General features: G+C 41.8%; 5 protein-coding genes, 4 long non-coding RNA genes and 1 pseudogene across 28 annotated transcripts; 3 read left to right on the top strand and 7 right to left on the bottom strand.

Moving 5' to 3' along the window:
• Nucleotides 1–22,789: 22,789 nt before the first annotated feature.
• On the bottom strand, nucleotides 22,790–97,903 carry WIPF1 (WAS/WASL interacting protein family member 1). Of its 6 annotated transcripts, XM_039495435.1 has the most exons (9): nucleotides 74,017–74,087; nucleotides 60,714–60,799; nucleotides 39,111–39,199; nucleotides 36,627–36,756; nucleotides 33,632–33,796; nucleotides 30,661–31,428; nucleotides 27,024–27,239; nucleotides 24,663–24,776; nucleotides 22,790–23,481 (listed from the first exon to the last, which is right to left on the bottom strand). In XM_039495435.1, the coding sequence occupies exons 3-9, from the start codon at nucleotides 39,159–39,161 to the stop codon at nucleotides 23,426–23,428; spliced, it is 1,500 nt and encodes a 499-aa protein (XP_039351369.1). In that variant the 5' UTR covers nucleotides 39,162–39,199; nucleotides 60,714–60,799; nucleotides 74,017–74,087; the 3' UTR covers nucleotides 22,790–23,425. The 6 variants fall into 6 exon arrangements, with proteins under 6 accessions (XP_039351369.1, XP_039351367.1, XP_039351368.1 ...); XM_039495433.1 differs by lacking the exons at nucleotides 60,714–60,799; nucleotides 74,017–74,087 and adding an exon at nucleotides 97,693–97,903; XM_039495434.1 differs by lacking the exon at nucleotides 60,714–60,799 and having other exon boundaries at nucleotides 74,017–74,098.
• Nucleotides 97,904–114,119: 16,216 nt separating this feature from the next.
• On the bottom strand, nucleotides 114,120–130,139 carry CHRNA1 (cholinergic receptor nicotinic alpha 1 subunit). 4 transcript variants are annotated; one of them, XM_039495957.1, is made up of 9 exons: nucleotides 130,030–130,139; nucleotides 123,133–123,278; nucleotides 122,984–123,028; nucleotides 122,400–122,509; nucleotides 121,683–121,878; nucleotides 119,806–120,043; nucleotides 118,276–118,499; nucleotides 116,713–116,952; nucleotides 114,120–114,440 (listed from the first exon to the last, which is right to left on the bottom strand). In XM_039495957.1, the coding sequence occupies exons 1-9, from the start codon at nucleotides 130,085–130,087 to the stop codon at nucleotides 114,309–114,311; spliced, it is 1,389 nt and encodes a 462-aa protein (XP_039351891.1). In that variant the 5' UTR covers nucleotides 130,088–130,139; the 3' UTR covers nucleotides 114,120–114,308. The 4 variants fall into 4 exon arrangements, with proteins under 4 accessions (XP_039351891.1, XP_039351892.1, XP_039351893.1 ...); XM_039495958.1 differs by lacking the exon at nucleotides 130,030–130,139 and adding an exon at nucleotides 125,786–126,066; XM_039495959.1 differs by lacking the exon at nucleotides 130,030–130,139 and adding an exon at nucleotides 123,630–123,692.
• Nucleotides 130,140–149,629: 19,490 nt separating this feature from the next.
• CHN1 (chimerin 1) lies at nucleotides 149,630–294,649 on the bottom strand. Of its 3 annotated transcripts, none has more exons than XM_039495872.1 (14): nucleotides 294,562–294,649; nucleotides 294,170–294,289; nucleotides 268,228–268,266; nucleotides 262,922–262,977; nucleotides 250,425–250,456; nucleotides 249,116–249,229; nucleotides 225,025–225,313; nucleotides 190,063–190,140; nucleotides 175,416–175,500; nucleotides 163,481–163,654; nucleotides 162,569–162,646; nucleotides 161,288–161,425; nucleotides 154,118–154,223; nucleotides 149,630–150,513 (listed from the first exon to the last, which is right to left on the bottom strand). In XM_039495872.1, the coding sequence occupies exons 2-14, from the start codon at nucleotides 294,186–294,188 to the stop codon at nucleotides 150,342–150,344; spliced, it is 1,380 nt and encodes a 459-aa protein (XP_039351806.1). In that variant the 5' UTR covers nucleotides 294,189–294,289; nucleotides 294,562–294,649; the 3' UTR covers nucleotides 149,630–150,341. The 3 variants fall into 3 exon arrangements, with proteins under 3 accessions (XP_039351806.1, XP_039351805.1, XP_039351808.1); XM_039495871.1 differs by having other exon boundaries at nucleotides 294,539–294,638; XM_039495874.1 differs by lacking the exon at nucleotides 190,063–190,140 and having other exon boundaries at nucleotides 294,539–294,638.
• Nucleotides 233,400–238,366, top strand: LOC120375157. Its single transcript, XR_005586474.1, has 3 exons — nucleotides 233,400–233,453; nucleotides 234,926–235,110; nucleotides 238,255–238,366. It is a non-coding gene; the product is annotated as an uncharacterized LOC120375157 (long non-coding RNA).
• On the top strand, nucleotides 294,313–303,459 carry LOC120375154. Its single transcript, XR_005586469.1, has 4 exons — nucleotides 294,313–294,646; nucleotides 295,008–295,200; nucleotides 302,418–302,565; nucleotides 303,107–303,459. It is a non-coding gene; the product is annotated as an uncharacterized LOC120375154 (long non-coding RNA).
• Nucleotides 303,460–318,251: 14,792 nt separating this feature from the next.
• Nucleotides 318,252–410,072, bottom strand: ATF2 (activating transcription factor 2). 7 transcript variants are annotated; one of them, XM_039495866.1, is made up of 16 exons: nucleotides 409,805–410,072; nucleotides 404,331–404,381; nucleotides 394,434–394,507; nucleotides 392,871–392,940; nucleotides 381,506–381,602; nucleotides 378,680–378,798; nucleotides 375,772–375,900; nucleotides 372,225–372,403; nucleotides 371,728–371,842; nucleotides 371,248–371,334; nucleotides 350,115–350,264; nucleotides 343,323–343,529; nucleotides 332,642–332,747; nucleotides 322,369–322,463; nucleotides 319,524–319,631; nucleotides 318,348–318,486 (listed from the first exon to the last, which is right to left on the bottom strand). In XM_039495866.1, exons 4-15 carry the CDS (start codon nucleotides 392,916–392,918, stop codon nucleotides 319,551–319,553), a joined length of 1,413 nt encoding a protein of 470 aa, XP_039351800.1. In that variant the 5' UTR covers nucleotides 392,919–392,940; nucleotides 394,434–394,507; nucleotides 404,331–404,381; nucleotides 409,805–410,072; the 3' UTR covers nucleotides 318,348–318,486; nucleotides 319,524–319,550. The 7 variants fall into 7 exon arrangements, with proteins under 7 accessions (XP_039351799.1, XP_039351800.1, XP_039351801.1 ...); XM_039495867.1 differs by having other exon boundaries at nucleotides 319,524–319,608; XM_039495865.1 differs by lacking the exon at nucleotides 319,524–319,631 and having other exon boundaries at nucleotides 318,252–318,486.
• Nucleotides 334,124–334,231, bottom strand: LOC120375225 (annotated as a pseudogene).
• LOC120375156 lies at nucleotides 406,461–471,640 on the top strand. Of its 3 annotated transcripts, none has more exons than XR_005586471.1 (4): nucleotides 406,461–407,471; nucleotides 407,682–407,795; nucleotides 422,311–422,371; nucleotides 458,371–458,426. It is a non-coding gene; the product is annotated as an uncharacterized LOC120375156 (long non-coding RNA). The 3 variants fall into 3 exon arrangements; XR_005586473.1 differs by lacking the exons at nucleotides 406,461–407,471; nucleotides 407,682–407,795; nucleotides 422,311–422,371 and adding exons at nucleotides 410,025–410,279; nucleotides 462,703–462,770; nucleotides 471,592–471,640 and having other exon boundaries at nucleotides 458,371–458,450; XR_005586472.1 differs by lacking the exon at nucleotides 422,311–422,371 and having other exon boundaries at nucleotides 458,371–458,470.
• Nucleotides 419,064–423,785, bottom strand: ATP5MC3 (ATP synthase membrane subunit c locus 3). Of its 2 annotated transcripts, XM_039495875.1 has the most exons (5): nucleotides 423,647–423,785; nucleotides 423,467–423,567; nucleotides 422,113–422,190; nucleotides 421,577–421,770; nucleotides 419,064–419,321 (listed from the first exon to the last, which is right to left on the bottom strand). In XM_039495875.1, the coding sequence occupies exons 2-5, from the start codon at nucleotides 423,503–423,505 to the stop codon at nucleotides 419,207–419,209; spliced, it is 426 nt and encodes a 141-aa protein (XP_039351809.1). In that variant the 5' UTR covers nucleotides 423,506–423,567; nucleotides 423,647–423,785; the 3' UTR covers nucleotides 419,064–419,206. The 2 variants fall into 2 exon arrangements, with proteins under 2 accessions (XP_039351809.1, XP_039351810.1); XM_039495876.1 differs by lacking the exon at nucleotides 423,647–423,785 and having other exon boundaries at nucleotides 423,467–423,640.
• On the bottom strand, nucleotides 461,117–465,612 carry LOC120375155. Its single transcript, XR_005586470.1, has 3 exons — nucleotides 465,503–465,612; nucleotides 463,372–463,502; nucleotides 461,117–461,941 (listed from the first exon to the last, which is right to left on the bottom strand). It is a non-coding gene; the product is annotated as an uncharacterized LOC120375155 (long non-coding RNA).
• Nucleotides 471,641–552,156: the final 80,516 nt, after the last annotated feature.

Genomic DNA, 552,156 nt, shown 5'->3' with positions numbered 1-552,156 from the left:
AACTTTGTTAATATATAACCTGCAGGGGCTGGCCTTATAATTAATTATGCCCTACATGATAACTTAAGTTGTGTATTTAGAATCAATAGTCGTGATTCTCTTGCTGCTGGAAAGAGGAAATCAGACTTTAAGTCGCCTCTTCTTAATCCACTATTACAGGAAGGAGAAATCAGGTCATGGCTTACCCATTTTCCACGCATCTTGCTGGTGGGTGAGCAGGAAGGAACTAAATCATGTGTTGCTTCTGCTCTGATCTCACTGCCATCTGTCTGAAGGGGAACAACAACTTTAAAATGAAAGAGAAGGTATACAAAGAAGGCAGTCTCTGTATATAGGACCTCCAAAAGCTCAAAGCCCAAAACAGCTTGTTTTCTGAACACTTGAGACACACATATCTGTGCCAAAAGCCCTCCTAACTGGGACAGTGGAACTTACAGGCAGGGGAGTTTTCATAGTTTTTTCAGGGAGTCAATTAAAAAAACCAAACCAAACCAAACCTGGGGACTTAAACTAAATAAACAAGAATCTCACACACAAGAAAAAGACTTAATACAAGCTTCTGGAATGTAGCTAAACCAGAGAGGAAAAACAAAAAAAAGAGACTGAGCACCAGCAATTGCAGAAGAAAAAGGATGGACACATGACAGACAACTTAAGAAGAAACTTTATTTTTTGTCAAACATTCTCTCCCCCAAATGGGTCAGTCTTGGCTCTTATACCCCAGAATCTATCAAATCCATATGGGAAGTTGAAGGGAACAAATAGGATGTTATATTTTAAGAAGGCGGGAGGGGAGAAATAACATGAACAGAATACTTAGGGCAAGGATAATGAAAAGGTCTATGTAAAAAAAGAGATATAAAAGCCCTTAACCAAAACCAAAGGGGGCATTGAAGGAACAAAAATGTTTGGAAAAGGAATTGCAGGAGACTTTAAAGTGGCACTGTGTAATCTTTCCCACCTCACCAGTAGGTACCATAAGGGATTGTCATAGTGGTGGGGGTGTTCCTTCTATCCTGAGCATGGTAGTCAGATGCACATCCCTAAATCCAGGAAAGTGCTCCTATCCTGAGTCTTACACTTCTGTTTTTGAGGTATTGTGGGGAACACCATTAAGGGAGGAATGGAGGTAAAATAAAACATTGATAGTAATATAACTTCAACTTTCATATTTTAAAGTTCAGTAAGAGATCACAAGTTGGTAAAAAGGTTGAACACAATTCATCTGGGATGTGCCAGTCTTAAGCACCACTGAAAGAAAAAAAAAAAAGATAATCAAGAGAGGAAAAAAGAATAAATGAAATGGGGGGGATCAAATTTCTACTCAGAATACAGACTTATGAAAACAAGTATTTTATGATTGATACCCCTTGAATATCAACTACAGAAAAATAAACAATAAGGACATACAAGAAATAATAATTTGCACTTATGAAACACCTTTCTTCCTGACTGGACTGAAAACCCTTTACAGACTAAATGATATAGGGACAAATGCACCACTTCTAGGATGAAACATGGTAGATATTCTGGGTCAGTAACTCCACACAACAGAAAGAGAAAAGTAGTTTCTCAATTTGAAACTATAGGGGAATTTAGGTAGAACATAAATACCAGTGGACAGAACACCAGTGTTAGGACCCTTACTCTTGTGTAAAGTGCTGTGAAATCTTCCATTAAGTACAAGTTGTCTCAAAACAGCACCTTCAGCAACATAGTGCTCTGTTGCACCATGCGAGGTGACTGGTTCAGTACTGATTTTGCAGACACTGCTTGTCTATCCTTTGTTCCCAGCAGCAGATAATTGTATTGGCCTGTGTTATTGATGCTCCCACACACAGAGCATCTCCAACAGAAGCAGTGAGTGAAACAGAGTCAGATCACGTCAATTTCATTCTGTTCCTTTTGCAATAATGTGCTATGTGTATGATCAGCCTGGGGGAGAAAAAACAAAACAGAAAAGGGGAGAAACAGAAATGGAAGGAGGATAAAAAAAAATGAAGAGGCAGGACAACAAAAAAGGAGAAGCTAATGAGAGAACAACAAACTCAGAAGAGATGCTCACAAATGGAAAAAAGTGGGAAGAGAATAACAACAAAAAAATAGCGGGGGGGGGGAGGGAGGTGAGTTAGCTTCACTAGTGGGAACATTGTTTAAGGACCATACTCAAACCCATGCTCCCTAGCGTAGGAAGGCCTTGTCTAGACTAGGACTTGGAAGATGTTAGCTAAGCACATGTTAACAACCTCATGTAGACAAGGCAGCATGCCTTTAACATATTAAACTAGTTCTTTAACTCAACTAATTATAGAATATACAGTGAGAAAAATAACCACATAGTCCTCAGTACAATACTAATTAAATACTGTACAGATGACTATTGCATCACTGATGTCAATAATGTAGCAGAAAGTACTACAGGACAGAGAATACAGTATTGTTATCCTTTTTTTACTTGAGCTGTTAGCCAAAATTTGGGGGTCTAGTGGGTTGCTTCAATTAGATGGAAAAGTTGATTTGGAGTCAGCTATTTCTCTGATGCATTCCTCCTTATTTACAAAGTCCTGCTTCCTTGAACTCAGCAGACAAACAGTTTCTTTGCTCACAGTTCTAGGTGCTTTTCCATTTAGCATTTAGTCCAAAATCTCTCTAGGCTTTTCTCAGGTTCCTAGTGCTTGTTCTGGCTGTTCTTGGCTTTCCGTTGCTTCTCTGTCAGTCTCTTCCCCCCCCATGCACGCAACTCCATCAAGGGATGCCCAAGCTCATGTGTTTGCTATGTAGGCCTCAGGGGAGCCCCCATCAGACAACTTTTTATTAGAGAAGGTGGAGAAAGGGGGAGAGGCTATTCTAGATTTGATTGACAAATAGGAAGGAACTAGTTGAGAATTTGAAGGTGGAAGACACCTTCAATGAAAGTGATCTTGCAATAATAAGACTTGATCATATTTATCATATTCATCATGACTTGATCATATTTATGATGTGCAAAAAGAATAAAGTCCAGACCAGTGTATATATATATATATACACACACACACACACAGAGAAATTTAAGAGTACCATATTTCACAAAGGTGAAAATTGTTAATCAGAGAAATGTGAATAATTGGGAATTGTTTAAGAACACTTTACTAGATGCCCAAAAATTCACAATCGAGGAATGCGGCTATATTGGTTTAAAAATGAACCTGGTTTAGTGGGGAAGTGAACACCTCTATAAAAAATAAACATAGCAATTGAATACAAGGGAATTTGATAGTAATGAATATAAAACAAGCTAGGAATTGTAGAAAATTGATAGCTAAGGGAAGCAAGGAGAAATCTATGGCCAACAGAGAGAAGGACAATAAGAGGTTTTTTTAACTATATAGGGAAAAAATATTCCTAACAATTGTTTTGGTCCATTACTGGATGAAAATGGTAGAATTATTAATAATAATGCAGAAGAAGCAGAAGTATTCAATAAATATTTCTGTTTTGTATTTGGGGGTTGAAATAGGTGTAGTCATATCATATGATGTGATAGCACTCTCTGTCCACTACATTGAGACAATATAAAAAAACAGCTACAACACTTAAACATGTTTAAAATCAGTAGGTCCAGATACCTTTCATCGAAGAGCTTTAGAAGAGTTGGACCATTAATGTTGATTTTCAATGTCTTGGAACACTTGGGAAGTTCCAGAAGACTGGAAGAAAGGTAATGTGCCAATATTTAAAAAGGATAAATGAGATGACCTGGGTAACTATAGGTTTGTCAGTAAGACATTGATCTCAGGCAAGATAATGGAGTAGCTGATACAGGGCTTGATAATAAAGAATTAAGAGAGGGTAATATAATTTATGCCAGTCAGCATGAGTTTATGAAAACTAGATGCTGTCAAACTAACAATATATTTTTTTAGATGAGATTACAAGTTTAGTTAGTAGTGTTGATGTAATAGACTTCTGTAAAGCATTTGACTTGGTAACAACAATTTGATTAAAAACTAGAATGATATAAAATTAACATGGGACACATTAAATGGTTTAAAATCTGGCTAACTGATAGGTCTCAAAATGTAATCATCATTGAATGGGTGTGGGGTCCCACAGCCTACACTAGGCAATGCCATCAATTACCTGGAAGAATTAAAAAAAAAGCCACTAATAAAGTTTTTGGATGATATAAAAATCGGGTGAGTGGTAAATAATGAAGAGGACAGGTCACTACTAGAACTGTTGCCGATACTAATATAGGGTACTGCCAGACACTAATTTAACCATAAATTATGTAATTAAATCCAAATATTTATGTAATTGCTCTAAACATGTTTAAAAGCCTAAAAGATAAGCAGTTACTACAGCTATACAACCTATGCTGACTGGCTCCAGTTTGGTCAGCCAAGTACTAGTGATGAGCCATCTAAGAGCTCACCCTTTTCTATCCTTTAACAAAAAAGTGATGCCATTGCCAATTGCCAACTTTAGCAGGTTAGGGCTAGACTCTGTTCTTAGGCCTGAAGTAGATAAGATTTCTGACTGGGTTCCCTTTTTCCAAGTCTTCTTTTCTTCTTCTTCTTTTTACATCTTTACCATACTTCTTCCTAGCTGCTGACCAATATTCCTTCAGCTGAAGCTTGTGTATAACAAGGTACAGCTTCAAGGTAACGTTGGTATGTTAAAGTTATTACTGACTCAAAATGCACAACCCTTCTTTATTGTTCAAACTAGTTGGAACCGTCTGTGATAATTAGAGGTGCCTCTTTTCTTATCAGCCACATTCTGAGCTCAGCATTTTTACAACTTCTCTTCAGTTACATTTTTTTCTAACTTTTAAGCACATTATTTCCAAGGCCTTCCCCTGGCTGCTAAAATCCATTTATTTACCTATCTAATCCTATAGTCACTGTGTGACACAGGCCCATTGGTATTTCACTACTCTGAGTGGACTTGTAGGTTCTAAAGTTTTACATTGTTTTATTTTTGAATGCAGTTATTTTTGTACATAATTCTACATTTGTACGTTCAACTTTCATTATAAAGAGATTGTACTACAGCACTTGTATGAGGTGAATTGAAAAATACTAATTCTTTTATCATTTTTACAATGCAAATATTTGTAATAAAAATAATATAAACTAAGCACTGTACACTTCATATTCTGTGTTGTAATAGAAATAAATATATTTGAAAATGTAGACAAACATCCAAAAATATTTAATACATTTCAATTGGTATTCTATTGTTTAACAGTGTGATAAATCATGATTAACGTTTTTAATCACAGTTAATTTTTTTGAGTTAATCGCGTGAGTTAACTGTGATTAATCGACAGCCTTAGTTCTTTCACTTACCCACCCATTCACATACACAAAATTGTAATATCCTAAGTTTTTAAAAAAGCAAAGTGAACTCCCCTCCCCTCCTCAAAATTCTATCAGCAGATTTAAAACCTTTAGATCCACTGTACAGACCTCTGCCGCTTGAGCCAATGGATTAACTGATAGGCTCTGGAGGGGAGTGTGCTGTAATGGTCACAGACTTTTCTGCCCAGGATTCCAAACTTGACCCCCTCTACCCTGTCTCCTCCAATCTGTCCTTGTCCAAATCCTGCTCTTTCCCCCCTCTCCTCCTGGCTCCTTGTCTCAGTCCCCTTCTCTTGGCCCACTCAGACCCAGTCTCCACTACTCAGGCTTCTCATCCCTCTTCCAGTCTCCTTGCATAACCACTCCTAGTCTCTCCCTCCTGCCCCAAATCCTTGTCCCCAGTCTCTTTGCCCAGCTGTAAGTCAGGAGTTCCTCCCTCCTGGCTCCTTGTCTGATCTGTTTCTCACCTTCATCTTGCCATAGTCTCCCTCCCCAACTTCAGTCTCCCCTGACCCCAGAGTTTTGTCTCAGTCTCTTTGCCCAGCCAGTCCCAGTCTAGTCCTCTCACCCCAGGGCCTCATCTAATCTCAGTATTCCTCCCACAGCCAACTGTCTCCCAGCCATCCCCCTACCCAACTTCTCTCAGTGGCTCCAAGCTCCAGTCTCCCCCACAGCTCCCAGTCTCCCTGACCTGCTAGTCTCTGGCTCTGCACCCTAACTCCCCATCCCAGTCTCCTTGTCCAACCAATGTCAACGTCCCAGGCACACTTCTTCTCTGCACCCTCCTTCCACCCCATTCTCACCAGAAGCCTTATCCCAATCTTCTCCTTTTCCTTTCCTCACCCCAGGTCTGGCTTTTGTCCCCTCTGCATCCCAATCATACAGCTTCCTCCACAGTGCCTGAGCCTGGGGGTAGGGACGGGAGTGTCATCAAGAGCAAAGGAGAGACAAGCTCTTTGTTATCAGTTCCAGTGCCTGGTCCCACCCCAGCCTGGAGCTGCCATTACAGGGTACCCCTTTTGAGTCCTGGTCCCTTTTGAGTCCTGGTAGCTCAGAGCTGGAAGATATTGAATCAGTCTGTGATGAGGACGTAGCATTCGTAAGAGAACATCAGGGTTATATTTACCTGCACCCTGTAAAAGTTTGGAGCTGTGCTGGAGAGGTCAAAGGCCCTAAAACTTTTCAAAGAAAGTTTCAAAAACATTTTAATATGGGCAAAACAATGTATTTTCCCCAAGCCTCATTCTCAGAACTTGCTCAACAGTTTTGGCTGAGATTTTAAAAAATAAAAATAAAATTGTAGCATGGAAAACTTCAGGCAAACCGCTAAAGTTTGGTGAAGTTCTAAGCAGCTGAAAGCAGGGATCTCTAATCACAGGTGGAGGATGAAAATATTGTTTGTGGGGGTCTGTGCCCAGATCTATCCCAGCCTGGTGCAGAGGGGAGGCCTGGGGTATGGGCCCATCCAGCACTCACCCTGGGTAGTGGCGGCTCTGCTCCTGTCCCCTGGTGCTAGCTTAGGCCTGGCTCCTTGCTCTGGCCCATTGGCTTGTTAGGAGGAGGCTTGAGGAGCCATCACAGCATCAAATGGTGCACATCAATGTTTCACCAGTGGAGCTGGATTTAGGGTGACTGGAGCCACCTCTAGCCCTAGCTACCTGCTGCCAATGCTGATAGTAGTAAGTGTCAGGCAATCTTAATAATGGGCGGTGCTGCTATCTGTGCCTATAACATCACTGAACATCACAAAATAAGCTCCTAGTAGAGTATTACAACGATTGACCTTTGCAGGAAGACAGGGGTATCACTACTTTTGGAAGGAGATGAGCAGGCAGTGGGAATTATGGTACACACAAACAAATCTGGATGAAATACACCTGGAGCACTACCAATAGAGTAGCGGTGTAATTTCCAGCCAGCTGTTCATTTATTTTAAAACAACATGGAACACCTAGAGACCTATGGATACAGCTGTTGTTAGCAACTGTAGACACAATGGAAAGAAGAGAATAGCACCTTTTATGTAATCTCCTTTCCCTCAGTTACTTACTCATGAAAGATACTTACTCAAGTGCTACTTTGTTATCGACAGAACCCCAAAGTTCTGTGCAAACTTGTTGAAGGCAATGGGTTTATGCCAGCAGAGAGTTGGGTCTTGTAACTTTAAAGCAAAAAGAAGCACTACTATCATGTTGCTTGTTGCTTACAAGAAAAATATAGTGAACAAGACTGGGACCTGTATGCTGCCATTGCTAACTTTACAAAGCTGACTGGAAATTCCTGTGCAGAAATATTAATGCATGTCACTCGCCAACTGCATGATAAAATAAGCTGGAGTAATTGTAGAAAAAATTCTCTTGGATCTATTTTGTAATAGCAAACGGAATCTAGCAGGGATATGTTTTGATATTAAGTGTCTTTGGTTTCTTCTGCACAGCAATAGATTGATGATGCCAACTGAAATGTCATACCAGGCATTTGTATTAAACATTGAACATCTGGCAAGCGCTTTAAAATTAACAGATTGAAAGACTGCCTGAAATTTCTCTTCAAAACTCTACCAATTGTAGGGGGGAAATGTGGTAAAAATGGAACACACTTACCAAAAGTAAATGAAGATATTGTATAGGAACTTCTCTATGTGGATGACAGTCCTCTTATTGCACATACGCCATATGACATCCAGTTTATCACCTATAGTTTTGCCAAGACAGCTATAAAACTATAGACTTACTACCCAGCTGAAAAAAAACAAAACATAACAGACAAACTGGAACAACAAAACTCATAAGCTTTTAATACCTAGCATCACACCAATGACCTCAAACACAATGAAGATGCAGATTTACTTTGATTATCCTCTCTTACCTTTGTCAAACATTGTCCTCATTGACCAAGTTACCCGTCTGCTTGTCTAGCGTTTTACAATAGTACTAGTCATTGTGGTGTCTAAATTGGGTACCAGAATCAAATTGATATTTTCTGTCGGGCAGATTGGAACATCAAATCTGGAACCATCACAATATCATACAAAAGCTTGAAGTCCATGTTTACAGCCTATGATGACTTCCACCTTATTTTATATCTGAAACATGGACATATGTTGCTGAATGTAACAGGGTTGTTTGCCCTGGCGAGTCTGAGGCCAAGCCAACCCTGATTGCAGAATGAGCCGCACCTGAGAGGAATGAAGCAATTTCCTATGACGAGCAGAAGGAGCCCCCAGTAAGGTGGTGGAGGGGCTGTAGTGAGACTACACAGAGTGGGAGAGGCTTCTTGAAGGAATACTCTGTGAGCAGGGGAATTGCTCCAGCTAGGAAGGGGTGAGAGAAGCCTACTAAGGCAGGAAGGTCTCTGACTGAACATGGGAAGTTTGGTCTGTACTGGGAGGGGAACGGGGGCAGGGGGGGCGGGGTTTGTTTACTTTTGAACTTTAAGGTAATAAATCAGACCCTAAAGAGGGCTGCTAAAACTCTGTGTGGAGTTTATTTGAGGGATCCAAGAAGTGAAACTGAGTGAGAGACTATGTGCAGGACTGCTCTGAGGCCGCCAGGGGGTACTTTGAGGTGGCTGTTCATCAGCACTGGCATATCAAAGAGCCGGTAAATATAATCATTATAATCTTCAACCTTCTGTGTCAAATGACAAGAGACAAATCTTCATGAAATTCTGCAAACCAGAATGGCAGCAATGCTTCTGCAAGGACAGCTTTACTGAAATGGAAACATCCTCTTCTTGTAAGGCACTAGGCACCAAAAGAAAATGTTATACAGGGGGAAATTCACCCCCCTTGCAGAGTATAATGTATAAGGATCACAGAGAGGTCTCAGTGAAGTCAGTAGCAAAACTCCCAATGATTTCAGTAGGACCAGGATTTGGCCTAAAAGTTTATGAGGGAGAAAGAAAAAGCAATGCAAAGATATTGTGAAAAAAGCAGCTTGATCATTGGCACAGAGATGACAGCTTCTGGAAAGCTATCACAGCAAACAAATCAGTTTGACAAGTCAAAGTACAAACCCTAGACTGCCCCTCAACACTGTGTGAACGTGTCAAACTGCAGGGTAAAAAAATGCCAAAAGAAATAGTGGCCCTGTCAAGTAGTATTTTAAACTACACTGGTCTAACATACTTCTTTATGAGTGCTTAATCTAGGGGATTTATTATTTAAAATTAAAAAGCTTTTGTCTTCCAGTTTTATGTTATGATTTAGATATAGCTGCACATTTGAGTAGCATTAGTTTATACAGTGTACAGCATATAGACATTGTAGTTATTATACATTGTATAGGTTTATTTTGAATTAGCTGAGGACCCACCATATGATGGAATGAAATGTGAGTTGTGGCTAGTTTCCATGTAAAGCCACATTCATTCATTTTACTGTACAGACAGTTACTGGTATTGTGACTGTTGTATCTTTCCATCACGTCTGCACTCATTTAAGAGATGTTATCCATAGTTATTGTGAGAAAATTAAATTCATTTTGATTCTATCAAAAGAAAGAAATGGAATGAGATTAGCAGTAGTAACTCCAGTTGTCACACACTACTTGCAGGCCCTCTCTGACTTTGCTAAGGAAACTTGCACTCAGGTAAGTTGCATAAAATAAACTGTCTTTTTGATAAGAAATCTGCATGACGTGACTAGCATGCCAGCTGGTCACAAACTGATTCATTCTGAAAACCAAAGCCACTTTTGACACCTACATATCATGAGTTTTTGAATGGTGAATGTTGAAACCTTTTCACTGTTGACCAGACTTTAATCGATCTCCCCCGCTTATCATGATTCTATTTGTGAGTACAGTATATCCCTATGGAAACAACAGCAGCTTACAACGTTTAGGAAAGCACGCCTCTCATTTAATGAATTTGTACATGTGTAGTTAAACATTACATGGCAATGACTATACCTTTTTTGTGTTGTCTGTTTTGGGTAGAAAACCCCATCAGAACAGTTCTTTTTGTTGTTCATTTCATCTCCCCCTCTTAATTCCAACTCTTTTGTTCCTCTGTTCCATGCACATGCTATCATGTCTCTTGCTCTTCCTGCACTCCTCCGTACATACTACTGGTACATCCTTCTCCTGTGCTCTTGCACATACCTTCATGCTTCATCTTCTCTACTCATGCTTCACAGGTCCTCTTCCTTCCTCTCCGCCCCCCCTCCCCCGCTTCTCATGTTTAGTGATTTTGCATTTTATTTTAACCCTTCAAGTTTTTAGAATCATTTGGCGTTGTGGGGTAGGTACACTCGTCAGAGGAGTGCCGGTTTGTGGGGGAATTAAAGTAGGGGTTTGGCAGCCCAAGTGACTTAATTGCCCACATCACAGTAGTGGCCCTGACTCCCAGGACAGCACAGCCCAGTGGCCAGAGTCAGTAAAACTGCCCTCTTCTGTGGGACTGCAGGGCCCATGGCCAGAGTAGAGTGGGCTGCCACCTGGGGTGTGTGGCAGTCAGGCCCTCCCTACTCCACCAGGTCCCAACTTAGGGCCTGGTCTGCAAGGGAATCGGGGGTGGGAATCCACCATAGCTCAGCAAGGGTCCTTCCAAAATACACAGAGTTTAGCCCTGGTTCCATAACCAGATCATTGTCTAGTTCCTCTGGGCTACTTCCTACCCTTCCTTCCGAGACTGGTAGTTTTGAGGCTTCCGCTGTCTCTCCTCTGTTGGCGGTGGGCAGCTGGGGGTCGGTTGGAGCCTCAGCTGGCTCCTGTGTCTTGGTGCTCTAGTAGGCTCTTCACAAAGAGAGACTGTAAACACATGTACTCCCTTCAGCAGCCAGTCTAGATTGAGCTGAGCTACTCTCTTTTATAGCTAGGTTCCAGCTGGAGCATGCCCAGCAGGGGCGAGGGGGCATGGCCTCCTCACCCACACAGTGTGGTTTATCCCTGCTGAACCAGTGCGCGATAGGTACACACCGTCACATTTGGGTTGCAAGAGACCTCAAATGGATCACGCATGCCAGCCCTTTGGATCACAGAACTGATTTAATTATTCTTAAGGATCCTTAAGAGATGGGTTTCTGTTTCTAGATCTGAATATTTTCAGTGATGGCAGCCTCCTGTCTCCCTTTATTCTTTCTGAACAGTGTCAATAAACACCTGCTCTTGGTTTAAATTCTCACCTTCTGTTCTGCTTCTATCAGTTTAGCTATAATAATGGATGCAGGGTTTTTTATTTATATTTTAAAATGCTAATAGTATCCTGCCTGCCCGATGAATCCGTTCTTGTAACAAAATTATGGAGCTGATTCTCCACTTTGTTACACCAGCTTTAGGTTGGTTGATGGAGTTACACTGACCTAAAACTTATGTGAGTAAGTGGAGAATCAGGCCCTGTCTAGATCATACTTGAGTCATTTTACAAGTTGCTGTACCAGCAGGCAAAAGATAGACAGGTGCTGTTGTCACTAACTTTAAATTTTCATAGCTATAGTTCTGATCAGAGAGGTTAAAAACAAAATATTTTGTGAGTTGGGAATATATCTCAAAATGTAAAAATACATTTTGTTCTCACACAAGGTAAATTATTGATCAAAACTAATTTATAAATGATATAATTTCATAAGTTGACTGTGACCTTCTAGCTGTAGTCCTTTGTGATTGCAATGCAAAGGCTTATGTGAACAAATCACAAGTGCCACCTAGTGCTCTTTTGGAAAACACCATCTTTGCTTTCTAAGTAAAGAACATTCTGGGGAAAAAAATAATGTTTTTGCAGTAATCTGAGATTTAATGCCAAAATTCAGTAAGTCAAGGTGTAGTCTATTGACAACAAGCTAGTAGACGCTTTTTTTCTTTGCAAATTGGAATCCAAATTGGTATGGAGCCAACATAATTACAAATCAAATTGTAAACCAAGAGGAAACATTCTGAAATGTACCTAAAAACAAAATCCACAATCCTATTAGTGATGCTGGGCATGCAGACCCCTGAGCCACATGAAGCATTGCCCCACTGAACTCCATGGGCATTTTGCCAAGGACTTCAGTGTAGCCAGGATCTCACCCATTTATTTCACTAGGGCTCAGTAAATTGCAGGATTGGAGGTCTTAGAACCTCTCTTTTGGTTTTTAAAACTTAAGGGGTTCTTAAAGGGTAACTTAATTCCACTGGAGGGAAAATATGAATCCGCCTACCAAAAATAAAAAAGATGGAGAAAGAGAAAGGTCTCAAATATATATATTTAGGTTAAAATTACAGTGAGAAATAAGCTATTAGAGAAACCAGATTGAGGGAATAGATTTTTTTTAAATGGGCCAATTTCTGTGCTGAGTTATACCAGTGTAAATCTATAGTACCATTATGGAGATACTGCAGAATAAATTAATGGGCCACTATTTTTTGAATGTCCTTTTTAGTGACTTACTGCTATAATATGCCATGCTATGTTATGCCACTTGTACAATATACTGTGCAAACCTCTTTCATTGCTTAAAACACTGAATTTAGCTGTTTGGTGAATTGTCTCTCCAAGGGCATTACCAGATGCACACTACTTATAATCACTACTTGTGATTTCCAGCAACTGGAAATTCATATGCAGCATGTACACAGCATGCTCTACCACCTCCCTGGCAGTGAGTATCCAAAGCCTAGGTAGATATGGCTCCTGCTTAGTAAACATGAAGCTATACGATGGGTGGGCAAACCACAGCCCGCATCTGGCCCACCAGCTATTTTAATCCAGCCCTCAAGCTCCCTCTGGGGAATGGGGTATGGGGCTTGCCCTGCTCCAGCCAGGGAGCAGGGTTGGGGGGGGCCACTCCGCACGGCTCCCAGAAGCAGCAGCATGCCCCACCAGCAGCTCCTATGCATAGGGGCAGCAAGGAGGCTCCGTTCTGCATGCTGCCTCTGCCCCAAATGCTGCCCCCGCAGCTCCCACTGGCCGGGAACCATGCCAAATGGAAGCTACAGGGGTGGTGCCTGTGGACGTGGCAGTGCGCAGAGCTGCCTGGGTGCACCTCTGCATAGGAGCCGGAGCGGGGACATGCCGCTGCTTCCGGGAGCTGCTTGAGGTAAGCACCATCCAAAGCCTGCACCCCTGAGCCACGCTCCTGTGCCCCCACCCCTTGGTCCCAGCCCAGAACACCCTCCTGCACCCTAAACCCCTCATCCTCAGTCCCACCTCAGAGCCTGCACCCCCAGCCAGATCCTTGACCCCTCCCATGCCCCAAACCCCTGCCACAGGCTGGAGCCCCCTCCTGCACCCTGAACTCCTCATTTCTGGCCCCACCCCGGAGGCCACACTCCCAGCCACAGCCCTCACCCCCTCCCACACGCAACCACAATTTTGTGAGCATTCATTATCTGCTGTACAAATTCTAAACCCAGCTGTGGCCTTTGGGCCAAAACATTGGCCCAGCCCTGAGCTATACATACGCAGGCCCCTCGCGTTGTTATATGTACATGTGTGTCCACACCTGTTCCATCAACTACAGACATTTTAAATAATTTTGAATGTTTTTATTAATAAAATTATTTTTACAGCTCCCTATCCCCAAGTTTGTGGGACACTTTGCAGAACAAATAAAAAGATATGGTCCCTACCTGGAAGAATTTAGTCTTGCATGGGCAGGATGAGGGTCCCAGCCATAAAATGATGTGGTTATTTGGGCACCTGGGCATTATTTTATTTTTAAATAAGTAATAATTCCCATCTGGGAGGTAGTATAGCAAAAATGAGTTTGAAGGAGGAATTTGAATGAAGAAAGGGGAGGGGCCAGGCATGCAGACTCAGGGAAGGTTATCCATGAAACCAGCCAGAAAGAAAAACAGGGCCACTAGAATTTTATAGGCGCACTTGTGTATTCTCAAATAAAACATCTTCCTTGTCTCACTGCTTTCATAGGAATGCAAGTAACTTGCACGATAGCAGAAGTGAAAGCTCTATTTTCAGTAAGGCTCCAGAAAGACTCCAGCAATAAAGGGCTGGTTTATAGATGGTACAACAAAACAACACTCTCCAAAACCCTTTGACAACTGCCCCAGTGGAAATGAGACTGCACGCTAGACAGCGTGTGCACTGCTTTCACAGCTGCTGTATTTTACGTGCAGAGCCACTTCCTTTTACAGAGCTCTTGTCATGGTCTGAACACTTCAGCTACCTCTTCCTCATCCACACACACTCTTCCCTTCTTAGGAAATGACTTACATACATTAATTGCATGTGATGCCTTTAGCCCTCTACCGTCCAAAGAGAAAAACTGCAACACATTAGAAAGTACAAGGAATGCATCATGTTGGCCAGATTAATGGTAACTGTTTTTGTGTTTATCAAAATCTGCCCTCTGCAATAAATGGCAAAATATTGGTGCAAACAGGCGGGGGAGGACTTATCATTTGCACAGTGCTATGTATGTATAAAGTCTCACATTTTAAAATCAGAATGAGTTAAGACCCTCCATTCATGTCCAAATTTATATGCATACAAAGCTTAGATTTCCATAAGAAAATCAGCTTGATGGATAGCGAATTACCTGATGTGTGTGTATGTGCTGGTATGGTTTGCACACAAATTTGAATGTTTCTGTGCACACACACTTGATTTGACTAATTTCACACACAAAACATATATTGACTGAGTTGTGCTTGTATTATTAGCGGTTGTTTTTGAAAACTGAGTCCCAAAAGCTTAAAACTTCCTTTTGTAAAAACTACTGCCATCAAACACCAGACATTCCTATTTTTGAGCACAGATTAGCCCTGAAAAGCGATGCCCTACTTAAAATATAATTCAGTTGCGTGCATGTTGGGCCCCTTTCCTCAGACCCTGTGTCTGTTTATTTGTCTTTCTTTAGATTACAAGCTACTTGGGCAAGGATGATGCCTTCTTTTCGCAGAGCACATTACGAGTGCTAATAGAAATAATGAATATAGGGGAAAATAATGAGAAATAGTTTAAGATTCAAAATGAGGAAGGCACTCACAGGAACTAGTATCATCACTTCTCAAACAAAAATGTTACTTCTTTCAGCTGCGGAAGAAAAAAAAATGAATGATGTAAAGATAGAGAGGGGCATTTAAAGGAAATTAAGTGGTTAAAAAAAAAAAAGGCAACGACAAAACCAAAACAATATAAAGGCCCAGCAGGCTGAGTTCTGTAGAACTCACTCAGGTTATCTTACACCCTATACATCATTTAGACAATCCACCACCTACTGTGATTACAGGCAATATTTACTATTCTTTATTGTTGACTTCCGCAGAAGCACTTAAAAAAAAAAATCACTCTCTCTTTACATTATCCTCCTTTGGAAAGAGGCTGTTTTAGTTCATTGCATCGCACAATGGACCCCATCTCTCAGCTGGGGCCTCTAGGTGCTACTGGAATACAAATAATAATGGTTACCATTATTAGAGCCTTACGCTGGTTCTCACATTCCTGTTCTTGTCCTTTTTATGCTCACAGCCAGTCAGGTTACAGCCACACCTCATTCCTGAAGGCTTGCTTCTCTAAATTTGTGAGGAAGCTTCTTCTAGGCTCCAAATTCACTGAATAAACTGCATTAGAAGTTGAAGATTTGACTTCCTTACTGTCAGAGACATGGTGCAAATGTCCCGAATATCCATGTGGTCTGGCAGAAGGTAAATGATCATGTATTGGGAGAAGAACATTACTAGGAGTGACTGTGTTAGTTTTAGCCCCATCTCACTGACTAAGAAGTTTAGGAGCTGGCAGGCAGATGCTTGGTTGCAGCTGAATAAAGAAAACGGTTGCTGACCTAGTTTTCTGGCCTCTCATTTAAAACTCTTACCCAAGGACTTTACAGTTGAAAAGTATGAGAGTCAACCAGGCTGTGAGCATCATGGATGTGAGCTGTAATGTTAACATGAACTCATCTGATCTTAATTAGCTCCTTTCAATGACAGTGTAGTTTAAGGAACACAAGGCCCCAGCTCCTCTGCTTCTAGCCAATCTTCCTTTTTAATATTCACTTGATTTCCGTTTTGAAATCATAATCCCTTCAAGTATTCCAAGTTTCCAAGGAGGGGTTTAACAGCTTGTCCTTTAGTCTGGAACTATTTCCTTATATAAACAAGAACTGCAATTTTGTTTCATATCAGTTCCTTGGTAAATAGGTGCAAAGATTTTGATCTAGCATACGGATAAGGTACACAAGTCAAGGAGAGCATTAGCAGCAGCTTCCTATGGGAATGCAATGAAATTTACCCTCTGTATTTTAAACATTTACAAAGTTATCTTTTGTGGCTTCCTTTCCAAGACTATTCTATGCCTGATTTTCTACTGAAGCTTAACTTACACAACTCTTAACTAATTGCGAATAAAAAACCCAGAGAACTGCCCATCACCAACATGGGTGTTTTTAAAGACTATATTCTAATTATAATTCCCTGCATGTACCCCCCCTGAGTTTAACAGTTTAGCCATCTCAGAATGCACCATTATACTGATTACATCAATTTCACCAGCTGTGAAAGAATAATAGGTGAGCCCATTGCATTTTTATGATGGTAAATTGAGATGCAGTACTATATGGACTTCTTTCACAAAAGGATCTGATCATCCAAAGAAGAAGATTTGTCACAGACCTCATCATTGTCAATGTTATTTCCTCTCCTTCTCCCTTTCTATAGTGCAAGCTCTTGGGGTCAGGGCTCTCTCGCACTAGGTGTTCGCTGCTTAGCACAATAAGGCTCCATTTTCAGGTGGAAGCTCTAGGAACTACTGGAATGCAAATAATAAACTGTGATAAGGGGACACCATTAACTTGAAATCCAGTCACTTTAAGAACAGGGTTAAAATTAGTTTCAAGCATTCAGACGCTTGCCAATTTTTGTGGTTCTACTTATTGGCTGCTTTAGGGTTATTACTGTGAACTATCCTAACAAGAGTTAAATAATCCTTCTACTTCTGAGGAGAGGTTGAAGGGAGAACATGACTAAGCCCCGCTTGTATTTTCAGACATTGACTAGGGCGTTCTAACCCTATATTCTGGCTCCAAATGGACTAAAGTATAGGAAAAGTCTAAAGACTAGGAGTGAGAACAGAATTGTGATGAGTGAATGGACACTTCTTTGGGGAAATGGGAAGTACCTGATATTTTGCATTCCAAAAGGCAAAATATTTGCTTCTCCCTGTTTAGTGGAGACATTTGGTGCGTAAGACTTTCCTCGCATATACGTTTTTGTTTGGCATTACACCTCACCTTAAATTTTTTGTTTATCTTGCTTAGAACCAAATCCTGAAGTCTTTATTCAGCTATGACTGTAGGATCTGGCCCTAAAATACCTACCTATAGGTATAGTATCATAAGATACAATGTAAATCTGTAACATTCATTAACCAAAATTAACAGGCTAATTTAAGTATTAAATTACAGTGATTTTTATATACACTAACCATGCTTGACATCCTTTCAGTCCCACACTGTGCTGCAAAGAAGTGGTATATACCAAGTTGGGAAAAAATGTTGCAAGTCTTGAGCAAGTGCCCAGGTTCATTATTACACTTCTGATTCCCTTTAAAGCCAGTAGTCAGTTTCCTCTCTCCTGAAGGACTTGATAGGGTTTGTTCCTAAATTAATGCAAGTCTCCACAATCAATTCATTATCGCAAATAAAAGCAAAAATTTTATTTAACATAGGGCAGAAAATAGAGAAAAAGAATCACAAACAAAATAAATGTTATTTTTGTTCTGCTTGATGACTAACATTTTATGAAAAGCCCAGAGCGCTTAGCTCCCAGCTCAGCTCTGGATAGTTTTGGTTAAGCTTCCCAAAGACTTCCCATAAGTTACCAGAATCTCCTCTCAGCACAGCAGGCTGTCAGCTGGACTTGACACATTTCTTTCAGAGAAATGCTTTATTTGTTCTTCAGGAACCATTTTGAGCTCTATTTTTTCCTCTTTACAGTCTTGTGTGGCTTTGCAAGTCCAGATGTTAAGTGTTGCCATTAGCACATTTTATATTACCTTACATTACAGGCCTGTCATCACTGCACCAAGTAAACTGTATTTCAAACATACTTGATTAGGTTCATTATTCCTTTTCTCTGGACACACAGTCTTCATTTCCTCCTCTTTGACTTGCATAGCCATTGCACACACTTGGGAACAAAAAATGTATATAAGCCTGAGCTAGTCTCACTGAACACCTGCAAAACCTCCCCTTTGTCATCAATGGTGCAGGTCCAGACACTAATTAAACAGCCCAGAAGATTTCATTTTAGATGCTTGGGAGCCTAAAGGGCTTCCTCACCTCCTCTCTTTTCATTTTAAGAGACATTTTCCTTGCAGCAGTTTCTTTTAGCTGTTTTTCTTTTAATGAATATTTATTTCATGCAAGGTATTCTCATTATTTCCTGGTTGAGTACAGTTTGGAAAACTATACACCCAATGTAATGCCAGAGCAGATTTTGTTCCTACTGGACAGACATCAACATTCACAATACTACAATATGACATTGAGAAAGCACATATAGGTCTTGTTTTGAACTGTTATATCAATATTCACTTCATTTTTTATGTAATCTAATGCACACAAATTCTTCCTCTTTCTTAAGATTCTGTTGCCATAATGACTATGTCAAGGTTTCTCATTACATAATATTTTGTTTGAATTAAAATTAGAAGTTTGCTCATAAGACTCAGAATTCTTGACTCTAAAAGGAGGAACGTGTAGTTTCTAATTGCATTTTTTTTGCATAGCAAAATTATTATAGTACTAAGACACCCAAACCCAAATGGAAATTAGTTCCCCACACCTTCCTCATAAATAGAATGCAAAATGCACCACAGACATGTAAAACAGTTATTTTTGTGAGTAGAAGCTACTGTCTAATTTTTTTAACCATAAGAAATGCATCTTGTAGTTCCATCCCAGAAGATGCTGTTCTTCTGAACCTTTTAGTGCTGGGAATCCTGGTTTCCAAAGAAAGTTAATGCAAGGCTATTTAGTTCATCAAAAATTCCTGATTCCTGCATCACATATTTAGTTTTCTGTAACAATTCTTATACCTAAGCAGAGTGGCTAGAATAAAGTCATAAAGCATCAAGAAAGTCACTCCAACAGATATATAGTATGTGCTCTTCATTCAAAAATAGGAATAGAAAATATAAATAAAAATGGCCATCTCACACAGAAAGCCCTGATTTTATTTATCTGGTTGATTTGCACAGAAATGAGTTTCAGTGGTCATCTGTCACAATTTGAGTCCCAGGCGATGACATACAGATAGTTTAAGGACTGCATGTTTAAAACACCATGCCATCAAAATAAACATACTAAATCCTAAACACAGTTAGTCAGTGGTCTTCTAATACACTTGCGCAGCCCCACTGAAGTTAATTGGATCGTACAGGTATAATAGAAGAGATACATTGGTCCAATGACTGTAAACATGTGGGGTAACTGTTCTATTATTTTCAAATGCATTAACACCAGAAATTGATTTGGAATTAAGCAAACTTCCATTCATACCTCAATTATATAGGCCTGACCCAGCAGTCTTTTCAAACATACTACTCCCTTTGAAAGTAGTGGATCAAGCACGTTACAAATGCAAACACTTAGCTCAGACATTGTATGATCACACTATAAGCACTGTTTTGTATTTTACATTAGATATCAAAGCAGAACATCTAAAATTTTTATAAAAAGGCAGTAATTGCTATTTTGACATCAAAAGTTTGTTAAAATATAGTAAGGCACCATCGGATTAACCAGTTTTGTTTCATGCTTATCTTTTTTAAACACTATGCATAGTGAAATAAATATTGTAATACTGATCTTATTGTAAATATCTACTTGTATACAAAATGATATACTGAATGTTAAAACGATGCACTTTTTTTAATATATTTGGTGAATTTTACAATCAAAAGACATACATTTATTACTATCTGAGGGAAAAATGATTACTTTCATTTCTCAAAGGTGTTTATGGCTGCTTAGCGTATACATATTGAAAAAATTTCTACTAGTAAAGAAAGTGCTAAGAATCAAACTGTTCCAAACAGATTAGATTTCTTTGCTTCCCTCACTGAAGCCCACACCACAGTTTAAAATTAGACTTGCACTAATTTGTTATGGCTTTGGTTATGATTATAGAGAAATTCTGCTCATGAAGTGAATTAGAGAGTATTTTGGATGGTGCAGTCAGCTACAGGAATGAAATACAGCATTTTCATTGACACAGCCAAAGTAAAACTGTCTTGCTATATGCAGATAAGTTACAAAAATGTATAACTTCTGGAGTTGCTCTCAGTTGTTACACTGCATAACTATTCATATTTCATTAAGACTTGGCAGGGTGATGCATTAAAATATTGTATTCTCAAGTCCATGATGTCATTCCTCAGAAAGCCATAAGTGCTTTGGTTTAACAGCATCAATACAATAATTTATCCTATAAATATCACTAGGTGTTTTAAATCTTCTTTGGACTTTAGACTCACACAATAGTGGGCCACATACAGACTTTTAATATTCATAGCCCGTATGTTTTTTTTGGTTTTTTTTTTTTTTAAGTGCCATGATTACAAGTGATGTTAGTACATTTACAGATCACACGGGCTTGATCCAAAGATACATGTCACAGGTGGAGCTTCTTCTGAAATCTGTGCAAGAAGCTCACATGACTCTGATCCTCTGTGTGTGTGTGTGTGTGTGTGTGTGTGTGTGTGTGTGTATTTCGATGTAGGATCAAGTCCATGGAACGGATCTCAGAATCAGGCCCAGAGATATCAAAATATAAAAATATGTATTTTATCAAATACTATCATAGGTAAAAAAATCCAAATGTGACTTTGTAAACATACTGGAAAGGCAAAGCTGTATTCATCATGTTCAAATCCTACCCTGTCATCAATGGGATTACACAGATTGTAAGGCAGGGTGGGATCTGCCACTACATAGTCACATAATGGAGAAGGTCCCACTGCACACATTTCCCTAGAGTTCAATGTTCATTTTGAAGAGTCTCTTCTGCCAACCCCCCGAGATGTTCAAGTGTGGGTCTCAAAAGTATCATACTGTAACAAAACTCGCAGAGCTGAATGAGGAATCATGTTTTCTACTGCTGGGGGGGTGGCGGGGAGGAGGTGTCGGCATTTTGCTCAATATATTTCTAACTTGCATGGCTTCTTCCTTTGATTTAATGAGCAACACAGTATGAAACATGTCCACCAGTGAGGACTTCCTGGGGACTCCAGTGAGCACGTTGAGAGAGTCAGAGATTGGTGGGGAGGTGACGGAAAGAAAGTCATTCTTCAAAGCTAACTTTCAGAAGTCCAGCTGACAGAGATACATTCATCAGACACGTTCAAATCCAGAATCAAAGTCCTCCTATGATTTCCAATGTCTTTTTCCATTTGTTTACATCAGTTTATAAAATGCACTAAACAAACATTCTTTGCTCATGTACAATATTTAGAGGCAGTTCGGCAATTTCACCAATCACCACAATACCTAAAAAACGTTTGCTTTCTCCTAAGAAGGGAATTTCCTTCAGATCCCTCCTGATACCCTCTGAAACAAAAGTTTGGACCCAGGCAGGCCATGGAGCAAGCTCAGAAGGTCAATACACTCCACCCCTGTTGAACCAGCATGGACAGCAAGTTCTAGAGTTTATGGCTTTCACTAGAAAATGCCCTTCCACCAGATCCCTCCTGTTTAAATGTGAGGGCCGTTCATTCAAGCACTCACTTGATCTCAATTGCCATGCAACACAAGGGAGAAGCACTCGAGCAGCCAAACCACACAGAGCTTCATTAGTCAAAAACATCTTGAATTATACTCAGAAACAAATGGGAAGCCAATGCAACCTGTGGAGCACAGGTGTTAGCAGGCTTCACAGAAGGAGCATATAATTAAGGGGGCTAGTGCATTTTGTACTAGCCGTAGTTGGAGCCGTCTTCAGGTGTAGCCCGACAAAGAGCATTACAGTAATCCAATTTTGAGGGCATGATCCACATCCAAATGGAAAGGATCAGTAGAGATTAACAGCATAAGACTATTACAAAACAAGGCATCAGGGCCATACAGGACACTATTACACTGCTGAATTCTCAATTTTCTCTTTTCTTTGAGAATTCTCCTTCATGTCATGGTAACGTTTTCCCTCAAGAATGAAGGCTGGAGATAGCCTCTGCTGGAGCCCAGTGCTGATGGGGTGTCAGAAAACGATGCTATTTAGTTGTCACCCTCAGGGGAAGGGTGTGCAATCTGTAGCATAGACACACATTTTTGACAGGCTAAACCAGGGGCAGGCAACCTATGGCACATGTGCCGAAGGTGGCACGCGAGCTGATTTTCAGTGGCACTCATACTGCCGGGTCCTGGCCACCGGTCAAGGGGGCTCTGCATTTTAATTTAATTTTAAATGAAGCTTCTTAAACATTTTAAAAACCTTATTTACTTTACATACAACAATAGTTTAGTTATATATGATAGACTTATAGAAAGAGACCGTCTAAAAACGTTAAAATGTATTACTGGCACGCGAAACCTTAATTTAGAGTGAATAAATGAAGACTCGGCACACCACTTCTGAAAGGTTGCCGACCCCTGGGCTAAACTATGGTCAAAAGAATTTGGGTTGAACTATTAACTTGCAGACTCACATAAAGTTGAGCAGTAGCATGCAGAAGCAGGATAGGGCGTTGAAGCATGCAAAAAAAGATCCAAGGGAATCTCATATGTGTGCCGTCCCCATGTGATTAATTTCCAGGCAGACAGCAGTAAATTATTGGACTTTGTCCCACAAACTAGTTAGTGGGCTTGCACCTGCTCTTGTTGAATTCAATGGCAAAACTCCTACCAAGGTCACTGGGAAGAGGACGGGACCCAGTAAGAATATGTATATTGTTATATATGGGCCCCAAAATGCCTTTCATGACAGCCTGCTATATAAGCAAGTAAAATCTATAGTTTTAAGCAACTATGGTTCATAAACTGTACCTTACTTCTCTAATAGATACTCAAATTACCCCTAATCACAAGCCAAAAGTGGAAATAAAGCAGAAGAGGCAACTTTCCAATGACATGGGCGTGAGAAGTAATTCAAGAGAAATCTAAAACCAGCAGTCACCCTGAGAAGGGCTGGAAATCCACTTCACCTCGGTATAGGTGGGAGCGGTGGGACACCTCTTTCCCTTCGGCCAGAGCCATCTAGAAATGAAAGAAAGAGATGGCTGTGTTCATCATGATATATTTCTTTCACACAGAAGAGCATGCCCAAGCTCCTCATGAAACGATTTGTGAAGAACTACTCATTTTAAGTACCCGTATTATCCATTTTATGAGCAGTTTTGTGTAGTTTATTGGATGATTTATTTACCAAGTTAAGAAATATAAATGATGTACAGAATAGTTCCTATTAAGTAACTATTTAATGCCCAAATACCAAAAAGCATGAGGTTTTTCTGCCTTTTGGCTTTTTCCGCCTCTTGAGGACACATCTACAACTCTTATTAGCATTAATAAGAGTTATCAGTTCTACAAGGGCATTAAGTCTTACTGTGACTTTAAAACAAATGCCAATTGTAATAAAAACACTGAAGTTTTAGGTGTGATAAAATCTCAAAGCACCATTTGAGATTTGAGGTGTGATAAAATCTCAAAGCACCATTTCTCCACAAGAAAATTTCCATCCAAAAACTAGGCAAATTAAATTTGAGAAGGGTATACAATTCCCAGGCCCTCCCCCCACTTAAAAAAAAAAGTATCAAGTTTCATAGGACTTGATCCTGCAAACAATCTTTCAGTGTTTCCTGACTGAATAGGGTGTGAGATCAGGCCCTTAGACTTATAAATCTTAACTTATTAAGAGGATGTTGGTTTCTCCCATTTTTACCCAAAGAGATTTTACATATTTTCGTGTTTATAGAGTCTGTTCTCAACAACAGAAGAGGGACTTGCACAGGGAACATCTACACTATTTGTATACATGAGAACTCAACCATTAAATTTCTTCAAGCCACCACCAACAAAAATATTGAGAGATCTATTAGGCCCTATTCTGCCCTCCAACACCTTTACAATCCCAATGGGAGTTGTGTTTGTATGTCTGAAGTGAGAATTATGAGTTTTTAGGTTGCATGGTGTGTGCAGCCAATAGCTAATAGAAAAGGGGTAATGGTAATTAGCAGAGAAATTAGTAAACTCAGTCTACTAAGGAAAAGCAGATACATAGAGATGCAAATTGTTCCCAATTCTAAATATTTTTATCCCCGCACTACTCTGTATAGGTTTTTTCACTACATCCATCAGTAGGCCATCTGAAGGCCTGACTACTATCTTTCAAAATTAATAATATTTGGCAAAACAAAAACAAAAACAAAACAACATACCTCTGCTTTCATTCCTTGCTAGTTTACTGGGGTAACTTTTATTCATTGGAACATATGGCTCTGGAGGTGGCAGGTCAGATATCGGATGGAAGGAAAATCTGCTTTCCCACTCATCTGGGGAGAAAAACAGTTACAAGAAAATTTTAAAAGTAACAATTCTTAACAGAAGAGTTGTGTCGTATTGATATTATTACACATTCTGTATTGCAGTACCTCCTAGAAGCCCAAGTCATAGACCAGAACCCCACTGTGCTAGATGCTGTACAAATACAGAACAAAAAGATGGCCCAAATTAGCCTGAATTCACTTCATCATTCATTGATCATTTACATCATTGCACCTGCCTTGTCTTATTGTTTACAATGCTCCATTAAAAACAAACTAAGACAAATAATCCAAACAGGAGTCCACTGAAATCCGCAAGAGTCCTAATAGTGTGACTCAGAATGTTATATGAAGACTCTGTGTCTTCCACCCACCTTACCGTCTGTGCAGAAGAACTTAGCCTTCAGGGTTGAGATTCGCTGCCCAAGGGGATGGTGGCTTCAAGCCTTGGCATAGATAGGGCTGCCTAAGCTAAGTTATGGTAGTTTCCCTGGGCTGCCCTCCAGGCCCCACAGCACTGCCTTGAATCTCTGCAGTGCTGTGTGCTGGGGCCACCCGGGCATGGCCCCTGTGCTATGGCTTGTACGGGGTAGTCCTTGGAGGGCAGCCTTATGACTGTCTTTTCACAGTGCCCATGCTGGGGGGATCCTCCCATAGTCAGCTATGAAGCTTTCAGAGAGTCTCTTTACATTACTCCAGCCCTTGAATGCAACGTAAAGAGCTTGGAGTTGGTGGGAGGATCTCACTCTAGGCTGTTTCTCAATATTGCACCCACTTATGCATATAATAAATTTGGCCCTACATAGTCTATATTAAATTAATCTTATTGCCTACTACAGAAATGTGTAGTAGGATTCAGGGTGCTGAATTTGCATTATGGCTATTGAGACCTCATCGATGTACAAAGTATCCAAACAGCTAGAACCACTACAGCATCCAATAAAATTCAATGTTCAAAGAAAAAAGAAAAATTAGCAGCACTGTGAGAAAATGCATAATCAAGGAGAAATGTGCATCTTTTGTAAAAAGTGTGAAAATAAAGCTAAAGGTTTCAGTATTTCTTCAATCGCTAGAGACCCACATTTCCCTGTACAATAAAAGAGGGGTCGGATTCCAATGACATATTTGTAGTAAATCAAGATCCTGGAAAAAATAGCCTGTGCTCATATTACACTGCCTGTATCTGAATGCAGGTGCTCAAGGGGCAGAATAAGGGCACATAGGCAACTTTGTTTTTTGTCATTTCCAGCACTTTGCAACCGTAACACGCTTGTAATGTAGGTTTTTATATGATGTCATCCAGCTATGACCTGAGTGAACTTTACCAACAATTGACCACAGGATTGACTATTTTGGAGCCCAGATTTGCATTCCTGAGGCAAACAAGACTCACCTTGATTTCAATTAGAGTTCTGCTTGTGAAGGAACTATGTAGGTTCTGACCCCTAATGGTGATTTGCACAGAAAAAAGTGGTTGCATCCAGTTTTGCCTCTTATGCTGCATCGAGAAAACTCAGAAGGATTATTTTATAGTCTTTTTTTCTGCTTTCTTTTTATCTTAGAAATATCAGGAATGTCAAGTCTAGTCTTTCCTGATTTTGTTGGGAGATGCAAATGTATATTGCGAGCTCATGCCTTAATTGAAAGGAAAGGACTGATTCATCTTTAATGCACATATTCTTTATCCCCACAGTTTAGTAGCCAAAATGGAAAACCCGCAAAAGTTTTAAACAGTTTGACTAAAGATCCCTTTCCTTCACTACTGCTCAGCTTTTACTTTGTCTCCTGTGATGTCATAATCCCACTACTTCAGTCATCCAAAGGGTTTCACGGCAGAGACCACCTGAATTTTTAACATGGAAAAAAAAATCCTTCAGGCTTTCTTTATACAGCATAAAGAAGCAAAGAATGGCACACACGTTTCCTCTTTTTAGGTTACCTTTGAATGGTTATTTCTGAGGTCCAGTGCTTGCTGAAGTCCCACTGGCATGCTAGTATGTTCATGTCAGTAGTACTGTTAACTTTGCACTTCTGTTTTCCACATTAAAATATTTAGATAACTCCATATGGCAGGCCTTTTTAGACCCAAGTTACACTGGGGTCAGTCAGGAACAACTCCAGTGTAAAACTGGTGAGAGCTCAGAATCAGACTCTAAGCATCATTGAAGTATCTCATTTAACGTTTGTGGGGGGGGCAAATGCTGATAGCTTTACTTAGACAGACATATGTTGCGTATGTCTGAGAACGCAGCTCACCTTCACATGACGAGTCCGGGAAGCCATTTCTGATTGCTGATGGTGCAGGAGGTGGTGGTGGAGGAGCTCCGGAACCAGGTCTGTCAGGAGGAAGTGGAGGCCTTGGTCCACCTCTCTGGTTTTCTAATCCTGCCCTGGAAGGCAGCTGTGGAGTAGCAGGCAATGCCCGTGAAATGCTGCCATTTCTGTTTACAGGGGGAGGAGGCGGAAGGGGTCCTGAATCAAGACAGAGAATCAAATCAATAATCTATTGTGCCATAAAACCTACCGTTATTCTATCAGCTCTAAGCATTGTTGTCTTTTATCGCTCTGAAGGGTGTCAGATAGGACACTAGCTTTGATGGGCTCCAAAAGCAATGGGGAGGGTTGTCTGCCTCCTTCAGCCAGAGGGAGGGAACACAGTAATGCAGTGTTTGACATCTCTTTCCTGATCCACTCTCCCCTGGGTGTGGCTGATCTGTACAGAGTGCAGGTTCAAGGGGCATGTTTACACAGAAAGGAGGCTTAAATGTCATCTTTCCACTCCCCTTGCCTCATATAGCCTCTGTGCAGGGCTGGTCTCTTCGTTCCATGTTAATGCAGCCCTAAAGCTGCTCTAACTTATGCTGGCTGCAAATGGTCACAAAGGGCTGAAACTACAATGGAGCATCAGGGCAGCACAGAGGGTCCTGGCCATACCCCATTTCCTTCAGCCACACCCTCTTTTAAGGTAACGGGATGGGAAGTGGTGTAAGAGCTCTCTGAACCAAGAGAACATAAGAGCGGCCATACTGAGTCAGACCAATGGTCCATCTAGCCCAGGATCCTGCCTCCAACTGTGGCCAGTACCACAGCTTCAGGGAGAGTGTACAGAACAGGGCAATTTTGGAGTGAACCACTCCTGGCTTCCACTTCTGGCTTCTGACAGTCAGAGGTTTAGGGTCACCCTGATCATCTTGCTTAATAGCCATTGATGGACTTATCCTCCATAAATTTATCTAGTTCTTTTTCGAATCTAGTTATACGTTTGGCCATCACAACATCCCATGGCAATGAGTTTCACGGGTTAATTGTGCATTATGTGAAAAAGTACTTCCTCTTATTTCTGTTAAACCAATGGACTATTAATTTCAGTTGGGTGATGCCTGATATTTGTATTGTGGGAAAGGGTAAAACACACTTCTCTATTCACTTTTTTCCACACCATTCATGATTTTATAAACTTCTATCATATCTTCCCTTAGTCATTCCTTTTTTAAGCTGAACAGCCATAATCTTTTTAGTCTCTCCTCATATGGAAGCCGTTCCATACCCCTTATCATTTTTGTTGCTTTTCCCTGAATCTTTTCTAGTTCTACTATATCCTTTTTGAGATAGGGCAACCAGAACAAGACACTGTATTGAAGGTGTGAGCGCACCATGGATTTATATAGTAGAAAATATGATAGAAAAATATCATAATGCTATCTCCTTCCTAACAGTTCCTACCATTCTGTTAGCCTTTTTGACTGCTGAGCAGAAGTTTCCATAGAACAATCTATGGGCACTCCAAAATCTCTTTCTTGGGTGGGAACAGCTAATTTAGAATGCATCATTATATATGTATAGTTGAGATGATTTTTTCCAATGTGCATTACTTTGCACTTATCAATGTTGGGTTTCATCTGCCCCTTTGTTGCTCAGTCATCCAGTTTTGTGAGATCCCTTTGTAACTCTACACAGCCAGCTTTGGACTGAACTATCCTGAACAATTTTGTATTGTCAGCAAACTTTGGCACTTTACTCTTCACTCCCTTTCCCATACCACGCTGGGTGTTAGGACCAGATTCTGCCAGTGGCATAGTTTAAAGGAGAATTCAGCTCAATAATGGCAGTGTTACGCAGTGTGGGATCAGTTCTCTCTCTTACACAAATATTTGCTGCATGCCAGGCTCTGCTGTGGCTGCAGTACACGAATCTGTCTCTGAATTAGAAACAGACCTCACACACAGATTTTAACATTTCCAATGTCAGTATATTTGAACTACTGTAGCGGTAACATGCCTAAAGCCAGCATGAACGATATCGCACATAATGTGGGGCAATTAATCAACACAATTAAATTCTCCTAAGTCATTTTTTTATAACAAGTATTCCCTCGGCTCAAAGAAATCTAGTTACATCTATTAAAGATGTATTACAGAGACATTTATTAAAAATAAATCAGCAGATATTGTGCCACTATCCAAAAGCAAAAATGTGTCATAAGAAATCCTACGTACTTTGTGGTCTACATTTACATGCAACTACAGCTTGCAATCCTGGAATGGTGCTCCATTAGAGAGGGTTAATTCATTTTAGTAACTTTAAGACCGGGGTCAGCAACCTTTCAGAAGTGATGTGCCGAGTCTTCATTTATTCACTCTAATTTAAGGTTTCGCGTGCCAGTAATACATTTTAAAGTTTTTAGAAGGTCTCTTTCTATAAGTCTATAATATATAACTAAACTGTTGTTGTATGTAAAGTAAATAAGGTTTTTAAAATGTTTAAGAAGCTTCATTTAAAATTAAATTAAAATGCAGAGCCTCCCGAACCAGTGGCCAGGACCTGGCAGTGTGAGTGCCACTGAAAATCAGCTCACGTGCCGCCTTCGGCACCCGTGCCATAGGTTGCCTACCCCGCTTTAAGATAACAAGATAAATTATTCCAACTAAAAACAATGTAAATATTGGAAGGATATGGATTAAGAAGCAAACACAAGGTCTCCTTCTATTTACTATATCATCAAGAAGATTGTTATTAACAATAAGGGTATAATCTATGTTCTTGAACATTAGTAATAAAAGGCACAGGGCAAAGTATATTATGAAATATCATCATGGAAACAATATTCTTTCTGTTAGAAATCTGCATATGATAAGTGACAAAGTTGACTCAAATATAATGACACTTGTTATGATAACTACTGTTGTATACATTAAAATAACTTAAATACCACCGTAAGTGTACATGATGTTTAACACGCACAGAGCCTGTTTCTGCAAACCTTTACTTGTGAACATTGCCACTGACAAACTGTACTACTCCCGGGGGTAAAGATTACTCATCTGATTAGACCCACAGATAAAATAACTTTGTTGCACCAAAAAATATAATTATCAAACATACTGTTTGTCATTGCTATTAACTATGATAGTAATAATGAATGTGTAAATACTACAGAATAATTACTACTACTAAAAATGACTTGAGTGGAATGGTGCTTGTAATCAGCCCAACTGAAGAAAGGTAGTATTACATGAAGTGGCAACTACATGACCCATGTGCCTGCAAAAATAACTTGCAAATCAAACTCAGGTCATGGTAGTTAATTCGAGTCTGAATAGTGATTTTTAAAGATGTAACTGATTAAACCAGTCAGTCACACTTTTTCAGTGAAAGGAGGACTTCAATTTTTAAAACTGATTGCCATTTTGGTCTATAGCTTTAATTTATATGGCAAATAAACAGCAAAGTATGTCAATCGATTTAAAGCTACAGCTCATATTACATTCTAAAAAGCATGAAGGAAATTGGTGTTTGAAGTAAATTCAGCTACTTCACTGAAACCATGTGGATAACAATTAGTTTAGTCATTACAAGGGTAGTCTGGAGAGCTGAAAAAAGCACACTGCCATACCTGATCTGCTAGGTGGATCTCTTACTGGAGGAGGAGGCCGCTCATTTGGAGGGGGAGGAAGAGGGCCAGATCGACCTGCCCCAGGCAAGCTGGGAGGAGCAAGAGAACCTAGAGAGAGATTCCTTTGTGGAAGACGCGGCATGTCATCATTTCCACTGGAAATGGGTGGAACTGGAGGTAAGCCTGGTCTGCCTGGAGGCAGGGGTGGAGCCTGTGAGACAGCGGATGGCCGAGGTGTGGAAGGAACGGGAGGTTTACTGTTTTGAGGTGGTGGAGGTGGAAAGGAAGGTTCCCGGTTGACGGATGCCCTGTTTCCTGTTGGAGGTGGTGGTGGCGGCAGCTTGTCATCTGTTGACTTGCCAGGCGCAGGAGGAAGGGGAGGTCTGTTAGAGAAAGAAGGTGAGGAACTTGGAGTCGACTGGCGAATAGATCCTCCGAATCCTGTATTTCTGTTTCCTGGGAAAGATGGAGGGATAGGCCCTGCATTGGTTTGCCTGTTTACTCCTGGCACAGGAGGGGACACTCTGTTGTGTAAACCTGATGGAACAGGTCTCGGAGTATTTGGCACTGGAGGAGGTCCTGTATCTGGTTTGGAACCAAAATCAGGTCTCGGAGGTGGCATTCGGTTTCTCTGTGGTTCGGGAGCGGTACTTCTTTGCCCCAAAGAAGGCCCTGGAAATCTCCCTACGGCACCTGGAGGTGAAAAAGGCTTGGCAGATGTTGTTCTTCCTCCTGGTGGTAGCATGGGAGGTCTGTTTCCTCCAGAATCTGGAAACAGAGAAGTAAATACTACTCATATCAGGGTAAAGGGCTGGGCAATAGCCAAGAGAAGGTAAAACACACTGTGAGAATGGGCCACATTTTCAAGTCTTTACTTGAATGCACTGGGAGTTTTGCACTGGCTGTAAGGACTGACTGAAGTCTTCAGGATTTGTCCCCATAAGACTACTCAATAGGTACTTTAAATGCATTTGTAGCAACAGCTTCTAAGTAGCCATTATGTTCTATCACAGCAGGATGGCATACAAACGATACTGGCTCTCATCCTTTCCAAACTACACCGCTACCTCGATATAATGCCACCCGATATAATATGAATTTGGATATAATGTGGTAAAGCAGCGCTCCTGGGGGGGAGGGGGGACACTCCGATGGATCAAAGCAAGTTTAGTATAACACGGTTTCACCTATAACGTGGTAAGATTTTTTGGCTCCCAAGGACAGCGTTATGTCGAGGTAGAGGTGTATTGTACCCCTTTCAGGAGTCTGATTTGTCTTGCGTACCCCTAAGTTGCACCTCACTTAAAAAACTATTTGTTTACAAAATCAGACAAAAATACAAAAAAGTGTCACAGCACACTATTACTGAAAAATGGCTTACTTTCTCATATTTTACCATATAATTATAAAATAAATCAACTGGAATATAAATATTATACTATATACTGAAATGTAAGTACATAGAGCAGTATAAACAAGACATTATCTGTATTAAATTTTAGTTAGTATTGACTTCACTAGTGCTTTTTATGTAGCCTGTTGTAAAACTAGGCAAAATCTAGATTAGTTGATGTACCCCCCTGGAAGACCTCTGCGTACCCCCACGGGTACACATACCCTTGGTTGAGAACCACTGGACTAGAGCGATTAAGGACCATTGCTAATAATGATATAATATGATTTATTTTCAGGCTTCCCTGATGCAAACATGAGCAGCATGGAGGGAAGAAACTCCCCTTGGAAAAAACTGTGAAGAACAATGATTTAGGGTTTTCAACATGTGAGCAGAAGCGTCTTAACTTTCAATCAATATTTGATCACTAGAATTCAGCAAAAGGAAGAGGACTTGAAAGTAATCCAGAAAAAAACCTCTCCCATTTCTCCCCTCTTCCAATATCCATTTTTTATAGATTTGCTTGTGTTTCTCTGGAGGAGGCAGTTTTGCAATTGAAGAAACACTGGTCTATTATGCTGGGAACCTTTGGATTAAGAAGAGTTCCCAGCACAGACTAACATAGATAAAACCATCTCTGGAAGTCTGTTTTGTGTCAACATGTGCTGAAAGATTAAGTTAGATCTGTAATGAGCATAGGCCATTAATAGCATCCTAAGTACACATTTAGATGGAGCCATTACATCCTCCCATGTCAATAATCACTAGGGCCCAACCTTCCTTGACAAGTGGCAAATCCCCAATTTTATAAGTCTTGCCCGCCACAGAATCTGCTTTGTTCCATGGGGTAGCTCCTTTGAAAACCTGTGAAATGCAAAAAAGTGTGTATGCCCAGCTAATGCATGCCGCTGATGATAGCTTGCATAGCAGCCAGATGGGATGTTTGCCACATACCTTAACAGGTAAATTATGCCCCCTTGGGGTTGAAATGGGCTCTCCAGTTTAAGAGGAGGCCAGTTTCCCTTGAGCTTAAGGGAGTTCTAGCTTGGGATCCTCTTGATGCTACACTTTGAGGGTGCGCACACACAAAGCAATGGACTGGATCTGGCCCTTATTACTGTACACTACAGGTGAGGTCTCAATCCCTGAGATCTTTATCTCTCAGTAATACCTTCAGGAATGGGGGGGGGGAAAGAATGAAGGAATTAACTTCTCTCCCCCAAATATCCCTATATAACATAGCACTAAGAATGAAACACACAAAGCCAAATTCAAGTCTGAAACTGCATTTCTTTTTAACTCCCTTCCTTGTACCTAGTTACTCAAGGGATGACTGTACCTGCTATAGAGATTGAAATACTGAGGCACAAGACTGAATGCTGGTTTTCTTCAGAGTTTAAAGTTAACCCCTTAATGATATTTTAGTTGTATTTTGTTTATATATGTTTGGAAGCATTCCATGAGCCAAAGAACTCTTGCATTATTTTATTACTCTTGTATGAATGTTTTTGTAAATTTATCATTTAGAAAGCTTTTAATATCTTGACTGAATTCACAGATCTGGGAAATCCTCCTTACCTGTATCTCGATTTGCTGCAGATCTGAGCTTTGGCATTCCTGACTGAAACAGGCCTCCTAAGCCAGGTGGTCCTCCTCCGCCATAGCCGCCGCCGCCACCACCACCACCTCCTCCTCCTCCTCCTCCGCCACTTCCGCCGCCACCACCACCAGATCCTTTGGGTTCTGTTGAAACAAAAATCAGGAATTTTAAAACATAGCCAGTATTTTTCATGTCCTCTCCTTCTTCTTGTCGCTGTATTGGACTACAGGATTATGAAGCAGGCACAGAGCAGAAGTTGGGACTAGAATAGGTTGGGGCAATGATAATTCCATGTGGTATTCAGCCACACTTTCATGCTGGGCTTCCATTTTTTCCCCATGCTGTTGGTCCCTAATCCTTCTCCACCTTCCCCAGATTTATAGGCTTGGTTATAGATGGAAGAGCTGTCCTTCTGGTGGTGGTCTGACCAATTTGGAGGCTTGGAATGTGCACAAATCTCAGTCACCAGTGGGGTTGCTGCCACAAATACACATTGAACAAAGCCCCCCAAGAGATCAAGGAGTTGTTTTTAAGATAGTTTTGGGAGGGCCTAGGAATGGATTTTAGCTTGTTTTTCCAATCAGTAGAAATGGTCATAATAGAAAAATGCTTCTTTCTACTCTGACCATGACAAATATCGACACGGTAACTGAAATGGCATGTGAAAGTATTTTCCTGGTTCTAAAGGCCAGGGACTACTTTAGAGCAGCACGGTGCAATGAGCAGGGCACAGGATGGGGAATCAGGAGACCTAGGTTCTATTCCCTGCTCTGTCACAGATACCATGTGAACCTGAGCAAGACATTTCTCTGCACCTCAGTTTCCACATTTTTAAAAAAAGGGGAGAATGGAAATTTCCATCCTTTGTAAAGGGTTTTCAGGTCTGTGGATGAGCCGCACTATTCAGTAATCTCTCCCTTAAAGAGAAAAGATGTATTTATGGGGAAGTGCTCAATTGCACCCTTCCCCTTTGTTAGGCTCACTGGGCCAAATTCAGCTGACTTGCTTAGGGTGTAAACCTCTGGAGAGTTCCTGCTATGAGACTTTAGTCTTTCATGGTTTCCTAACTCATGCAAACAAGAAAATAGACCCCATCATCTTTAATGTTACTATTCAATCTACCTTTAATTCCCATTGATTGCCTTGCCATGATAGCTCCAATTCAGCAGAGTAGTGAAACACGTGCCTAGCTTTCAGTGGGAATATCTACATGCCTCAAATTAGGCACCTCGCTGAATGCAGCCCTAAATCTTACTTTGCTTGTTTTTTTCTGGTTCACTTCTAAGAATCTCATTCCTTTCAGTGCTTTGGTGTTCTTCAGTCATCTTCCCATTAAAATCCAGGGTTAAAACATGTTGGGCTACCAGGCTGTATTTCTCTACACCCCCACTGTGGAAGTCTGGTTTGAGTGCCTGTCATTGTGCTTCCCATCAGCTAATCTGGCTATGAATGCCTACTGTCACCAAACAGCAGCCCCATGACCTACTAAAGGGATGGGCTTTTATTTTCTTGATCCTCTTTCCTGTTTCTCTCCTACCTTCCCAGAGTTCTTAGGAATGGTGCTTTTCCAGTCTCCTCTGCATCTGCCAAGTGGAGTTCTGATGCACTGTAGCAGCTCAACTGGATGGAGAGCCTCCTCCAGTACAGGTAGACTGTCATGCAACTAAGTTGCTACAGAACACTATCTGGCAGGTTGAGCCACACACCATTTCTTCCCCCCAGACTGGAAAGAAGTAATTCGAAGAAACTTTTATTGGACCAACTTCTGTTGGTGAGAGAGAGAAGCTTTCAAGCTACACAGAGCTTTTCTTCAGATCTGGGACAGATACTCAGAGCATCACACCTAAACACAAGCTGGAACAGACACTAACACATATTGTTAGCACATATTCATTCAAGGTGAAGTTGCCTGTTAGCATCTCTGCATGCATAGAAAATAAATGTCTAGCTAGGTAACTCTAGAGGAGTCACCCCAGCATGGTGCGACTGCACACATCCGAGTGACACCTCCCAGGTGTAGCAGAGGTTCAGAGCTTTGGCTAAGATTTTGCTTAGATATACTGGGGTCAATTCATAAATAAGGACTCAACCCAGGCACTATCTCAGCACTGCACATACTTTTGTCTTGTTGTGCAGAGACTTTTAGTACATTGCAGAAAAACTGTAATGGGATTTAAAGAGTGTTTCCATGCACTTGATCAAAAGTAGAACATTACTAAATAATTCAGGAGATATTTTAAAAATAACTTGTACATAAATACGTAATTGTTTCATATTAAATGTTATCAGACTGATTAGATTTTCAAGCATTGTAACAGGAAGATCAGAGATTCAGGGAACAGTATATGCTTTTACCAGATATTTTTCTGGATCTTTTCTTTCATTTTGTGTTTCCATCCATATAAGATGGACACCTAGTCAGAGCCAAAGGGCCAGTGGTACCTGTGGAATGCAGGTTGCTTCTACCACTCATCCTGGGTGTATACTAGCAGCTCTCATCCTCCTGTCCTGACATCAAGATGCAGTTCCTTTTGTAATTATTAAAACAGCTGACCATTTCATATCAGTGGTGGATGCATATATTTTTATATACTCCTTTGAAATTAAGAATATTTTTCTATAGCCGTCTAAAGAAGTACTTAAAAAAAATCACTGCAGTCTGCCTTTAAAATAAGCATGTACTGCAAAACTCAAAAGCAATACACTTTTTTCCCTATTCCCCACCATTACATTTAGTTGTGCCAATTACATTTTGCTATAGACTTACCAGAGTTAGCACACAAATTACTATACACATTTTATAAACAGTAATGGAGATCTCAAGTGATATAAAACATGCATTAATATAGCAAATTATTGGACCATTTAATAATTTTTTTGCCTGACCATCCTGCATCTCTTCACCTGCTGATTATAAAAACATATTAACTCACCATTCATTAACTACATTAAAATAAACAGAATTGTACTTACTGTCTAGAACAGGGGCACTTCTATCATTAGTAACAGCCTTTTTTAGCCTTTTTCCTTTGCTAATATCAGATAAGAGAGCATTTCGCCCCGCTTGTTCAGACCTGTTTAAGGAAGGCTTTTCGGTATTTGCCTGCAAAATGAAACAACAAATAAAGATATGAAAGAAAACTGCAGCATCATGCTTAAGTAAGGGGTGTAATGAATACCTCCATTTTTAACATAAAAAAAGTTTCGTGTCACAGTCTCCCTCTTGCAAATGTATCACTAAAAGCAGTTAGCCTTGCAAACAAAGATTCTGGTCCCCAAAAATCTACTTCTGTTTCAATACTCAGGATCCATTGTCACTCTAAGGGTATGGCTACACTTGAGAGTTGCAGCGCTGGTGGAGGCTTTCCAGCGCTGCAATTAGTAACTGTCCACACCTGCAGGGCACATCCAGCGCTGCAACTCCCTGGCTGCAACGCTGGCTGTACACCTGGGTCTGCTTGGGGTATAACGAGTGCAGCGCTGGTGATGCAGCGCTGCTCGTCAAGTGTGGCCACACACCAGCGCTGTTATTAGCCTCCAGGGTATTAGGAGATATCCCAGAATGCTTTTAACTAAATTACTCTCTTTGTTTTGTTATGCTGCCTCTCTTTGTTTTGTTGTGAACTCGGGGCTCCGGGAGCTGCTTATCTAAAAAACAAACACAGCTCCCGTTTGCTGTGATCGATCTGTAACTGTGAACAATCAATTGAGATAACCCACTACCTTGCTGTGAATGAGGCAGGCAGGGGGATGAGTGTTTGCTTGAGGATAGAAACAGCGGGGGCAGGGGGGAGAAAGGGAGTCCGTTGGAGCAACTGCTTATCTGGTCTGCAGGCTGTTTGCAGTTAAGAGTAAGGGGTCGGGAAAATTTTCTGATTTTGCAAGGCAGGGAGCTGATACACAGTGTCGGCTCCAAAAATCCACTCTCTCTCTCTCCCCCGCTCCCTGTCACACTCCACCCCACCCCCCTCTTTTGAAAAGCACGTTGCTGCCACTTGAACGCTGGGATAGCTGCCCATAATGCATCACTCCCAACAGCGCTGCAAATGCTGCAAATGTGGCCACACTGCAGTGCTGGTAGCTGTGAGTGTGGCCACACACCAGCGCTTTCCCTACACAGCTGTACGACCAGCGCTGTAACTCCCAGCGCTGCAACTCTCAAATGTAGCCATACCCTAATTTGAAACAGTTCTCTCTTCCACCCAGCATTCAGAGTCCATATCTGATACATGTGAAGCCAAGATGGATGTGTCTTTTTTAGAAATCTCAATTAAAAAATATAATTGAAAAGATGGAACTGAAAAAAAAAAAGGTTGCTATTTTGGAGGATGAACGAGTGCAAACAGTGATGATTTGCACAGAAAGATTGAAGTTGTTGGGGTGGGGGGCGAGGGAGGATTCACAGCAAAGTACATAATATCCAAACACTGGATGCCTTGGAAGGAAACCAAGCATTTGGCTACTGTTTTCTCTTCATTAAATTTATCTGGAAAATGTTGATCCTCCACTTCAAATATCACAGGCCTTTCTGATTTCCAGTCAAGGTTTTAAGATGCCCAATCTCAGTTGCTTCTGCTTTGTCTTTTCAGAGTGTAATTTTTGCATTACCTCCGCATTCAGAAAGGGTAACGACAAGTTTAGAAAAAGAGAGGAAATGTTTTGTATTGTTATACAAAATACGAATTCTAATCTTTCCAGACGCTTCTAAAGCCTCTCATGACTGAAGAAAACATGTTACTCATTCAGATTGAATTTGTTGCATTACATTTCTCCCCTTCTTTCCTTGCAAAACTGCAGCTGAGAAAAGATCCCAAAACCTAATTTGTTTTGAGATCATTTAATGACCACTGAAAGGGTTTCCTGATTTGCCAGCTCAGTAATATGGATGTTTCCCAGAAAGTGGGGACAGAGACCATGCAGAACATTCCTGAACCCTTGTGTGGCATAGCTTTCAGTGGCAGCATAAAGGGAAAGTGGGGCAGGGATGGATCAAAGCCACTGGTTCATCCAATAGGAAGATCCATTAGCCTAATGGTTCTCAACCTTCTCCACAGGATGGCCTCATGTTACAATGGAGAAAAAGTTTCACAAACCCCCTCCCATGTAATGTAGCTCTAATGACAGAGAAGGTGGTCACAACCTCCTGAAAAATGGCCATGACCCCCAGACTGAGAAACCATACATTAGACTAACCCACCTGTATGGAGGGAGCAAAGGGATGCAGAGCAGGTGAGGACAGTAGTGCAGTCAGTCAGTGGGAAGGAGTAGCAGCACTGCTTGTATTCCTGCAAGGAGTACATTCTCCAACCACGGCGGTATCCCTTACCCAAGTCCCAAATACATGATTGTGCACAAAGGTACAGAATTTGCCCCTTTAAATATGACCCACATGGTACATTGTAACAACAAATATTTTACATTTATATTTCATGTGACTACTTCTAAGTTGAAACTTACCACTGCAAGAGTTGGGGGAGGCGGAGGAGCTGGAGGGGGAGGGACAGGCATGGTCTACAGTGGAACTTTTCCCGATATTGCTATGAAATCTGTCAACAACAATAAGATACAGTAAAGTAATAAATCTATAAATGTTGTATTCACACGTTATCCTGACTGCTGAACCATATGCTTAGCTAACAGATTTAGCAGATACATTTTCTGAGGGTATGTCTTCGCTACCACTCGAATCAGTGGGCAGTGATTGATCCAGCGGGGATCGATTTATCGCGTTAATCGATCCCCAAGTGCTCTCCCATCAACTCCTGTACTCCAGTTTGGTGAGAGGCGCCAGCAGAGTCAACGGGGGAGTGGCAGCAGTTGACTCACCGTAGTGAAGAGATCGCGGTAAGTAGATCTAAGTATGTCGACTTGAGCTACGTTATTCACATAGTTGAAGTTGCATAACTTAGATCGATCCCTGCCCTCCCCAAGTGTAGACCAGGCCTGAGCATAAATCAGTGTTAGGAGAATATTTTGTATTTTAAACTTTGACAAGAAACAGCCACAAGTATTAGCAGTAGTGACATACATAAACTGGGGGTCCACACAAAATTTCAGTGGCTTGCATCTATGATAATTCCAGGTGAGATCAGGTAAAGATGTCTTGTTACCAGGCAATACCACCACAATCTACATGCAATGTGTGAGGATTCAGTTGTGCACCTCCTGTTGATGGGCCTTATTCTGCACAACTTGCTCTGGTGGCAGGCACCTGAGAATGTTCAATAATAAATAATGCTCAGGCAAAATTCCCATTGAACCCCACGAGATTTTCTCCTGAGCAAGGACTGCAGGATAAGTCTCAGTGATTGTCACATAGCTAAATCTCCAAGCATCACTTTGAAAAAACACCCTTGGTGATTAGAACTTTTAAATTGGTACTTTAAAAAGGATGCAGTCCCCTAAGAGCGATTTAAACTTGTGTGTGGTGATGGGGGGGGGGGGGGGACAGGAAGTATGTTACTTCCTTTCTCTTTGGGAGCACCCCTTACTCCCTGTGGTGTGCCTGGCTAGCTACTCTGGCAGGCCAGTAGTATGCCCAGCCACGGCTCCTCTCACTGCCCACCTGCTTCCTCACCAAGGGAGTATCAGGCAAGCAGCCCACTCTCTCCCCCACTCAACTGGAGCCGCAGTCTGGGCTGGCCTTACTTCCGCACATGGCCGGGTAAGGGGCAGTCTAGCCCAAAGCGTTTGGGGATCTGCAAGGATGAACAGCAGTATATAAATGCAAATTATTATTGTAGCAGAAACCCAGGCCTCACAGTACAATGTACTATAAAAAGAAAAATCTCAGCTTGGTATAGGAACAGACTGAGGGGGTGTGGAAGGGAGAAGGATTTCCTACCAAATACTGTGACAGCAAGTTATCAGCGACAGGCACAAATGCCACTTTCATGAATAAACACTGGGGGGGTGGGGTGGGAATTGCACAAAATTGCCCAACTGAGAGAGAATAGACTACTCCTCTGCAGCCTGCCCTAGGCTATGTCTACACTTACGGTGGCGTGCGGAGTATAGACATTACATGTGTAGCTACATGCTGCAGTGAAGGCTCCAGCAGTTTCCTCCCTCCTGCCAGAGCCTTTCACTGCAGCGATGAAAGGCTCTAGCAGCAGGCAGGCAGCGGGCATTGTAATGGTGGGTGGCACAGCTTGGGTGTGTAGAGAGCCTGTGCAGGGTACATACCCTGAGGGCTCTGGTATGCAGGGCCCTCTACTCTATTCACCTTAGCTAAGCCTTGCCATCGACACGGATATTTGTACCCGTGGATGTGCAATGTCTGTATTCGACACACCACCATAAGTGTAGCTATACCCCTCGTGTTTCGGCTGCTGAGGAGGCTCCATTGGCAAGCAGCGCTATGTGCAATCACGGTGCTTGCACATCCCTAGCGCTGGCTGTAGCAACAACAACAACAACAACAGATATAAGCAGAACTAGTTCTAGGTAAAGTTAATGTTTCTAACTTCATTCTAAACCTCATATTCAGCTACTTTTTAAAAATCTCTCTCTAACAAGCTCCTTTTGGATTAAATGCTTCTAAAACTTCATCGCAGCCCAAAGATCTCCTAACAAAAACAAACGAAAAACCCCAAAACAGTTTGCCCTAAGTCAGCCATGTTGTTTTTGAGTTTGTTGGGGAAAAAAAAAAACCCACTACAGATTTCCCATCATCCCCTGATCTGAAATCTCATGCTTGGATAATTCAAAGAGATGAAAGTAAAATGTTCAACCTTGGGTTTTTTGTAGCTCTCATTAAGGCTAAAGTATAGGTCAGACTTGAAAAAAAATGGTTGTGTGCAAGTCCAATGTTTACCGATGGCATTTTGGAACACGAGCTCTAGAACTTTTCTATTTGTTTTTTCACAGCTGCATTCAGAAGTATTAGCTTAGAGGTATTCTTAAGATCAATAATTCTCCAACTATGGTTGAAAGTCCCACAAACTGCCAGCAAGTCCTCTGGTGCAGAGGGTGGAATGGGAAGATGAAGGGAATTGGTAATGCAAAGCAAGTGCTGCCTCTATAATCAGCTGCTCCCTTCTGGAGAAGCCTAGCAATTGAGTATTACTGCCTCCACAAGGAGCCAATCCAGCAGCTTTATTGGGTAGAGAAGCTCAGGAGTAGTTGACACAAAGTGTTTGAGGGGTGGCCAGACAAGGAGGGAGAAGCAGGATGGGTCAGCAAGCTGACTGCTGCTGAATGAAGGAAAGATCAAATTCCTGGGCCACAAGCCGCAGCAGCAGGAAGGAAGAGATCATCACAGATGGCAGCATTATACACTTGCCTGCCTCATTGCCATAGGTAAGTGGAGGTAACAAGCACACATTTAAAAGGAAGTGGTTTCTGGAATAGGAAGCTAGTTTGTTATTTAAGATGCCTCCTTTTCCCATAGGTTTTTCTTTTGCCAGTTCAAATAAACAGGCGTTAGTAAAAGGTGCCACTATCAGTCACTCAAATCATACCTATGCAGAATAGGTAAAAAAGTAATGGGAGTGGGAATAAAAGTTATCCTCCAGGTGTCCATGCTGACAGTAATATTATCCACAGTAGTTATTCAGAGGAATACACAAATCTTATTTTTTCCACACTTATTTTTGAAGTCTCAAAACAAGATTTGCATCAAACAAATTCTACTTCAGATCTACTTCATGCTAGATAGAATACACTGATTAAAATCTGATTAATGCTAGAAAAGGGAAGTTCAATTATCTGAGCTGTTAGTAACCATCTGGATTCGAGTCACCACTTTGCACTTCTGTTATATCACAGAAATGACAAGAAGGTTTAGGTCTGTTAGAAAAAAAATCTTGCTTAGAAATAGAGATTTATATCTTAAGATGCTGGCATGTTTCAAAGAGGAAAAAAAACTTATTTTCCTAGTTATTTGTAAAGTCATAAATAGCATTGCAAATACACTTAAAACAAAATCCATGCTACATAGAGGAGAGGAGAGAAGGAATTTACATAGGCTGCAGTTTAAGAAAGCACTTCAGAATGTGCTGAACTTTAAATATGTGCTTTAGTTCCATCCAGGTGCTTAAGTGCTTTCCTGAATTGGGACCTCAATGCCTAAAGTCTTCAATAGGGGAAGAAAGTAGGAGAACACACCACCAGCTTGAAATCTAACTAACTGGGGGAGAAAATGGAGTTCAAAATGGTTTCAGGCACTACTTCTGCCTTGGAGTGTCTCTGCCAATGTTTGTAGGTTTATAGTCTCCTTTAAAAAAAGTTTTTCTCCTGTTGCTCTGAGAGACACCAATGCAAATGAAAGGAGAAGCTGACTAACTTATTGAGTCTACACACAGCGCTGTCAAATACACAAAACCAAACTGATAGAAATTCTCTTTGATCTTTGTAATGGTAGAAGTTACCTCTAATATTAGTAGGTGAAATATTTTCAGACAGAAATAGGTGTTAATTGACAGTATTCCAGTAAATTCTGAACATTTCTTTTCAGAGTTTTGCATATTTCCAACTCTTATGTTCATCAAATAAAAACGTGAACAAAATATTATCCATTCCCAATCTTCTTATACTAAAATTCAGATTTGAAATATTAACAGAAGAGCTAATTAAGACATATGCAGCTTTGTTCTTCAACTTCCTGTTTAAAAACAAAAAAGTCAACAGGAAAATTAGTTCTTACAGCAAACCACCACCATCCTGTTTCTTAATACAGTCTTTTCATAGCTGCAGTTGCCTGCACAATTACTATGCCATCATACTGGCGGGGGGACGGGGCAGGGGGAGTGGTGGGAGGGAAATAGTCATGCTTTTCACTTATAATAAAATCTTAACTCCTTCAGCTGAGTGAAATGGGAAATAATTTGTTTTCTTTATTTAAATGCTATGGCAAAAAGCTAACAAAGGCAGTTTGCTTAAGTTATTGCAAATTAATGACACCATTGCAAACGCCCAGAAAAAAGCATCTTTAGCGGAAGGAGAAAAACATCTGGTCTGAAATGTACAGTTCATATATAAAAATGCATGCATGTAGGCAGCTCAAAGATAAATCAGTGAGTAATTGGACTAATCTATTCATGTTTCATGTTGAAGACTGATTTACCAGTTACTTATTTCAACTATCAAGTTTTGCATAACTATACTATTTTAGTTACCCTTCCTTTTTAATGGGTCATTTTAGACCAGCAGAAATTGGCTCCTTAAGAAGTTCAGTGGGGTGGAAGTGAACTAAGGCTGCAGATAGGCCTGGAAGTTTAACAAACCGGACAGTCTCTACGCAAAAGAATAAATGGACACAAATCTGACATCAGGAATCATAACATTCAAAAACCAGTGGGAGAACACTTCAACCTCTCTAACCACTCAGTGACAGACTTGAAGGTGGCAATTTTGCAACAAAAAAACGTCAAAAACAGACTCCAAAGAGAAACTGCTGAACTTGAATTAATATGCAAATTAGATACAATTAACTCTGGCCTAAACAGAGACTGGGAATGGTTGGGTCATTACACTAATTGAATCTATTTCCCTATGTTAAGTTCTCCTCACACCTTCTATGGGCCATCTTAATTATCACTTCAAAAAGTTTTTTTTCCTCCTGCTGATGATAGCTCATCTCAACTGATTAGACTTTTCCTGTTATGCATACTTCCACCTTTTCATGTTCTCTGTATGTATAAATATCCCCTGTCTGTGTGTTCCATTCTATGCATCCGAAGAAGTGAGCTGTAGCTCACGAAAGCTCATGCTGAAATAAATTTGTTAGTCTTTAAGCTTTTATTGAACTAACTTTGGACCAGCTTTTATTGGACCAATGTATAGGTCCAGCGGAGCTAGCGAACAGGACCTGCATATGGGGGGAGTTTTGTGAGGGAGCTTTCCAGATGTGACCACGTGTCCCTTGGGCGAGTGTGTTGTCTGGTTGTTTGTTGCTGTGTGCTTGCTTACCGTGTGCCTGCTGGATTGACGATTATAGTGAGGGGTGTATGGGGGGCTGCATGCTGAACCCAGTGACCTCCTAGGCAAGGCTGAGCACTTCCTAATGAGGCTCTATCCTGCCATCCTTTGATTCATAATCCCTTCAGGAGCCCTTGACCAGGGGGTGGGGCTAACGCAGGGAGAACAAGGGTTTAAAAAGCCATCTTGTAAGCGACCAGAGGAGCCAGCGAACAGGAACAGCAAACGGGAGTTCTGGGAGGGAGTAAGAGAGCCAGATACACCTAACAAACATTCTCTAAACGCAGGCCAACGAACACCAGAAAAAAACCAAAATTCATTCATCCACAACAACAACAAAAACCAACCAAACACCCCACCCACATCTGCAGGAGTGAAAATAATGCAGGCAGAAGTCCAGCAGCAGCGTGGGGGCTATCCAGTTTATTCCACTGGATGCAACAGGTATGATTTACCTGCCTTGTGGGCAGGTGGCATGTGTGTGCACATTTGATGTAAGCAGCACACTGTTCTCAGAGTTTGAGTATGGGCTGTGGAGACCAGAGGGGAGCGAAGGGAGACAGAAAGGTACACAACCAAGACTTTCCGGGACACAACAGAACGACCCCACCCCCATGTGATGGCCTCTGTGCTGTTGAGGAGGATGAAAGCCTTGGGAAAGGAGAACATCAAGTGGGAGCAGAGGGGGAACGATTCCATAGTTGGGACCCTCCTTCCAGATGATGTCATGGTATCCTCTTGAACCGAGGGTACCTCTGTGGCGGTGGAAGGAAACCAAGTTAGCAGGAAGACACAGGTAACAGTGGGGGATTCGATTATTAGAAATGCAGATAGTTGGGTTTGTGATGACCAGGAGACCTGCACGGTGAAGTGTCTGCAGGTGTGAAGGTTTCAAACCTCTCAAGACATCTAGACAGATGGATGTGCAGAACTGGGGAAGAGCCGGTGGTCGTGGTATATGTGTGTATCAATGACACAGGGAAAGATGTGCTAGAGACCAAATTTAGGCTGTTAGATAAGAGATTGAAGTTCAGGACCTCCATTGTAGCATTCTCCAACAGGCTTCCAGTTCCACGTGCAGGGCCAGTTACACAGGCAGAACTGCTGGGTCTCAATGTGTGGATGAGACGATGTTCAAAGGAAGGATTTAGGTTTATTAGGAACAGGGAACATTTTGGGAAAGGAGGAGCCTATATTGGACAGATGGGTTCTATCTTAACCAAAATGGAACCAGATTGGTGGCATGTAAAATTGAAAAGGTCATATAGGAGTTTTAAATGAAGGGCTGGGGGAAGCCAACAGGTGCATAGTTTGGACAGACACATTCAATAGGGGACAATTTATTAAAAGGGAAACTCTATATCCTAGTAAAGTGAAGAGGATAGAAGTTATAAAGTAAAGGTAGGAGCTGAAGAGAAACAAACGAACAAGAGTTTCATTCAATCATATAACAAAGGCAAACAGCTAAATACTGATACATTTTACAAGTGATTGTACGCAAATGCAAGAAGTTTAAATACTAAAATGGGTGAACTTGAGTGCCTGGTATTAAATGAGGATATTGATATGATAGGCATCATAGAAATTTTGTGGAACGATGGTGACCAATGGGACACGGTAATATGATGGTACAAAATACATAGGAATGACAGTAGGTCATACTGGTGGGGGAGCACACTGTATGTGAAAGAAAGCTTAGAGTCAAATGTAATAAAAATCTTAAATGAATCAAACTGTACCATAGAATCTCTGTGGATAGAAATTCCATGCTTGAATAATAAGAGTATAGCAGTAGAAATATACTACCCATCACCAGACCATGATGGTGATAGTGATTGTGAAATGCTCCAGGAGATTAGAGGGGTCACAAAGACAGAAAACCCAATAATAATGGGGGATTTCAACTATCCCCATATTGACTGGGCACGTCACCTCAGGATGGGATGCAGAGATAAACTTTAGAGACATCACTAATGACTGCTTGGAGAAACTAGTCCTGGGACCCACACACGGAGAGGCAATTCTTAATTTAGTCCTAAGTGGCAACACAGGGTTTGGTCTGAGGGATGAATATAGCTGAACCACTCGGTAAAAGCAATGACCGTAATTAATTAAATTTAACATCCTGGAGGGGAGTAGGGTGGGGGGGAGAATACCAAAAAATATCAAAGAAAGCCACCACAGTAGCATTTAACTTCAAAAAAGTGAACTACACAAAAAGGAAGAGGCTAATTAAATGGAAATTAAAAGGAACAGTCTCAAGAGGGAAATGCCTGCAAGCTGCATGGAAACCAGTTTAAACCAGCATAAAAGAGGTTCAAACTATATGCATATCCCAAACAAAACAAAAATAGCAAGAGGACCAATAAAATATCACCGTGGATAAATAACAGAGGAAAAGGTATGGTTAGAGACAAAAAGACATCTTTTAAAAATCAGAAGTAAAATCCTACTGAGAACATAAGAACAGCCATACAGGGTCAGAGCAAAGATCCATCTAGCCCAGTATCCTTTCTTCCGGCAGTGGCCAATGCCAGGTGCCCCAGAGGGAATGAACAGAGCAGGTAATCATCAAGTGATCCATCCCCTGTATCCCATTCCCAGCTTCTGGCAAACAGAGGCTAGGGACACCATCGCTGCTTATCCTGGCTAATAGCCATTGATGGACCTATGCTCCACGAATTTATCTAGTTCTTTTTTTAACCCTGTTATAGTCTTGGTCTTCACAACATCTTTTGGCAAGGAGTACCACAGTATGACTGTGCGTTCTGTGAAAAAATACTTCCTTTTGTTTGTTTTAAACCTGCTGCCTATTAATTTCATTTGGTGGCCCCTAGTTCTTGTGTTATGAGGAGAAGCAAATAACACTTCCTTATTTACTTTCTCCACATCAGTCATGATTTTATAGACCTCTATCATATCCCCCCCTTAGTCGTCTCTTTTCCAAACTGAAAAGTCCCAGTCTTATTAAGCTCTCCTCATACAGCAGCTATTCCATACCCCTAATCATTTTTGTTGCCCTTTTCTGAACCCTTTTCCAGTTCCAATACATCTTTTTTGAGATGGGGCAACCACATCTGCATGCAGTATTCAAGATGTGGGCATACCATGGATGTATATAGAGGCAATATGATATTTTCTGTTTTATCTATCCTTTTCTTAATGATTCCCAACATTTTGTTCGCTTTTTTGACTGCCACTGCATATTGAGTGGATGTTTTCAGAGAACTATCCACAATGACTCCAAGATCTCTTTCTTGAGTGGTAACAGCTAATTTAGACCCCATCATTTTATATGTATAGTTGGGATTATGTTTTTCAATGTGCATTACTTTGCATTTATCAGCATTGAGTTTCATCTGCCATTTTGTTGCCCAATCACCCAGTTTTGAGAGATCCTTTTGTAGCTCTTCACAGTCTGCCTGGGACTTAACTATCTTGAGTAATTTTGTATCATCTGCAAATTTTGCCACCTCAATGTTTACCCCTTTTTCCAGATCATTTATGATTATGTTGAATAGGACTGGTCCCAGTACAGACCTGGGGGACACCACTATTTACCTCTCTCCATTCTGAAAACTGACCATTTATTCCTACCCTTTGTTTCCTATGGTTTCAACCAGTTTGACTGGTATTGAAGTTAGACTTACTGGGCTGTACCACTTAAAAAAGAGATATTGGCATCACTGTGGATAGTTCTCAATGTGCAGCAGCTGTCAAAAAACAAACAACAACGCCAGGAACCATGGTGCGCCTACATGTTGAGTACTTTGTCCAGGATATACTGGAACTGGAGAAAGTTCTGAGAAAGGTAACAAAGATGATCAAGGGTATGGAATGGCTTCCAAATGAGGAAAGACTAAAAATATCAAGGTGGTTCAGTTTGGAAAAGAGATGACTAAGGGGGATATGATAGAGGTCTATAAAATCATGAAAGGTGTGGAGAAAGTGAATAAGGAAGTGTTATGTACCCCTTCATTTAACACAAGAACCCATGAACACCAATTAAATTAATAGGCCACAGGTTTAAAACAAACAAAAGAATGTGCATTGTGAAGATGTACTATCAACCTGTGGACTGCCAGGAAATGTTGTGAAGGCCAAAAGCATAAGTGGGTTCAAAAAAGAATGAGGTAAGTTCATGCAGGATAGGTCCATCAATGGCTATTAGCCAAGATGGTCAGCAATGCAATCCTATGTTCTGGGTATCCCTAAACCTCTGATTGCCAGAAGCTGGGACTGGATGATAAGAGGATGGATCACTTGATAAACGACTCTGTTTTGTTCATTCTCTCTGAAGCATTTCGCAACGGCCTCTGCAGAAGGCAAGATACTGGACTAGACGGACCATTGGTCTGACCCAGCATGGCCCTTCTTATGTTAACTTCTGTTGGTGCAATAAATGTACCTACTGTAGTTGCAGGGCCGCCTGTGGGGGGTGAGTGGGACAATTTGCCGCAGGGGCCCCCACTAGAGTTTTTCAGAGCCCCTGGAGCAGGGTCCTTCACTCGCTCCGGGGGCCCCCGGAGCTTCTTCTGCTCCAGTTCTTCAGCGGCAATTCGGCGGCAGGGGGTCCTTCCACTCCGGGACCTGCCACCGAAGTGCCGGGTCTTCGGTGGCAATTCAGCAGCAGGGGCCCTGAATCCTCTGGGTGGCCCTGTGTAGTTGCAAACAACGAAGGTGCTTGTAAGACTAATGAGCAGTGACACAAAGCACCACTTTACAAATCAAAAGGATGAGGGTCTCTGGCTCTGACACTTTAGAACCATAGATCTTTGCAATCCAATGTTAATTTGTTTGCATTTTATTTCTGGAAAGTACTGTATATTAACACTATTTATATATAAAAATTAAAAGGGCCAATATTTGAACACTCACTGTAATGAATCCTTGTGCTGTAGGCAAGAGATACAATAACAGGAACCTAATACACACCTTATCCAAGACTAGAAACCCAGTCCTTAAGCTCCAAAAATAAAGGTCTGTATCTGTGCTAAAAGAAGAATTTTCCACAGCTAGCAGGGGCAACAGCTGTAAGGCAACCTCACATACAAATCCAGTACATTATGATGACTCCGCAATCAATATCATGGGCCATGTGCAAAGTAATAACAGAAATACCCAGTGCTGTCTCTAGTATTGCTCAAAATGTTGCTGGCACCTTTCATCAAGGTTTGGAATGATAAGAAGCTACCACAATATAACTTTGCTTTTTAAATATACCTTAGAATATTGATACTTTCTCCATTTTCTTTGGGCTTCTCCAACCCTTCCCTTTCTTAAATCAAAGAAAAACAAACAAACAAACAAAAAACCCTCCAAACCTGTTGAGGTTTATAATCCATCAGGTTAGTGTTACTAATAGCAGACAGACCATCCCAGGGGCTCCATCACAGATTGGTTTGAGGAATTTGCCCCTGCTGAGACTAGAACTAAAAACTCTCAAATCCAAAAGCATCCACGCTACAAAGTCATCTAGAGGAGGATTAGAATGCAGCAGTATATGTTTTCATCCTCTTTCAAGGCATCTACTCCAGTCATTAGGAGGTGATACAACTAAAAACTGCACTAAAACTCACATATGTTAAACAATAAGGACCAGTGCAGGGAGGTTGTGGTCTTAATTTAAGTTATTTTGCAAATTACTAAATGTTACTCCCAAGGGCATTCTGCACCAAAAAAATTTAAATTTTGAGCCAAAGTCTTAAAAAATTTATTCAAATTTTGTTTGTCAAATAAATGTGGAGGCTCTAGCATGGCAATGGGGAGCACATGCCACTGACTGCACAGAGGTGGAAGATCACTGTGCAGTCCCCTTCCCCCCTGCTCCTGACACAGACTCAGCAACAAGGCGGCACCCAACCTCAACACAGCGCAAGGACCTTGCCTGTTCCAGGAACACCCCAGGGCCCTGCTCCTCTGTGTGGGCAGGTGTGGACAGCAAGGCAGTGTGACCAGGGGCGGCTCTAGACACCAGCGCGCCAAGCAGGCGCTTGGGGCGGCCGTTTCCCGGGGGGGCGGCATTTGGCTCCGGTGGAGCTCCCGCCGGCATGCCTGCGGCAGGTCCACCGGAGCCCGGGACGAGCGGACCTGCCGCAGGCATGAGTGCGGCGGGTCCCGTTTTCCCGCGGCTCCGGTTGAGCTCCCGCAGGCATGACTGCGGCAGGTCCGCTCGTCCCGGGCTCCGGTGGACCTGCCGCAGGCATGCCGGCAGGAGCTCAACCGGAGCCGCGGGAAGAGGGGACCCGCCACGGGACCGGGGAAGGGCGGCGCAGCGCTCCGCGCTGCTTGGGGCAGCCCGATTTCTAGAGCCGCCCCTGAGTGTGACGCTGTACTCCATATATGGTTTTATGGAAATGTGCTAATGAGTGTGACTATAATGTAACTGGAATATGCTTTATGCAAAAGGTCTCCTGTAAGGTATCACTACAAAGCTTATAATCTACTGAGTGTGTTCATCCTATTTGTATGAATGTATCATTCTTGCATCTAAAACTAGAAATATGAAGTATTACTCTGGGGTCCTATTGTAATTATGCAAAGTGTGGGCCATTAATGGTGGCTTAGGATCTTGATGGCTCCCATTAACTAGAACAATTGGTTGTAAATGGCTCTGTTTACTTGTAAGCCTTCCTGTGAGTCAGGCCAGAAAGAATGGAGGCTTGGGGTCTCACAGGACATGTGACCATATCACCTGGTACTGGAATCCATCTTAAAACTGATGTTTTTCCATTTAGAAGGAAGGGTGGGAACCCAGAGAGAGACAAAAGATTCCCGCCTTGTGCCAAAGATATAAAATGGGGTGGAACAGAACAAAGGGGGCTGTCAGTCATGAGAAATCCCCTAGTTACCACCTGAGATGGAACTAACAAGAACTGTACCAGAGGAAAGGATTGGGTCCAGACTAGGAAGGAGTCTAGTCTGTGAAAGAAGCTTATTGGAACATCTCTGAGGGTGAGATTTACTTCTACTCAGTTTCTGAAATGTATTAGGCTTAGACTTGTGTGTTTTGTTTTATTTTGCTTGGTAACTTACTTTGTTCTGTCTGTTATTACTTAAAACCACTTAAATCCTACTTTTTATACTTAATAAAATCACTTTTGTTTATTAATTAACCCAGACTAAGTGATTCATACCTGGGGGAGCAAACAGCTGTGCATATATCTCTATCTGTTATAGAAGCCGGACAATTTATGAGTTTATCCTGTATAAGCTTTATACAGAGAAAAATGGATTTATTTGGGGTTTGAATCCCATTGGGAGCGGAGTGCTGGAGATAGGTGACTTGCTGAGTAGTTTTTGGTTAAAGTCTGCAGTTTTGGGGGTGTGGACCAGACCTGGGTCTGTGTTGCAGCAGGCTAGCATGATTGGCTCAACAAGGCAGGTTCTGGAGTCCCAAGCTGGCAGTGGAAAACAGGCTCAGAGGTAATTCCAGCACGTCAGGTAACAGTCCCAAGGGGGTCTCTGTGACTGAACCTGTCACAGGCAGGATCCAAGCGTGGAGGAGTTTAACATGGGGGGATCCAGGTGTGGGTTGAGAGGGTTCTGTATGGGGCAATCTGGGTACGGGCAGCTCAGTGTGTGTCCGGGTGCAGGGGGATCTGGATGCACAGGGGCTTGTTGGAGGTTCTGGGTGCAACAGTAATGGGACTCTTCAGGGGAGTCCAGATGATGGTGGTTGGGGCTCAGCAGGAGCGGGGTCATCTAGATGCTGTGGGCATGGGGTGGAGATCTAGGTGCAACTGGTTGGGGCTCGGTGGGGTAGTCCAGGGTGCAGAGGAAGTGGGGCTCATGGGAGGAGGGTTCTGCATGTGTGTGGGGGGGGTGAGGCTGGGCAGAAGGGTCTGAGAATGAGGAGGTCTGGATGCATGGGGTTTGGGTGGATGGGGGAGCAGCTCCCTGTACAACAAACCCGCCCCCTGCAGCTGAAGAGTGATGGGTGCAGGAAGGGGGTGGGGGAGAGTTTGCAGAGCTTCCTGCAGCTGGGGGAGAAATCTTGGCGTGGATCTGAACAGGCCCCAGATGCCATGCGGGGGAAGAGGAAGTCCCATCCTTTCCAGCCCAGCTGTGAATAGCAGCAGAGCCAGGCAGAGGGTAGGAGCCACCAGCCAGGTTTTCTCTTCCCCAGTCCCGCCCCTTGCCCCACAGTGATTTACCTCTCTTCCCAGCAGTATGTTTCAGGTGCCCTGGGCAGCCGGCAGAGTCACGAGACCGCCCTTGTGGCTTCCCTTTGCAAAAAAAATGACTTTCTGACAGAGAAGCAGAGAAGCAAAAAAATTTGCAGAGGGACATAAATTCTGCACATGTGCCGAGTTGCAGAATTCCCCCAGGAGTAGTTAAATGTGCATGACTGTTGTGCTAATTAAGTCCACCAGCTATTGGTTAGACAGCCATCATACCATTTGCAATAACAGAATGAAAAACAGTCATGATATGCAGCATGTCATTAAAAAAAAATCTCATTTAAAAATCTAAATGTAGACGTAAGACCTCTCTTGGACATCACACTCTTCTACTTGCAGCTTTCCTTTGTAATGGGCCTGCTGAGACCCTGGATCCCCAAACTTTGGCAATTTCAGATTCTAACTTTATAGTTCTAAGTTATTTTTAACAAACATCTTATTCTGCTAAAAGTAAACGGATGACTAGCTGTGTGGGATGGCAAAAGTGAACAACTGGATTGTAAGTCTGTACAAAAGCAGGTTGTGTGCATCTAGCCAACCATTTTAACTCACTTTCGGGCCTCTCTCTTAACATGACACATTAAGTCAGAGACAGGCAGACAGAGAGCTAGCTGCGGTTAATCATTTCCTGCATGATTAATTTCCAAACCAAGAAAGAGGAAGGAACAAACAACAAACTGTTGAAAATAATATGGCACTTAAGGGGGAAAAAAACTGAAGTCGCCAGTCAAAACCGTTGATTGTCCCTCTCAAGACTTTCCTTATTCTGTGAAAAGGAGCCTAACTTCCAAAGTAGCACTGATTTGGGACTGTTAAAATCCCCAACTGCTTTTGCTAATGACAGAGAAAGGAAAACAAAAAGTGCTGCATTAGAGGAAACTGGGTAAGATGAGCCACAACTTTGGTAACGTAGCTACCGTCAGGCAGAGCAAGCCTAAGAGTTACAACATCACAGTTAAAAAACAACTCAGAACTAGAATTGATCTGAAAATGGGCTTTCCTCGCCCATGGACAATGTCAATGTACATAGAAAAAAAATCATTTTCATCTCAAATTTCCATGGAAAATTTTGATTTTTTTCAGCAAAAATTCAAATACAGATAAGTTGCCATGGTGCCTAGTGAATGCTGTAGTTCAGGTGCTTCGTGTCCCCATTCTCCTCTGTCGACCAGAGACTCTGGTCAATCTACATCTCCCACACAATGCATCGGTGGTCCTTCATGGTGAGAGAGCTGGCCAGGGAGCCTGGCACATAGAGGAGAATGGGGACACAGCTCCCATGAGGCACGAGGGCAGCATATCCAAATTGAAATATTTCCATCTTCAGGCAAAAACAATTGGTTTGGGGGCAAAATATAAAATAATCTTCCATGGAAATCATGTAGCTCAGTAAAGGGAAAGTGATAGTTTACCCTCAATAACTTTGTGCCTATTAACAACGTTTATATGCCTTTAAAAGGAAGTCTGTGGTCTAGCATTACTCTGTCCCACTTCTGCTGCAAGGCATACTGGACTTGTAGTCCAGAAGAACACTGGAGCATTAAAGGCTGTCACAGCAAAATATGCTGGAAAAGAGAGCAGAGTTAAAAAATACTACTATCCTGCACTACGGGGAATGCTGGGGAAGGAACAGGAGATGTAGACATTTTGCCTTTAAAAAGGCCTTGTAAAGAACTGGATAGATACAGAAAGGGAAGTTACCATGGACACAAGAGACACAGGGAAATTCTGGGGAGAAGACAATTCCAAATGGGGAAGTTCATTTATTCTGGGACTTTTGGGCTTTATTTGAAAGCAGAGGCAGTTCCCAAAGAGGGGTGGTATTGGCTGGCTGGAGACCTGATCCCAAACACGCCACCGCCTGTGTAAAAGCCCAGTATCACTGAAAGGCTAAGGAAGCAGCCTGAGCCAACAAAGTAAGAGAGGGATTGACACTCATACTGAGCATCTGCTTCCATTTCTGGGACCCAGCTCAGAGCTCCCCTTCTCTCACCCCTGTGCAGAGAACCAAACAAGGCCTATACACAAAACAGGGCTTAATGCGATTTAAATGGCCCAGGGGTCTTGTGTAGCCCTTTTGCATGGGAGTGAATTTCACCCTTACAAAACAGAACAATTCAGTACTGACCAGGGTAGACTGTTTCACACAACACTGGAGCTTTTACAGCCGTCCAAAAGAAGGGAGTAGGAAAGCAGGCTACTAGAGATCTTTAACAGCAGTGTGCGGGGAAGTCTTTGGTTTTGCATTTGCATATTTCTGATGTCAGGGTAAGTGTTTTTCCAGACCCAGTCAGACTGCAGAGAGACACGTTTCATTTCTTTCAGAGTCACAGCTTAAATTTTGAACAACATGACATTTTAATCTATGTTTTAATCCTTTTCCTCTTGCAAACAGCAACATGAACTGAGACACACAGAAACCACAGGTATTTGATGGTTTATGGACAGGCATAAAAAAACACAATAGGAAATAAAACTCAAAACTTTTGTTCTTGAAAAAAAATGCAAGAAGGGGTAGGACGTGTCTACATTCTTATGTATAGAGCAAGGTAGATTAGATATCCGTTCAAATAATCCAGGCATGCTATGGAGTCCAAACTCACCCTTCCTGGATGTTTATCCTTCAATTCAGGGATCGGCAACCTTTGACACGTGGCTCGCCAGGGTAAGCCCTCTGGCGGGCTGGGCCAGTTCGTTTACTTGCCATGTGTGCAGGTTTGGCCGATTGCAGCTCCCACCTGTGCTCCCAATGGGGGTGGCGGGAAGTGGCAGCCATCACATTCCTCGGCCCGTGCCACTTCCTGCCGCTCCCATTGGCCTGGGACGGCAAACCGCGGCCACTGGGAGCAATGATATGCCGAATCTGCGGACATGGCAGGTAAACAAACCGCCCAGCCCACCAGGGTGCTTACCTTGGTGAGCTGCATGCCAAAGGTTGCCGATTCCTGTTCTAAAAGCCCCCACAATAAGATAAAGTTCAGCTCATACTGGCCCCCGGCTCCTCTCAGATCTTCTCCTAGAGAATCAGACCCATTTCCTTTATAACTGTTGAGACAGCAGAACCCAGTGAACTCTTCCTGGTAACACTAACCCTAATTATCCTGCTGAAAAATTCCTTACTCTCTCCAAATCTCTCAAAAATTTCAATCTACTTAGTAACAAGTCACCCACAGGACCCCAGAACACATCCAATGAAACAAAGTACATTAGTTCAGAAGAAAGTAAAGGCTAAACAAAACTGCATGCAAAGAACCAGCATGAAAGTAGATATGTGCAAAGAGTGATAGCTGTCACCAGCACAGTAACATTTTATTAGTCCATAACAGTTGTTCCCCACTAGCCTGAGGCAACCAAGAATTCCATTGTGGAAATCCAGCAGAATTGTGTATGTGGAAAATTCCAGCTAAGTAAGATTGGCATGGTGCAGAATATTATAATCCAAGTATCGGTACTTTACAAGTCTGTGATGTGGAAGTCCATATCAGTCAATTTTCTGGAGTATGAGGAGACAATACATTGATATGTAGATAGCTAAAATTACATTTCATGTTCTAAATTACAGAGATATACATAGGGCCTGATCCTGCAAAGTAGTTAGCAACCATAACTCCCTGAAATCAGTGATGTAGGGCCTAATCCAACTCTCAGAGGCAATGGATAGACTCCCATTCACTGTAGTGGCAGTTTGCTCAGGCTCATGGCATGTTTAGGATCTTGAAGCTGGGGCTCAAAACGTTTGGGATCAGGTGCGCAAAGATAAGTGAGTTGTGTCACTCAGTTGTGATTGTGCACACAGATTGATAAGGCATCGAGTTATACATCTGCATGCACAACCACCACACTAACCTAAGGGAATGTACTAACCAGCAGCCACTGCTACTCCTTATTAGTAAAGGTATGTCTTGTGCTCCCTCAGTGCAGATTGTCTTGCTGGTGAGGAAAGGTGATGGCTGGAGGCCACACCCACAATCTGCTCAAATTAGGGTGACCAGATGTCCTGATTTTATAGGGACCATCCTGATTTTTGGGTCTTTTTCTTATACAGGCTCCTATTACACCCCACCGCCAGTCCCGATTTTTCACACTTGCTGTCTGGTCACCCTAGCTCAAATATAACCTCAGTGGCATTCAGCACAGCTGGCACCCCGCCGCTTGGGGTTGGGGAGAGCAACCTGCAACATGTGCTACCAGTTGCGTGGAAGGGCTGGGGTCAGGTGAAGAACTCCCTGTGACTTTCCCTCTGTGCTCCTGCACACCAGCAGTGATGATTTGGGCTTGTGAACTGATCTCATACTAAGTGAAGGCACGTGTTGGGCATACACCTGCATCTCTCATGCTCCCAGATAGCCACAGACTTCAAAAGGCAAAATCTACTAAATATAGATAACTGATAGAAACCAAATACAAGTTTATAAACAAAGCAAAATTTCAGTTAAAAATAAAGCTTTACCTATTGAAGTGCAAATTAGTCCAAATTACACCATTAATGTTTGCATGCTGAAAACTTTGTTTTTGGGGTTTTTTTTTGAAATAGCATTTTATCAAGTACCCTCCTCCCAAGAGAGCCTCTAAAAATAAAGTATGCCCTTGGGTAATTCTTTGGCCCACATTTATTTTTATAGAAGGAGTCAGAGGTCTGTATGCCACAGATGCTTGTGCATGTGCATGTAGACTGAATAACTGTATATGCACAGAGACGGGAGACACTATATCCCTGTGCATGAGCAGTTAAAGTAACTGTGCTTACACATATTTGCCCACATGAACTAAGTTTCTGCCCTTTAAAGTTTAGCCTCTTCTGGATTTTACATTTAATTTTATAGCACATTTTAAAATTTGAAGATGCTGCTATAGTTTCAGTAAATATTTTAGAACGTCCAACAATTTCAACAAATTTCCAGAAGTGGTTTTAAACCTAAAATTAAAGGGCGGAGGGAGAAGAGGAAGTTCCCACACAAAAGGCATCTAAAATAAAATTGAGGATCTGCTTTAATCTACTAAAGCAGAATTAAGGCTCAAACTGTCCACTGCTGACCCTGCAGTTCTTAGTTACGGTGGTTGGAGAGTCATCGCACATACAGTGTGAACTACAATACTCAACCAAAAAACAAACAAACAAAAACCCCCAACCCTCACAGGGTGACTCAAGTGCAAGGGTTTAATCTCAACTCTAAATATCTTGATCTAGATTTTTTGTTTGGAAGGAGTTGGTTTTAAAAACTGGACTCTGAACTTTACTAAAAATGAGTTCACTTCATCACCTAATTCCCTAGCAATATCAGCAATATCTGTAGGTGGCTCAAGCAAAACAAATGGCTCAGCTAACTCCAATTTAAATAGGTCTAGAGTAACAGTTGGTGTTTTTTAAATATTGGTCAAAAATACATATTACATACATGTGATTTAATTTAAAAAAGGTCCAAATAGCTTTTCACTGTTAAAATGTAGCTTTTATCCCATGTATTTCATTACCTGTATTATCTCATAGTCTTAATAAACATCTGGCAAATAGCTTAATTTAAAAAAGGTTTTGATGTCTATAAGAATAAAAATAGAAGACCAGAGCCTCAGCTGATTTGACTTGGCATAGCTCCATCGAAGTCAATGGACTTACACAGATTTACGCTACCTGAGGATCTGGTCCAAAGTCTGCAGTTACAGAAGCTACAATAAAATTACAAGGACTATCAGTTTAAGCTTCAGGGAACAAGTAGATTATTAGCTGAGGTCAGGAGAAATTCTCGCTCAATGGTATAACACTGAACAGCTGAATGCCTTATAGGTTTTTATGCCTTGTTCTGAATATCTGGCACTTGCCTTGGTCAGAGGTAGGGTTCTGGAGGAGAAAGACTATTCCAGAGTGGCAATATTTTATAAGGAGTAATTATATCGGGTGCAATCCACAAACGTACTTAGGTGCCCAAGTCCTGTTTTTAGGCACCGCTGTGATCCACAAAATTCCTATCTAACCCCGTAGGTGCCTAAAGGTGCTTGGTGCCTACATTTTTACAGTGACACCTCTTTGGTGCCTATGTTTCTGCCCCGAGCATGTGCACCCTGTGTCCCTCTATAACTGAATGCCTGTCTCCTTCCTCAGCCCCACAACGATTCACAAACCAGGGAAGATAAGTGTTTGGCCACTGTGGTTGATTGTGGGGGCGTCATGGGGTACAGCTCCTCTCCCGCCTTCTTCCCTGCAGAAACTGTATGGACTCCAGGAGTTGTGCCTTCACCCTATCTTTTTTATTTTAAGTTCCCTCCACCATTTCCACAACAATCCCTGTGCAATAGTCTATTTACAGCGCCAACGGCACTTTTTAGCCCTCTCCACAGGACCTGAGGGAAACAGAGTTCTCCCTCCCTTGAGGCCTCCATGTTACTGAGCTCAACTAGCCCTGTTCCCCTCTCACTCCTCTCTTGGCACTTCCCTCCTGCCTCTTTTTCAGCCTGGGGCTGATGAAGTAATTGGCTCCTTAGAGCATCCATCCTGATTGTCTAATTACCCATATCAGTTTTCTCAAGGGGAACTGATTAACGTCTAAGTGATCAGAGTGCAGGGAGTGAACCAGTGAGCCTGCACTCTGTCACAGGGTCCAATCTGGCATGTGTGCTCAGAGGCTACCTACGGTATTGGGCCCCCTCAGGTAAATTCACACAAAGATGGCCAGAGGAGGCAGATAAGCTGCTTTAACCTAGAGGATAAAGTGGTCAGCTAGGACGTGGGAGACCATTGGTTCAACTCCCCCATCTGAGGGGCAGAAGAGATTTGAACAAGGCTCTGCCATGTCTCAGGCGAGTGCCCTGACCACTGAGCTATTCTAATGTGTGTATCCCCCAGTCTCTCCTTCATTTAGGTAATTAAATATTATTTGGGACAGAGAGAGTTAGAATGACTCTGTAGCCTAGTGCATGAACACCTAGCTTTCCACAGTTCATGGATTGCAAGCAGAGATAGGCACCTTCCTGCAGCCCCCATTTAGGCATCTATCTCTGAGTGGGAGCAGGACTCAGCTCATGCCACCTCTCCCATTGATTAGCTTAGGTGGCTCCCCACCTAGCATGCTGGCTTTGTGGCTCGCAGTCTAAAGTGCCTCTCTCCCCCTATTCATTGTATAGGAGCCTAAGCACCTAACTCCAGCTTTGTCAATCACAGTGTTGTTCCATGATTTTCTAGGCACCTGAAAGTTAGGCTCTATAATGCTCAGCATCACAATGGCTAAGACCCTTTGTGGATCTAGGCCCCAGTCCATAAGCCCGGGAAGCATGGGTGTGCCCTCCATGTCTACATTTTGTTCTGTGGGCAATGCACTTCAGGTAAAATGAACAGCTTTGTGGAGGGCCTGCAGAAGCCCCAGTGGTAGCCCTGTAAAAGCATGCAGTAGTGCAGGTGGAATGGCTGAATGGGGGTTCCCCCAGACCCTGTGCACTGCAAAGGTTGTGCCACACCAGCCACAAGCCAATGGAACATATTAGGGATGGGACCACTGGATTTGTGATTACATAGATCCAGTGGCTCTATCCAGAAACTCCTACACAGGAGGCTCAGAAGGGTAAGTGGAAACCCATGGATTCACCTCTAGTGCACTGAATAGAGGACACTATAGCCCAGGGGTTCTCAACCATTTTCTGAGCCCCTCCCCCAACATGCTATAAAAACTCTACTGCCCAGCTGTGCCATAAAAACTGGTTTTCTGCATATACAGCCAGGGCTGCCGTTAGGGGGTAGCGAATAGGCCAACTGCCTAGGGCCCCATGTCACAGGGCCCCCCCATAAAGCTACATTGCTTAGGCTTTGGCTTCAGCCCTGGACTTCAGCCCCATGTGCTGGAACTTCAGCCCTGGGCCCCAGCGAGTCCAATGCTGGCCTTGCTTGGCGGCCCCCCGAGACCTGTTTGCGGCCCCCCAGGGGATCCTGAACCCCTGGTTGAGAACCACTGCTTTAACCTTCAGCACTTGCATTTGATATTTTATCCTCATGCAGGCAGTTCAGCCATCAATGCTCATTTGCTGTTCCTATCACCCAATATTTCCTTTCAGGCCATTCTGGAAAAAAAGCAAAAAAACCCTGAGTAATACAAGACTGAATGTTTTCTATGTAGTATTTCCAGTGCTGCTCTTTGGAAAAAAAGAAATATCACATCATAAGGCATTTGGAAAAGAGAGGTCAACTTTTAAAACACATTTTTCATAAATGTTTTATAAATTGATTCCTACAGTAAAGTCTCATTAATGCAAATATACTTTGTTCTTCACTGGCCTAATTTCCACTTAGCTTTTAATGGTGTAAATATGATCAAAATATATTTTATTTCACTCATGGAAGTTCAGATTCAACAAAACTTCAACTTGGCAAGGCTGGGCAAGCCCATAATTATGTATTTTCTGGGTCTTGCTCAAACATTTAAGTGGGCGGAGCACTGTATTTACTAAATCTGGACCCAAGAGAGATGAGAAAAGATTAAAATACAGAGCCCAGTTTTTAAATGTGGGCACCTTAATGGGATGGCTGAACTTGGCATTTGGACAATGAAATTCGCATATAGCTACAGAAACGCTCACTTTAAGTTGACAATTACTGCACATGCATCAACACCCAAAATTTGGACATCCTATTAAGTCGCCTGCATTTAATCTAACAATTTTACTGTCCTGTTAAAAGTCCCATAATTGAAGTAGGTTTCTAAACACTCCATTTCTAAAATAAAAAGACACACCAGAAATATGTTCCTCCCCTTATTGCTGCAGCAGATAACTGTTTTCCATCAGTTTTATGCGCTAATTTTTAAATTTTCATTAAACAAGTAATTCCTCTTCAGTTCATAGCAGTGCTAACATTAGATGGAAGTTAAGTCACACTGTCAACTCGATTTGCCAGATTAAAGCCCCATTCTATGTATGGCGAGGAATCGTATTCTATTCCTGCTGTGTCTGTCTGAAATCTATAGAATTCTATCATTTTCTTCCAGAAACATTTAGCGCATTCACCTATAAATCCACACCAAGTTTTTTTTTAAACTTGGGCACCTAAATTTAACTCCCCCCAAACTCATAGTTTTAAGGCACCACTTTCAAAGGTTTGTCTTTACAGAGGGAGCTTCAGTGCAGTTCTCTTCTGTCACATAATACAGCATTGCTGGCACAGTATAGGGATTTATTACAGAACCCAGAACACTTGCAACATTAGCCAGGCTGACTATCTGAACCTTTTGATAGTGGATATAAGGTGGTCGGCCAGTTTTTAATTAGATGAGTTGGGTGCCATTGACATATACATAGGCAAGCAGGGGGCCCACATGTCGGGGCATCAAATGTACTACTTAAGGCACAGCAAGAATGTCAAGAGAGACTTTCCCATGCTGAGGTTACAGAAGTGCACACTTATGGCTCCAGTTCATATCACAGTTCATTTCAGAAATGTTTTATGCAGCTGCAGAAAACAAAGTATTTGACTAGTGAATGAAGATTTTTGGAAGCTGCAGAGAATGATGAATTATATACCTCTATGAATTGGTAGCCCTACAACAATCCCTGGGAGGGGATGCTCAACACACAGGTTCTGCCAGACCAAAGGAGGAAACAAGATCCAGCATCAAGGAATATGTGAAAAATTAATTATAATGCTCCTGTAGCACCACTCATTTTTGCATGGTTGAGGAGATTCACTTTCATTACAGATTCACTCTGTAATTTTGCACACTCTGAAGGACACAGATCCGCAGCACACATGAATTCACATGTTCTCAGGCATTCAGAATAGCTGAAGGAAGTCCTCCTTTGAGCTAAAGTATCTCATGCTTGTTCTCAGAGCCCAAAGAGAAACTCAGTAAAACTTCCAGCTGAGAAATTGTGTTTAAAAATAATTGCTAAACATCAGTGAAATTCATAGGCACTGGTTGTACAATGGAGAGGGAGCTCCATCTACTACACATAAGTACAATACACTCTACTCCAGACAGCAAGCCAGTTAAAGGTTGATATTAACTTGATTCTTGCATGTGGCTGGACTTCTCCTTTTATTTCCTGTCATGGGGTGCACCACTCACCCCCAGACTGCCGCCTCCTCCTGGTACTCTGGAGATTAGCTCAAGGCCAATGCCCCCATTCCCTGGTCCATGGTTTGCACACCGTCACTCTGGCCATCTGCAGCTCCTTCTGCAGCCCCAGGAACCACAGCATCCTCTTAGTGACACAGCTGGAGGACGAAGCCATGGTCTGTGTTCCCCCCCTTCTGAGGGAGTTTAGCTCCTCAATAGTCCTAGGCAGTCCTCTTCTCCGGGTTCCAGCCCAGGAACCCTCAGCTAAGCAGTCTGGGCCTTCTTCCTCTGGCCTCACTGCTCTATCACTGGGCTTCTTTCTACCACTAGTTCCCTTTTTTTGTTCCTGGGCCTGCCTGTTCCCAAAGCCTCCTCCTTCAGAGTGACTGCACTCTGCAGTCTCCACTCACTCCTCCCTTTCTCCTGGAAGGGTCTGCCTTCTCCCAGCAGCCCCTTCTGCTTTCAGTTCCTGGACTTTACCAGCCCCACCTATTCCTGCCCAGCTGAGCCTCCTTAATCAGCTGCCTAATGGGTTAATTGGCTCATATGGCCTGCATTAAACCCTGCAGGGTGAGTGTGGGATAGTCACCCCATCATATTTCCCCACTTATTTGCTTTTTTGTAAGAGGCAACCTCAATTTGTGTGCACTCCGGGGCCTAGAAGGCACTGCCCATGTAAAGAGATTGTGAAATTTGAAACAGACAGCTGAAAGTCACCACTTTCAAAGGTTTGTCTTCACGGAGGGAGCTTCAGTACAGTTCTCTTCCAAATTCATTTAGGGTCTCTGACACTTTCGGTGGCATTTCCGGCCACCAGGCACACTAAGCCCGTCTCATGGGGCCGCTTCCAACCATCCAATTTATAATTTTGCACACTCTGAAGGACACATGAATTCACATGCAAACACTCACCTATATATACTGTAGTACATGATATTCTCTTAAATGCACATTTTAATACCTGTGCAAAGTACTTACTGTGACGTTGCACTCTATATGATTTTATGAAATTATGCTAATGAGTTTAAATATAATGTAACTGGAATATGCTTCATTCAAAAGGTCTCTTGTAAGGTATCATTACAAAGCTTATAATCTACTGAGTATGGTCATCCTATTTGTATAAATGTACCACTCTTGTGTCTGAAACTAGAAATATGAAATATAACTCTGAGGGCCTATTGTAATTATGCAAAGTGTGGGCCATTCATGGTGGTTTGGAATCTTGATGACTCCCATTAACCAGGACAATTGTCTGCAGATGGCTCTGTTTTACTTGTAAGTCTCCCTGTGTGCTGACAAGGGGGCAATGAAGTCTTACAGTGACATGTGATTATGTCACATGAACTGGAATCCATCTTTTACCTGGTGCTTTTCCATTGAGGAGGGGGTGGGAACCAAGAGAGGGACAAAGGATTCCCGCCTTATGCAAAAGATATATAAATGGGTGGAACAGAACAAAAGGAGCGCCATCATGAGGAATCCCCTAGCTATCACCTGAGCTGGAACAAGGGCTGTATCAGGGGAAAGGATTGTTCCCAGACTAGGAAGGCATCCAGTCTGTGAAAGAAACATTTCTCAGGGTGAGATTTTATCTGTACTCAGTTGCATTACTGTATTAGGCTTAGATTTGCATGTTTTATTTTATTTCACTTGGTAATTCACTTTGCTCTCTCTGCTACTACTTGGAACCACTTAAATCCTACTTTCTGTATTTAATAAAATCACTTTTTAATTGTTAATTAACTCAGAGTATGTATTAATACCTGGGGGTGCAAACAACTGTCCATACCTCTGTCAGTGTTATAGAGGGTGAACAATTTATGAGTTTACCCTGTATAAGCTTTATATGGGGTAAGACGGATTTATTTGGGGTTTAGATCCCATTGGGACTTGGGCATCTGAGCGTTAAAGACAGGAACATTTCTGTAAGCTGCTTTCAGGTTAAGTCTGCAGTTTTGGGGCATGTGGTTCAGACCCTGGGTCTGTGTTGGAGCAGAATGGCATGTCTGGCTCAGCAGGACAGGGTGCTGGGGTCCTGAGCTGGCAAGGAAAGCAAGGGCAGAAGTAGTCTTGGCACATCAGTTGGCAGTTCCTAAGGGGGTTTCTGTGATCTAACCGTCACACTTACTATGTTCAAGGAAGAGGTGTTACAAATAGTGAGGGAAACAATTGCATTTCCTGACCAGTGTTTAACATCTCAATCATCACTAACATATTGAAATTCAACAGCATAAAGAAATATCCCCTCGCAACAAAAGAAAGTGAGTTACAGATTGACTGTGGCATGCTTTCTGTTGTAGGCCCTAAACTGCAGGAACTCAAGGAATGGCAGCTAGTTTCCCCTTCAATTTCCTCTTTATAAAGGGAATGGCAAGCAGCAGCAAGGTGTTGGGTCCCAGATTTGCTCAGTACATTTAAAATATATAGTTTAAAGCCTGTACAGATTAACTCTGGTTAAACCCTGTTTGGCTGGACAGCACAGACAAAGATAAATTGGGTTTACCGTATATACTTGTTCATTAGCCTGTTCGTTTATAAGCCGACCCTCAAAAAAAGTTAGGTAAAAACAGCAAAAACTGTACGACCCTTTCATAAGCTGACCCTATATTTCAGGGGTTAGCAAACTTTGGCTCCTGGCCCATTAGGGTAAGCCGCTAGGGGGCCTGGACGTTTTGTTTACCTGGTGCGTCTGCAGGCACAGAGCCCCTCAGCTCCCTGTGGCCGCAGTTTGCCATTCCCAGCCAACGGGCGCACCACTTCCCGCAGCTCCCATTGGCTGGGAACGGCAAACCGTGGCCACAAGGAGCTAAGGGGCTCCGTGCCTGCAGATGCTCCAGGTAAACAAAATGACAATGTAGTAGATACTGAAGGATTCCATAGAGATTAAAATCATCAAGTTTTGGTCTAGACCCGTTTATAAGCCGACCCTTGCTCTTTGATGCGTCAACTTTTTTACCAAAAATATTTGGCTTATGAACGAGTACATACGGTAATTTAAATGGGTTTGGACATGGAGTTTAGAATATGTGGACTGAAGCCTGGTTCTTCAAATCTCTGAATTAGATACAAGTATAGGAAAGAAGAACCACATCAAATCTGAACCCCAAAGTCTTCAAGACTCATAGACTCATAGACTTTAAGGTCAGAAGGGACCATTATGATCATCTAGTCTGACCTCCTGCACAATGCAGGCCACAGAATCTCACCCACCCACTCCTGTAACAAACCCCTAACCTATGTCTGACTTACTGAAGTCCTCAAATTGTGGTTTGAAGACCTCAAGCTGCAGAGAATCCTCCAGCAAGTGACCTGTGCCCCATGCTGCAGAGGAAGGCGAAAAACCTCCAAGGCCTCTGCCAATCTGCCCTGGAGGAAAATTCCTTCCCGACCCCAAATCTGGTGATCAGTTAAACCCTGAGCATGTGGGCAAGACTCACCAGCCAGCACCCAGGAAAGAATTCTCTGCAGTAACTCAGATCCCACCCCATCTAACATCCCGTTACAGACCACTGGGCATACTTACCTGCTGATAATCAAAGATCAATTGCCAAATTAATTGCCAAAATTAGGCTATCTACAATACTCACCTATGCCACAGGGGTGTGTGGAGGAATCATCAGCTCATGTTTCCAGCAGCATTAATAATGCAGAGAGTTGGCCGTAAGGGGTGAGGGAGGAATGGAGGACCCCCAGACACCCAAACCCATCTCTAGCTTTGTGTCTGGGTCAACTCCATAGCTAGAAGGGGGCTTGTTTTGTGGTCCTTTGTTCAGTCATGACCCAAGAAAGCATTATTCTCATGAGAGAATGTTACCCTAACACTGCAGCCCAGGATGGAGATCTTGCAAGAGACAGCAAGACCTTGCAAGATTTGGACTTCACGATTATTGAATGTCAAGGTGCTTTTAATTAACCTGAAGCTGCGACTACATTAGCTTTTCTTTCCCCTTCAGATTTCCTGCTATTGCTACCACTAGTGTAGCTTCATTAGTGTTATGTAGGCAAGGTGCTGTTCATCTAATCCTGTTTAGAGCAGCAATAGTAGCAATGGTGAAAAATTATAGAGGGAAAAGGACTACTATGGACATAGCCAGTGGAAGATGAAAAAAATCCCATCCACTTACATCACAGCACTTCAAGCCACCTGTGTTCCTCGTTAACTTGTTATTCTTCAGGAAGCTCTATTTACAACAAAACAAACTGTTTTTAGACAGCCAGAAATTCAGTGTAGATCTTAGTTCTTAGCGTCTGGGTCCTGGCTCAGGGCTTAGAATTAACTGCTGCCTCTGGCTCCCTAATATCTACACCTGTGAAATTGCTTGCTTTCCTTCTGTGGAAACAGAGTGGCTTGCAATTTCTAGGCCTGCCTTGTTACCTTCCTATGAACATCTGTGTATAGCAGAGACCTACAGTTAACCCTTTGGGTGCTGGATAGTACCTCCATACTCTGTCACAGTGCATAACACCACAAACCCAATGCATGTGATGACTTCAAACTAGGAGAGTCAAATCTTCAGGAGGAACCTAGCAATAACATGTCAGTTACACTTCCTGAAATATTTTACCATTGAATATACTATTGTACCATACATTGGAAAGTTCTCATTGCCTTTCTAGTAATATAAACTTTGCTGTTTCCCCACACTTTAAAAATAAATCCATCAGCTTTTATTAGTAGCTGGAGAAATGTCAAAGTAAGCTGTCAATACAGAGACTCTGAAATTAGCCATGTACTGTGAAGTTGGAATAGGATCAGTGTTACTCCTCCCTCAATATTGCATTAACTTTCTGTTACAGCACACTGCCACCAATTCGGGAGAAATGCAAGTGTTTTAAAAACATTCAGTTTCCTGAATGCATGAGTTTGGACACACTGACAGTATTAAGCTGGTATTTCACAATAAACAGCTGCAGCCATACAAATTTACAGATGTGCTCTCTTTTCTAGCTCTTTCCAAGAACTTGTTCATCATCTCTGCCCTTGAGACAGTGACTTTCCTGCCAAGGTAAAGCAAAAAGTCTGCTAAAGGCCTGTGTTTGGTGGGTCTTATAAACACAGGCATGCAACATGACCACAGAGAATAAAAATCCCAATCACTGACAAAACCATAAGTCTTTGCCATTGGATGTTTTTCTAAAAGATCTGCTCTAGGAATTATTTGGGGATGTTCTCTGGCCTATGCTACACAGGAGGTCAGACTTGGTGATCACAGTGGTCCCTTCCGGCCTTGGAAACTATGAAGGCATCCCAAATCAAGGAAAAGATGCAGCACTAGAGTGGGGCATTGCACCCTTTTGATAGCAGCTTGGCTCAACAGGGAATCATACTAAATCCCTGCCACTTTTTCAGCAAACGGGTGAATTCTGCCACCGACACAAAAGGAGGAAATACATAAAATTTCACATTTGCATGTATTTGTGGATCCCTGGAATAATGCCAAGTAGGGTGACAAGATGTCCCGATATTTAGCCAATTAGTCCTGATATTTTGCGGTACTCCTTTTTCCCCCCTTTTCTCTGCCGGCAGCACGCCTCTTTTTTTTTTTTTTTTAACCCCTCCACCCACCATATGTTCCGATATTTTCTTCCTCTCATCTGGTCACCCTAATGCCAAGCTCCCACTAACACATCCTCAAAATGAAGTTGAAAACAGACACTTATTGATTCTTGTATTTATTGGTACAGACCCATGGAAAGAATGCATCACCTTTACACCAAGCTAAGCTAGCCCACCAGCTGTGAATCTGTATAGAGTTTATAGACAAGGCACAATTAGATCATCTAGTCGTCTGACCTCCTGCATATCACAGTCCATTAAACTTCCCCTCCATCAAGCCTTCTACCATGGAAGCACTAAACTGGAGAAGGTGGGTTTTTTTTGTTTTAAAAAAAAAAGCCCAGTCCAGTCTTAAGATTTAGCTTCACAGTACAGCTATAGTTATGGATCCAAATACGCAAACTTGCAAAATAATTCTTTATACAAATCCAGGAGTTAGGACAAGTAGAAATTCATGATGCTTGGTCAAAGCAAACCATTCTGTGAGCTCCTGATCTGCTGATACAATCTTACAGCTCTAAGATGCAGTTAACTTTGGAAAAACATACTGTGCATGCCAATTTGCTTGTGGGTCTGGCTCAGGCTCTGATACACTTAACTTAGGAACAGACAGAATTTAAATCATTCCTGTGGCACCAGGAAAAAAAAACTGCCACATCAGAAGGATTTCACACAACCCACCAACATCATCATTAATTCTTCCCCAGGAAAATCCTTCCAATTTTTTTGGGGGAGGCACAATAAGGAATCTTCTAAAAATTAATTACTAGTAAGTCACACACACTTTGTTGTTTCTGTATCTGAACGTAGTGTATACACCAGGGTCCCCTTGCACCCCTCTACTCTCCCCAGCAAGCTCCCTTTATGCCACCCTACCATATCCCTCTATTTTTCCAAGGACTCGCTCCAACTCCCCACACTGCCTCAGGCTCTATGTACCCCCATGTCACAGTTCCCTAGCCTCCCACACTTACCAGGGGCTCTGTATGCACCACCATTCACCCTTTCCCCCCATATCAGGGTCTCCCATCCCCCCCATGCCAGAGGTGTATGCATCCCCATTCACCCCTTCTCCCTATATCAAGGGCCTCCAACTCTCCCTCCCCCCACCAAGGGCTCTATATGCCCCCCCTTCCCTCACCATTCAAACAAACAGAAAAATGCCATCAAGTTGAGCGTAAGCCCTCCCAAGCTCAGCTAAAAATACATTTACTGAAGTTAAATAGAATGTTGACATTTCCAAAGTTCAGTGCTCTAACAGGACAAAAGCATGGAATTGGGAATCAACAGAGGGTCAAATTATCAGAAGCCCCTGAACTTGTACACACATCTATTTGTGCCACGGTGGGGGGGGGGGGGGGAATGCCATTGGCTCGTGGGAGTGAGAATTTGTACAGGAAAATCTGGCAGTTGTGCCAAAGAGGTGCTGCCCCTTTTCTTTGGGCAAACTGGTGAAGGCACAAAGAAGCCATGTGTGCGCTCAGTACCCAGAGGCAATACTTGACTAATAGAGAAAGAGCTTGAGTTTAGTCCCACGGGAATGCAAGTCTGTGGATTTACACCAGTGTAAAAACCAACATAAGTGAAAGCAGAATCAGACCCAACAAGCATGTGCGGGTGGGTATGTTCTGAGGAGACTGAATGGTGCATCTGCAGTTGCCCCCCTGAAGGAACCAAGACTCTGAATAGCTTCATAATAAATAGGCTTTTTTTTTAAGTTTAATACTATAGAAAAATGCCTGAGAAAGCTGAAACCAATCCCCACACCCTCCAGCCGCACTGAAGAGCCGCTTAAACAGAAATGATTTGCAGAACTTGAATTCAAATGGGGGGAGGGGGCCAAGGCATGTGAGGGAAGTACTGCAAATACCACAACAGGCAAAAGATACTGTTGGCCAACTCAGCAGATGGGGCACATTACTATGGGCAATGAAATGAAAATAGTCTTTTTTTAAAATCAGTGATTCTGGAATAGTGTAGTGAATGCCCTTCTGGGTAGGATAAGGGGATCATTCAGCAAGTTAACTTACAAAAAAATTACCTATATTTTTTAGGTCAAACATCCAGACTGACTCCTGCTCCATATGATGCCCCTGGGTAAACTATACTAATCAAGTGAAATGCACCGTGGAAGCTTGCTCTAATCGCTGACTCTAGCCTATTGGGTTCAGATACGTATTAGTTACAGTGCTATGCATTTCTGTTCACTCATCTGACCCTGTAGGATGGGATAGCAGTTTATTCTGTGACAGGTGTGAAGTCACCAGCACAATGCAAGCTGGATTCACACACAGCAGGAGCTGGTAAGTGAATAAATGTTGTGCTGAACACTCCTGTTACTCCATTTTGTGGGGGGAATTAAGCACATTTCTAAATTTGTACTTCTTTTGTACTTCATCCAATTGTTCTGGTCATTTGCCTTCACTCTTGGTGGCAGAATGAAACTTAGGCCTTGACTACATGAGAGAGTTGCAGCCTCTTAACAAAATTCGTATTTAAATCAGTTTAAAAATCTGTTGCAAACGCCAGTGTGGACACACTTATTTTGATTTAAGAGTAGCATATTTTGATTTAGTTTACATTAATTCCTATTGATTTATGCTAAACCACTATTAAACTGAAATAACATCCACCCAGGGGTTTGCACTGTTTTAACTAAATCATTTTAGAGTCACACCTTTAGTTAAACTGGTGCAGCGTTCCATGTAGACAAAATCTAATCCTCACACTGAGCCCAAAAGGAGCAGGCGATAAGGGGAGTGGGGGGAGGACATTGTGTTGGGAAGAACTCATGATTTAACCACACTCATATCATATTTAACAAAAAAGCTGCCAGCCACTGATGTGCCCACTACCAAGAACTACACAGAAATGATGGAGTCAAGTCTACGATCTCTGACTAACAGAACACACACCATGCAAATGTCACTGTTCCTATGGACTGACAGTTTTATTTTAACATTTTCTAGTACTGCCAAGTCCACCCATTCAAAAATCAAGAGACTGACTTACACACCAGCTTTCTGGGTCTTATTTGCCTCTTGATTTTGAGCCTTTAGGCTTCTATCTATTCTCTGTGACAATGATGGGTAGAACCTTACTTTTTTTCCCCCTCCTTCCACTGAAAGCTGAAATTCTCAGTATATATTATGATTCCAGAAGCTGGGGTTTTAACTAAAACAACAGTCTGAAGATGGAAAATTGGATGGTGTCCCTAGCCTCTGTTTGCTAGAAGCTGGGAATGGGCGACAGGGGATGGATCACTTGATAATTACCTGTTCTGTTCATTCCCTCTGGGGCATCTGGCACTGGCCACTGTCAGAATACTGGGCTAGATGGACCTATGGTCTGACCCAGTATGGCCTTTCTTATGCTTTACTTTTGTTTACTATTTCCCTTCACAATGTAATATCAGAACAATTAAGAATAGGGCAGTCCCATGAAACTCACTCATTAGCTATCAAGGAGAGATGGTAACTTCTTTATAGTTTATACTGTGACTAAGTTTCCATTATATGTCCAATTTTTACCTATCCGCTTGCTACACCAATCTGCCATAAATGTCTCTGTTTAGTCCCATGTTGGAAGTGGTGATTTTTGAAAGTCTAGTCAGTAACATGACAAGGCACTTGAAAAATAACCAAAAATTTGTGTTTTTTAAAAGAGAGGTTTCCTATCTTTTTGGGGTATGTTATAATTCAAAGAAATGTCATAATTCAGATTATTCTGCTGTCCTCAGTGAGGAGTGGTGCCTTTATTTATTTTTGCAAGAGATGGGGAGCTTATTTTAATTTTATCGGTGAACCTCTGAGAAGTACCTGGGTTTTAGAGAGTCTACAGAGTCCTGGTAAAGACTACATACTTCACTAGAGCAGAGATTCTCAATGAGTTTGGGAGCTTGCAAAACTTGAGTTCTGCAGGATCAGGGAAACTCAGCTAGGGCTAAGTGCCTTTTTAACAAAGCTTAAAAACTCCTCAGACCTGAATCGAACAGCTTTTGCTTGCAGCCTCCTGAGTTTATAAACTCTGCAGAACTTGAGCGTTACCCAAGTAAGGATTGACAGAAGCTGGATGTCCGCAGGAGCTTCTGCCTTGCAGAGTTTCAAAGCTCCATGTGGGACCTATGCAAGGAGCTTCCATGTGCTGTGAGGATGAGGAGAGGAGGAGCAGCACAGGAACAGCCATTGTGGGAGGACCTTGTGTTGCTATCCAGGGGCAAGTGGGAGGAACAGCCTTGCGTGGCCAGACAAGGGACAGTGTGGTCCTTGACATGCTGCTCAATGATTTTAACACCTACCTTAGGACTGAGGCAAGGGAGAGGGCACGCAGCTCATATGGAAATATGATTTTTTTTTAAAGGAATGAACAAAAATAGTTTTTTCAATAAAATCACTACTGAAAGGTGCTGGGAAGAAACTTAGAAACACTCAGTTAAAGTTCCAGCCTTTACTCTCACACTTCCCCTTCAGCCCCCAACCATCATACCCCACATCGAATACAAACTCCCATTATCACACCCGCCAGTGCAAGGATGGAAGACAGACCTTCCATTAGCTTTCCTGAACAGGGCATGGGCTACAACTTCTCCACACAGTCCTGGAGACAGAGCTAGTTTCATTGTACATCAGAAGAGACCACACTTTTGAAATTCAGACACGAAGAAGACGACACATTTATTTCATGGCTCATTACCAGAATTGTCCCATTACTAAGTGGAGGATAAATGAGGGTAAGAATGCAGTTAATCAATTAAGGATATGTCACTATCTTGATTTCCAGGATCTCTGTTTAGATTTTTAGAACATTCTATTTCCTGCCTTTTAGAGGTTTATTTTATTTGTAACTTTCGTGCTGAGTTTTCTGACTTTCAAACTTTTTAGTTTTTTAAACTACAACACTCCAGTGATGTTTAAAATTTTACACATATTTTGACCCCTTAAAAGAAAAATTTAGTCTGGAAATTTAAGATGAAGATCTCGTTCTGTCTACTTATTTCCCTGTGTATTCCAGTTGGAACATGAAAGATATTGGTTCAGTTTCATTTCAGACACTTACAAATTTCCAAGCACGGGAAACTCAAAGTAGAGGAAAGATTAAGACAGAATCTCCATAGGGAATCTAGGGCTGGTGTGGGAAAAGAACAGAATGGAGAGAAGGGAAAGTAAGAATCCTGTACTAAGTGAATAAACAAGAATTTATGTATGTTAAAAGAAAAGGAATTGTAGATGTTCTTCACTTAATATCAAAATTTCTTACACTAGCTGACAACTTCTACCTACCTTTTAAAAAGCACTTTACTGTATTTAGTAGCACCTGAACTTTAGTTTTATAAAACAGATTCCTTTTTTCCAATATAAAGAATCTAAAAAGACCCCTCCACAACAACAACAACAAAAACCAGACAGTAGTTAATCTGATTTAATAAATTCATATTTTTTAAACAATTCAAGTCTACACCATGCCAATGCAGCAAGCCATGCTAAATGCTACTTTTTCATGCTCAGAATAATGCCTCCATGTTTGTTCTGTAATAGCTCACGCTTACAAACAGCTACCAACATAAGTGTTCTGCTAAAGCCCTCCTAGTCAACTGTTAAAAGGGACCCTTAAAATGCATGTAACACATCTTTAGAGAGGGTAGAAATAGCCATTTCAGAAAGACTAACCTGTGTTGTTTAATCCGTTGGAAATCACCAAATTCTGAAGTTCCCCTAAATATCTTCTAGCTTGTTTCCTGTAAGAGCTGCATGTGACATCACACTTCCTCACCGCACCTTGTTAAACTTGCCTCACTTACTGGGCAGAAGCATATGAAGAACTACAAACATACTTAACCGCAATGTCAAGATGAACAATTCATACATTTCTGCATAGCCAGAAAGACACCCAGTACATTTCTTTTGGGAGCTGTTCCCAAGGGACTGAATGGATCACTGTATGCTGCTCATTTACATTAATGCTGCACTTCGATATTATGGTGCTGTTACAATATCATTAGCTGGCTTTTCTCCTTAAAGGAAGCATGAATGGCCTCATCAGGCAGTAATTAGGTAGATTTGCACTGAGGCAATAGCACATGGGTATGGGAAATTTCCATCTGAATATATTTGCTCATAGGCTTTTCAGAGTGGTAGTATTTAAGCTTGAAGTATTCATTTTGCATAGAGGCAGTAGATTTTCCACACTTGCTGTCTGGTCACCCTAGAACGAACATACAGTGGGGAGAGGGATGGTGTAAGTTAGGGGTCGGCAACCTTTCAGAAGTGGTGTGCTGAGTCTTCATTTATTCACTCTAATTTAAGGTTTCGTGCGCTGGTAATACATTTTAACATTTTTAGAAGGTCTCTTTCTATAATATATAACTAAACTATTGTTGTATATAAAGTAAATAAGGTTTTTAAAATGTTTAAGAAGCTTCATTTAAAATTAAATTGAAATGCAGAGCCCCTCGGACTGATGGCCAGGACCCTGCCAGTGTGAGTGCCACTGAAAATCCGCTCGCGTGCCGCCTTCGGCATGCGTGCCATAGGTTGCCTACCCCTGGTGTAAGTCCTGGATATGATTACATGGTTACTCAGTAGTTAGTGTTTTTGAAGTGTGTTTTCATCAGTGATTTGAAGTCAAGAATGGAGACCTGAGAAGTAGATTTTGGAAGAGCATTTCAGTCCTAAGTGGCACCATGGAAGGAGACACAGATGTTTTTGAGAGAAAGAGTATCAAAAGCTGCCATTGTAAATTGAGCAGAGAAGTAATGGAAAGAGGAGAAACAAAATATTGTTATGCTGGAAGGTGTTAAGGGTGGCCATCAATCACAGACCTGGTAAGAACAGAAGGGTATCTTTCATTTAGGCTAACCGAAGGAATAATTAAATGCTTCTTTGTTTTGTGATAACTGAAACAATAGAAGCCACCACTGAAGGCAAGTGCCAGCATGGCAAAGCCTGAGTAGAAGCTAAGCCATATGGGCTGAGGGGTTTCCCTAGAGCCTCACTGCAAATGCAGGGGCCAGGGCATTGCATGTATCTATGTATGTGAAAAAAAACAGAAAGCAAGGAGAAAAAAGTGTACAAACAGAGAGAGAAGCAATGGGAGCGTGGCCTGGGAGGAAGCCCAGAGAGTGAGCTTTGGGCACAGTACTTGCCGAGAAGGCAGACTTGGATTTCTGGATGAGGAAACCGCTTCCTGTTTGTTTCTACCATGTTCAGGAAAACCAGACTTTTGCAAAAAAAAATTAGGGGGTAAATTAACAAGAATGCATCAAGGAAATAGCTGAATCATTGCATCAATTTCTCCTCCTAACAGAAACAATCTGACAAGGTCCCAAATATTGGCTAACTGCTCAGGCCAGAAGAGGCAACAGTGTAGAGTGATCTCTTAATAGATATAGTCTGTCTGCCCAAAGTTCTCTGAAATGTGGAAGGAATCATTCATCTAAAATAGATGATAGATCCCTCCCCACTTCCTGGAAAAGCCATTTTTACTTCCTGTTTGTATTATCTGTCCTCATGAAGTGGGTGCTGTGTCCACATACTTACATAATAAGCCTTTCATCTGAAGACTTCAAAACATTACCTCAAATGGAGAAGTACTAAACCCATTTTACAGATGGGAAAAAATGAGGTACAGAAAACCTGCCTCATGTTGTAAAGTGAGTGACTGGCAAACAGATCTGCCTCCTAGCCCTGTGCTCTTATCACTAGGAAAATTGCCCCAAACTGGTATAAATTGTTGTGCAGTAAAAGGAGGAGTTCAGAAAGAAACAGATCCATTCCAACCAGAAAAGCAACCCCAATTCAAAACTTAAGAAAATTGGCTCCTGGATGTTATGTAAACAATCCTCCATGAAAGCACAGAGAATAATATTTTTTCAGGAGAAGGGCACAACTACACCCACAAAAACGTGTGTATACGTGTGACTGGAAAATAGGCACCTGCCTGCAAAATGGGTACTTGTGCATGAAATTCCCATTTTGGGTCACCAAGTGCCTGTTTGTGCATGCACCTGCAAGTTCCTGTGGTTGCACTGTGTGCATGCATCCGCAACCCTGTTTGCAAATACCCTTGCTGCACCCACCATTGAAAATCTGGGCCCAAATGACCAAATAAAGGGCCTAGTATTACTTATATTGGAAGATGATTTAGAGCACTGTGAAATGCCTTCAGTTAGAATAATCTTTCTCTGTGAGCATGCTGAGACATTCTGCTCTGTATGCCTCAGCACTAGTGGAGTAAGGGGAAATTGAAGAGTTCATGAACTTGCTGTATGTTTGTTCACAACACACTGCTCCATTGTACTCATCTTCAGCTGAAACTGATCCTTTAGAAGTTTTTCAAGAGTAACAGTCACTGCTGACAAGTGGTGATTTTTTTTTATTACATGAAAAAGGGCTACATTTATAATGGCACATTTAACATGGGAACTGCTAGTTATAGATAGAAAGCTAGATCCTCAGTTGTGTCAGAACTTGGCTTGGTGCAGCTGGGAGGTGGGGGGAAGAGCATACATAGCTCTGTACCCCCTTCTCCTGGGAAACAAGTTGTCCTCAGCATAACGTAGAGCAACCTCAGAGCAGCTTTAAAATTATGCCTCACCACAGTTGTTCCCAAGGAGCCATGCCACAGCCAGAGATCAGAATGCAGCAGCACTCCACATTACTCTCCCTGTTCTGGGGTGGAGCTCTAGCTATACCACCCCTGTGCCATCAGGGGAATTTACTACACCTCCTCCCACATAGCTGGATCTGCTGGTTTCTGGGTGCTTTGAGCCACCACTGTAGTCTAAAGATCTAGCCTGTTGTCTGTCAGGTCTGCCCTCACATCTTCAAAATATGGAAGGAAACATGAATCTGAAGGCCATTATGCCCATCTCCCACAGACAAGCTATTTGTTTCTCCTCTCTCATCATATTGATCATCCACATCAGCAATGTGGGAGCTCTACTCCAGCAGATCTGGGAGTACTTCTGTCCCTTGCAGGGGATTCCCTATTGTAACCCAACACATTATGAGGTGAGCCAATCATTAGTAACTAATGTGGTGTGTCCTATACATTGTGAAACAAAGTCATCCCTTCCTCTTTTGAGGGCAGGACATACTTAAGTTTCTCCTGATGTGCACCCATATAACCAATGAAGGGGTGGCATATGCAGTAACAAGACAGTAAATTACAGGAAAGGACAGATTTTACAATTGGTCCTGATAATCCCCTCATTGATACTACAAGATGCAACAGTAACTTACAATTGAAAACGAGATCACCCATATTAGGAGTGAATCGTGCATGTAGCAAAGAGGATGGCAATACACACCACTGAGAACTGTGGTTGCAATGTCATATTATGATACTTTGCCACACCAGCACACTTAACAGGCTGATTGAACCTTTGGGCCAAAGGTCACTGTGCAGCTTATTAGCATGTGTACCAGTACTGTGTACCATCCATTATTAACACAAGCAGATATGCTATTGTAAGATGCTAGTACCCGTGACATTTATACTAGTGTTTGTTGTCCCAGATGGGTTGAGAGTGTAGAATGAAAATCATAGGATGTTTGAGGTTTCTGACTTGAAAACAAGTGCACAACTAGTTCATGAAAATACTTGTGGGTATACTGGATAATGCAATATACACAAATGGGGAATACTTAGTCCCAGAGTTTACTTGTGGTAAATACACCAGATCTAGTGCCTGCCTCAGAGAGCTGGACCATGCATATCTGTTGTGTGGAAATTCACATATACTTAACTAATATGACAGTCTGCATACACACTGATTAGTAAAATATTATGAGAAATATTTTCTATTTCTAATGTTCCCATCACAGCCATAACTGGTCCTGAACAAGCAAGACATACATGAATGCACACTACAGAATGTGGAACTGCTAACAATTAAGTAAAGAACCATATAGAGATACGTGAATGGATATTTCTGAGGAACTTCAAAATATAGTAAGTAGTGTTATATCTTATTTCCACATGCTTCATTTCATCCTCTTGTCTGAAGCAATTTGGGATTGACATCTGAATCACTGACAGAATGTTGTTTAAATGCTTGCAAAGCCATATATATCTTAAAAGCTATTTCATTTTTAAAAGAAAGCATTTTTCCATATAAAAATATTTACAATGACCTGTGATGAGTTTCTTAAAAGGACAGCATTTTCATATTAGGGGCTAAATAACCTCCTACTTCCATTCTTAATTAAATAGCAACCGTCACTACTTAACATACTGCTTTACTTTAACACTCAAAGGCCAACATATATACAGATATTTTAAGGACAGGTTCTCTTAATGTTGAATATTAAAAAACAAAACCAATAATCTTCCAATATCACAAGAATTGGGACACTAATAGAGTGGTGTTCAAACTTCAAAGCAGGCGTATGGTAGGTAATATATTCTGAGAGTTATGTTCAGGCATGGAAATTGGGACTACTCAATAGTTTATAATCCCTGCTGTTTCCATTTCCTCTTGTTCATTATCAGCACAGATGGGGGCTGTAGATTAGTAAACAGTGGGAGTCTGGTATTGGGGTGAACTAGAGCATGTGTGATATAGGGCTAGGTGTCCTGTTGGCATCACTGGTTCGTAGTGAGATTTGAATATTTAATGGATGCCCAAGAGGCTCCTTCACAAATATCAAATATAAGCACATTTTCCTTACATGGTAGGATGATGAGCGAACTGAGTGAAAAAGGACTTGAACTGAACCTTTGAGGGCCAAAAAATTTCAGGTCACTTCCTTTAGAAAGAAAAGTTTTCACTCATCTCTGCTGGTATCATTTGGAAGAACTGAAACAGCACAAAAACAAAACACATGGTTCTCATGCCATTTCTGACTTGTGTGAAACCAGGAGTCTTGCATCAAAACCTAATGTGGAGAGCTCATAAAAGGTTCAGATAAGCGAATTTTAAATGCTTTTCCAATGTAAACTTCAAGCTCTTTAGAGGTTTGCACCTAAAGTTATAACAACTAAGAGGCGTATGCAAAAGGGTGACGACATTTTCTAGTTTCCGCCCACTGTTTTAGCTACAGGATGCTCAGTCATATACCTAAATCTTTGCTTGGTACCACGAAGAGATCGAGAAACTTATAAGCTTTCCCACACACTTTAAGTGAGTAATAGTTGCCAAACTGACAAATAGTGCTCTGGAAATGCTACTTGTTTGGCTCGGAAAAAAAAGGAAATATCATGAATATTAGTAAACTCCTGAAGAAGTTCTGTAAATTTTTTTGGTAATATGATCCAGTAATTGCATTAACTACTGCTGCCAAAAGATCTAGATAGCTGTGGAAATCCTATGTTGGATTAGAGGACTTAGAATTTTAGTCTAATCTCAAGAATCAAACAAAGGACTTCTGTTATGATGAACGGAATTGGTGGCTGTTCATATCCACATAGTATTTGATTTCTAAATCTGCAGCATTTCTAAATACAGTACTCTCCACTTGAATAGAGAGTAAGATATGATCCATTTTCTCCCCCGTCCCTCCCCCGAAAAATTGGCCACGTTTACTACAGAGAAATATAGGGCCTCACACTTCTCTCATTTATTCCAATGCAAATCAGGGGTCTAACTACATTGACTTCATTGTAGTTACTAGTATAAAACCCCTGGAAGTGAAATCAGAATTTGTCCCATACTCACCTTCTGGGAAGCATTAGAGTGGAATCCCTCCAACATTTTTCTAGAATATTGGGTTGATAGTGACATGTCTGCTAGCTACTTATCCTTTTGACTACATTGCCTTTAGATTGTGGTGATGGTGGTAGTAAAAGGAAGAAGTTTAGTGCAGCAGCAGCAATTCCTTATTAGCAGCCATTATGAGTTCTAAAGATTGTTCATATCAGAAATGATATGATGTGATCTCAAGAGTTTCTGTAGCTTACATACTTGGATGCAGCATTCCTTACAAAAATCAGAACTCCCATTGACGTGAGATGAGACCCACTATTCAGCTAGAACAGATTAACATAGTTCTCTTTTCCAAATTCTTGAATGACAAAATATTTTATATTCACTTTAGGCCAGTTTTTTTTACTTTAAAAATATGTATTAACAAAGTTGTATACATTCTCCCCCATACATGCCCTTAAAATTTGTAAGCTACTGTAACTTTCACAGAGGCAGAGCTTTTAAGGGCAGAAGGGATATTACTGATCATCTAGCACAGTGTTTCCCAAGAAAAGGATTGTGACCCACCAGTGGGGCACAGGAAGGTTCTAGGTGGGTCTCAGGCCTGGCGTGAAGGGAGCAATGGAGAGCAAGCTTACCCCACGGCAGCAGCTTCTCTGCCACTGGGATGGGCCTAGCTGCCCACTATGGGTGTTGCAACCTAGTTCATGGGTCACAGTGCCCCTCAAGAGAAGTGAGGAGGTGGCAACAGTGGTTGAGGAAGAGAAGGACACTGGCCTATGAATTTGCTTCCATCTGAACCCTGCCTGAATTTGGACCCTCTCTCACATGCACAAAAATTCCACATGCACAGTGGGAACAAGAGAGGACATTTACACTGTAGACTCACCTACACTAGCATGGCTAAAAATTGTAGTGTAGATGCAGCAGTGCAGGCTTCAACAAAATGTGAGTAGGTACCCAGGGTCCCTGGCATACTTGTACAGCCTGAGCTAAAACCCACACCACCTATCTCTCCTAATATCTGCAGCTGTGTATATGTCTACCTGAGCTGCAAATCACACCTCAGATTGCAGTGTGTATGTCTCAGTATGACAGTCTGCTAATAAAATAGTGACTTGCACCTCTGAGGAGTTATGGATAGCATCCTCTGCTCCTTTCTTAGGTAAAATTGCCAGCAATGTCACACAAATAGGAGCTTTAACTAAGTGAGGAATGCAAGATCACAGTCTGTTTCCACTAGCTTTTAAAAAAATATTCCTATTAATTAGCCTTGGAGACTGATGAACTCCATTTTATTCAGAGAGGGCACATACAGAGGGCAGGCTCAAGGCCTATGCATCACTGAAATCCCACTTCAGCCCTAGGCAGGGAGCACAGGCAGCCTGCATGCAAGTTTCCTCAGATCACCATGCCCAGTGTGCATGTACCCTGTCCTGAAATGGATGCTTGCTTGGGCTGAGGGAGCAGTTTAGGCTTATGCTGATTCAGTCCTTGACCACCTCATGCCTTTCAACATGAAAGCTAGCTAGCTAGCATCTCTTCTGACGCAGACACCTGTCCCACTAGAAATAGATGTGAGACAACTCACTCATTCTCTCACCAAACAGAAGCTGGTTCAACAAGAGATATGAGCTCACCCACTTTGTGTCTCATTTCATGTAGACCATCCAAAAGCCATTATATGGCAATGATGTTCAGTTAGACCAACCCGGCTGAGATTCAAACTGCTAATCTAGATGTGAAAGGCTCATTGCCTATTATCAGTGCCTGGCTCCAAATCCCCCCTTTCAACCAATGTTTAGTGAATTAAACCTGAAAAGTTTTAGGGAACCACCTCTCTACCTTAACAGAAAAGTGTGTGGAATTGTATCCATTATATGAATAGAAGGAAACAGTTCATTGGAAGGAAACTGTTACCCACAATAGACAGGGGCTGTGGTGGGTTGGATAGACTGGACTCCATACTGAATTTGGCAAGCAGGAGGAGCCCTTGAAAATGCAGCCTAAAAGTGAAAGATAAGGCAGCCATCTGGTGTTCTGGCTTCAAGCAATCTGGCACCAGTGTCAAGTCAGCAGGAGTTCTGTGGAAGAATGCAGCCAAGTGTAAAAGGCAGTAAGCATCTGATTATTCAAAGATGAAAAAATAAACAGTAGAAAGTTAGGTCCTCAGTGGAGATGGGAAATATTGAATTTGTGTTTGAGCAGTTGGATATATGCATTAACAATGTTATCTTGGGACAGTGAGGACCCTTATCACTGTAGATTTTGAAGGTAGGCTGTCTGAAGAGTTCTGTTAGGTTATTACTTATAGAGTAAAAATGTACTACGATCCCATTTCCAAAACTCAGCTTAACTAAGTTAGATTACTTCCCTCAGGGCTGTACTATACTTGTAAACCCAGAGCACAGAGAATAGACTAGCAGCCAAGGGTTAGTGCTAAACCTCCCCTCTCCTTTACAAGTTAGGGTGCCGTGGGAGTGGGAAGGGCACTGAGGTGCAAGACTCTCAGTAGTTTTTATGGAGGTTCTTCCTGTGCCAACCCTCTCCCCCATTGTTTGAGTTTTCTATGGGTTAGAGTCCTTAAGGCATAAGAGGCATGGGTATGGTGTTCTTTGGCCTGACTGGCAGGTAGGCTGTAGGCAATGTGGGCATGCCTCCAAGCATTACCATATGCTACAGGAGATTACAATGTCACTTCGTCCATTTCCCTGCTATTACCAGCAGCAGACTGAGCTAAACCAGCTGTTAGACAGTATGTTTATAGCTACAGGGTTACATGTAGGCTTGGCATGTTCAATTTAAGTCGGTAGTCGTTGGTCAATGTCACATGAAAACAATATCCATTCACAGCAGTCCTTGCATGTAGCCCACGCCCACAGGGATATAGCCTGGGGCCATGCAGGGAGCCCTTTGCAGCTCTGCTGCCACGGCCCCTCACTCACAAGCCGTCCCTTGGCAGGAACTATTCAGCAGCAGAATGGCCTCCCCCATGTCCAGGAGTTTGTCCTCCTCCCAGTCCTGGCCAGGGGTCTCTGCTCTGACCCACCAGGACCACAGCCTCCCCCATACTTTGGGCCTGCAAGGATCCAATGTCCCTGCGTTAGAGAGTAGTAGGCAGCCCTGGCTGGAAAACTGAACAAAAAAATATTAAAATTGATAAAAATCATCAATATTAACTTCTGAATTCACAAAAAAGAAATAAAACTGAATTCTGCCAAGCTTACTTCTGATATGTTAATAACTTAGATTTATGTTAACTCTTTGATGTGTTTAGTAATTGTCCAAAGTTATTCTCCTAATTAAGCAAAAGTCCCACGTAGAAGTTTTTTAAACTTGGATTGCCACTGTGAATACTAGTTTTGAAGATTCTTGACAGCCTATTTGTGTCTGATACTCCCAAATCAAATATTACCCCCCGTAAAACTATGCTTTCAACAACAAAAGTCCTCTAATTGTATAGCTGGCATTATGCCATACAGAATCCCTTAGCAACACAAACTTCTGGGAATCAGCACTGATGTGTTTTATATCTAAGGCTACTGTGGCACGAAGGGTCAAGTACCATTTGAGAAATGACGGATGCAGGACCTGACCCTCCAATCTTTGTGTGCAGGGAGGTCAGAGGGAATTCCATGGAAATTTTACATGCAAAAGGACTAGAGGATTGAGAGCATAGGGGCTACTGCATCACCCAAGGAAAATCAGCTTATCTACCCCACCAGAACAGAACAGCCTTATCAGAACCACATTCTAAATACTCTACAATAAAGGATGCTTGGTGCACATGAGCTTTAGGGAAAAGAAAAAAACAACAACTCATCTTGCCCATCTCTTCAGGGAGTGAGATTTTTTTAAAAACAAAAATGATTACAAGCTCTTTTATTCCTTAAGAATTTTCTAGAGGCAGATGGGACCAGATCAGAACCGCTAATGGCAAGGCATACAGGACAGGATTTACTGTGCTTGCCCCATACATGAAGATGGTCAGGGTAAAGCACAAAGCCTCTTCCCCTTTCACGCTGTGCAGCAGCTGCATACAGTCCCTGTCCCTGCACTACCAGGTTCCCCGAAGTGGGTAGGGCCATGGTCCCCCAATACATCAGTCAGCAGTTGGCCAAGCACACAGGGAGTAATATGCTCTTTCCACTGAAGGAGTGGGCAGGTGCCCCAGATCCCCCATGGGAGGATGTGTATGTTGTAGAACAGCTCAAAGGAAAGAGTCTCCAAACCCAAAGGATCTGCAGGGGCAGGGACTGCCTTGCTTGGGTCTACCCTGCTGCCGTTGTCTCCCTGCAGCACCTTTTCCATACTGCCTCTCCATGGGTAGGGGACAGAGTGGAACAGGAGTTAGTGCCACACCTACCAGTGTTCAGTCCAGCCGGTGTTGCCGTAAGTGCATCAGAGGGGATTATGCTGCAGTGAATGGCTTCTCCTTGGCCCTGCCAAGCCAGAGAGCCAGCACCACCCACAACTGGCATTTGGGGGCATCCACAAATTGTATGCATGTCTGTGTCGTGGTGGTGGTGGTGGAAACACACCAGGGGGGTGTTCCCCCCCCATTTTACTTGTATTTGCCTCCCTTCATGCCTCATGGTGGAGGGTCTGAAATGGATGTAAAACCAATAAGTTAGTGTTTGTGTAGCACTTGGATGTTGCAAGGTGCTACATTATAGAAGTATAGAGTATCATTACCATAATTTGTGGTCTCTAATGGCCACGCCCTTGACACTGAAGGGAGTTCTTAAACTGAATCAACTTGGTTTTTGGCTAAGAATGGAGTTGTCTTGCACCACTCCTACTGTAAGCAATTCAAATCTGCCTCTCCCCAGAGAAGAATTTGTTATCAAGATATTGTGAATTGGCCTACAATATTCTAGTCTGGGCTTCACATTGACACGCAACAGCAGCTTTTTACCCTGCAATGCACTTGGTAGAACACCTGCGTTCTCACATTCAATGCAATTTCTCATTTTAGATTAATAAAAAAGGAACTTTTCCAGTCATCTTGTGCTGTTTGTCAGTCATGGAACACTTCACATTCTAGTTCCCCATAACTGTGGGGTAGTTTGTCTTCCTCTTCACTTTAGTCAGAATACACAGACACTCACATCCAGGACACGCTAACGAAAGAGAGGCAATGTCAAATCTCAGAGGGCCTGATTATGCAGGGTTCTGATTGGGAGTGGTGGGTGGGCTCTACCTATTAACCAGGACACTTCTAGTTATTGCTCTGACCCCATTTTATCTACTTTAGGTGTCTCAGGGGGTACAAGAAGCATGTGGTCTTATATTCTTCACTTTGAAATGCACCATGGTGGGGAATTTGAAAGAGAGACATTAAAACACTTACACTCCCTGTTTCAATCAACCAATTTACCTCTTTTAGGGGTTCCTCCAAACCCTTGAAACCTCAAAGACCCCCTTCATTTTCTTCCCTTGAGTTACTTCCATCACATCAGTCCCACTTTTAGCAAAGAAGGACTGAATCAGCTCTCTTCAGAGCCCATCCACGCTGCTCCTAGAGACCTGACACATGCTCCCCCAAATGAAAGTGACTCAGAACTTCGCTCTCCACAAGAGGATATGTTGTGATGCCACTAGAATGCCAGCCCAGCCCGTCCAAAAGAACTTCTAAAATAAGTTTTGCTATGAAACAAAAATAACTCCTATTTTCCACCCAGAGTCACCTGTTTAGAACAAACACAGAGCTCTGATTTGAGAACACAGAAGCAGGGTCCTTGGGAGGGCCATTGCAATGTGATTCGTTGCTTCTTCTTAGAGAAGCAAAATGCTGGGAGTGGTTTGTTTTCTTTTGAAGCTTTATGGTGTTATGTACAATTTCAACGTTTGGCACAGCTGCATGTTTGTCCAGGTATTCTGAGCACAGTACTAGAAGCTAGGAGCTACAGAGTTCTAGACCAGGTTCTGATGGGCACTCTCTCTGAGGCCTTTGAGTGCGTCACCTCACCTCTCTCCCTTGATTTCACTATCTGTAAGATCAGAAGAGGAATACTTTTATACCTACCTCACGAGGGTAGTACTATTTGAATTACCATAGCTCCCAATTAGGATCAGAGCAGGGGCGTGACGACCAGGGGGCCCACTTTTCCCTTGCCTTAAGGGTGTGCAACCGGGGGGGAGTGGGGCAGAGAGAAGCGACCAGGGCCTCGGGGGAACAGGGCGGTGACGAGTGCAGGTGGCGCCTCGGAGGGAAGGGGCAGAGCGGGGTGCAGGGCCACAGTCCAGGCAGTGGTGGGCCCCCCTGCTTTTAGGGAGCTTCTTGATCAGAGACCTATTGTACAAACACAGCCCCTGTCCCACAGACGTTGTATCTTGTCTTAAATTAGATTGTAACAAGTGAGTGTAAGAAACAGAGAGGGAGCATAACAGCAATAAGAACATGGAGTTATAGACTAGCTATTTGCCCGGATCTATGGTTCCGGGTCATTTAAAATGTTTTGCAATAGGTAGTACAGGTAGTGATGCCCATGGTTAAGGTTGCCTGACACTTCCCATTGTAAGACCCTGTTTTCAGTTGCTTATACCTTGGCCAAACTATTATTTGGGTTGAAATTTTCCATGCTGGGTGAGTGCCTCAGGACGATATTTTTTACAGAAACAGTTCATCCAAAGTGGTTCAGCCATTTTCTTGACCTAGTTCTGAGAAAAAGACATTGTTTAGCCCATGTTAAAATACTCTTACCCTCATTTCACTGAAAGATTCTAGCACTTCCATGCTTTGGAACAACGGCTTGAAATTTGACAGGGAGAAGCCACCCTAATGTCAGGGATGTGCTTTTGCTATTTCTGTGCAAATCAGCCCAAATTTGGCCAAATTATGCTCAGGAGAGACTTGACAGAGTTTGGTAGCTGAAGATTCAGTCTGCACTGAACATGCTCCAGCCCAGGACTGCAGGGACTGAGGGCTTGGCTACACTGGAGAGTTGCAGCGCTGGTGGAGGCTTTACAGGGCTGTAACTTAGTAACTGTCCACACCTGCAAGGCACATACAGCGCTGCAACTCCCTGGCTGCAGCACTGGCTGTACACCTGGTCTGCTTAGGGTATAACGAGTGCAGCGCTGGTGATGCAGCGCTGCTCGTCAAGTGTGGCCACACACCAGCGCTGTTATTGGCCTCCAGGGTATTAGGAGATATCCCAGAATGCTTTTAACTAAATTACTCTCTTTGTTTTGTTATGATGCCTCTCTTTGTTTTGTTGTGAACGGGGGGCTCCGGGAGCTGCTTATCTAAAAAACAAACACAGCTCTTGTTTGCTGTGAATGAGGCAGGCAGGGGGATGAATGTCTACAGCTAGTGTTTGCTTGAGGAGAGAAACAGCAGGGGAGGGGTGGAGAAAGGGAGTCTGTTGGAGCAGCTGCTTATTTGGTCTGCAGGCTATTTGCAGTTAAGAGTGAATGAGGGGTCTAGGAAATGGTCAAATTTTGCAAAGCAGGGAGCTGACACACAGTGTCGGCTCCAAAAATCCACTCTCTCTCTCTCTCCCCCGCTCCCTGTCACACTCCACCCCACCCCCTTCTTTTGAAAAGCACGTTGCTGCCACCTGAACGCTGGGATAGCTGCCCATAATGCACCACTCCCAACAGCGCTGCAAATGCTGCAAATGTGGCCACACTGCAGTGCTGGTAGCTGTGAGTGTGGCCACACACCAGCGCTTTCCCTACACAGCTGTATGAACACAGCTGTAACTCCCAGCGCTGCACATCTGCAAGTGTAGCCATGGCCTGAGAGACACTTTCCATTGCAATTGCCAGGGGTCACTATGGTGCCAGGCACAGGGACTGAGAGCAGGAAGACTGTCTTTCCCATGCCTCAAAACTCCCCCTGCAGGTGCCCAAGCAGTGTGGAACAGGAGGAGGCAGCTGGAATACAGAAGGGTGAGAAGGTGGACTGGGAGAAAGGGGGACATGGACCGGAGTCGGGGAGGGCTAGGGGGGACAATAGGGTCAGTAACCACTAGATACACTTCCCTCTTGGAAGCATGAATAGAACCCAGGATTCTTGAGGCCCAACATTCATCTGCTGTCAGCAACTATCTGTGAAACCCACTGAGAAAAAAAAAGTAGTCTGTATCATCTCCCTCTAGTGGCTACTCACAATGAGGATGATAACCTACTAAATCAATTACTCCATTAACTCAAGTGGCAGAAGTTGGTGGAGCTATAGGTGAAACATGTGAGAATCAATATGTTCCACACAACCTTTTTCCAGTTTTTTTTTTTAAGGCAAACACCGCAGGAAATTAGATCCAAACAACTATATTAGAAGAACATTCAGGTCACAAAGTCAAGTACTCAGAAAAGTAAGGAAATACCAGCATTAATGTTGCTTGTGCAATGTGGCTGTCAGGATGCCAAAATGATAGTGATGACAATGCTCAAGTTGGGAGGATTAGTAAATGTTTGTAAAGTGATTTGAAAATGACAAGAGCTAAATATTTAATTGTTGACCTTGTCCATAGAGTCAAATACTGGTCAGTCCAGTAAATTTGGTCAGAAAATACATTTTCACAACAGACTTCTACTAGCTTTTCTAAGCAGTGGGGGGTTAAGTCTTTTTTAGCAAAAGGAGGAAGAAGAGAGGGTCATTTTCTTTTCCCACCTCTCTCAAGTACACCTCTACCCTGCTATAACGCGATCCGATATAACACGGGTGCGCGTATAGCGCGGTAGCAGCTGGGTTTAGGTGGCGCTTTAAAGGGTCTGGGGCTCTGGTGAGCCCCACTGCCGCAGCCCCAGGGTAGCGGCAAGAGGGCTCCAGCGGTGATTTAAAGGGTCCGGGGCTCCCCGTAGCAGCCGGAGCCCCGGACCCTTTAAAACGCCGCCTGAGTCCCGCTGCCGCAGCCCCGGGGTAGTGGCAGCAGGGCTCCAGCGGTGATTTAAAGAGCTCCGGGCTCCAGCCACTGCGGGGAGCCCGGGCCCTTTAAATCACTGCTGGAGCCCTGCAGCCGCTACCCCGATGTAATGGGGTTTCAGCTATAATGCGGTAGGGATTTTTGGCTCCCCACAATCGTATTATAGCGGGGTAGAGGTGTATTAAAGAAAGCAGATACCAGATATGAAACCTGCTAGATTTCAGGTTGGGTTACCCACAAAAAGGAAGGATCTTCCGGCATGCATGGGAAGTTCTCATTAGAAGCCACACATTTATGGCTTTGAATGAACTGTTCTCTGCTCTAATGGGAGCTGAAAAAGTATCATCTTGAATTCAGCTGATACCAGGTTATAGATACCAAGGCCCTGGCTCAGATCTTTAGCTCACACACATTTCACTTGGTACAAGACCAGAAGGAGGCAAAAAGCTGTTGTAATTTACATTCAGCTTCCACGGCTCTAAAAGGCAATTCTAGGAGCTGGGGATTGCCAGGGTCTAGGAAAATCCCAGCCATGGCCCCTTGCAGCACACACTTCATCAGTGAATAGAGGGCAGCAGTGTAGGAGCCGCTAGAAAGACTCTATGCTACCCAGGTGATTCCGCTAGGCAGGGGAAATCTCAGGTGGCTGGATCTGCTGGCTTTATAGGGCTTAACAGGGCTAACGATTTAGTGATCTGAGTGTGAAGCCAGAGCACAGTTCTAAGCTATTGGGGCAGGACCTCTGGTTTGAAAAGGGACACCCAACTGAAGCCATATTTCTTTGAAAACCTTTCCCCTTCCATTGTTACAATTAACACCTAAGAGGACTGTTACAAAAAACAAAATATTTTTCAGGTTGTTTTGTACATTTGACTGTACTTTGTATGCAGCCATTTCCATGGTCTCCTCTGTCTGTGTGGGGTTAGCCAGCAAAAGGGAAAACCACCCCAAAGCTGGAAAATGTGATTGCATGACAAGTCAGCAGGGAGACTGAGAGGATATGATCTACAACTAAATTTTGTCCCTTTAGATTTCAAGTTGACTGTGTTCCCTTAGGTATCAGTAATTAGTGGATGATGTTGGTAAACAGAAGTCTCAGACATATTGAACATTATAAACATTGGGACTTTAAGTTAACTTGGATCAGTGAGCCCTGGACGATCTCCCACATGGAGGGATATTTCTCTAGTCAACTATTTCTACTGTACACGTGTCCCATTTGAGGACTCATTTTCTAAAAGATTGAATAGTTCAGCTTGCTCTATCACTGAGTGTGTCTAATTTGTGATACATTTCAGAGCACAAGCCCTTCAGTTTATCACTACCATTGCAGTCTGGTTTATGGGCAACTCAGCTTTATTTATTTGGCAGACTCAGCTGCTACAGAGTAACTCTTGACACACAACTCTGTTTACCATGTAGCACCAGAATACATTGTCTGATCTTTGTAACACTTGTATTGACAATGAAATGACACATTATTATATCTATTTCTGTGACTTAAAGGATTTCACAGCTTTCAATTCATACTTCTGCCCTCTTAAGATTTTGCTGTCCATTGCAAGTTAATCACAAAGCCAAGCTCTTATTATGGAGTATAAAATGGACAAATCTGAACGAGGCAAGGTTTTACTGACTTTTTAGCTATGCTTATATAACCTAGTAGAGTTTCACAGATGCTAGCAATTAGCAGATGACCTGCACAAGTTACGTTCTAGGCAAATAATTTTGCCAATAAAACAGGAAAGAAAGTAGAATCCTGCCTCATCACTCACAAAGAGCTACTGAAACAAAAGCAACAGATATAAAAATTAAGTTGAAGCTTCCCTCTCTGATTCACTTTTTCTCTTCTTGATACAATTCAGCATAACATAACCAAGAGCTGAATGGACCCTTGTTCACAGCATTTGGAATTCAAAACAGACACACAGTTAACTCTGCAGGCTTAATTCCCAAATGGTTCCCTTGAATATGCTGCTCTGTTTACTTCTAAACAATTTTTACATTAAAAAAGATTTGAGTTTTTTTAAAATGCAAGTTTTAAACTCTGATTCTGTGGATGACTTTTAAAAACATTAAAAAAACAGAGCACGAAAGACAATTAACCAAAATAAGTTCAATAAAGTGGAATGAGAGGCTATCCTCCTCTCCCCCGATAACCCCTGATGTTCACTGATTTATAATAGTTGAGCAGTGGGAGGCGATAGCCTTATGTTGAGAAGCAGTGTAGTTTAGTGAATAATACACTAGCCTGGGAGTCTAGAGATCTAGGTTGCATTCCCAGCTTTGCCACAAAACCTGCTGTGTTACCTTAGGAAAAATCACCTCACCTCTCTATGCTTCTGTATCCTCTCCACCCCCAAAAAAAATCTCTTTGGAAGTCTTCTCTATTTAGCAGTCTAAACTATTTGGAGGTAGGGATTGTCTTTCGATGAGTCTGTATAGTGTCTACCATCAGTCCAGTTCCTAGTGGCCATCTTTCCACATGGCAGTGGGGTCCCTTATTGGCAGTCTCAGCAAACAGAGGCCAAAGACTGAATGGGCACATAAGTTTTACTCCCCTCTCAAGACTAGAAGTGCTCCCCTCCAGGTCAAGGCTGAAGTATATTAGGGGAGAAGTCTGCTCTGCTGCTCCCACCTTGTATCTATACTGCTATATATTAGGGGTTTGGAGAGGGTCCCATACGAGGAAAGATTAAAGAGACTAGGACTCTTCAGCTTGGAAAAGAGAAGACTAAGGGGGGATATGATAGAGGTATATAAAATCATGAGTGATGTCGAGGAAGTGGATAAGGAAAAGTTATTTACTTATTCCCATAATACAAGAACTAGGGGTCACCAAATGAAATTAATAGGCAGCAGGTTTAAAACAAATAAAAGGAAGTTCTTCTTCACGCAGCGCACAGTCAACTTGTGGAACTCCTTACCTGAGGAGGTTGTGAAGGCTAGGACTATAACAATGTTTAAAAGGGGACTGGATAAATTCATGGTGGCTAAGTCCATAAATGGCTATTAGCTAGGATGGGTAAGAATGGTGTCCCTAGCCTCTGTTTGTCAGAGGATGGAGATGGATGGCAGGAGAGAGATCACTTGATCATTGCCTGTTAGGTTCACTCCCTCAGGGGCACCTGGCATTGGCCACTGTCGGTGGACAGATACTGGGCTAGATGGACCTTTGGTCTGACCCGGTACGGCCGTTCTTATGCTGCCAGAGTACTTTGCACTCCAGGGTGATCTCAATCTCACACCTTTAATCACCATTAAGTTCACCACAAATATTTGAAAGGAGAGAGATCCCCAACCCTTCCAGAAAGCATAAGCAAAGTTGCCTGTGCAACAAGACATTTGAAGCCAGAAGAAATTTTTTTAAGAAAGGCACCTATGTCTAGTATGCAATTGGCGATTTATTTAGCCTCTTTTCTTTTCCACTGTACAGAGAATATCCTGTACTTTCTCTATGGCTAGATGTATGTTAAAGTTGGCACTAAACGAAAATAAAAAGATGTAATAAGTGCGTGGGGGTGGGCAGTCTTCAAAGGATACAAACCCTAAGAGGAGGAGGATAGTGTATACACGCTACGGAAAGATTCAAGAAGGCAAGTATTGTATAAACAGCTTAAATAAACCAAAGGAATCTGTGTTTTTATATCAGGAGGGTAAATTAGCTAAAATTTGGATTTAAAACTCCTAATTTTGTAGTTATCTGTAATTAGAACCAAATGCTGAAATACATCCTAGACAGGCACCATAACTTGACAGTGTTAACAATCCACTTTACAAAACAGGCAGGTCAAGCTATTTGATGTGTTTCCAATTTATCTCCTACTAGGGCTGGGCAAACTTTCCACTCTCAACTTCATTACTCTCTCAGATTTGGTTTAACCTGCTCCCACAGTATCAACCTCCTCTCTTACCAGATACAATCTGACACACTCCAAGTCAGTGGCAGGCAGCCTGCAGTGGGAGTTGGATTGGACCCTGAGAGAGCAGCTTTCAAGCCTTTGTGTGTCATTCCGTTATAGCCACAGGCCTTTAGTCTCCTCATCTTGCAAAACCCCCATGTCGAATGCTCTATAGCATCCTTTAAGGTTCAAATCTAAAGACTCAACAGCAGTCATTTTTTATTCTCTTAGCTTTAAATGCTGCTGAGACCATCTCTATTATTTAATTATCCAACTCCTAACACTGGAGTACTGTGGTCCGGACACTGATTTCATTGTATGTTTTCTTGGAAAAAAGTATCTAGATGTATAAAACATGCAAGAACTACTCAGCACTTTCCTAATAATTCCACACACACAAAAATATATTTATTGCTGCTTTCTTGTAATAGCTCTGCAAATTTCACATGCTGCATGCTAGTGGCCAAACTGTATCTCATGTTCAGCCTTTATCTATAGTGTCAGTGTTACAGCTCAGAGCATCAAACTGATATTGTAAGAGGAATGGTGGCTGGAAAAATCCATCAATATTTCATTATTTTTGTTCAACAATATGTGCAGTACAAAGCAGCATTCTAGACAACTTCGTTAATTTAGATTTTTTTATAATGCATTTCCTTGGGCTATTTGGTAACTGGTACAAGTTAGTGACTTGCATGGTTGATTAACTGACAAATGATTCATGATCATTTTTTGAAAGAAGAAACATCAAATAGAAGACTGTGAACACTTTGCTATGCACTTGATGTAATTCACTGTATATCTTCAAGATTTATTATTTAAAGCCAATTTAGAATTTTCCCTTTAATATTGCCAAGTATAAAAGCTATCCTGCCCAAAATAGGTGACTTGTTTGCAACGTATAACAGCAATGCTTATTTGAAATTTCTCTCAAATGCATGGCGACTTACTGAGCAGTTGTGAACCAAGACACAATCACACTCCCCCTTTACAATACATATTACACCAGATCCAGTGCTTAAAAAATTAAAACTACACCACATGCAGGAATGAAGTCACAAAGTAGAAAGTGTCTAAATTAGTCCTGAGGTGTCACATTATCAAGAAGAATAAGAGAAATCAGTGGGGAGAACACCCACTTTTAATCAGAATGGAAGTTTTACACCATTTCACAGCAGCTCATTGTTAGGCTTTGGATACGTGTGTTACCCATTTCACAAGCACTTTAAACAGGTTTCCAACCCCCTGCCCTTTTTTTTTTTTGCAATATCTTTTCTTTGTTTCCAAACAGTAACTCCAAGGTCCAGATATGCAAGTTAGTCATGACTGAAGTGAATTTTTAGTTGCCATGCAATGGCACCACTATGATATATTTGGAGATAGTGTATGCTCCTCTAAGGAAGAGCTCTGTTCCTTGGGGAATGTCTGGATTATTGTTTCTGGGCTGCTACTATACCACCAGCCAAAAGGTACAGTCTTTTCTGCTTCCAAAAAAGCATGGCAATTTTTTCAAGCAGAGTAACAATGTGGTAGCTGTAAGAACTTCAGTGAGATATTGGCAAGGGACAATAAAGGAGGGATGTTGCAGTCTTGTGTCTCCTTCACAAAGAGGCTAGGATAGCACCCACCTGTCATTGGCCCCTCTAGTATCTTACATCTGGGGTCTTATTCTTGTCTTATGTGAGGCTGTGGGGAAGGGAAGAGCACACATCTGCCACAGGTAAAGGCTTGCTTCCAATACAGTTCAGATTTTCTTTGGGTCTCCACTAAGCACAGAAGCAATTGTGTAAGTAAGAGGGCTAGAGTCCAGATGCAGTTATGGGACCATGGTGTGCGTACTTCGGGGGTGAAAAGGGGAGAATAGTCCCTTGGAGTTTTATTCCTATAGGAGACATAAGGAGATCTGCTGCCATTCAATGAGTTGTGTGTTACTATAGAAGGTTACAAGTTACATTTCAGTAGAGGACACTGAAGTTGTTAGAGAAAAGTTATCTTGTTGCACTCCAATATAAGTGCTTGTAATTCCCATTTCAAGGCAGATGGGATGGTAAATATTGAACAAAAATGTTAAGCTGTATCCAGAGCATTTGCAAAACACACACACAAACAACAAAAATCTGCAGAACGGTTGCTTCTTGCCACCTTTAGTTTCAAGTTAGCTATACAGAGTGTGTGCATCTGAAAAGGAATAACTGAGGTATGACAATTTATTATGGTAGTGGCTAGTTGCCAACTGAATCCAAGAGTGAGGCCCTCCTCTGCTAGACATTGTATGAAACACAGAATAGAGACCGCAGTCCCTGCCCCAGAGAGCTTCCATTCTGAAAAGAAGACAGCCAAACGGGTTTCTTTAACGTGTGTCACATAATATTCCTAGTACATCTGTTTTCACTGATTGTGGAAAGAGATTGGACAACGTAGTGATTTAAGTGGTAACTCAAGGGCCTATGCAAGTGACAGACACACATTAAGGGCCAATATCCCAATCAACTCCATGGGAAGAAGATAACATGGAGCAGAAAAGCAGCAGAAGAGAGCAGTGGGGAATAGACAAAAGCCTGGTTTACATCTAAAATGTAGGCTGATCTGTCCACATGCTGAGGGGTGTGAAAAATTCACACCCCTGAGAGATGTAGTTAAGCTAACCTAAGTCCCAGTATAGGCACTTCTAGGTCGATGGAATAATTCTCCTGTCAACCTATCTACTGCCTCTCCAGGGGGTGGATTTACTACAGCGACAGACCAACCCCTTCCCTTGCAAGTGTCTACACTACAGGACTATAGCAGCATAGCTGCAACGGTGCTACTGTAGCGCTTGTAGTGTAGATATACCTAAAGTACTGGCAGGATAAAAAACAGCAGCAGCTGAAGACAGAAAGAATGGAAGAATAACCACCACAGAGACTGTCAAAAATAGCCAACCATCCTATAAGGGTACTATGCTACCATCCTACCATGCTTCTGCTGGAGCGTTTTCTGTAAAAAAAAGGTTATTTTTCCTATGTAGCTTTCCTCTGACCCTCTCAGTCTTTCTGTTCTTGTTCTCTTCTCATGTGTTCCCACTGGCCAGACAGGTGGGAGCACATAAGAACAGCCATGTTTCTCCCACTTTTCATACTCCTTCCCTATGTGTGTTAAGAGCACAGAAAATCCGCTTGCGTTCTTTCTACTATAAGCCATGGTATATGCTATGCTTAACAAGGCTGTGGGCTGGGGCAGACCTGCAGGCTGTCGTTTGCCTCAGCTCAGCGATAACCTTCCATTTTTAGAGAAGACAAATCAAAAAAACCTATCTAGGCAACACCTGAAAGGAGTCTGATGGTCACCTTGGCTCCCTGGTGAATGTATTATCTCCAAAACCTTCAGACTCTGCCGAGGAGAGGTATGGAAAGGAAGTGGAGGTCAGGAGGCCAGGAGAGAGGCACGTTGGCAGAGCATCATGGGAGAATCTTGCACATCACTCCTGTATGTCTGGCTCTAGCCAAGTGTATTTCCCCTTGTCAAGCAACGTTTAAAAATAAAAAAGTGATAACAAGAAGTTCCATGTTTTGGAATGCTGAACAAGTGTGTCTCACCTAAAGTCACAGGGCCAAATTCTGCTCCAATCTTGGCTCAATTGGTTGTACACAAATGGGTTGCAGAAACAAAAGACAAAAAACACTTCAGATTCTGAAGTGAATGTAGACGGATTTAGTGATTTCTGCTTGAGTCTACAAAAACAAATAAATAAAGCAAGCAAGCCTGAAACAATAGCTCTGAGAGATGTGAACTGCTCCATTCATCTCCATGGGGTGTTAACTCTGAAGCCTAATTACACAATTTAAAAGATCAGCCTATACCATTTAACCGCTGATCAAAGCATTTCATAAAATGGGCATCCCTCTTTTTTCTTACAATCTGCGCAATCTACAGAGGCAGCATCTTAGTTTGGTGTCACAAGTGGAAGGAGCTTAATTTGTCCTGGTCTGACCCCATTCCTCCAGTCTGATCTGGCTGCATGGGATTTCCAGGGGCAGAAACAGGCATTCTGATGTTAGCTGGGACACATCTGCTTAGGGTAGGGCAGAATTATGGCGTTTAAGGAAGGGCAGCATTTGGCCCCATATCTTACTAATGGAATGGACAATCCAACCACCATTCTCCATCCAGCCGCCCCTCCAAAAACTACCCCAACGACAGAGATCCAGAAGGCAGAGCACAAGGAAAGGAAAATCAGAAAAGGGGGGTAACGAGAGGGCGCATAGTCTATGGAGACGGCTGGGAAGAGCGGGAGCCGCTTCAGAATGCAGGGAGCTTATCCAAGGGTTAGACAGACAGGTCTGGAAAACAGAAAGAGGCAAGAATTCAGCTTCAGTGTCACGGCACAAACACAGGCGCGGTGCCTCTGGCTCGCTCGCTCCCTTCCTTCACGAGGAAGTCCCCGACTCGCAGCCTGGCCAGGCCAGCCCGCTGCTCCGCCAGACACGGCTCGGCGGCGTGGTGCGCTGACAGGCAGGCGGGGACCTTTCCCCCACTCGCAAACTTTGGACGAGCTGCGCAGGCTGCCCGCCCTGGCCGGCCCGGGAGCGAGGGGCGCTCCGGCTCCCCGGTGCCTGCGGGCCGGGCCGGGCGGGGCGGGGAGGCAGCTCCCGGCCCGGGGAAGGGAGCCGGGGCAAGCGGCGCGAGGCTCTGCCCACCACGCCCGCGCTGGGGGCGGCGGGGGATTGATTGACAGCGCTTAGCGCGGCTCTGAGCACCCCCAAGCCGCGGACCCCGCGCCCCAGGGCCGCCTCACACAAACCCCAGCGCCCTCCGCCGCGCTCCAGCCGCTGCCATGTACCTACCGCCCCGCGCTGCCAGCCCCACCCAGTGACAACACTCCCCCTCCCCTCCCCCACCCGCTGGGGTCAGCCCCAGGAGCGGGGACCCCCTCCCCCTTACCGCTCTCCGCCTGGGTCCCTCGGGGCTCCCTACGCCCCGGGCGAGGGAGGCAGCGCTCGCCTCTCAGCCCGCCGCTGGAGCGACCGGAGCATTTTGGGATGGGAAACTATTTCTAGAGCCCGGGAGCGGCTGAGCAGCGGCAGGAAAAGCTCCCGGAGCAGCCAGCGCAGAACCTGCCCAATGAGCCCTCTTTGCTTCTGCTCATGTCCCGACTCCGGAGCTGGTCCGAATGAGCATGTGCGACGTGTCTGCACATGCCCATTAGGCAAGTGACGCTCCAGCGGGGCCGATGCCCATCTCCTGCCCTTGGCACCGAGCGGCTCCTTGCAAGCGCCGTTGCCCGGGAAGCCCAGCCCCGTTGGTGCAAGGGCAGGAGCCGGGGACCAGCTCTAAGGGAGCGAGCAGTAGCGTTCGAGCCTCAGCTCCGCTAAAGAAATGTTATTGTCTTAACACAGCTGCCCCTTCTCTTTCTAAAAAGGGAGAGTTCTATGTTTTGCATTTTAAACAGCGTGAGCTGTATGTCCTTCCCTCCAGCCTTTAGTAGCGTCAGCAAGGGACGCTAGTTTTCTGTGATTAAAAACAAACTTCTCCCACAAAAACCCCATCAAAACCCACATTTCCCCACAACTAAAATGAAATGCTGAACTTCAGTTTGCCTAACCACACTTTCTAGAGGTTTCAGTTAAACACACAATGCTTTATTGCTATATTTATTTTTTTTTAAACTGGCAGCCTAGAGGGGCTGGTAGTTACCCAATCTCTCTCCTCTGGGCTCCAACAGGCTAGTGGTGTCCAGGAGCTGACACCCAGTTAAACGCAAGCAACTCTCTCTCACTGGTGGCAGCAGGGGCTATCCCCAGGTGACTCTCAGCCTCCGAGCCACCCATGCACCATCACAAGATATCCCCCATTGATAATAAATAGATGCAGTTCACTCTTCCTGCCTGTAACTCTTAATCTGCTTGCAGATGAGTGGCTGGTCTCATTCCAAAGACTGTCTACAAACTGGACAAAGAAGAAGTTAGATGAAAGAGGGTGCCCTTGCTATAGACCAAGGGAAAAAGCGGGTAGTTAATTATTTTTGGAAGAGTATCCATCTTCAGTTGATACATTCTACCTTTCTGGGAAAAAGGGTAAACATCCTCTCCATAAAAAGACAAAAAGGGGGGAATGTAGTATCAAGGGAGCCTAAGACATGGGTGGTTAGCTTGAGGTGTGCGGTGCCAGCTGTCTGCACAGGGCTGGGGCATCTCTCTCTCTCTCTCCCACTCCCCCCCCAAACTCTCTCTCTCAGATGAGTTCTCTGATAGAGCCTGTATGAGCTTAGGTGGCCAGGCACCTGCTGAAGGCTGTACTGCACCTGCAGCTCTTGTGCCATGCAATGGATCAGGGACAGAAGTTTGAAGGAAAGGCATTACATGCACAGCATATATCTCAGAGTGTGAACTCATATATTCCAGGGATGCAAACAGGAGAGTAGGCATTTTCTAAATGATCTTGTTAAATAAAGGTGCCACAGAGATGCCAATATAAAAGTGAACTTTCTTCCTGACCCCCATCACATGACCCAGCCAGCGTTCAAAAGTGATTACTCTTGTCCTATGACAGGGGTCAGCATCCACAAACTCCAGGGGTTATATTAAAATTCCATAGACTTTACAGCCACACATTGTATATAAGGCATTTTCTGAGGCATATAAAAATCTGCAGCCATATATTTAATTATCAGAAGTTAAGAGGGATAGCAGGCCCATTTTGAGGCAACCTACATAATCTTATATCCTCTTTATTTATAAAGTGTCCTTTCATGGGTAAATAGGAGATTTGGGTAGCGATGGGGGGAGAAAAGTTTGGGAAAAGCCGGTATATCTTAGAAGTAATTAGAGAGTGGGCAGGCAGATAAAAAAAAGAATGAAAAAGCTTATCAGGTGAAGAGTAGCATTCAGCACACTTTCCCAGCAACACTCATGACTCCACCCCCAGTGACACCATGCATGGGAGTCAAATAGAGCATGAGAATCAAGAGGAGAAAGCCAGCTATAACCAGGTCACAAGAACAATCCAACAAGCCAGGGGCTTTTTCACCTGCACATCTACTAATGTGATATATGCCATCATGTGCCAGCAATGCCCCCTCTGCCATGTACATTGGCCAAATCGGACAGTCTCTATGCAAAAGAATAAATGGACACAAATCTGACATCAGGAATCATAAAACTCAAAAACAAGTAGGAGAACACTTCAACCTCTCTGGCCACTCAGTAAACAGACCTGAAGGTGGCAATTTTGCAACAGAAAAACTTCAAAAACAGACTCCAAGGAGAAACTACTGAGCTTGAATTGATTTGCAAATTAGATACCATTAACTCTGGCTTGAATAGAGATTGGGACTGGCTGAGTCATTACACTACTTGAAGCTATTTCCTTATGATAACTATCCTTACACCTCTTGTCAACTGTAATTGACCATCTTGATTATCACTACCAAAGTTTTTTTCCTGCTGATAACAGGTCATCTTAATTAATTAGCCTCTTAGAGCTGGTATGGCATCTTCTCTGTATGCATATATATATATATATATATATATAGAATGGAACATATAAGAAGAGTATATATACATATGTATATATACTCTTCTTATATGTTCCATTCTATGCATCCAATGAAGTGGGCTGTAGCCCACGAAAGCTTATGCTCAAATAAATTTGTTAGTCTCTAAGGTGCCACAAGTACTTCCAACTTATTTCCTGCCATCATAAATGCATAGGAATTGCCAGACTGGATCAGACCAGTTGTCTCCAGGAGTGGCCCGCACCAGATACTTCAGAGGCAGGTACAAAAATCTTCCCAGTAAGTGGTTACAGGGTAGCCTGCTCCCAGAGAACATTTATTCCTAACCCCGAATTGTTAGAGGAGGGTTATAGCCTGAAGCATGAGGGCTTATATCCCTTCCAAACCTCTGTTATTTTTTAGATTCCCCCCCTCAAACTCAGGAAGTACTTCTTATCCAAACAAACGGATGATCATTTGTGAATCCTGATGGGTTCTTGGCCTCAATGCTATTATGTGGCAATTAGTTCCACTGGCTAAGTGAAAGTGCTACATGCTATCTCAGCCAATTTAGCATTGCAGGTAGAATAATGGCATATCTGGATCAGGGTTGAAAGATAGTTCCAGCCCTCCAGACAGAACTGTCTTTCAACCCCAGTCCAGATATTCTTTGTGTCCACATTGCTCCTGAAACAGGTATTTTCCTTGCCTGCCTCTGATAGCTTTGAGACCAGGCAGCAGGGGGAGAGTAGTGCAGCTCTAGAGACATGATGCTGCAGGCAGAGAGGCAGGCAGCAGAAAACAAACATAATTAAACAGTGGGAAGGAGATATGTGGGGAGGTCAATTACCCCTCTCCACATGAGGCCTCTGAGCAGGATTTGTCGTCTTACCTCAATTAACTTGTTCATATAGAAATTGCTTTGACAGGCAAGCAACAGATTCTTCTTCCTTTAACCTTGGCTTCACCCAGTTTTCTACAAAGAAAACTTCTGTTAATGCCCCATAGCCCAGTGCTAAGCACCTGAATGAAATAAAAAAAAAAAACAAGAGTACTTGTGGCACCTTAAAGACTAACAAATTTATTTAAGCATGAGCTTTCGTGAGCTACAGCCCACTTCTTCGGATGCATAGCTACGAGTTTTTTCATGAAGTTGATGGATTTCCACTCCATACGGCTAAATGCAGTGCATCCGAAGAAGTGAGCTGTAGCTCACGAAAACTCATGCTTAAATAAATTTGTTAGTCTTTAAGGTGCCACAAGTACTCCTGTTTTTTTTGCGGATACAGACTAACACGGCTGCTACTCTGAAACCTGAATGAAATAGTGCTCCAAATAAAAGTACTGGTGACATAGTAGCTTAGCAGGGGATATCCTGGGCATTGCTTTTTAGCTGCTGTGGGTAGAAGGATGGAAGGGACTCTCCATTGTGCACTACTGTCCATCAGAGCCCAATATAGAGCTGGCTGTATTTCAAAGAAGTCTTATTGAGGGCTCAGGAACAAACCATACTGATGTGCCGAAAGAATAGCAAACATGGCAGGCGACCAGCTTGATTTAATAGTGAAATCTTCAGCGAGCTTAAACAGTCAACAGTCACAGTCTGCAGAAAAGACGACTGTGTGTGGGGGGGGGGAGTTAATAGCAGCCTTCAACTACCTGAAGGGGAGTTCCAAAGAGGATGGAGCTCGGCTGTTCTCAGTGGTGGCAGATGACAGAACAAGGAGTAATGGTCTCAAGTTGCAGTGGGGGAGGTTTAGGTTGGATATTAGGAAAAACTATTTCACTAGGATGGTGGTGAAGCACTGGAATGGGTTACCTAGGGAGGTGGTGGAATCTCCATCCTTAGTGGTTTTTAAGGCCCGGCTTGACAAAGCTCTGGCTGGGATGATTTAGTTGGGGATTGGTCCTCCTTTGAGCCAGGAGTTGGACTAGATGACCTTCTGAGGTCTCTTCAAACCCTAATCTTCTATGATTCTATGATTGTTCCCATGCACCTTTGCTCCTAGAATGATTTCCCATTTATGCACATTCCATGTATAACAAGCCATATCCCTTCCTTGCTTCTAACTGACCTGTCTCATTTGCTCCCTGTACAAACCCTGACCATCTCAGCAACTGCAAATGATATTATGTGAGGCTGTCACAGGTCCACTCGCCGCTAGTGACACCTCCTCCCAGCCGGTCTGCAGGTTAGCTCCTTCCAGGTGCTATGCCCTTCTCTGGCAGTCTCTCTACCCATCATCCTCTCTCATCCTGCAGCCCCTCTTTCTCCAAGAGCTAAAGCTTCCTCTTCATGACTTGCCCTCTGGCCAGGTCCTCTCCTTTCAGGCTATCAAAGTCTTTCAGGGCAAACTGTCCCAGGCAGTCTGCTCTCCACTGCCTGGTCTGTGCTGCTTCCCCAGTGGCTGTTTGGGGAACTGCCCTTTCCCCGCCCTGGGTTTGTCAGCCCAAAGTCTCTCCTCCCAAGAAGTAATTGTAGATGTAGACTAATTCCCTGTGGTCCCCTTTCTACTCTCAGCTCCTGGGCTTCATACAGGCCACTCCTGTTCCTGACCAGCTGAGCGTCCTCTCTAATTAATCCCTACTCCCTGGATCCTCCTCCAGGTGCAGCCTGGGCAGTTAATTGTCCCCTCTAGCCAGCTGAACCCCTTTAGGCCTTGTGTGGAGTGGATACCTCATCACAAAGGCATAGGCATGGCTTCTGCCGAAAGACATACAGGGAAATCAGAAATCTGAACACATTCTAGATTCCTCAGGGCTATGTATGCCCAAAAGTTCACAGCACTATGAGGCCAAAGATTGTGTATTCTGTTTGCTGAACAAACCAGTTATGTCTTACTCTCATGCTTTCACCAAGAGATCAGTAATTACCCCAAGACAGCACTGAAGGCTGCACTATCATGTGGCATGCTGCATTCCTATCAAACCAAAGCAGTATCACCTCACTGAGTAGCATGCTATCACTATATAATGCAAAGCCCTCAAACATGTTTATAAGCCATTTCTATGCTGTTGTATCATTACACACATAGTGCCCTGCAACGTTTAAACAAAGAAAAGACTATTTTCCCCATTTATAGTTGGATTTATTCACACATGAAGAATATTATCCATATTGCAAAGCTCACAAGTACAAAAAGCAGATATGTGTTTACAGGCATTCTGGGTTCACAGACACAAGGATCTCTAAAGAGGGTCACAAATCCACATGAAGCTCCTGAGCACCAGATTTTGCATTTGGGTCACTGAGTTAGCTAAAAGCAGTTTAAAACTGATGTAGGTTAATTGTTCCCTATGGACTGTCCATGGGAGGAAACTCATGAGATGTTTATTCCACAATGTGTATGGAGTAAATTACATCAAGATACTTTTTTTCAGATCAACTCATTTGAGACTCTGGTGAAAATCTTGTTCCCAGCACCCAGCCTGAGCACTTGAGCTGGAGGAAATGTGAATCTCCACAGGGAGAGGGAATGGGGAAGAATTCTCCCTCTTATGCAGCTCTGCAGCCACTATCCCAGTTTCACAAGGCTTGAGAAGTCAACACAGACATCCCTTGTGCACTTCCCTGCATGGTCAGTATCTGGTCAATCCAAAGAGCAGCAAATTTCATTGGTCTGACCCCGTTTCACTGTATGCCCACCCCTCAGACACACTGCGTGTACCTCTGAAGATAGCCTCACCCACAAAGCTGGGCTCTATGGTGTGCCTGCTAAGTGGGCTTCACAAATCCTCCCCCTACCATCAGCAGATCTGTACTGATTCTGATGCATGCAGCACCCTCCATACCTATGAAAGGGGGGCAGGAAAGGAGACTACATGAATAATGGGTGTAAGACTAAGATCTTCTCTATTTAGTCACATAATGTGACAGATTATGTCTGTTCATTTTATATCAAACTACAAACTCCATTTTGTTTTGTGAATGCCCTTTTGAGTGTACACTGCTCTGTGCTGTCAATGTTGCCTTTTTACCTCCATTTTAGACTAGGATTCCAAAAGGAGTTAGCAGGTGACTAACAATGCAGAACAACCAAGCGCCATTAATCTAGAGGGTCTCCCATTCAAATTAAGGCACTCTAAGACAATAAGCTAGCTGCTGCCCAAAGGAACCAGTTCTCCCAGATAGACTTGTAAGCAAGCACTGAAGCAGCTAATGAGGGATTTGAAGCCACTGAGGAGAGTCATCTGGAGTGGTGGGGGGACGACTGAAAATGTATAAAAAGAAGGCTCTCTCCCTGGCTGTTTTGAAAGGAGACTGGAACTGCAAGGCAAGGTGAGGCGAGAAGAAGCAGCGGCAGCAGAGGGTCCTGGAATCTTGAATGTACTGACCAAAACCCAAAGGGCTGTAGAAGTAGTGAAGACATTAGACGGCTTTGTGTGCAGGTGTTTGTTATTTTGCCATAGATCAGTATATCTCCTGTGCTTTGTCTAGCGTGAGTGGTTTAGAAATTCCTTTGCAGAATCTACGTGTTCCTTGCTTTCACTGTCACGTAGTCCCAAAGGGAGAAACAGTAACCCAGAGGGGCCACAGCTTTGGTGGGAAGGCTTGGAAGAGCTGGCTCTAGTTATGGAGTCTGGATAGTTGGACTGTGGAGCCCTTATCTCTCAGAAGGAGTGCTAGCCAGAATATCTGCCTCCCAAGAAGGTATCTAGAGGCCCAGAGCCAGAAACTGTTCCTAGACTCTATCCAGCCCCAACCTGCCTAACAGCACATGGGTCCAGTGACTGAATCCAAGTACAGCAACCTGGTGAGTGTCCATCATGGGGAGCTCCTCCAGGGTTGTAACACCAGGCACAAATGTGGAGGATGCCTAGCTGTCTCAAAGAATATATTTAGGGTGTCAGGATCCCAGTGAGTTACCTAGCACTGCTCAGATTCCTACACAACTCTATGTGTTGATGATACAGATGTGGCTATCTGGTGATCAAAAATTACTCTGGCCTGGGCCTTGCTATCTTAAATTCTGGACCAATATCAAAAGCAGTGATAATGTGAGAGACCAGTGACAGCTGTGAAGTCTGATATTGTAAAGATAACCACATCTGAAAACAATTTCTTTAGTGGTGAAATTTCCGCCCCCCGGCAGAGAACCGGCGCAATGCTTATGCACCACATACGTCCCTCTTAAAGTCCAATTATCTCCCTTCACTCCCCACCCCCGTCCTTAAACCCAGTATTTTCTCCATTTAATTTCAGTATGCCTCTGTGGCTCCTCTTAAATGTGGAAACAGGAACTGCTTGGTCAGCAGCATCATGAGACTCAGATTGCCTCTCAGGCAACCACAGCAAAGGGACAAATAGAATCTTAAGCTTTGGGGGAATGCTGAGAATGTTTATGATACTAATATTCAAAACCAACATATTGCAATGTGTTCAGATTATCAAGTGACACCTGTCTTTTAATGTCTAACGTTTAATAGCTCATGACCTGACAGAGTCAGAACCACTTTGGCAGGACCCGGACAAATGCTTTCAGGACCAGTAAGCTTTTCCAATCACTGGTCCCGGGTGAGTGATCAGAAGGAAATATTTCCAACCTTTGGCATATCTGAGCTCATGATCAGGCTTTTAGAGTAGGCTGCTGTCGTTTCTCTGCTCATTCTGCCATATCCACTTCATCTCAGCTGCATGTCACATGGCTGAGGTACAACTGGCTGAGGAAGTTAAATAAGGCCGTCAAATGTAGCTTATCTGCACTGCGAATATTAAGAGCAGCAGCCCATTCTGATTGTTGCTTCCAGGCACATGCAGCAGTGGAAACGGTCCTTTGGAACTTCTTAATGGCCTTTTTAAAATGCAGACTTTAAAAACCCCCTCAAGTTAGTGGGTCAGGTCCCTTGGACAGAGTAATTGCTGAAGAAGAAGATAGATTCAGGATGGCTGGACATTTCTGAGGGTGAAATATCCAAGCCCCATTAGAAAACAATCTAAGTGCACAGGGAAAAGAGTCAGTGGCCAATATGGTTAAAAGATTCTTTGAAAGTAGAAAAAGAATCATACCAAAAATAAGTTAGACTAGAAAAGTGACAGAGGGCTGCTGAATTAAGGACACGGAAGAGTAACGTCAAAAGCACATGAAGGGGTACTACAAGCAAAGGATTAAAGGGAACAATAAGAGTTTAATAAGCAAGAGGATGACAATGAAATGTGCATGTCAGTTACTTACAGTACTCCTTACTGTGCAAATGGCACCTTCTCACGCAGCAGATCAGCACACTGTTAGTCTGAAGAGTCAGATAAAATAGTTACCGACTTTTCTTTACCTGTTTGAGATGTGTTGCATTGTAGGGGTGTGCACCTTGTGCACAGTTGTTGGAGAGTTTCCCCTCAGCAGTACCCGCTGGGGCAGAATAAGCACCTTTGGGTGCCTCACACCACTATTCTCCCTTTGTATTCAGGATTAGGATTAGGAAATAATGGGAATAAAATCCCTTCCCTCTGAATGACATGGGAACTTCCAGTATGGCCCCCATGGGGAGAAGAGACTGGAGCTCCTGAAGCAGCAGCTCCCAAGAGAGGGGTCTCTGTAGAAGGATGGGGAAATGGGGGGATAGAAGTGAATTGAAGGGTATGTCCCAGTTCCACTGCTTAAGACCCACAGATCCACGCTGATGGAGGTCCAAGCACAGGAAGCAGGATAGGCAGTTGACAAAAATTGAAGTGGGGTAAGATGGTACTTTGGTGAGTGGTAAACTGCTCTCAACCAACAGGTCAAAATGATAGTTTGAAGACCCAGTTTGCCTAGAAAAACTGACAGCTGCAGGAGAGGAGGATGACACTCTTGTAACTTCTACTCCTGTTTTCGGACAAGTCCAGAGTATGCCTCAAGAATGACTGAAACTGCTGGGACTGCTATTTGTAGAACGGTTTTCCTTTTGCCACTGGTGTATAAATCCTCAGGTTCATGATCCCAAGCTGTAAACTTCCTGTGGAATAAACCTCCCTGCCAAACAAGTCTTCTTTTTTTTTTGCTTCTTTTTCTTTTGGGGTTAGAGACCTGGTACCCCTGTCTCTTTTTTTCATTAGCATCAGCGACTACCAGGGAGCCTGGAAGCGTATGGTTATAGAAGTGCTCAAATCCCTGTGAAGGGACATATCATCTTCCCTCCACCTTTTAGCAGTGGGAGGCAATGGGCAGGCACCCTGCTGGGCATGCTAGGTCAGGATACATATCATCCAGCCTCAGCGTCTGATGAGGAGTCTGCTTCCTCAGACCACGGTGGAGATGGCCCCTTTGTACCAGGGAGACTGGCTCAGAGCCTGGATATGGGGTACAAGCAAGATCATCACTGGCTTCCCTCTAGATGGAACCCTTTGGAACGGAGCCCACCTGTACATCCTGGGCTCCAGAGTCAGCAATCCTTGCTGGCTCACAGAGTGTGTCTGGTGGTGCCTCTTGTTTGGGCCACCTCCAAGTCTTTGCCTCTGCTTGATACCTTTATTGTAGTCCTCAAAGGCCCTGGTACTGAGTCCGTGGGAGACTTATGTTGTCTCTCGGTAGGTCCTGGTGGTGAAGATCTGCCTCTGTACTCAGTCAGATCAGGGGGAGCACTCCTCACTGACTCGGACGTGCTTGGTACCCATTCCAAGTGGGAAGGTGCCAATAGTGGGCAAAGCACAGATTCCAGAAGCAGGTGCTTGCGTTTGGCAGCCCTGTCCCTTTTCTGATCAGGGTTTGAACGCTCAGTAAATGTGATGTTTGCCCACTCACCTTGGCCTCTCCCAGACACTTATGGCAGCTGGGGAGGTGGATTGCTTATTGGCAGAGACTTTTACATGAGTGACAGGCCTTGAAGGCATTGGTCTGGTACTGAGCTGGTACCCAACTGGGAACCGGGAACCCTACTCTAGAAAATAACTGTCCTAAACTTATTCTTATATTTAAATATGTACAAACAAACTAGACTAAAAATGAATCCCACGGGTACTGTACACACTAAAAGGGGGCAGATTTGCAGATACAAAGATTGGGGCTCCAACAACCCTCACTAGCAGTAGGAAGGAACTGAGGGGGGCAGCGGCAGTGCAGCCCTTTATGGCTACATGCAGTGGTACAAGGCACCAGCGGGTGCTCACACTGCCCCGATGGATACTGCTGAGGCCTGCACACACCTACAGTGGCTGGACATGTGCAATCATTCAAACCACTGTTCACTTTAGCACCAACATTAGGCTTTCACAACTTTTTACTCTTGATGTTAATGCAGAGGAAACAGCGATGAGTGCAGGGATGAATTTAGTCCATAGTATATTGCAAATGTCTATAAAATGCAAACAAACAATAAAATTCTTGCAGAACAATAGCACAATATTACATTCAAAGTTGTTTTGTTAAAGTTCAGGGCCAAATTCTGCCTATTGAAGGCCATAAAGTTGCACAATTCATTTGCTGGCAGAATCTGAAGAAAATGGGGTTGTACAGGTGGAACCCAGGGCAGCATCTCTTGCTGCCGATGATACACCAGTTAGCAGGAAGAGAGTTAAGTGTTAAGATTCCAGGTAGAGCTTGCAGGGTTGGGCATTAGACATAATCTGTAGACCCCTCATTACATGTAAACAGAGCAGGTTAGATCTGGAAGTGACATATTCAACCTCCCCAAAGCTGTTTTTACAGGCACACTGTTCAGAGCAGAACTGACTTTAACAAAGAGGGTGGGGAGGACAAGTAACAGATAGAACAGATAGCACAGTACTTTGTTTTGGTCTACAGATACTAATGACAAAGGGCTTGATGTAATAGTACTTAAGGTAAATCAGGAAGAGTGAGATTATAGAAGACAATGAATATTCAAACCAAAAGGCCCAGGTAAAATCCACCCTGAAGAACTGAGCTGTCTGTCACAATTTGAATTCAGTGTTAAAATTCTGCTAGCCAGGAAGGGCTGATTAGCTGATTTCCCTGCCTCTGATGGGGTTCACTCCTTCTCTAGATACAGCTAACTCATCCCTGCCAAGGATGATCTAAAAATAGAAGAGCAAATATCATGCCTTTAGGGTAGACCAGATTGCACCAAATATTTTCAAACCAATTTCCTTAGAGAGGAGACCCATTGTTAGAGGGTCTCCAGCCCAGTCTGCCTCTTTGGGTGGCACAAACTGGACACTTTCCTATAGCCTCAATATCCTCTAGAGACTTTTGGGGGAACAAAATATAAATCATTCCTACCAAGGCACACCTTAAGAGAATTGGGGTGCCCCCTTCTTTGGTTAGAGTTAGGAGAAAGTATTTAATCTAAAGTGGAAAAAGAATAGATTCCCCCAAGAGGCGTGTATCCAATGGCTGGCACTGCTCACTTCTGAGACAGGTCTAGTTGGCTGTGGCAGCTTTGCATTGCCACACCCTACCCTGGGTTCATCTGTCACTATGATCTGAGCTCTGTGTCCTGCGTCTGCCAACAGAAGCAAACCCTTGGGCAGTGGTACAAGCCACCAAGGGAGGATGTGGAATCACTAATACTAGCTGTGATGATTTGGCACTGCTTGTCATAATTTATTAATATTGTGTGGGGTCCTTGTGATGTTTGCTGCATGCACATATTGTGGTAATTCAGCAACAGGATTGTCAGGAAATGCACCCAGGAAGGGGGAGGTGGACTCTGATGTACATTTCTCAGCACACATTTGAGAGACAATGCAAAAGCCATTCGTTTTGATGCTTTGGCGCAACCTCCTGCTGGTTTGCCAGACAGGTTTCCCCCAGGAATAAATCAGTCTCTGTGAAGGGGTCAAAAGACTCAGGAGGGTATAAAGAGACACACACTCCCTCAAAGCTAGAGCCAGCCTTTTTAGACTGAGAACCTACAGCCTGCTGTGGGAGAGTCTGGGAGAAGTCAGACATGTCGGGTTCCCATCAAGAGGATGGCTTGATTCAAGGTCAGATAGATGTATAGACCTTTTGCTATTTTAAAATCCTCCCTTTTTTAGGTTTAATTCTTTGTTCCTACTGCTAAGAACAACAATGTTTTAAGAAAGTTGTCGGGTCACTGTTTTCACTGCTGGTCACAAGCTCGCGAAGGGAAGAATGCTGCAGGTACCCAATCTAGTCAGACCTGCTGGGTAAGCACTGGACTAGATAGACTGGCTGCTTGACTACAGCACCCTGTGTACTTTACCTGAGGACGGGTAAAGGCACAAGGCCTGAGGCCTGTGGAGACATAGTCAGAGACCACAGAGGGGTCAGAAGTACAGCTAGCCCTATTAGCACCCACCAGAGACCTCGCCTGGACACTTAACTCTCAGTGGTGGTTTATAGGGCTAAGAGACTCAATGGTACCAGGGAACGGGAGAATGGCAAGATGTGACTTGGGAGTTTCCCTTGCTTCTCAAATAATTTCAATAGGGGGGAGCAGGTAGTGAAAACTCTTGGTGGAGTATTGCAAATAGCAGGACTCTAGTCCAGACAGCGAACTTATTTAGTTGTGTTTTGGGGCTGTAGCTCACCAAAACAACCGCTCACCAGAAAACGCTGAGCATATAGTTTGGCACTGGGGCAGCAGAACTGAGTGGACAGTGGGGGCTAGTGAGGGAAATATTGCGGGGGGTGATCTGTGTTTCTGCTCACACAATATTTCCTCTGTACAAGACAGGGTAGCCTGGGCCTTGCTCTTCCTCTGGCCCAGCCTGCACACTGCTAGGGAGAGGTAGTCCCTGGAGGTGAGGGTGCAGCTGGGCTGGGCTTGGAAGGGACAGCTAGGGTGAGCTGAGTCATTTTGGAAATGGGGGAAGGCTGTTTCCCCTCCAGGGCAGAAGCCTCTGCCAGTTGTATAAAAGCAGCATGGGGAGCAGGGAGCTCAATGGGCGGTCCCTCTGGGTGCCTGGGACAGGGCGTGTGGACACCATTCTGCTGCAGGTGCCCTGAGTGTGCTGCTTCCAAGCCTGCCGTGCACCTCCAAGGTCAAGGTGAGTGCTTACCCGTTTCTAACCTCCCACCCCACCACAGCCATACCTGGAGCTCCCTCTGCACACCAGCCTCCTCCGCTCACATCCCCATCCCCAAACCTCGCCCTCCCCATTCGAGTTGAGTTTCCACCATATTAAAAGCAGGGATGAATTTAGTCCATAGTATATTGCAAATGTCTATACCATGCAAATACACAATATAATTCTTGAGGAACAATAGTACATTCAAAGTTGTTTTGTTAAAGTTGCAGCAAATTCTTCAGCACCATTAAGACAGCAATACTACTTGCCTGGGCTGCTATCTTGAATGAGTAGTACTTAATTTCAATCCTTTCCCCTTCATTTCTATTCATGATTCAGGAAAAATAGGCTGCAAAGGGAGAATTTCAAGCCTAACACTGGAAAACTAATTAACATATGCGTGTTACCTACATTAGTTCAATGCTGACTAAAAAAATCCCCACAATAGCAAGTATTTCAGAAATGGCTCACTCTCACAAAAGCAGCAGTACTCCATCTTACCACAGGGCGGAGCTGCTGTCTAACTTATCTAAGTAATAGCACATTTGCTCTGGTTTATCATTGTTATTCAAAATGGTGTATTTTTATTTCACCATTTTGTCACTTAATGTTATATTAAAGTTTCCTCTGAGATGTATTTTACAAAGAAATAGAGATATTGAGCAGTCTAATGTGACATGCTCCTCACTTAATAGAGAGCTTGAGAGCACTGGAGACTGAGTCTTCTGTCTATCCATAGACCAAGTACAATCAGTATAGTGGCAAAGCAAGTCCCCATGCTCCCATGCCAATTTGCCTTATTCCTGACCTAGTAGGAACAGGAGTAGAATGATAGTTCAGTCCAAGGTTTTTCCCACAGCACAAGCCTTGAACAAATGAACCAATAATGACAGCATTGGTGATTTTAGTAGTACATCACACACGCCTGTCTTCTTTAACATTAACTTTGTAAACTGCTGGCTTGCGTGTTTTTACCTTAGAAAACATATTTAATGGAGAATAACATTTCACAAAAATACAATGCTGGCATTAAGCATGAGTTAAAAAAGGAGGCTGCATTTGACATCCTGCTGCAGCTCTGCAATTCACTGGCTGGCCCTATCTCCTTTTTTAGCACCAGGATGACAAGGGGAAGCAAAATCATGGCCGGATTCCCCTCCCAGGAGCATGCTTACCGCCCAAATTACAAAGCTGGGCCTGTACACAGGCCAAACTGCAGCCACCATATGGTAATGAATAAGTTACTACTCAATTGGTCTAGATTTCAACCAGTGACCTAAAGCTGAGAGGTTCTGTAGCCCAGTGCCCTGGGCTAACCTGCACCCATTCTCCGTGGTGCAGTATTGTTCTGACTTCTGATTTCAGTAACAGCTGGGTGGAAACATCAAAACATATGCTGTGACTATTTGATCAAAAAAGAAACTGGATTTCCTTCCCCTGTGCGCACACTCCTTTTGTGTTAGTTTTCAGATAATATCCCAGTTAATGTATTGAAGGCAGGAATGGTAAAACATTTTAGGCCAACATTAGAGCATATTCACAGAGAGCAAATGTTGATTTCAGAAAAACGAGTATCCACAATCTGCTTCTAAGAAGGGCACTCGTTCAGTAAAAGGAACAGAAACAATTCCATGTTACCTGTGTGTTTGTCAACACAGCTGGCATTTTGAATATGGGGAACAATCTACAGGCCAAGAATTAATTGGAGAAATCACAGACACAAAGAGGCTAAATTCACATAAGTTACCCCTCAACATGACTACATCTTGGAGTACGTTGATACGTGGAGCTGGGGCGGGCGGGGGGGGGGGGGTGATTCCCAGCTAGAGGAAATATATGCTAGCGCTGATCGAGATAGTGTGCTAAAAGCAGCACATAGCCATAGCAGTGCATATGGTAGGAGGGGCTACCCACCTTGAGTATGTGCCCGTGGCCTTGGACAGGTACATACTTCCCTCCCACTGCCCCAGCTAGACTGTATTTTTAATGTATTCGGTCAATCAGTGGTAGTGCGGGTATGTCACCTCGAGCTGGGAATCACACCCCCAGCTTGCAGTAGAGATACCCCCTTAGAAAGAAGGCTGAGGTTGGAAGAGGGGAGTGAGCATGCAGGGGGACAGGAGATGTGGGACCAAGGAATAGGTCTTACTGCATCTAATCTCTCAGGAAACTCGGTGGTGGGGCAAATCCATGACACCTGCCCATGAGCCTTCTCACCACACCCATTATTTCAGCCAAAAGTGGCCACAGCCTGCTGCCACCCCATGAGGGGTTTAGAATTACCACTTTAAACACTGACCGGGCTCCTGGCCTGCTTCCAACAGCTTCCCTTTGTGCAGGCTATTTGGAACAGGCACAGAGACCTGCTCTATGAACACTTGGTGCACATTCCCTTTGCACAGTTGCTCTACCTGTGAAACTTCCTGCACGTGGCTCCTTGAGGACTTGTACTGAGCTGGATTCCACCTACAACACCTGAAAGGAAAGTTGCCTCCCCCTTGCTGAGCCAAACAGAGTTTCCATGGGCAGAAGCACTTTTCACAGTCACCTGTAGTTGAAAATCACAATGGAATTTTAAAGCCCTCTGCTGGTGGCACCTCTCTTGCTAATGGATGGGTCATTTGTGACATGGCCAATACAGAAACCACACATCAGAGATTTAAAGAGAGCTTGAAAGCTAAGTTTAGATACTGATCTAAAGCATAGATAAAGCATGAAGTGAAGAATCCTATAATCAGTTATACCTTATTGACACGGGCTGCAGCTGGTCCCACAATCTGGCCCTTAATATGTTTCAAAGTTAAACCTTCTATTTATACATTAATGTTTTTTTAAGATTATTAAAATGGGTCAGAACCTGGTTTACAGCCATTTTCACATTTTCAGTGGCACAGATCCTTTTCTTTTGACAAAAGAGACATCACTAGGAAGTGGCTCAGAAATGCCAAGTGTGGAAAACATCATTTTAATTTTTCCTTTATTTGTTCCCCATGGGAAGTGATTCTTAGCTGTGCAACCTTCAGACAGCGAGGAAGAACACAACAGGTAGAACAATTAAATGTATTCAATAAAAGCCAACGAAGTAAATAAAGATGTGCTACCCCTGGCCAGGGGTAGTACACGTTTTAGATTTAATGTTCATCCTTCTTGATTTAATTCAATAAGACGACCAGCAAACACGGCCAATGTTCCAATAATGCAAACAAGCATGAAGATACCAAGGAGAAGGTGATCAATTACCATTGCAACAAACTTCCATTCTTCTGCAGCCTGGACATGAAAGAAAGAGGAGACAGTTAGAACCTCCTGAGAGCTATATTCCTCACAAGGCAGCATATGGAAGTGTAGGCAATTACTGATTTGTGCAAAGGAAAGCATCTCTCTGGCTTCTAATATTATTATGGAAAAATACTCACTTTCTTTGAAGTGACAAGTGGTGTGCAATGCCTACACTACCCGGACCCACAAGTTCAAATTAAGGGATGATTCAACCTTCTTTTTCAAGGCAGCCTTAAGAACAGAGACTCTGTGTGTGTTCTACAGTGGTTAAAAGGTCATATTGCTCATTTCGTAAGAGCAGAGATTTGCTGTGGTGTTTCCGGCCAAGACTCTTGAACACCCACCCCCTTCCCACACACCACTGTGCAGTGTGCTGACAGCTGCCAAAGTGGGCATTTCAGAGCACTAGAAACATTTGGCCACATTGTGGGGACTTATAAATATCAACGCTAGCCTGGGTTTTAATTTAAATAAAGAAGATTTTCAAAGTGCCTTCCAATTGGCTTTTAATGGAACATGTGCTCCTAAATCCCTTAGGCTCTTTTGAAACTCAATCTGAGTACCCTTTAGACTGCAAAGTGAGCCTTAAAAGTAAGTATATGCCAATCGTGAGTGTTCAAAACCAGTCACCATTTTCCCTAAAGGTTTTAGGTTATTCATGGTCCCCATTTTGTCCACCCAGCAACCTTCCGGACACAACACCCTTTTCTATAGACCCCTGGGTTTTTGTGGGGAGCCAAACTCAGGTCAGAGTTTTGGGGAACAATAGTGCCTGAGCTGGCTTTGCCTGTACAAGGACCTCCAAGCTAGTTGCTCTGAACTGTCTCTTTTGCGAAGCAACGTCTGTGGGGAGACAAGCAGTGTGAGTGAGCACAGAGTAGTGTGCCAAGCATGGGAGTGGGCACATAGGAATTAGTCTAATCCTGCCTGTGACAATGACTCTCTGTAACCTAAGGCTTTTCCAGCCTTTCTGCCTGAATTTCCCCATCTGTAAAACTGACTGTTAGATTTACCTAGTTGGAGCTGTGATAATCACTTACTATTTTCAAGTACTTCATAAGTGCTCCGTTTCGCCAGAATAGCTACAACCCCCAGCTTGGTTTTGCAATTTGCCTTTAGAAACCTTTTGTAAATGTTAGAAATGATGCACAGATCACACAGACAGCTGAGCTCCACTTCAAGAGGCTGCCAGTGACTCAAAGAGCCTCCTTTACAAATGAGGTGCAAATCTTCAAAAGAGCTGAGGTCAGGCCTCCCTTTTTTCAGGTGCAGTTTTCACCCACAAAATGAACTCAGATGCAAACTGGAGTATTTGACTGAACCTCTAACTATCTCATCTGAGCCAGCTTTTCCATTGCAGTCAAACATTCAGGGGAGAATTTTGAACTTTTTTTTTCATATTGTGGCCCCAAAATGAATTAGTTAAATTGGAGGTGCCCAAAATAATTCTCTCACCAACACGACCCAAGCTCAAGCTGCTGCTGCCACCCATCCAAAAACATCTGCATCTCAATGGTGCTCTTTGTATATAATTGAGAAGTCTCTGGGAGCCTTCAAAGTGATAAGTGCTGTATTACTTATTAAAGTTAACCGCCAAATATTAGAAACAACTCAGGACAGAAGTATATAACCAGGGGTTATAAATAAGGGTTTTAGCACAGAAGAGGGGCAAAGCTAGCTTTTCCTGGGAAATGCCTTCACTTGGGTGGTACAGTAGAAAAGGCCAGTGTTCAAAAAGATGCTTATTATGTGCCCCTCCTATAGGAATTATTTGGAGCATTGAATCCACAAAATCAAAGCTTATCAAAATTGGAATTAACATTTGCAGATCACATTTAAGAGCTGAAGGGATGAAATAAAAATGTTTCTGTTAGCATGGAGTTTTGTTAAGGTTTATTTCCCAGCTTTGAGTGTACTGCAAACTGCCTATTATATTAGGAAAATGTCCTGCATTAGGAATCTGTTTTGGAATATTGTTATTTTCCTTAAAACTATTCTAACTACCCGTGCTCACTCCTCTCTGAGTTCATGTACTACACTTGGAAAATCTTAGCGCATAACTTGTTTCAAAGACTCAACTGTCATCTGTAACTTTTATTTATCATTCTTTACAGATTGCATCAAGGGAAGAACAGGGCTCTTTGATACAGCAGAAACTATGTTTGGGGTGTATTTGTGAGAAATTGAAAGATTTATTATTCCCAGAAAATAAAGTGTCTTATTTTAAAAGCGAGGGATGAATCACACATAAAAAATGCCTTACATTACTGGATTCTTGGTCTGATTTCATCGTTTCAGCAATGTATTTGATTCCTTCTATAGCACTTTTCACATCTGGGTTTTTGGTAAGTGGGGAGTGGAAGTTAACGGCAGCAGGACATGGTTTTCCAGAGATTTCTGAAATATCAATGTCTTCTGTAAAAATCCTTTTTTCTTGTTTATCCCTGGATGGTCGTTTCATTGTTGAAAAAAACATAACATTTGGGATTGTGTCAATAAAGATCTGAAAAAAGAAATTGTATTAGTTTAGGGAGATTGTCTTACTGATGTGACATTACAACAAACAAAAGCAGGTGCAACATTCGTAACTACCAAATAATCTCCCGTACTGGATTTCCTAGAAATTCCCTGTTTGAAAGTAGGTCACAGCACAAGCCTTAGTCACACTTTACTTGTCTTGTGTAAATCTGATGCCCTGGGGCTTACTGAATCACACAAGCCTCTCACACATTTTCAGGAAACAATTTCTTGCTGCCATATAAAATGTATACTGATTTAACAGGATCCAAACATAACTGGAGTATAACACCCAGGACCAGAACCTCAACTGGCGTAACCCGACTGACTTCAATAGAGCTATTCTGAGACACACCAAATGAGGATCTGGCCCACAGTGTCTAGAAGTGTTGCAGAGAAATTCCTTTGGCCTGCTTTTGCTGTCCCTTCTTCTTGTCGGCTATCCTGTTGTTTCACTTACACACACACAGATTTTCACAACCTTCTTTAAATCAGTGGAGGTTTTTCTTCCTGATCACACAGCATGTACAGACTTGGCCTTTTAAAATTCCCTAACCCTTGCAGGGATTTGATAGAATATTTGTAAAAGTTCCATTAAAAAAAAAAAAGAATTTCCACTGCAAGACAGGAGCAATTTTAAAGGTATAGGTCTGTATGTGGTAGGTCTGGCTTACATAGTTTAATGCCAGTTCATGCAAGCTGGGTGATGGAAAGACTAGCAAGAGTGGCAACGGATGGTCTGGGTTCCCCAGGTGGAGACATACCCACAACTCTGCCATGAGGCTTGGTAAGGTCTGGTGATCATCATTTAAGCTGGAGAGGGAGATTTCCCTCCCTTCCCAATAACTTTGGAGTAATGCTGTTTCATAGGAGAGGAGGGAATGGGCTGAGGAGTTGTCATGGGAGATCCAGTTGAGCTCCACTCTGTGGATCCACAATGAACACCTGGGCAGGCAGCTGGCTGATGGAGTTGGCCACTGGCTGGGCCAGGAGTCATGCAGCCTGATAATCTGTCGGTTCCCATAAAGAGCTATATAAGCAACCTACCCAATTCCTTCTCTGTGTCCACAGCTGCCACTTGGTTTTGCCTCATCTGCCTCCCAGGTTGGGTTTTCCCTCTTGTAGTCTACCCAACAACAGGCAATTTTGCTACTTAAAGGAGTGATTTTGCAGCCCAGCCAGGGAGCCCTGAGATTTATCTGGATTGGGAAATTCCCCCCAACACCTTGAGATTTTTATTACATAAACCTCAGAGTGAAATATTCAAGGCCCCGCTCAAGCAGAGAAATTCACAAATAACCTTCCTCACCTTCCTCACCCATTGTGGCATAATATGGGTACTTGGGGAGCGATGGTGGGTGTTGATTACAATGACGGTAATGATGATTGATGCTATGACAAACACCATGGTAAATAACATGTATTTGCCTATCAAGGGCACTGCACTTGAAGTAGAAGGAATCAGCTCCACAATGACCAGAAGGAACACAGTCAAAGACAGCAAAACAGAAATGCTCAAAGTCATCTTCTCACCTGCCACGCAGAACAAAACAACACCACTGCCATTAATGTGATACAGTGCAGAGAGTGCTAATCAGGGAGAGAAATAGAGTGTGATTTCATGAGTGATTGGTTCCTGGTACATTTTGGATATTTGAATATATACCTATACATCTGGACTACTTTTATCTCTCTCTGCATTACAAGCAGCAGCAAACCTGGCTGGTCATTCATGTTCTTGTGCCACTGTGGAGGGACCAAATTAGGATCAACGCCCCCCAGCATCAAGCTGGAGTTTTCCAGGACCCAACTGGGACTGGGGACAGGCTGAAGGCACTGACAACTCACTTGCTATGAGCATGAGTATGTGCTGCAGGAGTTAAGTGAGTAAACCCAGCCTCTAATCAGGGCTTGCTCCTTTGGATGGCTTTGTTTTTTGCTCTGGATAAATGGCAGCCTCACCGTGGGCTGATTGAATGCACAAGAGAGCACACGGCCTTAGAGCTCAGGCAGTATTTGAGACTTCCTTTAGGACTAAGGTTGCCAATTTGGTTGGACGTATTCCTGGAGGTTTCATCACATGACATAATCTTTAATTAAAGATTAATCTTTAATTCCTGGAGACTCCAGGACAACCCTGGAGGGTTGGCAATGGTATTTAGCACTAAGGATGACAAAACTGAACCACAAAACACAATGAACATTCATTTTGTTCTGCTCAGTCCAGTGACATGCTTCTTCTTCTTCTTCTTCTTCTTTTTTTTTTTTAAAAAAAGCTCCTAAGACCCATCATAAGAGGAAATTGAAGAAAAAAACAGCCAAGGATAAGGGGCAAAATCCTAGCATGGATTAAAAACAAATTAAGCACCAGAAATGGTTGCAGTGAACAGGTGCTTTTCTCAGATTAGAGAGCACACAACAGGCCAGAAAGAGACCAGGGTTGCTTAATATATTTATTCATGCCATCAGAGAAGCTAATGGCCGAAACAAACTAACTTTAACTAACTCCCCTAACTCAAACATGCTATATCAGGGGTTCCAGTGTCACCATTTGACTGTTTATTAACATATTCAATATATTAATTTCAAAGACACAAAACCAATCAGCTGAACCTTGCTCCCAGTGAAACTGAATGGATGATTTACCACTGATTTCCAAGGGAGCGGAGTCAGGACTACATAATAGCAGTTTTAGAGTTTAAACTGTTCCTCAGCTAGATTTATAGTGTCCATCACTTTAGGGCCTGATCCTGACAGGTCCCATTGACTTAATTGTTAGCTATTGCTCTTTCCTTTGAGAATCAGGAGCTTATTACAGTAACGTAATAAATGCACGTACCTGAATCGGTGGGCAGATAAAACACTAACCCAGTTAAAAACGAGAAGAGCAGACAGGGAATGATGACATTGACAATGAAGTAGAGAGGCAAGCGCTGCATGAGGAAGTGGTAGGTAATATCCAGATATGGGGTGTCAGGGCAACAGGCATAGTAAACGAAGTGCTTCCAGCTCCGGTAATCTTTCATCACCCACTCGCCGCTCTCCATAAAGTTGCTCATATCTGGGCGATCACTCTCCTGACAGGATAAATCAATCATAGAATCATAGAATTCAAGATCAGAAGGGACCATTATGATCATCTAGTCTGACCTCCTGCAAGATGCAGGCCACATAAGCCGATCCACCCACTCCTGAACTAATTCTCTCCCTTGACTCTGCTGTTGAATGCTCCAAATCATGATTTAAAGACTTCAAGTAGCAGATAATCCACCAGCAAGCGACCCCTGCCCCATGCTTCGGAGGAAGGCGAAAAACCTCCAGGGCCACTGCCAATCTACCCTGGAGGAAAATTCCTTCCCGACCCCAAATATGGCGATCAGCTGAACCCTGAGCATGTGGGCAAGACTCTCCAGCCAGACCCTCTGGAAAAGGCTAACAATATCCCAACATTGACCCTTTGTACTAATTACCAGTGTGGCACATTATTGACCTATTGACTAAACCCGTTATCCTATCATACCATCCCCTCCATAAACTTATCCAGCTTAATCTTAAAGTCATGGAGGTCCTTCGCCCCCACTGTTTCCCTCGGTAGGCTGTTCCAGAATTGCACTCCTCTGATGGTTAGAAACCTTCGTCTAATTTCAAGCCTAAATTTCCTGACTGACAATTTATATCACTCTCCTGACAGGATAAATAGTAACTCTCAATATTAGAGCTACTGACCAATAAATTAAAACTTGGCATTGATTCCTAGTGAAACCAACTTCAACATAATCCTGTGCTTCTGGCTTTGTAAGCAAACCAACCAACCAGCTATTCCTTTCTATGTTACTTTTATTTTAATATTGTGCCTTTTACACACATTTCAACTAAATGCTTTACAGAAAGAATCAACTACAATCAAGTTAAAGAGAAAAGGGAGTCTTCAGTGAAATATCTAAAGAGAAAGGAAGTGGTTCTAAGTGGGACAGGTAGGAAATCACAGGTAAAAATCAGCCCCTAGAAATAAACAAGCAGGGAGACTGAAGAGGATCAAAGAGAAGAAGTGGAGTTAATTGGCTGGAGAGTAGGCAGTTAGGAAGTCAGTGAAGCAAGTTGGCACAGAATTTAAAAAACCCAGAGGGTAGTTATAGAGGGTAGTTATGAAGTGGATCTAGAGATGGCACTTGGCTGCCACAGTGGTAAAGGTTATAGAGTGGGAGAAAGAGAAAGGTTATAGAGTGGGAGAAAGAGAGACAGACAATGTATATGACTAAGGGACTCATTGTTCCAGGAATGAGAATGTCAACCCTCTACTGATACATGTGCAATCTAGTGGCTGTATCCTAATACTAAGCCCTAATACTACTCCAGCTAACAAAGAGTTGCCATAGCTGTACTGAAGTCAATGGAGCTGAGCCAATTTGAGGAGCTGGCTCTCTAAGTTTTAGCCATGCTGTTACCCATGAAGTCTATGCACTAAATGTGTGCAGAATAGCTGTAGGAAACCTGTAGTGCTGAATACTGCTGGTAGTACACTCTATATTTTGACATCAGTCATTAATAATTTCAGTAATTCAGTACCTGTTTAGTTTTCAATCAGAGCAGTTTACAATTGACATTTAAACCCGAGACTTTAAATAAATAAATAAATAAAAAAGGCATGGGAAAAAAGAATTCAGGTTAAAATATTCAGTGTCTACTGGTACTCTCATTTAAAAAGTTGTTTCATACCGGATTTATAACAACCACTGTACCATCATATGTCCAAGTGCCCAACTTCATACTGCAGTTCTGCTGGTCAAATGGAAAGTGTGTGACTATAATTTCACAGTAACTTTTAAAAATTGCTGGTGGTGTCCACGTGATCTTGCCTGTATGTTCTAAAAGAACTTTGGTGAATTGATCAATAGCAAATTCACCATCTGCACTGCAAAAGAAAGAGGAAATTAACAGTGACATGGCCAGTGTAACTGACATACATATAATACAGTATCTATCTGAAGGAGACTTGGAAAGGGGATATACTCGGTAAAGGGGTTGCTCTGAGGTAACTGGGTGGAGAATTTGGCTCATTGAATATAAAACCTATGGGTCAAATTCAGACCTGAAGTACCAGGGTGTAACTCCCCTGTCACTAGGTTATAAGGAGGGGTGAGTGCCTAGAATTTGGTCTTGATCTTCTAAGGATAGACAGGTTTTCTGTCCTGCACTGGACTTGCTATAACTGTCTCAGACCCTGTTTTAGGTGTTCTCTCTCTCACAATCTTTTCCATTTACTAATCCAAATGATGCTCATCTCAGCTAGTCATTCAGACACATATGAAGTGTTCAAATAGGTATTGAAAAAACACCAGGCTGATCATTGGTCTCCTTCCTCTACTTCAGACTCTGTAATTTTTTGTTATATGAGGCTCTGTGCAGAGTTTTTGTACTGTTAGCACTACTTACTTGTTATAAAGAACAAGATCGGGGCGCCAGATTATCTCAGATGGGATACGAATTTTTTTCAACCCACCATATTCTTCTGGATTCCATTTTAGGTTGACATCTGTCCATTGCTAAAAAAGAATTTTAGCCAGTGGAAACATGTTATCAGTATTGCTGGAACTAAATCTAATATTCCCAAGATCTACTGATGGTCATGCCATTGATACACGTAGATGGGCACAAAAGTACTGACTGTGTCCTTCTACCAATTCCGCCTTCTTATATATGTTAAAACAATACATGATGATTACCTAAAATAACCGTAACACAAATCTGCTGTTTGAAACAATATCAGAGAAGGACATCTTGTCAAATGCAAAGTGTCTTTTGTCAGGAGCTCCACGTTGTTCAATGGAACATCAAGGTTCTAGGACTGTATAAAGAAATCATCAGTCAGCTCTGCCATCTGCCTAAGCTGCTTCAGGAAACCATAACAGAAAATGTTGTGTGTGTAATATTTATGTCTGGAGAGTAGCACATTCTTGATTAGGTGCAGGGCAATAGTTTGCTTTGGAATAGCAAGAGTAATGAGATTCAGAGGTTACCTGTTTCAGGCGTACATTGGTTGTTACAATCTGATTTACTTCATCCTTCAAACAACAAACAGAAAGTTTAGGGAAAAAGCTTATTCAGAAGAAATGTTTGATGAGCTCATATAAACAAACACAGTTAAACATAATCATTCATACTGTACCACATTAATAAGTTGAATAAGCTGCAGCCCGACTGTGACTACAACAGCCTCACGATGATCTTCCACCGGGCGCACTACTTTGTTGTAGTTCTTGAATAAATCTTCAACTAGCCGAGTTTCATGTTCAGAGCACAGGATCAGACCAGCTACAGAACAGCAAATATGTCATCAGTAAGACAATGATAGAATTTATTGCGATCTTGGTAAGGATATCCTGCAAATATTACTCATATAAGGTCATGTGCCATTTTAGTGAGGGAATCTAACCATAACAAAGCTCATTTACTTATTTCATTGCTTCTTTTTATTTGCAGACCATGTCTTAGGCTGCTTCATAGTCATCAGGGATGATAACCCATTCTGATTCTGAGTAATGCTTGCAAGAGTAAGTATCATTCAAAACACATACAGTTCCATCCAGGAGACCAACAAACATCAAGAACTCCCACCATAAAAGTTGGAATCAGGCTTCATGGAACTCCTAAAACCTATCTCACCCTGCATTTTTGGGTAGTTAGGCAAACTGAAGACTCATTGCCAGGCATTTCTTACATCTTTTTTCTTGGCTCCACATCCTTGTCCTTGCCCATAACACTGGAGGTTTAAAGAACATGCACAAATAACATTAGTATGTTTAGCTAAAAGTGCCACCTTGTGGCTTGTTGTTGTAGTTTATTTATGTAAGCTTATCCTAAGCTTTGCATTCTGGGGGTTGTTGGGAGTGATTCTCAGCATGGCTGTGTGGTTAAGAAGACATTAACGCTATGTTCCTGCAATCTGCTCACTGTGTACATCTGTTGACTGATCCAGCTTCATCTTATTTTATATCTGAATTTAAAGTGCAACAGCATGAAAGTCAGTCATTTCAAATCCACATGGAAAAGGAAAACAGGCTTTCCCTCTTAATTAAAAGACTCGTGTGACTTCAGACAAGACAGACCTAACACTTTATCTTTATTTAATGTTCATTCCATTTCCTCTTCCCATATCTTGCTCACTCACTCTTTCGGTGAGCAGACACATACAGAAAAAAATCTGCTTTAGAAATTCGTTTGATCAGTCGCATACCCTCATGATGAGTTCCCATTTCATTTTGAGAGAGCCACAAGGGAACAGTCATCTTGCAGTCTTATTCCTACATACTTTCATCTTTTCTCCAGAAAGTGGTTGTGTACATCTGCTTCAGGTCACAGAGAAAGCTAACAGTTGGTATGTAAAAATGGCCCTTGTACATTTTGCATAATATGGAAACCCAAGCCCTCACCGGCTGGGAAAGGGATAACATACAATGCTAAAGCCCTTTGCTATATTGCATATATTCTAGAAGCTGCTATCAACTTGACATTTTCAGCAACAGCGTATTTTTACGAGTCAGTTCATTCTCTTTCACACTGGCAGAGAGCACATAATAAAACCACTTGTGAAAATAGGTGGGGTGTATCATGTGGTTGAGAAAGTATTAAACTAAATTCCATTACCTACAAGGGACCAAACTGCAGCCTGGCTAATGCAGTGTTAGAAGGACACAACACGTTTCCTTGTACTCAGTATCACAGAGCTGCCTATCTTGCTCCCAGTGATCTTTTTGTCCAGCCACAGGAATGGACGCTGGTGGGAGCAGATTTAGGTTAGAAGTTAGCACTTCTGAAAATCCTTTTTCTGAGCTCAGCCCTTTGGATAGGTTCTTAGGGGAAAATCCTGGCCCACTGAAGTCTATTGGAGTGTTGCAATTGACTTCAGTGAGGCCAGGATTTCACTCTTAGTTTCTAATTGATTTACTTTAAGACAGTTGAGCTGGGAATCTGAGGATCCAGCCTTAATCTGCTCCTGGGTCTCAGCTGCTTTGTACTTTATGAAATACTTTTCTTCAAATGGATCAGATTTACTGAAATGACACAACTCTTGCTATTAAGATGCTTGGATGGCAAAACACGGAAGTTTACATCACATTCTGCTGCAGACAAACAGCTCCTGTTTCCACTGACAGGAAGGGCAGTATTGGGTGTCATGTTTCAGACGGTATGTTATGATCCCAGAGTCATATTTAGGTCAAGAGTATCCAATTAACAAAATCCTTCCTACAGTTCTATTCTAATAGGGCTTGGTAGGAATATAGCCATTTTTTTAATTTGGTGAAAAATATTTAAGATTACAAAATACTTAATCTCTTAGGGGACAGTTTAATTGGAATTATTAATAGGTCCCAGCACAACACATGCAGCTGCCAATCAATTCAGCTTCCTTATCAGTATTCCCCACAAATAAATGAAAATGTTTGTTACAGTATATTGCATTTCAAGCCATATTTGCTAAAAATCCCCAAAGATTTCAAAGTCTTTTTTTGTTCTGTGCTAAAACATGGCACATGGCAGAAAAAAGGCAATAAATGTAGAGGGGAGAAAGCAGCTCGACTTTTGAACTCAGTGCATACTGGGATTAAATCATCTGAATATTTCTGCAATTGTTTAGTCTTCAAATGTGAATAAGCTGGTCTCATTGCACTTAGAAGCCACTATTTTATTCATTTTGTATGTCATCCTTGCAAGTTCATAAAGCTTTATTAACACAATTCACATTATATACAAAGAGCAGCGGGCAACATATTAAGCAATGAACCAAACCAAAAATGAACCAGCTGTTGAAATGATCTTACCTGAGCAAAAGAAGAGGAGGTGTATGTAGTGGAACTTCATTGTGTGGCCTTTTGTCTCAGCTAGACACACAGACTAGCAGGGATTTCAAAGTCTTCACAGTCTCTCACTGAGGAGGGTTCTGCAGCTTCCTGATAGACAGCTTGGAAAATGTGACTGCTGAGCTATTGTTTTACACCACCTGCTTATGGGAATGACAGCTGAGAGCCACTGCACCAGTGCAGGAACAGTAACACGCTATATTTGCCCAGTCAAACATCTTCTCTGGTTTACAGTGGGAGATTTTTTTCTAAGCGTAACACATTCCATGGTAAAAGGAAGATTGTTTGTAGAGTAACTTAGCGTCCAAGTAAGGATTAACTAGAATACTCCCAACCCAAAAAACCCTCAGCTGCACAGAATCTTCTTTGACCTGAGTGGTTAGCTGAATTTGGAGTCTTGTCAGTTTCAGCTGGGAGAAGAAATTGGTGATGCAGTCAGATATTCTTTGATGCAATCCTGTTTATTTACAAAGAATGTACAAAATCCTGTGTCCTTGAACAAAGTAGGAATCAAACAACAGGAGACAGTTTCCTTGCTCAGTATTTCAAGACTCTTTTTCCAGCCAGCATTCTACCAAAACGTTCTCTCACTTGGCTTTCACCCAGGGTTAGGCTACAAGCGCATCTCTGGCTGTCTCTGGTGCTTACTTTTGCCTTCCTGTTTCTTTCTCACTGCATCTGATCTCACACACAGAGAGCTCCACCAAGACAGTACTCTATGTGTTTGCATTCAGCCTCAGTGAAAGCCCTCTGCCCACATAGCTCAGGTGCTGACTGGCCTTGTGTTCGGCCTGTGTTTTGGCTGGTGGCTCCTATTGTTTTAGGTCTCTTACTCCAAAAGAAGCTTAACTGGGGATTTTTTTCTCCAATGGAAGGGTTTTTTTAACCTCTCTCCTCTGAAGCATCGGGGTGGTCATGACCTGAGATGGGACACTGGGCAGGGCAGGCCAGGGCTCTGAGGTAGCACCGAGCATTCTCGCTCTCAGGTGCTTGGCTGGCTGCTGTGGCTCACATGTTCACATGCACATGGCCATAAGTTGGTTCAGGAAGGAATTTCCCCCCAACTCAGATTGGCAGTGTGTGGATGTGGGTCACTTGCCAGGATTATTTGTGTATATCTCACTTAATCATTTCCCTGCCATTGCAAGACCCTCAGATACTCCAGTCCCTCCTATTATCTGCCTGTGGCACATAGTAGTCTAGTCTCCTAGTGGTCTCATTTCCTTTGGTCTCATTTCCATTGCTGGATTTAATGTACGGGTGCTGAGTAGTATTGGTGGCCTGTGACATACAGGAGGTCAAATCTGATGATCTTGTGGTCCCTTTTGGTCTTAAACTCTATGCCTCTATGACTATTAACTGCTTCTCCCAATGAAGGGTGGCTGTTATACCCACCAGCTTCAGCCAGGTTCCACCCAGCCCGCAGCGTAACACTGCACAAAGATACAAATTCATGATGATATCACTGGAATGTTAACCATGCAGCTTCAGATGTGCACATTTTGTCTGTCCAAGCATTCCTTGCATATCCAAGCTAGGAATGGCAGGTTCAGTCCCAAACAGAGGCAGTCAAAAAGTTACCATTGTCTTATGCCTATTATAGGTCTGGGATAACATAAGGTTCAATCATTCCAACAAGCCTAGCTATACTATTGTGTTCTGTTTGGAATCAGCCAGACATGGAATTTGTAAGTGGCCCAGAAAATGTGTGCACTCAGCATGGCTTACTTTTCATGCAGCTGTGTAGACCTGAAAACAGAGTCCTTATTTCTGGAGCAAACTGCTGTACGTGGGGTAGCTGGCTGCAATGTACTGGCTGAAAGTCAGAGGTCCACATTTGAAGGATGTTGCAAAAGTAGTTTTCTCGAAAAAGACCTATAGGGATCCACAGCCTGAATGGAAGGGGGGTGAGGGGGTGAGGAAGGAGTTTAGCTGGCAGAGAGTCTGGATTCAAAAAAATCCCCTCCTAAAGCTCAGGCCAGCTGAACTCTGAATTTTAAATAAGCCCTGACAGAAATTAAAGTTGTTAACAATGTAGTATGACTAGTTATTGTCTCGGTGAAACTAAAGAGACAGGAGTGAAATGAGCAGTAGTGGGAATTTATCTGGATTCACAGAGAGAACAATACAACACCAGGTTTCCATACTTTGCTAAGAAAACTGTTTTCAGCTTCAAAGCCTCAAGATCCTTTCCAAAAATCATTTGCTAATAGAAGATAGATAAATCCTGCTCTGACTTATTCCAACACCTACTTAAACTCAGCCTTTTGGTCTTTGAGATATTGGTCTCTCAGCACTGCCTCCCCAATCTCAGATGGAGCCATGGCCTAGGGTGCTGAAAGTGCCATAGCAACATATGCTTTAACCACGCAAGTGAATAGAATGGAGTGATGGGTCCCAGCCAGGCAGTCTATAAATAAGAATTTTAACTCAACATTGTCTGAATTTAGGATTTTACATTTTTATCTGAATTTGTTAATAATACCAGGCCCGAGTTCAAAACCCCAACAATGAACTGATGGTATTGAAGTTAAATCTTCTCTGCATACGGGCACCAGCATAATGTAATCAATCAGTTTACAAGTTAACTGGTTTCAGCCTGATTACTAAATGTTTCTGGTGGAATGCTGGAGAATACAGACTTTGACTTAGAAAACATTAAGAATTCATATACACACACTTGCATCTAGTCACTTCCTGAACTATAGTGGGAGACGGAGGAGAAGAAATGGTACAGAAAGACGAGGCTATAATGGTAGTAGCTTCATCTATGTCATTGGTTGACATGAGAAACAGAAATGAAATTAAAAAAGGAATGAAGATTATTTCAAACAGGGCAGGGAAAAGGGGTAGGTAGGTTTCTTTGTCTCCAAACCACTTCTATTATGTGGTTTAACTCAGGCTATTTAATTTACATGGATCGCCAGTGCAATCCATTATTTAAGAGGTGGGGGGGTTGAGTGCGTGTGTTTGTGTATAAAAGCATTAAGCCAGTGTAACGGGCTATACTGTCAGGAAAATGAAGGGGGATAAGAGCTGAAAAATAAATAATAGAAGCTTGTTTACTTCATATATAATTGTAAACCAAGAACACCTTAACAGTGTTTAATTCTAATATGTATAAATGGCATTGTTGGTGACAGTAGATTATGGTGCTATCTGATAACAGAAGGCAGATTGTTTGAAAAGTAATTTGTACATTTGCCATGTGTTTGTTACCAGATTGCCCCTAGTTATATACAGTATGGCATACATTTTCTACTGGAAACCATCACACACTAGTCTGGCAACTCAATACTATCACCAGCAGGTGGCAACAGATGGTTAGAAAAGATGCAGTGGGCACATCAACAGCATTTAAGAGATAACTATCACAAACAATCAAGAGGAAAAGCAAAACAGAGGAAATAAATATTTTCAACAAGATTCGCAGTCAAAGAATTAACCGCCTTGAGATCCCATCGGGATGCACTTTTCACATTTCTTCCAATGTATTTTTAAGAACAGCACATGGACTGAACATTAATTCAGTGGTCCCCAAACTTTGGGGCGGGTCCCCTACGGGGCTGCGAAGGAATGTTCAGGGGGGCCCAGTAGGTGGGCAGGGAGGGAGCTCTGCCCCAGCTCCACTTGGGCCTCACCTCCTGCACCAGCCACAGCTCTGGCCCAGCTTCTAGCCGTGGCCCCCGGCTCCCAGCCCTGCTCCCAGCGGAGGCCCCAGCTGCAGCACTGGCCGCACTCCTGACCGTGGCCCCGCTCCCAGCCCTGGCTCCAGAGCATGGTTGCTGGGGGAGTACGGACCAGGCAAGGGGGGTGCAGACAAAAATGTTTGGGGACGACTGCATTAATTCATGCAAATACCTATTTTAGTGCAATATTATGGGCTAATTCAATTAGCCAACATCAGGAAATTCAAAGTTAAGAGTTTTCACATCAGACCCAGCTCAGCCCTCTTGTGTAAAACTATGTAGAATCAAAAGTCTGCCCCCTTTCTGGAGTTTTGCTTATTAATAAAGAAATTAACAAAGATGCCAAATTCATCGCTAGCCATCGTCTTAGACGTGGCTGCTTCTAGGGCTCCTATTTCGGGGCTATGGTTTAAATCTGGTGCTAGCTGAGTTGCACCCAGGGTTTGACCCTGGTTGGGTTTGGGGGGAAAGTTGGCAAAACCCCAGTTTGTAACGGTTGCTTTAGCTTGCACCTACCTCCAGTCTCCCAAGGAGAATTCTGGAACGGCAGTACTCCAGCTGCTTCCTCGGCCATGCTCCCCACTTTGAAGAGTGGAACGGGATCACAGCTAGCTACAACAGTGCTTTTCCCCGTTGGACAGTCTCCTGCATTGAGGGACTCCTCAGGTAGCCTGCACTGTACTATTGGATCCAGTCTTCTCTTTCAAGGTAGCTAGGTCCATCTCCCTTATGTATGCACGGACTAAGGAGCCACCTGCATCAGAGAGTTAGTAAAACACACTTAATACTTTCTCAGCAGGTCAATCCATGAAAACAGAGTTCATTGTTTCAGCTGCCAGCTTGACACAGACAGCTACTGATTTTTCTGTGGTAAGAGGTGTACCAGGCAGAGCATTTATGACTGAGAAAGGTAAATCCAATCCTAGCTGGCATTCATGAAGCTCCAGATTTGCAATCAGAAAGCCTTCAGCACTGCACTCATGGGAGGGCTGCCCAATAGATGCTCATTCTAACAGACAAGTGCACCATGCTGGATCACACAGTCCTGGCTAATTCACTGTAAAAGGCATCCAAACTGCTCTGGCACTATGATGACCCGGTGCCAGGCCTAGTGTGTGTCTAAACATTTCCCCATTGGTTTTGGCTCGATCCACTGCCCAGGCCCTTTCAGCATCAGTAGAATTGCTAGAGCAGCTTGTTTTGAGCTTTTTGTATAACAGGCAGACAATATGTTCCTCTTTACCTAGATGGATGAGATCTGCAAGGCACAAAAGTATGGCCATAGAAAATTAAGTTTCCCACACAGCGTGGGCTAAGTGGTTAAAGCTGGAAATCTGGCCATGTAAGTTCCACAGCCTTACTGAGTGGACTTGGAAAAGTCATTTCAACCTCTCTGATGCCTCAATGCCCTTAGAAAAACAGCTGCCTCGTGGGGATGGCATTAGTCTGAATTATTGTATCGTACTGCAATTTGTATATATTGCTTAAAATCTGCCTTCATAGAAATGTGCAATGTGGCGGAGTGACTGCACCTGTGGGAAGAACTTGGCATTGCCTTACTTTTGGAAATGTTGGCCAATGACGTGCATTGTCTTACCAATATACCTCTTCCTGTAATGGCCAAATTCTGCTACCTTGTAGTCATCGATGGAGCGAGTAGACTTATGGGCAGCATTTGGTCCAATATGTGTATCTGACTGTAAAGTTGCATGTCTCAATAAAAAGTGGACTGATTTTCTAAGGTGCAGAGCAGCTGCAGAGAACAAGCATTCTCATGGCACAGCTGTAGCTGGCGTCGCAAGATATTTATGTGCCAGATGTGCTAAAGATTCATATGTCCCTGCATGCGCAGCTTCAACCACCATTCCAAGGACATGCGTCCATGCTGATGACAGGTTCTGCTTGATAACAAGCCAAAGCAGTGCAGACCGATGCGTGTTCATTTTCATTATCTGAGTCAGATGCCACCAGCAGAAGGTTGATTTTCTCTTTTGGTGGTTCAGGTTCTGTAGTTTCTGCATTGGAGTGTTGCTCTTTTAAGACTTCTGAAAGCATGCTCCCTACTTCATCCCTCTCAGATTTTGGAAGGCACTTCAAAGTCTTAAACCTTGGTGTGGCGGGGCAACGACTCACCGGTGCGGCGCCTCCTGCTGGTTGTCCCAGTATTTAGCTCTTTCCAGCCCGGAGTGCCCTCTGCAGACCAGTGTGTTGCTTGCCACTGGCCCTGTGTCCCTCCCGGACATGGGGTCATTTGCTCTGGGGTTCTGCCCTAGCAGTAACCCACAATCTGGGTCTCCCCTCCCTAGGGAACCCCAACCCTCTAAACCAGTGGCCCCCAACATTTCAGTGTGGCAGGCACCTGCCGAGGAGCACAGCCACTGGACAAGAAGCTGCCAAAATGCCACCGAGAAGTAGCAATGCCCAGAAGCGTTGCCGCTGAAATGCCACTGAGAAGCATCATCATCAAGAGGCGTCGCCGCCGAAATGCCGCCGAGAAGCAGTGGCATTTTGGCGGCGATGCTTCTTGGCGTTGCCGCTTCTCGGCGGCTGCTTGTCTGGCGGCCGCGCTCCTTGGTGGCAGGGTGCTCCTTTGTCAGTAGGCGGGCACACATAGATGCCCCAGCAGGCGCCATGGCGCCCATGGGCACTGCATTGGGGACCACTGATCTAAAACCACCTTGCCTCAGTGGCTACTGCCAGTCATCATCTAGCCCCTGCTCCCTGGGGCAGACTGCAGTCTGTAAACCACTCATCATTGGCAAGGGGGTTAGGACCTGCTGCCTTTGCCTATCTCTGGGCTGCCCCTCTGCAGCCCCAGTACCTATTTGGCCCCATTTAAGGCCTGCAACCTGGGGTTTTTCTAGGCTGGATCTCCCCAGCTCCATCTGCCCTTCCCCAGCACTGCTCTACCTCAGGTACCCTTCTCGGCTCCTGGGCAGCTAGGTCCTTTTCCCTCAAGAAGCTAGAGAGCATGTGTGTTCCAGTCTCTGGCCCTCAGCCCTCTTATAGGGCCAGCTGTGACCTAATTGGGGTGTGGCCCCACCTGTGGCTGCTTTCCCCCAATCAGCCTAGCTTTTCCCCCCACCCCAACCCTCTCCCAAGGCTGTTTTAAGCCCTTCAGGGCATGAGTGGGGTGACTACCCCACTATACTTGGGTCGAGTGCTGTAGCTATCTTTAGAAATCTCACAGTGGTACCTTCTTTGTGTTTTGTCAGATCTGCAGCGAGAGTGTTCTTAAAACAAACAACATGCACTGGGTCATCATCCAAGACTGCTATAACATGAAATATATGGCAGAATGCAGGTAAAACAGAGCAGGGGACATTCAATTCTCCCCCAAGGAGTTCATTCACAAATTAATTAACACATTTTTTTAATGAGTGCCATCAGCATGGAAGCACGTCCTCTGGAATGTTGGCCGAAGCATGAAGTGGCATACGAATGTTTAGCATATCTGGCACATAAATACCTTGCAATGCCGGCTACAAAACTGCCATGCAAATGCCTGTTCTCCCTTTCTGGTGACATTGTAAATAAGAAGAAGGCAGCATTATCTCCCATAAATGTAAACAAACTTGTTTGTCTTCGCGATTGGCTGAACAAGAAGTAGGACTGAGTGGACTTGTAGGCTCTGAAGTTTTACATAGTTTGGTTTTTGAGTGCAGTTATTTAACAGTCTACATTTGTAATTTTCACTTTCAGGACAAAGAAATTGCACTACAGTACTTGTATGAGGTGAATTGAAAATATTTCTTTTGTTTATCATTTTTACAGTGCAAATATTTGTAATAAAAATAATATACACTGATTTGAACTGCAACACAGAATACATGAAAATGTATATGAAAATATATGAAAATGTAGAAAAAGATCCAAAATATTTAATAAATTTCAATTGGTAGTCTCTTGTTTAACAGTGGGATAAAAACTGCACTTAATTGCGATTAATTTTTTTAACCGTGGTTAATTTTTTGAGTTAATCATGTGAGTTAACTGCAATTAATCAACAGCCCTAACGACAACCCCTTTTTCAGCGTCACAGCTACCAAACACAAAACTAATAACAGGTCTTAACTCACTGGCATATCAAGTGCTACATGACATATTCCACAAATAATCTGAGCTATGGATTTGAAAACTCAAACATACATAGGGATGTGGTCTGCCTCTAGTGGAATTCTCTCATCAAAGTAAGAGACAGACTTGTTAATCATTGAGCATCACATCTGGAATAAGAGAGCACTGCATAGCCAAAATAAACTTACATAACCTTGGAACTTTTGTAACTCTGATCAATCCCCAGAACAGCTAGCCCTACAGTACTGGCTCTTTTACTACTGGATTCATTTACAGAGACTAGTTTATTTGATTTTTTTAAAAATATATTTTGAAAATATCCAAGATGGCATTTAGGGTTAGAACTAGCTTCCTCTTTTTCTTCACACCTGGTAGCTCTTCTCTTTAAGCCCTTGCTTATTGACTGAAATGATCTAACCAGGTGGAGGGTGCAGGGCAGGGATACGGGCTGGGGGCTGCTCTCAGCCCCCCATCCCAGGCAGCTGGAGGGTCCACAGCTCCCAGACTGCTCTGACTTCTGGCTTGGCTAGCAGAGCTTGACAGTCTGAGATATGGAACTGTAGTGCCACCGAAGAATATACTGTCCTCCCTACTAGGTCCATTTGCTTTGCTGCCCAGTCCGGAGGGGTCAACTTCTCTGGGTGCTGGTGTGCCCGCTCTGCTGCTGCATGGATGACAAGAGAGCTAGATAAGGGGGTGGAAGAGAAAAAAAATCCACCCCCTTATTAAGTACAAAATACCTCCTCTCTGCTGGTTATGTGTGGGGGCACAGGAGGCATGGGTGTGCCACACTACCCGCGCTGGTTGGAGAATGGCCTTGTTAATAGGTAGCTTGGAGAATGTCTAGGAGCTTATGGTGCTGGGCCTGAACCTCCTCCAAGGGAATCCCCAAGTCCACTGGAGCATGTCCTGGTATTGACGGTGGTCATCTGGCGGAGAGCGTGAGAGGGAAATAAGCACCTCATCCGGCAAAGAGGAAGCAACTGTGGGGACTGTCAGTGATGGCTGCTGTACAGGGGGGTCCGAATGGTCCCGGAACCAAGTGTGCACAAAGTCACATAGTTTCCTCCATTAAAAACTTACGGAGGTGGCGCTCCGAAGCTTCCCAGGTTTGGGGCGGGAAGGACTTGCAAATGGAGCAGTGAGCTGTGATGTGAGCCTCACTAGGGCAATAAAGGCACCTCTGGAGCTTATCACTCACAGATAACGAGCGCGGGCAGGACGCACAGTTTTTAAACCCCAGGATCTGGGGCATAGTCCCTGTGGGGGGGAGGGGTAAGTCCTCAAATGAGGAAAGAACTTCGCTAACTCAACTATTTACTTTAAAACTACTATCTATAACTATATACAACTATCTAGAGCAACAGTAGTCACTCTCAGGCTATGTCTACACTAGAACTTTCATTGGTAAAACTTTTGTCGGTGTGAAAACAACACCCCCCTGACTGACATAAGTTTCACCAACAAAAGTGCCAGGGTAGACTGTATTATGTCAGTGGGAGATGCTTTCCTGCTGACATAGATACTGCTGCTTGTTGGGGCTGGCTTAAGTATGCTGACGGGAGAGCTCAGCTACGTAGGAGACTTAGTAAAAGCTAAGAGCATGAAGGAACAAGGGTTCTGACTCAGGCCAAGCAGCGGTAAGAGGGAACTGCAGAGGTGTCGATCCATACTGCCTATTATACTCTCGTCTGCGAGCATGAGGGACGCACTACGAACATGTGGGTCAATGGACACTGCTAAGAAACACAACACTTCCAGACTCAGGCACCTAGTGCACATGTGCATCCACATGTGGAATACCAAATAGGGACCATAATTTGAAGAAGAATCTACATTACATGAGTTATATTGCACAGTATAGCTCATATAATAATGTTGGCAGATAAGTCTGTAGCCAAAGTAGTTAAACAGGGAAGGGGGCAGGTACACAAAAATGATGAACGCCCTTCTTTACACAACAGACACAGCAGAAACGCGACAACCAACAATGTATGGATGTGTTAATACTTTGCTATATTCTTTCGGGTTTAGCGAAGGGATCCTTAAAGTGAGCTTCATGATAGCACATTATGGTAACAAATACCCTCACAACCTGGATAACTGTAATGGCCTTGGACAATCCTATTTGGGTAACTGGCACATTTACTAAATTATAAAACCTCAGATACACACACAACAAAAACTCAAAATCAAAATCCCAGAAACCACAAGGAGGGAAAAATAGAGTTCACTTAATATTTAAAAAGTATTCTTTGCTGCCAAGCCTATTTTTCAAAAACAATCCCCAGTTGCCTCAAGAAAACCATTAATCAAAGAATCCCAGAGCCTGAAAACCACTTGTTCCAATCCACTGCGATAAAGTAGATATATTCCGAAAACAAAGACCTGACTAACACAGTGATCTAGAGAATACGAGAGGGAGTTGAATCTATCTTTGAGACAAAATACACATAACATGTGAGTAATACAAAAGGATAGAGAAATTAAACAGAGTCCTTAAACAAATTCCTTGAGCAGTGTACTGGTATCTCTCCTGAGAGAAACAAATTAGTAGATTCAGTACTGTAAAAGTAGAATCAGTAATATTGATTTGAGCAATTAATGGATCTCCTGGTATCAAGAAGAGTGAGTTACAGTATGGGGTCTCTGTCAATGTTATCTATATAAAACAAGGGAGGGTTTGAGATGCCACAGGTAGGAAATAAAGCAGACTTTATAAGAGCTCTGGAGAGCAGTCTAATTTGAGTTCTAACATGATTGGAAGCAAACAGAGTTGGTTTGTGCTTATTGAGCAGCAGAGTTAACTGCTTAACAGTTAAAATCTTGTTCTAGTTCTAACTTTAATCATAAACCAAAGTGAATCTAGTAATTAGAATCTTACATAATGCAAATAAACATATCCAGGTATGCTATGTGTGAGAGTGGTACATAGCAAAACAAGCTCAGCTCCTCCTATTACAAAGATCTCCAATATTTACAGAAAAGGGACTAGAGATCTTAAATATGCAACATAGTTAGGATCCATGGTGCACAGGGGGTACAGACCTCCTTGGGTATGAACCTCCCAAATCCTGCCCTTGTTCTGCTGCAGGCTGGGGCTATTGTGGCCATGGAAGACAAGTCAGGATTTGCCCCACAAGGTGCAGATCAGGTGAGTATGAAGGCGCTAATTTTACATCATCACTTTTCTGACAATAAGCACACGTTAAAGACTTGAGTTTGATTAAACATTAAACAAACAAACCCTGGAGCATTCAGTGTGCGTGCAATGGAGATCACTTGGAAGTTTGCTTTCATTACAACAGAAAGTACCGTGAGAAGCTTACTGCTAGCCTGGTCATACACAAATTTTCCTTTTTGTGGTGGTGGTTTTTACATTCCTGCAACTATAGCATATTACCTAAACATAATGAACTCCTCCTTATACCTGTTTGCTTAGCAATCGTAATCCGCAACATATTTCCTACCCTCATTCTCTTGAATTACATAAGCTTTCCAGGTCTGATGTGCAGTTGCTAAGCAGTAATTTTGCATGATTTAAAAAAACCCAAATATTGTGAGGCTCACTAGATCATAGAATCATAGAATTCAAGATCAGAAGGGACCATTATGATCATCTAGTCTGACCTCCTGCAAGATGCAGGCCACATAAGCCGATCCACCCACTCCTGAAATAATTCTCTCCCTTGACTCTGCTGTTGAATGCTCCAAATCATGATTTAAAGACTTCTAGTAGCAGATGATTTTTCTTGTTACAATATATCTATAATAAAAACATTTCAGAATGTTCATCAGCGTGCAAAAACTAGGTCAGTACCCCAGAGAATATATGCCTTTTAGGAGCTTTTACTTGGTCTTCTGCCATTTAAAAAGGCAAAAAAAACCCCAAAAAAATGTGGTATAACACTAAAACGTTAATAATAGGGTTCCCTCCTACCAATGTATTGCAGGGGTAAGCAGAAGTTCACTTTATTGCCTCAGAAGGGTGGTTGGCTCTTTTCCCTCTGACTGAACTATCTGTTTGTTGCAGTCTCCAGTTTTCCACAATGCACATTTGCACTTAAGATGACTGCCGCTAGCTTGGTTTGACAGCACAACCACCACAACTTCAAGACAACATAAATCATGACTCTTTTGATCCCCAGGCGGGGGGAGATGTGGTGCGATATTGTAGCAATTTTCTTAATCTCTAGGGAAGAGGGATTTGATTGCATTCCTCTCCAGCACTATTTAACAGCTGATCCAGAAGAACTACAGTGGCTTTAGAAGAGTCTGTCTCCACCTTCCCAGATAGCAGATATACTCATCATTCAAATAAATTGATAGAGGAATGATTGTCTTGCGGTGAAGGCACTGGATTAGGATACCGGAGATCTAGGTTGACGTCCCAGTTCTGTCATAAGTTTCCTACTAGACCTTGGGAAGTAACAATTTTCTTGTGCCTCAGTTCTCCCATCTATAAAATGGAGATAATATCCTTACCACAGAGGTGTTGTGAGGATAAATAGGTTGTACTGAGAAACGCTGGTGATGGGGGCATATCAGTATCTACAGAACTAAACAGTACTAACTTCATACCAGAATATATATATTTACTAGTATCATTGATATCATTAATGCTGCCAACATACAGAGTCACAAGATCATAGATGATAAAACAGGAAAGGTACTCACATACATGTGTTATAGGAACCTAAATGGAACAGAATATTAGCTCATCCAGGCTATCTGCCTGAAAATTCAGGCACATTGCTCAGGGCCAGCCCACAACATTTTGGCACCTGAGGCAGGGAGCTCAAATGACGCCCCCATGCCCTCTTGCTTGGGCCAAAACTTTGAAAGGTCTCAATTCTGCCTTCTTCCTCTTCTACTCCTCTCATGGTACTGCTCTTCTACCTATCCCAATAAAGGAGAACTAACAACTTAAAATGCCTTGTTCAAAAATTTTAAGTAACACTTAACTTTCAAATGCCTGAATAGCAAATGTAACTTTTCTTGCCTGCTTAATAAACACAGGCATTTTTATCTGTTTGAATAATCAAAGTGGTGCTTTCCGTGCCTTCTTGGTTGCAAAGATTTGAACTGCTTCCTGAAGGTCCACAGTCTGGGCCAGCTCATGCTTTACTGAGATGGTTGCAAGGCCGACCAGCCTCTCCTGTGTCATTGTGGAGAGTAGTTGTGTCTTTATTAACTTCAGCTTGGAGAAGCTATGTTCTCCACAGGCAACTGTTACAGGAAGTGTTAGTAGTATGCGCAGAGCAACAAAAGCATTTGGAAAGAGGGTGATCATCTTATTTGTGCACATATATTCCAGAACAGCCTTTGGAGTTGATCCTGCTGAAAAGTATCTTGAAAGGGCTTTCAGTTCATCACCTAAATCACTCGCATCAATATCGCACATACCATCATGTGTCAACACTGTCTCTAGTGCCCTGCATTGCTAGTGTAGGTCTTCTTCAGGTATAGTGAGGAATTTTGGAATATCATACAACATCCCAAATATACTGCTGTGTTCCTTGAGCTGCATGAAACGTTCTTCAACTGACTGTATTGCACAATCTAGCACCTGGTTAAAGAATTAAACTTTGAACTGTTCCTTGGGGTCTCTTATGGGATTATCCCATGCCTCGTAATCAAAATGTCGTCTTCTTCAGTGACTCTTGTATTCCTGAATGGGTGGGAAAATAGCTTCAGTGTGAAGTTCCTCTGCCAACTTATGTGCACTCTTCAGAACGTTTTGAAATCCCTCATCTGACCGGTAAGACTGTAGGTATGACTTTGCTTTGTACAGTTGTTCCATTGCTCCAGATATATCAAGATCAACACCTTGGAGTCTCTTGCTTACAGCATTTATTTCAAACAGTATGTCATGCCACAACACTAAGCCACACAGAAATTTGAAGTTATGTATGTTTCTGGTGATTCCATTTCCCTCTGCCACTGTTCTCACACAAACAGTTCTTGTCATAGCATTATCCTCCATATTGGCAACTATGGCATTATCTATCTTCTCAATTTGGTGTTTGATAAGCTTTATCGCCTCCACTCAACTTTCCCATCGTGTGGCACTCAGTGGTTTCAGTGTCAGAGAGGATGTTCCCAGATGTTGCTTCAAAATTTGCCATCGATGAGTTGATGCAGAGAAAAATACATAGATGCTTTGAATTACATTAAAAAATTCAGCAGCCTCACTAGAAGCTGCTGCTGCATCACTGACCACCAAGCTCAATGAATGAGAACTGCTTGGGACAAAAAAAGCTCGAGGGTTTAACTCTTGGATCCGTGTCTGCGCTCCTCTGTTCTTTCCTCTCATGTTGGCACCATTATTCGTAGCCCTGACCTCTCATGTCAGCAATCACAATTCCCGTATCTGCTAGCTTTTTAAGAAGCACATTTGTCATACCAGCTCCTGTAGTATCATCAATGTCAATAAATTCTAGAAAATGCTCTTTGACAGTCACCATTGCAGGGACATTTTCACTAGGTCCTGTTGTTGTTACAAAATGCACCATTAAAGTCATTTGTTCCATATGGCTGATGTCAGGTGTGCAGTCCAGAATAACCAAGTAATATCTTGCTGACTTCGGATCTGCCACAATCTTCTGTTTGACTTTTGTTGCCAGTAACTGTATGATCTCATTTTGAATTGTTTTTCCAAGGTAGGGGTGTGTGTATGGTGGTGACTATTCTTAGATGCTCCTGGAGGGAGGACAGCATCAAACTCAGCCATCAGCTCCACAATTTTAAGGAAGTTTCCATTGTTTGGCACATACAGCTGATCTGAAGTGCCACGCAGTGCTAGGTTTTGGGTAGCAAGCATTTGCACAATGGCAATGAGCCTTTTCAGAACATTTTGCCAGTAAAGAGACTCTGATGCAATCTTCTCTTGATGCTGATCATCTAAGGTGGCCTTTAACCTTAGTCTCATCTCAAGCTCTTTCCATCTATGGAATGCTCTCTGATGATTTGCTGCCTTCTCATGGCATGCCAGATTTCTAGCCAGATTTTTCCAGTCCTTTGTTCCTGTACAGCCCAATGTGTCTAGAACATTAGACTGGAAGAGTTTGCAACAAAAACAGTATGCAGCATAAGAAATGGCCTCTCCACTTTGTCACCATTGGGGATTTCATGCCAGTAATGTGTTGGATGGAAACTTCTATTTTCATTGTCTTTGGGGAACATGAAGTTTTTCACTTGCTGTGGCCGATGCAGTACAAGGAAGTCCCTCAGGCTGCTGCTCAAGTGGGTCCACAGTCCTGGATCATCTAGACTTAAGGAACTAAACTCAGCAGCAGCTGTTATTGCCCCTCCACCACACTCTTCTCTGATCTACACTTTTCTTCAGGAATGTGCATGGTTACATCCATTTGAGATGGAGATATGGATGCTGCAGTAGCTGCCAGGTCACCTGCACTCTGACTAACTGGAAGTTCAGGCATCTCCTCACCACTCACATCCTCACTGGGGCCGGAAGGCTCACCGTGAACATTTGTGTCTATGTATCTCAGGAAAGCGCCTTCCTGCTTAGATAGAAAAGCTTCCTTTGCTTGCTTTCTTTTTCTGAATGCTGCCCCACTGACTGCTGATCTGTGCCAGCTATAGTGGCTCTCAACACTCAATTGAAGGGGACAAAAAAAGCAGGCCGGTAGCAGGGCCTGAGTGAGGGAAGATATCAGCATTTTAAGGGCCTAACTGGCTCCTACTACTTCAGTTGACTGCCTGTTCGCCTCAAGAGGGTTCTGGGAAGCAGCAGGAAACAGGAAGCTCCCTGAGAAGCTGGTGTTAATCAGTCCAGGCTCCTGGGGGTGATAGAGAGGTATATAAGAGGCTCCTCCTCCTCTATCTCCCTGCAGCTCCTGCTGCTTTCTGTTATTCCCTCTCACCTTTTCTCCTGCCTGCCTGTTATGTCTCTTGTGTCCTCCTTCCTCCAGCACAGCACTCCACCATCTCTGTGCATCTGGAGCACAGAGAATACATATACATCAGCAGCAGACACAATTTTCTACACTCTGGGTCCTACTGGCGCCCCCCAACATAGTCTGGCACCTGAGACGGTCACCTCAGTTCACCTCATGGTAAGGCCAGTCCTGACGTTGCTCTCTGTACATATTCTAGTATTTGGACCAGTCTAGATCTAAATGGCTCAAGCAATGATGCTGTCACTATTTCCTTTGAGAGATTATTTTGCAGTTTATTATACCTCACAGACAAGAAGTTTTTTCTGATAACTTAAAATTTCCCTTTTTTTTCATTTCATGCTATCACTACTAATTATGCACCCAAAATTTCCCCTGAACAATTCCTCCCTAAACTTCTCTATTTTATCTTTATTTTTCCCTGTTAGAGACAAATTTTAAAAAGTCATGCAGTGCCTTAGCTATTTCTGAGTCATTAATTTCATCCTCTTTCTCTGCCCCTATTAATGGACTTACTTTCCCCTAGTACTATTCCTACATGCCCCTTTGGTTACAATGAACTTATTCGGCTTCTTTTCCCTTATATTTTCCCCACAAATTGGACTGAGCAGTCTTTCTTGGTTTTTCCTTTCCCATCTCCAGAACTGGCTTCTTTTTAAAACTCAGATCTGTAAGCAATCCCTCATTAAGCCCATGGATTTTAAAACCTGACCTGCAGTCCCATACATTTTTCCAGGATTGTACTTCTCTTAGGCAGGCACAGGCAGTCCTGCTGAATTATGTCACCTTAATGTAGTGGTTTTGGAATGTGGACAATCACTTTACTTGCGGGGTTTGAAATCCAAACAGGTCTCCAGGGATTAAAAGTCAATCAAATATTTTAATAGTTGTGCTAGTCCCACAAAGCCCCTTTCCCTATTACTAATGCAAATTAGGGCCCAACCATGTGAATGTAAGGTACAGCTTTGTAAATGAAATGCTACAAGTATATTTCAAGCACTGAAAAGCAAGTCAGTAACCACCTAATGTACATTTAATACATTGTGACAAAACTTAATGAAAAATAATCACCTTACTGAAATGACTTTAATTAGCTTTATTATTTAAAAGAGGAAAATCATTTCACATTAATGGATGAAGCATGTAAAATTAAATAGAATAAATTCACATATTTTACTGTAGATGACTGTACATTCCAGAATGTGCTTTCCACTCCGGTGTTTGGGTAAGTACATCTTTATCAGAAACATTCTGACAGTCTTAATTATGCAGACTCCACAGCCCTGAGATTATTTGTTGCTTAACACATTCAGAGGTTTTAATCATCAATATTTGGTGTGTATTTTCATCTATCTATAGTCACGTTTTGTGATCGAGGGAAAATAGCATGTGCTTATTACAGGAGAGAAACATATACATGAACCAGAAGTCCATATGTATAGGAGTTGCAGAGAAAAATCTTAATTACTCATGATCTAGCTCTAAAGAGGGATGTGTATACAAAGGAAATTAAGCAGAGAGCCGAACCCCGCCCTCCTCTTAGAAGCTGATGGCAGTTTAGCTTCTTTCCATTCCTGGGCCAGTCTTCCCAAGGTTGCCCATGACTATGGGTGCCTTTCTAAAGTTGGTTGTGGGCCCTTAGATTGTGGTATGTTGGGCTAATTTTACAGTTGCACATGGCTTTTTGAGGCAATATGCATCAGTTTCTAAAGACTGAACACTTCCCAGGCTAGATAATTCCTATCATCCCAGGGAGGAATGGCATTTCCAGCACCAGCAGCAAACAGGAATGTGCCCAGGGCAAGTTCAATAGCAGCTTACATGAACACCCCCTTGCTCATTGGCTGTTGCTTACTGAGAGTCCAATCAATGTCTGATATTTTGGGTTTGTTTTCTCCAACTCAGTTTGGATCCAGTCCAGTTTTCTTCTGAGCAACTGGCAATGTTGCTCTAGATGTGCCAGTGCTTCTAAAGGCTGTTCTGAAAAGTGAGGCATACAATCATTACTGTCAACAGCATCAATCTGTTAGCACACTTGGACCGGATGAGTGGTGTACTTCATATTGGAGAAATCATGGATAGACAAAGGCTGATAAAATTATCCGAATTACTCCTGTTTATCATGCACTTCCTGCAATATGCCTTGAACAGATGGATTTTGCACAGACAGGAATTCGGAACAAAAGTTTTCACTGTGTGTCCTTTGGACAATCCATTAAAACCTACTCTGCCAAAGGATATATCTACACTGCACATGAAAGTGTGATTGTAGCATGGGTAGGCATATGTGTGCTAGCTTTAGTCTAGCTAATGTGAGTTACGATAGTAATGATGTAGACATAGTGGCATGGGCTTCAGCACAGGCTAGCCACTCAAGTACAGTCTGTTGTGGAACCAGGGTCTTAGATGCTAGTCTGTACCATGTACACTACTTGTGTTGACTAGATTAAAGCTCGCATGGGTAAACTGATCCATGCTACAGTCACACCTTCATATGCAGTGTCAACATACCCAAAGTGTCATTACAACAGGATTGCCAGCGCACAGGGAAGTCCTGTGATGACCTCTTCTCTGGCCACACTATGCTGGCTGCTGAGAATTGTTTGTACGGGACTATACCAGCTCAAGCACATTGGAGGATGTCCTTACAAAAGGTCAATGCTCACATTGCTATCTATGCTGGCTCTGAGTGTGTTATGCACAGGCAGCATGGTGAAAAGCAATCCAAATGCTGGGAAGCATCTGAGATAACACATTTACAGGTGCAGCAGTTCAAACAAGTCAAGAACACATAAAAGCCAGCAAAGATTATTTTTTAAAAAAGATCATGGATCTAAAGATGATTTAGGAATACAACACTGGGAGGGCATTGCACCAAAGACCTGAGAATTGGGGATGTTAGAGCAATGTGGTATATCAGCAGTGTGTGTATTAGGTCATTTACACAGGGGAGAGAGCCCATGGGACCATTAGAGTAGCACAGTATACATCCAGCAGAGGGCGTATGGAGCTGTTAGAGCAGTGCATTAGAAAAACAGCAGAGGGGATAAGGAGCCATTAGAGCAGCCGGGTATGAACATGGCAGAGGGCACATGAAGCTGTTACGGCAGCGCCGTATAAATCCAGCAGTGAGTGCTGTGACAGATAAGATTGGAACAGGCATATCTTTGAGCCTTTTGTATTAACTTTAGCAATGTTATCTGCAGTGCTCCAGTCCTAAAAATAAAAGTATTGGACAGCTGTTCTGGCTTCCCAAAAAAGTACTGGAATGGTGCATACTTTTTACTGCACACCAGTAGCCTGAGCCATAAGGGAAGGAGACCATGATGAAACTCATGGTGAAGAGCAGCATCCTGGCCAGGCTCTGAGTCCAGAGCAGCAGGTCCCACTGGTACTGGCACACCAGGCTCAGTTAGGCAAACCACACCACTACCAGGACACACATGCTCAGAAAGCGCTTTTGCAACAGAAGGTGCCCAGCAGGCAGCAGTAGGCCCAGGTCCTGGCCTTGGGCATCCCAGGATCCACACTGTCTGTCTTGGGCAGCTGGCACAGCAATAGCTCTGAGTGCAGCAGCCTGTTCTGCACCTGGCATGGCCTAAATGGGAGCCCACCAGTCTCTGCTGGGATGCAGCCTGCTGGTACTCCCCCTCCCACTACTCTGCCAGTGGATAAGGTCCCTGTCTGGCCGACTAGGCAGCTGTGTACGTGATTGCCCGGGAGAGGAGCTGGAGCCCAGTGCTTCCAGAGTGCCACATCCTGAGCGTGCTGGGCCCAGCCAGCTGTAACCCAGCAGCACACTCCACTGAGCAGGGAGTGAGCCACCACTAGGGTGACCAGACAGCAAGTGTGAAAAATCAGGACGGGGGTGGGGAGTAATAGAAGCCTATATAAGAAAAAGCCCCCAAAATCAGGATTGTTCCTATAAAATCGGGACATCTGGTCACCCTAGCCACCACACCAGGCCAGTCCCCACTTCCTGAAGCCTCTGGGCAGGGGTGGCTGCTCACTCATCACTTTGCCATGGCCCAGCTCCCACAGCACAGAAGAGACTGACCACTGATGGGGGCGGGGGGAGGCAAGTGGTCACACTTCTCTACCCACCGAGCACAGGCTCACAGGGCTGGGAGCACTAGCAGTGCTCAAGTCCTTCCTAAGAAAGGAATACTGGAGCAGCGGCCCAGCGCGTTGCTGCATGACTCAAGTGCTGCTTGCTTGTGAGCCAGGGATTGTATGCTGGCTGGCTGGCGAGGGTTGCTCAACCCCATCCAGGAACTAAAATCAGGGAAGGGGTAATTACTGCAGACCCTGGGACAAGAGAAGGCCCCACTCCCGGTGAACTGCATATACTGGTTCAAGAGACTCAGGAGACAAAGACAGAGCTCGTGGCAGAAAGAGCCAAGCTAAAGTGAGCGAGGGCCCTTGTTCTGATCCAGCTGAGATGAACCTTTGCCCATGGGGGTCAAACCCAGCTGAAGGGCTGGAGCCTGCCAGGATCTCCACATGGAGGATGGGAGTGTTCTGGTTAGGCCAGACCCTCTGCATAATCACTGGAGCTAAAGCCCCACCCCCTGGGCAGGACGGGGAGGGGGCAGGTCCCTGATGGGGGCGGAATCAGCCATGCAATCACCTGATACTGTGCCGGGCACTTGCAGCCCGTGGAGGGGCACATGGGCCAGGAGCCTGGCCAGCTATTCCTCAGACCCCACCGGTGCAGGAGTTCACTTGAGCCTGCCATAAGGCACCCGCAGCTCCTCTCTCCTGCCTAGCCCTGGGGATGGGTGGCTGAGGAGATGCTCTAGGTGTGTTTCTCTGGCTAGGGCCACTCTAGGCTTTATCTCTGTGGTTGGAGGCCGCCAGGTCTCCCTTCTGTGACTTGGCTGGGGTCTCTGACCAATGAGATGTAGCTTAGAGCTTGGTTCCCCCAGCTTACCCCAAGGCTTGGGTCCTGCTACGTGGTGCTCTAGTCCTCATGCCATGCCCTGGACGAGCAGCTAGAGCCCCAGGCATCCTGGGAGCAAGGGGCACCCAGCTATGGACCAGCAGCCCAGCCCCACCCCCTTCCCAGAGCTGTCAGCTGCAGGAACAAGTAACTCAACCACAGCCTTCCACCCAATCCAAGAGGAGGAGCAAGCAGAGATCTTTCAGCTGTAGCAGGTTTGCCGTACTGCCTCTCTTCACTGACAGCTGTGCAAGTCAATGTAAAATCTGCTGTGTAGCTCCACTAGGCCAAGTGAGCTGCATGCCCCAGGGACTCCTTGCATTCTCCAGCTGCTACCAACAGGCTCCCCATATGGAACCCTCCCATCCCCCTGTATTTCAGAGACTCCCTGCAACCATGGGCAGTGTGTGCACCACCATTTCAATTCCCCCCCAGCAACCAGCCTTCAGCATGAGCTCTCCTTCCAGGCCAGGGCCTCAGGGTGCCCCCCCTCTTTCCACCTTCTTCCTCATGGCAGGGTCTCTGTGTGCCCTCCTTTCCCCCCCCTCCAGCTCCATCACTCCATGGGGCCCACTTTCTTCCTCTCCATTTCCATTCCCCCACTCTGGATCCCTGCTTCCACCTCTGCCCACCCAGTTTCCAGCAGTGCCAATTTCAAGACAACAAAAGTCATGACCGACCCCCGCCCCAAAATCACGATGGGCCTAAAAACCATGATTTTTTAAAAACAGACTATACTGTGGTGTTTGGTCACTCTCCCAGATTCATTGGGTAAGGTGATTTTGGCCCCCACTGCAGGAGCTCCCACCTCAACATCTGCCTGTTCTCTGCTCAGCAATTAATCCTGCATCCCCATCTCCAAACCACACCTGTCCCCTCATCAACCTGCTGCATCCGCCCTGCCCACCCTTTGCCATCCGTTCAGTGCCCCAGCCTCACCTCTGCTTCTGCTGGGTTCTTCACACACACCCCAGGGCCGGGGGGCTGCAGTGGGGCCTCCTCTCCCCCCTACCAGGCTAGGGAGGCAGCTCCAGGGGTTTTCATCCCTTCCATCCCTCCCCTGGCTGGGTGCTGCAGTGAGGGACGGGGGAGGAGTGCCCCCTCTATTGCTCATGGGCGGGAGGGAGAGCGGAGCTGCCCTAGGCTGCTGGGATCTTTCTGTCCCCCTGCGCCCCTTGTGAGAAGGGCTTCAGCTTGCAGAGGGGATGGGCGAAGAGCGCTTCCTGCTTCCCACAGCACCCATGGTTGGTTGCTCTGTCCTAGGAGGTGGGCAAGGAGGGTAGGCAGCCAATCGGAAGGCTCACATCTGTTAGCTAACTGGAGCTTCTTGCGTTGTTGCCAGACTGGCTCCAGCCCCGACTGACGAACATCTGTCACAAGAGAAAAAAATCCCATGAGTTGGCAACATGGGTTCCCCCCACCACACTCCCTGGGTCCCTGCTTCCCTCATCACCCCACCCCCCATCCACTTTCCCCCACACACTCCCCATTGATTCCCTACTTCCCCCATCACCATCAATTAGACCCCAATCCTCTGAGTTCCTACTTCCTCCTCCACTCCCCCGGTCCCTGCTTTTTCCACCACCACTGCCCAACCCTTTAGTTCCTAACCTTCCTACCCCCCCTTATCCCTCTGAGTCCCCATTCCCCTCCCCCAAATCCCCTCTTCCCTCGTTATAAACATTCCCTGTAAAGAGTTCTCCTTTTTATTTCTTCTCTTTTTGTTAGATTCCAGGCTACAGATAATGTCTCTAGGCAGCAGATTGAGCTGCTGCCCCTGATACATGGAGGCAGCAGCATGGGGCAACAGAGAGATTGTTCTGTCTGCAACACCAGGCAGTTTGGGCCTCCACCATTCCCTGCCATTTCGAAATGGATTGTTGCAGTGTTCCAAAGTGATCTTTTTACAGACTGAGAAATGCCACTGAGTTGAGCATCAGACCTTGCTTTGCTGCTCCATAAATGCAAATCAGAATGGTAACATTTGCCATCCAGTGTGCACTCACTTTGCATTTGTGTAAATGATTACACACATGCAAGGCAATGGAAAATCAGGTCCAATATATTTTAGGAGGTGAAGACCTGATATAGTCACATATTGCACTTGGACAATTCTGGTCTGCCATTTTTGGTGACGAGTGAGTCAGAAAGCTTAACATGAAAAAATTTGGTGTGTTTGTTTGGTTTTTAGGGCTGTGATTACAACGGTACAGAAAATTCCAACAATACCAAACAAAATTCATTGGAGTACCAGTCTTATAGAAATTGTGAAAGCTGAGAAAATAGTGCTTGTAGGTTTACTAAAACTTACTGGTATGACTCTTGGTGTTAACCTGCTTAGAGACATGCAGTCAGAGTCTACGCTGTTGGATGGAATAATATTGCTTTGTCACACTCAGGAGCATTTCTAGAGAATAAAATGTGAATACATGGAGTGGCTGTATCATTGGTACTGCTGAAAGGCTGATAAGCAATTTGTATGCATTGCTCTGCCTTAGATTGATGCATTATTTATCATTTTTGGTCATTTACCTTCATATGGATGAGATGGGGAAGCGGGAGGGGGAGAGGAGGACAGAAGTGTCGGGGTCAGTGTTGAACAATTTAAGCCTGAAGCAAATATAGTTTGGTATATTTGTAAATAAGTAGTGGATTCACCTATTCTGGCCACCTATATTTGTGTAACTGTAAATTGCAATACTGGCCTATATACAGGCAAATAACTACACATTTTTTGAAAAATTCATAGAAAGTTAGTTGTTAATAGTACTGGAGGCTTTGCAGTACTTCATTAGTTTTTGGTTTTGTTTTTTAAGAGGTGCTGAGGAGCTCTTGAAAAATGTTCTGGATGATGATTAAAGAATTTTGCAAATAAAATAATCATGAGAATTTGCTGGGAACCTTAAGAAGTGTCAGACTCCAAGCTATTTAGATTGGGAATGTCCTACCAAAAAAATAACAAATATAAATTGTCTCTTTTCAGTCAAAGGTCATTCAATATATTCGAGTGCCAAAATACCACACATCATTCAAATAGCTCAACAAGAAATGAGTCGAGATTTTATTTTGTGAACATAAATGTGAAAACAAAGGCATTGAAAATATTTTCATTAATTAAAAAAAACCCCAGCACAATGTGAGATTTCTAATAGCAAAATTTAATAAATTAATATATGCATGCCAGATAAAAATACAAAATTACAACTGAAACAACAATAAAGGAAATATTGTACAGTGTTGCAGATTTTACTGCAACCACGATAAAAGACATGAAGAATTACTTAAAGTGACAAAGTACACATTTTGTTTCTGTTCAAAACAAATTACTACATGATAAAAGAACTGAGAGAAACCAGGAAGAAATCACCCAAGAAAGTGGGAAAAGAATGATAGGAAATGTCAACATACAGCCAGAAGCCCCATTTCACAGAAATCATTCTTTTTTAGTATCAGAAACCAATTACATAGAACATAAAAGCAAATTCACAATAGGTTTACACTGAGAAACATGCTAAATTACAATCACAAACTATCCAGAACAAAGATGCTTATAAAAGATGCTGCATCAGTTCTCTTGTTTCTTTTGCAGAAGGAGCTTCATCAAAACAGGGAGAACAGGAAGCCAATCATGCAATAGAGCTTTAGATTTTTGTTTTAAACATGATAAACACCCAGGATTACTAGTACTGGAAAATGTGTTAACCTTTTTTCAACATCAGCTGAATGGCACTACAGAAGCGACACAGAGTTCCTTCATTTTTATCCTGTATACATCAAAAGCTCTAGCAAATATGGAATTCAGCTACAAGAGCCAGTTAAATTACATTAAAATATTCCTTCCTCCACAGAATATTGTTGTTTCCTTTTTTAGAAAGAACAAAACAAAATATTCAAAATAAAATGTCTTCATTTTTTATAAGCATCTCCACCACAAGTCTCTGGTAACGGATATCATTCAGTGCAGCCATTGCATCTAGTTCTGGTGCTCGCATAAGGGTTGGTCCAAAAACAATGCCAAGATTCTCTGCATTCATGAGATTCTCCTTTTCATGAAGGGTTACCCTGTAAAGGAGGACAATGTTAAACACAAGGCACGTCATACCAAATATTGGTGGATGACACGGTGCACAAAGACCAGCTCTAACAAAGATGCTAAGTCAGTGCTTTGGCAGGCTTACCCCACATCCCTCCTTGGCTGCATCACACAGCTCTTGGGTTCCTAATAGTGTAGGGTTATAAACTGCTAGTGCAGCTTTGCCACCACTTGTAGCAACTTCCTACTGCTGGTTATCTGGTTATCCACCAGTGCCTGTTCCAAAGCTCACGATCTGCTATTATATTATCTTTGGGTGGACCACGGAGTATAATTTACCACGTATGCACACAGAGCAGAATATATAGAGTCTTCTCAGACAGTATATGGTTAAGAAGTGCGGAGACACAGAATAAATGTCTCCCCAAATTCTGGTTACTGGCATAACAACAGTAAACAAAATGCCGTCTAGAGACACTAAACTTCTGCTTTGGTTTATGGCAGTTAATTGCCTTTTTCAATAAAACAAATTCAGATTTGTAAATGAGTTTGTTCACAGACTAAACAAAGGACTTAATATACACTGCTGCTTTATCATAAAACAAATCTCCAGAAGGATTCTTTTAAATGACTAAATATCCATTGGTAGGAAGTTTGTGGGTTATAAAAACACTTATGTTCTTTCACATTGCTGAACTATCTAATCTCCTATGCTGAATAAAAGCCCTTCAGGCATATACAATAGTTGTCAGAATTTGGTGTCCTCTTTTTTTGACATATTATTCTGGCATTTCCAAAACTCTGCTTCCTAGTTTATGATTCCAAATAAAGGACCAATGGCTAATTAGCTAAATTTTGCAACAAGCCAGTGAGCTAGCTGTTCCCTCACTACAACTCTTTTCAGTAAGTATATTAAACAACAGAAACTAAAAATAATGGAAATATTATAAATTGTGTTGCCCCTTCCTCCTCATACTTAGCAAATGCCAGCAGTGTAAGAATTTATAAATTGACCTGCTAATCAACAGATCAGCAACAACCCTTGAACAATAGGATATGAAAAATCAGCTTTACAAGTAGTCTTTGCTACTGGTCTTCCATTCCTCAGGCTATACTAATACATTCATTTGAAGTTCCATTGAAATAAGTGGACACTGACATATCTGGTCCAGAACATGCAGCAACCCTGGGGTTGCATTTTGCTGGACATACTCAGCAGACTCAACAAATCCTACAGTGCAACTGTGTTTTCACTAAAAAGACTTAAAATGAAGCTATTTATATGGCAAGAAATGATTATTCATGACAATAGGTACATGTTAACAATAGGTACATGTCACAAATTAAAATGGGCACAGTAGCTAATATGCCAATTCTATTTTTTACTCAATGATTTTGTATATACTTTGACAGCTGAAGGGAATAGTTTCTTGCCATGTAGATATTTATAGTACCTACAAATAGAGTAAAAATTGGTTAGGCATATTATTATTATTTGCATCCAAATTGTGGGGTTTTTACTGGTCTAAGTCCTTAAGGCCTATGGAGAGTGCAGAAGGTAGGAGAAAGCACAGTGTCTGTGTATCTGTTTTAGTGTATTTTAATACTCTGTTCTTTTAAGACATACAGTAACTCCTCGCTTAACGTAGTAGTTATGTTCCTGAAAAATGTGACTTTAAGCGAAACGATGTTAAGCGAATCCAATTTTCCCACAAGAATTAATGTAAATAGGGGGGGTTAGGTTATAGGGACATTTTTTTCACCAGACAAAAGACTATTACACCTCTACCTCAATATAACGCGACCCGATATAACTCGGGTTCACATACAACGCACTAAAGCTCTCGGGGGCGGGGCTGCGCGCGCTGGTGGATCAGTGCATCAGTCTCCAACACTGCTCTGAGCGGCATGTTAAGGGTGGGGGGCAGGCAGGAGGGCAAGCGGGGTGAGGAGGCGAATGGGGAGGTGAGCGGCAGGCAGGAGGGGGGGTGAGGAGGCAGGCGGGTGGGAAGACAGCAAGCAGGAGAGCAGCAGTTGGGCGGACAGGGAGAGGCGCACCGGACAGACAGTGAGGAGACTAGCGGGAAGACAAGCGGCGAGTGGCGGCTGGGTGGGAAGGAGCGCTGGGCGGACAGTGAGGAGACTAGCGGGAAGACAAGCGGCGAGTGGCGGCTGGGTGGGAAGGAGCGCTGGGCGGACAGTGAGGAGATTAGCGGGAAGACAAGTGGTGAGCGGCGGCCGGGCGGGCAGGAGCGCTGGGTGGACAGTGAGGAGACTAGTGGGGAGGCTGATTTGTCCCAGGCCCCACACCCCTCTAGGGACGGCTCCAACACGCCGAGGGGTTGGATAAGGGGCAGAGGGTCTCAGGGGGTGGTTAGGGGACGAGGAGTGGGGGGGGGGTTTGGATGGGTTGGAAGTTCTGAGGGGTCAGTCAGGGGGCGGGAAGTAGGTGGGGGTTGGATGGGGGCGGGGCCAGGCTGTTTGGGGAGGCACAGACTTCCCTACCCGATATAATGCGGTTTCACCTATAACGTGGTAAGATTTTTTGGCTCCCGAGGACCACGTTATATTGGGGTAGAGGTGTGTGTATATATATCTATACACACACACACACACACACACTGAGTTTAAGTTTTAAACAATTTAATACTGTACACAGCAATGATGATTGTGAAGCTTGGTTGAGGTGGTGAAGTCAGAGGGTGGGATATTTCCCAGGGAATGCCTTACTGTTAAATGATGAACTAGCAATTGGCTGAGCCCTCAAGGGTTAACTCATTGTTGTTAATGTAGCCTCACACTCTACAAGGCAGCACAAATACAGGGAGGGGAGACAGCAGACAGACAGACAGAGACTCTCACAGAGAGATGCACACTGCCTCTTTAAGTATGCTGACCCCACTCTAAGTACACTGCCTTGTTAAGTAGATCAGCAAGCTCCCTCCATCCTGAGCCCTGTTGTGTGTCCCCCCTGCTCTATGGAAGATGGGAAAGCGGGGTGCAGGAGCAGGAGGGAAGGGGGACACCCTGACAGCCCCCCTCTTCCCTCCACCCCCCTCCCGCACAGCAAGCAGGAGGCTCCGGGGAGCAGCTCCAAGGCAGAGGGCAGGATCAGCACATGGCAGTGGGAGGAGGGGCAGCTGAACTGCTGGCCATTGATGGCCTGCTGGGCAGCTGCCACACAGAGAACTTAGGAGCAGGGAGCTGATAGGGGGGCTGCCGGTCCACCTTGGTTCCAAGCCCCCACCAGCCCTGGTTCCAAGCCCCCACCAGCTAACTGCAATGGGTTGTTCTTCCTGCAAGCAGTGGACAAAGCAGGCAGCTGCCAAAGGACATTATAAGGGAGCATGTTCTCTAACTGATCAGCAACATAACAATGAAACAACATTAACTGGGAGGACTTTAAGTGAGTTACTGTATTTAAGTTTGTTTGTTCATTCTGCTATAACAAATGACACTGGAGAGATTGTAGTGCTGTGTTAAATTTACAAAAACAACTCAGAATTTGCTTTATAAAAGCCTGTACAAGGCCCCAAATACATCTGTGGGGCTTACACAGACTCGTGTAAAGGCTACAGATTGGCCTTTGTTTCAGATGAATTCATCTAATTTCTTTTAAAATAAACCACATACCTCTTTAAATGTGCCATGAGATACCTTAAGGTTTCACAGTGTGCAGGTGGCAGTAGTTTCAATGCTTCATGAAGTGTTTCCAACTGTTCATCAGGATCCATGGTTTCTGAAACAGAAACATTTAAATATCAGTGCAGACAATGCCAGACTTCAAGCAGAGAAGTAGAGACACAGTAGGTTTGGGGAGTGACAGGTCTGAAAGGAGCCCTCATGATTAAATCTAACTGTTTATCTCCAGATTATGTCAATGAGCTTTGGTTTTGCTTTAATCAATGTGCCTCCCTCTTTTTCTGGAAGGTCTCTTCTGGAATGACTCTCTCACAACAGTTTCCATGGCTCCCCAATGCACTGTCAAGAACAATGTTAGAGGAGAAGAGCTGTGATGAATTGTGACATGTGAATTCCTGTCCACTAGTAACTGGACTGAGTCCACCAAGACTTTCCTCATGGGTACTGAAAAAGCTGTCAAGATAGTAATTACTACCGACTTGGACTAGTTTTGCACAAGTGACCAAGAGGTGAAATTCTGGGCCTACTCAAGTCTATTCGAGTTTTGTCATTGACTTCAATGAGTCTGAGATTTCATCCCTAGGGGTCCTTTATCTCATTACCAATCACTCTCAGGGCAGGTCTACACTAAGGGCAGGGGTCGAACTAGGGTACACAAGTTCAGCTATGTGAATAGCGTAGCTGAACTCGAAGTACCCTAGTTCGAACTACTTACCCGTCCAGACGCCGCGGGATCGAAGTCCGCGGTTCCAAGGTCGACTCCGCCACCGCCGTTTGCAGTGGTGGAGTACCGGAGTCGACCGGAGCGCGCGGGGAGTTCGAACTATCGCGTCCAGATTAGACGCGATAGTTCGAACTCCGAGAAGTCAAACTCACTGCGTCGACCGGGCAGGTAAGTGTAGACTAGCCCTCATAGATTACCTCATTCCCAGTAAAATAAAATTAAGGCTACTTTGAATTATGACATTGTCAGGTAAACAGGATCATTCACTACATGGTGACAAGAAAAGAGGTACTCATCCTGGGCAGTAACTGTGGTTCTTCGAGATACTATGAGCGCTCTCTTGGTGTGTGCGTGCCCCAGGCACCCTCAATCTGAGATTTTTATTAGCACTGTCCATTCAGCCCTCAGATGTGCTGTTGGTATCCTCATGCCTTGTACCCAGGCTATATCAGGCTGCCTGGATGAACTGCCCCCTCGGTTACTTCTGCACCGCCGAGTCTCAGGAGAAACTCTGAAGTAGAGGTGAAGGAGGATGGGTAGTGGAGCACCCATAGGGGGACACATCTCAAAGAACCACACTTACTGCACAAGGTGAGTAACCTCTTCTTCATCTTTGAGTAGTGTCCCTATAGGTGCTCCACTCTTGGTGACTCCTGAGCAGTGTCCCCAATAGGAGAAAGGGGCTTCAGAATGGAGTCCTGCACAGGAGAGAGAACTGCATTGCCAACGGCAACACCAGACCTGGAGGCATCAACCAAGGCTTAGTATCTAGGGAAGGTATGTACCGAAGACCATGTACTGGCTTTGCAGATTTCTGGAATGGAAATATTTTCAAGGAGAGCCATAGATGTAATGTGATCTAGTTGAGTGTGCTGAAATGCTGATGGGGGTGGAACATTGACAGCCTGGTAGCAAGTTATAATATACTCAGAAATCCATTTAGAGAGTCCCTGGGTAGAAATGGGGAAACCCTTACATCTGTTTGCAATCAAAAGAAATAGTCTGTTGGATTTACAAAACAATTTAGTTCTTTCCAGATAGAAGGATAACACCCTCCTGATATCTAGAGTGTGGAGAACTATCTCCCACTTGAAGTATGTGGTTTTGGGAAGAAAACGGGCAGGTATTTGGTCTGATTTAGGTGAAATTTGGAAGTTACTTGAGGGAGAAACCTGGGGCCACAAGGACACCTTATCCTTGTGAAATGTTATGAAAGGGAAAGTCTGCCATTAAAGCCCCAATCTCTCCGACTATGGGCTGAGGTAGCTGCCACTAGGAAGGCTGTTTTCCTTGATAAATTCAATAAGGAGCAGGTGGCCATTGGTTCCAACAGGGGGTTTGTGAGGCTTTTGAGAACCAAATTCAGGTCCCAAGCAGGCGCAGGAACCTTTATCTCTGGGCAGAGATTCCCCAAGCCTTTCATAAATCTTGTGGTTGTGAAATGAGAGAGGAGTTGAGGGATAGCTGGAAGATCTTCTGGAGGATTGAGAGTGAGGTGAAATGGGTAAGAGAACCATGGTTGCCTCAACCATACTGTGGCTCTGGCCTTTTCCTGCTTGATCTTGTTTATCATCTTGAGGATGAGAGGCGCTGGAAGGCATAAAAGTCTGTCTGTCCAAGGCAAGAGGAGGCGTCTCCCAGTCAATTGTGACCTAACCCTCCCACCTCCCTTGAGCAAAATAGGTGGCATTTTTTGTTTGTGGTTGTGCCGAAAAGGTCTCCTTCTGGAAACCCCCAAGTCTGAAAGATTCTGTGTAGAACCTCATAATCCAACTCCCATTTGTATTCTTGGGAGAAGCACCTGCTGAGTGTGTCAGCAGTGACATTCTGTACATCACTGCTGAAATCCTTATGTGATGCTTTATGCACCAATTCCACAACTTTATGGCTTTGGTGCAGAGGGAAGGGGATCTTGTCCCTCCTAGTTGATTGATATAAAACATGCAGGCTACATTGTCTGTCATAACTTTGATAGATCTGCATCTGATGAGAGGTAGGAAATGCATACAGGCATTTCTGATCGTTCTGAGCTCCAGGAGGTTGATATGGAGGGTGGTCTCTTGAGGTGACCATTTGCCCTGTGCTATCAGGGAGCCAAAGTGCACCTCCCAACCCAAGAGAGATGTGTCTGTGGTTAATCACTGTTGGTGCAATTTGGAGGAAGGAGACCCCCTACATAGTGATGAATCTTCAACCAGTCTAGGGAATGCTTCACCCACTGGGATACTGATGCCTGTTTGCCTAGACTGTATCTGTTTGGTGAGTAAACCGTTCTGTGCCGCCCCTGAAAACAGCGGAGGTGTAATTTTGCATGCTTTGTCACGGAAGTGCAAGTGGCCACGTGACCCAGAAGTTGAAGGCAGTTTCTGACTGAGGTCTGGAGACTGTCAAGAATTGTTTTGACAAGGCTTGATAATATCTGGAACCTATCGACGGGAAGAGGTGCCTTGGATGCCAGGGAAATACCACTATAGTCTGGTGAAGCAGGTAAGCAGCCACTACTGACAGAACCTTTGAGAATACTCTCGGAGCAGAGAGGCTGAAGGGGAGCACTTGATACTGGAAATGATTCTAGCCTAACACAGATCAGAGGAATCTCTTGTGAGACAGGTGCACCGCTATATAGAAGTACACATCCTGGAGGTTGAGAGCTGAAACCAATCCCCTGAATCTAGGCAAGGAATTATAGTTGCTAGGGTCACCACCCTGAATTTCTAGGGACTCATGAATCTGTTTAGGAGTCTTAGATCTAGAATTGGTCTCCACCCTCTGTTCTTCTTTGGTATGAGGAAATAATTGTAATAGAAGCTCTTTCCCTTGTATTGAGGAGGTACCGGTTCTATTGCTCCTAAAGGAAGAAAGGTGTTTACTTCGTACCTTATTAGAGGCTCGTGAGAGGGGTCTCTGAAGAGGGGCGGGGAAGAGGAATGAGGAGGGAGGGAGGTACAGTGGATGGCTTACTCCCAGGACCCATTTGTCTGAGGTGATATACTCCCCTGCATTCTGGAAGTGGAAGAGCCTGTTGCCAAATGGGAGAAGGTAGGTAAAACACTGAAGCTGGCAGACTAATGAGGGTTGGAAATTCAGACCCTTGACTGTCCAATCAAAAACTGGCGCTTTGATGATGCCTGTTGTGGAGCCACATCAGATGGGTTTAGAGAGGATTGCCTTCTCTGGAACCTGTGTCTCTTCCTGGTGGATTCCATGGGTCTCTGGAATCCAGAGAATTGTATAGGGCAGGATCTCTGAACTCCATTTGCAATCTGCTGAACTTCTATTTATTTGCAGGAGTATAGTGCCCAATGAGTGTAATGTGGCCCTGGAATCTTTAAGAGTATGTAACAATTCATCAGCGTTCGCTGCAAACAACTTCCATCCATTAAATGGGAAATCCTTGGCCATATTTTGAAATTGCTGCAGCCAAGAAGCCCTATGCATCACCACCACCATAGAGATGGAATGGGCTGCAGTGTCTGCAGCATCGAGTGCTGCCTGCAAAGATAGATCTTGCCAGCAATTGTCCCTCAGCAATAGTGTTCTCTTTGATCGGGGCGAAGGTACTCAATAAACAACCCAAATTTTGTCAAGTTGTACTTGGCCATCAATGCTTGGTAATTTGCAATACAAAATTGCTGCATAGTCAGAGGTCCAGATGATTTTGGTTTCTGTTTTACGGGGTGGACTTATTTCGACGTTGTTTGCCCCACTCGTTCACTGCATCAATGACCAGAGAATTGGGAGGTAGGTGGTAGAAGAGGATGTGACAGGGTCAGGCAATGGCTACAGGAGAGTGTTAGAGGCAGATATATTAGTCCCAGATTAAGTAGATCCCTTTTCCCTGGGTAAGACAACAGGGGCAGTTCCAGAACAAGCAGGAACTTGCTGGAACCAATTAAGGCAGGCAGGCTAATTAGGACACCTGGAGCCAATTAAGAAGAAACTGCTAGAATCAATTAGGACAGGCTGGCTAATCAGGGCACCCGAGTTTAAAAAGAACCTCACTTCTGTTTGTAGCGTGCATGCGAGGAGCTGGGAGCAAGAGGCACTAGGAGCTGAGAGTGGGAAGGCATATTGCTGGAGGATTGAAGAGTACAAGCATTATCAGACAGCAGGAGAAAGGTCCTGTGGTGAGGCTAAAGAAGGTGTTGGGAGGAGGCCATGGGGAAGTAGCCCAGGAAGTTGTAGCTGTCGCGCAGCTGTTCCAGGAGGCACTCTAGACAGCTGCAGTCCACAGGGCTCTGGGCTGGAACCCGGAGTAGAGGGTGGGCCCGGGTTCCCCCCCAAACCTCCCAACTCTTGATCAGACACAGGAGGAATTGACTTGGACTGTGGGTTCTACCAGAGGAGAAGGTCTCTGGGCTGTTCCCTGACCCACATGGTAAATCTCTGAGGCGAACAAATCCACCAGTAAGTGCAGGAGCCACCAAGATAGAAGAGGAATTTTGTCACAAGGAATTCAGAGTCCTTGGAGGGGATATAATATTTTTTGTCAGCCCTTTTACAAGTGGGTGTCACTGTAGCTGGCATTTCCTATGTATTCCAGTAGAGCCTCGATAATGGGGAAGGCAACTCTAGATGGTGCTGCAGAGTGCGGAATGTCCAATAGCTCGTGCTGGGGTTCCCTGACCTCCTCAAAGGGTATCTGCAGAGAGTCTGTCACCCACTTAACAAGGTCCTGGAACTGGCAAAAATAATTGGCTGCAGATGGGGGGCAGGGGAAAAGTATCAGGGCCTCATCTGGCAAAGAGGATGAGATGGTGGTCTGACTTGTGGCTTCTTTAGTTGCCCTGGACTCCTGCTCCTCAAATGTTTCTTCCTGCTGCTGGGGTGGGGAAGCTTGGGTCTCCTTATCATCCCGATGGGATAGGGTCAGGGCCCTAGAGAACTGCCAACAATAGGCTTCCCGGGGATCCTAATATTGCCTTTGAGGTGCATACAGGGGAAAGGTGGCATCCAGGATTATTAAAACCAGGAGTGATGAGCTTCCGGAGCACCTTTCATACCCCTTCAGGAGACGGGGTTAGTGTAAGGGTGTACCAGAGAACCCTGCTCTGAAATGGAAGAAACGGAGGACCAGTCATCCTCCTCCTCCTCCTCTTCTTTTAATAGAGGAGCTCCCAGAGAATGGGGCGGGGTGAAGGCACCAGAGATGTAAAGAGATCTGGAGACTAAGAAGTTCCCAGTACCGGGAGACGCTCAGTACCTGCTAACAATGGAGACTCTGGTTCAGCAGTCTTCGCCAGTTCCTTCTGGTATCTGAAATCCTGTGGTGTTGAGTGTTTGTCCTTATCCGACGGTACCAGAGCTGTAGAATGCTTTGAGGTTGGCCCTGATGAGGTTGAAGACTTACATTGTACCATGTGGGAAGGACACACAGAGTGGCGTCTGAGATGACGGTAATGATCCTATATGTTTGGTACCGTCCCCAGATGACAATACCAGAGTCTTCATGGAGCCCTGTTTAGTTTTAGAGCTGTGGTGTTTTCCCGCATCCCCCATAATGGAGAAGCCTTTCCCACCCATGGTACCCAGCCCTGAGGAAGACCTCTCAGAGGCCATAGATCTGGCTGGAGACAGAGGCCTTTATGAGGGGGACTAGCTGGGAGAGGAACTGTATTTCCTTTTTGGAGAGGCTTTGGAGGAGGGTTCTAAGGATTTATCTTCCTAGGAAGAACAGGAGTACTTGTGGCACCTTAGAGACTAACAAATTTATATGAGCATAAGCTTTCGTGGGCTACAGCCCACTTCATCAGATGCACAGAGTGGAACATATAGTAAGAAATATATATACATACTCTGGTGAACTGGGCATGTCCATCACAAGGAGAATTTCCCCAGAGGGAGTCTCTATAACCAGAAAAGTGTTTTTTTTTTAATTTACCGGTAATTTTTTACACAAATGCTAAACAAATACTAAACTAACTACACTAACTAACAAGACGCTCCAAAACTACCGTGGTAGACAAGAAGCGGACACACTAGCTCCATCTCCAGCTCAGGTAGTTGAGAAGGAACTGAGAGGGTGGTTTGCTTGCGCAGTCTGATATAGCCTTGGTACAGAGCACAAGAACATCAACAGCACATGTGTGGGCTGAACGGACGCCGTTAATGAAAATCTCCTATTGAGGGTGTGTGGCATGCATGCACACCAAGAGTAGAGCACTCACAGGGACACTACTTGAAGAAGAACATATCTTTCCAGTATGTGTAGTGAAAAGGAAACATTTGAGAAAAATGGAGGAGAAACTGAAACAAAGATCACTTAGCACCACATTCTTATAATCTATGGCACATACTTAGTCCTGCTTTCATCTCAATTTATAGCACCCATGTGAAGCGCTTAAGTAGTACTTAATTAATAACACATGTTAAAAAACAAAACAGAGAGAGAAAAAGGGGCAGAAAGAAAAACAGGAAAAATGTTATTTTATACTTACTTGCAGAATCTATAAATTTTGGGTAGGCATCGTATGTGATAAGTGGAATTGGCAAATCCCTGAAGTACAATTTAAGTGCACCCGTGATAATATTGATATCTTCATACATATTCACAGAAATATCTGCTTTTTCCCCATCTGTGTATAGAAAGCAGCTGACATTAATATTTTAATATAAATAGATCTAGACTAATAGTCAATGAAAAAATCTATACTGTTTAGCAATTATTAAGATCAGCACAGCCATTGATTCTGGAGTATGTAAACTAACCAATAAAAACTGTTGTTTGACTGTGAATGTCACTTTTTCAGGATAAAGCCTAATGCCTTTTGTACAGAGGCCAGTCCTTTTTTCAATCTCAGGTTAACAAAAAAATTTTATGCAGAAACCTGTGTGACTGTTTTAATGGTGACTGGCTGTGTTGTAAAAATGTGTTGCAGATCAACTAATTTGAACATATCACTTTGCCAAAAACACATTTGTCAGCACTGAATGGGAAATGAGGACCGTTTGCAAAAAGGAAAATGTTTTTAGTACTCAAGTCGCGAGGACAGGCATGCACTCACCCTCTCAGAGCAGTGGTGCTATTTATTCTTGAGTTCAGTGGGCACTGGGTAAGGGCCTGAATTTGTTCAGCACCTCAAGCCCAGCTAGGACCACACAGAAGGCAAGTATTATTTGAGCTTTCTTTGTGTAGCCCCAGTAGCCTGGAGAGGCAAAAAGAGATGGAATTTTTGGCTCAGTAAAAAAAACATATGGGGAGAGAGCACACCTCTCCACCCCCGACTGCTACCGTGTCTCTCATTGCCTTTGGTGGAAGAGGAAGGATGTTTAGCCAAGGGGTTCCTTATTATTTTGGAGCTATCATCCAGGGAGAAGGCTTCGAGTTGCATTGCTCCTTTAAGATTCTTCTCCAGCTGACTCATGGTCCCACTGAAAGAGGAGCTTGTGGGTTCCCTAGTAAATCAGGGCAATAACTGAGAACGTTCAGTATTTTCTGACCCAATGACATCATTGCCAAGAGCCTTACTGTCATAGTCAGGCACTGCGGAGACACAAACTCTGCCGAAGGGAAAAGGGCAGCTTTTGGCAACCCAGGCCAAAATGGGATTTGTGTGTCTTTCCAAGGGGAGGGTATCCCTCCACTCAGCATAATGACCAGCCTCTGCATCTGCAGAGCCCAACAGGCAGATGGAGCCTGCATTGAGGAACCCCATGGCTGAACAGAATCCTTCACAATGTGCTGGCATAAAAGTTGCAGCAGATACTAAAGCAGATACCTCTGTCAAATGCCATTTTGACGTCTTCAATTAGGTCACTAAAGCCTGAAACTCTGTATAGTCCTTCAGAATTAAGACCTGTTAGGAGAGAACATTTTTAAAATTAGTATTAACTTTGCATCTCCCTTAAAACTGGCTTGTCCCTGGCCAGGTTCTTCACTTAAGGCAACAAGCTTTACCAGGTTTTTCATCTGGAATACAATTTCACCCCCATGCCTTTAACTCTGACCCTTGCATCAACCGCATTGTTCGGCTCAGCTCCCAATCATTTTGTGTAATCATGTTTATGATAATGATTCCCGGGGGTGAAAAAACAGATTAGACCAATTACAAGCTAATTCTTTTTAACCAGCTAATTGAGATTAACATATTAGATGTACAGTAAATACTTTAGAAGCAAACCATATATTCTAGTAAAGAATATTAAATGTGGGCTGGGAGAACAAGGAAGATGAAATATGTAAATACCGACTAGTCTAGTTTTTACTGTGTTAATCTTTCTGATTAAAATACCATGGGAAGTATAAAGAAGAGGAAGATGCACATGTACATCAATAAGATAGGAGATCATCCAAGACTGGAGTTTAGCAAGCATGTATCTATGTCAAAGCAGTACTATATACTATGCATTATAAAACACGCATTGCATCTGTCCATCTCTTGTATATTAATTAGAAAAGTCCTTGTAAGACATTAAGTAATTTCAGCAGAGCTTTTAAAAAAATCACAGATATTTGTGAACCAACAAACAACACCAAGTATGATACGAACTGTGTGGGTTAATTGGCAGTCATAAAATGCCCCGTTTGAAACTGTTTTGAGCAATCATGAATTCGGTGAAAACCCAAATGACCCAGATCAATCTAAAGGGATTATCATTAAAGCAACCAAAGCCCATTAACGATGTCTTACCTCTAGATTCAATTTCTCTAATACACATGTCTACTACCATTGGCCTTTTAGTGATGTGTGCTTTTACTAGCGTTGTAAGGTCACAGCTGTACACTTTTTTGACATGCTTCAGATCTGGCTTGCAGTCATTTGGGACCATCTTGGAACACTGCTTGTGAACATTTAAACCACAATCTGGGAGAAAAAATGAAAAGACAATTAACCCAATGTTGGGTGAAAATGTGCTGTAATGTTAATATAATAAAGTATGTATTACTTCTACAGGGTCTGACCCTGCAGACTTCATTCCTGTAAGGACCGCTTATGTGAGTAAGCTGAAAAGGACTGGTGCAGATTTTAAAGAACACTTACTAGCTGAATACATTCCATTCTAAGATGCAAAACCAGACATTTCCTCTACTACAGTATTTAACAGAAATCAACCAATAGAAAATCAAATTGTCAAAGTCTATAATTCTCCATCAAATTGCATAGGTTTTTACAGTAATTTCAACAGAACCCTATTTGTTTAATCCCCATTACATTCTGTAGGACTTTTCCACAGGGGAAGAGATCTATTATTCTGTAATGTTTTTCTCTTCTTATATTTTATATGTGACTATTTCCCTTCCTCTGGTCTTTATATTTATTTTAGGCTAAGTTTACACTACAAACCACTTTCGGCGGCATGCAGTATATGTATAGCTACATACTGCAGTCAAAAGCACACTGCATCCACACTGTGGTGCGTAGCTACACGTGGCAGTGAAAGGCTCTGGCAGATGGGAGGCAACAGGCAAAGGCTTCAGCTGTTTCCCCGCTGCCAGAGCCTTTCTCTGCTATCTCCCCACTTCCAGAGCCTTTCTTTCCCTGCTGCTTACTCCCTTCCAGAGGAAGGGCTTCAGCAGTGGGGGAGCTGGCAGAGCCTTTCACAGCTGCTGGAGCCTTTGCTTGTGGGAGGGAATGGCTCCAGCAGTGGGGAGTTGCTGGAGTCTTCCCCTGCATAGGAGAAAGGCTCCAGCTGTTGGGATCTGGCAGCCTTCCTCCCCCCCGTCCACTGTTGGAGTCTTTCCCTGCAAAGGAGAAGGGGACCAGCAGTGAGAGGCAACAGGACACTACACAGCTAAAAATAGAGAAAGCATGGATTGGGCCAGTAGAGGAGGTCTAGGTACACACCTGAAGGATGTGGGTATAAACCCAGAATGTCTTGAATGGCTTAATCCATGTTTCACTGTCTATGCTGCTGTTTATACTTGTACTATGAGGGCTATGCATGTATGTACACTACACACTGCCAAAAGAATCCTGCAGTGCAGACACACCCTTAGGGTTAGATTGTGACATTTACTCTTAACCCTGAGCAGGGTAAGGGAGGAGGTATTACTCCCAATGCTGTTTCATAGACTGGGTTTTTGAAAAAGAAAGCCCAGAAAGCCGGCAATTCCAAATAATTCTATTTAAATTAAAATGAATTTGGGAAGAATTTACTTAAAGAACAGTTCCATAGTTTCATTATAAACATTTTACAAATGAAGGTTTGGTTCTTTTTGAGTACAATTCAACCGAAATCAGATATGCAGAAACAACATTCATTCTGTACAAAAATGGGCCAAGCATATCTATCAACACTAATGCTCCATCCGTAGGGAAAAAGTAGGGAAACCAGCAATAATACTACAAGAAAGCATAGTGAAGACAGGCTGAGCAATGCAGTTCCTTCTAAGTTAACGGAATGTTCATATCCATGATTTGAGTCCGTAAGTCTTGTGTGATAATGTATGAGCAGCATTTTGCCTTGTCTAAAGCCTAACCTAGTTCCTTTTGACTTCACTGGGAGTTTTATCAGGTCTCTGCTGTCTTGCAGTAGGGACCCTTGTCTTGCAAGATGCTGAGTATCTTGAACTTTCATTGGTAACTGGCAATGCAAATGTCACCCAGAGCCCAATTCTACAAAGTGACATGCTCAATTGACATAGCATAACAGCACAGAGCCTACAGTGTTCACTCGCTTAGGCCTTGATCCAGCAAAGATTTCCAGTGTACTTAACTTTCCTGCCATGAGCAGTCCCATTGATTTCAATTATTCATTGATCTCAAGGGGACTACTCATAGGATTAAAGTTAAACACATGTTAGAGTTTGGAGGTTTGGGGCCTTGGTGAAGATTTACAGTATCCCTTCCCTCTGCCCTCCCCCCCAAATATCTAGTGTCTATAGAGGAGTCACCTTCATATCTGATCATCATTGGCTTTGTTGATATTTTAATTTACAGTAAATAGTTCACAGATGGTGTGGTTCTCCTTTATACAACAGCAAAAGCCAATGTTTGTATCTTAGTTTAATTCCAGCTCAGTCATTCATGTGCTATTACAAAAAGCACTTTGTTTTCTTAATAGGTTTGTAAAGCTAATGAGTTTTGTCACTTAGAATTTATTGTAAAGTGCTCAATCTCTTGTCACATTCAATTAGTCAAAATTTATGAACCCTGTTCCAGACAAAATGACTGTTTACAATTCTATTTCACTCTTTAAGTGTAAGAATAGCTCCCTTCCATGAAGAAAAGAAAGTGGTCTTGTGATTAAGGCACAGGATGAGGACCCAGGAATTCTGGGTTCTGCACCTACTAATGCCACAAACTTCCTGTGTGACCCTAGGCAAATAATGTAGAGGACAGTCTCCTCCTACACAGAAGACCCTGAGCTAGCAGAACTGGCCCAGTGGGGCAGGACCAGAAGACTTGTGCAAGGAGGAGGGCCCTCTGCACACTGCAGAGTTCTGTTCTGTTGGCTTCCCCCACCCCAACACATGGTGGGGGTTTGAAAAATTATTGGGGGTGAGGACAGATCCACCAGCCACTCTCTTTCCTGGAGGGAGAACAGAACCTATACAGAAAGTGTTGTGCTTCTGAGACTTCATAGTGTTTGTGGCACAGCACCACTCTATGGCAGGAGGTTAGGAGCCTACCCCTTCCTCATTCAGGCTGTGAAGAACTCCAGAGCACAGCCTGGTCCCTTGCATGCTTTTAGGATTTGGTCCTTAATCATTCTGTGTTTCAGTTTCTCCTTCTGTAAAATGGAGGGACAAGGAATTTGGGCAGAGAGCGACGAGACTGACTGGACAAGGAGCTGTGAGGGAGGGTAGTAGATTGTCTGGGCAAGAGTATTGGGACTGAGATGAGAAGTTTAAGGAATGGAGATAGGAACTGGCTAGGTGAGGAGAATGGGACTGGGACAAGGAGACGGGGGTGAGGAAAAGACTAGGGCAGCACAAGTTGGAGGGGATGGGGCACAAGGGATCAAGTCTGGATGTACCCTTGTGCATTAGCATTATGACAACAGTCTTCAATTACATGATCACATACTGTTTTTTCCACTATCTCATTCAGTGCACATGATGGATCTGCTCTGAGACTGAATCATCAGGGTTGTCTAGTGAAGGCTGTTGTTTGTAGGACCTCAGCTTCATTTGTTGCAGAAGATGGAAGGTGGGTAGTGAGGGAGGGGATTGCAGAAAGAGAAAGGACAGTCTCCTGGTTAAGGCAGTTGAATGCTGCCATGAAGAACTGGATTCTATCCCTGCCTCTGAAATCAGTTGCATCTGAGAGAAACTGGGAATTTTGCTTTGAAAATATGAAGTGCTATATAATGCTAAATACTCTGAAAAAAAATCAGATCCTAGGTGTTTCAAATTGGGTACCCAAAATTAGTGAACACTTTTGACCTTAATCTCTTTGTGCCTTGGCTCCTTATCTGTACAATGGGGATAATACCTCTGCCCCATCTCACAGGGGTATTTAAAAATAAATTCATTAAATGTTTGTGAAGCATTCAGATACTATAGTGAAAATCACAGTGGAAAAGCCCATGAAGAAATTAAAAATTAAGTGTTCAGAGCAGACATGAATAATGTGTAGTAAGTAAGGCCTGGGGCCACAACACTGAGCAACTAGGAGAAAACAAAATACAGAACAGCCATTTGCTAAGTGAGCACCATCCATTCTGTGCCCAGAATGAGGCCTGGGTCTTGGGGTAAAACAGTAGGTGAGTGTGTAATTAAAGACAATGATAATGCAAACACACAAGGGGGCTGAACTAAGAGTGCACAGGCAACCTTAATTCTGGCATTTCCTAACTTTTGAGTGATTGACTTTGCACTTCATAATGTTATTAATACAGTTTTTCTATGCGTACTTATATGTACTAAAATTGCTGCAAGAGCCACTCAATACAGCATACTGCAAGTAGTTTATCTTTAAAGATTTAAATATTAAACAGGGAGCAAAACATTTTGCAGAAACAATGTTTATATTCTTAAAGGTCTATCTCAACTGATGTGTGAGCAAGCCGAAAGGCTAACCCCCATTTATGGAATTGGGTTGGTCTTGTGAGCACACATCTACCCACGCTGATGGGAGAAGAGATATCTTAGAGCTACAGTATTGTGAGAACAAGGATAATTCATTTTAAAGTATATAAGAATGAAAAACATGTATTTACAAATGTCCTATGCTTGAATTAAAACAATATTTACATTTCCCATGGCCATCTTAAGGATATTTGCATACAGCAAAGTGCTATTTTATTAAAATGTTTAGCTTGCAGGGACATTTTCAAGCTGAAATTCATATTTCTAAAAAACCAAATTTAATTACCTGCGTTACTGCTAATCCTTTTGATGCCCACTTCAAAGCCCAATTAAGTCAATGAAAAGATTCCCATTGATTTGAAGGGGCTTTGGATCAGGTCTCATTAACACCAGAAACGTTTTAAAAATCAACATTGCTTTTCCATCTTTATGCTCATTTTTTAAACTTCATTGGTTCTCATACACCAAAACACTGCTACGAGGATTTGTGCCTTGGCTCCTTATCTGTACATGGGGATAATACCACTGCCCCATCTCACAGGGGTATTTAAAAATAAATTCATTAAATGTTTGTGAAGCATTCAGATACTATAGTGAAAATTACAGTGGAAAAGCCCATGAAGAAATTAAAAATTAAAATTTCAGAGCAGAGAGCAGACATGTGTAATAAGTAAGTAAGAGGCCACCACACATGACAACAAGGAGAAAAAAAAAAAAAACACAGACAGATTTGCTAATTGCTAAGCATCCACATCCCATAAACACTCCTGAGGAATATACCATGCTTCAACAGAAGTTTATAAAAGGCAGAGCACATTTCTATTACCATTATTATGATGCTTTGCAGGCTTTTTTTTATTAAAAAAACAACAAAAGCTACATTTTTGGTCCTTATCTGAGACTGAAGTCCTTTGACAAGTCAAAATTAATATTTTTGTAAGATTTAATTGCATCATTTAAAACAAGAATAATGTTGCTTTTTAAATAAAGACGTTGAAACGTAGCCATTTTGTTATGCTTTTGTCATAGGGAGGGTCTTTTCCCTGAGTTCACAATCCTGAGTGGAAGCAGAATGGTATTGTTTTAGTCAGTAGACTTTCATTTTCAGGACTTGATGAGAATTTAAGCTGGTGATTGTTACACACCAATATAAGAATGACTGTTTGCTTATTCAAGCAAGATAAAAAGTGCTTGAGTAACATGACAGGCTGCTTTCCAACAGAGTACTGCAAAATCCCAGAGCAATCCATTGTTCACATTTTCTACAGTAGCGATATTCAGCCTAAATTTGGGAGGCTGGAACATAGGGTATTGTAAGACAAATTACAAACTATTAAAACAAATTGTCTTTTTTTTTTTAATCCCAGAGTGCAGCACATCTGCTTTGCAACATCTTAGAGTCCTGCATTTTTAGGAGGGCCAAGAGAACCGAATCCTGAGTTGTATCGAGCACTCACTACTTCCACTGGCTTCAAATGTTCAGCACCTCTAGGGATCAGGCTCTAAAACCCATTTGCCAGACTCATACAAGTAGTGCCTCTGATTTCAGTTGGGCTACTTGCGTGAATAAGATTAGCAGGCTTTAGACCCAAGCGTTTGTTTTATTTCATGCTTACGGCCGATTTCTACTTTCAGTTACAATGAAGTAAATCCTGAGTAACTCAGTTTACTTCAATGGATTTAATGCTGATTTACACCAAAGGGTCTGATCCAACTCCTGTGGAGGTCCAGCAGTGTGTCTTTCCATTGACTTCCGCGGGAGTTGGGTCAGGCCCTAAAAGAAAAATTTGACCCTTATTTGTTAAAACCACACAAATTACATAAAGTAACATATTGCCCAGTAAAGTCCAGAATAAAGGAAAGATTTAAAAGACCATGGGTGAAATCAAGGCCCCACAGAGGTCAATGGCAAAACTCCCATTGACTTCAATAAAGTCATCATACAAGTGGATCATTTCATTGGCTGGATTTGTAGTTGAGTATAGGTTTCTTTTGTATGTTATCATCAAGCTGCAGCCATCCTTCACCAGAAAGTACACTTAGAAATTCACGAGCAGATAGACAAGTTTACAGATTTCAGAATAAAACAACCTTTATCGATGTTTTAGAAAAAGTTTCAGGTAAGCTATACTATTTTTAATAGCATATTGATCTTACTCTAGGAGTTTGGATAGGCTGTGGTATTACTTTTATGAGGGATATTGCCTTTAGAAAAAGAGCCTGACATAGCCAGTGCTTTTCTAGGAAGCTCAAAAAAACATTTCACAATTTTTCTGAAGCAACTAATATGGACTTTAGTCCATTGAGCTGAAAGAAGAAATAATGTGATCATATTAATGCATGAGCAGAGCCCAAAAAATATATGCATATTAATACTGCCCTATGTGTACCCATTACAAATATTTGCTGAGAATAAAATACGCATAGCTATGCTGTTGATTTGATTTAGTCAGTTTTAGATTTCCTTTTGCTTATGATTTACTGGTAAATGTGGCTGCTGAGCATGCTCTATTGAAATTATATCACATGTAATATACTTTGTAATTATATTTATAAATTAAGCTGAAAGACATTTATGTATTTTGTCTTTCTGAGGGGACGGTTTAAGGTACTGAAAGATAGATTTACATTTTCCTCTAAGAGTTCTAAGAGATTCTCCATAGATTTATGATAACGGCAGAGTGGTGTGGGAAAGGGGCAGGAGGCCTGGGTTCTATTCTTGGGCCTGACATTAAATCACTGTGTTACCTTGGGCAAGTCACTTAAGACTTGTTCCTCAGTTTCCCCATTTGACACAAGGGGATAAAACCACTGCCCACCTTTGTAAAGCACTTTGAGATCTGCAGTGATGAGTGCTACGTAAGAGCTAACTATTAGTATTGCTTTAATGAGGGTGAACAGATATAAAGGAATTTGCTCCAATAAATCATTCATCAAATAGTAGCTTTCCTTTTATGGTAGTTAAATTCTCTTTTGTTTACTATAAAAATTAAAGTTTACTCTCTCTGCAGTGCACGTAATCATTTACTGTTCTTTAGTTTTACAGGCATTGACAACTAGCATTACTTGTAAGTGCTATGATACCCATAACAAACACCATTTGTTGACATACGGTATTGATCTGACAGGAGCCTTAGTGCAACTACTGATCTGGGCTGCTCTTCCAAGTGGCCCCAGGACAAAAACAGGTCTCAAGCATAGATGATATGCTCCCAAACTGCCTTCCCTACTCCATGGTTCTCTGGTAATGAGCAGACTGTCTATTCTGTCAGAAAACCACCTCCCACCTGTGATGGCTTCAGACCACAAATGGTATCTGCATGAGTCTGTCTTTGCTCATGTTCCTTCCGCATGCTGTCCTTTAGTGCTGATAGGCTGTGCTCTTAAATGTTAAGTGTACAGTGCAGGAGCAAAAGCAATGTGCTGCAAGATGAATCTACCCTTGATTTCATGTATTATAGGGTTGTGGGAGAGGGGGGAGGTAGAGAGGGAAAAACAAAACAAAGACAGACAGAAGTTGCTTGTGCACCCAGGGGAAAGTAGACGGAGAAAGAAGAGGGGATTGACTGTATCTTTAAGGCACAGTTCTGAGTTGGTGGAGGAATGGAGGCTTAACTGGACATAAAACTGAGTCTTAACTTTGGAAATAAAAAAATCATCTTGTTTCAAGAAGTGCAGAGGAGCAACAGATTAACCATGAAACCTTATCAGTCAAAATGGCAGCCATCTGCTCTTCACAATTCTCTCTCACAGGTTTTTTGGTCTATGTGAGACAAGTTCCTACTGGACTATTGTTCACATCACAGAAACCACCAGTACCACCACCTTCCCCATTTGGCAATCTCAGCAGAGAGGTACTGACACTGTGATTATCCCTGGACCTCATGCAGGAAGATGTCTACGATCACTCTTCTTTCCCTGCCAATCAACACAAGGGGTAGGAACAAACTGCCTTGGAGAGATAATTATACTGTATATGGGGCACTGAACACAGAAGTTACCCAGGCTCAGTTCTGGCTGGAGATGCTGAGTTGTAATAAAGAATGAATAAGTACAGTTTTAGTTGCTATGACATACTAGCTAGCTGATATGGCATAATGCGTTGTTGGGACTCTCTTGGTTCTAGTTTTTTTTTTTAAGTATTACTTGTACTCTTATGCCATAAATTAATCTATATGCCAATGGCAACAATCTCCTTACGTTACTTTTTCTTTCCATTCCTCCTCCTACTTTCTGAAATGGGTGACTTTTATCCTTATAAAGGGAATCCAGGAATGCCCTGCATTTTTATTCCAATGTATCTTGCTAAGAGCAGGACTCAAAATGATTGAGTGTTCCCTGCAGTATTCATTTACAGTTGTAATAAGTATCGCTTTTGTACAGCTAATAGATTCATCTTATGATCTGTAATTGTTTGCTTTAAAAAAGCAAACTCAGTAAAAAGTACTGAATATTATAATCAGCACAGTTTTGTTCCTAAAGCATTTTCAATAAAATTATCACACAGATCACAAGTCAGACTTTCTGGAGTTTCCCAGAGTGATGCAGAGCCCATTTTGAATGTTAGCAGGCTGCATCCTGCTCAATCCTGTAATTTTTAATGTGGACTTCTACTCGCAGGGCTGGCTCCAGGCACCAGCTTAGCAAGCAGGTGTTTGGGGCGGCCACTCCGGAGAGGGGTGGCACGTCCAGCTATTCGGTGGCAATTCGCAGAGGTCCCTCACTCCCGCTCGGAGCGAAGGACCTCCTGCTGAATTGCCGCAGATCACGATCGTGGCTTTTTTTTTTTTTTTGGCTGCTTGGGGCAGCAAAACCCCTGTCTACTCAGAAAAGTGACGGGTGTCCCAGGTTCACCATTTATTGACTCTCGATTTCCATATCAAAGGTGTTCAGGTTAGAAGAACAAACAATTTCACAGGGAAAATTAAGCCCCCGTTTACACCTGTTGTACCCACACTTTCTTTCATTTATGCCCTCAATTACACCCGTGAAGCCTCTCAACTGCACAGTTCTAGCTCACTGGAAGAAGTAAACAATCTTTTGATGATGCACACGAAGCAAGATGCAACTTTGAACACACATGGGGAGCAGATCTTCTGAGTTTAGAAGATGACATTTTTTACATAGCCACTTTTCAGAGGAGAACCACATTTACTGAATTGAACTTTTTCATGGAATGTTAAGTAATCTTTCCCTACCCATTCACCAGACACATTCAACATCACTGCTGGAGCCCTTAATGGTTCCCATTCCCTCCACATAACACCTCTGTCCTTGAGGGTCCATTTCCTGGCCACCATCCATTTTACTGAAAATGACAGAATTTGGCCTCCATTCAGAACTCATTTCTCCTGGTGAGCGGGTTTGCTGTTTATTAACATGTGGCACTTTCTCTCCTCCATCCACCAGGGGGTGAGTACAAGTGGCTTGCCAGGGGGTTGAGAGAGCAAGGAGAGTTATGTGAAACCTGTGAGTATCTTACCACCGCACATCCAGTCATTCCTCAGATAAGGTATGACAGCCATCACAAAGATTATGATCACAGGTTAAGTGGCCTTGAGCATTCAAGAAGTGCAGTAATCTCTTAGTGGGCTTTACCCTGTAGTACACTTTATTGGTAGTATGAAATGGAATTAAAAATTAAAAAAAGATTGCTGTATTTATTGGGTGTTATTGACATCGGTATGACAACAGAAAAGTCCAATTATGTCTGAAATTCTAAAGCCATCTAGTTTACATTTTTTCCCTTTTTGTTCCTTTCTTATTATAATCACCTTTGTACAGAGTCAAAGAGAGAAAAAGAGAAAGCACTAGTTATTCTCACTTCCATAATACAAGCTAAGAAAAGGAAACCATTAGGATCTTCTGGAGAAAAATCTGCATTAAAATATAAAATAAGAAAACAATGTTGTCTAGAGTAGTTATAAATAAAAATAGTAAAAAGAAAAGTAATGTCAGTTTAATTATAAAACTGATCTTTTTTGCTCATTCTACAAAAGCGTGCAACTACTCTGAAAAGTGAAACTGTAGACTTTCATATTTATTTATTGAACTTCCAGATCAAAGCTACTTAATGTAAACTAAAAAGCCTGTTATTTTTCCTAACTGCCAGCGTTGTAAATTCAACATGAGATCAGAAACAGAGAGCTGTGTATTTTCTGGCTCATGTGTCATCAACTATTTAAAATGTCTACGCTGAAAATTTAGCTGACATCTCTGTTGCTGATGCATGAAGCAGAATAAAATCAAGCTCCCTTTCCCAGAGCTGCATTGGCTATGCAGATTTAACAAGTGCAAAATGTGGTAAAACATTATTTTAATGAGTACAGTATGTAGCTAGAACTCTGAATAAACATGGGGTAGGACTACTGAGTAAGGAAGTGCCATTTTCACAGAATATAACTGCACATGAATGTTCTTTCATTTCTTTCAGTTATTTCTAAAACTAATAAGCTAAAACTTTATGGAGACTAGAAACTCTGCTGACAAAAAAATTTGCATCAGTGACACAATAAAAAACATTACACATCAAACATTTCTTGTGGAATATTTTCAAGATTTTTCAGTCACAGATTTTCTATAAACTCATTTGTTTATGTTGAAATTTCTATCATTTTGCATTGATGCTATAAAAATCTTATTATTTGCTTAAGACAAAATTTCAGAAAGCTTTAGACAGGGAAAAAATTCTTAAATTAGCTTGAAAAGTCAGTTTCCAGGGCAACAAATGCAGCTCTTCATGCATCAACATATTCTTTATAAAATTAGATACTGGAAAATCGTAAGGCACATTTTAAATAAAGTAACTTGTTTTTCCAATTACTTTGATATTTTTCTCCTAAACAAAATAGTTGGTTTCTCTCCCTTTTCAGAGGTTATCAATAATATTGCTGAATTATTTTACCTAAGTTCTTCAGCTACAACAGAGAGACTAAATTCCCAAATGCATGCAGTATCTTTCTGTTCAGGCATTTATAACATAGCCTCTGAGTGCTTTTATAAATTTATGTATATCCCATTTTAATCATTTTTATGTCAATTCTTCTCAATCCATTAATTTATTTTTTCAAATTAGAGAGAGCATGTAGTGTAGTGGTTAGAGCACACACACAAATAAGACAGAGTCAGGACTCCTGGGTTCTGTACCCAGCTCCTTTTCTAACTCTGGCACTTTACTGCTCTGACTCGGTTTATCCATCTGTAAAATAAATCTAAATATCTACCTCACACAGGTATTGTGAGGTTTGATTATTGTCTACAAGCTTCATTAAGATCCCCAATAAGTTTCTCATGCCCACACACAGACTCATCCATATAAAATAAATAAAAATCATTCAAGCTACGTCTCCTACATACTGAAAGAAAGGAAAGATTATTATTTCCATCTCTGAATGTTTGGAAGGCATTTAGATGTAAGGTTCAACGGTCAATAGAAGCACCTGATACAACTATCACTGAAATTAAAGGGCATCTTTCCAGTGATTTTAACAGGAGGATCAGACCCTAGCTGCACAATTTATTATGAAATAGACAGTATGTCTAAGGCTTTACAGCATCAGGGTTGTCTTAAGAAGCAAGAATAAACCAGTTACCTGCACATTTTACTCCCTGAGCAATGAGGCCCCACATGAAGTTGGCACAGTATTCACACCAGTGTGGACCCCTGAACGTGTGAACCTAGAAAACAGTAGCAGAAAGGACAGACTAGATTATTTCACAGGCATAATATTCATGCGCATAAATGGGCCACAGTTCCCTTTTTACTACGGTAATATCTGCATTCATTTCCTTTCATTCTGGTTTGGGGCTTACCACTGAAGGAAAAGCTGACACAATCTAAGACAAAGATTTAACTGCCAAGATTCTTACAGCCTGATGGGAAAAGGTGAGCTTTCCATCCCGAGGGCCATCCTGAACAAAGGAGTCCAGTCCTCAGGAAATGGCTTTGCTTCACACAAACAGATCTGTAGGGTCAAGTGATGGAATCGTCAGCCCCACCTGACCTAGATCGGTGCAGCTGGTCTAGGCTCAGTAAGCCAGGATATGTAAACTAGCAGACAGCCACAGTTTGCTGTGCCGCTCCTCCCCTGACCACCACCAGGGATGGGATTTCAGCACTGTGCATTAGTGCTGTAAATGGAACTAAACGGTAACTGCTTTCCAACACTGAGAAGAGTATGCAAGGGAACTGGGGTCCCCTCCTTTGGGATTTATGCTGCCTGTCCCCTACAAATGGTCTTGTATGATGTATGTAGTGGGGCTGCAGGGCTTGTGCCTAAATCAGAAAGAGCCCTGCTAGACAAATATATTGGTACAACATATACTCCTGGGGGAATTCTGCAACGAAAAATTAAAAATTCTGTGCACAATATTTTAAAATTCTGCAAATTTTATTTGTCAAAACAACACAATATAATCACACCAGTTTTAATTATTTTTGGTCATTTATTTCAAAATACTTGTCAGCAAATATGTCTAACAATACAGACAACAATAAAAAAATTCAGGAATTTTTTTTTTGCCAAATAGATTCCTTACTAGGCATATTAATACAGAACTCTGAGTAATTCATTTAAACTACAATACGTAACCGTATTTCCTGCACCCATCAGAAGCAGTGCAAAGGGTTGGAGGAAATCGGGGGTAATGGAGATGCTGAGGGAGAGGGAAGTAGATTGCTGGGAAGGAGCCTGGGTGTGAACTTGGAGGGTTGTTGGATATGGATGGTAAAAGTATGGAACAGGTTTTTTTGGGAGGCGGAGAGGGGTTGTTAGGGAGCTTCCTCCATGCAGATCCCAGCTGATGCCTAGCCTCTCCCATTCAGTCAGGCACATCTGCCCCTCTCCCCATGTGTCCTTGCACCCCCTGTCCACATGTCCCTTCACCCCACTCAGACACCCACTCCGCCCCATCCCCATGTGGCCCTGCACCCCTCCCTCTGTCTCCATGTGGCTCTGTACCCCCTCTCTTGTCCCCATGTCTCTATTCCTGCACTCAGCTACTCCCTTTTCCTTATGTAGCTCTGCACTCCCTCCCCCATCACCATGTGGCCTTGCACCTCCCTCCACCCTATGGCCCTGTGCCTCCACTCCCATTCAGCCCCTGCCCCAGTCTGTCCTCTCCCACTTGCCCTTATGAGCCCGTCTGAACGCCCAGCAGCCCCACACCGTCTGTCTCCCCATAGCCCCTGTCTTCTGACCTGGCCTGAGAGGTGCTGCAAAGAAGGCAGGCTCTTTCTCTTCCCTAGTTGTCTTGGAGTGGCTGCTGTGTTCTATCACCACAGTGCCCTCTGGTGGGCAAAATGTAGAACTGCAGCAAGATTTCAGCAGCAGCTTTTTTTCTGAGCAAAAAATTAAAAATATGTGCAGCTCATTAATTATGCACATGTGCAGTAGCACAGAATTCCCCCAGGAGTTTATATAGGAATGCTGAATACACACTCAGAGATTCCTTGGTTTAGTATAAAGGATTAGCCTTTTTTCAGAACAATGTCACATATTGAAAACCTATATGCATGAATTTAGTAAGCGGAAAATGAACAGGAATCCAATTAAGCAAGAACAAATTCAAAGCTAGGGAAGAAGCCAATGCTAGGCTCAGTCCAGTCTTGCCTGCTTGTTCCAGTCCTTTAGCCACAATGAGCTGCCTCTGATTTATTTTAGTAGGTTTCCTGCTTAGAAAACCACAAGATTCTTAGCAGAAAAAAAATCATTATTTTGTTAACCAATGTAAAGGACTTTGAGTAGTTATTTGTAATAGATGATGAACTTAAATGAAATCAGTAACTGATGCTCACAAAGTAATGAAATTCATAGTCAAGAATATGTTAGCCTTAACTCGTTCAGTTCTGCTTAGACATTGACAGAGGGTCATCTTGCACATATATATGCAATATCTAATCGTAAGTGAGTGTAGCAAAGAAAAGGTGAACCTTTTTAAAACTTGGGTGCCTTAAGTTAAGAATCTAAATTCATACGGTATTTAGTGGCTATAAATAATGGATCTGCAGTGGCCTGATTTTCAGAGGTGTCGAGCATCCACAGTTCCACTGACTCCAGTGGGGCAGGAATAGGTAAAAATGACACTTATCTCACACAAAATGAGTATTCAGAGCAGTTTATGGAAATTTTGGTAAACATTTGGGTATCATTAAGTCCCCTAGAAATTGGTACCAATAAAGAAAAAAGATGTAACTGCTATATGAGAGGTATTTAGGTAAATCAAGAGTCAGTCTGGAAACTTACTCCTGAATGTCATTGTGATTTTTATATAGAGTCAGGCTTTTAATGCTATGACAGTCAGGTTTTTGTGGTACCTTCTTTGGTATTTTTAACCATAGAGTATTTGTAACTATATTAGGGTTAGACTGTGATACCAGTACTCATATTTAGCAATACCTTGCACCTTGAGTAGTTCCACTGAAGTCAATGGGCTGCTTGTGAAGTATCACTGTCCAGCCTTGATATGTAACTAAAAAACATTGTTGACACTGTGTAATCCATCCCACTAACCTCTTGCCTGGCTGACCCTCAGCATCTGCTTCCTCCATTCCTGCCCCTTTGCTGTCAAACACCTCTGGAGGAAGTCCTTTGGATTTTCTCCACTACTGGCACAAATTCACTCTCTTTTCCTTCACCTCTATTATGTAATTTGCCAAGGAACCATATTTTGCCACCCTCGCTGAATTACACTCCATGGCCTCCCTCTTGAAACCCTACCTCTTCCTCTCCCTACAGGATCTGGCTGACTTCTGCAGAGCCAAGCATGACTTGATCAGTAGCTGTAATCACCATTGCCCATCACCACAATCACCGAGATTTTTCATATGGTCTCCTCCTCTAATCCATCATGACCTCTTTGATTTCTTCCTGAGCATCTATTTTTCCTTACAATATAGGCATGCTCTGGTATCGCCCATCCAAAATGTTATAACTTGATGCCACACAGAGCTAACTGAATTTTTTTGCACAAAAAAAATTCCTGTCAGAAAATATGATTTTGTTGACATCAAAATTTTCCTGGGAAAAATGTTGATTTTGATTAATTTTTTTGATTTTATGGTTTTGAAAAACAAAAAAAAATGCTATTTTGAAATTTTGATTCTTTTCCTTTTGCTCAAAAATTCATTTTAGCATTTGCAGTTATAAACTTTTCAGAATTTTTTGTTCCCCGAAATGGTTTCATATTTTGACTTTTCATTCCAATTCAGAATGGAAACTAAATTCCCCACAGGATGAAAATGTTGTTTTCCAAATGGATCTAATGCCACATGCCTCTCCAGTTAGTGGTCTCTCTCTCACTTCACCCGCAAAATCATTGAATGGGCCACGTACAACCCTTCCTATAACTCTGTCCTGAATCCCTGGCAATCTGGTTTCTGTTTTCTCCTCTCCATTGAAACTGCCCTTACTAATATCTCTAATAACCTCATGCTGGCCAAATGCCTGGGCCTCTCCTCCATTCTAATCCCTCTTGACCTGTCTGCTGCTTCTGCCTATCATATCCTACTTCTTGGCATCTTGCTTTCATGACCGCATCTTACTCAGATTCTCCTTCAACATCTCTTTTGGTGGGCCCTCCTCTTTTCCTCTCTCACTCCATGTGGGAATGGAACAAAGCCCAGCCTCGTCACCTCCCTTTCTACCTTTACACAATATCCATCCTTCTACTGATGACTCACAAATCTACCTGTCTACTGCAGCCCTTTCTCCTGCCATACAGTCCAGGCTGAGGGCTGTCTTTCTGACATCTCCTGTATTACTCATTGTCAAATCAAACATACATGGCTAAAAGTGAACTTCTGATGATACATCCTCTCAACCCCTTCCTACTTCCCCCAGTTCTTGGTCACTGTTGACAATAACAAGATCTACTTTGCTACTCAGGCCCAATACCTTGGGATCATCTTAGACTCCTCACACTCTCTTATCCCACACATCCAGGCTGTATCCAAAGCCTGTCACCACTTTTTGTATAACAATTCTAAAAAATGAGGCTCTTTCTATTTACAAAGTTGAATGTGAATGTTGAATACTGTGATCTATTAATCTTTGACTTCCCTGACCCGCTGAAAAATAGTAGTATCCCAGAAGTCTTAATTTAAGTTATACCGTTTTTCCCCGTATAAAAAGCAACTGCCATATGCAAATTTTACTGCCTTATAAGATGTGAAAGCAGAACTGCCAATTTGTAGCTTCACACTCCAAAAAAATTCTTATTTTTGTCATGCTTCTTCCATGATCTTTCATCCAGGAAGTTCTTGGAAGACAGGGAACAATCAATTTATCAAGATCTATTTTTAATTTATAAAATTTAATGCTAATGTATAAAATTTGACTTAACTGACCAGTTTTAAAAGAACAAACCTGCCTCAAAAACACACTAAATTCGACCACAGCTCCCTCCCCAAAGCCTGAGAAAATAGGAGAGTCTCATATTATGGCTTAAAGTACAACAGACTATCTCTGTCAAATCAAACAGGAAAACAAGTTTCAGAGTTGAGTGTCCTCCATTTGTATTTAAATGTTTAACTCTAGGCACTTTTATTCTGAGTTCTCCACAGTATAAATGGGGTACATTAGATCGAAAGAACTACTGGGATGGGACATGGAAAGACAGCTTGTCTCTGAGGTTTGCAGAATTCTTAATTCTTTTACTGAAAGCCATTTTTCTATACATAGAAAAAACTGCTACACTCCAGTGATTTATAATCATATCTCTTTTTGTACTGTATTTAATTAGTTTAATTAGAGCATTAGGTAGTGCTTATATGTCCAAGGTCAGACATTTAAAGAGTCTCAATAAATAATTTCACTGAGGGCTCTGATGACAGCATTACTACAAGCATGACATCCTCAAGCAGGTCTCACTCGCAGTGATATTTGAGGCCTTGGTAAAATAGGTCAGTGACATACCAGCCATAAGAGTTAGCTATCTATATCTTTCTGGGGTCCATCTTTCTGCATATTATCTTTGGCCTTTTGAAATTGTTAGGCTGCTCTTAGGATAGCTTGACTGTAATATGAGAGACAAGAATGACCCAGCATATAAATAAAATTCATAAGCACTAATAGAATAAAACAGGTAGACTTATGTTACACTCAAAATTAAACAAATTAAGAAACTCTAGCTTTCTTATTTTACCTAACAAAATCTTCTAGCAGTTATTCTAGTGAACATTTAGAAAAAACAAGAGAGTTTATGAAGGAATGCAATAAAAATGCTTCAGAAATGTGATGTGATAGAAAAAAGATTAATTTTGAGAGCCTCATCAAAGCCAGCAATGAAAAGTACGGAAGGTTGGATGTGACAAGTGAGGTATGTATAGTTTACCACTGAAGCATACAAACCATAGTCCTAATGACTGTGCCTTGAGACAAAAAAAAGGCTTCACAATTTATAAACTAAAGCCAGTATCCACTATGCCAGTCCCTGACGGCATCAGCTTTTTCTTCATCTGTGTCAGATGACACCCATACTTTTTATATTGCAATGTAGCTTATTTTATGTACATCTCATTTAGGTGTCAGTCAGAATAACAGTTTCTGACAAATCCATACTTTTAGCAAATATGTCATGCATTAATTTAAAAAATAAGAGAACAACACTGCAAGGGTACCTCCTGGGGTTCATGAGCTAAGTGGGCTGAGGCCTGGCCTGTGGTTGGAGGGGAGACCTGCAAGGGAAGAGTGTTGCAGGAAATAGTGTTGGGGGCTGAATAAGTGACACTTTTTGTGTGTCAAGACTGAATTGATAATGTAATGTGGTATTCAGGAGATGCTGACGGAGATGCTGTCTTTCAGGCAAGGCATAAAACTGAGTTCATAATAACTTGTAGTCTGATGCCACTTTTGTGTAGACAAGACTAAGGGCTTGTCTACACAGGGCTTTAGTTTGCATCTGCAAATTTTAGTCCACACTAGTGTGTTGTGCACTAACTGGCCTGCAAGGACCCTGCTGACATGCACTAAAAGTTCCCTAGGGTGAATTAATGCAATTAAGTCCTACTACATTAACATGTACTAGGGAACTTTTAGTATGTGCCAGAAGGGACCCTACAACCAGTTAGTCTGCGACATGCTAGTGCAGGCTAAAAATCTACACCCCTGTGGTACTGACTAAAGCCCTGCAAAGGCAAACCCTAGGGTGTTATTAGCTCAGAGGACCTAGCTGAATTCCAATGTCAGCAACTAAATTCTGCCTGTTTAAATTCCCCATGCAGTTAATAGTGGATACAACATTCTTCTATTTTTTTATATGTAAATGTATTCTATGGCATTTTAAAGTATGTCAGCTTGAATGATTAACTCAACCTGTAGTATGCTCACTGCCACAATGGATTTTACCAAGAACTGGAATAAACGTGCCACTCAAGTAGCCAGAATTTCTATAAGGAAAGTACTTTATATCCATATCTGGCCTGACAATGAAGTCACACAGATGCCAAGGGTGAAAGAAACAGATGCCAACAAGAAATGAATCAACTCAAATATCAATTTGGCCAAAATTCCTATATAATCTTTAAAATAATGCTTTGTTATTAAAAGCAAAGAGAAGTTAAAAGGCCACCAAGGCCACACAGCAAATCAATGGAAGAACTGTGATTAATATACTGTATAGTTGCTTTTATTTGAAGATATAATAGAAGTGAAGGCTATGGCACACTCTCTCTTAAAAGTGCGCTGACTGTACTTGTATCAACAATGGTGTCAACTTCCCAGAGCTAGTCTTGAATTGTATCAACAACTTTGTTCAGCAGTTCTTGAGAGGAAGGGCCATTCTACATGGAGTGCACCATCATTCAGAGAATCGAGTATAAATAGGACCTTTATCAGGAAAGAGCTCATTGTCTTGAATGTTGAGCAGGCAAACATTCCTCCAGGTCCTCACTCATACCAAGCCAGGAGCGCTGTCAAGTCTTTTTACTTCCTGCTTTGTGCTGATCATGTCAGCAGGAATGTGAACAACTGGGAATTATACTGAAGTAGTATGCTATAGCAGGACCAATGCAGGAAGCAGAAGAAAAGAGAGAGAGAGAGAGAGAGAGAGAGAGAATAATTTTTTGCAAATTCAACAAAAATGATGACATTTCTTTGAGCAATGGAATAATGGATTTTAACTGAGGGTCTATATCACTTGATACCGTGTCAATGTAAAATACAACAGTTAGAAACTGGAGTTGAAAACCAAATAGAGTTCAAATAGATTTAAAGCTATTGAATAAAAGAAATGTAAAATATTCCTCTGAAAAGGGCAGATGATAAAGGGACTTCACTTTGCTATGTGCTGCTGCTAATTTGGAGAAAAGCAACTGATAAGAAGCTATGACACACTATGTGTGCTCCTTGAGGCAAATGCCTTGACTGCCTCATTACAGCCTTTCTAAACTTCACCACATAAGTGAGCTAGTCAGCTCCCAGGGCCATGCACGTGCAAGGGCATGAGACCTAGAAATAGAGACGTGTAAAGCTCCTTGTGCCTGTATACAGTAGTTTGAGTAAAACAAGGATTTGAAGAAAATGCTATTTTATTTTTTAAACAAAGGAGGAAAGCTTGAAATTGAGGACTGGCATGTAAAAAGAAGTGGTAAACTAGTTTTGTGCTGCATAAAGACATTGCCTTGGAAAAGCTAGGGCAAATGTAACAGTAATTGAATACTTCTGTTGGAGAGAATGCACCAAAGCCTAAATCTTCATGGTATGAAGTTATCTTATGGTCTATTATTAGTTTCAAAAGCAGAGATACAGAATCTCTGAAAGCTTCCTTGAAGCCTTGAGGAACTTTTAAAAAGTTTTCTTCACTCTGGATTTATGTGAAGAAGCGCATTTTTCACCTTTGAATGATTTTTAAAGTTCTAAATGTCTAAAAGAAACCTCAAATTTCTCAGGGTTCTCTTATCTCTGAGAACGTGTAAAGAGACAGGCTATGTTTTTTAAAAACTAGAGAGACACTCAGTTTGTTATCAGAATGTTTATTTGTGTGTAGTGACTCCTTTAAAGATATTCTGAAATATTTTAAGAAGCATAAATCCGGATCCACAGTTGTTGTAAATCAGTATAGCTCTATTTACTTCAATGGAACCAGGCCAAATTACACCAACTCAGGATCTGGCCCATAGTTTCCAAACAATCAGATATGAAACCATATAGATTAGTATGAGAAGCTATGAAAAAAATGCATCCAATGAACATTTGCCACATGGTGGTTTTTTTCTCTGTAACATACACACTGTACTTCATCTTTCAACTGTAATAAGTCTTACACCAAGTCTACACTGGAAATTTTTGCCAGGATGATAATGTCAGGACAGCGATTTTTGACTACATTCTTATACCAACGAAAAGCCCGAGCATGGATGCAGTTATACTGGCAAACAAGTGCTTTTGCCGGTGTAGCTTATTTTGTTCAGGGGACTGATATAAACTATACTGGCAAAAGCTCTCTTTTGCTGGTATAAGCTGTCTCTTCACTAGAGGGGGTCTGTTGGTATAGCTATATGATCAAACCCTTTCTAACACAGAACTGCCCTCACTTCAATCTCCACTTGTGTAACACTTTTAAGGCCATATTCTGCCTTCAGTGACAAGGTGCAAGCCCTTTGCCTTCAGTGTAATAGAGAACAGTATTTTGCCCTTCTGTTGACTTCTGTGTTATGACGACACATAAATATGACGATACATGCTAGGGAACCACAAAAAGAGGGTTAATCAGCATCTCTGCTGACAAATTAAATGGAAAAATGCATCTCAATGGAACAAAGTTTTGGTTTTAAAGAGATTAAGTTAGCATGTGCATCAGTAATTTACCATAGTAGTCTTGCAACCAGTAATACAAGCATGTTAAATTAACCAGTCATGCTCTGATGGACACTAAGTAGCATAGCAACAAAGACAACAGCATGGCAATTGCAAATGCTGTTCAAAAAAGTTAGATAAATGTTCTTCTGGAAATATATTTCCTTTTTATCCATCACAAAGTAAGTAAGATGACATCCTAGGGAAAAAACACAGGAAAATGTATATACTGTAACATTCGATTCCAACCCTGCTTCGACAGACGTGAACACCTCCTTGCTTCAGTGAAGCAGTACAGGACTAATCTAGGTAGAAAAGTATTTTTGCACCTTGAAATATGGACATTTATGAAATATCTGCAGAGTTCGTCTCCTAGCAAGATTCACATTCCGCAAGAATCAAGATACTGGTGGTATACCCACAAACAAGTCAAGGGAGATCAAAACTATCAGTTCCCCAAGGCCTGTGAATCAGACAATCCAGAGAAGGAAAAGACCTCCTAGATTATCTAGCCCAACTCCCTAACACGTAAAATTGTTCCCTACAGTATATTTGCTAGTGTTTTGTCCAGTCTTGTTTTAAATTTGCCGAGTGATGGGCCTTCCACTACATCCCCTAGGGAGATTATTCCACAGGATTAATACATCTCCCTGACAGGAAGGTTTTCCTGATGTTCATCTTAAAATTTTTCTTCTTTTACTTTCCTCCCATACCTCCTGATTATATTCCCTTTCTATGACCCTAAATAATCTCTCCTTCCCTTGCCTTGGTGTTTATGTCCTTCAACAATTATTATAAATTATCATTCTTCCCCAACCTCAATGGAAACAGCATGTTCGGCCTCAGTAGCAGGGAGATGGCGGGGTAGGGCAGGGGGATACAAATATTACCATGACAAGATATGGGGTGAGGAGAAGAAAGAGAGGCAAAACTCTGTATCCCTGTAGCATTTTAGGAATGGGGGTGGTTCAACTGAGGAAAATGTGGAGGGATTCTCAGGGCTATGGAATAAAGCAGACATTCCCATGAAAAGAAGTTGCATATTCCCCCAAAGTTAATACATTCAGTTTGAAAAAGAATGTTTCACATTTCTTTATTGTGCATGCTCAGGGACTCAAAGACTAGGCTCAAGTCCCTCACTCTGGGCATGGCTCTATAGATCACTTGTCTGATCCGGTCTTCAAAATTTGGTTTGGAATAAGTATGTGGCTGTGAGATCATATTGTCCAGGAGTATAATCCAATTTCTACTGCCCCTGTCCCAGTACTGGTTGGTAGTCTGATTTTGCAGCCAGTTCAAATCCTTGGTCTTAATCTTACATTATTTAATTGATAAGGTCTCAGTTACATTAGAAACGTCATCTCCAGCTACAAACTACCAAAACAATTGAGCTCTCCTGAGACAACACAGTTTACAGAAACTAGAAGAGAACACGTAACAGGTAGAGCCAAAGAATTAGCAGTTGAGGTATGCAACTGCGGAATGAACCTCAGGAGGAGATTAGACAAATCCAGTCTGATCACTTTAGGAAATGCTGCAAAACCTTCCTATTTGGCAAAGCTTTTCCACCATAACCAGAACAACATCTGCAGCTTCAACTATTCCTCTCTTCCCTGCTTCAAAAACCAAAGAAAAAAACGAACACTCAGACCAGGCCTGTCTTTAGCCCCCAAAGGGAAGACACTCACTCTATAGTATTGGGCTGCAGCACAAAATTGATAGCAAGATTTCAGTACCTGTTGAGTCATGTCCATAATGGGAAATAAATCTAAATATAGAGAGGCCTTGATATGGTTGATGGCAGGTTGGAATCATAAAGATGATTCAACAGATGGCCCTGGTTTGTTTTGACAATTGAAATATTATACAGCATGCTGGACTACACAAGTGGGATAAGTGGACTGAAAGTAAAATACACCAAATAATCAATATGGTCAGATCTAGTTTAAGCCACATTTATCATCTCAGTTCACTCTCAAGTCTCACTATTTAATTACTGTTAAATAAAATGTCATTTTAAGCAAATTCCTTGTAATTGCTATGTTTGGAATTACTTATTTTGCTTTTAATAATAAAGTTTATGTAAAAAACAGAAACGCAGATGTGCTTATATTTTATCAATATAAATATATTCAACAATTACCTCTTACCCTGAGGTTATATATTAAAAACTCACTCTGGCTTGTCATTTATAAGTTGTCATCCCTCTTTTTTACTTATGGAGAGAAATTAAACAGAATTCAGCCACAATGAATTTGCATTTGAGAAGTGTAAACATCACATCATAACTGCACAATCTAGAAAATACTATAGTATTTGCAAATGATGATCATTAACTGTGCTAACATGGTCCTACTTACAGAGCTCAGAATCATCCACAGCCAATCAGGCTGCCCACTTAGGGCAGAAGATAGCTTTGGGATGATAACTGGACTTTCAGGTGGCTTAAACAATACCACGCATCCAAAAACAATTATGTCAACACAGAGTTTAATCCCTTTTTCTAATTCCACATCAAACAAAATCAGAGTTAGCAGATTTATTGGTGATTTGAAGGGGACAGCTGTTGTGTTTGTGATATAGTCCCATCACCACTGGTATTTACAATTTCTTCATCTCATTATTCAACAAAAGATTACTTAGAAATATTGTAATGCAGTAGCAGAAATATTTTAAAGTTTGCTAGAGGCAGCAGCCAAGTCTTCTGTCATTTTGCATGCAGCCAGTAGCCAGCAGAAGAATGCAACAAGCTTCCCCACTGCTTTCCAAGATGATGGCCATGGTTGTAATAGCACATGCAACAAAAATAATTCTCCATTTCCTCTCCTTCAACTGTGCTAGTGAGGCACTTACCTCAAGTGCTTGGTGAGACAGTCTAATAAATAAAATAAATTAATAACACCTCATATATGTATACCTGCCTTTTACCCCAAAGGAATCAAAAGCATGTTACTGAATGTGCATACACAACGCTATGCAGCAGTTCAGACAGGAAGTAAAGAAACCTCCCATTTTCAAGTGCAAGATGCAGAAGGAATCTAGGGAAAAAATAGGACATTCCCAGGTTGAAAGTCTCCCAGGCCACCTCTGTCCTTGCAAAAAGTGATGGGACAAGGTAGAGCATCAGCCTGGAAAGGGTTAAGAGATCCCTGCCTATCACATGGCTGGCAAGGAAGAGGAAGCTGAGCCGTGTATCCTCTCTTCCTCTGGTTGGTGGATGCCAAGCAAAAGGCCTGTGGGGACTACATCCAGCTTGGTCCATCAAGTTGCTTTATTTTGTGTTCAAACAATAAATTGTGTCCTGAGGCAAGGACCTTCACAATGACTTGGACAGGGTGTTTGCTTCCTTTACTGAGCTGGTAAAACAGCCCAGCACCCTGCTAGTGACCTGAGATATTTAGTTAGGTGATTTAAAATGATTATAGCTATACTTTTAGGATGACAATCTGACTGTCATACTCAGCAACAACGCAGGGAGCCGCATAATCTACTGCTTGCTGTTGGTTTCAGATCTAAGGCACGATAAATTTGCAGGGTTTATAGTTTAAAAAAAGAAACAAAAATAAGGATTTTTAAAGCCATTGTAAATGGAGGTGACGGCCAGACTGAGGCTTAAACGGTAAATTTACTGTCATATGCCCACTGGCACACAAATTTCTGTTCTTGTGAAGAATTAGCAGATTAAAAAAAACGTATTTAATAAAAAGGTATGTGTTTACACTGACTTCATTTTAATGGCTTGGTGGAAGAAACGGCATACTTTTAATAGGTGTATTTTTCTAACAGGAATACATTTAAGGGAAGAGCAGTACAACAGTGATAACAATAATAATCTTGTTTGTGCAGTATTTACTACTTAAGATCAGGCAGTATGTTTAAGCAGCTAGCATAACAAAATGTACAAGGACAGTGCTATAGAAAATCTATTTCAGAAAAGAAGTAGACTAACAAGAATCAGACCATCAGAGTATTTCCAGAACAGAACAGAAATATATACTATTTCATACAGCATCTAAGAAAGAAAGCAGTATACAAAATGAAACATAAAAAGTATTTTATATATACGGGTATTCATGGGAAATCAGCATCTATTAGCACCTATGATTATCCTCAAAATCTAAGGCAAAGGTCTCTGTTGCAAGGCAACATTTTAAATCACCTGTACAACCCAGGTTCTTGCAAAAATATACTGTGGATTTAATTGACAGCCAGCAGGATTATTCTGTGCCAAATGTTGATATTAAATGCTAATTTTCTATTTTTATATAATTTTGTATACATTTTTCAAATTTATACTTATTGGAGGAGTCCTGTCCAGTAAAACATTGTGATCTTAAAGGTTTCCAATTTTAGTGATGGTATGAACTTGAGAGCTAGAAGCCATATTAAAAAAAAAAATCAAATGACGAGTGTTGACTACTGGAACTGTAAGAAAAAGTAAAATATCAGATGGAAATTAAAACAGAAAATAAGTGAATGTCATCAGATTTTTTGCTAAAATATTCAAGATTTCCCCCTCACCCTAACATTTTAAAAAATCTGTAGGGGGAAAAAACCACCACCAACAAAAAAATCTGTGTTCTAGGCACTCAGTGAAAAGTTGATATAATCACTCAGTTCACTTATACAGTTTTGCATATACAGCTTACCTATTATATGATTAATTTGGTTGCAAAAAGCTGAATTTCTAAGACTTTACATGATAGTTACAACAATCATATACACAGAGCACATCTATTGTCATGCATATCTCTTAATGGATAAAAGAGGAATAGATTTATAAAAACACATTAGAACAATAATTAGAAGCTACATAAAAGTAAAAGCAAATTATATTAAAATGAAGAGTAGGTGCTAGTGTCAGCAGCTTCAATAGTCCCCTGGTAAGCCATACTCCTTTCATCAGAGTCAATTCATTAACACAGGAGAAAAGCCAGAAACTAAGGGAAATGCAGACCATCTGCTCAATCCAGATGCAACAGAACATGCTTCTTATATCCAATGCTATTTACCAGTAACAAACAGAGATAAGATCTGTTTAATCCTCTAATCAAAGATTGAACAAAGGTCTTTTGACATCTCTGTTTCACAAATAAAAATTAAACTAAAATAATTATCATTAAAAGACAACTTTCTCACTGCATTTCACTGTTAACTTTTTTTCTCTCTCTCTCTCTCTCTATAAACAATTTTAATTAACATAGATACCCCAGGAACGGTAAGTAGGATCACAACAATTAAATGTATTTAAGCATTCCACAATTTTTTTGCTGCTAATTTATGTTTTTAAATGTCTAATTGCTTTAACTAGCAAGAATATTTTAGCTGAAGTGTTTATGTTTTTAAAAAGCCACATTGCATGTATTTACTTGCAGTCTTGAAGCTATTCTAGAACTAAAAAACATTTTCTGTAGTTGTAAGTTGAAAAAAGTAGGGTAATTCTTACCTTGAAATTGTGAACCTTTTCATATTTTGGAATATGTTCATTTTCTTTCAGAGTTGCTCTTCTGACAAGTGATGTCAACTGTGAATAAGCAAAGAGTTTAAGAGGTTGCCAAATTGTCACAGATGACTTCTGAGAACCCAGTTTCATTCCCAAGGCTGCTATCAATAAATCTTGTTGACGGCTCTCTTGTTTTGAGTTGTGAACTGCAGATCTATTCGCTTTTTGCCCTGACCAAGACTCTTTGGATGGCATTTTAGAATTGACAGGAAATAAAAATAAAAAGCTGTATTGATCTGTGCTCTCTGTAGATCAATCTGAATTCAAAAAACAGAAACAAACATTTCAGAAACCTAAACTGATCTGGAGAAAGACACGTTCATAGTGATGATAATGATGCACTTCTTATAAAAAGGCTGACGTAACTAGGCAGATTCTTCTTGCTTCTGTTTTTAAAGGGCTCTAATATGAGCTTGAAAAACTTAAAGGTCTAGATACCAATAAAATTGGAGTTATTATTAATGTAAGAAAGCCCAGCGTCTCTTCATCCATTTAAAAAAACATGTTATTTAGTCAAATAATGCATTTCTAAAAGCTCTCATTCCTACTCAATATACTGATGCCCATTTTGAATGAAAGATGCTCACATACTGCATATAATCAGTTTCTAGCAACAGACACTCTGCAAACCTCAGTCTAGCAAGGAGGGGGTGGCAGGGTGGGCTTTAGCAGTGAGAGATGGATTAGACTGGTCACATTACAAAGGCAGATAGCCAATGAAAAAACAGCAATAGTATTTAAGTACTGTATTCCTTAACTCACTCACTCTCCCTCCTCCCGTGTAAGACTTACTTGCTGGCTCAAGGAAAAATATCAGCAGGAAGATAATGAGCAATGAATGAGTCATGCATCATTACAAAATGGCATCTTTTGCCATTTAAAAGCTGAGGAGATGGTAATATATTTTCATGCTTAAAAATACTGTGAAAAGATAACCCAGGAGAGACTAAGGAAACAGCTCTATTTTTCGCTAACTACAAAGTGATGCTGGCAACTGGAACCAAACTGTATTAATGCTGAGCATAGCAGTCAGTGCAGATTGTTTTTCATTTATAACGACATTATCCTTGTGTTTGTTACATGTGTTTAAACACCTGTGTAATAAACTAATTCTACTGAGTGGAAGTGTCAGCTTTTTCTTCTCTCCAGTGGAGATCTCAGCACTTAAAATGTACCCCACCAAGATCTCACCTCTTTAAACCACCTTTTCCACCCCAAGATCTGGGACTACATTCGCTGTTGCCCTGCACATTGCGTAGTTGTGCACATCAGCACAAAATGAGTGCAAAGTGGGTGTAAAATGCTACCAAGTCAGAAGGGTAGCGTTTCACACCCATTTAGCACTGGTGTAAACAATTACAGAATGCTAAGGGCACTGGAGGAGCTGGCTGCTACAGTTGTGGCCCTGCATGCACAGACTTGACCAACTAGCCAGGGTGCAATCCCCATTTACTCTTCCTCCTCCATCTAACTCCAACACCACAAGCACTCACCCCCTGCAGTAGGGGAGAGAGATGACCAGTTTTTATAACTACCAGTCTATGTGTGATGCCTAAGACAAACAGGGATGTGAAGGCTGAAGGGCAGAAGCTGTGTGGAGGCAACTGATGTGAGCTTTGAGAATCAAGGTGCTTGAGCAGGATTTGCTGATTTTCCTTCTTGGCCAATATCTTGTCAGGTTTGCAAAATATCCTGAACCTCAAATCCAGGTTGGTTTAGATGCAATACAGATGCTTTGCTCAATGCTACTTCTAGGATATTGCTACTGAATAGCCATGAGGCAGCATGTTGTCTACAGGCTGCAGTTGAAATGCAGTGGTGGTTCCTAGACTGGCCACATAAGCAGTTCAATTCAACTCAGACAGGGGACTGGTTAGCCAAACTCTGAATACTGCTGCCCAAATTTCTTGTTGGGGATCTGTTCCTGCCATCACTCTATTGAAAAATAACTGTCCAACTGCTGCCAGGATCTATCGGTTTTAACCACTCCTCTCCGCAGCAGTATCTGGCCTTAGTTTTGACGTACCTAATATGAATCGGTGTCCATTTACTGTGCTCTATCTCTGTCCTGGTTTGTTGAGCCACACATAGTGGAATGGATGTGGTGGGGTGGGGATGGTCCCAGGCAGGTAGCAGTGGTTGGGAAAGGCTACCATAGCACCTATGTGGAAGCAGGTGGGGAAGGAGATGCTCACACAGGTGAGGTGGAAGCTGGATGGGCCATTCAACTCACACACTTCTTCAGGGTGCTGAAATTCTAGGGCTTATCCCAGCCACAAATTTCTGGCTAAGATGACACATCACAATTTCACCCCTAGCCTACCATACCCGGCAGCATTCACTATTAAATAATGTACAGGTAAATCCACAACCATGGAGTACATCTGTTCCAAAGGGCTCCCAGTGACAGCCAGCTCAGCAAAGGAGAGACTGGTCCTGGGAACCAAAGATCCGTCTCAGATGACATTGTGGAATACTAATTCCAGTAGGCCAGCCAACTAGCCCCCAACTTCCTCTTCACTTCACTCACCCCTTTAAAAAAAATTAAATCACAGACACTGCCCTGAAGATGCACTGAACTAGCAAGAAAATAATATATTTTCCAGTTCCATTACTAGAAGAAATAAGCCAGCCATTCTTTAATGGTAAATTTGCACTCAGACAATTATCAGAAGATACCACTGTTAGTTCTTACAACACTACAAATAAATTATATTACTTAAGAAGTAATATAAATCATTCTGATTTTTCCTTTTCATCCTCTGGCAAAGTTTGACATACTTTTTTCTTACTTGTCAATTTCCTTTTTTCTATTTCTAAAAGACTGATTTATTTTCAATTACTCTTTAGAATCACATTAGTAGAAAATGATTTCTGGGTCCTAGAAAATTAAATCTAGAGAACACCAATAAAAAGGTAAACAAAGCCACCTAACAGGGAAAGGTCACCCTCTCACTGCTGTAATTATGAAAAAGGTTTGTAATCTAAAAAGTAGCTTTAAGATAAAGTAGTGTTAGAATTAAAATGCATTGTTAGAAAAATCTACCTACAACTGGTTATTAGTCTTGCATAAAGTAGCTTCACATTGTTTATTACAAGGTATTTTCTGATGATTACACAATATATATACACACTATATATAGATACAAATACTGCACACACCTTATACGTGTATTTTTATATTGTATATGGTGTAATCCAATCAAACTATGTTAAACAATGTTGCAAAATCAGGCATTAAAAAGTTAGGAAAAACAGTACGTGATCATACAATTAAAGACTCCTATGTATACGCATAAGAGGTCAAAATTAAGATTGCACAGGAAACCTTCATTCTGGTGGTTCCTAACTGAGTACTTGGCTTTGCAACCTTAATGTTCTTTTATTGCAGTTTTTTGTATGTTATTTCCTACTTTTAAAAAAAACTGAAAAAACAAAAATTCTATCATGCGAAGCCATATTGACCTACAGCTTGGGTCATTAGCAGGATTCAGACCTACAGACCTCTACCATATGAGCTAAAAGACTGAGTAACTATTAGTAGGCTGTTATCCTCTCTGTGGACCAGCCACTAGAGTGACTAGATGAGATACACTCTTTGCCAGTGGGTTTTACAGGTATTTGCTGTATGGAAATGTGGTTTAGTGGTTACAGATCCTACTGCTCCTGTGCCCTTTGCCTGTTTGTCCCCTCGGCACCCCAGCTCCTGCCCTGTCTTCCCCTCTGCAGGAGGCCGAGGGGTAGGTAACCTACCCCATACCCCTCGGCCTCCTGCCTCCCTCTCCTCCTTTCTTCCCCTTCACCCATTGGCCCTTGCCCTCCCTCTCCTCCCATCCACCCCATAGCTCCTGGACCCCTCTCCCACCTCCCACAGCTCCTGCCATGCTCCCCTCTGCTCCTGCCCTACCTCCCATCCTCTGGCTCTTGGCTCCCTCCACCAGTGTGGCCTCTTCTTTGCTCCTGCAACCATGAGCTCTTATCACAGTGCATCTCTTACCAATATACAAACATCTATAACCACTACCTAATAAAAGGGACCGTTGTGCTCTTTTTTCTTTTATTTGTGAAGTCCTTTGTACTGTTGCAGTATTTGCTACTCTGGTTTTTCTTGTGACTTGGTTTTTCTAAATAAGATTTAATTAGGATATACACTTATTTTTGCCAGTCTCAGAACCAGTGAGATCTTATTTTACTATGTATCATCTACAGAAATGTTTTGTACAGTGTTCCATGGCTTACGGTGCACTCTAATGTGCCACTTTCCGAGCAGCTAGCAACAGTCATGTTATAAAGCTTAACTCAGTCACCACATAATAAAATAGGTATCATACAAGATATTTTTCTAAAATGGTAAGCCAACGCATTCAGTATGTGTTAAATAATAAAATAAAACTACTCAGTGGGAAATTATGATAATAGACCATTCCAGATGCATAGCTAAGCTCTCTAAAATCAGAAAATGCCAAAGTCAAGCTCGTGTGGGCAACCTTTCCTCTCGCTCCTTGTGCATGTTCATTATAATAGAGTGTTCAGTATTAGGACCACCTGGGTCCTCTTTCAAATACAATATCATACTATTTCTTTCAACCTTAGATACACATATGGAATATCTTGCAGTTTTTGTCATTCTCATAGGCATTTTTACTCTTGTAATGATTCAATATATTTTTCTTGATTTAGATTTTGTATATAATAAATTCTCTGTACTCTAAGGAATGTATTTTAATAATAGCAGCTATATTATATACATTTTCTTTACAGTCAGCAGGGACAGTGTGTCAGGGAATGAGATTTTAAAAGAAACCTGATTTGCTATGCACTTAGCCACCTTCTAGTGTTCTCACTAAATAGCTAAGTTAGACATGCACATATGTGCAGAAAATCTTTCCTTGCCTGCACACTTTATGAGTGTATTTTATGGCTCAGTACACAATTTTCAAAGGGTAATAAATCGGTCAAATTGCTAAACCAAGCCCCAATTTTTTCCAGTACAATACTAGGCATTTCTCCTTACTGAAAGCTATCTCCATTCCAAATCTCATTTTCCCAGGCATTTCAGCTATAGGCTTGTTCCAAAAAGGTCACACAGTTTCGAGTGTTTGGAATTTGTGACCAGTTTTTTATTCCACCGTCCTTGAACGTGATTTTTTTTTTTTTAACTCAGGATTTCCAGACACAATTTACCTACAGATAGAGATGATGCACAGAAATTTTCAGTCTGGAAGGCAAAATATTTAGAAACTTATGAGCAACTAAAAACAGGAGATTAGAATGGAAAGGTTCATGCAATCTCAACTACTAAGATTGTGGTTGCCATTTATCCTGCTATAATATCACATCTGAACACAGCTCCAACACAGAATTTTGCTTTATAAAAATAAACATAGTCCCAACCTCTCATATCAATAGGTAACACATGTCTAAATACAATGTATTTCTGCAGAAAGATATCTTCAAGAAAAATAAAATATTTCCACAGTTATACTGTGCAACTGCTGCAGCCATACTCTGAAGATACTGAAATATATTTATTCTGTGTGTAACTCGGTTTGAGTTAACAGCTACCCAGAGATGAATTTGCTTTTACAGCTGGCTGAAAAATGAAAACCTATTTGTGAGACAAATTTTTGAATGCCTGGTATTTTCATTCTGAAATGATCAAAATGGAACCAATGTTAGTTTTTAAAAGATTTATTGTGAAATTTGTTTTCAATTTTTTTGTAAAACTTTTATCAAAAAAGTTATTGAAACGGTTAACATTTTTCTTGTAAAAAATGTAGATAAATCATTTACATTTTGATGTTTTCCATAAAAATTTTGATAAAATCCAAAAAAGTGCAACTTTTCATGAAAGTTTTGACAATGTCAACATTTTTCCACAAAAAACTTTTTTTAAAAAAAAAATAGGCCATTTTAAATTTAATAAAAGTTGTTAAAACCATTCATCCGGCTCTATTTGTGCTGTAAAATTCAACCTTAATTCTATCTTTCACATGTAATCCTTTAATTGAAAAATTAATTAATAAACCCCAAATTAAGCTAAAAATAGGAGATAAGCCATTAAAATTTGTTGTGTAGTCACTGTACATAAAGCATGAATTGTGTTTTGTGTTTCTATTTTATGCATTGCAGCTGGAGAATATTAATGTTATACTTTTGTAAGAATTTTAGATTCATGCTAGTATAAAAGATGGTAAGATTAGAAATATGAAATATAATGCTATAAGTTTTATTTGAACACAGTTCTCATACACAAATAAACACTTCTAAAATCAAAAAGATCTTCACACGGTCAACTTAAAAAGTTGTTATTCTGCAAACAAACTAACTCTCCAATCACTATAGCTGATTTCAGTCTTGGGACAGTCTGGTTTATTTTGTTACTACAAACATGGTTTGTTTTAAATTTACTTAGATGCAAGTTATCAAAACTGGCATTTTGGAAATGACAAGTGGAAAATGCAGACTGTCAAAAACAGTCCACCACGACTGTTTATCTCTATTACTAAGCTAAAAACAGCTAATATTTTCTGTGCTGGAGAACAATAGAAACATAGAAATGAAGGGCTGGAAGGGATGTCAAGAAGTCATCAAGTCCAGCCCCCTACGCTGAGGCAGGACCAAGTACACCTTATACTATACTGAACAGTAAATGATACTGAGAAGTATTCCCTATGCACAATACTGCAAACAATTTCATTCATGCATCATTGGATTACATGATACATTACAAGTACTACATATACATTAGAAGCAAGAAGACGACTAAGGACAGAATAGGCCCTTTACTCAATGAGGACAGAATAGGCCCATTACTCAATGAAGGGGGAAAGATAACAGGAAATGTGGAAATGGCAGAAGTGCTAAATGACGTTTTTGTTTCAGTTTTCACCAAAAAATTTAGTAGTGATTGGAAGTCTAATATAGTGAATCCCAGTGAAAATGAGGTAGGATCAGAGGCTAAAATAGGGAAATAATGAGTTAAAAATTATTTAGACAAGTTAGATGTCTTCAAGTCGGCAGAACCTGATGAAATGCATCCTAGAATACACAAGGAGCTGACTGAGGCGATATCTGAGCCATTAGCGATTATCTTCAAAAATTCATGGAAGACAGGAGAGATTCCAAAGGACTGGAAGAGGACAAATATAGTGCCAACCCATAAAAAGGGGAATAAGGACAACTGGGGAATTACAGACCAGTCAGCTTCACTTCAGTATCCAGAAAGACAATGGAACAAATAATCAAGCAATCAATTTGCAAACACCTAGAAGATAAAATGACAAGTAACAGTCGGCATGGATTTGTCACGAACTCATGTCAAACCAACCAAATAGCTTTCTTTGACAGAGTGACGAGCCTAGTGGAGGGGGGAAAGCAGTAGATGTGCTATATCTTTACTTTAGTAGGACTTTTGATACTGTCTCGCATGACCTTCTCATAAACAAACTAGGGAAATATAGCCTAGATGGAACTAGGTGCATAACTAGTTGAAAAATCATTCCCAGAAAGTAGTTAGCAGTGATTCACAGGCAAGCTGGAAGGGCCTATCGAGTGGGGTCCCTCAGGGACTGGTCCTGGATCCAGTTCTGTTCAATATCTTCACCAATGATTTAGATAATGGCATAGGGAGTACACTTATAAAGTTTGCAGACAATACCAAGCTGAGAAGGATTGCAAGTGCTTTGGAAGATAAGATTAAAATTCAAAATGATCTGGACAAACTTGAGAAATGGTCTGAAGTAAACAGGATAAAATTCAATAAGGACAAATGCAAAGTACTCCACATAGGAAGGAACAATCAATGGCACACATACAAAATGGGAAATGACTGCCTAAGAAGGAGTACTGCGGAAAGAGATTTGGGGGTTATAGTGGATCACAAACTAAATATGAGTCAACAGTGTACTGCTGTTCTGGACCTGCATGACCCCTTTGACTTCAATGGAGTTACTCAGCACTTAGTGAAGTCACAAACTGGCCCACGGTATCTTTAAAAACAGAGGGAGGGGGAATTCTAGGGATTTCCTTAAAGTTTTTTTTCCCAAGTGTACGTATTTCCAAAGAACTTTATGGAAAACTTTTAGAATGAACTTAGCTGCCATTTCAGTGTTAAATCCCATGCTGCAATAGGGTGACCAGATGTCCTGATATTATAGGGGCAGTCCCGATATTCAGGGCTTTTTCTTATGTAGGCGCCTATTACCCCCCTACCCCTGTCCCGATTTTTCACATTTGCTACCTGGTCACCCTATGCTGCAGTGGCTTCATTTTGAAAGTAATCACCACAACTTTATTCATACTGAATAACCAAGACACTAGGCATGCAACACTAGACACTATCCTGGCAATAAATCTTCTGCAGAACCCCAACACAGAATACTCCTATGCCCTTGAGTGGGGCAGCACTGCGGGCCCATTCCCCTATTGAGAGCCCAAGGCCTGGTGTTCTCAAACACCATATTCTATGCACCAGGAGACTGGCACCTCCACTGTGTGACTGACCCTCTTTGTCTTGTATGAATCTGGTCTAATCCACTGTTGTCCCCTATGTCCCTGGATAACAGCCTTAATTTACAGGTTACTCCCGTAATGGGATGCCTCCCCCACTATGGGTGTATTTAATTAGTTAAATCATCTACTCCAATTCTTTCCTTATAGGCAACGACTACCAATCAAGAGGCACAAAGCAAGCTGTGACAGCAGAACAAATGCAGAGTTGTTACCAAGCTGTATGTGAGTAAGACAAGATAAATCACAAACACTCACCATATTAAAAGGATAGTCAGGAAGGTCAGAATTAAGACTGTCACCTCACTCCTAACTCATACTGCTGTGAGGAGAGAAGTGCAGCACTGAGAGTTAAAACTAAAACATCAGCCTGCACACTTAGTTTCCTCACTCCTGACAGCTCATATAATCACTATCACTTACTCAGGGGCACAGAGGGGGATCAAATGGGGGCAAATACCAGCCAAACATGGCAAATAACTGCAGGAAGGAGGGGCAGAGGAAAATGGAGCATGATGGACATACTCTCTCCCTTCCCTTCAGATAGCAAAAACCACTCTGTGTGAAAGCCGTGTAGCTAGGGCTCAGTGGATTTTTTTTTTTGAGGGACACACTGTTGCCAGCTGTTGGGGAAGCAGATTTGGAGTGCATCAAGGGGGTGCAGTCCTCTGCAAAATGGTGGGATTTTCCAGAGGAAACCCCCCCAGAATTAATGCTGCCTCTTGCAACATTTATTTTCTATCATTAACTTCTACAGCGCCTCCATCAGGAGCTTGATCCCGGAAGATGCTGAGCACAAGATTAATATTAAGGCAATATGGGGCCTGAAGCACATCACAACACAGCACCTATGGCCTCCTTCCCACATTAGAGTGACAGGGACTGTATGCTTCAGTGGGGCTACTCACATACTTCAAAAATTAAGCACATGCTAATGTGCTTTGCTGGATCAGGGCTAAGGTACTCAGTACCTTGCAGGACAGAGCCCTAGAAGAGGACATTGTGCAACCACCAATTAGTTCAGACAGAGCCAGCATGGCCAGCAGTCAAGCCAGAGATTGGCAGAGTACATGAGGGTCTTTGGTTCACACAGATACCCTTTGGCACTACGGATGGAAAAAGAATGGGACAGGCCCTCTCCAAACATAACGACTCTGCCTGGGCCTCTCGGCCACCAGGCCAACATCAGGGTTGCAATGCCACGGCAGAGGGTGCTGCTATGGGTGGTCAGTGCCCCCTCTACAGAGCAAGGCAGTGGCAGTGATGGTCTATGATTCTGAGCTCCTCCCATGAATTTGGGCTTTAGCTATGTGCCCGGTTTGTCTGTGTGTTAATCAGGCTCCGGCCATATCTCCGGATTTTTTTTAAAATGAGTTCCAGGATATAACAGCAATACTCAATATAGCGCAGACTACTTTTCCTTAATACAGTCATGTTTTTATGAAGATAATACAAAATCAATATTGTTGTTGCAGTTACAGAATTTAAAAAATAGTAAATAGTAGTTTCTCTACACACACCCACCCACCCACACAGAGTATATGTAATAGTGGGTCTAAAAAAACAAAACAAAACCCAAAATGCAGTTGGTGGGTCGCTACAGTAAAAAGTTTGGGAATCACGCTATAAGGCATCTTTTCCAATCCTTCAGTCATTCTCATGGCTCTTCTTTGATCCCTCTCCAATTTAACAACATCCTTCTTGAATGGAGACACCAGAACTGGACACAGTATTCCAGTAGCAGTTGCACAAATGCCAAATACAGAGGTGATATAACCTCCTTACTCCTACTCAGTAGTCCCCTGTTTACACATCCAATGATTGCAGTAGCCTATTTGACCACAGTGTTGCACTGGGATCACATGTATCCAGTATAATCCCCAAATCTTTTGCAGAGTGACTACTTCACAGATGACATTGTGATATCCTGTAAGTATGGCCTCCATTGTTTGCCCATGGATGTCTGATCTTACATTTGGCTGTATTGAAACACATTGTTTGCTTGAACCCAGCTTACCAAGCGACAGTGAATTTACAACCATTTGCACCCGAAGCATGACACTTTTCACTACTCCACAAATCTAGTGATCTGAGACACCAGTCACTTGAATAACTATGTAATTAAACAGTCTTTATAAATAGGTACATAAGCATTCCCTTAAACACCACTCAAATAAAAATAGCCTACAAAATGGAGCAATTTTTCTTGGGTGAATAACCAAGGGTCCTATATTGATTCTTCATAATCTGGAATGGCTGCTATAGGGAGGAAGCACATATTTTCTATGCTCGCGAGAGCCCAAGACTACTATACAGATTCTTATACTGTGGTGACCACCGTAGTACCTGAGCACCTTCCAGTAAGTAGTGCATTAAGCAATGTTTGTTCTCTCATTCTCTTCCTCGTGCACGTTTAGCTCGTGCTAGCAAAGGCAAGGTCAAAGAACTGCACCTTGCACTTGGAGCAGAAGGTGGTGATGTTTGTGATGGCCTTAGCTTGGGGGGAGGGTGCACGGGGTTCATTTCAGTCTTGGAATGGCCTGTGAGAAAGCTCTGTCTCCAGCACAGATGAGTATTACTGAGTTGATTTCACCCATAGTAGAACATGACTAGCAGGCACTGAGCTAGGACTGTTGCTTACTGCACACATTTGCTTGTTTCACTATTACCTCATCCTCCCATTCCCACACACACGTCATTCACCTTATCATAAACCAGGACTATGAGATGTCTGGGTAAGGGACTGTCTTTTTACTTCATGCCTGTATAGTTCCTAGCACAATGGGCTCCTGACTGAGGCTTAGAGGTGCTAGTGTTATACAAACAGTAAATACCTACCACCTACAGATACTATTCTGGAAAGTTCTTGCCTGGGACAACAGCATCCTGAAAAGAGTCATGGTAGCCACGTGACCCTAATTAACTGCCTTGACTGAGCACATTGGCAGCTCCTCTACCCTCACTTTCCATTTTGTCAACTTATTCTCTTTTTTTCAGCTAATGGCATTACATTTATCTATCATTTTTTTTTATTTCCTTCTCTTGCCCCCCTGCCTTCTCCTGTCTGTGGGGATCTGCATTACTGTGACCAACAGACAACTGACATTTATTTCAGTGAGGTATTACCCCTCACATAAAAATTTCTTGGGCTGTGATTCCTCATGGCGAATTTTCTCCCAGAATGTACTTTTAAGCCATTTACAACCCCCACAACACAGCATGCTCTAGCATACGGATAACAGTCATAATATAATGAAAAGCAGAAACTGCATTAACAGTAATCTCATCAAATGTCCATTATCAGTTATATACCACATTCGATAATCAAAGAAAATAAAGGCTATAAAACAAATATTCAAATTCCACCTTAATTATATTTAGTTCTAAAAACCTTAGAGGAAAATTATGATTTATTTCTGAAGTGTCCCACAATATGCTAAACACTTTCCAAATATAAAAGAAGTCACAATTCCTGCACCTTAAAAGAGTTTACACAGTTCCTTTTGTCAAGAACCCCAATAATTCTCAACTATTTACAGGAAGTAAAATTTCTGATAGTGACAAATTTTTATGGAAAAATTAATTTACAACACAGTTCTTTATCTGATCTACTCCAGAGCCATGTGCTCATAAGCAGTTTTTGCATGAAAACCCTACATATTTTTTAATTAAAGAAATTAAATTTGGGGATAATAATTGTTTGGTCCACAAAGCTCTCTTTGATTTGAGTTAATTTGCAGTATTCAAGGAATAGGAGGCTCAGAGCTGGATATAATGTGTGCAGGCATTATGCACGTTTCTTTTTATCTCTTGTTAATATTTTCTTACCTCATGCATAATATTTCACATCCACATCAGTCTTCTCATGGCAATCTGCACTCTGCCCCTTATATTAGCCTTTTTTTGTTCTGTGTAATAATTCAATCTAGAATGATTCAATACACTTTGTAATTGAAAACTGCAGCTCATTAATTTCTAAACATTCTTTGTATTTCATGCTACACCTGTTCTTTTGGCACAGCCAGTATTCTGAATTCATCCATATCCTCCGGAGTAAGCTATGTTGCTAAGATACATGTGTTGTCACAGTTTTCCCCTCCAGCATACTTTCAGTTCGTGATCATACTTGTTTAGCATAATTAAGACTGAAAAGTGCTAAACCCTCTAATCCTTGCTAAAATAATCCTGGATATAACCCCAGTAATCAAGATGAGTTCATAATTTTTAAATATTTTATTACAATTTTTTTTTGAGTTGTAACATTTGCAGGTGACATTCTTGCAGATCATAATGTGATTTCATCATCATTCTGAAGTCCCTTGTTGATCATCCAACACTGAAAGCGCTCGGAACTGTGGTGGTCCAAAGTGTCTACTAGCACTTCCCCGGGCCCTGATCCTGCATTTCCTGAGTGCAGGATTCTGCATGGGTGCAGCTGCACCTACACTCAGTGAACTGCTAGATCAGGCTCAAGATTGACTTTCAGACAAGTCTAGAGTGCAGAATCAAAAAAATGGACCAGATTCTGCTCAAGCATCAAATCCTATTTGCCTTACATGTGCTCTCGGTTACACTCATGTAACTCAGGAATAACAACTGACTGTAACCATGTTACTTCTAATTTAAATCTAGAGTAAATGAAATCAGAGCTTGATTCCAAGATCTCCAGCAGTGGAACTACATTCTAAAGAAGTCTCAGAAATAAAGCCCTCAGTAAATAAAGCCCTTATCATCACCAGTAAAGTCTTGTAATCTCTAATTCACCAAGAGGTATAAACATGTGCCCAAACTGAGCTCAGAGAAGGCATGTCTACACTTACCGTGGACTGACACTGCAGCGATCGATCCACAGGGGGTCGATTTAGCGGGTCTAGTGAAGACCCACTAAATCGACCACTTATTGCTCTCCCATCAACTCCGGTACTCCACCGGAACGAGAAGCGTAAGGTAAGTCAACGGGAGAGTTTCTCCCGTCAACCCAGCACGGTGTAGAAACCACAATAAGTCAACCTAAGCTACGCTGATTCCAGCTACGTTATTCACGTAGCTGGAGTTGCATAACTTAGGTTGATTTAACTCTGTAGTGTAGACCTGCCCAGAGACTATTCAGGTACTGAACATTAGGCGGGTACTTAGGTCTCTTGTTAAATTTGGGCCCTATCTGAGATACAAGAAGAAAATGGTAAGATAAACGAGGAGGAGGAGGAATGAAGAGAATTACTAATTGCAGGGAGCTTCTACAACACCACAGTGAAATACAATATTTATCATATTGTTAAAATTGTAAATTATGGAAAATAAAGCAAAGACAAAACAAAGAAAGTTTCTCCCATACAAAGAAAATTAGAAAATAAATGAAAAGATGAAAAAACCTTCTCATGCCTGTAACTTCTAACGGGAGTCAGGTTTTATTATGCTGTTCAGATGCTTTTTGTCCTCTTCTAGTTGCTGCTCCCATAAAACAACCTTACTGGCTTTGGTAACTTGGACAACTGGGTGCTTCTGGACATTATTTTGTGGTTTCTTGGTTTCAAACTAGATTAGCAGGCACTAGTGAGTCTAAAAGTAGAGCAACTAATATCCTAGACTAGAAACCAGTCAGTCTATATCCTATTTGAATGGTTCAATTCCTCCCCACCCCCGTATATATTAGTCTTCTTTCCCATTTACTACCTCTTTGTCTCCTGTGTTACTCTATTAAATTTTCCTGCCATGTGAGTGTTTATGTGAGAGGGCAGCAAACTCACCCATGTTGCTGGTTGAAGTGATTGCCACTAGGAATTCTCACTCTGAGAGTCAGCAATTCCAAGGATGAAGAAACTATCATCTCAAAAGGGGAAAAACAGCAGTTCTGAAACAAATTTAAATAGCTTCTTCATTTTAAAATGGTATCATTCTGAAAACAGGCTGCCACCAACCCATTTCTCCATCAAAGGTTTTTGTTATATTACCTATTTGGCTTAGGAAAAAAAACGTCAGTGTGCAGGCAGAGTAGATTGTTTCTATCCCAATGATGTCTTTTTTTTTTTAAATTAATTGGCACAAGTCTTTCTTAAAACATGACTTTCAGATGAAGCACAGGAAACTACCACTCCTAAGCCCCTATTGCCAATACAAAAATCTGGCATTTCATTTGGAATTTGAGGTAAAACATCTTTGGAAAGAATATTTTGTTCTTCTGAACACCAAGAAACATTGATGTTAAAAATCCATGCTTAAAGTATCATTCCATTTTTACAACTCATCCATTAGGATTAAACTAAATACTGAACCAAAAGATGTGTTTTCTTCTGCTTCTTCAGCCAAGTTATTTCCCCTTTTTAGCTTATCCAGGCTCTTTTTAATTATCTTTTTCCAGACTAGAAGTAAAAACAAAAAAAAACCCCACAAAACCCCACTCTTCTCTTATTTCATACTACTAATATCAATCAACATTTTAAGTGGTTGAAACCATATAAAATAGATAAGCTTATTATTGTTTTGATTCTCAGCTATAAAAATAGCTTAAGAGAATTAACCCATAGCCCCAACATAAGTTATTCAGTAGCTGCTAGCATGTCAACTTGCTGAGCAATGCATCTGTCTTAAAACCTTCTGTTTATTGCAAAGGTGGTTGTCAGTTCAGAGGTCTTTTGTCAGTTTCAAAGCACCAAGCTGCAGGTTTGAATGCTAACAGCATTTGGAATTTGAACTGAATGAAAAGTTGTCATTTAGGATCTGAAAAATTTCAGCTCCATGAAAAATACAAATATACATGATGTTACTTTCAATTTTCATGCATTTGTATTAAACATATTGCTACTTTAAGCTGACTCTGAGTCACAGCAATGTGCCTCACTTCCATATAGGCTTTGGTAACTGCTTCATGATAACTTTTTCTGCACTGTAAAATCACCCAAAACACTCCTCACCCAATAACATTTGAGACGTGATATAATGCATAACACTTATTAAACACCTCCCAGCCACGTTTAGTATAGAAACAGACAATATAACCTTTCATCTCCATATTCATTTACTCTTGCCTAGGAAAGGGCAAAGCTACTTGCTCTATAAATGCTACTACCCCTGATTCACACACTGAAAACTAAGAACATACACCCAGTAATAAGGCTTAATGTAGGACATTATACTTGGCAATAAACACTCAAATCCTATAGACATACCAGTTTCTTATTTTTACTTTGACACAATATTCATCTAAGAATTGCTATAACTATCAAGAACTGAATGCAGTATACAAGTATATCCAGGGCCGGCCTTACCATGGGGCAAACTGAGGCGGCCGCCTCAGGTGCCAGACCGGGGAGCGGGGTGGCCTACTAGGACCCAGAGGGTAGAAAATTGTGTCTGTTGCTGGTGCATATGTATTCTCTCTGCTCTAGATGCACAGAGATGGTGGAGTGCTGTGCTGGAGGAAGGAGAGCACAAGAGACATAACAGGCAGGCAGGAGAAAAGGTGAGAGGGAATAACAGAAAGCAGCAGGAGCTGCAGGGAGAGAGAAGAGGAGGAGCGTCTTATGTACCTCTCTAGCACCCCCAGGAGCCTGGACTGATTAACACCAGCTTCTCAGGGAGCTTCCTGTTTCCTGCTGCTTTCCTGAACCCACTTGAGGAGAACAGGCAGTCAGTTAGGCCCTTAAGATGCTAATATCTTCCCTCACTCAGGCCCTGCTACCAGCCTGCTTATTTGTCCCCTTCAATTGCGTGTTGAGAGCCACTATAGCTGGCACAGAACAGCAGTCATGAGTGAAAGAAGAAAACGCCCCTCTGGGGCAGCATTCAGAAAAAGAAAGCAAGCAAAGGAAGCTTTTCTATCTAAGCAGGAAGGCGCTCTCCTGAGATACATAGACACAAATGTTCACGGAGAGCCTTCCGGCCCGAGTGAGGATGTGAGTGGTGAGGAGATGCCTGAACTTCCAGTTAGTCAGAGTGCAGGTGACCTGGCAGCTACTGCAGCATCCATATCTCCATCTCAAATGGATGTAACCAGGCACATTCCTGAAGAAAAGTGTAGATCAGAGAAGAGTGTGGTGGAGGGGCAAGAAACAGCTGCTGCTGAGTTTAGTTCCTTATGTCTAGATGATCCAGGACTGTGGACCCACTTGAGCAGCAGCCTGAGGGACTTCCTCGTACTGCATGGGCCACAACAAGTGAAAAACTTCATGTTCCCCCAAAGACAATGAAAATAGAAGTGTCCATCCAACACATTACTGGCGTGAAATCCCCAATGGTGATAAAATGGAGAGGCCATGGCTTATATACTCAAAAATCCAGAATGCTGCATACTGTTTTTGTTGCAAACTCTTCCAGTCTAATGTTCTAGACACATTAGGTTCTACAGGAACAAAGGACTGGAAAAATCTGGCTAGAAATCTGGCATGCCATGAGAAGGCAGCAAATCACCAGAGAGCATTCCATAGGTGGAAAGAGCTTGAAATGAGACTAAGGTTAAAGGCCACCATAGATGATCAGCATCAAGAGAAGACTGTATCAGAGTCTCTTTACTAGCAAAATGTTCTGAAAAGGCTCATTGCCGTTGTGAGAATGCTTGCTACCCAAAAATCTAGCACTGAGTGGCACTTCAGATCAGCTGTATGTGCCAAACAATGGAAACTTCCTGAAAATTGTGGAGCTGATGGCTGAGTTTGATGCTGTCCTCCAGGAGCATCTACGAAGAGTCACCACCCAAGAAATGTACATACACCACTACTTTGGAAAAACAATTGAAAATGAGATCATACAGTTACTGGCAAAAAAAAGTCAAACAGAAGATTGTAGCAGATCTGAAGTCAGCAAGCTATTACTTGGTTATTCTGGACTTCACACCTGACATCAGCAATACAGAACTGTCATAGGTCTCACCCCCACTTGGAGCTGTTGGGTTCACAACATGGGGACCTGCATGGATCCTTCTAAACTAAAATCCTAGTTTAGATCTGGTAAAAGCTGCCACCACCCAATAATGTACGTGTATTGGGACACGGTCCTTCCCCAAAATCCTTGGGGATCCCAAGAGCCCCAAATCCATGCAGTTCTTACACCTAGGAGAAATAAACCATTCCCCCCTGCTTCCTCCCCCCTCCCTTTTCCTAGGAGAGATACCGGGATCCAATTACAGAGGGATGCCTTCCTTTTCCCTCCTCCCCTTTCCCTGAGAATTTACCCAAGGAAAGATCAACCAAGTCCTTAACAGAAAAGATTTATTAAAGAATAAAAAGAAAGTAACTGTCTCTGTAGTACCAAGATAGAACAATACCCAGGGTCTAAACTTATCAATCTCTGGAGAGAATCCCCCCTCCTTTCTTTCTCAGTAAAAGCAATAACAGTACAGAATTAAAGAAATTCTATAGCAAAACACAGTATTGCAAATACAGAAATAAAAGTATAAGAATACTAGTTCCTTGCTAATACTCACTAGCTTGAATAGAAGAATTTATTGCAGAAACCTGGGAGGACTTGATTAAGATGTCTGGACTCCCTTAATTCCCAAGAGAGACTCTCTAAAAACAAAGAACAGAAAAAAAAACTTCCCTCCACAGGGATTTGAAATTATCTTGTCCCTGATTGGTCCTCTGGTCAGGTGTCCACAGGTACTGCTTGTTAACCCTTTACAGGTCGAAAAAAACCCTTAACCCTTAACTAACTGTTTATGACAAGAACAAATGACTTTAATGGTGCATTTTGTAACAACAACAGAACCTAGTGAAAACGTCCCTGCAATGGTGACTGTCAGAGGGCATTTTCTAGAATTTATTGACATTGATGATACTACAGGAGCTGGTATGACAAATATGCTTTTTAAAAAGCTGGAAGATATGGGAATTGAGATAGCTGACATGAGAGGTCAGGGCTATGATAAGGGTGCCAACGTGAGAGGAAAGAACAGAGGAGTGCAGACACGGATCCAAAAGTTAAACTCTCAAGCTTTTTTTGTCCCATGAAGTTCTCATTCATTGAACTTGGTGGTCAGTGATGCAGCATCAGCTTCTAGTGAGGCTGCTGAATTTTTTAATGTAATTCAAAGCATCTATGTATTTTTCTCTGCACCAACTCATCGATGGCAAATTTTGAAGCAACGTCTGGGAACATCTTCTCTGACACTGAAACCACTGAGTGCCACATGATGGGAAAGTTGAGTGGAGGCGATAAAGCCTATCAAACACCAAATTGGGAAGATAGATGATGCCATAGTTGCCATTATGGAGGATAATGCTATGACAGGACTGGTTCGTGGGAGAACAGTGGCAGAGGGAAATGGAATCACCAGAAACATACATAACTTCAAATTTCTGTGTGGCTTAGTGTTGTGGCATGACATACTGTTTGAAATAAATGCTGTAAGCAAGAGACTCCAAGGTGTTGACCTTGATATATCTGGAGCAATGGAACAACTGTACAAAGCAAAGTCATACCTACAGTCTGACTGGTCAGATGAGGGATTTCAAAACGTTCTGAAGAGTGCACAGAAGTTGGCAGAGGAACTTCACACTGAAGCTATTTTCCCACCCATTCAAGAATACAAGAGTCACCGAAGAAGACGACATTTTGATTACGAGGCATGGGATAATCCCATAAGAGACCCCAAGGAACACAGCAGTATATTTGGGATGGTGTATGATATTCCAGAATTCCTCACTATACCTGAAGAAGACCTACATCAGCAATGCAGGGCACTAGAGACAGTGTTGACACATGATGGCATGTGCGCTATTGATGCGAGTGATTTAGGTGATGAACTGAAAGCACTTTCAAGATACTTTTCAGCAAGATCAAGTCCAAAGGCTGTTCTGGAATATATGTGCACAAATAAGATGACCATCCTCTTTCCAAATGCTTTTGTTGCTCTGCGCATACTACTAACACTTCCTGTAACAATTGCCAGTGGAGAACGTAGCTTCTCCAAGCAGAAGTTAATAAAGACACATCTACACTCCACAATAACACAAGAGAGGTAGGTCGGCCTTGCAACCATCTCAATAGAGCATGAGCTGGCCAGACTGTGGACCTTCAGGAAGCAGTTCAAATCTTTGCAACCAAGAAGGCACGGAAAGCACCACTTTGATTATTCTAACAGATAAAAATGCCAGTGTTTACTATGCAGGCAAGAAAAGTTACATTTGCTGTTCAGGCATTTGAAAGTTAAATGTTACTTAAAATTTTTGAATAAGGCATTTTAAATTGTTAGTTCTCCTTTATTGGGGTAGATAGCAGAGCAGTACCAGGAAAGGAGTAGAACAGGAAGAAGGCAGAATTGAGACCTTTCAAAGTTTTGGCCCAAGTGAAGGGGCATGGGGGCGAAATTTGAGCTCCCCACCTCAGGTGCCAAAATGTTGTGGCCCGGCCCTGAGTATATCTAGTATAATTTGATCATCTGGGCCTGAAAATGTTAGCTTGTGGTTAGCTTTATGCACATGACTAGCCCCACTAAAAGCCAAGAATACCGATGCTGAGGGGTCAATGCTAAAATAACCCAGACAGCAAGTATCAGATTTGTGAATCTGACGGTTCCTACAGCGCTCACAAATATTAGGAGATGCACATTGGAGAACATTAAAAGTTGCACAGCTCTAAGTAATTGGCGCTAATATTTTTAAAAAGAAGCTAGGTTTGTAAGAGTTTATAACTTTCTAATTCTAACTCAATTTTTTTGAAAAGTCTGGTATCCTTGCAGTTGCTGAGGACTAAGTGTGACAAGTGGGCAGTAATAAAAGCAAGCATTTCTGTTTATCTAGGTAACTACATTGCTCTCCTGACTTTATTCAAACTCAAAAGAAAATTTTCAACTATGAGCTTACACCAAGCATTGAGAATTTAATTTAAAAAGGATTAGTTGTGACAGTTCAAAAAGAATAAAAATAGGGGTCAGAACAGGATGGCCATTACAACTTTAACCATGGGGTATATAATAGCTCCAGTTTTCTTTTACAACCCAATACAGCTAAAAAATTCATTTAACCATTTCTGTCCAGATCTTCTGTCACTTCTATCCAAGTATTTTACTCTCCACAGATCTGCAAGGTTGGGGTAACCACTTATTAATGGACAATTATCATTGCACTAGATGTGTCTGCCTATCATGAATTGAAAGGTGTAGGATGACCAACCGATTTTGAGCTCTACATAAAAGCCTGATAATGTGGATTCCTATGCAGGATGATCTAAAGATAACTGGTATAAAATTGGTTATTCATTAAACGGGAAAACATTTCCATACCTTGAGCAGGAAGTAGAAAATGGCTGAGAGCTTTGTGTATAAAAAGGGATAGCCTATTAAGGTGGTAAAATATATGTATGAGGAATCTCTCACTATACAGCTGAAGAAGGGTCTGATGTTAATCCTTAAAACATAAAGCATTAGAATCTTGGGCTTTGGTTCACTACTGTTTCAGAGCAAAAAGAGCCATGAACACCACCACTTCCTGCAGTCCATGGGTTTTCCTTGGGAGTCTCATATAAAAGTACTGACCTGACCTGATTCTGCTTAGTTTATGAGATTAGACACAGTCATAACTCCAGGTGACTATCACCAGCTATATAATGTTACATTATAAAATCAAAGCAAGGTAAGAAAAACTTGTAAATAAAATTATCCCTTTACAGTTCTCCTAATTCAAAAAGTCCAGCCTGTTTCCTGTAGAAGTGATTAGTAATAGAAAATAATTAGAACACGGCAGATGGAAGAAGGAGGGCAAAACGAAAACAACATATACAGCCCAGGAAACAGCCTGACAAGTGATGGAATTGACAGTCAGCAAACCAGCTACAGAGCACCACAGTTTGAGAGTATTTTATGTAAGCAGGCCTATTGCACAAGTAAAAATTACCATTAAATGCCACCTTTAGAAACAATGACCAAGAGACCCACTTTATCCTAGGTATGACTATTGGAAGGATAGTGTCAGAAATCACAATATACTTCTCTTAAAATCCCCTCACCACTTCCTCAAATAACCAAGGAGAGCCTGCTGAAATGATTTTCCCTGAAGATCCCTCTTTGTAACCAGTGATTAAAATGGAAGATGAGCTCTTGTGCACAGTTTATAAAGATAACACAACACTGCATTATGGAGTAAAGAGATCAGATCCCTCCTGAGCCTCCTGTAGGACCTTCTCTCCTTCACATCTCAGGAGATCCACAGGAGTGATCTGATCTCTTTACCCACCAGCACAGTTCTCACCCAGATTCTGACATCTCTGTGTCCTCCTCCACTTCTCTGTGTTTTTGCAGTGATAAAAATTTCCCTCATGGACTACAATAGGTTTGTCCTTTGGTGGAGATGTCAGGGTGAACTATGCTTGGAAGAGAGATCTGATCCCTTTTTTGGGCATGCTTGGGTCTGCAGGATGGGAGATCTCTTCGTGGGAATCAGGAAGCCCATCTCTCCAGAGCAGACAACTATATTATCCTATAAACTGTACACCAGAGCTGATTTTCCAGACCAGCTATTATACGGGGTAATTAATCTTTCTCCTTGCCTTCTCTTGCTGCACCATGAGCTTATCCTAAGCATCGTTCTATGTACCCCTCTGTTCCAAGCAGCCTCTTCATATCTCTGAGCAAGACACAGGGTAGGGCTGTCCTCCTGATCCCTCATTCGCTTTCCACAGACCCAATGATTTGGGAGGGCCTCAAGAGCAGCTCTGTGGTAAAGCAGGACAAGACAGGAGAAAAAAGCAACACTTCCTTCCCTGCTCCACCTGACAATTAACTTTCTCCTCTGTGATGAAGGACATTAGGCTAGTGTGAGCCACAGGAATTTGGTCTGCTGAAGAAGGCAGAAAAGTGCTAATGCCTCCCTCCTTGCCTTTTTCTGCAGTGAAGACCTGTTCCTCAGCTCTCCCACGAAACCCTCTTTGCTTTGGACAGCTCCTTGGGGCCTCCACCAAAAGTTTACTCTCACTAATGTACCCACCCTATAGCTGCGAGGGCTTGTTATGGCCCACACCTACCCCAAGACCCACAGGGGAAGAAAAGCAACAAGTTCCTACAGCTTGTCAGGATTGTGGTGCCACAACAACCCTCCTAAGGCTCATTAGGGGTTGATGCTCTTACCTTGGTGGAGCCCTACTTCTCTGCATTGCCTGAAATCCACAGGGGATGTGCACCTCTGCTAAGGTCTTAGCAGACGTGCATTAGTGAGGCAATCCTCTTCTGGCATTAAGAAATAAGAGGGAAGCCCCCCACCAACCTTCCTTCATTTCCCATCCTATTCTATGACTACTTAAAAAAATGAAGGAAATTTCAAAGGTCAAGTTTAGGTTGCAATGGTCTGAATGCTTAAATTTAAGAAACAAAAACAAACAACCCTCCATCCCAAACCTACAGTATTAGGAACTCTAGCAATGGCTGTACTTTACAAATAAGGCACTCAATCTACCTTAGATCTATGTGTCCATACCAATTATCTGACAAGCATAAAAAGGAATATCATGATCTTATTTCATCTAACAGATTCATTTAATTAGTGACCACAGAGGCAGAATTCTCCAATCTTAATTTTACAGCAATGGGGCTGCTTTACAGTCTTAACAGTCATTCACAGTACTCATACAGAAATTTTCCAAATTCCTGAACCAAAAAGAAAAAGGGTATATTGAAAGCAACCATTCTCCAGTCTTTGCTGAGGGCCTGATTCTGTGAACCAAGGAGAACATTCAGCACCTGACAGTTTGGGCCCTGTGATTCCAAATGGCAGTCAATTTTCCAAGTATAATTAGACAGAGAGCTAAAGTGCCTCTGTAGATTAACCTAATTTGCCCTGCAGTATTAGAGCACTTATGTGATAAGAGCAAGTTAGTGTGGTGAGAAATCATCTCCTTAAGTGTCAGAGACATGTATATAGGAGACAAATAATTAAATTACTGCTCTGTGGTTCACATTCTTAATAGTATACCTACAAGGAAGGGAAGATGGTAGACTGGCTTCTCTACAGGGGCACAGTATTATAAAGCAAAGGTGCCTTGTGTTAGAAGTACAACTGTAACTGGACATTTCCTAGATTTTTTAATATCTTGTGTAATGTATGTATGTATTTTAACTCATGCCCTTGATAGGCAATAATGCAGGTGAACCCCTGAGAGGTGCCAGCAACTTTTACTTCACCTTAATGACATTAACATTCGTTGGACATGCAAACTCTTTCATAGGACCTGAGGGGTTAATTGGAATCAGCTGGGTGACAGTCTTTTAGTACATATCTTCTTAAATAAAGTACAGGAATAAACAGTGGCCATCTGAGCACCTACTTTGAGTTATCAAGGATAAAAGTATTTCAAACAACCTGCAACAGCTATGACCTTGCCACTTCCTGAGGGCACATTCTGCCCTTGATTGTTAAAGCGGTGTGCTGTTTCAGCCCCTATTGGGCGTATCACTGCTTCTGGACACCCAAAACAACTAGTGCCCAAGAATGTCTTCATCCATCTATGCTTTCACGATCTCCAGGGCAAATGACTGCAATATAATCTAACTGGGATCAACTTGAAGGCCACATGGAAACTACAACTAGTCCAACATGCTGTGTCTGCTAAGCAAGACTGAACAACAAGGATACATCATGCTCTTCACTGATTCCAATTCAGATTCGAGATCAGAATCAAGTTTTTGGTCCTTAGCTTTAAAGCTCTCAATGATAAAGGGTTAAATGTTGTCAGAGTCCACCTCTTCCCCCCATACTATGTCACAGAAATTTTGACCAAAGGGTGAAATTCTCAGAGGCAGAATGTTCTTCCTGTAGAGGACTATTACATAAAACACTACCACTGCAGATCTGCCTGAGCCTGACCTTTGTCATTTAAGGCCCACTGGAAGCTCTTTAAGCAGACTTTTCCTCAACACCAGGGGGGGCATAAGGACTCAGGTATGTTTCTCAATATGAGATGGCAGCCTAAATTAGGGAGGGAAGCTAGGTCTAACTTTGGACATATATAACTGGGACTTTAACCTTGTTTATGGCTCCTGGATACAATGGTGATGGGTGTATTAGAAATGCACATAGAGATTTACACTACCTCTAGGCTCTTAGTACTAACTAGACTCAGGAGCTGGAATGAAGAGCATTATAAAGATTTACTGTTCTGGATCTCTTTGATCAGCATTGTATGCAGAATCCAATTTATCATGGAAAGGTAAGAATGGCTGTCTCTATTATCAATATTGAAAAATATAACAAAAATATTGTTGTTGGAAGATTGCTTCTCCAAGACTTTACCTAACTCTTTCCACTTCAGGCAGTATGTTGGCACGAGGCACTAGAAGATCCTTGTTCACAGCCAGTGTAATTGCTTTTATTGTAACTTTTCTTGCAGAAGTGTCAGTCATTTCTTATGTAAATAACAATGACTACTAAATGTAACTTGCATCAATCTTAACATACAATTAATCTGCAACTATTTAAACTAGGCACTTCATTCTTAGAGACAGAGGATATGTAGCAGCACAGCTAAACCTTGGATAGACTTCACTTTTGTAATATTTTAAAATGCCAATATATTAGTGAAGTAAAAAAAATATGGTAATTTAAATCAGTTCCAGATAATTGATAATGACCTTGGCAAAGAGGTAAGTATCTATATATTTATTAATTCAATAGAGCTATCATCTTACATGAAGTATTTAACTGAATCAATTGATCTGCTTGCGGGCCACTAACTCTACTGTGATAATTACCTTCTGAAGGAGGAGAAGTTGCAATCATTTGTCAACTATTCAAGGAGTGAAATGCAGAAGAAGCTCTGGCTCTGGGGTACTGGGAACTATCACCATTTCTGCATTAGGCCACTTCAGGTGGAACACACTTTCAATTGAGTCTTTAGGCTTGTCTCCCTAGCTCTAAGGACCATAATGGCAGCATAACTTTGCTTTCTGATCAGCCTACAGATTATCTGAGGCCTGGTCTACACTAAGGGGGGGGGGGGTCGAACTAAGGTACGCGACTTCAGCTATGCGAATAGCGTAGCTGAAGTCGAAGTACCTTAGTTCAGGCTACTCACCAGTCCAGACGCCACGGGAACGAAGTCCGCGGCTCCAAGGTCGACTCCGCCACCGCCGTTCGCGGTGGTGGAGTTCTGGAGTCGACCGTAGCGCGTGGGTAGTTCGAACTATCGTGTCTTGATTAGACGCGATAGTTCGAACTCCGAGAAGTCGAACTCTCCGCGTCGACCCGCGCGGTAAGTATAGACCTACCCTGAGGAACTATCATTACATTTTTAGCTGCTGTGCTGAAATATATGTTCAGGGCATTCAGCCATGCCAAGTCCACTCCCTTTTTCAATTCTCAAACCCACCAGTTATCTAACTTTATTCATTCTGTCAGAGGTCATGAAAGTCAGAAATCAGTAAACTAAAACATTTTTTATTTTCTATTTACATTGTATTGTATATGACAAGCAGTCAGAAGCCTTCAGGTAATCATATGGTAATCAAAGGCCTTCAGGTAATCACATAAGTGGTCAATTAGAGTCTCATGCTTTTCCCATTAAAAACTATCTTGAGTCACACAACAATATATTGGTATGCCCCTTACAGGACTCAATGCTTCTGCTCATCATGATGGCTTGTGTTTTGCAATCCTCCTCCAAATATTGCATAGTTTGTCAACTTTGCATCTTTCATGGTCTTTAAATCTTTCTCCTTTGCTAAAGCCAGCTAGTAAGGCTCTCCCATCAACCACAATAATTTTTTTTAAAATTCACCCAAAATATTTCAACTGCTGTAAATTAAAGTTAATTTCCATAAAGAGACATCTCATGTACCCTTGGATTCCCAGACACTGGCACTTGTCAAATTTACTACTAGGCCTAGGACTCTTAATATTTTATTTTGATGTTTGAAGTGTGCTTTGTCGCTGCCCTATTTCCTCTGTGCGTTTATGACAGAATGTGAAATTACAACCCCAGCGGCTATTCCCCAATCAAGCCCTGTGTGTCCTTGTGCTCTGTTTGTTCTTCTCCAGACATTATTTTTACACATCACCATTTGTCTCACTCATGACACAGGCAGGCCTGTATCACAAAGCCTGTATTGTACCCTGATCAGAACGTCCACAGGTCTGCAGCATGTGGTTTGGGTACAAGCTCATCCCTACTTTAGGCAGAGAAGCTTTTTCCTCCCTTGTGCCTTGGAGAAAACATAAGACTTTATACCTAAGAGTTGAAAAATTAGGGAGAAGCTATAAAGCTGCAGGATAAGGCTTATGAAGAGGCACATTCATAAAATACAGAGCCCCGCAAAATTATTTTCTCCTTCATCTACTGGAATAATTCCCTTTAGTGAATATTATTACAAATACCATTCAGATAATAAAACAGCATCTTCTGTCATGTTTAACTTTCTACAATTTTCTTTGCATCTGCTGTTAGACTTGTCCAATTCCAGTTTGCTTATATATTTCAATTTGAGCAACAGGGATTTAATACTCCCCTTTTTATCATTGAAGACAAAGAAAAACTTCTCAATTTATGTATAAACACACTACAGAATGTGTATAGAGATGCTTTATATGGAGGTTAAATCATTCTAGTTATTTATATTAATGTAAACAAGGAGAAATATCAGTTTTTTATTAGGGCTGTTTATTAATCAGTTTTAATTGCACGGTTAAATAATAGAATACCAATTGAAATTTATTAAATATTTTGGATGTTTTTCTACATTTTCAAATACATTGATTTCAATTACAACACAGAATATAAAGTGTATAGTGCTCACTTTATATTATTATTTTTATTACAGATCTTTCCACTGTAAAAATTATAAACAAAAGAAATAGTATTTTTAAATTCACCTCATACAAGTATTGTAGTGCAATCTCTATCATGAAAGTTGAAGTTACAAATGTAGAATTATGTATAAAAAATAACTGCATTCAAAAACAAAACAATGCAAAGAGCCTACAAGTCCACTCAGTCCTACTTCTCGTTCAGCCAATTGCCAAGACAAACAACAAAGAGTCCTGTGGCACCTTATAGACTAACAGATGTATTGGAGCATGAGCTTTTCCGGGTGAATACCCACTTCGTCAGACATGCATCCAACGAAGTGGGTATTCACCCATGAAAGCTCACGTTCCAATATGTTTGTTAGTCTATAAGGTGCCACAGGACTCTTTGCTGCTTTTACAGATCCAGACTAACACGGCTACCCCTCTGATACAAGACAAACAAGTTTGTTTACATTTACGGGACATAATGCTGCCCGCTTCTTATTTACAATGTCATATGAAAGTGAAAACAGGCATTCACATGGGACTTTTGTAGCTGGCATTGCAAGGTATTTACATGCCAGATATGCTAAATATTTGTATATCCCTTCATGCTTCGGCCACCATTTCAGAGGACTTGCTTCCATGCTGATGATGCTCATTAAAAAAATAATACGTTAGTTAAATTTGAGACTGAACTCCTCGGGGGAGAACGGTATGTCTCCAGCTCTGTTTTACCTGCATTCTGCCATATATTTCATGTTAGAGTAGTCTTGGATGATGACTCAGCACGCTGTTCATTTTAAGAACACTTTCGCTGCAGATTTGACAAAACGCAAAGAAGGTACTAATGTGAGATTTCTAAAGATAGCTACAGCACTCAACTCAAGGTTTAAGAATCTGAAGTGCCTCCCAAAATCTGAGAGGGACGAGGTATTGAACATGCTTTCAGAAATCTTAAAAGAGCAGCACTCTGATGCGGAAACTACAGAACCCAAACCATTAAAAAAGAAAATCAACCTTCTGCTGGTGGCATCTGACTCAGATGATGAAAATGAACATGCATCAGTCTGCACTGCTTTGGATTGTTATGGAGCAGAACCCATCATCAGCATGGACGCATGTCCTCAGGAATGGTGGTTGAAGCATGAAGTGACATATGAATCTTTAGTGCATCTGGAATGTAAATATCTTGCGACGCCAGCTACAACAGTGCCATGTGAACACCTGTTCTCACTTTCAGGTGACATAGTGAACAAGACACAGGCAGCATTATCTCCTGGAAATGTAAACAAACTTGTTTGTCTGAGCGATTGGCTGAAGTAGGACTGAGTGGACTTGTAGGCTCTAAAGTTTTACATTGTTTTATTTTTGAATGCAGTTATTTTTTGTACATAGTTCTACATTTGTAAGTTCAACTTTCATGATAAAGAAATTGCACTACAGTACTTATATTAGGTGAATTGAAAAATACTATTTCTTTTGTTTTTTACAGTACAAGTATTTTTAATCAGAAATAAATATAAAGTGAGCACTGTACACTTCGTATTCTGTGTTGTAATTGAAATCAATATATTTGAAAATATAGGAAATATCCAAAATATTTAAATAAATGGTGTTCTATTATTGTTTAATCATGCAATTAATTGCAATTAATTTTTTTAGTCGCTTGACATCCCTATTTTCTTATAAATACAGCCTTTAAATAAACAGCGACGAGTATCAGCATACCATAAAAATACAACAGTGTATTCACTTTTATACAACACATATTTTTAAGGGGCTCTGGAAGTTTCTATTGCAGACAATAAACGTTTAGTTTGCTGGAGAAGGTTACGGTCTGCAGCTTAACTGCGGATACAAGTACTTTGTCTTGTGTGCTATCGCTATCCATAAAATATCTTTATATAGCAGAGACAAGGTGGATGAGGCAATATCTTTTATTAGACCACCTTCTGTTGGTGAAAGAGACAAGCCTTCGAGCTACACAAGCTCTTCTTCAGGTCGGGAAAAGGTACTATCTGCTTAATCTTGTATTTAGCTGTAACACTCTCAGTACCTTTCCCAAACTGAAGTTGGTCCAATAAAAGATATTACCTCACCAACCTTGTCTCTCTAACATCCTGGGACCAACAGGGCTATAACAACACTGCATACGTTATATAGCAGGCAGTTTTTTAAAAAGGCAAGGAAATATTATCTAGTGTTTTGGGTCACTCTCCACTAAGCATTTCTGAAACGCATTATATTTTACACAAGTGACACAGCATTTATATAAAAATGTATATTGTGTATCACACAATTTTAATGTTCTTTATAAAACTTAGCTGAAAGTGATAAATTCTCATAACGTGTTGCATGAAGCCACTAGTGGGGTCTATATTGACCACATGAACCACAAACCGTTCAAACGCTCACCTTGTTAGCTGAGGTGTGACTCTGATGGGGCTGGGAGAAGTGTAGATATCTGGGTGTGGGGGTGAAGGATCTCAACCAGGAGCAGCTAGGGCAGTGCTCCGTGTCCTTTTTCAGCTTCCCCCTCTCACTTGCCTTCAGCATGTGTAGGGGCGGGGCGGGGGAAGAGGGTTGATTCTCTCTTTCCCCTTCCCTCACTTCCTTGTGCTGCCGTGAAGGAAGGAAGAGTGTTGCATGCTACATCTGGGCACTGAAGTCTGTCTCTCCCACAGCTGCTGCCATATGGTGCTGGGGGTGGCTGATTGGCTCCTCCCTGGAGGAAGTGGATGGGGAGGAAGGTAGGATATGCTGTGTTGCCCCTTTCTGATCCAAGCAGCTAGTCAGAGTTTGGGGAGATGGGAGTGTTCCACCTGGGAGTAGTAATTAATGGAATCCAGTATTTTCTTCGATCTAATCTTGCTTATTTATAAGGACTGTACAAGGTCCTGCTTCCCCAAATGCAGGAGAAATCAGAAACAAAGTAATAGTTTCTTAACTTACAGCCCCGAGCCTCTTTAGCCAACATCAGACCCCCAAAACTCTCTTTCTGGCTTTGTCCAGGGTCATACACCATACTCACAAGCTGCTACTTGGCTTTCTCGTTTTTTGCTGCTCTCTGTGTCTCAGTTTGTTTGCTCTTCTCTTTTCCCTCACATACACACAAACACACGTATTTACCTAAAATAATACTCAGCAAAAGTCCCTCCACCTATCCTATATAAAACTCCTGGGTGAGTTCACCCAGATCTTAGCCCTTTTGTCTTAGGTGGGGGGTTGTGATTAATTTAGCCATACAGCTATGCTAACTGAAGAGTGTGTTCACACCTAGCAACCTCATAAGGTTTTTTAACTCGTCCTATAACAAGGTTTCAGGCAACTCAGAACAACTGCATAGGTGAGTAGCCACTTTGGGTTTCCTGGTTCAGTTTCCAGTGAGGGTCCTGGAGCAGGCCTAAGGGTATAGAGAGGACATGGCCTACACACCAACCCTCAGGTTTGTAGTATCTGGGACCAAGGGCGCCAGTTGAAGTCCACACTAGAATAACCCTGCTGGGTAATTTGGGGCATTACTCCAGTTTGGTAATAGTTTTAAATGAAGTTGCAACCTCTGCATTTATCCATGCTATGGTGTGTACGTCTCACTAGTTACATCTACACTGCAAAATTCACCTCCATGGCAGAGTGTCTCAGAGCCCAGGTCAACTGACTAGGGCTCACACCAGAGAGGGGGAAGGGTATAAGGGTATATCTACCTGCAATAAAACACCCACAGCCAACTCATGCTTGTGGGGCTCAGGCTGCAGGGCTCTAACACTGCAGTGTAGATGTCAGGGTCGAGCTGGAGCCCAGGCTCTGGAACCCTTCCCACAAATGGGATGCTGGACTCTAGGACCCCTCTCCCTCACAGGGTCCCAGAACTCAGGCTCCAGCCAGCTGACATGGGCCAGCCATTGATATGTTATTGCAGTGTAGGTATGCACTGGAGCCTGGGCTCTGAGGGCAAGTGGGAACATCTACACTGTTATTTTTAGTCTTGTAGCGCAAGCCCAAGTCAGTTGACCCTGGCTCTGAGTCTCACTGCTGTGATTTTTTTTTTGGCAGTATAGACTGACCCATTGTTTCTGTGCCCACATCAATACGGTTCCAAACCAAACAACGAGACCAGACTCATAAAAACTGGGCTTCGGGCCAATTCAGACTGTTATACATTTTGGAGACAAAGCAAGTTTGGCTGCTTATAACTTCCAAACAAAGGGTGTGGGATGTGGCAATTACATGACTAATGTCTCTAAGGCTTTTCATCTAAAATTTCAATTCGGGAGAACTACTCAATAGTTCTTGATCTATTCCATGAGAAAAGATATGTACATTTTTATTGATAGAAGTCTGACTTGACAGCATCCATCTAAGAAAAAAACAACAATTGTGTCCTTCCATAATAACCTCCTCTACAATCCTTACACTGTACAAACTTTTCCAGCAGTGCAGAAAATGTTATGACACTAAACAACAAAATTCTATTATCTCTTCACAGAATGACTCCAATGATAGCACTCGCTTTGAATAGTGGTGAGTATGTGAAGTATGATAAATGCGATAAGAGTGGAATTTACCAAAAAACCACACAACCACCACCACCCACATGATCTGGTGATTTCCAGAACTTCTGTTCAAGGTTTTGGCTTAAATCGAACCCTTGTAGAATGAAAGAAACCCAGTGCAGAAAGCCCACTCAAGACCCTCCAACAGGATGTAAACCCTTATTAGGTGGTGTAAGTGGTGTGGAGGACCTTGTGTCAGCCTTCTGCACTGGACTGAACTTTACTTGTAATTAACAGGTGACATTTTCTACTAATATTTTACATCCCTCATTATTAGGATCTATAGAATTCAGTACCAACCAATTCGTGAGGTTCTGAGTCCCCTTGAGTCCCCTCTGAGTTCATTGGGAGTGGAGAAAGCTTCTTAAGTACTGAAGAAAAAGCATATAAGGCCATTTGGACAGTCTATGCCAGTGATTCTCAAACTTTTTTTTCCGCAGACCACTTGAAAATTGCTGAGGGTCTTGGCGGACCACTTAATGATCTTTCCAAATGTTGTTTGTACCATTAGCTAACTATTTTAAAGCGCTTTGTATAAAAGCACTATATAAAAGAAAAAGTTTTTTGTTCTACAAATAAAAGCACACAACTCATATTTTAATATCAGCAGTCTTACCTTTCTAATGCAATGGATGTGCCCTCTGTCCCCTGCCACGGCAGCCCCCCGAGCTGGGGCTGGGAAGGAGGGGGGTCTCTCCGTCTCTCCCCTACTGCAGCAGCCCCTGAGCTGGGGCTGGGAAGGAGGTGGGTATCTCCCCCTCCAGAGCAGCCCCTGAGCTGGGGCTGGGAAGGAGGGCCATCTCTCCCCAGTAGCCGCAGCCCTGGAGTTGGGGCAAGTTGCCTCTTTCTCTGGTCGCCGCAGCCCTGAACGTCCCAAATTCCCCCGACCCTGTCTTCTCACCCCACTGCCCCCTCCCCACAAGGCCACCACCTAACCTTACATGTGCATCTTTTCCAGGGTCCAGGCACCTAATTAGTGGAGTCACGCCTGTGTGGCTCCACTAATTAGGTGGGTGACCCTTCATTCTCTTGTGCGCGGTTGCCCAGGCACGTACCTTAGCAGGAACTATCTGCGGACCACCTGAATGGAGCTTGCGGACCACAGTTTGAGAACCTCTGGTCTATGCTATTTAAAGAAGATATTTTACTTACAGCTGTCATTTATAGGGGCAAACTGATATTTCAGAATGTTGATCCAACCTATTGATTTGAAACAGTTTTCTTGTTCCCAATAAATGAAGTCTGTAAATAAGATAAACCTATTTTTAATGGAATAGGCTTCATTTGGCACTAGAGATAGATTCTGGAGACATGTTCAAATGCATATTGTTTCTCTTTCACATTGATGAGTGAACTTTGGCAGTCAGAGATGGTCACACAGTACTACTTTCACAGTGCTTTTCAACTGTAGTCATGCCAAGCACTTTACAAAAGCAGATAAGCATTAGTATCAATTTTATAAATGGAGAAACGGAGGCACAGAATGGTTAAGTGATTTGCTCAACATCACACAGCCAGTCAAAGGCACTAGGGAACAGAACCCAGGTAAATCAGACCTATTCAACTGCTAGTTTCAGGCAAGAAATCATGTGATTAAAATGGACAGCTAGAATCAGTATATTTTCTAATATATTGAGGGCAACGAAAATGATCAGAGGGCTGGGGCCCGTGACTTATGAGGAGAGGTTGAGGAACTGGGCTTGTTTAGTCTGAAGAAGAGAAGAGTGAAGGGGGGATTTGATAGCAGCTTTTGAACCAACCTGAAGGAGCTTGGCTGTTCTCAGTGGTGGCAGATGACAGAACAAGGAGCAATGGTCTCAAGTTGCAGTGGGAGAGGTCTAGGTTGGATATTAGGAAACACTATTTCACTAGGAGAGTGGTAAAGCACTGGAATGGGTTACCTAGGGAGGTGGTGGAATCTCCATCCTTAGAGATTTTTAAGGCCTGACCTGACAGAGCCCTGGCTGGGATGATTTAGTTGGGGTTGGTCCTGTTTTGAGCAGGGATCTGGACTTGATGGCCTCCTGAGGTCTCTTCCAACCCTAATGTTCTATGATTTACTACATTAAAAAAGTTCAGTCACTGCAGCGTAGACACAGAATGTCAATACATGTAAGGATTACATCAAATGTGTTCCTGATCTCTGATTGGGAAGATGAATGTGTAATCAAACCTAAATGTAGTATTTTCTTTTGTGATTTACAGTAATTTGCAAAAACCTCTTAATTACATTGTAACAGGAGAGTCTACAGTGCATATTATATATGCGTGAATATACAGATATTTTAAGTAATATTTTTAAACACACCCATTTATGGGCTTTTTAATAAACAGATGCAATCAATTTTTCCTCTAGTTATTTTAACACCTATCATTATTTTAAAAATGTATTAATATGACTTTTAAAACATGTTTTATATCTGTCATGTTAACAAAGCTACATGGGAACTGTTTTGGGGGTCTTCTACATTACATTAAAGATGTTCTGCAAGAGTACAAAGTCTGAAATGTATCCTGCATTGGTTCTAATTTATTTATTTTAAACCCCTCCACAATGCAGTTAGTTCTCAGTTGATAATGCAACTCTCTGAAGAGAGATATCCTTCTTCATAAGCCTAGCTGAGGCCAAAAATAGTTCTGACAGTTTCTGACAGGCTGAACCTAGTCATGTGAAATGTTAAAACATTTTATCTTGTTAATGAACAGACTTATTTATAAAGTGGACAACTTTACTATCATTGTATGGGGAATGCTGAATAGATTATGGAATATATTTCTGTATTAAAGGGCAATTGTCTTTTTGCGCAGTAAATTACTAAGTTTAAATATCTTTAGCCTATCTGGAATATCAGAGGATTGACATTTGTAATAACAATCATTTCTTTAAAAAAACAAAGATCCTTATGATAAAAGTTTATGAATCAGAGGTACTTGCAATATGCAAAAATTTCCATTTAAAAACTTGGAAAGATTATTCAAACATCTTAACATATAACTTACTATTCATCAAAAATATCTGATGTAACCATTTAGATGAAACACCTATAAACATATTTAATATTCTTCAGTGGAGTAGAGTTAAGAGTATAAAATAAAAGTCTAATAAAAAAAAGTGTGTTTTAACAGTTGCTTACCCTTTTCTCTGCTACCTCATCTTCTCCTGTAGACTCTTTGCCATCATATGTATCTCTCAGGGTTGGCATATGTTTTTTGTGTGCTGGCTCTCTGTTTAAGGTTGTATATCCTATGTGTTCATAAATTGGATTTATTGTCATCTTGGCAATATATTCTGCTGCCTTGGTTTCAATATAAAGAGTAATCAATCCATCTGTCACCAGGTCATGGATGGACTCAAAACGTTTCTCCCCAACAAAGTGTTTTCCATCGTAGTAGAGTCTGAAGTTTCTGGTTTGATTTCCAAATCTGCCTCAATGAAATGGGAAAGTATACATATATATATATATTTTTTTTTTTTTAAAAAAGAGAGATTAAGCAAGTGAAGCCTTGCAAACAATAAAAATACCCTATCGTTTAAATCTGTGACTATGCTTGTGTATGGTCTGAATGAGGAATATAAAATTAAACTACTATACACAATTAGAAGAGTAGAATAACAACAACTGTGGATAGAGAGCCAAACTAATGCCTGTCCGAGAACGAGCTATTTGTTCTCTTATCCTGTCTGGTCACTTCATTCTCCTGTGGAAAAAATGAAAAATACTTCACACTCTGTTTAAGGGATTTCTTCTCTATAGTCTATTGCTTGCCTCTCTGATATGAAAAGTTCTCATAACAGAGTTCTCTATTACAGTAGACCAATACACAGAATTGATGAAGTGTTAGACGTCTGTACTCCTGTCTTTTTGTAGGAAGAGGCCATTCAGGGTACAGTTTAGCTTTAGTGCCAACAATTACACTGTAGTCAAACTGCTGCCAGAATCTGAGCAGTGGAGGACAGAATGGCACAAGGGCAAGCTTTCTTTATTGCTGGCCAAATGCCAAGGACTAACTCCTCAAGCTTTTTACAAAAGGCCCTCTGTGCTATGCTTCAAGCAAATCTTTGTAATATACAGGATATTTAAGCCATAGGCTATCTGATGCTAGTAATTCTGCAGCCTGGTTTGAATAGCATTTTGATGTAACCTTTTAATAACCATAAATGAGTATGTTGACTCCACCTGACTTCCAGCACCTTTTCAAAAAACCTTACTGAAAGCCTGGAACAATTTGCTTTCTGAAGCCATCTGCACATGCGTGAACAGACATCAGTGTGTGCACTTGGCAACTACCAATGCTTTTCCTGCAGAGAGGATGGAAGCAAGAAGCTGCTTTCACCTCTGACTCCAATGTCACTCCTTGGCTAGACAGCAGTAAGTGCTGCTGTGTGGGGTATTAGACTTCTTTATGCTATCTAACTGGCCAAATCAATCCTAAAACCAAAATACCTCCTCCTTCAGATTTAATTTCTGAAATGAAAGCTGCATATTGCTGTTTAAAAAACAAACACACACACAAAACAGAGGTGCTCTTCTATAAGTATGTCTTTTGAATGGAGCCTACCTAAACAGATGAAAGCACAAAATTGTATCATTAGTATTAGGTTGAAACATACGTATTTTTCAAAAGAAGTAATTAAAGGTTCTTGAAAAGGTATGCATTTTAATAACAGAACATAGGTAAAATAATTGATTCTCAATTAAAATTAAGCATTCTGGTTTTCAATTTAAACTGGAAAAAAAAAGATAAACCAACACAAACTGTAAATTCAAGAACTGCTTTAAAAATAAAAGTTAAGGTTCTTTTCAAGTAGCTTTCAGGGGCGTTCACATCCTGTTTACTAATAAGATGGGATATGAAACATGTATACAAATTAGTGGGTGACGTGTACACAAGATGAATCAAATGTTTCTATTTACATTTTTGTATAATAAAGGAAGAAGAGTTCACAGAGTGAAACTGAAAGGCAACAAATTAAAAAATGATAAAGGGAAACATTTATTAGACAACACAAGATTATCCTGCAGAACTTATTGCTACAAGGCATTACTGAGGGCAAGTGCTTCGCCATTTATACAGATAATGAGAACAGCCACAGTTACATTAAAATGGATATAAAAATGTTTAGGTATATAGAGCATCAGGTTTCATGGCATATGCCAACCAATATCTGACAGGTTTTAGGAAGAAACTTCTTCTGTGGGAAGATTATTCCATTACTGAGTTTCTTCCTTCTTTCTCTAGTGCACTGATAGTATTCACTGTCAGAGGCAGGATACTGATCTACAGCATCCATTGGACTTATCTGGAAATTCCAATGTTCAATTGTTTATCGTTATTTGTTTTACAACAGAGTACAGGGGCACCATTCTACAATCAGAGCTCCAGTGTACTAAGAACTGTACAAACTCAGTGTAAAAAACAATTCCTACCCCAGAGAGCTCACAATCTAGGTTGTGACAAAATGCAACAGGTGAATGATTCAAACTGGACACAATAAGATAACAGGCAAGTTAAAGTACAGTAAGCAATAGCAGCATCTCACCACATTTTGGCAAGTGGTGGGGTCAGTTTCTCCATTATACATGTGTATTTAGGGCAACGCACTAGCTTTTTCATAAACTTGTTTTTACTGTGTGAATGAAGAGTTTTGAAAGATTTTATGAAAAGCAAAACAGAGACACAGCCAGACTCCTGTACTGAAAACAGGCTCTGCACCTTATTTGTTAAATTATTGCTGAGCACAGTGGTAGTAACATACACCTGATCATGAGATTAACTCCATAAGTGAAATCCTGAATACCTTCACCTCCCAGTGACGTGAACAGGGGGTAAGGATGCACAGGACATTGGAGCCCATGTGTGTAACCATTACACACTCCCACTAAAGTCAATGGAAATAACACACACAGCATATCCTTTATGGCTTTAGGATTTTCCAGGAAAGGAAGTCAGAACTGAGTAAGTTTCAGATATACTCAGGACCCTGAGAATAAAGGGCCTTAGAGGCTAATAAAGAATTCCAGGTTTTGCTTCCCTGTGCCCTTTTTAAATCTCTTTATTACTCTATAATATTACTATCCTGATGAATTACAACATGTATCTTATTGGTGCAGCTGCAAGCTCTCTGTTAAAAAATAATTGTGTTTCAATCCTTTCGATCTTGTTTTACCTACATTGATATCTTGGTTTCAATTTTTCCATCAGGACGTGTTTTTTGGTATTTTTACCGTATCTATAACATTACTACACCTTGTTCATTTCTACACGGCTATTGAACTAAGTAGGTTACAGATTTTATGCTTGAACTTCCTAACATTCTCCTTCTAAAGGGAGGCTTTAGCAACAGCTGTTTTTTGTTTAATAAACAGAAAACAAGATATATACAATGTACGCTCTCTTTCAGTTAACAGTGGAATACCGGATGCTTTGCCAAGAAAGAGAATAAAAAATGGACTATGACATGTCATCAAAACATTCTTAGTGTATCTATTGCACATTTGTTTGTAAGTAGCTGACCTAAAGATAAAGGACTTTTTTTATTCAAAGTTGTTTGAAAGGCGATTGCTCTATCTAGCCCATTTGGCTGCCAGTGGGGCAGAGAGGATAATACAATCTGGGAAAGTGGATTAAAGTGTAGGGGCAATAGTGGCCAGAAATAAAGGAGTGGAGAGACCAATTAGGTCCCTTAGCCCTAAAAAGATGTAATGCAGACTCTCAGCTATCTGCTCTTTATGCAGCAGTCATTGATGAAACATAGGGAGGATGTTTAATAACCGCAAAACCATCCAGATTTTTGAGACTATTCTATGAATATGGATTTTAAAAGTACAAATGCAACAGTGTGAAACCAATTGTACAACATACCACCAGTCATCCACCTCTGTAGTATGCTTCACTGCCCCTACTTAATATATTTTGCTGTTTAAAAAATGTACCTATGCACTGCTCTAGGCACATGCACTTGTGTGTTTACAAAATATATACAATGACAAATCTGTGTCCGGAATTAGTGCCACCACCAACTGCCACCCATCCCCCTCACCGTCTCTAACCCTCCTCATTCAGAGTGTCTGGGAAAACATACAGGATTTGTAGCGTGCCCTGAAGGTTAGCAAACTTGGACTCAGTCTCATCAGGATGGGCAACAGAGTCTACAAGTGATGACCCTTCACTGAAAAGGAAGGGACCCTTCACTGCCTCCTAGCAGCCCCTCCCAGTTGAATCTGAAGACTGTACACTCTAGCGTGTCAGCAGCTGATCTCAATTGCTGTAGCATGACTCAAGAGCAGAGGTGGTACCTAGCTGATACTACATATGATGAGTGCTTTACAAATACATGTAATAAAATAACAAACAATGGAGTACATTATGTTTTGTTTTATCTTTAACTGAGTTTCTTTGATTTTTCTCACTTGTCATCTTATACAAATGTTAGAGACAATTTATTAGGCAAAAATTGTGTTATTAATGTGTAGTAGTATTTTCCCTAACATTGTTCCTGTTTGCTAATAGATACCATGAAAATAATATAACTGGCTTTGACATTAGTATTTTATGGAGATGAAAAGTTTACTGGCTCTAATTTCACTATGTTACTCCTGTTTTATGTCCATATCACTTCATTGATTTCATTGGCTTTACACTAACAGGAGTAACAGTGGTGAATCAGAGTCAATAACATGAAAGTCCCAGTGTGCTTTCTATATATATCAGAGAGATTTGTTAAGGTGAAATTAAAGTAGTAAGTGCAGATCAATGAGCGGAGTAAATTACCTTTCAGGAGATGCAGACTTTAAAAATCCCTCAAATGTTAAAACACAGAAAACCAAGAGTTAAGATTGCAGTTCTCAAGCAAATCTTAGCAAAGTTATTTGGGTTGAACTTCCTCAGTTTTTAATATATAGTCATAGGGGGATGCTTACTCCTATGCCCCCTCAGGAAAGTCCCACCAGAAACCTAATGCTAGGGTAGGAGCTACCAGGAGCAGAAGGTCTAGGTGAACGGTTAGCTCTGACTCAGGAGCAGTCAGGGAATGCACTAACTAGTCACCACTTTCTCTATTTGCTGACCTTCATGTGGTTGATTGGGTGGTGAAGGTAGAGGAGCACTAGTCCCCCTCTCCTCAATATATCCCATGGAAAGGAAGGGCTAATGACTCACCTGGACCTGGCAGCTCCCGAGTGGTCAGGTTACACTCCGAGGTCTATTGCCGCTGGGGAAAGGGCTAGAAGCCTTACTTTTTTCTTAAAGGAAAGCTTAGGTCTCCAGCAGGCCTCTGATGTCCTATAGTAACATACCTGGAGCAGAAATTTTCTAGAAATGTTACTAAAGAAAATATCAATTTTTGAAAATTCAAATTAATCAACAAAATTTTGGGTCTGAGAAAAACATCTCAGCTGCGGATATCTAGTAAAACTTGTTTTATCCTCTGATTTTTTGCGAAGGGTCAAAAAGTTGGAATTATGAATCACCCTTCTATAAGTGAGGGTGTCATCATTTAGGAACCTAGTGTCCACCAAATTTCAATATTTGCATAAAGATTCAATCTTAATCTCAGATCTAGGCTTCTAATTTTGAGTCCTCTATGAACTGATTTTTTCCTGGTAAATTATAGAAGGGTGGGGGCAAAATCAGGCTTGAAATGGAAACTTCATAGCAATCGTTATCATAGAGAGATGATCATCATTCTATAACATTCTGTAAGAATATGGTCCACATTGCACCTTCGTTTATACTAGTGTGATTCCCATTGGTTTCATTTAAGCAGTTTTCATACCATGTTTATAATCCATTTCTTTGCTGACATAGTTTTCTCATATTAAAAACAACTTGTTCTTAAATTAGTTCCCTATACCCACATAAATATTTAAATTGTGAATGTAAGAAAACATATGGCTTGATGGTCAGTATTAAGTTATAAAAGTCAAGAAATTTCCTTACCTAATACCCTTTGTATCATTTAAAACTGAAAGAATTTTAAAAGTGCAATTTGCTTTTCACTATTAATGTTATTCGCTTATTCTTTTCCTACCAGGATAATACAAATTGTTTAAGTAGGTTTTTATTGACTAGGCTATTTCACTTTCAGGTTCTCAGCATTTAGGTTGCAAACATTGCAGTCAAATATTTGGTTAAAAGCTCCCATTGGATTAAAAATCATCATGGAAAGATTTCCATGAGTCTTAAATTCTGTTAAAGTTGTTTTTACCAAACTCAACGGTTAAGACAAAATTGAGTTTGCAGCTTCGCTAAAGACCAATTACAGGCTGTGATTGCATTTTATAGTTACTTTTTCCAATACAAGTTTGGCCTCTGAAATTCCTGCAGCCTGAACTCATTTCTTTGGTAAACTGTATACCACACAATACAATTTACTGATCATGCTGTCTTGATTTTGTTCTCCATAAAGTTTCATTGCTTGACTACCATAATATTTAATAAACAATAGCAATACACATTTGTTAAAACTGATTACCGATTTTTTAAAAAAGGGAATTAATAGCAAGTAAAGACTTCTTATTGCAACAAGTAATGGAATTAACAAAATATTAGTATTTATATTAATCAGGGGAGGCTGGGGATATCTAAGGCAAATTACTGTTACATATAGATGAACAGAGATTCAAGTAGCATGGCAGGTAAAAGACAAACAAATAAACATTTTAAGATTCAAAACCTGCCCTGAGGTGCTTTTACTGATATTTGCTTTAGTATTGATGGTGCACAAAGCCCAAAATCTTTGTGAATAAGACTTATAATGCTTGGCTAGTGGATAAAATTCAAAAGGGTTTAGGCTATGTCTGAGTAATAGAGTAATAATAATGATAGAGTAGTACTTACATAGCTCTTTTCATTCGGAGATCTCAAAGTGCTTTGCCTCCATTTTACAGATGAAGAAAATGAATTGTTAAGTGATTTGCCCAGGGTTACACACTGCAGGCCAGTTTCAGAGCAGGGAGTAGCAATCAACTCCCAGTCCAATGTCCCTGAGCTGTAGTACACTGCCCCCATTAGACCACTAGCATCTGCTGCTATTCTTGTAGTTACTTTTGAATAAGGGTGGTAAAATGCTTCTGGTTCTGTAGTCTTGATGAAATTTAAAACGAAGGTTCTAATTATTTGTAATCATTAAAACTCCTATGATACTTCTTATGAGAGATGAGGTGTTTGCCCTCATGTTCTGGCTAAATTCTAATTCTAAATTCCAAAGTCATCCTGTAGTTTTAACTGAAAAAGGAATTCTTATTTTTCTGTCCTGAACTGTTGTTTAATATTGCTGTGTGCTGTTTGAAAGCTGCTGCTTTCCTTACAAGACATGGCCACATTTCAGTGATTTATGAGGTGAAAGCTACACATAGTAGTTTGTTTATACTGGTGAGCACTTTGGATGAAAGGTGCCATGTTTTATATACATCTGTCAGCTGTTATTTAGCAAAATATTACTGTTTGAAAAGAGTCTAGAGTCTTTCCCACTGTTCCCTTGGCAAAACCTACTAGGAGTTAAAAAAGAAAAAAAAGACTGTACTATGAAGTCTTTTTGAATAAATTTTGCTTTAAATTACTAACTAAATGTAATAATTATAATATTCAGGGAAACGTATCTGAGTAGGTCAAAACAGGTGCTATGCTCATAATCAAAACAGATAAACTACTGTTTTTATGTACCTCCACCTTAATTTCTCTTGACCATGGTTACATAAATAAATTGCAGAGGAATAGTTTAATTGCTGTTCTGTGGTGCTCCATCATCTATAAAAATTTAATTCTCTTAGTGTGATGCCTGATCTGCCATTAAAATGCTTGCTGCATTAACAAATGGGAGAGAACAGATGATAAACACTCATTATAAAGTAATACGCCCATTAAAATGACCTATCCTACCAGTGATTTTCATTTTAGTAGGACTCAGTGAAACAGAATAAATGTAAAAGATTTCATCCAACTGGCACCCTAAATGTGTGTACCGTATATGTGGCACATATATACACACAAATATTTGTTACCAAATGTATTAAACTCCATTTGGTAGTTTATGAATGTTAAAAGAAATGGCCCTGATTCTCCTCTCACTAGCACTGGCATAAAGCAGGAGTACTGCCATTTAACTCAATCAAATTACCTTAAGTATAAAACAGGTATAAGTGAGGGAGAAATTTGGCACTAATACATTTATTATTTACAGTGCTTTATGTGCTTGAATAATTAAAAGCGTGTTTGATAAAAACAACAATGAAATAAAACAACATTATGGAACTCGCTCTTTTCTGGGGGGGGGGGGGGGGAAGCTTTAAAAGGCCAAGGTATTTATCGCTGACGGATTCCTTTTTTTTTATGCATAAGTAATAAGCTTTAAAAATGGTTCCTCAAATGCATATTTATAAAGCAGCCCATTTGCTAAGGCAGACAATAGAAGAAGGGCAACTAAAGGACTGGCTGGAAGATATGTGTTTAAATTGCAGCCCTCAAGATATGAGGTGGGGCGGGGAGCAACATTACTGGTGGGAGCCAGAAAGGAATTAGAGTCGTGGCCTTCTTCAAGAAGAGAACACAACATCGAATATAGGTAACACTTCTTCTGACACTTGAGCTACTGGATTTTTATTTTTATTTATTATTTAAATTACAATAGTGCCTAGAAGCCTCCACCAAGATTGGGGCCCCATTGTGCAAGGCATTGTATAAACACAGTGAAATACAGGTCCTGCCCCAAAGAGATTTGAATGGGATTTTGAAAGGGACCTAAGAAAGATAGGTGACCAACTCCCACTAACTCTTTTAGGTCTCTTTTCCAAAATTCCAGTCTTCCATATGAAACAGACAAGACAGACAAATAGTGAGAGAAAGGAATAGGGTGACCAGACAGCAGGTGTGAAAAATCGGGATGTGGGTTGCGGGGTAATAGGAGCCTATAAAAAGAAAAAGACCCAAAAATCATGACTGTCCCTATAAAATCGGGATATCTGGTCACCCTAGAAAGGAAGTATTGTTACTCCATGTTATAGCTGCAGAACTGAGGCACAGAGAGATTAATTGACTTGCCCAAAGTAAGACAGGAAGTCTGTCAGAACCAGAAAATGAAGGAAGATCTCTTGAGTTCCAGTCCAGTGCCTTGATGACAAGACCATCCTCCCTTGCTGTGGAATGAGTAGATAATTGTAGTACAGTAGTGACTGTAGTGAAACATGAACTATGTGCTCAGCAAGAAGCTTTGACATACGCTAGACACACTGAACCCAGTCTTGGACATTGGTTATCTAGAAAACAAAACCTACTAAAGGAATGAACACATCTCCAGAAAGTGCTGAAGTTATAATAGTAGGAAAAAGTCTGCAATTTACAGAACAGCCAAGGATAACTTTGAAGCTCTAGCCAAAAGAAAACAGAACTGACAACAACAACAGATGGGAAGAGGAGGGAAGGAGAACAGGAACACAGCAAGACGACATGAACCATAAGGAAAAAAAGCATTCCAGTCTGTGGGAGGCCGCAAGTAGCCAGTTAATTACTCATTAAGGTTAGGAAAGGATTATCATCATTCCATACCCTTATAATGAGTCCGTCTCAGTAGTCCCCAGATGCATTTACATAAGATAGATCAAGTACAAAACAACCATTTTCCCCAAATCTTGAACATACAGGCCTCAACATTATCCCCTCAAATAATCCCAAATTTACTTCCATAACAGTGCCAGAAATGAGGGTTCAACAGCAGAATTTAATGGAAACCTGGAACAAAGAGATAAGTTGTACAAAGCATTCTTCTATGGGCCAGGTTTAAGCACAGAAATATTTCTAGTAGGAGCAAATTCCAGAGGACACAACCTACCCCAGACAATAGCCAGCTCCTATGAGCTCACCCTTGGGATAGTCATCCAAAGCATTCCTGCCGGCCAATACAAGTAGTGGGTGGAAAACAGGTATTGGGGAGAGGAGAGAGAGAGAGAGAGAGAGAGAGGAGGGCATTTTCTGAGATAACTGGAACCCAGGCAAAGAACTGTTCTGAAGACAGTAATCATATTGCATTTCATCTGGCAGCAAATTGGCAATAAATGCAAAGAGCAAAGCGGAGGTGTAACATACTCTCAGCAATCTAAATGGCAGACAGCTGCAATTTGCATCAGTTGGAGATTCCAAGTAGCATTCAAGACTGCAAGCAGAGCGCACTGAATTAGTATCTCATGGAGATAACAAAGGAGTGTGGCGATATCGCCATCTGAGAGGTAAGTCATGCAGCCAGCAGAAGGTGGAAAGTAGGTTTCTGGTCACTGCAAGTGTCAGTGAATCTAGGATCTGTCAGAAGTCTGCATTTATTTTAGGGCTATCAAGCGATTAAAAAAATTAATCGTGATTAATTGCACTATTAAAGAATAATAGAATACCATTTATTTTAATATTTTTGGATGTTTTCTACATTTTCAAATATATTGATTTCAATTACAACACAGAATACAAAATGTACAGTGCTCACTTTTTTTACATTATTTTTTATTACAAATATTTGAACAGTAAAAAAACAAAAGAAATAGTAGTTTTCAATTCACCTAATACAAATAATGTAATGCAATCTCTTTATCACGAAAGTTGAACTTACAAATGTAGAGTTATGTACAAAAAAGAATAACTGCACTCAAAAATAAAACCATGTAAAGCTTTAGAGCCTACAAGTCCACTCAGTCCTACTTCTTGTTCAGCCAATCACTCAAACAAATATGTTTGTTTACATGTGCAGGAGACAATGTTGTCCGCTTCCTGTTTACAATGTCACTTGAAAGTGAGAACAGACATTCGCATGGCGCTTTTGTAGCCGGCATTGCAAGATATTTACGTGTCAGATACACTAAAGATTCATATGTCCTTTCATGTTTCAACCACCATTCCAGAGAACATGCGTCCATGCCGATGACATGGACAATACTGCTCGATAGCGATCCAAAGCAGTGTGGACTGACATTCATTTTCATCACCTGAGTCAGATGCGACCAGCAGAAGGTTAATTTTCTTTTTTGGTGGTTCAGTTCTGTAGTTTCCGCATCAGTGTGTTGCTCTTTTATGACTTCTGAAAGCATGTTCCACATCTCATCCTGCTCAGATTTTTGAAGGCACTTCAGATTCTTAAACCTTGAGTTGAGTGCTGTAGCTATTTTTAGAAATCTCACATTGGTACCTTCTTTGCGTTTTGTCAAATCTGCAGTGAGAGTTCTTAAAATGAACATGTGCTGGGCCATCATCCGAGATTGTTGTAACATGAAATACATGGCAGAATGGAGGTAAAACAGAACAGGAGACATACAATTCTCCCCCAAAGAGTTCAGTCACAAATTTAATTAGCACATTTTTTTTTTTAACGAGCGCTATCAGCATGGAAGCACTTCCTCTGGAATGGTGGCCGAAGCACGAAGGGGCATACAAATGTTTAGCATATCTGTTACGTAAATACTCTGCAGTGTAGGCTACAAAAGTGCCATGAGAACACCTGTTTTCCCTTTCAGATGAGATTATAAATAAGAAGTGAGCAGCATTATGTCCCGTAAATGTAAACAAACTTGTTTGTCCTAGTGATTGGCTGAACAAGAAGTAGGACAGAGTGGACTTGTAGGCTCTAAAGTTTTACATTGTTCTGGTTTTTGAGTGCAGTTATAGAACGAAAAAGAATCTACACTTGTAAGTTACACTTTCATGATAAAGAGATTGCACTACAGTACTTGTATGAGGTGAATTGAAAAATACTATTTCTTTATCATTTTTACAGTGCAAATATTTGTAATAAAAATAATATAAAGTGAGCACTGTACACTTCGTATTCTGTGATGTAACTGAAATCAATATATTTGAAAAAGTAGTAAAACATCCAAAATATTTAGTAAATTTCAATTGATATTCTATTGTTTAACAGTGCAATACAAAGTGTGATTAAACATGATTAATTTTTTTTAATCGCAATTAATTTTTGTAATTAATTGCACGAGTTAGCTGCGATTAATTGACAGCCCTAATTTATTTATGTTTATGCAAACATAACAACAAGCATCTAGCCCTGGATTTATGCATCCTGGACGAATACATAAAATAAAACCCTAATTTTAGTCATCCAGTAATTTTAACTCACCCACATCACAACCAAGGAAATACAGGAGTGACTAGAGATTTCTAGGCCAGTTTCTCGGAAAAATGTAAAATGCACTATAACAGAACTGCAAGAGCCTTTTAGGGAACAGGACAATACCATGGGAGTAAGAGAAGGGTGACGCAAACAGGATGAGGTCCCCACAAAGTTAGTGTTTATAAAACCATAGAGAAAACAAGCACCACAGTTAGGTAATAAAGCACTCAAATAGGCATGCACCAGGAACAGAGAGAACTCTTTATTCAGAGGGTCCTACCATGCCATAGACCACCAAAAGGAGGCCGAGCACTGCAACACACAGATTGGCTTGGCACAGCTGAGTGCAGATGTGTCACTAAACAGAGAGAAACATGAAGCCATCCCGTCCTTCAAACCCCTCCTCAATCACACATTTGCTGTGATACATACGAGAAATGAACAATCAATCAGTCATGGCCTAGTAGAGAAGAGAATAGGCCATGCAGAAAAAATAGAGATGCTTGAAATCACATGGGTATCTATCTAAGGAAATTCCTAGATATCCATGGATTAGGCCGGAGATATTCTACCTCAGGGGTGGGCAAACTATGGCCCGTGGGCCACATCTGGCCCATCAGACCTTTTAATCCGGCCCTTGAGTTCCAGCTGGGGAGTGGGGTCGGAGGCTTACCTGGCTCTGCATGGCTCCCGAAAGCAGCGGCATGTCCCCCCATCCAGCTCCTACACTTAGGGGCAGCCATGGGGCTTCACACGCTACCCCCACCCCAAGCGCCAGCCCTGCAGCTCCCATTGTCCAGGAACCACAGCCAATGGGCGTTGCAGAGGCAGCGCTTGCAGATGGGGCAGTGTGCAAAGCCACCTGGCCAGCACCACGCCACGCCTCCATGAAGGAGCCGGAGGAGGAACATGCTGCTGCTTCCAGGAGCTGCTTGAGATAAGTGCTGCCCGGAGCCTGAACCCCTGATTATGTATTCTTTAAAGTAAAAATTAATTCTATAATTAATATTAATAATATTAGTGGCAAATTTCTTTACATAACCTCAAAATTTCAGTGTTTTTACTGTGCAGTCTATTAAAACATACTTCAAATTATTGCACAGTACATAAAATCAGCAAAATAAACTAAGAATCAGTAAGTTTTTGGACATTTAACTTCTCTCAAGAGTTATATCCCAATGCCAATGCCACCTCCATTTACCCATTTGTAAACAAAACTAGCGATTAATAATCACAACTAAGAGAATTACCTTTTTTTAATCAGACTGCAGAACCTATTTCCATTGATTCACAATATTGAAACAATAGGATTTGCAGGAAAGGAAACCATGGTAACCAACTAAACCTACTGCAGCAGATATCAGCGCAAAAGAACATACAGTGCGATCACACTTCAACGCCTACCACAAGTACATTCTCTCCCCATTTCCTTTTTATCCTCATCCTAATTATTAAACAAGCTTTCAATCACAAAAATCTACATTGTGAGTGATGTCTTATTGTTATCATCATTTGCTCTAGGTCTTGGCATTAAGCATGGACCTACTGTTTTGCTGACATTTAAAAGCAAATCTAAAACCGCTAGGAATTAATTAGGAATTTCCAGGTCTTTTCATCCATTAGGAATATCTCATTTCCATTACAATGTATGTTATAACACTTTTATTCTTGCATACAGACTCCAATATATAGGCTACGATTTGCTCCTGCTAGTAATATTTGTAAAACATGGGTAAAAATGCATTTACTTATTCATTTTCTTCTGTCCTGTGAATTCATTTCTACCCTTGAGACAAACTATGACATATTTGTTTTCCTTAGTAAAGGTTTTAAGCAGATATGCATTTTCGTCATGTATGGATGTAAAAGGGTACTCGAGCTGGAACAAAAATAGTAAAGATGCAAACTACCTAATAACAAAGAAGGAAAGTAATCATCAAGACTAATCAAAACACAGCTCCCCATGAAAATGGAAAGCATATTTCAGTACAGCCTATAGATCTCCTAGCTAACTGAGAAACTTCATGTGTAAAGGTTATTTGGGGGAAAACTGTTGGTCCACTCTCTTATTAGAACAGGAAATAAATATTTGTTAGAAAACCTAAAACCCCATATTTCATCTTGTCTTGTTCTATTTATCTTACAGGAGTTGTGAGGTTTAATTAATTATGCGGGCTCTGCGGTTGTTGGCTGAAAGACACTACTGATGTGAGATCACTAGATGTAGGGCAGCCATTGTGGCCATAAACCCAATCCACACAAACTAGGATCACCCCTGAGCCAAGGTGACTGTACGGTGCTGTAGAGCTCACATAGGGTACTTCTACACAACAAACAACAAAACCCTGCAGCAGTGAGTATCAGAGTCCAGGTCTACAGACCTGGTCTTGAGCTATGGTGCTAAAAAGCGTCATGCAGACGTTCCAGCTAGGGCTGGAACTAAGGCTCTGAAGCTCAGGGAAGGTATGGGTCTCAGAGCCTGAGCTCCAGCCTGATTGGAATCTCTACACGGGACTCACACACCAAACACCCACTCTGCTGCTGGCATACAAGAGAAAAAGGGGACATACCAGTATGCACCTATGCAATACTGATTGTTGTCTAATATTTTTAGCCCACATTGTTACAGCCAGACTAAGTTAGAGTTCTCCTCAGACTATTCTGAGAGCACAAAAGGAATAGCAAGAAGAGAGCAACATTGGGATTAGGACAGTGCAAAGAAGAGCCTTTGCGTACCACCCAATTGGCATTCTATGCATTTTGGTTGTACACAAGGATGTGGCCTGCTATTATGGTTCACTCTGTTTCCAAAGAATCTGGCATGGATTTATTTGGGCTACATGGGGGTAAACTGATTCCTGGTGTAACTCAACTGCCTTGATAAATTTATGCATGGGGTTATATAAGGATGTTGCCTGCAATAGTAGTGGACTGGACTCGAGGACACAGTCCCATGTCTTAAGTCTACTTATCTAGTGATTTGGAAGGTTGCTCTACATTTGTAATGCTTACAGTATACTCCATCTCTTTACACAGAGTTTCATGAGTAAAAATCTTTAGTGTGAAGTGAAGTGAATCTGAACATCTCATGTCATGAGAGTCTGACAAGGTGTGAATAAGCAGAGGAGTTAGAAACAGAATGAGAAGGGATGTGGGTGGTCTCTTGTTCCTACACACTCTCTTTCTCTCTCTCTCTCTCTCTGTAGGGGAATCTTGCTTCACAAATTTAGGAGGAAGGCAATGACTCAGATTAACACAGATGGTCAAGTGTCCACCAGTCAGACTAAAAGAAACCGGCAGAATTTCTATATACAAGGAGCGAGATTCTTTGGTTCACCTGAGTGGCACTTGGTGCAGGCTCCTGGAAAGGATGTGGCCAATGTGGTGTTGAGCCATCTCTACATTCCTCCAACCCTGGAGTGGGCCAGGGAATGTTACACCAAATTTTACACTACTGTGATTGAGGCCCCTCAAGCTGCTCTGATTTATATCCAGCTGCTCTACTGACAATTGTGAATCACCAGATGTCCACTTTCTCCATAGGAACACCCCTTGCATTTGACTTATGCTGGGCCTATGTCACCAGGGGACACCTTGGGACTCTCTGTACACAAGGATAATTCTCTGACTGGCTAGATTCAATGGTGCTTTAGCAGCTTTGCAGCATGGGAGAGGTACAAAGCAGCCATGAGAGGGCCGAGGCCATGGCTTTTATTTCGGTTAAAATTTTGATTTTGATTAAAAAAAATTCCCCAGAAAACTTTAAAAAAAATAAAAATGTGTTTTGAATCCTGTGAAACAGAAAAAACTTTGAATTTTCAACTTCTATCATGATCTTTAAAATTTTTAGACCAACTCTACAAGAGTAATTATGTATTAAATGCCCCAATGGTGTTTTGTGCCCTTCCAGAATGCGGAGAGTGGCTAATTTTAAACCTCTGAAAACCAGAAAGGAAGCATGAAGATAAACGCCAAACCTGCAACACATGACCATAACACATGTATTAGGACTCTACCCTCACAGATGCTACAGCAGGGGTTCTCGATGTTTTTCTTGCTGAGGCCTCCCTCAACATGCTATAAAAACGCCAGGGCCCAGCAAGATTGAGAGGGGACTCTTGGGCACAGGCATAATTTTACTTCTATTATGGGAGGGAAGAACTGGTGGGGCTCAAGCCAGCTCCGCACAGCGTGGTCCAGAGAGAGAACGCCACACACCCCCCCCCGACTCACTTAGGAGGCCACCCAGCCTGTGGGGGGACGCAACCAAAAATATAACTCAAGGGGGGGGACCTCCTGAGTGCTGAAAGCTGCTCAGGGTGCAGGGAGTGGGTAGCTAGGGGCTGTCTATGGGTGAGGGGGGGCTCCCAGTGCAGCTCCCAGCTTTGGGGGGCCCTGGGGCTCTAGGCTCCTGGCTTGGGGAGGGGAGGTTTAAAACAAACAAAAGAAAGTATTTTTTTCGCACAACGCACAGTCAACCTGTGGAACTCCTTGCCAGAGAATGTTGTGAAGACCAAGACTATAACAGGGTTCAGAAAAGAACTAGATAAATTCATGGAGGCTCCCATGCGTTCTCTGGACAATAACAATGCTGAAAAACTGATTGAGATAACATTGGAGAACACTGTAGCAAGCTCTGGTAGGCAAAAGACTTTGTGAGGACATGTATAAAGCTGTACGAAGCCTGGTTGGGGCAGAGAATGTTCCGGATCTAATAACTCTGTCATAGAAAATAAAATGGCAAAGCTGGGAAGAAAGGGGCCTGCATTGTACGTTGCTTGGGAAAGCAGTGGGCCAGCACCCAGGAGGAGGCGCTCAGGAGACAACCCTGTAACATTATTCAAATGTAACAGATTTCATTTCAGGATTGTTTCTATATGATTCTATTTTCTTTCATTCACTTTTATTCTTATCTTTAGAATTTGTGGGAGGAAACAACACTCTGAGTGGCAGCAGCAAGTCATAATTATATTTTTCCCCATATTTAAGGGTCACTTAAATTAACAGAGCAGTTCACACATCTCAGAGCTATTGTTTCATGCTGAATCTATCCCCATGGATTGTTCTGGTTTAGCTGAGAACATTTTATTGAGATCAATGTGTCACTTCACACCTTTCTGTGCCTCCTATGCTACAGATGGATGTGACAAGCCTCCATACACTAGGCTCAGATCTGGACTAGGGACTATGCATCTCCACGCTCCTGACAATCCCTGCATCCAGCTGGTACATGCACGCCTTACAGACCCACCACCTCCCCACTACTCCTCCGTGCATTCCCATGGCAAGAAGGAGAGCTCCAAGCAGCAGAGGATGTGGGTGCGGGGCTCAGAGCAATAGGGATCTTAATGTTGCAGGAGCCTCAAAGCATTGGGGAGGATGGAAGGAATTTTGGAGGAGATGGAGCACGGTCAGAGCAGTAGTAAGGGAGTCTAAGCAGTTGGAGGGAATGTGTGAGTTAGAACAGTACAGAAAAGAGTGGGGTGAAAAGGGGGCGAGAGCTGTGCAGTGGGGGATGTTGGGGGCTTCAGGTCTGTCCCCCCCCAAAAAAACCCACATTCATGAATAAAAAAAATGGTTCCTCACCATCATAGTATCTGAGCATCTCACAATTTTTAATGTGTTTATCCTCTCAACATCCCGGTGAGGTAGGAAAGTGCTGTGATCCCCATTTTACAGTTGGAACTGAGGCACAGAGAGACTAAGTGACTTCCCCAAAGTCACAAAGAAACTTGTAAATTGAAACAGGGAATTGAATTCAGGTCTCCTGAGTTCCATGTCCTAAACCATGTACTATCTTTCCTCTCATACCCCCGCCCCTCCATGTCCCTCCCTTCAAACAAGGTCCCCACTGACTCCATGTTAGTTTCTGCACTGTTGCTGCATCTCTTCCCAGTTCCTTAAACTCTGGGTCCTAATGCTGACATCTGCCTCTCTAAGAGCTTGCTACAGTGTCAGCCAGTGTTATCTCAATCAGTTTTTCAGCATTGTTATTGTCCAGGGAACCCACGGAAGCTTTCACTCTCCTTCCCAGGCCGTCTGCCCAGCCACCCTGGGTTCCTTTCAGAGCCTTTCTGGACTCTGAGCTGCTTTCTCTCACTTGTTCATTGATCTTTATAGGAGCCAGCTATCCCTTATCAGCAGGGACCTAGTTTTTTGTGATTAAAAAACCAAAATTCTCTGATAAAAAACAAACTGTTTTTCCACGTTTAAAATGAAACACTGAACTTAAGTTTCCCTAGCCACAATATATATAGGTATTAGTTGAACATAATGTTTTATTGGTATATTTACTATTTTTAAGCAAGTTCAAAGCCTACCAGTGCCATCAATCATTATAATAAAATTAATAGAATTGCAATTTGTATTTCTTACTTCTGTCTGTTTTCTAGATTTTCAGAAAAAAATTTTTTTTAATGCACTGGAATGATCCAGTCACAGTGCACTGTTTCTTTACTATTTCTTTACTATTGTCAATGGCCCAGCCTCTTGTTTTCATGTCTTTTCATTCAGTTTATGTTCTGCGTTTTCCATGTGTTCTACAATTGTCTGCCTTCGAACATAATCTAAAGCCGCTCTGCATACAGTACAGAAAAGCACATTGCCATCAACATGGAATTTTTTCCTTGCCAAACACAGTGACACCATCTTTAGGGAAGTTTTCACTGTCTTTTCATAACTTTAATTACTCATGTCTGGAGGCTGAAGTGAAATTTGAGATCCATTAAAACCCGAGCACTATACGCCTTTGAGTAACCTCTATATGCTGGAAGCAGTTTACTTGAGTATGTTTAGCTATGTAAATTTTAAGTGCATTCAAAAATCATCCACAAGAGGGGAAGGCTGCATGCATTGACTACATGACACTGGCACTTTCAGTAAAATGTATTTAATAGTTAATATAAGTTTTTATTTTTTCACAAAATGTAAAAACTAAAGATTCTCCGTAAAAATGCAAATTTCGTGTTTTTCCACATTTTTCCATTGCAAACAGATTTCTAGGATCCATGCTCATGAGGCCCAAGAGGACACTGCCTAATTAATTACAGATGGGCTGGACCACTCTCCCTTGAAGGGTCCACCTGTGATACTAGTAGGAAAAGATCAAACTGAATCATGGAGTTAGACATAGAAGGTGAAATCCTAGCTCACTGAAATCAATGGGAGTCTTGTCAAAGGGGGCAGGATTTTGTGCAAAGATGCATCTCACTGGCATTCCTCATTTCTGGTCTGGGAAATGATATTCATAATATAGATCAACAGCTATCAAAGTCACCTCCAGGCTGCAGATGAAGCTGACCATTCATGCTGACGTTGTAGCAATGGCCAAAAAATTAAGTGGTCCCATAAAAAAATTCTGACAGTTTACAGGCAAAATTATCTTTACCTACCAAGGTATGCACAGCAAAATTCCCAAAGCTGAAATAAGAGTAGAATACAGTAGTAACAGTAATAGTAACCACAGTGACAGGGTAAGGATTGGGTTAAACACTAGTAAGCAAAGCCAACAACCACACTTAGTGGAAACATGGGTATACTATGAATATCTTCTAACAGAGAGAAAAAAACTGAAACAAAGAGCAAAACTCTTGCCTGCAGCTGATGGAAAGAATATGCCTGCTGCTTCCTTCCTTCTAGGAAGGAAAATAAATGTTGGCAGCATTAGGAACTCCAAGGGTAGGAAACACAGTGCTGCCAAAAAGGTCTGAAGCACTCATATTCAGCTATGGCATATGAGATAGAGTGTGTGGATTCACTTTCACACATTTTAAAGTGAGAGCAACGAATAGGATAATATGGTATCACTTGCTTCTCTAATGGAAAGCAACATCACAAGCCATTTTCCTTGGTAAAACCAGGATGGTCAAGCGAATGCTTAATCACAGTAAAATGACATCTGATGTACAATGTTTAGATTTCAATGCATAATTCCAAATCCTAATTTCTTTAAATTAAACTACTGCATTTAAAGAGGTCTAAGAGCATTTTCCTGCCATGTTATATCCAACTGACATTACCGCTTACATAAATACAGCCTGGCCATAATTTGAAAACATTCTTTATAACTGGTATATTAAACGTTTTCCCAAGACAGCAGAAAAACGAAATTTCAGTTCATGGGCAGTTTACATCCATTTGTTCTTGTGCCAACGTTATCTGTTAGCTTAAATAGCTCTTCACGCTCCCTGGTATTTACTTCCCATAAGGTATACAGACAGCAATCATATTCTTGGTCAGCCTTCTTTTTGGTAGATTAAGCAAGCTAAGCTCTTCCATCTTCACTCATAAAACAGACACTCCATTCCCCTCATCATCCTAGTAGCTCTTCTTTGCACCTGTTACAATTTAAATTAATCTTTCTTGAACACAGGTGACCAGAATCGTACACAGTATTCCAGATGAGGTCTTCCCAGTGCCTTGTACAATGGAATTAATTCTTTATCTTTACTGGACATGCCTTGCCTGATACCTCCCAAGATCACTTTTTTGCCTTTTTTCACAGCCGCATCACATTGTTGGCTCATAGTCATCCTGGGATCGAGACACACACCCAGGTCTCTCTCCTCTGTCACTTCCAACTGATAATCCCCCAGTTTGTAGCAGAAATTCTTATTGTTACCCCTAAGAGCAAGACTTTGCACTTGGTACTATTGAATTTCATCCCATTCCTATTACTCCAGTCTTCAAGGTCATCCAATCCTCCTCTGTATCTATGATGCCTCCCAACTTGGTATAATCAGGAAATTTCTTTAGCACACTCCTACTTTTTGTCCCAAGGTCATTAACAAAAATGTTGAATAAGACTGGTTCCGAGACCGATCCTTGAGGAACTCCACTAGTAATCTCCCCAAGTCTGATAATTCAGCTTTCAGTCCAACCCATTGCCTTCTCCCCTTCAGCCAATTCCTTATCCACCTTACAATGCGTGTACTGATCCACCTCTTCCCTAATTTAACCAATAATTTCCCATGTGGTTCCATAGCAGATGCTTTACTGAAGTTCAAGTGTATTAGATCTACTGTCCTGCCCTTATCTCAAAAATCAGTTATTTTCTCAAAGAAGAAAATCATGTTAGGCTGTTATGATCTACCTTTGGTAAATCCATATTACATTACATCTCCTTTACCTCTATGAATTTAATTATTCTTTCCTTCACAATTTGTGCTAAAACCTTGCATAATACTGAGGTCAGACTAACAGATCTCTAATTGCCCGGATCATGTTTTTCCCTCTATCTAAAATATAGGTACAACCTGTTACCCTGGGAAAAAAATTACTCATTTTCAAATAAAATAAGCCACACCAAGAATCATCATGCAAGGTGCCCAGCAACCTCAGCACCTGCTGGTCAAAGGCACTGTGCATTTTGTAGGAGCAGGAACAAAATTCAGTGACAGAATCTCTCTCTGCTTAGATCAGCCATTCAAACAAGGCCTGCATCAGTTTGTTTCATTTTGAATTTATTTTTATTACAGGGCAGTGGCTGGAAGGAGTCAGTGAATACCGCTGTATTCACACATGTGAATCAATATAAATGTCAATTCATGTTACTGTTAGAATCATATTACTGCAAAGACAAGTATCTTACCTACAGTCTATTTTTTAAAATGTAAATAAAGTAATTTTTTCTAAGAAAACGCATTCACCCCAGTGTATTATTCCAGGATATCAATATTTCAGCCATATATCTATTTTTGTTGTACAATACGTTTATTAATTGCCATTGTTCTTCCAGATGTCCAGCATGTCCTAAAGACAAACATTTGCTGGATAAGTTTCTTTGTGAAACCTGTGGGTATTTACTGATATTTCACCATATTTTTTTCAGTTTGGTATCCTATATTTGCTCCAGAGGAACTACAATTCATCAGTTTTAACTTTTGTAGAGAACAACAGTAGATTACAAATTTTGGAAGCAAAGTGTCTCTCTGTTTCTTGCTAGAATATTTAGAAATCTGGTATGAGAAGATGGAATGTCTGGAAAACAGTTTGTGTGTGTGTTTGTTTTAAATACCCACTAACCGACTCACTAGTTAATGTATCCAAATAACTCTCTTAAAATTCCTCCTTTTTGGAGGAGTACAATGCAAGAATGACTAACCAAAGAGAGACAGTTTTTTGGGCCAGGAGTTTGTTTGTGATGTGATAACTCATACATCATACTGTTTTCCACTGTGTGTATTATTTTATTCTTACGAGCTCATAAGAACATGGCTAGGCAGAGACTGCAATTCAAAAGTATCCTGTTCTTTAGAGAGCAGGAGTCTCATCAACTTGAATCTATTATCAGTTTGTTTGCAAGAACAAACATGATAAGGACAGAGAAGGATGGAGCAACCTGTACATTGTATGCTTGTGCTGTATGCGTGCTTATGCACAGCAGCAAACAGCATTATTTGTTGGCTTGTCTCACTGAAGAGCTGAGATTATGAAATGGTTGCAGTTCTTGTTATCGAATGGTGATGCTAAAAAAAATCCACAACACGAAGTGGGACAGCTTAAAAAAACAACAGAGGATCAAATTTTGACTCTCAATCTCTCAGTGTCCCTTTAAATATGTACAGTACTTGGAAGAGCTGCATGTCAGGTGTCTCATCAGATATACAGGTCAGAATTAAGGGGAAATCTTGTCTCCTCCTTTGTAGATTTGGAGGGCTCTTTTTCAATAGAAATAGTGACATTTGGCTCCATGGAGTGACAGATTCAGGTTTGGAAAGACCATGTGGGCAATGCATAACCTAGCTTTGTCGAGGCTTCCTATACACTGTGTCTGTATAGAGTGGTTGGAAGTAATGCAAGGGCAAAAACAGAGGTTCCATTGCTAAAAATATTCAGGTCTGGCTGGTGGGTCTCACTGACATGCTTCCTATCTGACTGCCATATTTGGGGTCAGGACGGCACGTACCTCCAGGTCAGACTGGCAGACCATCTAACATCAATACAACAAGTATCCTGGAAAACGTAAGCCCATAATCCATGTTGCTCTCCATTCCCCTCTGTGAAACTTGGGATGCAGGAATCAACATAACTAAGGGCCTAATTCTGCAACCCTTCCTCACACTGCATAGCGCTTGCTCACATGACCAGTCCCATTGAGTAGTGCTTACTATCGGCTTCAATGTGAGTACAGTTTACAGTACTGGACCCAAAGCTACTAAAGAAGTAAAGGGAAAACACTTTACAGTACCTTAGAGTGAAATTAATTAAAACTCAGATTTGCAAGATTTGTTTTCTCTTATCTAATTCAGAATCTTTTCAGCTGTACAGTCATAATGAGAAAAACCATGTGTGACCACTGATATGGAAAAGCTGGTGCTGATCTAAAAACACATTGGCCTGCTTTTAATATGAGCAGTCTTACTGAAGGATTACTCGTGTGCTTAAAGTTAAGCATATGCTTAAATGTTTTCCTGGATCTTGGCCATACTCAGTTAAACTATGTAGAGCTGAAGAGTCAATTCATTTCACATACTATCTCTGAGAACAATAAAATGACAAAGCTAAAAAATTGTAAAAGATACTATAAAGTCATTCTGTAACTATTTCAGTTAGGAAACAATCAGATTGAGTTTTCATAGCTGTATAGAAGTGGTGGCATTCATTCACACCCAGTTGGCACATAACTGTTCAAGGATAGACACTAGTTCACAGGCCAGATTAGGCTGGCACACAGGCGGTATGAGTAATATCATGATTCACTGGAGGACAGCCAGTTACTCTCCTACAACAGGTCACCAATCTTGATACAAGGTTGGGTTTAGTCACATGGGTTCACAGAGGAACTTTCTAATTCTTCTCCACTTCCATTTTCAATATCCAGATGTGGCATCTACGGACACAACCGAAGGGCAGTGGGAAAAGAGAGGAGGAGGGAAAATCTAAAACCAATCGTCCATAGACAGTTATACCAGTATTTCAAATCCAAGACATTAATCTCTCACTGAAAGATTTAAAGTACTGTACTTTGAAGATACTGAACAGTAACCCCGCCACAAAAATACATCATTAAATGGTCACTATTACAAAAAATTCTATAAAGGAATTAAATAATAGTTCATCTTAACACCATAATGAGATATTAACAAATATTCTATAACTTTTAAAATAAAATAGTAATTACCAACCTTAATGCCAAAGTGTAGGTTCCTGGTTGCCGTTGGCTTTCACGAATGAGATAACTTCCCTCTGCAACACTTAATAACTGGTCGGCTTCTTCTCTTGAGATCATACCATGGAATCTAACAAACAAAACTCATTTTTATTAGCAATCAAAGCTGTTTCAAAACACACTGTTTTTCAATTTTAGACCACACCTTTGTTTGATTTTAAGGAAAAACAAAAACAAAAACAAAAAAGTGGCTTTTTAGAAGAAGCTTCCATAAAAACTACAGTAATTAGCAGGAACCTATTCATTATGTTAATTTCTCTCTCTGCTTGGCATTTGGCCAGCATGATTATTTGCGGCTGGTAGGCTTTAGTTGTCAAAATCACTTAACAGACAGCATGGGAAGAACACTCATTACAGAACAAGCGCATTCTTTTCATAACATGGATATCTTACATTAGTTTAATGGACAAATATCCATGTTTCCCATTAGCTTAATATTCTATGCTAGGGGTACTCACACTTGCCAATACTGAGGGACAGTCTGCTAGTTTGCCAGGGGCTCAAGGGATCCATTTAATCTGACTATTAATCTGCATAACAAAGTGCAAAATTTACATGCACTGATACCAAAATAAACACAAACATACAATTTGCTTTCATTCTCCGTGCTAAACAGAACAATCGTTGCTTAATGCAGTGAAATAGAGGACAAATAAATACAAATGATAATGTGCATTTTTATAGCAAATGGCATTTCAAATGGCCCCAAAGAGATTTTTACACACACATACACTCACTGCAGCACCATCACCTTTGGGGTGAACCAACCAACCACATGAAGCACAGCAGCACTATATTTTCCTAGATAATGCTGAACTGAAGAATACCGTATCCAACTGAAACTGCAGGGGTTATGTGAGGTGGGCAAAATGCCATACCCACATTAGAGTTTGCAGGAAAGCAAGAGTAGTGTGATTAAGTGGAGGAAAGTTCTTTGCTGTACATGCCGAATGAGCAGACTGGCAGAAACAGGGCAGAGCACAATTTCACAGTGATCACTCAAGATGTACCCATCAAAATGGAATGCATAACCTTGGCAAGGTCCCACACCCAGCATGCTGAACAGCCAAGAGGGCAGGCTATTGCAGAGTCACCACTTTGCAAATTAGAAGTGTTAGCACAGCTAATCCCACATGCCTGTGCTTTAAACACACAGAGGCGATGAAAAGGCCATGAGGTGCACTTGCGGCACCTTTATTCAACACTGACCATGAACTAAACCCACTCACATTAGACTCAGTGATTCACAGCAGCACATTACTTACTCTCTTCCATAATATTTGGGTCTGTTCTCTACCTATTGAAAAAACAAACAACATTTTAAATATTTTACTTTCAGAAAAGATGGCACATAATGAACACCTTGTATATAACAACTTTTTAAAAAACAGGAGAGAACATATAGCATATCTGAAGGGAAAGGACAAGAATCACTCAGCACTACAGTACTTTTCCAGTGGGTATAGTGTAAGAAGAGACACTGAAAGGTCCAACAATCTAAACACAAGCTGAGGAAGCAGCCTATTTAAATGCTAAAACGGAGAGTGTCTCTTGAAACCACGCGCATGCTGATGCTTTTCTAAGCCACATTAGTAACGTTGTCCAACTACTATATGCCCAAATTGAATTTTTTTTTAAATGATACGTGCCATTTTTTTCTTGGTATAAGTACGTGTGATAATCTAGAAACACATTTTTTAAAAATCTTCAATTTATAAGTCATCTTCCTCTTCTAAAGTTGCTAGAAGTGTTGCTGTGTACTGTTAAACCACTGCCATATTTCATCTGAGAGGTGGTTACATTTCAGTGGTAAATGAAATGTTATTATACACATCTTGCAGTTCTTGTGCACCCAAAACTTTCATATTTGTGTATTAAAATAGCACTTAGAGGCCCCACCAATTTTTGTACTAGTTGCAAATAGTACGAAACAGTCCCTGCCCCAAACAGCTGACGATCTAAATGTGCACACAGACAAAGGGTGGCAGAAAAGGAGTATCATTAGCCCCATTTTACAGACAAGGCACTGAGAAAAGCAATTTACCTGGGATGCCTGTTGCAGAGTTGGGAAATTGAACCCAGCTCTCTCAGGCCTGGTCTACACTAGGCGTTTAAATCGGTTTTAGGAGCGTAAAACCGATTTAACGCCACAACCGTCCACACTAGGAGGCACCTTATATCGATTTTAATGGCTCTTTAAACCGGTTTCTGTACTCCTCCCTAACGAGAGGAGTAACGCCAGTATCGGTATTAATATATCGGATTAGGGTTAGTGTGGACGCTGATCGACGGTATTGGCCTCCGGGAGCTATCCCACAGTGCACCAGTGACCGCTCTGGACCGCAATCTGAACTCGGATGCAGTGGTCAGGTAAACAGGAAAAGCCCCGCGAACTTTTGAATATTTCCTGTTTGCCCAGCGTGGAGCTCCGATCAGCACGGGTGGCGATGCAGTCCGAAATCAAACTAAAAAAAGAGCTCCCGCATGGACCATGCAGATGTGATCGCTGTAAGGGCAGGCAAATCCGTTCTATCAGCGCTCCGTTACAGAAGATGAAATTCAGAATCCTTTTTTAAAAATCTCCAGACAGACGCCATAGCAGGGACTCAGCGCACTGCAGCGTGACAAGCGTAACGGAAAGCCAAAGAATCAAATGGATGCTCATGGACTGGAGGACTGAAGCTATCCCACAGTTCCTGCAGCCTCCGAAAATTATTTGCATTCTTGGCTGAGCTCCAAATGCTTCTAGGGTCAAACACAGTGTCCGCGGGTCAGGGCATAGCTTGGCAATCTACTCACCCACCCTCCACCCACTCCCAGAAGCGAAAGGTAAAACAATCCTCTGACTCTTTTACATGTCACCCTATCTTTACTGAATGCTGCAGATAGACGCGATAGTGCAGCACTCAACACCAACATCCTTGCTCCCCCCCCCCCGCCATGGGCGGCTGATGGTACAATATGATGGAAATCCATCCTCATCATCAGCATCAGCTGATCGTGCAAAAAGCTGGAAATCCATCCTCATGATCAGCCTCAGCTGATGGTACAAAAGGACTGGTAACCGTCCTCGTCATCAGCCTATTGGCCCTAATTTTTTCTGGTGGATGGATGGTGCAATATGGCTGGTAACCATCCTCATCATAGCAACAGGGGGCTGAGCTCCATCAGCCCCCACCCTTCATGTGTAAAGAAAAGATTCAGTTGCCCCTGGACTAGCAGTGGGATGCTGGGCTTCTCTCCTACACACTGCTTAATGTCCTGTCTGGACTATCATAGCAGCTGGAGGCTGCCTTCCACTCATTTCTCACTAACAAGTCAGTGTGTCTTATTCCTGCATTCTTTATTAATTCATCACACAAGTGAGGGGACAATGCTACGGTAGCCAAGAAAGGCTGGGGGAAGAACGGAATCAACAGGTGGGGTTGTTACAGGAGCACCCCTGTGAATAGCATACAGATAATTTCTGCAGGCTCTGACACAGAGCAGCTGTGCTCTCTGGTTCTATGATACGGTGGTTCTCTAGCACACTTGCCTATATTAGGCAGCACTGATTCTATTTTTAGATACCAAAAAGGAGGGATTGACTCAGGAGTCATTCCCAATTTTGCTTTTGCGCCCCTGGCTGATCGGCCAGGGCACTTATGACAGCAGCTAATGGTACAAAAGCGATGGAAGGTGCAATATGGCTAGTAACCAATCTTGGCTTTTGCGCCCCTGGCTGATTGGCCGGGGCACTAGCAGCAAATGGTACAAAAGGACTGGTAGCCATGATCATCCTCAGTTCCAATTTATGGAAGGGTTTGGATGGTGCAATATGGCTAGTAACCATCTCTGCTGTCATGCAAAAGCAAAAGCATGCTTCTGTGTAGCGCTGCTGAATCGCCTCTGTGAGCGGCATCTAGTACACATACGGTGAGAGTCACAAACGGCAAAACAAGCTCCATGATTGCCATGCTATGGCATCTGCCAGGGCAATCCAGGGGAAAAAGTCGCGAAATGCTTGTCTGCCGTTGCTTTCCCAGACGAAGGAGTGACTGACGACATTTACCCAGAACCACCCGCGACAATGATTTTTGCCCCATCAGGCACTGGGATCTCAACCCGGAAGTTCCAAGGGGCGGGGGAGGCTGCGGGAACTATGGGATAGCTAGGGAATAGCTACCCACAGTGCAACGCTCCAGAAATCGACGCTAGCCACGGACCATGGACGCACACCACCGATTTAATGTGCTTAGTATGGCCGCGCTCCACCCGATTTTATAAAATCTGTTTTACAAAACCGGTTTATGCAAATTCGGAATAATCCCGTAGTGTAGACGTACCCCCACATCCCAATGCAGTGCCTTAACCCCATCATTCCTCTGACTATGGAACTGGGAAATCTTTTGGGCTTTGAATTCAACAGTTATGCAACCTTAACCATTGCAGTCATTGATGATCCACCTATAATCAAGTGTAAAACATTCACAGTTTATTTCCGCTTCAGTTTCATCCTCACATCTTTTCAGGGAAATGTCAAGCAAACTAAAATAAATATTTCGCCCTTGCTGTTGAGATGGCATTTAAATGGGATCTTTAAAAGTCTGAGATGTCAAAAATTAAATATGATACAGAGTCTAGCAACAACAATCCTTCCTTAGTCACAGGAAATAAAGAGCAATTCTGATGGTTGATCAATTTAGAAAATCAGTGTTCATTATTGAAGTGATCAATAACGTTTTAAAGTGTGCATTTTCCTTTATAATCATTGGTGCATATATATTAATTTAGATGTAGAATACAACTTATAATAGAAGAAACAGGAGTTGACTTATGTAACCACAGCCTTGCAACTTGCTTTATACTTCTGACTAGATTACAACAGAAAGCCTATATTACCAGAGAAGCAAAATTAAGCCCCTATTCTGCAAAGACATGCTTGACTTTAGTCATGCAAGTAGTCCCATTGTTCTGAGTTGGACTACTCACATGCCTAAAGGCAAACACATGCATAAAACTTTGTAGGATCAGGTCCTAATTTCCCTCCTCCTGCCAAGCAAACCACTTCATTTTATACATTAGAAACAATATGAAAGTAGACAAGATGAAAGCATTAAACACACACACACTGCAATACTGTGCATAAAAACTGTGTATAAGTAACTTTAAAAAACTTAGATGCCTGTCATGGGATTAATGGCCAATATGGCACTCCAAGAAAATATCCAAATCACAATAAAATCTGAGTGTGCAAACAAGATGAGAATGTGAAGTGGCAGAAGATTAGAGCAAACTGTGAAAGAAAAACTCAGCTAGAGAGTAACTACAGGCACTCAGAACGGGTGTGGGACTTGACTTTTCTGGATGATACATTAAAAGGAGAAATTACCATTTCTCTGAACCTGGGCCTGGCTGCCCTCACTCCTTCAGACTGTCACATCCACTTTTCTTCAATTAGACTGCAAGCTCTTTGGACAGGGGCTACCTTTCACTGTGTGTTTGTACAGCATCTAGCACAATGGGAACCCATTCAGGATTGGAGATAAACTGAGCCCACCTAATTTACATGCCTGTTTCTTTATAACCTCCCATGTTGTCTCCTTACCCCATTCTATTGTATTTTTTGTGGTTGTTTATTTTGAACGTATTCACATGGGGCCTGACCCAACTCCCACTGAAATCAAAGGAAGTCTTTCTATTGACTTTAGCAGCACCTGGATTGTGCCTTTAGAATAGAGTTGATTTGTATGCATTACTGTAGGCCAAGTCATAGAATCATAGAATATCAGAGTTGGAAGGGACCTCAGGAGGTCATCTAGTCCAACCCCCTGCTCAAAGCAGGACCAATCCCCAGACAGATTTTTGTCCCAATCCCTAAATGGCCCCCTCAAGGACTGAACTCACAACCGTGGGTTTAGCAGGCCAATGCTCAAACCACTGAGCTATCCCTCCCCCTCTGTGTATATAACACAGGTCAGAATATTATATGCCTCTTATTTTCTGCAATGTTTTCTATGAGTATTATCATAAAGGTTTCCCCATAGGCATATCTCTTTAGTCAGCACCTAGCATTTTTCATAATTTAGTTGTTGATATTGCCATTAAATGCATCAGAACTGGAAGCACTGTTTGACCTTGCCATGATCTTTTGCAAAGTTTCTTTTGATACCACAAAGTTTCTGCAACACTATTTTCTCTGAGTCACCACGTATGTCATCCTGGTCAATACAGATCCAGAGAGCGCTAAAGTTAGCTGTCAAAGTAACTATACAGATTTGGTAAGTTTAACCCTCCTTTTTGCTTTCCATTATGGAGTTTCATAATGCTTATTTTCACTCCTCATGTAAGGAAGCAAAATCATGCCTTCCAAGATTGGAGCCACTTACTGTCCGAGATGAAATATGGATATTGCCATAATAAAATGAAGCAGCTGAGGGAGAATGATCATTTTAATTAAATCTATTCTTGCTGGAAAGGTCAGTTCAGCTGTGCCCCATCTCCGCATAATGTCTTTTGCTTTTTGCAGTATTTGGGGGCCACTAAAATTGAAAATTTTATTTAACATGAGGCATAAGATGTGTCCCCAACTGCTTCATTTTTTATTGCATCCAAGTAAATGTCAGTGTAAATTTCCTTGAGTTTCAGAATTTTTTGAGAGTAGTTTGTAAATTGCCTTATTTCAATAATCATAGTGATGGTTTGTACAGGGTTCATAAAAGTCGATTCTTGTATTAGCAAAGACTTTTTATGTCAGTTCTATATCTAGGCAAAAACTTTCAGCCAAAAATTTTTTTCCTCCAAAAAATGCAGCTTTGGGAAGACAAACATTCTGCGAATACATGTCCATTTTGACAATTTCAAATAGTCAAAAATGAAAAAAAAAGAAAACTTCAGAAATGTTTAAATGAATCATATAATCAAAAAGAAACATTTCGGTGTCTTGGGCTATATTACCAAGAGGATTTCAGCATGATGGGGATGCTCTGGAGCAGGGACTTGAACCAAGGTCTCCTGCATCTTAGGTGAGTGTTCTGGGTGATGGGGTATGCCGGTGTTGGGGGTTTCTCAATGTTTTCTGTTGAAGGTGTCCCACTTTGTATAACTAATTAAATATTCACTGAAGCAGAGACTGGAATCCAGGTGTCCCCCACAGAGGTAAGTGGCCTAACCACCAGGCTACAGGGGATTCCGGGATAGATCTCTCCCAGTCTCTCCTATTGAAGCTGTTCCACTTTCTATAAAACACTCAAATAGTCATTGGGCCAGAAAGAGAATGTGAGAATGACATGATAGGTTCTACGCCCAAAACGAAATGCCTTTTTCAGTGTGCTGGAAATTCTGGACTTTTTTTTTTCTTGTTTGACCCAAACAGAATTTATTTTATTTTATTTTTTTGAACTGCCAGTGATCTGAAAAATCAGTTATTCACACAGTTCTAAATAGTACCGGGAAAAAAAAAAGTCAGCCTTTACCCACAGTTACTACACTGTAGTATGAAAGATAGCACACTTTCCCCTGTACTTACAATGGAAAATAACAGTGGTACCCATGTGGTATTTGTCATCAGTTATTATTGTTTGTACTGTAGTAGTGCCCAGAGAGTCCAGGAAGGATTTAGGCCCCACTGTGCTAGGCACTGAACACACAAGTCACTCTGGTCCTGCTCTGGTTTTGTTTCTATTTTTTCCCCTAAACTTTGGTGTATGGCTAATAAAACTGAAGTGGGTGAATGGATAAATGGTGTAGACATGGCATGTGCCTCACACTTGATTGTGTCATTCTGAAATGTCCTCGGTGTCTTGGGAAGTCACCCAAGGTGAATCTCGTTCATATGAACTCGTCTTTGAGATCAAATTTAACAAGTTACATTAAATACCCCCATTCAGTGTGATCAAATGCTTCTTAGCTACCCACAGAGGCTGCTTTGACAAGGGTATTTAGAGATGCTGCTCAATCAGGCTTGTTAGCAATTAGCACAAGATTAGGATGGAGTCTTACTATGAGGCGAAAAAGGGCAGTAATTTTAATTAACTCAATCATTTGGCTGGCTTGATAGCCTTTCACATATGATTATTTTAAATTCATTGTGAGGTGCCCTGCTGTGACAGCAAGTGGTGCCCTGAAGACAGATTCTAACTATACATATATATTCATGCACACACACGTGCACACACACACAGCCCAGAGAGGCAACCACAATATGCTTTGGACAATGCACCCAAATTTTATATTATAATCACAGTATGAATCTGATGTAGAATTCAAAGATCCTTAAGTATTTACAGCACTAACCCTCAATGCTATTTTTCCACTCAAAAGACCTCAGCTGTGCTACACCATCACATGACCAAAAAACAAGGGCTGATTCTCCAGTCCTTTATCCTGGCATTACCCCAGTGTAACCCCATTGACCTCAGCAGAGTTACAATGGATAGTCGAAGTATTTTAGAACCATTTTCAAGTTACTGGGTTATTTGCTGGTAATGTCTCTCTACATTATCTCTTGTAGCAGCATGTGCCTTTGCACCTTGAACAAACATTATTTATGGTGTGATTTCCAATTACTCTTTGCCAAGTACTTTTTTCTTTAATTGTCCTGCTTATTTCAACAAGAGGAATAACACAATTAATACCATACCAAATTACGTATTACTCCCTCCCCCTAACCTCTGATAGTCTTTGGACTGGGATTCTCTTCCTAATATTTATAAAATTACTTATAAAGCAGAACTATTCAATTACTTAGAAGATTCTGCTCCCCCCCCCGCCTCACTCATGGCTGCTAATAGAAACCCAGCTGAGAAAGAGCAGATCAAAGCTCAGCACTAGCAGGAAGAGCTTAGAACACAGAGAAAGGTTAAACACGTTTCTACTCAATGAATATATTTTCACTTCAACTTTGGTTCAGCTGCACAGTATGTTCAGTACTTGTAATGAAAAACATTGTTATGGGCAAGACACTGAACTCAACTCCCCCGCCTCCAAAAAAGGCAAATAATACACATTGATGCTACATTATAATTATTTCAATTTTACTTTTATGATGTAAAAATATCCTTCAAAATGGTCATAGTTTTGACCTTATTTAAGAAATAGGATTTTTAAAATGGAACATTTCTGTTTTTAAAAAATACCTAAGCCCCTTCATTTTCAGTTTAAACCAATTTTTACTGGAAAATTCCCAGGTTTTACAAAGAGTATTATTCCTTTTTTCTCCCCAATTCTCCCCCTACTTTTGTATCACTCAAATATATAAAAATAACTTGTTTTATTAGGAAAATACAATCACTGCATGAGATATATGTATTACAACAATACATTACAGTCTGTGTGTATATGCAAAGCTGCCTGTTGAAATAAGGCTGTGTTAGTCTAGAAGATACACACAATAAACAAAAGGCACGCAGGCAAGCTCTGAAGTGCGTTGCACCTCTGAACATACTGATGAATCTCACGCCCACCATGTATGCATTTCAAACTGTTAGCAGATGATGGATTAAAGATTTGACACACTAAAATTGGAAGAAAATGAAACTCTGTATCAGAATACGTTTCAGAACATAAGGAAGTATTTGAAAGTTTAAAAAAAGAACAGGAGAAAAGGATAGAATTGAGTGTATGTGCTGCAAATGGTGTGGCCCAATTATTAAACATAAATGCTTATGGGCTAATAGTTCTAAGCGTACAACAGTAAACTGTTTTTTCAAATGAAAAGTTTTATTTGGGGATCAGAGATGTATTGTTTTTTTAAACTCAGAGCTGGCACTGTGATTTGAGTTCTGCTTTAGTTCTACAGCAAACCACATTGATTAACGGAATTCAGAGCATTAATCTACTGAATACTCCCCCCCTCCCCATCTTTCCAGCCACCAAAATAAACCCCGATATTCATCCAGAAAAATTATTAAATAGTTTTTTGCACTGATTTTCACCTGTTTTTGTTGTGGTAATAAATACTGATAAATTCCCAGGAAAAATTAAATAAAATAAAAACTGAAAATGAAGGGCCCTAAAAATACCTTAAACTTAGCAGCTATCTATGTGCAACAAATTGTATCCTGCACAAATCTGTTTTGTTCAACTCTCAATTCCCACATGATTCCTAAAAATTGCAGCTATGCATTTCTTATCCCATATTAAAATCAAGACCATGTTCTACTCTACAGTTTACGTTTTGGGACAAAACCATTCTAGAGTTACACTAGCTTCTTTGTCCCTCCTGTGTGAAGTACTTAGTCAAGTTTGGTCTTATGAATGTTCACAAGTGATCGTACAAACACTCGTCTCTGTTGAGCCTGACAGGATTAAACCTGGAGACCTTTCTAGGTACTATATAGTAAACCTACATACCCTCTAGAGCTTGGATCACTAATTCAGGGTAAGCACTGCTCAGTTCCAGACTATTTCTTCCTAAAATAACCACAACTTGCAATTTGCCACCTGTACAAAAGCTTATACAATTTTAAAACTAATTTGTAAACTCAATGATACTGCGGCAATACACATACATCTTGGGATGAGAAAATTAAGTAAAGGTAAATTGTAATTGAAGTGGCAGCATCTGGATGCCTGAAGATCTCCCCAGTATGAATTGGCCTGATCTTGTCTAATTTTAAAAATAATGCAAGTGTGGATCTGATTAGAATTTGAATGAATGACCAGCTGGTGTTCTAGGCTTGTTCCATTACTGCAATTGAAACAGATGCTCAAAATGTTTATCTATAGTATATGACTTTATATCTTTTATGTCTTGTCTTGGCAGTCTAGTGGTATTGCTAATATTATAAATGAGATCTTCGCATGACTCCTGTTCGTGATCTCTCATTTCCCAGGACATTAATGATTAACACAAACACCAGCCTGCAGCCAAATTGGCATGGGCTGTGCTCCTGACAGATCTATTAAGCTAAACAAGGTAGAACTCCTCTATAGGTAACTCTCCACTGTGGGGGAAAAAAGTCCATGAAGCATATATGTTGTGCACCAAACTGCAGCCATTATTTTATTTACTATAAGGCCTCTCCATGCAGTTCTGGTTGCCCTATTCCTGCATACTTTGTATTTCTATTTATTTAAGAGAGAAAGCTTATCCTGAAAGCTATACATATCAATAGTAAAGTTGAGACTCTGAATTCACAAAAATTAGGACATGTGTCGATCAGGTTCCCATACTGTCAAGTTACCTGAGTGGCACCCATTATCACAGTATCCATATGCATTACGATATGGTCTTTTGTTACATCAACAGACAATGCCAGGAAAGGTAAGATACAGCTCATCAAAATAAATAAATGTTAACAGTCTACGCTATTAGCCTGCCAAGAGTGCTTTATAGTCTTAAAATGTATATACACTGGATGCATTTCACCCACCACTGAAACACAGGAACCTTTGGGGAGGAAAGCAGCAGTTATTTCTTGACACCTAGCAACAGTACACAACAGTTTAGGGCAATGTAGCAGTGAAGACCCACCACCGCGGTGCCTCCTGCTGGTCGTGCTGGGAATTTGCTCTCTCGGACCACCAGGGCACCTTTTACTAGCAGTGCCTCACGCGCAATCCCTTCCACTTCCTCCTCCGTCTCCACCATCTGGACCCGTGTCGCTCCTGGACCTCATTGTCCTCTTTGGGACATGGCCCTCCAGCTGTGCCCCAGCCCGTTGTCTCCCCCCTTTCGGAGGACAGGCAGTCCTCAGTCCTTCCACTAGCCTCAACGGCCAACTGCAGTTTCTAGTCTAGTCCCTGGCTTCAGGGGCAAACTGCAGTCTGGATTTAGGCCACTCTCCTCATTGGCAAGTAGGGGTAAAGAGCGGGAGAGACCCAGGCCCACCCACTACTCTGGGTCCCGGCTTAGGGACCCTATAGCTGGCAGCCACTTACTGCCCCTCCTCCTATTCCTGCTGACTACATTCCTTGGGCCTCTTCCCCCGTAGCCCTAGCACCTTCCCTTCCCTTTCTTCAGGGCCTCAGTCTGCCCGTGGTCAGCCAAGAGCTCCTCTATTGCTCCGCTACCCTGCCCAGCACTGCAATATCTCCGGTGCGCCTCAGCAGACAGTTCTTCCCCTTTGTCTTCCAGGAAGAGTCTTTGCTCTGTTGAGCAGCCTTTTATATATGGGCTGCTCCAGCAAGCCTTTTCTTGATTGGCTCTCCCCATGAGCCTTTTCCTGACTGGCTGAGTTCTGCAAAGCCTCTCCAAGGCTGCCTTAACCCTTCTCCTGCCTGTGTGGGGCAGCCGCCCCCCACAGGCAGGGAATAAAAAAGCACTATACCCAAATGAATGTGTGTCATTTTGAGTGATATCACAAAAAATCCTATTGTGCTGAATACATGGAAAGGAAAAATAGAAAGGTTGAAGTGGAAACAAAAACTGTCAATAGAAATAATTACATGTGATTAAAATCTCAACTTCAATATTAATGTGTAAGGTTTTTGCACAGAAACAATAACAGCTTAGATGTTGTTTCCTTATTAGCAAACTCATTAACAGCACAAAACATTTAAAAACTATTTTTTCTTGCTGAGACATGTTCCATAAAAAATTAGTCTGTCACGCTTGATCAAGATATAGCTACATGAAAGACCAATCAACTATAGCTAACCACCTATTGCAAAAATGCAAACCTGCCAAGTTAATCATGGAAGATCAGGGCGTTCCCATTAAAATGAAGCATTTGACTCCCATTAAATCTCTATTTTTTTATTCGAGAAGTTGACAGACTATTTGGAAGAACTGCAATTGGGTATTTGAAAGAGAGGACAGAGAAATCTCTGTTTAAGTCAGTAAAGTAATCTTCTTTGTGATCTAAGCTATAAGCTATTAATGCCCCTGACACTACTATCCTCCACTATATTTAATGCTATGTCAACATGACAAACAGATTCCAGAGATTAATTTCCTCTCTCTTGTTACATGATAAAAATGTTGCAATAAAATTTGAACACTTCAATAACTCGCAATGGGTTAGTATGAGCAGTGTTTTGTAATATCATTTAATGAGTCAAACCCAACATTTCAGCATTCTTAACATTGACACTGTTTCCCAGGTTCCTAGAGGTAGTGATGGGATAGAGTTATGCATAAAAACTTACTGACATGTATGTTCAATATCAATTAAAACACAATATTTTAATCTACAATTTCAAAACAGTTATGAAAGAGTGCTAGTCCTGTCAAATAGCATTAAAGGGACAGTATCACTTTAGGTCCCGATCCTACAATCCAAGCCATATGAGCTGACCCTCTGCACACATGGGTATTCCCTATGCTTCAATAGGATTCCACAACTGAAGCATCAGGGCCCACACTTTCTGTCTGTAATGCTTCAGGTGACTATAACTGAAAGATTGGGATGGGCGGAAGAATTCACTGTTCTTTCATTGTATTTATCGTGTGCATTTAATAACGTAGGGACAGTCTTGGTATTTGCCCTGTACAGTCAGTTTCCCCTGTTTGTGTGGGTCTTTCACACAAAAGAGAGGATAGAGAAATGTTTTCTAAAAATAAAAAAAAAGTGTAACTGTAAAGTAAAAAAAATTTGCTAAAGTTACCAGGTGATTGCAGGGGACAGATGTAGTACCTGAAAGTCTTTTTAACTCTTATTTTAAATTAACCAGAGTTCCAGTTGATGGTGCCCCTTTAGCATCAGAAAAAGAAATGTATTCAAGTTGCCCTCTCCATAATACTTCCATGTCTCCCATGTAGCAGTTGTTGAATGTACAGTATGTGGATGGATCTGGAGTCTGTGGACAATGTAAAGCTTTGCATCATCATGATACCCACCTCAAAAGTGCAGGTAATCCTTCTAGGATGGGGAGCTTCCTGTTGCAACTGATATACTGAGAGAAGGCAGAAATTAAATATATTTCAGTTTTCTGCTTAACACAGAATTGTTTTTGTTAAATTAGGCATTTGCAAACATTACATTTTGATTTAAAAAAATACTTGCTGCACGATTTTGTGCAGAGGGATACATAGGCCAAGATATTATAACTGATTCACAACTAACCAGAAACTACTCGCTATTAGAATTCATTTATCTAATTAATTACTGTGTGATAACTGGGCAAAGTGGGAAAAAAAGTTAGACTCAGGAAGAAAAGAACAGACGTTATGATCAGTGCAAACTTCACTTTACAATACATCAAAAACATGTTGGTTCTACAACTCTGTTCTTCAGCAAGAGGATTCACAGTCAGTGCTGTAAGGCACTGACCATGCCCTGCAAGGCACTGCTCACCTTCAACTCCCATTGATTTCACTTGGGACTGAAGCTATTCAAGACTTTGCAGAAGAAACTCAGAGCATTGTAAAATCAGACCCTCTGTCTTTATGATTGTTCACTAACCTTTCTGGGCAAACAAAATGTCATTTATGGCTGTGAACCTATGGTCATTCAGTGGGCAGTTTCCCATAGTTAAGGCCTAAAATGTAAAAGGGGTACAAATACCAAAATATCTATTTTTGTTATCTTTTAAAAATTGAGCCTGACTGAGATCAAGGCATTTTTAAAAGTAAGTTGTAAATTTATGATAGTAACATGCTACTTTGCTATAAAGGAGGGACATTCAGCTCCTCCTAAAGTAGTTTGATTTGGCAAATCACCTTAAAAATGAGGCTGTCGATACTTATTTTATCTTTACAAAAATTTGGATCTGATTAGATTTCTTTCTGAAATAGACACCGAGAGATGTAATCCCTTAAAATTAAATTATCTTTCAAACAATATTACTAGCAAACAACTCTGATAACGTGCTGTCACGTCTTTCATGTAACAAGAACATGAATTAGTTTATCCAATGAGATTTTATTTCATTATGTTTGGCATTTGATCATAACTATTTTTTGACACTCATACTGCATTAAGATGCTAAGAATATAAGAATCACAATGGAGAAAATGGCAGAGTGTTAGATGACAAGTAAATATTCACACTAGAGATCCTTGTTCCAAAGGGGGTGGGGAAAGCAACATTTTTATCTTTATCTTCATTTTATTTAAAACCTATTTCATCACTTTTAAAAATTGTTTTGCACAGATATGAAAAGGGTGATTTTGAAAGTGATGAAAAATAGCAAAATAATGTAAAATTTGCAACTTTTCATTGGAAGTACAGCATGAACATTTATTTTCCCCAGTTTCCACTATAAAAATATTTTATGCCACAAATGAAGAAATTATTCCCTGATCCAAATCTGATACTTGTGGAGAACTAGCTCAGGTTTTATAAGAAAAAATTCAGAGAGAGAAAATGGATAATTTTAGATCTGAAAATGTGATGATGGATAGTCACAAGTGACACGCTTTGTAGAGCACTAAAAAAATTCAAGCTAATCATTTCTTGCCTCACATCAACATTAGAAAGCTTTTCTGAAGATGACCTTCTCCTCAAAGACTGTGCCTTTTATTCTTTGCAGGTCAGGAATATACTGTGTGGTCTGTCAAGTTATAAAATGTGCTCTCTATCCTTTCCCTATAACTGCTGCATGAGAACCAAGCTATCAGCTGCTGTTTCCTTGCTGCTACTAGTGCTAGTGAACTTGAATAAGACATTCCTATTCATTCATCAAGAGAGACAGCAACACAAGCAAATAATATGACTGTGTGCACTTACTTCTAATTATGGAAAATTATGAAAAACATAAGTTACATCTACAAATGATGTGTGTTGCTTTAGCTACTGGGCTAGCTGCCAGGGAGGTAAGGGTTGGACACCTCATTATAGATCATGGTGTAAAATAAAATGAACGAAAAGGCAGAGTTCATTGAGTTCACAGAAGGTACAGTATTGTGATTTATTATTATTTGCAACTGAAAGCAAAACATACAGAACTTGGTGACAAACACTAGATGAACGGCTGTTATGATTAATGATGTTTAATATTAAAGCTACAATGTGCTCCAATTTTATTATTTAACCATCATCTACAAGGCAAAAGCCTGCTTCAAGTCACTTCATGTGTAAGTGCCTTTATTTTAAGTGACTGGCTTGACATATGGCAAGCCACTGATGTAATAAGTTATGATTCAAAGCCACACAGAGATTGCTTCTACGTTCACATGCAGACTGAGGTTCCAACCACCGCAATTACGCGACAGCAGTTGAATGGGTTGGAGATTGTTACTCGCATTCAGTTCCTTCACATTCAGCCATCTAAAGAGAAGACCAAAGACAGCTGGGGGAAAATCTTTAACATTTTCCCTCATCCTTGCTGCTTATTTTTCATTCATTTCAATTAATTTAAAATAAGTTTTAAAAGGTTCTGGAGTTGCTAAAATTTTAAGGCCTATACAGTGTTGCCAACTCTCTAGAATTTATCATGAGTCTCACAGTATTAGGTGTTTTAGTTAAAAGCCCAGTGCCTGGAAACTAGAGATTATATAAGAATCTCAGCTTTGAGGATTGTTTCTAGTCTTCCTGGCGGCAGAGAAAAGCTTGAAACTATTACTTGAGTTCATCTTAAATGCTCAGAAACCAGATGGCAAATAAAAAAAGCCCCAACACTAATGTTTTGGGTTTTTTGAGGCATGACTCATGATTTTTGAATGTTTGGGGTTGGCAATGCTGTCTACAAAGTGCCTGTTGGAACAGAAACATCCAATCTCTGCAGGACTCATGGAAACTGAAAGTGAATGTTTCAGAAGAGATGGAAGTTCTGTGCATTTAGACCTAGAATGTATACTGTAGAGCAGCGGTTCTCAAACTATTGTACTGGTGACTCCTTTCACATAGCAAGCCTCTGAGTGCGACACCCCCCCCCCTTATAAATATATAAACAAGTGTTTTTAATTTAACACCTTTATAAAATGTTGGAGGCAAAGCAGGGTTTGGGGTGGAGGCTGACAGCTCATGCCCCCCCATGTAATAACTGCCTGAGAGGTCCCGACCCCCAGTTTGAGAACCCCTGCTGTAGAAAATAATCCTGCATTAGCAAAATCATGAACTAAATGATTTAAAAGGTCTTTTTTCCCCTCTCATTTCTATTATATATTTTCAATTGATAAAAATTATTTTAATCCATTCTCTATAAACTTTAGTAAAATCTTACACTTCAAAAATACGCTTATACATTTTTTTGTCAAAGATTTAACAACTTTAAAACCTTGAACTCAGTAGAACAGATTCCATGATGTGCTGTCATTTGGAAATAAATCCATTTTTTTGGACGCTAGCTCATAAGTCCCAACTTAACATAATGAAAGAATTCACCTGTGTAAGTGCTACTTTCATGTGTCTTTGGCAGTGCTGTTGCTAGCCCATTTGGGGACCGAAGCAGGAATATTTTCGGGGGCAGGGGGAGTCTACAAATACAATAATTAATAGGGGGCTCCTTGAGCTGCTTGGGGCCCTAAGCAATTGCTTAGTCTGCTTATGCCTAGCGCTGGCTCTAGTCCAGGGGTTGGCAACCTTTCAGAAGTGGTGTGCCGAGTCTTCATTTATTCCCTCTAATTTAAGGTTTCGCATGCCAGTAAATACAGTTTAACATTTTTAGAAGGTCTCTTTCTAGAAGTCTATAATATATAACTAAACTATTGCTGTATGTAAAGTAAATAAGGTTTCTAAAATGTTTAAGAAGCTTCATTTAAAATTAAATTAAAATGCAGAGCCCCCCGGAGCGGTGGCCAGGACTCAGGCAGTGTGAGTGCCACTGAAAATCAGTTCGCGTGCCGCCTTCAGCACGTGTGCCATAGGTTGCCTACCCCTGCTCTAGTCTTTGGACATGGTCTAAAAACAGAGGTGAGCAAACTACAGCCTGCGGGACCCTCCTGCCTGGCCCCTGAGCTCCTGCCCCTGGAGGCTCACCCCTGGCCCCTTCCTTGCTGTTCCCCCCATCCCGCAGCCTCAGCTCGCCCCACTGCCGGTGCAATGCTCTGGGCAGTGGGGCTGCGAGCTCCTGGGGCAGTGCAGCTGCAGAGCTGGGGCCTGACCCGGTGCTCTGTGCTGTGCAGTGGCATGACTGGCTCCAGCCAGGTGGCACGACTGCCTTTCTTGGTGATCTGGGCGGCGCAGCTGTAGCGCCGCCAGCCACTGGTGCCCCAGGCAGCGTGGTAAGGGGGCAGGGAGCAGGGGAGGGGTTGGATAGAGGGCAGGGGGCGGGGGTGTGGACAGGGGTCTGGGTGGTCAGAGGGTGGGGAACAGGGGGGTTGAATTGGGGCAGGGCTCCCCAGGGAGCAGTCAGGAAGGAGAGGGGAAGTTAGATGGTACAGTGGGGGGCAGTCAAGGGCATGGGTTCCGGGGGTGGGCAGGGGACAGGGAGAAAGGGTGTTTGGATGGGGCAGAGGTCACGGGGTGGGGACAGACAGTCAGGAATGGGGTGGGGGTTGGATGGGGCGGCAGGGGGCAGTCAGGGGCAGGGGTTCCGGGGGTGGTCACATGGGGGGGTGGGGGCAGACCGGAATGAGAAGAAGGGTTGGATAGGGGTGGCGGGAAGTAGTCGTGGGGGGAGTTCCAGGGGCTGTCAAGGAACAGGAGGGGTTGGATGGTGCAGGAGTCCCAGGGGGCTGTCAGGGGGAGAGAAGCAGGACAGATCGGATGGGGGCGGGGGCCGGGCCCTGCCTGGCTGTTTGGGGAGGCCCTCCATACAACTTCAGAAACCCGATGCAGCCCTCAGACCAAAAAGTCTGCCCGCCCCTGTCTCAAAAGGACATCTAGCCTCCAAAATATGTCAGAACATGTAGAGTTAGAGGCATTTTAAAGTAGTTGTGTGGCCAAATACACACACACTGAAAATCTGCTGTTAAATAAAGGCTGATTCTTTCTCCCATGAAAGAATCCGGGTCACTAATGCCCTTAGGCACTACGCCAGCAGGCCATACCTGTGCAAGTAGTCTCATTGACATTAATGGGAACACTCATGTGAACAAGGTTTACAGAATCCAACCCCAGGGACTGTACAGATGCACTTGGCCTTTGGCATCAAGGAGGGCAAGTGTCTCCAAATGACAACATTTCCTGCTATTCTTCATATTAATGCACAATGTTTCTTGAACTCATATCTTGATAAAAATGGTATTTCAATTGTTTTAAAAGCACTAGAAATGAAAGTTTTTTGTTACAATATTTCTTAAAAATCTGTTTGAATACTTACAGTAAGATTTCCAAACAGGTGGTTGGTATTCATCAGTATCTGAAAGAATAATTACACTTATCTAAATACACTATTAAAAACAAGGTAAACACATTCCAGCAGAAGCACTGTTAAATTCAACAAGATAACTGTACAAAAATCTAGCTGCAGTATATGCTAATATTATTGGCATTTTAAAAGCTATAAAAAGGGAGGTGTAAAAAATGAACACAAGGGCTAAGAGTTTTCTCTTCTTTACCGGGAAGTTTGTAAAGTTATTTTTCAAAACAAGGTGGAAGAAGAGCAATAGAATACCAAGATTGGCAAGATGGCCAATTTACACAGAACCCTAATGCTACTATAAATAGACGTGCAAAATTGGGAAGAAAAAGAATATTGCTTTCTTTAAATATGCCTTTTTGAAAAAAGTTTATATTAGAAAATAATGTTTCCTTAAAGATATTTAACTTAAGGTCAGATCAATCAACTTTCATTCCACCTATTAACGACCCAGTCCTTCTCTAAAGTGTTTTGGAATTGGGTGTATCCCTTTACATAGTTTGTGAGCTCTCTAGTGGAGTTCACTGTATTCTGGGTTTGTTTTAGAAGACAGTGTCACAAGAGAACTCACAAACTATGTAAAGGGATACTACATTCTTCCACTGAAATCAGAGGCCAAACTCCTATAGACTCCAATGCTTGCAGGATCAGGCCCTAAATTTGTGAAAGCAAGAGAACTGGAAGGGATCAATCTGTATAAGAAGCAACGTTGTAACTTTATTCCACTGAGATCTCTCTTCTTTTTCAACTCTTCTAATTACACTGATCCCAGCTAATCCTTGATTTGCAATCTGATACGCTTCACAGCATACAAATACTGAAGAAGTTTTAAAAAAACTTGCATTCCTTTTATACTGAGTACAAGCTCCACATAGTAAAAGTTATCAGATGCCGTAAGAATACCATGAGCGTCTCTCCAAATGGAAATCTTGCAAACCTCAAACTTTAATTCTTGTCATGTACTTTGGAGTTTGTCATAAAAATAAATTGGTTTTCTAGGTTCTGTCTGTCTTGTGACTTGCAGACAATTTACCAGATGTTTTAAGTTACAATGTTCTGTGACAAAAATAGGGCTAGATTCTGGCCCTCATTGCAGCTGCTTTGTGTCAGTTCACTGGTTCCGCTACTCCTATCAGGTACCCCCCTAACTTTGGTTTTGATCCCAGGAGCTACTGATCCTACAAGATGATGAGCTACCTCACCTCCCATTGCAGTTGATGGGAGTCAGTGGCACTCTGCATGTTGCAGGATCTATGAAACACAACCACATTTGAGAGTAGATGACAGTGTCTTCTGCTACACCACAGCTTTTGGTAGGCAAATATCTGTTGGCACTGATGCTGTCTGATGCATCACATATATCCCCTTGACGTATATCATCTTGAAGACACTAACAGAAGATGTTTGTCTAAAATATATGCGCTAGCTCAAACAGAAGTTAATTCAGGGAGGTCCTATGGCCTGTGTTATTCAGGTCAGACAAAACCACCGCGATGGTCCATTCTGGCCTTATAATCTATTTATCCGACTATGTTTGAGACCTCTTCTTTGAGTCTTGTAGCGACAGACATCTTTACTCAAGCATCACCTTTCAGGGATTCTATCATTGAACTTGAGGTTGAGAAAGACTTTGGCTTGCATCCCTTAGGGCAGGAGTGGGCAAACTCCGGCCCACGGGCCAGATCTGGCCCGCAAGCCATACCATGAGACTCAGCCCCGCTCCAGCCGGGGTGCAAGGTCGGGGGCCGCACCACGCAACTTAACCCTGCTCCGGCCGGGGTGCTGGATCAGGGGCCGCACCACTCAGCTCCCGGAAGCCATGGCATGGCCCTGCTCCAGCTCCTACGCACTCCAAGGGGAGCTGCAGGGGCGGTGCCTGTGGACGGGGCAGCGTGCAGAGCCGCCTGGCCGTGTCTCCGCGTAGGAGCCAGAGAAGGAACACGCTACTGCTTCTGGGAGCCACTTGAGGTAAGCGCCGCTCAGAGCCTGAACCCCTGAGCCTCTCCCCATGCCCCAACCCTGATCCCCCTCCTGCTCTCCAAGCCCCTCGATCCCAGCCCCACCCCCTCCCACCCCAATTTTGTGAGCATTCATAGCCCGCCATACAATTTCTATTACCCAATGTGGCCCTCGGGCCAAAAAGTTTGCCCACCCCTGCCTTAGGGTAAGGAACTTACTTCCTGTGGATATTTACCTTAACCCACCACCTCCCCATTCAGAAACATTTGTAAACACTTCTAATTCAGGAATGTTTTCTATTTTAATTGCTATCAGCTATGGATGGTAACTCCTCCACCTTGCACTTTCCACCATATTTTTATAGCTGTCATTTTGTCTAGCTATTTATTACGTATCTTGTGTGACATTTTAGCTACTGTATATGATTATCATATATTAATTGCTTATAGAGTGCCTCAAGTGCTTTGGTATTAGGACCTTTTATAAATATTATATTGTTGTTAATAAGTGAGCATCTGGGTCAGATAAATGGATTCCCAAAATCCCATTATCTAAATCCCCAAGAGATCATGCAGACATGCTACCATCTCATGGTTGCCTGCCAAGTGTCTCACAACAGCATGGAGGTTTTCAGCTTTCCACCCTATGCTGTGTCATTGAAAGATCATCATCAGTAGACACATTAAGGACTATCCATTCCTAATTTTTATTTTATTTCAAGTTAAAGTAGTGCTAGGAAGTGCATGGTAGGAGCACTGAAACATGATTCCTCAGCACTGTACTGTATGTCATGTGGAAAATGGCAAAATCTGTGTGTAAGGGTGTGGTGGACTCACTCTTGCGGCGCCTCCTGCTGGTCGTCCATGGGAATTAGCGCTTCCAGCATCTGGGAGCATCCCCTGCAGGCTGGTGATCCACCTTACCGCTGGTCCCCGTGTCCCTCCCTGGACCCCGGTGCCCCTTTCTCTGGGTTGCTGCCCCCTGGCAGTACCCCAACACTCTGTGTCTCCCCACCCAGGGGAACCCCCACCCACTAACCCCACCTCAACTCGGTGTTAGGCTACTGCCAGTCATCATCTAGCCCCACTCCCTGGGGCAGACTGCAGTATACGCCACTCATCACAGGCAAGGTTGGGTTGAATCTGCTGCCTCTCTCTATAGCTGGGCTGCCCCTCTGCAGCCCCGGTACTGGTCTTAGGCCCGCAGCCTGAGGGTTTTCCAGCTCCTGTAGCCTTCCCCCAGCCCTGCTCCACTCCCAGTACCCTGCTCAGCTCCCTAGCAGCCAGACCCTTCTCTCTCTACAAGCAGAGAGAGACTGTTGAGCTTCTGGCTGCCCTGGCCTTCTTATAAGGCCCGGTTGGTCTGTTTGGGGAGTGGCCCCAGCTGCAGCTACTTCCCCCAATCAGCTGGGGTTTTGCTCCCTTCCCCAGCCCCTTCAGGGCTGGAGCGGGTGCTCACCCCGCCACACTGTGTCTAAAAATAATGGGCCCTTATTCCCAGAAGAATATGACTACACTATTAGTTGGCTTTTGGTCTACTGTTGCTACTTTATAAACAACATTTGCATCCATTTGATTTACAAATAAATGACAGGTAAAGGACATCATCCTCAAACTTTGTACAATGTGAGCTGACTATTATGAAAATACAAATATCTTGGCAGTTTAAACCATTTTTGAAGGAACTACAGCTATGTCATCATTACATCTAAAGGCATTATATTTGCAAAACTGAGAAGCAACAATATTTCTGCCTAAACAAAAAAATCTCGTTAAAGTCAAACAAGAACAGAGGTAACTTTCACATAACAATTTATAAAATTCAGAACTCGAAGGAATGATTTATGTTCTGCAGCTGTGCACAAGTATTTTGTTTAGAAATCTGTCAGCATACTTTACTACCTTAACACTGTTAAGAGTTCCCGGAGAACATTCCACATTCGGGAATGAAAACAAAAGGTCATTTCTATTGTAATTTTAAAAAATGTTCTCCGATATAAAATATGTAGCGGGAAGCACAGCACAATGACAATAATGAAGGAGAGGTTTTATAGTGTCCACTTGTGTCTTTAACACAGTGCTGTTGCTGTTAGCAATTGATAAACATTACTCTGCTACTCACTGATAAAAAAAAAAGTCTAAACACTACATGGAACTATTAAAATATGTTTTAAAAAAATTATCAACATGGACCAAATTTTCAAAAATGAACAGTATTTTTGGGTGCACATTTTGTGAAGAGGCCTGATTTCCAGAGGGTAGGTGCTTTTTATTTAAGGTGTCTAGTTGGGCATACAAAAATTAAGATACCCAGATCACTGGTCTGTTTCTTTAAGTCACAATTCAGAGATTGTATCTCTCTATGTGCTGCAAAACTGAACCAAAATATGAAGTTCCCACCAACACAACAGTGTTTAATTAATGATATAAACTCTACTCTGTCAATCTCTCTCAGGTTTTTCTATAGCACCTATCAGTGCAATGCCTGAGCTCTGCTCTAAAGGTCTCATAATAAGACCAAACCATTTTCTGCAAGTTGTGCATCATGTTTTTCCACTACAGTATTTTTTTATTTAATTTATATTTAATTAATCTGAATATTGAACCTGGTGCTGCAAACCCTTACTATTGAGTGTAGTCCTACAGATGACAATTTGAGTACTCAAAGTGCTACACTCATTAGTAAGGAGTTTTTAGGATCATGCTCTTAGCCCATTTTAGTATATTTGCCACTTCAACCAGAGCTAGGATAACTTTACAGGCACAGTTACTGTAACATAAGGAGCAAGAAGGCTTGTTTTTAAAATAGCAATGCAACAGAAAAAAACTGATAAATTTCCCTCCCCCAGGCAATTTTTGAAGTCTACAAAAATCTTGCTCTGATAGGGAAGGAAGAAAAATAAAAGGGGATGTGTGGAGGAAAGGCTATTGAAATACAATACTGGGATTTCTGAAAGCATCCTAGCCTAAAGCAGGGGTTCACACAACACATTTTTTGGTGGCCTCAGAGTGCGGCCACTAACTCTTGCTGGTGGCCACGCTGACACTTTTTCCTAAAGTACTTAATTAACTTTAAGAAAAACAAAATAGATACGCATATACACGTATCCAAATCATTGTAATTTATTTGGGTAGGATTTTTTTCAAACTAAGTAATACAAATAATTTAGGACAATTCAGTAAGAAACAGCTGTTTTTTCAAAAGCTGCACTAACTTCTTAGCTCCTAAAGATCCCTGTCACACACATTAATAAGGTAAAATGAAGAGAACATCATTTTACATTGATATAGCACTTTTCATCCCACTGAGACCCAAAGACATTTATAAAGTAAGGGGAAAACAGTGCAGGATATTTCCACGTATTAAAAGCATGGACAGCATGAGAAGGCCACTGTCCACAGTTCTTGTATCCTGCAGCGGATTCCTGCTATGTTGGACCAAGAGCAGAATCAGATCTGTCCCTGAGAGGAGTGTTTTGGTGCAGATCAGCAGAAGTGTATGTGCCATGAGAGAGAGGAGTGGTCCTGGCTCCACACACTAGTTCAAAAGTGAGTGCAATTTCTACCCACAACTCTAGTCAGAACTGGAGGAACATAGGGCCCTGAACAGCAGCAGCAGAGGCTCCACCCCACACATCATGAAGCTGCTGGAAGTCACAACAGTGTGACTGACAATACCTTAGCCTTCTCAATGGCAGAGGCAAAGCCACCAGCATTTGCCTACTCATCTCCCTTTGCTGGGCAAGGAAACTTTGGGTCCTCCAGACAATTCCCAATCCTTCCTTAGCTCTCACCTGTTTCCTCACAAACACCACTCTGTTCTCTTCTTCTCCAGCTTCTGGCTTTCTTCTGAGCTCAACAGTTTCCACTCTCACAGCAGAGGCCCACCATCATCCCATGCTAACTGCTGGTTCTGCTCCCCATTTTAGCCTATCCCAGCTCCACTGCAATCTGCCTACCCCCATACCCAACATGTTCAGCATGTAAATCCCACTTTCTCATCTCTCCTCAACCATCCCTCATTAACTAGCTGAACTCATTCTCAAGTCTCTCAGAGGTCCAGCTGTCCTTTTTTACTCCTTGACTTGGAGATATGGGTGGAAGATTTGCCAATCTATGGTAGGCTGATGGGCTCTGCCCACGTAATTGGCAAGGGCAGAATATCCACACTGGGAAAGGAGTATGTGAAGAAAACTCAATGCGTTCTCTCCAGGGCCAGAGGACAATTTTGCCCTCCTTAATAAGGAAGAATTCATTTCATAATGTGATAGAGCTGAGGAAGGCATCAAACAAAAATACCACAGGTCATTAGAAGTCAAATAGTAGCCAAGAAATGACAGGCTGACAGTGAAATCTGAAAAACATGCTAGTACTGAGAGAATGGACTCCAGTTAGAGGCAGCTATTTATGAGAAATTCATATATAGATCACAAAACGGTACAAGAACATTTCAGGTTCTTGGGCACAATTCTGACATTTAAGCGCAGAATTTCTTTTGTTCTTTTCCTTCTTTCTTCCTTTAGTTGCACGTTCTTTTTATCTCTTTAGATAAAGCTGGTCTAATTTATTCACCCATTTAATGGTTACCATGGAACTCGATGTGCCTTCAGAAAAATATTAGGTTTACAAGCAGAAAAGGGCAAAGGATTTTCCTTGCCTATTATGTGTATGCACACTATTGTCTAGAGCCAGGGACAACCACGCAACAGGCTAATGGGGCACTTCTACGTTAATGCTGATTACTTGTTCATGCAGAGGTTCTCCCCCTTGAGAAGAGAAAGACCTTGCATTTGAGGCATCACTAACTATTATTTCAGAAGGCATATGGAAGAAGGCACATGAACTAGAAGAGCACACTTGTTTCAAGGTGGGCTTCACAAATACAACAGCATTAACATTTCAGGTTATAGATTGGCTTTAGTCTGGCAACATTCCTATTAGCACATCAATGATTGGGTATTTAGACCTAAATTTTCAAAACTGACTAGTAAGTTTGGGTGCCTCAATTTTTGGTTGATCAGCTAGACATACCTTAAAGGGGCATGATTTTTCAGAGGGTGAGCACCCCCAAAATTGAAGTACACAGTCTCTAGTCTCTTTTGAAAAGTAGAGAAGAACAGATCTTCATTGGAGAGTAGTGGCTAGAAGGATTATGACAAATCACCATGGCCAGTTTAGGTGTATGCCATTTTTTCAGAAACAATCTCTAGAACACTCCTCTTCAGCCCTGAGGGTCTGTTGGTTAGCATCTCCAAGATGTTCATGGGATATTCTCAAGAAATTACCTGACCTATTGTAAAACAGCAAGCATTTATTTAATGATGACATTCTCAAACCAAGGAGACAGCCAAGTCAGACAGGATATTTCATTTCTTCTCTGTTTTTAGAGTAAGAGTGCCAACAGCATCTCAAAGATGAAACTCAACCCACCAGAAAATGTTTTCAATTGCAGCCAGGCAGGGATAAGCAGCCAGGGCCTCTAAATTCCCAGACAAAAAAAAGTAAATTAATTAAAGATTGTACACAGGAAACATTAATAAAGCAAAGAGGTCTATGACCTCTACTTTGAAGATAGACATGAAAAAGTTTATCTCTGGCTTGTGAATAGTATGTGACCTCTTAGCAATTCTGAGAGGACTGATAAGTTAAAATAAGGTATCCTGTTTGTATGAGGTGATAGATGGAGACAGGGTCTTGGCACAAAGGGTAATAAGCCTAGCATGAAGACCCACCTAAACCAAGAAAGATCATCAGCTCTCCAGCAGGGAGTCTGTTGATCATACTCTAGCCAATTCTGGAACCAAGAGGTTTAAGAAGTTCATTTCAGCCTAGCTTATGCTTGGCTAACAAAACTGAAAATCTTTTTCAATTTTCCTGACATCAACTTTTTTTCCAAGGAGCAAGGATCTCTCTGGCATTAGGTCTCTCTACCTTCATCGCTCTTCATAGGGGCACATGAAATGAAGAGGGAAATGGTCCTTTGACTCAGTAATACCAGATCTTTGCCTTCCAATAGCACAGAAATGGCAAATTAATTCTGTGAGAAACACAGGGTAAGAACCTTAAGATTATTCTTTTGTATATTCCCATTTATCTCAGAAATTACTATATGGCTTTGTTAATTATGGCATTTCCATTTTATTTAGAATCTGAAATACATTAAACACATTCTTAATACAAAATTAGCACTGGTATTTTAATTCATGAAAGCAAGGATATTAAGCATTGTGGTCCCTGTTGGCACATGCAGTAATTGTTATCACTACAGTGACTGCGGTACCATGGTATCTCCTTTTCTATAGGAAGGTATTTTGGGTTCTGCAGATATGTAGGGCAGTGAATGTTGAGTTTATAATGGTGTCCACGAGTATAACCAGTATGTATAATGTCACAGTGTTGTAGTTGCTCAGGAGTCATAGCTAATTTTTCTGGATTTCCTTCAATTAGTAGCTAACTCTTAACATTGCTTTAACATAGTTCTTTGAACATAATTTCCTTGTGTTAAAAAAAAATAGGCACAAAGGCAGGGGGATCACACATTTAAAAAGCTTGCTGAAGCATCAACACAACTCATCAAGTGTCCAGGTCCCCTAGATAAACCAAGAAGAGCCTCAAAGCAACATGCTTCTCAGTGCATCTCCAAACAGAAGCAAATATTTGTTTGAACATCCCACATACGTATGAAACCAGTCATGCATTCATTTTAATGTCTAAATATTGAAGAGCAAGAGTAAGTATGTGAATACACATCTTAGACGTGCATGGAAGGCTAAATTGTTCTGCTCCAGTAAAAGAGCCGAGAGAGGCAGGATGCAGAGAGGCTACAACCGAGGCATCTCACTCCTGTGCCTGCAAAACACACCACTACAGCAGACCGTGGAGGTGGGGAGGACATTTCTGGTATAAGCTGGGAAATGATACGGTATAGCCAGTAAGTATATGACTGTGCTGATCGACCAACCATACTGCTACATACACATGCATGTTGTAGGGGAGAGGTCAAGCTCTCGTTAGTCACTAGCAGTCTGCATGGTTCGTTTCCCTAAAGCCTTGGCTGAAGCATGTCCATCTACTGAGCTCAAGTCTTTCCAGAAAGTCCAATAGCAGGCGCTACATCTCAGCAGTGATGGGAGGAGGAGGAGGAGGAGAAGGAGAAGGAGGGAGAGGAAGAAGAGGAAGGAAAGATTCGTGCCCTCATCTCCAATTCTGTAGTTTTGCATCCCTTATACATTTGGCTGCCTGCTCATAGCTGCAGGGAGAGGATATGGTCACCTATAACTCTCTCCACATTCAAACGCTTTTGCCTCCAGTCTTGGCCCTAGTTAGCAACACTTTGCACTTGTACAGCATCTTTTATAAATACTGTACCTGTACATCTATGCCAGACTTGGACTTTTACAATTAAACCATGTTGCAGTTATCTGAGCAATAAACTAAAACCAGCTGAATGGATTCTTGTCAAATGTCTCAGAGAAATTCACATGTGCGATGAGCATAAGGATATAATGCAATTTTGGGGAAAGTTATGAGCCAGTAAAAACAGGATCTTAGATTAAAAGTGGCCTTCCAGCTGTAACATGGCACTAAATCATATATACTGCACATTAATATGTTTTTAGAGGGATCAAACCTCAGTTATTTTTCTTCAGTGGCATAGTTTACATCTTCACAAGTGTACCCTAGTTATTACTTTTCTGAACAAATGTTGTTAGCTTTCTACGATGGAATGCTGCAGTAAAAATGAGTAACAGAAAGCAAAGGTGAGCTAAATGCATGAAGGCTAAAAGGGCTAGTTCCATTTCCCCACTAATCTGCACAAGCGGTTGCACTGCTTGAAAGAGAAAAGAATCAGCTTTTACATACACAGGACAGAAATGAGGTGGCTTAAGGAAGGCCATGCATTACGTAATTGAATCAAGCTTTAGGGGAAAAAACAAAAACAAAACGTTATTCCAATCTCAGCTTCTATATAGGCCTGATCCAAGACCAGTGATTGCAATGGAAAGCCTTCCACTGGGTTTAAGGTGTATCCTGATCCTGTGGGCTGTTGAATGAGCTCAACTCCCACCAAAGAAAACTGGAGAGGCGGCACAGCTCCTCCTAGGGTCAGGCTACGATTACTATTTGTCCAGTGAATAACGGAGAGAGGAAATCTCTAATACTTTCTGACTTACCACAATCGGCATTGCAGCAAATGAATTCACCTTGTACATTAACAGATCAGATTGCAGCAGTTTATTTCCAAATTTTCATTTCTTGATTTCAGCAAGACAAAGGGAACAGAGAATCAAGCTATGACCAACTATTTTGTAGATGTTGATGCTTTCCCTTCCCAACAGTAGATATATAATATGACAGCTGATTACAGGAGTATTTGATATGTGGAAAAAACGGTTGAAATATTTATTATATTGACAGTCTCAGTATCACAAAAATTAGAATTAATTTTATTTCCAGTCTAGTAAGAACTGGATTTTATTGAGATTAGGGTCCTCTCTCCCCCCTGCTATGCAGCTGCAATGAAAACACTGCACATAAAAACACAGCTGTCCAACTATTTTTAAATATCATGTTTTCTAAATCTCTAAAAATCATTTTTAAAAATGGCTGCTGCAAGTGTAAAAGTACATTTGAAACACAAAGGTAAAAAGATGACAAGTGCCATCTTGTGGGCATTTGATGTACATAGAATTTAATCTTGCTCAGTTTACAGCACAGCAGGATTTGCAATGGTTGTACAGCAGAAGAGCAATTTAAAAATTTATCCAATTTGTGCTTTACTGCTAATGCATCTACAGAGCATTCAGCAATGGCTAGGTCATAAGCAGCAGTCTCAGCATACCTAATATATCAAACACAGCTGTGCCTGTTACAGTGCCCTGCCTTCTTCCCCCACATGTTTTCATATGCTTAGACTGTAAGCTCTTTGGGGCAGGGAGTCTTTACTACAATGTTCAGCACAAAGGGGTCCCAAACCCATACCTGAGGCCTCTGAATGTTACCTCAAATACAAATAAAATTCAGGCTTGCTACCCTCAACCAAAAGCAGATTGTATTATATATTATTTGTATTACAGTACTCCCGGAGCCTCTGATCAGAGCTAGGGCTCCACTGTGATAGGGTCTGTACAACTACAACTAGCAAAAGGATGGTCCCCGCTTCAAAGAGTTTACAATCTAAGTAAAATATAAGAGACAACAGATGGATGCAGGGAGGAGGAGCACAAAGTAACAATCACAGCAGGTCAGAAACCAGAATTTCTGTCTGAGGGAAATTCTGAATTAAAAAAAAAAGTTTTGAATTGGAACAGAAAGCCAAAATTTCCCAATTTCCACTATGAAAAAAATTCTGAAAAAATTGATCTGAAATCATCCCTGTTCAGAGACCTCACTTATTTCTTTTGTTCCTCTCCTCCTGGGCTTGGGGTGGAGGAAGCAGGCAATTGGTCACAAACACCATCTCATTCAAATCCATCATCGCTCAGGTGCACTGTCTACACTGGCATGTGCTTATCTGACTTACTGTCAACTTCACCAGCAACTTCATCAAGCGGTCAGAGTCTGAAAAGGTTTACAAGAAGGCAAGATACTTTTTTTTAAATTAATACAACCAACTGGGAAGTTGGAACAGGTCCTGAAAATTCAGACACATTCTGGACACAGTCTGAAGTAGGACTGAAGAAGAAATACAAAGTAATATGTTATAATGTTTTTTTAGACTACTAAAAAATAAAAACTTTCAAACATTCCCCAAAAGTAATCCCACCAACCACAGCTAACCACGAGTGTGGCTATAGTATTGTCCTCACCTGCAGAGGAAGATTTTCCCCAATGGGCACTGGTGGCAGCTTGGTTTCTCCTGTTCTCCGCCTGCACCACGCGGCTCGGCCCCACTCTGGCCAGAGCGCTGGGTCGGGGGCCGCACCACGCTGCTCCTGGAAGCCACAGCATGGCCTCGCTCTGGGTCCTAAGTGCTCCAATGGGAGCTGCAGGGGCAGTTCCTGCGGATGGGGCAGTGTGCAGAGCCGGAGAAGGGACATACCACTGCTTCCGGGAGCTGCTTGAGGTAAGCGCTGCTTGGAGCCTGCACCCCTGAGTCTCTCCCCATGCCCCAACCCCAACCCTCCGCCCACTCTCCAAACCCCTTGATCTCAGCTCGGAGCACCCTCCTGCACCCCAAAGCTCTCATCCCAGCCCCACCCCAGAGCCCGCACCCCCAGCCGGAACCAGCACCCCCCTTCCCGCACCCCTGCCCCAGCCCCGATGATCCCCCTCCCGCCCTCCCCCGCTCAGTCCGAGCCCAGAGCCCCCTCCTACAGCCCAAACTCCTCATCCCTAGCCCCACCGCAGAGCCCGCACCCCAACCCCAATTCTGTCAGCATTCATGGCCCACCATACAATCTCTATTCCCCAATGTGGCCCTGGGGCCAGAAAGTTGGCCCACCCCTGGACTAGATGATCTATTGGTCTCTTCTGGCCTTACACTCTATAGCTACCTTGCAGTTAAAACTAAAGGGAGCTTGTCTCTACTAGGATTTTGCAGCAAGATAGCTATTGTGTATTAGTTATCACACTCTAAAACCCTCACTTTATTAGCAGTGAAGCACTTTATTAGCCTAAATTGCCAGGAGATTATTAAGAGCATATCTGATTTCTGCCTCCTAGTACAAATGCACCACAGTGTCTTGTGGCAATTCCGGTTCTACTAACTAAATAAAAGGGGAAGCAATATATTAATTCCTTTCACCAGACTGAGGGCTAGTCTACACCTCCATGAGGGCATAGCTGCCAGCGCTGGTAGCTCTCTCATTCAAACACCATCTCATTCAAATCCATCACACTCAGGTGCACTGTCTACATTGGTGCTTTACAGCGCTGAAACTTGTTGAGCTCAGGCGGTGTTTTTTCACATCCCTGAGTTAGAAAGTTGCAGCACTGTAAATTGCCAGTGTAGACAAGCCCTGAGCAATGATGGATTTGAATGAGATGGTGTTTTACAGGTCACCTTAACAATGGCTACTCCAGGTTCACAATTTTCTAAATCTCTTTCCCCACAGCTAGTTTCTCTGTTGCACTAGCAAAGAGCTGTTCTACTTGCAAAAACTACACACACAGAGAAAGGAGCCGTCAGAGGCACTCTGGTTAGTGTAAAAACCGTGCTCTGGGGCCTCTCGCATCACAGAAGCTTGTAGTCAGACTAATGCAATAGACAAATGATTGTCTGGAAGCCAGTGTACCAGCTCTGAAGAGCTTTGGAGAGTGAGGGTTTCTCAGTCTCTCCATCTGTCTGTGGTTCTTTCTGTACATTTGTGAACAAGAAGAGCGCTCTGACTGGGGAACACTAGGAACAGCACTTAGGAGAAAAAGTGGGAGACAAAGGTCTGTCCCTGCACAGAGGGAAAGGTAGACCCAGGGGAAAGACTCAGCACGATTGACACTTGAATACAACCTGCAAGTGTCCCTCCTAAGTAACTTCCACTTTTTCAAAAAAAAAAAAAAAAAAAAAAAAGTTGAAATCACCTTGTTTCTTTTCCTCTCCATTTTCAAGTAATTTCTCCGTCTATTGTCAGTAGAAAGACAGACTGGTCTGAGTAATGAGAACTTAGATTTATTTCCTTTTTTAAAATAAGGAAGCATGGCACTAGAATCGTGGTAGAGTTTTGAACAGAAAATTTTGTATGATCATTATTTCATTCCAGTAGCACCTGCACACACTACATGAGGCTGGGACCCACTGTGCTAGGCACTGTACAAACCCATGGTGAGACGCAGTCCTTGTCCTGAAAAGCTTACAATCTAAAGAGAAAAGACGAACACCCCCAGCTCCGACACAGCACTTTTCTTCAATAGATCTCAAAGCACTTTAAAAGGAGGTCAGACTCATTAGCTTCGTTTTACAGGAAACTGAAATACAGAGAGGGGAAATGACTTGGCAAAGGTCACTCAGCAGGCTAGGGCAGTTCTCCTGACTCCCAGTCCTAGTCAGTCTAATAATTCATTAGAAATACCACCTCTCCATACAAAAAAATTCATTCTGCATTTTAAAATTCCGTCTTTGATCCTTATAAATAGCTCCTTCACAACTGCAGTCAGCAGCATGGGCTGCGCTTCAGAAACACATACAAAATATTCCTGCAACAATGACATGAACACAGGTCAGGGAAGAGAAGTAGCCATGCTTTGCATCAGTGTCCCCTGCAGAGCCACCAGATTGCTATGCAGAAACAGGGTCCAAAGTTAATACAGCTCCAAACAGTATTATCTCCTGTCAGCCCCCTCTGCAGTTGCTGCTGCACACTCATGGGGGAAGGGAGGAACAAGACAATAGAAGCATAGTGTACTTTACATCCAACAATTAAAATATCAACAGACCAAGTCTGACACCAAAAGGGTCAACAAACCCTTAGAAAAATGTTCTTTAGGCTTCTCTATGGAACCCTAAGGTTCTGAAAGAGAGAGAGACAGACCAGTGCCTAGGGCACTGGAGTGGGACTCAGGAGACCTGGATTCTATTCCCAGCTCTGCCCCGGCCTGCTGGGCAATGTTAAGCAAGTCATTTTTCCTCTCTGTGACCCAGCTTCCCCATCTGTAAAATGAGTATAATGAGATCTGTGATGAAAAGCGTTATGAGCTAGCTGTTATTATGGTCAGCTTTTTTAAATACCTGAGTACAGAATAGAAGGTTCTGCAAAGGGTTTTCTCCAGTGTTTCACCCTACTTTATATAAAAGTGCAATATATGGGAAAATAGTGGTAAGTTAGTCTCTGACTTTTTCTGTTTAATGTAGTTTCCAAATTTTATTTGGGGGCTTTTTATAACCTGTGTATTAGTAAATATTACAAATAGAGGTGCTCTGATGCATCATTGGTTAGTTTGCCACGGCCTCACTGGAGGCTCATAACCCTTAACAATTCTGCTTTACAGATTGGTTAGGACTGCACCACTGTGTTGGCAACTTTCTTATTAGGATATAAGTGTACAGACTGAAATGCTTTCAACATCCCACTGGCAGTCATATTAAAGCAATGTTACAATTAAATTCATATGCTGGGGTTACCAGAAAGAGAAGTACAGACCCTCAGAGTAGCCTTTGGAATTCTGTGCCTATAAAAGCTAACAGACAGGAAGGTTTATTTTACCTGTTGCCAACAAAAATACCAGCATTTAAAATAAAGCCTTTTCCCCCCTCAGTGCTGTTAAGGACTCCTGGTAGTACTTTTAAGGGTTCCAATATGAAATCTACTAAAGCAATCTCAAAGTATCTCTGACTCCCCATATTAGAAACTGATAGTTCATTAGTATTTTTCATTTCCTTATTTTTTTCCAGTAGTAATTTTCACTTGGACAGTTACCTCTCTCTAATAGTTGTCGCACCAGCAAGAGTCTTCTTCATTAAGTAAACAACTAACATAATTCCTTTGCATATCATTTGGGCTGAAATTGAACTGTATTTTTCCTCTGTATTTTTATTTATTTATTTATTTAAATAACACTCATTGCAACATTTTAGTCCCCCTAAAATCGGATTCTTCCAAAATATAAATGTTGCTTCTAACTAGGAAAAAATGCACAATTTTACTTCAAGATAGATGACTGCTGCTATTAAAAAGGACACTCAAAGGGTTATTGTCATAATCTTAAAAAGATGTAACTATTCCCTGGTAACCTGAAAATGAAATCAGTTAAATTAGATTCCTTGCTCAGGTTATACTTCCTCCATTGCATGGACATTCTGGTTCATTACTGTAGAGTTGCTTATGAGCTGCAAACTTAAATTTTTTTCCTCTCAGGAAGAAAGATTGATCTTTGCACTAAACCATTAAATAGTGAGTTAGGTATATGGATTCTATAAAACACTGAAGAAAAATCTGGAAGATCAAAATTTGGGCCTAGCAAATAATGTCTGTTGACTTTTTACAAAGACTCTTGACTGCACTCTCATCAGATAATAGTCTGACATTGCTCCAGCACTGGGCAGAGGGTTCTTTTGCTAAATTTTCAAACTAGTGAGCCACTTGGGTGATGGGGTACTCCTGTGTCCAAATGCTGAATGGGCCATGTATGTTTAAATGACCCCCGCTGCCTGATGTACCAATAGTAAGAAGTGGGAATCCAATACCGGCAATCAAGGTATTTAGCAGGATAAGTTAATTGCCTTCACTTTTGAAGTTGGAAATTCCCATTAATAAGTTACCCTGGGGCAGCCACTTCCTGATAAAAGGCCCCCTGTTTTTTAAAACTTTTTGCTGGGGAAGGTCACCTAGCACAGTCACTCTGACAAGGAAGGAAGCACGAAGGAGAGAGGGAGCAAGGTAAGGAAAAGACTGTCAGTAAGAAGGAAGCCATGGGCTTCTTTGGCTTGCAAGACAATAAAAGAGAATCGATAAAGGGAAGAGAAGAAAATGGACAGGAAAATAAAGGGAAAGGACAAAAGCAAACAAAAGATTGAAAGAAAAATGACACAGCTGCTACCCCTTTAGCGTCAGTGATTTAATCTATACATCATCTTACATTTTATTGGTTCCCTGCACAATGTCCCCCAGCTTGAGCTAATTTGGGGCAGAGGTGAAAAGGCATCCTGCACGGTGACATTCAATGCTGCCGGGCACTGAGGCATTTTCATCATTTGTGTTAATCACGAAACGAAGGTGCTGATCCCACAAAGTGCTCTACACAAGCAGAGCCATGAATCTTTACAGAACCTCATTGTTGGTGATAGGTGTCATGCTGGTGCCCAGAACTGCTTGTGGGATCAAGGCTGAGCCTGCTGCTACTAGGGCAATCTGCTACAGGGACACAGAGCTTGCTATGGGCTGAGGCCAGAGGGCGCAGTGTTCTAATTCCTTGCCCCCTACTCCCCAGAATGTGGATTTGCTTACATGAAAGATTAGACCATGTCATATCAGTGTTTGCTTGTAGTGAAATAAAATCCTAACTAAGGGTTCTGACCAGTCCAAGCTGTCACCTCAGCTCCAGAGCTCTCAGACACTATGCAGACCTCCCTGACTGACTCTCTACTGTACTTTCCACTCTGATGCGGACAACCCCCACCCAGGACTGGAATCTGCAACGCTACCCCACTATACTGCCATATATAGCAACTGAGCTCTTGGGGATGACACTGAGATGAATTACTGTTAACTTGGCTGAACATAAAATACAAGCTGCCATATCACTCTCTTTTCATCAGTCATCTTGTAACTGCCAGGGTGGGTGAGGCCCGGAGGAGCTACAGCCACAAGCCCCCAGAGGTTTTTAATTTTGAATGTTTTAACATACCAAAGCTAACCTCATCTTTAGTTTATTTTTTTCAGTGAGTTTACAGCTCTCTTCCTTGCAAAGACAACTCTCAAGAGGATTAAACTTTGTTAGTTGTTTTCTCTAAAAATCACAAGATACGTACACAGCCCTTCCTGCAACTAGCTCTTAAAACCTGTGAAATCCACAGCTGTGGATCCCTTGATTTTTGAGTAGACACCAGACCAGTTTCTCACTACATGTGGGAATTCCTTCTGCTCTTCCAGTAGCTGCACAACTGCATTCCTGGCTAGCAGTTGGCTTGCGGCAGCTAACTCAGCCATTCTGCTGAGCAGTCAATATGGTCTATGGCCACAAGGTGGAGCAGCTAAGACTAACCTGACGCCAAGAGCAAGGAAAACTGTAACAAGACCTTTTTGGAAAAAAATGTGTCTATGGACTTGTTTTGGGGCTAATGAGTGTCATAAATTATGCTTGTATATGTCAAAAAGGGTTGTGCTGGGTTTATATTTGAGCTTATTACTGAAGACAGTATTTATTTTAAGTCAGAGTTAAAGCCATTGGTGTTGTGATGAAAGAAGTATTCTTTGTGCTTGATTAGAATGTATATCTGCATATCATCATACAGGCAGTGGAAACTTTTAGGTTCGTAACAAGATATTTTCTTGCTTTTAAATGTTTTGGTTTTGTAGGTTAAATGGAATTTCTCAGGTTTCTATTTTATATATTTATTTCATGTAAGAGGTTTTTTTTTAAATTTAAAAAAAATTATACAACTGAGTCGCTAGATTATTGAATAAGAGGAGTGAATGGTGCTGGTCAAGCTCCCTTTGCTCATTTTGCTTTGCTTTGCTCTGGTCCTGTGGAACCCGGCTTCATTCAGTGTACACCTGAGAAGATATACATGTTCACTGTGGGTGGGATTTTCAGAAGCATTCAGCATTGGCTTAACTCTGCTCTCACTGAACTCAATGGGAGCTTTGTTATTGATTTCAGGGGCAGAGCAGTTAGGCCAGCACTGAGGGCTTGTCTACACTGGCAATTTACAGCGTGCAACGTTCTTGCTCGGGGGTGTGAAAAAAATACCCCCCTCAGCACAGCACGTTTGAGCACTGTAAAGTGCCAGTGTAAACAGTGCCCCAGAGCTGGGAGCCATGCCCCTCGTGGAGGTGGTTTTTTTAGAGCGCTGGGAGAGCTTTCTCCCAGTGCTCTTCTGCGACTACACAAGCCATGTTAAAGCACTGCCACGGCAGCGCTTTAGTGTTGCCAGTGTAGACTAGCTCGAGTGTTTTTGAAAATTCCACCCCATGCAGCTAAGTTAGCCATACATGCATGTGCAGCACAGCCTGCTTCCAGGCCAGAAGGGACCATCACCATCATCTAGTCTGACCTCCTGCACATTGTAGACCATAGAAACTAAACCCACCCACTCCTGTAATAGACCCATAACTTTTGGTTTAGTTACTAAAGTCCTCATATCATGATTAACGACTTCAATCCACTCTAGTTTAAATCAGCAAATGACATATGCCCTATGCTGCAGAAGAAGGCTAAAATTCCCCACGGTCTCAGCCAATCTGACCAGGGGAAAATTTATTCCTAACACTGAATATGGCAATCAGTTGGGCCCTGAGTGTGTCGGCAAGAACCACAAGCCAGACAGCTGGGGAAAAACTGACTGTACTAACAGTAATGGAAGGGGAAGGTGATTACTGGATTTGGATTCATCACTTCTTGCTCCACCCTCTGGTACATCTTCAGGCATTTCACTTGCTAACTGGTAGGACTAACAATGGTCCCCGCAGCACTGACCACGCACAAACTGGACTCAACAAATAATGTTACTAAGTCTCTCTACAGTGACCTCCATCACTGAATTCAATTCTAAAACCTCTTTTTATTAGCTACCTGTACACATTATTGACCCAATCTCATCAATCTTCATCAGGTAATCCTGAACTCCGACTACCACTTTAAAGATTCTTCTCCAATATTTAAAGTGAAGTCTGAGTTATCTTTAGCCACTGTATTAAACCAAAATTTTAAGAATGCTAAATTGAGAAGCTATGACCGAATATTTTTAAACCTTCATTTATAAAAAGTGTTCAGTGCTCCAAATTTATGATCAATTGATACCACTGTATCAGTTAAGAGATCAGTTTTATTTTCCAAGTTCCTAAGCAGGTGTTTCCCTTTTGATTTTTTTCAGAGATTGCACAGGCAGCAAAACCCCTTCAAGGTTACTGTCCTTATTTGCTTCATTAGATTCTATAAATTAGAGAAGGGTAGCACAGCATCTGAGAGAAAAGAACCTTCTGATTCTCAGTATTGGGACTCATTTTCCATCCCAAGCCCCAGCTACTGAGGCTGTAGAGAAGAATACTCCCAAGTTTTCCTCTCATAACACTCTTTATTTGTGTTTTAGGAAGCATTTTCATTATTAGCTTTTAAAAAAAATTAAATATCGGCCTTGTCTATCCTAGAAACATTGCCCTGATGTAACTCAATAGGTTATAAATCAATTTAGTTAAACCAGTGAAAACAGTCATGCAGATGGCCTTTAACCATTCAAACATTGGTTAAATCAGTTTAGCTTGTGTCAGAAACCTAAGCTATTTTAAGCAAGGGTTAAATAGGCTTAAGTGCATCTACCTTATAGATTTGTGCCAGTTTAATTAGATGGCCTTAAAATCTATCTACACTGGTGCAACACTTCTAGTATAGACAAGGCCTTAGTGCAATGAGGATAATGGTACTTACCCACCTTTGCAAAGTGCTTTGAGATTCTTGGACAAGTATTATTACAAAAGAGACCCATTTTGAATTGCAACATACTCGGTTTTCCTCCTTCATGCACCCCTGCATGAAGCCCTTCTTCATCTTTCTTCCAGTGATCTTTCATTGGGAAGACATACTATTTAGACTATATCTACATTGGCAATTGAACGACAAAACTTTTGTCTTTCAGAGGTGTTAATCCCCCACCCTCGAAAGACAAAAGTTTTGTCACAACACGTGCCAGTGTGAACAGCACTGCTCGCTGGGGGTAGAAGTTTTTTGTCAGCAGGAGAGCCAACAAACAGCGGCTATACTACACAACTTTTAACGGCACAGCTGTAAAATTCAGTCTATTGGGCCAGAGTTGGCAAGTAGTATAATATTTAGATTTCAATGGTCTTTGGACACCCTAGTCAAAGGACAAATATTTTGATTTTGATTTTGTTTCCCCCCACTCTTTCTCCTTATACTGGCATCATTGTTAATTCCATTTCATCTGATATCTTTCCCAATTCTCTATAATCTGTCCTTGTTCAGCCTCATTTTAAATAACCCTTCTGGGCACTTTAACCACGGCTCGATCTCTCACGTCATTTATCGGTAGGCACGCTTGTGATGCTCATGACCATAGAATGTGAGCATTTCACAAGATAAAAGGTGCATCACTTGATCCCTTTTATTTCTTAATTACTCAAGAGATTTTATCCACCACATTGTTCATGACCAGTGTGATGGTTTATGCCCCTAGGGTCAGGGCAGCGTGGCCTAGCGGCCAGAGTCTATAGAGCCACCCTTAGGTGTAGGCCAGCGTGACCTAGCAGCCAGAGTCTATGGAGCAGCCCTGAGGTGTAGGGCAGCGTTGCCTAGCAGCCAGAGTCTATAGCGTCACCCTTGGGTGCAGGGTAGCATGACCTAGCGGCCAGAATCTATAGCATTACCATTAGGTGCAAGGTAGCGTGGCCTAGTGGCCAGAGTCTATAGCATCGCCCTTAGGTGCAGGACAGCATGGCCTAACAGCCAGAGTCTATAGGGGTGTGGTGGCCCTGGGGGGGGGGCTGGGCCCTCCCTGCTCCATCGGGCCCTGACCCAGGGCCCTAACAGTGGCGTAGCAACTTGCCACTGACTCAGCAGGAGGGTCCTACCAAAACATGCTGAGGTTTCCCAGGTGGGAGGTACCACTCCATCACCTTCCCTGGGTCACTTCCTACCATAGTCTGCATTGGGGTCTCCCATTGGACTTTGGATTCTCTGTGGTCATCTGGGCCGGTTGTCTCCTATGGCTCCTCCAGTCACCGGAGTTCATGTGGGCGCAGGGAAGCTCCGATTCCTGGTGCCGTCAGAGGCTGTGGCTGGCCCTGCGCAGAGCTTCCCAGACAGGTCCTTCCCTGAGGCCTCCAGCCCAGAATGAGCTGTGCTTCCTCCCTTTATACTGCTAGAGCATCTGGAGCATGCCCAGTCCTGCCGGGGAGGTGGGACTTCTGCTGTCAATAATATGGGCTTAACCCTGTTTGGGCTAGTGCGCGGTAAGCAGATCCAGTCACAAACAGTAAGAACACGAGTACAAGTATGAATCATATTTGCAAATATCTTCATGCTAGAAGAGCTCTCATGGCCAAATTAGAATCATTTTCTTTTATTCGCACAAGAGAGCTGATGAGCCATTATGAAAAGTAAACAAATTCATAAAAGAATCAAGGGAAATTTGCAATCACTGAAATAGACAGAATATAAAAGCATATTATTTTCAAAGTACAATCATTGCTTCCTTTAAATGAAGCTTATGTCATCCAATCAGAGAACTGAAACCATACCATGGGCACTGGGTGACTAGTCACATGCAGTAAACAGCAGATCATGAATAGCAAATACGTATACTAATCAGTTCATGAAAGTTTGCGCTGTTTGTTGAACAGTAGAACAAACAGCTAACAAATTCCTAAAACTCACCAACTGTTGGGAGCTAATTAACACATAAAAGTAATGAATTAATCAGATCTATTATTTTCAACAAATAATTCAGGCAGATCTCTTTCGCTGTGGCCATAGCATAGTAACTGCTCTCTTCCAGTAGTCAACAACCTATATGTTCTCTTTGACCTCTCTGCTGGCAGCCCTTCCCCATCTGGAAAAGCCATCCTGTATCCCTTCCACTTAAAACACTCCATAGTTTATCAAATCTCCCACCTTCCCCAGGAAGGCCTGGGGAAATGGACAGGCCCTTGCAGCATTCAAACTAGGCAACTGTGACTTGAGCACCTCAGACGATCATGACTGCCATTGTATGGGCATAAGGAGAGAGGGTAACCAGCATCCAAATAATTAAGGTTTTAAAGGCCAAAAGCAACACAATAAACTGCAATGGGAAACAAAGAGGAAGCCAAGCAGATCATGGAGCAGAGGGTTAACACCGCTTAACACGCAGGCAGCCATGTTCAGCTCCAGCTGAACTTTACAAGTGGTCTTCAGGTTCAGCTCCCATCAAGCACATTATAGTAATTATATTACATTACAATGTGGTGACAAAGGCACGGAGGGAGGAAGGTACATGTAAGGGTACCACCTCACTTGGCAAGTGAGAATGGGGACAAAGCTCGGTCACTACTCCTATCTACCCCTAGAAGCTACATATCTTTCTTAACCTTCAACACACATGAGATAAATGAAGGGGAGGGTAGCTCCCTTTTATGGAAGCCAAGCCAGCCAGTAACTATAAAATCCCTCTTAGTAGCTGTTCTCTAATTGCTCTACTTGTAAAGGGTTAAAAAGTCTCACTGAATAGATAAAAGGAAGTGAGTGGGCACCTGGGCAAAAGAGCCAGTGGAAAGGCTAGAACTTTTTAAAATTGAAAAACAACTCCCCTTTTGTCTGTCTGTCTGTCTGTTGTTGTTCTCCCGGGGAGAGGTGGACAGGGCAGAGCTATGCTGTAAGAAGATGGGCCAGGTATGAAAAAATCATCAGTATCATACCTAGAAACTACTCGTGTAAAACCTCAGATATGTAAGAAGATCAGGAAATGTCTAGGAAAATGCGATTAGGTTTATCCCTTTTATTTCTTTATGGCTTGTGGATTCCTCTGTGCTAACCCCAGGTGCTTTTGTTTTGCTTGTAACCTTTAAGCTTGACCTCAAGAAAGGTATCCTGGGTGCTTAATCCTTGTAGTTCCTCTTTTAAAATCTAGCAATAGCCTGAGTTCTCAGATGTATTTTCTTTTTCTTTTTTTATTAATAAAATTTACCTTTTTAAAGAACAGAATTGGATTTTTGTGTCTTCACAGGTTTGTGCACAGTTGTATAATTAGCTGGTAGCAACAGCTGATTTCCCCCCCCCCCCCGGCTTTCTCAGCTCTTCCTTGCGGGGGGGTGTGTGTGATAAGACTTGAGGGTACCCTCCAGGAAGGAATTCCCAAATGCATCTTCCTGGGCTCTCAAAGGGGTTCTGCGCTTGGGTGGTGGCAGCATCTACCAATCCAAGGTCAGAGAAAAGCTGTAACCTTGGGAGTTTAATACAAGCCTGGCATGGCAAGTATTAATTTTTAGAAATAAAAGTTATGTTTGACATTTACATGAACAAATTCAAAGTTCTGTGTCTCACAACAACTATATTGCAGCCACACTGCACATATTTTGTGTATTTATCTACATTTTCACTCACATCACGGCATTAACAATTGCCAGCAATGAAGAACTTTACTTGTTTTCCATTTCTCAAAGGAATCATTTGTATTTATCATCATCTATTGGGCTGATTCGTAATTTTATTGTGATTTTTTTATTCCCCATTTTGTGCTTTTTAAAGGGGTGAAGTCAATGGAGATATGACAAGATACACCAGCTAAGGATCTGCAGGAGTCTTCAACAGGTGCAAGATATTATTAAAAACTAGACACAACAGAATGAACTGAGGACAGAGTAGAAGTCCTCACATTACATTTCTTCACTCGTTAGTCTAAATGGCACTGGTCCATCCAAAAAATTCATGATGTCTATTTATTTTCTAAGTTACATTGTTATTTTTAAAAAAAGAACAGCAGCATCACATCTGGTACATAAAATACATATATGAAATAAAACAAGAAGAGAAGGAAAAATCAACCTGTAGATGACTAAGAAGTGCTTTTTTGTTATTGTTAACTTCAGTGTTTGTTTTGGTTATTTGTAATTAATTATACAGTCAGATTATGTCTATGATGGAACTACCTATGTAACTTCTCACCAATGTAAGTAAAAGGTTCATAATGTAGCTCTATTTTCTACACAGTGTAAAAATTGTTTGATTTTATTAATGTTTATGAATAACTGTGACATTTGTCTAGTACTGTTAACCTCCTACACCTGCCATCTCTTTCTCTACTAGGTAAATTACACTGATATTTAATATATACAATAATATTAGCATATAAACATCAAATTGCTATTTGGTCTCTATATCCTGCATTGGCAAAAGGAGTGGACTTCAGCCCCAAACATGCAACTGGCACCAAGACCCCTGCGTCCACATTGAGGTCCCCTGAAGTCAGTGGGACTCTGCATAGGCACAGGGGTCCACCACAAGGCCTCAGCGGCAAGATCAGGGCCTACTGTTTGTTCCATTTTCAACTGTTTTAGGATGCCCAAGGTTGTAAACCAAAAGACTGAAACAGGAAATATAAATTTAAATGACAGCACTGTAGCTAAATACAATACCAGCTAGACTTCACCTGAAGAGAACTGTTCAGTACACATGCTGCATTTGGTCTTCAGGGGGTACAATATACTACAACAATTATGATCAGAAAGAGTGAAGAATCATGTCTGATACTTATAAGACTTTTCACTAACCTCAGAGTCATAAAATAAATCGAAACAAATTATTTACACAAGAAGTAAAAAAACATTAGAAACACACTTCAGATAAATGGTAATTATGTAAAATTACTTAATGGAAAGCACTTCTGAATTAAGAGGCATCCATGAGTTGTTTATGAGAGCAATGAAATTGGTTCAAATCAATATTATGTTAATATTAATCATTTTAATTTTTGCTTCCTTTGTATTGCTAGCTTTAGCATAATTAGGTAAATGGACTGTGTGCCGCCCAATACCTTTTTAAATTGCAAAATAAGTAACATGCACAATAAAGCTTAATAATCTTAAGAGAAACCACATGTTCAACAGTGAAAATTGTAGTCTTTACATTTTGTTTTCCAACACATTGTTTAATGTTACAAAAAGACTCAAAGCCAACATTCATAACCTTTAGATACTGTGTTCTTTCTTGAATTTGTATTATTAAATATAATTATAGAAACACATCTAATTGTTATGGGCAATTAAGCACTATACAGAGATATTCCCAGAAGAACAGGGGTTGTCTCATTAGCTAATTTATCATTTTGCTGTACAATTCCTCTTGCCATTAGAGCACTTTTTAAAGCAGCATAACTTTTATTTATATTACCATTCAAATATACTTGCAGTGCAATGTCCATGGCATTGAGCTATCTCAGTAAAGGCTAGTCTTGTGCACTGCACAGCAACAGTAGTAATAGCTTTTGGGCTATAAAGAACTAACGGGGGAGCGGGTATTTTTCTTTTGCAAAACCATCAACTTTATAGTAATAATCAGGTGATGTGTAACTAGAGGGCTCACGCCTGAGAATATCTGTAGCCTAATACGGCAGTGCCCAATAACTGTAGCGAGCTATTACTTTACAAACCTGAAATTAACAGAAGGAGCACACGCCCATAGGCTCTGCCTTGGGAAACAATGGGAGAGAGCAGCCTTATCTTGCTAGCCATCATCCCTGTACAAGGAACGTCAGACAGCCCAGAATTATTGTAGAGCCACAGACATACCCCCACCCACTAGGCTTTCTCCTGGGAGCAGGATGAGCCAGCCGGAACCCTACTGTAAAGCCGGGTTTTACTTACCAAACAAGGTTAGGGCCATTGTAAAGGTGCGGCAAGTGGCGGGATCACGTCCAGGCTGGTCAGACAGCGCGGAATGGGCATTGGCCCAGCAGCTGGGCGCAGAGGGGCAGGCAGAAAACCCTGCAATAGAAGTTAGACACGGGGTTGTCAGAAGCCCAGCAGGGAAAGCCACTTGCGGCTGCGATGCGCACAGGAGCCGGGGGGGGGGGGGGTTTACAACCCAAGGGGGGCTGCGGAGCTAGTTCTCCCTGGCTCGGAAGCCAGGAGCGCAGCGCAGAGAAGGGGGCAGCAGCAGCAGCAGCGGCAGCTGTTGCCTCAGTGATGACTGCAGCAGCATGGCTGTGATAGACAGTGCCAGCCCGTACTCACTCTCCGCCCTCCCACCCGCTCACACTGCAGCCTTCAGGCTCCGGGAGCCATCTTGCTTCACCACATGACCGGCTTCTCCTTCTCCCTGGCCAGTCTGCGGATGACTGCGTGAGTTCCCATAGCAACAGGGAATTCATGTGCCACCCCATCCCCAGCCTCCAAGCAGGCCCTGCGAGCCTGAGCTCAGGGAGGGGTGCGCACAGCACCCAGCTCTGGCTGGGGAGGGAGACAGGCAGGCACTGATTGATTCGGGGGGCAGGAAACAAACCTGGAAAATCTCCCCTCTCCCAAACTCTGCCCCCCTTTGGCTCCAAGCATGCAGCAGCTGCAGGCAGGGAATACATCTCTCGCCTCCCCCGGCTGGGCATCGCTCAGCTCCCTGGGGCTCCAAAGCTTGTCTCTCTCGCCAAGGGAAGTTGGTCCAATAAAAGGAGTTACCTCACCCACCTTTTCTCTCTCAACTTTGCAGTGTCAAACTGCCAGTATGAAAATGGGACAACTGAGGCACCAGCAGGGGCAGGGAGCAGCAGAGGATGGTTACGGTGGTAGGCATGTGTGCACGGTGTGTGAGCAGCTGCGGGTGAAGAGGAAGACTCAGGCTAGGGGCCTGGGAAGGGCAGGGTGGCAACAAGTCCCAGGTCTGGTTCAGAACGGTTCTTAAGGTGCGTATATACTCAGCCAGCCTGTTTCAGTTTTACTGGCTCAAGCAGACAGAGGCTGCAGGTTTCTAGAAACACTGGGAGAAAACACCTGTTTGGGTAACATTGAAAGGCACACTAGATCAGGTCTCAAAACCTGGGGTATTCCTAGCTCTCAAGGGCAGCCCTGGTATAATGCAATTTACCTCAGCCCCTTTCGCTCCACAAAATTTTCACAACAAAATCTGTGAGGAAGGAAAACGATTAGATAATAGCCATATTCCATTTTAACTTGGTTTTATTTTACAAAATAAAGAGAAAAAACCAGCATGTGGAATGACAGTGAGTTTGCCTCCCATAAAGTATTGGCACAAAAGTCATCAAGTGTAAATAAGTGACCTAGGCAGGGGCGGCTCCAGGCCCCAGCATGCCAAGCGCGTGCTTGGGGCAGCAAGCCCCTCGGGGCGCTCTGCCGGCGCTGCGAGGGCGGCAGGCAGGCTGCCTTCGGCGGTGTGCCTGCGGAGGGTCCGCTGGTCCCGCGGCTTCGGCGGACCTCTCGCAGGCGCCTGCGGGAGGTCCACCGAAGCCGCGGCACCAGCGGACCCTCCGCAGGCAAGCCGCCGAAGGCAGCGTGCCTGCTGTGCTTGCGGCGGCAAAATGCCTAGAACCGCGCCTGGACCTAGGGTCCAGCTAGAGGGACTGGTAAGAGAATACAGGGTGTAAGATTATAGGAGTTTGCAGAGAACATGCTGCTCTGGTCATTTTGGATTGCTGTTCTCGTAAGTATGGGAGTCCTTGTGAACTACAGAAGTGTTTGATCCAGAGGGATAGCTCAGTGGTTTGAGCATTGGCCAACTAAACCTAAGGTTATGAGCTCAATCCTTAAGAGGGCCATTTAGGGAACTGGGGTAAAAATCTGTCTGGGGATTGGTCCTGCTTTGAGTAGGGGGTTGGACTAGATGACCACCTGAGGTCCCTTCCAACCCTGATATTCCAGTGTTACACCTGATCCTGCAGGGAGTTACACCTGAAGCATTCACTTCTTTCAGCAAGAGTTACACAGACTTCAGAATCATACACCTGTGCATAACATTTTACAGAACTGGAGTCTGGGAACAGGAAACATGTAAAAGGAACTGCGGCAACACATTTACCCTATAATTAAATTTTACCTCTTACTTTTACATTTCATTTATTCTTTCTTAATATAGTCACAATAATATATCAACAGCATATTACTGTACACATACATTAATGTCCTGAAAGAGCAGCTTTGCACTGAAGTAATTCTGAGGGAAAAAACAAATCATTTATACCCAAAGAAATGTAGTTATTTACTACTTCACGTATCCTCCTTACAGTTACTTTAAATAGTTACATTTTCATTTACATCACAGATTCATGCTCGGAGGCCTTGGGTAACTTCTCAGTCTCCATCTGTAAAATGGGGTTAATCCTTCCTTGCCTCAGAGTGATATTGTATGAGGATTAGTTAATTAATGCTGGTACAATGTTCTGAGACTGTAAGGAACTATGGGAAAAATTTTCTAAAGCATCTATATGATTTAGGAGCCTAAATCCCATTTTCAACAGTGAGGTATTTATGAGTCTAAATCTCACTGAAAGTCATAATTCACTGGCACATAGTTGTTCAACCCTCACAGTGCCACATAAAGCTGGTAGAAGAAACAGGGAACACATGAGGAGAAAAAGAAAAATTACTTAAAAATTGAAATTTATCATTAAAATTTCAACCAGCTTTATAGCTGGGTGAAAAATGAAGGGAAAATGGATTTTTAATCAAAATTTAGAAATATGAAATGTTAGAAATATATGGCCCTACTGCCACATGTTTAGACATTCCAGGGCCACACCTTTTAAAAGTGAAACCAAGGCTATATATAAGGCACCGAATGGCTGACATTTCGGAAGTATAATATATTCTGCTTACATATAGAAACAAGAAAATTTGAAATGCACTATTACCCTGAAAAGCAGGTACATAAAAATGGCAACTTCTTATTACGTAGATCTGCCCCCCACCCTGCGCATTGAGACCGATTTGCTTATTAGTGACAGAAATAACTTTGTTGCTTTTTATTTTTGTTAGCCCCGCTGAGCTAATTCAGCTGAAATTGAATGAGCGGAGAATTCCAATGCATCCTGAATCTCAACCCAACTGTTTATAATGATAATAGGTTACACCTTTGCAAAAGCACTGAAGGCAATGGGGGCTGCGGAGGCACCACTGAAGACAATGAAATTGCACAGGTGTCACTGTGAACCTAATGTAGCCTGCAAGACCTTTATTTGTAACAATATGTAAGATGAAAAGAACCCAAGCTCGACTCTCAGAGTTTCCAGGACTGGCAGTTAGAAAAAAAACCCCTTCACTTTTACCTATGAATTGAGCACATTTGATACAGATATCACTGAAACTATAAATAGAGGCCCACAATGCCATTTTTCAGCCTAGAACTGCACTTTAAGGATTGTGAAGCTCAAAGAAGGTGTATAGGCATTGTGATGGTGTTACGGGTTCAGTCACAGAGACTCCCCTCGATACTGTCACTCGATGAGCTGGGATACCACTGAGAACAACCCTCCTGCCAGAACAGGCACCCCTCCACTCCTGTCTTGCTGAGTTAGACACTCCAGTCAGCTCCAGCACAGACCCAGAGGTTGGGTCACGCCTTTCTGCAGTTCACTGAAACAGGTTCATTCAGCCCAGGGGCTTCTCAGTTAACAGGGACTTTCCCAGCGCCCAGTGTTTAGCCTTTCTGGGAGCCTGAACCCCAAATAAATCCGTTTTACTCTGTATTAAACTTATACAGGGTAAATTCACAAATTGTCCACCCTCTGTAACACTGATGGAGAGATATACACAGCTGTTTGCTCCCCCAGGTATTAATCACTTACTTTGCATTTATTGATAAACAGAAGTGATTTTATTAAGTATAAAAAGTAAGACTGAAGTGGTTTCAAGTAATAACAGACAGAACAAAGTAAGTCACCAAGCACAATAAAGCAAAAACACACAAGTCTAAGTCTAATACATTAAGAAACCGATTACAGGTAATATCTCACCCTCAGAGATTTTCCAATAAGCTTCTTTCACAGAAGAGATTCCTTCCTAGTCTGGGCCCAATCCTTTCTCCGGTACAGTCCTTGTTAGTTCCAGCAGACATCTCAGGTGGTAAGCAGGGGTTTTCTTATTACTGGCATACTCCTTTGTCCTGCTCCATCCTCTTTTATAGCTTTGGCACAAGGCAGGAATCTTTTGTCTCTCTGGGTCCCCACCCTTCCTTCTAAATGGAAAAGTACCAGATTTAAGATGGATTTCATCACCAGGTGACATGGTCACATGTCACTGTAAGACCCCTAGTCTCCATTCCCCATGGGCTGGCCCACACGTATGCAGGAAAGTAAATAAGGCCATTTACAACTGGTTGTTTCTGGAGCACCCTTAATGGCCCCCACTTCATATGTTTACATCAGTGATACAAGTTTATATCTTATTCTCCTAACTCCAGATATAGAAGTAATACATGCAAACAAATATGATGAACACACTTAGTAGATTACAAGCTTTCTAATGACATTATACAAGGGGTATTTAGCATAAAGCATATTCCAGTTAGTCATATTCATAAGCATATTTCCATAAAGCATATGGACTGCAACATCAGAGATGGGTTTTTTTCCTCCTGTTTATCAACTAGAGCTGTCCAGAGAACAATAATTCTGTTTTGAAACAACTTTCAAAATTTAGGTTTGTTACAAAAACAGAACTGCGGCTGAAGGGTTTTTTGTTTTGTTTTGTTTTTGAATCAAGGGCTCTCTGCGGTGGAACAGGAAAGAAAGAAAGATTGCGAAGTGTGGTGGGTAGGGCACTATCCTGTGATGCATATCCCTGTTCTGCCTGATTCAGAGCAGAGTTTTTTCATTCCAAATCACTATAAATTAAGTGGAGCAGGGACTAGAATCTGTGTCTACAACTAATCCCACTGCAATGAATGGAGCCAACTTTTGTGCGTAAAGACTGTTCACATGACCAAAGGTTGCAGGATTATGCCCAATAGGTGTATAAAAGTAGTGCAATCTTTCAGCAAAGCAGTTACAAACTTAGGTCCACAGCATTCACTTCCTCCAACAAAATTTGAACTTTTTTACCCAGTGAATTCACTTGCTTGCACATAACAGTTCAGACTATCATATTATTTAGCTAACTTCTGCTCCTTAAAATATCCCACACACATGCAACTTTGCAGTCAGTTTTCAAACCAGTGCCCCTACTCCAACACACTAATGAGTAGAGCTGTGCAGAGGATGGAAGTTCCATTTTGTGAAAGATTTTGAGATTTCAAAATCTGGTTTTGTTCAGAATAGGAACAAAAACTGAAATTTTTGAAGGAAAATTGAAAAAATATTTGTTGCGGATCAAAACATTTTGTTTAGACAAAAATGAAACACTTCAATTTTGACTTTTTATTTTGTATTATATTATAGAATACAAAATTTTAAAAATTGAAATGAAAAGTCCTTTCAAAACAAAAAAGTCAACACATTTCATTCCAAAACTATTGAAATGGGTTGTTTTGACATTATCAGAAGTTTTTCTTCCCTATTTTCTTCTGAAATGAAAATCTAGCAAAACTGATCCAATTTTGCAAAGCATTTCTATATCAATGGAATATGGTTCCATCATAGCTTCCCTGACCAGCTCTGCTAGTGAGAAATGATACTTTCTTTAGAGAAGAAAAAAGGGATAGAAAACAAAGATTTGTGAAAACGTAGAACACAAAACTGCCTTTTCCACTCTGCTTAAAGACTGGATAAATTTTCTCCCCAACATTTTTTTTTAAAAGGTGTTGGATCTTTAAACTGTTTTTCTTATATTTCCTGGAATTAAATAGCCAGCTTTTACTTTTCTGCTATACAAAAGTGTTTCCTGTAATTTAATGAACGTCTTGTTTACACCAGAAATATGCTTCCTATTCAGAGAAAGTACTTTTGTTAGAAGTATTATCAATGCTAGAATTGTTAGGATCAGTGAGATTAATCTGGTCACTTCTTTTCACTCAGTCTGATGTTATCTCTACTGCTATTACTATTACAGCTTAAGTCTAAGGAAGTGTATCAGTCATTTCACAATTACTTATTATGGTGATGTCTTTGCCAAAAAGTATTCTGAGACTGACCTGAGTTTTCAAATCAATAAGACATGCTTAAACAATATCTCAAATGATTTATTGGCGCAGACCATTATTCTGGCTCCTATCCTAGCAGCCTGCAGAAAACAAAGGAACCACAACAGCCCCTGGAAAAATTTGCTCAATGTAGGGCTAACATTCACAGCCTAGTGCTGCCCATCTCCCCTGCATCCCCTGGCAGAGTGACTTGCTGGGGATGCAAGGGGCAGTAGCCATAGTCATGTCAGGAGCGGCAGCCTTAAGTCAGTGCTTTGCCCAGAGGCTGCTCTAATTTACCCAAAGAGCATAGCAGCCCCTGGAGCAGGCAAAAGGTGTGAAGGTGATGTAAATCTATCTCAACCCCTGTCCTCTTGGGGGAGGTGCAGCTCAGAAAGAATCTAACCCAAAGTTAACAAAACAAACATTGTTCCTTCCCCTACACCCAGTGGTTTGAATGAAACTGAAATTAACATGGCTGTTTGTTTAACAATAACATTATCTTAAAATTACATAACACCTTATCATGCCGACACATCTTAGTACACCAACAATAACAATGATTTAAGCACAGCTCGGTGAAGTATGCTCCCAGCTAACTCCTAAAAATTCCCAGTGGACACAGTGGGAACCTAAGATCCTCAGCAGCAATCAGGATCAGGCCCTTTTGGGTGCGGACCAGGTTGTAAATTTGCTCTTTACAACAGAGAACTCTAAACCTGGGGCCCAATCTAAGACAATGGGAATTTTGATTTAAATTGATTCAAATTTGGACCCCCATTCCCTTTTTAAAGTTTTACAAAATGATTTGCTCTTTTATACATTTATTATAAAAAAACAAACAAACCCGGGGCTAAATATTTATAAACTTGAGAATTTTATTCCACTGGTAACAAGCTGAAGAAAAGGAACATTGAGTCTAAAACATACCTTGACATATTTGTTTGTGACTAATATTTAACACTTTATTTGCTACTGAGAGCAACTAGTAAAGGGGATGTTTGAAAAATGGCTTCCCCCACAAAATGAATTGTTTCACATTTTTTGACTTTTTAAATCAACATTTTTTATTGCAAACATTCTCAAAACGGTTACCAGAAATTTTCCATTTACTGGAAAGTGGGCTTTCTGGTGCACAAAAACTTATTGATAAAAATTTTAGGGGGGAAATGTGAAAAATGGGCTTATCTAGAACCCTGTGAAATGGAAACTTCACAAATTTTCACCATTTTTTTTTCTAGTTTTCACCCAACTCTAATCCTTATACATAGGAAGCCCCATCCATTCGATAGGAGTGCTCATGAGAACGAAGACAATTACCCTAGAGTTTATAAAATTGGCCTGTAAGATTTCAGAAATAATATGTTAGACCTAGTTACTTGACGCACATGGTTTAATCTGAAATCCTATAATTTACTGAAACAAGTTCTAAAGTCCCTTCAATCATGCCAGTTACAAAAGAAAAGCATTGTTCTTTTCCCCGCTTCTCTTGCTCCTATTGTTTAAGGATGGAAGCTGGAAAAGGATAACCACCTGACAATGAACCTGGGTGCTAGACTTAAAAATTCTCAAACCATTCACTTTCATTATAATCATTAACATGCAGCTAGATAGTCATAGGAGACCAAATAATCGAGTGAGAAAGGTATCAAATGGAAAGCAGTCACCACCATTACATGGTGGCAGCCCTACAGAGCACAATGGGCTTGATCCTTCAAAGTAATAATCACCCTCAATAATCACTGGTATCAATCTGAGTTGAGAGTGCTCAGCTCTTCATTGGTTTGAGTCCTGAATCAGCAACATTTTGTTAGTGTTACTTTCTCATAGAAACGAGTTCCAGGCTTTACACAATGCAAGCGACATCAAAATGGGCTCTTCACAACAAATGATAGGAGAATATGTAATATAGTATGATTAAGGAGTATGTTACTAGATTAATTATAGCTGCAGAACAGGGGTTTTATTTGTGACTGGGCTGTGCACTTAACAAAATGGACTACCACGAGCATGTCAGACCTGTCGTCAGCTCACTAAACTGTTTTCCCATAGAATATGGAGTCAAGTTCAAGATCTGGATGTCCTGATCTTCAAAGCACTCCATGACCTGGGCCCCACATACCTAGAAATATCTCCTAAAACTCCAGGATGAGGACTGTAGTCGACAGCTGTGCTCCTCAGGCACACTGGAATATACATTGTAAGTAGCCAAGTGTGCACATGCCTGAGCAATATACAGACGTTGGCAGTTATATGCCAACATAACTTGCATCTACCAATGCTTGTAGTGTAGACATGACCTAAGTGGGTCTAAAAACAGATGTCATTACATTGATGCAAGCTGGGTTTTGTGTCTAGACAAGACTTTAGAAAGTGATCATTTTTCCTATTGTGTTGCAACTCATGTCTGTAAATTATCTTATTAACAAACCATTTAAATAAGTTTGCTTTGTCTTTAAATAGTGCCTTTGATAGGGAAGTTTCTCAGTAAAATAAAAGAAAACATGAGTTGCTGTAAAATGTGGTAGAATATCTGAAATATATATAACTTCATGAAACTTAGTAAAGAGAAATGTTGTAAGTATTTTTCATTTACCACTAGATGGCATTTTTTTCCATGGAAATCGATGGTAGAAATCCTTGGTTTGGATTTACATGTAATAATAGGAAGCAGGAAATAATGGGAAATGAAAATACTTAGCTGATTCAGTTAGTAATTTAGTCTTGATTTTCTTTTGCAGGTAAGAGGCCATTAATGAAAGCTCAATTGAACGATCAAATTTATGAGCTCTTCCATTCCATTCCATTCTGTTTCTCTTTGGATTGTGAGCTCTCTCATGGGAAAGACCATCTTCATTTTATGTCACGTACAGTGCTAAGCACATTGTCAGTGCTTAATAATGCACTGCTGGGGGGAAGCTCCTTATTTTTCAATGAAAGACAATTCTAAGCCCTTTCCTGGCTACTGAATATACCCAGAATGTTTGGCAAACATTCACTGCTCCAGAGATTATGTTATATGTAGTATTTTCTGGTGTTACCTTGATGTCAGTTAAACATTCAGTGTAAAGAGCAGCATTTCTATCCAGCAGCAAAGGAGTTAAATGTTCAGCTTGTAATTTATTATACCTTATATTGGAACATTTTAAATTTTAACTCTCACTGATTTGTGAAATGGTGACATGAAAATTATTCACATGCAGAGCCAGATTTTGAACAGAAGTGGAGCTGGAGGGTGCCCACGGCGAGAAGTCATTCGTGGTGGCACCTTCAGTTACACTTATTGGCTTGAAAAGGCCCCACTCATATACCGGTACTTAAAACAAGGTGATGTCTGAAAGGGGCAAGAAGGGTCACATGCCCCTCTCTAGATGCCTTTGGGGGGGCACTTTCAGCAGGGAACCACAGCGGCAAAAGGAGCAGAACGTGGGGCCCACACTGGCAGCTCCTCCGGCACGGCTCTACCGCCCCAGCCCTTCCATGCACCTGCGTCTCTGGGGTCTGTACAACCCTGATGGAGGATGGGGCTGGGGACAGTACAGCCGCACCGGAAGTGCTGCCAGTGTGGGGCCGCCTGGCAGCCCCATGTTCTGTTCCTTTCACCACTGCAGTTCCCAGGAGAATCCTGAGGTTCAGAGCTCTCAGGGCTCTCCTAGGAACTGCAGCACTGAAAGAAGCAGAATGTGGGGCCGCTGCTCCCAGGAGTTAGCACCCCACACCGGCAGCTTCTCCGGCGCAGCTGTACTGGTACCGCCCCCAGCCCTGTCCTCCAGCGGGGCTGTACAGACCTCACCCCAGACAGGAGACACAGCTGTGTGGAAGGGCTGGGGGCGGTGCAGCCGCGCCTCCCTTTGTGTCCCTCCCATGAGTTGCCCTCCCCGCCCCATTAGCTCCACACCACTGCATGCAACTCCCAAATCTTTATATGGTGCTGTAAGTTCTAACAGATCCCCACGTTCGGGGCAGGGAGTATTACAGGTCTCCTTTGCACACCTCAAAATCATGTGCATTTCAACCACCTTGCCAGCAGGAAGCTCGCCCTTGCCTGGAAACCCCAAATGGCCAGTAACCAATGCTTCAGTGCCTCTTGATATAATCAACTATTAATCAAAACAAGAATTTCCCCAACTCTGAGGGGAACTGGGAGAAGGAGGAGTGAACTATAAGGAGAAGGAGAATTACATGCAGGCAGTTTTAGTCACTGAAGAGTCACTAAAAGCCTCCAGGGATGTGTCTACACACAATTTTATAGCAACATGGATAAATTAAATTGTTAAATAAGAACCAGCCACAGCAAAATTCACCAAGTAATCAGAGCATCAATACACCACCCAAGGAACATGGCAGGTGCAAAGAATGTTTCATGCCCTAGGCAAAACTTCCACCTTGCGCCCCGCCCTGTGGCAGCTCCCACCCCCGCCCCACGGCAGCTCCCCCCGGCCCGAGGAGCTGTGCAGCAGCTCCCTGCCCCAGCTCACCTCTGCTCTGCCTCCTCCCTGAGCATGTCGTCGCTGCTCCACTTCTCCCGCCTTCCAGGCTTGCAGCGCCGATCAGCTGTTTGGCGCTGCAAGCCTGGGAGAGAGAGAAGCAGAGCAGGGTGGCGTGCTCAGGGGAGGAGGCAGAGCAGAGGTGAGCTGGGGCGGGGAGCGGTTCCCCTGCGTGCCGCTCCCCCCCTTACTTGCTGCAGGCGGCTCTCCCTGTGCCCCTCTGCCTCAGGTCCCTCCGCCTAAATGCCGACGATGACGTCACCGCTGAAGAACCGGAAATGCTGCCCCCCAAATGTTAGTGCCCTAGGCGACCACCTAGGTTGCCTAATGGATTGCACCGGCCCTGCCAAGGAAACAGTAACAAGAAAGTGTGTAATAAGCAATCACTTACCACAGACAAATGTGCATTAACACATTTCCTACCATTGCCCTTTGTAAATAGGATTGCATGGCAGGAGAGACGGGGCTTCCACACTATTGCTGAGATGTGCACTAGCATGTTTGCAAGGAGGATCAGGGCCTGTCCTACTTGTTTCCCAAAACACTACAAACTATGGGCTTGTCTACATTGGAAAGCTTAGCTAATATGAGTTTTTCTTCTATAATTATACAGGTACAACTATACTGAAACAGTGCATCCACACCACTTTGTTTAAGCTACTTAAGTCATCATGTCCACATGTACTTTTTTGAAATAGCCACACAGCATTCTGGGATTTTTCTTACAGCACATTGTGAGATACCTACTGGAATTCCAGAACTTGAGGACAAACTCCCATGATTCCTTTCCCGGTATCCCATAATTTGTCTGGTTTTAGGAGGCCAGCACCATTTTCAAACTGCTGTCACGTAGCATGGAAGAAGCACTGCTGAGCACTGATATCCTGAACGTTGTTAGTACAAACAGGGTGCTCTAGATATACTGGGAATAATGAAAATGGGTGGCTTTGGATGAGCAGTTAGCCAACCACCACTGAGCAGATACTGCAAAAGAAGGATGAAGAAACTAGCTAGTGACCCTTAACAGACACGCTCATGCAGACGTAAAGCAATGCATAAAAACATAAAAATGTCCATACTGGGTCAGACCACAGGTCCATCTAGCCCAATATCCTGTCTTCCAATAAGTGACCACTGCCAGAGGGAATGAACAGAACAGGTAATCATCACGTGATCCACCTTTTGTCGCCCATTCCCAGCTTCTGGTAAACAGGCTAGAGACACCATCCCTGCCTATCCTGGCTTGTAGCCATTAACGGACCTATCCTCCATGAACTTATCTAGTTCTTTTTTGAACCCTGTTATGGTCTAGGCCTTCACAAGCAAGGAGTTCCCCACATTGACACTGCGTTCTGTGGAAAAAATACTTCCTTTTGTTTGTTTTAAACCTGCTGCCTATTAATTTCATTTAGTTCTTGTGTTATGAGGAGTAAATAACACTTCCTTATTTACTTTCTCCACACCAGTCATGATTTTATAGACCTCTATCATATTTACCCGCTTAGTCGTCTCTTTTCCAAGCTGACAAGTCCCAGTTTTATTAATCTCTCCTCATATGGAAGCCATTCCATACCCCTAATTTTTTTTGTTGCCCTTTTGTTGCCCTTTTCCAATTCCCACATCTGCACGCAGTACTCAAGATGTGGGTGTACCATGGATTTATATAGAGGCAATATGATATTTTCTGTCTTATTATCTATCCCTTTCTTAATGATTCCCAACATTGTTAGCTTTTTTGATTGCCTCTGCACATTGAGTGGATGTTTTCAGAGAACTATCCACAACGACTCCAAGATCTTTCTTGAGTGGTAACAGCTAATTTAGACCCCATCATTTTATATGTATATGGGATTATGTTTTCCACTGTGCATTACTTTGCATTTATCAACATTGAATTTCAACTGCCATTTCGTTGCCCAGTCACCCAGTTTTGCAAGATCCTTTTGTAGCTCTTTGCAGTCTGCCTTGAGTAGTTTTGTATCATCTGCAAATTTTGCCACCTCACTGTTTACCCCTTTTTCCAGATCATTTATGAATATATTGAATAGGACCGGGCCCAGTACAGATCCCTGGGGACTATTTACCTCTCCCCATTCTGAAAACTGGCCCTTTATTCCTACACTTTGTTTCCAATCTTTTAACCAGTTACCAATCCATGAGAGGACCTTCCCTCTTATCCTCTGACAGCTTACTTTGCTTAAGAGCCTTTGGTGAGGGACCTAACTACACTATATCCACTAGATCCCCCTTGTCCACATGCTTTTTGACTCCCTCCTCCACAAGAATTCTAGTATATTGGTGAGGCATGATTTCCCTTTCCAAATCCATGTTGACTTTTCCCCAATGCAGTATAGTATAGCAGCAGGAAGACTGCCTGAAGTGTTACAGTTAGTAAAACTAGTGAAAAATCTTATTATGTCTCGCATTATGGTTTAAGATTTTTTTTTCTTTTCAGTTTCACTTAATTGACATGATGATTGCCCTGTTCTGTTCATTCTCTTTGAAGCACCTAACATTGGCCACTGTCGGAAGACAGGATACTTGGCTAGATGGACCACTGGTCTGACCCAGGATGGTTGTTCTTTTGTTCTTTACTCAGAGCCAAATTACAGCAGCAGGTATAGATAACAGTGTATCTTGCTTTTGCTCAGGGAACAAGCAAGGAAGGGGTCACAATTTATAGCAACTTGCTTCAAAAAAATGGCTGCCTGGTCAGCTAGAAGGGGGAAGCAATGGGGAAGCATCCACTGCATAAAACATGTTTCCCTCTCAGTGCACTGTAATCTATGCTGCAGTATGCAGGATAGGACAAAACTACATGGGTTCAGCCAGGGGGACACCACAGCAATAGAACTAGCAGCTGTGATGATTGGCCTGGGGGAATGGTAACAGTTTTGCAGACCCATGGATGTGTCTTGCTTACTGTTTATGCTGTATCCACATAAAGTGCTAGGCACTTTACAGAAGAAATAAAAGAACAAGGTCCCTGCCTCCTGTCTAATGGCCAGAGATTGGAAATGTTTGGATTCATTGTTAGCAATATTATGAGGAAATATTTTATATACTCACACATACATGACAGTCATAGAAGTTGTAAATCCACCAGTTTAATATTCATGACATGAGCAACAAAATGATCAACAGAATTAACAAATGTTTCTATCACCCAATGACAGATATACAGCATCTGTTCTTAATTTACCCGGATTATCTATTTTTTCTGCAAAAATCATTAGTCCTTTAATGCAATTCTGCTGAAAGGCTTTATTTGTCTGGATGCAGAAGACAAAAGCTATTACAAGAAAATCAAAATATTAGTCTCTTTTCTTATGAAATCATAAACATTTAGAATATAAAGTTTGTACTTCATAAATATAAGCTTTATACTTTATACTGGTATTTTACAGAGTAGGAAATGTAGAAGGACTAAAGCCTGGTCTACACTACAGTTAGGTCAATGCAATGCAGTTTATGTCCACCTAACTCCATAAGTGTCTACACTAAAATGTTGTTCCCGCCAATGTAACTTGCTTGCTACGCCGACTTAACTCTACCTCTGCAAGAAGTGTAGCGTTAGTCAATGTAGTTACGGCAACATACGTCGACTTTAGTGGCCTCCAATAGGTGTCCCACAATGCCCCATCATGACTGCTCTGGTCACTGTTTTGAACTCCACTGCCAGGCAGCCAGGTACATGCCCCTCCCCTTTTAAAGCTCTCTGAATTTTTGAAATTTCATTTCCTGTTTGCTCAGTGTGGAGAGCTCACCTAGCAACTCTCGAGCATGTCTAGCAACTGCCCAGCTGACAATGCCACGATGCAGACGTGCTCCCGCCTGAAGTACACAAAAGGTGGTGGATCTCCTGGGTCTGTGAGGAGAAGAGGCTGGGCAGGTATAACTCCAATCCAACTGTAAAAATGCAGACATCTATGAGCAGAATGCTCGTGGCATGGAAGAGAAGGGCTACAAGAGGGACACGCAGCAGTGCCACTTGAAAGTCAAGGAGCTGCGGCAGGCACACCAGAAGGCAACAGAAGCTAACAGTTGCTCTGGTACGTAGCCGCAGACATGTTGCTTTTATAAAGAGCTGCATGCCATCCTTGGTGGAGACCCCATGACCACCGCTAACAGTTGCATGGATGCTTCGGGGGAGCTGGAGTCACAGGCCCCCAAAGTGAATGAGGAGGTGGTGTTGAATGAGGAAGAGGAGTAGTATGCGGACAGGCAACTGGGGGATCCAGTGGCGAAGCGAGCCAGGATCTGTTCTTGACTCCAGAGTAGTCGAACCAGTTCCTACTCTCCAGCATGGGCAAGCCTGATGCAGGGGAAGGAACCTCTGGTAGGTGTGCGGGTTACTTTGATATTGCAGGGACACATCTGTTCATTTACTCATTTTTAATCATTTCATCTTTTTAATCGTGACGAGATAGTAAAATAACCAAACGAGGTAGAGTCGCTATCTGCTTCTCATTCCCATGTACAATTAGGCAGAGAGGGCCCTGTGGAAGAGTTTGTTTATGTGCACCATTACGTCCCGTGAATCCTCTATAGAGATCTCAAGAAAAGTTTCATGAAGGTAGTCTGCAATCCTCTCCTGAAGATTTCTGGGGAAGACTGCCTTAGGACACTTTCCCACACCACTGAGCAATTACTTCAGCGAGCATTATTGCAGCACACAAGCTAGCAGCAGATGGACCCGGTCTGCAGCCGTAGGAATGTAGGAGCTGTTCCCTTTCAGCCTGTTATCCTCAGAAGTGAGATATCACCTAAAATCACCACTGCCTGTGGAAAACAGTGCCAGTATTCAGTTCAATGGCTCTATCCACATGTACTTATGCCCATGAGCTATCCTCCCCATTATTGTCCCAACTCGCCACCTCCCCCCAGGTCATACTCACCATGGCTGAGACTCCTGCTGTGCTCGCTCAAGGAATCCCAAGAAGTGAGAATGTAGTGCTTGCAACTTGTGTGGATCAAGGAGAGTGAGTTCAGTATACCAAGTTTCCATTTATCCTATGAAGACACTCACAATACTACCCCTGTTCATTGCATCTTTTGCAGCTGAAAATGTGGCCTTGAGGGTCTCCATCCACACCAGCAGAGCTCAGTCAGCCAAATGAGGAGCAGAAGGAAGAAAATGGAGGATGATATGTTCCAAGAGACCCTGCAAGTCTCTGGCTCTTCGGATACCAAACACAGGGCTTGGAGGATCATCTTGGATGGAACGGATAGATCGGAGAGGAGAAAAGCCCAGGACAAGGAGCGAAACAGGCAGCAGGACATGCTAGTGCTTCTCAAGAGACAAACAAATGCTGGAGACTCTTGTTGACCTTCAGGTTCAACAGACCCATGCTCAACTCCCTCTGCGGCCCATAGAGAACTGTACCTCTCTACACTCCCCACTCCCATTCCACATGGTGTCCAGGACCGCTTTACCTGGAGAACAGTACAGATAATCACTTCTGCACATACAGTAACCATGTCTCTCTCAGATCAGTGTATGTGTTGGTGAAATGAAATGACTGTTCTTTCCCTTTCAAGGTTCTTTTCCTTGTATTTGTAACATTTCATTCAGTTATAAATGTTTCTGTTTGCATGGGTTTTATAGCAATAGGTGCTTGTGCAATTTTATATTACTACACACAGCATTCAAAAACACCCACACCAAACCAAAAAAAGGCCAGGCAGAGCACAGGACGGCAATACACATTATTGTGGCTATTAAAATGGTCTTTCAAAGCCCCCACCAAGCCATTTAGCTCTCTACTGAGCTCTTCTTATAGCCTTGGTATCTATCTGCTCAAAATCAGCAGACAGCTATTCCACCTCTGCCCTCCAGCCCAGAAGAAACTTTCTCCCAGTTGCTTCATGGATATTATGAAGCACATAGACAGCTATAACCATTGGAATAATTTTTTCACTGAAGTCTAATCTCATGAGTAGACTGCAGTAGTGGCTTTTCAAATGGCCAAAGGCACATTCAACTGTCATTCTTCACCGGCTCAGCCTGTAGTTGAAATGCTCCTTGCTGCTGTTGAGATGCCCGGTGTACGGCTTCATGAGCCATCGGGGTAAGGGATAGGCTGGGTCTCTCCGGATCACTACTGGCATTTTAAGATCCCCAATGATGATCCTCTGGTCTGGAAGAAAGTCCCTGCTTGCGGCTTTCTGAGCAGGCCTGTGTTCTTAAACATGCCTGACGTGTGCATCTTTTTGTCAGTAAAATGTACCCAGAGACCCACCAGCACTTGCAATACCATAGAAAAGCAGCCCTTTCTTTTGATATACTCTGTGGCAAGGTGGACTGGTGCCAAAATGGGGATATGCGTGCCCTCTATTGCCCCTCTGCAGTTTAGTAACCTCATTGCTGCAAAACCATCCGCTATGTCCTGCACATTGCCCAGAATCACAGTCCTTTGTAGCAGAATGTGATTAATGGCCCTGCACACTTGCATCACAGCAACCTCCACAGTGAATTTCCCAGCTCTAAATTGATTCCCACTCGACGGTAGCAATCTGGCATTGCAAGCTTCCACACAGTGATCGCCACTGGCAGTGCAGCTCTCATGTTGGTGTCGCTGCGCCGGAAGGCTGGGGTGAGCTCCGCACACACTTCCAGGCATGTGGCCTTTCATATCTGAAAGTTCTGCTCGCCATCCCAAGGCTGCATAACAATGTGATTCCACCAGTCAGTGCTTGTTTCTCTGGCCCAGAGCCAGTGCTCCACCATTTGCAGCTTCTCCATGAAAGCCAACAACCATGAATTGTTTCTTTCTATGCCCAACAGCAAGCTAGCCTCCAAGGAATCATCATGTTCCCTGCGGCTCCTCTGGTGGTTCTGCAAATACTGCAGGATCAGGTGTGTTGTACTTGCAGCGCTCATCACAATAGTGCATGGATCCTGCACAGCTCTGCTTCTCACAGAGATGGCGGATGCATGTGTTTGCAGGGCTTTTGAAAAGAGGCACAAAACATTTTGGGATGCAGATAAAATCATGGGATGTTTAAACCATGCTCCCAGTCACCCCTCCACAACTCATTTGTCCCTATGAGGCACTGCAAGCGCTTCCCAAAACACCCTGCATGGTGATGAGTTGCACTGTGGGATAGCCATCCATGGTGCACTGCTCTCTCCATCAATGCAAGCGTTGGTAGTGAGGACGCACGCCGCAGACACAAAGAGTGTAGTGTGGACATAGAAAAGAGATTTAATTACTGAGGGAGCAGTATGTGGCATAAATTAGGTTGACTTAATTTTGTAGTGTTGACTTGCCCTAACATGCATTTAAAATTCTTTAGGTATATCTTTCACAATACAAAATATATATCCATGGCTATTTTATAATACTTACCTGAAGTGTGAGCAAAACAATTTTATAACTTTTGATTATAAATACTATATATTGAAGAAATTTAAATTCGTTACTATTGTCCCTAGGATACATTTGACTGTCTAATATGGTATCAGTAAATAACTACTTCTACCTCAAGTCTTTTTCTGCTGTTCAAATTTCCTATATATATATATAGCTGTAATTTTCCATTTTATTTTAAATATCATGGAAGCCAAAAATAAGCTGCTTTTTGAAACAATTCAATTTTCAATTGATCAGACCAGTTTATCTAGGGTAGTATTTTGTCTCCAGTAGTGACCTAATACTAGTGATTCAGAAAGAGTCAGACAGAAATGTCTATTAGGCTCCTAGCCAATATAGCTGCTGGAAACAGGTGGAAGAATTCCTTCTTTGACTATTGAGAGACCAGTTTATTCTGTAAAATTTAAGATTTAAATGCTGTCATTCAAATTTGTTCAACAAGCCTATCATACATTCTCACACCCTTGTGTTCACTCTGCTTGGGGGCAGGCTATTGTAAGCGGAACTAAAATAGTTTTGGTTGTACTTTGATTTATCAAGATGGCCCCGGACAAGATTTAGGGCTCCATTTCCTGACAACTTATGTGCATATAAGGGAAAATTTACCTGCAATTCTGCGCTCCTGAAGTTCTCTGACAGGATTCTCCCTCTTGGAGCTTATCTTCCAGAGTGAGACTGACAGAACTCCCAAAGCTGTAAAACATTGACCCTAAAGGACAACAGTGGTCAGGTTGAATGTCACCCACATTTTTTAGGCCACCACTTTCCACCCCCTACAGATTACAAATACCATTGCACCTCTCCCCCTGCAGCCATTTTCCTCCTGTTCGCAATTGGTGAAGGCATTCTCGGAATCATTACTTTCTTTCATTGCTTCATGCTTTTCTGTACCCTTTGTATTTATTACCCCATTTTCAGTCAGCCTGTATGTTGCCTAAATTACGGCACTTTGTTTAGGCATGCTATAACAATGACTGCTCTTGCATACTCATTTCACTGCATTTTTTCCGATTAAATCTTCATTCTGAGATAAAAATTAACCATGTAGCTTTATTAACTGAAGAATGTATAGACCTCTCCTTCCCCTACCCCACCCCCCTCCCAAAAAAAAGTTAACAGAAAAGAATTATGTGCAGGTACAGCAAATAAAATATGGAATGGCATTACAAAAATGGCAAAAGATGATGGGGAGATGTTTTACAGCAAATGAAATTAAAAGCCATCAAGTTGTTAATTTCTAAACTGTAATTCTATTAAGTGATCGACCCATACCAGCCGTACACTTGGGAGATTAAAAAGCCTCTCTTAAAGGCACAGTCATGCTTTATTTTTTATAACTTGGAGGCAGGGCCCTGTGTGGTGTACAGAAGCTAAATTCAGTTGCAAGGGCTCCTGATTTCTGCATCACTGCTAAATTTCATGCCACGCTGAAAATTCTGTAATAGTGTGATGTATTTGCAAAGTCATTCCAGACCATATTTTAATTAAATCTAAAAATGCAGTATGTAATCCATATGTGACAAGTTTGTTCTAGGGAGATATAAAACATATACTTTCATAAACTTTTTGGTTTGCATTGTGATGCAGAGTATCTTGCAGTGTATATAGGCTTCAAAAAGCTGACATGTCAAATCAGACTCCAGGTATACAGGCTGCAGAAAAAGCTCCCTTTGACTGCTCATAGCTGTAATATTGGGGGTGATGGCAGGTTATTACAGCCTGTATGCTAGGGGCAAGCAAAGATGAGGAAAAACATGAAAAAATCCAGTGTATCCCTCTGAAAATAAACAAATTACAGAGGCAACCCACATGGAGAAAGAAACATACTGGGGGAAAACAAGGAAAAGGTAATATTTTAAAACCCAGGAAAAGCATTTGGGAAAAAAAATACAGAAAAGAACCCATAGCAAAATACAAAACAAGAAAAGCTAGTGGGCAAGGAACTGTACAGCTACAAGGACCATCTTGCATAGAAATGTGTGTTTGGGGGCGGGGGGGTGGGCAGGAGAGAGAGAGAGAGAAGGAAAAACTCCAGGAAAATATAAAGCACAGTTAAAGTAAAAAATCCAGATACACCTCTACCCCGATATAACGCAACCCAATATAACACTAATTTGGATATAACGCGGTACAGCAGCACTCTGGGGGGGGGGTGAGGCTGCGCACTCGGGTGGACCAAAACAAGTTCAATATAATGCGGTTTCACCTATAACGCAGTGTAGCGGGGTGGTCACCCCTCAGGTCCAGAGGGGTTAAAAAACAGCCCTGGGAGGGGGCCGTGGCTGGAGAAAGCAGCTTTTAGGCTGGGCTGATTGGGGGAAGTAGCTGCAGCTGGGGCCATGCCCCAAACAGACTCAACTGGGCCTATAAAGGCAGAGAAGCCAGGGGCAGACAAGCAGTCTCTCTCTGCCTGTAGAGGGAAAAGGGCCTGGATGCAGGGAGCTAAAGACAGAGTACCTGAGTGGAGCAGGGCTGAGGAAAGGCAGAGGAGCTGGGGAGCTCCAGCCTGGAAAGCCCCAGGCTGCGGCCTAGCATAAGGCCAACAGGTACTGGGGTTGCAGAGGGCAGCCCAGGGGTCGGCCAAGGCAGCAGGTCCAAACCCTACCTTGCCAGTGATGAGTAGGCTGATACTGCAGTCTGCCCCAGGGCGTGGGGCTAGACGATGACTGGCAGTAGCCATATACTGAGGCAAGGTGGGGATAGTGGGTGGGGGTTCCCCAGGGAGGAGAGACCCTAAGACTGAGGGGATTACTGCTAGGGAGCAGCACCCCAGGAACAAGGGCACCGGGAGGGACACAGGGGTCAGAGGACAGGCGGATCACCGGCCTGCAGAGGGCGCTCCAGAGCTGGAATGAGCTAATTCCCGGAAGTCACCAGCAGGAGGCGCCACGGCAGTGAGTCTGCACGTCTACACGCAGTAAGATTTTTTTGGCTCCCGAGGACAGTGTTATATCAGGATAGAGGTGTATATAAAAGAAATCCATCTACAGGTGGAACTTAAAGGAAAAAAATCAGTTTGGGAGAGATGGCGGGGGGGTGGGGGAGAGTAAGGCCAACATATTGTTTCTGCATGGCTATTATCTATGGTGTCCAAACTCTTCCTGACAGACTGTTTTTTCTTTGTCTTGTACAGATTTAAGTGCAGAGTCACCATTTTAATTAAAAACATCAATAAATGGGACAATGCCTCTGAAGTGAGATGCTTCCTGCATTCCTGCCTTCAAGTGCAGCAGTTGCCAGGACCCAAAAAGTCAAGGAAGACAACTGAACCCTTTTGTTTTGTATTGCATTTTTCTTAAACATTTCCCATCATACTAGTGAAGATAAAATTCCTGTGACCATCAGAAGTGCTATCTAGGTCTGTTCTGTGCAGTTACATGAAACAATGGTTAAAATGCTAACTGCCAGTATATACTAGTGTATTCACAATTGCTGACACAGGCAATAGTGCAACACAGTAAGAATTTTTACAGATAGTATAGACATGTAACACTTACAATACTACAAAACAAATCTCTTTACTGTTAATCATTTTATTAGTGAGAGAGACAGGCAGATAGCTATATCTGTTGTAATATGCTATTTACTGACAAACTCTAGTTTCCCAAAATAGGTCCATTTCCTATAGGGTATGTACAATATATCAGAGTTATCTCATCTAAAATCTTGTTCAGCCTAATTTAACATCACATTTTATTGGTGTGTATGTGTATATATGAGGACTCACTGTTATTAAACCAAGTATATTTTCTCCTTGTCACCCTATAGCACAGGGGTAGGCAACCTATAGCATGCATGCTGAAGGCGGCAAACAAGCTGATTTTCAGTGGCACTCACACTGCCCAGGTCCTGACCACCGGTCCGGGGGGGGGGGGGCGCTCTGCATTTTAAATGAAGTTTCTTAAACATTTTAAAAACCTTATTTACTTTACATACAACAATAGTTTAGTTATAGATTATAGACCTATAGAAAGAGACCCTCTAAAAACACTGAAATGTATTACTGGCATGCGAAACCTTAAATTAGAGTGAATAAATGAAGACTCAGCACACCACTTCTGAAAGGTTGCCAACCCCTGCTGTAGCAAGTTCTGTTGTCAGTGTACTTTTGTCTGTCTATAGCAAATTAATTCGAGAGTTTGGATCTAACCTGGATATGTAAAATGCCATTTTAAATAATTTTTCTGTAGGCAGTAAATGTGTGATACCATGAAAATAGCTCAGTAGAAAGGCTTGGTTTTTAGTTTAAAAGTGACTGCTATGTGCAAATGAACCGAGAAGTGGGATCAGGAAAGGAGCCAAAACCTATTTACCTCTGATGTGACAGTCCTATTACCAAGCTATTAGCTTCAAAGGGCAGCAACAAGAGAGAAAACAACAAGGGGGCAAGGGGCATTCAGAGGCAAGATGACAAAAAGATTAGAAATCAGAGTACAATTTGTCTGAGATATTCTGCAGTGGGCCAACAAGTATTCACTAGATCTTAACTAATCATTTACTCCACACATGGTTATGACAAGTTTGTAGCCATATCATTTTCTTTAAAAAAATTGACACTTTTATCGACTCTTTCTTTTATTACCCTACAGATTAACTAGAAACAGTTTTGCTCTGAACAGTAGGCCAGGTCTTCACTGCAAAAGAGGTTTGTTTTTTTACACAGAGATGTAAAATCATAGTGGATACAAGATACTGGTAGTTGAAATCAACACTATACCTCTCACTCGTTTACATCAACTCACTACATCAAGGTAAAAGCTATCTCTCACATCCATTAGGATTCTACATTGCAACAACAACTAGCCAGAGACAGTTATTTCAGTAAAGACAGACTCTGACTGGCAATTTTTGGGGGGTAAATAGTAAATTTGCCAATAAATTGGAGGGAAACTATTCACAAACTCAGATCAAATTCAGCAAATAGCTTAACAGATTTATAGACTCCAAGGCTAGAAGGGACCATTGTGATCATCTAGTCTCCTGTGTAACACAGCCCAAAGAATTCCCCCAATGTAATTCCGACAGTATCTTTTAGAAAATATCCCATCTTTATTAAAAAATGCTAGTGATAGTGAATTCACCATGAACCTTGGTAAACTGTTCCAATGGTTAATTATTCTCAGTTAAAAATTTACACCTTATTTCCAGTCTGAATTTTTCTAGCTTCAACTTCCAGCCATTGGATTGTGTTACACCTTTCTCTGCTAGATTTAAGAGACCATTATTAAATATTGGTTCCCCATGTAAGTACTTATAGACAGTACTTCATCTTCTCTCTGTTAAACAGAATCAGAGAGTTCAATCTATTCAATCACTATAAGGCAGGTTTTCTAATCCTTTAATCATTCTTGTGGCTCTTCTCTGAACCCTCTCTAATTGATTAACACCCTTCTTGAATTCTGGACACAAAACTGGACACAGTGTTTCAGCAGCAGTTGCACCAGTGCAAAATACAGAGGTAAAATTACCTCTCCACTCCTTGAGATTAACATTTATGCATCCAGAGACTGCATTAGCCCTTTTGGCCACAGCATTGCACTGGAAGGGAATGTTCAGCTCATTACAACCCCCAAATCTTTTTCAGAATCACTGCTTCTCCAGATAGTCTCCTATCCTGTAAGTATGGCATATGTTCTTTGTTCCTAGAAGTATAATTTATAGTTAGCCATATATCCAGCGATCCAGATCTCTCTGTGTATCAGTGACCTGTCCTCTTCATTATTTACCACTCCTAAATGCAAACTTTATCAATGAAGACTTTATGTTTTCTTCCAGACCACTGATAATGTTAAATAGCACAGAACCACAACCTGATCCATGTGGGACCTCACTGGAAACAACCATTTGATAATTCTCCATTTACAATTACATTTCAAAACCTATCAGCCAACTTCTAATCTATTTAATGTGTGCCATGTTAATTTTATATTGTTCTCATCAATGCCTTATAGAAGTCTAAGTATATTACATCAACACTATTCCCTTATCAGCCAAACTTGTAATCTCATTAAAAAAAAATCAAGTTAGTTTGACATAAATCCATTTTTATTGGCATTAATTATATTACCCTTCTTTAATTCTTTATCAATCAAGTCTTGTATCAGCCGCTCCATCATCTTGCATGGGATTGATGTCAGGCTGACAGGCCTATAATTCCCTGGGTTCATCCTGTTCACCCTTTTTAAATATTGGCACATTAACTTTCTTCCTGTCTTCTAGAGCTTCCTTGGTGTACCAAGACTTACTGAAAATCAACAGCTGAAAAAGAAACGGAAAATAATTTTCAAAATGTCTAAACTCTTTCAGACATTTTGACACTAAATGTTAAAGAACTGTGTTTGAACCATTTTGAAATGAAACATTTTAAAATCCATTTTGTGAAGAAATTTAGCTAATTATGAAACAATTTTGGGTTGAATGTAATGTTTTCTTTTTTTTTGTTCCTGCAAGAAAAAAAACAAACAAATCCAGTTTCAGTTCAAACCAAACTGTTTTTTTCCCTCCCCCCTATTTGGCCCCAGAACCAAAAAAATCAATTATTTACTTAGGTCTGACCCTACACTCAATATCTGAACAATGGTGGTGACTAGTGATTTGTCACATTAAAGTGATCGTATTGTTTCTTTTTCCTGAAGTGGTGAACTTAATTCCTATAATCAGGAAGGGAGTTTGATGAAGCAAAAGGGTATCTGAATGTCTCCAGGAGAAAAGCAAGAATAGAAAAATGTTACATTTCTTTTTCTTTATCATGTAGGCCTCGTTTGAAGCAATTTTCCTATATTAAACTTCTGTAAGAATGATTGACTATGTGACGAATTAAATTAAATTTTCTCATCACATTTAAATAAAATAATTGTGTGTGCAAATCTAGCTGCAAAGAATGCATGCAGTCAGGTTCCTGTCTGTCTTGTTTTACTGCCTCTGTATCAGAGCTCTGTGGAGAGATTTTGGGAATCATCTCTCTATACTTTAAGGGGTGACCCGTACAGAATGCGCCACTTTCAGTGTGAGCATATAAACTTGTAATATGTTTCCACAAACATTTATGAGAATAAAAGTTAACCAACCCAAATGTTCTGAAAAAGCAAACAAAAGGGGAACATTTTATTTTTAAATTTGACTGAATGCTCATAATTTTTGTAGTATTTGCCCACCTCTATTTTCTACATAGCTACTGTGTTTAATAAGGGATTATAAGAGTTAACTGTGGATTTACTTTACTTTTGTAACTTTACAGATTATTAGCTGAGACACACACACACACAAAACCCATTAAACTCTGCTATAGAACTCACTGCCAACAGAAATCAGGTTGAATCACATCAGTGACCTACGGGCCATCTTGGACTCCTTTCTGATGCCCATCTTCTGCTCCTGGAACTAATGATGCAAGAATAATTCCTCTAAACAAAGTGGTTTAAATCCAAGGGTAGAGGAATGAAATTTGACTCCTCCTCTAGAAGATACGGATGTTCTTCTACATTTATCTAATGTTACACTGACATTCTGGTGATGAGTTCCACATAAATGCTAACAACCACTGGAGAAAAAACCCATAGAGAAAGAAGTCTAAGTACACCACTACCTTTTTAGAACAGTTGTAATTTCATTAAAATAGGAACATAATTTAAAGATTATTCTCTGATGATTTACTCATGCAAACTGCACATAAAAGAAAACAGTACAGTTTGTGAAACATGTTCAAATGTAAAGACTCCAAATGATAAGTACAGAAGTAGTGTGACATATGTCTCAAAATGGAATTCATGGTTGTACAACTAATAACTGTTTTCTCTATTTGATGAACACAGACATGTTTATTATGGTTCTTTTCCCAACCCCATTCGTTAAATGCTTACATGTCTCCTCACACTTACGTAGACTTATTTTACAGGCACAACAGTTTTATTAAAAAAATTCACTTGCATAAATAAGATAAAAAATGCCTAGTGTTTAGGAGAGAGAATGAAAATGTAACCAATGAGGTTTTACCTAGTTCACCAAAATTACAATGAAAAGTAGTAACTGTATAGCTTTCCTGCATAATTCACATTTTGTGCCTTTGAGATAAATTCCTTTCTCACAAGACTTATGGCATATTTTTATCATTGTGGAATTTTTCAGTAACTAACTTTTTCCCCCATGAAACTGGTAAAAGTATTTAAACATATGGGTTTATCAACTCAAAAATTACTTCCTTGTTTTTAAAATACAAAATATTTAGAATTCCTATTATTTTCACACTTACAGCACTGAAATGACATACACACAATTCAGATATGTCTTTGTCCAGTTTTGATTACAGTACGGTTGTATATTATACAAAGTATGTTCTTCCTCTGTATTACCAATTTCATTTTTAAATCTATGAAACGTATCTCATAAGGAATTTGATAGCACTGAGATTTAAAAGTGTAGCATGGAGAAGGAAGAGAAAATGAACTACACAACCCATTATAAATGCATTAAATCTTTGTTATATACATAATGGAATCCTGTCTGACTGCCAAAATTTGCTACTCTTTAGCTATTGTACAAAGTTTTCTGACCTGAAAGCACACATCTAATTTTTTCCCCAACGTAATCTATTGTAAAATATTGTACTGTATTTTGAACATGAGTACAGAATCCAAATAGGTAATGGCACATTTAAAAAACTCAATATCCTACAGATGATTGGATAATGAGAAAAAGTGTACCTACAATCATCTCATCAGAAACAAACGTACACCATGGAATGTTAGTTAGCCAAGTTCACACAGTAAATAACATTTTTAAACTGCAATCTATCAGCCAGCATCACATTGAAGGCATCTTTAAACATTCAAGCAAAGATTGCTGGCATAAACTACGGAACCATTCTCACACACATACGCGCACATACACACCACATTATAATTACATTGTTTCCAAGATATGGTAGATACTGATTTTTCCACAAGAAAGGTATCAAAATTTTGCTACTAAAAGATGACAGTGCTTACACAAGAATTAAGTACAAGTTAGCTTGCAAATACAAGACAATGACAAAGAAGGAAAAAAGAGTTGTTTAACAAAGGTTTTTTAGGCTTTTCTGGCATCCATACTTGTGTATGAGTAAACTCCTTAGTCTGTGATTCAAAAATCCACAAAGTATCAAGCTAGCTATGAAACTTATTCCATATTTGATAACCCTGTATTGTACGATATCTTTTTACTGTTTTCTACTAGCCTAGCCACAAAGGGTATTTGCAGACCATTGTTTTGACAGCAGAAATGAAGTTCCCCTTTTAAAATTAAAGTGTTGAAAAAATTGGCATCAGTTTTTAAAGAAAATCTAGTTAGTAATGACCCTCATCTAGTTTAGGTATGTGCATAAAAGTACTGTATTTCCCTATACCATACTGGCCCTGTTAAACAATTTAAAAAAAACCAACCAACCAAACAAAACAGTTAATAAGCCAAACAAAATGCTACACATGATATAAAGCAAACATTTTCTCCCAATGTTCTCTCTCTCATAATGTGCAAAACAATAAAAAGGCAAAAAGACTAAAAGCAAATGTACTGTTACTGTCTTTTTCTCTTGCCTAGTGCTTTATGACCTTGCTAACATTACAAAGTCAATAGGGACTATGCAGAACTTTGGTATAAAATGTCACATAATATTACTATCACAGTCTTGGGGATGCACTTTAATAATTCACCCCAATGTTGGTTGAAATAATACCAAATTAAAAGTGAAATAAACCACATTGTACTTTACACACACTTTACACATTGAGCACAGAAAATAACTAGTAAATCAACTTTTTTTTTTTTAAAATCCATCTTCTGCAAGGAGACTAGAAACTGCTGTTCAGTCTCCTCTTCATATGCCCATCTGCCAATCTTTAAAGCCAAATTTAAATTTGAATTTTAAAAATGAATAATCTTAAGCTACATATCTTTTTAGATGGAGACTGGTCTTGATTTCCCTTTAAAGTCACAAATGTATATCTAAGAAACTGTTGCAATGCAAGTTTTTAATCAACTTCCTGAAGGCTGTGACTGGGAAGGTGGAGCCATAACAATCTGTGAAAGCACTGGCTCTGTACTCTGGTCCGCCATCTGGGTGAGAACTGACGTGGCTACGGCTTCTGCCTTGGAAGTTGAACTTACTCCATTGGAAGTGCTGACAGAACTATGCTGAATAGCTTCTGTATGTGGACTATTTGGCACAGAAATGTCTTCAGAACTGTCATCTTTATCTGCAGCTAAAGAAAAAAATTCACTTGCTGTTTTTTTTCTAAAATATGCATAACATTTTTTCAGATAACAATAAGAGTCCTGTAAATAATCACAATTAATAGCACATATAAAAATATATTTGTCAAACATTTATTTTTAGTATAATTGCTTTATATATAAAGATGAATAGGTAACTTGTTTGTATTTTTCTATAAACAAAAACCAGGATAAAATGTTAAAATATTTATGGACACAGGTACATTTTCAAATTATTATTCCCATCTATTTAAAACCACAGTTAATTTTGGTTGATTTTCCAACTAATGCAGCGACTGATGACTATAACACCTGAGTCTAATGATGCACCCACATGAGAACAACAATAGTCTATAGTTTATAGTCTAAATGCCACCAGCTGTTCTATAGTTATGTGAATTAATTAGATTCAGATTTTTTAAAAACCACAAGATACTGCATTTGACTAGTAATTCAGCAAGAGAATCATTCTCAGTTTGATAATTAATAATGTTTATCAAAATCACTCTCTGTAATACAGTAAATTACTATTGCTCAGTTGGACAATAAAGTTTTCAATATGCAAAATCTTCATTCTTTCAACAGGGTGAAATTCAATTCGTTTTGCTTAGCACTTAAATATCTGCCAATAAGAGTTAATTAATGCATGACATAAAAGTCTTTAAAAATCAGAAGACATCTAAAAACTACTTCTGTTTGACTTGCTCTAAATCAATGAAGTACTCAAATGAATTACCCATAATTTTTTATGATCACAAAACCCAAGTATTTAAAAAACAAAACTTTTCTTGCTGTGCAAATTTAGTGTTTTTTTTTTTTTTTTAAGTACAGAGGCACGATTTAACAGGAATTATTCTTTCAATAAATGCATCAGTTATATTTTACAACATAGACCTTTCATTTAAAGCAGAGAAAGTTCATACATACATATACACACACACACACATATATATACACATATACACACACATATATATATATATAAACACTAATTATATATATATATATAGAGAGAGAGAGAGAGGGGCATTTTAGGAGATAATGAAGCCAATATGAGAAGTGAAATCCACTTAATAGATTATCTGATAAACATATATTTAGATAAGAACATTGTTTAGACATGAAACTTTTATTTTATTTTTACAGGTGATAACTGGTAAATTAATTAGTGTTTTAATTAAATCTTCTCTATTTTTGATTAGTCAGATTGTTGAACAGACATTATCAAGTGATAATAAATTGTGGCAGTCAAATTTTTACCTGTAAGTGGTATCGTTCAGATAAAATAATCTCAGTTCACAACTGGTTTTTGCTCATATAAAAATGGAAGGTGTGAATGATAAATTTAACTGCAAGATTTTTTGGTACCATCCCAACCTTCCTAGAATGTTGCTTGAGTCTCCTGTGACAACTCCCAAAGCATTTACTTTTTACACTTAACTGAAATGGAGACAGATACCTGGCTAGAACTTGAGTAAAAGAGCTCCGTTCTAAAATGGTGCAATCAAAATAAAGATTTTTACTGAATAGGGTATGCATAGAAAAACTGAATTCAAAACTAAAAAGGATGACAAAGACACAAACAAAGCGTCCAAGGAAGGATACACCAAAGTTTATGATAATAACGAAGAACAAACACTGAGCACGGACAACAAAAATACCTTGAAGGTAGATTATTGTGGGCTGAGGTTTTTTCAGTGCAAGAATACCAGTTGCAAGAATGAAAATTCACTGATGAGCAAGTCAATTCCACAACATAATGAGATCTTTATTGCAGTCCTTTATCCATACTAAGAAGGGATTACTTTCAGAAACAGAAAGTAACTGTTTACACAGTATTGCTTCAATAGAAGCAAAGTCAGACAAACATGCAAGTAAGCAGCCTTGCAAATGTATTCCAAAGAAATGTTAATTAGTATAACAGCATAAGAATGGCCATACTGGGGCTCACCAATGGTCTAGCTAGTCCAGTATCTTGTCTCTGACATCAGTCAGTGCCAAATGCTTCAGAGGGAATGAACAGAACAGGGCAATTTTGAGTGACCCATCTCTGTCGTCCAGTCCCAGCTTCTGGGAGGTGGAGGGTTAGGGACACTCAGATAATGGGCCTGGCTTATAGCCATTGATGGACTAATCTTCAATGAATTTAGCTAATTTTTTTAACCTTGTTATACTTTTGGCCTTTACAACATCCCCTGGCAAAGAGTTTCAGAGATTGACTGTACATTGTGTGCAGAAGTACTTCCTTTTGTTTGTTTTAAACCTGTTGCCTATATGACCCATAGTTCTTGTGTTATGTGCACAGCTAAATAATACTTCCCTATTCACTTTCTCCACATCACTCATGATTTTTTACACCTCGGTCATATCCCCCAGTAGTCTCTTTTCTAGGACGAACAGCCCTAATCATCTTAATTTTTTCTTGAATGGAAGCTGTACCATACCCCTAACAATTTTTGTTGTCCTTCTCTGCATCTTTTCCAATTCTAATACATCTTTTTTGAGATGGGCCGAATGGAACTGCATGCAGTAATTCAAGGTGTGGGCATACCATGGATTTTTAAAGTGGCATTATAATATTTTCTGTTTTATCATCACTTTCCTAATAGTTCCTAACATTGTTAGTTTTTGAGGGGTTTTGTGGGTTTGTTTTTACTGCCACTGCACAGATGTTTTCAGGAAACTATCCACGATGACTCCTAGATCACTTTCTTGAGTAATTAAAGCTTGTGTAGACCCCATCGATTTGAATGTACAGTTGGGATTATTTTTTCCAAAGTGCATTACTTTGATTTTAATATTGAATTTCATCTGCCATTTTCTTGCCCAGTCACCCAGTTTAGTGAGATCCTTCTAACTCTTTAGAGTCAGCTTTGGAGTTGTATTATTATTTGTATTATTTGCAAATTTTGCCACCTCCTTTTCACGCCTTTTTCTAGATCATTTATGAAAATGTTGAACAGCACAGGTCCCAGTACAGATCCATGGGGGACACCACTATTAACCTTTCTCCATCAAGAAAGCTGACTGTTCATTTCTAACCCTTTCCCCCTATCTTTTAACCAGTTACTGACCCATGATAGGGCCTACCCTCTTATCCCATGACTATTTTGTTTGCTTAACAGCGTTTGGAGAGGGAACTTGTCCAAGGCTTTCTGAAAGTCAAAGTACTCTGTCAACTGGATTACCCTTGTCTAAGAGATTGGCGAGCCAGGATTTCCCTTTACAAAAGCCGTGTTGACTCGTCCCTCATCCTCCCCCCCGCCCCAAACACATCACGTTCATCTACGTGTCTGATCATTCTCTTCCCTTCTATAGTTTTAACCAATTACCTGCACTGAAGATCAGCTTACCAGCCTGTAATTGCCAGGATCGCCTTTGGAGCCTTTTCTAAAAATATGAGTTACATTAGCTACCTTCTAGTCATCTGGCACAGAGGCTCATTTAAGAGATAGGTTACATACCAGAGCTAGAAGTTGTGTAATTTCATATTTGAGTTCTTTCACAACTCTTGGGTGAATATCATTTTGGTCCTGGTGACTTAATACTGTTTAATTTATCAAGGTGTTCTAAAACCTCCTCTACTGACACCTCAATCAAGCACAGTTCCTCTTACTTGTCACCTAAAAAGAATGGCTTGAGTGTGGGGATCTCCCCCATATCCTCTGCAGTGAAGACCAATGCAAAGAATTAATTTAGCTTCTCCACAATAGCCAAGTCTTCGTTGAGTTCTCCTTTAGCACCTCAATCATCCAGTAGCCCCACTGACTCTGGCAGGCTTCCTGCTTCTGATGTATTTAAAAAAAAAAGTTAATTTTAGTTTGAGTCTCCTTAGCTAGCTCCTCTTCAAATTCTTTCTTGGCCTGACATATTCTATTTTTACATTTGATTTGCCAATGTTTATGCGCCTTCCTATTTTCCTCAGTAGGATTTGACTTCCAGTTTTTAAACGATGCCTTTTTGCTTTTCACCACTTTTACTCTCCACTCTTTATCCATGGTGGCATTTTCTTTTTTTTTTTTTTTTTTTAAAGTTTGGGATAGACATTTAGGTTGAATCTCTATTATGGTGTTTTTTACGGTGTTTATGGAATGAGTCCTATTTCAAGAGTGCAATGCTGACCCTTTGGAATGGACTGCTACAAAATTTCTATTAATCTAGATAGCATGTTTTTGTGGACTTTGTTCCTTTTTTTAAATGGATGCTTCGAACATCAAAGGAGTCAAATTATATCAAGATAGGAGGGGAAGCTCACTGACTGGTGGCTGTTTTCACACATCTCAAAAGATCACGTGGCAAGGGAATGCAGCAAGAGAAAGAAAAAGGATATAAAACAAATGGCTTCAAAAGCTGTTCAAGTCCCTAAACAGGGCCATAGCCACCCAAGGTGGGGAACAGGGATGGAGGAAGGGAGAGGGAGAGAGAGAGAGAGAGAGAGAGAGAGTTCATTCATTCAGTGTGCACCATGTGTAATGGTCACATCCTTGGTATTCCATACCCCATTTCCAGCAACATATAAACCTGTATTGATATAAAACCAAATGAAAATAGAGATGCAAAGAGGTTAGAGATTTGTCCCTGAAAAATAATGGAAACTTCAATGCAATTTCCTGCATTTTACAAAATGAAGAGATTTAAAAAAAACAAAAACATTTTATGAAAAAAAAACGGGAGAGCTGTGAAGTGTCCCTTTTTCCTTGGAGAGAATAAGGAGGTAGTGGATGGGGCATCATTGGAGAAGAGGATGTACAATGGGGACTCCCAGCTGACACACCTCTTCTTCCCTTGTCGGGTGCTGCTGTTACTGCTCCATTCATTGACAGAAAATACTCAAAGTCCCAGAAACTTCTCAACCTATACACCAGCTCCTTTCGCTGCTCATACTTCAGAGTCCCCTGCCTGGTGAGTCATTCATATCACCCGCCAGAGAGAAAAGGGAACTCTGGTGGACCTTTCAAGGGCCAGCAAATGGAGCTCTCCCTCTACTTTTAGCAGAGTGGGGGTGGGGGGGAGCTGCATCCTCTGTTTCATATCCCCTCCCAAAAGACACCCACATCCCTTGAATTTAACCCCTGAAAAGAGTGCAAACTTCCCTTTGAAGAGCAAAAAATTCTACTCGGTGGAAATAGAGTGCACTTAGAGAACTACTTGACACTAAAGGAAACTTTTTTCCTAAGTCTGAAGTAGGATATGGAGGTGGGAAATTTTCCAGAATATAAAAAAAGATAGAATTGCATTCTGACACACCTATTGAACAATTAGCCTTTTATGTGCCAAGCTATTAGGGCCAGCATCTTGAGATCCAAATGTAAGAATAGTTGAATCTGGAAGCCACCATGACAGGGTGGCATGACAGAGTAAATTTGTCCAAATTCATTGGTCTTGATGGGCTCCAACTAAAAATCAGGAAAAACGGCAGGATCTACAAGTGGACACAAACGTGGGGCCAAACTCGCAACTGGTGCACTGAATCACTGAAAAGCAGAGATATTTATCACATAAGTAGGTGACTTCACAATTCTTTTACGACTTGCTTCATTTTGACTGTCTTCTTCATAGACAGGAGGGCTCTGCCCACTCACTTTAGAAGTGGGCTACCATGTAGACTAGACTGTGTTGGAAGTAGGGTATTTTGAAGATATTCACAACAAGCTTCAAAGTATGGGTGAATACTTTCTGTGTACACTAAAAAGTATTGCTACACACTAGTCCAGGGGTGGGCAAACTTTTTGGCCCAAGGGCCACATCGGCATGCAAAACTGTATGGAGGGCTGGGTAGGGAATGCTGTGCCCCCCAAACAGCCTGGTCCCCGCCCCCTATCCAACCCATCCCAATTTCCTGCCCCCTGACTGCCTGCCCCCCTCAAAACCCCCCACCCATCCAACCCCTCCCCCGCTCCTTGTCCCCTGACCGCCCCCTCCTGGGACCCCCACCCCTAACCACCCACCAGGACCCCACCCCCTATCCAACCCCACCTGCTCCCTGTCCCCTGACTGTCCTGATGCCTATCCATATCCCCACCCCCTGCCAGGCCGACCTCGGGACCCCACCCCGAGCTAATTCCCCTGTTCCCCATCCCCTGCCCCTCCCCGAACCTCTGCCCCATCCAACCACCTCCTGATCCCTGTCCCCTGACTGCCCCCCAGGACCCCCTGCCCCATATCCAAGGCCCCAGCCCCCTTACCATGCCGCTCAGAGCAGCATATCTGAAGCCGCACCTCCTGGCCGGAGCTACACACACTGCCATGCTGCCCTGCATGAGCGCGCAGCCCCGCTGCCCAGAGCACTGCCCGCGTGGCAGCATGGCTGTGGGGAAAGGGGGACAGCAGGGGAGAGACCAGGGGCTAGCTGCCCAGCCAGGAGCTCAGGGGACAGGCAGGATGGTCCCGAAGTTGGATGTGGCCTGCGGGCCGTAGTTCACCCACCTCTGCACTAGTCAGTCATCCAAATGGGAAAAAATTGCAAACCCTTTCTTCCATAGGTGTGGTATGACTAGAGCTGGTTGAATTTTTTTGACCAAAACTGGAGATTTGGGTCAATCAAAACATTTAGGGAATGTGTGAATTTTGCTATACTGTTTTAGTTGAAAAATTCTATTAAAAAAAAAACCTTGAAAAAATAAAGCAACATTTTCATATTTTCTAAATGAAAATTGTGATTTTTCTATTTGAAATGACTGTGTTTTAGATTTCTTTCAATTTTATTTTAAAAAGATAAAGCTCAAAAGTGAAATGAAATGTTTTGGGTCAAATAAAACATTTCGCTGTTTCCAATTTTTCTTTTTTCCCCAATTTTCCATTTGCTGATTTTTTTTTCTGGAAATGCCAGCAAACCAAAAAAGTCAGTTATTCACACAGTTGTGACAGCTTGTATAAGGTTGGTGCAAATGCACAGAACGGACAGATACTTCAGACAATACTGAAGATGAAGTCTCCAGAGATAAAACCAGATACTGCTGGTGCATGGGGACAAAGGGAATGTTTAGGTCAACATCTAGGCAAATCTATGGTAGCCAGAAAATTCTCTAGAGTGGTGGCTAAATCACTGAAGGGGTTGACTTATCCTGAACAATTTGTAGGCAATGGATTGACATAATTATTATAATGGCTAGACCTCAATTGTTTCTTTACAATTAACTAGAGCAGGAATAAAATATTTTGATTCAATTGTAAATGGATTATAGCCCCTATTTTTATTAAGCTTTACTCAAATACAATCTTCTAGTATTCTGGAAGCTTCCTGAATCTTTACAAACAAACAGAAGTAATAGCCTCACACCTACAGCTCTCCAGCTACTCTCTGCCCCATCACAACTATTCATCCTCCCTCATTTCTCCCCATCCTCCACACCAAGAGGAGACTATATAGGCTTATAGAGGAGACTATATATGCTTTGCAGCAGCATGTTCCTGAAACTGAGTCTGAGATGGGACTATGGATAGAAAACGTTTAAGTCTTTAAGGGCTTGTTCAAGAAATTTCCCAAACAATTGACCAGTAGCATATCTGCTTGGGAAGGACATGAATTTATACTTGGCTGACAACTCTTGCATTGCCCCAAGGTTTCCTCCAAACAGCCTCATGAAATGTAATCATTTCTCTTTTTGTCTTTTCTGGTTTCTCAGTCATCATCACCTCTCGGAAGCAGGTGAAAGGTACTTAAAGTAACTGAAAATGCTAACAAGAAAGAGGGACCTTAGTACTTGTGCTTTTCACTCTATGTGAAGCAGAAGTTGTTCAAAAGATCTTGTAAAGATACCTAAATAAGTGTCAAAAAATTCTGCAATGCCATTGTTTGCTTGTGCCTGTTGAAGTGCGTTTTAAGTGAAACCCCATTAAATTATATATCGAATTGTTAAAGCCATGTCCGCAGGGTATAAATTAACTGTGTCTCAGAAGCACACGATACCTTGCACTGCAGGAGCATTCTAATTCTGCCTCTTTGCCTCTTCTATACCACACATGATAAGAAATTATTAAACACTTTTTAAGAAGTTCAGCTAACATGGTCATGCTGCTGATGTAGATAGGGCATAACTTTTTAAATTTGTTTTTTAAAGATTTGAAGTTATTTTCTATTCACGCCACAACCACAAACATTAACTAAAACCATTTTAATTGGTACTTGCTATGATTCATCATATATAGTCTTGCACAAGTCACTTTATCTGTGTGTGTGTTGCCCCAATCTGTAAAATTAAGATATTATTTAATTCTCTATTGTGAAGTGCTTTGGACATAACACTTATACAGAGTGAGACAAGTGTTCAGTGTGTATGCGCATTCTTTATCCACTTACATACCTAGCTCATCCCCATGCCATATTACTCATTACACGAATCCTGTAGATCATTATTTTGTGTGGCACCGTGCCAAAGGCTTTACAAAAATACTAACTGAACTATGCCTGAACATTCCCTTCTGAACATCTTTTTATACTTCTTTTAAAATGTAGTTCCTTTTTTCAATGATAGATATTTTAGCAACTTTACATTCTCTGTTCTGGTTAGTAGTGAGTTAGTTTTACTTTGACTTTAATAATGAAGACAAACCTAAGAACTTCAAGATCTGCAGCGATTTATAAATACTGTAGCATTTTTTCAAGTATTAAGGTCAACAATATTACTAAATATTTAGTTTTTAGTATTTTAATAAAAAAATTCTTAATTTGTAATTATCTGCCAGTCTATTTAAAAAATGCATATGTTTAGTATTTTTTCATGTAAATCTAGAGAAACATGTGCATCTTCAAACTATCAAAATTCAAGAAACCTAGCTTGTTTTGGAAAACCATGCATGCATAATGGTATCCTCTAGTAGCTTCTATATGAAATTATGTTGTTCTGTCAGATGGGAGCCATAATGGCCTCATCCCTGCAGCAATCATTGTTAATATAAATCCCGAACATATTTCTATATGGTTCCAATTTACTCCAAGATGCTATTTTCCATCCTGTCAAAATGACTGGAGATCAAAGGACTAAGATTTTTAAGCTCAAAACTGACAAAATCAGTGTTCAAAATATATATGGCAACAGAGAGTTGCTAAATCTCCTGAATCTTTTAAATTAAAAAATATTGCCCATTCTGATGAAACTGCTTACAATGACTACAAGTAAAGATGGTGGCCATTAAGTTTTATCGCAAGCACCTGAGGAACTGTTTGCATGCAATACAAAATGTTCCTTTATTCGCCTGAATTACTGACACTGGCAAATTAAAATGAAGTGGCTACATATGGCAGAAACAATCTTCACATTTACAAATATCCTGAAATATCACTAAATCATAAAAACGAAAGCTGTGGGTTATATATTATGAATGTTGCCTAATGCATTCCCAGCTCAGTTATTTGTTATGAATTTGTGTACAATGGACAAAATTGGCCATTTATTTACAGCAGCAGCTGGTTCTAGCTCTGTGCATCATATCCAAAAAAGAAGTTAGAAGTAAGAAAAGCACAATTAACCTTTAAAATGCCTAAAAAGTGAAAAATTAAGTGAACAAATTTCATTTCCTTAAAATTTTACAGTTCTACTGATTTCAGTTTAACTTGAGAATTCTAAGTCCTTCATTAGAATCCTATTTTTAAAATTCAAACATTTTAAATTCTTCTGACAAACAACAGTTATTTTAAATCAAAACAATCTCAGGGACCGCATACAGTAAGAGCCAGGAACCTGCATCTGATTATTTTAATGGGTTGACTGATCCTGGATGTGCTAGTAAATAAGGACAGCTGTTACCCTCCCCTCCACGGAAATCTCATTATGAAATGGAAGAAACAAGGACCTTTCATCTTATTTAAGATAATGCATTACAGAGATTGTTCACCATATACTGTCAATACTTTAACTGTATATACTAGAAGCAGCTATTGCAGCTTATATTCCTTTAGTATTAATTATGGGTATACACTTAGTTTTGGTTGGTTTTTCTATAATGTCTTTAAACTTCAGATAATCTACAACATTTTTTAAACTGAAAGCATTTAGAAAAATAGCTTCAAAATATACATTCATTCCTGTCTTGCAATAAGCTTGCAGAATTTTATATATTTGTTGTTAAATATTATAACTGCACTTCTCATTTTTAATGGTTGCTCAGTTCACTTTGGCAGTATTTCACTGATGCAGCCTAAGGCTATAGGTAATGGAACATTACTCACTCTGATAGCCAGATTTCTTCTGCATGGCGGTTACAGGGCAATCTTTATGAGCCAGAAGAAGCTGTTTCAGCTGTGCCACTTCATTTCTCAGCAGGGTGACTTCATTCTAAAGGAGAAGAAAGTTATGCACTTTACCAGGCTCAGACTACATGCATTTTAGAGGTAAGTATTAACAGTCTTAAATTTTACAAGATCTTTGGATGTTCATTTAAGGGTAAACAAAACAGTACACATTTCCATGACTTTAGAACACTTTAATGTTAAACTATAGATATAACTTGTAAAAAGATGTTTTATATATATATATATAAAAAATAAATGCCATTACATTTATTGTATTACATTTTGTAGTTGGTAGACTGCAGGTTCTACACATAGTCCAATTCACACGATCAGACTGTTGTAAGTCTCTTCTGGATGATTTTGTAGGTTATCTTTCAAGCAAGTAAACCTAATTTTAACCACCCACAATATAACATACGTTATAACCCCAAATATGCTCAGTGACTGTGGAATGAATTTTTTTTATAAACACATTTAGACTCTATAAAAGAGAACCTCCCTACAAAATGTAACAGGAATGATAAGAAGACAGTGATCTATCAATTTTCAGATTTTATTTTTCATAGCCATTAACAGGAAACAATCAGTATGCAAGAATCAAGCAATGGGAATGAGAATAAACCCACTGTAGGGGAGAAGAATTAATAATGATACACTTAGATGCAGTGTAACCTAGTAGAGCACTAGAATGGGACTAGAATAACTGGATTCTATTCCTGGCACTGGTACTAGCCTGCTGGGTGACCCTGGGCAAGTGATTTCACCTCTTCATGCCTACACTTTCCTATCTGTAAAAAAGGGATCATGACACTGGCCCTCCTTTGTAAAGCACCTTGAAGTCTACTGATGAAGAGCCTGATAAGAGCTGTTATTATTATATTAGACAAGAATCAAAATTAAGAATAGCCTGACATTTTAGATGTAACCATTTTTACTTAAAAATAGTTACAAACTGTCTTAAGCAACATTAAGTTGTCTACAAAACATTAAGTAACCTGTCAATATTTGCTGCTCCCATATCTTTTCAAAATGTATCTTCAATGCAAGTTTTGATGGGTTAATTTTTGCATTAAACAAAAATCCTTCATACAAATATGCATGTTAAAGAGGAGCGACTTTTTGGTTATTGCCAGTGACCTGTCCGAGACTTTTACTAAACATACCCGTGACTAAATCATAGCCTTACTTATAGTAAAACAGACAACAGGGTATGTTTTGTTACAGGAATACAGTATTCTTCAATATTTCTGTAAGGCACAGAGGCAATACTTAGAATTATATATAATGTTTGAGATCTTTTACCAAGGAAACATATTGGCTGAGAAAGCCGTCCACAAAAACAAACAGAATACAGGTTTTAAAAGATTGTACGTGTGGGGCAACTGATGTAGAAGAGCTTGTAGTAAAGAAGAGACTTTGCCCATCTAACTGAAAAAAAAAATTGGGTAAAAACTCAAATGTTCCTCTCCACGGAAATCTTTAGTAAAAGGCGAAAGATTTATACGATCTGAAGAGAAACCAGAATATTGAATGTTATTGAGGTGATGCAATTCATAGACATTTGCACTACATATATAATAAAACAGAATAGTATAATTTAAAACCAAGAAAATGAAGGGTAGCAATGGGAATTATACACAACCATTTAACTTAAGAAGCAGATAGAATTCTGGACTGTACCAAGAAAGGTTAAAGTAGACCTTATTTGTATAGAAATGTGTTTATCGGAAGCTAACAGAGAACATGCAGTAAAATATATATCATGTAGAAATTACATCAGAAAGAATATCCATTCTCATCTTCCTATTTCTATATGTATTGTTTAGTGTCTTCATTCTAAAAACCCTGTTAAATTTACACGACACACACTGTATGATACTTAAATTTAAGACATCTACTTATTAACGTTGGTGAAAGACAATTGTTTTTGTTCAATAGCTCAACCACAACTTTCAGTCTTTATGAAATCAGTCTATTTTTAGAAATACTGTAGCTTAATGATGTCAACAGTAAAATTCAGCTGAGCAGGGCAATTTAGGTATTAAACAAAATATGAACTATTAAACCCTAGCATGCAGTCTGTAAAACTATGCTAAGGCAAAGCTCCAAACTTATTACATTTACTATTAAATAGAACATAAGTAATCATGGGTCATTACTGCCCACTATGCTGATCAGCTGTGCCAGGCTGTCAAGTGAAGAACTATTATGGAAATGCAGGATTGATTAATGTTTTCACATAAAGTACAGTTTAATTATTTCTTTGACATTCAATTTTCTTTACAAGTCATTCTGTTCTTCACAGTTAACGGTTTTGGTATTGGCAGAGGGAAAGAAATTTCTTTCCCCTGAATTTACTATTACTGGGTTAACTCTTGACAATCTGGAAGCCAAAAGCTTCCTTGTATTTTTTTTTTTTAAATGAAGAAAATCTCTTCGTGTAGCTATGGGCTTAATAATGCTAACAGATAAAAGTTACAGAACAGTTACCTGAGTGAGTTTACTCTTATTAGTATAATCCCACTGACCCCAATGGGACATAAATGATGTCACCCATGTGTATAAGTGGTTGCAGCATCAGCCCAAAAGACCCAAAGTAACAAAACTTTATCTGACTGGCTTCTCCATTTGTCTCAAAATTTACTTCTACTGCCAACAACATGTGACAAGCCAGATTAATGGAAATACAAGCAGTGGAGAATTAGAGAATTTTTTAGCTTCTTTTTAGATGCAGATTTGTGGAGTTTAGCAAATGTTTACCAACTGTTTTTTGCAAATAGCTGCCTGGTCCTTTTTAACAGCTACAAGTATTTATGGTGAGACAGCTAATTTAAATATAGATATAAGACAACTACATTACTTTTACTAAAATATCCAAAGAATTACTATAATTTTATGATATGTCTATAAAATGGAATTTTGAACATAGATACTGAGTATAGCAAAAACAGAATTCCTTTTACAGTTAATGAAAAGCAGAAGTGTACCAAGATATTTTGCAACTATAAAGCACTAAAGATGATATTAAAGAAGTGGCTAGAATTAATATAGTATATAATATTTAATTAAAAGTTTTAAATTCCACCATAAATGTTTGCTGCAGGCAAATATCTGGCATTGTTTTCAAGCTCAGTCATTAATGAATTGCAAACAATGTTATTTAGCTTGTTTTAAGTTATAGGAAAATTAAAAAATACCGAGTTATGGATTTAAGTTTGTGTATTAGTAAAACTTGAAAATAACTTTGATTAAGAAAAAAAAAAGTTACTTACCTTTCTGTAACTGTTGTTCAAGATGTGATGCACATATCCATTCCACTGTAGGTATGTGCATGCCCTGAGCACAGTAACCAGTAATTTTTCCCTCAGTGGTAACTGTTGGGGCGGCTCGGGCGCTCTCTGGTGCCACATGCTCACATAGCATGCCACGCCGGTACAAAGGGCCCAGCTGACCCAATGCCCCCCCAGTCCCTTCTTTCTGGCCAACTCCAACATAGAGGGGTAGAAAAGCAGGTTGTGGAATGGATATGTGCAACACATCTCAAAGAACAGTTAAAGAAAGGTAAGTAACCATTTTTTCTTCAAGTGCTTGCACATATCAATTCCACTGCAGGTGACTCTCAAGCAGTTACATAGGAGGTGGGATTGGAGCTCCTGGACATGCTGACTGCAAAATAGCTCGACTGAATCAGGCACTGTCCCTAGACTGCTGAGTGATGGTGTAATGAGCAAAGAACGTAAGCACTGACGACCACGTTGCTGCTTTGCAAATGTCCTGAACTGTGCTAGGAATGCCACTGATGACGCTTGCACTCTCATGGAGTGGGCAGTCAGGATACCTAGTGACGGAACACCCACCTGCTCATAACACGTATGAATACATGATGTGATCCATGACCAAATTCTCTGAGAAGAGATTGGCAGACCTTTCATCCTACCAGCTACCACTACGAACAGTTGGGTGGATTTACGAAATGGTTTGGTCCTTTCTATACAGAATGCTAGGGCATGTCTTATGTCCATGGAGTGAAGCCACTGTTCTTCTATTTGCATATGGTTTCAGGTAGACAACTGGCAGGAATACTGCCTGATTGCTATGAAACTGGAAAATCACCTTCAAGAGGAATCTAAGGTGAAGACATAGCTTAAAGAATACAGAGGTTTCCAGCATGAAGGCATGGATCGCCAAGATCCTTTTGGCCAAAGCAATGGCCACTAAAAAAGCCACCTTCCACTATAGGTATACCATGGGGTATGTTGCCAATGCTTCAAACGAGGGATCTATATGTTTTGATAAGACCAGGCTTAGGTCATGGAGGGATGGGTTCTCACACTTGGAGGGTATAGTCCTTTTAGGCCCTTGAGGAAATGGATAGATATCATGTGAAAAAATGAACTGGTTATCCAACCTTAATTGAGGAAATTGCTAAACCTTGAAGTTTCAAGTGTAATAAGTATTCAAGAAAGTCCTGCAGCAAAGATTGCATGGGCAAGATCCCGCATTGGGAAGCCTATATGGAGAACAGCTTTCACTTTGAGAGTTAATTAGACCTGGTGGAGGGCTTCCTGTTACCTAAAAGGACCTAATCAACCTGCTCCAAGCAAGCCAGCTCTCTAGGATTTAGCCACGGGACTTCCAGGCCATAAACTGGAGGCAGCTGAGCTTCAGGTGAAGTAGTCAACCATAGTCCTGAGAGATCAAGTCTGGATGCAGAGGGAGCAGGATTGGAGCCACCATGGAAACGCCTAGCAGCATCATGAATCAATGTTGATGGGGCCCAGCTGGGTCCATGAGAATGACCTGTGCCCAGTCCTGCTTGATCTTGAGCAGAACCTTCCTTGTGCACTAGCAGGATAGGAAGAAAAGCGTAGTACAGGTGACCTATCCCTGGGAGCAGGAAGGCATCTGTGAGCAATCCTGGGCTGTGATCTCACAGGGAACAGAACTGGTGACACTTCCGGTTGTGCCTGGTTGCAAATAGGTCTACCTGGGGAGTGCCCCACTGCTGGAAAATGTCCTTTGCGATATCCGGGCAAAGAGACCACTCCTGGTGACTGAACAAAGACCTGCTAAAGTGATCTGCTAGCTCATTCTGTGCTCTTGGAAGGTGAGAAGCCTCGAGGTAGACTGAGTGGGCTATGCAGAACTCCCACAGCTGAATTGCTTCTTGACATGGGGGAAACCAGGGAAAGAGCGAGCCCCTCCCTGCCTGTTGAAATAGAACAAGACTTCAGTGTTGTCTGTAAGAACGAACATGCTCTTACCCGTACTGTGAGGCAAGAACACTTGACAGACCAGGTGAACTGCCCTGAGCTCTCTGACATTGATGTGTAGTGAGAACTCTTCCAGAGACCAAAGGTCCAGAGAGTCCTGAGGGGTTCCAGGTGAGCTCCCCAGCTTAGCGCTGATGTATCCAAGACCAGGGATATCAATGGTTGGGGCCATGAAAATGGAATGCTGGTGCAGACCACCAGTGGGTCCAGCCACCAGTTGCGGGAGGTGAGGACCAAGCAAGGAAATGTAAGAATTGAGTCTAGATGGTGACAGTTAAGTGAATACACTGAGGCCAGCCATGCCTAGAGTGTCTGAGCAGTCTTGTATGCTGCACTACATACGTACAGGAGGCCATGTGAGCGAAACACCTCAGACAATTCTGGACAGTTGCAATTGGGTGGCCCTTGAGGTGTACTATCAGAGACTTGGTCATCTGAAACCACCCTTCTGGATGGAAGGCTCTGGCCTGGGTAGAGTTGAGCACCGCTTCAATAAACTCTATCCTCTGTACCAGAGTGAGGGTAGATTTCTGTACACATATTAGCAGGCCTAGGGCGATGAGGAGGATACTAGATTCTACCTGGCCCTGGACCGGCTGCTGACTAGCCAGTAATCCAGCTATGGGTAGACTTGCACCCCTCACCTCCTCAGAAAGGCTGCCACTACTACTGTGCATTTTGTAAACACCAGCAGAGCTATTGACAGGCCAAACAGGAGTAATGCAAATTGGTAGTGCGTGTAGTTCACAATGAACCTGAGGAACCTTCTGTGGCCTTGGAAGATCGATATATGGAAGTAGGCATCTCTCAAATTGAGAGTGGCATACCAGTCCCCAGGATCTAGGGAGGGAATAATGGAAGCCAGGGAGAGCATGCAAAATTAATTTCTTGAGATAGCTGTTGAGCTAGTTGAGGTCTAGAATAGGATTTCGGGATTAAGAAATAACAGGAAGAGAACTCCTTACTCCTTAGATTTTGTTGAACCTCTTCCACTGCTCCTACCCAAAGGAGAAACTGAAGCTTCCGGGTCAAAGATTGTTTGTGAGAGGGATCCCTGAAGAGGGACAGGGAGGAAGGCTGCGGAGGAGGGGTGAAAATGAACTGGTGGGTATTTCCACTGTGATCAGCACCCAAACATTCCATAGTGGTACAGAACCATGAACGGATGAAGCGGGACAGGTGGTCCACAAATACAGAGTAAACTGGATCCGGAAACACAGGAGCTGGTATAACGTCCTTGAGCGTCCCACCAACAGGCCTGCTTGGAGTCTCCTGGGTGTTTGGGTGGGGCAGACAGTGATGCTGACGTAGCAGGGGGTGGTGGTCTATCCGTAAAGCTCCTGCTCCTTTTCTTCTGCGGGTCCTGATGGGCCGCAGTACCTGGAGGACTGTTGAGATTTGTAGTGCTTCCTTGAAGTCGCTGGCATAAACAATCACAGGGACGTAAGGGTCGCCCTGAAGTCCTTCAGTCCATGAAGCTTTGCATCACTCTGCCCCAAAAAGAGTGAAGCTTCCTCGAAGGGGAGAACCTGGAGGGTTTGCTGAACTCCTATGCATGGCCACTACAGAAGCCATGGACCTGGCCACTGAATCTGCTGCATCCAGGGCAGCTTGCACGGAAACCATCGCTATGGATTTCTCCTTATCCATGAGCAAGGAGAACTCGAGCCTCGCCTTTTGTGATACCAAGTCTTTGAACTTCAACAAGGAGTCCCACATATTCAACAAGTCATATCAGCAGAGCAGCACCTGCTGGTTAGCAATCTTGAGCTGCAGACACCTGGCAGATTAGACCTTTCTACTGAATAAGTCCAGCTTTTCTGAGTCCTTTGCTTTAGGTACCATAACTTGCAGACCCCACCTTTCCCTTTCATTGGCAGCAGAAAAAATACTTGGGATTCCAGGGAGGGGATGAATATACAGAAACTCATAATCCTGGGCAGGAACAAAGTATTTCCTCTTGGCTCTCTTTGAGGTGGAGAAGGGAAGTGCCGACTGGATCCCGTGGAGCTGGTTCCTTGAACTTGGTACCAGGCTTGGTACTGGAGTCTGGATCATGTGTTGCCTGATGGGGAGGCAGAGCCCTTCTCTTGGGGGCCACCAAACAGGAGTGCCTCGAGTGGGGCCCTGGGATTGGCAGAAACCTCCATAGGCTCCAAAAGGGCTATTGCATCAGCATAGGCACTTCAGTGTCTACTAGGCCAACCACTTAATGGCACTCCTGTGCCCCAATCCAGGGCAGGTAGGGATGACTGGAGGAGTGGCAGGGTCGACTCCTTGGATGAGAGGAGCATAAGCCAACCTCCAACTCCAAAGACGAGGCGTCTCCATCTGATGACCACAGAGGAGCAGTTCCCACCAGTGACGGAGATTGGTGCTGAGGCAGGGAAGGCTGCGTTGGGGTCAGGATAGTCGGTTTTTCCCAGGACGGTACCAAGGGGACCGGTACTGGATGGTAACTGGAGCCACATGCTCTCTCCTGCCTACCAGCACCAATACCACCAACACCTGTATTGCCAGTGACACCAGTACTGACAGCAACAGCAGATCCCTGGTGGCAGCAAACACCTCCAGCGTGGACAGCGCCACAATAGCGCTGGTACCACACTGTCCCTCGGATGCCAATGGTTTATTCAGAACCAGACGCAACGGTACTGACTGCTGCAATGCTGAGGCAGAGGAGTGGCTTGACTTAGCTCATACTCTGCTCTGCTCCCCATGCCTGGCTTTCTTTGTTGTTGGGGAACGTCTTCTCTCAGCCAGCTGCTTTTTATGCCTCTTCTTTGGCACCAAGGATAGCAAATGGTGCTGGGACTCTCACAAGGTTGGAGGAGCACTCCTCACAGACGCTGAGGTGCTCGGTGCTCAGGCCAACTGGCTTGGCTCGGAGGAAGGTCTCAGCGTTGCCTCCATAAGTAGGAACTTGAACCACCTGGCCTCCTAGTCCTCCTTCATACGGCATTTAATGTCCCTGCAAATCTGACAGCGATCCCTGATGCAAGCCTCACCCAAGCACTTCAAGCAACTGAAGTGCAGTTTGCTCAGGGGCAGAGCTTTGTTTCAGGAGGCCTTGAAGCCCGGTGACCAAGACATGCCTTGGTACCGAGTACAGACAAAACTCTGCTAACGGAAAGAGAAAAATAAACTATACTAACGAAGACTAATTAATTATTTATAACTATTAATTATACACAACTATCAGAAAAATAAAGACCACTGAGAAAGCTTGCCATAGCAAAGAGAACAGTTTCAGAGACCATCACAGGTGGTAAGAAGGAATTGAGGGGTCAACTGGGCCCTTTATACTGACGCTATGACTGTGCAGCACCAGAAAGCGCCTGAGCCTCCTAGACAGGTACCACTGAGGGAAAAATTTCCAGTGACTGATCAAGGCACGCATGTACGTACAGTGGAATAGACATGTGCAAGCGCTCGCAGAAGAAACTGAATTTTGGCCAGTAATTATGGCATACATTCTAATTTCTTCAGTAATCTTCAAAAAGTTTCATTTAGTATGCCTCATAATTGGTGGGATATGCACAACTTATTTACACAACTCCTTTCAATGTTAATACAATCATGGTTGCAGCCAATAGATGGCACTGAAGAAGCTTATGTATTTTTAAAATCTATCAATATCATTTATAAGCCCACACCCATCTATTTTTATGTTAATTAACTTTGGTGCTGTACATGTTCCTTGCATCACTGTAATATAATACTCTGAAGTCAGAACTTTTACTCCACTACTATTAGAAAAACATTTACTGAGCAGTGATAGAGTTTGGGGAGACACTATGTATTGTATTTGAAAGTAATTCCACCAATATTGGTGGTATAATGCATCTTTTCTTGAATCTGGGTGACAGCTTTGTGTCCTTTACCCAGATTTAAGTCTCATTTGCGTAACGGGACAGGATCCTTGGACGTGCTGAAGAGACCTGCAGCTTACGGTGTTCAACATATTGCAGCATTATGCTCAACATGCCTGCCCACTCCTCAGGACAAAGAATAAAGAATGGATGTTTGAAAATTTATTCTTTCCTGCTCTTTGTTATTCTTCCTCTCATTTTGAATTCAACTGTTTTTAAGACAAAATGGAATGACATAAATTACTTATGCCATACTGTCCTATACATCTTACTATACATTGCTTCTAAGTTTCATTTTAAAATGGGGATGTCAAGAGATTTAGAACCAGATCCTCTGTTCGTGTAAGTCATGGAAGTTCCACTGACTTCAGTCAACCCACACTGATTTATACCAGCAAGGATCTGACAACCCAAAGTTTTTTGTATATTCATATTTTGGTTCCTGAATATTAGTGTTATTGTGTTTCTTTGCTTTATTCTCTATCCTATTATATTTCTGATAATCTTCAATAAAAATAAAAGATAGCTTTTTTTTAAATTTACCTTAGTATCTTACAAAGAGACATTGTCTATTGTGTTAATTCCTATACACTTTTAAGTGGGGGGTGGTGGTTGTTTTTTGTTTAAATGCCTATTAAAGAGGCCTAGCTGGCTCAAGCTGACTGACACAGACCCTAGGCCCAGACTGGTAGCAAAATGCCAGTACCACCAGTTGCCTGCTTTATTGTCTACATGAAATGAATTGACGTTTCAGTTCACTGGACTTGGGTGGAGATCAACATCACAACTTGGCATTAATTGTCACATTCTTGGCAGTCTCAGCAAAGCCACCAAAGGCTGACTAGGAATAGATACTGGACAACCCTTTCATACTATATGGTCCCTCAAAAATAGGGTTGAGGCACACTGGTAGGGCAGTGTGGTGAAATTTTCACTGCCACTGCCTGTGCTGTACCTGTTCTGTGGACAAATAGAGGCCTTCAGTTTCCAGTGCTGTCAATCTGGCACCTTTCACGAGCACTACATTCACTTTAAAGAAAAAAAACTACAGTTAAAAAATACAAAGGAAATTAAAACAAAAAATTGAATTTAAGTAACTCAGGCAGTGACACAAATTGATATAAACAAGGCATTTCTAAATTAAGGCTAACATTTTGCCAGTGAGACTTCACTTCAACATCAACATGCTCTTGTTGGTTTGTGTCACAACCCTAAAGTTACTTAAAATGGAACAAAGGCCAAGTAGGTGAGATCCCAGATTTCACACATCTTTGAAGCTGCATAGTCTCATTCTCATTATACCTATGATACAGGCATTTTAATACTGATTATGTCTGTTCTGAATTCAACTGCATTTTAGAAAGCTATTCATATTGTAGCTCTCATACCAAGTTTGCACTCCATGATCCCAAGATTGCTAACTGAAAATTCAGATAACTCTACTTCTTGCTTGTAATCAAAAAAAGAAAATACCTGTAATTGACCATTTAATGAGCTCAAGTCTTCTGCTTTCTTCTCCAATGACTGCACCCACACTTTTCTTTTTTGTCGACATCTTGAAGCAGCAGCACGGTTTCGCTCTAGAAACTTTCTTCTTTTCTCATCAGGGTCTTCGTTTGCTGCTCTTCTTCGACGACCTCCTGTATTTTGGGTTTGTGGTGCAGGCTGAGCTGGGGAAGCCTGAAGGAAACAGGAACATCATAGCTCAGTGTAACGCAACATGTAACTCAAATGTAAGGGTTTGACTTACACGTATAAATGTACACACATTTATATAGGAAAACATCAATGATATTTCTGTTCCAATATTTAAAATGTAATTTTTGACTAAAGGAAATATTAAATAAACATCTTAATTCTATGAATACTGTCTAGTGGTTTTCGTTGTGGTTTTGCTCACTAGTAAACTACATTTAATATTCTCTCAGTATTTTAATCATGACCCACTGGTTTCCAGATTTGTAATCTTGCTGCAAAAATTCACTCCATTCTGATACTTGGCATACAAGTAAGCCTGAAAGAAGTAACTTTTTATATTTTTTTTCAAACATTCTTTTACCCATTTTAAAATGGAAGACAAAATATTAACAGGTTTTAACTTTTAAAAAACCTGTTAACTAAAAATGACTTTGTAAAATGAAATTTATCAGGCAACAACTTCATATAGTTTCTGTTTCTGGTGTTTTCCAAACACCTATCATCCTAAAACTTAGCTATACTTTGGATGTTATGTAATATTTGCCCAATATATAACAACTGCTCATCACAAGGATCTGGACAAAGCACTGGTATTTACTAATCCCTAGAAAAGTAATTTCTTACCTGTTACTTCTGGCTTTTCCAAGTCCCTCTATGCCAGCCCAGACATGGATAGGATCAAAGTAGTTAGAAATGAAAATATCCTATTAGATCATACAGTCCACCCTCTACATGGGCAGAACATAGTCCCCAATAAAAGAACTGTTGCATTACAGCTATACAACCTTGGATCTTCAAGTCTTATCAGCCCATAAAGAGGATAAAATTCTACCTTGAATTAACTCTCCTCATAAAGGGACCTGGCTGACTCTGCATGCTTAATACTTGTTATACAATAAATAATAATAAAATAAAATAAATAATAAACTATTAAATAAAAACAGAAATCAAAGTACCAATCCTAACTTCTACAGCGCATAATATGAAATCTAGACTGGTATAAAGGGACTTTGAGAAGTTAAATTAACAGTTAAGAATTGACCATTTGCAAATATTTCTTACTGATTAGATACTGAGGCCTGGTCTACACTAGGCGTTTAAACCGGTTTTAGGAGCGTAAAACCGATTTAACGCCACACCCGTCCACACTGAGAGGCCCTTTATATCGGTATAAAGGGCTCTTTAAACCGGTTTCTGTACTCCTCCCTAACGAGAGGAGTAGCGCTAGTATCGGAATTACCATATCGGATTAGGGTTAGTGTGGCCGCAGATCGACGGTATTGGCCTCTGGGCGGTATCCCACAGTGCACCACTGACCGCTCTGGACAGCAATCTGAACTCGGATGCAGTGGCCAGGTAGACAGGAAAAGCCCCGCGAACTTTTGAATATTTCCTGTTTGCCTAGCGTGGAGCTCAGATCAGCACGTGTGGCGATGCAGTTAAAAATCAAAATAAAGAAAGAGCTCCCGCATGGACCATGCGGATGTGATCGCTGTAAGGGCAGGCAAATCTGTTCTATCAGCGCTCCGTTACAGAAGACGAAATTCAAAATCATTTTTAAAAAATCTCCAGACAGACGCCATAGCAGGGGCTCAGCGCACTGCTGCGTGACAAACGTAACGGAAAGCCAAAGAATCAAATGGACGCTCATGGACTGGAGGACTCAAGCTATCCCACAGTTCCTGCAGTCTCCGAAAGTATTTGCATTCTTGGCTGAGCTCCAAATGCTTCTAGGGTCAAACACAGTGTCCGCGGTGGGTCAGGACATAGCTCGGCAATTTACACACCCCCCCACCCACCCCCAGAAGTGAAAGGGAAAACAATCCTCTCTTGACTCTTTAACATGTCACCCTATCTTTACTGAATGCTGCAGATAGACCCGATGCTGCAGCACTCAACACCAACATCCTTCCGCCCCACCCCCATGGGTGGCTGATGGTGCAATCCGACTGGTATCCGTCCTCGTCATCAGCCTATTGGCACATGGGGCAGTGCAAAAGGACTGGTAACCATGCAGACTAGCATCAGTGAGGTCTATCAAGGGTGCCTGGCCCTAATTTTTCCTGGTAGATGGTACAGTATGGCTGATAACCATAGTCGTCATAGCAACAGGGGGCTGAGCTCTGTCAGCCCCCACCCTTCATGTGTAAAAAAAAGATTCAATTGCCCCTGGACTAGCAGAGGGATGCTGGGCTCCTCTGCTCCACACTCCTTACTGTCCTGTCTGGACTATCATAGCAGCTGGAGGCTGCCTTCCACTCATTTCTCACTAACAAGTCAGTGTGTCTTATTCCTGCATTCTTTATTACTTCATCACACAAGTGGGGGGACAATGCTACAGTAGCCCAGGAAGGCTGGGGGAAGAACGGAATCAACAGGTGGGGTTGTTGCAGGAGCACCCCCTGTGAATAGCATACAGCTCATAATTTCTGCAGGATCTGACACAGAGCAGCTGTGCTCTCTGATACAGTGGTTCTCTAGTACACTTGCCCATATTCTAGGCAGGACTGATTCTATTTTTAGATACCAAAAAGGAGGGATTGACTCTGGGAGTCATTCCCAATTTTGTTTAGCTTGCCCCTGGCTAAGAGCAGCCAGGGGCACTTATGACAGCAGCAAAGGGTGCAAAACGACTGGTAGCCATGCTCATCTTTTACCAATTTATGGATTGGTAGATGGTGCAGTATGGCTGGTAACCATCTCTGCTGTCATGCAAAAGCAAAAGCATGCTGCTGTGTAGCGCTGCTGAATCGCCTCTGTCAGCGGCATCTAGTACACATACAGTGACAGTCACAAAAGGCAAAACAGGCTCCATGATTGCCATGCTATGGCATCTGCCAGGGCAATCCAGGGAAAAAAGGCGCAAAATGCTTGTCTGCCGTTGCTTTCCCAGAGGAAGGAGTGACTGACGACATTTACCCAGAACCACCCGCGACAATGATTTTTGCCCCATCAGGCACTGGGATCTCAACCTGGAAATTCCAAGGGGCGGGGGAGGCTGCGGGAACTATGGGATAGCTACGGAATAGCTACCCACAGTGCAACGCTCCAGAAGTCGATGCTAGCCTCGGACCGTGGACGCACACCACCGATTTAATGTGTTTAGTGTGGCTGCGTGCACTCGATTTTATACAATCTGTTTTACAAAACCGGTTTATGCAAATTCGGAATAGTCCCGTAGTGTAGACGTACCCTGAGAACTTTCACACTAGTTCCCATTAACCAGATTATACACAGGGTACGTATACCTAGAAGAAAAATTGGGACCAATAAATAAATAAATAAAATCTACCGTCTCAGGGCAGCATCTGCAGAGACTGTCACATCAAGATTAACAACATAAAAAGTACAGAAGGACACTGAGGTGACGACGTTACACAGTCTCAATCCAAGAGTAGACATTGCTCTTGTGGATGGACTCAGTAAGAACAGCCTCTTTATCCTGGGCAGCATATACTTGCTTAACCTAGCCTCAAAACCAGAAGGGGACAAGATTTTTTAAAAGGGATGCCTGATGTTTGGTGTTTGAATGGCCTGGTTTTCAAAAATGCTGAGCACCCAGCTCCTTCCATTGCCTTTAGTGGGTGCTCAGCACTTTTGAAAAATCAGACTACATCTTTAGGTGCCTGAATATCATAGAATCATAGAATATCAGGGTTGGAAGGGACCTCAGGAGGTCATCTAGTCCAACCCCCCTACTCAAAGCAGGATCAATCCCCAACTAAATCATCCCAGCCAGGGCTTTGTCAAGCCTGACCTTAAAAACCTCTAAAGAAGGAGATTCCACCACCTCCCTAGGTAATCCATTCCAGTGCTTCACCACCCTCCTAATGAAAAAGTTTTTACTAATATCCAACCTAAACTTCCTCCACTGCAACTTGAAACCATTACTCCTTGTTCTGTCATCTGCTACCACTGAGACCAGTGTAGATCCATCCTCTTTGGAATCCCCTTTCAGATAGTTGAAAGCAGCTATCAAATCCCCCTTCCTTCTTCTCTTCTGCAGACTAAACAATCCCAGTTCCCTCAGCCTTTCCTCATAAGTCATGTGCTCCAGCCCCCTAATCATTTTTGTTGCCCTCCACAGGACTCTTTCCAATTTGTCCACATCCTTCTTGTAGTGTGGGGCCCCCCAAAACTGGACACAGTACTCCCGATGAGGCCTCACCAATGTCAAATAGAGGGGAATGATCAAGTCCCTCGATCTGCTGGCAATGCCCCTACTTATACAGCCCAAAATGTCGTTACCCTTCTCGGCAACAAGGGCACACTGCTGACTCATATCCAGCTTCTTGTCCACTGTAGCCCCTAGGTCCTTTTCTGCAGAACTGCTGCCTAGCCATTCAGTCCCTAGTCTGTAGCAGTGCACGGGATTCTTCCGTCCTAAGTGCAGGACTCTCCACTTGTCCTTGTTGAACCTCATCAGATTTCTTTTGGCTCAATCCTCTAATTTGTCTACATCCCTCTGTATCCTATCCCTACCCTCCAGTGTATCTACCACTCCTCTCAGTTTAGTGTCATCTGCAAACTTGCTGAGAGTGCAGTGAACATCATCCTCCAGATCATTAATGAAGATATTGAACAAAACTGGCCCCAGGACTAATCCTTCGTGCACTCTCCTTGATACTATGAACGTAAACATCCATTTTTGGAAGTCTTGGCCAAGATACCTAAACTTTAAATGCTATTTTGCCTTTTTTGGTACTTCACAAACCAACAAACAGGGGATCTGTTTTTCTAATTTTCAAAATTCTCTTCAGATAGGAAATGCAAAGCTTGTTATATAGTATGTATGAATCTATGTTCCTCAGTTAGTTTCACCAGGCCTGACAGAACAAGGGGGAGAAAAACTTCCTGACCAAACACACAGACAAATTATTTTAAACTGTCTCCTTTTGCACCAAACAATTGTGACCAAAAATTGTAACATTCAGATCTTACTGCTTGATTGCATTGACAGCATTTACACCTCCTATTAATGAGCCTGCTACTGGTTATAGGTACAAAGAAAGAGAAGGTTAAGAATCCTTTACAATTCTGACCCTTCATTACTATCTTGTTCTGATGAAAAAACTGGTAAGGATAGAGGGAGCTTTATGCTCAATTTTCTAGGCAAGCAGATGGCCATTATTAATACAACATTATGGTCAGAAATCTTTCTAAAGCACTCCACAGAAGCTCTTTTCAAATCCCTGAGAAGATTTTCATGATAAAGTTGAAATCCCATGCAACTACGACAAAGTCTTTGCTTTTGTTTTTCAGCTGCCCTAAAAACTGAACATCACCTCACCTCTAAAAGGAAAACCCCAGAGGAATACTCTAGCTTGATTCTTAAGGCCCTACCAATTGCTTTATAAATCCTGAAGGGAGTTGATCTTCAGGTCTTTATTTTGAACATCCTTAAAAAGACTAGCATGTGATATTACAGTTCAAGAGATCCACTACCATGTGAGAGGGTTCCAGCCTGGTACTACAGATCCATTACACTATCCCCAGGTAACAGACAAGAGAAGAGACACACTATACATCTTTTCTTTGAAGGTCTAACTCTAAAAGCTAGAGCTTGTCAACACAGGAGCAATGATATTTGAGGATACGTATTTCATACCAGCTTTTACACTGGCAGAAATTCTACAGCTGGGAAAACAGACAGAAGAGAGATGCAGGTCATCTGATTTTAAGGACACTGGCTAGGAGAAAAAAAGAACTCCTGAACAGACACAGTGACCAATTGCTGACAACCTCTGTCTACAAAATGTCATTTTCCTAGTGTACATTAACCTACAAAAGGAAGTTACCATCTGAAATGCACTCAGTATAGCGATGCTTCCTTCATGTTTGTCTCTTTCTCCCCCACAAAAGGAGTGTGTGCTTCTGTTTTCACTGTGCTACCTAGTAAGCCTGGATTTTCTTGAGAAAGAACTTTCCAGACAGGCTTCTCTGACCAAATGAAAGCAGGTCAACAGCACACCTCTGAGGTAAAAACTGTAGCTTCTGAATCCTTCTCCTAGAATCAAGGGGACCAGACCTCTCCTCAACTCTCAATTGTACATCTATTCCCCTTCTCCAACCTAGCTCATTGTTCCCACCCATTTTCATCCTATTCCTAGTCATCATCTAGAATAGCTCTCCCAAAAATCACCATTTTCACAACATCCAAGAGAGCACAGTAAACTAACTAAATTATACAGTGAGTCCCTCATTTTTATATCAGTCAATAATGGCTCTTTCAAGCAAATGGTACCTTAAGCGGGAACCTGAAATGACTGGAAAAATATTAAACTAATACAATACCATGGTAACCCTTGTTTTGTCAATATTTTCCAGATGTATCTTAACTTGCTGCACAATTTTCAGTTTACCCCAGAATTCAATGCCAGTGTGCTACAGAAATCAGGAGGCCTTAGTTTTCTTACCAAGTAGGTAAGACAACCCCCATTTTTTCCAATATTGGTTCATAACACACCTCAGTCTTATTCTCAATATATAAAATAAAGGAATGAGGATCAGAGATTTTTGTGTAACAGTAAAAGGAGTTAGAAGTACATCTTAGCTTTGTTGTCCTACCGGTGTTTCTGTAGTTGATGTAGCAGGCTGTTGTAATGACTGTGATCGGGCTTCCTCTGACTGAGTCCTAATCAATCCACTAGCATGCCCCTTGGCAGTATCTCCATTTGTGACCTGAGGATGCTGCTGGGTCAAGGCAGCTTTCAATCTCTGAAAGTAGAGTAAGAAAATATTGTGTCACATTTTTCATAATGGAAGATACTGTGATAACTTAGATTAAATAATAGCTATTTATATAGCAGTAGCACTCATATACTGCTAGCTACTTTCCAAACATACACAATAAGCTCACACTTTAAGATAAGATACACAAAGGGTGCAGGAGGATGAAACATAAAAAAAAAATGTTTTAACAGTCTAATTGGCCTTCTACTAGTTGAAAATTGCTTGCAACCATCACTGTAGAAGTGAGTATTGAAGAGGAATATGAGGAAGTTAAAGGGTAACGGCATTATGAGCAAGTTTAGGAAGGGCATTCCTTCTACAGAGCATAACATGGAAGAAAATGCACAGAACGGTGTCGAAGAAGTGAACTAATACCATTGATGGAGTGGAGTGGACAGTGTACAACAGGGGTAGGCAACCTATGGCACGCGTGCCAAAGGCGACATGCAAGCTGATTTTCAGTGGCACTCACACTGCCTGGGTCCTGGCCACCGGTCCGGGGGGGGCTCTGCTTTTTAATTTAATTTTAAATGAAGCTTCTTAAACATTTTAAAAACCTTATTTACTTTACATACAACAATAGTTTAGTTATATATTATAGACTTCTAGAAAGAGACCTTCTAAAAACGTTAAAATGTATTACTGGCAAGCAAAACCTTAAATCAGAGTGAATAAATGAAGGCTCCGCACACCACTTCTGAAAGGTTGCTGACCCCTGGTGTACAATGTGATAGAGAGACAAGAGTGGATAAATACAGACAGTAAACCCAGCCACAGGAAATTTCTTTCAAAACCGAATTAAAAAACTTCTGGTGGGTTTATAGTTTGTTTTAAATCATATTCTTTGTTCTAAGATATCATCTTGATAATGCATTAAATAATTGACATCTTTTAACTCAGATGTGGAAGTTAACTAATGTTTACATAGTGCACAGGCTAAATATTTTCAACAATAGTTTACAAAAGCTTTTATGAGCTGATTTATTAAGCAACACAATTACAAACTATCTGTATACAATATATTTCGAGAGCCACAGATGATTTTATATATTAACCATGTGCTATATTCTAAAGCAGATCTTATTGACTGTATTAGTCTATTTGATAATAAAGTTTACAGCCGCTTGAAAATAAAAGCTATGCTTTCACTATGAACGTGAATTAGAATTACAGCAAATTTTCAACAAAAGGTAATGTATTCTGTTTACAACAAGCTTATATGCCTGTGGTATGATGACATAAGAATGGCCATAACGGGTCAGACCAAAGGTCCATCTAGCCCAGTATCCTGTCTTCTGACAGTGGCCAATACCAGGTGCCCCTGAGGGAATGAACATAACAGGCAGTCATCAAGTGATCCATTCTCTGTTGCTCATTCCCAGCTTCTAGCAAACGGATGCTAGGGACACCATCCCTGCCCATCCTGGCTAACAGGCATTGATGGACCTATCTTCCATGAATGTATCTAGTTCTTTTTTGAACCATGTTATAGTCTTGGCCTTCACAACCTCCTCTGGCAAAGAGTTCCACAGGTTGACTGGGCGTTATGTGAAAAAATACTTCCTTTTATTTGTTTTAAACCTGCTGCCTATTAATTTCATTTGGTGACCCCTAGTTCTTGTGTTATGAGGAAGAGTAAATAACACTTCCTTATTTACTTTCTCCACACCAGTCATGATTTTATAGACCTCAATCATATCCCCCCTTAGTCGTTTCTTTTCCAAGCTGAAAAGTCCCAGTCTTATTAATCTCTCCTCATATGGAAGCCGTTCCATACCCTTAATCATTTTTGTTGCCCTTTTCTGAACCTTTTCCAATTCAAATACATCTTTTTTGAGATGAGGCGACCACATCTGCACATACCATGGATTTATATAGAGGCAATATGATAGATAATAAGATAGAAAGTATCTCTTTCTTAATAAAAGACTGACTTAGGTATCCTCAATGGCTTTATTAATAGGTTTGTTTTTATTTTCAAATTTTGCACTCTCACAGTAAGATTTTATTCAGTGTTATTAAACGATTTCCCTGCAAGATAAACTGTGTATGAGAATTCATCTTTCCAGTGAGCAGTACTGTACTTAAAACCATCAACTTCATTAAAAACTACATTAGTATACTTCTACAACAAATTAACAAAGATTTATTACATGGCAGTGTAAAATACATAAAAATGCACAACTCTCTTGAATAATCTTTATTATTGCAGATTGCTATCTTCTGCACAAACAAAAGAAAAAACATCAATATTTATTATCCTCTTTTGAATGCCACCAGGCTTACAGTGTAAATTCAGCTCTCCTGTGTATAATAGACAAAAGTGCACAAGAAAGGAGGTCATTAATTCAATAAAGGCAAAAAGCAGATATATCGATGAGTAAGGCAGAAGCACTCCCTGCTCCTCACCCTGAGAAGCCCCTGAAGATACTAGGAAGAATAGTGGAAAATAAGCTTGCCACCTTTCTCTGAATACAAGACTCCCCACTACCCACAGGAGGATGACTGCAGCTTGATTCCCAACAGGGCTTTATGTAAGGGAAGCTGTGGGGACAGATAGGGACTCATATGGATGCCTCCACAGGTTTGGATAAGCATACGAACTTGTAGATACTCAGCTAAAATCCACATCTTACAAGGTGCTGAATTGAGATGTGTGTGTTTAAATAGCCTAAAATTCACATTCAGCCCTACAACACCTGGAGACTACTTGGAGTATGATAAGATATTACAAGCATAACTGGTAGCAATGCCCATTGTTAAGGTTACTTAGCACCTTCCATTATAGGTTCCTGCTTTCAGTTGCTTATAAATGTTGTCTAACTTTAATCATTTGGACTGGAATTTTCCATACTCTCTTTCTTCATCTCAGACTGAAGTTTTTTGAAAGTTTTATCAAGAGGTTCTGCTAAATCAGAGACTGAAGAGTGACAAAAACTATTTTTTCCCGATGATAAATTTCTCTTTCCAGGAATTTCTCTGAAGAGCTCTGGCACCTCCATGCATTGGAGCATAAACTTGAAATTTAGCAAAGAGGATAGTCCTGAAATCAAACAGCCTTTTGCTGTTTTCATAAAAGTCCATCCTGATCTACATATGCTCAGCAGAGGTTGTTGGAGGCTTATTGCTAAAAAGTCTCCAAATACTCCATTCTGAACTGATATGTCCCAGAGCCACAGAACTCACTAAGCATGCCCTCAGAACTGACAGAGTCTGCTACATAGTAGGCACAGAGCTAGATATATGAAGACAGGAGGCAATGGAAGGCACCCAAAACTCTTGGTCTGGGAGAAAGTGTACTGGGGGCTGGGAGTCAAGAGGAGATGAAGTTCCAGTCTCAGCTCTTCAGCTGACCAGTGTTAATTCTGTGAACTTCCAAGCCATTATTGTTAAGCAAGGACTCATACCCTCCCCTACTTTAGGAGGCCGGAAAGGATCTTAATCCATTTGACAATTAAAGTAACAGCTTGAACAAAGCCAATTCTGTCAGAGCTGAGAACAGAACCCAAAGCTCTAAAAAGGCAAGTCACATAAATTGCTTTTCACAACAAATTACAGCAAATCTATGTGCTTAGCTGTGGTGCTTGGCTAGATTACACTCGCCTTCAGAGCTAGGAATAGAATCCAGAACCCCTAACTCCCAATATTCCTTTGCTGTTCTGCAAGTAGTTGTGCAAGCCACTGACATGGTAGCTGTAGTAACATGTCCCCCTTCAGTGACTGGTCCACATAGATGATATCAGCTTACTATCACAATTAGTTATTGCTTTAATTCAAGTGTATTCTTGCATAAAATGTCAAGGGCACCTAGAGTATTCTATTGGCACTCTTATTACAGTGTGCATAAATCTTAACTAAGTGGTCGAAGTCTATGCTATCCCTCTAGAAGTCTTGGGTTCCTGGTGATAACCCATGCAGTTGGTTTTTTAAAGAAGCTATGACACTTCTCACCAGAATTTAAGAGATTATGGAGAAAGTGAATAAAGAAAAGTTATTTACTTGTTCCCATAATATAAGAACTAGGGGCCACCAAATGAAATTAATGGGCAGCAGGTTTAAAACAAATAAAAGGAAGTAGCGGGGCGTATGCCCTGGTAGGTCTAACCATGCTACAAAGGTGTTGGACTATCCAATCCAAGGAGGGGATTGCTCTGTCAGAGGAATGAACATTTTTCCTTCTCCTTAGAGGCTGAAGGCTAGCTAAGCTTGAGGAGGTACATATGCCTGCCCGCCTAGCCAGTGGGACAGCTTAAAGGTAACGGCTAAAACAACACGAGTAAATGGGTCTTAGTTCCCTGCATGTCATCAAACCGTTCTTTGGTGGTGGAGTGAAAATTGAGCGACGAGCGGTTGCTAAAAATGTCAGGTGCTAGGCCAACACGGAAAAGGACAACCCTCGTTGTGTGTACTTACAATTGTAGGTCGCTGGCAAGAGAGGAAATGTTAAACCATCTGATGGAGAAGAAGAAAAGGATAAGATGCGATATCCTCAGTATCTGCGAAACCTGAGGAAAGAAGGAGTTGGAAGTCAACTGGAAGGATGGAAACACTGTGAGGCTCGGAAAGGGAGATGGCGCTAGAGACATCGGAGTCGTCAGATTTATTGTTAGCAACGATTGGGTTTCTAAAGTCATATCATGCCAGCTAATATCATCACGTATTGGTGTGCTGCATCTTCAGATGGAGTCAAAAGCTATCCTCAAGGTCATCCAGGCCTACGCTCCCACAAGTGTAAGTGAGGACAAAGAAGTGGAAGAATTCTACCAAGAGCTTGAAAGAGCCCTCACGCAAAAGTCTACTTACACTGTCACAATGGGAGATTTCAATGCTAAGGTCGGGTGAGGGAAAGCTGGTGAAAAGTTCATAGGGAGATACGGCAGCAGCGAAAGAAATGAAAGAGGAGAAAGGCTGGTAACGATGGCAGAAATGAAATAACTGTATGTGGCAAACATCTGGTACAAAAAGAAGATTGCAAAAAGGTGGACATGGATCGCACCAAACGCGAAGAGTAAGAATGAAATCGACTATATTTTAGTTAAAAGGCACATCGTTCAAGACATCTCTGTGGTGCAGTCCTTCAACACTGGCAGTGACCATCGCCTGCTTAGAGAGAAGTTGATTTTTGACGAAGCAGTGGAAAAGAAAGCTTTACAGATGGCAAACAGGAAACAGCGCCCGAAGACATTCGATGAAGAAAGCGATTTCTGGGTTTGACTGGAGCCAGACAGAAAAGTGTGACGAGGACTATAGTATCTTTGCTGACAAGCTGAGACTTGCATAAAAGCAGCTGAAATTGAAAAGATGAAGACGACAAAGGGAAGAATCTCGAACAAAACAAAAAGCTTGTTAGAGAAGCGGAGAAATATGAAAACGAGCTCGGATAACAACCTCAAGTACTCCATTCTGTGCAAGCTTATATGGCAAAAACTGAAGGATGACTTTAAGAACTTCCGGAAATAAAAGCTCCTTAAAACAGCTGAATCATGCAAGAGCCTCAGGACATGCAAGCGGGACTTGGCGCAGTATAGATTGAGCGTAACAACATTGAAGAACAAGGACAGAGAGACAGTAATTCACAGAGCAGGAATGGAGGAGGTCTGCAAGGACTTCTATACAGAACTGTTCAAATCAAGAATCAACGCCCCTCTCCCAACGCTTCAAGAGTCAGAAGAATGCGTCCCCCCAATAATCATCAGCGAAGTCCGAAGTGCACTACACCAGATGAAGAAGGGAAAAGCTCCAGGCAAAGATGGAATAACGTCAGAAATGATTTCCACAGGAGGTGAAAAACTTTGGAAGACCCTCGCTTTAAGATTCAGTCAATATCACCAAGTAGGAAAAATACCATCAAGCTGGAAAGAGTCGAATACTATCTGGCTGTACAAGAAGAGGGAATCAAGAAAATCTTAAGAACTATCACCCTATATGCCTGCTCTCTCATATCTATAAACTCTTTACAAAAGTGATAACGAACTGACTCTCGCAGAGTCTGGATGAACAACAGCCTAGAGAGCAGGTGGGGTTTCAAAGAAATTTCAGCATGATCGACCATATATTTACCCTTAGCCAGCTCCTAGAAAGAGCAAGGGAATACAAACTCCCGCTGTGCATTGCTTTAGTCAACTATGAAAAGGCCTTCGATAGCGTCGAGTTCAACACAATACTAAAGGCGCTTGCAGAGCAGGGCATTAACACACAGTACATCAGTTTGTTGAAAGAAGTGAATACTGGATGTACAACAGACATTACTCTCCTCGAAACTCCCCTCCGCATCCCAATCGAGAAAGGCGTAAAGCAAGGAGATACAATTTCACCGAAACTATTTACTGCCTGCCTTGAAATGGTTATGAACAAGATCAATTAGAGAAGTGGTGTTAATATAAATGGAGAACGATTATCTCAGATTCGCGAATGACATCGTACTAATTGCCAAAAGCAGCAACTGCAGAGCATGCTACGAAGACTCAACAAGAATAGCAGTCAGGTCGGTCTGAAAATGCACCGTTGCAAAACGAAATACAAGCGATCAGACGTCTTACTAAAAGCTTGAATAACGGTAACAGAAGAAGAAACTGAAGAAGTGGAACAGTACATATATTTGGGCCAAGGAGTTAATAAGCGCCAAGACATGAACGGAAAACTCTCGCGAAGGATTCATGCGCAGGATGGTGTGCGTTTAATTCCATCAAGGACACCCTCAAGGAAAAATCGACAAGACGACACGTACAAATATCTTCAATTCAACAGTACTGCCAGCCATGCTGTATGGCAGTGAAAGGTGGGCACTGACGAAGAGAGAAGAACAGCGGCTGTCGGTAGCTGAAAGGGCAATGGAACGAGCTATGTTGGGAATTTCCCTTCTGGATCGTATCCCAAATGAAATTACTAGAGAACGCAGCAGTGTGAAAGATATTATTGTGGAAAGCAGATATAAGAAGATACGATGGGCAGGCCACATAGCACGGTTCATGGACAATAGGTGGATCGCAATCATTACTGAGTGGTACCCGCGAGAACAGAAAAGACCACCTGGTCGGCCTCCAAGAAGATGGGAAGATGACATTGTAAAACATTTCGGACGAATGTGGATAAGAAAGACAAGAATGTGAGAAGAATGGCGGACATGTTGTGATCAGCGCAGTCTTAATGACAGCTGAAGACCGATCGATCCAGGTGAAAAGGAAGTTCTTCTTCACACAGAGCACAGTCAACTTGTGGATCTCCTTGCCTGAGGAGGTTGTGAAGGGTAGGACTATAACAGGGTTTAAAAGAGAACTGGATAAATTCATGGAGGTTAAGTCCATTAATGGCTATTAGCCAGGATGGGTAAGGAATGGTGTCCTTAGCCTTTGTTTGTCAGATGGTAGTGATGGACGGCAAGAGAGAGATCACTTGATCATTACCTGTTAGGTTGACTCCCTCTGGGGCACCTAGCACTGGCCACGGTCAGTAGACAGGATACTGGGCTGGATGGACCTTTGGTCTGACCCAGTACAGCCATTCTTATGTTCTTAAGAAATACAACCTTAATGCACCCCCCGGTGCATGTTTTATTAGAGTTCGCCAGGAATTTTGGAAGCAGGCTTTTGCTGGAAAATGCCAAATCATCTAATTTAAAATGTTTTGCAGAAACATATGTTCTATGAACTTCTGACAACCACATGCTGGGTTCCCTTGGAACTGTAACTTCTGGCTCTAGCTGCCTTCAGTTCCTGATTCAGGACTTCCAGCTTCCCTGCCATGGAGCTGGGAGCCCTGCAACTTGGGCTCAAAATTTCCAAAATGAAACATTTAGATTATTCTGGAACACGTTTTTGGGAAATTTTCCCTTTTGCAAGACATTTCAGATTTGAATTTTCCCTCCAGAATTTTGGAATTTTCCACAAAATGGAAATTCTGACTTTTGACTAGCTCTGTGTGTTATGGTTACAGAGAGCAGGAAGGATACTCCCTTGTGTTTATGGTACTAGACAAAGACTTCAGTGAGTTCATGTTTTCCCCGGCTGTTAGGACCTTATGTAAGGCTAGCCAAGCTCATAATGCATACAAGAGGATCAAATTAAGGTTGCATGGGGAACCTTTATCACAGCATTTCCTAATTTTGGAGTGCTTGACTTTGCAAAATTAACATTATTTTAATTTTGTTTTTTGTACATAATATTTAAAAAGCAGTGCCAATGAGTTCTGCACATTTTTGTTTACACTGCACATTTCCCAGCTCTGGCAGGGACACAGGAGGTTGCTGGAACAATTTGCCTGAGGAAGAAAGCGAGTAACTTGCCTCAACCTCCTACAAAACTAAAAAGTCACTTCTAATACCAAACACAGAGGAAAACTGCAGTCCTGTGTCGGCAATTTTTACTTAATTCTATATTTTGCAAATTCTAAACGCTCATTAAAATAAGTTACTTTTCCTACTACTGTAAACACAGCTTTGCAAAAAAAACAAACAAAAAACCTCCAAGCCCTGCCACCAACTGTCTCCAGTCAAACAAGAGCAAGAGCAAAGGTTCATCCTTTGTTCACTCAATTCTCCTTACTAAAATGTAATGTCCAATTAGAACCATTCCCCCCTCATTCTGAAAGTACAGCTGGAGTACTAGTAGTTTAATGGTAAACTGTCAGGGCAATGGACTGGATAATCTGACACAGGGGTCGGCAACCTCTGGCATGCGGCTCGCCAGGGTAAGCACCCTGGCGGGCCGGGCCAGTTTGTTTACCTGCCATATCAGCAGGTTCGGCTGATCGCGGCTCCCACTGGCTGCGGTTCGCCGTCCCAGGCCAACGGGGGCGGCCGGAAGCCATGATCAGCACATCCCTCGCCTGTGCCGCTTCCCACTGCCCCCATTGGCCTGGGACGGTGACGGCCAGTGGGAGCCGCAATCAGCCAAACCTGCAGACACGGCAGGTAAACAAGCTGACCCGGCCCGCCAGGGTGCTTACCCTGGTGAGCCGCATGCCTGAGGTTGCTGACCCCTGATCTAACAAGTCTTTTCTATTCCTAGAGCTGGGCAAATATTTAATAGTTATATGGCAAATTTCAGCTCATTTTCTCTTCATAAATTTTCTGCAAAGACTGATTTTTCTCAAATGTATTATTTTAAATTATGAGCTGAATAACTTCAAATATTTCTTTAACTACAGCTTGTTGATAAGCAGTTCATTGCAAATACTAAATAGTTACAATTGGAACTGTATTCATCAGATACAAGTTAGATGTTATGTTTCTATTCCAGTTTTTAAATCAGGTTTCTGATGCAAATGCTAACCATTACAAAATTAAAATTAATTCTGTGCAAATATGCTGTACTATTGGTTACAGTTGGTAGGTTCAATGAACCTGCTAGCACAGTAACAAAGAAAATGCAAAGGGGTGAGAAGATAGGCAAAGTAAAGTCTTTTTAAAATATTTGCAGGAAAACTTTTTGCAGTATGCATCCAGCTCCATTTTTTTTAAACTCCTAACTGCCATGATTCTATTGAACTGAACACAAAAATCTCTCATACTAAATTTGCAAAGTTAAAATCAAAGGAAATTCAAATGTAAGGTTCCAATAGTAATGTTAACTCTGACAGAGTGCACATGCATATTGCCTACTGAAATTTTTCCAAGTAAATGTGTAACATAATATTACTGTCTATGCTGTGAAATGTATACTATCAGACACACATGACTTGCAAATGGCCACACTAATATTGTTTTGGAAACTTAACCTTAGCATTATATACAAAAGTCACACAGTTAAAAATACATTTTTTGCATTTCAAAGTAAATAAGTCCCATTTGAAAATCTGTTATGTAGTTGAAAAAAAATAGATATTTACCACAGAAATAGGAATACAAAACAATTCCCTGTTTTAGGCACGGCAGAGATTGAGAGATGTATATAAGAAACCCAATTACCAGATAAGTATTCTAATACTTGATTGTGGCATATGGGTCGACATTGTATTTCAACTGAATAGTGGGGTAGTCACCCAAAATATTATGAATTTTAGTTTTAAAAATCTGATACATTACCACATATATTAAAGATTTATTCTTTATATAGTTATAGTATTATATGTGAAGAAATAATGGCTAATCATAATCTAGATGCTTATTCGAGTGATATTAAATTATCACAGAATAAAAATCTGATTTTAAAATATTTTAACATTTAAATCTTTACTAGTGAAATTTTAATGTGCATGTGTACCCTTGAAAACAAATCCTTATCACATCTGTCAAAATTTGGTAGGAATAGATCACTCCATCAACAGCTCACAGAAACTAGATAATATTCTCTAGAAACAATTTATGAAAAAGTCAGATCCATATTTCATATCTGCCACAAAAGCTCATCAGAGTAATAACCCTCCTTCTCCTGGGTGTTATCCTACCATCTGCTGCTCTATTACTTATCTTTATTTTGCAACTAATTAACAGCATAATCTTCTAAATTCAGCAAGTTAATTATCATTATTGTGGTCTTTGCAGCATCATCAGTCCTCGTGAAGTCTTGTCTCTCCACCCCCAGAGAATGTATGAAAATGAACTAGGTTGGGAGAGGGTCTGTTTCTTTAGAGTAGGCTCATTAGGTGTTTGCTGATTAGCTCGGCATGCAGAGAGGCAGGTCAGAAGAATTCTGCTGAACACAAGGTCCCATGCCGGGCTCAACCAAGCTAATATAGGTTTCTGAACATTTGCCAAGCTGCCCTCTGTCAACTCTCAGTAGAAACCCCCTGCAGAAAGCCTACTGGCTACCCACTGTGTTCAAGATATTTCTCAGTTTGTCACAAAAGGCTTTGTATTAAGGGTTCTCCAGAGTAGAACTTTGTTTAAACAAAGATTTTTAAATTTATTTTCTTAGGAAACTTCATGATTCACTCAGAATGTTTTACCCAACGTTTTTTGTCTGCATCCTCAAACTGCATGTTAATGACAAACATGCTACACAGCTTGAAGTAAACCATCCTTTTCTTTTTATATACACTGAAATCTGGAATTTCAGATTTTCCTCTCAAACAGATCAAAGACCCAATTCTGAAATAACGTAGCCCTCCCTTACAATACAGTATAACATATTTTTCCACATTGCCTACTGTACCTGCATGTGTTCTGGGCACCTCAAAAACACCCCCCCCCGCCCCCTCCAAAATCAACCTGCACCTGTAGTTTTACTTTTGTGTGTGATCTTAAGAGAGTACTTTATAACAATGGACACTGAGCCTGTGTGTGTGAAAACCCACAATTTGTGCAAATAGCACACTTCATACATGAACTGTAAAGCTGATCTTCCTACAAGACTCTTAGAATCAGCTGCACATGAGCTCCCAATGTGATGCTGTGACAAAAAGAGTGACTATGATGCTGGGATTCATAAACAGGAATCTCAAGCAGGATAGAGAGGTTATTTTACCTCTATATTTGGCACTTGTGCAACCGCTGATGAAATACTGTGTCCAGCTCTGGTACCCACAATTCAAAAGGATGCAGATAAGTTGGAGAGGGTTCAGAGAAGACCCACAAGGAAAGTTAAATGATGAGCGAACATGCCTTCTAGTGACAGAATTAAGGAGTTCAATCTATTTAGCTTAACAGATGGAATGTGAAGGGGTGACTTGATTACAGTGTGTAAGTATCTATATGGGAACAAATATTTAATAATGGATTCTTCAATATAGCAGAGAAAGATATAATATGAACCAGTGGCTGGACCATTGGACGTTGAACCATTGGAATAATTTACCAAGGGTCATGGTGGATTCGCCATCATCGACAATTTTTAAATCAAGATGGGATGTTTTTCTAAAAGATACGCTCCAGGAATTACATTAGGGAAGTTCTATGGGCTGTGTTACACAGGAGATCAGACTAGATTATCACAGTGGTCCCTTATGGCCTTGGAATCTATGGATCAACATTCCTATTAAAAGCGAACAATAAAAAATATTTTCAAAAGAATAAGAGCAACTGACACCTCATGCCTGACAACACTAGCATAGAGTAATGCAAGCTAACACTGTGTACATGAACATTCAACTCAAAAGAACTACATTAGAATGCCTGTTTCACCTACCTAAATTTAATATTGTATGCAGGGGCTTAAATGCAATACATATTACTATCTAACTTCATATCATTATGCTTCAGCATTTAAGCATACACGCAATTGTTCCTTATACAGTATATTTTTCACACAGTCTTACTGGAGAGTGCATCGCAACAAAATGATCAGAGCTAACCATTTTCCTATTTTCTGTCTCTCTGGGAATTTTTTATCCCTGTTCTTTTTTCTTTTCTCTCTCTCTCTCTATTTATTTTCTGGTTTATTTTCATGCTTTATCTTATTTTCTTGCTTCTGTGATTTCTCTCTTTCTCCCCACCCGAGGCAATTGTGTTCACAGTGTACTGTCTCCCTACAGGCTGCTTACAGACTGTAAGGTGACAGGCACTGATAGCGCAGACTAGAGGAGAGAAAACAGCAGCAAAGGAGACTGAACATGGCTCTGGCAGTAATAGCCTTACAACTCCCCTCACATGAGAAGCCAAGACTGTGCCACCCTGAAGGAGTCTGACATTCCCAGGTTGGGGATTCCATGAAAAACAAAACAAAAATCCAACTATTTAAATTATGTATTTACAAAGTTAATATGCAGTTGTGCTTGCACATTTGTTTTGTCAAATTTATACTGGTATGAAATTTGATTGCATAGGGGAAAAACCATCAGAAGAAAAACTATCCTGTAAGGTTAAACTTTTTTCCAGAATGTTAGCACCAGACATCTCAATGATACATCTTCAAAGACCAGATACACATTCTTTCAAGTCAAATCAAAAGAAGGCTGTAACTAAGAAAATATTTACAGATGTGCAATCCATGCACTGAAGGGAGACTCAAACACATGTGTGGAAGTGGAATACAGCTCAACCAACCAAATGACAGGCAAACCTGAATATTAAATTGGGCAACTTCAGGCTGGTAAGACTTTGAAATGTCTCTAGATAGCAGATTTAGAAATTGAACTGAGGCTTCAGGAGCCGCTCATACTTAAAAAGTAAAAAATGGGCAGAAAGACATTCTTTAGATGAATGCATGAGTGAAGGCTATATTTGGCATGTGAGACAGATTAGGTACCCTATCTCCAACAATTGTGGGATTTTTGTCTTCTAGGAAAGCCAAGATGAAATTTTAACCATGACTTATACCTATTATCAAAGAGCATCTTTGCTGACACATTTTTAACAACTGAAGTTTAAAACAAAATTTCAATTTATTTCAGTAAAGCTCACTCTTATGATTACCACAACAAATGGTGCTATATATGAGCTTTGCTACATACAAGCCATAAGGAAATAAATAGTTATTTATCAAAATATACAGTGGTTCTATGCTCTGGCTCACTCTAAAAAAGTATGCTAAACTAGCGTCAAATGGTAATAAATTATGCGTCCAACACCCATCTAAGGTTCTATTCCCTCCCTGCCCCCCTGGGAAAAATGGGAAAACAGAGTAAGGGTGGGATTTTCAGAAGCACCTGAGAGAGTTAGGTGCCTAACACGCATTGAAAGTTGACTCCAACTTAGCCATGTTGTCCTTCCCCATGAAAAATATTAGGAAAGTCAAGGGAGCTTGTAACAAATGGATGTAATTTCTGTTAACCATAGAAATGTAGGGCTGGAAGGGACCTCAAGAGGTCATCTAGTCAAAAATGTGTGTTAGAAATTAGGACTAACTGGTGGACAAAATAATAAGACTGACTATTCTGCCCATCACTCTCTTTCGGAGTCCTCAAAGAGAGACTTGTGGAGGGAAAAAGCTGGCTAATGTGACAATAACTGACTGAAAGATCAGAGAAGGGGAAGGAGCGAGCTTCACCATCATGAATGCCACTCTTACTATCTCCTGGGACTGCAGGATCTACTGTACCATCACTGGACCTTTGTCAACCTGATTCCAAGATGTCCTGACCAGACCCGGGCAAGAGAGGGACTTAGATGACATTGCCACCTCTACCAACTCCAGCTGAATCCCAAATACCACCTGGGATTTGAGACTTTAATCACACCACCCATTACTCCCTCTCCTATCTCTCGCCTTTTGCCTTCTGTTTAAAGAGAATCTGGCTTAGCTGACCAAGACTATATATTTTACAACACTGCTGTAAGCCTGTAACCCAGAAGAGGCAGATAAAAGCAATGCCCTAAACAGCTCAATGCTGCTACAAGTTTGCTAGGCCTTAGCACGACTAATAAAACAGTTTGCTGTTCCTTTGTTTTTCCAGCAGTGAGGCTGCAAGTGAAAGTCAACACTAGAGACAGAAGCTGCATTTTCCAAACACTCTAGCCCTTCTAAATTAACTTCTCTTTTCCCCAAAAGGACAGTTATTACCATCTTTAATACCATCTAATAGACTAAGTGGGTTTTCCTTCTAAAAACTCTCTCTTCAGCTAAAGGCAAAAGAACAAGGGATGTTAAAATAAAAGTCTTCCCCAATACTTTACATTTCAAATGCTTTACCAGTTTTTCCTTCCTTCTCTCTCTCTGTATCTTTAATAAAAGGTGAAAAATATTTTTTTAAAGGTGTGTTTGCCATGGACTAAGTAGGCTGTGGTATCTCTATACCAGACCCCAAACCTCCTTTAACACTCTCATGTTGAATACTGTCATATTAACGTCATTGACTCTTTGGGCTCATTTATTCCATCTAAATGAATACAAAAGACACCACTAGATACATCTTCCCAGTTTGACAGCGAAACATAACTTCTCTGAGTATGGTCTTTCAGCTGGTTGTGAGCTCACCTTATAGCAGGGGTCTCAAATACATGGCCCGTGGGCCGCATTTCCTGAAGCCCGCGCCTGCCCCCCCGGCCTACCTCCAGGGCAGGGGTGGGCAAACTACAGTTGCAGGATTGCCCCCCTCGAGCCCCGCACCACTCTGTGAAGCGGCTGGCATCACGTCCCTGCGGCCGGGGGAGGGGGGGTGAAAAGAGGGCTCCGTCCTTGTGTTGCCCTGTCTTCTAGGCACCGCCCCGCCCCCCCCGCAGCTCCCATTGTCCAGGAACCGCGGCCAATGGGAGCTTCGGAGGCGGTACCTGGAGGCGTGGCAAGCAGCATGCGGAGCCCTGCGTCTCCCCTCCCCCAGGGGCTGCAGGGACATGGTTCCCGCTACTTCCCGGAGCGGAGCGGGAGCGGGGCTGGCAGTCTGCCCTGCCCCTGGTCTGCACCGCTGCCACCCCAGAGCCCGAAGCCCTCCTGCACCCCGCTCCCCAACTCCCTGCCCTGAGCCCACTGCCTGCACCCTAACTCCCTGCCCTGAGCCTCCTGCTGCATCTCACATCCCTTCTGCACCCCACTCCCCTGCCCTGAACCCCCTCCCTGCACCCCAACCCGCCTGCCCTGAGCCCCCTGCCGCATCCCACACCCCTTCTGCACCCTGAGCCTCCTGCCCTGAGCCCCCCTGCTGCACCCCACACCCCAACCCCCTGCCCTGAGCCCCCTGCTGCACCCCACACCTCTTCTGCACCCTGAGCCTCCTGCCTGCACTCCAACCCCCTGCTGCACCTCAACTCCCTGCTCTGAGCTCCTGCCACACCCCTCATGCACCCTCTGGGGGCAGAGAGGGGATAGAGTTGGGGTGGGGACTTCAGGGAAGGGGCTGAAATGGGGGCAGGGAAGGGGTGGGAAGAGGCAGGGCCTCGTGGAAGGGGTGGAGTGGGGGCAGCGCGGTGTGTGCATCAGTGATGCATCCCTCAGGCCAATGAACTAGCCCTCATGTGGCCCTCATGGTCATTTGAGTTTGAGACCCCTGCCTTATAGTAATTTCACGTAAGCCACATCCCTAATTTGCTTATGAGAATGTCATATGCAACTGTGTCAAAAAATCTTACTGTGATTTTTAGTATCTCACATCTACTTCTCCCCATCCAGTAGGCCAGTAATCCCATCAAAGGAGGAAATTATATTGGTCTATGATTATTTGTTCCTGGCAAATCCATTTCTTATCCTATTATCTGCTAAGGGCTTTACAAACTGATTAATAAGTTGTTCCAGTATTTTTCCAGGTATCAAAGTTGGGCTGACTGGTCTACAATTTCCCAGACCCTCTTTGTTCCCTTTTTTAAAGGTATGTACTATGCTTGCCCTTCTCTAGTCCTCTGGGACCTCACCCATCTTCCATGAGTTCTCAAAGATGACTGCTAATGGTTCTGAGATTGCTTCAGTTAGGCCTTGTCTACACTACTGCAGCAAGTCTATCTAAGTTATGCTATTCCAGCTATGTGAATAATGTAGCTGGGGTTGACATAGCTTAGGTTGACTTACTGTGATGTGTACACCGCACTGCATCGATGGGAGATGCACTCCTGTCGACTTACCTTAATCATCTCATTCCAGTGGAGTACTGGAGTTAACCGGAGAGTGCTATGCGGTCGATTTAGCAGGTCTTCACTAGACCCGCTAAATCAACCTCCGCTGCATAGATCACAGCAGCGTTGATCCCTGGTAAGTATAGACATGACCTTAGTTTCTTAAGTACCCTAGGGTGAATTTCATCAGGCCCTGCAGACTTAAAAGGTAGTAATAAAGGTAATAATTGGAGATATACCAATCTCCTAGAACTGGAAGGGACCTTGAAAGGTCATCAAGTCCAGCCCCCTGCCTTCACTAGCAGGACCAATTTTTGTCCCAGATCCCTAAGTGGCCTCCTCAAGGATTGAACTCACAACCCTGGGTTTAGCAGGCCAATGCTCAAACCACTGAGCTATCCCATACATAGCTAAACATACAGCTAAACATACAGCTGACCTAAATATTTTTTAACCTGTTCTTTCCCTATTCTGGCTTGTGATCCTTCCCACTTCTTGTAAATATTAATTGTGTTGAGTATCTGGTCACAATTAATCTTTTTAGGTAAAACTGAAGCAATATGGGCATTAAATGTTTCAGAATTTCTTGATGTTACCATCTGTCCCTCACTAAATGGTGGATTTACACTTTCCTTCATCATTCTCTTGCTCTTAATGTATTTATAAAACCTCTTTTTATTGCCTTTTATGTCTTTTGCTAGGTGCCACTCATTTTGTCCCTACATGCTTATGCTATTCTTTTGTACTCATCCTTAGCAATCTGTCCACGTTTCCACTTTTTGTAGGATTCCTTTTAGTTTTTGGATCATGAAAGAACTCCTGATGCAACCGTATTGGCCGCTCACTAATCTTTCCTTCACATCAGGGTAGTTTGCTGTTGTGTCTTAAATGTTACAATGTTCATTATGCTCCCTGGTCTACTGATGATGGCAGAAGATGTTTCTCTGGTCGGAATGATAGTGCTAGTTTTGCTCAGGGGCAAAAAGTTAGGTCATCCCTGCAGGAAACTATGAACATGGTTGTCTCCTTTTGGGCAAGTTGTCATGTGTCTTGTCAAAGAAGAGGTTAGAGCCTCAACCACCACATCAATCTCTTCATCCTGAATTTCTGGAATAGTCAGAATGCCTCAACTGAGGCTACGTCTTCACTACCCGCCGTATCGGCAGGTAGCAATCAATTTCTCAGGGATCAATATATCGCGTCTCATCTAGACGCGATATATCGATCCCCAAACGCGCTCCTGTCGACTCCGGAACTCCACCAACCCGAACGGCGGTAGCGGAGTTGACATGGGGAGCCGCGGACGTCGATCCCGCACCGTGAGGACGGCAGGTAATTCGATCCAAGATACTTCGACTTCAGCTACGTTATTCACGTAGCTGAAGTTGCGTATCTTAGATCGATTTCCCCACCGTAGTGTAGACCAGCCCTGAGAGTACCTTACAATAATATTTTTTTCTATATAACTTACAGTAAAAGATGCAAGATACTCTATTAGAGATTAGAAATTTCAGGTTTTGCATTATAGAAGACAAAAGTTTAACCAATGACAGCTAAAGGCAAACAATAGATAACAGCCCTCCAAGACATTTACCAACTGTCAAGACATCATCCCTAGTTCAGCAGCCTATTTACTGTCACACTGAATGTCATGTATTCAGCAGACTGTTTTGACATTAGGTAGCCAGTTGTTTTAGCAAGTTGGACAACCAGTTGTCTTAGCAATTACGTAAAGTATGTATTTATGTTACATTCCCCTAGTGTAATATGAGAAAAATCCACAGCAATGAAATATGTCTACACATGACTAAGCTGTCTCTTACAATATCAATAAGAAAGTTCCAAATGAATTCGAAAATTCTACTTCCTTGTCTTCTAGTTAGTAACCATAGTGATATACTAAGAGAAATATGTAATAAGCCTAGAAATTGTGTTTAACCGATATTAATAGTATCTAGCTAATCCTGCTTATTAAATTTTATTGACAACCGGAGCATAGCATTTTTTAAAAAGGTATTTTCATCAACTTTGTTTATCATGGAAATATTAATCAAATATAATTAACTATTCTAAGCCCTCTGTTAAACTAACAGAGACCATAACAATTGATAAAAGTAAATTTAATTACTCTGACATTTGCAGAACTTAGAATGTATTGCACGTTACATTGCAGCAGTTTCATGTTTAACATATTTTTGCATGCAAGAATATATCAGAAAGACACAGAATTTGGTGTTGCAAATAAAGATTTAAATTCTGAAAATCAAATGGGAATTTTAAAAATTGGTAACCCGTGGTGCCTGTTCAAAATACTTTCTAACGTTCTTAGCTATTAGCCTATCCAATTTTTTGATGGAGAAATTTTTCTGTGAATATTAGGCTTCTTGTTTAGTTCTTTACACTTTAATAGAAATAACATTTTTTTCATTTTTGTGAATATACACTATATAAAGCGCAACTAATATACACAATTCTGATATATTCTGCCCATTCCTTATCCATAGAGACAAGAAAGAAAAGAAGAAATATGGTGAGTATGCTTTTACCATCCCATTTAAAGAAGATAAGCAAACACTGAAGTGCACATATTAGCGTCTAATGAGAAAACTAATGAGACTTAAATTTTAAGTCTCGCAATCTGTTTTTCTTTATGCTATTTTTGTGCCGTCTCTATAAGTGATTGCTTTTTCCTATGTGAAATCAAAAGCTTTTACCACTTGTATTTTTTCATATATAAAAATAAAGCATATTACTGCATGATTTATTCTTACTCTTAAGAATCTAATTTCTTGCCCAACTAAACAAAAATGATTTGGACCTCTAGTCTTGAAGTTCTAATAGATTCCACATAGTGAAATTCTGTGAATAGGAGTCTTTTGATCCTGTGGAATACGTCAGGTGAGGAAATAGAATTCTTGTTCTTATCTGATCCCCATTTTTTATATTAATCTTTTCCCAGAATTAAGATAAATACATTTTCTCAGAAGGCAGTTACAATTATTTCTTTTCCTGACTCTGAAAATGAAGGACTCCTTTTTCAATCCCTCTGAAGGATGAGAGTGGGGACTGAGGAGAAAAAGCCCTTAGTACTGTCCTCCCATTTCTTGCAGCACTTCAAAAGCCAACTCACCAAAGACAGCAGAGATAGGAGAGTAGCTCTGACTGTAGCAGGCAGCTCTACTCAGAGTTCACTGGTGGCCAACGCACTCCTGAGAGTGGTTGTATCATTTTGGGAAAAGGGTTTCTGTGTGTCCAACAGCCTCATCTCACACAGACAGATATCTGATGTGGAAAGGGTCCTTGCCCATCTCTGGGGGTACCCTTGCACCCTTCCTCACTACTGAATATGCTAGGGTTTGGAGTGGAGGCCAAAAAGATAGTTCACTGACTGAGGGCCTGCCCAACCTTCTCCCCACATTAATAAAGGATTTTAAGGAATTCATCTCTCTAGGCAGTCCATCATTCCCTCCTGCCAGCTATATATACGGTCTCAAAGTGGCTTCTGCAGCTGTAGCAACTAGGCTGCCTGCTCCTGCTGCTGCCATGAAAGTGCCCTAGCAAGGTGCTATTTCCCCTAAATTCCCCCTACTGCTTCACATTTAAAAATATTTTTATCTACTTACTGCTCCTGATTCTCCTCTTAATTTTTTAAATACAAATAAACGAGTGTCAGGGATAATGCCATACTAATCTAAGTTAAATGCACATAATCTACAAGACAGATTCACTTTGTGGAGCTCTTCTAGGGATGCACATGGGGGGACATTTATTTAATTTTTCTGTCATATATTTCCCATTCCATTTTACAAGAACAGATGGAATGAAGAAAAGTTAGATAAAAAAAGCATTGAAGCAACTAGCTAACAAATTGGACAAGATACACATTTTTACTGGAAGTGATTAAAGTTTAAGCTATAATTATTATGATCCTGCTAATGTACATTTATATAACTGATTCTTTTCTTTACCCTTTTTGGTTATCTTAATAAACCAACTTTTTATGTTCATCATTCTAAACCCTATCAAGTTACATGCCTGAAAGAAAAGACCATAAGCAGCTGGGAATATTAACACGTGTGTTGTCATGTAAAGCCTGTTTTTTATTCCTATAGTCTTTTCTGCTAAGAAGCTTCACACCGTTTTGGTATGGGCTTACCTCTGTAGTTCTTCAATTTTGCTTCTATTAGCAGGCAAGGTTCACTACTGAAGTGATATTAAGCCTGTGTCTCCTCCGTCTCCTAAAGCCACATATACGCCTACCCTTCATCATGAGGAGTGAGACTGAGCTTACAGTTAAAAAACTGGTCTTCTTCAGAGTACATTTAACCGGTGCTGCTAAATTCATAAATGTGTTTTAGTCCCGGTGCTAACAATCATACAATAATCTAAAATTACCATAAAACCAAAACACATTGATAGCTCTAATTTTCTAGCATTGAAATCCCAGCACAGAGCTCATCTTCTGTAAGATCAAAATCTGTAGAAAATAAAATGTATACTGCACGATAACAATTACTAAGTCAAACAACTACATCTGTAATAAAACCTAATTATTAATGACATAACATTTTTTTCAGATTAACCTTCTTGAAGATCAATGGAATTCTAACTTACCAATTTTGCCTCTGACTGCACTGGCTGTGGGGAGGAGGGCCCTGGAATTCCTGGGATACTAGGCACCATGGTGACAGGTCTAACAAGCTGACCAGGAAAGTCGTAAAAATGAAAAACAATCTTTGAGTATTCCAGCATAATACAAATTATATGATTGCATTGCCCACTAGAACCAAAACAGCTACCAAAATCTGTAAAACTAAGTTCTAAAGCTTAAGGTATATCAGTACTTTAATTACTCTGAAAGGGTAAAAAGCTATTTCTAACCATTTAAGTAATATTTGGAATGATAAAGATATACTATTCTAATAAGTATTCAGAGCACAAATTATAATAGTTGCCAAAAATATGTATCACACCATAGTAAATCAAGTCCAACTTTTTTTTTGTAAAATGTCAGTGTTTGAAATAAAAAAAAATTTATGCAAGTTTGCATTATTTTAAAATTAAGAATGTATAATAGGTCATGTGTAAACTTACTGGAACTGCAGCAGGGACATGAACATTAGAATTTGTGATTGAGGCAGGAATAGCAACAGGCATAGTTTGTCCATTAGGAAGATGTAACAGCAGAGGGAAAGGACCTGGTACTGGTCTAGGAAAAACAAAGAGGAGGAAATATTTTAAAAGGACACAAATACACAGCAGAATTGAAAGATACTGACATTTCTTATTACAAAGTTTGATACATTATTAATTTGGTTTAACCCTGTCCAAACCTAATACAGCTTAAACTATTTGCCAATTTAACAAGGTATCAATAATATCCACGTTCTGTACATTTAACAGTAATTCTGTTTGACATAACTGTGTCTCACAGTTATAATGTAAACTCACTGTACTGTTGGAGAATATGGAGCTGCAGGCCTCATTGTTTATTAAATTGCAGAAAAAAAGTGATCAAAAATACTTTGTAAACTAGAAAAAATCTTTTTAGAAAACTGCAATAAAATATTTTACTATCACATATAACTTACACTATTGGCCTGTTGGAGGATGGAGCCTGGGTAATGACAGTGCTAGAAGTTGGTGAAGGTATTGCTTGCTGAATAATAACACTTGAGTCAGAACTTGTTAGCAATACATTAGGAACCTGCAGTGATGCTGGACGAACTATTGTTGATGTAGGCTGTGCAGTCTGCTGAAGTGACACTTCCTATGGGAAAAATGAAAATTAACCATTGAAATTACAGACCATGAATAAAGATTGTGCAGTGAACATAGATTAAAGAGAAAAAAATCAGCAATCTTTGTAACGTTTACACAACTTACAGACTGATGGAGTGGAATGAATTACGCTGTTTTAAAAAACTGAGTAAATTCGCCAAAAATATAGGCTCAATAATTAATGCTGTGACAAACAAAATCAAGAAATGCATCTGTTCGTCACAATTTTAGGACAAATTCAAGACCAGTTTGCTGAGCTATGAGACATACTGCTCCAATATGCTGTCAGGGTTTGTATTAGTAAGTCCAATAGATACAGGGGAAAAAAAATTGACAATCAGTATTATGCTACCGGTTGCATCAGTTCTTGGTAAACAGACCTTTTCAATATGCCCTGACATACAGCAAACAGAAATATAAATGAATATTTCTTTTAGGTTTATATAACAGCTGAAACAAAAGGACCATTGGAGTCAGTAAGAATCAAAAAACTTTGTACATTTGTTACTCTTTTTAAAAACTAATTTCTCTTATTTAACTAAGACCCTATCTTTTGAAAAAATACTCACAGAATTTTACAGTTCTTTCAGTCTTTCAAGATGCTTAGAAATACCCTCACCTACATTTTGACTGAATCTTAAAGAAAGATTTGAGCACAGAAGATAGATCACTGTGCTCGTAAACTAGGCAAGTAACAGAACTGACTGAGGATGTGATGTCATAATCCTGAAACTGGCAATCAATTAGGATTCAATGAAAATATTAAACAAGCATTTAGCACGTCTATACATACCTTCCATCTGAAGACCCCAAAGCACTTCACAAAAGTTAATGAAACAAGGAATTACCTTTAACATGGGACCCTGTATACTGTGCTATAAACTTTACCTACTGTACACGGCAACTAGCCCCCAACCAAAATTAATGAGAGAGCACTGCATGATGCAGTAAACTGGAAATTATATGGTAATGTTTGTTATTGCTAAATTCAATAATCTTTAATTGTACTGAAATAGAATATAAATACTTCATAAAATGAAAACACATAATAAATGCATTCTCTGGACAGGGCAGCTGAGCAGTTAACCAAACCAGGACAGGGCTAAGATGAAAACCCGTTAGCTGCGACTAAAATCAAGATCAGATAAAAGTGATATTTGTGGGTTGGAGAAAGAGATTATTATCTCCAACGACTGAGGAAGCATGCCCACTGTTTGTTCCTTATTAGATCCTCTATTGCTCTTGGAGGTACATACAAGTAGCAGCAGAAGAGCACTTTATCTGGACTTGGCTTTTATCTTTCCTTTTGGATGCAGGCCTTTCCAGTTACCTATGCCTTTGTTAGATTTGACTGCTGCTGTACTCAGGACTACACTTTAAAACTATGAAAAAAAACCCTTCAATTAGTACAGATTTCAACTGCCCACTTATTAAATAGTATTTCACTTAGGGAACATATTACACCTGTGCCCTATAGGCTGCACTGGCTTCCACTTGATTTCTGAATGACGCTTATGTTGTAGATTTGGACTGATAATGCCCTGAATAGTTAGGGACCTTGCTGCCCTAAAGACTACTTCTCTTTCTATGGTGCCTTTTGAATTCAGAAGTGGTCAAACTGGGAGCATTTCTAGTTTAAATAGGAGTGGACTGGCAGCAGGGCTTTTTCAATAAAGAGACCTTCAGCTTTGAAACTTGCACCTCACCAAAGAGCAAAACACAACCTGCATTTGTTGCATGGCTCATCAGTTCTCCCAGATTTTGAACAAAGGCGTGAAGTATTTCATTGTGGGAAACCGGGGGAGAACTGCAGCAGAAGAAATCTGCTCTGTAGATCTCCTAAAGGGTAACCTTGTTCAGATTAAGTTTAGGAGCTGTGCAGAAGGAGAATGTGGCTGCTATGAAGAGCTCATAAGTGCTGCAAGAGTGGAGCTGTGATCCTGAGCAGTTTACAAGCACCAGATGGCAGTATATTCCTCCTGTAAGTCTTCTTTACCAAAGGTAATGCAACTGCTTCAGCTGCTTTGCCCATTCAGCTGCAAGAAAAGGTCTGGTGGCTCAGGTCACACTCTCATCCTTGATGCACTGAATCATGAAAGATATCCCTTCTCTCTGCCTCCCACTCTGTCCTTTTAATACCAGAAGTATAATAGCCAGCAAAGAAACACATTTGTTTCCCCTTTGGGAAAGAGGAGGACTAAAAAGCAAGCAGAACCTAAGAAGGCAGGCAGAATGTCAGGTTGATAGCAGGAAAATGGACATTTTGTGAATTCATATGGTATCCTGGCAAAACAAACAAAAAAAGGTAAACTATGTGGTGATTTGTACAGTCACAATCACATTATCTAGGCCAGGATTAGGGTTGTGCTGCTGGGATGGTGCTGGTGCAGGTGATCAGTGCCCCCTCATCTGTCAAGGCATTTATCAACAAGAAAGAAAAAAAATCACAAAGCAGTCCCTAAACCTGTGACTTTTACTAACTTTACCAATATCGCGCCATGATTTTTTGATAAAAAAGATGTGACAAATCTGCAGCCCTATTTATGATGTATAAAGATGCTCTTTTTTTAAAAAGTTGTTTTTCTTATAAACAGAACAGGAAAGTCACGGACTAAATGAAGAAAAGTGAGTGAAGTGATCTGTATAAGAGAATGCCTATCAAACTGAAAAGTAAGATCTACAATATGGTAATTGGGTCAGCACTTTTGTCTGATTTGGAGTGCTGGACACTGAGGAAGAGCCAGAAGCAGTTCTTTAATACAGTGGAAATTAGTGTTAAGATGAATGCTTGGAGTTATAAGGATGGACCATGTTTGGAATGTACAATTTGAGGAAGTATGAAGGTGGTACCAATTATAGAAAAGCTAAGGGAATCCAGGCTTAGATGGTTTATTTTCATATGCCAACATTGGAGGAATACATAGGAAACAGGATGTTAAACTGAAAAGTGGAAGGTGGGAGAAGGGCTTTAAGATCTGAAACTAGATAGATGGATGTTTTACAAAAGGATATAATTAGCTGCGGTGTTTCCGAGGAACTGCTTCAAGACAGGCTGGAATGGAGAAGGACTCAAAGAGCAGAACCCATGTAGATGAGAGTAAGACAAGAAGAAGAAATATCAGGAAAAATCTGTTCTCTCCTAAATTTGTTGGAGGACCAGTGGGAAGAATAAAGGATGTTTATTTTAAGCAAAATTTACCTGAAGGGTTGAAGGTTTTGAATCTTTATGACTACCATCACTGTACAATCAACAATTAGGTCACCAAAGCAATTCTAGTAAATATATACAAAACTAAATACATTGCTGTGAATGTTCTTTATAAAAATGTTTTGAAACCAGAAAAATAAGTTCCTGACCTTTTCATCATTGGTAGTGGACTCTGGATGAGGTAAAGGACTATCCTGATGAGTTGTCTCCACAACTGAAGGCTCTTCAGTTTTATTTCTTATGATTGGTGTTGCAAGAGGAGATAGGTCTAGAGGCATCTAAAAGAGTAAACATGCAAGTAAACCTGTTAGCCACTCAAATTATAATATGTAAAATTATAATATGTAAAAACAAAATAAGCTGCTGGGGAAAGTATCAGCCCTAAGGAGTAGAGGCTCTGTTCTCAAGGAGCACAGGCCATCTAAAGCAGAGCCAGCTCATTAAGCTACCCCATCATTCCCACTTCTACATGACCTTCAGTCCCTTGGGCAAATGTCTGGTTCCTCTCCTTTCAAGTCCTCAGGCCAGCCAAAGTACAGGCCAATCCCTGTAAGTTCTGTAGGAGAAGTGTTCCTTTCCTGAAAACCTTAGGAAGTTAACAGCTGGGAATGGAGCCTAAGGTATTCTGCTTCATAAGATAGCCATATTCTCCAGAAAGCCCCTTGTCCCTGCCTTGTATTACTTTCAGTCCTTTGGGCTTCTGCATGGCCTGTTCTTCTATACTCTGAATGCGACAGCTGGCCCTGCCAATTCTAACAACTTGAGAATGAGGACAATTGCGACCATTTAATCACACTGTATTGGGATCCTGGTCTGTAATTGATTACATTTTCAATTCAATCATAAGTAGCCAGTAATGGAGAACTCTCAAAAAATCACAAATACCACTTTACCACATAACATGCTAAAATTTTAAATTATATCGCTAAGAATAAAGTTTAAACTTTGAAAGCACGTTAAGTCTCAAAATAAATGGAAGCCTAAGGAGGAAATCTCAACCTAGGGCAAAACTTAAAAAAAAAAAAAAAAAAACCCAAAACACACAAGACTCATTTTTCTTTCCCAGTAATTTTCTCTGTCTTCTTTAGTGTGATTGCAGATTTGTTCTGAATAACTGCTCTCCATCACAACCTAACTTCTACTTTATTTTGAACTCACACCATGAAGTTACATTACAATGCTTATTAAATTTTATTGTTACCAAGCAAATGATTATAATCACAAGTGTGACAGCAAAACCTTAATTTCCAAAAGCTACAAGGGACAAAACGTTATCAAACAAATATATTGAATAATTATTGAAAGAGACAAAATTGTTTAAAAAGAGAATGGGAAAAATACATATAATTGCTCAAATGGCTTCACTTTGTTAAAATCTGACAGAATAACTTTTAAAAGGCATGAGAACTACATCTGGAATTCCTTTAAAAATATCTTTTAACTAATATCACTGATACTGGTTAAAGAAAAAGTAAGTCCAGAGTATTTAGCCACTGACTCACATATTGCAAACTAGCCCATCTGCCAAAATACCTTAGAGGAAAATAATTCTCTCGAGAAAGATTTTTACCTTTCATTATACTCTATCTGGTTCTTTCAAGAGACAATCAAACTTCATTAAAGAGAGAGAAAATTGTTTAGGAGTGCCCATTCTCCCTATACTCTTCCAGAACATGGAAGTTAAAAGCCAGAAACTAAAACCTCTGAAAACCAGAAAATGCAGTTAAATAACTCCTCCCACATGATACTCCCTATTAACCCCATTCTCCTTTGATCACTGCTCTTAGGAGTCACTCAGGGAGATCACAGTACAATATCCCTCCCTAAGACATGAAGGTCAGATGGGAGGATGAGGAGCAGTGTTGAAGAAACTGCAAAGAAGTTTTAAAAATTCTTTGATCCTTGTAGCCTCCTGAGATGTAGCACTATTGAGCCTGCAAGTACTCACAGGCTCAATAGTGCTACATATAATGGTGTGGGAAACATATTAGTGGGAGTCATCATTTGGAGCTGTGTTGGGCACACAGAAAATGGCAGGTGACAGATTTTTTTAGGGCTTGGTAAGTTTCTATTATATTCCTGGGGTCTCTGCTATCTCCACAGAGACAAAGAAAACTAAAGATGTGATCCTGCATACCTTTGTACATTTGAATAACTATATTTATATGAGTAAAGTTTTTCACATTGACAAGTGTTTGTAGGTTTGGGCCCTAAGCATTTATAAATGGGAAGGAATTAAAATGAAAGACAACACATCTAAATGTATTTAAATAAAGTTCACTAGAAATGGATTCAATTCAAGTTTACACAAAAATTCAATTTGTACAATAAGAACAAGTGTGGCGGTTTTGGTTGTTATCAACATTTGTCTTTCAAGTGGGATTTGTCTGTCAAAGATTTAAACGTCACTTTAACTGAAGTTAAAATAGTAAAATCTGTTCTCAAACCATACTTCACTTTTAGTTGCTGAATTTGATTATCACTGTTTAACTCATTACTAATATTCAGTTGTTAAAATAATGTGTACATTGTTAAAGTGTTGTCTAATCTGTATACCTGAAAAACAATTTAAGTATAAGAGTTATTCCTTCCACCTGATTTTTATTTATATATTTTTCCCCTCGTAAGAACTGGGTTCCTTTTAGAATGATTTACTCATTTAGGGCCTCATCAAAAGCCCACTGGAGTCAATGGAAAGGTGCCCATTCACTTTAATAAACTGTGGATCGGGCCTTTAAATAATTAAAAAAACAGTAAAGCCAATTAAAGCCACATTGTGTAAAATGAAGCAGGTGTGTTAGTCTTTGCAGAATTGGGGCCTAAATTTGTATTCTCTGCATACAACATATACGTACACTTCTATGTTGATGACTGATGCATTTCAAAGTTGAAAACAAAATAATGAGAACATTGATTTTTTTTAAAGCATACATTCCAGTATAACACGGTTCCTCTGCTTTATCAAAACAAACAAATCTCTCAGTACACTAAAGTACTTCCAGACCAAAACAAAAAAATTTTATACAGTAACTTCTAAGCCCAATATTGCCAACATACTTTTTTAATGTCATCTTCTGAAGCCTTTTTGAATTCATTTTCAAAAGGACTTGCTAGCTCATTGAACAAACCCACTTCTTCACAGTTCTTCAAGAATCTAGTTGGTGTTGGTGTCTGATCTGAAATGAAATTAAACATTTTTTTTCCAAAATACCATTTAGTAAGTACATGTTATTACTATCTTCAAAATAAAAATATGAAAATACCACCAATGCCCAAATTGTAATTACTTTGGTTATTTATCGTAAAGTTAACACTAAAGCAAACAACCACCTAGTTAAAATAAAGTTTGTGCTACAGTTTAAGGGCTCTTCTTTAACAATATTTAAAAACAAATTTAAGATGCAACTTTCCCCTTTAATTATAAAGACTTGCAGCCCATTCTACCTAAAACCACTATTGCTAAGGTTACAAACTCATTTGTTTAAATAATTTTTCAGTTAAAGGAGGCATATAACTATTCAAAACTTTCTGGCAATTTAATTCAAAATACTTTAGATATTTTTACTGTGTGTGTGTAAAAATAATATTTTGGGCATTTTGCAATATTTCTGTGCTAGCTTTTCTTAAAATGGTTTATTAAACAACTTAGCTGTCGGTTATTTCATAATGTGGATTTTGCTTCCACCTATTTTGGAGAGAGTAGTTAGAGCTGAAAATATTTAAATGATTAAAAATAGACACAGATACATGGGCCAATTTTCTTAGATTTTTAACGTTATTTTTAATAATACACTATAAATAAACAATATGGACGAATGCTAGTTCCCACTTTGATGGGGGCACACTTTGTTATGCCCTGGTACAAATTAATAGGTGTAAAACCCAACAATACACACCAGTGGGTCAGCAGAGATTGCTATCAGAGGGAAGCCTTTAATTAGACTTGCTCTTCTGTTGAGTGGAGTTCCCTCTTACCTCTCACTTTCATATACACACTGATAAGTAGCTGGCTATAATGGAGGCTTGAATGGTTACATACATAAAGAAAATCAGATAAAAATATGATATTTACATTAATAACTGTTAACTTTTGGAAGGTGGCATTCACTTGTAGTTTTGGTAATTAGGAAGATTCTCTCATTCAAAACCCCAGGGATAAGATTGGAAAGGGAGATATGGCATGTGGCCAAAAAGTTTCTTAGGCCTGCAAGGCACACTTCTTTTCCTCTTTCATTCAGGCCAGCCAGAAGTGGTACTGTTGCTCCACCTGCTGGAGACATACAACTGAGGTTTGTAGACCAGTCCCTCATGGTGTAGATACAGGGGAAGATGTAATCAAAAGTTTGAGTTCTGTCTCCATCTGTTGGCTGAAGGAACAACTCTTAAGTGCCTGCATTAGCAGAGAGGATCATTTTAAGAAAGAAGCTTTATTTTCAAACAGGAATGAGAGTTGCTGTTGTGTGAGGGCCTCCCACAATTCAAACCCAAGGGAAAGTGGCATTGATCGACTCATGGACCTGTTTTGTATTTCTTCTTTTATTGTGAACAACAGGACTACTGCTTCTGTTATTCATATGCTGTGTCATTTTTAAGTTACATGCAAAGTGTAGTGAAGATAGCATCCCAAACTTTTTTGATTTAAAAGATGTTTGCATAGTAAAACTAAAATCACAGCACTTCTATTGACTATTGTGTGAATGACTTCTGTACTCATTTTAAATTTATATTTTGGATAGTATGGACCTCTCATTTATTTCACTTAGAATTTATGCACTGTCAGATGAAAGTAAGCTGTTTTACTATACATTACAAAAGGTTTGACTAAATTTCAAGGGGAGTTCATGTATGATAGTGGGGAAAAAAAAATCATGGAAGTACTGTAGCATGCTTGGGAAGGAAGATAAAGAACTCTTTCACTGCCACTTACCTGACTGCCTGATAGATGTCCCGCACAAACTGCACACACTGCAGAGACCATTTATGGTATTTAAAAGTCTGCCAGTTTTTTTTAAACTGTAGAATTCCATTTGTCTGCCTCTCCTAATAAATTAGCAACTTGGAATAACGGAAAGTTGGAAAGAGGGGCTAGTGCATTTGTACAATTAAATTAGACTGCTCCATCACTGGAAAATGTTTTGACTATATCTATGGTGTAGTATATGCACTACCCACAAGAAGTTCAAGAGGAGCTTACTTAGCAATATTTACAGTCTAATGGTCCATTCATGATTGGTCTGTGACTGTAAGAGCCATAGACTTAATAAATTTAGAGAGGAATTTTTTTTTAAGAAATAAAACAATAAGAAAAAAAAGATTCTGACTGACCAAGAAAGGCAAAAGGATTCAGGATTTAAAGTTTGATTTCAGATATTGCAAATAAGTAGTTTTGACTTAGACAAAATTAAAAGACTTGTCTTCTTTATAACAACCTATTATTTTAAAATATTTACAATACTATTGATTGATTTTCTTGAGACAACTGCAGTCTGTACAAGGTGTAGTATTTTTAGGGGGAAAAAAACCCATTTCAACATACGTGTAAACTATAAGGGCAACCAAGACCTTGGGGAAGCGTTTAAGTGTCAGATGAGGTTAGACATAAAAGGTTATACAGTATGTACTTTTTTATATGAATGCTTACATAGGTTAGTCAACTACTGCAATATTGACAATCCTGTATTTACTATATACCACGTGAAGAGAGGTGATTTAGATAGAAATGTAATGGATAATGAATACATGTTGCAAACCTTTACCATACAGGAATTCTTTGGTATTTTCGTTCACCAGTTTACAGAAATTATATCATGTACAAAACCCCACAAAATTTGCGTACATTCCAGGAGAAAGAGGGATAACTTATTAATAAAAGAATATACTAACCAGCCACAATGACACTGTCATTACGAGCTGGACCAAATTTCAGTGTCATCTCATGTTTATGTTTATGGACAGCCAAATGATCCTCGTTGGTAAAACGCTGTGGCAAAAAGTTTTAAAGTACAGTTAAAACTTTGAATTTGACCAAAGTGAATGTAATTATATGGAAAGTCATTTTCACAGCATGTAAAACCATCATTATCACTAAAATATCAGTTGATTTTCTTTAAACAGATACACATCTGTTCTTGTTAATGCTGGATATAATATTCTACCATCAAATGGTCAGAAAAAGTTAACTAAAAATATATATAAACAATACTGCTAAAGAATGTCCGCAATAATTAAGTAACAACACTATGAGTCAGTAAAAGTCAGCATAAAAAATTTTTTACTTTCTGATACTGTGAAGAACCCTACAGTCATCAAAAAGTCAAGATACACTTTTGACACAAAAGTATTATAAACATTTATTGTCTTTGAGCACAGTAACCTCTGTGGTTTTTGCAATTACAGAAGAGTTGGTTTTCTACCATAGCTAAGATTGAACATGGTTAAGGTTGAACATGTCTTTTTGTTTAAGGGTTGACCACTGTGAATGCTCTAAAATCCACATGCCTACTTGGATTGTCTTTGCTGTGCTGCATGGGCCTGTAGAGTAGGGTTAATAATCCATAAAGGGATCGTTTGAGCAAGGGGAGTCCCCCCAAGATACAGTCCCTCAGCTTTTTACAAAATCTTATTTTTTTGCACACACCTGGAACTCAGATTATGGCTCCAACAGTCCCAAAACTGATCTCATTCACTCAACATTTAATTTAGCTAGCACGACACCCACTCAATACAACACTGAAAAAGTTATTGACAGAGTTTAGATCTCCAGAATGGCTTTTGCCAAAACTGATGAGCCAAAGAGATAGAAATGCACATGTGCTGCAAGGGTGCGAGGCAGGCTGTTGTCACAATAACTAGATGGCTTCGGGAAACATGTTGTGTTCATTGTACTCATCCATTTTGAGTTCTACCCCTACCCTTGGCAGCTTTCAGAGAAGGTGCAATGTGCACATCCTTGCTCTTTGCCTGCATTCTGCGGGACTGCTTTTGGAAGTTTTACCAAGACCAATGTTTCTGGTTTAAGATAAATATTTTAAATTGCTCTAAAATCCACATGCAGATTCTGATTTTACTTTAGAAGTACTGTCCAGGAAATTACCATTAATTAAATAGAGAGAAGATGAAAGACCACTAGACAGAGTAACTAAATCACAAGTCAGTCTTTGTCTGTTTCCTGACCAATGGAACTGTGTGATATCAAAAGGATAGCAAGTTAATGTGTCATTGTTCAAGAGGTTACCTACTACCAGGGGCGGCTCTAGAAAGTAGGCTGCCCCAAGCAGCGCGGAGCGCTGCGCCGCCCTTCCCCGGTCCCGCGGCGGGTCCCCTCTTCCCGCGGCTCCGGTTGAGCTCCTGCCGGCATGCCTGCGGCCGGACCCCCGGAGCTCGGGACTAGCGGACCTGCCGCAGTCATGCCTGTGGGAGCTCAACCGGAGCCGCGGGAAGACGGGACCCGCCGCAGTCATGCCTGCGGCAGGTCCGCTCGTTCCAGGCTCCGGTGGACCTGCCGCAGGCATGCCGGCGGGAGCTCAACCGGAGCCAAATGCCGCCCCCCCCGGGAAACGGCCGCCCCAAGCGCCTGCTTGGCGCGCTGGGGTCTAGAGCCGCCCCTGCCTACTACACAACTCACTCTCAGGAGCTTTTCACAATTTTTTCAAATTCTTATTATTTTGTTGAGAGACAGCTGGGGAATGTGTGTGTGTGGGAGATGTCAGAGCAGTGAAGGAATATGGGGGGAGGGGTTGGAGCAATGCAGGAATTGTGAGGTTGAGATGGGGGCTTTTCACCTTAGGGCTGTATTCTGGCACAGCTACTGAGGGACCAAACATGCCAAGGATAATTCAAACACTGGTTTTCCCCACATACTCCCCTCCCCTAGCCCTGCCCGGGCCAGGTAGTGGCAGCAGAAAGGTGGAGATGGGGGAGATGCCTCCCATTCACAGCCCCACAGCTGAGGGCTAGAAGGTGAGCTCAAGGAGCTGGGTGCTCCTGCCTCTCAGAGGGGGGTCTTAGCCCCTGTCCCTCCCACTCTGCATGTAAGCCAGGATCTGGGGGGTTCCTGCCCTTCACAGGGAAGTCTGAGTCCTTGCCTCACCATGTGTGAGCCAAGATCTGGATCCTCTGCTGAAGATGGATGTCTAGAGCCTCTTCCCCATACACTAGGGCGAGATTTGGGGTAGGGACTTTTTCTCCACCCACCTGCCTCTTCCTGGTTTCAGCTGATACATGGAATCCTCAGAGCCCCATCACTTTCCCACCTACCTATAGCCCCTCTAGGGCATGGAGTGCCAAGAAGAAGGGTGCAGCTGGTAAATGTGTGGAAAGGGCTCAAAGCAGCAGGCATATGGAGGGAATGTTGGAGGAGACAGAGCAGTGTCAGAACAGTAATAGGAGAGTCTGAACAGCTTGGAGGAATATGGGGGTTGGAGCAGTGGGGGGGAGGTGCTGGAATAGTGCAGGAAAGAGTGGAGTGAAAGGGGGGGTCAGAGGAGTACAGTAGGTGATACTGGAGTGGCTTCAGCTCTGCCCCCACCCCCAAAACCTCACATCCATCAATATTAACATCAATTATAGGTACTTACATGGCCCCTATCACTGTAGTATCCAAGTGCCTCAATCTTTAATGTATTTACATTCACAACACCTCTGTGAAGTAAGGAAGCGCTATCATTCCCATTTTACAGTTAGGGAACTGAGACTCAAAGACACTAAGTGACTTGACAAAGGTCACACAGGAAGTCTATGGCGAAGCAGGGAACTGAAACTATGTCTCCCAAATCCCCAGTCCTAACCACTGGATCATCCTTCCTCTGATGACCTCACCCCTCCCTTCAAAAAATGCCCCCCCCTCCCAACTCTACATTAGTCCTTGCACTGTTGCTGCATCCCTTCCCCAGTTTCTCAAACTGCAGGTCCCATGCTAATGCCTGCTTCTCCGTGGACAGGAGGGCTGAGAAGAGAGAACCAAGCTGTGCTAGGCAGGCACAGAGATGGGGAGATGATGTAAGGGCACTGAAGACACTAACATGCAGCCAGTGTATTCTGTGGCTGGGGTAATCGCTGCCAAGGAGACAGAGGCAATGGAGGTGGAGAGCTGGGCTGTGGTACATGAGCACACTGAGAAATTATTGTTTTGGTTTTTTTAAACTCAAAAGGAAATTAATTTTGCCAAAACTTCATTAAGGCAAAGTTAATGTTACCCAGTCATGCTTTGCGCCCTTCCAAAATGTGGAGAATGGCTAAACTTAAACCCCTGAAAACCTGGAAATACAAATTAAGGTACATGCGACCCCTGCAACGCAACCTTAACTCTGCTCTTTTAGAGCGATTCCCCTGCATACCAATTACATACTTTCACAGCATAGATGCTGCAGAACACTTGGGAACAGAGCATACGAGCACATTAGGATAAAGTCTAGTACCTTCTCTTTTCCAAGGCAAACCTTGGGTTTACGTCTGATATAGGAAACTACCTACTTCCCCTTGGTCTTCACTCAAACACTGAGTTTACTCCACACAAACCACCCCAGATTTGCAAAAATGTTACCACACTTTCATGCTCGTCCTGAGGATTTGTTCTGAGATATTACTTTCACTTATCCCTCACAAAGCCCCGGACACCACTGTCATGTATGCCATTACACTGCTGATAATCTTCATGACAAGGTAACTGGTGCAACTCTACTGACAATCTACAAAACTCAGTGCTGAAATGAAGCATACTTGATCCCTCAAGGTAAACCTGCACCTCTCTTTATATCACAGTCACAGCTCTAGCAAGTTGTTCCAATTAATCCCTCCATCATTCAAAACAAGTACACCTAACACAGCGAATATAGCTGAAGTCCATGCAGATAAATGTTGGAAGTCAAATCTGTGGAACTTAACACAAATAATGGGACATGCTTAGTCCTTTCTCAGATCTATCTACTGTAGATTCAGAGATTTTAAGGCCAGAAAGGACCATTAGAACATAGATTCTGACTTCCAGTATGACACAGGCCAGAGAATTTCATCCAGTTACTGCTGCATTGAGCCTAATGCCTTGTATTTGACTAAACCATATTCCAGAAAATAATCCAGTCTTGATTTGAAGACATCAAAAGAATGAGAATCCTCCACTTCCATTGGCAGTTTATTAACCTTTGCACTACTCTACTGCCAGCTCCAGGGAAAGAACAGTTAAGGTTGTATTGTTGGGACGGAATATATCCTTATTCCTGCACTCTGGGTTTGCAGATGTTTAAGTTAGCCACTCTCCACATTCTGAAAGGGCACAAGACAAGTGAAGGCAAACAACTCCGGGCTAATGAAGTTTTGAGCATTTAGCTTATTTTTTTTCAGATAATATGGATTTTTTAAATCATTGCATTTTTAAAAATTAAATTCTTGAAGAGATGCTATCAACTTGAGTGCTAGTCAGGTTTTTTTTTTTTTTTTAATTAGCTAAAAGTACTTTCAGGTATTATTGTCTACCTGCCCCCGAGCACCACTCTACATGTTACTTCTTTAAAAAAATGTAAAATATCCTAACAAACCAAAGTGGAAACTGATCAACTTTACAGGGAAAATTGTTAAACAATGTAACTATTTTGTCAAATGCACAAAAAACATATTTTCTTCTACTCCCTTTCAATGATATCAATCCTTAATGATTCTTGTAGCAAGTAAAATATTCAGAAATTACATTTTTAAATTGATGATGTCCCTCAAATCTATTTTTATTTAAAGTTGGTGAATATTTCAGTGCTCATGAAAATGAGGGACCTGTGCCACTGCTAGAGCAAGGCATAGTGTGAGTTGGTTTTCCTTTTATTGTAATGCAGTAACAAGCATATATTTTACCTGCTCACTGTGCATAAATGCAACAGCATTTACCATGATGACAAAAAAAAAACCACAACACTCATTGATTTCTACTACTGTATACTTAAAAAAAATGTTTGCCATTTTTTAATATAATTCACATCACATAAGTTACTTCTGAAACCTGCCACACAATTGAGTTTTCTCAGTCTCTAACTCCATGGTATAGAGCCCAAAAAGCTAAGCAGAAATTACTTGAAAGAACAATGTTTCAGATTAGGATTACTCTTGATTTCTTTTAAATATAAAAGATACTACAGCCTCCCTGGGATAGTGCTTGGGGTGTGCTATAGACCGCCGGGATCCAATTTGGATATGGATAGAGACCTCTTTAATGTTTTTAATGCAGTAAATACTAATGGGAATTGTATGATTGTGGGAGACTAATTTCCCAGATATAGACTGGAGGACAAGTGCTAGTAGTAATGATAGGGCTCAGATTTTCCTGGATGCGATAGCTGATGGATTCCTTCACCAAGTAGTTGCTGAACCAACAAGAGGGGATGCCATTTTAGATTTAGTTTTGGTAAGTAGTGAGGCCTCATAGAAGAAATGGTTGTAGGGGACAATCTTGGTTTGAGCGATCATGAGCTAATTCAGTTCAAACTAAATGGAAGAAACAAAAACAGATCTGTGACTAGGGTTTTTTAATTCAAAAGGACTAACTTTAAAAAATTAAGGAAATTAGTTAGGGAAGTGGATTGGACTGAAGAACTTGTAGATCTAAAGGAGGAGGAGGCCTGGATTTATTTCAAGTCAAGGTTGCAGAAATTATCAGAAGCCTGCATTGCAAGAAAGGGGAAAAAATTCATAGGCAGGAGTTGTAGACCAAGCTGGATGAGCAAGCATCTCAAAGAGATGTTTAAGAAAAAGCAGAAAGCCTATATGGAGTGGAAGATGGGAGGGATCAGCAAGGAAAGCTACCTTATTGAGGTCAGAACATGTAGGGATAAAGCGAGAAAGGCCAAAAGCCATGTAGAATTGGACCTTGCAAAGGGAATTAAAACCAATAGTAAAAGGTTCTATAGCCATATAAATAAGAAAAAAAAAAAAGAAAGAAGAAGTGAGATTGCTAAACATTGAGGATGGAGTGGAGGTTAAGGATAATTTAGGCATGGCCTAATATCTAAACAAATACTTTGCCTCAGTCTTTAATGAGGAGCTTAGGGATAATGGTAGGATGACAAATGGGAATGAGGATATGGAGGTACATATTACCACATCCGAGGTAGAAGCCAAACTCAACCAACTTAATGGGACTAAATCGGGGGACCCAGATAATCTTCATCCAAGAACAGGAACTGGCACATGAAATTGCAAGCCCATTAACAAGAATTTTTAATGAATCTGTAAACTCAGGGGTTGTACCGTATGACTGGAGAATTGCTAACATAGTTTCTATTTTTAAGAAAGGGAAAAAAAAGTGATCCAGGTAATTACAGGCCTGTTAGTTTGACCTCTGTAGTATGCAAGGTCTTAGAAAAATTTTTGAAGGAGAAAGTAGTTAAGGACATTGAGGTCAATGGTAATTGGGATAAAATACAACATGGTTTTACAAAAGGTAGATCGTGCCAAACCAACTCGATCTCCTTCTTTGAGATGGTAATAGATTTTATAGACAAAGGAAACACAGTAGATCTAATTTACCTCGATTACAAAGCAAGGCATTTGATATGGTTCCACATGGGGAATTGTTAGCTAAATTGGAAAAGATGGGGATCAATATGAAAATTGAAAGGTGGATAAGGAACTGGTTAAAGAGGAAACTACAACAGGTCATACTGGAAGGAGGTTACTAGTGGAGTTCCTCAGGGATCGGTTTTGGGACCAATCTTATTTAATCTTCTTATTACTGACCTTAGCACAAAAAGTGGGGATGTGCTAATAAAGTTTGCGGATGACACAAAGCTGGGAGGTATTGCCAATACAGAGAGGGACCGGGATATCCTACAGGAAGATCTGGATGACCTTGTAAACTGGAGTAAAAGTAACAGGATGAAATTTAATAGTGAAAAGTGCAAGGTCATGCATTTAGGGATTAATAACAAGAATTTTTATTATAAACTGGGGACACATCACTTGGAAGTAACAGAGGAGGAGAAGGACCTCGGAGTATTGGTTGATCACAGGATGACTATGAGCCGCCAACGTGATATGGCTGTGAAAAAAGCTAATGTGGTCTTGGGATGCATCAGGCGAGGTATTTCCAGTAGAGATAAAGAGGAGTTAGTACCATTATACAAGGCACTGGTGAGACCTCATTTGGAATACTGTGTGCAGTTCTGGTCTCCCATGTTTAAGAAGGATGAATTCAAACTGGAACAGGTACAGAGAAGGGCTACTAGGATCATTCGAGGAATGAAAAACCTGTCTTATGAAAGGGCTTGGCTTGTTTAGCTTAACCAAAAAAAGGCTGAGGGGAGATATGATTGCTCTCTATAAATATATCAGAGGGATACATACCAGGGAGGGAGAGGAATTATTTAAGCTCAGTACCAATGTGGACACAAGAACAAATGGATATAAACTGGCCATCAGGAAATTTAGACTTGAAATTAGACAAAGGTTTCTAACCATCAGAGGAGTGAAGTTCTGGAATAGCCTTCCAAGGGGAGCAGTGGAGGCAAAAGACATATCTGGCTTCAAGACTAAGCTTGATAAGTTTATGGAAGGGATGGTATGATGGGATAGTCTAATTTTGGCAATTAATTGATCTTTAACTATTAGCGGTAAATATGCCCAATGGCCTGTGATGGGACACTAGATAGGGTGGGATCTTAGTTACTACAGAGAATTCTTTCCTGGATGTCTGGCTGGTGAGTCTTGCCCACACGCTCAGAGTTTAGCTGATCGCCATATTTGGGGTCGGGAAGGAATTTTCCTCCAGGACAGATTGGCAGAGGCCCTGGGGGTTTTCCTCTGCAGCGTGGGGCATGGGTCACTTGCTGGAGGATTCTCTGCACCCTGAAGTCTTTAAAGCACAAGTTGAAGACTTCAATAGCTCAGACATAGGTCAGGGGTTTGTTACAGGAGTGGGTGGGTGAGATTCTGTGGCCTGCGTTGTGCAGGAGGTCAGACTAGAAGATCATAATGGTCCCTTCTGACTTTAAAGTCTATGAGTCTATAAGCCATAACATTCTTTCAAAAATAAAAGTATGCTGAACTCTTGAATGTAATACACTAAAATTCCCTTTTAAAAAAATCAAAGAACATTCACCTCCTTGAATCTTTCAATTATAAACATTACAATCAGAAATGAAATACACAATTCAATGTTAAAATGATGATCAGTCTCTCACAAACTGACAAGAAATCTAACTCAGAGTCAATGTTACCACTCAGGACTTAGACACTGCCAGACAAATGGTACTGTATAACACTAAGAACAAATCCTAGAGTTGTATTAAAATAAATCTTGTTGCCTCTGTAAAGCAACATTGTGCAAAAAACAAAAAACAAACAAAAAAACTACACCAACCAAACCCCACTATCTGCAAGAACGCAATGACTTTTCCTTACAGAATAAGTATAAATTGAGCAGTTATTAGTACATAGGAAGAAACACAGAAGACAAGCCTAAAGGAAAATGGCTTATTATCTTCAATATTATTTAACACACTGGAAAATGACACTCATCTACATGTGGAAAACCCCTACAGCTATGGGCAGCTACATTTTCTGACCATAGATTACATACCTACATAATCATCATAATGGGTAACAATTTAAAGGTCTTCAGTCTGCTCAGGAGGGCCTAACCACAGGCTGCCCAGATGTGATGTGTAATATTAACTTTCACTCTATTATGAGAGTTGTGTCCATCTAACTATCAAGCCCTAGTTGTTCCTTTAAGTTAGTGTGCCCTTCATTTCGTGGTATAGGCTACCACTCCCACTACAAACTGACCCAGGTTGAGAGATTCACATCCTGGCACCTCCCCCTGAAGTCTACATATGTCTTCCTCATTACACCCTGCAGGAAGGACCACTTGCAAGTTCGCAGTGGATACTGACAAAATTGTGAGCAGATAAAATAGAAGTGAATATCTGATCACTGTTTGCATCAAGAAAACCTCACATATTACCTAAAACCATAGAAGCTGGACCATACCAGTATGGAAGGGGAAAAAAGCAAGATTAATAACCTAGAACAAAATATAGTACCCCTTTTCCAATCCTGATGTGAGTTGAGAAGGTGTGAAGGCCTCACATTATAAGAACATAAGAAAGGCCATACTGGGTCAAAACAATGGTCCACTTAGCCCAGTATCCTGTCCGCTGACAGTGGACGGTGCCAGAAGCTTCAGAGGGGATGAACAGAACAGGGAAATTATGAAGAGGTTAATCTTCTGTCATCCATTCCCAGCTTCTGGCAGTCAGAGCCTTAGGGACACCCACAGCATGGGTTTGCATCCCTGACTATCTGGGATAATAGTCATTGATGACTCCATCCATCATGAACTTGTCTTATTCTCTTTTGAACCCACTTATACTTTTGGCCTTCAAATCCGCAGGAAATGACTTCCACAGGTTGATTGGGCATTGTGTGAAGATGACATACTTCTTTATGTCTGTTTTAAACCTGCTGCCTACTAATTTCATTGGGTGATCCCCAGTTCTCGTGTTATGTGAAGGGATAAATAACACTTCCTTATTTACTTTCTCCACCATATCCCCCCTTAGTCGCCTCTTTTCGAAGCTGAACTGTCCCAGTCTTTTTAATCTTTCCTCATATGGAAGCTGTTCCATACTCTTGATCATTTTTGTTGCCCTTCTCTGCACTTTTTCCAATGCTAATACAGCTTTTTTCAGATGGGGTGACCAAAACACACACAGTATTCAAGGTGTGGGTGTACCATGGATTTATATAGGAATGTTATCGTATTTTCTGTCTTATTATCTATCACTTTCCTAATGGTTACTAACATTCTATTAGCTTTTTTGACTGTCACTGAACACTAAGCAGATGTTTCCAGAGATCTATCCTCGGATAATTACAAGATCTCTTTCTTGAGTGGTAATAGCTAATTTTGAACTCATCATTATATATGTGTAGGTGGGATTATGTTTTACAATGTGCATTACTTTGCATTTATCAACATTGCCCAATCACACGGTTTTGAGAGATCCCTTTGTAAGTCCAAAGCAGGCTGCTTTGGACTTAAACTATCTTGAGTAATTTTTGTATTGTCTGCAAATTTTGCAACCTCACTGTTCACCCGTTTTTCCAGATCATTTATGAGTTATATTGAACAGCACTGGTTCCAGCACTTAGCATTGAGGGACCTTCCTATTTACCTCTCCCCACTGTGAAAACTGACCATTTATTCTTATTTTGTCTCCTATCCTTTTACCAGTTACTCATCCTTGAGAGGACTTTCCCCCTTGTCCCATGACTGCTTACTTCGCTTAAGAGCCTTTGGTGAGGGACCTTGTCAAAGGCTTTCTGAAAGTCCAGCTACACTATACTGAGCAGATCACTCTTGTCCACATGTTTGGTGACACCCTCAAAGAATTCTAATAGGGTTAGTGAGGTATGATTTCCCTTTTACAAAAGCCGTGTTGACTTTCCCCAAAATAGTGTGTTCATCTGTGTGTCTGATAATTCTGTTCTTTACTATAGTTTCAACCAGTTTGCCTGGTTCTGAAGTTAGGCTTACCAGCCGTAATTGCCAGTATTGCCTCTGGGCCTTTTTAAAAAAAGTTACGCTTCAGCTCAAAATGGGAGGGAAATTTGGAAATGCACAAAACCAGAATGGGATTTCAGTTCTCTGTACAGCCCACTTGTAAGGGATTTTCTCTGAAGCTGGCCAATCAATGGGAAGGCCTCCTTCCTGAAGCATAGTAGAACCAGTAGGCTAGTACTGGATTATAATAATGGGGAAAATTGAGATGTTTACTGAAACTTAAAGTATGTCCCCAGGCTTCACTATACAAGCACCCTGCTATCATTTAACCTCTACAGATTTCATGAATACTGGAGCTGTATTACACTTTGTGTTGCACTTGTTTTTCTGCTAATTCCTTCTAGAGAGTTAAGAATGTGATCACTATTACGCAAATTAATGCATTATTTGTTTCCATTTAGAAAATTACAAATGCAGAATTAAAACAAAGTGTTTTTTTCTGACAGAGATATGATAATTGTGGGGCTTTTCTTTTGTTTTTATTTTTTAAAGAAACTATCCTTCTGTAGACAGTGTTTTTGCAATTTTTTAAAAATTACTAAGAATTCTTGCTGTCACCTGCTTTACAAAATAATTACAGCATGCAGTTACTTTCCAACATCTGTCATTAAGAAAAATTTCTACTCTTCAATCTAACATAAAATACATTTACCTGTGTTTGTCTACTTGACCAACATTAATAGATTCAAAGCATCCTATTACCTGGCCACATCCAGGGGCAGTGCATAAAAAGGGTTTGTCATCACTCATATTCCACAGGTCTTTGTATTACCTAGGTTGAAATGATAAAAACAGGAAAAACAAAAACAAAAAAGACATCTCAAAATATTTAAAAGTAATTGCAACAAGTTACCAATACATCAACCGCCAAAGCCCAGGCTGGAAGAATTACTAAAGATTTTAGTATTCCACTAGCAAGAACCTCCCTGCCTCTCTTCTGATTGCAGTGAACTAAGTATTTGATAATACAGTTGCACACACAAAATGGGAAATGACTGCTTAGGAAGGAGTACCGTGGAAAGGGATCTTAGGATCACAGTGGATCACAAACTAAATATGAGTCAACAGTCGGAAACTGTTACAAAAAAAGCAAACTTCATTCTGGGATGTATTAGCAGGAGTGTTATAAGCAAAACACAAGAAGTAATTCTTCCATTCTACTCTGTGCTGATTAGGCCTCAGATGGAGTATTTTGTACAGTTTTGGGCACCACATTTCAAGAAAGATGTGGACAAATTGGAGAAAGTCCAGAGAAGAGCAACACAAATGATTAATGGTCTAGAAAACATGACCTCTGAGGGAAGACTGAAAAAAATGGATTTGTTTAGTCTGGAGAAGAAGACAGAGAGGGGCTAGGATAACAGTTTTCAAGTACATAAAAGGCTGTTAAAAGAGGAGGACAGTAAATTGTTCTTATTAAACTCTGAGGATAGGACAAGAAGCAATGAGCTTAAATTGCAGCAAGAGCAGTTTAGGTTGGACATTAGGAAAATCTTCCTGTCAGGGTAGTTAGGCACTGGAATAAATTGCCTAGGGAGGTTGTGGGATCTCAGTCATTGGAGATTTTTAAGAGCAAGTTAGACAAACACCTGTCATGGATGGCCTAGATAATGCTTAGTGCTGCCTTGAGTGCAGGGGAGTGGACTAGATGGTCCCTCCCAGTCCTATGATAATCAATGGAGTAATACTTCAACACATATGGCTTTGAGGGTATGTTTTCCAAGTCCCATGAGGTAGATACACAAATCCAAATAGGTATATACAGCAGATTCTGAGCATGCATCTCTGTTTGAAAGACAAATAATAAAAAAACGGTATACTGTATGTGTAACCTGTGAAGCACATTCAACAAGGTAACACTTAGGTAGTTTTTATAATTGGAATAAAAATATATTGCAAATGCCTGGTTTTTACAATACAAAAAAAAAAAAAAGCATAGCATATAACATCCAAAGAGACAAGTGCACAGCACCAATAAGCCAGGGAAAACAACTCATTCCCCAAATTTCTCATGATCTACCTTTAAAGCCAAGTCAGTGTATTAGGGATGCCTATGCACATCTCCACAGCAGAGATTATTTTTATAAATGTTATTTTTTAAAAAGACTACATTTCAATACCACTTCAGAAATACTACAATAAAATAAATAATAATGATAATATTTACCTAAAGACTTTATATATGTATAAGAAGTCAGCAGAACATCAAAATGTTACTTTACTTAGCAATGCTCTAAACAGACAGACAGACACACACGTCTATACCTGGCAGATTCACATGTAAGCCAAATTTCATAAGGTGAGCAGTTTAATCACATTCTCCTTTTCATGGCAATGAACTGTAATTAAAGAAAACAATTATTGTGCATGCTTAACAAACAAAATGCAGTTATTCCCTTGCAATGTGTCTGGATAAGTTATATAATACCATTCATTACCCTGGATCAGGTTTAGATTGCATTGAATTCTTGCTATTTATGCATATATAGTATTTGAGTTTCTCTCCCCATAAATACAGTCGTCCTTCTCAGAACTACTAATTTTTCAATTTAATACAGTTTCATGCAAGCATGAGTGATGCAGTTATACTGACCTAACTCCTGGTGTAGACAGCACTATGTTGTTGGGAGGGCTTCTCCCTTCGACGTAGCTACCCCCTCTTGGGGAAATGGAGTACCTATGTCAACAGGAAATACTCTCCTGTCAGCATAAGTAGCTTCTTCACTAAGTGCTATAGCTACTACAGTTCTGTAAGTTTAGACAAGCCCCCAGTTTCCTTAAGAGCCTTTGGTGAGGGACCTTGTCAAAGGCTTTCTGATATTCCAAGTACACCTCATCCACATGCCTGTTCACTCCTGAAAAGAATTCTGATAGATTGGCAAAGCATGACTTCCTTTTGCAAAAGCCGTAGTAACTCTTCTCCAACAAATCATGTTTATCTGTATCTGACAATTCTATTCTTTACTATAGTTTCTACCAATTTGCCCAATACTAAAGTTAGGCTTACCAGCCTGTAATTGCCAGGATCTCCTCTAGAGCCCTTTTTAAAAACTGTTGTTACATTAGCTACCTTCCTCTAGTACAGAGGCCGATGTCAGTGATAGGCTACATACCACAGTTAATAGTTTTGCAATTTCCTATTTAAGTTCCTTCAGAATTCTTGAGTGAATACCATCTGGTCCTGGTGACCTATTATTGTTTAATTTATCAATTTATTCTAAAATCTCTTCTATTGACATATCAATTTGGGACAGTACTTCAGAGCTGTCATCCAAAAAGAACAGTGCTGATGTGGGTATTTTGTACATCCTCTGTAGCGAAGACCAAAGAATTCATTTAGTTTCTTTGCCATTGCTTTGTCTTTACTTGACTGCTTCTCTAATACATGAGTTTCACTACTGTCTATATTTACGTGAAGATAGTATATAAAAAGAGAAACCACAATTCTTTCCTTAATCTAAAATCTCGAAGAGGTGGGAAAAAAATCCAAAACAAAAATACAGGAACACTACTGAGAAGAAAAACAAAAACAAAATTCAGACTGTTTCTAATGAAATTTCTCTTATCTGGATCCCTGCAAGTATCATACCACCAAAGAAGAGTAAGATCTACTTATAAAGATAAATCTGATTTGGTTAATGTGAGATACAGAGACAGATTTTTTTAAAAAAAAACAAACAAACATGTAATGAGGAAGCCAGATGCAAAGAGAAGGATGGTGAAAGAAAATGCTATTTTATTTCTTCAGACCAGCGGATTAAAAAACAAAAACAAAAAAACCCAAAAAACATCCATAGACCTCCTTCTCTAGGTAACCAAGAGCAGGAAAGGTACTGGATAGTATTTGTGGATACAAGAGGTCATTACAAGGCCACCCCATTTTAACATTCAGAGATAGACAATAAGGAAATGAAGCAACCCAACTGCTTCATGAACTAAGAAATGACACATACTCCCAGCCCATAGGTTTATTTAACCCCCATAAGAAATAGATTCAGAAGTTTAAGAAAATACCATTGAAAAAAGTATCTTTAAACAGCTCCAATGAATGGTGGTTTCAACTACTGCTTTGCTAGATGAAGTAAGCAATGGCAGCTTTATTAACAGAATGTGCTATGCACAGATCAAATCTGCTTCTCCTCCAACAGTTTGGACGCTGAAAGTCACGAGAGCTTTGGAAATGCCTAAATTTTCACTGGATGTGAATTCTCTCTAGTACATCAGTAACCTTTAGACATGAGACAGCTCAACTGTTCTCAGATAGATCCATTAAACTGGTCTTCATCACTGATGTATGTCATTGATATCCACTGCTGACAAACTTGTTCCAAAAGGGTAGAGCTCCCACTCTCCTCTACTAAATTTGTCTCACAACCACTGGATAGATCTTTTGGCTACTACACACATAATAAAGGAGAGCTAGTGACTCTAGCCATAAGCACTTAACTGAAGAAGCAGCAAAGATATAGTGCAAGAGCTTCCAAGGTGTTGATTCTATTACATCCACGTTCAACAGTAAAGGACTTTGACTACCTCAGATCAGGAGCAAAGAGGAGATTATTCCAAGAAGAGACACTTAAGAATCTCTGACTTTGGCTGCTGAGGGAAAGGTTGACACATCAGAGGGTGAATGCCAAGACAAACCACGGACTGAAATTCTGCTATTCCCTTCAAAGAGTTCATTACCTGTCCCAGGTTTCTGGAGGCATTCAGTATTTGTTGAACTGTTAAGCAGGCTGTTGATATGTACTATCATCATAATTTTTGTAAAGATTTACAGGAACACAGGCAAGGGCCATGGCACAAAAAATGAATTTGTTTAAACTCCAGGCTACAGTATAGATAGCATTGCTAAGAGGATATTGGAATAAGTAGTCATCTTGAATTTCAATGGATGCTTGAAAGTCTTCCCAGAGAGAAAGCCTTCCCAGTTCTGCTGTACTCCATTCTGAAATTTTTTTTCTTGGTTCAGTTTCAAATCTAACATACGCTAGTCTCAGTTAGGCCTTGACATTAATTAACTAAAAGTTGCTGGATCTCTCTCCAAGGGGCACTGGTGGACAACTCCTATACTGGAGATTGTTGAAGCAGCTCTGTAGCCTTTAGGATTTCCAAAAGTCTGAAGACAATCATGATAAAGAATTAGAAGGGGCACAACTGCCTCTATCTGTTCACCATGACAGTATACCTTGTTGTTAATCTTCAAAGGGGCAAGCTAACTCCATGCCAGATGAAATAGTACAGTATCAGAGTGCCTCTAGCAGATCTAGCTTGTTCCAAATACAGTAGAACCTGAGAGTTACGGACACCTCAGGAATGGAGGTTGCCCGTAACTCTGAAATTTTCATAACTCTTAAAGCGCAGTTTGGGCTCCAGAACCAGCTGCTGAGTTTGCAAGCTTGTCCCTATCCCTGCAGTGGTTTGTGTGGGTATGTACAGCATGACCCCCTCCCAGCCGGGGGAGGGAGGGTAAAAACAGTACATCCCCTACTGTTGGGCGAGGGGTGGAGGAGTGAAAGAGGTGCAGACCCCAGCACTGCTGCTGCTCTGCTGGCTGGCTCTGGCTGCCTTGGGATGGCAGCCCCATTGTCTTGCTGTAAGTGGCTGCCCCATGTGTAAGCACAGTACAGTGTTTGTTTGTTTGGGTTTTGGGGGGGGGGGGTGTATCTGCTACTGCCTGATGGGTTACTCCCGAATTCTGGTGTCACTTGGTGTCCAGTTGACCAGTCAGTCCGTAACTCTGGTGCTCGTATCTTTGAGGTTCTACTGTAAGCCTCTCTTCTATTTCAGGATTTGAAATATCAAAAGCTTTGCTATCTGCCTATTCTCCCTTTTAGTACAGGATTAGAACAATATAAAATAGCATATAGAGTGATTATCTGATTTAAATCTATTGGGTTGAGAGGGAAATAATCCTTTATTTTTTATATTTAATTTCTGATCAAAAGTCAATCCCTTTGAAACAAGGAGTTGAACTGAAATCAAAAACTGACTCAGAAAACATTTTTTGAGTGAACTAGAACTGACCCCAGACTGAAAGCCTCTGAATCATATTGACCCCAAACGGGAATCAACCCCCCCCAAAAAACAAAAAACAGTTCAAAGAAACGGGTTCAATCATCAGGTGGTAGGGAGTGTCTTCTCAGGATGCGCCAACCTTACAGAGAGAGGAGCACAGATTACACTTCCCAAGAAGCAACCAGAAATGAGAGGAGAAGGAAGAGGGGGAGAAAAGTATTCTGGGATTGGTAGTTCTCTATTAATTATGTCCAGGAAGAGGACTTCCCATGGAAGAGAACACCTCCCTCCCCTCATCATCTCCTCCTGCTTGCTGGTGAGTGCTAGAGGCCAATAACTGAGGCTTCAGACATGATGGCTGAGGCAGGAGGAGTGTGGAACACAGGACCTTTGTTTTGACTTGAGAATGTAAGGCTCCACTGTTCTTCCAGGCTGTTCCTGACTTTGTTTCCCTGGCACTGAAGTTCCTTCCTGCTGCCACTCCAACGGTCACCCTGCGTAGGTTCAGTTATTGTGTTATGCTATGGGAGACTACTTGAAGGAGGGACGGAGGGACTCTGAGGGGCCTGAAAGGAGGAAGGGAGGGAAGGGAATTCTAGCTGAAAGGGGAGAGGTGCTGTATCAGTTCTTCTGACTAATAACAACCCCATTATCACCTCACCTCCCTGGCTAGGCCTAGAACTTCTCCCCTCTGTCCACTGTGTCAGGAAGGTTGGTTTGTTTGTTTTTCAGAACAAAATTATTTCATATTGCTTGATTGTAATGTTTGCAGTTCCCTGGTGGTGAATTTTTTATTGTTTAACAGGCCTGCTGCTTTCCTGTGCTACTTTTTTTTTTTTTTTTTGCATTCCTGATTTCAAAATTAATTATTTAATAACTTTATCTTTCTTTGTTAATCTTACAAGAATGTTGGAACGTTTTGAGTTGCATTAAGTCTTTGAAGTGATTGGCTTAACTGCACAGAGCCAACTAAATACAGTACATTGCTCTGGCCATACTGCTGGCCCAATTGCTAATCACTCCCAGCCCCAACTGAGGCTGCTCCTACCTAGTCCCTCAGGTATGTCCTTGATAACATGGGGTATTGGTATTATGTAACTTGTGATTTATCCTAACCCAACCACCCAGATCATAGTTTGAAAATGTGATACATTTCTGCATACAAAACATTTTGAATGAAATTCCGTTGAGAAAGTTCCTGAAGAATAGAAAAGGAATATTTATTATTGTAAGAGTTACAATGCAAGCATAAGAGTATGTGACAATCTGCAGGAAATGTATCCCAACCAGTTCAAAGTTTTCTAAGTTAGTGTCTGAACCAGAGAGTTAGGAAACATTGCTAAACCCAAATTGAACCAAAATTTGAATGGTTCGACACTCTGCTTTGAAAGGAAAAGAAATGTTTTATTGAAGTGAACTATTCACCGGACAAAGGTCAAAGCTAGTCTGGCCTCTGTTAACATTATTTTATGGCAGGACACAACATAAGGTAGCTTTATGAGTGACAGACATCTGAAAAATTGTATTTTGACAAGCTTTGCAATCTTTAGACTTAAATATAAGAATCTGACCAGCTTTGGTCAGAAAGAAGCCTCTGAAAAATCACCATTTGCACATGTGCCATAGAAGCTTGCTACAGCTTGGCAGCAAATTCTCCAAATAGTCCATCTGTACTAAGCAAACTCCACCCCTACACAACTCCTGTTTTCAACTGCACTGAACATGCTCCAGCCCAGGGGTCTGAGTAGGCCATTCCCTGCAATTGCTTTTCCCAGCTGCCAGGGGCCAGAACACAAAGAGACAGATTGTCCCTCTTGCAATCTCAATGTCCAGCACAGGCACCATGGAGAAGGAGAAAGCAACAAGACTCAAATGCAAGAGTCAGAAATAGGAGTATGATGTAAAGAAAACCACAAGAACACATAGCCATCCTGACCCTGGAATAGAATGCAGGATTATTGAATCTCAACATTCCTCTGCTAGCCAGGAAAAATCTTTGAAACCCACTCAAAGTGTGTCTCAATCCTATCTAGTGGCTGCTCCAAAGAGAATCACAGCATACTACTGTGATTGCTACCAGTTACTTTGTTAGCTCCAGTGGTAGTGGTCTCTGATGTGGAGCTAAAGTTTCCAGTCCTTCAGACCACCCATCTGGCTCAACAATTAAATTTCTGTGTTTTCAATTTGCCCCCCCCCCTTTTTTTAAATTAAAATACCTGCAAATCAAGTCCCTAATGTTAAGTTAGACACCAAACAATGAGGAACAAACAAGTAATGACCACCTGTGAAAAATCTGGCTTATGAGACTTGCTGCACATCACATAGGAATCCTGTGGCAGTAGCAGCGATAGAATCCAATCCCAGAGTAGCATTCAGCTGCCTTAACCACAAATTCATTCTCTCTCTTCCTGCTGTTCCCTGCTTCATTCACTACACTCTTTCCAACTTCTACAACAAGTGAGGTAGGGATCCTACAAACAATAACCTCATTTACTCCACAATCTTGGTTCATCTCTAGAGGACCAGTCAGCCTGTACGCTGAGGGTCTATGGGAAAAAAAAAGTGATCATACAGTTGAAGACTGTATGATATCTTCTCAGCATATGCTTGATATGTCTCAGGATTCATCACCGAATTTGGTCCACTGGTGGTATTATAATGAATATGCACAAGGGGGCTGAATTAAGGTTGCACAACCAATCTTAGTTCCGGCATTTCCTAAACTTCCGAGTGTTTGACAGTGCAACCTTAAAGTTCTCTGAATGTAATTTTTAAAAAATGTAATTGAACATTTGTATTATAGTAGTGCCCAAAGGCCTGTACTAGGATTTTGTCCCCTAATGCTAGCAGCACAAAAACACATAGTAAACTCCTTGGAGCAGGGAGCATTACTATCTAAGATTACAAGAATGGAAGCAGAGAAAGAAAGAAAGAAAGAAAGAGAGGGTTTAAGTGCAGCCACTAAGTGTCAGAGACAGAGCAACTGTTCTGTCAAGTCTTAGCCTAATATCGCAAGACCTGTAGAAGCAGGGCTCACTTCAGAAGCAAGTGGAAAACAGAATAGTCAGTGTGACCTAGCCTTGAGATAACGATGTTTGAGAAGAGAAAGTGAGAAAATACTGGAATACATAGCAAATAGCCTAAATAAAATGCATGTCACAAAGAGGTATAAATACTTGTGTGATTTTGTGTGTACTTTGGAGAAACTGAGGCAGAGATGCACTCTGTCAGCTGTGTTCTTCCCTTGCAATTGCATGTCCTGAATAAAGCTCTCTCTGATTTTGTTGCTTCCAACCTGAGAGTGGAGTTTGTTTCTTCCACATAAGTGGGATATAATGGGTAAAGGGAGAGGGATACAGATATCAAATATATACAATTTTGATGTATATACATATATTTGCAGATTTTTTATTGTACAGTAAGTGCCAACTAGTCTTATCTGCCATTCAACGGAGTCATAATTAATAACTGATTTAAGTGTCAGGGCAGAGTTGGGACTTGAGAAATCTGTGGCCTTATGGGATCAGCTCAAAGAATAGGTTCCACATGTAAGAGGCAGCATGGAAGGAGGTGCAGACACATATATCCATATATAAAAAGGTGACAAATGGCTAAACAAGACTAGCATAGTTAACAGAACAGAGAAGGTGTGTTTAATGTGATGAGAGACAAACGAAAGCACATAGCTAGGGCAGAATTCTGAAGGTTCTGGAAGGTGAGGACAAGAAGCTTCACTCTGATGCAGTGAAACAGGAGGAGGATAATGGACCCAGGAAGATGATCTTAAAAGCTGCATTTTGTATCCTTTGGAATCATATGCCTCTTTCAGCCATGTTACCCTAAGGCATTTGGTTTATGTAGTTCTACCTGTGTCTACTGGTATGTTGTATGGCCTTCATGTATGCTTTGATGTTAGTCCTACATGGGGAGAGATGTATGGAAGCACCATCGGTGGCCTTCAGATACCAAAATAATCTGTTTAAGATACAGCAAATGGAAATGGGAAAAAGGAAGTTGTTTCCTTGATAGGTACTTGTGAGACAGCCCTGCGATCCTTGTATTATTTATACACATGATAGAAGTAAACTAAAGAACCCAGCCAATGTTAGGCAGCCAGAGCAGGTGACCTTGATCAATGCCACTTGCATAATGATTTCCCAAAAATTAGACTGGCTCTTAGTTAGACATTGATCGGGCTTGTAAGAAAAAGATTTCCACACTTGTCCTCCTGTTTCTCTGACCACAGCCACATCTTTAAATAGGTGTATAGTAAAGTATTGTAACTAAGAAAATAAGAGTTTAAAAGTAGTATTTACCCATCTGTCAATTACTTTACCCATACAGAATACTTCCCTACAGAACTGAACATAATTTAGCATGAGACTCAGGCCCTATCCACAATGGCAGTTCAGAATAACATGGCTTGTCTGATTGGTTTGGAAAGGCATAATAGTGTAAGCATTTAAAAAACATTTCTCTAGATTTTTTTCACCTTTTGAATCTAGAAATTTTTTTAAAGCTTATACAGAATCCACACTGGCCAAGCAAACTGTTTTAAACTTGTTTCTCTGACAGGTTTTCATTACCAATATAGGTGGCACTTTAAACAGAGTCTGAAGGGCAACAGTGCATCTCATCTACAAGAAATGCTGAAATGATTAATGATTTACAACATACAGAACTTATAGCAATGATAGTTGATATAGTGTGCGTCTTCCCGGGCCTTTTAACTACAGGGCAAATTTCACTGTATCAAATGAACAAGCTCCATACATCTGTCCTGCAAGCAAAAGGCTAATACTTTATAAACATTAATTCATCAAGATTAAGTTATTTTGACATAACTAGAATGACATTCCTAGGCACTACGGTAATACAAATAATAAATAATATAATGACATTCTATGTGAATGCAAAGCATAATCATCAAGCCCAAAGCATCTCACTTAAAACTTCTTAAAAAGAAAAGAGTGCAAATAGAAGTTGAGTGGACATTAGCTAGAGTACTTGCTATACTGTATTTGAAGTTTTAACATTTTAGATTTTTAATTATTTTGTTTTTTGCAGATTACATCAAAATCCATTCATCTCTCTTGTTCTCTTCTTTTCCACCACTATGGGTGGATGGCTGGTAGCCCATAACTGAGAATGATGATACACTGAAAATGTAAAAGCAAACACTATTTTTAAATGCGGAAACTGAACATTTCTTTGAGCTATTAGGCTACCTAAACAGTAGTGAAATGTACTATATGCACTGATGACTGCTCGTAGCACTTGGTCTGCACTGCTGTTATTAATTCATGACTTTGTTTATATACACAGAAAAATTCCCCTAGATTCTTTTAATAAAAAATATTTAATGCAGACCTCTTGGATTTGAAGGGGCATTAAACTGTATCCTTAAATGTTTATTGTACTACTATTAAAATAAATATTGGACAGGTAAGCCAGAGCAGGCAAGGAAGAATGGTCACTTAAAAATAAAAAAGGCATGTTTGATTTATTTAATTCCTGATTTTTCTTTTCATACGATGTCTTTTTCAGATAAGAATATAAATGCAACAAAAGATTTGTTTAGGTGATTGACAATAAAATAAGCAGTGATGCAGACTATAAGAATAAAAACTGAACACAGGAAAGTATGTTTATTTAAAATACTTAAAGTGTAAGTATTAATTTTCTACTGTTCCAACCTTAACATGGGGAATGTTATCTTAAATGGGGTAAAGGTGCAAAGGAGGAAGAGGAGAAGGGTTCAGTTTTTTTTGTTTACTAGATTAAAATTATCTAAAGTTAAAAGCAGTATCTTCTTCTAGAGCAAAAAAGAAACAATATAACTCAAAATAAGTAACAGTTCTAAATGCTAGCTCAGTTGCTACACTTTTATACCTTCTGGGTGAGACTTTAAAAAGCATTCTAATTTAGCCTAATCTTAGTTCCCACTAAAGTTAATGGGAATTATACCATTATTTCTAGGGGAGGAGAGCTGGGATGATTTAGAGCATTTTTGAAAGTCACACCTTTCACTTAAGTAAAGAAGATGGTAGATGGAAAGTCTCCCAAATTAAACTACTTAATAAATAATGAAAATAAAACAAATTAAAATTTTTAGTTAAAAAAAAAAGTCACAGCTGCACTGACCTGGAGGGGCTGGAACAGCTTCTCTCAGATTCCTAGAACACAAGCGAAAAGCTGAAACAAAATGAAATATATTTACTGCTTCACATTTACAGGAAAATCTGCCTTCCAAAAAGAAGTGGGTAAATGCCTCATTTTAATAGACTTATTGTATATCACCAGCACAGGATCTGAAACACAAAAGTGAAAAGGAAGGCTTCCGGTGTTTAAAACACAAATGAGATTTTTCCCTACTATAAGTCAACCTTCTGAGACAACACATTTGAAAGTCTGGACCAATGGGTTTTCATTTGATGTTCAAACTTACTAGGCAGAGAAATTATTACTGGCTTCCAAGAATTGTTCTCCCACCCAGCTATACTCTTTACAAGCCAGCTCCTGTGCTTTCCTTAGCACAGGATGTGCTCCAGTGTACTGCCATGAGGCTTTTGTATAGGGTGGAGGGATGCTTAAATGACAATTTCTGTGGTGTGTCAGAGTCCCTGCACAAGTGGATCTTCTGAGTAACGTTCTGTCCCTGCAAAGGAGAAGAGGGGCTTGGTCACTGAAGCATGAAGGACTGCAAATGAGCAGGGTGGGCTCCATTTTGAAGCACCACTTGCCATAAAAAGACAGTGCTAAAGGGAGTGTGGCCCTCAGAATGTAGTTCAGGAGAATTTGCAGTACACACTGTCTCATCTGAGATGGGAGTGGAACCAGAAGGAGCCTAAGCTCCTAAAACTGACTAAGCAGAAAGGAGCTGTGCAGAGGGTGGAGGACTCAATACCTAAAGGCAAAGAGAGCCAGAGCCTCCTACTTTGCTGCTGCCACTATTTGCCTTGCTGTAAGAGGCCATTCTGTTTGCCCCGGGAAAAAGACTTAAAGTTGGGCTTGCTCCAGTGGGTCTTGAGGAAGAGCAAGAGGGGATGTAACAAGTTCATCATCATGAAGAGATCTAAGCACAAACAGCCACAGCATTTTCTGCCTGTCTGAATGGCTAACTGCTCCATGAGGTTCCAAGAAGCAAGCAGCGGACACACCACGCAGGAGTGCAGCTGGACAGAAAGAAAAAAAAGTTTGAAGCTGGTGATTGGTCACATTGCCTACCAAATCCAAAAAGCAGAAGGAAACCCATTTGTCCAGATTGTCAAAAGACCTGAAGCAGAAAGATCCAGTACACAGCTCAACAGAATCAGCAGACCTAATTATGGAATGGGGTGTGTGCAGAGGAACAAGGAGAGGATGACTTTGGTGAGACAGGGACAGAGCTGGAATAAAGACGAAATTTCTGTGTGAAAGGCAAGTGGAAGGGTAAACACTGCAGGCAATACGCAAGGAATATTTTTCTTTTTTTTCCTTTTTTTTTTTGTTGGGCTTTTTGATGGGTTTATGAAAAAGTCAAATTACTAATACTGATACAAATATAAGGAAGGATCAAATAAGTAAGCAAATGTGAGTTTGGGTGATATAAAAATAAGTTTAAATACATTTATATTCTCTTCTAAAGTGTATTTCATGTCCCTAAAACATTACTGTTCTAAATATTTCTGTTTCTACTGTTACTGAAGCTACTACAACATCTTATGATAGACTACATAACTGGCTGAATCTGGAAACAAGGTTACTTACAGTTTGGCAAAAATAAAATTTTAGTTCTCTCAGACATTTCCAGAATAATATTCTTTTCTAAGTTAATTATGATTAATCTTCTGAATTCACCTGCCTCTGTTCTTAAATCTCAAAATTTCTCACAGAAATTCAATTACTCAAAAATGAAAACTTATCTTGTCACTACAATAATGCTGTCATTTTTACTGTTTCAACTTCATTAATAAAGCCAGAAAACTGGTTCACGTCTACATTGTTTCACACTATCATATAGCTATGAATTTGATACAAATAATCATTTCTGAGTTTTTGTCATGAAGAACTGTTTCACTGGTAAGATTTCTGTTATACAAAACAGTAGACTTTAGAAGTGTCTTTACCAAAATAATAGAATTGACCACTTTGAGCACTCTTTTGTGAAACTTGTCTGCGTTTACCTACAGACAGAAGTGTTCTACACTTCTTGGAATCAGTCAAAGCCAAAACTTCCTAGCTGTAAGAACAATGGGACAATGGAACAGACTGCATAGGGCGGTCATGGAAGCTCCTTCACGGGAGGTTTTCAAAAGGAGGCTGGATAGCCACCTGTCTTGGGTGGTTTAGACATACCAAATCTTGCATCTTGGGAGGGGGTTAAACTAGATGACCCCTCCAGTCCCTTCTACCCTATGTTTCTTTGATTCTCATCTAAAATTTATGCTGACCAAGCTACATTGCAGCAAGATAGGATTAAGCCCTGGCATAAACACCACTATTCTTCCATCCACCTAGCTACTGTTTGTTGATGGGGTGGATTTACTACAGCAATGGAAAAACCCTTTCTGTCGCTGTAGCAAGTGTCTATGGGCTGGTCTGCAAGGGAAAGCTACATCAGTTTAGCTACATCTCTGAGGGGTGTGAAAAATCCACATCCCTGAGAGTTGCATGTAAGCAGTGCTAGGTCGAAGGAAGAATTCTTCAATCAACTTAGTTACAACCCTTAGTTATCCTCCCACAGTGATGCAAGAATCCCTCCAGATACTGCAATAATGCTACAGCAATGCAGCTGTGCCACTGTAGAATTTTAAATGTAGACTTAGCCTACACTACAGTGGCATAGCTGCAGCTGTGCCCTGAGTCACTGAGCGTGAATCTTGCCCCTACTCAAGCCAATGACAAAACTCTCATTGACTTTGATAGGGCCAGGATTTCATAGGTATCATAGGTATTTCTTGTAACACCGGTAAAGATATTTCAGATAGAAGTGTGACTGGTACGTTAACAGTGTCCCATTAACACCAGGAGAATCTACATTTGGTGTTATACAAAGTTGTTTTTATTTATTATATGTACTGCAGTAACATCCTACAACTCCAAGGAGCAGGGAGCCTTTGTGCTAGGTGGACATATGTGTAGGAAAGCATTACCTGCTCATAACAGCATACAGTCCTATTTAAGACAAGATGTAACAAGTGAGAGTAACAAGCAACAAAGGATGGTTGAAGAGATGACAGGGCTAACAGTAATAAGATTGTGCAGTTAAATAAGCTAGCGAATGCACACCACTTGATGACTTCAGTAAGTATTACTATATAATACTGAACCATACTACGCTTGTTACTGTGAAAATCTTCATTAGGTTCTTTTTAAGTGGGAATTTGATAAACATTTTTAAAAATTGGAGGCATGCCAGACTGAGATCAGATAACATTTCAGAAAAGCAATGTGTGTCAGCTAAGAGTTAAAGATTGGCACATAGCTTTTATTTTTGGTCTTAAATACCTACAGACAAGAAGCTTAAACAAAAGAAAAAACTACCAAAGAAACTAGAATGGATAAAAATGGAAAAAGATCTTGACATAATAGGCACATCGGAAACACGGCTGAACGTCAAAAGTTAAGGTAATACAGTATTATCTGGATATATCCTATACAAAACCAAACATATTAGGTTATACAGGTCTGGGAGCAGCAGTGAACCCAAAAGATTTAACGCAATCAAATAAGACAAAATTTCTGAGTAGAAAGAAGGATATATGGCAAAATCTGTATGGCTACAAAAATTCCTAGTAAGAATACAGATATACCAACAAAATTAGGCTTACTGACCTCCAAATCATGATAAAGATATTGAGTGTGCAGTGAAGATCAAAATATTAATGTACAACTTTAAATACCCAAATATAAAATGATAAGTTGCCCACCCAACCCTCCAAAAAATGCATTTTCATTATTATTAATTTAAATTTCTGTCAATAACCTTTAATGTAACAAGGAACCCCAGTAAAGTTTAGTGTATTTTTTGTTTTTTTAAACTTCACACATTGCAATGAGGCCCTTTGAATCTGTAATATGCTATATAAATGCTAAGTGTTATTTTCACAATGGTGTTTTAGTAGATGTTATAACTACCAGATCAGAGCAGTGTTCTACCTAATCGAACATCCTCATTTTAGCCCCAGTTCTGCACACATTTGTTTTAAATCAATGGGGCTATTACTAGTAGTAAACTTAAGCATATGCATACGTGTTTTCCGTATTGGGACCTCTGATAATAGCCACTACCAATACTTCAGAGAAAGGTTCAAGAAATCCTGCATTTGACAATTATGGAATAACCTGTCCATAGGGGATTTTTGTCCTCACCCCATTTGCTAGCGGCTGTCTTATACTCTAAGGCAGTAGTTTTCACTATTTTTTTCATTTGCAGACTCCTAAGAACTTTCAAATGGAGGTGCAGATCCCTTTGGAAATTTATACATAGTCTGCGCCCCCTTCCCCCCCCCCCAGGGGACCATGGGCTTGAAAACCACTGCTCTAAAGCATGATAATTTATATTTAATGTAAGTGTGGATATTCTCAGTAGCCACATAAGAGGCTATTTTTCTTTGTTTTAGTCCTATTAAACTCTTGCACTCAAAGATAGCTTGAGGCAATAGAGGGAATAAAATCCAAATTTACTCACTTGGATATATGGGAGATTTTAACAAAGATTTTGCTAAGGGGAGTGGAGGATGGAAGGGAGAAAACAAAAAGCCCAGAATTCATTTATTTGGAGAAGCGGACAGCCTAGAATTTACTAGTTAATGGGGGGGGGGGCATAAACCCATTAATTGTGGGGTCAAAGAAAGAGATCAAAATGTCTTTATTTTTTGAAACAACAAACAATTTATTTGGGGGATGAATGGAGGGGGGAAGAAGACAAGGCAACCAGAATACATGTGAGATAGGAGTATCTCAACTGATTTTATTTGCAAGACCAGAATTGCATTATAAGTTGGGGAAAAATCAAGAGGTTGCAATATAAATTAAATAGGTGGCGGGAGGTGGCAGCACATGAAGTCCCTACCTCCAATTAGCAAACTCAATCCTGAGGCAAGAGAGGGTCGCATCTGGGAAGATTTTCAAGCCCTAGAATATAACCATCATGCTTTGAATGTCTGGACACCAGTGCTGCCTGACATAAAACGTCTTCTTGGTGGGCCACAAGTAGGTAAGAGGCTATAGCTATTGAGAGGACCCTAAAGGAAAAACACACAATTGGCAACAGAGTGTCCAGCTCCCACTCACCAAGCAGACCACCACAACCCAGGCCAGGACGGAAACAGACACAGGCCACGCAGCCCCCCCTACGGCAGGACAGCTCTGCCCTCCCCTCTTGGCAGCTGCTCAGGGGCACCTGGGGTCTTCCATCTCCCTCCGCCCTACGCAGGGCGGGCACAGGCGAAGAGCGGCAGGCTCGGCCCCCTCAGCAGCGGGGGGAGGGGCAGGCCTCGCTGCACCCATCAGCCCCCCCGCCCCCAGGGACGGGGTGGGAACCTGCTGTACCTGTCAGGGCAGCCCGCTTGCGGGGAAGGAGCCTCGCCCTGCTCTCCAGCCTCTCCCTGGGGCAGGCGCGGGGACTAGCCTACCTCGGGGGCGGGTAACAGTCTCCTCCGCGCCGGCTCCGGCCCGAACCCCGCGGCTCTACGGGCAGCGGGGGCCACAGGCCGCGGTGGGGGCGGGGGCCTCTGTGGAGAGCGGCGACGCCATGTTAATGCCTCCCGGGCACCCCCACCTAGCCCAGGCCGCGCCGCCCCCTTCACCCGCCCGCTACGGGCGAGGCGCCGCCGCGCACAAACCCCACTACAACGCCACGGAGGCGCTGCCGGGCTCCCCCTCGCCGCGCTCTGTTTACAAACTCACCCCGGGCAGACGGGTCGAACCGCACATTAAAGGCCGGGTCCCCAACAGGCTTCCGTCCCTTCTCGCGATAACTCACTGACATCCCCCCCCGCTGAGGAAAAGGGGTCACGTGATCCAAGGGGCGCTGTTGAAGGAGCCATAGAGCAGGGCGCTGATTGGCTTGGAAGATGGAGCCCTGTAGTGTCTGTGTGGCCGGAAGTGGTAAGTAACACACTAGCGGGTAGGGAAGGACGCTAGTAGGTGGCGTAAGCTAAGCAGAGCCCGCGAAGTGAAGCGTGTGGATGGGGGACCCTCTTCAGAGCAGTCACTAGTTTAGTTAACGAGTGTCGAATGGTTGGTACTGAAAATAATGGGGGGAATGGTTGAAGAAAGTGCACTTTAGTTGAAATTTAAAACCGACAGCCTGATCCTTTTGTGGTAATTTAATTTACATTGTCTTTGGGGCAGGGACCATCATTTTGGTCTGTGTACAACGCCTAGCAGCACAACGGGGTCCAGGTCCATGACAGGCGCTTAGGGGCTATGGTAATACAAATTAATGATAATTAAAGATCCATCCACTTGCATCCAAAGAAGTGGGTATTCACCCACGAAAGCTCATGCTGCAAAACGTCTGTTAGTCTATAAGGTGCCACAGGATTCTTTGTTGCTTTTACAGATCCAGACTAACACGGCTACCCCTCTGATAATTAAAGATCCAGTTATACATCTGCAAAAGTAGCTTGAGTGTCACAACCAAACTGCATCCTCAGTAGTTCTACTTTGTCTTGCTAAATTTCCCCTTAATTTTCAATTAAATGTAGCATTCTTCACTTACTCTCCAGAACCATGTTGCTGGGCTCTACACAATGGCTGGTGAAGTGACATCTTTATAAACTCAAAAACATTGTCTCTCTCACCAACAGAAGTTGGTCTGGTAAAAGATATTACCTCACTCACTTTGTCTCTCTCTAATATCCTGGGCCTAACACGACACTGCAAACAACCTTTGTACTTTGTAAAGTACTTTGAGATCATGTGGGATACAGGTTATAATATATATGTAGGAGCTTTATAAAAATGTAAAATAATTCTTGATTGCACATAGGGCTTGAAAGGCTTAAGAGTAGGGGGCAATGGGGATTTTATACTTTCCAACTAATAGGTGCTGGGGGTGCTGACACACCCGCTGGCTGGGAGTGGTTTCTATCTTATACAGGGTTTATAGTTTGGTTCAATGGCTCTCAGAACCCTCACTATACAAATTATTCCAACATACCTGTTCCAACTATACCACTCTCACATAGTACCAATTTCTGAGGTGCTACATTTTAAAATGTACCTGAAAACTCTTACACAGGTTGCGGAAACAGAGACAGGCACAAAATGAAATGCCAATCTGGTGGGACAATACTATAGATAGTGATAGAGTCTTCACTGTACTGACTTTACTGAAAACTGCATCACCTGCTCTTCTGCTATGGACCACAACAGGAGAAAATCTGGTGGCACCATGAACTCAGAAAACCTGTTTTGTCAATTGTTCTAGTCCTAGCTATAATCTCTCTCTCATTTGGTAACTGACAAAGAGGCAGTTAATAGAGACCTTCATTGCTTTTACTCAGAGATTGCTCTGCTTTCTCCCCAGCCAGATCTAGGCCACTATAATGGCTATATAGCATATGGTGGAGTGGGATATATTGGGGTTTAGCACTAGCAGTTCTTGCTCCTCATCTTGTCCTTGCTGCTTTGTTTTGTCTGTTCTTGCATCCAGTCCCCCCCAGGTTTCTGGGCCAATTTGAGACTAAGGAAAGATAGGGAACTGCATGACTAGCCTTGTAGCCCAGAGTTCTCTCATCACATTTAGGCAACCAGTGCTGCAAGCTTTAGTCATTAAATGTATGATGTGATCACTCAGCATTGCTCCAAGTTTTTTCACCTGTTGGCCAAAAGGTAGTGGTTGTGCTCCACACTGTAACCTGGGCTTTGTCTTCTCTAGAGAATTAACTTGTTGTGAATCACTGGTTTTCTTGTTAACACACTCCATAGTCAGACACCATCACCCTCCAGTTATATCATAATCTTGCCATACGGTTTTGGCAATGTTTTTTGGTATGGGCTAAGCCACATGTTAGCTTGCTGCTTTTTGCTAACTTTAAATGTCTGCAGTGAAAATGTGCAGCTACGACCGGTCACAACAATCAATAATGGTCCACCAATCCCTTTCCAGAAGTCCCCAGAGCACCTAATCCTATGCTCTATCTTACCATCTACCTGTGCTCTGTCACCAACCTGGAAGTTGGCTACCTTCCTATAATTCTACTCAGCATCTTTGGACCTACACTGTTAGAAGTACCTTCAACTTTTGTCATCTCTGGTCTCCAACACAGCAGTGAGGAAAATGCTTGCCAGGCATACTGCCACCTGGCCAAAGGATGATACTAAAACCTTGGTTGACCTTTGGCCTGGAGTGAGAACTGCCCACCTGTAAGATGCCATAGCCCCAAAACTGTTGGCCAATCCTGGGATCAACTGGACCGGACAATGGAGCAGGGAGAAGATGAATGGGCTCAAGGTTGGAGGGCCAAGAATAACAGTTCCAAGCCCCATGCCACCTGAGAGCTGCCCATTTTATGAGGCGCTGGGTGTGTTCTAAGCATCGTCCTGTGTGCAGTTCTCATTTCAGCCTACGCTCATCTGTGACGTCAGGATGGGTGCAAGCTTGCAACGTGGATGTCTGTAAAGACACAGAAGCCACCCCCTTGGTTGTGAACAGCCAGCCTGGAGAAGACCTTGGTCCCAAATTCCAGGATCTCCAGGACCAAACTCCAGTGAGCACAGTAGAGTAGAGGAGCCTTTCATGGAAGAACCAGTGGAGGATATAGCATCTCAGCCAGGTAATGTGGGCACAACCATTATTGTTATTGTAAAGTCAGAGATGATAGGGAGATGAGGGAGCAAGACATGGCATTTCAAAGGGACGTCTGAGAGACTGTTAGGGATTATGAGCCAGTCAATTCCAAGCTCTACTGCCCAAACCACATGTCCAGTCCCATCACTTCACTTCCATCGCACCATATCTTCCAGCATATGTACAATTCTAGGTGTGGGAGTCGGAGAGCAAGTCAATGAGCCAAAGCACTGCACACCATCAGCAGTAGCTGCGGTGTTCTGCCCCTATTCCTATGCAGGGGAACAAACTGGTATCTTGAAGATGTACAGTTCCATTAGATGTAACAGTGCACATCAATATTTTCAGTATATTTTGCTCTTTGTTTCAATATTTTGCACTGTTATATTCTTGCTTACACCTGTTAATGTTCTGCACATCTTTTCAACTTCGTAATGCTGGCTGGACTGCCCAAAACATCGTTTTGCCTGGGGAAGACAGGGGCTGGTGAGCGCTTTGTACAGCTCCATGAATGTACTTTCCTCATACAAAAGCTCTGGACCCTGACCCTGCTGGCCTGTGTTTCACAATGTAGTCCCACCACTCTGTGCTTGTGACCCTGCTCCAGAAGCAGCAGTCTGCCTAGTGTGCCTGGGGATGTCTGCCATGAAAGACAGCATTTGCTGGGTCCATGCCGCCATATCTGCATAGTGCTGGCCTTTTTGTCTTGTGCTTGTATCAGCAAGCCCCTGCCTTCCCCAGGCAAAACGTCACCTCCACCCTATTTTTGTGGCAGCTTCTGCAAAGGCATGCCAAAGAATTATTGTTTCAATAAAAAAACAGCAGCTGTCACTCCCAGTTGTTAAGACAAGCAGATTACCTCCTTGCAGCACAAGGAGGAAACAGAGCACCAGCTTGTGTCCTGGCAATTTTGTGGGCCTAGACCATTTCTGCCAACAATCTCAATAGGGGTCAGACATGTTGCCACATACCCTAGGGTTCACTTTTAGAGGACATGGGTATGTACCCAGAAATCTTTGCATTTCAGGATTGAATACAGCACCAGTACTGACGCCATGTGTGACTGCATATGTCAGGTATTCGACTGCTGTTCTGCAGCGTGGTTATGCTATACTGACTTGTAATGTCCAACTCAAAATTAGACTGCAGTGAAGACAAAGTCTGTGTCTCACGCTACCTCATGCTACCAGAAAATGTTTTTTTCCTCTAATGTTACTGTACAAAAAACCCACAAACAATATGGAAAATGGACTAGACAGTGGAAAACCAGTGAAAATGACTACACACAAAACGCTGCTAAATACATAAACAAATTGATTATAAAAATATAGTTCTCTTCTAATCTTTAATTTATTAAATTCTTAGGTAATATTTGAACATACTAGCACTTACAATTTCAAAAAGTGTGATTTTTAAGTTGACAATGTCCCTTTAAATAAAATACAAAACATTAGCTAAAACATTTTGCATTCTTATTAGAAAATTCCAGCAGCTATAGTACTAAAAGCATCTTTGTGGTTGATCCAAGACAGTAAGGCAAGCTTTATAAATGAAGCAGGAAAATGTTATGTAATTTAAACATTGCTGATTGCTAAACAGAGGTGCTGAATAATATCAGAATTATAGCTTCTTAAAATGCAACCACAAGATTTACACATTTATTAAATTTAATAAAAGCTACTTGCAATGCAAAGTATGCATACAACAAAATGTTAGCGTTATCACCAGAACTAAGTTTCTGGACACCTGAATCTAATTAACATTAGTGAGAGTCACTCAGTTAGCAGGGCAATGAAATTTCCTCAGGCTATGATTCCTAAAATGCAATGGGGAAAACAATAGGATCTTCATTTACAAGTCTGCTCTTTGAACTAGAATGTTTATGCCCTTAAACAATACAGAAAAAACTTACTGCTATAAATTTAAACTGTTTCCTTTAGTTATGTAAACATTGATTTTAATTATACACCTCTACCTTGATATAACGCTGTCCTTGGGAGCCAAAAAATGTTACCGCATGATAGGTGAAACTGCGTTATATCAAAGTTGCTTTGATCCACCGGAGTGCACAGCCCTGCTCCCCGGAGCACTGCTTTACCATGTTATATCCGAATTCGTGTTGTATCGGGTCACATTATATCGGGGTAGAGGTGTACCTAATGCAACAGCTCAATTCAATGCATAAATCACATCTATATTTCACATTTAATAGTCTTATTGCGGTGTCTAAGGCTTGTTGGTCATTAAATGGCAGTAAGCACTCCACAATGGGTCAGACATTGTCAACTCAAATCATATTTCCATCTGAAAAATTTAACTATAGTAGATACTATAGCACTATACTATACCATGTAGCACCTAAAATTCCTCTGAGGTTAAAGAATAAAATGTTTGATTTTTTTTTTCGGTCAATTATCTGACCCCTCAGCCCTCATCCTCAAAGGAAATCTGCATAACACCTTCAAAATACAAACCTGGGAACTTAAACTCACAACTTTTAGACTAAAAATTATGGACACAGTAAAAACATTGTTTTAATGAGCCATAAATTCAATCTATAATCCACTGACCCTCCTTTTTTGTCCTATTACTGCAGCACTGTTAACTCCCCACTTTCCCTTGAGTGATCTATTACATGTGTTAACTGCATACGCTAAACAATCCGTTCTACCTTGTATGTAGACTTGACACTATGAGTACTTTCCCCAGACTTGAAGAGCTCTGAGTAAGCTCAAACACTCCTCTTTCACCAGCAGATGTTGGGCCAATAAAAGATATTAGTTCCCCCATCTTTTCTCTCTCATCAGTTATATAATCAGTTTCTCTGTTTGGTTGACAGCACATTTTCAGAGCTTTGCAAGAGTATTTATCAGTAAATTGAAATTGCAGAGGCTACAAACAGACACATACATAGTTAAAAGAGTAGGTGATGGTGGAGGAGTGTCTGCAAACATCTTTGGTAATGTTGCATATGGGTCCACCAAAAAGACCCTTCTAAATATTAACAGCAGAGCCAGGCCTGTTGTTTTTTTTGTGTGTGTAAAGTGCCTAGCACAATGAGGTCCTAATCTATGACCAGAGCTACTAGCTACTGCAATACAAATAATGTTTGTATTGTTAAAAACAACCTCTTAAGGCCCTATTTTTTTCCAAGAGTACTCTATTAAAAAAAATCAGCTTGACAAGTGTCCCTTTAAATTTGCACTCAAATTGACATTATAACCTGAATTTTGCACCCCCTCCCTCTATAAATCAAACACAATGAAATATTGGTCTTAAGATGGTAGATTATCTTTATGGGAAAGGTTGGATTTATTTGAGATCAGTTAGGTACATGATTTGACATCCCAAAAAATCTCAACAATTCTTCTAATGGGCAAGTCTGGTTTTGTTATGGGTTTGTACAATCCCTACCATACTGGGTTCCTAACCACAATGCCTCTCCCCCCCCCCGCCCCCCCACAAACCCAGCATTATCACAGTCCAAATGGCAAACAACATAGATGATGGTTCATTGAGCTCCTCTGTTTAATATCTAAGGAATAAGCAGAACAATGGGATTTATTTTAAAGTTGCCACACAAGATTTTTCAGAAACTACATTTTGGCTTGTTGGCAGCTTCAGACAGTAGCTAGCTCCTATTTCCCACCATAGGATTATGTCAGAGAGCTCTCAGTAGCCTGCAGAAACCTTTTAGCCTCCCTCTACCACCATCCCCAAACCATGTAAGGCTTGGAAGAAGCCACCATACAGGCACTTTTTCTCATCACCATAAGCGGGTGGGAGGGAAGGTTGGTGTTGATTCCTAAAGCTTGTGTGGTATCCCCTCCCCAAGCCTCTTCCAGCTTGCAGAAGATAGGTGACTGATTAGGTCTGCTTACATTAACCTCTTAAGTGGTGTGTAGGGAAGGCTCATTTACTGTGTACTTGAAACAGTTAATTACACTCAATACTAAGATGCCTGCAGGCTTAACAAAGGTTTTAAGATAGGATATTGAAGGAGAACATGCACATACAAAAACAGATAAGAGCAAAAAGCTGCCACTGTAACATGTATCTATTAACAGTGAAAAAACTATTTATTTCAATACTGAAATTACAAATGTTCAATTTGTCTTTTATATGGGGATATGTTTAAACAATAGTCTTTCTGAATGTCAAAGGATTTTCTACTGCCTGCTCGAGTTAAACGTTTTGCAGCAGCAAGACATGACTAAGTAGGGAGAATAATGGAACGTACTTGGTTGGAAGTAAACTTAAGGTTACAAGTATCAGAGGGGTAGCTATGTTAGTCTGGATCTGTAAAAGCGGCAGAGGCCTGTGGCACCTTATAGACTAACAGACATATTGGAGCATGAGCTTTCGTGGGTGAATACCCACTTGCATCCGATGAAGTGGGTATTCACCCACGAAAGCTCATGCTCCAATATGTCTGTTAGTCTATAAGGTGCCACAGGACTCTGCCGTTTTTAAGGTTACAAAACTCCAAGAAATTCTATTTTAAATTACTTGCAACAGATAGAAGTTTCAGGGACTGAGAGTTTAAGATGAACATTAGTGATGTTTTTCTTACTAGGGGGTTAGAACAAGCAGTTGTGATCATCTAAGTCTTTAGCAGATTGTTGCTACCTAATACACCTTCTGTGAGAGGTAAAGGGTCTTATGCATTTATTTAATATTGCTGCCCTGTGGAAGGGTGACTGGAATGTTCAGTTTTCTTTTAGAGCTAGTCATAACTTTTACAATTGTGCTAGTAAGGCAGCTAGGACTGAATTATTGTAATGTTTGTGTTAGAAAAAATGTGGAGTTATGTACATAATTGTCTAAAAGACAGCTACAAGATTTAGTGTACAGCTTACTTAACACCAGCTCAAGTTACATTGCTATGCCTACTTTGCCAAAAAAAAAAAAAAAAAAACACACAAAAAACAAACCCCTCTCTCTCCCCCCCCCCCCCAGCTTCTTTGGGATTTTCTGTACTTTCCATGCAAATTACTTCTGTCACAGCAGGTGGTAGCCCTTTTAAGTAATCAAAGTTAGCTAGCCAGTATATGCATTAAGTTAGCACCACACTTCAACCACATGTCCTGATCTCCACCAAGAATGTGTGTAGTTTGAGAAAGTGATCTCTTAAGCTGATTCAGACACATGTACACTGTAGTTTAGACAAGCAAAAATGCATATGGTCATCAGCCCCATTAATATTGTTTAAAGCAGAATCACTATAGACCACCACCCTGGTATTTTAAAGATTTCCTGCAAATAGTCAACTCTGACCCAGTTAGTTTGTAAACTGATATTTAAAGAGTCTGAGACACAGGTCATGACTGATCAAGGTTTGTATACAGGAGAGTGGACTGCAGAACCACTTTTGAGCAATGAGGTTTGAAACAGGTCAAGCTTCTGGATCCATGGGATTCATTACCAGTTTGTGGAACATTTAAATCAGGGTAGTCTATTTTTTTTTTAATCAAGGTCCAAATTGCTTGGTCTAGGTACAGTCAAATTCCAGACACCAGAGAAAATAAGTAAAGAGATTTCACGGTCTGTTCAAACCTGGATTTGCAGATGTTTCTGATCTGCCTGTTGACTACCCCGATTTTGATCCTTAGATGAAAGGTGCTATGGAACACATCATCAAGTTCAGAAGTATTGGGATAGAACATGGGAACAGGAAACAAAATGGTTTTAATAGAGGAGAAAGGTCTAAAAGTTTAATTGTGGTTCTGAATGTTATTCCAAAAGCCATTAGTATTTCATATACCTAAGGTCACCAGTAGCCTTAGAGAGGCTATTTTAGGGGTCTTTAACCAGAAAGATGACAAATGCATCAAAACTACAAATTAAAATTGACATATGCAGTGACTACATAGAGAAAGCCCTTCATGTGCATTCATAACTTCAAACGGAATGCCATTAAGTTTTAGTTTCAGGGTCCTATACTCCATGTGAATTCACTGGGATCAGGAGAAATTTGTGGTGACTGCAGGTCAGTACAAGCCTCATTTACAGTTTCACATTAACTAACATCCTTCTCCCCCAAAAAAGTCATACCAAGAGACACTGTTCAAATTAATAAATGAAGGCGACAGCCAGACAGTTAAAGTTATTATCTTTAATGAAATGACTTTGGAAATAATGTTCGTTTCCATGACACCAACATTTTGGGAGCCTCAGTAAAATACATACAATTACATTTGTAGTTTACTAATGCTAACATTACGAGCAGCAGATCTCTTCACATTGCAAACAGGATCAAGAAAGCAACCATCAGACAAAAGAGACCCATAGCTTCAGACAGGGCGAATCCCAGGATAGCATATGAAAACAGCTGCTGCTTCAGAGAGGGATTTCTAAAAGAGAACGTGCAGGTATTAGATTGTTTTATATACATACAAATTAACAGTTTATGCTAATGTAGTTTGATGCATCTGACAGAGCCAGTTAAGGATTTTAAATTAACTTTCATGCTACAGATTCTCTGCTATAGCAGGGAAAACACAGTAAACCCACACAAATGTTAACAGCGTTCACCATACAATCGTGACTTCTGAACAAGTCAAGACTAAATATGCAATGTGTACACTTTAAATCAATATATACATGTTTGGGTATGACATTTTACACATGCACAAGATTACAAACATGAAGGCCCTGTCTATACAAGTGCAAAACCAAAAGAGCCTTTGTAGATAGAGAGAGTTCATATGCAGTAGTTACCTACCAGCCTAAGATTTCTCTGGTTAATTCCACTAGTGTGCAATGCACACAACTGAGCATTCCTAGGGGCCTGAGTTTGTTATACATCCAGATTTATTCTGAATGCCCTTGTAATATTTAGGCAGCTTACAGATAACCTATACTACTCAAAGATTTCTGCCTTAGATGGTTTGTCAGCCCCCTTAGTGTTACAAAACTGCAACTGAGTATCCTTGAGGAAGTGTGGAAGGAAGAGAATAGAAAGTAATTATGGATTAGTACTTTGCAACATTGGCATCCCTGCCCTCTTCCACTGCCACACACCCCTCCCCCCCCCAAAAAAAACCCACCACCAAGAAGAGCACAAATATCAGTTTGAAACAGTCTTTTTTTGTTGTTGTTTCAAGAAATAAAGTAACTAGTTTGGTCAGAAGCATATTTTTGTTTCCTGAATGGGAAATAAAACCAGGCTTTTAGTGCCAAGCTAACACTTCGGAAGAGAGTTCATAAATGGAAACAAGTTAAGGTGTTCAAATATTTTTGTTGGAGATGGGGGGAGAGGAGAAAGCAGGAACTCTACAGCAAGTCATTTCATGACTGTGCCAGTTGCTGTCTCCTCAGTAGTAAGATTTGAGATACTACTGTATGGAAATTAAACAAATGAAATAGGGGAAACAAAATTATGAACACAGGGAACGAAGATCTCTCCGCCTTTACAGGAGTTTCCCCTTCTCAAGCTCCAACAGTGGAATCACTTGTCTGATATTAGTTGGTTGCCATGGAAGTAGTTACTGCAGTGATTTTATAAAAACTGCATTTAGTAGAACATTAAGTAAAAGATTGATTACAGGGCTGTAGCAAGAATTTTACTTCTCAAGAACAATCCTGATAATTGGGTTAAAAGAGGCACACGGTCTCAAGTTAAATATTAACATCCACCATCCAGTTTGTCCCTCTATTCATGTAGGATTGTCCCCTACAAAATGTTTTCAAGTTATATTCAGTCTAGGATAGGTTTTGGAGTCTCAGAGTTGAAGCTAATACTGAAGAACTAAACATGAAACACTGATTTAGCTGTAGTTGGTTTGCCCTAAGAAGTCATGTAAGATTTGCATATACTGAAATCTGTAATCTTAGAAATTCAGCACTTGGGCCTGGTGTGCCATTACCTAATATTCCAAGAGGTTAACATGTTAGAACAGAGGTGGGCAAACTACAGCCCACGGGAACATCCTGCCTGGCCCTTGAGGTCCTGGCCTGGGAGGCTAGCATCTGGTCCCTCCCCTGCTGTCCCCCCCTCCCATGCAGCCTCAGCTCACTGCACTGCTGGCGGGGCTGTGAGCTCCTGGGGCAGCACAGCTGCAGAGCCTGGCCTGACCTGGTGCTCTGTGCTGTGCAGCGGTGGCAGCCAGCCAGGTGGCGCAACTGTAGCGCTGCCAGCCACTGGTGCTCCAGGCAGCACAGTAAGGGGGCAGGAAGTGCCGGGGGGGGGTTGGACAGAGGGCAGGGGAGTTCAGTGGTCAGGGTGGTCGCGGGGGGAATAGGGTGTTGAATGGGGGAAGGGGTCCTGCCCCCCCCTCCATCATGGAACAGGGGGGTGGATAGGGCAGGAGTCCGGGGGAAGAGGGGAGAAGAGGACAGATAGGAGGTGGGGGCCAGGCCACAATCCCCTCCCCTAACCAGCCCTCCATACAATTTACAAAACCCAATGTGGCTCTAAAGCCAAAAAAGTTTGCCCACCTGTGTTAGAAGGCTTATTCTAGGGGCGTTATTTCAATTCTACACACTGACTGTTTTAGTGGAAGTTTATCAAGACTTTGCTACCAATATATATCTTCAAGTTTATCATTAAATATATGTTTGCATGCAACTTAAGTGATATATATATATATATTAAAAAAAGGATTACCTGGCATAACCAATGATTAGACTACCAAAGACGGTTCCGATACCAGCACCAGAACCAGCCACTCCTACTGTGGCAGCGCCAGCACCAATAAATTTGGCAGCAGTGTCAATGTCCCTGCTGACAGCACTGGTCTGGAACTCTCTAAGTGCTACTTGGAAGACAGCATTCTGGGCTCCATTAAGTGTTGAGCTGCCCTGAGAAATAAACATGAAAAGCATTTAAATACAGACTCAAACAGATCTTTTATAGCTACTTTGAAGTTTTGGGTTATTCTGTAGTTCTTCTATTACAAATACAGTAAACCAGAGTGGTTATAGAGTTTACTAGAGCCTGTAACTAGAAGTTCAGACTTCTGTATGTTACTTGCCAAACATAATGGAATGTAGCTTTGTTGGGAGAAAATGTATTAGATGACCCTTTACTGATCTGTCATACAGTCAATATTTTAGTTAGTAAAGTACATTTGAAAAATGGGATGAGAACACTTGGGCTCACCAGAAAGTTTAGGAAGCTACAGAGTTTAGTTTATAAGGTACCTCTCCAGTCCTGACCTCTGGCCTAGACAACACTGATGCGGAAATTGGTCTGTACAAGACTCTTGATCCTGCACGGATCTGTAAGAGAAAAAGTGACATATTTGACCACAAACATATTTCTATACAACTGCACTGACTTTTAATAGTGATTTTTGTAAGATAAAAGACTTCACTCTTCACTAAGTCTTTCATCTTAAGGTCAAGGCAGTGGACATTTCTGATGTGCAGACATTGACACATCTAGCAATATCAAAGCAAGGTAAGAAGAAAGCTTACATTTATCATCTGATTCCCTAACTCACAGCCCCCTTTTCTGTGATGGGTTCTTTTATGTCAAGTACTTCGGTTCATGCTAATCCATTATTTGGAGCCATTGCTAAACAGCACTGTAATATTGAGAGCAAATAATGTTTTAAGTGTGATATATCTAACAGCAATACAAACAAAGGGTGAGATAACCCCACAGAAACTGAAATGAAAGCAAGATACTGAACATTTGTAACCCAACACTACTCAAGTTGCTAGCCATTTGTTTATATCATTAAAACAAGTGCTTCTGACTTGCTCATTTGTGAGCAGCATCCTAAAGCTGAACAGTGAAATACAGAGGGCTGCAAGAATAATTCAGATCTCATTTTAAAAGGGTAACTATTTTTCTTAGCTCTAAAACATGAGCGTAAAGTAGAAACTTGAGTTTTGCAGCCGTAATAAAAATCCACTACAATGCATTAAAACCCCCCAAGCTACTCTGTACGAAGGAACTGGTACGTTTTGAGAGACACCACCCAGACTTAAATCGAGCAAGCGAGGAATGAATGAACCTGTCTCCAGTGCGGCCTGCTGGTGTCCTTGGGCTCCTAGCGCTCTAAGGTCAGGCGGACTCGTACCCGGCCTGTGTCCGCGGCATAGCGGAGAGGCCGCCGGCTGTGCCCGGGGATCCCCGGCAGGGGCGGGGAGTCTGGCTCCCGCACAGCGGAAGCGGCAAGCTGGAGTTTGACCTCCAGCAAGGGGCTGAGCGGGCGCTAGGCCTCACGAGCAGCGCCTGGCTCTCGGGGCGGCGGGGGGACCCGCCTCTCTCCCCGCGGGGCCCCAGGCTGCAGAGAAGGGGCGAGGACTTGCCCTGCAGCAAGGGGCTGGGGGAGCCAGGCCCCGGAGCAGGAGCAGCTCACTCGTTGCACCGCGATCCCCCTCCCCGACAGGGCACTGGGGAAGCCCTCCGGGGTGGGACCGGCCTGCAGCCCGCGGAGGAGCTGCTGCGCCCCCCACGTCCCGGAGCTCGGACTTGAAGCCAGCAGCCCGCGGGGGAGGGGGGGGGGGGGTCCAGGGGCGCCCCGAGCTGGGCGGCGGCACTCACCAGGGCCGGGGAGGAGGCGAGCTTCACGCAGGCGAACATGGCAGAGGGCTGTGGGCTGGCGCTGTGTCCCCGGGGCCTCCTCGGCGCTGGAATCCGCCTCTCTGCGAAAGGAGCAAGAGCGGTTAGGCCCGGGGTAGAGCGGGGCAGATGGGGCGGCGACCCCCGGCTCCCCCCACTTACCGGCTGCAGCAGCGGAGGTCGAGCGGACTGAATGGGGCGCGGGGTGCGGTGCGCAGGCGCGGCGGGGGTGAGCAGCGCCCGGATGTAAGGGGGGAGGGGAGAAAACGCTGCAGCCCAAGGTCACTTTGTAGCAACTTTATTGGTCCCGCCGCGGGGGCGGGACGGAGCCGGCCCCGGCCCCGCCCTTCCGCGGGGAAGCGTCCGCCGCCTGCGCTCAGGCCGCGCGCGCCCTGCCTGGAGTCCCGCTTTCTTCCCGCGCTCGCCTTCCTAGCGTGGCGCCAGGGCCGCTCGGCCCCGAAATCCCTTGGAGGAGCCGGGCCTGAGGGCCAGGCGCCACAGCCGCAGTGGGAGCTGGTCCCTGCCCGGAAGAGCCTACAGTATCTCCCCGCTGCCGTGCCTGGGCTCCTGGGCGCTAGGCCCCTGCTACCTCGTTTGAGAAACCATTTCCAGTGGCACCACCTTTGTTTCCGCCGCTTTCACAAGTCACGGAAGTGCTGCCCCTTTTACTGCTCCAAAAGTTTCGGATCAGTTTTTATGCTCACTTACTTTCATAGTGGAAATGCTCCCAAGGACCCACCACCATTATTTTTATGGGACAGCTCCCCGCAATGTTTTATCCCATAGCCCCAAATTACAGTGCTGGGTGGTCTTTGCAGGATTATTGTTGAAGTGCAGGACGAGTAGGTTGACTTGATGCTGGATATAAGGAATTACATCTCAAAAAAATGGCATCCCTAAAATAGTGGAGAAGTTTTATCCTAGTAAAAACACTAATGCAAAACAGAACTAAGACTTCCAAGAAAAAAATGAAGTTGTCTGTTAGTACTTATCTATGATAATCTAGGAACAAATAATGCAGGTCCATACCAACTGAATGAGGGACTGGAAAGCAGTGATCCTGAAAAGGATTTAGAGGTCATATTAGACAAGTAGCTCAGCATAAGCTTCCAATGCAATGTTGTGATCAAAAGGGCTAATGTGATCCTGGGATGGGATATACAGGGGAGTAGCAGTAGGGAGGTGATTTTACCTCTGATCACCACCTTAGTGAGACCGATACCAGTATCTGCATACAGTGCCGGTGTCTGCATTTTAAAAAAATATACTGAAAAAATTAGGATACAGAAAAGAACCACATAAATGATACAAGGGCTGCAAAAAAATACAGTGAAAGACTTAAAGGGCTCAAACTGTTTAGCTTATGGAAAAGATTGAGAGGTGACTTGACTACAGTGTAAAAGTATCATTCTGGGGAGAAAATACCAGGTAATAAAGGGCTTTTTAGTGGAGAAAGGCAAAGCAAGATGCAAAGGCTGGAAGTTAAAGTCTGACAAATTTAAATTAGAAACAAGGCACCATTTTTAACAGTGAAAGTGATTAACCATTGGAACAAACCACCAAGGGAAGCAGTGGTTTCCCTACCTCTTGTCTTCAAATTAAGGGGATGCTTTACTGGAAGATATACATTAGTCAGACAAGTTATTGAGCCCAGATAGGGAGAACTAGGTGAAATACAATGGCCTATGTTATACAAGAGGTCAGACTAGATCTAATGGTTCCTTCTGACCTTAAAATCTATTAAGCTACAAATTAATTATTTTGTAATTGACATTGGTGTACCCATCAGTGTACAAGACACAGAAGAATGATCACTTCCCCAATCATCTTTCATTATAAATGGTCAAGTAACACAAATCAGACATAAAACACACCAGGAGACCTAGAGGTCCTGGGTGCTAGAGACAGAAGCACTTAAACTGTTTTCAGTTAAGTCTGCAGTTTCTGGGGGACATGGTTCGGACCCTGGGTCTGTGTTGGAGCAGACTTGCATGTCTGGCTGAACAAGGCAGGCTGCCAGGGAAAACAGATTCACAGGTAGTCTTAACACATCATGTGGCAATCCTAAGGGGGTCTCTGTGACCCAACCCATCACAGCCTCTCACCCAATTTTGAATTTTTTTAAGGGACTCTGATGAGTTCTGAAAACATCTCATCCCGAGTCTTCCTTTTTTTGTCCCCCCCCCCGCCCCGCCCCATCACGTTGGCCAGGCCCTCTGCCACTGATAAAGGCCCTGCCCTTGATTGTCTGGCCATTGCAGATGCTGTGGCAATGGGATATGTGCAAAACCCCCCCAAACAAACAGGGGGGGTTATTGTTCATTTTCTAGATAGACCGTGTTAGCATTTCTTTAATAAGTACTTGTGACTTTAACTCCCTGAGATTCTTCCCGGTCTTTGGGGCACCTCAGACATGGTAGATGGGGAGTGTGTGGGGAAGGTACTGGGTGCATTGGGATTTTTGTGTGTATAAGTATATGCTATCTTGCCTTGCCACTGTGCTGGAGGAGGGAAATTATGTTCCCCGTATAGTCCCGTTTTGCAATTTTCTTTGTGCATTGGTGTTGGAGGGGTTATGGTGGGCATTGGGGGCTATCTGGATAGTAATCCCCTCTACATCTCCTGTAAGCTGTCCTGACTGGATGATGTGATATTGAGGCAAGTGATTAGGAGGCAGAGAATGGCCTTATTCAAAAAGGCAAAGGCAAAACAGCGATATATGCTATGAAGTTATTCACCAAGATGGTCTCCCCAGACATGCTCCAGGAGTGGAAGGGACTTGCAGGCTATACTGGGGGAAAGGACCACACGGTTATCCCCTATAATGTGAGAACCAAAACTGAGCAATTTCTCAGTCTTAAGTTCTGCTTTATCTCCCCTGCAGACATGGGAAAAGTGCAGGGAAATATTGATAGGGTCCTACAATGATTGTATGGTAGAATGCATGTTGCAGTATCTCAGTGGGGAGCAGTACTTTTTGTACCTGTATTGGGCATAAAATATGTATTTATACCTCATATAAACTATGAACCCTAACCAGACTTCTTTTCCTGTAGCTGCTGTCTCAATAAACCATTCATTTTTGAGCAAATAAATGTTTTCGTTATTTGAATCTGCCACAGGAGAGGGTGGTGTAGAGGCTGTAGCAGTGCTATGCTGTTGGCTGCCATTTTGGAGCAGTGAATGGTGCTGGTGGGGAATGGGTTCACTGGGCAGGACAGCTGAGGAAAGCAGAAAAGAAAGGAAAATGGGTAGATGGGTATGTGCCCTCTGTGGTGTGGGCCTAAGAATGGCCAATGGTCAGGGCTGTAGCATGTAATGGAGGCCAGGCAGAACGGCAGCTATCTTGGGAACATGGATAGGAGAGCTGAGTAGAAAGTATGGGCAGAGGGAGGCAAAGGCTGGAGACACAGAAAAGCTTCTAGCTCACATTCGTGTTAAATGGCTGCAGCTATGGCTCACCTGGAACAGAAGCTAGTGTAGTTAACACAATAATACATAATAAATTGAAAAGATAGGTACTTACCTGCTGAAGTTCCCTGCAGAGGATCTTTTACTTTGGTCCTGGCCTGGGGTGCTTGCTGGAATTGGGTTGGTTTTCAACCTGGTCTGTGTCAGAGTCCTGAATCCCAAACAGATCCTGGCTCTGAGACAACTCTTCTCTGGCCCCGTCCCACTCATCCTCTGATGAGTGTTGGTTGTTATCTTTAGGTGGAGAATGCAGAACCAGCAGCAGGACCCACAAACTATCTGGATCAGGTAGTTGTATAATTGTGTAAAATCCTGTCTCATAAGAGAGGCAGGTCACGTGTCTCCTGCTCAATGTTTTCCTTGCATCCTTCATTTTAATGTAGACCCTTCTGAGGTTCTTGCTCTTTATCTGGTACTGGTAGGCAACCCATGGACATCTGTTTTGCAGTTTCCACTAACAGGGCTTTATTATGGTGGCTGGCCACAAGAGCTTCCGGCACGGACATTTCTCCCCAAACGGTAATGAGATTCAGGGTCTCAGAATGTCTCCAAGCAGCAACACAAGGCATGTTGTGGGGTTTGTGGTGTAGAATTGCTGTAGTATCACAAGAAAGCAGTTACACTTGAAGCCAAGAGAAAATAGACATAATACGGCTGTGTGCCAGCTTTTAAACAGGAGAGGCTGCCTTCTGGGAACTTGACACCAGAAGAGGGCGCACAGGCACAGAGACAGTTTAGTAATGGTCGACCACAAGTTGTGTGGAATAGCCATTGGAGGCAGCTGTTGCATGCACATGAACAACAGACCAAAGTAATTCAACTTTCAGCCAATATAAGTCCAGTTTGCATGAGGACTCCAGCGTTCATGGTAAATGTGAAGTTAATGCACTGTGATGCATTGCATTGTGTGTGTTAGCATTTTACAAGCAGATTAACTCAGTTTGAACCAGTTCACAACCCCCCATAGACAAGCCCTTACAGTCAACATAATGTGAAGCATTTCTCAGTCTTTCTTAGCATCAGAGGTGGTGGTAGCTCACTGTGGACTTGTTGCTTGTTTCAGTCTACTAATTTCTTTATCCAACTCTTCTCACTCTTTGAGGCTGTACTCAGAATGGTCCTCTTTTATGTCCAAGAAGTGAACCGCTGATCACATTCTCCTTCAAATTCACGTGAACTATTGATGTTGATATTTATTGTACCACAAAGATGAGACAGGCTCAATGTCAGCAACTAGAAAAACACCCTACCAAATAAATAAATAAATAAATAATCAAGATCTACTTGCACTTTCATCAGCTGCACAGTAATATAATGATAATGTTGCTGATCTGTCCTTCATCTGAAGTCCTTAGCCCTGATCCTAGGGTTCAGCTGAGCCAATATGGGGAGCAAAGCTGGCTACATGCTATCTTCCTGCTCTGCACTTTAATCCCCATGGCTGGCAGGGGCTACTTCAGGCTGCTTTAATTCAGAGCAGCAATAACGAAGCGAACAGGGCAAAGGGAATGTATTGGGTCCAAGGAAAAGGTCTCGGTTTTCTTTCACTCTGCTCTTCCCAATATGAACTCCATTTTAGGGGCCTGAGATGTTAATGGACGGATCTGTAATGTGGCATAGCCATAAACATGCACTAAAGAAGATTCTATACAGACAACAACAAACCCTGTGTAAACCAATCAGAATTTTTTTTTGTCTTTTTATCTGTGTGCAAATTACATACTTTCACACAAATGATCCAAAGTACGGGGCTATGAAGTGGTTATTGAAACTGAAGCAATGAATGAGCCATTCTGAAGTAAGGGCCTCATGCACACGGAGGGCTTGTTCCCTGCTGCCTGGAAACCTGGGACTCCAGACTTTCAGGCATAAAGTAGATATGATCATCTCAGTAAATTTCTGCTAAGGATCACAGAGCAGAGAGTGGATGTGTAACCCACAGACATGCGCAGCACAAACCCAACATTACTCCACAGTAGGGCTTATGTGGATCTAAAGTTGTGCATAGACCTTGTGCTGGCCCCACGCATGGGAATGAATTTCACCCTGAGGGCAGAACTTGGCCCTTGTGTTGTATTTGTAAGTTAGGGATCAATTCAGTTGGTATTTTGGAGTTCAAGGATCAGGCCCACCATTACTATTTTATAACACCATATATTGTTTAATGATCTCCCATGCAAATTTTGACTCTGTTGGTATGAGCTGGCAGAAACCAATAAATAATACTGATCTCAGGACTTTCAATTTCAAGCACAATTTTTGAAGCTGGAATCTTACAAACACACTCTAGAAATAGGGGGATAAATTCATCTGGATGTTATTCCATCATAAAGTATAGTACTACACCCGGAAGAATTTGGCCCAGGGTGTCTTAGATCCATCCAACTTTTTGGGAGGGGTTCTTGCCTCTGCTATAGCCCCTGCAGACTGCTGTGGCAGCAGCAAAAAAGATCATCAGCCACCCAAGGTAGAATTCCCCAAGTATAGGCACTGCATAGTTCAGCCACAGAAGCCCTGCTAGGAGACTGAAGCGGGTATTTCAGAAGCAGGAGGAGAGCCCCGCAAGCACACCTACACTGCAGGTAGAGGTGCAATTTACAGCTTAAGGCAAATGTACATGTTTCTAGCTTTGACTGAGCTAATGCACTAAAAATGGGCTAGCTGCTTCTGACACTAGTCTGGACTGTCCACCGCTGCCAGCTGCGGAGCGGCCTATTGACAAGGGGGAGAGTGCTCTAAAGCAACTCCTGGCTGCTCCAAATTACAGCACTGGCTAACCCTGTCTGTGTTGGTCTTTCTATATGTGCCGCGCAGGAGCCTGCCTTTGCTTCTTTTAACAACAGTTGAATATCAGAGAGCGCTATATTAGCCCTGAAAGTGTTATGCTACAGAAACAGGCAATTTAATGTAATAAACTAATACGTTGTATTTCTGTTAAGCAATTCTCATTCTGAGGATCTCAAGGCACGTCACAAATATTAATGAATTTAGTCTCCCAATATCCCTTGCAAGCAGGTATTATTAACTGCATTTTAGATATAGAGCAATCAAGGGGTTAAGTGATTTGCTGAAGATCATATAAGGCGTTCCATAGCAAAACTGGGACCAGTACCCAAATCTCTCTCTCGGTACTCTGCCTTAATCCCTAAACCACACTACTTATTATTATTATCTCCTATTATTATCCTTTAACTGAATTCTCACTTGAACATCAGAATCCATTTAGCCCGTTAGAAGTACTAGATGTCATTCTGATAATAATAATCCTCAAACACATCTGTCACTACCAATTTTGGGATCATATGTTTAGTGTTCATTGTTTCCCTTTTACATGGCTTTCCTTCTTTGGTGAGAATGCTCAGTTTCTGCTGGCGACAAAGGGACCACTCCATGCTTTCTTATATCACCTTAAATAACTGAGCTTACAGTGAAGGCTGGCTAATACAGAACTTTAATACCATGCAATAGTAATGTAATCATTGTGAGTCTTGGCTGTGGAGGATGAGAGTCCCAGATTACTGCTGACCCTCTGTGTTAAAAGCAGCAGGTAAATTTAAGTTCCAGTCATAGACTTCTAATACAAGCCTGAAGTTTACTTATTAGCAACCCAGAGTTTGCATTTTATATTTGTCTTAAAACGTTTACATTTCTCCCCATCTTTGCTCAGTTGATCCTATAGCCCCTCTGTACTCAGATTGTGCTCTTTGTTCTCAAACACCATGTCTTTTCATCTGTTAGTAAAACCTTCCTACAGTCTCCTGAGTATTGTGCAATTTATGTCATGATACCCATTCTAGAATGTTTTTCAAAAATGCATTCACAAGCTGTTTGATCTTAACATCAAACCTGCCATTACACAACACTTGTTAAATGTTGCTTTTAGTCCCTGTTAAGACATAACAGCTGATATTATATTTTACGTGTGCCTCAGTTATTGCTTTTAGGAGGAGTCAGAGTAGCCATTGTTATTTACCTCTGGGACCTCTGTTCAAGCTTAATTTAAACAGACCTTTGTAAAAAGAGTTCTCATAGCCTCAGACTGTCTCCTAGTGGATGAATTTCCAATAGGGCCTTAAAAAAGTGTATTAGTGCGCTAACATGCAGTATTTTAATGTGTGCCCTGAGTTTTCCATTAAAAATTTGCGATACTACAGAAAACTGTAACAGCTTAAATCCACCAGGAATTTTATCTCATATTTCCCAAAGCCTGTTATTGGAATCCATCTCTTGGTTGCCTAGGCCCTCTCATCTCTTCCAATTTTCCAACTACACCATAGATCACCAGCCCTATGTAAACATACTCAGAATATTCTTGCTTGCAGCTGTAGTAGTCTGTATCTCTCAAATCTTCCCTTTAAGTGTTTTGACAGCTTCTGTTTCCGAATTCAGGGCTCAGCCCTTCAGAGGGCCTAGGCAACCAAGAGATGGATACACTAGAGAGTTTACAGCAACGCAGTTGCACTGATGGAGCTGCGCAGCTGTAAGCTCTCTAATGTAGCTGATGGGAGAGAGTTCGTCCATCGGTTTAACTACTCCAGCCCCTGCGAGCAGCAGAAGCTATGTCATGGCAGAACTTCTCCCACCAACATCGTGCTGTCCACACCAGCGCTTATGTCAGTGATATTTATGTTGCTCAGGGGGGTGATTTATTCACACCTTTGTGCAACATAAGTTATGTCAACATAAGATGTAGTGTAGATATAGCCCATGGCGCTCAAGCTGTTTCCCCAATCAGCAACCCCTACTTTCAGGGACCAGGGATATTTGAGCTGTAATCCTACTTCTTCAGAGTGCCACACTGGACTGAGCAGGGATCCTTCCTTTTACAGCTCCGCCTATCTCCAGTCTTGACAAGCCTCACACCTCCATTGGGTTGAGGCAGATGGTGCCCAGAGAAGCTCTTTACCTCCTTCCTGAGTGAGGTGCCCACAACAGCCCTGAACTGAACTTACATTAACATGATTCAGACTGTAATTATTACCATACACAAATGCTGGCTGACGTGCAACATGGAACTGTCAGCACTGAACAGTTCCACTTCATGGAACTGGCATTTTTTGTAGTGATTTTGTTCATCCGGGGCGGCTCCAGGCCCCAGCATGCCAAGCGCGTGCTTGGGGCGGCATGCTGCGGTGGGCGCTCTGCTGGTCGCCAGGAGGGCGGCAGGCAGGGTGCCTTCAGCGGCATGCCTGCGGAGGGTCCACTGGTCCCGCGGCTTCGGTGGACCTCCCGCCGAATGATGCCGTGCTTGGGGCGGCGAAATGTCTAGAGCCGCCCCTGTGTTCAGCGATCCTTTTTTATCACTGAATTTCTATTCACTTTGTCCTCCAGAAAGCTGGTAACAAGCAAAACTGATCACAATCATTGTGAACTGTCATGTGGAAGCAGTATAAAACATCAGCTGGTTTCCCCTCTAGATATAGTTGAACTTCTATGGCTGCAGACTGGTTCAGGAAGCCAAAGAGATAAAATGTTATTGACATATCTGTTCATTCAACTCCACAGAGTGCTTCGCACCATAGGCCACAAAAATTCTTAACACAAGATACAGATGATTAAGAATAAATTTTAAGTCTGAAGAAACCATAGATACATAGTCAGGTAAAAGTATAAACCAAAAGTTTTCTGTTTAATGCCCCTGAAAGGTGAAATTCACCTGTCACTAGAGGGCCAACCACAAGCCGTATCCATCACTTCCATTTCAGCCATATTTTGAAGACTGTGTTTTGAAAGGAGGTCTGGCTGCAGCACTGTAAAGGGCTCCCCTCACTGCAGATGTAGCTAGGTGGCTAGGTCTGGGAAATCAGCTTTCACTGTGTATGGCGCCCCCTGTCATCACTTGCTCACACTGTGGTCCTTCTCTTTCTTCATGACTCAGTGCTCCCTCTTCTTGACTCAGCGTTCCGGCCTGGCCCTCCTTCCAGGGTATTAAAGTCCCACCAGACAAGCTGTCAGAATGCCACCTCAGACAGTCTTCCATTCCACCTCTAGGTCCTGTGCCACTTCCCAGTGGCTGGGAGGGGAACCCAGGCCTGCCTGCCACTCTAAAGAACAATATAGGAGGCCAAACTTTAGGCTACAATTGGGCCAAAATTTTCAAGTGTGTCCATAAATTTTGGGGGACAAAATGGAGGCATCCCTAATTAGTAAACCCTTTTGAAATTGTGGGCCTTTGTACAGAGTGGGGTTGTGGCATTAGGTTCTTAGTTTTAGAGGGCAATATTCTTTTGCGGTGAAGGCACGGAATTGAGAGTAGAGAGACCTGGCTTTTATTCCTGGTTGTTCCATGGATGACCTATTTGACCTTAGACAAGTCACGTAGGGCAAGATTGTGGGTGGTAAGAGGTTGAATGAATGAAAAGAGCCTTCTTACCCCCTGAACAAGGGTCAGGGGACCCGTGCCTCTGCAGAGTAAACTAATCCAAAAGTGAGAGGAAGAGCTGGACAGCTGCATAGTGGTAATCAGTCTGCACCATCCAAAGGAATAATACTACATATGCACACCTCCTGCATGGCAGGGAGCTGGGGAAATATTGTGTCTTCTGAGACAGAATCCAACCAGAGCTTTCTTTGGGGCATTGCGGTCCTGCAACCTGGCCTCCAAAGTGGGCACAGCCTGTCCATTAATGCTGCTATGCCTCAGTTTCATCATCTGTACACTGAGTTAATATTTACGTACCTCACAGGGTGGTGATGAAGCTAACTTCACTGATATTTGCAAACTGCTTTGAGATCACTGGCTGGACAGTGCTGAGTAAGTGGAAAGTATTTGTTACAGTCCTGAAGCTCCTAGGTCTCAGCGCTGAATTCACTGTAGTAACTCAAAAGAGATGGTATAGTCCTTTAACCTAAGGTACAGATGCTGTGTACAGCCTGTCATTTTTACATTCTTGGACTGGAATCTGTCCCTAATATTCAAACTTGATGAACATACTAGTTCTCTGGCATGCCTACAGTCATTCCCATCTGCTAGGCTGGCATTGTTCCCACTCTGAATTTGCTGTGCCAATTTCAACAGGGCATAGGTGCTAACCAAACATGGTTTTAGAGGGGAAGCCTTCAGAACACAGTAAGTGTCATCGCTTCTGCCAGGAGATCCTGCTGTTTGCAAATAATTCCCATTTAGCGCCACATGCTTCATTACATGGGATCACATCTGTAGATGCTTGTGGGCATTATAAAAATCACAAATGTCTACTGTATTCCTCTTTCAATCTGGCTCCGCATTTGGAATTTTGCATGCAGAGGAGAAAAGCTCTGCACCTTGTTAACAAGAGACAGCCATAGGCTTTTATATACTCTGAGCATACTTGAGATGTTCCTGCATCAAAGCTGAAGCCACAAACTGCAGCAGCTTACTAGTGTTGTATCGCTTTGTCAGGAGGACCTCTATTGCCATAAGACTGTAATATATTTTTAGGAGAAAGGACAATACAATTTTACCTCTTTACAGAACATCTCTGGCCAAATTCTGTCTAGAACCATGAAACTGACATAACCCATCCCCCCACCAACTGGCATATAAATAAAGTAACATTAATATGGACCCATACTGTGGCCGTCATCCTGCGGGGTTACTTCTGTTGCCAGAAATGTGTGCATGGGATGGAGCTGGAAATAGTTTAGGTGTGGTTAAATTATCACACTGCCTGATGATCATTAATCCCAACTCTACAGCACCTCTTTGTGGCCATAGGCAAAAGGATAAGTGGAGCAGTGTTTCTGCAGCTTAGGAGTGCTAGAGTCAGGGCAGACAATTTCCAATCATGACCTACTCTTAAGGGCCACTGATTTTTAGATATGATCAACTGCACAGTCCAGGCAGAATTTGGGTCTTCATGCCTGTTGTCCAGATTCTAGGGCACTTTACCATTAATATAGTGCTGGAAAAAGTCAAGTAAACATAAGAACATAAGAATGGCCGTACCGGGTCAGACCAAAGGTCCATCTAGCTCAGTATCTGTCTACCGCCAGTGGCCAATGCCAAGTGCCTCAGAGGGAGTGAACCTAACAGGCAATGATCAAGTGATCTCTCTCCTGTCATCCATCTCCACTCTCTGACAAACAGAGGCTAGGGACACCATTCCTTACCCATCCTGGCTAATAGCCATTTATGGACTTCACCACCATGAATTTATCCAGTTCTCTTTTAAACGCTGTTATAGTCCTAGCCTTCACAACCTCCTCAGGTAAGGAGTTCCACAAGTTGACTGTGTGCTGCGTGAAGAAGAACTTCCTTTTATTTGTTTTAAACCTGCTGCCTATTAATTTCATTTGGTGACCCCTAGTTCTTGTAGTATGGGAATAAGTAAATAACTTTTCCTTATCCACTTTCTCCACATCACTCATGATTTTATATACCTCCATCATATCCCCCCTTAGTCTCCTCTTTTCCAAGCTGAAGAGTCCTAGCCTCTTTAATCTTTCCTCATATGGGACCCTCTCCAAACCCCTAATCATTTTAGTTGCTCTTTTCTGAACCTTTTATAGTGCTGGTATATCTTTTTTGAGGTGAGGAGACCACATCTGTACACAGTATTCGAGATGTGGGCATACCATGGATTTATATAAGGGCAATAATATACTCAGTCTTATTCTCTATCCCCTTTTTAATGATTCCTAAAGTATATGTATTGTACCTGAAACCAAACATCTGTAAAACACTAGATATATTTTCAGTTAATATTTGGGGCTTTGTTTCAGCAAAGCATTTAAGCGCGAGCTTAACTGTAAGCATGTGCTTAAGGGGCAGATTTTTAAAGGTACTTAGGTGCCTAAAGAAGCGCTTTGTGATTTTCAAAAGTGCCTAGGTACCTAACTCCTATTGATTTCAATGTTAGGTGCCTTTCAGGGTCTCAACTTTATGTGCTTTTGAACATCCCAGTAGGTGCTTATCTGCAACTTTAGGTACCTAAATACCTTTTTAAAAAAAACTGATCTTAAGAGCTTTGCTGAATCAGAGCCTAAAAGCCCCAAAGGCTGAAACAAGTCTAGCTTGACCATGAATTTTAGAGTAGCAGCATAAAACAGTTAATGGTATGGCCTTATGATTTTAAATGCTTTTTAGGAAGAAAAAGAAGTCTATGATAGGTCATTTAGAACTCAGCCCACAAGATACCAAATGCCTTTAGCTCCTATTGCCTGCCCCTGCTCCTGTTGCAATCAATGGGAATTTTAGAATTGATTTCAATGGGATGGGAATCAAACTTTTCATTGGGGGCTGCAGGTACTAAGCATCTATCAGGAACAGGCATGATGGAAGATGCTAAACCTTCAAGTCAATGACCTGATACTGCAAGCCAATGAGCAGCTTTGAGTAAGGTTAGGTGGGAGACGACTGAAAATTCACAAGACCTACAGCCACACTGAGGGAGAAATCTATAGGATGGTAAAATGGAAATCAGTGCCAGTGGTTGTACCTACAGCATACCACTGAGAGATTTTCCTGGGCTCAGCTGGATTCAGTGTCTCACAGAATCAAGCCACAAGAAGAAATTTTGTTGTCAATATTTGGACCCTGCTTAATTATTCTCTGCAGAAGACAACTTTTAGTATTGTCAAGCTGCAAACTTCCTCTTACACTTTCACTTAAATTAAAATTAGTTTTTGGTCTTAAAATATGCTGTATATCTACCGTGGCTATGCTTTTGTGAATTTTTTTTATCTCTTGACTGCAGTAAAAGCCAAGGGGAATCAGAATTATTTAGTGTCCTAATAACCTTCTCTCTTTTTTTTTTAAACATGTATTTATAAAATCTAATATAACTAGCAAGATTTCATGAATTTTTAATTCAATTTTTTTCCTGTGATATTGAAATTTTAAACACAAGAGCACTGTGTTTGAGCAGAAGAAAGTGAAACTGGCAAATCTAGTTTGATTGACCACGCTGAATAAATGTAAAAATACGCAAGCCCTAAAATGTGAAAGAAACTAAATTAGATTTTTAAAATGCTTCCATATTTGATGCAGTGCTGTGATAACACAAGCAAGAAATTATACAAATGCATTCTCTGGACTAGTGTCTGCACTTTTGTACATGGTTTTCCTCAGAGATCAGCTACTCTGCCCCAAGGGTGGGGGCCAGAAAGGCAGAAAAACTCTCCAAGATTGGTGTTATGAAGTTTAATGCAAAGCTTCCTTTCAAGCGTGTGGAGTTTGGGGTGTCTGAAGGAGCAGAGCCTCCCAATCCGATAGCTCTTGGGGATTCAAAGGAAAAGGACCTCTCTGCCACAGTTCGGTGGAGGCATGAGCTGTCTTGCGTGGATGACTGCTCCGCCTTCTTTAATTATAATGCTTGTGGCAGGAATGTGTTGCCGCTGTTCAGTAACAACCACAAAGGCAAGGCAGAGGGAGGTGATATGGGCTATACTCTAGAAACCCAGCCAGTTTGGGAGCAGCTGGTGCAGGTTTGGGATCCTGATGAATCTGTCAAGGACTCCCCCCACCATCCCCAGTATGCATAGCACAAAGTGGGTGTGTTTGGAGGAAGAGAGATCAGGAAACCAGGCCGCATAGGTGGTACCCCTTCCACCAATGCAGAAGATCTGCTGTGAAAAGTGTCCTGTGCATATACACGCAGAGGGGAAGCTCTGGCTCACTGAGGTTGCTACATCAAGAATACAGACAATTAAAGACGCTTTCAACTAAGGTGGAAAAGTCATGGCGGATTGTTCTAAGAATCATATATGTAATACCTCCAGAATGACTATTTGTGTGTATAAATAGTGACATCCAGTGTTCAGTCAGATTAACCACAGGTCCATGCTCCTTAAGGTCATTCATCTAAAAGATATAGCACAGACCCCCCTTTAAAATTCCAGTTTAAAGCTAAAAGGCTAATTTGAATATTAACTACCTGCCAAGTTCAACACACCTCCACAATAAACATTTCCTTCCTGACTTGTAGAGAAACAAAAATGGTGTGGCTCTTGTATAATGCTTTAACTTTCCTTTTTATGACAGTGTCTGATTATTCCCAGGTGTTTCTGATTTCTTCTCTTTTTCTGCTCCTGTCGCTATGAATGTGACCATTAGGGAAACACCCATAAAGGATGTGTTCACCACTTCCTTCTATGTCTGTCTCTTAACATAGCCGCAAGTCCACTGTCTTCCATCCATGTCAATTCCCTGAGGTATTCACACAGTATTTGTGTTGACTACCTTAATTTTGATCTTTTCTAATCATTCCCTGCCAGATGGTAGTTAAAGTTTAATGGTCCCTGTAAAAATAGTTCCCTTTCTTCTTTTAATCAGTCACGTGTGTTTGCTTAGCTAACTGTTAGATGTTTAGAAAGTATGAAGAGACCACCAACACAACCATTTCAAAATGCACATTCATATAGTGATTTCAATGCTAAGTAAAAGTAGTGGGTTACTGGGTGAGGAAGATTCCTGGAAATTATCATGAGCTATTTGGCCTTAGACTTTTTGCTTGTTTTTATGTTATAAGTGTATTGCTATTCATCTGTGACATTTCATATCATCAATACTATTGGCATTTAGAACTTCTTGGGCTTGAACATGTATGGTAAGAATGTTCAGAAAGAATATGAGCAATCAGGATTTTAAGTCCTGATTCAGCAAAATATTTAAGCATGTCCTTAATCTTAAGCATATGAGTATCTGTAAGGCTGCCATTCAACAAGGTACTTAAGCATATGCATAACCTTGAGCACATGTGTAGTCCCATTGGAGTCAGTGGGTCTGCTCACATGCTTAAGTTTGGACATATGTGTAAGAACCTTACTAATCAGAACCTAAAGCTTGTAAGCATGTGTTCACTTGACTTCAATGGCACTTCAGAACATGCTTTAAATGTTAACTACTTAGCACAATGCTTCTCGCCGTAAGATTTCACACTTGCATATTCCTTTCACATCTTCCATCTGAGACTTTCCAATCACTTTACAGGCAAATTAATTAAACTGTACCACACCCCATGGGATAGGTAAAATATTATTATACCATTGATGGAGATGGACAATCTGGGACATTGTGAGGATAAGGGCCCAATCCAGCTCCCATTGAAGTCAATGGAAAGATTCCCTTTGACTTCAGTGGGCGTTGGCTCAGGCCCTAAATGTCTTTCCTAAAGTAACACAGGAAGTATGTGGCAGACCAGTAATAGAACCCAGATCTCCGGCTTCAAATTAAAGTTGTTTTGTTTTGCCTCTTGCTACCAAGTAATAGGATGAGACTGTAACAGGGCGGGGGGATAGATAAGCCTACATCAGCCTTTTCGGGAGCTTCTTGTTCCTTCCTCCAAAGCATCTGGTGCTGGCTACTGTGGAGGCAGGATACTAGACTAGATGGATTATGGCTCTGAATTCCATTTGTTTTTTTTAATACACTAGGAGTAGTGCTTCTGATCGCCTGCTGAAAAAAATGCTCTGGAGCTCAGCTCCTACAAACTCCTGCTCACTTTGACCACTGTCCAACTCACAGTCTTGCAAAGAAACAAAGGGAATTGTTCTATCCAAGGATTTTCAGCTGAGTTTTAATTAGAGATGGGAGAATTAGGTAAGAACTAAAGTACTATTTTTGCTTAAAATGTAAACTGAAAGCAAAAGTTTGAGGTTCAGTTGACTATTTTCCCCACATTGTCTTCTTCTTGCACATGTTCTTTTTGGGTAAATCCAGGCCAGAGACAGGGCCAGTTCCAGGGGTTTTGCTGCCCCAAGCAGCCAAAAAAAAAAAAGCTGCGAGCTGCAGCAATTCACCGGGAGGTCCTTCGCTCCAAGCTGGAGTGAGGGACCCTCCGCCGAATTGCTGCCGAATACCTGGATGTGCCGCCCCTCTCCGGAGTGGCCGCCCCAAGCACCTGCTTGCTAAGCTGGTGCCAGGAGCCGGCCCTGGCTAAAGAGCAGAGGCACTGAATGATGGCAAAGACTTTTTCTTCTTGTTTATACTCAGGTAATGCCTAGAGGCCTGAATTAGGAGCAGGGCGTCTCTGTACTAGGTGCTGTACAGACACCTGATAAAAGACAGTCCTTGCCCCCAAAGACTTTACAGTCTAAATACACAAGATATTTTGAAGATGGGAACTGAGATTAAGTGACTTGCCCAAGGTCACACAGCATGTCTGTGGCAGATCTAGGTACTGATCCCAGATCTCCAGTATCCCAGTCCATTGTCTTAACCACAAGATCATCCTTCCTCTTCGTTCATTTGGCTAAAATGAGAGAAAAGCCACAACTTCACTGAGTTAATCTATCAAACCTCTCTAAGTCTGAGTACATTTACACAGCACGCAGCAGCGAGCCTCCCAGCCGGGGTCAACAGACTCAGGGTCGCAGAGCTCATGCTACCATCCCAAAACAGCTGTGTAGATGTTGCAAGTCAGGCTGGAGCTCGCAGTCTGAAGCCGAGGAAGGGGAGTGGGCTTCTGAGCCTGAGTTGCCATTTCAAAGTACTGTCTACACACCTATCTTTCCAGCTAGCATGAGCCCCACAAGCCCAAGTCTGTCGACCCGGACTGCGTAGACCTACCCAAAGATACCTGAAAGCCTGGTCAGCTGTGGGAAAACAGGGTACTACATTTGTTTGTACTGTTTCCCTGTCTCTCTACACGGCTAAATGTTGTATGCACATCAAAGACCAGAATAAGGTTTCCTGTGCTGATGATGGCTACTGGCAGGTGCTGGAGAGATGAGTCTTCTTCTGAACACAACCATTATCTGTTCCTACTGATTCCCAGTTCGTGGGAGGGAATATGAATCTTCCAAAAGGAGAAGTGAGATAAATTGCACCTATACACTGAAATGATTGTAATGCAGAGAAAAGATGTAGTTACTGAGCTGTCAGGATTTCTCTATAAACTCTTTTCTTTTATCATATTATAGACATAGCTCTTAACTATTGATGAGTATAAGCTAGTTCTGAAGGTAAAAGTATGGTAGTTCAATGCATTGGAACAGGGGTGGCCAATCTGAGCCTGAGAAGGAGCCAGAATTTACCAATGTACATTTCCAAAGAGCCACAGTAATACATCAGCAGCCCCACATCAGCACTCTCTTCCCCTGGCTCCCAGTGCCTCCCACCCACTGGCAGCCCCGCTGATCAGCACCTTCCCCTCCCTCCCTGCACCTCCCGTACAGCACAAGCTTATAAAAATCACTCCCTCCCTCAATGTGGAGGGAGATATGCACAGCTCTCTCCTCCCCCCCCCCCCAGTTATGAGTTGCACGAACTGGGTTTTGGTATAAACAAGAAATAAGTTTACTACCTACAAAAGGTAAATTTTAAGTGATAATAAGTGATAGCAAACAGAACAAAGCAGATTACCTGAATAAATAAACAAAAACCGCAAACTGAGCTTAACACACTAAATAGGTAGGATATAAATTAGCAAATTCTCACCTTGAGTGATAAACAGGCTGGCAGATTCTTAAGGCACAAGTTGCCTTGGCTTTCCCAGGTTTTCATAACAGGCTAAAAATCCTTTTAGCCTAGGACCATCACTTCCCACAGTTCAGTCTTTGTTCTCAGGTGTTTCCAGGTGTGTTGTTGTAGGGAAAGTGAGTTTCTGCCATAATGTCATTTTCCCCCTTTTATATCTTCTCCCCACTTGCCGGAAAGCTCTTTTGCTGTGACCTGGTTCAAACAGTTCCCATTGTGTAGTGCTATCTCTGAGAGGTTTCTATTGTACACAGTTCCTAGGGTAATCCTCATGCTTGTGCGCATTTCCTCAATAAACCATTAACATTGTTTGGCCTTTTTACTGTCATACCTGAAAGGCTGCTTGTGGGTGTTTTCAACATCAGGACATATTTCAGCAACATATACATAGCCAAACTTTGTAACTTCACATATGATGAAAGCACATACAATCCAATGAGATAGTATTGTCTAGCAGATCAAGACTTTTAGAGTGACACCTCACAAGACATACTTTGTATAACACATATCCTAATTACATGACAGTGGTGAATATTGGGGTGTCAGGGTGTCACACTGTTACACTGGCCAAGGGTCATCAAATGCACAGCTACTTCCCTTTCTGCCCCAACTTAGGGTATGTCTACACTACAAGACTATTTCGAATCAACTTAAGTTGAATTTGTGGAATCGACCTTATGAAGTCGAATTTGTGTATCCACACTAAATACACTAATTCGACTGTGTGAGTCCACAGTAATGGGGCAAACATCGACTTTGGAAGCGGTGCACTGTGGGAAGCTATCCCACAGTTCCCGCACTCCCCGCTGCCCATTGGAATTCTGGGATTTCCCCCCAATGCATGCTGGGGGGGAAAACTGTGTCGAGGGTGGTCCTTGGTAACTGTCAGCATTCAACCGTCACTCCCGCCGGCGGGAAATCAGTTCGCGCACTTTTCCTGTTATAAGTGACAGCGCGGACGCCACAGCACTCCACTGCGATCATGGAGCCCGCTGCGATCATCGCTGCACTTATGGCCGTTGTCAACTCCTCGCACCTTATCGTACACCTCTTCAACAGTCAGATGCTGAGAAATCGGGCGAGGAGGCAGCGGCAGCGCAGTGAGGACATGAAGTCTCAGACTGGCACATACCTGTCAGAAAGCACGGGACGCCGCGCCGTGGAGATCATGGTGGCACTGGGTCATGTTCATGCTATGGGATGGCGATTCTGGGCCCGGGAAACAAGCACGGACTGGTGGGACCGCATAGTGCTGCAGGTCTGGGATGAATCACAGTGGCTGCTAAACTTCAGGATGCGTAAGGGCACTTTCCTTGAACTGTGTGACTTGCTGTCCCCTGCCCTGAAGCGCAAGGACACCAGGATGCGAGCAGCCCTGACAGTGCAGAAGCGAGTGGCCATAGCCCTCTGGAAACTTGCCACGCCAGACAGCTACCGGTCAATAGCGAACCACTTTGGCGTGGGCAAATCTACCGTGGGGGTTGCTGTGATGCAAGTAGCCAACGCAATCGTTGAACTCCTGCTCTCGAAGGTAGTGACCCTGGGAAACGTCCAGGTCGTCATAGCTGGCTTTGCCGCGATGGGATTCCCAAACTGCGGTGGGGCTATAGATGGGACTCACATCCCTATCCTGGGACCGGACCACCAGGCCAGCCAGTACATTAACCAAAAGGGCTACTTTTCAATGGTGCTGCAAGCACTGGTGGACCATAGGGGACGCTTTACCAACATCAACGTCGGGTGGCCGGGCAAGGTTCATGATGCGCATGTGTTCAGGAACTCTGGTCTGTATAAACGCCTCCAGGCAGGTAGTTTCTTCCCGGACCACAAAATAACTGTTGGGGATGTGCAGATGCCTACAGTGATCCTCGGGGACCCAGCCTACCTGCTAATGCCCTGGCTCATGAAGCCCTATACAGGCGCCTTGGACAGTGAGAAGGAACTCTTCAACTACCGGCTGAGCAAGTGCAGAATGGTGGTGGAGTGTGCTTTCGGACGTCTCAAGGGGAGATGGCGGAGCTTACTGACTTGCTTGGATCTCAGTGGAAACAATATCCCCATTGTTATTGCAGCTTGCTGTGTGCTCCACAATCTCTGTGAGAGCAAGGGGGAGACCTTTATGGCGGGATGGGAGGTTGAGGCAAATTGCCTGGTTGCAGATTACGCTCAGCCAGACACCCGTGCCATTAGAAGATCCCAGCGGGAAGCGCTGTGCATCCGGGAGGCTTTGAAAGCTAGGTTCCTCAGAGAGCAGGGTAACCTATGACTGTCCAGTTGCTTTACAGAGAAGCTGAACCTGCCCCTGTTTCTTTACCCATTTACTGTTGACTCTCCTCTGTAGTCTCATACCCCGTTCACCCCGTTTGCCCCCTTCCAACACACGTGTAAAAATAAAGGTAATGGAGCATTGTTAGTTAAAAACCTTTTCTTTAATAATGATTTCGCGTCAAAGGGTTGAAACAGGGACGCGGACTGTGGTGGGTAGGGTGTGCAGTGATGTAGAGACCGCTTCTAGACTCTAGGAATGATAGCCTACTGCTCCTACAGCGGTCTCTGTGGGGAGGACGGTTACAGATGGGTGTGCAGGAAGGGGTGAGGGGTGTAGGCTTTGGGATGGAGTTTGGGTGCAGCCGCAGGGCTGGGAGTGGGGGCGTAGGAAGGGGTGAGGGGTGTGTGGGAAGGGGGAGGAGGCGTAGGGGGTTGCAGGCTGTGGCTGGGGCTGAGGGTTTGGGGCATTGTGGAGGCTCAGGGCAACGGTAGAAGGGCAGGGTGATGGCAACCTGCCTTGCCATTTGTGGATGACAGGCGCTAGGACCCTGGGGCAGCAGACAGCATTTGTGCCGGTAGCCGCTCTACTGTCAGGTAGGGACGCAGTGCGCGGGGGGAGGGGGGGAACGACACGCCGGGGGAGGGGTGGCAGGTGGGCGCTGGGACCTGCTCCAGGCAGGGAATTGACGGGGTGGGGGGAGACCCGCATGGGCCAGGGCCCGATCCAGGCTGGGCCGGGAGAGAGACCCACCTCCAAGTATACCTGGAGCAGGGCACCTGCCGCCTATGAACAGAACATTAAAAACACCTCACAGACTGACCAGGGTGCCTAGTGACTGCACTCAGTGAGTAACCTGCTGTTGATCCTGCCCCCATATCTGTACCCTGTTCATGGTGACTGTCCTATGCAATTACCAAACCCCTCTCCCCCCTTCACAGAAAGTCTTCAGCAAACAAACAAACATGACAGAAACAGTAATTAACAGCAAACTACTTTTAATACTCGACAACACAGTAAAGGTGAGAACTTTTCAGAATCTAGGGACTGAGAACTTTTGGGTAATTTAGCAGTCTGCTGTGGTGCAGTGACAGTTTTCACGGCCCTTGGTACCCCTCCTTCTTGTTATTCTGGGAGAGGTGGGTATTGGAGTGTGTGGCGGGGGAGGGCGGTTGCAGACACAGTGCAGGGGGGCTCTGTCCTCCTGCCTGCAGTCCTGCAGAACATCAACAAGGCGCCTGAGCGTGTCTGTTTGCTCCCTCAGTAGTCCAAGCAGCGTTTGAGTCGCCTGCTGGTCCTCCTGACGCCATCTGTCCTCCCGTTCGCTGTGTGAGCGCTGCTGCTGTGTGAGGTTCTCCCTTCACTGGCTCTGCTGGTCCGCTTCTGCTCTGGAGCAGCCCATAAGTTCTGCAAACATCTCGTCCCGGGTCCTTTTCTTACGACGCCTAATCTGCGCCAGCCTCTGTGAGGGGCATGGTGGAGCAGGTCGGGATACTGTTGCAGCTGTGTGAGGGGGAAAAGGGAGTGAATTGCTTACAAAGATGCCTTTTCTTAAAAATGAAACATAGCCTACTCATTGCCTGTGAACCAGACCATGGACGGCACCTATCTCCTGAGCACTCACTCAGGGAAAGTTCGATTTATCTGCATTCGCTTTCATTGCCTGGGGTATTGCACTGCAGACCAGACAAGCGGGGCAGGAAAGCTGAATCCGTGGAGCAGCCAGGCATGGTAAGCCAAAGGCTTTTGGCTGCTTAAAAGTCAATGTCCAGCTCTGTCCTCTTGCTGCAGGCAATCCTGAAAGCATAAACTCTGCCCCTGTTCCACCCCCTCGCGGTTTTCCCTTGGAAAAGATCCCTGTATGCTGCCACTCTGTAGCCTCCAGCACATGGCTCTAAAGTGACGCTTCTTGTTGTTCTAAGGAACAGTGAAGCACTACCAATAGTAATAGTACACAAATCACTCTACTTCCATGCAGGAGTCTGCGCGCGAGATCACCCTGAGGAGGGTGTCACGGAGAGAGAGAGCGCGCATGCTGAATGAAAGCCAGCACAAGCTAGGGCCCTATGCTGCGATGCTCGTCAAGGCACTGGTCCCGGAGTACCAGCTGAGAGCGTGGCGCGGAAAAGTGTGCTACCTCGGAGCACCCAATAAGCCAGCTCTCCCCAGGAACCTCCTCCATAGGCTTTTCGACTACCTCCAGGAGAGCTTCGTGGAGATCTCCGCGGAAGATTCCTGTTCCATTCCCCTGCATGTAGACCTTCTGTTCGCCTAGTCTATTTTCCTGTTCCATTAATAATAAAAGTTTACATGTTTAAAGCACTTACCGACTGATCCTTCTCCTGATTCAGGGTCCGTGGTAATGGCTGCGGAGGGTTGGTAGGGGATCTCAGTGAGGGTGATGAAGAGATCCTGGCTGTCGGGGAAATCAGTGTTGTAAGCGCTGTCGACTGCCTCCCCCTCCTCATCTCCTTCCTCATCTTCCCCATCTGCGAACGTCGATGAGGAACTGGCTGTCGACACTATTCCTTCGTCAGAGTCCACGCACACTGGTGGGGCAGTGGTGGCAGACTGTAATCTGGCGAGTCGGGGCTCAATCCTCCTGCTGACCGGAGGGGAGCCACACCGACTCGCTCCTTGTCCCTTCTAACGGTGGGCGACAAGAGTCCGGGGTTAGCTCAACCCTACGCCTCGGGCCCTCTGGAGCAGGGGCCGGGCGGCAATCAGTCTCGCGAAGGTCGCAGGGGTTCAGACCCTCAGGCAGGGGCTAACCTCAAGGCACACAGTCAATAAGTATACGCCCGATCCTCGGTCAGGGCGGGCAGCAGGACAGCCGTCCTTGGGCCCAGACCCTTCTAGCAGGGGCTGGACAACAGCAAAGTCAATATGAGCCCAGGCCTCTGGAGCAGGGGCTGGGCGGCAACAGAGTCAATATGAGCCCAGGCCCTGGAGCAGGGGCGGGGCAACAACAAAGTCAATATAGGCCCAGGCCTCTGGAACAGGGGCTGGGCAGCAACAAAGTCAATATCGGCCCAGACCTCTGGAGCAGGGGCTGGGCAGCAACAGAGTCAATATAGGCCCAGGCCTCTGGAACAGGGGCTGGGCAGCAACAGAGTCAATATAGGCCCAGGCCTCTGGAACAGGGGCTGGGCAGCAACAGAGTCAATATAGGCCCAGGCCTCTGGAGCAGGGGCTGGGCAGCAACAGAGTCAATATAGGCCCAGGCCTCTGGAGCAGGGGCTGGGCAGCAACAGAGTCAATATAGGCCCAGGCCTCTGGAGCAGGGGCTGGGCAGCAACAGAGTCAATATAGGCCCAGGCCTCTGGAGCAGGGGCTGGGCAGCAACAGAGTCAATATAGGCCCAGGCCTCTGGAACAGGGGCTGGGCAGCAACAGAGTCAATATAGGCCCAGGCCTCTGGAACAGGGGCTGGGCAGCAACAGAGTCAATATAGGCCCAGGCCTCTGGAACAGGGGCTGGGCAGCAACAGAGTCAATATAGGCCCAGGCCTCTGGAACAGGGGCTGGGCAGCAACAGAGTCAATATAGGCCCAGGCCTCTGGAGCAGGGGCTGGGCAGCAACAGAGTCAATATAGGCCCAGGCCTCTGGAACAGGGGCTGGGCAGCAACAGAGTCAATATAGGCCCAGGCCTCTGGAGCAGGGGCTGGGCAGCAACAAAGTCAATATAGGCCCAGGCCTCTGGAGCAGGGGCTGGGCAGCAACAGAGTCAATATAGGCCCAGGCCTCTGGAACAGGGGCTGGGCAGCAACAGAGTCAATATATGCCCAGGCCTCTGGAACAGGGGCTGGGCAGCAACAGAGTCAATATAGGCCCAGGCCTCTGGAGCAGGGGCTGGGCAACAACAAAGTCAATATAGGCCCAGGCCTCTGGAGCAGGGGCTGGGCAGCAACAGAGTCAATATCGGCCCAGGCCTCTGGAGCAGGGGCTGGGCAACAACAAACAGAGGGCTCAGACCCTTAGGCAGGACTGAGCAATAGTTCAGGTAAGCCTAAGCCTGAGCGCTGGGGCGAGGGGGAGACTGCCACCCGCGAATGGGGTGGCAGGGGGAACACAGGCCCGCCCACTCCACTGTGTTCCAGCCCGGGGCCCTATTAGCGGCTCTCACGGCCGCTGGTCGGTGGGGTCCAGACCGAAACACACCGACATGGGCACCTCAATGTCCGTAGCCTGACAGGGGTCGGCTATCCCCGGGCTACACTCCATATCCCCCTCGGGGCCTACCTGCACACTTGTATCCGGTTCGGGCCAGCCAAAGGTCCTTGGCTCCTCCGGGTCTGGGCTTGGGGGGAGGTCTGGTAGTGCCTCCGGAAAGTCCGACCAGGCCTGCTCCGGCGGTTCCTCCGGGAAGCAGGGCCGGGGAAGCCCCGGCGGCTCCTCTTCGGGGGGGGCGCAGGGGCGGTCCGGCGGGTGGTCCCAGTACCTGTCACGGGGCGGCTCGGGCGGCTCCTCCTCCTCGTAGTGGGCGCGGGGAAGCGGAGGCCAGTCCGGGCAGCTGCCTTGGTTGCTAGAAGGCTCCCGGTCAGGAGCTCCCGCCGGCACGTCTGCTCCCGGCGGCTGCTGGCTCCTGACTGAGCTCTGGCGTCTTCCTTTTATACTTCCTGTCCCGCCCCTTGACTTCCGGGGGGGCGGGAACAGGAAGTGGTGTCTCAGCCCACTTGGGCGTCTGGCAAGGAGCTCCCTCTGCTGGACCGGAGGGGAGCCACACCGACTCGCTACACAGACACACCGAGAATGGCATGCAGTGCCTCGTAGAAGCGGCATGTCTGGGGCTGGGCTCCGGAGCGTCCGTTTGCTGCTTTGATTTTATGGTAGCCTTGTCTCAGCTCCTTGACTTTCACGCGGCACTGCATTGCATCCCGGCTGTATCCTCTGTCTGTCATGGCTTTGGAGACCTTCTTGTAGGTCTTCACATTCCGTTTGTTGGAGCGCAGCTCCGAAAGCACAGACTCATCGCCCCACACACCGATCAGATCCAAGACTTCCCGGTCAGTCCATGCTGGGGACCTCTTTCTATTCTGGGATTGCCTGGACTCCTCTGCTGGAGAGCTCTGCATCGTTGCCGGTGCTGCTGAGCTCGCCCCGATGTCCAACCAGGACATGAGATTCAAAGTGCCCAGATAGGAAAAGGAATTCAAATTTTCCCGGGTCGTTTCCTGTGTGGCTGGTCAGAGCATCCAAGCTCGGACTGCTCAACAGAGTGGTGCAGTGTGGGATAGCTCCCGGAGCTACTAAGTTCGATTTGCATCCACACCTAGCCTAATTCGACATGTGGATGCAAATCGAACTTAGTAGCTCCGGGAGCTATCCCACACTGCACCACTCTGTTGACGCTCTGAATTTAGCGCTACTCCCCTCGTCGGGGAGGAGTACAGAATTCAAACTAAAGAGCCCTCTATGTCGAATTAAATGGCTTCCTGGTGTGGACAGGTGCGTGGTTAATTCGAATTAATGCTGCTAAATTCGAATTAAAGTCCTAGTGTAGACCAGGCCATATTCTCTACACTGGTGAATCCAGGAAGGGGAGTTAAGGCCATCTACAAAATCTATACGTCACTCGGAAATTCCTCTACACACGAGGAATCCTTACCTGCTCATTTAGGGAAGCTTTACTATCCCTTTGCACTCTTCAGAGCAATGCAATGAGACAGTATCAGGGAGGAGGATCTGGCCCCATGGCCTTCAGAAACCTTCATTCCCCACAGTTGTGCATTTTTTTGATGACTAGCTAATTTATACTTTATTTTTAGTTATATGTGACATTTGTATGAATATTCAGACAATGTCACTGCTGAGATTAGCTGAGCTACTGCTGCTCTAGGAAAATAACTTCAGTTGGAGCCTCAGTTATCAGAAATGCTGAAAATACCTATATTTACTGGGTAGGAATATGAGATACAAAATAAGAACATTAAGGAACTCTCTCTGTCCCCTTGCCACCCACGTTTTGCCATCACAGCACTCTTTGCAGTTCTGAAGCAAGACATAAAAAAGGCTTAAGTCAAATAAAATGTGATCTCTTGCATCAGTAATACTAAGTGAGGATTTAAAAACCAGTGGAGGTAGGACTAGCACAGGGGACGGCAGACTACAGCCCGGGGCCCACATCCGGCCATCAAGCTCCTGCTGGGGAGTTGGGTCTGGGTCTTGCATCACTCCCATGCTCCAGCTGGTGAGCGGGGCTGGGGGCTGCTCTGCGCATGCATGCCGCAGCTCCCAGAAACAGTGGCATATCCCCCCTCTGGCTCCCACGTTTAGGGGCAGCCAGGGGGCTCTGCACGCTGCCCCCACCCTAAGCATCGCTCCCATTGGCTGGGAACTACGGCCAATGGGAACTGCAGGGGCAGCACCTGTGGATGTGGCAGCGCACAGACTAGAGACACCTGGCCACGCCTCCACATAGAAGCTGGAGGGGGGACATGCTGCTGCTGCTTCCAGGAGCTGCTCAAGTTAAGTGCCACCTGGAACCTGCATTCCTGAGCTCCTCCCATGCCCCAACCCTCTGCCCCAGCCCTGATCCCCCTTCCACCCTCCAAACCCCTCGATCCCAGCTCGGAGCACTCTCCTGCACCTCCCCAGCTCTACCTCAGAGCCTGCACCCCCAGATGGACCCCTCACCCCCCTGCACCCCAACCCCCTGCCCCAGCCTGGAGCCCCCTCCCGTACCCTGAACTCCTCATTTCTGGCCCCACCCCAGAGCTCACACCCCCAGCCAGAGCCTTCACCCCAACCCCAATTTTGTGAGCATTCATGGTCCGCCATACAATTTCCATACCCAGATGTGGCCCTCGGGCCAAAAAGTTTGCCCACCCCTGGACTAGCAGGTACAGTATATATGAGCTTTCCATGCTACTGGGTCCTTAGTAGATTACAAACAGGTGGAGGTGTAAAGGCAAGAAACAATTTAATCAGCATGACATCTGCATTCTGTTTTAATGTGGAGGCTCTTCTTGAAAAACCACAAACCTGATGGGACTATTTGAGAGAAGTATAGCAGATATAAGTGGCAAAATTAAATAAAGCCAACTGGATGTCTGACATATCAGAGCTTTTGGCAATGCTGTTTAATTGAAGTTACACTGATGTAGTATAGTAGTAAATCGCATGCAGTGATTACTCTGAAGCTGCCTAACTCACAAAGAACTGTTAAAAAAAACATTAAAGAACTGCCTCTATCTGTCTGATCACTGTGTCACCCTTTTCCATTTTTGGTACAAAGCAAAAAGAATGTGTTTTTCAAATGTCTTCCCCAAACATGTTTATGCAGCATGTTAAAAACTGAAGACAGTGTGTGTTCTAAACTGGCATGTCATTTAACAGAACCCTCATCAAGCTAATGTTAATTATTAGACTTCAAAAGCAATTGTGGAATTTGGTTCGGGTGCCTGCCTACGAAGAGGAAGCCAAATTCTCTACCTGGTCCTGAGAAAAGGTTCAGTATTAGGACATGTGTACACGCACAGCGCTGCAGCGCAGCTGCTGCAGAGTATCAAGTGAAGAAACTCTATGCCAATGGGAAAGAGCTCTCCAGTTAGCATAATAAAACCACCCAGGAGTGGCAGAAGTTATATCGCTGTCCACATTAGCAGATAGGCCAGTGTAATTTATGTTGCTCAGTGGCGTGGTTTATTCACACCCCTAAGTGACATAAGTTCTGCCGACATAAGCTGTAGTGCGACATTACTTTCTCCTTGGACAAAAACCATGCTGTGTTCACAGGCAGCGTGCTGTTTGGCCTAGCTGGTCAGGGGCTGGTGGGAGGCTGTGCTGCATGGCTGGACAAGGCAGGGGCTGTGTTTGGAGGATGGCAGGTGAAGGCACTGTGTTCAGTAACATGACTGAGCAGGTTCAGGTGCTGGATTCACCTTCACAGCCAAGTGTCTGGAGGCCTGAAAAGATATTCTGGCCTGTTTTAGCTGAGTAAGGACTGAGGATTGGGCCTGCTTTTATTTGACAACATATAACTGTTTGTTTCTGAGTGGAGTACTCCGTACCATATCTGTTCCTCTTGATTTCCTCATACAGCCCCACAAGGGATAAGTTGATACAGTATAAATCGGAATCTGTTTTCTAACCACTAATTGGCATTTCAGCAAATTGATTGTAAAGGGAAACATGTAACTGCTAGGCACACTGAAAGTGTGTCTCTGGGATTTGTTAGCTTGCTCTAGTCAAGTGACCGACCTCAAGGGCTAAATTACTCCTTGGAGTTTACTCCATTGACTTCAACCAGAGACCATTATTCAGGAGGGTTACAGCAGGTATGGCTTTGTCCCCAAGGTTTATCTTCATAAACATCCCATAATGCCGAATACCCAGCTCCTAGAACAGAACTCCAAAAGTGCCTCAGGCTTTTGAGATTATGGGTCAAAGTCAGAGGTTGTGTTGTTTTGCAGTTTAAGAACCCATTTGTCTCTATTAAATGTTAATTTTAGGATACATTTTAAAAACTATTAAATCATGTTCTTTACATGTCAGCTAAGGGTGGGATTTTCAAAAGCAGGCAGACGAGAGTTGAGCACCCAATTTCCACTGAAACTCAAATTCTCTTAGGTAGTTTTGGACATCCTGCCCAAAATGTATAAGCACTTGAATTTGTCAGTAGAGAGGCAGATCTTTCAATCACTCATCTGTGGCCTGTTCTGTAAAAAGAGATACCCAGGATTTCCTCCACCAAATTAATTGTGAAGCCAGGGGAGGAACCAAAGTATCTGAAAAAAAAGTAAAAGTGCATGAAACACGGATGACTAGAAAGGGTTTCAGGTGTACAAATTAATGTCATCAATAAAAAGAGATATGATACAGCAGATCAGGCTTGTTAATGAGCTGCCTGTTTAGCCTCCCTCCTAATCAGATGAGTTAATAGTTTGATAGAAATAGGCACTCTGAAAAATAGAGTTTGCAGTGGAAACAATGACTCAACCTTGAATGCAGCAAGCTAAATATCACTGCGATAATATCTAATTTCAGGATCTGATAATGTTATATTGAACAAGTAAACTGGGCTCAGATTAGTTTTCTAAACTGTATTTTTAAGTGTAATGATACTGGAGTTTTAGAACGTTACTTCTAATCAAGGTTTATCTGGTGGCTTGATTTGCAGTGAGAAATACTGCACTCTGGAGCACAGGGAAAAATAATCAAAGTAGCTTTCATGATATGAATAATGTCACTCTTTTAGGGCTGTATATATTATCATATATATATGATAATAATCCAAGTCATGTTTTCATTGTAGCATGAAAACGTGGCCTCCATTATTGGTATCTATCGTAGCAGCAAAGAATCCTGTGGCACCTTATAGACTAACAGATGTTTTATCTATCGTATACATAACCCCAAAATTTGCTAGATACTATTCATTCCTTTAACAGCTGTGACAATGTAGGGCCCAGTGCCACTCTATTTAGAACTTGCATTGAAATTGTGGTCCCCTAGTTTTAACTGGGCAATAAGCTAGAACTGTGCTACTGTTTTGTTTTATCCTGCTTTTAAAAATGCTCTAATGTTTTTGTTCTGTGTTAGATCTCAACATAATAAACACAAGTCTTTGGAATTATGTTTATATCAATTGAAAATCTATATTTTAATATGAATAGTGCAGAGATTAAAATGAACAATCTAAAGTCTTCTCTATCTGCATGCAGGAGTACAATGAGCATCCCCACTTTAGCCTTGATAGATCACACCCATAAATATCTCTTGGGCGAAAAGTAATTTAGTCTTGTACATATGCATATTATCTCAGTCCAAAACTCATCTTGAATAGAGACGATCTGTTTAGTCAGTGTGCTTTCATCATGTGCACTGATGTGAGACCAACAAACCTATTTCACTTAGGATTTTTAGGTGGACTCAAACCATTTGTTTTAGGCCTTCCATAGAAGTTTGCTCATGATTTAGTTAAAAAGGTTTGGCTGTTGGAATGGATGTTCTACTGTTCAGACACTAGTGAACAGGAGGGATACTCAAACCTGGCCTTTGTCTAAATGAACAGAACTTGTGTCGGGATGTTCTGTCCTGCATACGTAAATTTACAAATTGTGTGCTAAATAAGAAACTCAGGATCAAATCCTTCTTTTAGATCCATACATATAAATTCCATTGCACTCAATGGACATTACATATGTGTGCTGAGTGCAGAGGTAATCTGACCCTGATTCATTTTACACCAGAGAGCTTTGGCACACAGAATTTACAGACCATGGGCTGAATTCAGCCCTTGAGCTGAGCATAGGTCCATAACCAAAAAACTGCACAGAGGAGGTTCATGTTCTATAGGCGCTCTGTTAGAGTATGAGATATGCTGAGGTGGGACAAGGAGTCAGGGATGGTCTGTGTCTTTTGGCACACACATCCCCCATGCGTGGCTGCTCAGATTACTCCTGTCTAAGAGTAATCTGGGGGCAGGGTACTAGGCCATGCAGTCACACTGTTTTTAATGCCCACTCTCCTCTAGCAGGGCATAGGTCCTGAATTTGATCCAATAACTGCTTTGAAATGGCTGAATTTATGATCAGTCCTCCTTGTTTCTTTCATGCTTCTGTACTCAGCTCTACACAATTCACTCTCGTCTTCCCTTCCCCTCTGTAAAGGCAGTTTGTGATACTTGGATGCCATTTGAAAATAAATTGTATTGCATTAACTTTGTCAGAGATTGCATGTCAGACACAATACAATGTTTTTAAACATCATGGGTTTCTAGTACATTCTATGATCAAATTAGCTAATATATTAAAAGTTTACTGGGAATAGTTGACGCACTTCGGCAGACAACTGAATTTTAGAATTACTCAGTCATAAATCCAGTTGAAATAAAGGTGCTTGCAATTTTATTTTAATTTTTCACTACCAGCAGGGGGAGCACTAAGGATGAAATTCTACAAATCTTAAGACTTCATGCCTTTATAGGGCACACTATCCATTGCTAATAATTTCAGTCAAACTATGTCCTAAGGCACCTGCCCCCCAAGCTGCCATTGACTTAGATGGGAATTGAGTAAAGTATCTGAGGATAGGATTTGGTTCTACCATTATGCATAGTCACGCATTCCTATACTCTTCAAAGTGAACCCCCCAAAGAGTTACCTGAGCAACATCATATTTAGAGAAAAAACAAATACTACTAATGAATACTATCTGGAATAAGATCTGTGACCTGGTTGCACAAATCACTGACAATATCCAGGAAACAGAGTATGTTCCAAATATGTTTAGTAATTTGGTTTCTGATTGTGCGGTTTAGACCACAGTTCTATGAGACACTCTACAAATACAGAAATAGAACTTCTCAGTCTAGAATTTTAAAAGATCATTGTGTTATTCATCACCTTTTATTGCAGTTGGCCAGTATCTCATATTAGCTTTCAGGCAGTGTTTAAAAGTCAGCATTTTCCTAGACTAATGATTTCCCTCCACTGCAAGTTTTCTATCAGAAAGCATTCCGCACCAGAGAATCTTGCATAGCTGTCATTGGTGAACTGAAAGTGAATGTGTTAGAGTAGATCCTAGTGTGCTGATGTGGCTTAGTATCATACTGGTAGCAGGCTAATAATGCATTTGGTTGGATCTGAATGTTGTCTTAACTTCTGATTGCCTTTTTAGTGCTTGTGTTGTGAGGAAATGAACTGCTGGAAGATTAACCTTAAATTAATGTAGGATTTTTTATGGGTTTATATATATTATATAAAATGTAGGTATTTGTATTTGGTAGAGGTAATTATCTAAAAGAGCACTACATAGTGTACACACCTGATACGTTCTGTGGATACTGAGAACTACAGTGGAAGAGGGTATTTATACAGCCATTACCCAGTAACAGACGTAAATAAAGTCTTGAGCTTTGGCAATTAGCTATATTGCTTATATTTGCTCTAATACACTGTGCTGATATTAACTTGCCCTCAAGGGGATACTGAAGGTATCTTGAAGAAGTTGTTCAATTATATATTTATGTCATTTCTGGATAAACGCACGATGAACCCATATGAACCATATGAACCAATATGAGGTCTCTGTCACACAGTCTATAGGGAGGATGTCAAAAGCAGGGCAGACAGCCCCAAACGGGTGGTAGGGTCTATAATTAGATTTCATGAACCCTTTAACAAATGTGAACTCCTGGATCACTATAACAGTCTCACCATGGAGTCAGACCAGGTGGACTTAGTGATCAATGGTGACATACACCAAAAAACCCCCAACCCCCCACCAAAAAATATTCAGGTTGCTTCCAAGAGATGAGACACTTACCTCAGATCAATTTGTACGTACGGGCAAGTGTACACTGTGGGGCTCAGTCGACCTAAGTTATGCAGCTCCAGCTATGTGAATAACGTACCTGGAATCGACGTAGCTTAGGTCGACCTTTTGAGATGTCTACACCGCGCTGGGTCAATGGGACAAACTCTCCCATCCACTTACCTTATGCTTCTCATTCCAGTGGAGTACAGAGTCGACAGGAGAACGATCAGCAGTTGATTTAACGGGTCTTCACTAGACCCACTAAATCTACCCTTGGTGGATTGATTGCTGTGCCTCGATCCCCCAGTAAGTGGAGACAAGTCCTTAGATTTCACACCAAAGACAATGCTGGTAGCCAAGCCTGTAATAAACTAATTAAGGATTTATTAACTAGAAAAAAGAAATGAGAGAGGCAGAGTTAAAGCAGGCAACATATATACATAAATCATGATAAATGAATTTAGTTTATGGTTTCAAAAGGTGACAGATGTAGTAATCTGTCAGCACTGAATATCTTTTAGGGCTAATCCTAGATTGACCCTGGGGAATCTCTGGTTTTTGTTTCTTAGCTCCAGCCCTTGTGAGAATACAAACTGCAAACAAGTGAAAAATCTTCATATTAGTTATTTTTATTTCCATCTTCTAGCTTTCAAACTGATGGGATGAGGGCTTCTCCATGTACTTCTCCATAGGTGGATGGGAGAATTAACAAAGCTTTAGTCCTGTAATGGTCCACTTAATTTTGGTAGTCGTCCTGGATGGCTGGGGAGAACCACTCTTCCCATCTGAGTTCAAAAGTTCAGAGTAGGCGTTTTTACAATTGTAAAACAAACTTATATTTTACCTTGTAGCATGGAATAGAGACATTACAAGTAAGGTTAACGCATGCAGCATCTTACATGTTTTTTATAGAGAGTCTAAAACACATCCTTACATGTCTGAAACCTATGCTGAACAATAGTAACATACCAGTGAGCTGGTCTGTTTTCCAGCTATGAGTTTGTCAGTGCTCAGGTGACACCTACAGATTTGTTAAGAGCTGGCACCTGGTTTACAGCATTACAGTATCATCAAACAGTTACAACCTATACTTGATGGGAACCACATCCTGAAAGAAGTCTTTCCTCAGTCTTTTTTACTGGCCTTCAAACAACTCTGCCCCAAAACCTGCCAGGCTTATCAGACACAAGCTCCCCACAGACCAGGATCCACCAATTCAAAGCAGCACCAGACCCTGCCAGAACAGATGCAAAACCTGCAGACATATCTCCACTGCTATAATGATCAATACTCCCCACAACACACCTTTCAAGATCCATGGGTCCTACATGTACCCATCACAACATGGGATAAACCTCACCGCGGGCACTACATGCCCCAACAACTATGTGGGTGAAACCAGACAATCACTACACTCTCGAATGAGCTCGCATAGAAAAAGGATAAAAAGACAAAAACCCACGGATGAACACTTTTCACAAAATGATCATTCCATATCGGACCTCTCAGTCCTCAGCCTCAAAGGAAACCTACACAACACCTTCAGAAGATGAGCCGGGGAGTTTAAATTCATAACTTTTCTAGACACTAAAAATCATGGTCTGAATAAAGACTCTGGATATATCGTTTATTACAACAATCAGTAAGCCATTAATCCCACTTTTTTGTCCTATTACTGCAAAGGTGTTAACAGGCCACTTCACTTTGAGCTGTCCCTTACAATATGTGATAACTACTTATGCTAAACAATCTGTTTCACCTTGTATTTAGCTGTCATGCTCAGAGGCCAGGTCTATACTACAGACCTATATCAGTACAACTACATAGCTCAGGGGTGTGAAAAATCCCCCCCCCCCCAGCAACATAGTTATACCGATCTAACCCCCTGTGTGGACAGCACTATGTCAATGGAAGAGCTTCTCCTGCAGACATAGCTACTTCCTCTTGTGGAGGTGAATTAACTACACTGATAGGAGAAGCTATCCTATCGGATAGCTTCTTCACTTAAATGCTGCAGCTGTGCTGATGCAGCATTTTTGAAGTAGACCTGCCCTTTCTCTGGAGGGCAATTTTGGCTGAGAAAGGATTGTAGGATTGTGCCCAAGATGCTTATTCTGTGCTTTACACCTAATGCAGTGTGGGTGGAAGTAATGAGGCTTCCTTTCTATTAGGCAAGCACCATTTCAGTTATCTTTGAACAAAGGGTGGTGGGAAATTAACAGTGCAGCTGGATCAGGTCTCGTTTACCATCCTTCCAGTACCTCTTAATTGTTAGCCTAATTCATTTCTAGGGTTATTACTCCCTGCCTCTCCCATTCTCCAGAAGTGATCTTTCTTGGAATAACAATAACTGATGAGTGGTGTAAGTCATTAATTCATGTTTGCAAAGTGCCTTGTCATTGATGTTTTTGTCATTTGTCACATGAATGAGCATTTGAATCATACATCAATGGTATATTTAACATTTTCTATTTTTTTTGTTCATTTTCAGGTGGAGTCAAATATTTACAGTATATGGAAGGAACTAATAATTTTCAAAAAGGAGAGAATTCACAAATCTTAATAAAATCTGTGAGTGGTTCACTATTGCAACTGTATAATGAAATGAAAACAAATGCTAATCGTTCTTAAAATAGCTCCTTGTTATTATCACTGATTAAAATACATCTGTTGTTAATGGAAGATGTAATACTATTGCAAGTAAAGCAAGTTTCTTTTATGTTTGATGTCTCCAGTTCCTTTACAGGTCGAAATTGTTGGATCTATAAGCCATTCCTGTGTACATTCCTGAAAAGAAAATGCTATTTCCATAGATAATTTCACTGCCATGGGATATTGCCTCCTGATCATTGTGTGTTTTGTTTCTAAACTAATTCCTTAGAAGCAACTTTGCTACTAAAAATAAGTGACTATTTCTTGCTTTAAATTTATACATATTATCAAGCAGAACTTATTGTTCTCTTTCCTTTATGTACATTTGTCTTGGCATAAAGGAAGCTGCTTAGACATTTTCATTTAAAATTGCAAATGTGTATACTGTAGCTCCACAACATTTTGTCATAGTTTATAAATGCACGTGCCACTTAGCAACCAGTTAAAATATGTCATGCAAGTACAATTCTGTCTGAGAAGGCAAAGAGTTTATTGCTCAGGTTTTAGTCAACACATGCCCTCATAAAGTCGTACACTCATATGGCAAGTAACAATAAAATACTGATCTGTGTTACACAATCCCTAAGCACAACAGAGCTAGAGGAAAACACTAACTGTATCTGTGGAAGGAGGAATTGTTCAGAACAAGTTTGTGTTGTCAAAAACAGCTTTTCCTTAGAACTGAATCTGGAGGGGCTGGAAACAGAATGTGCACATCTTTGAGATCTCAGTGAGGGAAGAAAAGGGTAATTTTGCAGCCTTTGGTCCAAATTCTCCTGTCAGTTACACTCTCCGCTTGCAGTCAGTGAAGATGCACTGGTAAAGGTTACTGAGCACTAGGGTTGCCAACTGTCTAATCACACAAATGCAAACACCCCTGCCTGGCCCCTTCCCCGAGCCCCGCCCCTGCCCCTTCTCTGAGGCCCCACCCCTATCACTCCATCCTCCCTCCTTCCGCCACTCACTTTCCCCCACCCTCACTCATTTTCACTGGGCTGGGGTAGGGGCTTGGGGTGTGGAAGGGAGTGCAGGTTCTGGGCTGGGGCCGAGGGGTTCAGAGTGTGGGAGGGGGCTCTGGGCTGAACCTAGGGCAAGGGGTTGGGGTGCAGGGTGCAAGTTCTGGGAGGGAGTTTGAGTGCTGGAGGGGGCTCACAGCTGGGGCAGGGGGTTGGGGTGTAGGAGGGGTGAGGGGTTCAGGCTCCTGCCAGGCAGTGCTTACCTCGGGTGGCTTCCAGGCGGCAATGCAGTGGCGCTAAGGCAGCTTCCCTGCCTGCCCTGGCCCTGCGCTGCTCCTAGAAGTGGCCAGCACATCCCTGTAGCCTCTGGGGGTGGGGGTGGGGGGCTAGGAGGCTGCACGCACTGCCTCTGCCTGCAGGCACCACCCCTGCAGCTCCCATTGGCCGCAGTTCCTGGCCAATGGGAGCTGCCAAGTCAGCGCTCAGAGCAGGGGCAGCACATGGAGACCTCTGGCCCTCCCTAGGGGCTGTAGGGCTGTGCCGGCTGCTTCCAGGAGCAGCACAGGGCCAGGGCAGGCAAGGAGCCTGCCTTAGCCCCACTACACCGCCGGACTTTTAGCAGCCTAAAATCTCCGGTTTGGCTTCAGTAGTCTCTGGGAGATAGAGCCTGATTCTGGGAGACTCCCGGAGAAACCAGGAGGTTGGCGACCTTACTGAGCACAGGATGTAGTCCTGTGAACAGGAATTACTCCTCTAGCTGCTGAGCCTCAGTATGTATATCTGACAGTACCTTGCCAGTGAATGAGAAACTGCAAAACCTTCAGAAGTTGGACACTTGCATCTTCTGCAGAGTAGTTTTGCTTTGGGTTACTGAAACTCAGGAAGATATGGCTGTACAGGTTTACACTGTTCAAATTTTCCAGATTCTCTCTGCAACCACAAGACTGAGAACCTGTTAAAAAAAAAAAAAAGAGAGATTCTGCAGCACAGGGAGAATTCCATGTCAAATCCGCCAATATCATACTCTAAACTTAACCAAAATTAGACCAAAGTATTACAGCCGGCAGGAGACTACTAGATTATATGCCCCACGCTGAGAATGAGGGACCATTGTGCACCAGTGCCCAAGGCCCCTGCAATGATTAAGTGAGATATACCCAGATAATCCCGGCAAGTGACCTGCACCCTGCAGAGGAAAGCAATCCCCACCCAAAGGTCACTGAGTGTCCTGGAGGAAAACTCCTTCTCAAACCCCCATATAGTAAGCAGTTAGACCCTGTATGAGCAAGAATCAGCAGGCCAAACAACAGAGGGAGAGCGTAAATGCTCTGTGCCACCTTAGAGCTTTGGCCTATCTTGTCCAATGGCAGGATATAAACCAAAATAGGATACATACATGGCAAATGGTGGCAACATATGACATTTGCACTGGTTAGTCAAGCAACACGATTTTTTATTCAACCGGCTAAAGAACTGGATAGACACTGACCAGGGCCATGACAGATGAAAGTATAGGATGGAGTACAGGAGCAGGGAGCAGACCACATAAATATATCTGATCCCAGTACAGAGCATACCAACAACACTTTCAACTCTGAAAAACAAGTCAGGAAAACTCTCTCTGCAAGTCTTTCAGCTTTTATATTTCCTAGACACTTGTCTAGCAACACAAACCGATAGAGAAGGAGCCACAATTCCTTCACTGGACACTCTCCAAGTTGTCCATATAAACAAAACATATTTTATTTGTTGTGACACTGACTGAAGTAATGAGCTCCTAGGAATAAGGAGTTGGAGAAATAGCTTCAAGAACACAGAGAGGGAAGCCTCAAACAATTAGAAGGCAATTAGATGGAAAATGATTTTGGCTCCAAATTCTGGGGTAAATAATGCAGTCCTTACTCAAGCAAAAACTCTAGTCTACTCCAGTGTAAATTTTACCTGAGTAAGGATTTGACTCTAATGATTAGATACCAGTAAAGAAATAGTGGTTTTGTTTGTATATTTAATTAATTGCTCAACAGACCCAGAGCTGACCACATCTTTATGGAAATCATAGAGCTATTGTGTGGGTGCTGAATTCCTTCAGGACCACTTCCCAAGCACTTAGCAATGCTAAGTGCCTTGTATTAATTATGATGCTACTTTTGATTTCAGGTTTAAAAGTACTGAGCAACTGCTAATTTGTGTTTTCTTCACCCCATAATGGAGCACAATCTGTCTGAAGCATTGGAGAGTGCAACTACAAGGTGTTAATTATAGTGTACAATTCCCCCCTCCCCTCCCTCAGGGCTAAACTCTAGTGGTTTAGGTTGCATTTACTTAAGTAGCCATTTGATCTTTCCCAGGAGAGGATTTTGTATTGTTTCTTTTAATCTTCTCTGCATGCATTCACCAATGGTTCGCTGACCTCTTAAGTTAATATTTGTGTTTATGGACAAGAGGTCACAGGATCTACAACAGAACAAATAAAAATAAAGTTTGTAAACCTGAATTAAAGAAAATGGTGTCTAGTAAAATGTAGATATGTCTGTTTTAAGTATGGATTAAGTCCATCCACCCATGATGATTTGTTATGAACAAATATGGTTTATATTGATTATATATTTTTGAAATGTATTAAAATGATAATTATCATAGTCCCCTTTCAGCTACATAAGAATCTAACAAAGGATTTTAAAATATATTAAATAAAAATGTGAAATACAAATGCTTAACTTTATGCATATGAGTACCTCCATTGATTTGAATGGGATGACTCACAGAGCATAAAGTTAAGAACATGCTTGCCTTTGCAGGATTGAAGGTCTTATACAGTAACTATGTAGCACTGTATGGTTCCGCTGTCATGTGATATAGGGCCTGTTCTGCTCCCACTAAAGTCAATGAAACACTCATTGACTGAGATTCTGATTTCACAAATACCAATGCTCTGCCACTGTGTATGGCAACTCTATTGAGGTCTATGGCATTACTTTAATCAACAACACAGAAATCAAAATAGTTCACCTTAATCAAACATAATTTAAGTTAAGGTGAAAGAGTCAAGTAGCCATCTCAGAAATTGCAAAACTTGTTTCATCCAATGCAAAATATCATTCCATATCTCATTCTGATAGTAAGAATGTCTATAAAATCTGAGAGTTTATTTCCCACTGTTATTGTTTACATAAGGTTAGAAATCCAAAGTGGTTTATTTCCTAACTTTTTTCTAGCACTGCAATAGTAATATTTGCTGTCCAGTGAGAACCATAGCCAAATCCATGATCTGGATACAAACAGGGTAAGTGACAAATCGTCTCTATGACCCAGAATACACAAAGCAGGAATTTCAATAATAACCTTCTTCAAAGTGTTAGAATGAATCAGAAAAGCACCTTGCTAAAATTAATGAAAAAATATGAAAAATGTGCAACATTGTACCAAAAAAATGAAGAAATGAGAAACCTGGTATAATAAATATGCTGGTCCCGATCCTGCAGAATTGGGATTGCTACAAATTAAATTATAATTAATAGTTTTAAATTAGATTCCCTTCACTTTTGAAACCATGGCGGGGGCAGATTATACTCAACTACACCTATGTGATCCTACTGATCTCAGAAATGTTGAGTTCGATGGGGTTGCATGTAAATGAATGTAGAGGGTGGCCCAATGTACTGAATTGTGAGATATTACTAAAATGAAGTATTATTTCCCATTTATTCTGAACATAGTAGATTGTTTCAATACCTCCATTTTAGAAATAGAAAAGTAGGCATACGGTCTTATTTCCAGATATCACAAATTAATCAACTATTCTTTTAACTGGAAATCCTGCAAATATTCTATTTATACCCAGCAATCCTAGCAAGTGATTTGAAATTAAACCATTTTCTCAGCACCTGTAAAAATGTGCAGATGAAGAACTGGCAGTGTGATGATTGCTTTACAGATAAGCATTTCCTTCATCATCTTCAAGGGCATCCAGATTTATGATCTAATCACTTGGCTCTTTAACAGGATGCATTTGAATCTGATTAAAAAGAAAACAAATAGCAGCATAGATTTATTAATGAAATCTGCTTGACCTTTCCACTTACCTAACTCTCTCAACATAGGGTGTTAAAAAGAGAGCGTAGCTTCCTTAGCATTTCTAAACATTTTAATTTTTACAGTTCCTATGTGTAGAATGCTCTGCAGTGCATTTTTGGACATTAGCAAGTGCAATTTTTGGAGTTATCTTTTTTTCCCTTCTCTTCTTGGACTTTAATTGCTTAACCTACATCCTAATTCAGGTTGCTCATAAACCTTAGCCTTTGTTGTAGGTCCGACATCTGCATTATGTCAGTAACAAGTAAGACATTCACAAAGTTCCGGAATGTTGCAAGGCATTTTATAGGTGCTGCAATAAAAGGCAAATTGAATTTACAAAAATGCATTTGTCACTGATTAAAAACGTACAAAGTTAATTGGAAACACTATGTAGGTGTTGCCACACAACTAGAGGTGTAACGGGTGGTTCTAATTCAGATTGAACATGGTAGGGTAATAGATAGTCATAATATTAACATTCTTAGTAATATTTTCCCCCTTGAAAAAACTGCCATTTGTTTACCCGTAGATCTAGATTACTGGTTGAAATGGTGAAGTATGAACAATGTTAACTGAAAATAATCCCTGATTTCCTGGCTCATTTTCAGAGCTGCCATCACAGTAGTATCTATAAATATCATTCAGTGCTGGTAATTGCAATGTCCCTGGGGAAGGTTTTCTATGGTTTTCTTCCCTTCCCACTTCACTGTTGACAATGTTATAATGTAGTATATAGCAAGTGAGGTGGAAATAGGGAGGTAACCAACAACTAAGGCAATCAGCACCCTCCCCCTAGAGTGGAGTGAATTATCTCCATATAATCCACTTAACCTTTGCCATTATGGGACCTGGGAAGCTTGAATGTATTTCTAAACTTGGTACTTTTAATTGCCAGTTTATAGCGTCACTAGTCCAGCTCAGCTGGAAAGATGATGATTGAAAAATAGTTCCATAAGGCAATAGCTTTTCACCTCAGGCAGGAGTCCTAATTATTATTGGTTTTGTGGCCTGTTGTCCTCTCAGTCTGTTGGACAGTGGCCTACAACAAATCCACAAATGATGGGCTGGGTTCACCACTGTGTTACTCATATTGTACGCTGTTAAAACACCATTCATTTCTGCTGAGTAACACTGCTGTAAAACTGGAGTAACATACACACTGGAATTGATTCAGCACTAAGGGTACATCTACACTACTCACCGGATCGGCGGGTATCGATCGATCTATCTGGGATCGATTTATCACGTGTAGTGTAGACGCGATAAATCGATCCATGATCGCTCTCCCGTCGACTGCTGAACTCCAGCAGTGTGAGAGGCGGAAGCAAAGTCGACGGGGAAGCCACAGCAGTCAATCCAGCGCCGCGAGGACGCAAAGTAATTTTAATTTGATCTAAGATACATCAACTTCAGCTATGCTATTCTTGTAGCTGAAGTTGCATATCTTAGATCGATTCTCCCCCGCCACCGCAGTGTAGACCAGGCTCAAGTATATTCAGTGAATAAGTGTATTCAGAAGGGCCTAAGGAAACCTCTGCTTTTGTACTTGGAGACAATTCCGCACAAGTCAGGTTGGAGATAACTGAGCAGTATAAGAAAACATTGTGATTTCCTCTCTCATGCAGTCTCCACTTGACAGTGACAGTTAACTCATATGTCAAATACATGTTCCCTCCCCACATCATATACAAAATCTTTAGGATATCCTTTATACACATAGCCTTATATTTGACTAATACTGTAGGAATTTTGTTGGTCATTTCCCAAGAATTAAGTGCGGGGAAAAAAATCCAAGTCACTTGAATATTTTAGTTAAAAATATACTCAGAGGGAATGAATAGCTAAGGGGATTGATAGTAGTCTACAGGCGCATTTTAGGCTTGATACTAACTAAAAGCTAATATTAACTGATGGCTGTATGGTAGTGAGTTGATCTCTTACCGAATTTCCCAGTGGACAGGTGTCCATAATCACAACATCATCACCAAGCAGGTAACCTTGCTCGCAGACTCAGCAGAGTTATCAAGACTGAATGGATCTGGGAAATGTACTATCATCTCAGGCAGGGATTTCAAAAGAGCCTAGGAGAGGTAAACAGCCAACTTCAATTGAAATTCAATAGAGCCTTGGGTTTCTTTGAAAATCCCAACCTCATTCCTAGATCTTCCAGAACTGGGTTGAAGCATATTTGTTGGGCAGTGTGGAGAACCTTGCATTGGTCCTGCCTACGATATCACTCTGAGGTATCTGGATAAAAGCCAGGGAACTGGTACCTTTCACAAGTACTAAAATCATGCTCAGAAGCACAGTTTACATGCTCTGTTTCCCCCTTCCACAAGCTTCAATCTGCCAGCCAGTGCCAGGGGGTGGGGATAGGGGAGGACATTGGAGTGTCTTGCATTGCTGATGTCACTAATACTTCCCATCCCTGCAATCAGGGTTGCAATGATCAGGAATGCCTCTTCCATGGGCTCCTTTGCAACCCTGTCTCCTCGTTCACTTATACACAACCAGCCATAATCTGACCCTGACTCGCATTGACATTTTTGGATAGCTCCCTCTCAAGCCTCCCCAAATCTGATGTGACGAACCACATAATTATAATTTATTTGTACTTCAATATTGCCTATTAGAGATCAGGGCCCTAGATCCTGTATATTCATTTAATGAAAAGATGGTCCCTGCATCCCCAAATATATGGTCTATTACATTGTAACTCCCCACAAATACATCCCAAGCCCTAAATCTCAGGGAACAACAAAGATCAAAAAAGATTGTTATCTTTAAAAGAAACAGAGTAAAAAGGAACTGAAATGGGAACTGCATGGCTGCTCTTTCTGCAAGATCACTCAAGCCTTCCTGCCCTGGGCTCTCCCACTGTGGTAGCTGATTGTTGCCTCCTCCTCAGGGAGCTAATGCCATAGTGGGTTAGTCTAACTAGCAATCACTTCTACACAGATTGCTATTCAGCAGCCCACCAGTGGTTGAGGGAATCATACCACAGAAAGTAGTTGGCTCTCCAGTTTCATGCCCTCTTCCTGTGAGATGACTTGCAAACACAAAAACCTCTAACCACATGCGTTGCCAATGAAAGGGCTTCTCAGAGCTCCTGGGGGTGGAGGAGGATGCTAGAGTATCACCCTGCTAAGTCAGTTTGCCCTTCTCTGCCCATGGATGGGGAGGACCCAAGGACTATTACAGAGAAGGACAAAAATGAGGTTAATAAAAAATATTAAAATCTGATTTTATTTCTCTAATTAAGGTTCTACTGCAACATGTCATTAATAACATGGGATTGAGAACTGCAATTTAGCCTGCAATAAGGCCTACCCACTAATAAACCAGCGTGGGTAGCAGGCAGTAAAGTTCAACTGCAAAAGTTGGTCATATACAGTAGAAACGAAGGGGTATGTTCTTATTACTAAGAAGAGACCTCAAAACAGTTAAACATTCTACTTTGGTTTGGATAGGTAGCCAAACGTTAGTTTAACTATATTTAACTTCACTGCTTTGACATTTTTAACCCAGCAGTTTATCTGAACATCTCATCTCGACAACTTGAGATTTTTAGTACTTCCTGGGTTTGGTCTGGTGAAAAATGGCATGGGAATAGCTTCCTGGTTATACCAGGGAGTGCAGGGAGGCTTGGGGAGAACTCCTCAGATTCCTGCCCAGAACTTTGGAACAAGGTTCCAAACGATTCCCAAAAAATCAATTCATCCGAAGCTTTATTGTCAATCAAGCACATGTTGGGACAGGACATTGGGGATTGTTGGCTTTCTGTGTAGCAGATGTTCAGGCAGCTTAGACATGTTTGGTTCAGCAGAGAGTTACTTAAATACAGTTACTATACTGAGGTGTGCAAAAGCTAAAACAACGTTAACTGAACCTTTCCAAACTTCAGGAAAGATTTGGAGTTGGGATGGATTTGGACAAAAGTTAGGGGGGCAGGAGGATTAGTTTACTGAAACAAATTCAAAGACTTGTCATTCTTGGCCTGAGGTGTACAGAGCTTCAGCTGCACTGCTCCTTGTAATGTTAGTAAGAACTGTGAAAACAGCGTGTATTGAAATGAGAACATCCAATTCTGTTGCCTTTAGAGAGGCTCTAAATAAATGAGGACATCACTGGCAGCACCTTGTAGATGCCTTTAAAATGCTGCTAACTGATTTTAGAGTAAGATGAAGTGCAGAGAGTCCAGAGCAAAAGATGACAAATTGAAACAATACTTCTGTGTAGGGCTGCAATATGGCAAAAATGTGGGCATTGCAATTCTTAGTTGCAAGTATTGTCTCCTTATTAAAGCTACTAAAGGGTAGTAAAACCTTTTTCTGGCCTCAGAGTGCTGAATGCTACCACTGAAAGGGTGTCAGACTGAAAGAACCCAGTGGTCAATTGCAGATGACACATAGGCAGAACTGCTAACAATTAACCTTGCCCCTCCAGCCTCCTATTCAGAGAGGATTGAACCCTGAAGGATGCCAGTTTAATTTTCTTTTCTGAAAACCTTTTCATTTTTTAGAGAAATGTAATATTTTAACCATGTGGAAAATAATTCTCCAGTCAGGTTGCATCAGGAATCATGTATAAAGTAATCTAAAAGGGAGATCACTCTTAATTTACAAGTCATATAAATGCTAACTTTGACTAATGGGGTGGGGGCGGGGAAGAGGGAAGGAGCAGAGGGTAGGGGGAGGCCACCATTAGACAGAGGTATGTAAATAGCTATACAAAGCTCAGGTCCCATTAGGTGGTACTCAAGACTATACAGCACTGTTCCTGGGTTTTGCAGGACCAATGGAACTTTTTACTTCTTGTGTGCAGCCCTTTACATGCAGTTCTTAACCACCACTATCTTTTCATGGTGCAGACAATATTGTAATAAAAAGATGGTCTCCTGGGTCTGCACCACTTCCACACAATCTTACTGGCAATCACATGCCATCAGCAACTACAACCGTTGCTTACATGGAGAAACAACATTAGGTGTTTGGTTGTTTTAAGATGTTCTGGTAGTGAGTGCTGCTCCTTGTTTCCTCTCATTTATGTAGAAATGACTATTAGTGGGGGCAGCTAGACTAGATCCTCATTGTTTCCATCTAAATTAGTGGGTATCCAGGTTGTTCTTTAAAAGAAGAGCATGGACACCAGGAGATGGTGCCACCATCCTGGGCACGATCCTGCAGCAACTGATTCAGTGAGAGCTTTGTTATTGACTTTAAAAGCCAACAGGCCCGAGTTTCATGCATCCAGTCAGTTCTCTGGACCACCAGCAAGTGCTCCCTGGAACAGTTAGAAAATCTCTGCCATGTAATCATACTATTGATGGTAGACATATTAGAAATCAGTTCCGATCACTCAACATGCAGTGGCTGCACTTAAAATATTAATTTTCTTATATTTTAAATAGGAAATGTTCCTGGGACTGGTAAATCTCTAAAAGGAGAATGAATTTAAGTTAAATCACTGTAGATAAACTAGATTTATTTTTCCATAAGACAATTCACCTTCTGAAACAGGTTTCAATATACTGCTAAGGGACATACCAATTATAATGGATTTGATTTCGTTTTTTCACTGTCCCTCAAAGTTGCACCTTCTAGAGCAGCAGTTTTCTACAGCTGCTGCTCTGAAATTAATGAGAAGCATGTAGCTAGCAGAGGAGTAGAACACTAGCACCTGGTTTTTACTTTAAATTTAATTTAAATAGGGTTCAGCTATTTGGAATATAAATCTAAAGCAGCTCAACCAAGCTGATATTGTTGATAAATATAATACATATCACTCTACCCTCAGCACAATTATCTAATTTTCTGAGGCCAATGAGGCTTGGATGAAAAACTCATTACTCTGAATTTCTGAGTTCTTTTAGTTCATTTCAATGAAAAATACCTAGCACAGCTGACACTATTTGTGTCTATTCTTCCCAATTCTGCTCAATGACATTGTAGATTATTTTTAAAAGTGTAATTTGGGTGATAGTTTTGTATATAAAACTTCAAAAGAGAAATAAAATAAAGTGAAAAATTCCTCATGATTAGAGAATTAAGGAGATATTGTCAACCTGTGTAGAATAACATTACTATATTTAAAAGGAACCCCTAACAGTTTCACAGATGGAGGATGTATATGTATTTACATATGCACTATGCGTGAAATCCTGACTCCATTGAATGGGAGTTTTGCCATGCATTCAGTGGGGCTAGGATTTCACCTTGTGTGAGTCTGTGCATATAAATTACATTACTGTTGTATTTTCTATTGTAAAAGTAGATAGACAGGTGGTAACTGTTAAGCTTTTAATGCTAGCTGCTGTATATGGTCAACGCTATCTAAAAGTATGTTATATCATCCTTACTGGTTTTATACAGTCTAGGAAAGGTTCCTTTCTATATCCCTCTTTATCAGTTTGATTTCTTTTGCAGTTGATTGATGGACTTTTCTACTGAGCATATCCAGTGGCTATAGTATACTTGGACTTTCAGAAAGCCTTTGATGAGGTCCCTCACCAAATGCTCTTAACCAAAGCAAAGAATCATGGGATAAAAGGGAAGGTCCTTTCATGAATCAGTAACTGGTTAAAAGATAAGAAACAAAGGTTAGGAATAAATGGTCAATTTCTACAGTGGAATTAGACAAATAGTGGGGTCCCCGTGCTATTTCAACATATCTCTAGATGATTTGGGGAAGATGGTAAAGAGTGAGGTGGCAAAGTTTGCAGATGACACAGAAGTACACCACTACCTCGATATAACGCCACCCAATATAACACGAATTTGGATATAACGCGGTAAAGCAGCGCTCGGGGTGGGGAGGGGGCTGCACACTCTGGTGGATCAAAACAAGTTCAATATAACACGGTTTCACCTATAACACAGTAAGATCTTTTGGCTCCCAAGGACAGCATTATATTGAGGTACAGGTGTACTAAAGATAGTTAAATCCAAAGCAGACAGCAGAGTTATAAATGGATCTTGCAAGGTGACTAGGCAAGAAAATGGCAGATGAAATTCAATGTTGATAAATGCAAAGTAATGCACACATCCCTACTATACATACAAAACGATGGGGCCTAAATTAGCTGTTACCACTCAAGAAAGATCTTGGAGTCATTGTGGATAGTTCTCTGGAAACATCTGCCCAATGTGCAGTGGCAGTCAAGAATGCTAACGTTAGGAACCATTAGGAAAGGGATAGATAAGACAAAAATGTCACAATGCCACTATATAAATCCATGGTGCGCCCACACCTTGAATACTGCCTGCAGTTCTGATAACCCCATCTCAAAAAAAAAAAAAAAAAAAAGAATAGAATAGAATTGGAAAAACTACAGAGAAGGGCAACAAAAATAATTAAGGGTATGGAACAGCTTCTTTATGAGAAATTAAAAAGACTTGGATTGTTCCGCTTGGAAAAAGAGACAACTGAGGGGAGAATATAATAGAAATCTATAAAACCATGAAAAGTGTGGAGAAAGTGAATAAGGAAATGGTATTTACTCCTTCACATAACAGAAGAACCAAGGGTCACCCAATGAAATTAATAGTTAGCAGTATTAAAGCAAACAGAAGGAAGTACTTCACACAGCTCATAGTCAGCCTGTGAAACTCATTGCCAGGGGATGTTGTGAAGGCCAAAAGTATAACTGGGTTCAAAAAAGAATGAGGTAAATTCATAGAGGATAGATCCATCAATGGCTATTAGCCAATATGGTCAGGGACACAACACATGCTCTGGGCGTCCCTAAACCTCCAACTGCTAGAAGCTGGGACTGGACAACAGGGGATGGACCACGAGATAAATTGCCCTGTTCTGTTCCCTTTCTCTGAAACATCTGGTATCAGCCACTATCGGAAACAGAATACTAGGCTAGATGAACTGTTGTTCTGACCCAGTGTGGGCTGTTGTTATAGGGCTGTCATGGTTTGTATAATATTTTTTCCCACACACACTGATAGTATATATGGAAGTTCTTCTTTGTAAGTGATTTTAACTTTATTTTTGTTTTTACTTTCCCTTTAATCTAAAAGTCTCTGTGAGAGAGCACAATATATCTCTTTGTAACAGGCTGCAGCTGACTGAACTGCAGACAGAAGACTCCCACAAGTGGACAGGTGCAGTACACCATAAACAAAATCATAACTTACATAGCTATGTGCCCTACAGTTTTCAGCTGTTGTGTATATGAGAATTCATTCCTGCCTCTCCAATGAATGAGAATTTTACATTTGGTTATCTTTGAAAATATCAATGAAGCACCTCAGGTTGGGAATCTCTTTCTCAGCTTATTATAGCATACTCTTTGTTGATCCATCTAGACAACATGTCATGTTCAAAGTACTCACATAACTATTATGTACATGAAATCAGTGGCAGAAGTAATTACTGAAATAGATCTTTATTCAAATGGTACCAATAACTTCATCAATGTGGTATGACCCTATATGTAAAAGTAGATTTGTAAATTTACCTGTTTCTTTAATGCAACCAATATTACTGTAAATTCAGGTTTCTAAACAAAAAGACCTGCATTTTGCAAGATCCCATGCAAATCGAGTCATTTGGTTAACTAGTATAAGTAGATCATGAACAATCATAACTACCCCTTATACTCCCCACCCCTACTTCCCCTGCATTTTGTTACCATATCTGTTTTCTTTTATGTTCATTCATATGTTTGCGCTGTGTTTGTTGATCCATCTAGACCAGTGGTCCCCAACCTTTTTGTGGCCAGTAGCACATTCATGTTTTCAGAAGAGTGTGGTGGGTGCCAACAGTTTTTCAAGGCTTAGTTTTTATTTGTACATTAAATAATACGAAAACATCATATTTAATATTACATAATATATGACTCTATAAGATAAAAAGGGTAATTTTACATGTAAAAGGTATTAATTAAATTATTCGGCAATTACTCTTTCACCTTACCATGTGAATTTGCTCTTTTTTATCTACCTGTAAGAAAAATTAAGGAGTTTTTACAAAATAAATATCAAACAGTTTTCATCTTATTTATTTTAAAAAAGTAAAACATTGTTGAACTGATGGTCCAAATATATTTATTATTCTTACTTTAACATAGAATGAAGCCTGCAGCCCCGGAGGTCTCTGTCCCCAGCAGACGCAGGGCTGTGTTTTCTCTCTGGCTTAAGCCGTGGCCCCACGCCTGCTGGGGACAGAGAACACCAGCGCCTGAAGGTGTTCTGCCCCGGAGTACTCTGTCCCCAGCAGGCGGGGGGCCCCGGCTTCTCTCCCCTGCTGGGCATTAGGCAGGTCCCGCACCTGCTGGGGACAGAGAACACCGGCACCTGCAGCCCGCAGCCTGCAGCCCCAGAGTTCTCTGTCCCTGGCAGGGGTGGAGCTGCGGCTTCTCTCCGGCTTCGAAGCTGGAGAGAAGCCACGGCCCCACCCGTGCTGGGGACAGAGAACTGCACCCGCAGCCTGCAGCCCTGGAGAAGCCGAAGAGAAGCCGCAGTCCCATGCCTGCCGGGGACAGAGAACACCGGCGCCCACAGCCTGCAGCCCTGGAGTTCTCTGTCCCCAGCAGGCGCGAGGCCGCGGCTTCTCTCCCCTGCTGGGCGCTAGGCGGGCGCACATAAATGCCCCGGAGGGCGCCATGGCGCCCACGGGCACCACGTTGGGGACCACTGATCTAGACAAAATGCCATGTGCTGTTGCTTTCTTGAGAGGAAGATCCATCAGAGAAAAAAAATCTTAAGTATGCTGTGGAATTGTGTTTTTTCCTGCTCATGACTTTCCTTTTATCTTATCTTCTTTCCAGCTAGAAGATGCTGCAGCAAATGCTGATAGAGCTTCCGATAGATCTTTAAAGAGTCCTAGTGAGTGGCATTTATTCACAGATTGGAAATTTAAAAAAAATGTTTAGCTTTTTTCTTCATGAGGTTTGTATTTGGGTAGACAGTATGGAGGATTATAGAGTTCTTGGATGGAAAGAGCAACAGGAGACTACAGTGAGGAACCCTCAGTAGCACACTCAAAGTTACAAGGATGAAGGATTGTACTCTGGAAAACAGTGACTGACAAGGATTTAGGGGGTCATGGTGGATGACCACCTGAATATGAGATTCCAATATGATGCCACACCTAAGAGAGCTAAGGTGATCCTTGAACATGTAAGCATCGGAATATTGATCAGAAGTAGGGAGATGGCACAGCCCTGTATACAATAGTGAGACTATTACTGGAATACTGGAAACAGGTCCAGTTCCAGTGTTGACAAACTGGGAAAGATTCAGAAAAGAACTACAAGAATAATTTGAGGTTTGGAAAACCTGCCTTGCACAGAAAATTTAAAAAAGCTCAATCTATTTAGCTTATCTAAGAGAAAGTTAAGAGTTGATCTGATGAAGAGGATTTCTAATACTAGAGGACCCTTTAATTTAGCAGATTCAGGCATAAGGAGATCCAATGACTGGAAGCTGAAGCAGCAGCACTGACTTTCCTATGTGCTAGGGAGTGCTCCCCCAGCTCCACCCCAGACCCCGCCCCCACTCCACCCCTGTGTTTGGACAAGAGACCTTGAGAGAAGGAAATGAACAGATGGGGAAAATGTGAAGTATAGACTTGTTTAATATCTGACAGTTCACCTTTTACAGAGTGGGGTCTCGATCAGTGAGAAAACATCTTCCAACACAACCACAATGATGCAGAAGAAAATTTTAGTAAGGGAAAATATACTTTAACACATTTTATTAATGTGACCATCCATACATAGGGAAGGCAATGGGTCCTTGGAATTTTAAAAATATTTTATACTGATTAGAGGCTCAGTCCTGCATTCCCTGAGCACTCCAATCTCCCAGTGAAGTCCTGATTACTGAAACTTGGGCTGATGTGTAAAACGTCTTATTTTGAGAAAACTGAGATATTTCAACAGCCATAAATGGTAATATTTGTAAGTAATGAGCCTGGTTATATTACACCAATTTTATGCCAAAAATAACACCACTGATTTTAACAAAGTTACACTAGTATAAAACTGATGATTAAAGCCCAAGAACTCTATTAGTCTGGCTATAAACATTTTAAAGTAGGCCAGCATTTCATGATTAGAGGTACATGCATTTCTGACTTTAGCCCCCTGGTGGATGGTGTTCTCCATATTTTTCTTTAATGTTTTCCTTTATAATTTGCTGTTTTTACAACAGATTTTGCCTCCTAACAAAATACAGATTAGAAATGCACATATTTGATGTCCTGTTTTCATTTGCTACTTTTTGTTTGCATAATCTTTTTGTTCTTTGCAGATTTTTGCCAGTTAGTATTATAATAGGACCTCAATCTACAGGAAAAGTTAGTGGCAGATTAAAGAAATATTCTTTAATCACAAATTCTGATTGCCAGGAGCATCATTTCTAAGGTACTTTTTAGCTGACTAACAAATCTTCCATTTTATTGGCTGTCTCATTTTGTCCTCCTTCATATTTCACATTTATGATGCATTCAGACATTCCCCTGTTTTGTTAAGTAGGAATCTGTGTGGTCTTTGATGTAAGACATAATTTATTTGACAAGGAAATATGAGCTGGTGCCCTGAATCTGCATTTAATTGATGGATTGAGAATTTTTAGCATTGCAACAAGATAGATTCTCATCCAAAATGTCATGGAAGTAGCATTTTGTTAATGTGTTCTTCCGTGAATTAAAATATATGTATAGATAATTTAGGGAACAATTTTAAAAGTTCTGATTTGAAGGCGGTTGACTGGATTTCCATCTCTCTCTGAAATTCATATAGTAAAAGTGATTTATGCTATTATATTTTCATAAGGATATTCTTGTATTCATAGGCGGTAGTACACAATTTCTACAACTCAGTGGTATGTGCCATTCAGCATGGCAAATGAACACAAGGTCTTGGCAACATATCAATGTTGCACGTGCATGTATACACATCCCATTTCTTATCAATAGAGAGCTGCTCCCAGTTTATTCCTCATTATTAAACCTCCTGTAGTTTTAACATCAGAAACATCAAGCTATTTTTTAAAACCTTACTGATAATTATACTACATTCAATATTCTCTGCATTCAGTTAAGCTTCTATAATATGAAGAGATACAAATGAATGGAAAATAAATTTACTTGTTGGGGCATATTCTTGCTTTGGATAGTTGATTAATTTTCTACTACTAATCATAAAGAGCAATGAATTATTTAAAAAAAATATGTAGAAGCTACTTAATTCCTATAAATTTGTTTCTGAGAAATGACTTAGGAGTAGTCAAGTGACTGGTAATTTCTCATCCAATATCAAATGGAAGCAAAAAGCTAGTGGGCTCTATGTATTTCTGAAGGTTTAACTAATGAAGGATGGCTGTTTCCGCTTTGAAATTGCTCTTATCTGTTGGTATTTATTTGGGAATTGAAAAAAAAAATGATAAGAAGTTACTTTGGTTATTTATGAAAATGTTTTGGTGAGTCTTCGATATGGAAGATATACCTGAGAGGCTTTGATGTCAGGCCAAAAAGGCAGCATGGTGCCAGAATTACAAGGGTGGGGAGTTAGACATTTAATGAAATCTCCAGCAAGTCTTGTTAAATTTCCTCTTCTTGCCCTTCATGGTGAACTAAAGACTTTTCCCCCTTGATAAGCTACTTGCTCACTGTGGTTCCTGCACCAGGGTGATGCGAGGAGGATTTCTTTTTCCTTCACCTTTGTATGGAGTTGGTGAATTTGAGTACTCAGAATGTCCTGTGTACCATCCTAAGGACTTTGATGCTCTGGATTTCCTTTCCTTTTCATTCCTGTTCTGGTTCTTTGGCAGGGCTGCTGACATGACATCTACTTACCTATAGTTGGGCACAATTCTCAACAGATTCATAGTGTTCTTAATTGCAACTCTTTTCTCTCCTTACTTCTTGGCTTTTTGCCATTTCCTGAAATAAAATACATATTCCTTTATTGAGCTTTTAATTCTGATGCACTGTCTCAGTAACTGGATTTGAAATAGGTCTATTGTATTTCCTCCTTTGTACTCTTTGGGAGTCTGCTCTCCTCCAAATCTCTACCTCTTATATTCCATTTTCTCCCCTCTACCTCAACTCACCAGAATTATCTAGGAAATTCTATGGGCCTCCATGAATTATTCTTTCCCTAAATGCCAAACAAACAATTTAGTTCTTTCCTTGAAAGCACATTTTAGGTTTTTTTGTAAGAAAGCCAGGATTGACCTCCAGTGCTTTTTCATGACTAGTACTACTCCCTATTTTGTCTCTCCGCTGCTGCCAGTTAGAATGTCAGATTTGGTGGTGGGTTTTGTAGTGTCCAGTAGTTATGGCACAAACTTATTTCACATAGGCCACTGGTCAGCCATCAGATGGTAAGGGTTTTTGCTCTCTACTAATCTGAGATTAATGTGACCTACCTCAGTGACCCAGGCGTGAATTTTTCTGTGTCCCAATAGAAATTCTCCAAGACATTCCAATCCCAGTGAGACTATTCCCAGTTCTCCCCCAAAACTCCCACCATCTCTAGGCAGCATTTTTCTGCTACTGAGAATTAGGGATATATTTTCTCTTTTCAGTTTTGTTGGCACTATCCTCTGATAAATAATGGGTTGTTTAGCCTCAAAAAATTATCAGAAGATGTAGCAGGTTTCTCTATTGTGGATTAACTGTTTTCCCTAGTTCTGAATATTATACAGGAAATCACAGAGGGGCTATGGAAAAGAATCGTCAAGCGTAAATTATAAAATCGGAGTTACTAATTTGCCAAGTCCTTTAAAGTCTAAGAAAGAGGCAGATAATATTTGCTAGTGAGCTAGATAAAGTCTTATTTTTCCTCAGTGGTGTGAAGATTGTTTTATAATCAGTATTTTGTATGTAAAAACATGGGAAACGTGTTACAGAATTTTTGTGAGTTATTCTGAAGCCTTACACAGCCTGTACAGACCAGAGTAATGAGTTAGAAATCCTGAGCGTTTTGCCTGAGCAAAGACTGTGAGATCAGGCTCTCTATTACAAATTCAAATAAAATCAAAGTAATGTATGACACAGGCTCTTTTCAATTCTAACAAACTCTCTCTCTCATTTTTACCTTGCCTGCAAATGTGTGTAATAAAATAATCAAAATTTTTCATCATTATGCCTTTATATCTTTCATAAGAGAACCACTCACATTGTTATCTTTATTCACTTCTGTAAAAGAAGATAATGTCTCCTACTTCATAAAACAATCCCTTTTAAAAATGGTTTCATTTTAGAGCTAGTGTTAGGCCATGATGAATTGCTGAATGGTTGATTTCCTGACACTCTTTCTTACTAACCTTTCCTGACAGCTTCTGGATTGCTTTACCTGGTAATTTGCACTATAATAATGGCTACAGTGAGATGTCTCTTAACTATTTCCTTGATTTTTTAACAAGGATTCTTAACACCCTCTGTAGGTGACAAAATGCAATTACAGACATAAAGTGTCCCCCAGAGGATGTCCACAGATGCCACCAGTACTTTAGTAGAGCAACTGTTAAATGAAATGAAAACAAAGAATCAGATTCTCTAAACATCCAGTTCAAATAAAAATTTAATTAAAAGTTATGAAGGTATTTTATTGATTAACAATCTTAGTAATTAAATAGTGTAGTTGACATTTTTTTCTGGTGGATTTGTTCTTCCTTGGAGATCTCTAATTGTTGTATGGCTTTCCATTTATTGATAACTCTGTTTGATGAATACAGATGCCACCTTTTATGGTAGTCATTGACAGAGTAATCATATTGTGAGAAACACCAGGCTTATGTAGTAACAGCTGTTGCAGTTATACATGCTGACATCCATTGGGAAAATGTGTTTGCTGCTATCATGGGTACACAATAAATGGAAGGTGCAATAAAGCACAAGCTAACATTTTGAAAATCCTTACAACTCTAGGAACTTTATTGCAGATTACAAGCACTTTGATCTCTGTCCAGTACTTAAGTCTTAATTATCAGACTAATTGCACAGACTATGTTCATTTTCAGTGGTAATCCTTTTGTGATTAGCTTCTGTGTTCAATAACTGACTTATCCTTTAATTAAAAAGACTATTAACCTTAAGGCTGCTGCTGCATCTTGGGATTAAACCTATACAGAGTTAATATTTAATATCATTGTAAAAGCCTCTGGTGAAAGGTGTAGAATGAAAATATACGGTGATTCCCTTTACTGTAACTTGCTTTACTGATGTATAATAAAGCTATCTACTAAAGTGTGTTTTACTTTGACATCCTACTACATTAAATCCATTATGGGCTTGCAAAGATATGTATACACATTGAGTTAACACTGACCCTGTGCTTGTTTTCAGGCATAGCGTACTCATAGATGTACTACTGTGGGTTATTGGAAGAGGGTGGGAGTTATCCCAGTTTTTAATACACATATATGATCTATGAGTGGTCTAAAAGTCAATGTGCCAGATTTACAGTCCTCCTTTTTCTAATAGTATTTCTGTATTAGTAGTCTGGGGAATTTACATCTTTTTAAATATATGGCAATGAGATATTTATTTAAGATCAGTGGTAGGTAAAGTAAAATGGTATATTCTGGAGGAAGAGGTACCATAGTTTTTGCCCAAGGCCACAGCAGTCTAATGTGTTGAAAGACTAAGGAGCAAATCCAGAGCCATCAATACAACATGTAGAGTTTGCCAAAAAGCCAGATGCTGCTGCAGGAAGCACTGTATATCTTCTCTAGTTTGGCATCTGGGTCCGGCAATGAACAGCCATCCCCAGTGTGCAGCCATGGCTCAAGGTTCTCCTGCTGCACTAATCAAACAAGAACAGGAAAAGAAGGTGATTTTACTAGTCTGTTTTATATAAAACTAGTCTCACCCTAAAGGTGAGCAGCCTCTGTGGATCCATAGCAGAGTTAAGTATTCTCTCTAGGAGTAGGCTACATAAGTGCAAAACCCTTACAACCAACCTTCCAAAGGGCCCTCATTTGACTTATGTCAAGATGTAGAAAACATTATCTAAAGTTGTATCTGTTGTGTTATCTCTAACTATTTGTTCCTTTTCCTTCCACAGAAGTAGAGGAACCTGATCAAATTGGGTTCAGTGAGGACATTTATTACAGCTATTGACTATTTGTTCTTACTAAGGACTGGTGAGTACAGACATTCAAATGGTATGTCAGAAGACATGCACATCCAGTGTAAAGAAAGGGATCGTTAACAAATTGTGGGCCATATCCTCCTTCCATTGAAGCCAATGACAAAAGCCATTTCCTTCAATAGGTCTAGGGTTTTACCTTCTGAGAAGCAATACTTTATTCTTTTCTACTTACCCTATGCTAGTTGTGATAAATAGCATAAAGCACTATTGTATTATCTTACTGCAAGAGCTGCTTGTAATGTTACCTTACTTGTTGTGTTACTCAAATGGTGTATAAGAGTGACCCAATGCGACTGCTTCCTGAATAAGATTGAGATAAGACCATGGTATTTGAAATCAATGGGAGCTCCTCATGCACTGTGATGGGAGAAACAGGCTCCAGAGTTATCATCATCTACTGTTAAATGCTGGCAGAAGCAACATGTGGGCTGGAACATGGGGGTTAATGTGCCCCCCCCCCCCGGATTTGCTGCTTGGTTTGTACTGAGCATGCTCACACAGACTGAGTGTGCACAGTAACATTGCTGAAGCCAGTTGCCCTCACTCTGCCCCCTGACTATTGGCAGGCACAGGTCATCTCTGAGTGCTGGCAGTGCAGATGACTGTGTACAATACATAAATAAAGTCTGAACCCCAAGAAGCCTGGACCAATCCTCTCTTGTACAGAGCGGTTGATCTCAGTGAGCAGATCTATCACAACTACTGCTTCCCAAGTGTGGATGTCCCACACAAGGCAGTATTTCATAGATTATTGTCAGCCACTTCTGCTACACCTAGAACCAAATGGGAAGCCAGGTCAGTCTTTGGAACACTGGTGTAAAATACTCCTTGTGGCTAACACTGCTAAGCTAGTGGGCCAGCCTATTTGGCATTTGTATTTTAAAGAAGCCTTATTGAGGGCGCAGGAACAAACCATCCCGATGTGCAGAAAGAATAGCAAATATGGCAGGCGACCAGCTTGGCTTAACAGTGAAATCTTCAGTGAGCTTAAACTCAAAAAGGAAACTTACAAGAAGTGGAGATTTGGACAGATGACTAGGGAGGAGTATAAAAATATTGCTAGAGCATGCTGGGGTGTAATCAGGAAGGCCAAGGCACAACTGGAGTTGCAGCTAGCAAGGGATGTGAAGGGTAACAAGAAGGGTTTCTACAGGTATGTTAGCAACAAGAAGGTGGTCAGGGAAAGTGTGGGACCTTTACTGAATGGAGGGAGGCAACCTAGTGACAGATGATGTGGAAAAAGCTGAAGTACTCAATGCTTTTTTTGCCTTGGTCTTCACAGACAAGGTCAGCTCCCAGACTGCTACACTGGGCAACACAGCATGGGGAGGAGGTGAGCAGCCCTCAGTGGTGAAAGAACAGGTTAAGGACTATTTAGAAAAGCTGGACATGCACGGGTCCAGATCTAATGAATCCAAGGGTGCTGAGGGAGTTGTCTGATGTGATTGTAGAACCATTGGCCATTATCTTTGAAAATTCATGGTGATCGGGAGAGGTCCTGGATGATTGGAAAAAGGCAAATTCTATAGTGCCCATATTTTAAAAAGGGAAGAAAGAGAACCTGGGGAACTACAGACCAGTCAGCCTCACTTCAGTCCCCAGCAAAATCATGGAGCGGGTCTTCAAGGAATCCATTTTGAAGCCCTTGGAGGAGAGGAAGGTGATCAGGAACAGTCAACATGGACTCACTCCGGGCAAGTCATGCCTGACCAACCTGATTGACTTCTATGATGAGATAAGTGGCTCTGTGGATATGGGGAAAGCGGCAGATGCCTTTAGCAAAGCTTTTGATACGGTCTCCCACAGTATTCTTGCCAGCAAGTTAAAGTAGTATGTATTGGATGAATGGACTATAAGGTGAATAGAAAGCTGGCTAGATTGTCAGGCTCAGTGGATAGTGATCAATGGCTCGATGTCTAGTTGGCAGCCGGTATCAAGCGGAGTGCCCCAGGGGTCAGTCCTGGGGCCGGTTTTGTTCAACATCTTTATTAATTATCTGGATGATGGGATGAATTGCACCCTCAGCAAGTTTGCAGATGACACTAAACTGGGGGAAAGGTAGATACGCTGGAGGGAAGAGATAGGGTCCAGAGTGACCTAGACAAATTGGAGGATTGGGCCAAAAGAAATCTGATGAGGTTCAACAAGGACAAGTACAGAACTCTGCATTTAGGAAGGAAGAATCCCATGCACTGCTACAGGCTGGGGACCGACTGGCTAAGCAGCAGTTCTGCAGAAAAGGAACTGGGGATTACAGTGGATGAGAAACTGGATACGAGTCAGCAGTGTGCCCTCGTTGCCAAGAAGGCCAACGGCATATTGGGCTGTATTAGTAGGAGCATTGCCAGCAGATCGAGGTAAGTGATTATTCCCCTCTACTTGGCACTGGTGAGGCCACACCTGGAGTATTGTGTCCAGTTTTGGGCCCCCCACTACAGAAGGGAAGTGGATAAATTAGAGAGAGTCCAACGGAGGGCAACAAAAATGATTAGGGGGCCAGGACACATGACTTATGAGGAGAGGCTGAGGGAACTGGGGTTATTTATTCTGCAGAAGAGAAGAGTGAGCGGGGATTTGATAGCAGCCTTCAACTACCTGAAGGGGGGGGGGTCCAAAGAGGATGGAGCTACACTGTTCTCAGTGGTGGCAGATGACAGAACAAGAAGCAATGGTCTCAAGTTGCAGTGGGGAGGTCTAGGTTGGATATTAGGAAACACTATTTCACTAGGAGGGTGGTGAAGTACTGGAATGGGTTACCTAGGGAGGTGGTGGAATCTCCATCCTTAGAGATTTCCAAGACCCAGCTTGTCAAAGCCATGGCTGGGATGATTTAGTTGGTGTTGGTCCTGCTTTGAGGAGGGGATTGGACTAGATGACCTGCTGAGGTCTCTTCCAACCCTCATCTTCTATGATTAGCTATAGCTTCTGAGTAATTTTTGAGGGCTGAGTGCATTACACTAATCCAGTCAGGATGCCATAAAAGCATGAATAATAGTGTCAAGGTCCACTTCAAAGAGAAGCAGTCACAATTGCCAAATGGATGTGTATTCCTGCAAAGCTATCTGTGACAACAGGAACAAAGATCCAAATTTGCCCTAAATTACACACATCACTGAAAGTCTTGGCAGACCTTCTCAGACACAATCCCTGCCATTCTTTCTAGATGAAAGATGTAGAACAGAGTGTTAGCCAATGCAGCCCAAACCGTCTCATCTCCCCTTGTGATTTTACATACAGTTAATAGGAATGCAAAACTGGGGAGGTCAGGGGAATACTGCACACAATTGGTTGGAATTTTTAAGTGAGTGACTCCAGCTGTGTCTGTTTCTCTTTTGGGTGATATTGGGTCCCTCAGAGGCACAATACAGCCCAGGGAAGGGGGAACTAAGATGGCTTTAAGCCACGTATTCATCCCCCTGATGCTGGGATGGTTTGGAGGCTGGAGGGATCCACACAGTTTGATTTAGATAAGGGGGTTAGGGCGGCTATGCAAGTTACAAGACTTCAACAGCAAATAGAAAGGGTGTGGAGTGGGGCTGAGAATCTCAACCTTTGTGTTCGCTTTCTGAAAATATTCTAATGCCAGCTTTACTAGTATCAGTGCTTGCAAAAAGGACATGCTAAGCTTTTCTCCACAGGCAAAATTTTGAACTGCAGAACCAACCATTAACAATGTGACTTTCTAACTGAAGTTTACATTTAAAATGTAATTCAGAATGTACATTGGTGTTTTTCCCTTAAGTAGCTAACCATTGCCATGTGGTTTATGCCACTGAACAGTGCAAATTCAGAATTTGTACAATGAGCTGTTCATTAACACTCTACTAAGCAATAATTATTTGCAGGAGAAATTAATGATTCATAAATCCAGACGTGTCACCACTTGTTTGTGGAAACTGGTGAACAGAGAGAGGTAAAATTAATCACATTAATTATTTATAAATGAAATATTGACCTAGTTCTACATGCCAGATTAGAACTCTGAGGACCTATGCATGAGAAAGGTAACTGTCTATCCACCCCACAGCCAGACACCATGCCCTGCAATCTCACTGAAGAGAAGGAATAGAGCCACTCACATGCAATACCGATTGTCCCTGTCTTAGCCTGCTGTGGTATCTGCAAAATCTCATGGTCAGAAGGTATAAAAGGCTGTAGACAGATCTTAAAACAAAAATACAAAAAACCTTCAACAAACCAAACCCCATCATTAGAAGGATTCCAGACAATAAGAACACAACCATTTCTGTACACTACTCAGAGCAAATATCCAACTGGCATGGACTGTGAAAGGCTGAAGACAGATACTGCCAGAGCTTTGCCACTACAGTTTGTGACATCAACTACAAAGGACATCTAGATGGCAGCGTAGCTCAATGTATTAGTTAATTACAAGGTTTAACCATAAAGTTGTAGATTCCTTGAACATGACGACTGCTCATTTGGGGAACCTGTCACTCTGTATTCCCTTAGGAAGGCATTAAGCACCCCTACCCCCAATCGAATTCAGTGGGCTCAATTTTTCTAAGCTGCTGAGGCCTCTTTGTGCTGGGTAAAGTGGCCCTAAACCAGCCAGACACCCAGCACACAAACTTTCCCCATGCTGGGGAGTACATATCATCTGTGAAAGTTAGTAGGGCCCATCACTAACCTACACAGGGACTGGGTGGCAGAGGATCTAGTGGCCACAGTCAACATCCTGTAACTACCACTCTTGGACATAGAATCTGAGCCAATATCTCTGTGCTTGGTTTTACCAGTCACAAGACAAACATGAATGCAGGAAGCATCTAGAGTTTACTAGCACCTCAGTGAATAAAATGGGTTGAAATTTAACCAGAAATGATGTGGCGTTATCACACCAGTCTACCTTTGATCAGTGTTCTTCGTGCCAGAATTTGATACCCTTACTCATGTTGAATAGTACCTACACAGAAGAGTAGTTCACTTGAAATCATGAAGCTACTTGCTTAGTAAGGTGCAATTCAGTGTTAGAAAAGCTATTACAATCTGGCCCTTAGATTGTAAGACCTGTGGGGTAAGATCATGTCTATATGTGTTTGTGCAGGATCTGCCACAATAGATTCTCTCCATCCTGACTGGGATCTCTTGGACAAACAAACAAAGAACCACCACCATCTTATTGGTGCTAAAAGAGAAGCCTCCCCAACTCACAGCGAGAAACACTTGAGTTTCCAGGTGATGGCAGCCCTAACTTGCCAAGTACCCAGCACCCACACAACAATATTGCAATGTCACTATGAAGAAAAATAAAACCTTCTTTGTTCCTATTATCTCCATAGAATAGGCCTTGCCATTCTCATCTGCAATTGACTTCCCTGGAACTAGGTCATCATATGTGGTCTAACCTAGGCAAATGTAACCATTTGTCACAGGTCATCTGTGTACCAAGATGACTTCTGATAGCGTATGGAGACAAGTTGTTTGGGAGTTCATGTATCAGTGGTCAAAGACGCATAGTCATAAATACTGTCATACTAGGTCATTGACAGAGTGGTCCACCACCTCACCCTTAGACACATCAGGCACTGAACCAAGTCAATCAATCTTAACGGGTAGAACAATGAACAGATATCTCACCACAAAAGGTACAAAAGTACACCCTGATTTCAGACTCATAAATGTGATAGGCAAACCATGAAGTATTGTCACTACAAAGTTTATAATCCAAAAACAAAATCCAGAGAGTGCCAATATATGGATGTTGAGTTTGGAGTCTCCTGGCACAATTTCATGGATGTCATTGCCAGCTCAGAGGAGCGATCATATCACAAAGACATTTAATTCAACCAAGAGACTCCAAAGAATGTGGAAAAAATAAAACTTATTATAATTAAAAATTATCATAACCCAGCCCCTTCCTGAAACCACCACCTTGTTTTCAGCTAAATTTAGCATAAGCCAGTTCTCATGAATCTGGTCCACAGTTGTCTCCAGGCGGACAAACTGAACAGGACCCACTGGGCACCGAAAGTATGTATGTGACAATGCAGGATTTAATCATTTGGCTTCTTGTTTTTGTAATTTCCTAACTAAAAATTAGACTTACAATATTTTTTAAATGGCAATGGACTCAGTAAGTCCTTCACAAGAGGCTAGTAAGGATAATTAAGGCTATGTGAGGTCATGGAGAGAGAGGACCAGTACTGTTATGGCTAAGAGACAGTTAACAAGGGTTAGGAATAAGTGGTCAATTTTTATCATGACTAAAGGTAAAGAGTGAGGTGGCACAAGGTCCCATATCAGGACTAGTGTTTAAATTTATCATTGATCTGGGAAAGAGATTGAGAGTAAAGTGGCAAAATTTGCAGGTCAGAGAATACTGGAGGAACTTCAGAGACAAGCTAAGTGAAAGGGTAACATGAAAGCAGATGAAAATTTAACATTGACAAATGCAAAGTAGTGCATAAAGGAAGAAATATTTTAGCTCGTCATATACCTGACTGGATTCTAAATTTGCTCTAGCAGTTCAGGAAAAGGACCTGGGCATCATCAGTGCAAACAGCTCACTGAAGACCTCAGCTCAACATGCAGCAGCAGTCAAAACAAAATAGGCTGCATAAAGAATGGGATGGAGAATTATATAAAGGCAGTATATTAATCAATGGTGCCCCCTGGGTTCAGTTCTGGTCACTCAAACACAAACAGCATTTAGCCAAACTGCAAGGGGGTGGGCAGAACAGCTGATGATATAGGTGATGAGAATGATTACGGGGTCCTAATAAACTCACATAAGAGATTGAAAAGATTGGGGTTGTTTACCTTAGAAAGGGAACATGAAGCAGATATACAAAATAATGTTATGGAGAGGGTAGGTCAGGATTTTTATGCACCTTCTCTGCTAGAACAATAATAAAGGGACCTTCAATGAAATTGAAAGGTGGCAAATTTAACAACCCCCCCACATATTTAACCTGTAGAACTCATTGCCACAAGATATTGAGGCCAAGAGTTTAGTAGGATTTAAAAAACACTTTGACATTTACATTGATAAGAATATCCAGAGTTACCGTAAGGATCAAAGCCAGCTAGGTTTTACAGGGGATATAAAAACCTCACACTTCAGAGTGCAAGACAACTTCTAACTAGTGCAGGCCGGGAAGAACCATTCCCAGTGGGCAGCTTATTTCATTACCACCATCCTCAGGGTTTCTGGTTTATTCCTCTGAAGCATTTGGTGCTGACCACTGTCAGAGACAGGATACTGCACTAGACAGATCACTGGTCAGATCGAGAGTGACAATTTCTGTGTTTTTAAAGGAAAACAGTGTTATCTCTTTATATCATTGTCTAATTTAGATGGCTTTTTTGTTGTTGTTTTTTAGGGGGTGTGCTGGTGGAGGTGGTATTGTGTGTGTTTGTGTGAAGTGCTTAAGGATTTTTATGAAGGCTGCAATATTAGTCTATTTTGGAGGTATTTTATTGATTGAAAGAGAATCAGCTGAACTGAGATGTAAACTATGATTGGCACTGGCCTTAACCCATGTGGCTAATATCACTGATTTGTCATGCTGAGTGATGTGAAAAGATAAACAATTGGTTGTTGATTATTGAACATCTCAACACAGAGCACATTTGGCATGTCAGTTTAGAGGTTATTCTAATGAGCTAGAGTTCCTGCCAATTACTTAAGAGCAAATACCCCTACAAGCCATTTTGTACATCTTCAAGATGTTTAACTAAATTCTAATCTCACTAGCAGATTGCAGATAAGATTGTTAGATGCTAGAATTTGTGCATATGTAGTACTCTAAATATGGTTTTGCATGCACCTGTCTGCTAATCCAGTCCTGTCATTCAGTGACAATGACTAATTAACATATAGTACAGCAATTATTTTAAGAACGGTTATGCTTTTTGCATAGGCTGACAGACTTGTATAATTGAACCATCCCCAGGAGCTTTTTATTTATTTATTGGATTCAAGATTGGGCCCTTAACATCACAGTAGTCCTGGAAAATAACTTGAATATAAAGAAAGGATCCAGGCAAGAGACCCTCCCATGTGTCTAAAGGAGGTCTAACATATCTTTTTGCTATTCCATATACCATAGTGAGTTTTCCTTAAAGGAAAAGCTCTTGGTAGGAAAGGGAATATGGGAGCCAGAAAGTTATAATATAAATATTTATAGTCAAATATCAGTATTAAGCACACTGATTATGTAGAGTTTTAGTTCAATATGGGTTTTTTGGGTATTTCCTTTTCCTGGATCTGAGTATAAGATACTGGATGACAGCCCTGAAAATCAAAGCCCCCTTTCTTCAAGAATGGGTACAGGATGGGCAGTGACTGTGCAAGCTCCCTTGCATAGCAAGCTTCCTCAACCCTGACCTAAAAGCACCCACCAATAGGGCTGAAAGGACAGGTAGTTGTCTATGCCCAGTCTGATATTGGACTCTCTGCTGGGAATGTGAACAAAGATGCCCATTATTGCCGGTTGAGACAATTTTGTGATGTGAATGCTTGGTCACTGAGATTAGGACTGAAACCAGTGCCCTCCTATACTTTCACTTTCACTACTGATCTGGGATGTATTTTAACTGGCAGCCTGCAGGTAGAGACTTCTATACGCCATTACCAATTTTCCTAAGCAAGTGTGAATGGCCCAGTTACAATTTTTTTACTGTATAGTTCATATTCAGTAGAATCTGATCCAGCTTTTTCCCCCACTTAGGGACTATTTTGTTGATGTACAAGTTTGAATCCATTAATGCTAACTGCCCTGACATGCACAAGAGGAGAGTTGACCCCTTAGTATTTTCCAGTTTCCTGTGAGCCTTGCTAGGTCAAAACTGGTTCTTATGTTAACTCTCATGTTATGATGTCTGTTACCATAGCACGTAGGAGCTGTAGTCGTGTCCCAGGACCCCACTGTGCTAGGTGCTGTACAGACACAGAACAAAAAGATGGCCCCTGCCTCTAGGAACTTACAATCTAAGACAAGAGATGGATATACACGGACTCTCTACACACCAACAGTTTAACTATTGTCAAGTTTTTGGTAGGTATCATGGCAGAGGGATCTGAAGGTGGATAATGAGGTAGCTTTGCAGATGCTTATGGGCAGCACATCCCAAATGTGTGGGACAGCATGGGAGAAAACACAAAGGTGCTCATTTGAAAGTTTAACACAACACATATTGTTAACAGAAAATATATTACAAAAACACCTCTCTAGTGTTAATAGGATATAATAAAAATAATAATACCCTATCTCTTACCTAGCACTTCTCATCCGTAGATCTCACATTTCAATTCACAAAGCTCTGACCTCACATTGACGTGGGGCACACGCACATTAGTAATGAAATGATAGATTCTTTAAAATAAATATTTAGAACAAAATTTTGCCCCATGTACACTTGTGCAACCCCAAAACGTGCTCAATGGTGTTGAATAGGAAGGCAGATTTTAAGCCTCTGTTCTGAAGCCTCCGAGAGCTCATCTCCATGGTTTTCCTACACTGCTGGTGCAGAATGAAAAAGACAAATTGCTTTTATTTTCCATCAAAAAATTAGACATTTTTATTTTTAAACCATCTGAAACACTTCTAATGGTAGCCACATTGTTTTAACTTGGGCTCGTGATGAAATCTCACTGTAAATTTTAATAAAACTATTCAATAAATGGGAGCTTTTATGAACCTGACAGATCTAAATAGGCTCAGTGACTACAAAATAAAATCTAAATCAGTATTTTTTCCATTTTTATGTATGCTAGGACTGCATACTATGTGGTACACTATACCAAAAAATAATAATAAAAATAAATCCTATTTTAAAGAAATCTAATAGGCGGCTTACAACTGAATGGCTAGTTTAGTTACCCTCTGCTCAAATGCAAGATGCCCTCAAGTGCACAATACCCATAATTTTAGCGTCATTAGTATCAATCATTTTCTTCCACTTTTCATTAGATACATAGGATAAGAATGGCTCTTTAGAACATGTGTTCCACAATCATTTGCTCTAGGCTTCATAGTTGAAGCACCTTTATATTTTTCCTGATGAAATATTTGCTGTCTCCAGTCACCTGGGGATTGCTACCTTGATGAAGCCACTGATATATGCCCTATCAGTCTCAGAGGGTTTTCCTAGCCTACTTTTTACACTCCTCTTGCCAATTAAGCTGCCAAATTATGTATGGTAGTGAGGGTCACTTGTATTTTTTGAGTGCTAGTCTGCATGGTAAGAGATGACAGAAGCATCCTGGTGTGGTGAATAATTAGAGTGGATTTTAAAGTCCTGAAACCTCATCTTGCAGTGCCACACACTATTTTTAACCTCATCTCCTCTTATAGGAGACTATATGCATTTTAGCCTGAGAAGCCACTCTGGCATTCTGCTCTGAATGACTGACTACCTTAAATTACCAAGCTACCAGATAAAATGAACAGGGTGATGATATCAGAAAATATAAAACATTTAAGGACTGTAATCACAGAGTACAGGGTTCCTTTTCACACAGTAAAGAAAACTAGTGTGGTAGGATCACATAACATTAATAAGTCTTTACTGAGCAAAGGTGTACAGTGTAATGCTTCAGTTTTTGCATATCACAATATTTGTATATCACCACTTTTCAGTAGGTGTAGGAAACATAACCCTTGTGTATGCTTCAGAACAGAGGGATGTTGTACCATCAGTTTTTAAGCAAGTCTCTACTGAAATCAACAGTTTTATGCCACCACTAATTTTTTTTTAAGGCTCATTGATACAGGAGGCCAAATTCAACATTGTACAACCTGAGTGAAAGTCAGAGCAGAATAAGGCATTTCCTTTTTGAGACCCTAAAAACGCCTTTCTGAAAGGAAGACCAGTTTCTTTTAGCTAGAGTAGAGCGCTACGCCACAGGATTCTTACACTGTCTGAAAGACTGTTAACAAAGGGCTATGATAAAGAGCACAGTACTCAGCTTGGGGGATGCATGTAGTGGGAGACTGGTATCAGTTAGGATGTCTTATTAAGCAGACATTAACATATTTTACTTTAGTACTGGTCTAGAAGTAGCAGAAGGAGCACATAGCACACTAATGAAGGGCCAGATTATGACCATTACTTGTGTGCCTGAGGTGAGAGAAAAGGTTAGAAGGCCTCTCCTCCTTGCTCTGAACAAAGGCCAACTATTAGTCCCTCATATATGGTTCACAAGGGCCACTCATAAGTCCAGAACCTGTGCTCAGGAAGCACTGTGGGTTTGCTGTTGTAGAAGGCACAATCCCCATCCAGGCTAGAGAAGCTTTGCACAATGCCCAGGGCTGCCAATGGCTAACTGCCAAAATACGGCACTAATTTTGCAGAGGATACTGAACTGGGAGGAATTGCCAGGTATAGCAGGTTTACTAAAACCACCTAAAATGATTAAAAGCCTTCAGCACCCCCCAAGTTATTGAACAGCTAACCATATAATGGTAGGTTAGTATTTTCAGTACTCTCATCCTCCCCTACTCTTCCCCCTCTTACTCTGTTAAACTTGAAACAAGATTCAGAATGTATTTTAATTTTTTTGGGCAGTCACAGTGGGTTTGTACAGTCCTTAACACCCAGTGCTCCCCCATCAGGATAGGGGCTCCATTATGCCATCGCAAACACGAACCACAGTAACAAAATGGAGCTATGGCTGTCTTGTCACTTGTTGAGGCCCTGATTATGGTCCCATTCAACTCAGGAAATGGCAAACTCCCATTGGCTATAATGGTGCAGGATCAGGGCCTTAAATTATGCTTGATAAACAATATAATCTTACAGAACCGCTGGAGATTCTGGGCCACAGCGAGTTGCGGAGCGACCGATAGGCAGTGCTACAACAACAGAACAGCACCTAGCCCTGCTTTAAGTTTCACAATTGGGGTACCAGTCCCCACCCTGCCCAGAATCCCATGAGTACAGAGGTGACTTGCAGACCCCTTTCCCCTCATTCTCTTGGGCTGTTCCTATGTCAGAGTCTCCAGAGGTAAAGCATCCAATCTTACTCTTAGCCTGTCAGAAATTTTCCCTAGAATACATTTTTGGTTTAGAATTCTGCCAGCAGTAGGGCTGAGCAGATAATTGATTTTTCAGTTTGGTGCTGGAAAAAAAAAATCTGTTAATTTCAAACCCAAACTGATCCCTCCCCCCCTCCCACCTCCAACCAATATGAAAACCAAACATTTCTTTCAGGCTGAACAAATGTTTCAAATGCCACATGGAAACATTTTCCAAACGAAATACCAGTTCAAAGCAAAACGTTGACTTGAAACAAAACATCAAAAGGGTTCATTTTGAAAATGTCAAAACAAAATGTTCCAATATTTCTAATTTTTTCCAACCAAAACTATTCACCAAATTCACAAATTGTTTCAGGGCCCTGAAAAATGCATTTTTACTAATGAATTTACTATTTGCTGAAACAATTTTGCCCACCTCTAGCCATCAAGGACACTTCAATGTTAGTTTGATTTTAGAAGCTTGCTCTCTTTTCCTTCTTGGTATAGGACTTTGGCTGGGCAATTTTGGTTATTTTCTCTCACCCAACCTCCTGTTTGCACAATTTGACATAAAACCAGAACAGAGACAAAATAACTTCATTATTTGTAGACTGGCTTCTTGAGATAGCAACTTTAATTGGAATAGTAAGGACAGTCACAAGCAGGTAACTTGAATATAATGTTTATTTTAGAGTTAGTGATAAATCACTGTGAGATAATAATGGGAGCATATGTCGCCAACAGCTTTTCAGAAAAGGTGTTATATTCTAAATGTAAACTAGTGGACCAAAGAGATAGTGAAGATTTATTTCCTCTTTCCTGGCAAAAATAGATTTCTTTCCTTAGCATATTAATGATGATGCATTAAAAATGTTTACAAAATACCATCACTTGAAATTACAAAATGAATGTAATTAAAATGACTACAAGCCCTGAGGGCTGGGAACACCAGCTTTGATATTACTGAGACAGATTGCAAGCTAGGAATCTAGCTGTTTCTTGCATACTGGGGAGAAATGGAAATAGCACTGCCACCGAGAATTTTGTTACTGCACAAAATGAAACATTTGCATGTGATGAGTAGCTAGACTCCAACTGACAAACAGAAGCAGAGTTAGGCCAACAGTGAGAGCACCTGAAAATCCCACCCTATATAAAATCAATATGCTGACACACACCTGTCCACTTCCCCAGTTCATACAGCAAACATTTATTTTAATCAAACTTATAAACACAGTTTACACTGGCTTTACTACATATGTAGGGTTAGACTAAGTCTGGGCCTATGTGGGCAAGCAAGGTGGACAGAGCATGCAAGGAGCCTTCTGCCCCCTTATGACAGGGGACACTCACCTCTTGAGTGCCTCCTTTCAGCTAGCTGCAATATTTTATCCCCTGCTCCTGGCACCCCCTATAGTTTGCCAGCCTCACTAGGCAGGGCCTTCAGGGGCTCAGCTTTCCACCTCAGTCACACAATCAAAACTGAATGAACCCCTTCCAGGCATAGGCAAAGAGGGCAACACAACCATCTACCCTTACTGAGGTCTTCAGCCCTGTCTCTAGGAACTTTGAGTCTAGCTCATTTTCTTGGGCTTTTTAAACTAGTCATGTCCCCTTTCTGGGGCTTAGGCCACTCCAGCATGCTGGTGGGGAGACCCAGGTCCCAACCCCAGGACCGAGCAGCCATGTACTGCTGCCTCCAGTTCAGTACTGTTGCTCCCCGGGCCTTTTCCCACATAACCCCTTTTCTGTCACCCGTTACCTTAGGGTTACAGTTGTCAGAGCCTCTCATTCCCAGGCCAAGTAAATCAGCTCATCAAGCACCTCCAGCCAGAGCAGAACATCCTTCCTCATCCCTCTGCTCCCAGCCAGGAACCAACTCACCTGACACCTGCAGCTCTTTTTATCTGAGCCTGCTGGGCTCTGATTGGCTGCTTCTATGCAGTCTCCTATCTGCTGTTGCTCTTTCCTAGGTTGGGGTGTGATAGGACCACAGTTGACTGCCACACATGGGAACTCAGGTCTGTTCCTGCCCTACCAACAGTTTTTTTACATGGTGTGAAGTAGAAGTGGTTGAGAAATTTTCAACAAAATTGTTGAAAAACGCCACTTCATCAAACCCCAAACTTTTCAGGAACATATCAGTTTTGACAAAACTTTTGTGGGGGAGGAGTTTCTCAAGTCAGGAGTGGAATTTCTGGTCAAAACTAGAAAGAGACCCCCGCCACCTCAACATAGCCTGGTGGTTTGGGGCCTGCCTGTGAGAAACCAAGGTTCAAGTCCTTGACCTACCTGATTTGGAAATGGAACTTGGACCTGGTTATCCCACATGCCAGGTGAGTACCCTAACCATTAGGCTATTTTTATTCTGGGGTAGGGGGTTGTACATGCGCTCTCTCTCTCAAAACAGAACAAAACAAACAAAAACTTGAAAGGTCTTGGGTTCGTCCAGATGGGGAATGGGGAAAAAAATCTCAAAAATTTTCACAGGATGGAAAAAACATCTGCCCACCCCCAGCTCTAGTGCTAAGCAAGTCACTTAAGCCAAGATTTTGCACAGGCAGCCATGAGTGGTTGTTCCTCATTTTCTGGGCACTCAGCTTGAGAATCCTGGGGACTTATTTTCAGACATGCTGAGCACACTTATCATTGGAGTCAATAAAAGCTGTGAAAGCAAAATAGGTGGCTTGGAGGAATGTGCACAGAACTAGAAAATAAGAAACCTTGAGTTCTAATCCCAGTTTTACTATTGATTCATTGTGTGGCCTTAGGAAAGTCACTTAGCCTCTCTGTCTCCATTTCCCTCTAATCTATAAAATATGGAAACATGTATTTCTACCTCCCAGGGGTGCTGTGAAGATTGATTGGTTAATGTCTATAGAGTGCTTTAGACATAAAAATGCTAAGTACTGAGAAAAGTCATTCTCTAGGGGGATACAATAACTGAGGTAACCAACAATTAATGGAGACTTTTGCAAACGCTGGCTTTAATCTCTGTGCCCCAGTTTCTTATTTGTCTTACTCTTATCTCACAAGGTAGCGGTGAAGATGAATTAATTAGTAGTTGTGAGGTGTTCAATGCAGGATCTGGATGGTGTGAAGTAAATAAGGCATGGAACCACACACTGAATGGCCAGGAGGAGAAGGTATATTGTACAGTGGCCTCAGTCCTGGAACACAATCCATCCAATGCACTGAATGAGGAGGGATCCCATGGAGAAAATAATGTAAGTTCATGTAACTAAAAAATATATCAAAATGCATAGTCTCAATTACATGGGCCACCTTAAATCTGGCATTTCCTAACTTTGTGCTTAGCTATGCAGCCTAAATAACAGTTTTTAAATGTAGTTTTTCGTGTGAAGTATAAAATATATAACTGCATAGAAATTCCATCATGTACTGTGTACCTGAGTGATGCTTTCTACATCCTCTGCCTCTATGTTGTTGATGACTGTAGGACAAAATGCCTCCCAGCATTCCCATGGGCCAGTACAATTCCCCCCTGCCTTCTACACAGGACTGTGCTGTAATGCTATTATCTAGCCCTGAGTTCTTTACCATCCCATTCACCAGCTACACAAAATGTCAGAAATCAGGCATATGTTTTACAGAGCCTCTCCGTGAATATCAAGGAATCTATGATTTCCATGACGAAGGGGCAGCCTTAGTTAAATGAAAATGATAAAAAGAATCTCGGATTGAAGGATGCTGAAGTCATAGATAAGAATCTGCCTCAAAATGTTGCTTTGCTAGCACCACATTTCAAATGTACCTGGACTTTCAAAAAGCCTTTTACAAGGTTCATCACCAAAAGCTCTTAAGCAAACTGAGCAGTGATGGGATAAGAGAGAAGCTCCTCTCATGGGTCAGTAACTGGTTAAAAATAGGAAACAAAGGGCAGGAATAAATGGTTTTTACAGTTTTACCTCTCTACCATTTTTACAATGGAGAGAGGTAAATAGTGGGGTCCCCCAAGGATCTGTACTGACACCTGTGCTGTTCAACACATTAATAAATGATCTTGAAAAAGAGGTAAACAGTGAGGTAGCAAAATTTGCAGATGATACATAATTGCTGAAAATAGTTAAGTCCAAATCTGATTACAATGGGATTCAAAGGGATATGTCTAAACTGGGTGACAAAATGGCAGATGAAATTCAATGTTGATAAATGCAAAGTAATGCACACTGGAAAACATAATCCCAAACTATACATATAAAATGATGGGGGTTTAAATTAGCTGTTATCACTCAAGAAAGAGATCTTGGATTCATTGTGGATCGTTCTCTGAAAACATCTGCTCAATATGCAGTGGCAGTTAAACATGCTAACAATGTTAGGAATCATTAGAAATGGGACAGATAATAAGACAGAAAATAATGCCACTACATAAATCCATGGTATGCCCACACCTTGAATACTGCCTTCAGTTCTGGTTGTCTCATCTCAAAAAAGATACATTAGAACTGGAAGAGATGCAGAGAAGGGCAACAAAAATGATCAAGAGTATGAAATGGCTTCCATACAAGAAAAGATTAAAAAGATTGGGATTGTTCAGCTTGGAAAAGAGACAACTAAGAGGGGATATGATAGAAGTCTATAAAATCATGAATGTTACGGAGAAAGTGAATAGGGAAATGATTTTTAGCCCTTCACATAACACATGAATCAAGGGTAACCTGATTAAATTAATAGGCAACAGGTGTAAAACAAACATAAGAAAGTACTTTACACAATGCGCAGTCAATCTATGGAACTCATTACCAGTGGACGTTGTGAAGGCCAGAAATACAGGTGGGTTAAAAAAGATTTAGATAAATTCATGGAGGATAGGTCCATCAATGGCTATTAGCCAAGATGGTCAGAGAGACAACTCCATGTTCTGGATGTCCCTAAACCTCCAACTGCCAGAATCTTAGGGTACGTCTACACTACGGGACTATTCCGAATTTGCATAAACCGGTTTTGTAAAACAGATTTTATAAAATCGAGTGTGCGTGGCCACACTAAACACACCAAAACACATTGTGTGGGTGGTGTCTCCACGGTCCGAGGCTGGCGTCGATCAGACTGTGGGCACTGTGGTCTAGCTATCCCCCATCCCCCCATTCCCCCCCCCCCCCCCCTGGCATTTCCGGGTTGAGATCCCAGTGCTGGATGGGCAAAAATCAAAAAAGGTGGGTGGTTCTGGGTACAGCCTCCTCCTCCTCCCCTCAGCCCCTCCCACACAGCAGACAACTTTTTCGCGCCTGCTTTGCAGACGCATAGCATAGCAAAGCATGCACATGCATGGCTCCATACCGCAATCACAGCTCAATCGATGTTGCGCGCACTCGCGCAGCTATATGCTGAACCAGGACCTTGAACCGAGAACCGAGAGGCCGAGCGGCAGCGCGCGATCGGATTGATGAGGACGTGGACACAGATCAGACATTATCACAGACCAATTATCCCGCGCTGAGGGATGGAATGGATCCTGATGGTAATGGGGGGATTATTTTGGGCCCCGAACGCCGCGACTGACTGGTGGAACCGCATTGTGGCAGGTGGTGTTTGTGTTGTGCAGTGGCTTTGAACTTTCCGCGCGTGCTGGGGCTTTTTCATGGGCGCTTTTGCACTTGGCTGCCCTGAAACGCCCTTGCCCCTGCCCTGAAAGCCACCAAGATGAGAAGCAGCAGCGGAGTAGCCTAGCGAAGCTGTGGAAGCTTGGCAGCCAGGGTCACCACCCACCAGAGCAGCGAATCGTGGTCGAGGAGGATTTGTAAGAAAAAAAAAAAGCTGTGCTGGCAAGTGCAATGCAAGCCCTGTGAGCAATGCTGCTGCTCTGGGAAACGTGCAGGCCATAGTGGAAACTTTGCTGCAAATGGGATTCTAATTGTGGGGGGCGCTAGATGGAACCTATATCCCTATCTTGCCCTCGCAGCACCACAGGGCACCCAGGAAAACCCAAGGGGCAGCTTTCACGCAAGCAGCAGCACATGGTGATCAAAAGTGACAAGTGGACAAACATCACGTTTCACCAGAGGGGCATGATGGATGCCAGGATTCATTCACCACTTACCTGTTTAAACGGCTGACTCTGTTTACTTTTACTTAGCAAGAAACCAGAAGGTGGGGGTGTTTAACAGTTGGGTGCTTGACCCAGTCTCCCTACCCCCCCTGATGATGCCATGGCTGATGAAGCAGCCATACAGAAGCAGGCAGATACAGGCCTGGACAGAAGCCAGGAGCAAGTGCAGGTGTGTGTGCAGCATGGTGGTGGGAGGCTGGGGCATTCACAGGCGGGCGGCGCAACTGGCCCAGCTTACAGCCAAACCCTCGTCCCCTGCCACTATGTTGTGCCCCTTGTTGTGTTCAGAGTAAGGGGTCTACCAATCTGGGTGAGGTAAGGGGAGGGGAAGGAGGCTGGGCAGGGTGGGAGGCTGGCTGAATTCACTGATTAGACGACAGGAGACACCAGGCACACAGGAGCAGAAACCAGGAAGAGCTAGCATCAGAACGAAAAGCCATCAATGGCCAGGATGTGTGATTGATCAGTGTTGTCTTTGACTGTTGTTGAAGTGTTTGATTGACCTCCCCCCCCCCTCCCCTCCCCCCCCTTCCCCCAGCCAAATAAATGCAAAATAAAGTAACTACTTTTAAAAAAGTTAAAGAATTTTTTTTTTCTTTATTAGGAGGAAGAGAGGGAGAGCTGCTTTGAAGGGAAAGGAGGGAGGAGGAGAGGGGAGGAAAAAAAGGAGGAGGGGGAGCCAAAAAAAAAAAAAGAGTGGGTGGGGGTGGGGTGTGGGGGTGAGCCACGGGGGGGGTGACGGGGAGGTGGTGGGGTGAGGGGACAGTTCTGCGGTCTGAGGGGGGAGGCTGGGGCAGGGGGAGGCCGGGCTGGTGATGCTGCTGCCGTCTCTGTGATCCTGCCCTGGCCCCCGCATCACGCCCTGCCGCAGCTGGCCAGCCCGAGCATTCAGCTGCCCCAGCATCCCCGCCGCTTCTTTCTCTCCACCGCTGATCTGCCTCTTCACGTTCCTGCCCTCCGTTCCTGCCCTCTCCCTCCCTCTCATCCTTCCACCTCCCTCACACCTGCTCTTTTCTTTCGTGCTTTTCCACTCATTCCAAACAGATGACATTCTCATTCATCATCTTCTTTTCTCCATCTCATCTTCTTTTTAATATCTGAGAACATCTCATCCTTTCCTCTCTTTTTTCTTGGAGGAGGAGCAGAGGAAGGAGGGAGATAAAAAGGAAGAAAAATACATTTTACGATACAATTTTTAGAAATATTTTTAAAGATACACATACATACATACATTTCACACATTTACATCACATTCATCTTAATTAATATATTCTTTCACACATTCATCTTTTACATGTTACAGATCTCACAGACAGTCTCATTGCATCTCACAGACAGTGCCAGGTCCAGTGGTGTACATCCAGGTATGGCATTTACCCTCTCAACACCACTGCTTAACCACCTCCCACTCCCTCCCCTCCCCCACTCCTCCCCCCCCCTGCTCCTCCTTGCCCCCCCCCTCCCCCCCACAGAAACCCCCCATCCATTGGCTTGCTCCCCCTCTCGCTCGTGCAGGAAAGTGTTTTTTTATCACCTGCAGGAAAGTCGCCTTGAAAAGCCCCAGTAATGCACAAAGTGTTCCAATTTTTTTTTTTTAACTGCATAATCATAACCCACATAAAACATTTTCTGATAAAAAATTTTGAGATAATGAACGAAGATTAAGCTGATACTTTTGGATGCTTCTAGTAACAGAACTGCTGCAGCCGCTATGCTGATGCTGCTGCCAGCGGAGTATGATAATGGCATGCCTTGCGCATGGATACTCAAGGCATTACCACTGCCCTGCCTTGCATGGCATGGTAACACCTACAGGCAGAACAAGGGCATGGATGATCCCTTCTGTTCTGGAGGCTTCTACAATCCCGGAACAGACCACTGGCTCTTCTTAGTGAGGATTTCCTCTCATCCAAACATTCAATCAAAACAACTCAAATAAATCATTTGTCTGCGAATCAAAAAAAAGCCTCAATTAAAAAAAAATCATAAAAAAGGCAGCTCTTAAAAACACAATTTTCAAAAACAGTTCAGCTCTTCAAAAAGTCATGGTGGGTAAGGCCTCCAGGGCTGGGAAGCTCTGCTGGGGTGGCTCTGTCAGGTCCTGCTGTCTGTCTGCTGGCCTGGGGCTTCTGGTTGCTGGTGGCTGTCTGCAGCCTCTTCATCTTCTCTCTCTCTTCTTCCTTCTTCTTCTCAGTCAGCATATCTGCACCATGGCAGAGACAGCTCAGCCCCACCTACAACCCCACAGTCAGTTTTTCAGGGGTGCCCGACCTTCCCACAATGCCCCCTTGGTTTTCTGGTAGGCTTGCATGTTTTTGCACATTTTTCTCTTTTCTGTTTTGGTTTTTGCTTTTCTTTTGGTTTGTCCTTTCCTTTTCACTCTTTCAACTCTTTTTTTTCCCTGCTCTTGCTTGGTCTGCCTAGCCTTAGAAATTTCTCATCTCTTTTTTTTTTTTTCATTTTTCTTTTTCATTTCGAGCTTCCATGCTGGGGTTCTGTTCCTTCCGATCCGTTCTGTGATCCACACTTGTCAGATCCATTGCACCTTTGGATTTCAGGTCTTGCCGTATGATATGGTGCTTGCTGAATGCTGACTGATGAGCTGTGAAGCTGTGAGCTGTGCTGAGTCAGCTCTGTGGTCTGAGCTCTCAGTGCATCCGCAGCTGTGAATGCTCCAAAAAGTTAAGGGGGCTTTCTGTGATGTTTCTGGAGCCGGCATACGAGACTGAAATGCTGTCCAGTAAATCCTTCCGATGTGTTAATACCGTGGACTGCCAATACGTCGATACGGGCCGAACCACAGAAAACGCTTTTAAGATTCAGCCAATATAACTATATTCTATTAGCTTAGATCTTCTCGTACTTTAGACTGGATGACATGGGATGGATCACTTGAAATTGCCCTGTTCTATTCACTCCCTCTGAAGCCCCTGGCACTGGCCGCTTTCAGTGATAGGATACTGGGTTGAAGCAGTATGATCGTTCTTTTATGTTCTGATCATGTACATAATTATATCACTCTTAAATCACTTGTTTATGAAGAATCCAGTTGCACATCCATATCTCATTTTGGAGGTGTGGCAGTTCACTCTTTATGCCTGTAAACTGGCACATGTGTTTTCTGAATCTTTGGATATATGTTTTTGGTCCTAGAATTGTCTCTTTCCTTTCACTCTCCAATGCTTCTTTGTGGCTACTCATATACCATACTGGACTGACATGATGCATCTGTTCATTCATTATGCTCTACTCAGGCCTTTAAATACCTGGTGCAAACCCCAGCTCCAGATTTACCTGCCATTTTAACATTGTTGAATTCTCTCTTTTCCACTGGGCAGTCACTGTTATTGCTCATACTGTACAGTAGATGCCTATACATTTTCTTGGTGCCCAATAAATGTGTTCTTTTAATAGGTTAATTCTTGTACCTCTGCAGTTATTTCAAACAGATGAGCAGTCTGGCCATTAGTGAATCTACAAAATGCAAATGTATTGATCAAGTGAAAAGATGCACTTCTGACTTGTGCTAATCAATGTTCTCCAAGGGCTTTCCAGTGTAACAAAAAGGAAATATATACCATTGCTAGAGTTCCATTTCTTCAGGGGAAGAGCTGAAAAACTGACCCACTGTAAAATGATTTACAAATCATCTTTTAATTGTGAATATGTAGGTAAACATATGAGGAGGAATAACAGTTGTAGCTGCAAAATTTGCAGAATGATATCACTTAATATAGCTACTGAACTTCTATGTAGTCATACTACCTCTTCTTGTCAGCTCTCCCAAGTTAAACAGAGATGGGTCTGTATTTGCAGGAGCCCTCCAAGGAAACCAGAGGATGCTATAGGAAGTGTTTTTGATTAACCAGTTGGTGGCAACTCTTCTCTCTGAGCTGGCTGAATCCATGCCTGAGTATGACATTAGTGGGGACTGTGTTGCTAAAGGTGCCACCTTCCAATTCCAGATCAATGATGTGCAGTCCTTCCACCACGGCCTAGCTATTGGCCTCTGACCCCAGAGGACTCCATACATCTGAGTGTATGTCCCTCACCCCTGGAAGGAGAGCGGACACCCCCCGTTGTCTGCTTGGAAGCCTCCTTGTGCTTTATGCACCATACCAGTACTAGTTTCAATCTGCCCTACTTCACAGTCAGTTGCCAAGTCCTGTGGAGAGACTGCTTACATTTCAGGGAGATAAGAGGGACACTGTGAAAAATACAGGACAACGAGAACATTAAAGGGACAGCTCTCTGTAATGTTTTATGTCAGATTCCGCACTATGAATATTACAAAGCCGTGTATTTCTATCACAGTGTATGAGCCCTTGCATGACTATTGTTTGAAAACAATTCTATCTGACTGAATGCTTCTTAGTAGCTCCTTTTGGATAATGTGAACCCATAAAACTCTTAACATGACATATTGAAATAAACCTTTACTTGAAGCTCAGCTTTAGCGGTGTCAATCAATACTCATGCATTTTCTGCTGTCAGTCCAAGGCTGTTTATACAAGGAAAATATCCTCTCTACAGTTGCATTCAGTGCAGGAACTGACACTGTAAATTTGACTACTATAAATATATATATTTTTGGATTTGCAGTGAAGGTTTGAGATCATTTCTTCGCACAAGGTTCATTGAGCAAACATCCATTCTCCACTGGGTCCTTCATTAAACAATATTCTGCAAATAAGGCATCCACATCCAACCTATGCTGTCATTTCAGGCCTTCAATAATCTTTTGCATTTGTCTGCCCTTGTGTGTGCTGGTAGGGCAGAAGATAGAGGGAGGTGGGGCTGTGAACCAGTAGTCTGTGAGTCAGCTGAGCTCAGTACTGATGCACAGGAAGGGAAGCAGCCATCCTGCCTCATGTCTGTTGCAATGAAGGCAAGAGAGAAAAGCCCTCCAAAACTTCACTTGCATCTGAACAGAAAAGCCATCTTGGCTGAAATAGGAGATAAAAAGCATGTTGTATCTGTCCCTGCCAGCAGGTAGGGGATCTTGGGGGACAATTACTGCACTGGTGGGGTGCAAAATAAACTTTATTAAGCAAATGCAAAAACAGAGAAAATTCAATAGTGGGGGGTATGGGGTTTGTTAAGGTAGACAATTGGGGAGGGGTTTCTTTTGGTGAACAGTAAGGGGGTTTCAATAGTGGGGTACAATACAGTAGGATACAATACAGTGGGTAACCAATTAACACAGAAATATATGATGTAACAGGTAGTTAACAATTTCTATGTAAAGGGTGTGTCACAGCAGCATATAACCAACTAACAGTTATGGAAAAATATGTTAAATAACAAACAATTTTAGGTTAAAAATGTGTCACAGTGGTGTAAATGTAGAATGTGTGGTGTATCAGAGAGAAAAAAGTAACCAATGGGGTTTGATGCTGGATTGGGATGGGGGAAGAGAAGCACGTGGTGGAGCAGAGAGCAAAGACAGAGGCGCTGCAGAGGGAGATTTAAACTCAGGGAGACACAAAGAACAAACAGACTGTAAATGGCTGGGGAAGCCTGGGGGGAGGGGCGGGGGCTGACAGTGGGAAGACAGACTTAATCACAATTATACAGAACACAGCAAAATCTTATCTATGATCTAACTTAACCAAGACTACACAAATTAGCAAGTAACAAAACACAATGCAACAATTCTCTAAGCCTAACTTACAGAGTATAATGCTTAAATCTAACTTAATGGGTGCACCTTATGCTAAGGGTAGTTCTCCAAGGGTGTGGCTGCAGCAGTGGAACAACTGTAATGGGCTGCCCAGGATAGAATCCAGGGAGGCACAGCTTGGCAGTGGCACAGGCTTATTTTAGCAGCACAGACCACGAAGTTAACTTAGGTCTGTCTGTTGGGGAAACAGAGCCAGCAGCTAGGACAAGGGGGGTCTGCAAGAGGGAGTTCTTACCAATCCCCAGAACAGCAGCAAAGGCAGAAGCAGGCACAGCAGCAGCATCAGAGGACGCAGAGAGGACTCAATTCGTTCACAATAATCAGGAGATCTCCAGGCAAAATTCGTTATTCGTGGGAGGCGAAAAACAGGGGTATGCTCAAAAATAAAACGAGAGCGGAGAAAGGACCCTCCAGAACTCCTGGCTGATCAGACCAGGCAGCAATGCAGGAATCTTTTTCTAAAGTCTGTTCAGAAAATGTCTGGTTATATAGGCAAACTTAGGCAGTTTCCCGCCAGTCACTTTGATTGGTTCCCCTTCTTACAGGGGAGGAGAGAAGACTTCAGGTGAGCACAGACATGTCCGGGCTAGCTCTAAGCCACAGGCATGACTCACATGCTCAGCTATGTGGCCATATAAGGTCTTGCACATCTGGGCAGTGCACCTCTACACCGAGCCCCGGTCTTAACAAAGGAGCCAAAAGCCCCCCCCCCCCCCCCCGAGCAGAGCAATGGCTCTGGTTAGTCTGCAAAGGCCATTCCAATGAGCAGGGCCAGGCTATGACTTTTGATAGCCCGTGGCCGGGAGGGGCGGACACACAGAGAGGAAAACAAAAAAGGAAAGCAGCAGGGAGACAGCTGTAACAGACAGTATCCAAGCTTAACTCCACACCAACTTTCACTCTATCCCCCTCCATAGGATGGAGGCTCTGAACCACCCTGGATCTCAGAATTAGAATACCACATCCGTGTGCTTGGCTACTGTGTCTCTCTGAACTGGAACTACTTCTGCATAGCCACCTCTATAAAGTGTGTTGAGATCCAAAGATGGACAAGCACTGTATGAAAGCAGAACATTGTTAATATAGAATGATCACCAAGGAGACCCAGTTCAATCTTCTGCACTAGCCACTGGGCATCACTCCCTTCTCAGGGACACAAACAGACTCCAGGAAGTCTGTTTCTCAGCAGTCAGGTGTGTAAGCCACTGGCCCGGTATGGATCATATCCTGTTCCAATGGATGGTGCTCATAACAGATATCAACATACTACTCCAAGCAGCTAATGGGTTTTCTTCTTTATTTGAGGAAGTCTGTGCTGATAATCTAATGGTCCTGGGTTCAAACCCTGCTGATAACCCCCATGTGTTGTCCTTTGTTTTGCTAAGAAAGATTTAAACATGATTGATATAATTTACAGTGATATTTAATCTTCCATTATAGAATTATGATTGAGATTCATCCATCTGTTCAACAATCATCATAATCAAAGATATGCTAATAAAATTATACAGCTAAATAGTATCCTAAGTGTTTTCTCCTAATCCTAAATTGTTGGGATAGTTCTCATCTGGTAGTAGTGATAGACACAGCAGGAGGAATAGTCCATCTCTATTAGGAGTGATTAATAAAATGCTAAGCTATGATTACCTAGATATACTCACACAGGAGACCCACTACCAGACTGTTAAGCATCCTTAAGGGGATGATCTCTTCTACCAATGGCCCCGTAGCATACAGGAGAGCTGAAAAGATTTATCCTTACCAAGTGGCTGAAGAGTTACAAATACACGGACAGTGCCTAACGAAGACTACAACTTCTGTTTTGATAGATGGCTGAAGAGAAGGGTATCTCTCCAGCTTCATTGCAGAGTAACCCTCATATCAGAGGCCACTCTGGAGGACAGGGAGACAACATGGGATCCTACTTATTTGAAGGCATCTCATCCTCAGCAAGGTAGTGTGACAGCATACACTTTCTAGAATGGAAAGCAGTCCATCCAACCTGACAACAGCTCCAAGAGGTCTTGGAGAATCAAGTGTGCTCAGTGATGTCAGATGATATTGCCACTGTCTCACAACAAATTGGACAAGGCGAACCCAATGGAACAAGTCTATTCCAGGAAGCCTTGTATGCCCAGAGGAACCCCTTATGTCACTGATGGTCACAAATATAAAACTACCCTGAATGTGATGAGGTACCATAATAGAATGGTTCAAGAACAATTCAGTGTTCCATGGCACATACCTGAAGTATTAGGCAGTTCACAAATACACCTTTTCGCATAGTGGAAGAATACTAAATGTAAAGCTATTTCTCCACGTTAAAAAGACAGTGGCTATGCTTTCCCAAGATTGGTCAAGCCTCTTTTTCTATCCATTTCCTTCTTACAATAATTTGTCTTCACATTCCTAGATTGCAGCACTTTTTATAAGAAGCTGGCAAGCATAATTTCCTCCATGTTACAGATGGGCAAACTGATGAACCAAAGGAGAAGTTGCTTGTCCAAGGTCACATCAGGTCAGCATCACTGCGCTAGGTCTCCAGACTTTTAGTCCAGTGCGCTATTTACTGGCCCACACTGTCTTGTTAGGCTGGAAAATGTAGGACAGACCTTGTATAATTCTATGGTACTTCACTGGCAGAGAAGTCCCTGGGTCTCCTAATTGGTCTGTTTGTTGATGGAAACCCCAGAGTTCATTTCACATCAGCAAGGTTTTCTCGGCCAGTGTCCCCTCTGACATTTGGTCCCATGGAACTTGAACCTAGCAACTAGCTATTGAAGAAGAAAATGAACCTCTCCTCACAGCCAGAAAACCCTTCACCTCTAGGGCATATTTCAAGATCTGGAACCATTAAGTGGACTGGTCCAACAAGTTCGTCAACCAACCACACACAGCCCCTTGATTCTACAGAGCTGGCAGGATGGCCTTACAGCCAACACTATGAACGTATAATACTAGTGGCTGCCTCCTATGCAGTACTGTGTTCTCAGCTTCACAAACCCTTTGGCTCCCACCCATATAGCACTTTTCCCTGAATACAACAAGAAGCATAGATTCCCTCAAGACTCGATCCTTATGTAGTCAGAGGCCTTTGCCTAACATTCTACTTAATCCTTTCAATCATCTTTTCTTTATATCCTGACCCTAGCTTTCCTTGTGGCAATAACATTGATTCAGTGATTGTCTGAACTGGGGCACTATCTTTCAACCCTTGATACTGCATCTTTGAAGCAGATAAAATGGAATGTGAGCCCATAGAAAAATTAATCCCCAGTACTCCTCAGATGGAAAACTTCTGGCACTCTCATCCAAGTGAAAAGCTCAGAAAATCAATTTCATTTCCAGACACAGGTGGAATAAGGCATCCAATGAAAGGACATCAAATCAAGGGCCTAATGACTCCAGACAGGCTTCAGGCATACTCTATCAGTGTGTATGTCATAAGCAGAGGAGTACACTACATCAAGAGTACAATGTTGTGATGGGGCACACCATCATATCAATCAGGAGAAGGCTAATTTGCTCCTGTAAACTCAATCCCTATTAAATATAGACACTGCAGAGCCTGCCCCACTGGAGGAAGCAAGCTTAAAAAGGAGAGCCAGTCACCAGAAAGGCGACAGCCAGGAGAAAAGGCGCTGTAGCTCAGAAGAAGTTGACTCTTGTTACAGGGGAGCTGAGAAGGAAACAGCTGACAAGCTTCCACTGCCCACAAAGACGTATTGAAATCCCAAAAGACCTTTAAAAGGGGGAAAGGACTCTGAAGCTACCTGAGTGTCGCCCCAAGAAAGGTCCTATCACAACATCTACTAACCACTACAATCTGGACATCTCGGTTTCCAATGAGGTAGCACTGGGCAGAATGAATGAGGAATTGCAATATGCAGCATCAACATTCTATTCTCACTCTATCTATAACCTCTCTTATTGCTCATCTCTCTGCATGCGAACCTTCTTCTCCTTTTCACTGCTGGATATTCCTAGCTGATTTGTGTACCTGCTTACTCACAGGGCCAGCGCTTCCATTAGGCGACCCTAGGCGGGAGAGTGCCAGGATTCGGGGGGCGGCATTTTGTGCACTCCCCACAGGACGCACGGGAGCTTCTGGTTCCGCTCCCGTCACACCGCCGAAGAAGGACCTTCTGCTGACTTGCCGCGGAAAACAGCGGCAGGCAATTGAGCAGCTCAATGACATTTCGGCATTTCAGCGGAGGGTCCTTCTTCGGCGGTGCGATGGGAGTGGAACCGGAAGCTCCCGCGCACCCCATGAGGCGCGCACAAAATGCTGCCCCCCAAATTCTGCCTAGGGCGCCAGAAAGTCTGGCGCCGCTCCTGCTTACTCATCAGGAGAAGAGTTTCCCTCCTTCATCAGCTTCTCTTCTTCAAGAAAGGCAAGCCCAGTGAACTAATATCCTTGACCCTTGCAATATGCTCAGGAGACAGGCTTGCAGAGTCTCCGTCAAATGGGAGAAAGATTCTGTCTTTCTCAAGGGTTACTGATGAAGAACGAATTGCAAGGTCTTTGTCCTGTGACAGAGATAGAGAATCAGGGTCATGTTTGTAACACAGAAAATGTTTCTGAACAATGTTGCCAACTCATGACTCTTATTGAGAGTCTCAAGTTTTTTGGTGTTTTTGTTAGCGCCCCAGTTCCTGGAGTCAAGTGATTACATGAGAATCTCATCTTAAAAGCTTGAAAATGTGACCCAAGTGCACCCTGACACCTCAGAAACCAGAAGGCAAAGAAAAATAACCCAACAGTTATTATTTTTTAAAATCTAGTTTTCTTGCGGGGGGTGGGGTGGAAGAGCACCTGACCCATGATTTTAGAATGGTTATGTGTGGCAATCCTGATAGACTAAGGAAAGCAGTACTGTTTCTCAAGATACATTCTCTCCTTCCCTATAGAGCATCTGTCTAGAAGCTTCTCCAGCATCCCTCCTGTCTGTCACCCTGCAACAGTTCTAAAGAAATGGTGACCTCCTTGGAGTCTAAGAACTACACTTAATTCTGACATTTAATTTGCTCATGAATTATATAATAATAGTTATTTTAAGCTTTAAAAGTTTTAGGTTTCCTTCTGAACAGCAAGCTGCTCCTCCTTGGCCTCTAGCTGTCTCCATTATTGCCATTAAAAGGCTTTGTCTAATGAGTAAAGGATCAGTAGATGTGTTTTTGGCAAAAGAAGAGACACTGATGGTCGAGAGCATCTCCCATTCTGCTTCCTGTGGAACAACTAGTACGTGCATTTTTTTATTTCATTCAGTCACAATTTAAATAAGTTCAGCACATCATAGCTGTAGTAGTTTAAAGTAAATATTATTCTAGTAGCAATTTCTATAGTATAAAAGCATCTAAAATATATTGGGCCAGACTAATTCCTGGAGTAATGCCACTGAAGTCACTGGAGTCACAACAGGGATGAATCTGGCCTCTCATTTTGTAAACAAGTGCAACAGGACAATTTTACTTCAAAAATGTCAACCTCTTTCTCCTGCCAGACAATAAATATCCATCTGATCTCTTGCAGCGGCACGTAAGTGATGAGAGAGAATTGTTTAGTGCGCTAGTGTACCGTACATGGATCAAGGAAACAAATGTGCATGGATCATAGAAGATACAATACAATGAGTAATGGAACACTCACCTCGGGTTAAACAAAGATCCCTGTGTGGTGCTGTGTGATCTATACTGCTCTATAGGGCTGCTGTCGGAAGAAAAGCACTGAGAAAAAATATTAAGACCCCTTTGTGGTCCCTGTTTCAGAACACTGCAGAGCCTTCCTGTGTCTTCCTTAGCCATGTAAGTTGCATAATACTATGTATGCTTGTCTGAGACAGGAATAAATGTATATGTGAAAAGTTATGTGAAATATATATCCAGAGTACAGCAATGAGACCCCCATAAGATTGCTTTTGTTATTTTCGCAAGTATAAAAATTAGTACAAGACAGTGTAAAAAAAGTACAGTGGACCAAATTGAGAGCAATATAAATAGTGGTTTAAGTAATAGGTTGGTATGTGGCCATAACTTATATGAGAGAGAACATATAGAGAGTGCCAAGGATCTGCTAGCACTTGAACTCTTGTACTGAGTGGAAGTAATGAGATTCTGGGCCCACATACTCAGCCACATGCTGTATTAGATCTTCAACCTGGCAGAGGACATAATTATACTGCTTTTCAGGCCTGACCACCTCCTAATTGAGGCAGAAAGCATGGCCTTCTACTCCATCCTTCCTAGGAAAAATAAAAATCAACTGAGCAGGTTAGCCTGCAAAGGCTCTTGAACTAATAAAGCTTTCAGCATGCACCAAAGAAGCAAACTGCTCAGCTCCAAGGGCTGTGTGCTAACAAATCACCAGAGAATTGTGACCTCCTAATGAATCAGCCTCCTCACCCTCAGACCATGAAGAGCAGACGCATCAGGTCAAATGAATAGGTAGAATACCAAGCTGCTAGTGGTGGAAGACCCATTCCAACTCCAATGGCATCAGCCAACAGCAGAGAGACTTCTTACAGTCTGTACCATCACCATAAAGGAAGTAAAGAGATCTCCTGTGCTGTTACAGCTGCAGACCTGTGCTTGGCAAAGCTGTTATGAACAGGGAAGAAACAAATCCATTTTTTTAATACTATAATTAGCTTAAATTTCAAAACAAAGTGTCATTTTCAAAAGGAAAACTGGAACTGGAATGTTGCAATTTGACAATTTTGATTTTATTTTAATCCAAGTAAAAAAAATGTATCGCAACCAACCCTTTCCAGTGAAAACTTGCAGTTTTGATGAACTGGTATTTTCTAATGGGGAAAAAAAACGTTTCTCAGAAACAATTTCTGACCAGCTCTATTGACCACTGAATTGTTTTTGTCGTATGTCACAGAAAAGATTAACTGAATTCAAGATGGACTCAGACAGAGAATTCCGAACAGAACCAGAAAGCATGAGCCAGCCACTGTTTGAATTTGACCCCATTCAATAAAACAGAGTCCTGAGAAATATATGAGCCATGACCTGTAGAACAGACGTATATTCATGCTGGCTGATAAAATTCAGCAGAGATCAATTGAGCCCACTGCTAATGGTAGCTAACAATTCCTTCAGAGAAATGAAGTTATCAGACTCTGTAGAAAAGCAATACCCTGCGCAGTCCTAAAGAAACCAACACAATATACAGACAATGGGTCGGATCCCCAGCTGGTGTATTGAAGTCAATGACGATTTACACCAGCTGAGGATCTGCCCCAAGCTCCCCAACCTTTTTGTTCAAGGCCAGATCATAGAGCAAGCAGTGACATCATTCAAAATCTGCCAGCATCTAGGACGTATCACTCAGGCTTTCAACCAAGACAAGGTCAGTTCATTACAGTTTAGAGAAGGTTTTGCAGCTGTGATGGCAGAGAAGTTCTTTTTGCTTCACTTAGTGCAATAGTAGAGTCTCTAGTAGCACTAGTGACGCTGTGATGCAGACAGAACCAGTGCATACCAAGGCCTCACTGAACACAGACAAATGCACAGCTGGACACTAGTCTGGCTCGCCTGTGTGTTAGCATTGTTAACAGAGATATTAGAGTTATAAGAGTGTCTTTTGTGTTTAGACTTTATGAAATGCTTGTAGGATGCTGCATGTGTTAATTGTACTTATAATAGCTGTGGCCCATTGTACAAAGTAAGATTTAAATGTAATATAAAAGTGTTTGCTAAACTGTAAAACCCCACAGTCAGGAGAGAAGCATTCGTTTGTCTGAAATGCTAGTTTACCATAAGAGGTGTCATCTCCTGCCCAACAAAAGAAATTCTATAGACATCGGACAAGCCTCTATAGAACATTGGTGGACAAAAGACTTTGTGGGTTGCTTCCCCGACACCCATGAAGAAGGTACATGCACAAGCCCTTCTCCCATCACTACTTGAACTCTGGGGAAAAGGCCTAAAAATCTGTGTCAAGGAGGAATTGTCATCACTATAATGGAATTCAGAGAGGGCATAAGCAAAGGATTCGCCAAGCTCCATAGCTTGGGTTAGCCCTAAAGAACATACAGAGCTTGCACATTATAGCAGCTACATATTGCCTTTTGGAACCTAAGACTATCTTATTTGTGTGTGCGTTTCCCTGCTTTAACCTTGTAAATAACTCTCATTTCTTTTTCTTGCTTAATAAATCTTTAGTCGGCAATATTATAGGATTGGCTCCAAGTGTTGTCTTTGGTTTGAGATCAGAGATACAACTGACTTGGGGTAAGTGACTGGTCCTTTGGGACTGAGAGTAACCTGAATATTGTGATTTTTGGTGTAAGGGATCACAAAGGCAGGCTTGCCTGGGTGGCAAGATAGACCAGTGTGCCCAAGGGCACTATCTGTGACTCCATGTGAAGGCTGCTATAGTGCTTTAGGAGCTCACACTTGTAACTTGGTTGGTGAAATCTACTTATAAAACACTCAACCAGTTTGGGGCTTGTGCCGTGGGCCATAACAGTCTGCTCTGAGGTTGGCATTCCCATTCATGAGCTACTCTAGACAGCTCGACAGATGGATGATCTCCTTATGGCAAGGGGGAAAAGTCAAGTCTCTTGACCTCTGCAGTCAGACAGTTGACCACTAGGTACTGCTGGCCTATTCGGGGAACAGATTGTGCAGGTTTACAGTTATTTGTATTGTGGTAGTGCTGAGAAGGCCCAGTTGTGCCAGCTGCTTTACAAACATAGTGACTTCTGTCCTCGATGAATCCAGTCACTCCTGGCTATGGGCCCATCTGCCATCCATCCCCGCTGACACCCAGGCTGTAAGGTAATGGGGTGGGAGATAGTGTCCATGCAGGGCTGGAAATAAAACAACCCATCCCCAAATTAATTGGAATAATAATAAATAATAAATAAATACTAATACTAATACTAAAAGCCAGATTACTGTACAGGGAAGAGAGTACTGAATGCCCCATTCCTCTTCCTTCCCCTGACTTCTTTACTCCCCACTCCTTCAAAGGCCCCATACTGCAGTGATCTTGTCTCTGACTGCAACACCCTCCAAAAGCCCATGAATGCTGTTCCTTCAGCCAGGCAGAGAGCATCATTAGACAGGAAACTCAAGATGCAACCCCCATGAGGGTGCTGAGCATTCCCATAGCACCCCTAAACTCTGCCTGCACCGGAAGAGAAGAACTGAACTCAGATCCCATATGCAAAAATGCAGTTTGCTGTTGCTGGGCTGCCTGTACACTGAGCTGTGCGAGGGGCACATCTGCTGTCCAACCATAAACAAGATAAATACTTGTATCTGTAATGAGGTGAGAGTCCTTCCCATCCTTCTCATGGCGTTATACTATAGGCTGAAGGTCTCACAGAGTTTTACATATTCCATATACCCCTGCACACACAGAAAGGGCTACATTGGAGGGGGAGGGGTGCAGCAGGGAACCTTGTTACGTTATTTGAATGAATAACTTGTACGAGCAAGGAAAGTGGTGGCTTCTCATACATTTTGCCAGCAGCTCATTTTCATTTTTAGATGTGATAGCAAATATTTTTCCTTTTTTAAATTGACCATGTAAGCCCTCTTCACATGCCTTCAGACACACTTCTCTCTGTGGAACTTGCAGTTTAGTTCAAAATTTTAGCACGTTCTGACTCAGACACACTGTATCATCCATTATATACACTTACAGTACACTGATTATTCTGGTATCACACAGCAGGTCAATCTGATTAGGACTCTTTTGCCATACACTGTGTTTTGTCTTTTTTTCTACAGCTGATCAGGGGATCTCAGAATTAATTAAGTCCCCATGTACTTGGACAGCTTGTGGAGTAAGTGTTAAGATATTAAAGACACTGAACTTGTTCATTTGATTTCATCTCTGTAACCCGAGCTCCAATTTAATGCTGTATCTTCCACCTTCTTGGAGATTAATTACTGCACCAGTTAGTAAGTCAATCCACCTTCTTTCTTTTGTGAAGAGTGTTAGTCAGTAGCAGTGTAATTCAGGTGTTATGCTGACTTTATACGTGATCTGTGACAAAACTGTTAAAGTAGTAACAGGCTGAAGTGTACTAAGCAAGGCAGCACCATTTTTTTCAAAGCCATCCACTAGGCCAAATGAATCTCTTCTCAATTAAGTTACAAGAAAGATGAACCAGGCCCACTGGGTCAAATTCTACTCAGTTGTGTCAATATAAAAGCGGATTCCTCACTGAAGTCAGTGGAGCTGCTCTGGATTTACATTGGTGCACGTGGAGCAGAATTTGGTCCATTATATTTTTGACATATGTTAGAACTATATGGAAAAAGGCATTTTCAGAGAAGCATAGAAATGACCTCGAGAGGTCAGCTAGTCCATCTCCCTTTGCTGAGGCAGGACCGAGTAATTCTAGAACATTCCTAACGGATGTTCATCTAACCTGCTCTTGAAAATCTCCAATGACAGGGATTCCATTACCTCCCCTGGTAACCGATTCCAGAACTTAACTATCCTTATACTTAGAAAGTTTTGTTGTGAGCAGGAGCAGCGTGGAACTGTATTGGGAGGACTGATTCTACAGCTGCAACACTTTCTGCCCATACTGGCATTGCAACGGTACATTGATCCAATGATGGAGGCAAAAGTGACTAGATTTGCTCAAAGCAAGTGCAATTGCAGTGATGGTGCCAATGCCTGTTTGCTGTTGCTAGGTGTTGTATATGTGGACAGGAGGTGTGTTATAGGCATACCAGGGGCTTGCAAAGGTCAATGCCAGGAATCAGTGGCCTTTGTCAGAAATTGGACAATAAAGTTGTGTGATTTTGCTTATATTATAAATATATTACAGTAAATATTGTTATGGCAGAAGTCACCAGATGGTGCTGCTACACAGTCTTACAATTCTTTCTTTTAGTGCGCAGGCAAGTTTTTAGTCTTTGAAGAAGTGCTGTGTTGATGTTAGTTTTGATATGTAATGGTTCTTGTAGAGAAGCTGTGTCAGACTGTCTTATTCTGTTTATGTGGAGGCAATTGTTGAGAAAGAGAGATACTGTGAGCCAGGCATTGGTGTGTGGACTAAGATTTCTGGAAGAAAGGATTGCCTGCATGCTGTTTGTGAATGTCTCTGTTCTAGGTCTTCTGAGTGTAAATAACACAAGTGACACCGCAAATATACCTAGACTCCACATTGCTGATTTCTCCTTCATCGGGAAGCCAATTTGCTCCGTACGTATGCCAACAGCCAACACTGGTGCCAGAAACAGAACATTGGTGTTGAAAGAAGGGGCAACAATATGAATAAAGAAACAGATAGAGACACTGGAAAACAAAGTACAGATGTACCTTTCAGCCTGTGAGTGAAAAACAACCCAAATGGTCTTGAACCAGCATCTACTAGCAGTATGCCCAGGAAGGGGTTAACCTGCATACCTGAGACACACCTCCCTTTCGAGTTAGTGGCCAGAAGCATTTCCATTTCAGTTTCTTGGACACTGAGCTGAACACCTTTTCCTAGACAAATCAAATCCACTTTTGCCCAAACCACCGCCTGGAATGCATACTCTGCCCTTCAGCACTGCTGGGATCGAGTCAATCATGGCTAACATGATACTTAAATACATCAAATCAAAACACAACCCACTGAGTGGTAGGTAGGTTTGTGTGTTTCTTCATACACCAAGAGAAACTGAGACACATCTGATGGCACAATTCTGCCCTAAGGAATAAATCCTGTCCCTCATCTAAGGGTGCAGAGGGCCTTTTGTTAACATACAAGGGGATAAGGCCTGGGGAGGCCAGACATGTAATGGAGCCCAGCTCCCTGTGCTCTGTTACACCTGGGAGGTTTGCTGGTAGGCTAGGGAGGAGTGGGGAGCACCAGAAGATCTATCACTGTGTAGCTCCTCTGGTCCTCCTCCCTCAGGGAAGGGTGGGAGGACCAGAGCTGCAATGACTTCTACAGCGACTAGGCAGGAATAGTGGCTGAGGAGCAACTCCATTTCCACTCACACACTGCACACTCGGAAATCGCTCACCTACATTCTCCAGGGAGTACCCAAGCATCCAGCTGAATGACTTGGGACAGATCTTAGGGAGGAGGAGATTTTAATTTAAGTGTAGAATGATCCAAGTAACCAGGGTAATGTGGCACTCTCAGCCCTTCCAGTCAGGGAGTTCTGTGGCTGGCATGACATGACAGAAGAGAATGAGAAAAACAAATGGCTTAACCCTCTAGGAAGGCTTACCATCCATTTATATAGGGCCAGATTGTTACCCTTCCTACATAGATATCTCTCCTACTGCAGACAAAGGAGTTCAGGCAAACCCGCACCACTATCCCTCTCTTCCCAGGACTTTCTGGAGGACACACCATAGGGCTGGGGGCAGGTAGTTGCACATCAGCTAGGGATGCACCTAGGAGGATATCGATCATCATCCCCCTGTGTGTCCTATCTATCTCAAGGTAGTCAGTCAGAAGAGGTAATACAGCCTGTGACACACCTAACTGATGCATCGGGGAGCTCTGGAATCACTGAACTGGGAATAGATGAAATTGTGACTATAAAGGTTATCCGCTAGTGTGGCGTATGTGTTGTCCCTGCAATATGTCAGTGAAGGTAAGGGGAGAGACCCATTTTGAAAGCTAACCTTGTATTTCTATTTCCCCTGGAAAGCCCTCTTTACTCCCCATGGTTTCAGTTGGCCTACATGTAGCACAAACATCCCTTCCATGTGAAAGGAAATGTGCTAGAATTAAATAGAAGAGGAGAAAGAGAGATTGGTAAATATAAAATATTACCTCCCCATCATCAGATGTAGTTATGCCTCATTTGCCCCCGGTCCGCAGCAGCCTTCTTATGTTGGGTAGTTGTTGTGGTTTTAGTGCTTTGGCCCTCCTGCTAAAGCGAAAAGTTCTCCCCATCCGGGGTTCAACCTGAGTCCAAAGAAAAAGCAGAACTATGTCCTTGAGCGTTTCCAGGCTGGACAGGTCCTTCTTTCACCTCTTTGGATGCAGGACTCATCAATAGCAGCAGCTAACTAGTTTAATTATTATTTTTCCAAGGGTCCTGTGTAGTCTTCCTCTTGTTAATACAGAAGTTATGATGGGGACATTCTCTCATCCTCTCTAGTAGCACCAACCATCAGCCCCAAAGCAGGAAGCTAGAGCTCTTCCAAGCCCTCTATGCTGCTTCATCCACAACCTCTTCCTTCACTCACACTCAACCTCTACTCCCAGGCTTCTCTAGCTCACTTGATTAAAAGCCCTCCTCAAGGTCTTGCCTTGACAAGAATCTTGCCTTATGTACTCTCAGCCTGCAGTCACATGGCTCATGGACTACATCTCCCATCAGTCTACATCCCCCAGAATGCCAATGAAATGGGACCAGGGCCATACTTGCCTTGTAGCCCTTGTAAAGGGCAGTACATACACCGTTACAGTAAGGAACAGAGCCCTGATCTACCCTTCAGAATGTGTAAAAAAGCAAATAATGCAAAAGGTCTTAAACCAATGTCTCAACCTTCTTTATACTGCGTCCCATTGCATTTCAGGCCCAGTGATATGTTAGAAAAATTCAGTAATAAATAGCCCTCAGACTCACATTTGCATTAGCACAGGTATAGTCGCTGGTATAGTTGCATTTGGTTTCTTCATTTATATTTGTCATTTTAAGATGGTTTTACACTGGTAAAAGCCACAAGATTGTTTGCATTACAGATGGGCCTGAAGAGATCTGTACTTTGGGGAAACTCATATCTTGAAATGGAGCCAAACTTTGCACCTGAGTCCCATCTTTAGCTAGTATCTGAATGATTAAGAGACTAATGCCGTGCCACGATGATAAATATCACATTAGTTTAACCTGTAGAGTTTGGAATAGTGTCTACTTTGTTCATTTAGAACCCCAAACATCCCAAGGATCTCAAATACAGATAAAAGGCTAAGATTAAATTGGTTTGACCTCCATGAACTGTTACATGCCGCACTCTCACCTGAAGGCTAGAGAAACTACAGTAACAACCAATCAGAGTAAAAACCTCAGAGAAAGCCAGAGGGGATGGCAGGTGCTGGCGGGTCCAATCCGGGCAGTGAGTTTGCTGAAAAGGCAAACTTTGCTAATAATATCATTCCCTCGCCAGCCTGCATGTTCATCTGAAGTGAGACTGAGATTCCAGCCAAATCTTTCGTCATGATAAAGAGAGAAGCCAGTGGAGAGGTGCAGAAGCAACATTAGTCCTGCAATGGGCCAAGAATGGTTGATGATGTAAGATAAGTGGAAATCCCTTCCCAGTCCCTACAGACAATGAGCCGAGATTCTGAAGTCTGGAGACCCTTATGCTGTCTTTAATTGCATAGCTGCAAATGTTGCATTCACATTACAGGATATGAGAATACACCCTGTGTCTTAATGGCCCATTCAATCCTGAAGTCCTTCCTCAGACAACCGTCCCACTTCATCAGATCCTACAGAGCTTACTTCATCCTTACACAGGAAAAACTCTTGCTGACATCAGTGGAAATTTTGCCTGCAAGGACAGAGCAACCATTATAATAAGTACCACAATATTTGACAGCACTGGTCCATCACTGCACCTTACAATAGCCATATTGTAGGTGATTATTCTAGAAAACAGTCAGTTTGTTTTTTAATAAGGGAAGGACTGCCTGATTTGGCCCAATGGGAGTTTTGCCTGAATTTGGAGTGGGGCCCTCAGAGTGCATTGTGTTTAGCCACTGTAGTGAAGCTCAAAGGAATTAAACCACTTACCATAGTTAACAGGTACAGTCATGAAAGCTCTTGGGCCTTTTTCCCCCCTACAAGCAAGCATCATTGGGGTTTTTTGTTTTCTTTTGCCCACATAAGCAACTCAGCACCTGGCTGTTTTTATTATAATTCTCTCACTTCACTCAATCCATTTTTATTTCAATAATAAAAATATAGAAATATAATTAGCATCTTTAAGGCACTGAGTTTTTAAAGGACTGCGTGACAACCGTTATGGCAGTGAAATCGTTAAAATCATGTAAATGCTTAAACTATGTAGGCCTGGGAGATTATAGTTTCATTAGAGAAAAGGCTATAAAGTTAGACCTAGGTAATTACCTTTCCCATTAATGCTAGAAAATTCTTTGCTCCACTGAGAAGTGATTGTGGTGCATCATGCCTTCTGTGCTTTTACATTCAAACTGCAGGAGCCTTTATTTCATCAGCACAAACTGCAAGAAAACAGCGGCAGCTTTCCAGGTGTACTTTGCAAATTGGGGTTTAAATGTGGAACACATCAAATTAAAATTCAATATTAATTATTTTGTCTTGCTAGGAGCCTGAGTAGTTTAAAGCAGCAAGGGTAATTGTCTAATTCATTGTATGTGTCTACAACGAACTTAATCATTATGTCAGCTTCCTAATAAAAGGTTATTATAGAAACAAAGATCCCAATTTTACATATGGTAGGCAAGGGAGAATTCGAAGAGCTAGTCTCCAAGGTAGACTTGAGGTTCTTGACAAATGATGCCCATGCTGTGATCAGATACTTAACAAGAAATCTCGTTATTAACTAGGCCTGTACAGATAATTAGCACTTGAGCTTCAAATTTTAAATCTGGCTTGAGATGTATAATTTATCAAAAGCCCTAGCTTGCTGTCAAAGTCCTATAATAAGGCAGCGTTATTGATGAATTGAGATTAAGAGCAGATTGAAGAGAAAATTAGGCCACTGGTTAGTCTGAAAGGTCTGATTTCAATATTTACAGTACTAATTTGGTATTATTTTGGTAAATGGATGTGGTCCCCAAGTGCTGCACAGTATAAAAGAATAAACTATGCATCATTATTCTAACAGAAAAAAGTATTGTTTACTGTATGCTGGATTTTGCAGCACTAGCAGTCTGGTTAATAAGCTTCTTTATGGGATAAAGTGTACCTGTTTTTATTGCATGAATTTATTATAACACATACAGCATGCAGGGCTTTTAGCTAGAATTAGAAAATGTAGCTTCTTTGCATTAAAAATTATATTACAGTAGACTAATTTTTATGGCGTGTGTGGATCCCTGATTTAACTCAGTTTCATTTATATCTTTGAATTGTCTTTCAAGCATTCTTTACAGTGGAATGCAGATAAGTACCATTTTATATATTCAAGCTACATAAAGTGAGCAATCTTTTTTTAATGATCGCTGGTAGCATTTCACTGCAAATGGCTCCAAGAAAAAAAGAAAAGAGTTACTGTGTGCAATCTATCCACAGTACACTGCAGCTGCAAAGGTGTTAGACCCTAGTATGCTAAATCTTATTGATACACATAATAAAATGTCATTTAGGGCAATACTGATTTCCAGAATTATATTAGGCAAAACACAAGGCTCGGGTGAATTGTATTCATATTTTTCACTGCCTAATTCATTGTTTGAGCATACAAATGGTGTCAGGTAAGCATTGACTGACATGATGCTTTACTATATATCATGTCCAGTATATATCAGCTACAACACTGTATCATTGTAGATATCCCATATATCATTATCCATATCCTCTAGAAAATAATAATGTCAGTTGCTGCCTGTTTCCAGGAAACTTTGTATTGAAAATCCCTTGTAACATGTTATTGGCAGCAGCTCCTTTCTTCTCATTTTCCAGCTGTCCAATGGGGTATGCCAAGTCACAGCAGGACCTGAGGAGTGTTTGTATTCAACTGTGGCACTGAGGTTTATGGAGATTTTCCTTGTATATTGTGCACTTGCAGACAAGCAGGATTTCCAGGGCCCAGCAGGAGCACTCCAGTGTTTATGCTGAGGTGGTTAGCTAGTTGGCAAATTGCTTTGGTCTAGAAACATGGTCTAGAGCAAAATGTATTGCAGTGGATTTGCTATCAAAACCGTCTTAATGCTGACATATAATACAATTTCTTAGTTTGTTTAGAAAAAAAGATCTAGGAAATACTTGGTATTAGAATTTTCAAATGTATTGAAAGCTAAAAGAAATGTTCAGGTAAGACAGATTTTTGGCAAAAAATGTATGCCAGAGGTATGCATCAACAGGAGCATACAGTGTATAAAAGGGTACTATTAACACAGAACATCTTGACATTCATTCAGTACAATAGTAAAGAACTCTTAACAATAGGCATAGCCATCCGCTTAGCTTGATCGTGCAGTCTTTTCACAGGAGATATTCCGTGGCCTACAATGGAAGCTATGCATGCATAACAGCCAGAAGTTGCAGTACAACTAGATTATTATATTTTGACTAGGATTGAAGTGCACATCTTGTAAACAGACAATATTTTGTAAAAACAACAATGGTAAGAAATACAGTAACCAGTGATAAATGTATGTAAAAGAAAGAAATTATTCTTAAATAGTACTTTGTATCATTCACTGCATTTATTAAAAAGAATGGGCCCAATTCTCAACTATCCTATGCTGCCTTGTACAATCAATCCCACCAGTACAAGAAGGCTGGATGGCTGATGTGGTAGCACTGGTGTAAATGACTACACAGAGTCCAGGGTCAGGGATTTTATCTGTAGCTATTGACTCCTTAGTGCTGTAAGGTACCTTAACAAAACAAAGGTAAATTATTTCATCCAGTCAAAAATTACTTCAGTTTAAATAGCTATAAATATTCTTCCACTTTGTAAACTCATAGCAGCGTTGTTTAGAAAATTACAGCATCTAGGATATAAAAAGTAAGAATGGTTTTCTGTGTTTAGATACCAGTAAGAGAATGCAGAAGTTGCATCTCTACTAAAATATCCACCCCATCAGCTGGAAGAGCATGAACTTTGCTTTGCTAGTCCAGAAGAGAGGTAAGGCAGTAGAAGTTGTAGTACTATAAATATAGACATTTTTGACTTAAGTTTGAAAAATACAAAAATATTAGTTGGTATTTCAGGGTTTGTGTCTCTTAAAGAAGCAACCAAAACTAAAATTGTGTAGTGTGTGTATTCTGATATGGTCCACATTCAGGAGTATATTTCGACCTTGATGAGGGGTTGTTATTTTTTTGTCTGTGCATGAATATATGGCAAATTTTTCATGATCAGGAAGTGTGTGCATTCAAAGCTTCACCCATTAAAATGGGATGATTACACTAAGTCATCAAGAGCCTGCTTCTGCTCCCTTGAGGTCAATGGCAAAACTCCCATTAACTTAAATAAAAATAGAATCAGGCCCCAACCTATTAAACTAGTATTACTCTGATCAATAGAGTGGCAAGCACCTAAAAAGAGGGAGGAAACTTTTTAGAGAATTCCCTCTATGGTTTAAGTTTCTGTCTCTTCTTCCCCACACCTCCTGCCACGTCCTCTCATTTAAGATTATGTGATGAAAAATCATCACATGCAAAATCACTTGCATCCCAATTCTGATGCCCTTACTCACACTGACTTATACCTTAGCCTTTTCTTATTGCCGTGGATGTCAAAGGAACTCCTCGCACAGTAAAGAACTCCTCATTGTGAGACAGGATGGCAGAACACAGCGTTGGTGAATATTTAGATTCCAATTGTATCTTAAAGTTTTGCTGAAGTGTAATCCACAGTTCATACTGATGTTTAATGTCTATTTATTTTGAAGTAACACAAGTCACAGACTTATACAGTTTCTCAATAAATATCAGTGTCAAAGCTATGACAGAGAAGGACAGAGCTCAGTCCTGCAGCCCTTACTCATACGACTGCAGCGTGTTGGGATGTCATAGTAATCCTGGTTAATACCTACAGTAACGGTATAATGACAGTGCTGCATTTAGCTGTGTTTAATATAGCTCTTGCCATCTCCTGACTGCAGTGAAGTTTTGGAACACCACATTTTGATGTAGCTATTTTTTTACCATGTATACTGGACAATACTTGTTTCAGTCAAAGAGTTTGCTAAATCAACAATTACATATTGCGCAAAACTGGATATATATTACACAACAAAATAGCAAAGTAATGCTGCTTTCAGTCCTACAGTACACAAAATGCAAAGCATCAGTAGATTCAGTTTAATCATTTAAGTGCTCATACTGCTGTTTTCACTGTCTGACCAATAGGGGTCTCCAGTGTATCACAGAACTATTTATACAATTTACTCATGATTATTTACAGTATACAGTATGTGGCCAGAGAGGGAGAGTGCAAAGGAGAGGTAGTGAGAGCAAGGGAAGGAGATAGGGTATCTACAGTGGGTGCAGTCCCCAGACTGAAGTTATTTGCAGGAGTTAGAAGATTGCATCACAACTCTCACAAGGTGAAGCAAAGCAGAGTCTGTTGCAAGATTAGCTTTTGACTTAACACATACTGTGTGAATAAGTCTAAAGCATCCTCACACCCTTTGTGTATTTTGTTTATATCAGGCTGTTTTCTCTCATTTCCTATTCCCTCTCTCTCATTTTTAAGGTACTATATTGACATGTAGACTTTTTCCTGGGAAAAGGATGTGAGAAGTTCACTCGGGAGGGGATGGCAGGTGATGGTATTTTCAGACTGTGACAGGATGGAGACTTATGAACCTGTTATTTCATCTGTCTGATATAGAGTGAGATAAAATAACATGATGTTCTTGTTTAGCTCTTTTCAATTGAAATAAGAGGTTTTATTTTCCAGCAGGATCAATCTGAACTAATGTACTATTATTCATCTATAGACACAGGTAACACAGGAAGAGTGAAAATGCCATTTTGATTATTGTGGTCAGTATTAAATAATGGTGTTCAGTGTTCTTTTGTTAAATGAGTTAGGCATATGTAATTAGCTAGTTAATATTTAACACATATAGGAAGTTTGATCTCTGGTTTTGTTTTGTTTTGTTTTGTTTAAACTATCCAAGGAGACAACTACCCCAAAAGCTTAGTGCATTTCAAAACTAGAATATAGCTCTAGAGTGTGTGACAATGTACAGTGGTTGATGAGTTAGTTCTAGAGGCTTCTGAATTTTAATGATGTTGGAGATGATATTGTGTGTCCTTCAGCTTGTTAGAGTGACACTAGCACTCCATAAATCATAATACCTGTGTATTGTAAAATCAATACAAAAGTGCTATCTCAGCGCTAAAGCTTAATAAGTTTTTCAGTGCTCTAACAGCTTAAACTTTGCTGTAATACCATTGGACCTGTAGGTTAGGATCAGAGCATGCTTAATTTGCTTTGTAATAGAGACTTTTCTTTAATGAAGGGCCGATTAGTAAAGCTTTGGTTGCCACTCTGGTGATCAGTTGGCAGAACAGCCTCTGCAATTAAACTCATGTATCTCTGTCCTGAAGCAAAAAAGCCGGCTTAAACAGTCAATAAATGTTAATCCAGTCAGAACCTGTCTGTGCCTTTGAAGACTGCCCATGAGGGGTTTTTCAAATCACATTTTTTCATCTTGTTTTAAATGTGGTGGTCCCCATAGAGTCGGTACATAGTGTACAAGGCCTCCCACTGTCTGTAATAAGATCTGGCATGCTAACAACAATCTATACAGATCTGTCGTCTATAGGGCTGCTTGTCCCTCCCCTTTGCTGCCTGTCCATCTATTTATTAACGAGCAATTATAAAATTTCTGTTTTCATGTAGGTATGAAGGGTGGGGAGAGTATTTGAAATATTTATACAAAATATGCTGGTGTCTATGTACAGGTTTTTTTCAGGACAGCATTTTCCTATCTACCAATGGCCCATATGACACACAGGAAAGCTTTTTAAATTATTATTTATTGTTAGTTTAATGAATGTCTCATATGATATTTCTCAATGATGACGCATACCTTTAAAAGCAAAGGATGCCTAGTACAAAGCACAGACAGTGAAGAGTGGCGCTTTCATGTAACTTTCCATAAAACAGGCAAACAAAATAGCTGAATGCTCACTGGGCAGTTGCTGTCCTCTCTATGGTGTGCCTCATCTCAGACATTTCCAGGTATTTATGTGATTCTGTCTTTCATTCTCATTTCATTCTACTTGCCTTTCCTTCATACAAAGTGCATGAAAAGCAGGGTAAGGTTGACAATGAAAGGTAAGGTTAGGATTAGCTTAAAGTTGGCCTGTAGACCAGGGGAGGGGGTAACAGGAAGAGGCAATTCCAAATATTTAAATACTTTCTGGTTGGCACAAGGCAACCATTATAATATGCATTTGATTAAAATTATCTACCTATATTTATATACGTGTAACTACATGTATAGTGAGACAAAAAGTGTTAACATTCACAGGAGGGTGTCTTACAATTAGCTTAACCATAAGTAGCATCAGATTTATATTACTTTGTATAATTTAGCTTGTGCTCATCACCAGAGGAGTGAATCAAAAAAAGGAGAGTTTTATGAGTCAGTGTATCTAGTTTATATATATATATATTTGTTCAAAAACAATGGGCCAATTTTGCTGCTGGCCTAAGGAGGTGACTTTCCCCTGACTTCAGGGGAGTTGCTCCTTCTTACACCAGTGGTGAGTTGGGTATGTTCAATCTTTCTGGGCAATGTAATATGGCATGGTACAATGATGGAAAATTTCAACAAAGGCAACCTGATATGCTGATTCCTGTGATGCTGCTTGTTATGGTATTTCCTCCTGGCTCTGAGGAGATTCCATGCCACCAATCTATGTTTTATTTTAAGAAGTGCCCTAGAAGTGTTATAACAGAGGAACATTCCAAGTGGCAAAGACAGCAATTCAACATGATTATTAATATTAGGAGTATGAATATAATATAATTATACACACCCTAAATATGGCCAGTTTAAAATTGTTAGACTCTAGTGAGCAAGAGCAACACAATTTGTTTTTTAAATCAGCCACTCGGTCTTCCCGGTTTTTTAAAGCCACCGATACTCATGTGACACACCCAAAAGACAGAGCCCAAATATAGTATTGACATTTATAGGAAGTTACATGACTGAAGGCTGGAATAAGTCAACGTAGTCGGGTTAGGTTGGGGCAGCATGAAGACTATGATGGTCTGATTTGCACAAACTCAATAATGGTTTGAATCTGGGGTATGAGCAGAGAAAACTTCCTGTTGGTTATGTTACGACCCTGCCCTTCTCAGCATGTAATTTACATCAATTTGCAGTAGTCACTTGCACTGATTTGTATCTTATGTAACCTCTGACCCTGGCCTAATGTGTGATCTATCTCTGCTGTTCTTGAGTAAACAATGATCATTGTGGCCTAAATTTTGCCTTCTTCACACCTGTGTAACCCCAGTGAAGTCACTCTAGGCAGAATTTGGCCCATTCTCAGCCAAGCTGTGTGAGTTCTTGCTGAGGATACTGCTGTGCAATCACAGAAGTAAAGGGCAGGCAGCTATGCTGGGGCTTGAGCTATTTAAAATATAGCATAAAGTTAGGGGAGAGGGAAAGGAATCAGTGTCTACCAAATGAAGCAGTGCAGAAATAGAGATATGCCAACTGGATGAGAAATGTCTTCTATAGCAAACTATCAGCCCCGAGTTACAAATCCACATATTCTCAATAATAATCAGAAAAATCCCATGTTGAACATCAATAGGATGACCAGATAGCAAGGGTGAAAAATCAGGACGGGGGTGGGGGGTAATAGATATCTATATAAGAAAAAGCCCCAAATATTGGGACTGACCCTATAAATTTGGGACATCTGGTCACCCTACACATCAACAGCGTACAGACCCCACCTTATCTTTGGTGTCTTTTGGAAGTGCTCTGTCATCCCCTTCTCTTATAGTTCTTACACACTGTATTCCTTAATCCCTGCCACCACTGCATGGAGGCCCATTGTAGAGGTTTCCTCCAGTTCATGCAAAGGCCTTCATGCTACCTGCATTGCTCTTGCTTTAACAGCAATTCTGAAAAGCCTTCCACTCCCCTGCTCAGCTATTCCCACTGATTGTCTGGGATTAACCAACATCGCAAGCTTCTGTGCAGCTGCTAATATCTTAAGAAAGCCAAGTGATGCTCTTAGCTACTTCTCTCAAGTTCACGAACACCTACCACCCCTATAGCTATCTGGCACCCCTGGAAGAGGGTGTAAGAAAGTGTAGGAGGAAGTGAAAGTTACTGACATCTGCAATAAAAGGCACTAGCATCTAAAAGGGGGTGGGGCCAACAGCCTCATCACACTGCACTGGCCAGCAGAGTTAACTGGGCACATAGGGGAGTGGGTGCAATAGCATTGTTCTCCCACACTCCCCAACACCCCACAGGCCTTCAGGCCTAACCCCCTCAGAGCTTGTTCGGAGGACTGAACCTCTGCATTGCCCCCAGAGCAGGGCTGTGGTGATATGTCCTTACTGTAAAAAACCTGCATCTCCTTGACTATTGTTGGCTTTAGTCAGATGCTTACACTATTTTAACACTCGAAGCTGGCTGTAATCAGTGCACTCACAAGAGAGCAGAGAAGCAGAGTTTCAGTTTTAGGAAGTCACCACTACTTTGCAGAAAGAGGAAAGTGAGATTTCAAATAAATCTGCTTTCTTTTTTCTTTGTTTTCCCCAAACCCATTGTTCAGGTCATTGATCAGGCTAGTGTATCATTAAGATGGAGAGTGGAAAACATGGAAAGCTAACATTTGAATGCATTCTTCTTTATCTTTCTGCTTAAGAGACCTGGGGATACTGTTGATAAATTACTCTTACAGCTGTTTAGGATTTATCTCAGGTAAGTATTAATAATGGAGTCCATTCCTCTAGTATTAAATGATTTCTTATTGCGTCATGATGAATTTCTCCAGCTATTTAATACGCCTAATCTAACCTGACCCCTTCCCAATGGTGAAAATGGGGTTCTTTCCCAAAGGCTGAAGAACTGCACAACATTACTTTTCTTACAACTTTTACTTTTCTTCTGGATCAAGATTTGGTCCTTAGGGAGGTGGGCTGGTTCCATGTTTCAGGTCTGAGCCTGGGACTCAGCAGTGCCGAGTTCAATCTCTGCTCCACCGCAGGTTTCCTTTGTGACCTTGGGCAAGTTATAGAGTTTCTCTGGACCTCAGTTTTGCCTGTATAAAATGGGGCCAGTAGCACTGCCTTCCCTCACAGGTATTTTGAGGATCAGTATATTGTCAGGTGCTCAGAGACTATGGAAAGTGGGGCCAGATAAGTACCTCTCAGAACACAATGATGTTGTGTTTGGGGACTATAAGACACGGCTGTATCCTGAGGTAGTGCAAACCACAATAACTCGCAGGAAAACATTCACAAATGGTATTCCTGAAGTATAACAAAGGATTAGTTCATTTTTTAAAATCTTTGCCATTTTCAAGTCAAATGGGACAATCACTTCTCCAGTTTCCATGATCGACTTACAGATTTTACAAACTGGTAAAGAATCAAGTCACTTTTCTTCCTTGGTGACAGCATCTAGTTTAGTCCTGAGATCTTAGAATGCAGGACTTGATCCCGCAGGCTGCTGAGCATTGTTGAAAGTAAGGCAGAGGGCCTCATCTAGAAAAACTTGACTGGAGGTGTTCACCACCTCACAAGATCTGACTGGTAGTATGGAGTAATGTGTACAGTATTCATCAATGGGAGAAAATATTCTAGTCCCACGCTGAAGTAAGCTCTGGTGTGTCGGGTGAAGTGGGTGTGAGGATGGCCAGCAGTCAGACATGGCCAGGGCAGTGAATACAAATAATGTGGATAGCAGGGCTTTTCTCAAACTTCATTGCACCACGACCCCTTTCTAACAACAAAAATTACGACATGACCCCAGGAGGGGGGAATGAAGCCTGAGCCTGCCCGAGCCCCGCTGCCCTGGGCAGGGGGGCCAAAGCCAAAACCCAAGGGCTTCAGCCCCAGGTGGGGGGCCTGTAACCTGAGCCCCATCCCCCAGGGCTGAAGCTCTCAGGCTTTGGCCCCGGGCGGTGAGTCTTGGGCTTCGTTCCCAGGTGGTGGGGCTTGGGCTGCAGCCATGGACCCCAGCAATTCTAATGCCAGCTCTGGTGATCCCATTAAAATGGGGTCACAAACCACTTTGGGATCCTGACCCACAGTTTGAGAACTGCTAGGATAGAGATCCTTAGGGTTTTCAATTCCTTTTGCTGCCCTCATAGCCTTGCATCCTACTTGGCAATAGGCATGACTGAATTTAGAAGAAACTGATTGAAGTGGCAGCTAGGAAGATGGTGCCAACCAGCATAACCTTAAGAGAAAAATCATCAGTGATTTTCAGAGCCTACTGATCAGTGTGCATTGGTTTACTTGGTTGCTTTACTTGCACTGGTTGCTCATAGTCTTGAGGAAATCTTGGCAAGAAAAAGAGCTAGAAACTTACTTTTAAAGAAAATAAACACTGGAACCAGATCCCGGGTGTCTGAAGGGGAGCCAGGCTTCGTGGGTCCAAAGTCCAGCCAGACACTGATGGAGAATAGCTTCCAAGGGTTCTGAGCAAACAACAAAGCTCACAGCCAGCTCCGAAGGGCTCCAGGAAGTGTGCTGGGTACAGCGTTCTTGCCTGCACATCAGCCCTTGGCTTAGTCAAGGTACAAAAAGTGAAGTAACGAAGCACCGTGCTCAGGAAGCCTCGTGATAGCTCAGTGCTGCTCTCCCCTTCTCAAACCTCAACCAACCCGTGGAAGAATAGACATGGGGATTTTTTTTCCAGGCTGATAATTGGTTATTCTATTCTATACTATTAATTTTAATCCTCAACTGTTCATTGATTGACGAATACTGAAAGTGGATTGTTCGTTTTCTTCATGACAAGAATGATTTTGGGAATGTGTTAGAGTCTATTGATAGTCTGTTCCTCTCCCTATGTGTCTTTGAAGTACTTCTCTTAAGTGGCTGCTATTGGGGACAGCTGTATTGGGTTTCTGGGATTGATTTTTTGATCTGCATATGTTTAATAATCAATTTGTGAAAAAATTAAATTTATTTTAAAATGCTAAACTAGAAGGAAAAACGATGGGGAAAAAATCAATCAACAAAGCTAAAAAATGGTAGAATGATGAAAGCCCTACTGAGTAAAAAGAGGTGAAGGAAACTACATCAATTTTACTACCATCCCTTCTGATGAGTCTCAGAGCACCCTGCCTGGATCATGGCAGACACTGAAACAGAAGCATTTGCAAGTATTAATAAAAGTCCTGCTGCTATTCAACTGGCTTCAACCTATGCAGATATAATAAGCAGATTTTTGACATGATACATTGTGTCCATCCATAATATGGAAGTATTAATAAGCAGATCTGTACCATAGAACATTGTTAGACGGCCTTTGGTTTGATCCATAATAGAGGCCTAACAAGGGTTGACATTAATACTGTTATATGCAATGCTGGAGAGGACCCAAGGCACTTTCTCCTCTTACATGCTTAGTGCATTGTTGGATGCACTCTCCAGGAGTACAGGGAGGCATTATATATATTACACACAATCACCCCAAGCCCCTGTAAGGGCTCTGTGGCTGCAAGCCAACCCCCGTATTCAGCGCAGTCCATTATGGGTCCAATGATATTCCCACTGAAGTCCCTGGGAGTTTTCCCACTTAACGGAATCAGGATCAGGCCCTGAGAACGAACGTCAACATGCATGTGCAGTTCCTTGCTTTTCAAGCATCAATAATTCAGACAGTTTAATTTAAAATAAAAAATGTATCACCAGCCTGACAGCTGCATATCTATTTCTTTATATATGTGCATTTAACGATTAACCATTTTTGTAAGAAAGTAAGATTAAAAATGGATGAATTTTATTACTGTCTTCTAAGAACTGACAACACTGATTGTAATGAAATTTTGTATTTAAAAAACAATCAACAAACCACACACACAAATACACATGCACAGACCCCTTGCTGCTGGGGTGAACCACTGCATGCCAAGTTTCAGCCTGAAGCTAATTTTTACAGCCACATTATAAACCCCTGAAAAGAGGGTTTTATTGTGGAAATGCTGACAGAACCCTAGCGGTGCTACTGGCTGCCTCTCTAATTAGTCTGACAAACAGAATGGTATATTTTGCAATATGTGGTGTGTTCCATTGCCCTGATATTGCTGGTTCGTGCCAGAATTACAAGCTTAATTCGGTATTTCATCCTCGTCACCGTTTCGTAAAGACTCCCTTTGACTCTTTTAAGCATCAATCTTCATTGCTCCTTTCAATTATATGAATTTTAAAAGATGCTGTTTGGATTTGTTTTGGTGACAGTGCAGGAGTTCCTGGGGTGCTCAGTCTACTTTGAAGAAAATGTGAAGCCCATATGGGGTTTCTAACGTGTTTTCCAGAGACTAGTTTTAGCATCTCTTTAAATTCCTTCAATAAAACACTGACTTGAACAGGAATAAGAGCGTTTGGTGGTAATGTTTACAGAGAAACACCCTGCCAGGGGACAAAAGTAAATAAAAGAAAGGCACTAATCATTTTACTTGTGTTCTCCCTCCCCCACCACTTCCTGTCTGCCAGACCTTCCCCCAGTTGTTTGTATCTACCTATTCTGAGGGGTACGTTTGTTACCCCTATTTCCTATTTATGCACAGTATGACCAAAATGGCAGAGGCCATTCTACCGGCCTCACGTGCTGCAAGTTCACACTGGGAGGGAGCAGTGTTATCTCTGCATTTGTGAAGGTTTCATGCCTTTCGGCATCTTTCGCTCACATTTCATCTACATATTTCTCTCTAGCGTCTTGCTTTAATTTCTCTTTGCTTAGCCGAAGCACCTCTCCTTTTTTACATAAAGTAACCACATGCAGTGACATACTTATCCCAGGCATAACTTAGCCCCATTGACTTCAGTGTTACTGCTTATGAGAGACACATTAAGGGTTTTGCTAGACTGAAGCCTCAACTATTTGTTTTTTCCTGGTAACTATACCCATAGCCTCATGGAGGTGCTCTATATTCGTGGGTGCTGTATAATTATAAAAGATTGTCGTTTGCTGCTACCGTATTATCATCTGCCCTGATCTGTGCATGATGGGCAGAATTATATCAGAGCAATCCAGGGTTCTAGGCATACCATGACGGAGTCTCGCTGGCTCCACCCCAACAGAGCTGGAGCGAAGCGGCTGGAGTCCCTGCCCAGAGAAGCAGGAGTGACAGCAGGGGAGACTCCCCAGTACGTACCCCAGCAGCCAGGGGGTAATTGCTTCGGTGGGAGAGCCAGGCCTGTTGCTCCCTTCTCTTCCTGCCACATGTAGAGTCCCCTGTTGGGGTGTGGTTGGTAGGGCACCCTAAGCAGTGGATCCTGGAGTTAACATCCTATAGAGAGGCATGTGACAGTTAGCAGCTCTTAGACCTACTGTTACAGGCTGTTTGCAGACTCAGGCAGACATCATTGCTGCCAGGAACACTCTGGTCACCTTTTCAACATTTTCTTTGCAACCAAAAGAGGGCTAGAAACTTGCTTTTGGTTTTAAGTTGAAGTGGTGTTATCACACAACTCCAGGGCAAGAGCCTGTAGTGTCCATGCCTTCATCTGGCTCTCATGGAGGGGACCATCTGCACATAGATCACACCTTGCCTGCATAGAACAAATGTTCAGCTGCTTCTGCAGCAGAATCCTCCCTCCCTGTGGAGTGCATGGAGAAGGAGGGAAGAGATAATGGGAGGAGTGGGTACACTGAAGGTGGAGACAGGATGAAGGGATGTACTCATCCCCATGAAATTAAGCATGGAAAGGTAATGCAGCTCCAGGCTCTATTATCTTTCTGTACTGGAGACCCACAAACTGCTGGAATCTGGACAACAGACTCCATCAGAGCAGGGCTGCTACAGAACAGGAATTAATCTAAGGGAGCCTCAGAACTGGCTCAGAAGATGAGTGTCTCTACACAAATGGCCTCCTGCTAGGCGGCTGGATTCTGTACAGATTCTGGGCAATATACAGGGTTTGTGGTGAGCCTGATGCCTGTTCTGAAGGGCGGCACGTCTATCCCCTCCGGCCCCCAAATCTGCTGCATGGAATGATTAGGGATAAATTTCCACCAGGAGAACCTTGCAGACATATTCTCCAATTTAATTTTATCCCCTAGGTTTTATCCTGGGAGATGGAGATGATCAGGGTTGTCATTTGGCCACATCTTCTATTCCTTGCTCAGTTTTTACATTGTGTTTAGCAAATCTTCCATTGACTTCCATGGTAGTTTTGCCTGAGTAAAAACAGAAGGCCAAATTCTTCTGTCCACTGCCCTGGAGTATCCTATTGCTTTCAGTTCTTGTCTCATTTACACTGGTAAATCGAGAGTACATCCAATGATTGTAATAGAGTTAGTTCAAATTTACACCAGCAAAATGGAGAGCAACATTCAGCTCTGAGTAAGGATTGTTTGTTCTGGCCCAATATTAATAAAGCTTCAGTAACTGATTTGAGTATATTATAGGCTCTTAAAGTGCTTATAAAGCCTTTAATAATTAAGGAATACATATATTTATAATGTCAACAGAAATTCTTAATTTGGCACATTAACATAAGTAAAATTAAGTAATTACTAGCCTTTCTCTCTTTCTTTTAAAAAAAACTATTTTGGATTGCACAGATTGTTCCTGGGAAAGGCTTTGCATCCATAGGTGGCTTTTACTGCAATTTGTATTGTAATGTTTGTCTTTGAGAGAATAAATCAGATGACAATGAGAAATTACAATCTGTACTTCTCTTTTTGGTCTCTGCTGTATACTCCCATCCCTTTTCAGGGAACACCTTTGCCTGGTACTTGATGGTATCTGCAATGGCTCCAGCAGTGAATTTAGTATGTCTGATGAAATTACATTAAAGCACAGTAGCAGATATCGTCCACAAAGTCTTGACAGTGCTAACCCTGACTGCACTGTTTTGTGCTTGTTCAGCAATGCAAGGTCTCAATTTCTTTTTTTTTTTGGTTTGTATTCTATTTTCTGCCTCCTATGCAGGAGGCAATCTCTCAGGAGCGACCTGATGGGCTGGCACCCTGAGATTTGACTCAACCAATCTGACCCAACCAGCAGTACTTAGAATTAGATCGCAGTCTCTTGAGTGCATTAAGATCTACAACCTGCAGCTCCATTAGTCTGTTGAGCCACTAGACTGGCCCTGATTGAAGTTACAATTTTGATGCTCTGACCTTCAAATCTATTAATAAAATAGAAAACTACCTTTCCAGTTGTCCTTTTTGCTGCAGTGTAGCACAGTGGCACAGGTGCTAGGGAACACAATTTTTAACTTGCCTGCAGAGCACAGTATGAAAGCTGGTCACTAAAAATATTATATGGCCTGATTTTCATTTACTTGAGGGTCTCTCCACATGGCTCTTATACTGCCAGAGTGATGTCAAAGGGCCTCAGCTACATGAGAAACAAACCCAAGCACTGCTTTACTGGGTGGTCAGTAGCACATTGATTGTTCACTCAAGCCAGCATGTTAATTTTCAAATACACCAAAAGTCACATTTCTTTTGTCCACATTGTAACATTTCCTCTTGCAAAATACACGCAAGTTACATAGATACACTGGATGCCTGACAAATACCAAATTACTATGGTATTCTTTAGAGACTGGAGGTGGTAGGACTGACATTGGGAGTGGGTATGTGTTTTCTAAGGGTGAAGTAACTGTCACAAAGTAGAAGAACTGTTTTTTCTTTTATTTCAATCTGGGCTTTAGGCATATACTGCATGATCTCAGTGTTAAACGGTTATGCAACAGTTGTGTCCTGTGACACCTCAGATGGGAAAAACATCCTTTTATCTATAGAAAATAAATTATTCCTAAATCATGTGTACCATCAGTACCTGTCAAGTGGAAAGGTCAAATCTATACCTGATGTAAGTAGGAGAAATGCCATTTAAATAATCAACAAAGTTACTTTACACCTGTTTATCTCAGGTCTGAGTTTGGCTCTGCCTCTCAACAACCAGGAACAGGATAACACCCAAGATAGCAGCTTTCAAGCAAACAGACCACAGGATCCTTTTTCAATTAGGAGAAGAAAAGGATCGTTTTTATGTTTAGTTTCTGCATGAAAAGCAAACTAACAAAAGCACAATCCTGACAAACAAAAAATCCCCCCAACTCACACCAACAAAAATAAGTAAAAGTTGCCAAGCTATTAAGTTGCCCTCTTCTGAAATAAGAACATAAGAATGGCCAAACTGGGTCAGACAAATGGTTAATCTAGCCCGGTAGCCTGTCCTCTGACAGTGGTTGGTGCCAGATGCATCAGCAGAAGTGAACAGAACAAGGCAATTTTGCATGGTCCATCCACTGTCATCCTGTCCCAGCTTCTGGCATTCAGAGGTTAAGGGACACCCAGAGCATGGGGTTATGTCCCTGACCATCTTGGCTAATAGCCATTTATGGACCTATCCTTCACGAACTTATCTATTTTTTTTTAACCCTCTTATACTTTTTGGCTTTGACAACATCCCATGGCAATTGGTTCCACATGTTAACTGTGCGCTGTGTGAAGAATTATTTTGTTTTGTTTGTTTTAAACCTGCTGCCTATTAATTTCATCGGGTGATCCCTAGTTCTTGTGTTATGTGAAGGGAAATAATACTCCCCTATTCACTGTCTGCGCACCTTTCATAGTTTTATAGACTTCTATCCTATCCCCCCTTGGTCGCTTCTTTTCTAAGATGAACAGTCCCAGACTTTTTAATCTCTTCTCATACGGAAGCTGTTCCATACCCCTGAGCATTTTCATTGCCCTTCTCTGCACCTTTTCCAATTCTAATAGATCTTTGTTGAGACGGGGATGATCAGACCTGCACATAGTATTCAAGGTGTGGGCATATCAAGGATTTATATAGTGGCATTGTGATATTTTCTGGTTTATTATCTATCCCTTTCCTAATGGCTCATAACATTCTGTTAGCTTTTTGGAGTGCCACTGCACATTGAGTGGATGTGTTCAGAGAACTATCCACAATTGACTCCAAGATCTCTTTCCTGAGTGGCAACAGCTAATTTACACCCCATCCGTTTGTCTGTATGGTTGGATTATTTTTTCCAATATGTATTACTTTGCATTTATCAACGTTGAATTTCATCTGCAATTTTGTCACCCAGTTTAGTGAGATCCCCTTGTAACCCAGTTTAGTGAGATCCCCTTGTAACTCTTTGTAATCAGCTTTGGACTTAACTATCTTCAGTAATTTTGTATCATGTGCAAAGTTTTGCCTCCTCACTGGTTTCTCTCTTTTCCAGATCATTTATGAATATGCTGAACGGCTCAGGTCCCAGTACAGATCCTTAGGGGAACCTGCTATTTATCTCTCTCCATTGTGAAAACTGACCATTTATTCCTACCCTGCATTTCCTATCTTTGACTAGTTACTGATTCATCAGAGGAGCTTCCTTCTTATCCCATGAATGTTAATAATTCAGAAGGCTGATAAAAATAAAGAGAAAATATATAGGTCCATGGAAAAGAGTTTGTGCTGTATTAAATAATCCAGTTCATAATTGGATCTTATTAATTAAACATTTTCATTATTAAAACCAAAATGTATGGTTTTTCAAGAGACTTGGCAAAAAATGATTGAATTGTAAAAAATGATTGAATTGTACTCTATATATCTAATCTCTCTATGGATTTTGATGGTGTGCACGCACATGTATACACTTATCTGTATAATTTTGAGCAGCAAAGATTTTTCCCAAATTACTGATGAGCAAACCTCAGAAACTACAGCAGTTCTGATTTTGTTCGGATAAGACTCTAGAGGTTGGAACTTAATGTATCCAAACATCTTTGGTCTGGAAATCTCATAAGAACAGACTTTGTTGCAAGATTTCTAGTAATTCCTGAATTCAGTCATGTGGAAATGTGCAATAAGCAGGTTTCCCATGATATTTCTTCTTCCAGATGTTTAAACTACTAATAAATAGCAATTACAATAATAAGCATCTTTAGCACCATATATTATCAAAGCACATTAAAAACCATCTACTAATTATTAACTAAGAACTAAAGAGGTACCTGAAACATTTTAATATATCAACAAAATAGTTAACCAAATGCTTTTGAAACTCAATAATAAATCAGCTTCCATTAAATTCGTTTTGAACAAAGGTTCAGCTTGGCTTTATTTGATTTCAACTGACCACATGCAACCTCTGACGAAGGCTTGGCAGGCAAACCTTCTAGGTTTCTGATGTTTGCCTATTACACACTCTTTGTGGTGAGCCTAAACCATTTGCTTGGCAGGTTTGCCATGAGGAGTTTATGTATGAAAGAAAAACAATAACACTGAAGATAATATAAAATGGTGGAGAATTTAAATTACTTCATATACCAATTGAGTTATTTATTCCAAATATATCATCTAGCACAAGTTTACAGTGGGCTCAGTCATGTTATATTGATAAAAGCCTCAGTAAAAGGGCTTTGCTCCAATAAAACATGCTATCAAGAGGGGCAATGAGAAGGAATCCGCAACTCCAACATGTGCTCCACAGCAGCCACCAGCTATTTCTGGATAAGAGGGGGCATAGTGGACTTGGCCTGTTGCTTCCCTCATCCACTGATTTTTGCTGTGGTGGATTTGTGTGATGTGGGAACAGTTTTGACAGTGTCCCTACATCCTTAACAACATACTTCCCTCTCACCCCTTTGCAGAGTTCTGTCAGGTGGAATCTCCATTGCTTGACTCTCCAGCGCCATTGGAATTTCTGCTATGTTATACTCTAGCACACTTTAAAGTGGGTTTGGTTTTGGACCTATATTACAAACTCATTTTGCGGGTGGTTTTGAATTGGTTGTTTGTGTCTGAGTGTAGGATGGGAAACCGAAAGGGGAAAATCAAGAGAGGGCAAAAATGGAGCATGGAGAGATCACCAAAGTAAACAATGAAGGGCAAGGGGCATTCCCTCCTCTACAACACTTAGCAATTAAAACAAACAAACAAAAAAACCATGGTTTATAGAAATTTTATAGGTAGGGTGAACTTCTGGCATGACCTGCATGGGGGCATTAAGTATGTAAGGGGACACAGGTCTTTTTACCCTGATTGCACACATTCAACAGCCAGACAGAAAAGCTAGGGAGGGGCCCAATAGCATTCAGCAGCCCCAAGGACATATCTAAGGCTCCATTTTCCCCTGCACTAGTGTCCAGAAGCAGATATGAGAGGGGAAGCACAAGCTGCACCTTTCTGAGGCAATGGCATGGAACTTTGCTGAGCTGCTCTCCTGAGCCTTTCTCAGCCATTTTCCCTGTCTTTGCCCACACAGGCAGAGTTGTTCATGGAGCCTCTTTGGCGCTGTATATCTTCATATCTACGACCTGTGTCTGACAGAACAGGCAGCGTGAGCACAGCACGAGAATAAAACGTCTCTTTAAAATACTCTAAAGTTTTGTTCTTGGAGGTTTATTTTCCATGCATACTGACATCACTCACACATGGCAAGAGAAGTTTGTGAGCCTAAAATTAAAGCAAAGCAGGACAGTTATATGCCTTTTTTTTCTTTCGTGAAAACAGTTTGGTTTTATTCCTGAGACATCTCAGGAAGAGAGAGCGCCATAAAAATTGTATGCGTCCGTTAGAATGTTGAAACCAGCTCTGTATTTTAAATAAAATATAAATGCAGTACTCTGTATTAGGAGTGTATGGAGTAACCAGTTGGGCGCACTGAAAAAATACCAAGCACCTCTAGTTCCAAAACCAAATAAACCCCAAGAAGCTAGTGAGAGCCACAGCTCCAGCATTTGATGAAGATATAGTGACTGCCAGGAAATCTACAGGAGAAATTCCACCATGCACTGTATTAGGTTGTGCAAACTGCACACACAGCTCTGCACAGGACGTAGTGCAGAGCACTGAGGATATTTTTCTCAAGAAGCCACAATCTCTGTCTGAGTTCTCAGGGACTGAACCAAAGCCTACTAAGTCAATGGGAGTCTTTTCATTGTTCTTTAGATCAGGCCCTGAATGGACAGGGGGACTGTGCAGATTCCACCACCCTTCAAGATGGTGCAGTCTGCTCCCTGTAGTGGGCAAGGCCTGCTCTATCAATCCTAAGTGGTGGGGACTGGAAGGGTAAAGCCCTATTCCCTCCTGTCGCATTCCTGCCTATCTGGGGAAAGATGCATCCCTGGGGGCACACTGAAGAAATAGTTTGTAACAGTGGGTTTAACTAAAGTCACAGAAAAGCATTTAACTGAGTGGAAGTGTAGCCTTCCTCCCAAGGTTTATCCCTGAGTTTTATCATCACTGATAATGTAGCCAATAACAGCAGTAAGTTTAGTGAAACAGACACAGCTTCACATCTCAGTGCAATAGTAGAAAACATGTGTTTAGAGTTTGAAAACCATGGGCAATGGAGCACTGATGTATACATTTGTAGGGGATTATCCACGGATTCACATTCTTGCAGAATGAATCCATGTGGGTTTATTATTTCATCCTTCACTTAGCCATTGGTGCTGTAACCTGACAGCACAAAGTAAGCCTATGCCTATGAACTACATATCGTCTATCGACTTAAGGAGTTCTAGCCCCTAACTGGATGCATGGCAACCTGGGAGGAAGAGCACATGAAACTATCATGATTCTGCTCCTTATGAAGAAAATGTGTTGAGGCCATAAAAAACTATCAATTTAAAAAAAAATAGGAATAGACACAGGGGGACTAAATTCTGTTCTCAGTTACGTGGGTGTAAATCCCTATAATATGATGAGCTTCATTAGTGTTATGCTAGATTTGCATAATTAAGATCAGAATCGGGCCCAAAGTCTATTGACCCTTCTGATGGAACTGGGTCTACGACTAGGTAAATAAAGTGCCCTAAAAGAAAAGGGTGTGTCGAGAAACCTCCCAACCACCAGGACTGCAAGGAACATGTCAAATATTCAAGTCTGTCATAAAATCTATGAAATCAGACAAAGATAAGAGGACTGGTATCCAAATGGCTGGCAATGAGGGGGGAGAAAAGCACAAACCATTAGAGGTAGTGACCTGATTCTGATCTCACCTACGTTGGTGCAAATCAGGAGTAACTCCAGGGAAGCAAGTGGAAATAAGCCAGTGTCGAAGTGATGTAAGGTGGAGATGAAGCAGACCCTCTCTCTTCAATACAATCTTGTTGGTCATCTCAAGTGACAAATTTCCCATAGTTTTGGTCTTAATAATTAAATATGAACCAAGTCACCCAACTGCAACCCACATGCCAGGAAAAGAATACAGCACAGAATAGTGATACTGATGTCACTGTTCTGGCAAGCAAACGTGACCGGAGAAGGCTCAGAGCTCCTTTTCTAATGTACTCTTCTATACGGGTTATTTTTTAGCATTATTCATGAAGCTGAACTGAATGAATGAACTGAAAGGGAAGTATCAAGTGGCTTGCTAGGGGACTGAGAAAATGTGACAGAAGTTATTCATTCATGAGAGCAACAGCACAAATAGATAGCATAAAGCCCTTATCATCTGCACAGAGGTATGTAACATGATCAAGATAGAGTAATTCTACAATTGCAGAAAAATACTTGTATGGCAATAAAACTGTAAATCCAAGAAATACTGAAGAAATGAGAAAAGGCAATGAACAAAATTTGCCAAAGATGTGGGGTAGAAGTTTTAGAAGTACCCAAGTGACCTATAATGGGTTTTGGGCTCCTGAGTCACTTAGACTATTTGAAAATGTTACCCATTGGGCCATCTGCAACTGGGGTAAGTCAGGCATGCTGATTTACCACTGAGAACTCAGCCCATTGTTTCATAATTGGGTTGCACACTGTCTGAAGTACGTACTGGTACCTATATACTGATTCTCCCTAACCTTACACCTTGTGTTGTCATTAACCCCAGTACAGAATGAGTGCTAAGTGAATGTAAAATCCCATCACTTTGATTGGTAGAGTTTTCTGCCCATTTGGCATTCACATTAGGCCTGTGTAAATGACCTACCAAGGTCATTCTAATCCCAATTTAAGCAACAGTCAGAAAGACTCATCAAAATATACTCTCATTGATGATTAGTGGCAGATTCATTACCCAATAAGTGAGATAGGAAAGGACAAATGTTTAAGCACTCTATTTTCCTGCTGTTTCTTCATTCAAATTCAAACACAAATGTTCCAAAGAGCTTACTGAAAATATGTCTAACCCATATACTGCTCTTTTAAGCTCTTTAAGAAGTCTTGTAAGAGGTCTCAAAGATGTTAGCCAACCTGTTATATGTAGTGAATCCTGGCAGCACAGAACAGCCCAGCAGTAGTTCCAAATGAAGAATATACAGTAAGTTATCTCAAATGCTAAGCAACTTCCCCTTTTTTATCACGTATACAAAGCACCAATGTCTGGAGACTTCCTTCCGGAAGTACTGCACTGTATGCAGTATTAGTCAGAACATAACAAGTCTGATTTCTGTCATTGCAACTGCATCTTTCCTCAGGTGATAAAGCATACATAAGCAGAGATGGAAGAGGCTGTCCAAAGAAATAAGAATATCCACTGGTTCAACAAAAAGGATAGGGTAATAGTGTGAAGATGTTAATAGGTGCCAAAAAAGAACTCTTCATAAGCATGTCATTCAGTGTACAGACTGGGCCAAATTCTGGCTCAATGGAGCATATGCTTAAGCTCTTTGCTGCAAAGGGATGGACTGCTGAATGGTGGCCCCAGGGTCCCCATATTCAGCCTGATGGGCATGAATTTTCTGGCAGACAACAATGAGCAGTGCATGGCCAGGATTTTGGCTCATAAATTGCAAACGCTTTCATCCAGTTTACATAAAAACATATCAGCAACCTCAATCAGAGTCATATTCCAACTGTTTGTTAAACATGAATGACCTTTTAAATATAATTAAATTCTAGTCTGATCTGATTTTGATTGGCAATGTTTCTCTGTTGCTGTATGTAAACTGAGAGCAGATTCTGGGTCCCTACATCATCCTGATGTGAAACCTGAATGACTGTGCAGGGCAGTTAACTGAGGCGCAAGGAGGTGACATGACTTTCTCAAGGTTACACAGTGCATCTGTGGAAGAACTGGGTGTGAAACCCAGGAATCCTGTGCCTTAGCCACAATCCATCCTTTCCCTATGTGTGCCTGCCGTGTTTTCTACACTTCCCTCTCCTGCAGTCCATTTCTCTCTCCTAGCTCCTGTTGTCTTCACCATTCTCTCCTTTTCTGGCCACAAACACCTCTCTGGACCCATCACCACTTTCCACTGCCATCTTCCTGCAATGGGTCAATCTTCCCCCCTCCCCTTCCTTTCTCTCCCTAGACTTCTTTGTAACCTCGTTGGTGCTGCCTTCCTTATGTCACAGCTCCTTCCGAGGGGTGGGGCATGCTGATGCTCAGGGCAAGAAAATAACAATGTTTAATTCCCCCCTATGTCTTGCTCCACTGTATTCCACTAAGGCCATATCTACACTAGAGACCTTACGGTGGCACAGCTGTACCGATGCAGCTGCACTGCTATAAGATCTCGCGTGTAGCTGCTCTATGCCGATGGGAGAGAGCTCTCCTCTCAACATAATTAAACTACCCCAACGAGCAGTGGTAACTATGTCGGTGGGAGACTCCCACCGACACAGCCCTGCGCACACTATCACTTATGCTGGTGAAATTTATGTCGCTCAGGGGTATGTTTTTTCAACATAAGTTTTGCCAATGTAAGTGGTAGTGTAGACATGGCCTAATAGTTACAGAGGAGATGAGGGACCAGTTAGAAGGGGAGAGAGGAGGAAGCATTGGCTGCCTGTTCAGGAGCTTTAGGATTTGAGAGTAACCTCCAGTAGTCAGGAGGAATAGCTGACGCAAGTATTGCCAACCCCAACCATTCAAAAAACATGGCCACCACACCCTTCAATTATGAGATTCTAAATACTAGTAGATGCTGTGTTCTTCAGATTTGCTATCTGGTTGTTAGGTTACACTCAAGTCAGTCACATTTTCAAGCTTTGCTCTGCAACCCTGAAGGCTAGAACCTTGATTTATTTTTTAAATATGAAAGCTGAGAAGGGGAATCCTGGCTGCCAGCAGCTCGGCTTATGAGGGTCATTCCAGAGTGACGTCAGGAGCAAATGTCTGACTTCCACTGCAGATGTCAGACTCACAATCAGCTCATGAGTACTGGCAACTTTGTTGTATGCTTTTGTGTGTATGTTGCTTCTATGAACAGGATTTGGTCGATGGGTGAGTATGATAATATGTGTATGATCACACCTCTAGATCTCAAGATGTCACGTGCGTATACATCCCCCCCAGAAATCTTGCTTATCTTAACACATGGAGTTAATTTACTCCAATGAGGAATACCTGTGTGTGACTCGCAAGGCAGAATTGGCCTGTAAAATGCATAAACCAGTGCAGTATATGGGCGTACATCTTTAGAGGAAAATCTTTTAATTTAATAATAGTCAATTTTGAGTACCCGGGAACAGTCTTTCAATGATTTAATTAAAATATTTTTAAACAAGTACACCTTTAAACAGAATTATTTTATAGCAGCACTAAAGTTTTTTTAAAAAATTACATTCTGTCTATGAACAATTTATATGGGTTTTAGAGGAACAAAGAACCAAAAGGAAGCAAATAGTAATACAGAACATTTAAAATAATTCCACAAGACCCGTGTCAATTGGATATTTGTTATCTCTTGTAGTTGAGAGAGACGGTTATAATTTATGCTGAAGCTATGTTGGTTTTCTGTGGCAGGTTTTGTACATAAGAGCTAGTTTTTGGATCTTGTTAGCTCAGGGCAAAAAGTCATGCTCCGGAGCAGTTGCCCCAGCAGGAGGATAAAAGATGATGGTTGGTAATTACATCAGTTTTGCACTGTTGAGCAGATGTTCTTGCAGATAGATTTTTGGCTGGCATTTACAGAACATCACTAGTGAATCTCATGGTAGCATCGCAGGACTGCTGCTACAAGTGGATGGTGCTGCATGCTTGTAATAAAAAGATTATGAACTGAATGAAAAGACCCTCAGTAGCTTAACTGTATTTTAAAAACATTTATTTCTAAAAAGAGTTGGAAATAATCATATACAAATTACAACCCCGAAGATTTATTTTAGAACTGGATTTAATGAAGGGATTAATTAGCATATGGTACCATTTGTCATTTTCCATAAAAGGCCAAAATGTTGTATACAAGTATTGGGGCAAAAAAAGAGAAATGTCGCAGATCCAGGACTGGACAGGATAGCAAAAGAGCACTCTTTGAGCAGAACAAAGTCAATGAGGTTTTGGATCTGTGGATGAGTGATAGCAAATTGAAGAAAACAGGGTAGTGACCAGAAATATGACATAGCTTCTAATTCTTACAGAGTGTCTCTCTTGTTCCCTAATTATTAACACAATAGTGATAGGCATGATATAAATAACTACTTGGATAAGGAGGGAGAGACAAAAAATAATCACATTGATGCAATCATAATGGGTTGAAAGTATTGTACAGATATTAACTAATTAACCCTCACTGCACCCTTGTGAGGAAGGTGGAACAGTATTATCATTCCCACTCTTTAGGTGGGCAATGGACTTTCCCCTGGCAACAGAACAAGTGGATGGCAGAACCAAGATTAGAACTCAGGACCTCTGACTCCCAGCTCTGTACTCATTCCTCTGGAAAGGCAGACAGGTTTAGGGAGTTGGATGGAACTTTTTTTTTTTTTTAGATAGAGGGCACAAAGTAGAAGTCAGTGTGATGAAAAATGCCACAATTGGAGAAATTAAGGGATTCATTGACTAGGAACTTGTAAAAATAAACCATTTGCAACTAGATTAGAATCAATTCTCCTTCATTTTAGCTGTCCGCTGACTTTAATAAGTCTCACCTTCTTGGGCCGCGTGAACGACACTAAAAAAATACAAAATCCTTCCCCAAGCTGGCAGGCTTCAGTTTGCTGAATGCAACCTGAGTGTTCATCTTGCCAGTCAGCATCCAGAACAAGGAAACAAATACAATGCATAATGTCTAAACACGTTTTTCTGCACATCAGGTATGGTCGTGGTAACCAAAAGAACTGTCACTTCAATGGAGACTGTTACCATATGGTTTTCTGACCCTGGTTTTCAAGAAAAAGTTTAGCTGTGTGGCCAAATTAGAAAAAGCAGAAATACTTTGTTCAAATGTTAAGGGCCAAAATTCATACCTTGTATAAGAAGACATCTCCCACTGAAGGTAGTGGATATTGTACCCACTTACCGCAGGGCTGAATTTTACCCAGATTGTTCAAGAAAATTGTGTAGTATTCATCTCAACCCAAAAAATCTGAGTGAGAAGAAAACTGGATTGATGAACACTGAATCAAGTTACCAAGCTGTAAAAAAAGCAGACAGGAAGAGGAGGTACCCAGAATTACAATGGGGAGGGGCAAACTGGTTTCAGTTTAGATTTAAAAAAAACAACAACCAAAACCAAACCAAACAAAAACTTAACCTTTGTCCCAAATCTGAGCCGAACCAGAATCCAAATGGCTGGGGAATAGTCTAGGTAGAAGGTCTGTAGTAAAGCAGAGAGAGAGTGGCATTACTTAGGGCTTAGCTACACAGCAAGTTACTGCACAGCAAGTCAGGGTGCAATTCTACAGCACACCAACCTGCTGCACAGTAATGTCCAGTGTGGACAGTGCAGTGAAAGGCCATGTGTGTGGCTTGGTGGACCGTTGCTTGAAAGCATAGTACATCAAGCCACCCTCCAGGACATTCACTACTCTGTAGCAGTATCTACACTGGATGTTACTGGAGTGGCCAGGTGGTGCACTGTAGATTCCCATCTTGGCTTGCTGATCAGTAACTCGCTGAGTACACTAACTCTTATTCTAATAAAGTTCCCCATTCAGTGTTAGAAGAAAACAACTTTATCCGTGACTGTCCATGACACGTCTGCCCAAAGAGTTGGAACCATAGAGAAAGAATTTTTGCCTGAAATTGATACTAATAGAGCAGACACGGTGGGCTCCAGCAGGGGAATAGCTGTTATCATCCAGATGCAGAATGGTTATGTCACTTTTCAACAACAAAGAGTATCAAGTCAGCTCTTAGTACCTGTCTGATGCAAAATGCTATTAACTTGCACACAACTAGGTCTTCAGCTGTTAATGTGGATGCTCCCCTCTGTTGCTGTGATACTCTCACAGGGTCTCTTTCCCACTGGTACTGATGAGTCTTCCTACATCTGCTCAGTCCAAATTAGAAAACACCACAGATGTAATTGGAAAAGAACTTGAACTGATATCAGTTTGGGGTTACCTGAAAATGCCTGGGGGGTGGGGGGATGTCAGCTGTTCTCTAAAAGGAAACATCATAAAGGCGGTGTGAAGGGTACCAGGCTGAAATATAACTAGAACAACCCCAAAGAGGAGAGAGAATGTGAGGGAAAGGAATGATACTGTGTTTATCAAAAGCTGAAATGCAATAATCCTGGTTAGAGTATATGGCCCTCTTCAAAGAAAAATAATACTTAATATCCCTATCCTACAATAAATCAAATGACAGAAAAACAAATGTCACTTATTAGAACATTGAGGTTTACCATTCAAGTGATTAACTAAGAATCGTTTGTATGATTAAATGCTGGAAAATAATTTGCTTTCACTGTGAACCTATAGCATAGATCTCATTACACAGAAGTGCTGCATATTAGTTGAAGCAAATTAACATTCAAACACTTTCTGGAATGGCTGCTAATCACAAGCTGTTAATTACTGTCATTACATTAGGCTGCTGAGGAGACTAACCAAGGAATCATTCTCATGATCTTGGTATTTGAAAGTGATCTTCACCAATAAAAGCACGTCAGACACACAGAAATTGCAAATTGCCAAATTTGCTGACACAGTCAAAAATTCTGCTGACTATAAGTACCCGTCTAGTGATAGATGCATTCTTGACACAGTTTCAGTGTTTGGACTTAGGAAATAATGAGTATCAATGTCCTGGCAAGGGAATATGCAAAGATGAAGGAACCCTTTGTATCCTTAATTAAGGAAAATAGTAGCAGAACTCATTTACAGATAAGTGACTGTACATAACAATCATGTATTTATGTGAGGGACTGTTATGCTATAGTACTGTAGTGCAATTAGTGTTTCACAAAGTAATTTTAATAAAAGCCAGAGTTACATAACAAATAAAACAACTAATTTTCATGGCAGATTAATTATATACTGCTTTAAATGTTCATAGCACTAGGCTAAACATATAGAGTCTGATTTTCACAAATGTGTTTGTGTGATTGTGTGTACAAAAATGTACTTGCTTCTGTTATTGCGCACACAGATCAGGTAAGTGCATACACAAACAGCAGGATAGACACACTTTTAAATAGCAGATCAATAGATTATCTGTATTGAAGCATGACCCAAACGTCTAATTTACCCCAAGGATTTGATAGGGCAACCTAGAAACATTCTTAGCAGGAGGTGGGAGAGGAAGGGTGAGGCCTTCATTCTGAGAGGTGCGACTCTGAAGATGTGAGCTTTCTTTCCCACAGAATCTTCTAATGACCTCCCTCCCAACCACTAGGGTGAGAATTCTTCTGACGACCTAGTTACAGCCACTTGAAGGGGTGGATTTACTTCTGTGGCAGAAAACCTCCTGTGCCACTGTAGCGCTTGTTGTGTAGACACACTCCTATAGCTACACCATTACAATGAAAGTACATCAGCAAACCTGCTATAACACATGGCCAGCAGAGAATTTAGACTTAATACTTTTTCTCTTTAAAATGTTCATAAGTAGTGCTAGAAATTAAAGTAATTTCAACACACTACTATTCCACAGTAATCCCAAATTTTGTAAAACAGTAATTAATTCTTAACAAAAGATGTATTAGCTCAATTTCACTTCCTTTTCAGTTTATGAGTTGTCTATGAACAGAAAACTGTTTTCTTGAATGTATTCCTGAGCTTAATTTGTGCCAGTGCTTGCTGAAATACAACCCCAGAGCCTCTTCTGCAAGAGGCACAAGGTGTGACCTTGCACATTTGATGCATGTGAAGTCACACTGTACAGAGGATGCTATTTTGAGCCCTTTATAAATAAGGAAGGATATATTCATTATTAGAAATGACTCATGCAATAATTTGCAGGAATAATTCTGAGTTGTTTTTTTGCAAATAGTTTGCAACAAGTATTCAATATTCCAACTGGAGGCATACCGGGAAAGCTAACAGAACCAGGCTTTGTCAGACCAAAGAAGGGTTATTACTACTCTGTGGTGTGTCTACTATTTTAGAACCTTGGAATGTTGATCATTTCAGGGAAAACTGATTTAGCTAGTGGTGCATGCTATAAATGTTTGGGGATTCAAAAACAATTATATTTCAAAGAAACACAATCTCTTGTCTGGTGTTACTGGTAATTTACACATATAAGGATGCATATTGGGAACAAATGCTTACAAAAATGCATTTCAAAGGAGGATATGAATTCAGTGAGTCCATCTTCAGTGCAAATGTTTGTGCTGTATTGTTTATGCATTACTTACTGACAAATACAAATTAAGAGCCAAATCCTGCCCTTGGATGTGCTCATGCAGCTCCCATTGTGTCCCTAATTAAATAAACACCATATCTGTTCTGTAATTGATTAGAAGTTTCTTCAAAGAGAGTCTCTGCAGTGAATTATCTATTTTCCTGGCTACATGGAAACCTGCTACTTCACCCACACAATGTGCTACAGGATCTAAGGGGAGTTGAGTTTAAGGAGTTGAGAATCTATGCACATTTTTTTCTGAGAGCTGGAGCAACAGAGAAGTAGTTACTTTCAACTGTTCTCAGTGGAGTAGGGTCAGGTGATATTGGCATGATTTGACACTGCACCCAAACTGCTTTATTATCTAGTCTTTTTCCTTTGTAAGCAATATTCATCCTGGAAAGCTGATGAAATCTGGGGAACCTCCATAATGCAATTATATTTAACATCTTGTATTTATGATAATTCTGTTAGATGTTGTAAGTGTTGTTGAGTGTGATATATATCTAAGTCCCATTTTAGTCCTGATGTAAGCAGATGCAACTTAGTTCAAGTCAACAATGTTGCATTTGTTTACAACAGGGTCACATTGGGTCTAAAGGATTAATTTTCTTTTTAATGAAATGTTTATAGAAAGTTCCTTCTGACTTCTAAAAATATATTTTTCTAGAGGAATTGGACTGGATCCTTTGAGGTCCATTGGGCTGTAATTAGAGATGGGAGGAAAATATTTATTGGTTTCTTATGACAAACAACAGAACATTTTTTGTGAAATTTTCTTCCCATCTCTTGGCTCATTCTAGCTATGAGCCTTCTTTCCACTATTGTTCTTTCTTTTTTATTGATCTATTAATATGTGCCAAGTACATTGTATCTGGATGCAGGGTGCACTGAAAGATAAATAGAAAATACTAAGCACCAATAAAAAGGAAGGCAAGTGGCTCCAAGGGGAATGTCAGCAACCTCTGTAGCACCTTTTGGGAGGCGCAGGAAGGGGAAGATTGGGGGCAGGGAGGGGAGGGGTTGAAGTGGTTTGGGAGATAGAATGCCTTGTTTGTTCTGCAGCAAGGTTTCCTCCTTGTCCTAATGGAGAGAATGGCAGAAGCCTACGAATGATCACATCAAGTTTTCCTCCCTTTGATCTCCTATCACCTGCAGGTGTCTCCACTGCAAGTGGTGATCTAGGTCTATATCTGATAGTTCTTTCTGTTGCCAACACATAATGCTATTGTGTAAATGCAGAAAAGTGTAATTAGTATTACTACCACACTCACCCTACTGTATTATTGTCTATTTGAGGACAGACATCTACGCATGAGGTCAGCACTCATATAGTGAAAAAGGTTGGTCAAATATCCCTACCCTTATCTTTCATTTCTATATGGAACCCTCTTCCCTTATAGTCTCACTACCAGCGGTATGGCAAGCTTATAAAGAAGGAAAACATACACATACAATTATTTCAGATATTTGCCTAGATTGGCACAGTTCTATTTATCACTGCCAAACTATCCACAACAGATATATGTGAAGGGAGGTTTTCCTTGGAGACTTAGTCTTGCAATGGGATTGATCCTACTCCCAGTCCTTCTGTGTTGCACTGAGCACCTTATAGTCTGACTTCACTTGGTACCCCTCCTCCTCTTCAGCATCAACTACTGCTACAAGGGCTGCTGAGCAACTTGGCCTTTACCCATTTTGTGCACTGAGAAATGACCCCGCTCTTATGTCTGCCTTGACATCTGGGCAGCCCCTCAGCCTGGGATTTATGCCTGGTCTCCATGGCGCCCAATGTTTAGGAGTAGAAACACTTGCTGTCCTGTCCCCTATCCCTCAGGCCCACCCCAAACCTCCATGGAGACCTCCCATCCAATCAAACTGACTTGCATGCCTGTTTTAACAGTAAGGGTTAATCATAGTGGTGCTGTCACTGTGGTCCTGCTTGCCCACCTATATAAGGGGCAGGAGGGAATGAGGAAATTTTCTCTGTCTTATTTTCTCCCTCTCTGATTTGCCTAAAAGGACCAGGCTGAGTTACCTAGCACCAAAGGAAAAAAAAAGAGTCAACTGAACAAAGACTTTATTTATTAATGGGCTCATAATATTGGTAAGCTAACCACCAGCGTTCAATGATATTTATATCTCATTAACTTCCTTATGTACCAAATGTTTAATTATCCACATGTTGTGCAGATGAACTAAATTCAAGGGAGAGTTTCAAGATTTTGAAATTTGCAAAATGTGAAGTGTATATGAATGTGTTAAATGGTTGGATTGCACTGTAATCTCCATTGGAGTAGTCTCCTTTACAGAGTTCATACGCTGAAACATTGTTTTGTGTTGAGTAGCAATGAGTTTTCATTCCTTTTTGTTGAATGAAAGTTTCACTGTGATGTAATTATCCAGATAGTTTTCCAAAATAAATCTGAACCCACAGAACTGATTAAAGCACTGCTGGCCAGTTCATCGGTTAATACTTTTTAGAAAGGTGGTTGACCTTGACTGGTGGAAGACAGGTGCAGGAGTGCTGAAGAGAGATAAATAAGGGACCTGCTTTCTGCATTCTTTACTCAGACAAAACTCCCTTTGATGGCTCCAGAATTTTGCCTGAGAAAAGAGTTGAGGATCATTTCCAAGATGCTGAACAGAGCAGACTGGGGACTGTGGAGTAAATGGTCAGCAGCAAACACAGACTGCATGCCTTGATCTGCTCAGGGCACTTTCCAAACATACAGATCAATAGCAATTAAAGCAGATTATGAAAAGGCAATAATAGATAGTTAAGTCTTTAGATGATTTAAGCTGGGGTAAAGATGCAGGGCCTGATTCTCCTCCCATTCACATGAGTTTTACACTAGTTTAACTCCACACAACCAGATTCCATTGTTTCCTAGAGCAGCTTTACACCAGTTTCCTGGTGAAAAATTGCCATACCACAAGTGGAGGATTCTTCTTGTGTACGGAAATCCTCTAGTCCTTTAGAGCCAGCATAGCAGTTCCCCAGAGCTGTGGTGCCCCAAGTGCTGTAATGGCCACTTCAGTTTGTTGGAAGCTGGCATAGGTTAAAGCAGCCTTCATGATTATTAGAGCTGCAGTGGGGAACTTGGCCTGGAGATGAGCTGTCCAGGACTCTGGAGGCACAAAACTTGCCTGAAGATTCCTTTGCCATCTCTGGGTTTTGCACTGAACAGAGCTTAGCCTGGTGACAGAATCTGGCCCAATGACATCAGTGATGTTTAACCTGTGTAAGAGAGATCAGAATCAGGCCTGGAGTGTCTCTCGGTGATGGCTGTGTGTTCCAAAGAGGTGGGTCAACGTACATAAAAGATGTAAACCTAAATGATAATTTTAATAGTTGCAATGGCTAAGAGCGCTATTAAGCTAGACTTACGCATTCCTCTTTGGAAGTAAGAGTAGCAAGCTTTCACATGTATGAATCAGCACAGTCATGCAAAGCCATGTACAAAAGCTAAAAACGTAAAGGTTTTCTGCAGCAGCATGGGGAATTAGTGAAGCTCTCTCAGCACAGGAATAATGAATGTGCTCAGAGCTCTTGGCTGCAGAGAGAATTCTGGTTCTGGAGTTCTGCTCCCAAGCTGCAGATGCTTGAAGAATGTCACAGGAAGACCTATACTACGTGAATTACAATCAACCAGCCAAAGCTGGTTTAAAGCAAGAAAGGCCTGAATAATACTAATATTATAATAGAGTATTAATATAGTAATAGTGTATTAATAGAAAAAGTATCAGTACAGAGGTTCAGCATCTTGACATGACATCGTGGGTGACAACCAAGAGAAACTCCTATGCTGAGTTGATAAGAATTTCACAATCTCATACACATGACCCTTGAATGAAAGCTCAGAGTCAAAGATGTCCCTGTAACTAGGAACTCTGGAAACTGAAAGAAAAGAAATAAAGAAGGAAAAAAATGTCACTTGTCCCAATCATTAATGTCCCAATCAAAAATGTCACTTGTCCCACTATCTTTTATCAGTGCTTGAATTAGAGAGGGTAGACATTACAAAAGCTGCAATTCAATGCAAACAGTGCCAGTAAGAGGCCATTAGGAGTCATGTGAGACTGGATGTCATGAACACAGATAACTCACGCTCAAAAGACACACACAATTGCAAACCCAAGAGCAGTTTAGGCTACAGTGAAAGCACCAGGCCTACAAAGAGAAAATTGCACCTGATGTTCTAGGAAATGTAGTACAAGTATTTAGTCACTGCTACAAAATCACACGTAATAGTCAATGCGATTGTTACAAAAAGACAATAGGAGGAAGGGGTAGGGGCATGGATGAGAGTTATATACTCAGGTCACTATAGATCCTTCAAGGATAGGCTTGATGCCTTGAACATTCCAAAGTCTCACTGAAAGGGCAGTACACAGTCTGAGCAAGATCCTTGTCCTAAAAGGGTATATGGTGCCCCTGAGCCGGGTTTTGTAAAAACCAGGATTGCTAACTCCTGACA

The sequence above is a fragment of the Mauremys reevesii genome, linkage group 11 (assembly GCF_016161935.1).
Source record: "Mauremys reevesii isolate NIE-2019 linkage group 11, ASM1616193v1, whole genome shotgun sequence".
Lineage (NCBI taxonomy): Eukaryota > Metazoa > Chordata > Testudines > Geoemydidae > Mauremys > Mauremys reevesii.
This window is presented reverse-complemented; position numbering and strand designations above follow the sequence as displayed.

Excerpts from the sequence above, each read along its gene's own strand:
- CHRNA1 (XM_039495957.1), bottom strand. The coding sequence starts at position 130,087 with ATGGCCGAGGAAGCAGCTGGAGTACTGCCGTTCCAGAATTCTCCTTGG. Across the intron at positions 123,029-123,132 it reads TTATTCAACTTATTAATGTG|GATGAAGTAAATCAGATTGT; the intron begins GTACAGTATGAA and ends TGTTGTTTGAAG. Across the intron at positions 114,441-116,712 it reads CAGACCAAGAATCCAGTAAT|GCTGCAGAAGAATGGAAGTT; the intron begins GTAAGGCATTTT and ends TTTCATGTCCAG.
- ATF2 (XM_039495864.1), bottom strand. The coding sequence starts at position 392,918 with ATGAGTGATGACAAACCCTTTTTATGCACTGCCCCTGGATGTGGCCAG. Across the intron at positions 378,799-381,505 it reads TGACAGTGTCATTGTGGCTG|ATCAGACACCAACACCAACT; the intron begins GTTAGTATATTC and ends ATTTCATTTCAG. Across the intron at positions 343,530-350,114 it reads CATCAACTACAGAAACACCG|GCTTCCCCAGCTCAGCCTGC; the intron begins GTAGGACAACAA and ends TGTTTCCTTCAG.
- ATP5MC3 (XM_039495875.1), bottom strand. The coding sequence starts at position 423,505 with ATGTTCGCCTGCGTGAAGCTCGCCTCCTCCCCGGCCCTG. Across the intron at positions 422,191-423,466 it reads TCGCCTCCTCCCCGGCCCTG|ATCCGTGCAGGATCAAGAGT; the intron begins GTGAGTGCCGCC and ends TTTCTCTTACAG. Across the intron at positions 419,322-421,576 it reads CTAATCATTGGTTATGCCAG|AAATCCCTCTCTGAAGCAGC; the intron begins GTAATCCTTTTT and ends GTTCTCTTTTAG.
- CHN1 (XM_039495872.1), bottom strand. Across the intron at positions 250,457-262,921 it reads GGATTACCTGCACTTTTGAG|GTAGAGAACAGACCCAAATA; the intron begins GTGGGTATCATG and ends TTTTTTCAATAG. Across the intron at positions 225,314-249,115 it reads ACCTACACTTTGGCATTAAG|ATTTGGAAATCAAACCAGAA; the intron begins GTTGGTAATTAC and ends TCATTGAGGCAG.
- WIPF1 (XM_039495433.1), bottom strand. The coding sequence starts at position 39,161 with ATGCCTGTCCCTCCCCCTCCAGCTCCTCCGCCTCCCCCAACTCTTGCA. Across the intron at positions 36,757-39,110 it reads CTCCCCCAACTCTTGCAGTG|GCAAATACCGAAAAGCCTTC; the intron begins GTAAGTTTCAAC and ends TTCATTTTGCAG. Across the intron at positions 24,777-27,023 it reads CCCGGACTCGTCATGTGAAG|ATGAGTGGGAAAGCAGATTT; the intron begins GTGAGCTGCGTT and ends TTTTCTCCCCAG.